The 547,891-nt window shown below is 43.9% G+C and overlaps 26 protein-coding genes and 1 long non-coding RNA gene across 48 annotated transcripts in view; 14 read left to right on the forward strand and 13 right to left on the reverse strand.

Annotated features, from left to right (window-relative positions):
• The window catches only part of LOC311017678 (chemokine-like protein TAFA-1), a 20,275-nt gene extending 14,679 nt beyond the window's left edge, over window positions 1–5,596 (reverse strand). Inside the window, exons 1-2 of one of the 2 annotated variants that reach the window (XM_084016177.1) lie at window positions 5,177–5,596; window positions 3,860–4,004 (exon numbers count right to left, since the gene is read on the reverse strand). In XM_084016177.1, coding sequence (XP_083872303.1) covers window positions 3,860–4,001 — 142 coding nt within the window. In that variant the 5' untranslated portion in view covers window positions 4,002–4,004; window positions 5,177–5,596. The remainder of the gene's footprint in view (window positions 1–3,859; window positions 4,005–5,176) is intronic. The other variant, XM_084016176.1, reaches the window with a different exon arrangement.
• A 10,030-nt stretch (window positions 5,597–15,626) lies between these two features.
• On the reverse strand, window positions 15,627–26,969 carry LOC311017729 (monocarboxylate transporter 2-like). Of its 4 annotated transcripts, XM_084016286.1 has the most exons (6): window positions 24,207–24,327; window positions 23,856–24,086; window positions 23,539–23,682; window positions 22,213–23,073; window positions 21,937–22,125; window positions 15,627–18,071 (listed from the first exon to the last, which is right to left on the reverse strand). In XM_084016286.1, the coding sequence occupies exons 2-6, from the start codon at window positions 24,070–24,072 to the stop codon at window positions 18,067–18,069; spliced, it is 1,416 nt and encodes a 471-aa protein (XP_083872412.1). In that variant the 5' UTR covers window positions 24,073–24,086; window positions 24,207–24,327; the 3' UTR covers window positions 15,627–18,066. The 4 variants fall into 4 exon arrangements, with proteins under 4 accessions (XP_083872412.1, XP_083872410.1, XP_083872409.1 ...); XM_084016284.1 differs by lacking the exons at window positions 15,627–18,071; window positions 24,207–24,327 and adding an exon at window positions 26,936–26,969 and having other exon boundaries at window positions 21,049–22,125; XM_084016283.1 differs by lacking the exon at window positions 15,627–18,071 and having other exon boundaries at window positions 21,049–22,125.
• On the forward strand, window positions 25,837–29,003 carry LOC311017730 (uncharacterized protein). Its single transcript, XM_084016287.1, has 3 exons — window positions 25,837–26,248; window positions 27,388–27,576; window positions 27,701–29,003. The coding sequence occupies exons 1-3, from the start codon at window positions 26,114–26,116 to the stop codon at window positions 27,893–27,895; spliced, it is 519 nt and encodes a 172-aa protein (XP_083872413.1). The 5' UTR covers window positions 25,837–26,113; the 3' UTR covers window positions 27,896–29,003.
• A 4,349-nt stretch (window positions 29,004–33,352) lies between these two features.
• Window positions 33,353–39,310, forward strand: LOC311017471 (calcium-independent phospholipase A2-gamma-like). 2 transcript variants are annotated; one of them, XM_084015844.1, is made up of 9 exons: window positions 33,353–33,472; window positions 34,350–35,829; window positions 36,069–36,221; window positions 36,297–36,454; window positions 36,842–36,936; window positions 37,096–37,267; window positions 37,386–37,443; window positions 37,592–37,786; window positions 37,987–39,310. In XM_084015844.1, the coding sequence occupies exons 2-9, from the start codon at window positions 34,435–34,437 to the stop codon at window positions 38,443–38,445; spliced, it is 2,685 nt and encodes an 894-aa protein (XP_083871970.1). In that variant the 5' UTR covers window positions 33,353–33,472; window positions 34,350–34,434; the 3' UTR covers window positions 38,446–39,310. The 2 variants fall into 2 exon arrangements, with proteins under 2 accessions (XP_083871970.1, XP_083871971.1); XM_084015845.1 differs by lacking the exon at window positions 33,353–33,472 and adding an exon at window positions 33,517–33,968.
• Window positions 39,311–40,381: 1,071 nt separating this feature from the next.
• Window positions 40,382–54,658, forward strand: nfascb (neurofascin homolog (chicken) b). 4 transcript variants are annotated; one of them, XM_084015625.1, is made up of 27 exons: window positions 40,382–40,552; window positions 43,807–43,931; window positions 44,008–44,113; window positions 44,207–44,397; window positions 45,043–45,165; window positions 45,289–45,507; window positions 46,012–46,123; window positions 46,256–46,443; window positions 46,517–46,648; window positions 46,726–46,869; window positions 47,535–47,646; window positions 47,750–47,913; window positions 48,007–48,154; window positions 48,259–48,383; window positions 48,466–48,567; window positions 48,645–48,842; window positions 49,028–49,098; window positions 49,190–49,412; window positions 50,006–50,121; window positions 50,664–50,874; window positions 50,987–51,109; window positions 51,356–51,529; window positions 51,627–51,758; window positions 51,842–51,911; window positions 52,321–52,332; window positions 52,542–52,577; window positions 52,659–54,658. In XM_084015625.1, exons 2-27 carry the CDS (start codon window positions 43,853–43,855, stop codon window positions 52,888–52,890), a joined length of 3,543 nt encoding a protein of 1,180 aa, XP_083871751.1. In that variant the 5' UTR covers window positions 40,382–40,552; window positions 43,807–43,852; the 3' UTR covers window positions 52,891–54,658. The 4 variants fall into 4 exon arrangements, with proteins under 4 accessions (XP_083871751.1, XP_083871753.1, XP_083871754.1 ...); XM_084015626.1 differs by lacking the exon at window positions 40,382–40,552 and adding an exon at window positions 42,856–42,972; XM_084015627.1 differs by lacking the exon at window positions 52,321–52,332 and having other exon boundaries at window positions 40,405–40,552.
• Window positions 54,659–55,360: 702 nt separating this feature from the next.
• Window positions 55,361–58,677, forward strand: LOC311017788 (acidic mammalian chitinase-like; the record flags this gene model as incomplete). The annotated part of the gene is made up of 11 exons (XM_084016367.1): window positions 55,361–55,385; window positions 55,475–55,504; window positions 55,612–55,816; window positions 56,126–56,182; window positions 56,297–56,462; window positions 56,595–56,719; window positions 56,799–56,922; window positions 57,038–57,220; window positions 57,332–57,448; window positions 58,170–58,302; window positions 58,394–58,677. 11 exons carry the CDS (start codon window positions 55,361–55,363, stop codon window positions 58,675–58,677), a joined length of 1,449 nt encoding a protein of 482 aa, XP_083872493.1.
• A 1,215-nt stretch (window positions 58,678–59,892) lies between these two features.
• On the forward strand, window positions 59,893–63,833 carry LOC311017709 (acidic mammalian chitinase-like). The gene is made up of 11 exons (XM_084016239.1): window positions 59,893–60,004; window positions 60,071–60,097; window positions 60,216–60,420; window positions 60,503–60,559; window positions 60,642–60,807; window positions 60,892–61,016; window positions 61,104–61,227; window positions 61,711–61,893; window positions 62,277–62,393; window positions 62,514–62,646; window positions 62,752–63,833. The coding sequence occupies exons 1-11, from the start codon at window positions 59,980–59,982 to the stop codon at window positions 63,060–63,062; spliced, it is 1,473 nt and encodes a 490-aa protein (XP_083872365.1). The 5' UTR covers window positions 59,893–59,979; the 3' UTR covers window positions 63,063–63,833.
• Window positions 63,834–75,327: 11,494 nt separating this feature from the next.
• On the forward strand, window positions 75,328–139,891 carry LOC311017789 (chitinase-3-like protein 1; the record flags this gene model as incomplete). Its single annotated transcript, XM_084016368.1, has 10 exons — window positions 75,328–75,505; window positions 75,641–75,697; window positions 76,647–76,812; window positions 76,934–77,058; window positions 137,599–137,722; window positions 137,816–138,001; window positions 138,140–138,256; window positions 138,389–138,521; window positions 138,685–138,802; window positions 139,558–139,891. Exons 3-10 carry the CDS (start codon window positions 76,657–76,659, stop codon window positions 139,889–139,891), a joined length of 1,293 nt encoding a protein of 430 aa, XP_083872494.1. The 5' UTR covers window positions 75,328–75,505; window positions 75,641–75,697; window positions 76,647–76,656.
• Window positions 102,440–104,455, forward strand: LOC311017081. Its single transcript, XR_014597585.1, has 4 exons — window positions 102,440–102,477; window positions 103,148–103,176; window positions 103,467–103,493; window positions 104,137–104,455. It is a non-coding gene; the product is annotated as an uncharacterized lncRNA (long non-coding RNA).
• On the forward strand, window positions 117,327–124,380 carry LOC311017708 (chitinase-3-like protein 1). Its single transcript, XM_084016238.1, has 12 exons — window positions 117,327–117,362; window positions 117,982–118,010; window positions 118,346–118,372; window positions 118,507–118,702; window positions 120,362–120,418; window positions 120,737–120,887; window positions 121,020–121,144; window positions 121,237–121,360; window positions 121,455–121,640; window positions 121,753–121,869; window positions 121,994–122,126; window positions 122,298–124,380. Exons 1-12 carry the CDS (start codon window positions 117,340–117,342, stop codon window positions 123,161–123,163), a joined length of 2,034 nt encoding a protein of 677 aa, XP_083872364.1. The 5' UTR covers window positions 117,327–117,339; the 3' UTR covers window positions 123,164–124,380.
• lemd1 (LEM domain containing 1) lies at window positions 119,055–156,448 on the reverse strand. Of its 7 annotated transcripts, none has more exons than XR_014597653.1 (7): window positions 151,087–151,476; window positions 150,011–150,101; window positions 149,610–149,830; window positions 148,993–149,319; window positions 147,869–147,942; window positions 147,046–147,686; window positions 119,055–119,068 (listed from the first exon to the last, which is right to left on the reverse strand). XR_014597653.1 is itself a non-coding variant. In XM_084016242.1 (7 exons), the coding sequence occupies exons 2-7, from the start codon at window positions 152,198–152,200 to the stop codon at window positions 147,380–147,382; spliced, it is 1,086 nt and encodes a 361-aa protein (XP_083872368.1). In that variant the 5' UTR covers window positions 152,201–152,276; window positions 156,227–156,448; the 3' UTR covers window positions 147,014–147,379. The 7 variants fall into 7 exon arrangements, 5 of the variants coding, with proteins under 5 accessions (XP_083872368.1, XP_083872367.1, XP_083872366.1 ...); XM_084016242.1 differs by lacking the exons at window positions 119,055–119,068; window positions 151,087–151,476 and adding exons at window positions 152,135–152,276; window positions 156,227–156,448 and having other exon boundaries at window positions 147,014–147,686; XM_084016241.1 differs by lacking the exon at window positions 119,055–119,068 and having other exon boundaries at window positions 147,014–147,686; window positions 148,993–149,148; window positions 149,254–149,319; window positions 151,087–151,474.
• On the forward strand, window positions 135,635–137,510 carry LOC311017757 (acidic mammalian chitinase-like; the record flags this gene model as incomplete). Its single annotated transcript, XM_084016334.1, has 6 exons — window positions 135,635–135,666; window positions 136,004–136,030; window positions 136,166–136,370; window positions 136,450–136,506; window positions 137,114–137,264; window positions 137,382–137,510. Exons 1-6 carry the CDS (start codon window positions 135,642–135,644, stop codon window positions 137,508–137,510), a joined length of 594 nt encoding a protein of 197 aa, XP_083872460.1. The 5' UTR covers window positions 135,635–135,641.
• Window positions 142,040–146,836, reverse strand: pm20d1.2 (peptidase M20 domain containing 1, tandem duplicate 2). The gene is made up of 13 exons (XM_084015541.1): window positions 146,582–146,836; window positions 146,381–146,467; window positions 145,324–145,559; window positions 145,131–145,217; window positions 144,896–145,029; window positions 144,591–144,710; window positions 144,348–144,423; window positions 144,191–144,252; window positions 144,026–144,104; window positions 143,843–143,914; window positions 143,584–143,749; window positions 143,389–143,488; window positions 142,040–142,698 (listed from the first exon to the last, which is right to left on the reverse strand). The coding sequence occupies exons 1-13, from the start codon at window positions 146,799–146,801 to the stop codon at window positions 142,569–142,571; spliced, it is 1,569 nt and encodes a 522-aa protein (XP_083871667.1). The 5' UTR covers window positions 146,802–146,836; the 3' UTR covers window positions 142,040–142,568.
• A 6,982-nt stretch (window positions 156,449–163,430) lies between the features above and the next one.
• On the forward strand, window positions 163,431–166,616 carry mfsd4ab (major facilitator superfamily domain containing 4Ab). The gene is made up of 10 exons (XM_084015324.1): window positions 163,431–163,785; window positions 163,885–164,083; window positions 164,296–164,538; window positions 164,635–164,797; window positions 164,944–165,059; window positions 165,198–165,371; window positions 165,481–165,628; window positions 165,717–165,787; window positions 165,933–166,053; window positions 166,160–166,616. The coding sequence occupies exons 1-10, from the start codon at window positions 163,556–163,558 to the stop codon at window positions 166,252–166,254; spliced, it is 1,560 nt and encodes a 519-aa protein (XP_083871450.1). The 5' UTR covers window positions 163,431–163,555; the 3' UTR covers window positions 166,255–166,616.
• Window positions 166,617–166,658: 42 nt separating this feature from the next.
• LOC311017152 (acidic mammalian chitinase-like) lies at window positions 166,659–170,003 on the reverse strand. The gene is made up of 11 exons (XM_084015325.1): window positions 169,972–170,003; window positions 169,780–169,809; window positions 169,459–169,660; window positions 169,279–169,335; window positions 169,025–169,190; window positions 168,622–168,746; window positions 168,409–168,532; window positions 168,078–168,263; window positions 167,769–167,888; window positions 167,306–167,447; window positions 166,659–167,218 (listed from the first exon to the last, which is right to left on the reverse strand). The coding sequence occupies exons 1-11, from the start codon at window positions 169,994–169,996 to the stop codon at window positions 166,908–166,910; spliced, it is 1,488 nt and encodes a 495-aa protein (XP_083871451.1). The 5' UTR covers window positions 169,997–170,003; the 3' UTR covers window positions 166,659–166,907.
• A 2,524-nt stretch (window positions 170,004–172,527) lies between these two features.
• On the forward strand, window positions 172,528–175,335 carry LOC311017477 (CMRF35-like molecule 1). 2 transcript variants are annotated; one of them, XR_014597633.1, is made up of 5 exons: window positions 172,528–172,586; window positions 172,692–173,060; window positions 173,694–173,757; window positions 173,908–175,242; window positions 175,278–175,335. XR_014597633.1 is itself a non-coding variant. In XM_084015852.1 (4 exons), the coding sequence occupies exons 1-4, from the start codon at window positions 172,550–172,552 to the stop codon at window positions 174,047–174,049; spliced, it is 612 nt and encodes a 203-aa protein (XP_083871978.1). In that variant the 5' UTR covers window positions 172,528–172,549; the 3' UTR covers window positions 174,050–175,335. The 2 variants fall into 2 exon arrangements, 1 of the variants encoding a protein (XP_083871978.1); XM_084015852.1 differs by having other exon boundaries at window positions 173,908–175,335.
• Window positions 175,336–176,049: 714 nt separating this feature from the next.
• On the forward strand, window positions 176,050–180,602 carry LOC311017712 (cell division control protein 42 homolog). Of its 3 annotated transcripts, none has more exons than XM_084016248.1 (6): window positions 176,050–176,189; window positions 176,737–176,858; window positions 176,962–177,034; window positions 177,143–177,252; window positions 178,284–178,481; window positions 178,661–179,201. In XM_084016248.1, exons 2-6 carry the CDS (start codon window positions 176,754–176,756, stop codon window positions 178,748–178,750), a joined length of 576 nt encoding a protein of 191 aa, XP_083872374.1. In that variant the 5' UTR covers window positions 176,050–176,189; window positions 176,737–176,753; the 3' UTR covers window positions 178,751–179,201. The 3 variants fall into 3 exon arrangements, with proteins under 3 accessions (XP_083872374.1, XP_083872372.1, XP_083872373.1); XM_084016246.1 differs by lacking the exon at window positions 178,661–179,201 and adding an exon at window positions 179,304–180,602 and having other exon boundaries at window positions 176,052–176,189; XM_084016247.1 differs by lacking the exon at window positions 178,661–179,201 and adding an exon at window positions 179,304–180,602 and having other exon boundaries at window positions 176,076–176,189; window positions 176,734–176,858.
• LOC311017711 (F-box only protein 6-like) lies at window positions 179,890–183,860 on the reverse strand. Its single transcript, XM_084016245.1, has 6 exons — window positions 183,287–183,860; window positions 182,516–182,765; window positions 182,292–182,406; window positions 182,091–182,186; window positions 181,581–181,716; window positions 179,890–181,476 (listed from the first exon to the last, which is right to left on the reverse strand). Exons 1-6 carry the CDS (start codon window positions 183,392–183,394, stop codon window positions 181,330–181,332), a joined length of 852 nt encoding a protein of 283 aa, XP_083872371.1. The 5' UTR covers window positions 183,395–183,860; the 3' UTR covers window positions 179,890–181,329.
• A 1,828-nt stretch (window positions 183,861–185,688) lies between these two features.
• On the reverse strand, window positions 185,689–192,909 carry dnajc11a (DnaJ (Hsp40) homolog, subfamily C, member 11a). 2 transcript variants are annotated; one of them, XM_084014483.1, is made up of 16 exons: window positions 192,792–192,909; window positions 191,742–191,871; window positions 191,532–191,605; window positions 190,991–191,092; window positions 190,740–190,868; window positions 190,487–190,609; window positions 190,277–190,350; window positions 190,002–190,191; window positions 189,811–189,896; window positions 189,534–189,650; window positions 188,892–189,047; window positions 188,692–188,761; window positions 188,398–188,455; window positions 187,268–187,410; window positions 187,045–187,174; window positions 185,689–186,116 (listed from the first exon to the last, which is right to left on the reverse strand). In XM_084014483.1, the coding sequence occupies exons 1-16, from the start codon at window positions 192,861–192,863 to the stop codon at window positions 186,091–186,093; spliced, it is 1,680 nt and encodes a 559-aa protein (XP_083870609.1). In that variant the 5' UTR covers window positions 192,864–192,909; the 3' UTR covers window positions 185,689–186,090. The 2 variants fall into 2 exon arrangements, with proteins under 2 accessions (XP_083870609.1, XP_083870608.1); XM_084014482.1 differs by having other exon boundaries at window positions 190,991–191,088; window positions 191,528–191,605.
• A 1,637-nt stretch (window positions 192,910–194,546) lies between these two features.
• Window positions 194,547–463,228, forward strand: camta1a (calmodulin binding transcription activator 1a; the record flags this gene model as incomplete). The annotated part of the gene is given in 25 exon segments (XM_084016249.1): window positions 194,547–194,581; window positions 194,583–194,701; window positions 198,494–198,595; window positions 207,521–207,624; window positions 315,260–315,327; window positions 347,747–347,882; window positions 404,459–404,530; window positions 428,110–428,263; window positions 433,417–433,557; window positions 434,112–436,432; window positions 437,466–437,592; window positions 438,665–438,799; window positions 449,782–449,960; window positions 450,095–450,291; window positions 450,375–450,453; window positions 450,566–450,914; window positions 451,046–451,512; window positions 452,363–452,541; window positions 452,858–453,101; window positions 454,061–454,132; window positions 454,343–454,363; window positions 454,534–454,733; window positions 455,336–455,410; window positions 455,762–455,792; window positions 457,871–463,228. Coding segments are annotated over 25 exon segments (5,640 nt in total). The 3' UTR covers window positions 457,904–463,228.
• Window positions 463,229–463,476: 248 nt separating this feature from the next.
• On the reverse strand, window positions 463,477–464,929 carry LOC311017500 (urotensin-2-like). The gene is made up of 4 exons (XM_084015882.1): window positions 464,724–464,929; window positions 464,260–464,361; window positions 463,762–463,802; window positions 463,477–463,672 (listed from the first exon to the last, which is right to left on the reverse strand). The coding sequence occupies exons 1-4, from the start codon at window positions 464,827–464,829 to the stop codon at window positions 463,559–463,561; spliced, it is 363 nt and encodes a 120-aa protein (XP_083872008.1). The 5' UTR covers window positions 464,830–464,929; the 3' UTR covers window positions 463,477–463,558.
• A 2,617-nt stretch (window positions 464,930–467,546) lies between these two features.
• On the forward strand, window positions 467,547–482,828 carry ccdc187 (coiled-coil domain containing 187). Of its 3 annotated transcripts, XM_084014758.1 has the most exons (13): window positions 467,547–467,880; window positions 468,170–468,262; window positions 473,396–473,458; window positions 473,973–474,111; window positions 474,233–474,323; window positions 478,131–478,209; window positions 478,743–480,080; window positions 480,576–480,697; window positions 480,798–480,869; window positions 480,956–481,090; window positions 481,206–481,300; window positions 481,388–481,482; window positions 481,571–482,828. In XM_084014758.1, the coding sequence occupies exons 2-13, from the start codon at window positions 468,211–468,213 to the stop codon at window positions 481,717–481,719; spliced, it is 2,430 nt and encodes an 809-aa protein (XP_083870884.1). In that variant the 5' UTR covers window positions 467,547–467,880; window positions 468,170–468,210; the 3' UTR covers window positions 481,720–482,828. The 3 variants fall into 3 exon arrangements, with proteins under 3 accessions (XP_083870884.1, XP_083870886.1, XP_083870885.1); XM_084014760.1 differs by lacking the exon at window positions 478,743–480,080 and having other exon boundaries at window positions 467,549–467,880; XM_084014759.1 differs by lacking the exons at window positions 467,547–467,880; window positions 468,170–468,262 and adding an exon at window positions 470,895–471,761.
• A 1,339-nt stretch (window positions 482,829–484,167) lies between these two features.
• On the reverse strand, window positions 484,168–486,753 carry LOC311016811 (tumor necrosis factor receptor superfamily member 4-like). The gene is made up of 7 exons (XM_084014761.1): window positions 486,383–486,753; window positions 485,814–485,933; window positions 485,587–485,724; window positions 485,414–485,486; window positions 485,223–485,326; window positions 484,956–485,126; window positions 484,168–484,864 (listed from the first exon to the last, which is right to left on the reverse strand). The coding sequence occupies exons 1-7, from the start codon at window positions 486,516–486,518 to the stop codon at window positions 484,749–484,751; spliced, it is 858 nt and encodes a 285-aa protein (XP_083870887.1). The 5' UTR covers window positions 486,519–486,753; the 3' UTR covers window positions 484,168–484,748.
• A 4,192-nt stretch (window positions 486,754–490,945) lies between these two features.
• On the reverse strand, window positions 490,946–512,971 carry LOC311017872 (segment polarity protein dishevelled homolog DVL-1-like). 2 transcript variants are annotated; one of them, XM_084016510.1, is made up of 15 exons: window positions 512,492–512,971; window positions 508,014–508,083; window positions 505,497–505,618; window positions 502,909–503,027; window positions 499,577–499,715; window positions 498,692–498,785; window positions 498,470–498,539; window positions 498,239–498,378; window positions 497,303–497,379; window positions 496,526–496,593; window positions 496,315–496,392; window positions 496,044–496,178; window positions 495,427–495,594; window positions 495,082–495,297; window positions 490,946–493,101 (listed from the first exon to the last, which is right to left on the reverse strand). In XM_084016510.1, exons 1-15 carry the CDS (start codon window positions 512,659–512,661, stop codon window positions 492,542–492,544), a joined length of 2,226 nt encoding a protein of 741 aa, XP_083872636.1. In that variant the 5' UTR covers window positions 512,662–512,971; the 3' UTR covers window positions 490,946–492,541. The 2 variants fall into 2 exon arrangements, with proteins under 2 accessions (XP_083872636.1, XP_083872635.1); XM_084016509.1 differs by having other exon boundaries at window positions 496,261–496,392.
• A 1,207-nt stretch (window positions 512,972–514,178) lies between these two features.
• Window positions 514,179–524,134, reverse strand: LOC311017873 (matrix remodeling-associated protein 8-like). Its single transcript, XM_084016511.1, has 10 exons — window positions 524,004–524,134; window positions 520,168–520,194; window positions 519,767–520,075; window positions 519,576–519,677; window positions 518,638–519,102; window positions 516,222–516,383; window positions 515,620–515,650; window positions 515,452–515,531; window positions 515,328–515,381; window positions 514,179–515,240 (listed from the first exon to the last, which is right to left on the reverse strand). Exons 1-10 carry the CDS (start codon window positions 524,029–524,031, stop codon window positions 515,218–515,220), a joined length of 1,281 nt encoding a protein of 426 aa, XP_083872637.1. The 5' UTR covers window positions 524,032–524,134; the 3' UTR covers window positions 514,179–515,217.
• Window positions 524,135–524,763: 629 nt separating this feature from the next.
• Window positions 524,764–526,435, reverse strand: aurkaip1 (aurora kinase A interacting protein 1). The gene is made up of 4 exons (XM_084015847.1): window positions 526,367–526,435; window positions 525,800–525,895; window positions 525,241–525,704; window positions 524,764–525,071 (listed from the first exon to the last, which is right to left on the reverse strand). Exons 2-4 carry the CDS (start codon window positions 525,843–525,845, stop codon window positions 524,955–524,957), a joined length of 627 nt encoding a protein of 208 aa, XP_083871973.1. The 5' UTR covers window positions 525,846–525,895; window positions 526,367–526,435; the 3' UTR covers window positions 524,764–524,954.
• Window positions 526,436–527,770: 1,335 nt separating this feature from the next.
• The window catches only part of LOC311017499 (rap1 GTPase-activating protein 1-like), a 39,301-nt gene continuing 19,180 nt past the window's right edge, over window positions 527,771–547,891 (reverse strand). Inside the window, 24 exon segments of the mRNA XM_084015881.1 lie at window positions 527,771–529,449; window positions 529,903–529,982; window positions 530,873–530,960; window positions 531,043–531,160; window positions 531,354–531,476; window positions 531,604–531,713; window positions 532,653–532,730; window positions 533,841–533,969; window positions 535,179–535,319; window positions 535,413–535,499; window positions 535,596–535,667; window positions 535,737–535,892; window positions 536,563–536,692; window positions 536,802–536,902; window positions 537,779–537,862; window positions 538,211–538,264; window positions 538,370–538,389; window positions 538,392–538,447; window positions 539,268–539,371; window positions 540,420–540,611; window positions 540,739–540,777; window positions 541,157–541,204; window positions 542,028–542,063; window positions 546,292–546,385. Of these exon segments, the coding sequence (XP_083872007.1) occupies window positions 529,327–529,449; window positions 529,903–529,982; window positions 530,873–530,960; window positions 531,043–531,160; window positions 531,354–531,476; window positions 531,604–531,713; window positions 532,653–532,730; window positions 533,841–533,969; window positions 535,179–535,319; window positions 535,413–535,499; window positions 535,596–535,667; window positions 535,737–535,892; window positions 536,563–536,692; window positions 536,802–536,902; window positions 537,779–537,862; window positions 538,211–538,264; window positions 538,370–538,389; window positions 538,392–538,447; window positions 539,268–539,371; window positions 540,420–540,611; window positions 540,739–540,777; window positions 541,157–541,204; window positions 542,028–542,063; window positions 546,292–546,385 (2,263 nt within the window). The 3' untranslated portion in view covers window positions 527,771–529,326.

Genomic DNA, 547,891 nt, shown 5'->3' on the forward strand with positions numbered 1-547,891 from the left:
AGAGGCAACACATGTTGGAATTAGGAAAAGAATAAAACACTAATGTATGTAAAATAGAAAAAGAGGTTATATTTCCCATTGTACCAAAACCAGCAATGACCTCGTCACCGTCATATGGAGCTGTGAACATTGTCGGCAGGCACCACCCCTTTTTTTTTTTATTAATGCTCCGGGATTCTGGCTGAGACAACAAACAGCTGCTGTAGTCTTACGAGGGAAAGCTGGCTAATTAATTAGGCTGTGGGCCACAGAAATTCATTTTGCATAAAAGCGTTGTGACCACAAACCATAGCCCCATGCACCGAATTGGCTGAAAGACCTCAATTAAACATGCTGTTTAAACAAATATCCATAAGCTTAGAGGAGCTCTCTCTTATGAATAATTCACAGCCTGGACGAGGAAATTAATGGGAAATACTGAAATATGTAAAACCTATTTGTAGCTGTGAGCATACAGTAATAATTAGGATACTGATTGTCCTTAGATTCATTTACTTAAATATGTAGTTTTCTTTTCAGGGCTAACTGAGGAAGTTACACGAATAGTTTATTCCACAACTATGGCAATGCAAACAAGCATTGCCCGTCCTGACTACAAAGCCAATAAGCAAAGCAAAGGAAATCCACTTTGAAGGCTAGGGAGGAAGTTTCTGGTGTTTTACAGAGCGGTCAGGGGTCCTTCGACGTCACATGTGTAACAGCGTCAGGACAAAGTGGCTTTGCTGAAGCTCCAGATGTGGAGGGGCCTCGGGCTCAGGCTGCACGCCACTTCCCATCGGCACTGCAGTGGAGCGGCGATGACACAAGTGAGAGCATGGTTGAGAGGAGGTCTAGGGGAGGGGTGGAGGAAGATGTATGTCAAAATAATATGCCTCCAGGATGCATTATATAAGGCTATTAAATTGTCAGTGTCTAAAACCGTGCATAGAGGATACAACCTTTGTTTGTGACAGCCGAAAATCCATTTTTCATGTTGTTTCATTGTGAGCTTTACCAGTGAGTGGTTTCTTTTGTCGGGGCGCACTGGAGAGAGAGAGAAAAAGCCCTGATCCTCTACTCCTCATTAAAGCTCCTGAAGGGGAGACGCGAGGGATTTAAATGGTATTTTCACTTTGGAAAGAAATAAAACTATAGGAGCACTCTGCATTCTAGAAGTAACCCCGATATGAAAAGTTGCTTAACACTGAAATTACATCCGTGTTGAAAAGGCACATCTTTGAGAGGGGCAGACAGGGGCTGAGGAGGGGGGGGCATCTGCAGCTGCTATGGAAGACTATCATAGTAAGGAACGTTGTGAAGCGAGAGGAAGACGGTGAAATAGATATCACACAAAGTAAAGTATTTATGACTTACGCCTGAATAAATTATAATATACAGTGGATAATAACAAGTGAGTTACTTCTGCCTGTATCCCCGGTTTCTGCCGCTCTGACTATCTTATCTCGTTATGCTTATTCACTCGCAGCTACCGATTTTCCAGCGAACTGCTAGGTATTATCCGCACACTGTTGAGAATAGATGACCTTTCATTTATGAGCCGGTTGACCTCCGCGAAAGCCGACTGTTGGTGGGAGTAAGTTCACAAGGGAGCAAGGCCACCTCAGACGGCCGCTATTTACTTTTTTGTCTCCATTATCTCCGCATGCCCATGATGCACCGCATCACCAGTGGCACGATTCCTTCCACAGGAAATAGACTGCTGCCTGGGAAAAAAAACATTTGCCGCACCTTTTGTTCTCCCTGCAGAGAGCATATATTTCAGTCTTGACCAAATAGCATGCAAGAGCTGAGATGCTACTCCTGGAAAAAGGTGTGATTTGTCACACCTGCAAAGCATATTTTCATGCTGGATTAAGTTGATGCAAGCAGGAGGTTATTTTTTTGTGTTGTTTCTCGCAATTCAGTTTTGTTTTATATATATATATATGTGTGTGTGTGTTGTGTTTTGTCCACACATGTTCAGCGGTGGAGAAATTGCATGACCCCCAAATGCAAAAATCTCTGTTTGGCTATTTTACAGATGCACGACAAACACAATCTGTTCTCTTTCGTGCGCCGTTCACGCTCTTTGCACCAAATAAATACAGCACCTTATGAATCATACCGCAGAGAGCAACGCTGCCTGCACCGTTGAAGGCAGAGAACAAGCCGCGAGCACGTCGACCAGAGTGGCAGGCAGCAATCTGTAAGTAGAGCTGTAGGGCGGGGAGACATGCTGCCTTGTCCGAATCACTGGGCACATTGCGAGCGCCTACTCAAGGGGCATCCAGCTAATGGACTTCTGGACACACGCTCTTTGCCACGAGGCTGTCAATATCCCATTGCACGAGGTGGAACAGTTGCTTATATGCTGTCAAATGAAATTATCGCTGGGCAACACGGTTGGAGTGAGCAACACAACGCTGCTGGTAAATCTGTAATCTTCCCGTCTCGTACGCTCTTTTCATGCTGCAGGTGTTTGTATTCGTGACTAATCATTTATCTCGAGTTTGTCTGCGTCGACGGGGTCTGAACATCAGGTCACATTTCAGCTTTTCCCGAAGTCACCTGCGATTGACTTGGTTTTCCAAGCAGCGTCCCCCCCACAATAGAGCTAAATTTCTATTGGCAAGGACACGACTGATCTCTCGGCCTCCGTAATCTCGATTTCCTGCTGGCAATACCAACCACCGTGAACCTGTGGCATTTCCGCTGCCTTTAATGATTGGCCCAATGGTCTGCAACCAATGGCCTCCTTGCCACCAATTCATGACCCGTCAACCCCAATCCTCCCACCAATCCAACAGGCTCACGGCACACAGCCCAGAACAAATGTCCCGGTGTCAGAATCAATCCAGACAGGCTTCCCATCTTCCTCTCATAAAACTGGCATCTCATTTATCCAGGAGTGAGAACTAGCCACACTATGGTAAATGGAACGACGGGGGCATTTACACTTTTAGTGGCAGAGGGTCCTGAAGGATTCAAATCGTTTCGCTTTGAACTCGTTTCCCCCAACGTGGCATCTGAACGCACATTTGAAAAATTAATTCCATTTCCCCTTTTGTTGACATGAGACCACTTTCTAGAAGATCTCTTATTTGTGAGCGTTTCTTTCTGTGCAGACGTGAGTAATGAAATGAAGGCGTTTGAACAGAAAGTCTTCTGACTCACAATATTGAGAGTATTGAAAAGACCCCTTGCTGATATGCTTGAGGTGCACTGGCGCATAGAGGAAATAACAGACACCGAGGACCTGCACGCTCACGCAGCTACATCTCCCTTTGAAGTTCTGACAGCATTCGACTTCCTCTCCTCTGTTGAATCCTGAGATCATAATTATTTACCATAAGCACGGCATGCATCCGCCATCGTGAAAACAAAAAAGTTTGACCGCAGTGATTCGGTCATATTCTATTCAGTGCAATTTTCACAGGGGCCGCAATCGCACAGATCAAATTGAGGAGGAGCAGTGTAGCATGAATATCAACTGTAATAGCTCAAGAAGGAAAGCGCAAGAAGGCATTCATTGTCTGTCTTTGTGATCTTCGGTACAGAAAACTCTCGGGCTATCAATACCGCATCTTAATGAAAAACATTCCACAAACAATGTGAACTATGCTCGCTGAATAATTGGTTGTTAGTCTCATATGGGTGTAATAAAATCAAGACGGAAATATGAACCCAGAACAAAATAAAGTGTTATTTTCTCTCAACACAAGAGCAACCACACCTGCTACATTTACACAACAAAGGGTGGCAGCGGTGGCAAAATGAAAAAAAAAAGAAAAGAGGTGCCACTTAAAGAAAACATTTGCATCTTATTATTATGCTTTTTAAGAGCTTTGCAGCACCCGCAGCCCGAAGAGAAAGGACTCACCGATCATGTGGATGGTGGTTCGTCCAGGCCTCGTCCCATGATGCTGCTGGATCGTGTCGTAGAACGTGGCCTGACACAGCTGAATGGCAGTCACACTGACCCAGAGGCACAGGCAGAGCAGCCAGGACATGACAGGACACATCTGCTGAGGACCAGCAGAGGTGGAGTCAAACCAAATACATCGTGTTCTCAACCTATGACCCCCCCCCCCAACCAGCAAAACCCTGGAGTCATGAGCATAATATATGAATAAATACAAATAAATACATTCCAGTCTATAATTGGCCTTAACGCTCCTCAGTGGAGTCTTTTAGTCATCAGAATGTATCATTAGCATGATTATATAAGTATGACTTCTTCACTGTCTCGTCTCCCTATTGCCCTGTCTTGTCCCTGAACCACAACGCTGCAAATGTGGAGTGATCCCTGGGGAGTTTTTCCCATGCAGCAGAGATTTCCCCTGACAGGCTGACTCCCTTCAACTCCTGAGCTGTGCTCCTGCCTCAAAACCTAAATCAAACTTAAAGGAAAGATACGATTTTTGGGAGCAGCTGGCTGCCGAGGCTTTTCTGTTTCTGTCAGAATAATGTGACAGTGACTGCAGCAGTAATAGGAATCAAAAGCCTTGTAATGTTTCACCATAATGTTTAGACAAGCAAAAATATTGGGGGGGGGGGATAGAACAACAGCAAGTAACGCTCCTGGTCATAGGAGAAGAGGTGGTGAAGGAGAAAATACAAAAGGTTTCAACAGTTTTACTCACAGCAGGGGATTGCCAACGAGCATTAGATTAGTAACCACCTTTTTCAAACGCTTTAATTCACATCGTAGCCTATTTGTAACATTTATGGGGTTTCATTCTTCACGGTCACGAGTTCAATATTAAATTGATATTGCAAGTGCATTAAAACTTTGTTTTCAAGCCTCGGGAAGAAAACAAAACATGTAGTGCATCCATTAAGGTCATTAGAGAACTGCATTTTTTCAGATTCTGTTCAGGAGAGCGGAACACTTTTCAGCCTTTTCACATGTTCATTGTGCGTTCATCATCTAGCAGGAGAAGGAAGAAAATAGTTCCCACAATATCTAAATGGCTGCATAAACATCTTAAAGGAGAATTATCTAAATGAAATCATACAAAGGAATAAAAAAAAAAACATGATATGATAATTATGTTTGCAGATTCCACATGTATATGCAAACAGGTGTTGCTAAATGCTAAATGTATAATTGGTCAGTTTTATGCAAAAAAAGATGAATCTCTTGACAATGACATATTTTATTTTCGTGCCCAGAGTAAAGGAGGGAAAATCTTACCTGAGCAACCCAACAAAGAGTATATAAATATCTCAACAGAATGACATAAATCCATCCATAACGCTGCTCGTGTTGATCCCGTCCAATAACTCTGAATTCAGCTCGGGGAGAGAGAACTCCAGTGACTGAGGCTTCACACTTTGATAGCAACAGTCCAGTGATTCAGGAGCGACCGTCAAGCCGGAGTCGGGGAAGAAGAAGAAAAAAAAATAGATTTACAGCTCTTTCAATTCCACCTTTGGAAACACCACTGCTTCTCGTCGGTGAGCTGCTCCCACTGACACTGAATTAATTTGCCCCTTTACGCGTTTACCGGCACGTGCGGACTGCTCCTTAATTAAGTGTAGTGGAATCTCTCCTCGCGCCGTCCGCATCCTTCCGGTGAGAGGCAGCCTCTGAGCAGCGCGCGCCCCCCCGTCAGCGCGAGGCACCGAGAAACAAATGTTCCCGTGCAGCCTGGTGTGTGTGTGTGTGTGTGTGTAAGGAGTGTATCACATGTCTTTAAAGCAGACTGCCTCTGGATTAGATGGCATGCTGGGACTCCACCTTATCATATGCTTCTGACAAATGCAAATGGTGTGGGGGGGGCTGGCACCGTTCACACCACTGTGACCGCCTGATTAACAATTATTTACATTTAGAATGGATTTATTTTTCTCCCGAGGGAATATTTCCTTTTATTCCTTTCATTTTTTGTCAGTTTTTACTTATACATTACTAAGAAGATGCTTAATCTTTTTTTTTTTTCTTTTTTAAGTGAGTGAAAGTTGAGGAACGAGAAAAACAGACACCAGCACTTGAGGAGGCCAACGGAATAAACACATGGTCCTTAGCTTACCTTTGTGTTGTTAGAGGAAAAGTACAAAGGAGGAGATTGGGTAAGAACGTGTTTCAACGAAGAACGTGTTTCAACGAGCTGAAGCAAAGAAAATGAGGGGTGGGGGTTCTTCAGTGTAGGATGTATGGACATGTAATGCAGATCGTAGAGACTGGGAGTTGAGTGCTGTTATTTGGAGTAATTCAGCGGCAATCTGTATGTGTGGGGAAACAACTCCATCCGTTCCTTCTTCACAACATGACGAGCTCTACTTATGCATTGTGTCTGGATATTTTATATAAATATATACATATATTTATCACTGGCATGCAGAAGATGCCCAGGGCCCGCAGCTCCCACCGCCATCTCTACAGCATTAAGACTTCACATTTTTATTTTGATGCTTGCTCAGGAAGACAGGGTGCATTCCCAGTTCAGGAAGGAGTGAAGAATACTCCGAGTGAGAGGAGCAGCGAGAAACTGCTTGAGATGTAGGCGCACTACATTAATGTCTGAGGCTTTGGCAGAGTCAACTCTGTTGCAGAGGGGATTTGGGGACATACAGTATAGGAGGAAGCCAAATAGCATAAATTGCTGAGTTGTTCTGCGCAGAACAATAGTTTCTGAAGATGGGGGCAGTCATTAATTGTTCATAGAGATTTGCCCATGCAGGCACTGTGCTTTGACACAGGACTGAATTTCATTTGAGCCATCTGCTTCACAGGGAGTTTGTTCAGAAATGTATAGAATTCTTGGAGCACATCGGAGGTCATGTATCCGAGACGCAGAGCTATTTAAACTGGAGTGGGGAACTTTTGTCTCCCCCCTCTGGCAGTGAGAGTAATTACCATATAGCAGCAGCGGAGGAGCAAGGCTAGCACGTCCTCGCTCTCAACTCTTCAAATAACGATGCTTTGTCGAGCCCCGTGGCGTTCGATTCAGACGCAGAAGGCATTCTTATAGCGTCTATACGAGACACAGCGGGCTTTCAAGTAAGAACAATGTTAACCCACCCGCGACTTTATGAGACGCTCAGAGAAAATGCTCCGGGGGCGTGATGATGTGGTAAAAACAGCAACGAAAAGAAAAACCCATGCTGTGTGGAAGAGCCAAGCAAACACGGGACTTTCAACCAGGAGGCCTATGTTCCTTTCTTGTGTGAAACGGTTTGATTGTGTTTACAAGGTTAGCTTTCACTTTCACTTTAGGAACAGCCATTCATGTCTGGTAGGCCAAGTGTTTGCGTTCACAACGTGTCCCATAGGGGGCGTACACTGCAACGCAAGGGCTTGAATGTAACAGACGCTCATAATGTCTTGTCTTTTATAGCACCAAACAAATGTTATGCATGAATACATTTTCATCTGGGTTATTGTGACACATAATATAAATCATTGTACCTGGTCAAAAGGGATTATGATGCATTTAATAAACAGAGGGTTGTGTCTGAAAAACACAATATTACAACTTTATGGGCAACAGTGTACATTTTAAAGTCCCACACTCCATTTTTTAAGTTAATATTATTTCTTCTCCTCTGTAACACACGGGCCATTATTATACTTAGGCCTACAGAATACTTGGAAAGAAGTGTTTATAGAGTCAAAGTCAAATACTGTAGAATAGAGGCTGGAGGTATTACAACAACTCAAGAATCAATTGATATTGATACTGACATCAATACTTTTTCTACCTAAAAGTGGGAGACCACTATAATCAGACTCACACTCAAAACAAGAGCTAGAATCGGTAGAATCAATCATTTCACCATCAATGCGCTCATCCCTAGTGTTCACCAACCGTTAACCTTCATGGAATGGATAACCGAAGCTCTTTAAGTAGGTGAGCGTAGTTAGGGTGTCCGATAAAATTGTGAACTAATCACTCTATCGATACCTGGAAAAGGGTCAGAGCCCAGTGAAGCGTAGTCGAGGTGCTTTGCTGCTAAAAAAAAATAAGGCTTTTTTTGTATTACATTCGTTTTTTGGATATTGTGAATATTGTCGCCCAAAATGTCTGCAAATTACCGAAGTTTATATTCAGTCATAAACAGTGGATGTCATTTTCGTCTTAAATTAGTGATCTCCCAGTTTGTGGGAAACTTACACTGTCTGTAAAGCCCACTGGTTCTCACAGAAGACCTGCATCTTTTAAAAAAGAGGTTCAGTAATTGAGTTCAGTAATTAAGCAGGCATTAGCTTTTAACAGGAGTAAGTAGTGTATTTGTTGGACTATTTGAAGCAGCGAAGGAGAAAAACTGGTGCAAACAATAAAAACGATACAGTGATGGTTTGCACAAATACAACAAAACATTTTGTTTTTTTATAAAAGTTAGTTAAAGTTACCAACTTTAGCTTTAACTGTGCTGTCAATATGTTATATGTCACTGTCAGCTGTAATGACCAAAATAAATATTCTGCTTACCCACAGTGAGACACTTGGCAGAGTGGTATTGATTGGATTTTGGCTGCAGCTGCCTCCCCTAGTAACTCTCAACAAATATCCACGTATACTTTACTTGAGTTCCTCTGCGATTGTAAAGGTTGTCTTGCAATAAGCTACACAAGCAGCAAACATACAGCTAAAGCTCAAAGATAGTTGTGGGCAAAGCTGATTTAATCCATCCATATCAGTTTCATCATGCTAATTAATTTTATTACATTTAACCAACCACATGGTGAGCTGCTTTTGTGAGCTTTTTCATGTGAGTGGGAGGGATCGACTGAAACTATGGTGCCCATTTTCATGGATGCAAAAAGTGGAGCTAATTTAAACATTGTGGACAACAATGCAGCTCAGTGACACAGAGGAATCACCTCTATCAGGCTTCTGAAACCCAGCCAGCATGTAAGTAGGATGTATTCATTGTTGGCTTTGACCTTGAGATGGAATTTTGGAAAATATTACAATACTTCAGTGGCAAAATGAACATGTATTTAATATAATGAATATTCATAACTCTTCATTTGCTTGTTTTCTTTGATGTTTGTTGAAGCTGAGATATTTCAGATAAATGCTTTAAAGTCTATTCAGGAGCAGCACACAGTAATCTGCCATCCCTTTAATTTACATTTAAATGTAGATTTAAATTGAAAATCAACTTTTTTTTTTACAATTTAGATTGGTTTTTCACTGATGGAAGTCTAAATAAGTCACATTGACTTAGCTCCTAACAACATGCAAAGAGAAAAATAAATTGCCGTGCATCAAACAGTTGAAACAGACTTTTTTCTTGACCTGCGGACCACCAGTTTCTGTCTGAAGAAGGTTCATGCGCTACTGATTCAACGGACTCCTCCCTGAAAGGTTCTGACGGCTGAAAAGCAAGGGACGATTTTCTTTTTTTGTAAAAATATTCACAAGAGATGTCTCCTAAATCTAAAGCGGTCGGTACAGATACGGGCAGAAAGCAGACAGACCATAAGCCACCATGGGCTTTTTGGCCTGAACGTTACCCACCTATAGTGATGAGATTCTCAGAGACGTATCCGTATCCAGCGTCATGCTTCTTCTGGCATCTGCCTGAAAGACGACATAAAGTCATGTTGTTTTACAAATAATGGCAGCAATACGGGTCTACTCTTAACGCCTGTCTGATTCCATGTCAAATTTCCTTTCCAAATGGCATGCCCACAAGGTAAGGTGTTGGTTGCTATTTTATGCCGAGGGTGGCTAAGCAGAGTAAAAATGTCAATAAATCGTTGTGTTTTGCTCAGGGTGGGAGAGCTGGAGATGTCTCGGGCAAAAAAAAAAACCATGAAGCCGTTTTCTATTTCGCTTCCCCCTCAGCTGCGCCTACGCGTATCATAACAGGAATCATTAAAGGTTTAGCTGCCCCCCAAAAAACGTGACATTTTAAGATGATATTACTGTTGATTACAATAACACGATTCCCAGGAGGCCAATTTCTATTAGACATAGTAGAACGTATCATGACACGCATCACCACACAATGCCTTTTGAACAATAAGGGAAGCGAGGGGGAGTTCTAGATAAAAGTCATATATTTCCACAGGCATTCCTGCAATAATTTCACACAAAACCGCACATGCACCAGCCGTTCACACAGTCTGTTTGGCTGCGTAGCTGTGACAAGTGGTCTGAAAGCAGTTGCAAAAATTCAACAAAAAGAAGGAGATACCGTCGTGGTGTTGGTTTAACAACTCAAATATCTGCTCTCCGAGATCAATAAATCACTGCCAGGAAACGACTTACAGTGAAACAGTGAGGGATCCCTTTCAAGTGCGTTGATTTGCATTTTCATTGAGTGTTTTTGTTTTCTGAAGCATTCTCTGCTCCTTTCTGGAAAGGTCAATGGGAAACTGCTGGTGTCTACTCTATCTGCATGAGCCAACTCACAAGTTCAGCCGAGTAAGAAATAAGATTATCTTTATAGAAAGGCGGTGTGAGAATCTGGCCTTTGAATCGTATTCAATGGAGTATTAATGTCTTAGCGGGTAGAATCGGCCCAAACTGTTATTAGAATAACTGAAGTCTTGATTTGATTTTTTTTTTTCCAATTCGCTGATCCCCTCGTGTTTAATGGAAATGGAGTGTCTCACCTTTTGCATCAGTTGATCTTAACATTTAATAGATTCTTTTAAGGATATTAATCTTTTCCATTACATCTTTGTCGAGGATAAGAGTGAGGCATATTCCTCTCAGGCCAAACAACTCATTAATTTCCCAGACACAAACCTTTCCACGACCCAGGTGTGATATGAGAAAACTCAGATGCAAAAAAAAAGCAGAATAAAACACTTTGCCAACGTAATGCATGCCTAGTTCTGTTATATATTTTTTTTAAAGCTCAATTCAAAACGCCTTTTCTCCTCCATTATTTCCTGAGTCCGACTGACATTTACTGAGAGCTACACAATTTGATCCTACCATTAAGCCAAATGTCATTGCATGCACATTATGAAAATTTCAAATTAACTAAGAGGGCTACAGTATTGCAGTGTCAGGAAAAAAAATAAATAAATAGAGCTTGCATTCAACATAAGTAGCCATTCTTCTAGCCCAAACTGCTGATGACAGTCTCCAGAGAGAGCAGATGCTGTTGCCTTCTGGCTCCGGGCTCCACCGTTCCATTCCACTAACCGCCTCCGTCCTCCTGAGATTTGCTACTGTAGAACACGGCTGTCTCTCATGGCATATAGGTGACGGGAAAAAACGCTGATACGATAGGTGGCTTTTTATTCCTGCCTTTTTAAAAAATGTCATCGGCCCGTCAGCGGATATCTGGTTTGTGTGCCCGGGCCTGGGACCGTTTAAAAATGTGAGATTAAATGTGTATGCCAAGCGTATCTTTAAGATTGTGGGATCAGATATCAAAACATTAAACAGGGATATTATAGCTATTTATATATTTATATATATATATTATCTAAGGGATTTTTGAAAACGGAGGAAATCTGTTTCTCTTTAAAATCATACAATCAATCATTTCCCCTGCCTTTAGTGCCCTCCTCACACGGTTGACATGGCGCATTGAAGTCATGTTGGCCCTAATCACATGTCACATGACAACCCCGAAATTGTGGATGTACATGTAATTGAAGCTGCCGGTCCTCCTCCGAAGCCCATGCATTCATCTCCTGAGACGAAAAACCACGTTTGCCCTCCAGATGTTTACATTAGCACCTGAATGGCATGGACATAATAATTTGGTCATGTTCCTGTGACAACCGTATGTTATACGTCAGACACACGATGCTATGGTTGATGCTAGATTGTATTAAATACATCTTCTTTCCTTTTTCTGCTACCAGATCCCAAAAACTAGTCAGCAAATGTGTACGATACAGAACAGCCCCCCCTCCCTTCCCACTTCACTCTTCCAAAAATGACATTCACACAAGGACAGGAGATTGTAAAGTGTTTTTTTTTTTTGTGTGGTATCAGGTGGCTTTTACAGCGAGTTAAAGATCCATAATTTAGGATGAAATCAGCCAGAGACATAACAAATCTCTGCCGATCTTCTCTGCAGGTCATGAAGGGATTCGGCAGAAATCTCAGTCTAACCCTCCTGACAAGGTCAGTGTCTCATGCAACATTTTGCAGAAAGCACTCAGCACAACAAATGGACACCAAACGGTTTGATACCTGCTGTGTGCACTCTGAAAGAGGCTCACTTGGGTCGACTATGGAGACCCAGCCTGACTCTCCATCCCAGTAGAGTACTTGTTCTGGACTGCTGCTGGCTGAATATGCCTTGAACAGCTGGCGGGTTTTCGCTGGCAGATATCAGCTTCTTCTCTACGTGCTGATGTTATTTCTTGTTATGTGATGCTTGAGTGATCAAAATGCATAATAGATTGTATAAGGCAACTCCGCTACGGATGAGAAGGACGTCCTTTAGCTTCACAACCGAGCTGGATGCAGCCGCAAATTCAAAGACGTGTTGCGCCTGGTTGCTAGCTCTGGTTTTAACCAGCATTTAACAAACACAATTTCCCATAAGCCCTCATCATAAAGTGACAGAAGTGGTGAGTCCATGGGGCCACTGCTTGTTCAGACTGTCTGCAGGACTGAGAGCACCGGGTGGCCAAAGTTTTCTCTCTCTAATAGCAAATGTTTAAACCTCAGAAAGAATGATTGAGTTACGTTACAGAAGCTAGTGGCCATTTAAATATTGTTGCAAAAGAGCCGAAGGAAATTTCTATAATATGACTTTACCGAAGACTTCCTGAATTTTTAGAATGCTTTCTCATCCAATAATAACAACAAATTACCTATATTTGAAATAATCATAATAATTTAAAAACAGCATTAGAATAAGCTGAAGTAAAATAATTACTGGGAGGCCTTTTTGAATATTTTCCCAAGCTGTGTTCAAGTGAACTTCCTTTCACCATTACCGTGCTCACTATTTCTCCCCACCTCCACGGGAATAATAGGAAAATAGCTAATATAAAAATCTGAAATTGTATTCTTTGCTCTGTAAAGAGAGATGATTGCATATCAAGTTGGCTGGTTGAAGTACCTCCTGTGTATGACTCCTGTGTGGTGGGAGAGGAGGCATTTTTCTTCCAACCAATGGAAGAGTGAGTCAGGTTTATGACTATGGGGAGCAGAGGGTGGCCTTTATTTCCCTGAGAAGAGTCATTATTATTGCCCCGCAAATTTATGGCTTGCTTCTGGAGAGAGCCTACCAGCAGAGTGCCTGTCATTTCTCTCACTATCTTATGCATTATTGATAAGTCTATGGTCCTATCATCCATTGTGTACTATTGCCATAACTCAGCAACAGAAAACAACATATACAGTATACTGTAGATGTATAGATGGAGGCTCTCCTTTTGGTTCCTTGACTGCATTTTACACCAGGTTTTTTTTTATTTTTATGAGGACTTTCATGTTAAACAGAAGTTTATACCGACCAACTTTGTTGTTTTTTTGCATTCATGACTGGAAAACTTAAAAAGCAGGGATGATTTAACGCACAAAGAATGATTCCCCTGCATGATTGTCATTTTCAACAAAAAATATATAAATAAATAATTGGCTCATCAAATGAAATTCAGTGTCATGAACCAGTTTACACGTTTTTTTGACGCTCGGGTTCACATGAAGGTTGATGAGAAACAGATGATGGCTTGAAACAGAATAGACGTGGGCTGTAATGAGCATGCTAATCCACAGCAAGAAGCTCTGGATCAGACACAAAGGACACGAGTGGTCTCTTGTTTTCATAATGCATAACCTGACGGGAAGAAGTGGATGTAAAGTTAATGTCCTTAAGCCTTTAAATTATATATTATTATAATTTCATAACCATTGAATTTATAAGTTACGAATGCTTTTAATGTGCGAATGCTTTAATAGCCCAAACAACTTCCGCTGCAATTAATATGTCCTGATAAACGGTTGCTATTTGTTTTGCACTCAGCAATTGCATGGGGGGGGGATAATTAAATCATCACGCTGTTAGAGGATAATAAGGATCAGCATCTTGCTACAAAGGATGCCCTCCTTTGACTCTGTCCTTCACCTGGCTGTGAACGCTGTTCAAAGAGGAGGCAAGAAAGAAAAAAAGGCTATCCAGACTCCAGACATCTTTCATTTTCCTTTATCAAAAGTAGCTACCAGTAAATCTACCATCCGTAGACACGAAGAGCCCACGAATTGTAGCTGTATAGACTACAACAATCAGAATCACTGCACAGTACTAAACAAGTTAATCAGCAATGTTTTATTTGGCACCTCCCACATGTGCTGCCTCTTTCTCTCCGTCTCTTTCAGACAAAGCTCCTTTCACTGAAGGACCCTTCAGACCAGCAGCAATCATCCTATTTAGACAGCTGAGAGAGCTGCTTTTTGAAACATGGTATTGTATAATGCAGCCCGCGCTTGCAATCATGCTCTTCACTCTGCGATTATGAGGTTAATTTCGGGGTCCTTTGTGTATATTTTGCTTATTTGGTTGTTTTATATAAGCAGTTTCATCGAACCGCAAAACAAGGTCATTTTTTTCAGCTTTCATGCTGTTTCTTTTCATAAGTCAGATTATGAATTGATCACATTGGCCTTGTTTTGAGGTTCGTGCTTTTTTTTTGGTGCCAAAGCCTAAGAATCATTCTTGCGTACCATACACCATTACCATACTGGATATTTAATTTGCTTTCTTCTTGATTTGAGGGTAAAAAATATGTGTGACATATTTAAAGCTGTTCATGTGGCATCCAGAGCTGCAACCGTAAAGGAAGATGAAGATTTAACAAATTGTTTATTAGCTTCCCAGTTTGTGAAGCTCAGCCAATCCATCGCCACTGAAGGACCTTATGAATACATTACAATACATTAAAACTGATTGGCTGCACGGGAGTCAGTTTGTGAGTTATGTGGTTTGTCATTCTGTTGCATTAGCTCTTAACTTCTCCATTAAAAAGATAGATACTGCAGCTTGCTAAAATCTCTGAAAATCTGTCAAGTAATTCTGTGAAGTGTAATTTTCCACATAAGAGAAATATAAGAAATTTGTAATTCTTAGGTCGGGCTTCGGCAGAGACAAAATGTTGATCATTGATTCGTGTTGCCTGGCAGGAACAGGAACGACTGGAGGTCAAAACGACAAAAACAATACAACTGTTGAAATGATGTGGAATTCATACAGAAGAACCAGAACACTTAAAGCTGCCACTAAAGCAACAATAATCTCTAATCAAACAGTTTCTAGACCAAAACAGCAAACTGTTGATTTGGAAGGCACAGACAATAAGACTAGAAGTAAAGCTGAGAGTATCACCTGGTATACCTCGAGTCTTAATGAGAGTAAAGTTCCAAATAAAATCTGCTTTGGTTATTTCTTTCAGCTTGACCTCAGGGCTTTGTTTATCCAGTCACTTCTTCTGAAAAACGACACGGTAAGCCTAATTGATACAGAAGGAATATGTTTAATTAAAGCAGCAAAGTAATGTCTTTTTATTTTTTTTTCCAAGTAACTCACAGACAAAGCAAGATAATGAAATTCAATGAAACAGTCCAAAAACAAAGCGAAATGGGGGTTGGAAACTTGAGGTTGGATTTCACAGCAAAATTGGCGTGGTTTGGTTTTTACCATTATGACAGTGTGACAGTGACATGTGAAGTTGAAAATTAACTATAAAACTTTCTTTTTCACCAAGACTGTCTTGTTAACAGAAACCATTATATCAAACTATAATGGATTTACTAGCTGAAGGACAGAAGTCTTTGTTGCAACACTTTCCTTGACAGGTCTAATACCAAAAATGGATTAGTCCATTTCCCAAAACCCCATTCTCTGTTTAACCCTATAAGGGTTCTTTAATTTTAGTTGTTTAATTTTGCTAGTCATTGAAACTGTTTTCCAAAACGACTAAAGAATATTTTGAAACTTAGAAACAAGAGAATGTGATTTTAAATGACTTTCTTTCCACCTGGGTAGCTATCGACTACTCCTGTTTAAAAAACTGTTGCTCAGCCACATGAAATCTGTGATGTTCATCCATAATATGTGCTGCACACAAACGCATCCAGTTTCTATTGCCATTTCCTTCTGAGAGAGCCTATAGGCTCTGCTTTAAAGACACTTTATTGACTTGTCCATATGGTTTATAGCTTTCTAAACGGCTCCACTTCTCTTTAGGAAAAGAATGGGAATTTAATCACACACCTTTCGGGGGTTTAGCAAGGCAGCTGTGACAGTCAACAACCTCGTCATGTCAGCCTCAGACTCAGGAGAGACTGTCCTTGAAACACAAAGAACCCCTGATGACATTGATGCACTTCAGCTACTGTAGCGCTCGTTGGCGGCTACAAAGACCAGTCTGTTTGAAACCTTTTCAACTCAGACAAACGACAATAAAATGACAGCGCTCTCTGGGTATCGAAATAAGCTCAGTTATGAATGCCTCCCACAGAGAGAGTGGAACGCCATCGCCACTGCTCTTTGCTCGTCAACAATTTGGCTTCGGCGTAATCATGCGTTTAATTATTCTGGGTCCCGGCCAGAAATGTGCAGATGACACAATTTGCTAACAGAATCTCAGTATCGCAAGGTTTCCCGATGTTTAATTACACAGATGATGAGAATGAATCAGGTAGCGCATAAAGGCTTGCAGTTGATTTGTGCCATCGTGTTTCATCCTGCTTTTCATTTTTGAGGCAAGGACAAGCCGATACGCCTCAGTTGCTGTTGTAATTATTTCTGCACCTCTCCCTTTTCTATGCCCACTCTCTGTCATGCTCTCAGTCTCAGCCCGGGCCTGGGCGTCGATCCCCGAGGACACGGCGCTGGAATGCCTATCTCAGGCATCTGCACGTAGGGATTGGGAACAATCTCACATTCAATACTATTTTCCAAATCAAGCCTGCGGGAATTAAATGAAATCTTACAACGTTATCTCAGGTCGAATTGGTCACTCAAGTGTATTGCCCTGATAGAGCGATAACACAAGCCACTTACTTTTTTTTATCATCCGCATGCCACAGATTGCATTAGAGACCGCGTGCGTGCACAATGTGTAAATGCTACAGTGCTCGCGGGCGGTTTATGTCATCCAGTCCTTTTGCTCTTCAATCAAAAAGTGCGTATAGCATGTCGCGCAATTCAGTGTGGTATTCAAAGCGTAGATTATAATCCACGGGACAATCCTCGCATTCTTCCCGTAGCGCGCAGACAAACAGCGCCGCCGTCTCCAGACATGCGAGCTTTAGTGGTTGTCTGTGTTCGCCAGATAAAGAGGAACAATGCTTCTAATAAGCGGCGGAGAGTCTCGACAAGCAGCGTTTCAGCGGCGCGCATTTTGTTCTCACAAAGGCTAAATGTATTTTGAGTGGCAGATTAAGGATATTGGTCAGGGGTTCTTGCATTGTCAACACTGAAAAGTGGGGTAAATGTGTGTTCGCATGATAATTCGCACATTCTTATAGGCTCGACGGCGGACTAAAAAGGCCGCAGTGTTCTCGTTTTTTTGGGGAAATGTGTTTCACAGATTGTTAATTATGGGTAACATAATCTCATTAAATCCTTTTGCTTTGCGACTCAATTTCTTTTACAAGCATTAGTCATGATTGAGTAGTTTAGGGGTTTAAGTTCCTCTTTTATTTTGTTCAAAACATGGCCGTCTTTATAAGGGCCTGTTTTGTCTAATTTGTATTCCACAAGGATGCCTGATGTCCAGCAGCAGCAACAGCACAGTTTGGTGTCTGTAATGCCAAACTGTCTCGGCCGGGTCAAGATATGAACATAAAAAAAAATCATTAAAATATTGTTGAGAGTCAGTTTTTCCAGTGTGTTTTGGTACATTTTAAACTTCTTATATATTCTCAGTATACCTCAGCTATTTAAGGTTTTGTTTAATTTTATAATACAAATGTCTCAAATGAAAGTAGGTCACTTGTGGTAATGTCCCTTACAGAGATGGTGGCTCCCCTCAGTCCAGTGTGTCGGATTTGGTGACATCTAGTGGTGAGATGACAGATTGCAGCCAACTGAAACTTCTCCCGTGTTCCAGGCATGCAGATACGGCGGCTGACGGACCTACATGTACTTGGTTTGTCCGTTCTGGGCTTCTGTAGAAACATGACAGCTGATTCCATGAAGGGTTCATTCTATGGTAAAAAAAAACAAACAAAACAAACTTATTGTTATTTTAAGGTAATTATATACAAAAGAAAACTTACTTATTAATATTATATTCCAATGCCAATAGACCAGCCTAAATGTTACACTCTCTACCTTGAATGTAATTTATATTAGTTTTGCTCATTGTTTAGCTGCTCGGCGCTCAACTCTTGTTGTTGTTTATATGTTCTCTCTAAAACAACTGTACACTACTAGCGCTGCAGAACCAATTAGTCCATTAATCAACTAATTCATCAACTGAAAAGAGATCACCAACTTTATCAAAAATACCCAAAAGTTTCAGCATCTCATATTTGCAGCTCAAGGATTTGCTGCTTTTCTCCATTTTATAATCATTGTAAAATTTTATATATTTTCGTTTTGCACTGTTCAAAAGGAAAGAAAATCTGGAACCTTGGACTTTTTTTTTTTTTTTTACAGTTTGAAGGTTAATCAAAAAATAGGATTATAATCTAATTAAGTCGGTAATTATGGATTTGCTTTCATAAGCATAAAAGTGAAGTGAAAAGTGCATTTCCTCTGAAACATAATGGAAAAGAAGTATTATGTACTGTAGTAGCAAATTGAATAGTGATGTAACAGTACCGTACAAGTAACTCAAAATTGGACCTGGGAGCAGTAACTTGAGTACATGAGTAAAGTTTCCACCACTGCAGTACACAGCAGTGGTGGAAACTTTACACAGATTTCTCTCATTTGATTCAGGCTTTCTTCTGGGGATTGAAGATGCCGGCACAAATTCCTTTACAATCTCAGATGTTGACTACTTGCTTGAAAAAAAAAAAACTATTTTTCAAATCTATCGGCAAAACACAGATGATTTTACACCACATAAATATCAAGGTGACCATGATCAATGTTAGGGGGGCCGTTTGAATCACAATGATTGATTCCGAGTGTAGGGTACTCTTGTGCCTTGTTTTCACCGAAAGATCTCAGTAAATCTTGTGTTTCATCAGAGGCGACAGTCGGTTAAGGTGCATGGCGGGACACGGTGTCTCTCGTCTCTGCGAGGTGTGATTGAGTCCTTGAGAGCTCCTTGCAGAGACTGACGTGGTAATTACTCCTCTTCCGACTTGCCCCGCGTTTCCACGTTAGATACCCTGGCTATCGATGTTTATTTTAGAACCAGCAATGTGTCATTAACAGCTCCGTCCACGGGGCTGATGAATACACTCTTAAGTCTCTGGCGTTCACGTGATGTCGCCTTCCCCTCCGAGTGCAAACATTGTGAAGGCAGATTAGTTCTGCTGCTGTGGGTAAAGAAGATTAGCAGAGATTATTAACAAACATGCTGGATTAAATAGACAGTATTACTCCCTTCTTTACAGACTGTGTGGTTAAAACAGAACTTGGGGTTCATGGGGATGGATAAAACATCATCGCTCAGCACGGTAGCCGTCATCATAGGGGTCGGACGCAGAGCTGCCTGGATTTAATCGTCTTGGTCCCAATTAAAGTCAGATTTACTGACATCAGTCACAGTTCATCCCAGTGATTATGCTCAAGCTGTTCAGTCAGGAGATGATACAGAGTTTATGGGAAATGCCACTAATTGGAGGTCTCACTTTGTGTCCACTCATCATTTTCCCCCACCCAATCGGAATGGATGACCAATTTGTCACATCTGCATAATCACATTTAGGCCTATTTTTAATTTTTTTGAAAAGACAGCTTTAAATAACGTATTCATGCTTCAACACATGAAACATATGGTTTGGTTGTGAACTGCATTTAGTATGTAGCTGTTTTAATGTCATGATTTGCTTCTGGTAGTTACTGTAAGTACTGTACTTTGATTTGATGTATATTACTATTACTATTTCTGAGAGCTATAGTCACAAGTTACTTTGTATGTTAAGATTTCGCATTCAAAACGTGAACATGAAGAATCTTTAGAATGTGGTTCTACTATGGTAATTGATTAATCAATTAGGTGATTCATTGATTAATCTGTTTTTTGATAACTGTTTGTCAGAAAGTTTGTCAGATACAAAAAGACATTTGAAGATGGCACCCTGTATAATAAATTAGCTGATCAAGAAAATAAACGATTAATAACAGATTAATCCATAAAAATGTGTATATATAGCCTACATATACTACAGCTTTACACTGTAATATAGTCAGACATTTTTACAGTGTTGCCTCTGTTCTTTTACTTAAGAATCTGCATGAGTCCTTCACTGCACGTGGTTTTGTACAATTAAAAATACATTGTGACAGTTTCATGGTAACAGTTTCTTGTTATGTCTAACGCTGGATTAAAAATAACCACTTTGTGTAGCCTGATATATTTAAGTTTTCATCTTGAAATAAAACCATCATCCAGAGAGAAGACTATCCACTCATAAGCCACGGTCTATCTGATTTTCAGATAATGTTATAGAAGGTTATAAACAAACGTATTGATTCCCTCACTTAAGCAATTTCCGTCCACCTGAAAAAGGAAGTCAATATGCACCTTGCAGGGACACGGTGAGAATGGATAATTTAAGCGTATACGTTTCTTTTAATAGCATTGTTTCCTTGAATGGTTCGACATGGTTTGTGCATCTTGTATTGGAGGTGCTCAAGGCGCGGCATGCAGGCGCTGGAAATAATGCCGAGTGTTGGAATATAATGTTTGACCTGTGATATGTTGATGTGACCCGGCGAAGGAGCGCACATTTTATTTGCTGTCAGATATTTTCTCTGCGGCGTGTTGGATGAGGCTGAAACTTTGATTTTTGGATTATTATAAGGTTCTTCACACCACAGATAAGATATGTTTAAGCTGGAAAACTAAAAAACTTTAAGATACTAAGATATTTGGAGCTCAGGCCTGTAGCTAGTATTATAAATGTGCAGGTATAACATTCATGCACAACACCTTTTATGTCAGTGAGGCTAAGTAAAACATCAGTTCTTCCTCTACACATGCAAATGCAAGCTTTTTATTGAATGCACAAAGGCTTCCTGAGACTTATTTAAAAAGTTTGACGCTATAACATTTCCATAACCTCGTGCTGAATTTTTATGACTGCACTAAAGTGATGCCGCAGTGAAACAACTTGTACAGATCCCCATGGCACTGAAAATGTACTTTATTGTAGACTAAAACTTGAAGGGTGAATAAAGATTTTTTCTCTCTCTCTCTCTCTGAGAGTGGGAGTTAAACTTATGGGCAGCAGGAGGGGATTTCATTTTTATTCGAGGTAGTGTGTAGTCTTTACTACAGACATTACATTCCTCGTATTTTAATTGCTTTTCCCTTGGTGAAGCATTCATAACGTCTGCCAGCCCATGGGAAGGTCACGCCCCAGACTTCGGTAATCAATGCTGTAAAGAACCAAACCACCGATGAAGATGCCTGTTTAATTGCACTTTAATAGATGCGTTGCACCTTGAGGTCTCACGTGGTAGTGTCCAGTGCCATCTAGTGGCAAGAAAATGGCAGCAAACAGTCGTGGTATGGCTCTGTGGCTGGGAGGGGGTTTGACTCGTTATTTTATATCAGTCCCTTAGGAATAATTATTTTTATTCAGCCGCTGAAGACACAGAGGAAATATATTAATTATAGAGTAATTGGAACTGCAGCATTTCTGCATGAACAAAGGCCATTAGAGATACAGTTGGCACAATAATAACATATATAAATTAACTAATAAAATACCAAATGCTGATCTGTGTAGAAAAGGTCCAAAGACTTCAACAAGCTCATCCAAAGCAGAACATGATTGTCAGCAATAATACCCCACAGGCCGACTGTAAAGCCTGTGCAGAGACTGATCTGTCTACATCCATTAAAATAAAATCATGGTCATCCATTTGTTTCGTGTGCCGTTTTACCATCCTGGCTCATTTTAAGTTGCGCTGCCTCTTCGCAACTCCTCATCTCCGTGGCAACACTCCGCTCCTCGTCCAGCCTCTTGTAGTTGAAGTAATGCATGATGAAGAAAAATATGCCAGGCACCAGCATAAACACTCCGCACGCGTAGTACATGTATTTGTAGTCCCCGAAAATGTCCACCAGAGCTCCTGAAAAGAGAAGACGCACACGTCACTGGTCCCCATTTGTGTTCATTCATTTGTCATCTGATATATTTGTCTCCAAAGTTCACAAACCTGAAATTGGAGGTCCGAGGAGCACCGGTCCACACTCGATAATGGTGACAAGTCCAACCGCGTTGGAGAAGCGATGAGCCCCGACGAGGTCCATCAGAACTTCAAAAAGCAGTGCAGACACCATCCCAAAGGCCAAACCGCAGAGGACGGCGTAAACAACCAGACCCGAGTATCCAGGTAACAGCGGGCACAGCAGGTGGCACAGGCCATTGTATGAAACCGCAAAACTGAAAAAGTATTGGATCCGTGGCCGAATCAACTTGGTGTTGCCGATGAGGCCGGTCGCTGGTCTGATAAACATGTCCACCAGAGCAAAAATAGAGAGCAGGAAAGCTGCTGAATATTCATCAATCCCTTGATGCCTTGCATACGGAGCCAGAAAGACCACAGGGGCGAAAAACCCAAAAAACAGGACTACGTTTCCAGTGAGATAAATAAGGAAGCCCCGGTGTTTGAAAAGGGAGAGGTCCATGAATTTGTGCAGACAAGCCAGACTCTTGTTCTCTTCTTGATCTTCTTCTTCCGCCAGGTGGTCAGCCGACTGCTCAGCGGCGTCTGAGGCGGCGGCTTCCTCTGCACCGTTACACTCGGGCGGTGCAGCCTTTGGTTCTGGTTGGGTATTTTTATTGACCGGTCTCATCAAAGATCCAGCTACACAGCAGTTCAAAACAATGGATCCCAGGATGAGGAAGCTCCCTCTCCAGCCAAAAGAATCAAACAGAAACTGATTGAGAGGAGCCAGCGTGAACAGAACGACTGGACTTCCTGTCATGGCGAGCCCGTTCGCCATTGGCCTTTTGACCTGGAAGTAGGTTCCTATGATCGTCAGGGCTGGCTGTAGGTTGAAGGCGAGGCCAAAACCTGTTGAGATAATAAAACGGTTCATCAACATCCCATGAATAATAATAGTGATCATATGACAATAACTTGTGATGCTGATGTCTCAGTAAGATTATTATTAATTTATGTCCACTCCAAGATAAGTGGACCATCTCTTTGTTTACTGGATGGCATTAGCACGATCATGTGTTCTGGCGTACACGCAGCCATGTGGGGATTTTCTAAATGCGTTTTCTAGGTGCCTCAAACCCAAGTCTGTGTATCGCTCTGGCATGCATGTTTGATTACACATCGCACAGAATGGCCTAAATTGACCCTCACAGGTGTTCAGAGGTCACGAGTGAACTGACAGTGATGAGCCAAACAATCCTGGATCCTCCTGCGTGAGCCGGTCACAACCAGGCAGCACTAAGCAAACATTACAAAGAACATCCGCAACCGTAGTAGTTTGATCATTAATGAAAAAAAACCTAGAATATAATTTACCTCCAATTACTCCGACGCAAAGATACAGATGCATGATAGTTGTTCCAAAAGAAGCCAGCACCATGCCGGTGCAAACCATGATCCCCCCGACCATAACCACAGGCCTGCTGCCATAGCGGTTGACAAGGATACTGCTCACAGGGCCTGTGCAATGGAGAGAAATATCTCATTTTGTTAATATCTTCTTTCACTGAAAGCTAGATCTGTTTTTTGTTAAATAAAGGACCAAAGTGTACAATAGAATGACTTTGCTTGTTTAAAATGTTGATGAGAAACATGAAAAACATTTGTTTATGCCGTTGCCAATTTCCACTGACCTCCTGCATACATAGACGCGAGCATGACTGAGGACAGCCAGGCAATCTGACTGTAGGAGACGGAAAAATATTCCTGAATCTCCTTAAAGTAGACGGTGAGGGACTTGGGAAAGGCGTAGGAGAATCCTATGGAGATGAAAGCTCCAAGGACGACAGCCCAGCCCCAGCCTCCATCTGGTGGTGTGTAGCCTAGTTTGGTTGCTCTTGCAGGGGGCATGTTGGATCCAACTGCTTGGTAGGGAACAATTTAGTTAAGTGAGCAGAGTAAAAAAACTTGACATTTTCAAAGCTGTGGTAATAATGCAGACCCCCCCAAAAAAGATACATCGTACATATCACACAAGAGCTCACCTCCACACAGTCCTTGAAACTGTATTGGCTCTGAACCCTGTTATTGTACCAGGCTGTGGCTGCCTCAGAATAGAAATACCAGTGAGGCCTTTGATCCCATCACGTGTGCTTGCATGACAAATACAAGTGACCATAGCCAGGAAAAGCAACAACCCTCCTGGAGAGAAAATTTATTTTGTTAACATTCAACAGCAACGAGTCCCTCCCAAGTCTCAGCCACAGATGTGCGATCAAAGCGTTGTGGGACTTGCGGTTGTTGAATACTAACAACAAAAACTTTACTCTACTTCTTTTATAGAAGAACATAACCAGAAACTCCCCGGTATAGAAAGAATAATGAAAAGCACTAAATTCAGTGCTAATGACTTTATCTCAAAATAGTGAGAAGCTTTATCAAAATAATGACTTTGTATCTCAAAATACTGAAAAGCTTTATCAAAATAATGACTTTGTATCTCAAAATAGTGAAAAGCTTTATCAAAATAATGACATAGTATCTCAAAATAATGACTTAGTATCTCAGAATAATGACATTATTCTCAAAATAATGACTTAGTAACTCAGAATAATGACTTATATCTCAAAAATAATGACATAGTACCTAAAAATAATGACATAGTATCTCAAAATAATGACTTAGTATCTCAGTATAATGACTTAGTATCTCAAAATAATGACATAGTATCTCAAAATACTGAAAAGCTTTATCAAAATAATGACTTTGTATCTCAAAATAGTGAGAAGCTTTATCAAAATAATGACTTTGTATCTCAAAATAGTGAAAAGCTTTATCAAAATAATGACTTTGTATCTCAAAATAGTGAAAAGCTTTATCAAAATAATGGCATAGTATCTCAAAATAATGACTTAGTATCTCAGAATAATGACATTATTCTCAAAATAATGACTTAGTAACTCAGAATAATGACTTAGTATCTCAAAAATAATGACATAGTACCTAAAAATAATGACATAGTATCTCAAAATAATGACTTAGTATCTCAGTATAATGACTTAGTATTTCAAAATAATGACATAGTATCTCAAAATAATGACATAGTATCTCAAAATAATGACTTAGTATCTCAGTATAATGGTTTAGTATCTCAAAATAATGACATAGTACCTAAAAATAATGATATAGTATCTCAAAATAATGACTTAGTATCTCAGTATAATGTCTTAATATCTCAAAATAATGACATAGTATCTAAAAATAATGACATAGTATCTCAAAATAATGACTTAGTATCTCAGAATAATGGTTTAGTATCTCAAAATAATGCCATAGTATCTCAGAATAATGGCTAAGTATCTCAAAATAATGACTTAGTAGCAAAATAATGACTTAGTAGCTATCTCTATTTTGTTAAAGTTTCTCACTATTTTGAGTTACTAAGTCATTAATTTGAGAAAAAAAATATCGTTTTTTTCTGGCAGTGGCGAAAATGAACTTTCAAACATCTATCTCCAAAAACAACTGCAATGGGAGTTCACCTCCGAAGTACCTTACTTCCGCTGACACTTGGCTCATTAAAAAGCAGCGGAGTGGGACCTCGCGGAGCAGCAACCACTAAGCTAGTCGCACACGCACCACGCCTCCTTCAGCCACGCCCCCTCCAGTCACGTGTTCCCAGTCAGCTGCTGCTACACATTCCTGCTCAGTCTGTACTAATTTAACCTTCTTCTTTTTTTTTTTTACTAATTAGGCAAACCGTGAGGCAACGAGAGAGTGTCCGAGGTTTCCTGCCGAGCTCTTGTTGCGAACACCGTCAGCTGGTGACCAGTGTTTGCGTAACTCCACGCAGTCTGCTAATGTTAGCTCGTGTTTGCTACACCAAAGTCAGTACGGTACCCATCTGTGTTGCTAGTTGTTCGACCTGATTTAATTAGCAAGTATTTCCAGGATGTTTTCCCAAATGAAAGGATGCTTGGTCTCGCGTTTGACCGGCTGTGTAACGTTCAAGTCAGCAGTAAGAATGGCACCTGGCCTCTGCACACATCAGCACCGGACCATCGGCTCTCAGTCTGCAGGCGTCAAGGTAATCCATGTTGCCCTCGAGTCTACACATGGAGGAAACCCTTTCACCCCTTTCACAGTACGGTTTTTGTCAACATGACATGTTAATTATTATAGTGTCGCTCTTCTCTTCACGGTAGCATGAGCCATCAATGTTGCTATTATGTGGGTCAGTTGTTTTTCCGCTTGTCAATGATCTGCAGTCTTGCAGTCAAGGATATATTCTCTGTAAACTGGAGCATGATTCACGCCCCTTTTTAGGCATGATTTTAGTTTTGTTTGTTTATTAATAAGCTCCATACTAACAGTTATAGGCATATTTCACCAGTGAGCCAAACGGCTTTACAGTTGCCCCCCCCCTGTTTGTCAAAGATGTTTTCTAGAGGAAAGCCCACCACTCTTATTATTATGATAGCAGAAGATATACTATATACTTTAAATTAGTGTATGTTAACTTTTTTTACTGTATTTATTTTGTGTCTACGAAAAAGACCAACGGAGTGGTACGTCTGTCTCTTAAGAACATATTCTATCGGAGCGCGTGCGGGCCGGTGCTGTCGCGTCCGAAATTTAAAGAGAAGTTCCATGTGCTCGCGCTCTCTCAAGGTCGTCAGCAAACCGCTATATCGAGTACTGGTCTCCCTAACAGCAGTGCATAAACAACAAGCCCCCCCCAACCCCAGTTAAATGATTCTTAAACCAACATCACCTCCGTGTCTGAAGCTCGTCTCCGTTTAAAGTTCTGGTCCACCGGAGTGCGCAGGACCGAGCTGCAGCGTGTCCTGTCCCGTACTGTAACAGTAACTTCAGCTGCAACACTTGACTCTGGGGAATATCGGGTAGGTGGTACGTCAGGGGTCGTCAGACATCCTAAACCCTAGAAGGCTTTAAATCCGATTTTTTTTTAAATTTTATTATTAATACAAAACGATACAACTCTTCTTTTATAATATAGTCATATTTATACATTTTAATATTTTTAACCTAACCTTAAACATTGGTCAACTGCAGAAATAGTAAAAACAAACCTGGTTCAAACACTTGGTATCCCACATTCAAGAATATGTAAGTTACTAATAGTTAATTAGTAGTCATTTTTCCTCTTGTACACTTGAATAATGAAACCCCCCATGATGTTATCCCTTGCTTATTGTGTTTCAGGTGCTGTATGATGGGCTTTGTCCCATATGCGTGACAGAGATCCGGTTCCTCCAGTTTCTGCAGAGAAACCGTCCCGTGAAAGTAGATTTTATTGATATTGCCCTGCCAGGCTACGATGGAGCGAAATACAAGGACGTCACCTACAAGATGGCCATGGAGGAAATGCATGTGATCGATGGGAAAGGCGAGGTAAACTAACATTCTGCTGACCTTACAAAGATTATAGTATTCTGTTTGTCAAGTAGCCATTTGTATTATCATTATTATTATCGTTATTGTCATGCCAGTCGGCTGACCTTCTGTGTATCGGCAGGTTCACCGTGGGATTCCAGCATTCGCGGTGATGTACGGTGCCGTTGGCCTCGGCTGGTTGGGTTGCCTCATGATGCTGTCACCTGTGAGACCGTTCATGGACAAGTCCTACGCCATCTTTGCCAGGAATCGCTTAAAGTGGACCGGACGTGAGAATGAGTGCACCACAGGACGCTGTGAAAAGAAAACACATTGACGTTCGACCACAAACAAACTGGACTGGATAAATACCATATGGTTTGTCTTATTTAACCCGCAGGTCATTATGAATCTGTCTTAAATGTGCAGAATGTAGATACTTGTAATACTGTAAGTTTCATTAAATAAACATCAGTTAAAGTAAAGGAAGCATCTATTAAAAGAGATCCAGAATTGAAAATCATGACAGTAATAGAGATGTTGATATTGCAATACAAAAACAAACTTGAGGTCTCCTGGAAATGGCCGGAATATCAAAGAAATGTATGTATAATGTTAGCATACAGCTAATACAGCTAAATACAGCTAAAAAGCAAATATCGCACTATTACTAATAACACAATGTTTTCAGGATGTGATCAATAAGTCAAACTTTTATTATCATCTAGAACTCTGAGCTGGTAAAGTGACAGATGAGCAGACAAAACAAAGGTTGTTTATTGAAAAAAATATTGTAACAAACATGACACTACAGAGAACAGTTTGTTCTGCAAAAACCAGAGTAATGATGTACGATATAAAATACTGTCATACTGTGACAAATATACAGAACATTGAACATCATTGGAGGAAAATGCAGTCAAATTTACAGCTTCTCAGATATTGAGCTTCATTCAAAAGCTGATAAAGAAGCAAACTGTCAGGAAGCTGCCACTAGATGTCATTGTAAGTCCGAAATAATTGGCCCTGTGAGTGAAAGTTACCTTGTAACAGATACAGGCGGAAATGATGCGTGAAATCATAATCGACCATTTTTCACGAGGGAAAAAAACAAAAAACGGACTGAACTGGTGTGATACTTGTAATTTAAATAACTCTTTGTAAGTAATTTCTCTGTGCTGGCAGTTTTTAATGTGACAGGAGCCTCTCCTTTTATGTTTCATCCACATTACATTTCAATGCAGAAAGCACTGTGCTTGTCAAAGGTTTTACTGTTAGAGGCTGCAGGACATATTTTGCTTTTTATTATTGCCTGCAAATTTCTGGATAATTATTTATCTAAAAGGTATCACTAAAATACTTAATGGCTTTGATGAACGTCAGGGAATAAGGGGGTGCTTGTGCACTTTCTGTTTATGAGTGGCAGAAATAAATGATACTTTGTTTTTGTTTTCATTCTTCGTGCCTTTTTAATAAAGACAAGGTATTGTCATATTTTACCGCTGACCAGGCAGGGATATTGGGGTCATGGTGTTGGTTTTCAAATTAATTTAGTTGTATAATTTATTTTTAAATGATTGTACATTTACAAAAAAACATCAAATCAAATCCCTTTTCTTGACAGTGTTGTGAAAGGTCCTGTTTGTACCTTGTAATTTATTAACCACTACAGACTTAATTAGAATTTCTAGTTTCTAAGAAGACTGTTTGTTTCAGAGGGAGTGTGTTTGTGTGTGTTGTGCTGTGACGTAAGAAGCAGCAAACATAACCTCACTGACACCCCTGACATGTCGCCCCCTCCCTAATTTTAACCACATGGTAGTCAGCTGAAACAGTACACTACTTTAAGCCTGTGTGGTCATGCTTGTCCGCCCCCCTGCCCAGCTCAGCCAATAAGATTAGAATAACGAAAAAAGTCATGATCAAAGTCAAAGTGTAGAATGTTGAAAAAAGTAATTTAAAATAGTTTAGTGTGTTGAAAATGAAAAAAGTCAAACTATAGAATGACAAAAAAAAAAAAAAAAAATGAAAAAAAGTCAAAGTTTAGTATGTTGAAAAAAGTGATGGAAAAAGTTAAAATATAGAATGAATAAAAAAGTCATGAAAAAAGTCAAAGAATGAATAAAAAAGTCATGAAAAAAGTCAAAAAATTATGAAAAAAGTCAAAGTTTATTATGATGAAAAAAGTGATGGAAAAGGTGAAAATATGGAATGAAGAAAAAAGTCATGAAGAAAGTCAAAGAATGAAGAAAAAAGTCATGAAAAAAAGTCAAAGTTTAGTATGTTGAAAAAAGTGATGGAAAAAGTGAAAATATAGAATTAAGAAAAAAGTCAAAGAATGAAGAAAAAAGGCATGAAAAAAAGGCAAAAAATTACGAAAAAAGTCAAAGTTTAGTATGACGAAAAAAGTGATGGAAAAGGTGAAAATATGGAATGAAGAAAAAAGTCATGAAAAAAGTCAAAGAATGAAGAAAAAAGTAATGAAGAAAAGTAAAAAAATTAGGAAAAAAGTAATGAAAAAAGTCAAAATATACAATGATGAAAAAAGTCATGAAACAAAGTCAAAATATAGAATAATGAAAAAAGTCATGAAAATAATCAAAGTTTAGTATGTTGAAAAAAGTGATGGAAAAAGTTGAAATATAGAATGAAGAAAAAAGTCAAATTATAGAATAATGAAAAAAGTAATGAAAAAAAGTCAAAATATAGAATGATGAAAAAAGTCATGAAGAAAGTCAAAATTTTGTATGATGAAAGAAGTCATAGTTATGTATGTCAAAAAAGTAATAAAAATCAAAACATAGAATGATGAAAAAGGTCATGAAAGAGAAAACATGCCAACGCCTTTTCCAACTGAACTCTGACCAAATACAGACTGAAGTGTTTTTCTTTGAGTGCTCACCTTCCTTTCCTTTCATGCTGTTAACACTAGACATCAACGGGATCTCTTTGTTGTGTTGTAGCTCCTTTGTATGAATGATTTATTTGGAGAGAAAATCCGGAGAATATAATATCTATTAAAATATGTCATTCTCCTTTAAATAAACTTACTACATTTAGCAACAATGAGACACACAGATTTTTTTTATTACACATAGTTGGTGCAGGTGCGATGAAAGATAGGTTGAGTTTCTGCGGTCCTGATGCCAATTAGGCTGCAGCAATAATAATTATAACAATGAACTTTATTTCAAAAGCAATTTTAACAAGGTTATAAAGGGCTTCTCAGCAAAAAGAAAAGAAAAGAAATAAGGCTGATAAAACTGAAAACAACAATAAAACAATAGATCAAAATGCAAACAGCAGTCTCATCTCAATAGTGGATGCAGGAACGAAGGATCACACCCAAGTTCCCCAGTAAGCGATCTGGAGGTTATCCTAGTTACCTCCTTGGTCGTGAACAAATCTGGGAAACAAAACAAGTCAATTGTGAACTTCAGGAATAGCTCACCAAGACAAGGTGCTGATATAACCCGAGGGAACAGATGTGAAACACTAAAAACAAAACAGAAGGAGCTTTATAATGCAGATTGTTTATTTTTATATCTGTAAGGTGCAGACATATCTGTCATGTTGTGCAGGTGTTTAGCTTTTCCAGAGGTTTTTGTGTCTTTGAGTTGAGTGGCTATGTGGTCTGCTCAGAAGACCTGAGGTCGGGGCTGTGATCTTTATGCAGTGAATTTTAAAGCCCGACACCCAAATATGCCATGAAACAGCGAGGAAGGCTGTCAGATCAGAGAGCTCAGGGTGACACAAGACTGATCTGAAGACCAGGCGTGGTGCAGGTTTTTTTTTTTTAGGTCTACCGCGCAAAGTAAAGCAGTCAAATATGCTACAAAACATCAGTGACACATGTCAGATCAGACAGCTCAGCGTGATAGAAGACTGCAGGTAGGGGATTTTAACCTTAGGTGGTGCAGTGAACGTTGAGGTGTAGCACCCAAAAGCATCTCCCCAGAGGTGGACGAGGCAGGGTGAGACTTGTCTTCCTCCCGTGCACTATGTACAGCGGCAGTGTTTTCTCTCTGCAGCCACTTAACAAACACCTGAATAACATGCATTCTGTATTCAAACCGTGTCCATTTGTACTGGCAGAATGCATTTATATAATTTATTCAGTATTTGCATTAGTATTAATTGATATTCTGTGATTGTGAAGTAATTATTTAATAACACGGAATATGATGCGTCTCCTTTGAGCACTGGAAATAATTCATTCGGCTAAATGTTTCAGTGGGAAATTGAAATGATGCATGCGTATCAATCCCGACACACAGGCATTTTATCAGCCTGTGACAGAATGGGAATGAGGAGATGCAAATGATGGAAATAGTGTTTCTTGCTGACAGACAGGATATCCTCCTCTCTCTGACTTTAACTATTTCTGTAATAACTGTTAATGGGGGAATTAACAGATCATGAATCTTTCTAATAAACTAAGAAAGTTATTTGTGGTCCTTTTGTTGTTCAGACCTATATTTAACACAGATCTGTGCTGCTGTCACATGACCTCAGCTACTCTCCAGGCGAGGCAGTTAATCTCAAACAAGCACATGGTCTATGATGCTCGGTTGTACACAACTTTTTAAGATTAATTGTGGGATGCTTTGAGTCCACTGTATAGAGTATAATAATTCTCGTCTGTAAACAGAGTGAGACAGGCGATGAGACTCCACTTGCAATGACAGTCACTCATGGAAGAAGCAAGGCACCACACTGCCTCCTGCTGGCCAAATGGATACACTTATAAAAGAAACCAGGGAAACTGCATTCCAAATATACAGAACAGTGAATATTGCTGGAGCAAAATTCAGTCAAATGTCCTCTTGCACAGCTTCTCAGACTGAGGATCATTCAGAAGCTGCACCTGCAGGAAGTTACCACTAGATGTCAGTGTAGCCTAAGTCCAAAACAAGCGACCTGTACTGTAGGAATTTCATTTTACGGCAGGCTTAATTATCTGCTATATAATGATTGAACTTGCCTTGTACAGACGGGCAGATCATTTATTATTATTTTATGTTTCACCAACAAAATGTTGAGAAGTCAAAGGTTTTATGAGTTGAGGCTGTAGGAGAGCAACGGCAACAAAACATACCCTTTTGCAGCTTTGCAATAGCAATCTAAATGAATTAAATGTATTTCAGGAAATGCTTTAGATTAAAGCCTGCAGATTACTAGATCATAATTTCCTTGAAAATAGACAGTGTCAATAAAGTACTACGACACAAGGTTAGGAAATACCTGGGTGTTTGGACAATTTGCATTTAAACGGATTATTGCACTGATTTAATAATAACAGGGAAATGATGTTTGTAATGGGTAAAAGGTTGGAACAATGGGGTAACAGTTTAGATTAGTCATAGATTATGATTTTGTAAATTAAAGGTTATTATCAAGTGGCTTTTCATGACACAGCTGTTGTGAAGGGACCTGTTTGTAATTAAGTAAACGTATAAAATAGATTGTTTTGTCTCACATGTTGGCCTGTGCACAGTTTCTCAGAAGCCTGATTGCGTGGAAGGGTGGAGCGTTTGTGTGTGTGTTGTGTGTCCGTGTTGTGCTGTGACGTGAGAAGCAGCTATCTTCAGCTCACTGAGACCCTTGAGGTTTCACCCCCTCCCTAATTTTAGCTTCCAGTCTGGTAATCAGCTCTGACAACAACATGACTTATAGCCGGTGTGTGTGTGTGTGTGTGTGGTCTTAGTAATCATTGGTCATGCTCGTCCGCCCCCCTGCCCAGCTCAACCAATAAGCTTAAAGTGCTGTAGAGAGAAAGGTTGAATTAAGTATCAAAACACTGAAGATATAGCACTTCTGAGAGCTTCCAAAGTGGCGTGCAGGATTTAAAAAAAACTAGAGACTTGGATGGAGACAGACTGTGAAGACAGAAGAAGTAGATGATGTGTTTCAGGTACATGTGCAGTGTATGTTTTTATCTGACATTTCCTGTCAAGGTTAGAGAAGCTATAAGCTACTTGGGTTCATGACCTTCCCCTACTAAGCGGGGAACAACAACAGGAGGTGTTTTGTACAATACACATGTTTTTTGTGTGATAGCGTGTTAATAAATGCACTTTATTTCACATAGTAGAGCAAATGTAAAAGTAATGTAAATGTAAACTACAGACAAAGCTGTCTGTGATCTCAGATTTCTATGTCACACTGCAGACGTAGAGGATCTGTTAGCAGAACGTAGAGAGTTCTCCAGGTTTTGCACACAGACGTATTCGCTCTGAGGTTTCATGTTACATTTCTGTGAAGGCAGAGTACTGGGAAAAGGTAGAAGGTTAATGTGGAGTATTATCTCCGTACACAATCAGCTCAGCGCACAATGTGCCTCTCTGAGCGGAGGATATATTGATACACCAAACTTACCTGATGCCCTGACAATTTTGTATTCACCTGAGGTTTGTGATTTTTGTTTTGCAAAGTAAAATTCATTTGTTGAAATGTGGTGTTTTGCATGAATTATTGGATTGACCTTAATATAATTTGCATGTAGCATGAGATGTGTCATGTTTCCCAGAGGATGAATTGTTATCACTTTGATGCCCTGACACCAGGTCAAAATTTAAATATTTAAATATGTCTGATATATTAGTTTATTGTCAATACCTTCAACAATGACGTTCCCATCAGCCTCAACTGTGCTTTGTCAAATGCTAATCAACATGCTTACAAGCTAAACATCAACATTCTGAGCGTGTCAGTATCCTGATGTCAGCACTGAGCTCAGAGCTGCTAGCATTGCTGTTGTTGTACCGTGTGTGTTTTGTGTACTTCCCTAGATTCCTGTTGAAAACGCCGCCATGGTCTAAATCAATGCAAGGTCAGGAGTGACATTCGGACTGCTGCTCACCACTTCAGGTCATCATGCGGCGCTACCTCAGCATCAACCTGCACTCTTGTTCTGTGAACAAGACTTTGAGGTCCGCCTGCAAAACGAGGTGCTTAATGAGCCTTCTCAGGAAATACCCTCGCCTGGCCGACGCACCGCTCTGCCCGGACAGCCGCAGATATTCACTGCTTTCACCTCCTCATCCACACAGATTTAGAAGAAAAGCTGCTTTTAACACATTAAACCACAGTGACACTGCCGCTAACTCCTTCCTCGGAGATTTTACCAAAGAGCTGAATCATCTCCAGGTGGTGCGTTTTTGCTCCTCCTCCAATAGGAATGCATTCAAACCCGAAGCTCCTATTGGGCTATTTGAGAAGGTTCAGAGCAGTTTTCTTTCGAGTTCACTGGGAGGACGTTTCAGTCAATCATTTAACAGATTGTCCAGACACGTTAACATTTATTTCAAGAGAAAGAGTGTTTTACCTCGAGCTGAAAATGTCGGCCTTGTTGTCACAACTCCAGAATATCACGGCATCTCACAGAGGCGTAGTCGAAGTCACCCGGCAGCCAGTGAGCAAAACGTGTCAGCATGCAAAGACGAGACGGAGACCCTGCAAAGCAAAGACAAACAGGAGGACTCAGGAACACAGCACTACTCTGGATTGCAACTATTTCACATCAGCTCCCTGGCGACGACATTTGGAGAGAGCTACAGTTACGTCGCCGGTCACATTAACTCAGTCTTCTCTGGAGGTTTGGCGAAAGGTCAAAGTCAAGAGCATTTGGAAACCACGTCTTCCCCCCGAGAGACAAACCGGAGGCTGAAGAGGAGACAAACGCAAAACACTCGCATCATAAAGTCGAAAGAAGGTGGAATGCCTCCGGTCCAATCAGTGGAAACTGACGATATCTCCAGGAGCTGGGATGAGGGCTACCTCCACTTTGCAAGACACATCAACAAATACTTTGGCACCAACGTTGACCAAGATCAAAATAGGAGAGAACAACATCCCGTGGCAAAGGATAGCACTCACTTTTCAGCACAATCTACCTCACAGACACAAGGTGGGAAGTCACAACCGAAGCCAGACGAACCCGTCGCCCAGGAACCCGGAGGCCTTTTCCACGGCAGCAGCAACACCACCACCTTCGGGGAGAACTATTTACAAACGGCCGGCCACATCAATCAGTATTTCAGAGGTCAAAGTGAATTGGATGAGGACGTCGATGGAAATCTCCAAACAGGGATGCACTCTGGATCTGCTACCTCTGAGAGGCCGAAGACTATATCCTTAATGGACTGCCTTCGCCATCCCACCAGCGCCATCCCTGACTTGCTGGGTGCTTATCTCCCACTGGGGCCCTTGACCCCGACGCGTAAGTCTAAACCTGTCGTGACTTCAACAGAGGCAGTGCTGAAAAAAAAGGTGAGTTGAAGTTACTACTTCAGGGATGTTAAGTCAACAGAGAATATGAGAAAGTGAGATGAATGGAAAGAAATTGAAAATCGAGCTGATATGTCCTAATCTGATTATTTAAGCTTGTACAACATTGCTATATAAAATGGAATAACCTTTTAATTCCCCCACAGGTTTGCAAAAATATTGCTGGTCTATTCGATAAGCATGCAAATGTTTATTAGTAATCTCTGGTTGGATGTTCTCAGCTCGTCTTGAGTCGGAGGCAGGCGGAGGAAATGACTCGAGGGTTGATCGGCACTCTGTCGCAGGCTTCATCTCCAGACGCTCTGACTGCATGCGTGGAGGCCCTCAATGAACACCTCATCCGTTACCCATCATGCAAAGCTCTAATGTGGCAGGTCGGTTGGACGGGAAACAATCGCTAATGTTTAACATACCATCAGCAAATCCTTAAAGTCTGTTTGTGTTTCCAGGAGAAGACTGCAGTCACATTGTTAAGAAAGCGACGAACCTACGGCGATAACCCGGAGCTTCAGAACGCTTTAAGGGAAAGCTTGGCTCTGATTGGCTACGTGGATGCAGTCAAAGGTTGTGGCATTAGAGTGCTCTCAATTGATGGTGGTGGCACAAGGTAACTATAAAATAATCCGATCCTTCATGAACGATGGCCCTTTAACAACACAGACCGAACAGAGCAGAAAATATGATTTTACATTTATTATTGATTATTAGTTATTTAATTATCCATTAATATCTAATTTATTGTTTCTATAATTCATTTTTTAACCATAAAAAATGACAGAAAATAGTGAAAAAATTGTTTTATCCAACTAATGGTTCAAAACACAAATACATTTATTTGATTAGTGTGAGTAAAAGCAACGATGCAGTCCCTCACATCTGGAAAGAGAGATTTTAGATAAATTCATATATTCTTTTGTTGACTAATTGACTCATTTAAATTGTTTATTCATTATTTAATATTTATTCATTATATTCAATAATTTGTCTTCGCCAGAGGCGTGGTGCCTTTGCAGGTGTTAAAGCTGCTGGAAGCTGAAACAGGCAGGAAAATCCACCAGCTGTTTGATTACATCTGTGGAGTGAGCACAGGTGACAAACGACAGAACCTAAAAATATTATCAATATAATACATATATATATATATATATATATATATATATATATATATATATATATATATATATATATAATAAACACCTTGGTGCTTCTCAGTCTGAATCTATTTATCTGTGCATGTGTTTATGGAAGGTGCCGTTCTAGCCTTCATGCTGGGTCTGGCCCACTTCTCTCTAGAGGAGTGTGCTGACATGTATCGGCGTTTCGGCTCCGAAGTGTTTCGGCAGAACCGGCTGGTCGGCACCGTGAAGATGGGCTGGAGTCACTCTTACTACAACACGGAGACCTGGGAGGCAATATTACGGTATTCACGGAATTATAGATTCTAACAACATATAAGCACTCCAGAGAATTCTCAACATATTTATGAGACAGCAATACAAATCTTGTCTGATGCAATTTTCTGTTTTCATCCTGTTTAGAGAAAAGCTGGGAAATAGAGTACTTATCAAAACAGCCGGAGATGAGTTGAGTCCCAAGGTAAGAATAATGCAATCACCGTGCTGGTTGATTTCATGGTTGGACTGCCGAGAGTGCTACAGTATTTTTTCTGTTTCTAGCATTGGAATAGCAGTTTCCATAGGGTTTTGTAAACATTTCATAGAAGGTGTTGTTGGTATCTGCCCAGGTTTCAGCAGTCAGCGCAGTGGTTAACTGGGGTACCAGTCCAAAGGCCTTTGTCTTCCGCAACTACAACCACAAACCAGGCTCTCTCAGCCGCTATGCGGGAGGCTCCGTTTGCCAAATGTGGCAGGCTGTGCGAGCGTCATCAGCTGCCCCGGGATACTTCCAGGAGTTCCCTTTACACAGTGACATTCACCAGGTAGGAAACTGCTGAAGTCCGGGGATTTCCATTCAAACTTAAAGCGTAATCCAATTATATTAAAGTGGTACGCTGATATTGACACGGCTACCAATTACTGAAATGATGGCAGGATTGTTGTCATATGGCCGAACACACCTTTATGACCTGTGGTGGACAGGTGTGTACATTTTTAGAATCATTTCCGTCTGTCTTCGTAGGACGGAGGAATCCTCTTGAACAATCCCTGTGCCTTGGCTGTTCATGAGAGCCGTCTCTTGTGGCCCAACCAGCCCTTCCAGTGTGTGCTGTCCCTTGGCACCGGGCGCTATGACAACGCCAAGAGGGGACCTGCCACCTCTACCAGCCTGAGGGCCAAGATCAGCAACCTGATCTGCAGCGCTACGGACACCGAAGGGGTCCACACCCTCTTGGACGATCTGCTGGCTCCAGACGTGTACTTTCGCTTCAACCCCATGCTGAGCGCTTTGGTGTCCCTGGACGAGAGCCGGCCGCAGGCCCTGGACCAGATGCAGAGAGACACCCAGAACTACCTGGAGAGAAACCGGCCCAAACTGGCCAGGCTCTGTTTGGTGCTCGGGGCGGAGCGCTCGGCTGCGAGCAGAACTAAGGACTGGATGAGTGAGAGGGCCTGGGAGATGAAGCAGAGATGGGTGTGAGTATAGCTACAGACACAAAACAACAACCACCCTGATGAACTGGAGGAATTTGGTTCGTCCACCTCTTTGGTCCAGACTGGTCTCAATAACTGTTGGATGGATTGTAGTTACATTTTGTATAAGCATCCATGGTCTATAGAAGATCACGCTCATTAGATTTGGTGACCGCCTGGTGATTTCCTTACAGCAACCACGAGGTGAAATATCTCGTCTGACAGAATGAATTGCATTCGCTTTGTTGATCCCAGGGGGGAAACCTGCGTTTCTAAAAAAGTGAAGCCAATGCAGAAAGTGCCTTAAACTTTCATTGCTTTTTTAGTGCTTTTAAAAATATATATATTTAGCAGAACTCGCACACAGGGATAACGTGAAACGTTAATAAACATACATACACACATACACAAGTTATATCTTCTTACCCATTTACCCGGTTCCACAGCGGAGAGACCTGGTTAAATGTGCTGCAGGCCAGCAGATAAACATCAACTCGAACAAAGAAGTCTTGCCAAGTTTCCTTCACGGTCAACATAACAAGGCTAGCTTGTTTATTTTAGCTCAAGTTTTCGGTGAAGTTACTCGAAGATTGCCTTAGCTTCACTTCCTCCTGGAGTCAACCAGCGGAAATACAGACAGCGCCACTCCACCCGCATTGTGGTCAAAGGGGGTATAAAGTAAAATCCTGTTGTCGAGATTTAAGCACGTTGCTGCCACCTTGCGGTCATAATTAGCACTTGCACCCCGCTTTACTCAATCCAGAGGTTCTACAGGTGACCACTGCTGTCTTTGCGTGTTGTTTCTTTGGTATCTGCTGTTTGCTAAACACCCCATAATATGTTGCAGTGTTTGCAGCTGAATCTACAATTATAAAACCTAAGTTTTGTAGCCGAGCGTTCAGCAGAATGCATCAGTCTTCAGAGGGGTTTGAACGATCACCAGGGGATTTTAAAGTCTGTAAGACAACTTCAAGAGGAACAAAGAAGCCAGATAGATTATATCATACGATTCTGCTGTTTTGTTCATTTCATTTTATCCATGTACTGTATATGTCAAAGCAACATGACCATGTCAACATGCCTCACTTATAGCAAATTGTTTTAAGGATTTATTGACATAGATGCACAGAACATTCATAGAATAAGCACATTCATGCACTTTATTTAAAAAAATTAAAAAAGCATTGTGTAATGTGAACATGTGATGTAATTATTATTTCAATTATTATTATTAATGTTGCACTTCTCAGTGTTAAACAACATTATTGTGCACTTTGTTATTGTGCTATTGGATATTGTATCAGTTTTGAATAAATTAATATTTATGGAGACTCTTTTGCTTGTCATTAAAATGTTTTTTTCCTGTATTGAGCTCATAAAAACCACCACAATGTTTCCATTAATGCAAAAAATAAAAAAAAAGCTGGTCTCGGCAAATGACGGTCGACGTTATCAATGAGGGAAAATCCATCCAATAACTTGAATGTGACGGGTTAAATGCCCCCCCATGTGTGTGGAAGCTATGCCCTCCCTGTGCACAATAGACTGACTTTGTTCCAGACAGAAACGCTTTGTGTGGGAGAGTGCGCGTTCGTGCCAGCCAGAGTGAAGCTACAAGGTCAGTTACCCGCTCCCCATCTAACACACTGCAAATCAACAGCACACATGAAGAAAAAAATACAGAAAATGACTTGATCTCTGAAGCAAGCTGCAACTGATTGTTGTTAAAGCGAAGCGACGCCTGAACCTAATCCACCAACTAGTGCAAGGCATGTCACTCATGTTTAACTGTATTCTCCCATCACCGTGGCGATGACGTTATAGTTGTGTGAGGATTTCACAATGGATTTATTATAATAGGCCCTGTCTGCCACTGTGCGACCCAGGCTTGGGACAGTTGTCCTGACGGGCCACATGAGCCGCCGCCATCTTGCCTCTCACCTGCTTTAAGCTGATGGAGTGACAAATAACACAAACAGCAGATGCTGCTCACCGTGAAGATGATGATGTGAATCTACTGTGACAGGAAATGAGAAGAAAGTAGGAGTTCGCTCTGCAACAGGGAGGGAAAAGGGACCAAGGAGCAGAGAAAACACTCTAACCTACACTCAAAGGTAGGACCCCTAAACATTCACTGCTTTTTGAATCATAGTTCCCGGATGTAACGCAATGTAACGCGTTGGAGCAGCACAGAGTGTATCGGCGTGTGAAGGAGTGGATGAGTCCTCGCAGCTGACGTTCAAGACGGCTATCAATGGAAGTCAAGGTTTTAATGATGTCATGGTCTGAGTTGAGAAGAGGGATGGGTCTACTGCATCAGCAGATTTGAATGAACACGATTGTTCAGCTCTCATACCTGCCGCTGACTTTATGTGGCAATGGTTCAGTGACAAATGTGATGCGTGTTTGTCTTTATGAACTATGTATCTTACTGTTTAATGTTCGGAGAGTAACCTTAAGTTTATATATTTAGAGAACTTAACATTCACCAGTCTTTGTAATATTTTATTGAACATTGTGGCTCTATGGATGGCAATGTCGGCCTGTTGATTTGTCCGCCACTTCTGTCCAGACTGAAATATCTAACAGCAATTTAATGGATTGCATTTCATGCTTTTCAAATGATCAATCGGACTCCGGTGATCCCCGATAACTAGACTTTCCATGAGATGGATATTAGTGGTTTTGAGTGAAATCTTTTAACAAGTTTCAATTGAACTTCACACATTCATTTTCACACCAGGAGCAACTGTAATAACTTTGATGAACCATTTAGATTCCCTCAAATTCTTTAATTTGATTTTATAACCAAATACTTTCAAAATTGCATTCACATCAGAACCAGCTATATGTTGCATTATAATGTTTTTTTGTTTTTTTCAATGCTCTTAATGTTTAATGTAAAGCACTTTGAATTGCCCTGTTGTTGAAAGGTGCTATACAAATAAAATTGCCTTGCCTTGCCTTTTAGCATGCTACCACTCTAAATCAAAATGGTGACCATGTTAGTACAGTCTCACTGACCAACATTGCATTAGACTCTTACAGGCTCTTGAGAAAAACTTCTGGTCATGTAGTTCCCATTACTTCACCATAAAGTCTCACTCAGGTTTTTGTGAGACAGCAATGTTTTCATGGCACAGTGATGACTTAATAGCAAAGCGTCCTGGGCTTTCTCTCCGGCCCCCCGGGTTAAAGTGACGCCGAAGTGCCAATGAAAGGTGCTCCGAGTCTGAACAGGCAGCTTGTGCGATCGAATGCTCCCCCCCCCCCACACACCATCTGTTTTTACCCGGGGCCTCGGGCACACGTGCCCAAGGAGACCCACCAGCATAGAGACCTTCTTGTCGTCAGCTGGCTCCGTCTGCCCCTCTGCCTCTTCACTGTGCAATCTGGTGCATGGCACTGATCACTGCTCACTGCCAGGCCTGCTTCAGTCCAATGCTTTCCTTTTCTATGTGAGGCTGTCAGGTTGTGTGACTGTCACATTGGGGCTTTTTTCCTTTTTTTCATTATAGAGATCTGAATACAAATCTTAATTCCAAGTTTGATTTCATCTGTAGCTAGAGGAGCCCCGCCTCCACCCAGCTATTGTTTAGCCCAGTCAGGGCTAGTTTGTATATGCAGCCCTGTGTGGATGCCTGTAAGCCTACACGGGTCAGGACTCTTGTCCACAGCCGTGAGATGGCTTTTGTTTCACACAAATACAGCTTCTCCTGCCACTTTGGCACTGTTTCTAGAAAAGCAAAATACTGCCCCCCCCCCTCACCCGTAGGATTTTCTCAGCTGAATGGTAATGACCTTTTCCTCCTCTGAGGATATGTGAATGGCTGAGTGGAGGGAAAAATGTCAGAAAACAGAGGCTAATTAGTCTTATGGAAAATGTGGGACATTTTGAAAAGCTGTGAGAAAGGAGTTTAATCTATTGCACCGGAGTCATGTGACTTGAGATTTGCCACATGTAAAATTCATATGAGAGAAACAAACATTGCTTTCATCCTCCGTTTTCCCGGATATCTCCAGTCAACAATGAAGCCCACATTTTGATGTCATCAAAACCCAACAAGAATGCCAAATATTGTGGCTTTGAGAAGTAAAAAAAAAAAAAAAAAAACGATCAAATGATCCGCCTTTCTGAATAAACTGATAAATCGAAACATTGATTTCATTTCTTGGGCACTTCCGTTTGTCTATTGTGTGAAGCCACATTGTGGCTGCCTTTGATTGAGACGGATTGTTCAGGATCACGAGAGCCTGGTCAGAACAGCGAAGTGACGTGGGCGAGGATTCGGTGGGTGTATGGTGCTCATTCATTATTCATGAGATGGGTGGGCAGAGTGTAAGTGGCAGTGACGGACAGAAACTCTATTAGTGAAGTGAATCAAAGCCTTCTGGGGTTCTTGACCTGATATTTGAAGGACTGAGAAACAAACAAACTTTGAGAGAGAAAAAAAAAAATCATTGGAATTATCGATGCATTGGGGAGACCACAGATGGGGAGGAGAGAGCCCTGATTTGACTTAACGTAAGAGAGGTAGGTACTGACAACTTATTGTTCTGGTCAAACTAACACACATTTACTGTCGGATGTTCTCTGAGCTCATTTTTTATGATAGCTTGAAACACAATTTAATCATCTGTTCTTTTATTTGTACCATGAGAAGAGGAGGATAAAGTATTCAGTCAGATAATGTGTGATCTAAGCAGTGGAGATACCAGTGGTGGGAATAATTAAGTATATGCTCAAGCATTGTACTTAAGTAGCTAAAGTTTTCAGATTAAGAGTTTGCATTAAACACATTGGACACAAATACAGTAGAAGCAGCTGGCTTCATTTAAATCTCTTTTTGACAACCAAAGAGTTAATGACCAATATTTTTACATCACAAATCGGAAAGCAATCCAAAAAAGGAATATATATTTATGTAATCAAACTTTTTGTTCATCTTTTCAAAACCCGTCAGATGTATCTTGTGATTCTTTGGAGGTGACCTGACCTCGACGTTCAGAACCAGTAGACTACAGTAACTCCAGTAACTCCAACTTGAGCTACAACAGTAAAAAGCTGCTTGGACATTATCGCATGAATTCTAATCATCAAATTCTAATTCATATGTAATGAAACAACACTCAGAAGGGCTTTTTTCCTGCAGAACTGAGTTTTTCTACTGCTGATACTATTTATGTTTTAATACTTTTGAAGGATTTTGAATTAGGAACTTTTACTTACTAAAGCTGCATTAAAACAAAATGTGGTATCACTTTTTTTCACCGCTGTGAAATTTTTCCTGCATGTATCTGCATGCCATGAGTGTATTGTCCAGCAATATCTTGTTTGTTTTGTTTTTTTCATTTAAATTGAGAACAGGAGAGCTGTTGAAGAAAAGCGTTTCTTGGTTTCATGCGTTGTAAAGATGGGGACACTGGTCGAACCAGCGCTGCTGCTGCTGCTCTTATATCAGAGTGTTTGGGCTTTGGACATCCCTCTGGAAAGTGAGTTGCATGTCATTTATGATATCCTTTAACAGTATACGTTGCTAATGTATTAAGCTTGTTTCTCCGCCTGCAGTCCGGCAGCCCCCGACCATAATAAAGCAGTCGATGAAGGAGCATATTGTTGACCCCAAAGACACCATGGTCGTCGAGTGTGAAGCCAAAGGAAACCCTCATCCAATGTGAGAGCTGAAGTATCCCAGCCAACACTTTGGTTAACCCTGACCTTATAATAGGCAAGCCTCCTCACTGTGTGTTCCCTTTTTGTAATGAAGTTTCTCGTGGAGGCGTAACGGGAAGTATTTCAACGTGGCACGTGACGCTCAGGCATCGATGCGAAGGCGCTCAGGGACGCTGGACATCTACGCCTGGAACGATCCAGAGCAGTACGAGGCCGAGTATCAGTGCATCGCTTCCAACGAGTACGGATCCGCATACTCCAACAAGATCAGACTACGACTGTACAGTAAGATCTGTATTGGGACTATTACAGACCTTGACAGTGACATGGACATTACTGCAGTTTACACACTTTGTCAATCAAACAGTCAACTTTCTAAGCAGAATCAATATTACATTAGCTTCACATATACACACATGCAAACAACACCCAGTATCACCCAGCCTTTTGGGGGCCCTAAGCAGAATTTGATTTGGGACCCCCCTCCCACCACCATGGTGTCACCTGTGCTTGAAGATTATTGACACAAACGTCACACTATAATGTTGAATTAAAAATTGTATTAATAAAACGACAGATTATGAACTACTGTCCCCCTGGGCACGGATGTATAAAGACTCTACCTCCCACCCTATTTGTGCAAAAGTGGGTGCAAATGTGGGAGGGGGGTCTGGGGGTCATCCCCCATAAAATTCTGAATTTGGTGGATGTGATTTCTTGTTTTCGGGTGCATTTTGGGGATGGGCAGCTGGTGAATGGCAATACCTAAATTTGTTTAGATTCATAGCCTAAAAATCTCCACACGTGATTGGGGCCCCAAGCAGCCCCTTAGTTTGCTTATGCCTCCAGCCGGCCCTGTTATCACCAGATCTGCTCTTCAAGATTTTATAATAATATATATGAGACGTGTATACCTCTGTGTTTGAGCAGGAGCTCCCGTTTGGCCCAGGGAGGTTCTGGAGCCCGTGGTGGTCAGCGCTGGCTTGCCTCTGGCCCTGTCCTGCGACCAGCCAGCAGGCCCGCCCAAACCGGAAACCTACTGGATGACCAGCTGTAAGTGTCTCTCTAGAGTTACGTCCCTCAATGTTTGAATCCATGAGCCTCAACAAGGAGACAATCACGACAAGCTTTCAAGAACTCTAGAAATGTTTTAGTGATTTCAATGTGTCATCTCAGGCTCCTACGCGAGACCTTTCAACTGGCCCATTCAGACGGCTTTCCCCACCATGCAGCCTGTGCGGCAGGACCGCAGGGTATCCATGGGAGTAAACGGAGACCTGTACTTCTCTAACGTTCTGTTCAATGACTCGGCTGCTGATTTCTGCTGTAATGCCCGCTTCCCCTACAAGAATGTCATCCAGCAGAAGATGCCCGTGGTTGTTAAGGTGCTCACGAGTGAGTATGGTCGTGTTCACAGTGGTTCAAATCTACTTTTTTTTAAGACACATTTTTAGCTGTTTACACTTAATTAGAATACAATTTTACAACATTATTCTGAAATGGTCATTCTGCATAATGACTACTTTTACTTTAACACATTTGAAGGAGGATCTTTACTTTGAACAGAATATTTCTTTGGCCTCTTATGGCTCAGGTGAATCCGTTTCTATACTTACTCTCCACTAAAAGTGGAAAAACTTTCTCTGACCAACCCATACACCCATAACAATAATTTCCTATTAACGCCCTGGGCTTTTGTGATTATTATACCTATAAACTGGACCATTTTGTTTGATTTCGGACCTAAAAAGACTCCTTGTTTGCTCCCATTAAACTCACTAATTGTGGTGAGTGTGTGCTGTGCTTCACCTTTACCCTCTTACCTTGTTTCATGGTGAGGCAGGGGTTTGTGAATGTGTGCGACCTGACCGGTGTCTCCCGGCTTGTCTCCCCTGTCAGCTCGTACAGTGGCCGAGGCTGCCCCCACCTGGCTGTCTCCCACAGGCTCCTCCAGCTCCATACTGGTCCTGCAAGGGGAAGAACTGCTACTGGAGTGTATCGCTGCAGGAGTGTAAGTCTCAACTCACGAGATATAGTGTAACTGTCGGCCTCTAAAAAGCCACGCTGTCTGTATTTTCTCCATAATTTTGACTTTGATTTCATGAGAGTCGTCCTGTGTAAAGCCTTGTTTATCATCATCAAGGCCAACTCCTCATATTACATGGACCAAGAATGGTGACGAGCTGGTGGCGTCGCAACGCATGAAGGTAAAGAATTTCAACAAGATGATTCAAATCCCGAAGGCGTCGTTTGATGACGTGGGCGAATACTGTTGCACCGCTACCAATAAGATCGGATACATTGAGCATACAATAACCGTCAGGGTCAAAGGTGAGAGTCACATTCAGAAAACATGTCGTCATGTCTCACAGTTTAAATTAAACTAAAATACTGCATTTATCAGCGGCTCCTTTCTGGCTGGAGAAACCCAGGGATCTGGTCTTGGCCCCGGAGGAGAATGGACGCCTGGTGTGTCGATCTGACGGGGCGCCTCGTCCCACGATCAGCTGGTTCATCAACGGGGAACCAATTGAAGGTACGTTTTTAGAGATCATGCCTACTAGCTGTAAAAGTAAATCCAAATGACTTTGTCTGTTTGTTTTTGTCCTCCAGCTGCTACACCGCAGCCTAACAGACAGGTATCAGGAGACACGCTGACTCTACACAGTGTGACCGCCGCAAACACCGCCGTCTACCAGTGCAACGCTTCCAATCAGTACGGGTACTTAATGGCCAACGCTTTCGTCAACGTGCTGCGTAAGTCTTTCATGTCATTTACGGTGAAAAACTTCCTTTTTTTTCAGCATTGAGACTTAAAAAAGCAAGTCTATAAAAGTGCGTTTTAAGGAGTGATTGAAAAGAGGTCACTAATTCAGCAAGGCGGGGCCCTGGTGGAGAGGTGGTCCTGGTGGAGGAGGCCCTGGTGGAGAAGGCCCTGGTGGAGGAGGGGCCCTGGTGGAGGAGGGGCCCTGGTGGAGGAGGGGTCCTGGTGGAGGAGGCCCTGGTGGAGAAGGCCCTGGTGGAGGAGGGGCCCTGGTGTAGGAGGGGTCCTGGTGGAGGAGGCCCTGGTGGAGAAAGGGCCCTGGTGGAGGAGGGGTCCTGGTGGAGAAGGACCTGGTGGAGAAGGCATGATCACCTCTGGTTTTGAACCTCGACACCTCGATGTAATCATGTAAATTAAATACACCATGCAGTAGCTAATACATGCTTTATTTCTAAATTAGACAATTTTAGGTTTTCAAAATATGCGTGTGGGTTAATCAGAAGTAGTTCAATTCAAATCAGTGCACTTTCAATGAATGTTAAGAGCGCAGACAACTCAGGGAAGAAGAAATCATGGAAGTCTCTTGCAATATATTGACCGTTGTGTGTGCAAAAATTACAATTATACGTGTTGTTCTTAATGATCAATGCTTCTCCAGATGCAACGCCACGTGTTCTCGGTCCCAGGAATGAACTCGTCAAGGTGATAGAGGGCAGTCGTACCCTCTTAGACTGTCGCTACTTTGGTTCCCCGGTGCCTGAACTGCGATGGTGAGAACCTGCTGTTTAACACTGCAATGCATGAGTGTGTTCAGACATCGGCTTAGCGTGTGCGTGTGTGTGTGTGTGTGTGTGTGTGTGTCCACTCACACAGGTCCAAATATGGGCAGGGGAATCTTGAAGGAAATCGTTTTAAGACCCACAATAATGGGACTCTGGAGATCAACCGCATACGGATAGAGGACCAGGGAACCTACCTCTGTATAGTCAGCAACATCGCGGGAAGAGACGAGAATCAAGTCCGAATAGAGGTCAAAGGTGAGGGGTCACACTGCATCATCCTCAACACATTTCACTTGATAATCTTTTTTTACTGTGTGATCTGTCATGTTTTCATTTTTTTTCTCTCAGAGCCCACTTTAATAGTCACAAGACCACAGAGTATGAAAGTCATCCGTGGAACCGATGTGCGCTTTGAGTGTGGTGTAAAAACAGACGTCACCACCCCCGTCACAACCACCTGGATGAAAGGCAAAAAGCATGTCACGCTTGGCTGGAGGTGTGAGCTTGTAACGAATAAATACACACTCGCTTTGAAAACGTCATTTTTGTTTTGGCGTGAGGCAACGAGCGTCTTGATCTCTTCCTCGCTCGTATCCACAGGATCTCTCTGGATGAATCCAATCTGGTCATCGTTAATGTAAACAGAGGCGATGAGGGCAATTACACCTGTGTCATCAAGAGTGAACTGGACCAGAAGTCTGCCTCAGCACGCCTATTGGTGATGGGTAGGACGCGATTAAAATACGTCAGCATCAACCAATACCACGTGTTTGGCCTTTTAATGTGTTTGTGTGTGTTTGTGTGTAGACCGTCCAGAACCCCCCACTATGTTGGAGTTGTCAGATCCGTATGAACGCAGTGTGAGACTCAGTTGGGTACCCGGAGACAGCAATCACAACCCTATAACAGGTAAGAGACATATTATTTTATTGTTATTATTGGTGTATTTATCACAATATATATATATATATATTGCTGTCTTACAGAGTACTTGGTGCAGTACGATGATGACGACTGGTTGCCTGGGAAGTGGAGAAATCTCTCAACGTACCCGGGGAACCTCAACTCTGTCATTCTGCATCTCACGCCTTTCACCTACTACGAGTTTCGGGTCAACGCAATCAATGAAATCGGAATGAGTCGCCCTAGTCGTCCATCTAAGCGCTTCCAGAGCAGCGGTGCACGTGGGTTTGATGCTCCTGTAATACATATTTGGCATACACATTTGTGCAGTACATTTTTAGGGAACAGTTTCACCAATTTTTGTCTTGCCAAGAGACGTTGGATGCTACTCTCATATTTCCCCAAATATTGAACTCTTCCTTGAAAGCTAAGCTAATCTTACCACGACCTTGGTTTTCCTGCACAGCCCCAGATATCATCCCAAAGAACCTAAAGGGGGTGGGCACATGGAGGAATAACATGGAGATCAGCTGGGAGGTAAGGAACCAAAAACTTTAACCCTGTCACCTTTATCTTGACTTTTGAAGATTTTAACTTGAACCACAATGAAATCAAACTGTGCTTCCAGCCTCTGACGTACAGAGAGTGGAACGGGCCCCACCTGAAGTATCTGGTTTGGTGGAGGAGGAGAGATTCCAGAGAGGAGTGGAAGAACGCAACCACTAAATGGCTGAAATACTACATCTACGACGCCGATACCTTCACGCCATACGAGTTAAAAGTCCAGGCTGTCAATGACTTCGGGCTGGGTCCAGAGAGTCAAGTTGTCATTGGTTACTCTGGGGAAGACCGTGAGTATCCTATGCATTATGCGGATGAGTAAAAGAGGCCTAACCTGACCTAACCTAACCTGTCTTTTGCATTGAGCCACATTGATTTATTTTTCCCTTTGAGGTTCAAGTGGCACCCTTTTAATGACATCAATTGCGTGCTTTTCTCTTACAATAGTTAAGTGGCACCCAGCAGTTTATCTCAATTAATATTTGCCCAACGGTAGTGGATGGCAATGATCCTTTGTTACTGGTTGTTATAGGATGGAAACTTCTCCAAAATTATATCTTATTTTCTAATGCAATTAACCTATTAGTATTGTCTCATTTTCTATAAAGGGATAGAAAACAATACATCTTTAAAAGTTATTCATAGCTCATATAGGTCAAAGGATATGAGTCACAACATTTTCATAAACATCAAACAATGACTGACCAGTTCTGATTTCTAATTCGTTACTCCTCTACGAATCTTTATCCACAGGGAATCATGAATGGTTTCTCTCTGATCCCACCTCTTGGTTCATTTAGTTTAGTTTAGTTTTCACCTTTTTTGTGTTGCTCCTCTCATCACCTCCCTTTGTGCTCACTGATGAGATCTCTGTCTCCCTCAGGTCCTTTGACGGCTCCTCTGAACCTGAGAGTGTCTGACATCGAGAGCACCCAGGTGACTTTGCACTGGGACTCGGTGACGCGCGGCTCTATGATGGGAGACCTGAAAGAATACAAGGTGTGTCTATTGTGAATTAATATGGGATGACGGACTTGATAGACAGAAACTGAGAACATGCTGTACTTTATGGGAGAGTCCAGTGGTGACGGTGGATACTAATGAGTTTTACAAGATGTATTACCATCAAAGTTTCCATTACTATTTGTCTTCATAATTAGTACATTATGGTCATACCGGTATATTTAGACTTTTTATTTCAAAGCTTTTACTTGCAATATTGACTTGATATTTAGTGGAATATCATAGTTTGCACTTCATATTTCCCTAACAGTTACTGCTTGTTTATTCATATTAGTTTTCTTAAGACAATAATTGGGTTGGTTATCAATCTGCCTCCCCATATTTCCGTTTCTTTTTTTTTTTACTGTGTATAAACAATATATTGTGTCTCGTTTTAAGGAGATTGTTACCAGTTTTTGATGCGATAATTGTCTCAGGTATTTGAGACGTTCCTCTTTTGACTTTACTATTGAGATATAACAAACCAGTATAAGCACGTATGATTACCTGACAGCTTTTCCTTGCATCTCATCTCTCAGGTCTACTACTGGAGGGACAGCAGCCAGCTGAGGTGGCTGAGGGTCAATCGAGCGATGAAGTCTAAAGCATTTCCTGACAATGACCCGGAGCCGTCTGGGGTCCTCACCGGACTCATCCCCTATAGCAACTACAAGTTGTATATAGTGGTGGCAAACAATCGATATGAAGGGCCGCCCAGTAATAATATACAATTCTCAACACCTGAGGGAGGTAAGAAAAGTCATGTATTCACCGTCCAAGGAACAAGAGAACACCTGTGTCCTCTTTAAATCACATGAATGTTTGTTTCCAAAGCACGTGTGTTTTTCTTCTTCGTCTGTAGTGCCATCTGTTCCCATGTCTTTCAGGATCCAACAGCGACACCTGGACAGCATTTATGTCGACTGGGATCTTCCAGCGGAACCCAACGGTGTCATTACCGGATATTCCCTCAAGTACCAGACAGGTACGCCAAACCAAACATCTGAAACACTGTCGAATACTCAGCAAGGCTTCAATAATAGAGAAGAAGCACATAATAGCACACTTAAATGTGCACTCAAACACCAAAAACACCACTGGAGTATGCTCTCCAGAGTGTGATGAACACTTGTGTGGGCACTCTCCGAGCAGGGGAGCTCCTCGGTAGCTCGGCGGTGTGCAATGGGCCGGCATCAAGGGTCCTCCTGACACGATGGCGTTCTCTCCGCAGTGAACGCCACCAGGGGAGAGGAGCTGCGGATCGAGGAGTTCACCCCGAATGTAACAAGTTTCTCGGTGCGGCGATACGACCGCTACACCCGTTACAGGTTCTCTGTGGCTGCACGGACTCGGATCGGGTTAGGGGAATGGCATACGGAGGAGTCGCCCCACTACACCACTGAAAGTACATTTTTCCTAATACTTCATGCATTCAAGACATTTGGTGGCGTACCAAAGGGCCGAGTGGAAGGTGACTCTGTCATCCTGGTGTGTTTTCTCAGCGTATGCTCAGGACCAGGTGGACATCACCACTCAGGGCTGGTTCATCGGGATCATGTGCGCGGTGGCTCTCATCGTCCTCATCCTGCTCATCGTCTGCTTCATCAAGAGGAGCCGAGGGGGGAAATACCCAGGTGCAGTGGCAATTCCTTATATCGTGTGACGTCCAATGGCAACAGACTGTATCTCTTATTAGTGCAGCTTGTTTTCATTTCAGTACGGGACAAAAAAGATATTTCATTGGAGCCAGTGGATGACAAAGATCAGGAGGGATCATTCGACTACAGGTTTGTATTACAGCGGATTTAATTTTGACTTTGGCACATCTTATTGTTATCAGTCTCTGTTAAACTGTTTCGGTTTCCAACGTGTATTAGGCACGTATTATTATTTATATACTAACACTGTACGGCTGTGTGTTTACATCCGTTTGCTCTGTACCTGTGCATTAGTTTGGTGATTTAGATTTTGGTAATCATTTCACTGTAACTGTGTGTGACTTGACGTGAATTGGACTTTTTGCAAATACTGCACAGGTACAAATCAAATGAGTTTTTTAAGGCCTTATTTATGATAACTCTTGGATCATATTTGCATTATTTTCTGTTTTTTCTTTTCTATTCACTCTACTTTTCTATCTAAACCTTTATTCCCACCAAACCTCCACCCTGTTCTTTTCTCATTGAACCACTCAAGGTCTCTTGAAAGGTATGAAAAGCCTAAATATTGACATTTTCACACTATTGAAATTCAAACTGCAACCCCTGTATGAGTCATTATTTATTATTTGAAGCTATAAATGGTTTAGTCATAACACAATATTGCAGTTATAAACCATTTTACAAATGATTGATGAAATGTGATAAAATCATCTATCCTTTCATACAAGTAATGATCTAATACATATCATATTTTAGGATAGCACGTATCTCCACTCTGCCGTACCCCCGACGGTACGTACATGAACATTTTAAACGTATTATTATTTTAAACGTTGTATCCTCCGAGATGACATGTTTTGCACTATTTTGTAGCGAGGAGGAAAGGGGTCTTCAAAGAGGCCAGCCGTCTATGGAGGCAATTATGAAGCGCTCAGACAGCGACGACAGTCTGGAGGACTACGGCGAAGGAGGCGAGATACCGTTCAACGAGGACGGCTCGTTCATTGGCCAGTACACAGGAACCAGGAGAGACGTCAGGGAGTTGGACTTTGGTGGGAATCTGGAGATCCATTCTCCAATGAATACCATCTATTCCCTGGCATAAAACTCCAAATTCAAAACTGCCTTCCTATCTCTCATGTGACTTTGCCATGCTTGCACCCTCCACCTTGAATTGAGAAATTGGGGTTCGTCTGCAGGAGGGGACAGCTGGAGCCCGAGGTCCTGTAACCGTCTATGTCCATGCAGCCGGAGCAACATTCGTGCATTTAAAGAAGAAAGCGATGGAATAGTTGGGACAGTGCAGGAGATGAGGCGCTTATTCATCTGATGAAAAGCAAGCTTTACCTTTTTGTGTTTCTTATTGCATTTCCTGTAAATAAAAAAAGCGCTGTGTGTTTGTGCAGTTCAATCCTGTTAATAGAGAGACACTGGCTGCACATTAGAGGAGAACGAAGTGGATCAGTTTATCATGTTGATAAAAAGCAGTTGCAAGTTTACTACTATTATTACATATTTTTCATTTCGGCTAATTTCAATAACAAGATTTGTGTTCTTTTTGCGCGTTGGCTTTTTAAAATACCATACTTTCACGATCAAAGGAGCCGTGGTGTACTCCCTCAACTTAGATTGCGTACTCTTTGATTTATGCACTGGTGTTTATGGTGCAACGTGAGAGTATAAAAGTGTTTCGATGATAGATGGATAATAAAATATATCCAGAGACTAATGATTCATCTGTTGATTTGCAAATTGCGCTCTGCTGGGAGACAAGAGGTCAAACTATTTGGGGAATCAGCAAGCAGCCATAAACCAGCTGTAAAATCAGGCTCTTTTTTCTCCATGAACTTGCCTTAACTGTATGTCCATTTCTCTCACCATGGAGATGGATAGAAATCAATAATCTTGATGTAACCGTTTTAGTTTATTTCACCCCTAATGCTGTCTGTATATTACCACGATTATGTCTTAAATGTAAATAAAGTGGAAATATTTATTTCTAGCATGTTTGATGTGACTATGGATGTTTTCAAAGGGTGATTCTTTACAAGTAATTCCTAGAATTGGTTTGATTGTGCAGGTATGTGTTTAAACCATCAGTACACTTGATACAATGTGTTTTGATCACAGAACACCCGTGTGTGAGATCAATACCGCTGAAGACAACTAGTCTGGCTCTGTGTCTAAGAATGACAATGCACTGTTTTACATGGGGTTACAGGGTCTGGACTATTTCTTAATCAAGACTAGATGCATCAATCTTCCCACCTAAGTCATATCCTCCATAAATGCTGCAGCATCAGTTGGTCAGCATATAGCTAAACTTATTGAACTCTGGCCTTTTTTGCTGCCACGCGAGATAACGCGTAGTTACATCATCAAAGGGTCATACAGTTTAATGGAAAAGGACATCTTATCTAATGTGTTCTCTTATGTTTATCAGGCGTCTGATATGATACTGTAATCCCTGATATTGAGTTTGTATTACCCCTCTGACTACAGAAGTGATTAACCAAATCATAAAGTAGAGATTTATATACAAGGCTTTCCCTCTGTTGTGTTTAATGCAAAGTCAAGGTGATCAAGGAAGGCCAAGAGCTAATAACACTATTCAAAACCAAAACTTGCAACAACAACAACAACAACAACAACAACAACAACAACAACAACTGCGTTTTATCTCATGCTCTAACTAGAATTAATTGTATTCATGAAACTGAAACTGAAAGTCTGTCTTAAGAAAGATGTAAAAGTGATACATTTCACATCTTTCTAATGAAATTGCCAAAAATGTTCTGGTTCCAGCTTTTCAAATGTGAGCATTTGTTGCTTTTCTTTGTCGTACATGGAATTAAATGTAATATTTTTTGGTCTGTTGGCATTGTTTCAAAAGTTGTTTGACAGTTAATGGATGAATTGAGCATTTAATAGAAATGAATAGAAATTAATCTGCATATTAATTTTTAGTTGTAGCTCTATTTGAAGATTTAGGGGGATGAAAAGAGCCCAGGACCACAAAGACAATTGTAAAAAGAAGCTAAAGGCTGCTTTGATTCTGGTACCATGGAAACCATATCATCATATAAAATACATGGTTATTAAGATCATCTATCTGTGTGACTTGGCCAGCTCTCCTGATCTGAGGCAACATAACCTCACCTCATGTGCTCTGATGCAGATGTATCTGACCATAAACACAGATATCATCTTCATGTCATCTTCAGCCGCACTGTAGTGTAATATGACCCATCCATTTCACCGCCTCTCCTGAAGCATCCATTGTCCCTCGCTGTCATGCAGCCTTTGGCCTTGTCTTATCATGTCTATAAATTGGAGTCCCGGGTGGATCATGAGCACATCCAGTCAATCACCTGAGAACAGGTAAGCCATCAGTGCAAAGAGGTTTCAGTGGTCTACATTCCAGAGGAAGACATTTCATTTTGTTTCATTATGTGCAGCATTATATTTTTGTCCAGCGTTTGTATGGCAAACTGTTACAAAAACTATAAGGCAACCTTATAAAGATTCATGTTACACTTTCTTTTTTATTGTTGCAGCTCTGAGGGAACGACAACATGGCCCGACTAACAATCTTAGCAGGTAAGGTGTTTTCTTTCAGTTGTTAATTCATTCAAAGGCAATGATCTTGTGCAAGTCCTATTCAAGAAAATTATTTTTTTTTTTTTCAGGGCTGTCCCTTTTGATGTGTCTCCAAATGGGTATGCAATCATATATAACTTCTTTATATTTCATTGCCATTTGCTTCTTAATCACCATGACAGAGAATAGATACTACAATTCTAATAACGTCTCCCCTCTTCAATAGTGTCTTCTACCAAACTGGTGTGTTACTTCACCAACTGGTCCCAGTATAGACCAGGTAGTGGCAGACATATGCCTGCCAATGTAGACCCCAACCTCTGCACACACCTGATCTATGCCTTCTCAATAATCAGCCCTTCTAATGAGCTGGCGCCCTATGAATGGAATGATGATGTTCTCTACAAATCCTTCAATGACCTGAAGAACAGGTGAGTTGTTCCTGCCTTTCCATCTATCTGCAGTCATATCAACTGTTATCTAACAAAAACTGTACTGTTTTTTCTTATCTAGAGGAAGTTGCATGTTTTAGTGCGACAGCTTTAAACAATAATAACAATAACTGTTATCTGTAGTGGTGGAAATGTAGTAGAAAGAAAAACAAGAAAACACACAAACCAACAAAAAATATTATATAAATCAGAAAATTAAAAAAATGAAATGATCTCCAAGAAGGTTTTCACGTTCTGTAATTTGCTAATCCTTGGCTAATTGTTAATCTACATGTCCATCCTCCACAGAAACATCCATCTGAAGACTCTGCTGGCTGTTGGCGGCTGGAACTTTGGAAGTGCACAGTGAGTCCACAAGGTTTCAAAAGCAAGGCATCGGAGGCTGTTAAATTACAGCATTTCATATAATAATGACAACATCATCGACGGCGTAGCTCTAAATTGTTTTATGCATTACAGATTTACCATCATGGTTGCATCTCCTGCCAACCGCGAGAGGTTCATCCAGTCTTCAATCAGGTTCTTGAGAATGCATGGCTTTGACGGGCTGGACCTGGACTGGGAGTATCCTGGAGCACGAGGAAGCCCACCAGAGGACAAGAAGAGGTTCACGGTGCTGTGCCAGGTCAGTCTGTGGAATGTACATCTCCCCTTTGACATAATCCCACATGATGCCACAGTAATGCCACAGTTCCTGATAACAGTAGATAAAAGATCCTCACCTCACACACACGCTTATTTCCCCATCTGCGTTTAGGAATTACTCGCCGCCTTTGAAAAAGAAGCCGTTGAAAGCAGACGACCCCGATTGCTGCTCACAGCTGCAGTGGCTGCTGGCAAGGAAAACATCGACAACGGATATGAGATTGCTGACGTCGCAAAGTGAGTGTCATTTAGTCTGAAAGTCGAAAAAAGAAAAGGCTTTATTTTTTAATTTTGTGATATCGTGCTTGTCTGACAGGGTGCTAGACTTCATAAATGTCATGACCTATGACTTCCATGGCGCATGGGACCCGCACACTGGTCACAACAGCCCTCTGTACGGCAGCCCTCACGATCAGGGCGAACACATCTACTTCAACGTGGTGAGTAAAAAAAACAACACAATTCAGTCATCATCCTGGGTACCCAAGGACAAACAAATCAAAAATATGACAGAGAGAAATAAATAAAACATGATTTTAAATATTCTTCTCACAGGACTTTGCTATCAGATACTGGAGAGACCAAGGAGCTCCTCTTGAAAAGCTCCTCATTGGTTTTACTACATATGGACGCACATTCCGCACATCATCAGCCGCTAACGGTGTTGGAGCACCAGTCAGCGGACCAGCCTCTGCAGGGCCCTACACCCGTGAAGCTGGGTTTTGGTCCTACTATGAGGTCGGTGAAGTTTCAACACGAGAGCAACACTAAGACTCAATTAAATTGAACTCAAAATACAAGCTCAACATGAATCGTTTCAAACTGTTTTTCTTTCTTCCTTTTCTACAGATTTGTACTTTCCTCCAAGGAGGCTTTGTCCATTGGATTGATGAGCAAATGGTGCCATATGCCATTAAAGGAAATGAGTGGGTTGGGTTTGAGAATCGCAGAAGCTTTGAAATCAAGGTAATGAATAATATATCATCCCATATTTATAGAAAAAAATAGGAAAAATAAATCTAGCATATCATTATCTACCAGTATCTTCGTTTCCTACGTTAGCATGTGCCAAGTATAGCTTGATGACAACAAATCTGTAGCACAAACAGTTTAAATACCTGAAATTGAGCAGCAGGTGGCACTATTACTTGTAAGGTTATGTCTTAGCAAACACCATCCCAGGTCTGGAATCATGTTGTCAGGTCAAGTTATAAACTTTAGGCACAAACACATCCATCACTAAGGTGGCTGCGTGCAATCTGCACGATAGAGAAACAATCTACCTTCAGACTGAATCAAACCACAGCAAAACACTACTGACACAAAACCTGCTTTTTAAAATATTATAATAGATTCATTATGTTGTTGGACAATGGTCTATGTCTGATGTCTCCTTTGTTAAATCAACACATTTTTTTAGGATGCCGTGTTGGATTTTGCAGGGGCCACAAGTGCACAAGCTAATTAAAAAAAAGACAACAATGGCAATAGTTCAGGCATACTTTTACCTTCAATTTGTTTATAGCTAAAATATTCTTCTCTTTGGATTCAAACTTCTCCCAGCAAACCCTCTGTATTTCCCATTTATGTTCTTAGAAACACTATGTTACACATGCACTGATTATATGTTTTAAAACAACAACATTTGCATTTTCCACTGAAACTCTATATGGCTTAAATTCCATAGGCACAGTATATGAAAGCGAACAAATATGGAGGAGCCTTCCTCTGGTCTCTGGATCTGGATGATTTTTCTGGACAGTTCTGTGGACAAGGAAACTATCCCCTCCTTAGTTATCTACGCTATCTCCTGAATTCTGGTAAGATCAGATCTAATCACAAAACATTCTCCAAAATCTAACAAATGACACCTTCTACGATTGATTGAACTAAACTTTTCATTAATCCTAGATTTGCCACCTCCACCTCCTGTGACCACACATCGTCCAGTGATCACGACGTCCCGTCCCGGCTCAGGCACGAGTACCGGCCCTGCTCCAACAACTCCTGCCAAAATTACCACCGAAGGCGTTGCTTCCGGAGGGGACTTCTGTGCCAAGAAGGCTGACGGCCTCTATGTAAATGACAAGAATACAAACTCCTTTTATCAGTGCACCAATGGTCGCACGTACGTCCAGCGTTGTCCAGTAAATCTTGTTTTCAGTAAGAGATGCAGCTGCTGCGACTGGCCTTAAATAAACATCTCGTTAATGAAACAAAATAGTGTCTTTTATTTCTAAAATGATTCTTTGAATTCATTTTCATGGACAAACAAATAAAATACGATTACATGATTCTGACATGAAACAAAAAAACAACAACAATGACAAGACTGTACAACACAACAATCATCTTACTTCTGCGCGGCATTTTAGGGATGCTATTTGAAATGAATGCTTTCTGATTAATATGGAAAACTACAGGAGGTTGGAATAATGCCTCGTCTTTTATAGGGCCAAACAAATGTTATGCATGAAGTAATTGAGTAATTGTGACACATCATCATTGCACCTGGTCAAAACTGATTACTGATGCATTTAAATATGAATAAACAGAGGATTGTGTCTGAAAACACAATATTCCAACTTTACAGTGTATTTGCCGACAAGATTGTGATACTTTCTACTGTGCTATACATTGAGACACACTACTGGCTTTTATACGCCTGTCTGGTTTGAAGTTTTTTCACTTTCTAAAAGGACATTGACCCTGAACACAAATAGTTTCTAAATTCTCTTTTAAGATGGTTTTCCTATTCACAATATTTACAATAACAAGCTCTGTTCAACACTAACATGATGCTGCGTTGTCTGGCTGGGAGTCAGGAAGAAGATGGGGCCCAGTCATCAACGGCTGGCATCTTTTTAAAGCAGGCATGATCAGCTCCCGACCAATCACCAGCCACCGCCTGTGAACTTGTCATAAAAAAAAGACACACAAGCAGGAACATCTCCCGTATAGGCGGGGAGGGAAAACAGCACATAACCCACGCGAGTACAAATACACTGACTCGTGGTACAAAATACAGTCCAAATGTCAAAAATATATTGACTCACTGAGGGTTAAGTGATGCAAAATCCAACCTAGCAGGCCGAGTCATACACTAAGTAACTATTGGGATAATAGTGAAGCTTCGTCTGCAAGGATAAAAAAACAATGTGGCAAACGGAGAACAGCTGCGGGTATAAGCAGAGGAGTGATCTGATAATAGGGTGGTCGGGAAACAGACTAAGCATGAACTATAACATAGAACAGGATATGAGAGTCCACTATTGTCCATGTGAGCCGTGACAAAAAGGCTATTTGTTTTAAGTGCAAGCGTCAATTGATTTTGACCAGCTTCTGTTATTTGACTAACTTGGATGACGTAACAGCTAAACTTCAGCATGTGTTTGTTCCTGGTTAATGATTATCAGGGTTTATGTATTTTTCATCAGCACAAGAAAAAATAATCAGTGCTCGGTTTTTACGTGACAAGTGCTCATCCAAGCACAATCATGAGCAACTCGATTCTAATTGCAGGTAAGACACAATGAAAATGAAATCACAAAATCTGGTTATTTACTAACTAAACCTGTAACTTTTAAGGTCTCTGTCTTTCCTTTGGCAGTTTGGGTGAGTACATCATTTCATATTGAAAACTCTTATTATTAATAATAATAATAATAATAATAATAATAATAATAATAATAATGAGTGACCATAAACAATGTCTGCTCTTCTCCATGAGTAGTGTCATCCTCTAGATTGGTGTGCTATTTCACTAACTGGTCCCAATACAGACCTGGTGTTGGGAAGTTTCTGCCTGTTAATATTGATCCAAACCTGTGTACCCACCTGATCTATGCCTTCTCTGGTATGAACGAGGCAAATGAGTTGGTCTCCATAGAATGGAATGATGACGAACTCTATAAATCATTCAATGGACTCAAACAGAGGTCAACACAAAATGTTTCCAGCAGTATTTCCCTAAAATGTTGTGTACTGCAGTGATGTAACAAAATACAAATATTCCTACAGGAATCCAAATCTTAAAACGCTGTTGGCAGTCGGAGGTTGGAACTTTGGAACGCAAAAGTGAGATATTTAGCGACAACAAAATCGATAAAGATCAATGAATTGTATTTGTGTCTTCTTAAAATCATTAAATTCTACACAGATTCACAACAATGGTGTCAACAGAAGCCAACCGAAATACGTTCATCCAGTCTTCTGTCAAACTATTGAGAAAATATGGTTTCGATGGACTTGATTTGGACTGGGAATACCCCGCAGCGAGAGGAAGTCCTCTGGAGGACAAGCAGAGATTCACTGTGTTGTGCAAGGTCAGATCTGCTTAATGTTGGAGTTCTAATGCTGATTAACATGAACCACAAAGTGACTTTACCACGATTTCTGTGGTGTTACAGGAACTACTAGAGGCCTATCAGGCTGAGGGAACAGCAACTAGCCGGCCCAGATTAATGGTCACCGCAGCAGTGGCTGCTGGGAAAGGAACTATTGATGCTGGTTTTGAAATCGCAGAGATGGCAAAGTACGCCAACATGTTACTCCTCACATTGTCCCCATGATCAGCTGGCATCATGTTTTGCTAAAGTTGATCTCGCACGCATTTGATCAGGTACCTGGACTTTATTAATGTGATGACGTATGACTTTCATGGCACCTGGGAGAGTGTGACCGGACATCACAGCCCTTTATATAAGGGACCCCATGACACTGGGGACTATGTTTACTATAACACGGTGAGTACAGGAATTCATTTTTATTTAGCAACATTTCTTTCTCAGTTTTAGAACTTCCATCCACTTGTTGCTATGCACACACACACACACACACACACACAAAACAAACTGTAATGGAATATGATAATGATAAGTAACACGCTCCATACTTATCATATCTGCAAAAATGTAACATTCCTCTAATTGCTGCTCGCTTTCAATTATGTCATTTCATTGCACCATCCTCTTTTTAATGGTAGCTAAATGGTGACTGGAGAATTAGCTGGAGAATTAGCTGGAGAATCAGCTGGAGAATCAGCTGGAGAATCAGCGTCATCAACTGTTTATTTTTAACGAGCCCAACTCCTGGTATTCGCATGAAAATAGAACAAAGAAACTTCAATTAATTGGTATCTTCTCTCGCAGGTTTCTGTAAATCCGATTCTAATGTTTACTAGATTAGATTAGAAACTTGAATTCTGTCTCTTTTTATTCTCATTTCAGGATTATGCCATGCGGTATTGGCGGGACAAGGGAACACCTGCAGAAAAGCTAAATATGGGCTTTGCTACATACGGGAGGACATTTCGACTGTCTACTCAATCCAGTCAGGTTGGAGCACCAGCCAGTGGTGCTGCTGCTGCTGGCGTTTTCACAAGGGAGCCTGGCTTCTGGTCCTATTATGAGGTGAAACTGGAAAAATATCTTGAAAGAAAATAATTTAACCTTGTCTCTACCTCATTAGTAACTCTATCTTACTGATAAACTTGGTTCCCAAAGGGTGCTAAATGCAACAGCACTGTGGGGCCAGCTGAGCTTGGGGCTGCTAACAGTGCTAACAAAAATAAGTCTGATAATACGTTTATGGTATGAAGACTTCTTGCATGATGTTCACTTTGTAAATTATGGTCCCATTTATAGTAAAATAGCTTCATTCTCTGCTCAGGTAGACTAATACTCCGCTATCTAATTTCAAAGTACGTAGTTGTTTGCAGTTAAATTAATTGCTTTGAATATACAATAGAAAAGCTATATTATCTTTCAAATTTGAAATGTAATCGTCTTTTCAGGTTTGTACTTTCCTTCATGGGGCCACAGTCCACCTGATAGAGGAACAGAAAGTTCCATACGCAACCAAGCAACATGAGTGGGTTGGATACGACAACAGAGAAAGTTTTGAGACTAAGGTATTCATGTGCTTCTATAAAATGTTGCTCATTTCCTTTTTTTCAGCTATCACAAGGTAAATACAATGTTATAGCGCACACTGCGTTGTCATTGAAGTGTTTGTGTGGTTATTCATCCAGGTCCGTTACCTAAAGGACAACGCATTTGGAGGAGCTTTCGTCTGGGCTTTGGATCTGGATGACTTTAATGGCCAGTTCTGTGGACAGGGAAACTACCCTCTCATCAGCCATCTCCGCTCTCTTGTGGTCTCAGGTAAGTAGGAGTTATATATTACTGCATAAAATATTCACACGGCATTCATTTATTGACTGAACTTTGACTGTACAGACTGCTGAATTTACTGTTATTTTTCTACAGATCTTCCTCCCCTTCCCACTACAGAAACTATTGTAAATCAAGTGACTCTGAGTACAGACGAAGATCAACCTCGGACCACACTTCCTCCTCGGACCGCACCCCCACCTCGGACCACACATCCTCCCAGACCACCAATCACTACTTCGTCTGAAATCCCGGACAACTTTTGTGCTAAAAAGACCGGTGGTATTTATGCCAAACCTGATGCCCCCGGTTCCTTTTATAGTTGTGCCAATGGCATCACCTGGGTCCAACACTGCCCAGCTAATTTAGTCTTTCAAGACAGCTGCAAATGCTGCAACTGGCCCTAAGCTTGCACATCACATTATCCACAAATTGTGTGTCTATAGTTATCAGAAAAAAGCACACGTCGTTCTTGTTGACTTACAATTGTATCAGTAATCTACCTGTTGATACTGAACGCATTTTCATCTCTCCTAAAAACAGCTTACCAAACCTGATTTAATGTATGAAACACAATGCTGACCCTTACATCATAATTGGCTTCTGGGCTTCCTTCAGTTACACTGCAACATCAAATATATAATATAAACTGCTGTAGTGATGGTCTTGAATAAAAAGTCAATATAAAGATGTTGTAAATGACGGATCACTTATTGTACTTTAACATCTGTCAATGCCATATCGGGCCAGTGTATTGGGCCAAAAAAGTGGGGGTGAAAATTGATTTATTTTGTAATCACTAAAATTCACATAATACTGCTTCACCTGAAGATAGTTATCACATACATTTGCAGAAATGTTGAGGATTTAATTACATGATAAAGCCACAGGCTTATTTAAATGTTGATCATCTGATGGTCATACAAGAAAGGAAAAAACATCAAATCACAGTAGTGATTAATGCAAGGTTTGTGCAACGTCCCTGTGAGACACTATTTGCTATACATTCCTTCATAACCTCTTTGACATTTCAAGTTCAAAAGATACTGGAAGTTGATTCCATTTTGACTGAACAAACAAACAACAGTTTTGTCCTTCCTCTTTGGTGACCATCCAGCTGGCAGCACCACAGGCCGCCCACCTATGCTTACGAATACCAATGAACTTCTCTAAATTAGACTAAAAGCCTGACACGCCACTGATCATTGCTTTCCTTGTAAACTCTATTGTTCTGCCCTCTTGGATTGTTTTGCTGTTTGCAGTACAAACTGTTTCGTTTCAATCCTGTGTGTGTGTGTGGGTATTGTTTTCTCTCCTTGACGTGCATTCACCACTACAATAGTATAATTACTATTAATAAGGCAGTAAATCTTTTTTCAGAGTAAAAGCAGGAGTATGAAATAAAACAAGCGTAAAAAACAGTTCAAATTCAACATTAGTTAGAAGTGTTCTGAAAAAGACAACTCTAAGCCTATTTTGAAGGCTTCTACTGTCTGTGGAGCCTTCAGGTGGTCTGGAAGTGAGTTCCCAAGATGAGGGGCAGCGGAGCAGAAAGCGCGGCCTCCCATGGTCCGGAGTTTGGTTTTGGGGGGGGATGGAGGAGGTTGCCATTTTGTGAACGGGTTTCTGGTACATTATACGCAAGTAGAGATGAATTACTCCACCTTGACCAATATCTTTTTTCTTACATGTGTTTAAAGTTACCACAACAAGGTTAATGACATCTTCTTAAACCACAGGATTGTTCTTGTAATGATGAATCCCATTGTCCTCGAAGGCATGCAGTTGATCCTAATTAGCGTGTGGGAACGCCCTGCCGATCCAAATTAAAGGGCATGACGCTGCAGGGCCGTGTCCACCCAAAGAATGTGAAACATCCAAACCAATGAGGGCGGAGCACAGGTCTCCTAATGCAAAACATATCTATGAAATGAGCTATCATCTTAGGAACATCAGTAGTGGGTTTTAAATAACACGGAAAATTTGGAGTGTAATGTTTTAAAATATAATGCTTTGTAAAATAAACCTCTTATAGTGATAACATCTCTCTGGGTCAAATTAATTTGATTTTTTTATAACTTTTAGTGTAATTTTTTCTTAATTTCTCGTCCAGATTACCTCCCTTATTGTAATGTTTTCATTGTATGAATATAAAGTAATTAAAACAGAAAACTTTTTACTGAATTTTACAGACAGTTTTGAATACCATGCAGTATACAGTCAACACACAATGACTGTATACTGCATGGTGCATTATTCAAATAGACTTTAATACTACTAACAATAGTAATCTATATACAGTTTACAAATAGAGTAACATCAGTATATGCAAATAGGCTACTAAGCCACAGCTTGGTGGTCGATTCAGTGCAATTCTAAAATTTGAACAGGCCTGGAAATAAACTGCATCGTGTTCCAGGTCTTTTTTGGGCCAACTTTTATTGGTTCCTGTTGAAATCTGCCACACACATTACATTACGTTAATGACATATTTTAACTCCAGATTCCATCCCTTGAAGACACTTCACAATAGGATGTGCAAAAAAGTATTTCTCTGCATAGCCTTTATGGAGAAAGAAATGGCTGCAGCATACACTTGGTTATGGGGCCAAATTGTTCTCTACCACTGTTTGAAGGTCGGTCAACACAGGAGGTAAGGGAAATGACGTGAGATCTGAGCCTCTCTCCACACAGTGATTAAAAAATAGACAATCTACAGGTGTTACATGCTGTAGTAGAAGGGGCTCTACTGCACTGGATAGTGCGCAACACTATAGGGGGGCAGCCCTAACCACTCCAAGACCTGGATAGGCCAAGTCCACAGTGGCTGGCTTATCTCCAGGTCATAGACGATCGCCCCATCCAGCTGACAGTATATCTCTGTGCCAAAGGATTGCCAGGTTGCACCATGGACAGGAACCATTACACACTCACATGATGGAGATGCAGCATCTCTCACGGGATGCCAAATCTCAAAAGGGCGCGTGCATGTCTCTGGAGCATCTAGTGATTTGCCTCAAAAGTCCACTTCCCGTAAGGGGGGCCATGCAGGGCACAAGGGTATGAAAAAAAACTTTATTCTCGCCTGGATAAACCAAATAACAATTCTTGTTTTTTTGTAATTGTTTGTGTGTGTGTGTGTGTGTGTGTGTGTGTGTGTGTGTGTGTGTGTGTGTGTGTGTGTGTGTGTGTGTGTGTGTGTGTGTGTGTGTGTGTGTGTGTGTCTGTGTGTGGGTGCTAAAATTACTCAGGTAAAGCCATCAATAGAACATCAGCTATTTCAATGACACATGTTAAACACATTAAAGAAACATTGATGACAACAATTATGGTAGTTAGGTAATTAGTCACAGATGTGACTAGAGATAATTATAATAATTATGATGATTATGATGACAATGACTGTCTTCATCCTCAATCAAAGTTCTACAACACTGGAACGTTGCGGAGCAACTTGTTTTGGGGCATTATTATTAGTTACAAGTGAGTGCTTTCTGCTCTGTGGTCAAACTGTCTACAACAAACAGATTACATTATGAATATTATTATTATATGCTGCTGCTGCTGTACAGTTTACATACCATACATTCATATTAATGCAATATGCCAGAGTACTCTATTGTGCTATGGTAGAAGGGGACAGACATATTAGTAGACAAGGCTGTAGCCAAGATTTTTAAAATACCAAGTATGTCGTTGCACATTGGAGGAGGTAGGCCAACTATTTAAATCCTCTTCAGCATGAATATATTAATCTAATGAAATTATTGTCAGGACTTTAAAACTACAGGTTGCAAGACACTTAACGGTTTGTGAAATACAGTAACCTATCCCCATAGTCACAAGTTTGCTTAACAATAGATGTATTTACATCACAAAATGTGCAACCTGTGCTCTGTTTGTGTCAGACAGACAGACAGACAGACAGACAGACAGACAGACAGACAGACAGACAGACAGACAGATAGACAGACAGAAAATAAGAAGTTGACCAGCAAGAGAGAAAGATGTTGTTGCAGGGAAGTATCTCATTGGTCATGTAAACTGTAGTGTTTGAAATGACATTGACCAATCATATTTTACTTCCAAATGGGTGGGCTTTGTTATCGCTATGACAAGTTGTAATTGCCTTCTCTTTGTCTCTTTGCATGTATCACCACTCCTATTGCCTGTTTCAACCTGTCACCCATTTTAATCCACATGAAAAAATACCAGACAAGGCAGAATATAACAGCTAACTCTGAATTTTGGGTATTGGAGTTTTTGTGACCTTAACAGTTGTGTTTACTCAATAGAATTAAGGAAACCGATTGCACTTGGAAAAACCAAGTAAGCACAACAAAGAATGATTAGTTCACAGGGATATTTTTGTATTTATATATATATATATATATATATACACACACACACACACACACACAAAGAGGTTGTTTGCAATCAAAGGAGCCTGCTCTATTTTTACAAGATGTCAATGACACTCAATCAAGCTTTTATTTGCTAAACTGCACAAACATCTTTTTCTGCACATGTCTCTTTGAAATCGCAAAGTTGACACTGGAACACATTTTTTGTGGGATCACAATGATCATGGATCTGGGAGTGTGCTGTTGACAGATGTACCTCAATAGCATTAAAGGACTTTATAAACATGTGGTAATGGTGATGTTCTTGTGTAGCCACCTTGTTTCAGTCTTCGATGTTTAAGTATTTACCTTCTCTTTTCACATGTACAAAACTTACATGTCCACTGCATCAGTGTTGGTTGTCGGTGTTCAAGCTATAAAAAACACACAAAAAAAAGTCCCAAAATTGTCAGCAACAACTTCAGTGAAGACACCCAAGGTCAATGAATTTGGGCAGAGAACACGGGGCATTTCTAGTACACAGATGCTAAACAGTTCTGAGGAACAACCTGACTCACATGTGTGTTGCTCAGAACTGATGACATGGAAATAGTAGTGAAGTTGAATAACTTACCAAGAGACTCAAAACCTGCTTAGTCCAAAATGGTGTCGATGTTGCTGCACGTGTGCACTGAGCTCAGCGTTCACTCCAGGAACAGAGCATTACAAGTCCAGTTCACGCAGATGAACCTAGTATTTTAGCTCTTTAAGGAAAAATGAGTACTTACTCACATTTCATGAGTTAAATCAACAGCATAGTGAGAAATAGGTAAAGTACCCTAATGCGTATACGTATTTTAGAGTGCATGTATGGCTTTCTTTACTGACTTTGCTTATCTCAAGTCAAGTCAAGTCAAGTCAAGTCAGTTTTTATTGTCTGATGGCTTGGATCTTCTGATGGGAAGAAGATGTTACACTGTCTGGATGCGAGGGCATGGATGCTGCGGTAACAAACTGTTTAGCTCCGTTTGTGTATGAAGCATTTAAAATAATTGCGGTTGTCTGTGGTGAACATATGATTGAACAACAAGCAGGTGTGGCTCCTCAATTCGACAATGTAGTTCCATGACACCTTCACAGAGATGGTGCCCGTTTTAAATCACACCCATTGGACTTAATGGATGGCATTATGACTCCTAGGAACGGCATGTTTGTCTGTATCACCCCTGCTGTACGTCAGATCTGCTTTGACTGTGCCAAACGCACGATAAACATGCAACACCCTTAAAGGTGTGCCAATTACAGGGTCTGACAAGGACAGACAAAGCGGTGAGAGAGGGCTAACTCATGGGCAACTCGCCCATTTAAATTACGTTGAGACCCTAGCTTGTGGCAGGACCTGCCACCTCCAGGCAACATGAATGAGTAGGTATGCATTGAGCAAAAAGCTTGCCTGCTGAAGCACTGTTGGAACCTCAGAGATTAAGACTATATTTGGATCCATGCGTTTAACTCTTCTCATTTAAATTATTGTAACTCAATGTAGTTAGGGTGAAGCCAAAAATCCATACATGCCTCCAGCTGTTACAAAATGCAGATGGTCGGCTTTCAATGAAAAGACATGAATATAGAATACCGGTATACATTAGTGAATTGCTGTACCTGTGAGTCGGGAGGCATGCTTCTGATCCTCAGGCATTCCTAGAAAAGTACATTCCTATTTTATTTTGTATTTTATTTTATTGTTGTTTCTTTGTATGTGTACCTCTGTGCGGTGTCCTTGAGTGCCAAGAAAGGCGCCTTCGAAATAAAATGTATTATTATTATTATTATCAGGCAGACCTTTGCTGGCTGGTCCTGAGACCCAGCTCAAGACCAATGATGGGCTTTTGCAATCAACGCCCCCATGACTCTAGAGCTATTCAAAATGTTTTAAGCTAGGTTCAACAATGTTAAGCACTTTGTAACTGTGTGTTGGAAAGCACTTTTTAAGTTTTTTATTGGTACAAGTGCACCAAGAACCTGCTTCTAGCTTCCGAGGCAGAGGTGACTTGATATCAATGCGCACATTTTTATGGGTTTTATTAGAGTATAGTAATATTAGATAGAATACACAACCCAGTGATTTTCACTAGGTTGAATTATATAAACCCAGCGACTTAGCAGTCTCGTAGAGTGTTTTAACACACCGTTTCAGCACCACTGGCAGTGTGAACAGTGGTTAAAACAGGTAGGCTGAGCTGTAAAGTATACACTGCAGACACCGATGGACACAAATGTGTTGAAGACAGAAGGGGGGAATCTCTATTATGGACAAGAAGTCAGAATTAGACTGGTTTGGTCCTTTAAGTACTTGTACTTGGTCTGAAAAAAAGTGCTGCATCCTTATTTGTCGGGATCTTTAAGTCTTTAAAGAAATGTTACATTTTGCTTCTATTCGACAATAAAGAACAGCATTTGGAACACGTTGTCTGTTTATTTAGCCAAAATCTTCCCACTACTGTGGGGCAGGAAAGAAAGAGAGCACGGTGGACGGCTCCCTAGCTGTGGCTGCTCCCAGCAGGAGCAAGCACCAACCTCAAAGCCATCCTCTCCACTCAGTTCTCCAACTTCGACCTCAGCAACAGAGGCTTTCTTAGAAACTCCCGGTGAGATCTCTCTCACGATATCCAGCAGTGACACCAACTAGCGAGACCCGTTTTAGCCAAACCTGTCCGGCAGTACTTCTTTCCATTGTTCCTCTAAAAAAAAAGTAGGTCAAAGTCTGAAAGCTCCTTTGAGGTTGGGTGATAGAACTTCAGCCTGGCTAAGAGAGTGTCAAAAAGCTGAGCAGAAATTGTAGATTAGCTACAGATCATCCATGATATCTTGCGAAATTGAAAATTCACATCAGAAAATGGACAGGAAAAAATGCAATGCAAGAGCTGATTTCTTTCTTTAACCAACCAAAAACAATTTGCACGTTATGTTCCAATACAGGTTTATCCTGCCATAAATCTTGCCAAGATTTTTTTTGTCTGTTTTACTGATAAATGTCACATGAGAGATTCCACCTGCTGACGTGGACTCTTCTGTTATGTTGGAACATTCGGCTGTTTTGAAAAAAAATAAAGTATTTCATTTTCTTTTTTAAAAGAAACAAACGAAGCCCACCTCCTGCTCTGATGTTCTTCCAACAAAATGTCTCAACATTTTTTTGACACAGAAGGTCCTATATCATACAGTTGGTCTATTGTCAATAGTTTTCTGGCCATGGGAAATTTCCTTCTGGTTTTAATAATAGTTTAGACCTACTTATAGAGCACTTTTCTGAACACGGTCACAAACTGACCTCATTCAGCAAGTCTGCTGTCAAGTATTTAAAGTTAGCTTGTATGCCAAATTAATAACTACTGTTGGCCTATCCCCGGAGAAGGGCTCTCTTACAATTAGGCAGACGACCTCAGAGATGAGCCAGACTAGATTGAGGTTGGACTGTAAAAAATATAATCTAGTTTGATTTGAGATTAGTTAAAGAGTTAAATGCCATCTATTTCAAAAGAAAAGGCAAGGGCAAAAAAGGCAAAAAAGGTAAAAAGCCTTTATAAAAGTAACAAAAAAAAATCTCCTTTGTAGTCTTCAATATTTTTACATCCTTAACCCAGCATCTGCATCATAGATCCATATAAAACAAAGCATCTTAAATTACAGCCTGTTTTCTACACCAACTCTGATAATAATAGGAGTGAGCTAGTTAATTTTGTTTTACATACACAACAATTTGGTGAATATTTAAAAGCATGTTGATTCATAAAATTAAAGTCAAATATACATATTATCACTATTAAATGAACAGTTATCTCAATTTAAAAAACTAACTCACAAAATAGAATGATATATTTACAAACTAATGAACGATGAAGATAAAAATCATTACCAACAAAGGTAAATTACACTTATAGCAGGAGCACTTATAGCACACCTCTAACTCTATTTCCACAGAGCCCTAAGCTATACTTCCTGCGGTTTACTTCCGTTTCACAATTGTGCAATAGTGTTTCTAGGTAATATTTTTATTTACAATTGTATAAAATCATATTTCCAACAATAAAATTGACTAAGTTTGATTATTGCGGAGCTGTAAACAATAGAAACAGTGACGGACCCCGTCATGGACCTACGAATGAGAGGATACAAAGAAAAAATGGGGAGAGAGAAATGGGGTGGTGGGGAGGGGCGCAGAATACGAGAGCGAAGCGGAGGAGAGGAGAGGGTGGTTATTTATAGAAATGAGGAAGTTGGCGCTGTTGAGGTGTGGTCCTGCTCCTGAAACTTCACCAATTAAGCTTCAAGTTTAGGCAAGTGAAAGACAAATGTACAAACATAAGTATAAAACTAACTAACTAAGAACTTTGGTATCTGCAGATATTTTAGTAACTAATCCATTATTGGTATAAAGAATTTTCTTATAAGTGCATCTCTCACTTGCCACACTTGTCATTTGGACTGCTGGATGCAAACAATGTAATGTAATGTGTATGCATTTGTGTGGACATTGGGTAGAGTTTGTGTCTCAGCAGTGATTCACACTTCACATCTGGGTCACGGAAGTAGTACTCAAAAAACCCATCCAGGGTTGATGGGTCACTGCACTTGCTCTGATATCTTTGCTGCCCATGTAGTTTCACACAGTTTAATAACAAGAAAGAGGTGTGGCAACATATGTGCATGGCATCTTAATTAGGAGAAGGGACAGAACGTCATTAATTACTCTCCAGCTATGTTCTAAATCACACCCAGTGAGCAGAATGTCCTGAATTACATCTCCTCTCAAGCCGTTCTCACTCCAAATGGTGACTCCTGGTTAGTGTCCCTGTGCATCAAATACCGGCGCACCAAAGAGTCAGACCAAATGATATAGTGTCAGATATTCCACATACAGGAGGAAATGCTAGATGGGTCAAACTGTTTGTGTCCTATATGAAGCCAAGGCAGCACTGACTTACTGAACCATTCTTTTGTTATGTTACTTACATGAGTAGTGTCCTAGCAACTAAAGCTATTATTACAAGCATTACCTCATGTACCTGACACATCCAAAACTGATACTAGAGACATGCCAAGAGTGTTTGGCATTAAAGTTCACTACTGTTGGTCAATACAGAGTAATGACAACGATCTCATCCCCCAGTCAACATCAGCAATACAGCAGTGGAGATAGTGGACAAGTTCAAATACCTTTCGGTAAAATCTCACGCTGTTGCCAAAAAAAGGTCCAACAGCATCTGTACGGCCTCAGGTGCCCAAAGGACAATGCAACCCCTGTGCAATATGTGCAGTCGCTTAAATACAAACTCTTCACTGTTTTCTTTAAATGAGGATTTGTATTGCTTCTTATATTTTGTTGCCATATTTTATTTTATTATATTTTAGGCCTTTTTTTCCTCCTTTCTTTTGTGGAGCCTCCCATCGAAAGCATGTACTTGCACAACTGGAGTGACAATACAATACTTCTAGAATCTTGACGGTGGTAGGTAGGGCTCAGGGCGTGCTATTTGATTATCGTCTGTTCATAATGTCTATAATTGACTTCTTTGTCATTGAAGCTAACGGTTGGTGTGGGTGTGTTCCTGTACATTTTTTTTAACACAGTGTCGTTAGTTATACTACTATGACTCATAACAACTACCAGAATTGCACATACTTGATTTCATGATGATTGGACATATTTTTAGCAAATAGGAAATTAAAATAAGCTTTTAAATGACTTCTGACAGAAAAAATAACTGTTATTGATAGTACTAGTGCAGTGCCTGTTTTGAACATGTGCCTGTTCTGAATGGGTCGATTGCTTGGCTGGCCATCGGAGTGTGTGGCCTTTCAGAACGGGTGCCAATTTGGGAATGGGCCAATTCCTTGCTAGCAGTGTTCTCAAGAAGCTACATCACTCGATCCATGAAAGTGATGAAGAGTTTGGTTGTAACGTTATTTCCAGCTGCAAAAGTGAACTGCCGTCAATGATCCCTGGCCCCTGCCGATGACATACTAAACTGTCCGTAGAGTCCTGAAGCTCTGCCCCCACTGCTGCACAGTGCGCTATTGCTATGTTGCTCATCCAAAAAGCACCAACTTCGTGACTGCATGTCTTTGGGTCCCCCGCTATACCACATACAGAGACAGGCAGAGATTCTGTACTTCATATTAAGATGTTGAGATATGTTTTTTGTTTTCAATACATCTAAATGTGATGTAGACTTGGTTTTGGTTTGATTTAAGACCATGAAATTGGTCTGGAAGTAAACCGTTGTTTGCATATAAATTCTGCTCTCTGCACTAAGATTTAGAAATTCCACAAAACAGTTGCAGTGCTATTGTCTTTTATTTGCTGAGTATTTCTATTTTAATAGTCACCAAGCATATATTGAATTTGGGCAGCAAGACATTGCAAGCAATTGACAGCTTGCCATGTGAAATAATATCATGATAAAAAGTCAGACAGCTGTGTTATTAGCTGCTGTCATTTTGTTGATCTTTAACTGCAAACTGTATGCTAAATCTATCATTTAAAAAAATCTGTAATTTTGAGTGGTCTGAAACAATCTCACGGTCGTGATGACTGTATGTTTCTCAGTCCAGCTGTAAGAGTGAAAGTATTTCCTTAACATGCTGTGATTTTAATGAGATGGCCTCATGCTCTCTCAGTGAATACAATTTTAATTCACAGTCAAAATGTTCAGAATCAGATAATGATTATTGTCAAGTAGGTTAATTATATAAGGACTTTGCATTGATGCACCAGTTTCTGTCAGTCTATTGTTTTGTAAACATTGCAATAATTATCTCCACCCTAACTACGTGCCCTGTTAATCGCCTATTTAAAGGATCCCAGCCAGACATCCAACAGTAATCAAAGTAGAGGGACAGTACATGCTACTTTCACCTTATTCTTTGTAAGTATTCCTTTTACTCTTTTATTAAACTACATTTTCATTCGTTTCTTCGATGTTGCTATGAATATTGCTATACCTGCTCCAACTCTATGACTAACCTTCTTGGTAATCTACTTTTTCTGTCTTCAAATTCATACCTTCAATGATGCATCCGTTCTTAGAGTGACATGTCCTTTCTACCTTTGACATTTGATAGCTGTATTGTTACATTTGCCTACTTTCTTTTTTTAAATGACATGACTGTATTTACAGTTTTGATAGTGAATAGTTACTTTAACCTGCTTAAATAATCTACGTTCTACATTCTGCACTCATACTGATATTGTTTGCTTTTACCAGTAAATTTAAAAACTGACGTGTGTCCTTGATTTACCATGCATTCATTTAGGCAATTATCTGTAGATACAAGTTATTTTATTAGGAAATGTGACTAATCTAAATCATAGATTAATTCAAGCTTGCTCGGAGACACAATTTGAAATAAAGAATTAAGGATTAGTCTGATATTAATCCAAATACCTTTATCTGACTGCCAGTACATCAGTTTTAATTTTTGGCATAAAATGCTTGAGATCTACATTATACGGAATTGAAGAAAGGACTTGACCATGACAGAATACATCATTTGGTTAGTGAATTATAATTACAGTTTTCTGAGTTGAAATGTATTTTCGTTGCAGTTTAATAACAGTTTAATTACAACAAAAACAGAGTGAGGATTTGTTTGTGTGTTTATTTCCATCCACCTATTGAAAAACGTCTTCTATTTCTGCTTATCCATAGTGACGACATGGGCAAGGTGACTATAATCACAGGTAAGGCACACTTGTCAAGTAAATGTTTCCTTAAAGGGTCAGTTACACTTACACTCACTTACATCCAGTGGTATCTAGCCATGCAGATACTTTTTTGTTATGTACTCATGATTTATCCCTTAGATTACAGTGAAAGTGAATGGAATTAGGTTTGTGGTGCTTGCCAAGGAAAAATTGCATTGAGAATATTCACTGGCACTGCAAAACAAATTTCCATTCACCTCCAACCACCTCCATTAATCTCGTTCACCTGGAAAAAAATAAAACAAAACCTATCTCTACTACTACAGACTATACTATACTATATTTCCTTTTGTAGTATGGGTGGATTGACCTGTTAAGCTTTGTTTTCAACCTAATACTAATCAGTGTGTCACTTTGAAGGTCTATGTTTGATCATCGCCAGCTTGGGTAAGTTTATAAAATGCATTAATCATAATCAAAAATCTTAGTAGCAGATAAATACGTTTCTTAACTCAACAATTGTTGGTATATAATCTTAATACAATGCCTCTTCAAAAACTCATTAAACCATAATTATTTTCTTCCAAGTCTCAGCCTCTCCCTCAAGGCTGGTGTGTTACTATAACAGCGAAGCCGAAAATAGACCGGATGAAGGGAAGTTCACGGTTTCAGATATCGATCCAACACAGTGTACCCACCTGATCTATGCTTTTTCTGACATCAACCACCAACACAAGCTGGTCCCCAACTGTGCAACTGATATACAACGCTATCAGTCCTTTAATGGACTCAAAACCAGGTCAGTACTTAAATCTACACCTACAAATTTGAAATAAGTGAAGGGGTCTGAATACTTTCTGAATGCCCTCCATGAATGATTGTGTGGGTTGAATTTTGTGTTTTGTAAAAAATCTTAACTTTTATGCTCCCACAGAAATGCACAGCTCAAAACCCTGTTGGCGGTTGGTGGCTTGAACTTTAACGCAAAAAAGTAAGTTACTTACAAAAAATTTAGTGTGATCTCAAATTTCTTTGCAACATGTAACATAAATCAATAGGCCGGTATATGCCTGGTATCTTTATTATATGGATTCGTGTTCGCATTAAAACATTTACTGAAAATTCCTTCTAGTGAGGAATCTGTTTATAGTGATCAAGATTACAGTGATCAACCACTTACTGTATATGGATCAAACATCTTTGGACAGAATAATTTGTATACAAATGCTGTTTCAATAATTCACTTAGTCCGCTTACAGTGTTGATTTTGGCTCTCTCCTTATATGCAAATATATGGGAAAACAATCGCAACTATGGAAGCCTAAAATTCATTCAGTGTAGGTTTTTTTTTTTTTTTTTACTTTACTCACTTTGCCTTGAGGCTGGTAGCCTACTAGGTGCACATTGAAATTAGCAAGAGAAAGCACCCATGGTTAAAGCTGCCCTAATCAACTGGATTGATAATGCCTCTTAAGGTGATGTCCCCAAAGTGAAACTCTGCTAATCCTCAACCAAAAATGGCAAAGCCTCACACCAAGCAAGCCCTTGGTGTACATAGCAAAGCTGTCTGTTGATTACTTTGTATTCATTTAATAAATAAACTCAAGTCAATCAATAATCAGTAAGCTACAGTTATAAAGTTATAAAGAAAATTACAAAAAGATGTGGTTATGATATTCATCTACTAATAATTATCAATTTGACCTGAAATGACATGATCACTATAAGCAGTTTCCACTGTTTTTTAATTTGTTTGTATTAAAAATATTTATGTTGCAAACTATCAAGTGTTTGCTTTAAATCCAATGTAAACTTGTTGCAACCAAATTAATAAATCACTCAAGGCCCATAGAACCAGAATTTAACATGCATGCTGATAAGATAAATGCAGTACTTTGAGTGTCTTCATTAGAGAACTGCTTTGTTCAAATATTTACCAGATTCAGTAAAATGGTGTCAACACAACGAAGAAGAGCAAACTTCATCGCGTCTGCTATCAGACTACTGAGAGTAAATGGGTTTGATGGACTAAACATTGACTGGAGGTACCCTGGAGGAGCTGGATGCCAACCACATGATAAGCAGAGATTTACACTCCTGTGCAAGGTCAGAAACTGAATGCATCTTCTGGGACAGACTGTCAGAAATATGCCGTACTATGTACCATATATGAAAATATAAGACTTTATACTTAATGGAAATTGAACTATGTCTTTATGTTGTGTAGGAGCTCAAAGAGGCCTTTGTGGCTGAGGGAACAACAACTAACCGTGACATATTAACCCTCACTGCCAGTGTCTCTGCTGAGAAAGCGACCATTGATGCCTGTTATGAAGTCCCACAGATTTCCATGTAAAACTAATTTAATGTAATTCTTAATGTAATACCCATTACTATAATATTAGCCATTGTCATGTTCTGATGATTATGATCTCTACATTTGATCAGGTACCTGGATTTCATTAATGTGTTGACATTTGACTTCAACCAACCCTGGGGTAGTGTCACAAGTCATCACAGTCCCTTATACAGTGGATCCAGAGACATTGGAGACCAAATCTACTTTAACACTGTAAGCACAGTGACTCATATTTTGACTGCTTGAACTCCATTATATTTAGAGAGCTCTTCACATGCTAATTTTTTTTTTCTGACCATATTTTAGGACTATGCCATGCGATACTGGCAATACAATGGAGCACCTACACAAAAGCTACTCTTGGGGTTTGCAGCATTCGGGCGTGCTTTTAACCTCTCTTCTGAATCCAGTGAAGTTGGAGCACCAGCAAGTGGTCCTGGTGAAGAACGACGCTTCACTGGTGAAGAAGGATTCTGGGCATATTATGAGGTAAAACTATAAACTGTTAATTTATATAAATGGCCTTGTTATTCACTTACCACTTTTACTGAAATTGGCATAACAAATTCCTGTTTATGATAACACATTAACATCTAATTGTGAAATTGATCCTTTTTTCAGACTTGCCTTTATCTTGAAGGAGTCACAATCCATCTGATGACTGATCAGAAAGTTCCTTATGCCACCACACAAAATCAGTGGATTGGATTTGACAACAGATACAGCCTTGATATGAAGGTAGTCATCCGTTTAATTTTAACAAGTGTTCAGTAAATGATTGAGTGTTCAGCAAATGATTGAGTGTTCAGAAAATGATTGATTTCTGGTTAATTGGGTATGTTGTCAACTTAAATTCAGATGTTTAATTGTTTGTTCCTCATCCTCTCAGGTCAATTACCTAAAAGCAAACCACTTTGGAGGAGCATTTGTCTGGTCATTGGACCTGGATGACTTTCGTGGACAATTCTGTAAAAAAGGAAATTACCCCTTCATCAACCACCTGCATAATCTCCTGCTTCCAGGTAACCAAATACTATTTTGTTATGGGGTATTTAGTTGAATGCTATTATCCAAATATGATAAGATTGAATTTGCTTATTTACTTAAAAGACAATATCTGACTTTTATTCGTTTAGATGTTCCTTGCATTGCTACAACAACTCCAACTCTATCAACAACAACAAGTCAAACAACATGGACACATACTAAAAAACCCACCACAACAACACCAGCCACTCCCACAACTTCTCCAACTACAGCCACTTATCCACAAACCACAACTGGAACTCCCACAACCACTCTGACACAGTCTGGAAACCCCTGTGATGGAAAGGATGATGGCCTTTACCCTCACCCTACTGATTCCCGTTCTTTCTACAACTGTGCTGGTGGAATAGCCCACCTCCAACGCTGTCAAGATAATTTGGTCTTCAATCAATATTGTAAATGCTGCAGCTATTCTACAACGTCTGCCAGTACCACCACAACAACATCAGCCACTCCCACAGCTACAACTTATCCGACTACAGCCACAAATCCCCAAACCACAACTGGAACTCCTGGAACCACTCTGACACAGCCTGGAAACCACTGTGATGGAAAGGAGGATGGCCTCTACCCTCACCCTACTGATTCCAATTCTTACTACAACTGTGGTGGTGGAATAGCCCACCTCCAACGCTGCCAAGATCATCTGGTCTTCAATCAATATTGTAAATGCTGCAGCTATTCCACAACGTCTCCCAGTACCACCACAACAACATCAGCCACTCCCACAGCTACAACTTCTCCGTCTACAGCCACTTATCCACAAACCACAACTGGAACTCCCACAACCACTCTGACACAGTCTGGAAACCCCTGTGATGGAAAGGATGATGGCCTTTACCCTCACCCTACTGATTCCCGTTCTTTCTACAACTGTGCTGGTGGAATAGCCCACCTCCAACGCTGTCAAATACATCTGGTCTTCAATCAATATTGCAAATGCTGCAGCTATTCTACAACGTCTCCCAGTACCACCACAACAACATCAGGCACTCCCACAGCTACAACTTCTCCGACTACAGCCACAAATCCCCAAACCACAACTGGAACTCCTGGAACCACTCTGACACAGCCTGGAAACCACTGTGATGGAAAGGAGGATGGACTTTACCCTCACCCTACTGATTCCCATTCTTACTACAACTGTGGTGGTGGAATAGCCCACCTCCAACGCTGCCAAGATCATCTGGTCTTCAATCAATATTGTAAATGCTGCAGCTATTCCACAACATCTCCCAGTACCACCACAACAACATCAGCCACTTCCACAGCTACAACTTCTCCGTCTACAGCCACTTATCCACAAACCACAACTGGAACTCCTGGAACCACTCTTACACAGCCTGGAAACCACTGTGATGGAAAGGAGGATGGCCTTTACCCTCACCCTACTGATTCCCATTCTTACTACAACTGTGGTGGTGGAATAGCCCACCTCCAACGCTGCCAAGATCATTTGGTCTTCAATCAATATTGTAAATGCTGCAGCTATTCTACAACGTCTCCCAGTACCACCACAACAACATCAGCCACTCCCACAGCTACAACTTATCCGACTACAGCCACAAATCCCCAAACCACAACTGGAACTCCTGGAACCACTCTGACACAGCCTGGAAACCACTGTGATGGAAAGGAGGATGGCCTTTACCCTCACCCTACTGATTCCCATTCTTACTACAACTGTGGTGGTGGAATAGCCCACCTCCAACACTGCCAAGATCATCTGGTCTTCAATCAATATTGTAAATGCTGCAGCTATTCCACAACGTCTCCCAGTACCACCACAACAACAGCAGCCACTCCCACAGCTACAACTTATCCGACTACAGCCACAAATCCCCAAACCACAACTGGAACTCCTGGAACCACTCTGACACAGCCTGGAAACCACTGTGATGGAAAGGAGGATGGCCTCTACCCTCACCCTACTGATTCCCGTTCTTTCTACAACTGTGCTGGTGGAATAGCCCACCTCCAACGCTGTCAAATACATCTGGTCTTCAATCAATATTGCAAATGCTGCAGCTATTCTACAACGTCTCCCAGTACCACCACAACAACATCAGCCACTCCCACAGCTACAACTTCTCCGACGACAGCCACAAATCCCCAAACCACAACTGGAACTCCTGGAACCACTCTGACACAGCCTGGAAACCACTGTGATGGAAAGGAGGATGGCCTTTACCCTCACCCTACTGATTCCCATTCTTACTACAACTGTGGTGGTGGAATAGCCCACCTCCAACGCTGCCAAGATCATCTGGTCTTCAATCAATATTGTAAATGCTGCAGCTATTCCACAACGTCTCCCAGTACCACCACAACAACATCAGCCACTTCCACAGCTAAAACTTCTCCGTCTACAGCCACTTATCCACAAACCACAACTGGAACTCCTGGAACCACTCTTACACAGCCTGGAAACCACTGTGATGGAAAGGAGGATGGCCTTTACCCTCACCCTACTGATTCCCATTCTTACTACAACTGTGGTGGTGGAATAGCCCACCTCCAACGCTGCCAAGATCATCTGGTCTTCAATCAATATTGTAAATGCTGCAGCTATTCCACAACGTCTCCCAGTACCACCACAACAACATCAGCCACTCCCACAGCTACAACTTCTCCGACTACAGCCACAAATCCCCAAACCACAACTGGAACTCCTGGAACCACTCTGACACAGCCTGGAAACCACTGTGATGGAAAGGAGGATGGCCTTTACCCTCACCCTACTGATTCCCATTATTACTACAACTGTGGTGGTGGAATAGCCCACCTCCAACGCTGCCAAGATCATCTGGTCTTCAATCAATATTGTAAATGCTGCAGCTATTCCACAACGTCTCCCAGTACCACCACAACAACATCAGCCACTTCCACAGCTACAACTTCTCCGTCTACAGCCACTTATCCACAAACCACAACTGGAACTCCTGGAACCACTCTTACACAGCCTGGAAACCACTGTGATGGAAAGGAGGATGGCCTTTACCCTCACCCTACTGATTCCCATTCTTACTACAACTGTGGTGGTGGAATAGCCCACCTCCAACGCTGCCAAGATCATCTGGTCTTCAATCAATATTGTAAATGCTGCAGCTATTCCACAACGTCTCCCAGTACCACCACAACAACATCAGCCACTCCCACAGCTACAACTTATCCGACTACAGCCACAAATCCCCAAACCACAACTGGAACTCCTGGAACCACTCTGACACAGCCTGGAAACCACTGTGATGGAAAGGAGGATGGCCTTTACCCTCACCCTACTGATTCCCATTATTACTTCAACTGTGGTGGTGGAATAGCCCACCTCCAACGCTGCCAAGATCATTTGGTCTTCAATCAATATTGTAAATGCTGCAGCTATTCTACAACGTCTCCCAGTACCACCACAACAACATCAGCCACTCCCACAGCTACAACTTCTCCGACTACAGCCACAAATCCCCAAACCACAACTGGAACTCCTGGAACCACTCTGACACAGCCTGGAAACCACTGTGATGGAAAGGAGGATGGCCTTTACCCTCACCCTACTGATTCCCATTATTACTTCAACTGTGGAGGTGGAATAGCCCACCTCCAACGCTGCCAAGATCATTTGGTCTTCAATCAATATTGTAAATGCTGCAGCTATTCTACAACGTCTCCCAGTACCACCACAACAACATCAGCCACTTCCACAGCTACAACTTCTCCGTCTACAGCCACAAATCCCCAAACCACAACTGGAACTCCTGGAACCACTCTGACACAGCCTGGAAACCACTGTGATGGAAAGGAGGATGGCCTTTACCCTCACCCTACTGATTCCCATTCTTACTACAACTGTGGTGGTGGAATAGCCCACCTCCAACGCTGCCAAGATCATCTGGTCTTCAATCAATATTGTAAATGCTGCAGCTATTCCACAACGTCTCCCAGTACCACCACAACAACATCAGCCACTCCCACAGCAACAACTTCTCCGTCTACATCCACTTATCCCCAAACCACAACTGGAACTCCTGGAACCACTCTTACACAGCCAGGAAACCACTGTGATGGAAAGGAGGATGGCCTTTACCCTCACCCTACTGATTCCCATTCTTACTACAACTGTGGTGGTGGAATAGCCCACCTCCAACGCTGCCAAGATCATCTGGTCTTCAATCAATATTGTAAATGCTGCAGCTATTCCACAACGTCTCCCAGTACCACCACAACAACATCAGCCACTCCCACAGCTTCAACTTCTCCGTCTACATCCACTTATCCCCAAACCACAACTGGAACTCCTGGAACCACTCGTACACAGCCTGGAAACCACTGTGATGGAAAGGAGGATGGCCTTTACCCTCACCCTACTGATTCCCATTCTTACTACAACTGTGGTGGTGGAATAGCCCACCTCCAACGCTGCCAAGATCATCTGGTCTTCAATCAATATTGTAAATGCTGCAGCTATTCCACAACGTCTCCCAGTACCACCACAACAACATCAGCCACTCCCACAGCAATAACTTCTCCGTCTACATCCACTTATCCCCAAACCACAACTGGAACTCCTGGAACCACTCTTACACAGCCTGGAAACCACTGTGATGGAAAGGAGGATGGCCTTTACCCTCACCCTACTGATTCCCGTTTTTACTACAGCTGTGCTGGTGGAATATCCCACCTCCAACGCTGCCAAGATCATCTGGTCTTCAATCAATATTGTAAATGCTGCAGCTATTCCACAACGTCTCCCAGTACCACCACAACAACATCAGCCACTTCCACAGCTACAACTTCTCCGTCTACAGCCACAAATCCCCAAACCACAACTGGAACTCCTGGAACCACTCTGACACAGCCTGGAAACCACTGTGATGGAAAGGAGGATGGCCTTTACCCTCACCCTACTGATTCCCATTCTTACTACAACTGTGGTGGTGGAATAGCCCACCTCCAACGCTGCCAAGATCATCTGGTCTTCAATCAATATTGTAAATGCTGCAGCTATTCCACAACGTCTCCCAGTACCACCACAATAACATCAGCCACTCCCACAGCAACAACTTCTCCGTCTACATCCACTTATCCCCAAACCACAACTGGAACTCCTGGAACCACTCTTACACAGCCAGGAAACCACTGTGATGGAAAGGAGGATGGCCTTTACCCTCACCCTACTGATTCCCGTTTTTACTACAGCTGTGCTGGTGGAATATCCCACCTCCAACGCTGCCAAGATCATCTGGTCTTCAATCAATATTGTAAATGCTGCAGCTATTCCACAACGTCTCCCAGTACCACCACAACAACATCAGCCACTCCCACAGCTACAACTTATCCGACTACAGCCACAAATCCCCAAACCACAACTGGAACTCCTGGAACCACTCTGACACAGCCTGGAAACCACTGTGATGGAAAGGAGGATGGCCTTTACCCTCACCCTACTGATTCCCATTCTTACTACAACTGTGCTGGTGGAATATCCCACCTCCAACGCTGCCAAGATCATCTGGTCTTCAATCAATATTGTAAATGCTGCAGCTATTCCACAACGTCTCCCAGTACCACCACAACAACATCAGCCACTCCCACAGCTACAACTTATCCGACTACAGCCACAAATCCCCAAACCACAACTGGAACTCCTGGAACCACTCTGACACAGCCTGGAAACCACTGTGATGGAAAGGAGGATGGCCTTTACCCTCACCCTACTGATTCCCATTCTTACTACAACTGTGGTGGTGGAATAGCCCACCTCCAACGCTGCCAAGATCATCTGGTCTTCAATCAATATTGTAAATGCTGCAGCTATTCCACAACGTCTCCCAGTACCACCACAACAACATCAGCCACTCCCACAGCAACAACTTCTCCGTCTACATCCACTTATCCCCAAACCACAACTGGAACTCCTGGAACCACTCTTACACAGCCAGGAAACCACTGTGATGGAAAGGAGGATGGCCTTTACCCTCACCCTACTGATTCCCGTTTTTACTACAGCTGTGCTGGTGGAATATCCCACCTCCAACGCTGCCAAGATCATCTGGTCTTCAATCAATATTGTAAATGCTGCAGCTATTCCACAACGTCTCCCAGTACCACCACAACAACATCAGCCACTCCCACAGCTACAACTTATCCGACTACAGCCACAAATCCCCAAACCACAACTGGAACTCCTGGAACCACTCTGACACAGCCTGGAAACCACTGTGATGGAAAGGAGGATGGCCTTTACCCTCACCCTACTGATTCCCATTCTTACTACAACTGTGGTGGTGGAATAGCCCACCTCCAACGCTGCCAAGATCATCTGGTCTTCAATCAATATTGTAAATGCTGCAGCTATTCCACAACGTCTCCCAGTACCACCACAACAACATCAGCCACTCCCACAGCTACAACTTCTCCGTCTACATCCACTTATCCCCAAACCACAACTGGAACTCCTGGAACCACTCTTACACAGCCTGGAAACCACTGTGATGGAAAGGAGGATGGCCTTTACCCTCACCCTACTGATTCCCGTTTTTACTACAGCTGTGCTGGTGGAATATCCCACCTCCAACGCTGCCAAGATCATCTGGTCTTCAATCAATATTGTAAATGTTGCAGCTATTCCACAACGTCTCCCAGTACCACCACAACAACATCAGCCACTTCCACAGCTACAACTTCTCCGTCTACAGCCACAAATCCCCAAACCACAACTGGAACTCCTGGAACCACTCTGACACAGCCTGGAAACCACTGTGATGGAAAGGAGGATGGCCTTTACCCTCACCCTACTGATTCCCATTCTTACTACAACTGTGGTGGTGGAATAGCCCACCTCCAACGCTGCCAAGATCATCTGGTCTTCAATCAATATTGTAAATGCTGCAGCTATTCCACAACGTCTCCCAGTACCACCACAACAACATCAGCCAATCCCACAGCAACAACTTCTCCGTCTACATCCACTTATCCCCAAACCACAACTGGAACTCCTGGAACCACTCTTACACAGCCTGGAAACCACTGTGATGGAAAGGAGGATGGCCTTTACCCTCACCCTAGTGATTCCCGTTTTTACTACAGCTGTGCTGGTGGAATATCCCACCTCCAACGCTGCCAAGATCATCTGGTCTTCAATCAATATTGTAAATGCTGCAGCTATTCCACAACGTCTCCCAGTACCACCACAACAACATCAGCCACTCCCACAGCTACAACTTATCCCACTACAGCCACAAATCCCCAAACCACAACTGGAACTCCTGGAACCACTCTGACACAGCCTGGAAACCACTGTGATGGAAAGGAGGATGGCCTTTACCCTCACCCTACTGATTCCCATTCTTACTACAACTGTGGTGGTGGAATAGCCCACCTCCAACGCTGCCAAGATCATCTGGTCTTCAATCAATATTGTAAATGCTGCAGCTATTCCACAACGTCTCCCAGTACCACCACAACAACATCAGCCACTCCCACAGCTACAACTTCTCCGTCTACATCCACTTATCCCCAAACCACAACTGGAACTCCTGGAACCACTCTTACACAGCCTGGAAACCACTGTGATGGAAAGGAGGATGGCCTTTACCCTCACCCTACTGATTCCCGTTTTTACTACAGCTGTGCTGGTGGAATATCCCACCTCCAACGCTGCCAAGATCATCTGGTCTTCAATCAATATTGTAAATGCTGCAGCTATTCCACAACGTCTCCCAGTACCACCACAACAACATCAGCCACTCCCACAGCTACAACTTCTCCGACTACAGCCACAAATCCCCAAACCACAACTGGAACTCCTGGAACCACTCTGACACAGCCTGGAAACCACTGCGATGGAAAGGAGGATGGCCTTTACCCTCACCCTACTGATTCCCGTTTTTACTACAGCTGTGCTGGTGGAATATCCCACCTCCAACGCTGCCAAGATCATCTGGTCTTCAATCAATATTGTAAATGCTGCAGCTATTCCACAACGTCTCCCAGTACCACCACAACAACATCAGCCACTTCCACAGCTACAACTTCTCCGTCTACAGCCACAAATCCCCAAACCACAACTGGAACTCCTGGAACCACTCTGACACAGCCTGGAAACCACTGTGATGGAAAGGAGGATGGCCTTTACCCTCACCCTACTGATTCCCATTCTTACTACAACTGTGGTGGTGGAATAGCCCACCTCCAACGCTGCCAAGATCATCTGGTCTTCAATCAATATTGTAAATGCTGCAGCTATTCCACAACGTCTCCCAGTACCACCACAATAACATCAGCCACTCCCACAGCAACAACTTCTCCGTCTACATCCACTTATCCCCAAACCACAACTGGAACTCCTGGAACCACTCTTACACAGCCAGGAAACCACTGTGATGGAAAGGAGGATGGCCTTTACCCTCACCCTACTGATTCCCGTTTTTACTACAGCTGTGCTGGTGGAATATCCCACCTCCAACGCTGCCAAGATCATCTGGTCTTCAATCAATATTGTAAATGCTGCAGCTATTCCACAACGTCTCCCAGTACCACCACAACAACATCAGCCACTCCCACAGCTACAACTTATCCGACTACAGCCACAAATCCCCAAACCACAACTGGAACTCCTGGAACCACTCTGACACAGCCTGGAAACCACTGTGATGGAAAGGAGGATGGCCTTTACCCTCACCCTACTGATTCCCATTCTTACTACAACTGTGCTGGTGGAATATCCCACCTCCAACGCTGCCAAGATCATCTGGTCTTCAATCAATATTGTAAATGCTGCAGCTATTCCACAACGTCTCCCAGTACCACCACAACAACATCAGCCACTCCCACAGCTACAACTTATCCGACTACAGCCACAAATCCCCAAACCACAACTGGAACTCCTGGAACCACTCTGACACAGCCTGGAAACCACTGTGATGGAAAGGAGGATGGCCTTTACCCTCACCCTACTGATTCCCATTCTTACTACAACTGTGGTGGTGGAATAGCCCACCTCCAACGCTGCCAAGATCATCTGGTCTTCAATCAATATTGTAAATGCTGCAGCTATTCCACAACGTCTCCCAGTACCACCACAACAACATCAGCCACTCCCACAGCAACAACTTCTCCGTCTACATCCACTTATCCCCAAACCACAACTGGAACTCCTGGAACCACTCTTACACAGCCAGGAAACCACTGTGATGGAAAGGAGGATGGCCTTTACCCTCACCCTACTGATTCCCGTTTTTACTACAGCTGTGCTGGTGGAATATCCCACCTCCAACGCTGCCAAGATCATCTGGTCTTCAATCAATATTGTAAATGCTGCAGCTATTCCACAACGTCTCCCAGTACCACCACAACAACATCAGCCACTCCCACAGCTACAACTTATCCGACTACAGCCACAAATCCCCAAACCACAACTGGAACTCCTGGAACCACTCTGACACAGCCTGGAAACCACTGTGATGGAAAGGAGGATGGCCTTTACCCTCACCCTACTGATTCCCATTCTTACTACAACTGTGGTGGTGGAATAGCCCACCTCCAACGCTGCCAAGATCATCTGGTCTTCAATCAATATTGTAAATGCTGCAGCTATTCCACAACGTCTCCCAGTACCACCACAACAACATCAGCCACTCCCACAGCTACAACTTCTCCGTCTACATCCACTTATCCCCAAACCACAACTGGAACTCCTGGAACCACTCTTACACAGCCTGGAAACCACTGTGATGGAAAGGAGGATGGCCTTTACCCTCACCCTACTGATTCCCGTTTTTACTACAGCTGTGCTGGTGGAATATCCCACCTCCAACGCTGCCAAGATCATCTGGTCTTCAATCAATATTGTAAATGTTGCAGCTATTCCACAACGTCTCCCAGTACCACCACAACAACATCAGCCACTTCCACAGCTACAACTTCTCCGTCTACAGCCACAAATCCCCAAACCACAACTGGAACTCCTGGAACCACTCTGACACAGCCTGGAAACCACTGTGATGGAAAGGAGGATGGCCTTTACCCTCACCCTACTGATTCCCATTCTTACTACAACTGTGGTGGTGGAATAGCCCACCTCCAACGCTGCCAAGATCATCTGGTCTTCAATCAATATTGTAAATGCTGCAGCTATTCCACAACGTCTCCCAGTACCACCACAACAACATCAGCCAATCCCACAGCAACAACTTCTCCGTCTACATCCACTTATCCCCAAACCACAACTGGAACTCCTGGAACCACTCTTACACAGCCTGGAAACCACTGTGATGGAAAGGAGGATGGCCTTTACCCTCACCCTAGTGATTCCCGTTTTTACTACAGCTGTGCTGGTGGAATATCCCACCTCCAACGCTGCCAAGATCATCTGGTCTTCAATCAATATTGTAAATGCTGCAGCTATTCCACAACGTCTCCCAGTACCACCACAACAACATCAGCCACTCCCACAGCTACAACTTATCCCACTACAGCCACAAATCCCCAAACCACAACTGGAACTCCTGGAACCACTCTGACACAGCCTGGAAACCACTGTGATGGAAAGGAGGATGGCCTTTACCCTCACCCTACTGATTCCCATTCTTACTACAACTGTGGTGGTGGAATAGCCCACCTCCAACGCTGCCAAGATCATCTGGTCTTCAATCAATATTGTAAATGCTGCAGCTATTCCACAACGTCTCCCAGTACCACCACAACAACATCAGCCACTCCCACAGCTACAACTTCTCCGTCTACATCCACTTATCCCCAAACCACAACTGGAACTCCTGGAACCACTCTTACACAGCCTGGAAACCACTGTGATGGAAAGGAGGATGGCCTTTACCCTCACCCTACTGATTCCCGTTTTTACTACAGCTGTGCTGGTGGAATATCCCACCTCCAACGCTGCCAAGATCATCTGGTCTTCAATCAATATTGTAAATGCTGCAGCTATTCCACAACGTCTCCCAGTACCACCACAACAACATCAGCCACTCCCACAGCTACAACTTCTCCGACTACAGCCACAAATCCCCAAACCACAACTGGAACTCCTGGAACCACTCTGACACAGCCTGGAAACCACTGCGATGGAAAGGAGGATGGCCTTTACCCTCACCCTACTGATTCCCATTCTTACTACAACTGTGCTGGTGGAATAGCCCACCTCCAACGCTGCCAAGATCATCTGGTCTTCAATCATTATTGTAAATGCTGCAGCTATTCTACAACGTCTCCCAGTACCACCACAACAACATCAGCCACTCCTACAGCTACAACTTATCCGACTACAGCCACAAATCCCCAAACCACAACTGGAACTCCTGGAACCACTCTGACACAGCCTGGAAACCACTGTGATGGAAAGGAGGATGGCCTTTACCCTCACCCTACTGATTCCCATTCTTACTACAACTGTGCTGGTGGAATAGCCCACCTCCAACGCTGCCAAGATCATCTGGTCTTCAATCAATATTGTAAATGCTGCAGCTATTCTACAACGTCTCCCAGTACCACCACAACAACATCAGCCACTCCCACAGCTACAACTTATCCGACTACAGCCACAAATCCCCAAACCACAACTGGAACTCCTGGAACCACTCTGACACAGCCTGGAAACCACTGTGATGGAAAGGAGGATGGCCTTTACCCTCACCCTACTGATTCCCATTCTTACTACAACTGTGCTGGTGGAATAGCCCACCTCCAACGCTGCCAAGATCATCTGGTCTTCAATCAATATTGTAAATGCTGCAGCTATTCTACAACGTCTCCCAGTACCACCACAACAACATCAGCCACTCCCACAGCTACAACTTATCCGACTACAGCCACAAATCCCCAAACCACAACTGGAACTCCTGGAACCACTCTGACACAGCCTGGAAACCACTGTGATGGAAAGGAGGATGGCCTTTACCCTCACCCTACTGATTCCCGTTCTTTCTACAGCTGTGCTGGTGGAATAGCCCACCTCCAACGCTGCCAAATTCATCTATTTTTCAATCAATATTGCAAATGCTGTACCTATTCAACAACGTCTCCCAGTACCACAACAACATCAGCCACTCCCACAGCCACAACATCTCCAACTTCAACCACTTTCACAAATCCTGGTAATCCCTGTCACGGAAAGAATGATGGGCTATACTTCAACCCTCATAACCAACATTCTTACTATAGCTGTGTTGGTGGAGTAGCCTATATCCATTACTGCCAAAACAATATGGTCTTCAATCAATTTAGAAAATGCTGTATCTATACCACAACGTCTCCCATTCCGACATCCACTTCAGAAATCCCTACCACTTCTGAAATACATCGTGGAAACTTCTGCAATGGAAAGAGCCATGGGCTATTTGTCAACCCCGGTAATCGAAATACTTATTATAACTGCACAGGTCCAATAGGCACCATAGAAAGGTGCCCACTAAATTTTGTCTTCAAAAAGAGTTGTAATTGTTGTGAACAGTTTGGCAAAGGCGGGATGACCACCAAGTTCGTTTCACAGAGTACAACAGAAATTAATTAAGATGCTGAGAGAGAGAGAGAGAGAGAGAGAGAGAGAGAGAGAGAGAGCACCTGCCCCTGGGTCAGAGCAGCAGTTGATTGAAGCAAAGACAAATAGAAAACATGACTAAATTTCACTTGATTATAACTCGATAAAATACCTATTAGTTAGCCTACATTTGGATTTAAAGGGATGTGGAAAATGAGATATCATTTGATGAGCACTAATAGAAAATAGATTTATTGAATTTGGACATGAATCATTTAACTCTCCAAAGGATACTTCTTTTTTCTTCATTTTTATCAACATCTGGTTTGAATTGTCAAAAGTTGTTGTAAATCCTTTTTTGGCTTGACTATACTATGCTTAGATGAATACATTAACATTTCTTTTTACAAATGGTTAAATCTCTTTTACTTCCTCCAATTTTCAGTTAGCAAATAACAAACTTATACATAAATATGATTACACCAATGCTTTATGCATTTAGGTACATATACGCACATCAATAATAGAATATTTTCATGTGATTATACAATTTTTTTTCATCAGTACACAAAACAAAGTTTTACTGTGTAATTATAATTGTTTTCCAGTTGCTGTTCATTTTAATTGCATCTAAATAAGGTGGTCAATTTTATTTATATAATCCAATTTCAAAAAAGTATCATAGGAGCTATTGCAATCTGCACAGCACCTCCATCCTTTTCATTCACTGGCATCAATTAGCCTATTGTGACATGCTTTACCTAATTATATGTAATCATTGGTGTTTCTAACTCTATAATATGGATATGTCCTTGTGTATTTACCTTTAGCCATTGCATTATTACATTACATTGTGTCACAGATGTTGCATATTCCATGTATATTTATATACTGTGTCTACATGTAAATACCTATTATGAAATTAAGAACTTGAGAATAATGAAACATCAAATCAATAAAATACTGCAAGAGAAATTTTGCCACATTTTGTTTTGTTTTATTTCATGTTGGGGTGTTTTATGTTAGTTGTTCTTTGTCTATCATTTGTTTGTTAGCTAAAAGACACCATACAGTGGTGAAACAAGCTGACATAAAAAGGAATTCTAATGAAAGTCTGAATTCAAAGACAGTGGGAAAACATTTCTTGACATCAGAGCCCTCTACTGCATTATAAGACGTACTCTGTAATGTAAAGCTGTTCTTGCAGCTTCTCTGATGATTAATCAAGCAGAGAACTCACATACTTCTTCAATCATAATAACCCTTTTATCAAGGTAATGTTATAAAATAAATAAGTCAAATGAATACATGTCATTACATTTCAAATACTATTCTTTTTTTAGATATTAAGTAATTGATGGCAGATCATTTTCTACAGTTTAACCAGGCCAAAACTGAGGACCATGGTTACTGATGCTCAGAGAGAAAAAGTTGATGCGAAACTGGAAGCACTGACATTAAACCTCTATCAATGGATATAAATAAAAAACAGGAGTTACCCTTGATTGAGATCTCATTTTTAAAACTTAATGTAAAAAAATGGACTGACTGACTGACTATCCTAGATAAACTGTTGCCGAAGAGGGGAAACTGGCCCACATTATCTGTCAGAATCAAAAGTCCAGGGTTTCAGGTTACATTTATTTTATTCATTCTTGAACATGATTGACAAGTTGTCACTTTAGGTCTTTAGTCTATAGGTGTGGTTTCCAGAGGTGACAAGTAACGAAGTACAAATACTGCGTTACTGTACTTAAGTAGATTTTTCAGGTATCTGTACTTTACTTGAGTATTTATTTTTTCTGATGACTTTTTACTTTTACTCCCTACATTTATTCACAAAAATATGTACTTTCTACTCCTTAAATCGTAAAAACAGTCTCGTAACTTTAAAAAAAAAAAAACCTACACAGATGACGACAATACGTAAAAGCATACGTAAAAGACGTGAAAAACTCAAGAGGGAAAGAGGGAGAAGAAGAGGGGGGGAACAGGTTACCCCGGGAAGAAGTCGAATGAGTGAGGGGACGGTAGAGACGGTAGAGAACTTGCACTGTAGCAGCGACATGGAGGAAGGAAGTGAAGCGGGGTCCGGGATTATTGCCGACGGCATAGCTTCAGAAGATTCAGAGAATCTCATGGCATATGCGCTGTGTCCTGTGTCAACCGAAAAACAGCGAGGTGCTGGCGTGATTATTCTTGATTATTCTGTCTGAACTTTTTTTGTTTAACAAAATTATCAAAACATTTATTTTGTTTCATTAACGGCACAAATTATTTTTTTACTTTTTACTTTTACTTTGAAATTACATTTCAGAGCCTGTACTTTCTTACTTTTACTTGAGTAAAGGAGTTGAATCAGTACTTCTACTTTTACCAGAGTATTTTTTTACACATGTATCTGTACTTCTACTTAAGTACAGAATATGAGTACTTTTGCCACCTCTGGTGGTTTCTTAAAAAGGAGATGAACAAAACCAACATTTTAGCAACATGTTTGTTTTTAACCCATTAGTCTCTTTTAATTGAGCATTATTTAGAAACCACATCTACAACAAAAATGATGAGGTCGCTGTCAGAAAATAAAAGTGCCCAAAAGTATAGGATTTTATCTAATTTTTATATTTGTAATTAATGAATTGGTGTGAGGGACATTTGATTAATGGGAAAATGTTGATTTAATCACAAATATACAAAATCACATGCAGACAGTGTGGCCATAACAACGTTTAAGACTTATAGTGCCAATATCATAAAAAAGAATGATCATGCACAATAGCGATTTGATGCCTGAGATGGGAGGATATTTTTTCTGAAAGTTTAATATGTCCCTAATGTTGTGAGATGTACATTTTTGGTTTTAAAATAATCTAAAAGTTGTATTTTAATGTCTCAGGAATGAGTCAGCAGTCTCTGATGGTATAAAACAGTCCATAAACTTTTCAAAAAGTGTGACACTCTGCAACCACCAGAGGTCCTTGGTGTACAGTCATAAATGAGCACAGTGGACATGGATTAGTCATGGACAGAGGTGGGAAGTTACAAAGTACAAATACCTAATTACTGTACTTAAGTATAATTATCAGGCATCTGTACTTTACTTGAATATTTATTTACTTTTTACTTTTACTCCACTACATAAAAAATAAATAAATCTGAACTTTCTACTCCTGAGGCCTGTCAAAATTAAAGCATTAACGCATGATGATTCATTTTTGAGGTTAATGCATTCATTTTTTAACACATTAACGCTGACGGAGATGGTGAGTATGAAGTCAGCAGCTCCTGCGTACTTAAAGTAATACTTCACCCATTTGCATTAAGCTTTGTACCGTAAGAAACCCAGTAGTATTTTTGAATGTTAGTGCATCATTTCCTCATTTTCCCCAGCGACGGGAGATCTCCGTATTTTTGTTCTGAAAAAGAGCCTCCGATGCAAATATCATTTCGCATCATTGGAGGCTGCTTTGGTTAGAGGGGGTGAGACTACAACACTAGTTCCTCATGTTTTCAACCCACTTATAGGGGCGGAACCAACTGAGGCTACAGACGTATTACAGATCAGTGGTGGGACCTCACTTCAGACTCGGGGTGTGAGTGGAGCTCCTTTTATAAAAGACATAAAAATATGTCCAAAATCCACTCGCCACCAGACCCCTGGCCCGGTAAGCTCGCCGCTGGACCGCCGGTAAGGCCGGACCTCTCACATACATCGATCCAGAGGCCGAGTGTTTGCTAGAAATATGTCCAGATGCGACTTATCAGTAAAGTTTCAGTTATATTCTCTGCTTTGTTCTGTCGTGTTGATGATTTTGAGACAGCGATGTGTGAGTGCAAACTGGCAGGGGACTGGCGAGGGGGAACAGAACAGTAGGAATGGCCTGCGGAGCAGTGCATTGTGGGAGTTGTTGTCTTCCATCCACATGCACCAAAAAATCACTCTCTGCCTTTTCTCAGTCAAGAATGCACCAAATTGTTTTACATTTCGACTACATACACTATATTGCCAAAAGTATGTGCTCACCTGCATCACTCGCATATGAACTTAAGTGACATCCCATTCTTAATCCATAGGGTTTAATATGATGTCGGTCCACCCTTTGCAGCTATAACAGCTTCAACTCTTCTGGGAAGGTTAAGGAGTGTGCTTATGGGAATCTTCCAGAAGTGTATTTGTGAGGTCATGCACTGATGTTGGACGGGGAGGCCTGGCTCTCAGTCTCAACTCCAATTCATCCCAAAGGTGTTCTATCGGGTTGAGGTCAGGACTCTGTGCCGACCAGTCAAGTTCATCCTCACCAAACTCTCTCATCCATGTCTTTATGGACCTTGCTTTGTGCACTGGTGCACAGTCAAGTTGGAACAGGAAGGGGCCATCCCCAAACTGTTCCACAAAGTTGGGAGCATGGAATTGGTCAACATCTCTTGGTATGCTGAAGCATTCAGAGTTCCTTTCACTGGACCCAAGGGGCCAAGCCCAGCTCCTGAATAACAACCCCACACCATAATCCCCCCTCTACCAAACTTTACACATGGAGTCAGACAAGTACCATTCTCCTGGTAACCGCCAAACCCAGACTTGTTCATCAGATTGTCATTTTACGTGGCCTACTACTTCTTGGCTGAGTTCCTGTCATTCCCAATCCCTTCCACGTTGTTATAATCTCACTGACAGTTGACTGTGGAATATTTAGGAGTGAGGAAAATTCACGACTGGACTTGTTGCACAGGTGGCGTCCTATCACAGTAACACGCTAGAATTCACTGAGCTCCTGAGGGCGACCCATTCTTTCACAAATGTGAAACAATCTGCATGCATAGGTGCTTGCTTTTATACACCTGTGGCCATGGAAGTGATTTGACACTTGATTTCAATTCTTTGGATGGATGAGTGAATACTTTTGGCAATATAGTGTATATAGAATGTCTGTACTTCTGACACCTCTGACAAATAGACACAGAGATGCACACAAATGCACGGCCTTATACATAATTTCCAGGCGGAGATCAATATAAACATTACTGGATATCCATACAACTGAGAGAGAGACTAGTTTTTTCTGACATTGATCTTAACTTTTTTCCCTGAGGGACATAATGAGGATAGTTGTATATCACTTGAGAACACTCCAGCTGATTCTTGATGACTTAATCTCAAACAGATATTTTTGTAATGACCTTCCTGCTAAATGATTCAAACAATAGGCTACAGTTCATTAAAAAATGCAGGTGCAGTCTTATTCATACAAAGCTGAACATGTTAGACCAGTACATTAATCACTCCCCAGTTTATTTTTGAAATACATAATTAGTGTGAATGCTGGAAGCATTCACACTATTGTTCTTCAAATCTTTATACTTTTTATTGGTGGAAATGCTATGCAGCATTTCCAACCTTAGCTATCCTAATCTTTAAACAACTTATTATTATTATTCCGTACGTATTTTGGTCGCCTGTAACTCCTGCACACTTTCAGCTATAAAAACCATTCAACTATCAAAATGTTCAGCTCTCTCATCTCACGTTGGCTCCTCTTCAACCTCTTTACTGCCTTTCATATTTTTTCAGATATTCAGCTTTTTCCATATTTTTTTATAATGGAAACCAATGGAGATCCGCTTAAAATCCTCTGAAACATGCTGATCTTTCAACTGTATCTACTTCCACAAACTTCCACCTACAGACTTCATTCAAACTTTAAACAATGCCCAAGAATGTGATCTATACGGCTATGTCTTTTCACTTTCGTATCTTTTACACTTTTCCTACAATCACAGTTTATGTTTGATGGTTTTTTAAGACCTGATCAGAGTTTACAATGGGTGTGTATTGCGCCTGCTAGAGTGCGTGACATCATCGTTAGAGTGTGAGGGCTCCTCGACAGACATCAGATTTTTTTCCTTTCCAAACTCCTCCCGGCCACAATTTTCCCTCTACAAACGTGATATTTTCCAATTTTGTAGAGAAACTTGTCCTGTCTCTCACAATGTGCTCAAAAACTCTGTGACATTTACAGAATTTGAACTAGCAACCTCTAAGCGCGGCCAAGTCTTTTTTTTCCTCATTCGATCTAATGCGAATCGAGGAGCAGATTTTCTAAGAAACGCTGAAAATCACACATTTCTAACTCGCCCTAGCGTCCACATTTTTGACACTAGGAATAAATAAAAGTGATCAGTGTCTTCAGCAGAGTCTTGTGGCGCTAACGGTGTGAATATTTTGGCGATCGGAGTTTTGGTGTGAGTGTGGCAAGCTTTTGTTCGGAGTCCCCGCTAAGCTGAAATGGAGAGATAGAGAGGCTTAAAGGCAGTCATACACACGCGCCTGTGGCTCTGATCTTGAGAGTGACAGCAGGTGTGCTCTGATTGGCAGACAGGAGCAGCAGGCAGGAGCAGTCAGTGGGATTTGTAGTTTTTGTTGTCAAACATCTCCTGCTCAGGCATACTTTCACCTAGAAACTCCATTTAAACTTTAAAATGTCTGTCTATCTCTCTCTGTCTCACTCAGAAGTGACAGCAGGTGTGCTCTGATTGGCAGACAGGAGCATTCAGTGGGAGTTGTAGTTTTTCAAAGAAGACAGACAGACACACACACACAAACACACTTTTTCAAACTCTTCAAATATTCAGCTTTATTATTATTCTGTTCAGCTATTCAGCTTTTTCAAACTTTTCAAATATTCAGCTTTATTATTATTCTGTTCAGCTATTCAGCTTTTTTAAACTTTTCACATATTCAGCTCTTGAAAATTCTCTTCAGCTATTCAGCTTTTTTAAACTTTTCACATATTCAGCTCTTTGAATATTCTCTTCAGCTAATCAGTTTTTTTTTAACTTTCCACATATTCAGCTTTATTAATTCTCTCTTCAGCTATTCAGCTTTTTCAAACTTTTGCACATATTCAGCTTTTTTAATATTCACTTCAAATATTCAGCTTTTTTTCAGCGTTGCTTCAGCATAAAGCATTTCCACGCATTTTCCGCAGGAAATGCATTTTCTAGTTATTATTCTTTTTCTTCTGCTCTTTTTCTGCGCTTAACTACTCCTTCATACTTTGTGCTATTTCAACAATTCATAGATCAAAACGTGCAGCTTCTTCAGGACATTATTGCTATGTCCTGAACTTTTTCTGCAATTTATTTCCCCATAGGAATGAATTGAAAACCTCTTCAAACTTTTAAAATCTTCTTACTTCTTTGAACCTCTCAAACTTCAGCATACTTTCTCCCACAGACTCCATTTAAACTTTAAAACGTAGATACAAGTCTTGTGTATTGGTGCGTGACTGAGTGCGACTGAAATGTCTGAAAAGCGCTTCCTGGTTTAAGATCTGCTCAGACAAGAACTAAATCAGAACTGTCAGGTAATCCAGTTTTACTTGGAATAAGTTACAGTTGTAAGCAAATACAAAATCTGAATCTCACTCGTGGAGAGACCACAGGCTTTGTGATAGAATTCCCTCTCTCCATTGTGAATGATTTTGGGCTAGGACCAGTGTTGGGCAAGTTACTCTAAAAAAGTAACTAGTTAAAGTACTAGTTACTTCTCCCAGAAAGTAACTAAAGTAGTTGTGAGTGTGAGTGAGTTACAAATTCTAAAAGTAACTAGTTACTTTGGAAACGAACTATTGCATTACTTTCAAATAATTTTTAAATACTGATGTGTCAAATAATTTGGACCCCATCTCCATCCCTCTTTGACGGAACTTAAAATACATGTGTGTGTTCAATTATTTATGATAAATCTGAGTATCATAATGAAATGGACACTCAATACATTACAAACAGAAATCCACAGTGCACAAATCTAAACAATTTTATTGGAGATATTATAATTACTATGCTTATAGAGTGGATTGATAAAAATAACACAATATATCTTTTGGAACTTTTGATATTTATTGCACCTCAATGGGTCACAACTAAGCAAAATTAAATCATGCTTGTTAAGCAATGTACCAAAAATAAATAATAAATACATTTACTCTAGTGTAAATAAGGGGGAAAACAGTAGACATACTGTACGTTTGTTTTTACAGAATGTTGTGTGCAAGGACAACATTTTGATTTCAGAGGTGGGGGGGACAAAAGTATTTTTAATAAAACTCTAATAATGAGATGAGTAATCAATTAGATCGCTCGTTACTGAAAAAAGTAACGGCGTTACTTACGCCGCTACTTATAATGCCGTTATTCCCATCACTGGCTAGGACTACTAGAAACATATAAATATATGGGAGAAAGTTAGCTGATGAAACACAACCCAGACAGCTGTTTAAACTAGTGGGTCAAGGTCCAGGTTCAGTTCTGTTTTAGTTTGTTGATTTAATCAATATAGAAAAGGATAGTGGAAGATATCAACCAAAGCACATATCTAAGGGGAACATTGAGTTCCCATTGAAGCAATGGTCAAACCATACTCATGGCCCTCCCTGTGCATTTGTGTTCAGTCTGCCCATTATTTTACAGCAGTACAGAAAGAAAATGCAATACTGGTTTGTAGGAAAGCAGCGACTGCATTTCATTCCCGTCAACCAGGGGCCTGTACTACGAAGCATGATTTGTGCTTAGCGAGGTAACTTAAGCGTTAACCCTGGATTTTTCGTCCTACGACACTGGTTCACTTCTTAGGTCGCCGTGGTAACTTACGCTACAGAGCTAACCTGCTCCGGAGCAGGTTATGTTCCTGATAAGAGATCAACGTGGAGAAAAACACAGCCTACTGACCAATCAGCTCTCTTGATGCACGGATAAAAAAAAAAAGCTTGGTGGATTGTGAGAGGGTCTCGTAGGAGAACTATAGAGTGTAGAGAGACCGGCAAAACCCTTTTGTCTGTGTCTGACGGTGTTTTATATGAAAGATACAGTTTCTCATCGGAGGGCATGACTCATCTGTGTCAGTGTACAGCCTACTTACCACTTTGAATAATGTTTTTATATTTATTTTATTTGCTCCCAAGTCCGTTTTACACCGCTGGGATTGCAGCTGAAAGAATTAGGCTGATATTGTCATACACCACGTTATAAGAATACATCTAAGCAACACATTCATTATTTTAAAGTTATATTTTTTGGCCTTTTATTGCGGGAGGACAGTGTGAGTGTTTAAGGGACGAGAGAGAGGGACGACATGATTTAAAAGAGGACCGTAGGGTGGATTTGAACCCGGGACTGCTGCAGAAAACCACCGTTTCATAGGGCGGTAACTTTACCACTGAGCTATCAGCACAGTTAATGTGCCTATTCAATCAATCAGATCTACTAGTGTCCTTATGATGGGGCAGTCATATTATACGACTATTAATACTATTAATACGACTTACACATTCACACAGTCGGCGAGTTTTTGCCAGCTGTCCTTCCTGCATTTGGCAGATGAAAATGTTGCTTTTTGCCGGTATTATATGTTTAACTTCATATTTCTGTAAGATTATGGTTCGCTCCTCGTACGTGAAATATGCTGCTCCGCTGCCGTAGACTGATCCATGTTTGCGATTGGTCAAATGCTGCAAACGCCGCCTCTTTCATGTGCACGTGCTCATAGCTGGACAGGTAAACCCTGGGTTGACTAAACGAGTTGTAACCAGCTTCGTGTGACCGCTTATCTCCGATTGCCTTTGTTAGGGTTACTTAAGCTGGATAACTGAAAGATACCCTTGGTATGTTGAACTCGCTTCGTAGTACAGGCCCCAGGGGCAGACTGGGACAAAAATTCAGCCCTGGCAATTCGGCCCCTTAACAACCTCATTTAAAAAGGGGGGGGGCATGTTATTTGCTTTATAATTGCAAATGTCAGATTATGGCACCAGCAGCACTTACAGGTTTTCTTATTTAAATAATACACATACTGAAGCAATTCATAAAATGTTCAAATAAACCAGCATGGCACTATCTTAGAATAGAATGGAATTGATATGATTGCATATTTTTGTTAAATGTGACGCTCAAATACAGATTACTACTTGGGACCACACAAGCTGAACTGTCTGGGTCGATCGACTTGGGGTGGGGCCGCTCCCGCTCACCACTTGAACTATGGTGTTGGTTATGATTACATTCTATTTAGTAGGCAGTGTGATATGCCACATGTGGCAAATTGTCAAAACTGCCAGATTTCCAGTCCGCCCATTGCTGTCAACGTTCATAATCACACATACCTGTTTGTTAACAGAGTCACAACAACAATGTGATAGGTTGGGCGTGTCCTATTTGCTTAGTTGTTCATAAGAATGATTCAGAAACATGCTGTTTGATGATACCGGATTTTCTTTGTCTTTAAACCGAACACTTTGTTTGGGTGTGTTCTCTTTTTTATTGTCTAATTAAATGCGTCTTATAAAAATAACGCTGCTGGACCTGATTTCTATAATGGTCTGGCCTTGATCTGTCAATTTTTTTTCATAACAATTTTTACATTTCGACCTAACGTCATGTCATGACGTTGTTTTACATATATTTGTTCATTTCAGAAGGCTATTATCAACTGGACAGGAAGTACAGGTGAAAACCAGCCTTTTACTAAATCATACCATAAGATAAGTCTAGGATAAGTATTAGTTCAGAATGTCTATTGGCAGAACTATGGGTGAAAACAAGCCTTATTCCAGAGAAATATGCTGCCAATACAGGACCATAAATATAGACTGCACGGTCGTAATTATAATATATGTTTTAACACACTGATGTTCGAAATAATCATGAACAGCTGTAATAATAATCATAACTAAACACAACAAATTACCATTATTATTACGACTTCTACGGAATAGGCTAGACTGTTGCTGTTGTTTGTGTGGTTTGCAGAGGGGGGTGGAGAGATGACTGGAGAACAAGGGAGAGGAGAAGATATCAATAAACATAAATAATATACACTCGTAAAAATATTTGAAGAATATAATAAACAAAACAAAATAGATGGTGGTAGTGGGTTAATTATTAAAACAATCAAATGAATTAATGAAGAAAAGAGAGGAGAATAGATGACTGGATGTTATGGCTGTACTGTATTAATCCATAATATCGGACATTACATACAATGAAACATGAAACAATGGACTTCAGATTGCACTTAAATTGAGTGTTGTGAGACTGGATTTACTTGAGAGTTGGCTCTCTTAAGACCTAACTTGACCTTGAATCAAAAGCTTTCAAGGTTACCTGTGACTTTTGTTCATCACGGGCTCACATTATTTAACCAGGCATTGTGATAGCTATTTTATTGATTTAAATTTGATATCTTTATATTACCATAGCAACCTGAGAGACCCTAGATTAACTTGTTGATTCGAGCATTGCCTGCAGGAGCATTTTGACGTACACTCATTGGCCACATATGCAGAAATGTATGTACAATCATATAATAAACACTTAATGAAGCTGATAGCTTATATTATATTTTAGACTGTGTGAGAAATGTGTTGAAAGCTGTAGTTTGTTTTAAAATGTTATAGTCACTCAGAATAAATAGCCCGCAACGAAATTATATAATGAGAAAATGGTTGTTTGCTGCTCTGCTTTTGTTGTTCCTTTATTACATACTTAGGTTAATCTTTCGAAATCAGCACTTTTCAAGTGGTCGACATTAATCTGGTGTTTTACTCTTAGACTGAAAGCATCTCCTGAACAGATTTGAACATGGTGGCATTGTGCAACTATGATTAACACATTTTGAATTCAAAGTGGCATGATGTTTCTTCTGTCCCAGTTGTATCAGAAAATGCAATCAATCAATCAATCAAAAAAAAAACAATGGACATTGCACCACAATTGCCACACCTTGACAGCTGCTTCCACAATATAAAGCATCCCAGCAAGACACCTGTCCGTCACCAGTCACGGTTGGAAGACAGTTTATGCTCCTTTCATCACTCTTTTTGTAAGTATCCTTTTAACTCTGATTTTAACGTCATCACTTATTTTCTTTTTGCTGCGATGCATATTGCTATACCTGCTGCATCTATACTAGCTAGCAAAAGCACATTTCATGGAGGAGGAGGTGCGGTGTCTTTAGATTCATACCTCGATTTGTACCTCTGTGGATAGAGTGATACTGATACTAGGGAAAGCGTTAGAGTGAAGATGTTCTTCTTACTCTGAACGCATCATTTTGCCATTTGATAGCCATGTCATTCATTTCTTTTTGCTTGAAATTCGGATCACCTGATTTCACGTCAATGGAACATCATGTGCTTGGGTTTGACGATGCGATCAAGTATCAATTTCTTTCTCTACTTTCAAATCAGCATTGCTAATTAATTTGTTTAAAATAGTAATAACAATCCTGCTATGTATCTGTGGCTGTTATCTGTACTGTATGCAAAAATACACCAGCTATGTGCAAAATAATTTTCAAATAGGTTCAATAAAACCATGAAATGGTCTAAGTGGCCCCCAGGCAGCAAGTTTGGGCTGAAGGATGTGCAGTTTTCCTACTTGTAATGCATTTTTTGGGCACACTTTATTTGTGATTATAATAGCTCAGGGTCTCAAAACATATTTACAGCTGCTTCATGACATGCTTTTGTTTCTGTTTATCCCCATCATAGCAAAATGTGCAAACTCACTGTAATTGCAGGTAAGTTTACCCATGATTTTGTCTCTTAGATTACAGTGACAATAAACTGAGTGTACCCTGGATAATCCACACAATGTTGTTTATCCACAATTCATGTTCCTGTTTTATATTTGAAATGTAAAACACAATTCCATTCACCTCAGATGTGTTGGGGTTGTTTCAGAAATCTCAGAGAGCACTATCTCAAGATAGTGAACAAAACGCTAATTTTTTTTTATTTTGTAATTCGGGTGGACTGACCTATTAAGCTTCGACTTTACCCCAATACTAATCAGTCTCTCACATTTAAGGTCTCTGCTTGGTCATCACCGGCTTGGGTAAGTTTATTACATGCATAAATCATAATCAACAGTCATATACAGATCATTATTGTCCTTAACTCAACTATTGTTGGTAAACAAACAACTTCTCCGACTATAGCAACAAGTGCCCCAACCACAACTGGAACTCCTGGAACCACTCTGACCCAGCCTGGAAACCCCTGTGATGGAAAGCAGGATGGCCTCTACCCTCACCCTACTAACTCCCGTTATTACTTCAACTGTGGTGGTGGAATAGCCCACCTCCAACGCTGTCAAATTAATCTGGTATTCAATCAATATTGCCAATGCTGTGACTACTCCACAATGTCTCCCAGTACCACCACAACAACATCAGCCACTCCCACAGCCACAACTTCTCCGACCACAGCCACAAATCCCCAAACCACAACTGGAACTCCTGGAACCACTCTGACACAGCCTGGAAACCCCTGTGATGGAGAGGAGGATGGCCTCTACCCTCACCCTACTAACTCCCGTTATTACTTCAACTGTGGTGGTGGAATAGCCCACCTCCAACACTGTCAAATTAATCTGGTCTTCAATCAATATTGCCAATGCTGTGACTACTCCACAATGTCTCCCAGTACCACCACAACAACATCAGCCACTCCCACAGCCACAACTTCTCCGACCACAGCCACAAGTGCCCCAACCACAACTGGAACTCCTGGAACCACTCTGACCCAGCCTGGAAACCCCTGTGATGGAAAGCAGGATGGCCTCTACCCTCACCCTACTAACTCCCGTTATTACTTCAACTGTGGTGGTGGAATAGCCCACCTCCAACGCTGTCAAATTAATCTGGTATTCAATCAATATTGCCAATGCTGTGACTACTCCACAATGTCTCCCAGTACCACCACAACAACATCAGCCACTCCCACAGCCACAACTTCTCCGACCACAGCCACAAATCCCCAAACCACAACTGGAACTCCTGGAACCACTCTGACACAGCCTGGAAACCCCTGTGATGGAGAGGAGGATGGCCTCTACCCTCACCCTACTAACTCCCGTTATTACTTCAACTGTGGTGGTGGAATAGCCCACCTCCAACACTGCCAAGATCATCTGGTCTTCAATCAATATTGCCAATGCTGTGACTACTCCACAATGTCTCCCAGTACCACCACAACAACATCAGCCACTCCCACAGCCACAACTTCTCCGACCACAGCCACAAATCCCCAAACCACAACTGGAACTCCTGGAACCACTCTGACACAGCCTGGAAACCCCTGTGATGGAGAGGAGGATGGCCTCTACCCTCACCCTACTAACTCCCGTTATTACTTCAACTGTGGTGGTGGAATAGCCCACCTCCAACACTGTCAAATTAATCTGGTCTTCAATCATTATTGCCAATGCTGTGACTACTCCACAATGTCTCCCAGTACCACCACAACAACATCAGCCACTCCCACAGCCACAATTTCTCCGACCAAATGAGATATCATTTGATGAGCACTAATAGAAAATTGGTTGATTGAATTTGGACATGAATCATTTAACTCTCCAAAGGATACTTCTTTTTTTTCATTTTCATTTCATTTTTTGGCTTGACTTTACTGTGCTTAGATGAATACATTAACATTTTTTTTAAACAAATGGTTAAATCTCTTTCACTTCCTCCAATTTTCAGTTAGCAAATAACAAACCTATGCATAAATATGATTACACCAACGCTTTATGCATACATCAATTATAGATTTTTTTTTATGTAATTATACAATTTTATTAATCAGTACACAAAACAAAGTTTTACTATGTAATTATAATTGTTTTCCAGTTTCTGTTTCTGTTCTCATTTTATCTATTGCATCTAAACAAGGTGGTCAATTCTATTTATATAATCCAATATCAAAAAAGTATCATAAGAGCTATTGCAATCTGCACAGCACCTCCATCCTTTTCACTCACTTGCATCAATTTGCCTATAGTTACATGCTTTACCTAATTATATGTAATTGTTGGTGTTTCTAACTCTATTATATGGATATGTCCTTGTGTATTTACTCGTAGCCATTGCATGATTACATTACATTGTGTCACAGATGTTGCATATTCCATGTACTGTGTCTACATGTAAATACCTATTATGAAATTAAGAACTTGAGAATAATAAAACATCAAATCACATTTTGTTTTGTTTTATTTCATGTTGGGGTGTTTTATGTTAGTTGTTCTTTGTCTATCATTTGTTTGTTAGCTAAAAGACACCATACAGTGGTGAAACAAGCTGACACAAAAAGGAATTCAAATGAAAGTCTGAATTCGAAGACAGTGGCAAAACATTTCTTGACATCAGAGCCCTCTACTGCATTATAAGACGTACTACTCTGCAATGTAAAGCCGTTCTTGCAGCTTCTCTGATGATTAATCAAGCATAGAACTCACATACTTCTTCAATCATAATAACCCTTTTATCAGGGTAATGTTATAAAATAAATAAGTCAAATGAATACATATTATTACATTTCAAATACTATTCTTGTTTTTAGATATTACTGATGCTTAGAGAGACAAAGTTGATGCAAAACTGGAAGCACTGACAATAAACCTCTATCAATGGATATAAATAAAAAACAGGAGTTACCCTTGATTCAGATCTCATTTTTAAAACTTACTGTAAAAAAGGACTGGCTGACTTTGGCCTAGACAAACTGTTGCCAAAGTGGGGAAACTGGCCCACATTATCTGTCAGAATCAAAAGTCCAGGTTTTCAGGTTACATTTATTTTATTCATTCTTGAACATGATTGACAAGATGTCACTTTAGGTCTTTAGTCTATAGGTGCGTTTTCTTAAAAAGGAGATGAACAGCAGAAAACATTATTAACCAATAGGCTATAGGCTGGTGACTGTACAAAGGAAATTCATCATCATTAAATATGCTTTCTCAATTTAAACACAAGGTGCTCTGTAGCACCACCTTAAGTATAATAAGTGCACAGTCAACCATGATTACCATTTAATATATAAAGCATTGCAGGTTACAAGGCCCGTCCCCCTGAATGTACCATTAGTAGAGGGGGGGTTGAATATATGTGGCAAAACTATTTTTAGAAGCATAACTAAAAATACATTTTACCATCTTAGAAATATTACAACTCTTTCTCTCTCACTTACAGTACATGCAGTACTGAGTATTGCAATGCTCTACATTTACATTTATGGCATTTAGCCGATGCTTTTGTCCAAAGTGACTTACAATAAGTACATTTGTCGAAAGAAAGAAACCACAACATATCATTGCCGATAAAGTAAGAGCGAAAATATACTCTACTTTCTAATCCCCCTAAAAAGAATAATTATCAATTATAATGACTGAAGAACTCAACTTCACAGGTGAGTCTTGAGCCTTTTTCGGAAAATGGCAAATGACTCTGCTGTCCTGACATTAGTCGGGAGTTCGGTCCACCACTGAGGCGCCAGAACCGAGAAGAGTCTGGACTTTGCTGAGCGACATTTGTTTGATTTCAGCGATGGTGGTACCAGCCGGCCAGCTGAAGTAGAGGAGCTGACTATACCAGAAAGAGAGCACACATACCAATCTTAAGCCACATTTACACATAGCCGGGTATTTACAGAAAAAAATACTTCCATCCATCCATCCATCCATTTTCTACCGGTTATCCTGTATTCAGGGTCGCGGGGGGGCTGGAGCCGATCCCAGCTGTCATTGGGCGAAGGCAGGGTACACCCTGGACAGGACGCCAGTCTATCACAGGGCTAACATAAAAAATACTTCCTCCCCTCCATTTTAAATAATAATGTTGTACACACCTGGGGCCCGTTTCAGAAAGCAGGCTCAACCAACTCTGAACCTAACCCTGAGCTCTGAGTCGACTAACTCTGAGATTGGCAACTCTGACTTTTCGGTTCCAGGACTGCTGTTCTGAATTAGTTCAATCACCTCTGAGTATGTAAACTCTGAGTTACGCGTGTGTCGACTCTACAAAGCCATCATCGAAGGAGCTCCGATACTACGATTCACCATGGCAACAGGGAGAGAGTTATTAGATATTACGGAGTGTTTTTGGAGAAAACGAGCTCAACCTCAGAAAGCAGAGCGATGTAATTGCAGCAAAGTAGAGACAGTTGGCGTGGGAGACTGCCCGACTCAATGAGTATAATTGAATGAAACAGTCGATTGATCTAAAGGTGATGAGTCTGACTCTGTTGTGTAATGGTTAGCAACACTGACTATACGGTGCAGGCGGCAGGGGTTCAACTTCCGTGGTTCAAGAAGAAGCGGAATGCAGAAATAATCATGTTGATATAGGTTTAATCCCACAGGCACAAAAAGAAAGTAGCTGCAGTTGAAAATTAAGCATAAGAATAGTGTGCAAATACCTTGACTAAGGCATATGGTTTGAATCATATTTCACATATTAAACAGAGTAAATAAAAGCTTCTATTTCAACACAGAAGTGTCCTTGAACATTTCAGAAAACTGCCGTTCGCAATAAAATCTAAAGAGCTCTGCAAAGAATCTGGTCGCGGATTATGTCCGTGATATGAAATGTTGAAAATGTCGGAGAATATAGTTTAGATATGAGATCTGTAGGAAAGGTAATCAAAATTCTCTCCCGACGCAAAGCTGCTAGAATCACTTTTGTTTCCATATCGATTAGGTTGACAAGGAAAGGACGGCACATTTTTGGTTGGTTCAGATTCCGGAAAAAGGCAGAGACATGTAGGGTAGGGCTTTGACTCCGAACTTCGTTATTCGAATATAATTCGAATATCAAAAAATATATATATATTCGAACGAATATTAGGCAGACCTTAATATTCGAACCTGTTATGGGCATTATTTTTTGTAAATGTCTTTGCTTGAACGTTGTTTTCAATTCAGATTCCGAGGCTTACGGCGGGTTCACGGCGCGGGACGGCCGCGGCTATTCGCGGCACTCTGCGGCACTCTGGTGTGAACTACACTATCGCTTAACAGGGGCGCCGAAAGGAAGCGGGCTCCGCTACGCGCCTATTCGCGGCACTTCCGCGGCCGGTGAGAACCCGGCTTGGTTCCCGCTTCCTTTCGGCGCCCTTGTTAAGCGATAGTGTAGTTCACACCAGACGCGGAGCGCCGCGAATAGGCGCGGCCATCCCGCGCTGTGAAGCAAACGTTTCGGCGTCTGCTCTATTTTTTGCGTGTGCCGCGAGCGAACGCATCAATTCTGGCAGGAAATCACACAAAGAAGCACGAGACAATCCCGTCAATTTTCAAAATAAAAGCACTTTTCAATATAAAATACCGCGATTGACAAATGCGATCATATTTGTGTATCTCAACTTGCACTGGGAAACAGGAAGAGACAATACATTTAATAAATGTGAAGAGTAGATAAACAAATATGTGTATTTCAACGGTACTCTCTCTCTCTCTCTCAGTCTCTCTCTCTGAACGGATAAATACAAGAGTTTTAAAACTTCTTGGTTACAGAAATATGGCGTATTAATTTTATGGGGTTATTTACTGGGCCGTCGCGGAGAAATACGCGTCTGGTGTGAACAGGGGGGCAGCGGACCGCAAGATTTTCGTCGGCGGTTGTGAACCCGGCGTTACGCTCCGCGAGCCCACACTCGCGCTCCGTCCCCGTTAATGGGCCTTTAACGGTTGGTAGGATGGGGTTTTGTTTTTAGTCAAATTTTTTGAGATTTTGTCTTTTCAGTTTAGCCTGACTGGCTTATTTGACTTTATTTTTGATGGCTTATTTGAAACCGAATGCATACACAGTTTATGTCTGACCTCAATAAATTAAGGTTCTGAAAACATCGTTGCCTGCCTATTGACTTTGACTGATACACTGCCCTCTGGTGGACAAAACATATACAACTTACCATACCTTATAGGTCTTACTGAAGGCATTTAATGGTCAAAATATTATTAATATATATTCGAATATATTCAAATATTAATATTAATAAACAAACGAACTTCAAATATGATTTTTGGGCAAAAGTCAAAGCCCTAATGTAGGGCGTAACACAGGGTTTGTTGAAGAAAACCTGCCAGCGAGCAGGTTAGGTTCACGGAGTTGCCCGGATAACTGACTCAGATTTATGCTGAACTGTCTTTGTGAAACCGAAAAAACAGAGTTTCACTCATCTCAGGGTTAACTCTCAAGGTTTTCACTAAACTTGAATTTTTTTTACACGAATCTGCATAAATATGCCATTGAAGTATGCCAGTGTAAGAAGAAGGAAAAAGCCATGCAGGCCAATCAGAATCCTCAGAATCAACCACAACAACGAATGACATGAGTGACTTCCTATTCCTTTCAAAAGGGTAAACACGGACACACACATGACGTCAAGATTTGCTCTTGAAGAGTTGCTTTTAGTCTATGAATCTTTTAGGACCCCCAGGTTGTCATATCTAGCCCCTGAGTTAAGATTTACTGTCTTTGTGCATTTTATTCATTCACAGATTTTATACCTTTGCCTCTTGTTGCCTCGCAAAACAAGGCATTCTGGGATAAAAACGTCAGAAATGCTGGTGATCACTTCCCTTTGCGACATGTCACATGGTTTTAAAAACTTGCGGGATCTCCAGGGTACCTCCCTCAGCATGCTTTTCTGTGCAGATGGTCTCAAATAAGTGCGGACATAAGACACTCCCCTCAACGTTGCCCTAGTTGGTTAGAATTACCACGTGGTATTTTCCACGTGAGAAAAATCCTCGAGTTCAAATGCCTCGGCTCGAATTCGTCAGCGACGAACAAAGCCAGCACCACTGGGTAGACCATATTCTGTGTGCAAAGTCCATGAAGTTTCCCCTGGCTCGACAGTTTTTGTTATGTAAATAATTATTAATAATGTTTAAAAAAAAAAATCTGTGAAGTTCACCTGTGTCCGACTTGACGTGGTGGGAACTTGACGTGTTTATGACGAGTTCCGGCGGATCCTCAAGTCTCGTGCATGCATAGGCGCAAATGCATGCGATCCGAAACGCAGCCAATACCTACCCCGCCCTGATTAGTTACACCTGTGTCTTGTTATCTTGCTTCGCTAGTTTAGTCTCTGTGCTCCCCCCAGCATTTGCCAGTTTGTCTCGTAAGCTTCAAGTGTTCCAGCAGTTTTTCTTTCTTGGTTTATTTTCTGGTCTGCTTGACCCAGTTCTGTTTTTTGAGCCTGCCTTAAGCCAATGTTTTTTTGGATACTTCTTCCTTCTGTGAAACAACAGCAAGAATTAAAAGACTTCTGCTGAAACTGCCTTTGTTTGAGTCGTGGAATTGGGTCTTTGTCTGTAGAACATAGGCCTTTTGACAATTCCTAAAGTCGGAACCAAAACCAACATTTTAGCATTTAAATCTGGCTAATAAATTAGCTTTATTTGTTTATCTTTCTGATTGTTTGTTTTTAACCCTTTAATTGAGCATTATTTAGAAACCACATCTACAACAAAAATGATGAGGTCGCTGTCAGAAAAGAAAAGTGCCCAAAAGTGTAGGATTTTATCTAATTTTTATATTTGTAATTAATTAATTGGTGTGAGGGACATTTGATTAATGGGAAAATGTTGATTTAATCACAAATATACAAAATCACATGCAGACCAGTGCCAATATCATAAAAAAGAATGATTATGCACAATAGCGAGTTGATGCCTGAGATGGGAGGATATTTTTTCTGGAAGTTTAATATGTCCCTGATGTTGTGAGATGTAAATTTTGGTTTTAAAATAATCTAAAAGTTCTATTTTAATGTCTCAGGAATTAATCAGCAGTCTCTGATGGTATAAAACAGTCCATAAACTTTTCAAAAAGTGTGACACTCTGCAACCACCAGAGGTCCTTGGTGTACAGTCATAAATGAGCACAGTGGACATGGATTAGTCATGGACAGACGTGGGAAGTTACAAAGTACAACCTAATTACTGTACTTAAGTAGAATTATCAGGCATCTGTACTTTACTTGAATATTTATTTACTTTTTACTTTAAAAAAATAAATAAATCTGTACTTTCTATACTCCTTACATTTTCAAAACAGACTTGTAACTTTCTGTTTAATGCATTTGAGGGGTATTATCACATTTTTAAAGTTATTGTTAATGAGGCCTGTCAAAATTAAAGCATTAACGCATGATGATTAATTTTTTAGGTTAATGCATTCATTTCTTAACACATTAATGCTGACGGAGATGGTGAGTATGAAGTCAGCAGCTCCCGCGTACTTAAAGTAATACTTACTTCACTCATTTGCATAAAGCTTTGTATCGTAAGAAACCCAGTAGTATTTTTGAATGTTAGTGCATCATTTCCTCATTTTCCCCAGAGAAGGGAGATCTCCGTATTTTTATTCTGAAAAAGAGCCTCCGATGATGCAAATATCATTTTGCGTCATCGGAGGCTGCTTTGGTTAGAGGGGGTGAGACTACAACACTAGTTCCTCATGTTTTCAACCCACTTATAGGGGCGGAACCAACCGAGGCTACAGACGTATTTCAGATCGGTGGTGAGACCTCACTTCAGACTTGGGGTGTGAGTGGAGCTCCTTTTATAAAAGACATAAAAATATGTCCAAAATCCACTCGCCACCAGACCCCCGGCCCGGTAAGCTCGCCGCTGGACCGCCGGTTAGGCCGGACCTCTCACATACGTCGATCCAGAGGCCGAGTGTTTACTAGAAATGTGTGCAGATGCGACTTATCAGTAAAGTTTCAGTTATATTCTCTGCTTTGTTCTGTCGTGTTGATGATTTTGAGACAGCGATGTGTGAGTGCAAACTGGCAGGGGACTGGCGAGGGGGAACAGAACAGTAGGAATGGCCTGTGGAGCAGTGCATTGTGGGAGTTGTTGTCTTCCATCCACATGCGCCAAAAAGTCACTCTCTGCCTTTTCTCAGTCAAGAAGGCACCAAATTGTTTTACATTTTGACTACATACACTATATTGCCAAAAGTATGTGCTCACCTGCATCGACTCGCATATGAACTTAAGTGACATCCCATTCCTAATCCATAGGGTTTAATATGATGTCAGTCCACCCTTTGTAGCTATAACAGCTTCAACTCTTCTGGGAAGGTTAAGGAGTGTGCTTATGGGAATCTTCCAGAAGTGTATTTGTGAGGTCATGCACTGATGTTGGACAGGGATCTCCACTCTAATTCATCCCAAAGGTGTTCTATCGGGTTGAGGTCAGGACTCTGTGCCGACCAGTCAAGTTCATCCTCACCAAACTCTCTCATCCATGTCTTTATGGACCTTGCTTTGTGCACTGGTGCACAGTCATGTTGGAACAGGAAGGGACCATCCCCAAACTGTTCCACAAAGTTGGGAGCATGGAATTGTCCAACATCTCTTGGTATGCTGAAGCATTCAGAGTTCCTTTCACTGGACCTAAGGGGCCAAGCCCAGCTCCTGAATAACAACCCCACACCATAATCCCCCCTCTACCAAACTTTACACATGGAGTCAGACAAGTACCATTCTCCTGGTAACCGCCAAACCCAGACTTGTCAATCAGATTGTCATTTTACGTGGCCCTTCTACTTCTTGGCTGAATTCCTGTCATTCCCAATCGCTTCCACTTTGTTATAATCCCACTGACAGTTGACTGTGGAATATTTAGGAGTGAGGAAAATTCACGACTGGACTTGTTGCACAGGTGGCGTCCTATCACAGTACCACGCTGGAATTCACTGAGCTCCTGAGAGCGACCCATTCTTTCACAAATGTGAAACAGTCTGCATACATAGGTGCTTGCTTTTATACACCTGTGGCCATGGAATACTTTTGGCAATATAGTGTATATAGAATGTCTGTACTTCTGACACCTCTGACAAATAGACACAGAGATGCACACAAATGCACGGCCGTATACATAATTTCCAGGCGGAGATCAATATAAACATTACTGGATATCCATACAACTGACATACTGTATAAGAGACACTAGTTTTTTCTGACATTGATCTTAATTTTGTTCCCTGAGGGACATAATGAGGATAGTTGTATCACTTGAGAACACTTAAGCTGATTCTCATGACTTAATCTCAAACAGATATTTTTGTAATGACCTGCTAAATGATTCAAACAATAGGCTACAGTTCATTAAAAACTGCAGGTGCAGTCTTATTCATACAAAGCTGAACATGTTAGACCAGTACATTCATCACTCCCCAGTTAATTAAAACATAATTAGCTTTAAAATTCCACTGAAAAGTCTGAAAAGCGCTTCCTGGTTTCAGATCTGCTCAGACAAGAACTAAATCAGACCTGTCAGGTAATCCAGTTTTTACCTGGAATAAGTTACAGTTGTATGCATATACATAATCTGAATCTCACTCGTGGAGACACCACAGGCTTTGTGATAGAATTCCCTCTCTCCATTGTGAATGATGCTGGGCTAGGACTACTAGAAACATATAAATATGTGGGAGAAAGTTAGCTGATGAAACACAACCCAGACAGCTGTTTAAACTAGTGGGTCAAGGTCCAGGTTCAGTTCATTGAGTTCAGTTCATTGAGTTCCCATTGAAGCAATGGTCAAACCATACTCATGGCCCTCCCTGTGCATTTGTGTGAGGTAACTTAAGCGTTAACCCTGGATTTTTCGTCCTACGACACTGGTTCACTTCTTACCAGGGTAGATCTCCATGGTAACTGGTAACGCCATGGAACAATGTGGAGAAAAACACAGCCTACTGACCAATCAGCTCTCTTGGTGCACGGATAAAAAAAAAAAAAAAAGCTTGGTGGATCGTGAGAGGGTCTCTTAGGAGAACTGGAGTGTTCAGAGACCGGCAAAACCCTTTTGTCTGTGTCTGACGGTGTTTTATATGAAAGATACAGATTCTCATCGGAGGGCATGACTCATCTGTGTCAGCGTACAGCCTACTTACCACTTTGAATTATGTTTTTATATTTATTTTATTTGCTCCCAAGTCCGTTTTACACCGCTGGGATTGCAGCTGAAAGAATTAGGCTGATATTGTCATACACCACGTTATAAGAATACATCTAAGCAACACATTAATTATTTTAAAGTTATATTTTTTGGCCTTTTATTGCGGGAGGACAGTGTGAGTGTTTAAGGGACGAGAGAGAGGGACGACATGATTTAAAAGAGGACCGTAGGGTGGATTTGAACCCGGGACTGCTGCAGAAAACCACCGTTTCATAGGGCGGTAACTTTACCACTGAGCTATCAGCACAGTTAATGTGCCTATTCAATCAAATCAGATCTACTAGTGTCCTTATGATCGTCATATTATACGACTATTAATACTATTAATACGACTTACACATTCACACAGTCAGCGAATTTTTGCCAGCTGTCCTTCCTGCATTTGGCAGATGAAAATGTTGCTTTTTGCCGGTATTATATGTTTAACTTCATATTTCTGTAAGATTATGGTTCGTTCCTCGTACGTGAAATATGCTGCTCCGCTGCCGTAGACTGATCCATTTTTGCGATTTGTCAAATGCTACAAACGCCGCCTCTTTCATGTGCACGCGCTCATAGCTGGACAGGTAAACCCTGGGTTGACTAAACGAGTTGTAACCAGCTTCGTGTGACCGCTTATCTCCGATTGCCTTTGTTAGGGTTACTTAAGCTGGATAACTGAAAGATACCCTTGGTATGTTGAACTCGCTTCGTAGTACAGGCCCCAGGGGCAGACTGGGACAAAAATTCAGCCCTGGCAATTCGGCCCCTTAACAACCTCATTTAAAAAGGGGGGGGGCATGTTATTTGCTTTATAATTGCAAATGTCAGATTATGGCACCAGCAGCACTTACAGGTTTTCTTATTTAAATAATACACATACTGAAGCAATTCATAAAATGTTCAAATAAACCAGCATGGCACTATCTTAGAATAGAATGGAATTGATATGATTGCATATTTTTGTTAAATGTGACGCTCAAATACAGATTACTACTTGGGACCACACAAGCTGAACTGTCTGGGTCGATCGACTTGGGGTGGGGCCGCTCCCGCTCACCACTTGAACTATGGTGTTGGTTATGATTACATTCTATTTAGTAGGCAGTGTGATATGCCACATGTGGCAAATTGTCAAAACTGCCAGATTTCCAGTCCGCCCATTGCTGTCAACGTTCATAATCACACATACCTGTGTGTCAACAGAGTCACAACAACAATGTGATAGGTTGGGCGTGTGTCCTATTTGCTTAGTTGTTCATAAGAATGATTCAGAACAAAATGTTTGATGATACCGGATTTTCTTCGTCTTTAAAGCGAACACTTTGTTTGGGTGTGTTCTCTTTTTTAACCACTGTCTAATTAAATGCGTCTTATAAAACAACGCTGCTGGACCTGATTTCTATAATGGTCTGACCTTGATCTGTCAATTTTTTTTCATAACAATGTGTACATTTCGACCTAACATCATGTCATGACGTTGTTTTACATATATTTGTTAATTTCAGAAGGCTATTATCAACTGGACAGGAAGTAAAGGTGAAAACCAGCCTTTTACTAAATCATACCATAAGATAAGTCTTGGATAACTATTAGTTCAGAATGTCTATTGGCAGAACTATGGGTGAAAACAAGCCTTATTCCAGAGAAATATGCTGCCAATACAGGACCATAAATATAGACTGCACGGTCGTAATTATAATATATGTTTTAACACACTGATGTTCAAAATAATCATGACCAGCTGTAATAATAATCATAACTAAACACAACAAATTACCATTATTATTACGACTTCTACGGAATAGGCTAGACTGTTGCTGTTGTTTGTGTGGTTTGCAGAGGGGGGTGGAGAGATGACTGGAGAACAAGGGAGAGGAGAAGATATCAATAAACATCATAAATAATATACACTCGTAAAAATATTTGAAGAATATAATAAACAAAACAAAATAGATGGTGGTAGTGGGTTAATTATTAAAACAATCAAATGCATTAATAAAGAAGAAAAGAGAGGAGAATAGATGACTGGATGTTATGGCTGTACTGTATTAATCCATAATATCGGACATTACATACAATGAAACATGAAACAATGGACTTCAGATTGCAATTAAATTGAGTGTTGTGAGACTGGATTTACTTGAGAGTTGGCTCTCTTAAGACCTAACTTGACCTTGAATCAAAAGCTTTCAAGGTTACCTGTGACTTTTGTTCATCACGGGCTCACATTATTTAACCAGGCATTGTGATAGCTATTTTATTGATTCAAATTTGATATCTTTATATTACCATAGCAACCTGAGAGACCCTAGATTAACTTGTTGATTCGAGCATTGCCTGCAGGAGCATTTTGACGTACACTCATTGGCCACATATGCAGAAATGTATGTACAATCATATAAAAAATACTTGATGAAGGTGATAGCTTATATTATATTTTAGACTGTGTGAGAAATGTGTTGAAAGCTGTAGTTTGTTTTAAAATGTTCTAGTCACTCAGAATAGTTTTATCCAGACAATACAAGAAACTGACAGCCCACAATGAATTTATATAATGAGAAAATGGTTGTTTGCTGCTCTGCTTTACTACATAGCTTAATCTTTCGAAATCAGCACTTTTAAAGTGGTCGACATCAATCTGGTGCACATTAATGCTGATAACTGCAGTTTTACTCTTAGACTGAAAGCATCTCCTGAACAGATTTGAACATGGTGGCATTGTGCAACTATAATTAACATAATTTGAATTCAAAGTCTTGTCAAAGAACTGGCATGAAATTTCTTCCTTCCCAGTTGTATCAGAAAATGCAATCAATCAATCAATCAGAAAATGACATTGGAACATTGCACCACAATTGCCACACCTTGACAGCTGCTTCCACAATATAAAGCATCCCAGCAAGACATCTGTCCGTCACCAGTCACGGTTGGAAGACAGTTTATGCTCCTTTCATCACTCTTTTTGTAAGTATCCTTTTAACTCTGATTTTAACGTCGTCACTTATTTTCTTTTTGCTGCGATGCATATTGCTATACTTGCTGCATCTAGGAGGAGGTGCAGTGTCTTTAGATTCATACCTTGATTTGTACCTCTGTGAATAGAGTGATACTGATACTAGGGAAAGCGTTAGAGTGAACATGTTCTTCTTACTCTGAACGCATAATTTTGCCATTTGATAGCCACGTCATTCATTTCTTTGTGCTCGAAATTCTGACGTCAATCGAACATCATGTGCTTGGGTTTGACTATGCAATCAATATCAATTTCTTACTCTACTTTCGAATCAGCATTGCTAAATCATTTTTTAAAAATAGTGATAACAATCCTATGTATCTGTGGCTGTATCGTATGCAAAAATACACCAGCTATGTGCAACATATCAAAAATAATTTTCAAATATGTTCAATAAAACCATGAAATGATCTAAGTGGCAGCAAGTTTGGGCTAAAGGATGTGCAGTTTTCTGACTTGTAATGCATTTTTTGGGCACACTTTATTTGTAATAATGATAGCTCAGGGTCTCAAAACTGTATTTACAGATGCTTCATAACATGCTTTTGTTTCTGTTTATCCCCATTGTAGCAAAATGTGCAAACTCACTCTAATTGCAGGTAAATTTACCCATGATTTTGTCTCTTAGATTACAGTGACAATTAACTGAATGTACCCTGGATAATCCACACAGTGTTGATTATCCACAATTCATGTTCCTGTTTTATAATTGAAATGTAAAACACAATTCCATTCACCTCAGATGTGTTGGGGTTGTTTCAGAAATCTCAGAGAGCACTATCTCAATAACCTGTTGGAATAAAACCAAATCCAACTGTAATGCCACGAAACAAGATAGTGAACAAAACCCTGATTTTTTTATTTTGTAATTTGGGTGAACTGACTTATTAAGCTTTGATTTTTAACCAATACTAATCAATCTCTCACATTTAAGGTCTCTGCTTGGTCATCGCCAGCTTGGGTAAGTTTATTACATGCATAAATCATAATCAACAGTCATATACAGATAATTATCGTCCTTAACTCAACAATTGTTGGTAAACAATCATCTTGATATAAATGATGTAATTAATATGATTTTCTACCACGTCTCAGCCTCTTCCCTCAGGCTTGTTTGTAACTATGACAAGGCGGCTAAAGACAGACTTGGAGCTGGGAGGTTCCTTGTTACAGATATCAATGCGAGCTACTGTACCCATCTGATCTATGGTGACTCTGACATTAATAGCCAACACAGGCTGATTTCAACTGACGACCAAGACTATCGTTCCATCAATGCACTCAAAGTCAGGTCAGTGCTTTAGCCTATAAAGTGCAGAAAGTATTCAGACCCCTTTATGTTTTGTTATGCTGCAGCCTTACAAAGTGCACCCATGTTAACAATTGGGCATGTCAAACAGGACACACCGCAGAAGTCAACGGTCGTTTCAGCATTTTCATATAGTTTTGGCATCTGGTGTATTTTCTCTGCGTGGCAACCTGGCAAGAAAATACACTGAGAATCTACTACAAACATTATACATTATATATTATAGATAATGCAAATGATCTCATTCTGATAAATGATAATATAGGCACCCTATGCTTGTGATCTTCCCCTGTTTTCCCTGGGTTTGATTTCCCTTGATTCACCTTCCACATGATCAAATTTTAAAATCTACAATTTAGTTCCGTTTGTGATTGTATTTTTAATTTTTTTTTACTCTCCATATTTGTCAGATGTGTCCAGAGTGAACACAACACGCAGACAAACATAAGAGACACACACAAGAGACACACAGAAGCAGACAGAGAGCTTTACAGATCTGCGTGGAGAAAGGCACATCTGGTCTGAAAAGGCTTGCACAACAATCGACAGTGCGGCACTTGTAGAATTATGATGAAATGCATCAATCTACAATACCCCAAAAAGAAGCAAGAATAGAAGCAGGATTTTAGAGCGCTGGTGATGAGTACCTGGGTTCCTCCAGACATGACACTTAGAAGTGACGCCAACAGTTAAATCGTGGTTTCATTGGACTAGTGAATCTTGTTTCTCACAGTACTAGAGTACTTTAACTGCTTCTTTGCAAAGTCAAACTAGGCTTTATGTGTCTTACACTGAGAATAAGCTTTCGTCTGGCAATATACACATATCTAGGCTTATAATGGTTGTTTGAGAGAGAGAAGGAGAGAGAGAGACAGACAGAAGCCCTTTTTAGACAGCCTTTTCGTTGCGGGAGTTTTCCGCAGTTATTCTGCCCCGTCGTCAGTCCAAACACTCGCCGAGGCGGAAAGGCGTTTACACTGAAGATGGGCGGAAAAAAGGCGAGATACTCCTGCAACGAAAAGGCTGTGTAAAAAGGGCTTCAGTTTAGCAGGGCAGCCTGCTCAAGGAAGAGCCATAGTTGGTTAAATGTCTTCCATTCAAGAATTATGGAGGCCACTGTGTTTTCAGGAACCTTCAATGCAGCAGATTTTTTGTAGCTTCCCCCAGACCTGTGGCTCAACACAGTGTTATCTTTGTATGCAGTTCCTCAACATCATGGCTTGATTTTTGGTCTGATATGAATATCAGTTGTGAGACCTTATATAGACAGGTGTGTGCCTTTCCAAATTACGCCTTATCAATTAACGACATCTGGAACCCATAAAAATATAATTAAATCTCCAATGATGAAGAGAAAAGGCATAAGCTAAATTTCAAGTGTCAAGGACTTGAACACCTATGTCAATGATTTTTTTTTTTAATTTTTAATAACTTTATAATCATTTCTTAAACCCTGTCTTGGCTTTGTCATTATGGATTATTGAGTGTAGATTGAGGAGGGGAAATTTTAATTAAAACCATTGTTGCAAGGCTGCAACAACACAAAATATCAAAAAGGAAGGGATCTGATTACATATTGTGGCCTATTATTGAATTTTGTGTTTTGTTAAAGAATCATTAATGCTTGTTTATGTCCTACAGTAATCTACAGCTCAAAACCCTGTTGACAGTTGGTGGCTCGCAATTTGGAACACAAAAGTAAGTTTCTTACAAACCAGTTGAAAGACAAGGTGTAACAAGGTCAACATGTTTGTATTTTCTTGATCATCAAACTTGCTTTCCCCATTTATGCTGTATGTGTGTACTTTGTGCAACGATATGCAATATTGTTTATGTTGCAATGTCAATTTAATCTTAACTGAATGCAACCAATTCATCTCTTACAGCATGAAATTTAACATGCATTTTTTTTTTTAATCCTAGAATGGTTACTTATACTGTTTACTGAAATCTATTTAAGCTGAGTGTGTGTGAAGTGTCCTCCTCAGAGCTCTGATTTGTTCAAATGTTTACCAGATTCGTTGCAATGGTGTCAACACAACAAAACAGAGCAACGTTTATCCAGTCTGCGATTGCACTACTGAGAAAATTTGGGTTTGATGGACTAAACCTTGACTGGAGGTTCCCCGGAACAAATCACAAGCAGAGATTCACACTCCTGTGCCAGGTCAGATCCTGAATTTTTCTTCTGGGACAGACTCTGGCAGAAATATGTCATACAGTACCCCATATATGAAAATATAAGATATATAAGATTGTATATTAACTGGAGCCTTAACCATCATTTTATGTTGTGTAGGAGCTCAAAGCTGCCTTTTCGGCTGAGGCAATAGCAAACCACCGTGGAAGATTAATCCTCACTGCCAGTGTCTCTGCGGAGAAAGCGACCATCGATGGGAGTTATGAAGTCGCAAACATTGTCTTGTAAAACTAATTTGATGATTATCCTTGCCATTATACCCATCATTACCTGTTGCCATGTTTTGTTGAATGTGATATCCTCTTCATTTTATCAGGTCCCTGGATTTCCTTAATGTGCTGACATTTGACTTTCGCAAAACTTCGGATAATGTCGTAGGACATCACAGCCCCTTATACCGGGGATCCCAAGACACTGGAAACCACATGTACTCTAATACTGTAGGTTCAGGGATTGATATTTTAATTGTTTATTACACTTTTTAACTTGGAGATGTTGTTTCATCCTGATTGCTTATTTGTCTCCACATTGTAGGACCGTGCCATGCTGTACTGGCATACCCAGGGTGCACCTAAACAAAAGCTAAACATGGGGTTAGCAGCATACGGGCGACTTTTTAAACTCTCCTCTGCTGCATCCAATGGTGTTGGAGCAGCAGCCATTGGTCCTGGTAAAGAAGGTGAATACACCCGTGAAGCTGGATTGTGGTCCTATTATGAGGTAAAACTAAAAGCTGTGAATATAATTAATTTATATCAATAGAATTATTATAGGCTAATCGTTTACTGTTTGAATAAATACATTAAATGTGACACTCGACTGTTCTTTTCAGACTTGCCTTTATCTTGACGGGATTACTCCCAAGCTGATTACTGATCAGCAAGTTCCATATGCTGTCAAAAGCCTTGACTGGGTTGGATTTGACAACCAAGCCAGTATTAATAACAAGGTACTCATCTGTTCGGTTCAAACTATTTTTTCCTTTGCAAATGTGTACATTTTGTACATCTGTTGAAATATTAACATTGTCAATGATTTCAGCTCTTGAAATGTTTTGTTCCTTGTCCTCTCAGGTCAGTTACTTGAAAGCTAAGCACTTCGGAGGAGCCTTTGTCTGGTCTTTGGACCTGGATGACTTTAGTGGAAGCTGCTGTAAACAGGGCTACTTCCCATTCATCAGGAACTTGCACATGCAATTGATTTCAGGTAACCAAAGTGCAAAAAGTTGATATCCTCTCCTGTCATGGGGTGGTGGTTTGGAGTGCAAATGTGTGTCTATTACAAAATCTCAGAAGCCATGCTCAGTGAAATAAAAACATGTGGTGATAATCAAAGAGGGTAAAGATAATAAAGATAATGTCTGACTTATTCTTTTAGGGACTGCAAACCCCTGTACTGGAATGGCCGATGGGCTCTATCCCCACCCTACTCAACCATCATCATTTTACAGCTGTGCCCATCAGATAGCCCACCTCCAACACTGCAATGGCAATACGGTCTTTAAATACTACTGCAAATGCTGTGACTTTCCCACAAACACCAACCCGTCCATACCTACACACCCTTTTGGAACCTTCTGTTCTGGAAAGCCCAACGGGCTCTATTACAACCCTGATGACATCAGAACCTTTTACAGCTGTTGCGGCCGGCTAACCTACCTCATGTCCTGCCCAGCAAATTTGGTCTTTAACCAATACAGCAGCGCATGTGACTATCCCAGTACCTCACATCATACTGTTGGAAACCCCTGTAGTGGAAGGAGTAATGGGCTGTATGTCAACGCTGCAGACCCAACAACTTATTTCAGCTGTGTCCATTATAAAGCCTTCACCCTAAATTGCCCCCCAAATACGATCTTTAAAGAATACTGCAATTGCTGTGACCATCCCACAATTATGAACCCTACCCTACCTGGTCAACCTTCTGGAACCTTCTGTGTCGGAAAGCATAATGGTCTCCATGCCAACCCTTCTGCCACAAGTACCTATTATAACTGTTTCAATGGCATCACCTATCTCCAAAAATGTCCAGCTCATTTAGTCTTTCAGTCATACTGCAGCTGCTGTCAATTCCCCGCATATCTTCTACAAGGAACCTTCTGTTATCAAAGGCTCGATGGGCTGTATCCGCACCCTCAGTATCGAAACAAATTTTACAACTGTTGCCATGGGAGAACCTACGTCCAATTATGCCCAGACCATTTGGTCTTTAACCAACTTTGTAACTGCTGTGACTGGCCTTAAGGTGATTTAAACCACTTCTAATACTGCAACAAAAACCTGTTCTTTACACAATGCTGCAATTGCTGTACCCATCCCACAACAGCTCCACTGCCACAACCACCTACAGAACAAATCCCACTACCACCACTCCCTGAACCACCACTTCTCTGACTGCAAACACTCTCTCAACCACAAATACAGCTAATCCCATTTCCACCACCACTCTCTGAAGCACAGCTTCCACGATTATAAGCATTTGGTCTTTAAGCATTATTGCCATTGCTGTACCTTTCCCAAACAGCCCCATTACCACCACCACAACATCTCCAACTACCACGACCATCGCCCCTAAAACTGCAAGAACTCCCACCACCAGGACCCTACCCTATCTGAAGGATCTTCTGAAAATCCTTGTATAGGAAAGGTTGATGGACTACTCCAATCCTGCTGACCCAACATGTTTTTACCAATGTGATTATCAGACAGTAGAGCTGTTATGAATATTTCATGCTCAAATTCAACCTATTAATATTAACTACACTACACAGGCCATGTTGCCAATGGATTTGCTAACGTTAGAAAACACTTTTCTAAAAAAAAAAAAAAAAAAAAAATTGAATACTAATTTCAGCATTCAAATGCTACTGATTTTTATACAATTCGAATTCTATTCAATTCCTGAAGTTCATTCCAACAGTCCTATCAGACAGCTTTCAGCCATAAATGCTAGTTTCATCTTCATCGACTGTCCCTTTCTTAAATGGTGATATATATTTGGATTATTCTCATTCACAAACGGTGGGCATTGTCAAAAGATGTTTATTGTACAATGTCGAATAATAATTAATTGTTGCTTTTTGTGATAACGGTTAAGTATGTTCTTAAAAGGTTCTATCTATATTTTCTATCATTAAAAGGTTGAGTAGGTCCTTCTATCCAGAAACATTTTCTGTTATATTATTTTAAATCTTCATAACATACCGATAGCAATGTATACACGAAATGCTATTCTGCCTTTAATCTGATAAACCTTACTTAATGATATGGGTTTTGCATGGCTGTTGTCATTGTTGGATTATCTAACTGTATGGGTGTGTCCTTGTTGGATTATGTTTAGCCATTGGTGAATGGATTTGTCTTACATGATGACACAAATGTATATGTATGTGCTCTGTGTCTAAATGTAAATAAGACATTAATATAGCAATCAATAAAATACCACAGATTTTCTGCACTAATATTGGCACATTTGTTTGTTTTTGTTCTTTATTTGGTTGTTGTATTTTGGCTGCCTAATTTACACATGTTGAAAAGCCATTCACATGAAGTAGAACAGTTGGTCATCAAGTGGGCCTCATAAATGTGAGGTGAAAAAAATGCATAATTTCAATGACGAGTTACAATCATCAGTCACATCATCAGTTGAAACAAACGTGTTGGGCCACTGTTGGCTGACAAAAGTTCCCTTAGATGCAATTACACAAAACATTTTTTTAATTTTTTTTAATGAAAGGCAATGTAGGAGACAACCCTGCACCAGTAAAAGCTCCAAAGTGGTTGGGAGGAAATATCACTTATGACATTACATTTGGATAATAATAATAATAATAATAATAATAATAATAATAATAATAATAATAATGGCAGATACTGCTGGGTGAGGGTAAGCAGTTTATTTTGGCCAATGCAGCTGACAGTAGCATGACACATATTTACAGCCCATTTTACTTTTTTTTTTTTGTCATGTCATAAGTGCATATCCCCTCTTATGCAGGAGGCACAGCAGCATAACTTGGTTTTTATTTTTTCTAATGTTTTTTCAGAAATGACATAATGGGGGACTTTATTCTTTTAGTTTTCTTGACACAACTGTCATGAAATTAAGCCCTTATAAGGGCTCTGCACTAACCAAGAGAGCCCCGCCTCTCCTACGATGTTAGCTTTAGAGGGTGTGATAGTCAGGCAGCAGGCTATGCTGTCTTATATACAATTGTAGTGTCTGTCTGAGGATGAAGTTTAAACACTACAAATGGTGACAAGGATCTAAAATGGAATATGGTGAAAGGAAAAGCAGTACTACATGAAGTTGAATCTGACGAGGAGGAAGAAGAAAATTGAAAGGAGTCGGCATGGCGGGGGTCACGCCACCAGCGGTAACTCCTTTTGATGTGTCCAGCGACTCAGCTAGTGTCGGCATCCATCGGTAAAAATGGCTAAATAGTTTTAAACTCGGTACAGATACACGGAAAAGAGCTTTATTGCTACACTTTAAAATAACAAGTTAAATACATGTTTTACACCTCAGAGAAATATTCCCTATGAAAGACATGCGTTTAGACAAATGGAACAGTCCCAAGGAGAGTGACAATTTTGTGCGGAGATTAAAGAAGCTGGCAGCCACATGTGGGTTTGGGGACAACAGAGATGATTTTATACGTGATCAAGTAATTGACAAATGCTTATCAAACACTGCGCAGACGGTTGCTGTGAGAAAAAGATTTAAAACTTTCAGGGCTCCAAGAAATTGCAAGAGTGATGGAGGCAGTAGATTATCAGGCTGAAAGGATGGCAAAATTGACAGTTAATGCTGTGGAAAAGAAATGTGACACAAGAGATAAATGTGTAAGATCCAGTTTTTCCAAAGACCAAAGTTAGTCACCACGTGAGAATCACAGCATCAAGTGTTACAGATGTGGGCTCGCAGGACACGTGAGCCGTGAGTGCACCGTGACAAAGGACAAAATGGGCAGGAATTGTGGTAAAGAAGGACATTTCGCAAAGGTATGCAAGACAAAGAGAACACACAAAGTAAATAAACTGACGACCACAGTAACAAGGACTAAGTGAAAGTGAAGATGACCATGTGTTTACAGTTAGTGAGTGTGCTGCCGAGAGAACACTGTCCATATTAATAAATGGCCAACCGGTGGACATGTTGATAGATTCGGGGGCTTCATGTAATATTGCGACAGAAACCAAGTTTAAGCAGTTCAAATCAAAGAGTGACATCAAGTTACAGCGCCCAGAGAACAGAGTCTATCCATTCGGCTCTACAACACCACTCCATGTAAAAGGTGTTTTCACTGCTGAATTCAAAGCAAATGACACGTCAAAAACAGTTACAGCAACGGTGCAAGTGATTGAAGAAGCACAAATCTGTGTTAGGCAGACACACTGCTGTTAAGTTGGGACTGCTACACATTGGCCTTACTGAACAGGTGAACACAGTCCAGCCGCAAGACATAACAGTTTTCACAGCTGAGCTGGAGAACAAGAGACTGTTTTCAAGGATTAGGAAAACTGAAGGATTTTCAGCTGAAGTTGCATGTGGATGACAGTGTGCGTCTAGTTGCACAGCCGTTTCGCAGTATACCTTTCAGTGTGAGAAAACAAGTGGAGTTGAAATTGAAACAACTTGAGGAAGCTGAAGTCATTGAGAGAGTTAATGGACCAACACCATGGGTATCACCTCTAGTTGTGGTGCATGGTAAGAAAGAGCCTAGACTGTGTGTGGACATGGGCAGAGCGAATGAGGCCATAGTGCCAGAAAGGCACTATAACTATAGGATACCATCAAATAGAGCTGGGGCCAGAGACCAGATCGCTCACCACTTTTGTAACACAGGCAACAAAAGTGTTACAAAAGTGTTAACACAGGGCTATGGCGTTATAAAAGACTGATGTTTGGTATCTCATCTGCACCTGAAATATATCAACACATCATTGGACAAGTTCGACAAGGCATTCCTGGAGTGCATAACATATCTGATGACATCATTGTATCAGGAGAAACCATACAACAACATGATGAGAGGCTGCACCAAGTGATGCAACGACTGCAAGAGAGGCATCTGACAGTCAACAGAACAAATTGCCAATTCAGAATGTCACAACTGGAATTTATGGGGCACGTGTTATGTTAAAATGGAATAGGAGCGGCTCAGTCTAAGATTGAGGCGGTGGAATACACGTAGACCAAACAATGCTGCTGAGGTGAGGAGTTTTTTGGGGCTTGTGAACTATTGTGGCAGGTTCATTCCTGATTTAGCTACAACATCAGAACCACTGAGGAGGCACACAAGACAATCCTGCAAATGGATATGGGGATCAGAGCAGGAAAGGACATTTGTGGAGTTAAAGAGCCAGTTGGCCAGTTCACATGCAATGGCATATTTCAAACAAGATACAGAAACACATGTGGTTGTGGATGCTTGTCCAGTGAGATTAGGAGCAATATTAAGCCAGAAACAAAGTGATGGAACACACAAGCCTGTCTATTATGCTAGCCGAGCCTTGTCTGATGTAGAGCGTCGTTATTTTCAAACTGAACGAGAAGCTCTCGCTATTGTGTGGGCATGCGAGGAATTTCATGTATTTTTTTTTTCTATGGAAAGGATTTTGTATTGATCACTGACCATAAACCTCTGGAAACGATCTATTCACCCAAGTCTAGACCGCCAGCCCGGATTGAAAGATGGGCTTTGCGGTTGCAGCCCTACCACTTTAAGGTTGTGTTTAAGCCAGGCCAACATAATGAGGCTGATTCGCTGTCACGTCTCACAGTCAACCGCTGTCTCAAAACCGGTGACTGGAGTAAATGTGAATCTGTTTATCAGACAGTTAAGACTGAGCTTTCCAATGTAGGGAAAATAGTGTTGAGAGGCTCCAGAATTGTAATTCCTCAGCCTGCAAAGTGTACCTGGACTTGCTGAGATAGTGCTTGATGACATTCCCCAACAGGACGGCAGACCTCAAAGAACCAGGAGGCTGCCAACTCATCTCACACAGGTTGTCACTTAGAAAGACAGTGCCATAGGTGGGCAGAATAATCCCTGGCATGTCTTAATGGCAGGGTAGTCTACCCCTCGCCATTTAGGTTGTTGTGTATTTAAAAAAAAGAAGAAGATAATACACTGAAGTAAAGTCAGACTTGTAAGCTAAAGATTACTATTTCATATATTCCTTGAAGGGAGAAATCTAAGTTTAAGATTTCTTAAATCTAATCTAAGCACCCCCCCCCCCCCCCCCCCGGCAAATAAACAATACTGCAGCAGAGACAGAAATAGTCTCGACACGTCTAATAACACAAAAACAAACTAACGGCAGCTTTCACAGTCATAAGGCAGCATCGGCATGAAAGTTATGTGTCACAACATCTGCAATAAAGACAAAAGATTACCTGGTCCAGGGCTCTCAAGTTTTTAACTTAGTTCAGAGGGAGATTTTGGCTGACCGTGCACAAGTTTCGAGAGACGGGTCGCCGCCGCCTCCCGCAAGCTCTCGAAAATCTTTTAAACTGACCGTTGTTGATCTAAAATAAAGACAGATTCAGCAACTGCATAGCTTATTTCTCGCATAAAATGTTTTCAGAAACACATTTTGGTGAACTATTTGCATAAAATAAGAGAACGTTCTTTTAATTAACCCGGTAATTTGTCCGTGTGAGAAATACTAGATGTGGTGTGTGAGCGTGTGAACAGGTTGAAATGCGTGAGACTTGAGAGCCCTGCTGTTCAATAGAAACTCTGCTGTATCAGCATCGTTCTTCAGATCCATATCTTCGCAGAGCTTTCGCCACCGTTCAAATCATGACCCAAGGTTTACTCTGGTTTGAGCCCTCTTCACGTCGCATCTCCGCTTTGTGTCTGTATTTTCAGTGACAGACTTTGTCTTTCTTTCAGCCTTTCCCGGTGGGGCAAGCAGAGGCTGCTTGCTACTGCCGCTCTGCTTTCCCTCCATACCCGAACTGCTCAGGGCAACAAGCGTCTTGTCCACTCGTAGTTTCAAATGTGGAAGTGGGTCGGGACGAGGCGTGAGCAGGAGAGTGAGCAAGGATTGTATCGGAAAATGTATCCAATAGTAGCCATGCGGACCGGATGGCTCCTATTGGATCAATTTTGGCTCAATTGACAAATCTTTCAAATCGTAGAGAACAGTTTTAAGAGAACAGTGTTACAAGGGAGAACAGTATTACAAGGTTATATACTTTATTATAGTTTGAGACATTGTCAACAATTTAACTACTGTTAATGGCTATGTCATGAGTTGTTGTAATGTAAGTCATTATCTAGAAGGGGAGAAATGTAATGTCTGGCAACCCACGTTGTGTGGCGTGATGACGTCAAGTGGGAACTTCAATGCACGCAGGAGCAAGGAAAATAAAGCATGTTAATGACTGTCCGAGTGAAGCATGATTACTAGTGTGAAGATGAAGTTTAAACACTACAACAATAGAGTGCGCACATTTTGCCAGCTATGCTTATGTACATTTTCAGTGGTTGAACATGTATTGCTAAAACCCCATGAAAGCCTCATCTATTTTTCTAATTAATGCATCACAACGTGTGACAGCGCCTTGCTAAGGGTCCTTACGTTGATAGCTGCTACCGTCTACTGCTTATCCTGTATTCAGGGTTGCGAGGGGGCTGGAGCCGATCTCAGCTGTCATTGGGCGAAGGGTTCACCCTGGACAGGTCACCAGTTTATCACAGGGCCGACATGTGGAGACAGACAAGCATTCACGCTCACATTCACACCTACGTGCAAGTTAGAGTCATCAATTAACCTATCCCCATCCTGTATGTCTTGGACTGTGGGAGGAAGCCGGAGAACCCGGAGAGAACCCACGCTCCCATGGGGAGAACATGCAAACTCCACACAGAAGGAAACCGAACCCGAACCCGACCCGGGAATCGAACCCTGGACCCTCTTGCTGTGAGGCGACAGTGCTACCCATTACACAACTGTGCAGCCCCTGTTGATAGTTATTGTTGGTTCATTTTATATGGGCCAAATTGTAATCTTATGGGTGTTTATTGATCGAGCAGTTGGGGTAAATGCTGGCGGTAGATTTCACTTGTTATAGCAAACATGGCATGGCAAACATCCGGTCAAGCAGCGTTTTTACTTGATGACTGCTATAACAAAGTAGCAAATCTGTGACTTTATAAATTAGCAAATTTTCAATATGCTTTAATTCTCTATTCTCCACGATCAAGTGTGGTCACATTTACACATTAATACTACAGCAGTAGTACCAAACTTCTTTTCTGGGGACCGAATTGTTAAAAAGAGTGAACGTTCCTGACCATTTCCACATGGCCTTTAATTATCTTGAGCACGTAAACCAGCCATACATGCATTTGATAAATCATGTTTTATGCACTTGTTATTGCATTGTAGATAGATCAAGTAAATGCATTCAGGCGTAATTAAAAGGGGATGTTATTTTTTTCATTTCCTCTCATCAGTTATACACTATAAGGTGGAGTTAACAGGCTAAACAGGTTTTTCCTCACATCAGTAAAACAGAATGTAGGCTTGCCTTTAGTAGGCTACAATTATCAGAACAATAACACTGAGGTTCCCTCATGTGGCTCAAATGTGTTCTGCACATACAAATGTTAAATAAAAGACTGAGGAAGAAATTCTGCAAATGTATTTGGTGACCCAAATAAAATCTCCTGCTATATTGTGGATTACAAACATAATTGTAGCCAGATAGTCATTATAAATAGCAGCGGTGGTTACAGTTACAGACATTTAAGACATGACAGTCTTTATATGAACTGCTTGATACTGTATACAACAACAACATTTTTCATCTCAAAATCTACTGCAGTCTCAATAACATTACTAAAGTCACAAATCAAAACTTGGTTTTAAACAGGAACATGTAAGTAGCTAAATTTGCATCTGGATAACTTTGGATAACCCATAATTATTTTGTAATTGCAAAATGATAAATAATTTTTTTTTTTTTTTTTTTTTTTAAGAGTGTAGCAGTTATTTGTTTTAAAAATAAAACCATCTTGGAGTCAGAATCAAAAAATGAAAAACAGACCAAAAAAGGGTCTGTTTCTGGCAATTCCTTTTATCACCGTTCATTTTTGGACTGAAAAATAAAGGCAAAGGAAGTTGGTGATTTTTTTCATGTAAAACCAAATGATATCTGTCGAGTCTGTTTTAATCTATTTACTTTCTCCTTTTTTTCAGTTAGCAAACAACAATGTGATGCATTAACATTACAAACAAACATTTACGGATTTAGTTTAAAACACTCAATCATTTGTAATTGTGTGTATATGTTAAACATGCAATAGTCTTAATGTCTGTTAATATGGCATTATTTATTTCATTTTATTTATAAAGACATAAAAGGAACAACTTGTACTCTGTGTTTACCAATGTTGTCCTGTTGCTGTCTGTAAATTGTAGGCGTATCCAAACTAGCTGGGTGTGTATGTTCTCGTCTATTTTTAAATCAACATTTCCCATCATTTAATTTGACAGGCTTTGATTATATGGTTGTTCCAAATGCGTGTCTTTGTTGGTGTATGTAACCCTCTTTTCTAGGACATGTGCAATTACTTCACCACCCAACTCCAGCAAACATATAATTACCAAACAAGATTTTAGATTGTTCTCTTCTTACAATTGACAATGAGTTGACCTATGATAGGAATGAAAGTCAGATGAGTAAGAAAGGCCAGCAGCATCTTTTTTGTCTGAGAAGGTTGACAGATCCCTGATGACGTTAAGTCATTATGATATTATGGTTGCACGTATTTGTTCATAGGCCTACATCAAAGTATTTGACCACTTACATTGCTTGATGAATTGTTTGAAGAACTGATGTTGTTGCTAGATAAACAGATACAAGGTTAATTGATTGTTGAAATGCTATAATATATGGTGGAAGGTGAATTTAAGAGTCTCACAGCCTGAGGAAAGAAGTTGAAACCAGCAAGGATCCAGGCTGGCTGGGAAGTTGTTTCTGATATGCTGGAGAACCAGTCAAAGCACTTCATCAGAATAAGGATGGGTACCACAGATTATGAGTCATTTAGACTCGACTGATTGACTGACTGACTGTCTGTCAAGGTGTGAAGCTAGCGTCACTAAAAATATACATCTCACATTTCAAATTAGAAGTAGCATATTCCTCTTCTACAGTTTCTTTGAGAGCCATTGTAAACACACAGCAGTTTATATAGGAATCAACTGCAAAAAGAGAACTGTTCGTCAATAGAGAGAAATAACAACATGACAGGTAGGTGTTTCTGACCCAATTGGGTCTGTATGCTATTTGCTTGGTTATATTATGTGTCAGGACAGTTAATGATACATTACATTGGCATTAAAGCTAACCTTTTGTGTGGGTGTGTTCTTCTTGGTACATTTTCCTACAACTGTGCAATAAGTCGTGCCTTTACTGGCATTTCATTTGACATATTGTACGTCATACCATGACGTTGTAATCATTGGTTGTTTACAGGAAATCTATTAGCAATTGGCCAGGAACTAGAAGTGAAAAACAGGCTTTTTTTCTCTCTTTTTTTTACTGATTATGCCAGAGAAATAACTGGGCCATTGTACAGAATTGGTTCAAAGTCTGAGATGGAAACTGTTATAAGACTTTTGTATAACCTCATGATTTTAGTGTTCTTTGTTTAGGTTATGGCCCTCACACCCCCGGGGCCTTCACTAGTCTCCTGCACGTCCGCAACTTGCTATTACATAGGAATGGGGTCAGGGTTTTGTCCTACTTAACCAAGCTAATCAGTATGTCCACCTGCCATTAGAAAGCTGCACACCACAAAGTGGAAGTTGCACAGCACCTGCACTAGTTTCACCATAAACTGGCAGAAAGGCTTGCCACTCCTCGCCCAGCCATTAATTTACCTGGGTGTGGATATGAACTCTGTTGTGACATTCACACACCACAGTGATGACAGCCTGTCAGCGATGACGTCTAGGTACAGTGTCCGTAGACCATTTTGTTTGTCCCTATGGGACTTCTCCACATGACAAAAATCCAGAGGTGGTTGGCCGCCTCCGCCTCGATCCAGATTGGTACAAAAGTCAAATTAATTCTAACCATTTATGGTTGTTGGAAATAGCCTTCTGGTCTCAGAGGCACCTTAATGTCTCACAGAGGTCAGGGGTCACGTTCTACTACAACATGTTACACAGGTAGATTGTGAGTCAAATGAAGTGTGCTTGACTATGTCCAGTGTGCAGTATTTTGTACGCACAGTAGACATTTGGTGGACAAAGCATCTACATAGTTGCTCTGTTGAAACTGCATTTGACTACAGCACAGCGAGAGTGGAACCTCCACAGGGCACCTGACCGCACTCTTAGGAGGGCCATGGTTTGGTTTCAGTAGATGATAGAAGGATCTTAGTAAAAATCCCAGATTTATTTCAGTAAATCAATGCTTTTTAAATTAGTTTTTGGTTGTGGGACAGCTGTTCGAACCAATTTGGTGGTACTGCCCAGATATTAAGTTATTGATGCTATGTTAAAATAACTAATAATTTTTTTGTTTCACCTTGTCTAGTTCACTGTAGTTAACATACACGTAGATTTCCCAGATGAATGGCTCAACATACAGACATGACCTACTGGTGGTCTAAGGAAGCTGACCATTACATTGCAACACCCCTGGTTAGAGTCGGGACGGATACCTATTTTTCATATTATTTCTACTTTTTGTGCTTATTAGCTTATTAAACTTTTACTTTAAAAAGTACCACAGAATAATTGTAGTGATATTGTCTTTTATTTGGCAAGTAAGGTTGGCAGAACTCTTTATAGTAGTGATAAAACCTCCTTACAGAAATGTGAACATGGTGTATGGGGTGACTTTGTTCTGTTGTGCCAGATTCCATCAGTGTACAATTGCTTAGGTCATTGGAACATTGCAGTCATTATTCCTAAACTAGTTTACCACCACACCCTGTCAGCTGGCTACCTTAAAACTGTGCAGCCAGACGTATGTCAGTTATCAGTCACAGTACAAAGATAGTAAATGCTTTTTTTCACCATTACATTTGTAAGTATCTATTTTACTCTAATATTAACAAACTACATTTTCACTCATTTCTTTTTTTGTTGCTGTGCATATTGTTATCTTGCTAGCTAAATTAAACATTTTACTGATTTTAAGGAGGGGGTGTGAACCAGCAGGCACAGTGCAGACTGTTTCTCTTTCATTTAGTTGTATCCAAGGCTATTATTGTTGTGTGTTGTATCAATGTTGTACCAACTGTGATCATGTTTAGCCCAGAAGCGGTCTTGTTGAATGACACAGGCAATGACTTGATCAAACTTGATGACTACAAGCATAACAAATATGTTCAGTCAGACCAAACCCGATCAGATCAGATCTTCTGTGAGATTAAAACACATGATCAAGAGCTTTACTGACAATGCAGGGCGTAAATAACATTGAAGACTGATTTTGTTTCTTTCAAAACATTTCTTAAATGTATTTAAAGTTGTAAATCAGTATCGAGGCTAAGGGCTAAGATGTGGGGGCATGGGATGCATTGGGTTCGGGTCTTAATGTGCCCCATGAAACTTATTGCTATGTTGTATGGACCTGGTTGAAGTGTCATGTCTAATTTGTGATATTTGTCCTATTTTTCTGGTCATTTATAGATTTGGCATTTGTTATCAACTACAAACTCACAATGTGAATTGATATGATAATTTTAAAAAATGCCCTACTTTGTTCTACTACACATTTAGCTTAATCTCTAAAAATCTTTATATATTTTCCCCCTTTAATAGTGAAAGAACCTCCTTAAAGAAAACAAATATGTGAACATGGTGTATTGGGCCTGGTATAAGAAGCCTTTGTTCTGTTCCCAGATTCCATCAGTCTATAATTGCTTGGGGCATTGGAACATTGCAGTAATTATCCCCACCCTAGTTAATTGTCACACCCTGTCAGCTACCTACCTTAAAACAGTACAGCCAGACATATGTCAGTTATCAGTCACAGTACAGCGACAGTATATGCTTCATTCACCATTATATTTGTAAGTATCTCTTTTACTCTGATTTTTACCAAACCACATTTTAACTAATTTTACTGCCGCACTCGAAATTGACTTTGGGTGCCCAATGAAATGTAATGACATGTTGTGAGGTTCTGTTGAAGTGATGGGTCTGATTTGTGCTACAGGTGTCAAAATTGACATAGTAAAACAGTCTTTAAACTCCTAAAATACTCAGGGAAGCAATATTTAGCCACTGTTAGATACCGTTTGCTTTTGCGACCATTTGTTTCGGGTTAGTGAACATAGATTGAACAGAAGTGTAGTGATTTAATGATAAATCTGTTACTGTCCATCTAATTTTAATCCATAGAGTTCTGTGAGTGACATTACTAACTCTAGTAAAACTCCTCAGCAGACAAATCATTTGACCTTGACAAAAATCAATAGTTTGGGAATAAGAAAGCAGTTTTCTGACTTGAAATGCTTTGTTACAACAAAGCACATAAAAGGATGACTTCATTCTCCGCTCAGGATGCCATTACTCCATCATATCTCTACATAGCAAATGGTTGTTTGCTGCTATATCAATGTTCTGAATTTGAAATGTAGCACCTTTAATGAAAACACAGTGAGGATTTGTTTGTTTTTCAGCAAAATATTAAACGTTTTTCCTTTCATTTTCTTCTGCTTATCTACATAGCGACAACATGTGCAAGCTCACTCTAACTGCAGGTAAGGCAAGCTCGTGAATGCATTGTTTCCGTCAGTTCCTCCAAATGACAGCAACACATTTTCTCACCCGCCCCCAGTGGCATCTAGCCATGTAGACTGTTTTTTCCCCCCTTTTTCTTTACCAATGTTTTTGTCCCTCAGATTGCAGTGAGAGTGAATGGGATTTGATTTGTGGTGCCACTGACAAATTACATTTAGAAAATCCACAGGAAATTCCCTTTTCTTTCTAGAAACAGTGTCCCGATTACACAGAAAGCTGTTGAATTTTGTAATTTGGGTGAACTGACCTGTTAAGCTTAGTTTTGAACCCAATACTAACCAGTCTGTCACTTTGAAGGTCTCTGTTTGATCTTCGCCAGCTTGGGTAAGTTTATAGCATGCATTAGTCATAATCAACACTCCTTCTAGCAAATACATAATTACCCTTACTCAACAATTGTTGGTTATTGATGCATGGAAAGACTAATTAAGACCATCATGATTTTCTTCCTTTTCTCAGCCTCTTCCTCCAGGCTGATGTGTTACTTTAACAGCATGGCTGCAAATAGAGCGGATTTTGGGACGTTCTTGGTTTCAGATATTGATCCGAACCAGTGTACCCATCTGATCTATGCATTTGCTGACATTAGCACCGCAAATACACTGACTGCCAACAGTGCAGAGGACTTACAACGATATCAATCCTTCAATGCACTCAAAAACAGGTCAGTGCTTTAGCCGACAAATATTGTGAAAATTACGTTGATGTTGAACAATCATTACTGATCTTATATGCTCCAACAGAAATCCACAGCTCAAAACCCTGTTGGCGGTTGGTGGCTTGACCTTTAACACACAAAAGTAAGTTACTTATAAGAATATTTAGCCCTTTTTTTTGTCAATGCAAAGAGAAGTGTAAACAGCAATTCCACATGTTATTAAATAGTGTACACCATAGTGCATGGTATCATATAATGTAATGTAAATGAGGCAGCACAAATTGAGATGCTGGTCTTTGATTACATGAATAACACAGGCCAGAAATCCACAAGCCTTGTAAGCAGTAGAGTGAGTAGCATTGTTTCAGACGTATTGAAATGCATTTTTGATTGCTAAAAAGCACAAAGGGTAATAGAAAAATTACATATTTTGGATTGTGGGATATGTAGTGTCCCTTTCAAGCCCACATAAAAACAAATTTTACTGCCTGCAAAATGCATTGTAGCCTAATGATGAGGTTAGTAACTGCACATTATAGTTATGTGGATCGTTGTGTGACTAATTTTCATCACAATTCATAATAACAAACAAGAATCATGGTAACCAGACCAGTGCCTATGGCTGTATATTTGTCCTGGTCCATATGACCTTGTGCTTTTTGCTGCTTTTGTGCTATTAAAACAGAACCCTTAAATGCAGTATGTTGAGTGTCTTCTTCAGAACTCTGATTTATTCAAATGTTTACCAGATTCACTACAATGGTGTCAACACAACAAAACAGAGCAACGTTCATCCAGTCTGCTATCAAACTACTGAGAGAATTTGGGTTTGATGGACTAAACCTTGACTGGAGGTTCCCCGGAGCACAGGACAAGGAGAGATTCACACTCCTGTGCAAGGTCAGATCCTGAATTTATCTTCCGGGACAGACTCTGGCGGAAATATGTCATCCTGTATACAGCTATATGAAAACATTGCATTTTATAACAGAGACTGAACCATTTTGTGTTGTGTAGGAGCTCAAAGAGGCCTTTGTGGCTGAGGGAACAGCAACTACCCGTGCAACATTAATCCTCACTGCCAGTGTCTCTGCGGAGAAAGCGACCATCGATGGGAGTTATGAAGTCGCAAAGATTGTCTTGTAAAACTAATTCGATGATTATTCTTGCCATTATACCCATCATTACCTGTTGTCATGTTTTGGTGAATGTGATATCCTCTGCATTTTACCAGGCACCTGGATATCATTAATGTGCTGACATTTGACTTTCACGGGCCCTGGGAAAATGTCACAGCACATCACAGCCCCTTATTCCAGGGCTCCCTAGACACTGGAAACAACGTCTTCTCTAATACTGTAGGTTCAGGGATTGATATTTTAATTGTTTATTACACTTTTTACCTTGGAGATGTTCTTTCATCCTGATTGCTTATTTTCTCCACATTGTAGGACCGTGCCATGCGGTACTGGCGGGACCAGGGTGCACCTACACAAAAGCTAAACATGGGGTTAGCAGCATTCGGGCGAGCTTTTGACCTCTCCTCTCCTACATCCACTGGTGTTGGAGCAGCAGCCAGTGGTCCTGGTGAAGAAGGCTGCTACACCGGTGAACAAGGATTCTGGGCCTATTACGAGGTATCAACTAAAGCTGTGAATATAATTAATTTATATCCATAGCCTTTTATAGGCTAACCGTTTACTGTGTTTGGTGTGAAAAATTCTGTTTGAATGAAAACATTAGATCAAAATGTGACACTTGACTGTTCTTTTCAGACTTGCCTTTATATTGAAGGGGTAACTCCTCAGCTGATTACTGATCAGGCAGTTCCATTTGCCGTCACAGAAAATCAGTGGGTTGGATTTGACAACGCTGCAAGCCTTACCGCTAAGGTACTCATCTGTTCAGTTCAAACTATCGTTCACTAATTCCTTTGCAAATGACTTGTGCACAAATCTGTTGAAATGGATATTTTTTTCAACATGACCTCAACAGTTGAAACATTTTGTTCCTCATCCACTTAGGTCAATTACTTGAAAACTAACAACATTGGAGGAGCCTTTGTCTGGGCTTTGGACCTGGATGACGTAACAGGGCAGTTCTGTAAAATGGGGAGCAATCCCTTCATCAGCCAGCTACATTCTCTCCTGGTTCCAGGTAACAAAAATGCAAAACATGTATACACCATCCTTTCATGCAGTGGTGTGTTTTAGTGTGTATTTGATTAAATGCCATCAGAATTAAAGTCATTTACTTTTTCTTTTAAAATTTTGAAAATCTATGTGATTATCGAACTGACTTCTGACTCTCATTGATTTAGATTTTCCTAATCTCAATTCTACAACCCTCCCTCCCACAACAATTCCCCCTACCACAACCACAACAACTACAACTCCCCCTCCCCCAATCACAACTCCCCCTACCACAACCAAAACAACAACTCCTACTACCACAACAACAACAACTCCTCCTACCACGGCCACAACAACAACAACTCCTACTACCACAACAACAACAACTCCCCCTCCCCCAATCACAACTCCCCCTCCCCCTACCACAACCAAAACAACAACTCCTACTACCACAACAACAACAACTCCTCCTACCACGGCCACGACAACTCCCCCTACCACAACCAAAACAACAACAACTCCTCCTACCACAACCACGACAACTCCTCCTACCACAACCACGACAACTCCTCCTACCACAACCACGACAACTCCTCCTACCACAACCATGACAACTCCTACTACCACAACCACGACAACTCCTCCTACCACAACCACGACAACTCCTACTACCACAACAACAACTCCTACTACCACAACAACAACAACTCCCCCTACCACAACCAAAACAACAACAACTCCTACTACCACAACAACAACTCCTACTACCACAACAACAACAACTCCTCCTACCACGGCCACGACAACTCCCCCTACCACAACCAAAACAACTCCTACTACCACAACCACGACAACTCCTCCTACCACAACCACGACAACTCCTCCTACCACAACCACGACAACTCCTACTACCACAACCACGACAACTCCTCCTACCACAACCACGACAACTCCTCCTACCACAACCACGACAACTCCTCCTACCACAACCACGACAACTCCCCCTACCACAACCACGACAACTCCTCCTACCACAACCACGACAACTCCTCCTACCACAGCCACGACAACCCCTCCTACCACAACCACGACAACTCCCCCTACCACAACCACGACAACTCCCCCTACCACAACCACGACAACTCCTCCTACCACCACCACGACAACTCCTCCTACCACAGCCACGACAACCCCTCCTACCACAACCACGACAACTCCTCCTACCACAGCCACGACAACTCCTCCTACCACAGCCACGACAACCCCTCCTACCACAACCACGACAACTCCTCCTACCACAACCACGACAACTCCTTCTACCACAACCACGACAACTCCCCCTACCACAGCTACCTCTACTACAGGAACTGGAAATCCTTGTGCAGGAAAGACTGATGGGCATTACCCCGATCCTGCTAACGCAACACGTTTCTACCAATGTGCTGGTCAGCGGGCGTTCATTCACACTTGCCCATCTGGATTGATCTTTAACGATGCCTGCAAATGCTGTGACTTCCGCCCAGTATAAGTGGTAATATTTATTGTCATAAACAGGGATCATTGTCAAAAGCTGTTTTATGTACAAGGTTACTGTGGAGCTATATATGAAATAAATGCTTCATAATAGTTATACTTACTTGTTTGGGCGTCACTAATCTAACTTAAATGGATAGTGTGTTAACACACACTGTTGACATAAACGCACACACTGTTGACCAGTCTGTTTATTTATCACTTTTTGAATAAAAAAAATTATTGCTTTTGTTATTTGCACTATACACTATTTTGCTGCTGTAACCCTGTAAATTTCCCCACTGTGGGACTAATAAAGGATTATTTTATCTTATAATTAAAAACAAATGTACCTATCATATATTCATTTGTAGATTGATTTCCATAAGCTCCCTGACTCAACTGAAAGGCCACAACAATGTCAAAATGGTTAAATCTTACTTCTTCTTACTAGGTAGGAAACAAAAAAGCTATGCATTTACATGGTAACACCAAACCTTTCAGCATTTGTTGTAATGTATTTGCGACTACATGTACATGTCAACAGTGGCAATGTCCTGCCATGTCTGTCTATTTCTGTCAATATACAATATTATTTATATTATTTTATTTATCAATACAACTTGTACTGTGTATTTACAATTGATGTCATGTTAACTGTTAATTGAAGGTGTATCTGAACAAGTTGGGTGTGTATGTGGTTGTTTTTTCGCTGTCATTTAATCTGACATGTCTTACTTAATTATATGGTTGTTGTATACCTGTGTTATTAGTTGTTTTTTTTAAAGTCCCAGTCGTCAACATTTTTTTGAGAACAAAATAAATCATCTGGTTTTAAAAAAAAATGTTTTGCAAAAATCCACCGCGCCCGTATCATCCTGTCCACTCAGCACAGTTCACAGTTCGTGCACAAGCCACAGATCCCACCTCCTACAATATCACAGGCACACGCCTCAAGCTAGGCATACGCTAAATGACGTTAGCAGTTGCTATCTATGAGTAAGTTAGCCAGCCTACCTCTGTGTAGCCTGTACATGTCGTTTATCGATGAGAGAAGACACGGGCGTGTTCACAGAATCTGGTGCACGCACACTGACGAGCACTCGATGGGAGGGAGGGGAGGAGCTCGGTGGTAGAGGGGGAGGGGCGTGAGTGTTGTAAACATTTGAAATTTGACTGAGTCAACTCCATCTGCCAGACTTGCCGACTGCACCCTTAACCCTATTGCAGAGATCTTTCAGGCCAATGACCCTTTGGCTTATAATGACACGGTGGAGGGACACCATATTTCTATAATGTAAAATTTGTGTTGCTTATTAAAAAAGGGTCAATTAGAAGACATAGCAGAACTTCTTGAGATCAGTGCCACCTACTGCTTCGTAGGATGAATGACTTCTGAAGAGATATGCATGCTGACTCACTGGAATGGCTGTGACACACTATATAGAATGAAACCATAATTAAGTTTATTACACCTGTGCTATAATATTTTAAAATGGCTGCCATTATGCAGTGTGGTACTGATCGTTGAAAATCCTCTGCGGCATTAGGCTTTGCTGAAGGCGCTGATACACGTTTAGATGTTCTTGAAAATTAGAGGAGGGATCACTTCTCTTATGTCTGTATTTGAGATTAATACGCTAAAAGAAGGCGTGGTTTAAATTTTGCCAACATAATGATACAGATGTTGCATGTATATTTACTGTATATAGTGTCGACAAATATCACTATTAATAAGTTCATAATAATATATCAAGAAAATACCACAAGTTTACCACAAAATGTTGGCAAATTTTGTTTGGATGTTTTATATTGGTTGTTCTTTGTCTGTCAAGCGTTTGTGACACAAATAAGATAAAAGACACAATATACTGTAGAAACAAGCTGCCTAATTGACTCATGGAAAAGTCATCAAAATTAAGGTATGAACATTTCTTGACATCAGAGCCACCTACTGCATTGTAAGAGGAATTACGCTGCAATACAAAAGAACCTTTGAGGTCACTTGTGAAGAAATCTGCACCTCAGTAAGGCGTTTAAGTCCTTTTATTTTTCATGTTCACATTGGTCAGGCACATTCTGTACATTGTTGTTATTAGAACTGTTTTGTCTTTTACTTGTCCTTCCAAAGTTTTTTTTTAAACCATACCTGTCTCATAATTTTGTACAAATTCAAATCTCATTCTTTGAAAACTTCTGTGCTTCAAATACATGTTTAAACGGCACCATATCTGCAAGGACATGCATCTTTTTCATGTTATCCTTTGTGATTAACTAAGAAATATGTATGCACTGATCTACCATCATGATCAAATAATTACAGCACTCTACCGCAAAATCTGTATCACAAATGCTCCACATAGTTATTCAATAAACAAGGGCAATACTGTTTCTCATCAATGAGTCAGTTGTTTACTGTGAAGCTATGAAAAAAATATACCATGTGGCTCTTAAATGCAGTATCACATAATTGTGTTTGAATTGTAGTGACTAATACTGTAGTGACTAATAAATTATTCAGACTACTAATAACAGAAATTTTACCCATACTGTCTATTCCTTAGAGTTCATGGATAGAGCTGTGAGGCTCAGGGAGCTTCCGAATGTCACAGTTTTGAATCAGACTGAAGTAAAATAATACAAGCTCCTCGTAGTTCTTTTTGGAAATCCGTTCATTGATGCCATGGAATCTAAGAAGGAAAAAAAATGTATGGTATTTAAAAAGGAAAAGCAAAATAGGCTAAAGGTTGGTTCGATACATAAAACTCTTAATATTATTGTATAAGCCCTATTCATTTTATATTATTTCATGTAATTTTGCCCTGTGCCACTAGGGGGCTGTTTTTGCTCTGTGGCTCAGCCGACCTCAGGTCAGCCCAGGTAGGCCATTTAACCTAGAGGAAACACAGGTGTTGTGGATTTGGGATGCAAACAGTTTTCGACTGTGCCTACGTGCCTTTGATGTGGTGAGCAATTCAGTTTGTTGTTTTGGTTGAATGTATTAAAGTTATTGCCGCTGTATGATATATGAAGGAAAATAAACCTGCAAGATAATTGTAACATTACTGAACTCTCCGTTTGCTATGTTCAAGCACACTGGGCGCACGTCTAAATTTTATCTGCCTTATTAGCAACCAGTACTAGACTTCATTTAGGACTTAGTCAGTACAATTATATTTGTTTCAGAGGAACTAATGGTCCGAAGATTACAAGGGTCAAGCCGTTGCATCATGAATCTGTGACAAAAACATACAACCCACAAGAGAAGGCTTTTTTTAAGTTGCCTTCTGGTTTGATATTACTCTGTTCAAGTTGCTTATTGTTCTTAGTGCAGCAGACGTTTTTTATTCAGTGTGAGACAAACTAAATTAGATCCTTACCTCTGAGCATCACCTGGTTTAAACCAGGCAGGGGCGAAGCGATAAATATCATTCGTCAGGTCCTTGAAGTGTCGGCTGTCTGTGTTCCCAATACAGATACCTGAAAATTCAAACATTATATCAAAACACTTATGCAATATTTTGACCTTAACAACCAAATACATTTTTAACAATTTAAATCAGTCTGGATTGTACCTGGAGCAACTGTCACTGCTGGAAACATGTCCAACACAGTTTTCTTAATGATCTGGAAGCCAAAGGACTTTTCATCTGCTGAGCTTACAGGCAGCGGGTCAAACCCTTCAACAAGCTCTATCTTCACTCGTTGGTCCCCCACTGTAGACTGGATTATGTCCATGACCTAGACAAGACAGCAAACATCTAAATTACCTCAAAATATATGCAAGGAGACATCAGAAATTCTAAAATAAGGGAAGAAAGCCTCTGACTCTACCTCTTGTAATGACTGTGATGAGTGGATTCGTAAATTTACATAAGCTTCAGCCAGGGAAGGCATGATATTCACCTACATGAGTGGAAAGAATTTAGGTTTATACGAAGAAAAATGAAATGCTTGCAAAGTACCTCACAATCGATTCCAGTGAATTATCATTTACTTCATAATTCATAACTGTACCTTAACTCCTGCATTAAACATGGTTACTGCTGTGGTTGTCCTTACAAAAGCATTAGTGTCTGGTTTTCTTTCAAGCACCCTGTAACATAAAAACATGCTTACTGAATTATTCCAGTGGATACAATCAGAAGAAAACCAGATGAATCAATTTGAGGATGTAAATACCTGCCGAGGAGTGGGGCGAACAGCCACAAATTCGACATTATGAATTTCATTGGGAGCCCGAACTGAAGACAAAGAATGAGTAGCTGAGTAACAAAAGGGAGAGATCCAATACGCTATTAATTGTGAAGAGTAGTGGTAAGTAGTTGGATCCCCTTACCTTATGTGCCAGATGCTCAAATGTCCCACGTTCAGGGCCATGACCAAATAATCTCGGCATAGGGTTTTGCTCTAGTCTGAGGAAATAGGATAGCTCAGTTAGTCTTAGACTTTGTCATTTGTTCAAGGAGTGACAAAAATGTAGTTCAACATATGCACATGAACAAAGACTAACCAGAATTCATCACACAGAGAAATCAAATCAGCTTAACAAATCCCAATTTGAGGAAAATGTACCACTCACCTTTTGACTGCTGCAGCCAGGATACCGATGCTGGACTCACTGGGAGGCATTGAAGAGTGGCCAGGGACCATAAACACACTAAGCTTTACAGTTGCCGAACCCTTTTCACTTATCCCAATTCTACAAAACAAGTACATACACAAAAATCACAAATGTCAATCACCTATATTATTACACAGTTTAATGGAGACATACAAGCTTTTGAGTTTGCTATGCCTTCAGGCTCTGCCAAATTGTTTGCTTTTTAACATGTAATAGCTGCAAATTACACATCATGTTTACACTAGACCATGACAGGTTCTCACAGTGCAGCAGGTCCTTCAAGACCACTGATGACTCCATCAAGTACAGCCAGGCCCTCGTCCAGGACAAACGACAGCTGTACACCACGCTTCTTCAGTACACGGACTATGTTCATTGCCCCCTTGGAACCGCCAACCTTTCAAAAGAAATATTGAAAAACGGACATTAACAAAACTTTAAAACTTATAAAGTTCCAAATTTGAAAAATGTTAAGAGTTTAATTAGTATTGAAAGTACTTCTTCATCATGACCGAGACCAATGTAAAATTCTCTGCGTGGAGCATAGCCTTTAATCAGCAAGTACTCCAGTGCCTGAAGTATCCCCTGGAAGAATATAGCATTTCTGTTTAGTCCAGCTGGCATGACATGTTAATAAATCAATTAATCTCAGTAATAAGAGACATCACATAAATATCACTTGTTGTCTCACCATTAGAGAGCCCTTGTCATCTATGGTCCCTCTACCATAGATGAAGCCGTCCATCTCCTTTGCAGAGAACGGTGGGGCCTCCCAGCCATCCGAATCTGAGGCTGGTACTACATCGATGTGGGCCAGCAGCAGGTACGGCGCCAGGTCAGACTGTGATCCTTGCACCCAAAACAGGTGGCTGTAGTTGGCCACCAATTCATGATTTACTAAGCTTGAAGAGAACACTGTTGGGAAGGCTGAAACAGGAAGGAGAGTACAAGCTTAAAAGGGGGAATGCCATTCATTTCACGCAATTATGGTTAGTTCAATATTCAACCTATAAAAATGTATTAGAATGTCATGTATAACTCTGAGCTCTGTGAAGATAAACCTGAGGATGCCATCAGGCCTGTGCTGCATGATAGTTGAAACATGAACCGAACAAAAAATATGCTAATTGGTTGCATTATGTGACATGGGTAGAGAGACAATAAAGCTGCAATATCTACAATTAATTCTTCTTAAAAATATCTTATTATACAATATATAAAGCTGCATTAGCTGATGAATCAATTATTCAATAACAAGGCATTAAAAGGGGTATTTTGCTAATTTTTCAAACAAAACAATGCCAAACGTTTTACTTTACTATATATGATATAGTATATCATGTAAGCTGAATTTGGGGTTTTGGACAGCTGTTCAGACAAAATCACTCAACTCAAAAACATTTAAAGTTAAATGAGAAACCTGAATTAGCCGTCACATGAAAGACATTTGTTAGCTGTTGACATAGCTATCAGTTGGCCTTAGTTATGTTAGCTAACGCCCCACGGAGTCTGCTGAAACCAGGAACATAGCGTGACACACTTTGGGTATAAAGTATTGAAAAACCACCATTAAAGAATACAACAACACGAATTGAGCTCTGTAGATAAATTACCAGCCATGGGAGTGGAGCAATTGGTAGCGGAGACTGGGGGAAAGATAACCGGTAATTGCGTAGATAACGTAAACTCTGTGGTTGGCGTCGACAATTAAGGTTGACCGTGTAACGTTAGCTGGAACTCAACGTTACCTTTCCGGAGGAGCCTGTCAAATTCAAGCAGCGCCGTGGTGTTGCTCTCCTTCTCCGAGAATGACACCGTGGGGATCCGGATGGCGTCTGGGTAAACAAAACAAAGACAACACGGCGGGCTTCTCCGACTCTCTTCCAAGTACTGTGCCCACACGGGCAAACGTTCATTTACAGACTAGCAAAGCAAAACATTAGCGGTACCTTTAAAGTGTGCGAGAAGCTCCTCTCGCTGATTGTGGTTTATGACAAGCGAGATGTTGCTCGTCTTTTCCCAACGTGCGAGTTGAAGTCCGACGTTCACGTCCAGCGAAAATGTCCTGATAGACGCTATGCAAAATAGAACCACGACTGCAATGAGAAAACTACTTATAATTAGCTTTAAAAACTTAAGTATTTTGAACTTTAGCCCCGAGTCCGTCATTGCTGTGTCTGTCGTAACAGCGGAACTCGTTCACTGCGATTGCTTTTGTCAGACTGAGTTTGCTGCATGAGAGCCCCCTGCTGGCGCCAATATAAACTGCACTTGTAATCCTCCTCGTGACCTTTATTAAAAGTAGAATTTATTATCCATCTACTCTCCATGAAAGTTGCTGATTTGTAGATGAATTATATCGCAAATCAAAGTATGAAGCACAACATACTTTATTGAAATAGGGTTCAAAAACATACATACAAATACAGTGACACTAATTCATTGAAAATGCAACATGGCAGTTCACAAGTTAGATTAGGAAATAGGAAATAATTATAACATTATCATTATTTATAACATTGAGGGAATAAAATTAATTCTGTTTAAAGTCACACTGTGGATAGCACTTTGGTAACACATCCATGAGCAAAACATGTAAATAGACTCCCATACAGACACCCACAGTCAATGGTAAAGCAATATGTGCTCCCTGATGATATTCCCAGAACAAGGTCATTATGGCTTGCATCACCAAAAAAGAAAAAAGCAACCCTTGCATTTGTAAGTAAAGGAGGATTTTTAGAGGATTAAAAAAAAACAGCTGGTGCGTCCTGTGTCTCAGCCTGAAGCAAAAGTCCCTCCTCACTGTCTGACCCCTGGTTTAAACTGTCCGGTAAGGCCCCAAATGGACTGAATGTGTCGTCCTCAACACAAGCATAAATTAGGTACAGGAGGCACGCCATAATGAGGAAAACCAAAATCTGTATCTGGACGGGCACAAGGTGGCGCTCCACCTCTCTTCTCTCCATGGTCGTGGGACTGGCTGGAGTGTCTGGGTATGCATACTGGACAGGTCTCCCTGCTGCACCCTTGATGGGTCTCCGACGAGTGGCACTGAAACACAACACAGTATATGTGCTTATAACCCAATCACAAATCTCCTACTATGTGTGGCGCTGCTATGCAATTTGCCATGTGTGACACACCGTCATTTCAAATTCCCATACATTTCTTGCACTTGAGTGAAATCTTATGAATTCAAATGGTGTGGCTCGCTGTAATCGTGTTGCACTTACTAGATCCCTGTGGGCGTGGCATCAGTATTTAGAAACATGTCCTTGAACGTATCTTTCACAGGCTCCTGAGAATGCTAGAAAAGAAATCAGAAATTACCGTCAAGGTGGAGTAAAGAAACATGTCTCAGACACTAAAGTTCCCCACAGACACAGAGGCCCAGCAAGTCAGGCAGAAAGGAAGAGGGTGATCACTGATGTAATCACCAGAGAACTGCTGACTCAAGTGTGTATTTTCTTGTTTGACTTACGCAAAGAAACACCGACATGTGAAAGGAGTTACACCAAACTAAGTGTGTTCTTGTATACAATGCACACACCCCCACCAAAAACCAGAAAAAAAATAATTTATGAATGTGCCTTCATTTCCCATTCATAAGTGGACGCCTTGGGAGTGTAGTACAGGGACTGGTTGTTCATGCTGTACCTGTCCACAATCGGCATGTCCTGCCAAGGAAACAAGACGTTAACAGATTAGGATTTCTGTTGTCGGAATTGTCCTTTGCTCTCCAGTGAACTCTCTCCAACAACCGTGACCCCCACCAAAGTTTGAGTTTCAAGTGTCGCTGAACAATGTGAGCACTACTGACCCTGTTGGACCGCGACCAATGTTCCTGCACATTGCTCCCATTCAAATCTCTCTCAGTGTCTGCGCTAGTGGAGTGTGCCCTCGAACTCTCCATCTGTTATGTTGTGTGAGAATGTACAGGACAAGAGTCAAGCACCCAGGCGGGGATTTCTCGCAACCATGAAAATCAAGTGACAGGATCATTTTTACATTTCATTTGTGGGATGTGGGTTTTGAAAACGTGTAAGAAACTTTCCTCCTCGACCATTTGAGCGATGCTGAAGGCCGGAAAGGAAATTGTTGAGCCACCGTTGGGCACAACCGCTTGCGATTCGGTCAGAAACTGCAAGGATTTAGTTTCATCATGTTAACAGAAACACAAACGTGTATCATTCACCACGCAATCTACGCACCAGTGAGAAACTGACGAACATTACTGTAAAACAAAAGAGCATTATCCCGTTGGTGGCTTGAGAAGAATACAAAATATATTTACAGTCTAAGTGAGGAATGCAGAGAATTTAAAATCCACAAGAGAAGTGAAATAATACCAGCCTACCCCTGATCCTAATCCTGAGCGTTGATCTACAGAGGATGCTCCACTAATTCCTACGGGAATCTGTGAGCAGTGAGGCCGAGTCCGCTCCAATGATTTTATCGCATTCCCTGAATTCCTCTTGGGACTAGGTTCCCTGTTTCTAGAAGCACGGGCATGCTGCAGAAGGCCAAACCAATCAAACAACAAGGGGAGAAAACACATCAGTATCCCCTGAGAATTCGGTTTGACAGAATGTTGAGCAAAAAGATAGGTTGTATTTACCAGCCTTGATGAGAGTAAAAAGCACTGCGGGTAAACAAACCCACTTTTCTGAAAACACAACTCTACCTGTGACAAAAAAACATGACATGCAAGTGCTTATTTGGAAAGAGTGAACACTTCCAGATAGAACACAAGTGTACAGTTGCAACCTGCAACCACTAAGTGGCACTGCAGGGAACATTTATTTCAATACAGGTAGTGATGCAAAAAACAAGACAAAAAAATGCAAGAAAATCTATTAAAACAGCAAATGTGTACAGATAGTATAAGCTCGCAAATTATCCATGCCAAACTAATCATTAAGCCTGGAAGTCTAAATCACTTAAGCCAAGCAAGAACATCCTTTTATTTCTCACCTGGCTACTGTCTTGTTGAGCTTTGTGTGACGGTTCCACCGTTTCTTCTTTCAACAACATTTCTGCACATATACCCGACTCTTCGTTCTGCTCGTCTCCATTTTCCCCCTCCTCTTCTTCCTCTTCTTCACTGTCAGAGTATGATATTTCTTTCTCTTCTCTACGTCCACCAAACTGAAGTAGTTTCCTGAGCTTCTTCTCATACACGGCTCTAGTGGAGGCTAGCACAGATAAACAGTAATATAGCATTTTATTTATGAGGCAAAAAGACCCCAAAACAAACAAACAGTGAATGTGATTACGTCTTAACACAATTAAAACACAAAACTGCATTGCTGATGGCAGGAATCATCTTTCTACCATTACAACCAATTACAAGGCAGTGATGAGTGTAACCTCACCGACTATGGGTCCAGCTTTAACCCCGCGTTGTAGCAGCGCGGCCTTGAGGTCATCGTCAGTCAAACCACTCACTGCATCCTCCTCTTTGTCCTATCAAAACACAATTTTCTGAATGTAGCGAATGCTGTTCGAGAATAAAGAAAATAATTGCAGAAAAAGACTGCAGCTTGAATGCCAACAGTTTCCAGGAGTGGGATGTAGAGCATAAACCCAGCTGGAGGCTGCGGTTCACAAATTTGTTCAATATTCATCTAATATTGGTACCATACGCATCTTCTGCTTATTACACTTACCTGCGTAACTGTAAAGCCTACTACTTATCTTTATCACATCTCCTCATAACAAACATAGCCCCTTATTTCAATCATCAATGAATCTGTAAATTTGATTTATTTAAACTTAATATGAAATGTCAAAGAAAGGTTGCCTGATCAACTGTCCAAAAACCCGAAATTATTAAAATAATCAAATTTACGTTTGTATAGGTTAACACACAAACCAAATTATTAGAGTCGAAAAGCTGCAACCAGCAAAAGCTTGAAAAAGGACTCAAATTCTTATCAAATCCAACATCAAACTACTTGCAAATGTATATTTTTTATTAAGGGGTTAAATAAAATAAAAACAGACCATTTCAGCTGTAAATATTTCTTGTTGATTTCAAAGGCTATTGCCCCAAACAGTCTCTTCACATACGAACATACACAGAAACAACTTCCAGACTCCTAAGTGCACGTAAATGAGTGTGACAGGTGTGTGGGGCCAAGTGTAAATCTATACCAACTATACAGCTGGTGGCTCAGTGGACCTCAAATGCTCCAGCAAGCTGAGAGGTAATGTGACCCAGATCTCTCCAACACACCCTCCCCTCCTTCCGCTGCTGCTGGTTTAATTCAGTTCATCCCAATTATTATTAAATAGTATTATGCACGACGACCCCTCATTATCAAATGCAACTGTTGCCTTTAATGGCATCATCGTTGGCAACACATTTGCACCGATGAGTAAGTAAGTCAGTAAAGTCCACTCCGTCGATCATCGTGTCAAGTGAGTTGTGGTTGTCGTAAAAACTCACTGCCACGTCTTGTACGCGATCTTCCTCCTCGTCGCTGGAAAAATCCGCAGCGTTTTTCTTCTGTTCGATGTGCTTTAAGTGCAACTCCACATAAACCCCCTTTTTGCTGCCGGCAGGTGGGAGCGCGACGTTGTGGGACACCAGGTCCGACTTCAGCCTCGACTTGGAGAGGTGAGCCGGGTCCTCCATGAACAGCGACATATGGCACACAAGGACGACGCGGAGATACGAGAAGAAACAAATAACTTGTTCAAAACTTCCAGCGTATTTGTATAAAAACGTGTAGGAAGTCGGGCGAGCCCTAGACAGAGATGACGTTACTCGTGGAAACCCTCTCCGGCCGGAGTCTGAGAAGAAGAACAGCTGCAGCTGACGACTTGATTGACGGCAATTTAACGATTCCGGTACCGAGTAAACATTCAAGCTAACGGTGCGTTTTGCTAGCTTAGAAGCTTACAACTATTAAGTCTTTTCATGAAATGTTGATTCACTTAAAAAAATAAAAACAAAATAAAATAAACAGATAAGTAGCTGATAAGGCATGTGTAGCTTACGTTGGTTCTTTATTTTATTGTTTTTATTTTTGTTTTATTGGCCAGTGCTAACATTAGCTTGCTAGCAAGCTTCGTGTGTTAGCCTACTCAACAAATATGACAGTTCTGAGCTGTCAAAATTAATAGAGAAATAATGTAATCCTCTCAAATGAAATACTCTAATTTTGATATACCTTTTTAAACATTTAGAGGTATTGTAGTTGGGAAAGTTCAGGTGTTGTTACTAATAAACATGAACATGAGTATTATGAGGCTTATCCTGGTTTTGATCACATTCATGATATGTTAACGTGATACTCAAACACAGAAACAGGATACCTTAAAAAAACAATTTCAAACGGGATAGTCAAGTCTCCCAGTAAGCCATGGCAATTTCATTGATAGACTTTTTATTTATGATTTATACCTGGGCTTTTCCTTTTCTGACATGTAACTTTTTTGGGTGGCCCACATTTCAAAGGTATGACATTTGAATGATTGAAATGGCTGTGTACCTTTGACCTCCAGGTTTGACCCGGGCTTTGGTCTCCATGCGTGTCGTTGTCGCCTCTCTGGTGCATGCTGCTGCATTTTTATTGGAGGGATGCATGTCTGCCTTGTGCATGTAGAAGTGGTGAGTAGTTCATTTCCTAACATCTGTAAACGGATAAAAAAAAAACACTTGTTCAGGGGATTGTAAACCAGTGCATATTTTCTATCAAATACTTCTACATGAAAAACTTGCTGTGAAATTTAAATCAAACATTCTGGTTGCAGGTCTCTGCTGCGTTCAGAGATCTTATAATGAGTGAAATCCAATTGTAGGTTACATGAAAACATTGGAGATGGTCTTTTTCACATGATTAGAACATCTGTGGACTACTGTATAGAAAACTTAACAACAGGAAGTTTTTAAAGCAAATTGTCCCTTCCTGTTTTTTTTAAGTTTTCCAAAATAGAAGAGAAGTAAAACAAAATGAAACACTTTTGTCGTTGGTGCAAATTGTACAAAACGGCTAAAAGATATTTAATCGGATGACTTTGCTATCTTGTGGCTTTGTACTTATGAAATGACAATACAGCAGGTGAACATCGCATTGCAGTGGTATTTGAGTTTGAACTGAGCAGATTTGATCGCATGCTGTTCTGTTTACTGTTGACAACTTGAACTGTATCCTTTTTATATTGGAGCAACACATTGTGACGTGAGAAAAACAACATTGATTTTCAGTAGGAATCTCCAGAGGGATTAGGGCATTGAAATTGCGCCAGTTGTGATCTATTTTTCCATTTAAAGCAACATTATGCAAGAACTGGCATTTTTGTGATTTGGTGCCCCCCAGTTTTGGAACAGTACAACACTGTTGTAAATACAAATTGTGCCTAATGTGCCAAGATATGCTGTAAGTTGTTACCTTTTATTACAATGATTTGGCAGAGTAACAGTGAATATAAACATGACTTGTGTTTGGATCCCAATTCACATTAAATGTATTAGAAGCATGATGAATGTTGAATGACCAATACTTGACAAATTAGCAAAGTAAATCAGATTAATTAAATATATTTTTCAGAAAAAGCGCAGGTCTATGTTTGAAAGTGTTCTTGATTGAAAAAGCTGGAGACAAAGACAGTTGCCCCCAGGAATTCTCATATTTACCTGAAGGTATGAATATTTGTTCCATAGACATTACAGCTGTGGTATTCTATGCTAGCCTTCACATGCTGCTATCATGTAATTGCTGTAAAACATGTTTTTTTTTTGAACACCTCTCAGAATGCACAATGTGTATATATTAGTTGTGACTTCCACAGTAATTTCTCAGTAAGTAATGGGACCTTTAAGTTGTTCTGGAAGTTGTAAAATGGCTGAGAGCAGCAGGAAATGAACATTTTAATTTCCATGACCATCTGCCCAAATTTCCAACTTGTTTCCCCAAAACAAGTCCAGGAAAATATATAGCTCCAGCTCAAACTATCTGTACTTTCCCACAACTCTAACAGCAAGGAAAGATGCATGATGGAGATGTTTTTGGCTACATATTTTATATGTTATTACATAATGTAACGCTCACATATACGAACATGCACCAAAGGATCACGTGGTCTGGCTATGTCAACAAAGTAAAGAGAGGCTCAGATAACGACTAAGGGAGAGCGACTTCATTCTCTGCTCATGTAGACATTACTCGGCTATATCTTAGCATAGCCAATAGTTGTTTGCTGCTATATTCATTTTCGGGAATATCCTACATTGCCCTCCCTTTTTACTTGTTATTTAATATATTTTTGGATTTGGTTGATTTAAAATACCTTAAAAATAATATGATGTCAAAAATGTCTTCAAACAGTTCCTCGGGTGACTGTCCACTGTGTATCCAATGGCTTTAAACCCTACGTGAAATGTTAGAACAAACTCACATAGGAATAGAAAGCCATAAGACACATTTGTGGTTTGTGTAGGAAGACAAAAATAAAAAAAATCAGTGACTGGTGCAATTTAAGTTTAATTAAAGGTTGAAAGGTTGAAAACAAAAAGAGAAGAAGAAAAAATAGGGTCAGGCTGCAGAAAGCATTCCGGATTTAAAACTCACATTGGCATGAATAATTAACCAAAGAAACTGCAAGTATTCATCTGAGGCCCAGGGGAGTAAAATGAAACTGCCTTGTAAGTCTTTAAACAGAAGAAATTATATTTTTCACAGCACAGACTCAAATAAATTGACGTTAACCCAATGCTTGAATCTTGCAGCAATATCCTGCAAGATATTCAATCCCTCAGGGAGTTTTACAGAATAATCTTTGATTAAAAATGCCGTTTTAAACCAATGTCTACAGGGAAAAGGTGCAATGTTAATCAAAAGGATTCTGCTTCTGAAATGAAAACAGATTACATAAAGGGTGTCTGTATTCTCGAGTAACCCTCTGCCTGACTTCCACAAGTACAAAGAAGATAATTACCTCAGCATTTTGATTCAAAAACTATAGGCACATAAAGCCTAGCAGTTTTTCTTATGTTAAATGATGTCTGTTGTGACCAATACATTTTTGGAGATATCATGTACACACATTTCCCTGCAGTACCTTTTAATCAAAACCGTCATACTGATGAATCAAGCACAATTAATGCACAACAAATCTACTAATATGCTTCATTGATTTCAAAAGTCCTCTTTAACCTTGAAGAATTCAAACAAAAATTGGAGCTCCTCTATGAATTGGACTGAAACACCACCCTGTTTCTGACTGTTTTAAGCACTAAACTGTTGGAAATCTTCAACCCCAGTACTCGATCTGCTGCACGCCAAATCTGCTGCACCCAGATGTCTGCTCAAAAGACAGTAGCCTTTGAAAAAACATGAAAAACCTTGTGGAAAGAGAGAAAACAGGCTACTATAGAGGACAGTGGAGGCATTTGTTGACATTGTATCAAGTACAACTCTGAGATATTTGAGGCACAGAGGGGCCAGGTATTTGTCAGTCAGTGTTCCTTGGGCTTTTGCTGTCTCCAACTCAAACAACAAAAGCCCCATTGAGACAGCCTCTTTTTTTTCTCTGAACAAGCACACAAAGCTTCCTGTACTAGGCTGCAACTGTCCAATACAGAGAACCACTATTGCTCGTCTTTTTATGCACCTGTTTCAAGTTGTTCGGGCACAGCAAAGTAAAAACATTTGTTCGAAATGTTCACATCTTTTTTTCAAAGTGTTGCTAATTAACTTAACTTCTTGTTTTTAATTAAATTACAAAGTCACAAGCTGTTCTAACTTAATCATAAGACTTATAACTTTATTCCCAAGAGATACAGATATATTATTTAGCTAAGTGTGATTTTGTGCTTGTCAGCCTAACCAAACTATAGCTGTCAACACACTTAGATTAATATCTCCTTGGAGATATTCTGGATATTCACATGACCTCTGACAGAGAACATTACCTACTTATGGAGGGAAAGTGTTTACTCAATGAGCCTTTTTTCCAGGTTCCAAAAAGACCACTGCCACTGAGCTCCAGGGAGCCTGTTCTCAGGCATGTCTCAGCATAAATTAGTAAAGCCCCTGTGTCAGACTCAGTCCAGACAAGAAGGTGAATCTCAGCTACAGGGAGGATTACCTTTTATCCCCGAAACATCGCACATGGTCCCCTTTCTGCTGAGAGCCAATTCAGGGAATCATCACTCTGCAGATCATTTTTATTGGCTTCAGATCTTTTTTATATGCAACACATTCCTCTGTTCTTTTGACAGAAGAGTATGAGCAGTGTGCACATTCTCCTCAAGAAATTGCAGACACAAAACTATAACAATACAGCAAAGGACTATAAACAGTGGTCTTAAATATAGAGATAAAGGACTGGCAAACAATTACTTATCCAATGCAGTGCTTCCTTTTTATACATTAAAAACACACCTAAGTAGCTTCCACCGGCAGACAAGACAACCAACACATACTGAAATACTGCATACAACACATGAAAGCCCCAGAGTATTAGTAAAAGCAGCTTCTTGTCCTCACTGTCATTCTTGATGAAAACAAGCAGCTATTTTGCCCGAGCGTACTTCTGTGAGTAATGGTGATGCATTCTTATGCTATAAATCTGACTCTTACCTCCTTCTCCCTCTCCGGTGTCCCTCGCTGGAACGAGTATGGCATCCCCTCAGCCTAATACTGTATGGAGAGACAATGGGTAGTGGGGGGGAGGAGTTACTATGTGAGAAGGAGCGAGAGTGGGGAGACAGGGAGTAAAAGCAGAATGAAAACTGGGAGAGAGAGTGAGAGGGGAAAGGGGACTCAGAAGGGAGATCTCTCGCGCACAATACTCTCAAACCACGAATCTGACGAAACGTTACATGAATGGCAATTCTTGAACGGCCCCCCTCCTCCTCCTGCACTCCCTCCTCAGATGCGATGTTGTCAGAGAAAACAGCAACCCGAAATCCCTCTTCACGTGGGAAATGTAAGGAAAAACAAGAGACTGTGAGAGAATAGGTCCTGGATTTAAACAAGTCCCTTTCTTTGGCTTTCTCTGAATGAGTTCTTAAGATTCCAAGTTGGCAGTGTGCCCATGGGTCCTGGATGGAAAAGGATAAAAGAGGGGCTGAGGTAGGGGGGCACTCTATTGTGTTTGTTCCCTTCCTTTCAGTCCTGGCACTCCAGTCGATCTTTGCAGCCAGTTGCTGAATATTCCAGTCACTTATCCCTCAGTTGTATACAGAAGCGCTTTTTTTTTTCTCTCCATCTAGATTGATGCACATGCTTTGTCCCAACGATGACACAACTTTGTTTTCGTCATCCTGCACATGCAGTATTGACAGTTTGGGCGTATGGTTTAAATCAAGCGGAGGAGAATAATGATGACCAAATGTGTGGTGTCTTGGTGTCTCTACAGCCTCTCAATCTCTGTTTGGGACACTTTTTCAACAGCCCACCTCGTCCACTAGCCTAGGGAGACTGCAATTTGGCTGTTGAATCTGGGATAAAGACAGCAAGTGCTGTTCCCTGAGCCACATTCACTCCCAGCTTTCTCCCCCCTTCCATCCATTTCCTCTGCTAATACACCCTCCTCCCACTGTCTATGCGAGGAGGGTGGTTAGATGAGCTACTGTATAATGAGGTACAAGAAAACGCACCCAAAGAAAAGATTGCTGACGGCTTTTAACGAGGGATGTGCTAGTCATATCGTCCTGATCACAGCAGCTGATGAGCTGTGTGACACAAAGCGAGGGCGATCATGCAGAGGGTGTAAAGGATTAATGGAACTGCATTTCTTGTCAGTCACCACTGTGCTTCTCACTGCTGCCTGTGCTGCATCAGTGCCGCAACAGAAGCCCTGTTTTCACTCACAGTCTACCCTCCTCCTCCTCCTCCTCCTCCTTCCCTACAAACCCTTCCTTACCCTCTCTCTGTCTTCCTCTCGCTTTGCCTCAAATAGACACAGGCTGGGTTCATTACTATTCACCAGGTTTCAGTGAGACACGCATCATTGCTCTGCTCTCTACAACTGTGTCGGCAGGGGGGGGGGACTACAGGGGAGAAGGAGAAGAAGGGAAAAGCAAGAGACATCTTATGATAGAAAAGAATAAATCATCATTGTTGTCGTCCGTGTCTGGATGTGTGTACAAACATATTACCAGACAGCTGCATGCATGAGTTGTTCTCTGACAGAAAAATCTTCAGGGGGAACAAAGCTAGTTCAGTCCTCAGTGCGGAAATCTGTTTTCCTTTGTGGGGTTTTGAATTCATCACTTGCCTTTCATTAAATCCACTGAGGTCGTTCACTCCATCACAGCATTCGAGTTATTATCCGTGCTGATATACTGACAAAGCATTTCAACCATGAAAATGAGCATGATGGTTGATTTCTATTCCTGTGTTGGCTCAGCCGTCTGTACTCTAGAACTGTGTCACATCCACTTCAGGAAAACCGTACTTCACTATGAAACTAATCCTTTGTTATGCTACTTTGGACTTCAATCTTTAGTCATCTATTCTCAGTAGATATAGCTAGATGTGATTCCTAGAATTTCAGCAAAATCACCAAGGAGGAGAAACTGTGCTGCAGCGGTAACCTCCACATAAAATCATACAAATGTGATTGTTTGGATAAGGTAAGCTCTGGCAGTAGATTGACTGGTGGAAATGAGCAAGAATATTACAATAATCCTGCAACCCTTTTTCTTAGTTCATGTGATTTAGTGTTTTAGGGTACAGAAGATTCCACTAGAGTTTGTTATACTTATCAACAACTTCAACACATTAGTCATTTGCAGTTGCAGCAACAGTGAACCTTGTGAGCTAGACCTGATGTGTAAAACAGCCCAGAGTTTGTAACATTTTAAATATAAAGCCAGCCCACCACACCCTTAAATCTCACTGAGAGGGTTTAATATAAGCTTTACTGCAACAAATCAACCGATTTAGAACAGTTTTCAAACCAACATTTGAAGATTAGTTTGAAGATTTGGTGTGGCATTTTGTTGGCATATTTAGGGTGATGTCAGACGATCAGAAATACACAGGTCATAGTACAAAACAAAGTGTATATATGGCAACAAAATCCTAATTGGCCATTGATAATGGGGGGGGATACAGGTTCAGCATGGTTCCATTCATACGGAGTAGGGACTGGCTGACAGAAGCAGTTATTTTCAAAAGGCTCCACTTTTAGGAATTCTGGCTGGGCATCACTGATTGAAGTCCTTGGATAAGCACCAATGCTCCGCTGAACTTCCATTCACATAATATTAAAGCTAGGACTGTTGGACAATAAGAATTTGCACTGCAAATGATTTAAGGTTCATGATAACTCTGGAGTCGTATTAAAAGATCTCTCCTACAAGGTCAGGCCTTTTTCTCCTGCTGTCCAACTGAAAATATGTTATTTTGAAAGATAATATTAGGATGTAGCGACTTGAACATGACTGAACTTTTGTTATGGTTATTTGTAGGCGCACACATGATTTGATGAGAAATATATTTTTTGAGTCTGCCATAAAACAGTAGTCAGGTGTCATATTAATACTTGTAATAGTAATAGTAATACTTTTCTAGTCAGTAGTAAAATTTCTTTCAAAGAAGTAGTTTAATAGAAATGATTTCACATGAAAGTTACTTTTTCTCTCTCTCTCTCTCTCTCTCTCTCTCTCTCTCTCTCTCTCTCTCTCTCTTAAACTCGTCTGAATGATTTGATGACTTTTTAATCTGCTCATGTACTAACCTTCCCAAGTGCTCTATCTATGCCTTAACTGCTCCTCCAGCAGCAAGTTTGAAAGCCCCGAGCCTCATAGAATAGCACTGTTTTGCCCCGCAGACATGTCTGTTTGCATACCACATGTCCTTGGCTCTATTCTGGGGCCGAGGGGATGTGTAAGGGTTGCATTGCGGGGAATTTTCATCCAGGGCTACACGGGACTGACTGGAGAAATACCCATACGTGACAGATACATTTCTTACTGCTCCAAGAGTAGCCTGTATCATGTCAACTTTAGCTCATCCCTTCACTTGTGCTTAAGCATATACCGACTGAATCATGTATGGCCTGTCTGACTTGACAAGTAATAATACACAAACATATTTTTGAATTCCTCCTCCTCAAAGATCTTGAAATGTTTATTAATATTAATATATAATATTAATATGGCGTTGCCAAGCTTTAATGAAATATATTGGGAGTTTGAGCTATTAGCATGTAATCCATGGCGTTTACTCTTCTTTTATCATATATGGTAGCGTGATTTTTCTCTGCAAGCTCACTGAACCATTCAGAAACGCAGGATCGTATATCCATTGGACTTGCACAGACCCACGTTGGCACAGTTTATTGGTCTGCTCGCCTCATATCTTTGTGGATATATCTCCCTTAGAACCAGTAATTAAATTCACTAAAAAAATTAGTGATGGATTTGGAGGCTAATTCAATTGGAGTTTGTAATCGCTTCCATGGCTCGACCTGTCTCCTCCTGTCTGTCTTAGGCATGTGACTCCGTAGTTACGGTGCACATTGTTTTATCTGTTTTCAACCTGTGTGTGTATGTTTTGAATGTTTGTGTCTGTGTTATCTAAAGTACCGTATTTGTTTGTGTGTTTTTAAATTGTTCTATGCATCTCGTTTGAAACCATCTATTGATGCTGTCTTGGCCATTGCAAAAAGGTTTGATTAAAAAAAAAAACAGTAGATAAAGCATAAATAGTGGAGCTGTGGCAGAGAGAAAATCAGATTGTGATTCCTGTCACATTGTGCTGGTTCTGGCTGAGGCCTCTGACCGAGAGTTGGCTAAATGTCAGCCTATGGAGATGAGACAGAGCACCAATGCGGTTTTTGTCCATTTTAAACCCTGTTGGTGATTTCGTATCTCTTTATATGGCTGCCATAAGCAAGCCATGTGACTAAAAAAAGAGATGCTGTGTGATGGCTGTGCTTGGTAGATAGAGAGAGCAACATTATTATTCCATTGGAGGCAAAACTGATAGATTTTTTCTTGAATTGCGGATGAATGCAATACTTTTACACCATCTAGTGTTGAAACTGCAGGAAATGCTCTTCTCCAAAATGTGATTATTTTTTTATTTATTTATTTATTTTAGCAATATGTGTCTTGGTTATCAGCTATGATGAACTCACCATTCATTTGCACCATTCACCCCTCCTGCCGCACCCTTCCTCCTTGATCGCTCACACCCGATCGTCATTACCTAATCAGTGGACCTGCATATTAACCCTCAGCACCAGCCTTCCCTGCACTCAGAGAAGCAATGTAGGGGTTCATTTTATGTTGCCACACCTGGTTTCACCTGGTTTGATTTGTTTGGGAGCTAGGGTTGTGTTTTGATTTTCTAGCCTCGTTGAATTTGATATTTCTATCTAGGGTTGTTTTTTGTTTGTTGTTTTGGACTTAGAGACCCTATGCTTTATTTGGTTCTTTTTATTAAAATTTAGTTGGTTTATCCCTTTGTAAAAAGTAGTTTTCTTTTGTAAATAATCCAGCAGATTTACCCTTTTGTTTGTGTTGATTCAATTATTTTGCAATGTTTTTGGGTCATTTATGTAACGTTGTTGCCCTATACAATCTATTAAGGTTGTAACAAACACCACATCACTTACATCTTACATTTCACCACTTCAGCATTTTCAATATAATGTATAAACTGTCCTCAAGTATGTTGGTTATTTTTCCATTGAGGGACAGGAAGACTTAAAATATCCAAGAGTGCAATAAGACATCTTGCTTGTAGCAAGCATATCAAGAAACAGTTGTTCATGTTTCTGTATTGGGTACACTGCCAAAATTAAAAAACAAACCTTTGGTGGACCGTTGTTCCTGATAACAATGTGTGCTGTTACTTTATTTTACTTTGGTGTTTGAGCTTCACTTTGCAGAGGTTCCTCTGCTCAGGGGGAAAAGTTATTTGTGCTCACCTGAATGAGTAGTAACATGGAAATTCAAAGCCTCTGGGGTTCTCCCCGTGTTAGCGTGGGTTTTCTCCTGATTCTCCCTCTTCCTCCCACGGTCCACGGAGATGCAGGTTATCTTAACTGATGACTCTAAATTGCCAGTAGGTGTCAACGTGAGCGTGAATAGCTATTGACCCTGCCTTCGACCAATGACAGCCAGGATCGGCTCCAGTGCCCCGCAACCCTGAATAGGATAATCGGTTAAAAATAATGGATGGATGAAGCATTTGGGCACATACAGAGAAACAATTGGAAAACATCTTGCATCCAGGAGTCAAACTTTTGAAATTAATCATATTTTCATATTCATTGATTCTAAATGTTTCAAGGACAGCGAAGGAGTGGATGTAAAGAATGAAATTGAACTTTGTGTGTGTGTGTGTGTGTGTGTGTGTGTGTGTGTGTGTGTGTGTGTGTGTGTGTGTGTGTGTGTGTGTGTGGAACAACTCAAATTATTATTCCAAACATAGTATTTCTACATTGAGCTTAAAATGCCTGGAGGGGTGAGGGAAATTGCTCAACATATTAAAAGTGGGGCAGCTGTACTGCTTGAGTTCACAGATTTTTCAAGGATGTTTTGTTCCTGAATTGGTGAACATATACAGTAGCTCTCCTTAATCCAACCTGTGTAAATAATAATAGGTAAATTCAAAAACAGATGTCCTACTTCAGTAACTAGGAGTTGCTGTTGATTTTTAACACCCCCCTCGCACACATCTAAGATGGCGTTAGTTGACAATTACCTGGAGAAGTCACCTTGTGTTGCTATATTGCCACAAGAGGAAGCAGATGTTAATGAATGCCTTTTGTATAAACACACACGTTTCTCAGGGTTTTGTACCTGACAGGCAAATCAGTTACACAGCGGAGGTTGGTAGGCTGTGGGTTATGGATATGCTCCACTGTGTAGACAGGTACAGTCACAGGGAAATGTGTCATTTTCAGTCAATTGAATCACACAGTGAATCATCTTGCATGAGGTACACATCCTACTTGTGGATTTAGAGACAAAAGACATTTAGGGACCAAGAAAGTAACATGTATTTGGCACGTTTAAAAAAAAAATGTACAGTAAATCAAACACATTTGTGTCGTCATCGTACAAATGTATACTCCTTTAATGGTGTTGGCGTCTTTCATAAAACGTTTCTAACTGACTCAATTCAGAGGTTCAACGTTGCCGGAAACCCATATTTGGCCACAACCAGTGGAGCTTTGCTTCACCCATGCAATCATTAAAGGGATTTGGAATTAAGGCCTTTCTTTTATTCATACCACTGACTAGCTAATTTTGATCAGGTATAATGTTCAACACCTTTAGTTTAGTGTTTTAGCATGCTCACTTTTGCTAATTAACAATAAACACACACACAGAGCAAAATTGTCACAGTGGCTCTAAAGAACTCATATAAAACACTTGGACACTACATTCCATGTTGTTTCTACAGAAACTATATTTTATTGCTCCGATGAAAGGAATTAAAACATACACGAGACTGCATGAGAAGAAAGAGGTGTGTGTGTGTGTGTGACCATGTCTTTTATTTCATAACAATAAATGATATGTCATAAGTGCCGCAGGATTGCCCAGGGATGAAACCTGTTTGTCATTGCTTCCTTAACGCTACATTTTCCATCGCTTGGGCTGGAGGTGCCATGACATATAAAATGCACACTTTCTGGAAGCATTTCAACACAGGGTCTATTTCATTGCAAATCATTGACATAATTGAAATAGTCATATTATTGTTGGAAGAATCTCCACTTCACCCATTAACTCAAAAGGACATCCTTTTCAGTTGAGCAATCCAAAGAGGAGGGCGTTAAAAGCTTTAAAAGAGATCCTGAAGATCTACAAAATAAACATCCACAAAACTTCACAGAGCTGCTGTCACATATTCAGGTCGTAAAACTTGGTAGTTTTTTAAAAAAAAATCCTTGGCAGTCTTTTTCTCTCGGGTACATCTATCTTTACTGTGGTCAAGATGTTTGTGGATGAGCGGATCGTGACTCTGTTCAAAAGGAATGCCCATCACACACTGACCTACTGGAGTGTTTTCTTCAGCTTTGGACTCTGCATTGCTTTCCTTGGACCCACAATTTTGGATTTGCAATGTCAAACCAACTCAACGCTTAGTCAGATCACCTGGGTATTCTTTGCCCAGCAGTTCTGCTTGTTAATTGGCAGCTCTATTGGTGGTGTTTTCAAGAGGACGTGAGTATAATACCTCCAGACTCTGCTATGCTGCTGTTTGGTACCCATGAATAATCTGGAAAAAAGAATAAGCCTATTTGTCTCTTTTCTTGCTTAAAGGTTGTTCAGTTCTCTAGCAGCCTTATTTGTCTCTGCTCTCGTCATTTCGATAATATTCGCCATCATCCCACTGTGCCATAATGTTCTCCTGCTTGCCATCGCCATGGCTGTGTCTGGATTTGCGATGGGCATTATTGACACCATCGCGAACATCCAACTGGTGACCATCTATCAGAAGGACTCGGCTCTTTTCTTACAGGTACCTCATCTGCAGAATTGCTGACATGGTAGCATTTGCCTCCAATGAATAATAAATAGCAGATTCAGATATGCTAAAATAGAATTTGTTCGATTTGTATTTCTCCACAAATATTGCAATTTAACAAGAATGTAGGTTTATTTTCTCAAGTTATGAGCCAATTATATAATTTTAAAAAACACACAGTGAGTGATGTCTCTGGATTTTTGTAGGCTCTTCATTTCTTCATTGGGTTCGGAGCCCTGGTGAGCCCACTGATTGCAGATCCTTTCCTCTCGGAGACGGGCTGTGGGAATCACACAGGGAATGAGACTGAGATCATGCATCATTTCAGGAACATGCTGAGAAACAGTCCAATTTCAGGCCACAACATAACCGAGGACCACCTGCCCCACGAGGGAGGGGAAGAGGAGTCAAGCGTGCACTATGCTTTCTGGATCATGGCGTTTATCAATGTAAGACATTGGACAGCTGTGCAGAAGAGGAGTTACTTTTTTCGGAATCAAATATTTTAGTTAATGGTTAAACATATATTTTGCGTGCACCCTCAGCTGCCCGTGCCCATTGCAGTCCTGTTCCTGATGTATCGGGAACAGCTGATCCCATGTTGCCCCAGTGGCACTCCTCGTCTCCTGGACAAAGATGAACTAGCTATGGAGAACCAGCAGGGGGCGGAGGGCTCAGACGTGGAGGAGAAGGAACATGAAGCAGGAGGTACAGATTTGGAAGATTTGATTTTTTTACACAACTCCTATTTTAAGATGAGTAATACATCATTTCTTCAGTGGATCTTCAGTGGGTTTAGAAAATCACAATAAATGCCTTTTTTGTGTGCTGCAATCTGTTTCGCTCTGTTCCAGGTCATGGGGATATCTTTAGCTGCTGTCGGAATGATAACCTGCGCGGTCTGCCAGTATCCTTCTTTATGATTCATATCCTCGGTGGGATGGTGCTCTTCATGACCGATGGTATTGTGGTGAGTGAGGAGATGCAGACGAATAGGCGCGCATTTCACTTACTATGTTCAACAAATTTTAATGAATGCATGCAAAATCTGCTTCACATAAAACTTGAGAAAGTAGAGCACATGAAAGAATCTGCCTTTCCCTTTCAGGGTGCATATGCTGGCTTTGTCTACACCTATGGTGTGTCGCCACCTATGTCGTTGCCGCATAAGACAGCGGGTTACCTGGCCACTATCTTTTGGGCAGCAATCACTGTTGGCCGTCTATTGTCCATTCCTCTCTCATACCGTTTCCAGCCTGTGAGACTTCTCATGTTCAACCTGGTAAGGCCAATGAAACATTTAGAGTGCCTTTATCGATGGGACATGGACAATGAAACTTAATGGTTTAACACTTAATTGGTAATTTCTCTCTCATCTTTATTTTTTAAAGGCGGGTGCTATTGTTACTGTCTTGATGCTGCTCATATTCTACACCAGCAGCACCTTTCTGTTTGCCGGAACCTGCTTATGCGGGCTTTTCCTCAGTAGCATATTCCCCTGTATGCTCGCCTATACAGAAGACATCCTTGATTATCAGGGTATAATAATGTGTTTGCAGCATAATTCTAACACAATATTGGAATCAGAGGAAGGCGAGGAAATAAAGCACACATTTTCTTTTTGCAGGATGTGCAACGTCAGTCCTGGTGACAAGTGCAGGGATGGGAGAGATGGTGATGCAGGTTCTGGTTGGCTCAGTAAGTCTGATGAGCATCTATCTTATTATAGAAAAAGCAGTGTGCAGAAGTAGAGAGATAGTTATATAATATATAATTACGAAAACAAGCCCAGCGGAGATTTAGATTTGTGTGCAGTAGTTTAATGTTGCTATCCCATCCCCAGATTATCCAGAGTGAAGGCAGCTACAGCTTCCTGCTGTGCGGAATGATAATCGCCTGCATCGGTTTTATCCTCTTCATTGGTCTCCTGCTGTTCCATCGGATGCACAGAAATTACCTCACAGGTACAGTTTCAGTCAGCACCCTATTACACTGCTCCCTATGGTGTGTGTTTTCATGCGTTTCACACTCATCATCCCCTATATTCGTGTTCCCTCTGCATCCCAACAGGAACGACGAAAAAGTCAGCAATGGTGGAGGAACCAGCCACAGAGGCGAATGGATCGACCAAAACAGAACAGAAAGACGAGACGGTGGACAGCTGAGAGGGCCAGCAGCTGTGTTTTCTCCTTTACTGGCTACAAAAGGGGATGAACTATTACAACAATTTATATTCAAAAGATGTTTTACCGAAGCCTACCAAATGAACATTGTGCAGATGTACTTTTATTGTGCTGGATAAGACATAAGCTCAGATTGTTTTGCTTTAAATCACGGACCCTGTTCATGAACGTGTGGATTGGTGTTTAATTTACAATACAAGGATTATGATTACTTGTTTTTTTTTCTGTTTCAACAGTTTTCTGTTTGGCGTTTTAATTGCATCTTTTGTTTTCATATTGTTTTATGTGTTTTTTTTAATATCTTTGGCATATGTACATGGAAAACTGTATAATATGGGTATTAAAACAATTATCCTGATATGGTGAAGGTGTGATCAATGCAGAGATCATTCTGACACTGCATTTTATAATCGACGACAAAGAAAAGAACGTGCAACAATTCAAATGTTTATTTTCTTTGCTTTTTAAATGAACTAGTTCAAAAGGAGACTCTCAGGTTTTACATTGTTACATATCCAATGTGGAAGGAAGGACTTTGGACTCAAGAGAAGTTGGCCCCCTGAGAACTAAAAACAAATGCAAAACAGAGTCTTCCAACTTTTGACCAGTTAACAAGTCAATCTATAACTTCAGCTTTAGGCCCAGTTGCAACAAGAACAGGAGGTGTCAAAGACCAGACCAGCGGCACAGTTCTCAAAGTAGGTCTTGCCTTGGCTGCAGTTGTAGAATTGGTTCTTGTTTGTTGGGTTGGGGTACATGCCGCTGGTCTTTCCTGCGCAGAACCCGCTGTCCATGCCCTTGGTGCCTGAGCCCCCACCAGAGGAGCTGCCACCACTGGAGCTGCCACCACTGGAGCTGCCACCGCTGGAGCCTCCTCCAGAGCTGTCTCCGCTAGTGGTGCTCATTCCTACGATTGGAGGAAGGGGAGTGGCTGGAGGGGCGCAGGCTGAAAAAGAAAATCATTATTTAATAAAATATTTTTTTAATCATGTGTTACATTGATCCCCATTGGTAAAGGTATTACAAGCCTTACATGCTTGTTCCAGATTAAGGCCCTTTTTGAGAACATTAATCAGTGGGTATTTTCCCTGGTTACAGAAAGTGCCCATGTAGTCATCCATGTCGAGGGTCCACACCATTGCGCCTCCAAAGTTACTCTTTGTCACCCAGTCAACCTACAGACAGCCAGAGGGGGGCGTTGTGGAAAGCATGTTGAGGTCAAAAACTTCATTAGAAGACCTTGACACAGTGTTTGGTGATAACTGCAGCGTGACCCCACGTAGAGAACAAATAGAAAACTGATAATACATTTGCTCCTGACACATTCTGCTGTAGCACAAAGGGAAAACATTCCCATTGTATGATATTTAATATAGATATTTAAGTCTTGACAGTGTATGGAGATTGGGGAACATTTTTAGCTCAGAGCTCATTTACAAAAGCAAGCAGATTGGCCTAGCAAACAGTAAAATAAGTGTTCTGTGCCGTTCCCTTACCTTGATTTGGAAGCTCTTCATGTTGTCATAGCCCACCCACTGGTTTCCCTTGTAGGCATATGGCACATCCTGGGCCTGGTTCCAAACCTCAGTGGCTCCGTTTTTCAAAAAGCCGCAGATCTGTGATTTCACAAAGCAACGCATAAATGACAGCAATAGAACTCAGTCACTCCTGCATCGGAAGCCTGAAACACTGTGATTAACCAACCTGCTCTGTTCATACAGAGAGGATATTAACTAACACAATGAAGCGCCGTCAACATTCAAGCTTATTCTCTATGCCTTCACTAGAATAATAAGGAAGTGTACCTCAAAGTAAGCGAGCTCTCCAGCCTCTTGTGTGTACTTTCCTGGAGTTCCAGCGCCAGCGATAGGTGCTCCGACACCGTGGTTAGCGGCGTTCCTGAGAGTGAATGTGTTGCCATATGTAGGGAAACCCACAATCAGCTTCTCGGCTGGGGCTCCCTGGCTCTTCCAGTAGTTCATAGCAAAGTTCTGGAATGAAGGAATTGGAAATATACACGTGGCTCTGGAACTAGACCGTTTTAATGTAGTTGTAGACAAAGGTCAGGGACTGGATGTGTACTCTTTCCGACACCAGTTTTGGTGAATTAAGCTGTGAGGATGTTTAAGGACTCACCACATTGAAATCGACAAAACCACCCTGGTCCTCGGGGCCTCTGAACAGGGGACTGCACTCTCCAGTCATGGGGTCCCAGGAGCCGTGGAAGTCATATGTCATGACATTGATCATATCCAGGGACCTTGAAATGGGAAAAAAACACAGGGGTTACCATGGCGACATTAACAAAGCTTGACAATTTGGAATATAAGGTCGGGAGTCGGTGCTTACTGGCCGAGCTTGGGAATCTGATAAGCAGAATCAATGTTGGACTTTCCGGCCGCCACAGCAGCAGACATCAGAAGACGAGCCCTGTTGCTCTGCTTGGCCTCCTTCTCAAAGGCAGCTCTCAGCTCCTGTTGAACGTCAACAGATGTAAAATATTTAGTGAGAAGTGAACTCCCGAATTCATAATCCATGATTTGTAACATGGTCAGGTTGTTTGAGTTGTTTTTATGTATATTTCATTCAGCGCGGGGGCCCTTTGGAAACCCCACAGGGATTTATTGTGGCCAAAACAACTCGAGCCAAGCAGTTATATTTTCCATCATTGTATGATATTTTTTTTAAACTGTATTTGGGGGAAAAAAAATAAAGCAGAAATTGAGCAGTAAAAGAGATATAAGAAACAAACCTCCAGGAAAACAGAGTAGTACTGCTTGTCCTCGTAGGAGCCTCCTCTGTTGGCTGGATACTCCCAGTCAATGTCAAGCCCATCAAACTCATACTTCCTCAGGAATGAGATGACCGAGGTGATGAAGGTCTGGCGGTTGGCAGGGCTCAACACCATTTGTGAAAACCTATGTGGGAACAGTAATAAACAGATTTTAACAGAGACTTCCTGCTATTTAGAGTGCCACGGTTGCAGATATTTCTTGGTTATCTCACCCTGTTGAGCCAAAGTTCCATCCTCCAACAGACAGAAGAGTCTTCAGGTTGCCATTCCTGCCAAGGAGTCAGACATTATTGACCATTAAAAGCACTCCTACTTTATTAAAAAATGATTATTCTTTACAGGTGGGGATTTCTTTTTATTAAAGAGAAAACGTAAATGTTGCAGTCACTCACTTGTTCTTCAGGGCGTTGAACTGGCCGTAAAGCTCCACATCATTCCACTCATAGGTGGCCAGGTGGTTGTTCTTTATGGTGGCGAAGGCATACAGGAGATGGGTACACAGGCATGGGTCGATGTCATTGGGCATATAGATGGTCGGAGGTGGTCTGTACTGCGCCCAGTTTGTGAAGTAGCATGATAGGATGAAGGATGAGCCTTTGGAGCAACAGAAATGTATTATTCGTGGACTAAACACATGTTTACAATGCAATTTGTGACCATAAAAAAGGAACTTAAGCATGCACACTGCATCCCATATTCATAGGTTAGCTTACCAAGCTGCGCGTGCAGCAGCAGGGCCAGAGCTGTAAAAAGAAAAGTCAAATGTTATCTTGGAGGAAAACACATTTACTGTGGGAAAAGTGCTCAAAATTCCCTTCTGCAAACGGTTGCAATACTGTTAATCTGATGTCCTTGAATGAGCTACTATGAGAAAAATGTCTCAAACTACAACAAGACTGACTTACCCGTCACAAACAGTACTTTGCCCATGACTACCTTCTACAAGGAGGTCATCTAACAAGTGCACTCTCTTTTATACATTTGAACGTATCTACCAAAAAGGTGTTTATTTGCAAAAGATTGTTTCAGAGAAGGTTATCAAATGTGCACACTTAAGGCGTAATATGTGATTACTTATCACACTTCAAGGCATGTTCTCCAGGCACCCTTTCTCCTTGAGTGAAGGACTCATTTATCCACATCAAGCATAATCCAAAGCAAATACAATGCTGAAATGATGGTTAACGCTTGTTTTCAAAGTTACATAAACACCAAAAGAACAACAAAGTATTTGTCAAATGTTGGTTTGGGAAGCAGATACATTACATTTTACCAAATATGCCTCACCTGCCAAAATTGTAATACCTTTTCTTAGCTTATATCAGAGAGAGAGAAACAAAACCATAAATGTTTAAAGTGCATCATCTATACATGCACAGCGAAACAAGAGGGGGGGAACAGATGTGTGTTAATTTGACTGCAGTGCATGAATCTATGATATCTTATCAAATATGCCTTTCATTTTGCGCAGTGCATTTACTGTCTCTGTTCAGCGGTGACGTAACATATTAAAGAAAGAGAAAGACTCAACTAAGTCAACTCGCATAAAAAACAGGCAAAATTGCCTTTGAAAAACTACTTAGACTGCAAATATGTGATGATAAATATGTTTGACAACTCTAATCATGCTGACAAGAGGATTGTTGCCGAGTCATGAAGAGGGAAGAAAAGCATTCTTATAATAAATGGAGAACTTATCTAATCGTTTCAGTTCCATTACAAGGCAGACTTCTTTATCTTTAACAGTTTGTGTAATATTGAATGAAGGATATGCTGGTGTCAGCAGAAAACACCTTGACTGAGCTGAAGCCAGAAGTAATGCCATTTGCTTTTCCAAAACAAACCAATCTGCATTTCATGGCATGTCTCAACAACGTATTTTAAAACAAAGGCGATGAACTAAATGTTGACGGGACTAAACGTGGTTCATTCACCCACTTATTTTCACATTTAAATTGAAAAACAGTCCAAATTGAGTTTTTAACCAAGATCATTTCATCATCTCAAGTTTAGCAAATGTTAATTTACATCTGCTCAGTTAAAAAAGAATGCTGAACACTGGGACCTCGCCAAAAAGCAGCTTGAATATTCACAAACTGTCTGAGAATAGGTGGCTATTTGTTTGACCTAAATCATATACAGAGTTTTTTAATAGGTAAAATAAGTTATAAAGAAGGTTGTCAAAAACAGATTTTTGTGTGGGTGTTGTAACCTTCATGTTGCTTACTTACTCAGCACCGGTCACCAACATGGTTCTGTATTTTCCAGTGTGGGTGGACCTTAAAGGCCACATCCCAGCTCCTTCCTTCCTCTTTTAGATAATCTATACATCTGTTGAATTTGGAAAAATAAACTTTCAATTTCACAGATTGTAATAAAAAAAGTAATGTTTGAAACGTTGAGTATATGCTCCCGTTTAGAAAAGACGTGTCAGGCTATTTAAATTTGGACTGTGTTGTATCTCTGCCCTCTGACGCAATAAGCAAGATTACACAACGAATATATGTCTTGCCTTATGGTGGTATTTGATTTATAAATATTTCCTGTTGCTACATCTACATGTAGATATGACTCTATGCTATAATCAATGCCAATTCAATGTGGACTGAAACTATTTGAAATCTTCCATTGTATTTTGACTGAAACCATTTAAAAATAGTTGTTTGCTGTTCTTATAAACACCATTAAAGAGCAGTTTGTTAGTTGTCTCTGAGAATGATGGCATGAAGACCAAAATATAACATTCACGCAGCATAATTAAACGAATAAAGTCAACTGTCATTTGCAGGCCTGAACTGCAGCAAACAGCTGAGAATGTGATACGAAATATGGTAGATATTTACGTCATTATGAAGCTGTTAAAAATGCACAGTGAAGCAAATGAGATGAATGAAAGCCTCTGGGAATACAAGCAACACAGTGGATTTTAAGCAATGGGGCAAAAGGTATTATGATATTTATCACAGAAAATGATATCGACGCACAGATGGACAGAAAGACAGATGAGTGTCTTTAGCAAGAGCCTCAAGAAATGACTTCTGTTCAGCAACAGGAAGACTGCTGCAACGCATGGTGGTGTGAAAAGCTCAGTCTTATTTGTTTTTCTTCATGTGCTCTTAATTCATCCTCTTTCGTTCTAAAATACACAAAAGAAAAAGACAGCTCCCAAGATGACGGACACTGTACTAAACATAACATCTCCTCTAACAGTCTAGTCTTTAGTGCCACCTGCTGTTTAAGTAAATGGACTGGCCTTACAGTATCCCACACGAATGGATGGGCGACATACACAGGACAAACGTTCACATGCTGGAGGATCTCGACACAATCGTGATCATAGAAACGCGGGCCTACGCAAATAAACATTGCAGAATTCACATGAAAAATCTTATTGCACAACCCTACCACATGAGTGAAATAAGAGGAAGCCCGCAAATGTTGCACACTGTGCTTCTGCTTCACATTGGTCATTCTGCTCCCATCATGAAGACCTCAGCTATTTCTCTTGGCTTCTTCAATGGTAACAGCAGCTTTTTAAAAAAGAAACAATGATCTGTAGCTATCTAATGGGAGAGAAACTTGATGATTTACTTGTTTGTTTTGGGTTTTTTTTTGCATTTCGCAGCTCCAGTTCTCTGTCTCATCTGGCTCACCATGCATGCAGTGGACTCAGTGGACCAGTTGTCGGCTCCAAAGATGGTAACAGGAGCGTACGGAGGATCTGTGACCATCCGTTGTCAGTACATCGACCGCTTCAGAGAATACACAAAGTACTGGTGCAAAGGACCGGTATATGAGCTGTGTGAGATAGTGGCGAAAACACCCAGGGGGCGACCTCATGACAGAATCTCCATTGAAGATGATAAGGAGGCAGGAGTCTTCACGGTCACCATGACTTCTCTCAGAGAAAGTGATGAGGATCAGTACTGGTGTGTCATCTCCAGATCTGGAAGGAATACAGTGACTCGTGTCAAGCTCCGCCTCTCCAACGCAGGTATACTTGTAGTTGGGTTAGCTCAGACACTTCAAATACTATTTTATTGACCCACACAGACAAAAGCTCAAATACTATTTTACTGACGAGAGGCAAAAGCTCAAATACTGACTTGTAGGCATAAACTTGATTATTATTTTCCTTGAAATAGTCTCTTTTTGTATTACTATGTTCGTAATGCCATTATAGGCAAACTGTTTCTACTCTAACAAACTAACAAAAAAGTACTTTAACATGGAATGTTTTCAGGATCACTGCATTTTTTCACTCAAAATGAACTAAAATATTAATAATAATCACCCATTGTATTCCTTTGGAGAGTGGAAAACAATTCAAAATGGTGTTTAGACCATCACATATCAATATATTTCAAAAAGGTTTTACTGTCCCTCAATAGGACAGAGGTTCTGGGACCTTTATTACATAATTTACAAAAACAACAACAACATTGAATCTATGTATAACATCATTGAAATGTGCGAACAGTTTAATTTCTTCTTCTCGTGGTGATGTGGCAGGCCATTATGTGATATTGAGGCAAGGAATCTTTGGCCCATATTCTGGTTAAATGTAGTTTGTAGTCAGTAGATGACATTTGTTGATGTTTCTAATGCAAAGTGTTCTTATTCACAGTGATAACGACGGCCAGCACCACAACAGCCGAACCATCACTGATACTGGTAGAGGATGGAACAAGGTGAGACGAGGGACAATATCTCATTTGTTGAAATATTGAGAGAGAGAAAAACAGCAGTTAAAATCATTTAATTAGTAAATATATGAAATGATATGCCACAAACAAAAGGAAATGATTCTAAAGCTGCATTTTCTTCTGTGCTTTAACTAGTTTGTGGGCGATTCTGCGTTGGATCCTCTTTATTTTACTCTTGTGTTGTTTGGTATCAACACACATCGCTACGTGGAGGATGCGGAAGATGCAGCTGCAACAACAATTTCAACATAATAGCAACTCATACGTCTATGAGTGAAAGTCGCGGGTGAATTAGAAACTCTTTCATGCTGAGGCTACAAAACCATTCGTCCAGTGGACATTCTATCAGTGGGCGAATTAAACTGAGGAATAAGCCAAGTGAAAAAGTGGCTTTCGGCTTTTTCTCTTAGTATCTAAATGATTAAAACCTAATTAATTTTGGTGCCAGGGTCTAAGATAACTTTAGGCCAAACTTTTGAATATCCAATCATCTTAAAATTGGCACCTCTGGACAAGTGAGGCTATTGGCTTTCATCTAATGTAGATCGTATATGGACTGTCACCGAGGTTTACATTCTTTTCACGTTCAACCACCAGTTTCTGGCGGTTTTATAAAAATCATACAGTGGTGTAGTACTCCAAAGATCTGAAAGCCATGTAGGATAAAACATCCCTTCACACATAAACGAAGGCCCAACTCTTGTGAAGTCCTGCTTTCAAAATACAAAAAGTTCATAAATAATAACGTTGAATAGAAGTGCTGTCCTGCTGTATTTATTTTTGGTTTAACCTAAGAAGAGGTCACAGAGGTAGATTAGATTTCCCTTGAAAGTCTTGTGGGATACTTACAGCTGAGACGGAGGGATTCTCTCTTTATGCAAACTGGTGTCTGCCAGTAACAATCTGTCACATCCCAGCTTTTACACTGGGAGTACAATGGGAGACACACTGGTATACTAATAGCTTGATTTATTTACTACAAAATCATCAGGACAAACAGATAGATGGGAGGAATGAGTCAGCCAACAAATGATGGATGACATCCATCACTGTGAGCAACAACTCCCTGCAGCTAAATGGCAGCAAATGAGAAACCATTCTCATCGGAGACCCCGATCAGACAAAAAAAAAAAAAGGCCAGTATCCACATCACCATCAACGGTCACCTCATCCCTCTCTCCACTTGTCACACACCTGGGTGTTAGGCTGGTCCTTCTATGCACACATTGAATCTGTCCGTCAAACCTGGCTGTTTTAAAATCTAATATTAAAACCCACATGTTCCTATCTGCCTTCCTCTAGGTCCCCGGCTCATGGGGTTTTCTTATAAAAATGGTAATATGGACACTTCTTTTATTTAAATGTAGCTCTTGAAATGATTTGTTCATTTTTGTATTTATCCTATTTCAACCCTTTAAAAGGCATGGTTCTTTTGTGTAAATATGTTGTGCCGTTTTACCCTCTTTATCTGTGGAGCACCTTGGGATTTTGTTTGTATTTTAAAGTGTGCTATACGAATTAAATTCATCATTGTTATTAAAATAGATGGGAGGTTTGAGTCAAGTCAGTCGTGTGCAGCGTGGTGATTTGTGATCCCTGTCGAGCAGATTTCCCTACTCTGCTGGTTGTAGCTGCAAGATATTGGATAATTGTGTCCGCTGGTCCTTTGGTTTAATGCAGAATATAGGACTGCCTATATTAACAGGTTCATTAGCCACACCTGTGCAACCTAATGCAATAATGCATTTTAATAGTAAGTAGTAGTATTACCTTGTATTGTTTTATTTATTATACAATTTCTGTAAGAATTAACCAGCTCAGCTAAGTACATACATATAAATACATATAAAGAAGACGTTTGAAATGTCCTTTTGTCTATCTCTGTCAAATCTAAATGGATTCATCTTCTTGTTAACATGCACACTGTGTGGATTAAATGTGGAAGAGGTGGAGCACAGATTCAGGTGTGGATGCGAGGTGTGAGACATTTAGGAGGTGATGTCACCACTTCTGCTGCAGGAACCTCTGGCATGAAGTTGTGTCAAGACAACCATCATGACCAGAAATGGGTTTGGCTTTCAAAGTAAAGGCACGAGTGAGAAACGTGAATACCCTTAAGTATAAACGGTTAAGCTGTCCCGATAACTACTTATAATGGTTGTAGTTATTATCCCAGACTTAATTGTGGTACATTTTGGTATTGCCATTTTAACACCATTTCATGATTTAGAAACGAGTGTTAAATGTTTTACTTTGAAGGTGACGTCCGGTATTATTCTCTGCAGCTTGACAGTCGTAGTGGAAGTCCGGACTGGAAGGAAGCTCACCCAGTGTAGCAAGTTGCTGCTGATCGCTGGTGCCAACGCCCGGCGAAATAGACAGCTAACGTTAGCTAGCGGAGACACGTAGGGACATTGGTACGTAATAAAAAAAAACATTTTCTGGCCGATGTTGGGTTACAAATACAAGTACAGATATTGTTCGCTAGCGTCGTCTTGTTAGTTGGGGCTCAAATACAGCAAGTTAACTCGCGTTACTTTACAAGCTATCGTTAGCTAACAAGCTAGTGTTGTCTAGTGATTGTTAGCATTGCGTTAGCTTAGCTTGCTAACCGATGTACAAACAAATCACTACCGCGTTTATCAAGGTGGATAGTATCGTGTTGTTTAATCTACCCGTTACCTTATTTTTCAAATATCAAAGCTAGCAGGGTGGTAACCTGTTTTATACAAGCGAGTTACGTTGTCAATAACTGACGTTAGCCTCCAGACGATGGGGTGTGACACTAAACTAGCTAATGCTAGGAAACACAGCATTTCCTTATAGACTAAGCTTGTCTAAAACTGTCATTAGCAGCCGACAAGGGCGGACATTTAGATAACGTAAAATGAGTCCAGGGTCAGTATTACTAGCTACACGCCAGACGTAGTAATTGTCCTAACAAGTGATCACTTCTCCCAGCAGAATCAGAAAGCACAGAGATGCAGACTATCAAATGTGTGGTGGTGGGCGATGGAGCAGTGGGAAAAACCTGCCTATTGATTTCATACACCACCAACAAATTCCCCTCTGAATATGTACCTACAGTAAGTACGCTTGGTTTGTTTCACAGTATTCTGACAGATGAAACACATTTTGATTATGAAAGTAAAACGTACTCTTAACATGCCACTTATTCTTTTATCACAGGTTTTTGACAACTATGCAGTAACTGTAATGATTGGGGGTGAACCTTACACCCTTGGCTTATTTGATACAGCAGGTAAGATCATTTCTACTCTTTCAATGGAATTGCATTCCCAATAGAAAATAAGTATTGTTGTTAGTCTGTCACACGATAAGCTAATTTGTAGTGTTGTCTCTTTTATAGGTCAGGAGGATTATGACAGGTTACGACCACTAAGCTACCCACAGACGGATGTCTTCTTAGTCTGTTTCTCAGTCGTTTCACCTTCCTCATTTGAGAACGTTAAAGAAAAGGTGAGTACTAAGCGTTTATCTAAATGCAGTGGGGTTGCTCGCCTGCAAATCGAAGAACATCATCTTTCCAAATAACTGAAATGTAATTGCTTCCACGGCATATTCAATAAAACGGTTGTCTGTGTTGTGTTACTGGACAGTTGTGAAGCAGTATAGTGTGGCGTTTAAGTATATGGATTAACTGACTGAGGGGAGTCATAAATGGAGCAACAGCTTGCTGTTTAAAATACCATTGTATATTTTTATTGATAGGTTGTCAAACTACTGAGACAGGCAGAGACTGCTTCAAGTACAAAGTGTTTTCAAATTAAGCAACTAGTATTGGTTAATCTGATATACTTGATTCAAGCAGAAAAAGTACCCGCAGTACGTTTTTGTAAAAAAATAAAACACTGGAAGATTTGTTTTTACAGGATCCTTTGATAACGGATAAGAATATAAGAAAGACATGTAAAGTAGGGGGAATTTCAAAAAGCCAGATAAACATGAGAACTTGCAGACTGTGATACTGTTTGAGTTTGTAAAAACAAAACATGAATTTTAGCTTTATGAATCGGATTGTCATGCATTCGGATATGCAATATTTCAGAATGTATATCATGAGGCTAACTGGGTATCCTGTTTTGTTAATGGCCCTCTGTTCACAGGAATTCTCTAATCATAGGATAGCATGTTATGTAATGGTGGTTTTAAAGGTTAACACAGCACAAGTATAAACATTTACAATAGATAAATACATGTACAAGGTTGTTCCTTCCCTTAAGTTCAGCACCATGACAACAAAGGTTTTATTGATTTGAAAACCTCTTCCTTTATTTTTTCTTCCATCCAAAAACCAGTAACATCGTCTCCTCCCTGTCACCTTCTCTACCAAAACCCACTCTCCTCAATCTCCAAGAATCAAGTTTTTAGAACAATTATATTTGTCAGTGTTGAGTTCATAGCATGGTCATGCATCATTTCCTACATGTAGCATCATTTTAGTGAATCTGCCTTTTGGTGACGAGTGTGTTTCTCTGTTTTCTCTCCAGTGGGTTCCTGAAATAACTCACCACTGTCCCAAGACCCCGTTCCTGTTGGTAGGCACTCAGATCGACCTGCGTGATGACCCCTCTACAGTGGAGAAGCTAGCCAAGAACAAACAGAAGCCAATCACCCCTGAGACGGCAGAAAAGCTGGCTCGGGACCTTAAGGCAGTCAAATATGTTGAGTGCTCAGCCCTAACACAGGTAAGATCTCCCGAAAAACAACGCTCAAAGCCGGCGTGGCAAGCATGTGCTTGAATGTCCGTTTCCTAGCAAGGTTGGAAATACTTTGCCTTGTCTTTTGCTAACTTCATTTGGCTAAAAACTCCATCTAACTCTGTGTTGTGTGCCTGTCTTTCTCCCTTCTTTTCCTCTTTCTGTAGCGGGGACTGAAGAACGTATTTGATGAGGCTATCCTAGCCGCTTTAGAGCCCCCTGAAACTCAGAGAAAGAGAAAATGCTGTTTGTTCTGATGTCTTCTTGCATCTAGCTTTGCCTCTCGATCGTCTGCTGCTTACTCATTGTAAAGAAATGTCTGTCACTAAAATAACCACATCGCTCTTTTAAACTTTGTGCCCATTAACTTTTTTCCCTCTGTTCATGTGTGCGCTTTTCTTTTCAACTTGGCCTAATCACAATTATCCATGCTGCCTGATATAACAAGAGTGCCAATCTTTAGTTCTTCTTTCTCTTGTCAGCACCTTGTGTGCAAGTCTGTGAAACTGGACTGTGTTTGTTTGTTATTCAGCATCAGTTGTACCCTACAAAGCAGTTATGCCACAATCCGTCTTAGACAGTAATAATCTTTTTTTTCTACTGCAGCATCAAACACTTCCCATGGGCTTTTGTCTTTACTCAGACAACTTGATCATGAAGGAGTCTTGTATAATGTCATTTGAATAAAGGAACATTTTGATTGCCCTGCTCCATTTCTACCCAGCCTTCTTTTGCAATTAGTTCCCTGAAGATGCTAATTTGTATTTGGGACACAGCCCTGTTTTGAATATTAATATTTTATTTCCACAGAAAGGATTAAAGAATGTGTTTGATGAGGCAATACTGGCTGCCCTGGAGCCTCCTGAACCTAAGAAAAGGCGTAAATGCGTTCTGCTCTAAGTTCCGTCGCAGCCTTCTCCACACCAGTATCCAAATCTAGGTTAACAGTACTGAAGAGGTTTGTTGCACAAGCACATTCCAACATGAGTTTATTATGAAATATTTGCCTTCTGACTGACTTAGCCTAACCTAAATACATATTCAATGTGTTGAACATGATTTTAAGATGGAGTAACATTTGATGCCGTTGAGATGGTCTTACACGATGTGAACACTGAATGCTTACAATACATCAACAAACTGTGGGTGACTTGTTTTAAATGCTGTTTCAGTTTGACCACATTATGTACGGAGTTCATTTTGCAGAAGTACTTTAAGAACAGACTTTAAAATGGTATTTTAATAGAACTCCTGTTTTATTGACTGCCCTGTAAGACACAAACAAGTGGATAATGTTGGGTTAGTGAGCTATGTCTTAGTATATCCTATATTGTTTCCAAAACATTCCTTTAGGAATGATAGATTTCTTAAAGTGTAAGTAATAAAAGTTGCCGTATTATTCTTTTTTTTTTTTTTTACATCATTTCATGTTCAGTGTTAACTTCCCCTCTGGGTGGATTTAAGATATATTTGACATGACATTTCTAATCTATGCTCCGTGGTGGTTCCAGTTTGCCAAAATATAACCTGTTAAATTGACATGGGAAATGCATGGAGTTTTAACTGTCATTTTAAGTAACTACATGCAAGAAGTACAAGAGCACAACAATTTCCCAGTCATTTACTTTCCGTGACAGAAGTGAGTTAACAAGAAGGTCGTGTATGTCCTGAACTTTGTAGGAGAATTCCCGCCCATAAGCCCAGCTAATAAACTATTTTGTAAACGAAATAGTGCTGAACTTAGTAACACATTGTGGCAGTTCTTACAAAATGCTATGAATAGTTTGAAACTCTGAAGATTCGAGTGACTGAACTAGCGCTATTTGCATTTGTCTTTCCCGATAACCACGCCTCGGGCTTGAAGTTGATTTGTAAATATAGTGAGAATAACTCATAACTTATTGACTGAATACAATGTGTGTATTACTGATAGAGGTCTAGAGGAGCCGGGATGACACTGAAGTCAAAACAACCATGAAAATGTCGAGAGAACGAGTTTCTTGAAACTCTGTTTTTTGTTCAATTTGACATCTAAGTTGTACTGTATCCTGCTTGTGATAAAGCACCACAATGAACCAGTATTATGAATAAACTCAACTTCCAATAAAACACGTTGTCTGACTTATTGGTTACACAAATAAAGTTTATGTACTTGTATACATTTTCCACAGGTTGCAGTTTTCCAATACAGATTTTCAGCATCACATCTCAAACATTACAGAGCAGTGCAAAGAATATAATAATTTCCATTAAGGCTGTTATGTCATAATAGTGCTGCAGTCTTACAATAATATCCAGAGACAGAATCCCTTTGTGATCTGAGGGACTTTTTCCATACACGTAGTATTCATTCTGGCCTTCTCTTAGATGTTATCAGAAGCTATGACGTCTCCACACTTAAATATTATTTTATACACCTTCATAAGCCCACCTTCCATTGACTGTGCAGTGAGACGTCAGAGGCAGACAGTCCTGCTATGCAAAGCCGCCTTGTTGCTCTATATGGCATCTTGTCCTAACGATTTCTGTGATTAGTTGGCATACAAAAACAGAATATTAATCTGGACTCATATGTAGGTTTTCATTAAAAATGAGGAATGTTGGACATTTAAGGCGACGTAACCTTGAAACGGGGGTGCACGGTGGTGTAGCGGGTAGCACTAGATAGTTTACACTGACGCACACACACGGTACCCGAAGAAACATTCCTTCAACATGTAAAATGACTGCAGATCACATAAGGAGAATAACAATTGGTGCAATTTCCAAAAAAGAAGGTGCAATTTTGTAATATCAGGCAAAGGCAGGATGCTGGCTTTAGATGAATCCCTAGGAGCTACGTGTCCACTGCTGGACAAATCTCAACACAGCTGTCGGTAATACGAATCCCATACCATCCTGCCCAGAACTGGGTGTCCCTGCCTCCGTTAATAAAATGGATGTATCTCACTCCCGGTCCGTAGTTCTGGAACACATGGGTCATCTGAAGAAAAAAAAAGAAGAAAAATACCTATCAGCAAGTTGCCTGTAAGCTTGGTACGGCATCTGAGGTTCATAATAATTAATGAATTATTTTTTTGTACAAACCTGATTCCACTTCTGATCGTTCCACTGCTCGAAGCGAACCGTCTCGGGAGCAAACATCTTGACAGGCTTCTTTCTTTGATTCAGCAATTCTACACGGAGCTCATATTCACTGCCACAATCCCATCGTGGTGCATACCTTATACAACAAAGACACAAAAAGCGTGCACAGACCAGGGGTCAGCAATTAGGGTTCAACCATGGGGAGGGGACAGTTTTTTTTTCTTCCCAAGCATAGTTCACTGGTGGGGCATATTTACAGCTGCAGCAGAAACACGTTCCTATATATTCAGTTTGTTTGATTGCTTTTAATGAGTTTAAGTGTAACAGTGAAAGCATCTTATGTTAATCTTCATCTGAAAAAATGACTCAGACATAAATGTATGTTCAGTGTAGAACTCTGAGACTAACAACAATAGCAATCTATGCTATATTATTGTGTTTGTGATTCAGTTTGCCATCATGAGAAATTACTTTAGAGTTGTGGGATTATTGCAAGTCTGTTCTTCTCACCAATCAGATATTTTGATGTCTGGCTGGAAGTGATCCATAAACGATGCGTTGTAACCTTCCGCCTCCAAATCAATGAGCTGCGACTTTTTGCACATCCTGCAGAAAACAAGAGAGGACGTTAGCTGCTACACATTCAAAAGTGTTTTGCGTATCGCATGATTGCCTTTTTGTTTTCTGGACCGCTGCTCGAGGAATACTCACCCGTAAGAGGTCACAAAGTTTTTCTGGGTCGTCTCATTGGGATGTGGCACCATAACTTCCTCCACTTTCCAACCATCGCCACCATTCTCCTGTATCTGCCAGCTCTTCATTTTATCTATAAAAGAGAGGGATGATGAATTAGTTTGTACAGCTAATTTGCCGTTCAGCAGGAAAATGATGGGCCACACACAAGCAGATGTAAAGCAAAACTAATGGCTTCTTACGTTCTCCTTTTGGATTCTTGAGGAGATTTCTTCTCTTCTTGCACAAGAAGTAAAACAACCTCCAGTCTTTGGGTATTTTGGAAGCATCGCGTAGGCGATATCCCTCTCGTCGACATCTCTCTCTCCACAGAGACTCGCTGTCGGCCACTTCTTCCCACTGATGGCACACTAACCGACAGACGCCAACCACCTGGTGGGGAGGGAGATTCAGGAAGATCTCCTCCAGGATCTCCAGAGGAACGGGAAAAAGCTGAAAGGAACAGGCGGGACACAGGTGAACCCGTTGTCAAGCACTTGACTTTGAACCAATGCCCCCCCCACTGCTTACGTAATCACACCATTTAAACTCACCCCTATCCACATTTTTTATCTCTGTTTTAGATAATAAAAACTAAAAGTTATAGAAATAAACAAACACTGTTTTAAAAAAAATGTAATAAATGATTGGATTAATTTGACATTATTTTTATGTTTACATGTGCGTGAATTAAACAATAATTCAAGAGCAGCTGATTATATTTCATATTGTGACAGTGACGTCACGTCCGCTTTTCTGTAGGACACATCTGCCACAACGACATTTCGATAATTTGTTTTATTTTAATGAAACGTTTGAATGTCACAAAAATAGGCATGTTAAAGCATTGTTGAATGGGTTTAAATTGGCATTTAATAACAAAAATAAACACGTTTTTTTAATGAGCTAGTTCATGCACGTATCACTAGTGGCAGATACCTTGGGGTTGGGGGAAAAAACGCGTAAACACTTACATCTTCTTGTGAAAGCGATGCTGACGATCCTGCAGCTGAAGACGCGCCGTAACTTGAGGATAAACCAGAGCTGAGAGTTGCACCCATAGCTTTAGCTTTCCTCTTCATGCCTGGGACAGACCCAGGATCCTGACGTGTTTTGTTGTTGTTTTTTTTACAAGTAATACACTCAACCGACTCTACTTCTCAGCAACGGCTTAGTTATATAGCTACGACGTCACGTAACGTTATATGGCCGCAGGAATTTCTATCCGACACAAACACAACACGGAAGTGCGGCTCGAGGTAAAGTGAGGTGCTCCTAATGTTTGATAAAAACCTTTCACTTAGCGAATGACGAGCTATTTCTCTGAAATGACTTTCGGCTACACGTCTCCATACAGCGGCAGTGTGTCATACTTAAATCCTGTATTCCCGAAAGACGTCGGGCTAGAACTCTTCCTATCAGTTGACGAAGGTGGCGCTCGTTATACTTCCCGGACACGCACGCTGGACGGAAGAGGCTCGTGCGGAGCTAGAGGGGGCTAAACATATTTAAACGCTAAAAATGTACGCGCGCGTAAACTGTGGCGGGTTGCTCGAGAGCGGCGATTCACGCAGCCCACATAAGATGCGGGGTGAACCGGAGAACGTCGGTTATTGCTGCAGACTCCGCCCACCCAGGCCACTTTCGGTGTACGTCGGGTCAAATTTATAACACACCCGCTTGAAACCTTTAAAATCACTTCCGGAATGTGTCATCCACACTGAGGTTCGAGCTGTCAAACCTGTAAGATGTGGAAATTTAATGTAAAATATGTTTTGTCCAACTATGTTGTGGCCTGTGAGACCAGACTGGATTCTGTAAATATGCCTGTATGGATATGGAGCTACTGGATATGAATACACAGACATAATACAGCCGATACAATTCAGGAATATCACAGTTATTGGGATCATAATTACAGTGATTACATGCAGCCTTTTCACAGACAGGGTCGAGGGATCCACTAACAGAGGGCAGCTTTGATGATTCCCAGTCATGAGACGTTGGATTATGTGTGGTGACTCAGTGTCAGCAGCACTGTCAAGTATCATCAAGACAAAGTATATTAAATGTTGTTTGCTAATAATGATAATCATGATCCATTCGTCCACAAGAGTCACAGAGTGTATTTTTCTTACAGATCGGATATCCTGTTCCCTGGAAGTGATCCAGTGTAACGTTGCGTCTCCGAATCAATCTGCTGTGACTTCCTGCCCACGCTGAAACAGAAAATGTGTTCGCTCCGACATCATGTGAATGTACTATATGTATTGGACAACTCTCCTGGTTCTGAGCTGACTTCATTGCTCTGTGGGATGTGTGTAACATGACTGGTGCATCCAGGTGGTCATTGTTGCCTCATATTCCGTCAAATATGATCACGTTTATGATTAAACAGGCATCAGAGTACAACAATTGATGCCCAATTTAAATGGATGAAAAGTGGCAAATAGGGCAGATGTATGTATAACCATATTGGAATGAATCGTCCAATTCATGCATCGTGGAGTTGGCAAAGCATTCAGAGAAAACTCTGATATGAACTTTTTCTTAGTGTCTTTATGTTGGGTGCCTCTATTAGCCACGAGTCTAAATGCATGTCTTTCCTCAGGCAATCAGCATGCTGAACATCTGACTGCTATACATCATCAGCTTCGTCACAAGCACAATGCTCTCAGTGAATCCTTTGCTTTTTTTTGCCTTGCACTATGCACTCTAGCATGTATCCTACAAAACTTAAGTGTATTTGCATTTCTGCCACATGCAAATTTGACATTCTCTTCTGTTAATAAAGCACAATGCAGGGATGTTAATGTTTAAATACAATCCAACAGCCAAAAAACAATTAGGCTGGATTTTAAAATTAAATTCTAAAGACAATTAAAACTAAAAGTTATTTCTCAACGGCCTCTTCCAATCTGGCCAAACCATATCATTCAGCTTCACCGGAGAAATTACGAGCACAACAGATTAGTCTGATGAAGAAGTTGTCAAACTCAATTTGCTTCCAAAAGAAGAATCGTTCCAGGAAGCATTATGGTGAATATGTCGGCTTTCTTTGCATGATCCGCTCATTATGATTCCCGAAAAGGCAGGGTGTGAAGCAATCTTTGGTCTTGTAGTGGTTTCAGATAATCCTTCCCTTTCTGTTTATGGCACACAAACGTGCAAACAAGAGAATTTTACATTCCACCCAGATCAAGGAAAGGAAGACCTACAGTATGACGGACATGTTGAACCCCTTTAAATTTAATTTAAAACTCTATCCAATCACGACACCACACATGTGCCGTTTCAAATTCATATCATCATTAAATTTCCTGATGATGTTTCAACATTTCCACCTTATGAGCTCAGCAAAAAAGTACCAAAATGGTTAAGCAACATGAGAGAGACTGATTTTAATAATATGGCAAATAAACAGAGGTGCATTTGTGTATGCAATCACACAGGCACTGCAGTTTGTGTACAATACAGTACATAGAACTCAATCATAAATTACAAGCCCTATACCAAAAATAAATGGACACCGGGGGAGGCTCCTGGGAGAAAAGATGGTTGCCATCGATTTTTGGTGTCACATCGTTATTTCAAGCAGGTCACGGATCCTGTATTATGATCAGCACAGTCTGTGATGCTTTTACTCCGCTCTGCATATTTAAATGAATATAAAGACAAAAGATAAATGCACAAGGACTTTGATCCGTATCTAAAACAGGTTTATCCTTCTTCTGTCAAACAGCTGGGAGATGAGTCTATTTGGTCAGCGGAGGAGCTCCTATGTGTCTGCGTCGATCCTGTGAGCTGTACAGTAGGAAAGGAGAACAGAGCAGAGAGTCAGGAATAACGCTGCTGGCAGGTGATATAGCTCCGTGGATTTTAGGAGACGTTCTCTGAGTGGAGATACAATATTTTGAGATATGTTGCATCACACATCTACAAAGACTTTGGGGTTCAATTCAATCCCCTCCGCTGTCAGTGAGATCTGAAACAGTGACGGGTCGGACAGTTGGAGAAAAACTACTAAATCATTAAATCTGCACTGAAGTAGCTAAATATTACATAAAGGGGAGGAACCCCAAGTGAATAGGGTAAAAACGTAACTAACAGATATCACTATGGAACATCCCCAGTTCATTATTTGCAGTAAGGCAATTTATTTGTATTGCAAGTTTTCAGAAAATAAATAAATATACAAACGAGGGGTTTTATTCAATTTGTGCTAATTTGCACACATGTACAGAACAGATATCTGAACATTTGATGAAGCCAAATTCAGAATGTTCATTTCATTGTGTTGACACACAAAGAGGACATTTTGGATATCTCTGTGTATAACTTTGTTCTATAAATCAGGCTATGAATGATATATGAACAAATCCCTCAGAATATAGATGGGAATGTAACTGGAAGGTTTGGTGTGGACGTGAATGGGGTAAAAAACAACAACTCATACGTATCGCCATGAAACTTCCCCAGCTGCTTACATTAAGATGATTGTTTTGTATATAAAGTTTTCTGAAATGTTTTTTTGAAATATGTAAAATGAGGTATTAATGCTAACCTTCTGTGAATTTAGGAGAAATCTACAGACGCAAATTGACAAAGTGTAATAAAATAAAACATGTTTGGATGTTTTTTGTCTGTAGCGTCTTCCCTTAATGGGGGCAAATCTCACACAGTCCCCATACGAGGGGCTCACTGCGCTGCTCTGCTACGACACGGGACTTACATTGCTTTGGTATCCTGAGTGGTTCCGTGTCTCCCGACAGGACTTGATGCATGACTCCGCGGAACTGATACAGCACCTTCAGGCTCTTCTCCTCCCCCACGCAGGGGTCATAGAAACCAGGGAGTCCCGACTGGAAAGTCGACATAAGGACAAGGACTGAATCATCACACACCAACTTTAATGTAGAGGTTTTGGAAAAATGCTGCGACTTTGGAAATCTTACCTTTGTGGCCTCAGTGAGGATAAGTTTAGAGTCCTTCACCAGACACTGCAGCGGCACCGTCACGTCGATGACCTTTGCCCTTTCGTGTTTTCGACTGTTGTCTGTCACAAACTTGCCGTACCAGGCGTTGAGGATGATGAGACCTGGTTTAATGAAGCGGCATCAACGATAGCATGAATCAACCCTTAATGCAACGTGTTAATGTGTCATTTTAACGTGTTATAAAGGGTTAGTCGCCCAAAACGGCCCCCTTAGTTTGATTTAAGCGTAGATTACTGACATCCAGCGATGACACAGAAAATAAACACTGATTTTTGTCCAACGCAAATCCCCACTTCCACTGTTGAATCATTTGAATCTTGCCAGCAATTTAGCCACATATTTAATAACGTGACCAATGTCATATTTCAGACCTGTTCATTAAAATAGCGTTTATAACAAAAAAGTTAAATTTAATTCAATTTAATTGCAAGCTGCATAAACAATACCATAACCATTTCATAGAGTGTGGTCAAATGAATAATAAAGAGAAGCTGTGTGCCTGTCATCTCTCTCACACACACACACACGCACACTTCACAAGTGCAGAGTCTAGTGGACCTCTGATGATATTAAAATCAAAGCAACTTCTACAGTGACAGGTGTCAAAAGCCAATTATCACTTGGCAAACCCCCCAAAGTGAAAATTAGACTGTCTGTTGAGAGCGTTTTGTTAGTGTACTTATCAAAGGCAAACTAAAAAGTGCCAATTATCACTTATCGTGGAAGCAGGAGGGTCATTAAAAAATCCACTGAACTCCATTTTCCTTCATTAACAATATGAACCCCATGTTAAAAGCTCTCCACAAAAATCAAATCTAGATACTATCATTTTCCACCAAGCAAGTCTATACTACAATGGAAGTCTTGCACACCTTTGCCAGGAAGATCCCTCAAAGCATGTATTCTCCTTTAGCAAAGCTTTAACTTGTGAACTATAGTCGATCGTTAAGCAGGAGGGACAATTAAGCTAAAAGCGGATTAGTCTTTGTTTACGGAGTAAAAACTGTTCACAGAGATAATCAAATAGTGTCACGAGCAGCTTAAAAACATTGTTCCCAGGATTAACTCATCCATATTACTGATCTTACCCATTCTAGACTCCTCGGTTTCAATAATCCTGCGCACGGACTCCTGCATGAGCAGGACCTTTAGAGATAAAAAGTAAAGCACAGAGGGAGGGAAGGAGACAGACGTAAACAATGAGATCTCACATCATATGGATTACTAATGAATTTTACAAAGGCTTTGCATTTTATCTAATCCCATCGCAGCCCCTTCATCTGACTGATATGGGTCTTGTAATATTCCATGAGAAGACCTGCATCTCTTTACCAACGCTGAACCACAATGAAGTCCCCCACGTAAGCCTGTAAAACACTCACAGCGGCCTCCGCCTCCTGCTTCTTCCTTGCTATATTTGAGGCCGAGCTCTCCTGCTGCTTCTCCAGGTCTCTGGTGAGTAGAAAAAGATAAATGGAGAAATGAAATGAGCTCATAAAATCTGGCGGTAATAATACACGCGGTGCTATTTCCAATAACACTTCTTGCATGAAGCAACTAACTTAAAGTGAAAGGTTCTTACTGTTCCTTCTGGGCCCGCACGTAGGGCCGAATAATGAGCTGCTGGATGGCGAGGTAGAAAACCAGTGGTCCAACTGTGGCATAAAATACAGCACTTGGCAGGAGTTGGTCAGTCAGGTGAATAGGGAAGAGGTACGTCTGGCTGGCTCTGTTTAGTCTGCAGACAGAAAGCAGAGGGTTGGTTCCATTATTTATATCTGAATGGCCACTAACAGGCTGCTGAATTGACGCCGAGTAATATTTGTGGGAACTACTGTCTGAAGTGGCCAAACACCAAGGTCACACTCGGAAAAGCATACGGATTCTCTCAGCTACAGACAGCTTTATGCCTATAGAGGACAAAGTGAAAGTGCGTGCCATAATCTAGGTTAAACAGGACAGTGGGGATCGTGTGCTGATTGTGTCCAAAAATAAGAAGATACATTCCGAAGCTTTTAAACTCCCAGGACCAAGTGGCATCTCAATGGGTCCGAGTCTGTGTTTAAATCCTCGAAGATGCACCCCTAGCACGGACAAAACATTCACCAGATTGGCTGTCACGATCGCCGCCTTGATTCCTATGGGTGCCACGGCAACAGCGCCGCGAGGAGAACCGTCGCGAACCTCCATCAAACATGAAACTGGAGCAGAGAGGTGAACTTACTTGATCTTGAGGGAGACACCTTGGGGCACTCCCACGCTGACGGTGGCCCCCAGGACACTGTGTCGACTGATCTTCCTCTCAGCACCGTACTCTACCACAGTCCCGAAGAAACCTGATCTGTAACATAAAAACAAAGTCACGCTCTCCCCTTCTGCAGTCAAAGCTGAAATGACTACCTATGTTCATTTGAATGGATAAACAGATCGAATTATGACCTACAACAAAAGTATTGATATGAATTTATGATTCTCCAAATGACACATATTTGACCACATACTTTACTGAGCCCTTAATCTTCGTCTGGTCATCATCCTGGAACTTGTACTGGTAGCTCATCATCACAAAAGTGTGAGGAATGCCAAGCTGCAGAGAGGAACAAGTACAACATTGTTGGCACGATTCCTGACAAGCAACTGTTAATCACGTCTTGGCAAACCTTAAAGTTGAATAGAAGCGCTGGCTGCTAACCTGCATTGCGAAGGTGAAATGGCTGCTCTTGGTATCCCTGACGACGCTGGTGTTCATAGAGGACTGGATGCCCCAGCGCCACTGTAGATAGCCCATAGTGTTCTTGTCTAGGTGACGGGCCAGCACCGTGGTCAATCCGGGTCGCACGCCTCGGTGTGAAAACTGGAGCCCGCATTGAGCCGTCACAAAGCTGAGGCAAACAAAAAAGAAATAGAAAGTCACGGAGTTGCTCATGTTGTATCGGGAAAAAACGCATCTTGCATTTCAACACGTACAATCGAGGCGTCAAGTTTCGGAAGATCTTTAGCCCTAAGAGAGGTCCGTGGGTGTCTCCGCCACCGAGCTCTACCTGTGTGCACACAAAAAAGATCCCATCTGAAAATGTCACTGCACGTTGTCCTGCACAGGCCGACGGGGAAAAGTGCCATTTATAGTATACATTACACAAAGAGTGTGCGTGGTTGCCCAGTGAGTATGCAGCATACCTCCCCCCAGCCCTTGGCTGAGGTGACTCTTCTGAAGGCCATGTTAATGGTGCCACCTCCATTTCCATTGTGGGTTGACAAGGAGCCAGACAAAATGGCTGTGTCTTTTGTGGTAAGGGGAGCCTGGAGTAGAACACAACATGTCCTTTGATGAGAATTACCTCCAGCAGGTTTCATACTACATAGCTCTCTCAATCCAAAACATAATGTAGGACATTCAACTTTAAATGTGGAATCTGCAGCAACACGTTACCTCTATGGATTGTGATATGTGCATCTTATTGATCTCCACATGTGGGACTCCCCCTCCAGGCACATCCTCATAGTCCTCCTCATAATGGTCGAAGAGGTCCGTGGCATCGACGCCCACACTGATAGTTCCCTGCAAATAACATGTTCAGGAGGTTATAGTGTGGTAATGAATGATGTATATCATATGCACAAGGCCTTATGATTGAGTATCAGACAGTTCGATGTGAGGCTTGTTACTTCCACGGAACATACCTTTGGGTTGGTCCTTTGCTGAAGCCTTCGCTCCTCTCGCTCTTTCTGGAGACGCTCATACTCTTCTCGGATCTCTGCAGGGGTTCTTTTTCTTTCCACTATCTGGAGTAAGAAGACATGATTTCAAAGCAGACGGTGGCCGTTGTTCACCAGCATTTCATGCTGCCATATGTTCTTCATGTGTCATATTTGTATCGTCACAGGGGAAGCGAAACAAGATATATTGGCTTCATGCCGTGAGAATGCAATGCCAAAATATTATACTTGTATGTACAGGTTAGTTGATACTTATTCGTTTTTTTCTCAAGTCAAGATTCTAAAGGATGAATATTGATAAATATTATGCACATCATTTCTTTTGAGTGCTCTTGTTTTTCTTATTGGCAAACTCCATATGCAATTTCCTTACCATAATAGGGAGGCATTTTCCCAAAATCAGAAATCATATTAAGTGCTAAATCTTACGTCAAATGTGTTATTTTTACCTTACAATCAACTTTATATCTTTCCACTGCAGGTGGCGCTACAATCACCAACTTACCTCCCATCCTTCAACATCGAGTCCCCTCTTGCCATAGATATCATAGATGGCTCGCGCCTGTGGGTCACGAAGCACTACAAAGACATGGATAAACCGATAATATTATCAGAATAGTTTGTTTGCGTGGATCGAAACACATCAGGTAAATCTCAGCTCCCTCCGCAGCTGGAAGGGGAGTCGACGACATGATGTGATCAAAGCTTTACTTACCTTCATAAGCTTCGTGTACGAGGTTAAAAAGCTGTTCTGCTTGACGCTTAAGCTCGAGGTCCCGGTGTTTGTCCGGGTGATAAAGCATGCACAATCGCCTGTATGCCTGCTTCAGTTCATCCTGCGTTGCCTGGAAAAAAGAGAAAAAAATAAAAGCATGTTGAATGTCCCAATCTGATCAACACCTATTTAAACTTCATAAAGTAAGATGAGAAAACAGAAAAGGAAATGGCTGATAAATTCAGGTTATAATTACATTGTTGTGAGACAGACTGCAGTATAATAAGTATTACCTGAATCATAATTTATCATCAGATTCATGCAATCTGCTCTATTGTTATATGTCATTGTTTCCATCACTGACATGGGGGCTTCGACTCATTTCCTGTTTTACTGTATAGCACACAATGGGTTGAACATTATTCGGATTTATTTCTTGAATGAAAGTTTTTTATGCAAACATTCAACTTGTTGCTCATCCGCGTGGAATGAAAACACATGAACATTTCCATCGCGGAGAGTCGCTCTGGAACAGCATGTTCCAAGTTATTTATATAAATGCGAAATGCCACTCGCGTACGAACATGACGTCCTCTTGCTTTACAAATACATATCAGATTACCCGGAAATCGGAGAACAAACGTATATTATAACCAGCTCGAATGCAAATGTCAGATAGTGAAACCTTGGGGTAAAGTTGGAAGCACAAAGCTAACTTTGTTAGCGCTGTCCAGTGGAGGAATCCTTACGAAACTAGAATGAATTGTCAGTTTGTTATCATTAGCATCGAGATAACCGCATTCTCTAGCTCACTTCGTCAACTGACAACTCCTGTTGGGGGAAAAGTAACCCAACCACCTGTTCGTGTGAAGTGTACAGCCGAGGAGTCACAGCACAGACACCAATGTCGAGGGTCACAAGCTAGCTACCTAGCTAACGTCACACGCGACTGTACGCGTAACCGTCAAATATCAGCCGGGGAGAGTTCACAGAGTGACTGCCGCGTGCACCCGCACACACGCCTATTCGGGTCAAAACGGCGCCGTGTACCTCTCTTCTGACATTCAGCAGGGAATAATAATCATCATTATGGATCTCATCGTCGTCCAAGGCAGACGCCATGTTTACACCCGGTCATCTCTTCTTCGTGCCATTTACGTCGCTCAAAGACTCGTCCGCGCGCTCTGTCGCCCCCTTGTGTCGCGGATGAATCGCAGCACAGGAGACAGGCGTCCGTGTTGGCATGTTCGCTGTGCCTTGGACGTGCTTTACATGTGGAGGTTTAAAAACGTACAGCTGGTTCGTCCTTATTGTTGATTTTCTGTGAAACGGCGAGGAGATGCGCTAAGAGTATACGACCTGTTCCAAAGTTAAACAATAAATGAATAAATTAAAAAAGCAGGGAGGCATTATTGTAATAGTGTTTCATCTTAAATTCCATATTCTGCAAATGACAGCATCGCAAGGTCACTTAATTTTCCCATTTAGAAAAAGCACTCGATGGAATCTCGTGTTACATTTCCAAGTAACTGCAATTAATATTAAAGATAGGTACTATACATGCCTTTACTCTAAAGGGATAATATCTTTACCGTATCCACATAGGGGCAATTCAGGCAGGGGGTGAGAAAATGACTTCGCTGCATTAGCTCTTTCATTAGTTCATTATTACTTTCTTTGCAATAACAACAAACCGTCCACTGTATATAAGAGCAGCAGGCGGCGGAGGAGCTGTCCTTTCAGCACCACCGCCTCAAACTATATACACTGCATTTTAGCCAGCAGCCTGTTAATGCGGAATGAAGGCTGTCCTTAAGTGCTACAGTTGACGCTAGTGCCAAAAGCACAGTCTATTAAGCACAATGCTCTGTGATTAGATTGCCTTAGTTTGTAACTTAAGGTGGCCATACTATTGTCGAGCCCACGTAGGCCTAACTGCGCCACGACGATAGAAGTCGAAAAGCTTGACAGCACGCTGAACGGAATTAAAGTGTAAAGCAGTGATCTCCGGTTGTGTAGCGCATCACACCGACTCCCCGGTAGCTGACAAAACTGTTTAGATGGACTCCGCCAGCAGCTCCCATGGTTTGGATCCACATCCCCATGTAATCCCCGCAGCCTCCAGCATCACGGTGCATCTATCTGAAATCAGTTGGACGTGTCTGAAAGGAAACAAACTATAGTCCACAAGCTTTCAAATGTAAACTGACGTCTGGACACTTGATTGATAGACCGTGTTGACTACTGTTTTCTATGTCTGCTGCAGGGCTTTCTTTCCTATTATCAGTTTCATGAAACCAGTGAGACCTCTTATCAGTTTGGATCAGCTGACTAATCTCTGAAGATATGTTGGAAACAAATCTTAATGAGAGCCTTTGAGCAGTAATTTTGCCTACTATCAATGCACTCATCGAGTCTTTGTCACCAGTCTGTGTAAAACAACTTTAGTGGGACGAACACTGTCATATTCACAACCGCAATTCGTTCAAATTAGGAATACCACATGTAGCCTCCTCTGTTTAATGTAACAACACGTCACCATCTTTTAACAAACGCGTCACGCCACCCCGCAGCGCCTTCGAGCTGTTTTAAATTGTAAAAAAAAAAAAAAAAAAAAGGGAAAAAAATGACAACACTGGTGGTGTCAAGGTGAGGGGAGATGTGTGTGTGTGTGTGTGTGTGTGTGTGTGTGTGTGTGTGTGTGTGTGTGTGTGTGTGTGTGTGTGTGTGTGTGCGTGTGTGTGTGTGTGAGTGTGTGTGTGTTTTCATCCCGGAGCCTCTCTGTCAGTCACCGCCTCACAGCCAATGGTAAGTTCGCCTCGGTCGGACCGACTCGCCGCTTGCTCCTCCAGTCCCTCCTCGTGCTGTCCTCGCCGTGCACGCGCGTGGTACCCACGGTCGTGAGGAGGAGGAGGATGTTGCGCGTGAAGGGGAAATGGCTGCCGAAAACAAGCCGGAAGGTAAGAGAAATATAATGGGATTAATTTACTAGTATGACCGCGGTGTGATTTTTGTATTTGTTGTTACAACAGCCGCAACTCCGCGCGGAGGTGACACACGCGCGAGGGCGAGCGCGGAGATTTTTTTCGGTAGAAAAACGGCTCCGCTATTTTTTTTTTTTTCTCCTCCTCCTCCTCCGAACGGGCAGCTAAAACGTGGAGACATCACCTAGCCAGCTAATATTAGCTTGCATTCTAGCCAGCTACTATTCCCCCCCCGTTCGTAGACCACAATTTAAAAGCACGCCACGGGGACAAACAGCCCGCGTGGTGGAAGCACGCGCGTTCGTCGTTTATCTGGCTCGGGCTTCTTGTCAAAGGACGAGCGGTTCGAGTTGTTAACAACACGGCTAAGTTAATGACAACATGTCATTGGCATCGACTAACTTCTTCCCTTATATTACCCAGCTTTACAAAGCGGCTCGCTGGCGCTAGTTCGCTCTGTCAGCGCGGCTCTTTTCTACCACCTTCTATTTCTAGGGTGTAAATAATCATTTGGAAAGCTGTTTTTTTTTTCATTATAAATGTAAGTCTAGTTTTTTTTCTTCGCGGAGAGGGTCGTTCAGTTCCCCCTTGAAGCGCGATCATTTTCTGTGGCATTCGAGTCAGAGAAGTGATTTGTTTTTTTATTTAATTATGATTTTTGTATCCCTTCAATGATAATTATAGCCCACTACTTGGCCTATATTTTGGTTCGAGACACCATACGATGGAGTAATGCCCGCTCCGCACGCAGTGCCCCATCGCACTTAAAAACGAAATGCCATCACACCAGAGGAAACAGGGAGGATGGAGAGTAGGCTTTTTCCAGCAGGCTGCTCATCGCATGACTTTACACACTGGATCAAATGTCCACTAACCCCCCTCCTCATCTTATTCCACACGGCTGACTAACTTCGAATTAAATGCACCAGACTTACTTAACGTCCTGCTTTGGCTGTAGAATATACATATAAGGGATCTGTCCGTGTTCAGGGAGGCCCATGGAAATGTTGGGTGAGTAATTAAGACATGTGCAAATGCAGATCAGAAGTGTTTTAAGATAAGTTGTGCTCGTTTGTGTGTCAGTATCCTACTTTAAAGAGCAGGGGTTAGGTATTCAGAGAGCTGGTGTTCTTAGATGGTGAAAACATGAAGCAACTTGAAAAGCTATTTTAATAGAATTTCATGCAGAATAAGTGCACGTCTGATTCAATTTTCCCTGTGTATGTATTTGGTGTGTGTTAAGGTCACAGGTATTGTCATAAGACTTAACTTCAACTTGGTTTTTGATTTGCAGGATGTATACGTATAACGATGGGTCATTATTGCAGTTATTTGCTCGGTTTTTATTCCTCCACTCGTGGTATTTCCATATTTATTGATTTGTGTTGCTCCTTAGGGCGGAGCGAAAGAGTCATGCCAGACTTTTAAAAAGTGGCTGCATAATTTGAAATCGAGAAGACAAAAACAGCAGATTCATTAGGTGCAGCTGTGTTTGTTAGCAGGCTTCGACATTGAACAGACCTCCGTCAAGAGTTTGCTGTCAGTAACCTCAAACAGGAAACTCTTATTTGACGTAGAAGTACTTTAATGTCTCAAATGAGAGTAAACAAATTGCCATATGAGGGGAAACGATAAAAGACTGGGAAGTCGGTTGTTTGGATGTCAGTGTGCCAACCACTAAAAAGAGCCCCACCAGGGGGTGCTATTGAGCTACAAAACCCACACATGCCATATGAGGGATCTGTATGTGGCTTTGACCAAAAAATAATAATAAAGACATCTGGTTTTATGATAGTAATGACTTCACTGTGGTATATAGTCCTAATGTATTCATCTACATAGCTGAATTCAACAAATAGGCTCCAGTTGTTAATCTTGATGCCTCTTCAACACAGGGAGCTCTTACTGAAAACCCTGGGTTGAAAGTCCCATTGCTGAGCAGGTTAAGTTATTTTCAGTGTTCCTGGGAGGCCGGTCAGTGGAAAAAAGGAGGAGGAGGAGGAGGAGCAAAGGGAGTATAAAGAGAGAGAGAGAGCGTGCTTCATACCTTCACATAAACGTGCTGTCGTCTCATGCAAACCTGGCCCTTACAGCTTTTTTAAATAGAGCTGTCCTGCCGAATTCTTGCCACCCCCCCCCCCCATCATCCAGTTTTTTGGGCTGTTCGTTAACGCAGAACACGCTTTTTAAAATGAATGTTGCTATTTCGAGTTTTTATGTGACAAGTCCCTGGATGCAAGAGTAGCCACTGAGCCAGCCGAACATTGTTTCCTTAACCTTTTGTCCTTGTGGTGTGCGGCCAGCGCTGATCTCTCTCGGTTGTTTGGCAGCTCTGATGATGCTCCATAACAACTGAGGGTTACATCTTGTGTTAAACCCAGGGGCCACGACCCAGTCTCACTCAGTAATGTAATGTTTACATCCTGGGGTATTTCTCTGCAACCTAACTGATTGTCAGGGCCCTTGGGGGGTATTTCCCCCCCTCTTCACACCCATAAAAAGCACTGTGGGTCCGTTGCTTTTAAGTACAAGGCCTGGAGGGCACTGAAAAGTCAAGCTTCATACGTCTTACGCCGAGAACTGCTCTGGATAAAAACTACAGCCAATGGTTTTTATGAATCAACCGGAGTAGATAGTGGTAAAAAAAAATATTGCTTTTCAAAAGCTAAGATTTGAGACGTGGAACAAGCACTTTCGTAAACACTGCATCCTAGTGCGTTGAGCTAAGCGTTGAATCTTCATGCTGCCATTTCCTCAACAAACCGAGCACAACAGTGGAGCACATTTACATCCGTTTAAAATTGGATGAACGCAAGGCCGATGATGGGATCATTTACCGTCACATAAAACTCACGCATGCGTGTTGAACAAACGATGTAAAGCTAAGGGATTATGAAATGTGAATGTTTGTGACAACCGACGATCGGCATAGAATGCTTTCTTCAACAAAAAAAAATGGAGAATTAGGCCTGTAGCGTCAGCCGTGTAGGAAGTAATTCTCTTTTATTTCTGAGCGGGTGCAGTTTAAAAAAGTTTCATGATGTTATCATTTCACTCAAAGTTCAGGGTGAAGCAGCAGCAAAACATCAAGTAAGCACGCAGTCAGCCATTAACTTACAAAAGTGCTTGTGCAGCAATGGTATAAATATTTCTCCGCTGTTTTGTAAAGAAGGATGAATTTAACCTCCTCGCGAATGTCGGACGACTCGCTCTCCCAGTTTTGTGTTGAATCAGGCGCTACATCCCCCCCCCCTCCCCCCTCTCCTCCCCCTTCTCCAGCCTTTTAATTGAATCAGTGAGGTGAGGATGGATGGGACCCGGGTCCGGTCTGCGGTTGCTGAGATGTATCATTCGTAATGCCTGCCTGTAATAGACCGTTACTGACTGCTTTGCACGGTCTCCACTGATTGATTGTATTGATTCATCCGGTTTACTACTGATACAATAGGGAGTGTTATTGACCCGTATCAAACCGGCCCAGAAGCTACAGCGGCCATTTTTACAAAAAAATGTACATCAGTGGAGAACTTCACTGTTTTCCATTACGATCGACTAATTCACTGTGACTTATTATCAATGTTTATCATTTATATTATCATCATATTTCTGCCCAACAGCTCTTGTGTGTTTGAAATGTATTCCAATGAACTGTCTAGCTTCTTTTTTTGATGTTGCTTGCATGGGGGGGAAGTTTGCTCAGTCATCACAGGCTGGGAGAAATGCTTCTTTTCCTCGATTTTTCTCTACTTTTCTCTTTGCCTCCTGAAGGACTGAAGAAAGTTCGTAATCCGGATCGAATGTACAGATCAGCAGTGTGTTATGCTGGCCACGGTCCACCTAAGAGTATCAGTGATGACACAGAGACGAACAGTAAGAGTCAGTTATTAATACTGCATTGCTGCTCCAAGAGGCCACTAGCTGGCCAATCTATTATTCATTCATTGATTCATTTATTTACCTCTTGATTTCATCCGTCTTCATGCCCCCCCCTCCCTCTCCCTTCTTTTATTCCCCTCCAACACAACACCACCTCCGGCTGCTCTGTTGATTGAAGTGTCTGCTTTACGGGATCACGCTGTCAATAGCTGAAGTGTTGTCGTTAACTAAGAGTGATTGTTTCAGGTTGAGGCCAGGAGATCAGGACCCGAGCAGACCCTCGGAGGGAAAGCTTACACTTTGAGCCATCAATTACGGCCCCTGTACTTGCCTTTTCTTGGCTTTTCTTAAACCTGCATTTGATGCAGAACAATCCACACCCAAGTTTACATCTTTGTGTATGGCAAAAAATATTTATCCAATGATATTTGTTTCCTTCAAATGGCTTGGTCTTTGCCCCCCCCCCCATGTCTCATTATGTGTTCTCTTTGAGAACAGTGTACTTGGGGCAAAGAACAAAGACAACACAAGCATCACAGCTGAGGTTTTTTACGACTTGTAAAAAAGCAGCTTGTGCGGGAGCTGCTTCAGTGCACTTTCAAGCCTGTGTACAAGTGTTTTTCTCCCCCCTGTCACAACCAAACAAAAACATCAGTCAAATATAGGCCAAAGTCTTGATTTTTAATTCCCCTTTTTAAAATTGTGTCGGGGGTTTTTAGCCTACGTCTTTACCCATTAAAAAGCTGTCCTCTGTAAAGCAGATTGTTTCGCAGCAGAAAGGAGCCCCATCATTGTTAATAAATACACCAGCTTCTTCGCTGCTGGAAGACTAGATCCAGACTAGAGACTGGGTAATTAAATGTGCTCATGTATTGTCATGTCTAAATAGAGTCTGAAATCACCCCCCTTAACCCCTTGTTCAGCTCCCCGCTCAATGTCTGTCACTGGGAGAGCACCAAATCTTTTTTTTTCTTCTTCTTCTTTTTTTTAAAAGAATGTTTTGAGAGATGTGATGGCAGGGGGCCGCACAGATCTTATGAAACGGGGGATGCAGACTGTAACGCGGGCCGCGCTGATAGACTTTTTTTAGTGTTACCCTCTCATGTGTGACAGCTGTGACTGGCAGCACGTTTTGCCGGTCTTGCTATTTTCCCTCATGTTATTGCGTGGTATTACAGTATCCTGTACCCGTGTCAGACACCCTGTTTAATGCGTTCAGCCTTAGGGTTTTTCTTTTTTTTTGTGTGTGTGTGTGTGTGTCGTGCCTCGCCAGGACACTCTGTAGCAGAATACTGCTCAAAACAGGCAGGTAGACCATTGATCTGAGCAGTCGTCTGAGTAATTGTGGGAGTAGTTATGATACAGAAAGAAGGGCTTTTGTTTGCGCATGTGTACGCAAGAGGGAGAGAGTGAATGAGAACAAGAGAGAGGGAAAGAGAGAGAGAGAAAGAGAGGGAGGGAGAGAGACCTCACCTCTGCTCTCCTTGAGATGGGATTTTTATGGATGGGTGAGCTTGGTGAGGCCTGAGAACACATAAAGAGTCATTTTCAGTTTGTTGCAGGCAGTTAACCGTGTGTGCATGTTTGTTGAACTTCCAGTAATAGGGCTAGGGATTTTTTTTTTTCCTCAGCTGTTTGACTTTTTGACAGCCTTCCCTTATTATGCTGTATTGCACTGTACAATAATAACCACACGGTGCCACAGTGCAGGCACCGGGTAGAGCCATTTAGAGAACGTAAACGTCATTGTGAGCAATGAATTATTGCATTGCATGCATACAAAAAAAGTGTCCAGCGAGATTTAATTGTAATTCATATCTCTTACTGGCATTTTACAAACAGCTGTTGTATGTGTTGCTGGTCAAACACTCGTCCTAGATGCTGCTAGAAGCCACGGTGTGGGCTCTCTGTTGTTGTAACATAGTTTAATTCAGTAAGAGTTTCTTTTTTTTTGTTGCTGGTGGGCGGTTATTCATTTCACTAATATGTGAGAGTGTTATCGAACAGGCGATAGGGCAAATAATAAAGCCAGCAACTTTCACAAGTAGCAGGATATGTAGACTTTGGTCTAATCAAGTGCTCTCTTCACTTGTAAGTACCGTCAGAAATAGAAATTCAAGGTCTGTGCAAATCATTTTTTTTTCGTTCCTTCCGGATTAAACTAGAGTTGTGGCGCAATGGAGCACATCGATACATCACAATGTGTATCACATCTCAGTTTTTTTTCCATATGTTTAAAGCTAAGTGAATTACATATTAATGGCTAATCATTTTTTAATCATTGTTTTTAATGATTAGCCGTTCGTTTTAGCATTTGAAATGAGCCTGGGAGTCATGACGTTTGGCTGTGAACGATTAGTGATGAATTTTTGGAGCTTATCTGAATCACAGGAGAGTGTCTTAATCTGAAGGCTGCAGGGGTAATATCCCATTACTGTAAATGCCATCACAATAGCCTCCTTTAGGTTAACCCCCCCCTCCTCCTCCCCTTTACCTTTCCCACCTTCTTCTTTCACGCCTCACAACCCGATTGATCGCTCTTAATAGACAGCATGTCATCAGTTGACCATTCTACCTTGGCTGTCTGAGTTCATCTCCGCTTCACATTTGACCGCATTCTTCTTTCCATTTTTTTTCCCTCTCTACTCCTGCCGTCATCTTGTACACTGCTTTCATGTTAACCTGTCACTGCACCTTTGCCTTTGGTCGGCGCTCCAAGTCCACTCTGTCATGGTCTGGTTTGACAAATTGCCTATATAGATCTAATCATTACTTAGTGCACGTCACATGATCCCACGCACTCCAGATGTGGGTCGCATGGATTTACATGCACTTTTCACCATTTTCATACATTCCACCGGCCGCATGCTGCAGAAACTTTCATTTCTTTCAAGTCCCCTTGCTAGTGATGCAAGTGCTGTACAGTGATTTAAATAATAAGTGATGTTGTAATGTTTCTCCCCCCCCCTGAGTGTTATGCTGTCCATATAATACAAGGATTAAGTGATCAAAATATCCATCCTCTTCAAAAGTAAGCTTCTGGAACAAACCCCATTGTTAGGTGCAGGGTGGGGGGGGGGCAGACAAATGAGGGTGCATCATCAGGTGAAACAATGTGGCTTATTTTTTTGTCTTTGAAAGGACCGTGTTGGCAAATAATCTGATTCCCCTTCAGTTAAATAGTCACCATATTGGGAAATGTGCAAAACGGCCAATTATCTCATGACGTTAAAGTGATGGAGCATCAGTATTTTGATGCATGGCTCCCTGTTTTTGCATATATTGAAAGGTTTATGTTTACAATATTGTTTGTTATCCACAAAACAGTATCATTCACTACCATTGATAACTTGTCGCTTGGCTACAATTTATGCGCAGCAAGATGAGGGAGTGTGTTTTTGTTTCTGATATCTTGAACATTTTTCATCCCCTTTGATTAAGTCTGAGCTAAGGCTTATTTGGCTGACTGGGCTAATTTTGGAGCTAAACTCTTGGGGGTGTATTTGGTCCAGTGGATGGCTGTCATCCAACCTAATGATAACAGACATTGCCATAGGCCTAATTCAGTTTCACAGCACTTCTTACTGGACACAGACGAGAGCCAAAACGTTTATCCACAGAACTGCTTGTTCTGGTGTGATTCACCTCCCTCCCCATGTTACAGGTACAGCTACAAAAAAAAATAAAAAGAGCAGACGTTGTTGCACTCCTCACATCCTTAAGCCATATTAGCCGCTGAACTGTTGTGGGAAAACGTTTGCATTCAAACTGTTACTTTGGATATGCACCGCCAGCAGCGATTTCCTGAGTGATCTATAGCCAAAACATTAGCTTGCAATTTCTCCACAATGTGGGCACAGATTAAAAAGAAAAACTGTCACTCCCCGAGCGCTCTGAGACAGAGACGGAAGAGAGAGGGTTTTGCGTTCAGGGCTCGGATATTGATTAAAGATTTGTTTTTGTCAGCCTTTCCAGTCTCATGACCCTCGATCTCGTCTCTAGGGGTGGGGCCGGAGCAAGCTAGCATGACAGATACCCTTAAATTTGGCCCGAGTGTTTGCTTAGCAGCCAGGATCAGTGATAATCCAAACATTAGCCGACAGAAATATATATCTTTATATCCATTCGACAGACGGTGATGTGAATTGTAAAAGGGGTTGCAGAACCGTAGCCCCCGTGTTGGACACCGCTCCTCTCCCTGTTCAGCCTTTTGTATGTGAGCTGGCTAGAATGTAATTGGCTCCAGTGTGCCAGCTCGGCCGAGGCACATGCTCTCATGTAACAAGCTCTGGTTTCAGCCCGTCTTGCACTTCAGTGTTTTACAACCAAATAGTAGTTTTCTGTGTATCCCTTACTTGGCTAATGTACAAGCAGTCATTAAGCTTCGACTCCAAAAGAAATATTAAACCTTACAGGAAATGCAAAGAAGTGGAGTTCCTTTAAGGCTTTGATCAACTTCTGGATAAGAAAAATTTCAAAGCCAAATTTCTGTGGGTAATTTGTTGTTTATGCGCTGATCAAATCAGACAATTTGATTAGGACGAGCTCGCCCACTATCTTCGGTAACACTATTCCAAATCTGGCATCCGAAGCTATTCCCCTGTCGCCGGTTGTTTTCGGCTGATGCGCAAAGCACAATATATGTGGCTTTTCATGCCACAGTGGACAGATCTTTAATTAGCGAGCAATACTTTGTTGGAACACTCACAGTTCCTCCTTCACATCTGTGCAAATGCCCGGTGGAGGGAACCGCAGACACGCTGCAAACGAGTGTAGATGAATAGCAGCCGAAAGAACACAAAAAAATAAAAAGTGAGAAACCGTTTAGAGTTATGAGAGTGTTACGCTGTGGAAGAGAAAGCTCAGCACTCAACAACAGCTATGTTGAGTTCACCTTTGTGTGCTCTGAGAGCCTTTGAGAATGTTCTTGTGTAAAAACAAGGCCCCTCTCAAGTCAGACAAAGACTCCCAGATTAGAGAAGGCCAACTCTGAACATCTGAACAATAAGGGGCCACATCTAAACCACATGGTTTATTTAACAGCGCAAATCGCGGTACACTTTCTTTTTTTTTTTTTAAAGGAAAGTATTGCCACCCCGATCTGAGATATAGATAAAAACACTTGAGCACAGTAATCTAATGTCTATGTACGGTAGTCCATTTAAAACGCCCCTACTCTATATGGACCACCACGTGTATGACTCGACAGCTTCCTGCTTTGCCAACTTTGCTTTTTTTCCCCTCCGCATAGTTTAGTCTTAATTTAGCGGCGCAAAATTAACGTCCACACCAGCCTGCCTTGAATAAATAATGATTATGTCACAGCAAAAATACCTAGAATAAATGCAACACTAAGTGCTTTGTCCACTTCACTGGTGATGCTGACACCCACACCCACACACATACATACATATATATATAAATAAATATATATACATACATACATACACACACACACACACACACACACACACACACACACACACACACACACACACACACACACACACACACACACACACACACACACACACACACACACACACACACACACACACACACACACACACACACACACACACACACCTATTCGATTGCAAATCCTTTACACCCAGAGACTTCTGGAATTCATGATCCAAAGACATCAACAGACACTTGGCTTGCTCCCTGGCGATGCTCTGCCAGGCCGGTGCTGCAGCCCATATTCATGTCTTGCTGGTTTTGGGGACTTTTTTTTCTTTTGCAGCCTTCAGCCTGGTCTTCAGCAAGTGAAACAGTATATGCTCAGTTGGATTGTGTTGAGTTGACCTGGCCGGTCCAGAACTTTCCATAGTTTGGCCATAAAAAACAAAAAAACAAACAAAAAAAACAAAACAAAAAAAAAACAAAAAAAACTTTGTTTCCTTGTGTTGTGAGACTGTGGATTTAACTTTGCAGTCTACACACTGTTGCTCACCCAAAATGTACATACATATACATATCCCATAGATTTGAGATGACTCCCACAAGTATATTACATGCTAATGTGTGCTACAGTTAGAGGAAAAGTTGCGGAGAGCGCACGTGACGCAGGTGCACGCGTGCACGTCGGTTGAGTGAAAACAAGGGGAACTACTTTACTGTCGTTCGGCCCGTTGACTCGGCTTCTTGCGTATCAACAACACGATTAGCTGTTGAAGCTGCAGCAGTGGCAGCTCGTGGCTAGAGAGGCTGTTAAGGTAAATGTCCCTTTTAAAATCCCTGCTAGTCGCGATAAGTAGCGTCAAACATTTGGAGCTAACGTTTCCTTAGCTAAACGTGACGTTAGCTCCAAAAGAGAAAAAAGACGCCCCTCGTAAAGAACTCGCCCGAGAATCATCAGCTTTTAACGCTTTCTTCAGTATCAAGGCGCTCCTGTTAGAGGTGCGTGCGCACCCATGCATACCGTACAAACGTGAACTGCTAACACGTTATTCGGCACACTTTCAATGGTGCAAATTGGCCAAAAATGTAAACAAATATCGGCCAAGAAAACGGAGATGGCATTTCAAAATAAAATGCCTGTTGCGGCGGTGCCACCTTAAACTGAGTTATGTTTTGCATACATGGCAGGGAAAGTTATGGAGCTTGCCACAAAAAACATGTCATGCAAAATGACCTTTTATAAGATTGTGGACATTTTTGACATGGAGTAGAGAGATTTTATTGCATTTGTTAAGATCCTCCATGCTGTACATTTTCATCCCAAGTGTTTTAGCAGCTGGCACATTGAGCAGACCTATCCCACGGTAGATCCTCAACATACTCGAGACATATTCCAATTCTGTCTCAGTGGTGTCATAGGGGGGTGTGCCAGAGAGCAGCATTGGATCCTGAATAATCTGTGCGAGAGACAGACTTGCCATATGTATCTGCCACTGCTGCCGAGTGGTTGCAAAAAAAAAAAAGAAGAAGCAAATCTTCAGAGCCCATTTTGTAAGATGGGAGACCGCCAAGTCTTCATACTGACCCACGCTGAATCTGAGTGCGGATTCGGTGAGACTTTCTATTTGTGACTAGGCTTCAATATCGAAGGCCTCTTGCTCTTCCTCAGCTTTTTAGTGAAAGCATTAAAACTAGATTACAGCGTCTTGCTTATTTAAAGTAGAGGCTGTATGATAATATGTCTAGACATAAAAACAACTTCCCTTTTCGCTTTTTCGGTACCTCTCTGATCATTCAGTTGCAGCATGTTTTCCCGTTTCTGACGACGGGAAAGCGCTCTGGTGGTACCTAGGAGCAGATGCTGTATGTGATTCTTAATTGGGCGAAGCAAATGATTACAGATACCTGTGCAGCTCATATAAAACAGAGAGTACATGCAGAATTATAGGTACAGATGGAAATTGCATATACTACATATCTGCTCCGGCGTTCCTCCGGGAGCGATGATGTTCCGGCTTACGCGTTACACTCTGAGGCTCCGAGCCAGCGCCATCTCTGTGGACCCACTGTGTTCATTCCCACTGAATTTTCCATGTTGGGCTTTCTGGGCAGTAGCACACTGTTCCTCGCTGTGAAGTACAGCGAGGAACATACACTCTTGTTATACCCTCATAATCAAGTGCACTGCTGGATTATTTGTATGGGCTTCAAAGTGGTGTTTTGCTTCGGTTGAACTTTTTTTTTGCGTTCTTTTTTTTTTTAAACCTTTTTTTTTTTTTTTTTACAGTCAACTACTGATATCAGCCACCCCAGGGATCCATAGTCAGCACTCATATTCAGGCTTTTCTCTGTCTCTCCCTTTACTTGCCCATTCCCTAGCATCTCTACCCACAGTCCTATAAATATCAAAGAACGTTGTGTACCAGCTCTAATGTATTTTCAAGCAAAATTGCATCGCAGATAAATGCAACATTTTGAGTTATCTTTCGCGAATGTATTTACATTTGATCCAAACACATTAAAGCTGAATAATGTATTCATTTGCACATGCTTGGACATTACCTGGATTAAGTAACTCTGCATTCGAGATGTGCATTGGCGCAGATTTTAAATGCATTAGAAGCGTCGTATGCAAAGTATACCGCCTCTTGTAATACAGTCAACAGATTTTGTAACGGCCGATAATACTTTGATTTCGACTCGTACGGCAGCATTGTTTTCAACTTTAAACAAGATACTAAGCTCCTTTTTTGCATTTAAACTCACATTTAAATTGTTAATGATAAGATCCCCGCTTATAATATCCTAATTTTGTATGTGCATAAAATTATTTCCACATAAACCTATATATCATGCTCTGATTAAAAAACGCCACACGACTATAATAGGATTTTTCACAATCTTATAAATTCAACACGTTTTTGTCTCCCGAAACATATATAATATGTTTACATTAAGGCCATCTGCATATTTGAGCATAAAAAAAAAAGAAAAGGCAATGAAACATTTGAATGCATCCATGCATGAGGTCGTCTTTGAAACCTTACTGTTTTATAATGGTTGTGGAATGTAAATTACAGATTGAACGACGTACATTATGATGTAAGCATTGGGCCCGGTAATTGTAATTATTTTGCTGAATAATACACCACATTCTAGCGTGCAGCACGCAGATCTCCCTACTAAATCCCCATACGCTTTAAAATCACTCAAGGGTGTTTATTGTGTCTAAATAATGAATAGACGCAGCCTTTACAAGTTGACAGTGAACAATTTCTGGTGAACTCCCCTGATAGAATGCATTTCACAGTAATATCATTTAGCCAAGCACAAAAATAAAATGTATGCAATACTCTCTTCTTGAATTAATTTCCTAATTCGGTTTGGGGATAGTTATTTTACAGTCAGCGTTTTGCTGCAGAGAGACTGATAGACTGATAAAGAGGGAGATGAGCAAGTCAATACGGTATGAAGCTGCTGCTAATTGTTCTGTTTTGTCTTGCTTTTTTGTTCCAGATGAACATGGACATTTGAAAATATACCTGCCCAAGAAGCTGCTTGAATGTCTACCAAAATGCACCTCGCTGCCAAAGGAGAGACACCGGTGGAACACTAATGAGGTAAGGCCCCCTCTCTTATCATAGCACACTTCCTTTACACCAGAAGGCACGTCCTTTCAGACAGATCTGCAAACCGTGAACTCCCTTTCCATTAGGAAAAATCAACTTTCTCTTAACTACCTGCATAGGCTGCATATGTAAATATGTCCAAGTATGCCAGGTTTAATTCTTTCTCTGGTATTCCCTCTTCAGATTACAGCAGTTGTGCAAATGATTGTCTTAACTGTGTGAAAGGTTTTTCTAACATTCTCTCATATTTAAAATGTATTATGTTTAAAGTGTAACTACATTACATTTGCAATCACTGAAGTGAAATTCATAATTAAGCTGCATCATGTTTTTTCCCCAAATATATTAAGAATGAAAGGATATGAATGGATAGTCTGAGCTTGAATTGCGATACAGTATGTTCTTCTCACAAATATAGGAATTAACCATTAAATTAACAAACAAAAATCTCTTCCTCTACTTGAGTTGCAAAGTGTTCATCTCATCGTGCAGTTTATGTTTATTATGGATTTGCCAATGCTCATTCTGCAAGGAAACCCTGTTTGGCATGAATTTCAAAGTCAATTGCAAATTAAGTCTTATTCGGAAATGTTGTTTCGGCTGTATTTGGCAAGCATTATGAGGGACTGTTGATGTTTAACATTGGTGCTGTGGCGGCTTAAGGTGTCTCTGGAGCGTTCTATATTTGCAGCACATTAGGGACGCTAACACACCACTTTACAAGTCAAACCTGCAAATGCTCTGCTTTTGTACGACGATGTCACTGATGTGCCTTTCTATGGTTTTCCCTTTATAGCACCTCCAGCATTACTTAAACTACATTTTGCCTTGTTTGATATTTGTGGCATTACACATGTTGGAAAAATATGTTTTATATGGGAATATCGTCTGGAAAAGTGAATGGGAGAATGAATTACTGCGATACATTTTCATCTATTACAGGTGTGTGGTTGACACACAATTCTGTGTAGTAATGTTTAAAACACACACAAAAAAAACATTGAATACATTAAAAAAATAAAGGATACAGCCAGAAACAATCTTCACCATCTGCACACGCAGGGTTACTTATTTGCTCTTGCATTATTTTACCACATGAATCGACATATTTTCAGTCTTTAACGTGTTTTTAATGTATTTCCCTGACACGGACTCGCTGTATGTCGCTTCATTTGCCTCAGAACTCATTTGCCAGCCCTTTTCTCCGGGGACAGGTTGATGAGTTTATCTCTTTTGTCTCCAGTATTGATAGATGGAAACACGGGTTGTTCTTTTTCTAAGAATTACTGGTAGTAATTAGCCCTAAATACACACTATGACAAATCTTAAAACCAATATGCAAAAATCAACCATCCATGCTTTTGATTAACACATTGTGACCATATAAATATAGTCATCTGCAGTGATGAAAGTTAATTGACTGAAAAACAACCAGATGATAAGGCACCAGACAGGCTCGTTTCTAAGGAACAGGGTATTCGAAAGCACAATCCGTCTTTGACATCCAGTTAAACATTATTTTACACGGACTTTGTGTCCTCAATATATCTTTGAAAATAGATGAAGGAATTTATCTGTGGTAAACATGTGGCTCTGCAGGAGTAGACACAATTACAGTGGTGATTACTACAGCAAGGGGTACACACATCATTTCCAGTCTCCATCCAGCTCCATCTGTCATATCTGTGCTCACAAGCCCTGCCCAAAAAAAAAAAAAAAATGTATAACGCTTGTGTGTTTCTAATTGGCTGATGTTGTAACTTGTTTGCCCCGTCTGACCCGCATTGTGCTGCTAGCAGTCTAAATTAATTAACATGGCTTTGAAATTGATCTCAAAATGTAAGTCTAAGCATTTGCTGGGGGGTGTAAATGCTGTCGGCCACAGTTGTTAGCATGTCTTGTCATTTATTACCAAATGTAATCATAACGGGCATATTTCAGGAATAGCACCGTGTTGTTATGTTAGTGAGCTGCCGATTCAGCTGTGGATGTTTGGTGAGCTGATACTTTGGAAACAATAAGCCAGAAAAGACGGTTCCAGCGGTATTTTGGTATGCATGCCAGCCCTGTTTTTCCCAGGGTTGAAGAGAGCATGGCAACCTTTCCTAAAATCAAGGACATTTCTATTTAATTTTTTTTTATGCAGACCATGCAAATCGGAGTGTTTGTGCCTCATTGGTAGCAGACAGGCAGGAAGGGAGGGATCAGAGAGGCTCCTTCTCGGTGCAATTGTGTGACTCTTAGTGAAAGTGACACCTCATCAATTCTGTGCATATTTCTGGTACTAGCGCAGCATGCTTAATGCGCTAATTCTCCCCTTTTCTACATGTCTGGAATCCCGGGCGTCTGGTAGGTTAGAGCTGCTAATGTTGATTTGATATTCTATAATTCCCCCATATAGTTTGGCTGCTTTATGTCTGAAAACTGTTGTTGTTGGTATGGTGGGCTTTCATGGACTCTCCAGACTGTCCATTTTTAATTTTCATAATAGCTTAGGTGGTAATTAGCCAGAAATTGCTTTCTGTTGCGTTAAAGGTACACTGTGTAGTAATATGGGGGATCTGTTGGAATATGTTAATCCATACGTATGATTGGATTAACACAGAATCACAGGGAAATAAGAATTGTTGTCTTTTCGTTAGCTGAGAATGAGCTCTTTGTTTTTTATTTTGAAACACATCTATCTATCTATCTATCTATCTATCTTATCTATCTATCTATCTATCTATCTATCTATCTATCTATCTATCTATCTATAGAACATTTCACCCATTCACACACACATTCATACACTGAGGCCGCCACACAAGGTGCCGTCTGCACTCTTGTCTATTTCTCCAAACTAGAGGTAATACACGATATGGATGTATGGATAATACATTATACAACCCCACTTCAAACTATCTATTGTAGCAGTCATAACTCTCTGCCTTGTAGCCAGGTTATCATGTATCTATCCTTTCTTTTTGCACGTATCCACATATCCTCTGGACCTTGCACGTACAGCACGAAGGATTCATCATAAAGTGTCTATTGTTCATTTCCCCTGCTGCACACTTTTTTTTTTTTTGCAGTTTTACATCATTTGCACCTTGTTAAAATCTGGGATCATTCTGTCTCAGTTTCACTCAAAAAGACGTCCATACATTTAATTTGACTTTTGGAAACTTTAATCTGGATGGAGAGTTGTGGGGGGGGAAGGGGGGGCTGTGGTGTTGCTGGTGAGGTGAAGTGAAGCTAATGTAGAGCTATTCATTTCAGTCTCATTCTCATGATTCCCCCGTGTGGTTCCACGAGAAGGAAGGTGCGCAGGAATACATTTCAGGCATTTACCGGAAAATTAGATAAACCAATCAAATCAAAATTCAGGGGAGGGGATGGGAGTTTAGAGGGTTGAATGGTGCTCTCGTCATTGAATCATGAGCGGCGTGCACGGTGCGGATATGCTATCAGCCTTCAAATTATCAATGGGAGAGAAGTAGCTGGCGGTGCTTGAGAATTTAGCGAGAACAAAAATGTGTTATCGAAAGAGAAGACAAAAGGAGGTCATGATTGGAATCCAAATAATACATATTATCTTGACAGTTTTGTGATTTCTCATTTCTCGAGTTGCAAAACTAGAAATGCTTCCAGGAAGTCTCTATTTATGTTTGTCTCGCCGCTCTTTCAGCCGTTGATGTCCGCACGTCTCTCAGGCGAGGAACAAATCCTTGCAGAATTCCTCTCGGGTCTGCAGCCAAGTGTCATTGTGCGACCGGTGCTCCGGCACGATGACCTCTATTTTTCTAGACATTTCGATTGAGATTAGAATCTTTTGAAAGAAGGACGTCTCACACGGGGACGGCTTTAGGCTTATATCCCTTTCAAGATCAAACAGAGCCAGCGTGATGTTTGGTTACGCCGGCATGAAGGTTGCAGGACTCGAGACGTGCTGGAGAATTGCAATTTTTTACCAGCGCTTTTTTTTTTTGAGATGGACTTTCTTCTCTTCTGGTTCACGTTGGAGCTGTGATTCGGGCTGTGTGTTATTATAGGATTCACAAGTGTGTCATACATTTGAAAAACTACCAGCCGAAGAAAGGAGCTGATTCTATTCTAGCCAGACTTTTTCTGCTTTTCAGTTTGAGTTTGCCCCTTAACTATGTGCTTCTGTGGCAGCTCTTATGGGGATCAAGTTTGAATGACAGTATTTATGACTTGCTACTGGAGTCCTGAGGACAAGAGCAAGCAATATTTTCTCTGCTGCAACATGCTGGATTAGATGCCTCCTTGCAGACATACTGTAAACCTCGCTGATTTTTATTTTTGGCTCGAATGTGTGACATTCTAACGCATTGACAAACAGAGAAAATTTTGCCCAATTTTTGGAGAAGTGACTCCTCGTCACTCAGTCTTAAAAAAAAAAGCATGGGCAGAGAGGAGTACAGCATGAAGCCTTGGTTGAGGGAGGACACTGGGCCTAAGCTGGTGTGACACCCTCCGCCTTTAATGAAAGGCACAACGCTCTGAGTACTGTGAGCTCCCACTCAGCTTAGAGGGGACTGCTTCTGAACTGGTGCTGAACCAAAACAGACAAGAGAGCATCAGCTAAGACCTCCACCGGCCTGCTACACATTTAATGCCCCTGTCGTCAGAAATAATCCTCGCTCGCCTCACGCCAATGCCAGCGGCGGCACAGCGTGGTGCCTGCATGCAATATGCCACCGCTCAGGACGCCGCGGTGGGAAAAACGCTTAGCGGACTCACCGGGTCAGGGGTGGAACAGGCTGGGAAGCGCCGATCAAAAAAAAAAAAAAGCCCACAACAAATGAAATTAAAAAGGCGAGATCGGATAAACCCAGAGAGACCGGCGGTAGCGCTACGAGATAGGCGCTATAATGACGAGCCCGATCGGAAGCAGCGTGGTGCAGTCATTCACTCCTTATCTCTAAAACATCATTTGTGTTAACCTGCTCCACGCCACTGTGTTATCTGGGATCCTGCTGTTAGGATCTTTTATGCATCGGTACACACACTTGAATACAATCATTCATGCATCTGTTCTATAAAACAGTAGTCTCATTTTTATGTAAAATATGAAAGGATGACATGGAGATTTTCCCAAAGAAAAGTCCATTGTTGGCTGTTTTATGAAATTGCAGTTCACCATGGTGTCTGATGGTATTCACTGTTATGTAATGCAATGTGTCCAGCAGTGTACTCTAAAACCAAATGGCACTCAGTGTGTGCTCAGGCAGGTATTGGTACCAAAACAAAGCTCGACTTTAAAAGCACATCTTGTGCATGTTCAGCACATTTCACACCGTCACCTGCAAGCGGTCTAAAGTATGATGTGGCATTTGTTTCCAGGCTAGCTTCTTGTTCTCCTCTGAGCGTGCCCTCGCCAACTGTGACTTGCAACTCAGTTAAGCCCAGGGTAATTGATTAGAGGAGGTGGTGAGCGCTGCCCCCTGTCTGAATAACACCCACCGCCGTTACAAGTCCAGCTGGTCAATAGGAAACTTCAAGCTCAACAGCAGCAAAGTGCTGCTCTGATTAATTACCGCGAAAGCTAAACGCACGCTGCTGACTAATCCCGCTATTAATGTAGTTACCAGATGACAGCCTCACTCATTAAACACATTGCTGATCAGTTACCCTGAAAGCTTAGTAAGCCTTATATTTATATTTCATAAAGTAGAATCATTTCTTCTGGCGTTATCTGAGGCGCACTTCATTTCCAGCCAAAACGTTGCACTACAAAAAGAGTGAAGGGGGGGGAACCCTGCACGACCTTCTACAGTTATTAGACAGACGGGCCTCAAGTTGAAGCGAGTACATGCCTGCATTTATTAATAGCGCTGTATTCAACACCAGCTCAGCCATTACCACCAAAACAAATTAGATTTTGTGTGGAGTGTACTGCAGGCCGGAGACTCCTGCTGCAGAAGCTGGAGCATCCCTTTTGGAATATCCTGACCTCATTAATGCTCCGTCTTGGATAAAAGCTTCCCTACTTGTGGCTTAGAAGGACAGCGTATTAGAGATATCTATATCTAATGTTAATATTATTATTATTATATCTGGCTACCTTCATCGGCAGTTCCTATACACGTCGAAACCTGAGCCGTCGGTGTCGTATTATCAGTGCGCAGAGAATTCACCTAATCGAACGCAAGGTCACGCTTGATTAAATGTTTATCTGCATTTGAGCTCCTCGCCACGCGTGGCTTTCTCTGTGGAGAGTAATTAAAATGACTCCCACCAATTGCAAATGTTTACAGAAATGTTCATTAGCTTCTCCGAGGCAATCAGTGGAAATGAAAGGTCATGTTTGCCCCATCTATCTGTTTGTCTGTTTATCTGTGTGTGTTTGTTGTTTCTTTTTCTTTTTTTTTTTTTTTTTTTCATATTCTGGGTTAGAGGCACGCAATGTACATGAACAGGAATATAGCGTTTGAAGAGAGCGGGACGAACCGAGGTTCAGATTGCGTTCATATCAGCTCGTCATTGACCGGGTTTAGTTGGCGAGACGCTGCTCGGGTCAACTTTTCACTATTACCTTTGTGTGTTGTTTGCGCTCGCATGCGGTTTACCAGATATATTTTGGGGAGCTTTTCTTTCATCATTTGGCTGACGACTGTAATAGGCGGGCAGATGAGGAATTGGGGGAGTTTCTTCGGATGGCTGACTTCATAGAAACTTCCCCGTGAGCTTGATAGCTTCACTGATTGCTAGCGTTGTTGCTTACTGTGAAGTGTCAATTGCGAGGCGACGGTGTAGTCAGGCAGTCGTAATGGGAACCCACCAGTCAGGTCATCGAGGGGGTCCCCACATGCTACAGGGACCCCTTTGCCTTTCTTTTTTTCTCCTCCTCTGGATGTGCACACCAAGGCGGGGGTCCTCAGTATCCTCTGAAGACAGGGGTATCCACTCAAAATTGCATGACCTCTATTGTAGCAGATGCAGGTCACTCTGCCTCCTGTGGGAAGCCTCTAAATTGAACCCAGCTTGTGTCTTCGATTTCTCTCCAGCTCTCTCTTCCTCTGGTCACCCTCCTTTACTCTTATCTTCTGTCTCTTTCCCTTTTCCCTCCTGTGTTCACTGAGCTGCAAAGCTATTCAGGTATAGACTGAAAGATTTCTACCTTTCTATTTTTTCTTCTTCTTCTTTCTCTCCCCCCGAATTGCTGGGTCAGGATTTTTCTGTGCGGAACCATTTTGTAATGGAGTTTAACTTTATTTACTAGATAAAGGAAAATGAGGTCTGCATTTGATGTGTGCACCTATGCTTCAATAAACTGTTATATTGTTCCATATAGAGTGGATGTTCGTACGAGTGGCTACCCCTGTTCCGCCGGCCCTGAGTGGGATTGAATGGCAGGACTCCACATTATCTCCACTAATCTAAGATACCTTTTTCAGAGCATATTTGCAAGCTGCTCTGCTTTTTTTCAAAACTCAATCTTTGTATGGAATATAAAAGGTTTTTTTTTCCAGCGATGGGAAACAACATGATTGAACTGTTTACCAGGTGAAGAGTTTCGAATAATGTTCTTTTAACTCATTTCAGATGATGCTTCACTTCACGTATCTAAACTTTCTTCATCAAATAATTGTTCTATTTAGGATTTAGACATTTCTTTTTAGAATATTAAATAAAATAAATAAATAATTGTATGATGTATTTTTTCTCCAGCAGCCATGAACAGATGTGAAATTAACAACAAGCAGCCTCTCTACCCGTTTTAGATAGAGAAGAATTTATTTGGAAAATCACCAAAAATGGAAACAAAAAGAAACCCAAATTGGAGCTTGGAAGGAAAATCTGCTGCTCACAGATGAGGCAGATCAGAGAAAAAAAAAAACCTATAATAAAAGAGACATTTTGCATCACATTGACAAGAGTAGACAAAAAAAAAAAGATGTGTGGAGGGAGATTGCAAACAAAATGAATACCAGCTTTACCCACCCTGTGGAATACAGAAACAGTGACTTTACATTCTGTCAGAAGGGCGTTGGGAGATTACATGGCATACAAGAAAAGGCCGCTGTTGCAACTGGTAAACTATAAAAATGACTCCATTCTGAATTATGTATATTACTTTGGATAACGTATTGTTTATCACCATTACATTGTTTAGCGAGTGTGCTTAATGCTTCGGGACTGCTGCCTGCACCATCGAGTTTTTCGGGCTGACGTCTTGTCTTAAAAGACAGCAGGAGAAGACACAGTTTGCAAAGTAGCCCTTTTTGTAGGTAATAAAGTATCATACCCCTCCACCAGACTGTGAGGATGCAACAATATAGATAGTATAGACAGGTATGTGCATAATAGATGTGTAGTGGGAATGGTTGCTTGAGTTATTGCCTATCCACCTGAATTCATCCCTTCATAAAACTTGTTTCCACGTTCATTTTTGAAATAATCTCAGAGTCTCTCAGGATGCGAACCCCGGGTCCCCGGTGGTGAAATCCTGTTCCATCATATGCCAGAAGTAGCTAATTTATAACCTCCTATAGATGTTAAGAATATGTATGTGCATGAGCAATGTGACAGCTTCTTCCAAGAGAATAAACAGACTGCTTTTTCAAATCAATAGTTTAATAGTTGTAGTAAAGTCATAACAGTTTTTTTGTAAATGGTCTGTTTTGAATCAATACCTCCTCCATTATAAGCTGTCATTATGAGCTCACAATGGTTTGCGCTGTATTTATTCCGAGGCTATAGTTTTGATGATTGCATTATACCGTGTTGCACGCCTCCCTGGTGTTCTGTCCGCTCTCCGTGGTTCCCGCCCAGACTGAATGTGCATTTTAAGTGCACCACGTCGCCTCTAGATAGCTCTATGTTACATAGCTCTACATACAAACTTTTTGGAAACCTCCAATACAAAAAAAAATGTTCCTTTGCCGGGCTGAGCTCGGGCTGAGTTCACATTCACGATGCCTGCAGGATCCAGTTATGTTTTTTGTTGTCCATTTTTAGATGTTCTAAGTTGTTTCGTAACGCTTCATGTAGCTCGGTATTTGTTCGGCTCTACTGCTCGTCCCATTTTGTATTTTCGCCAAGGTTAAACAACAGCGATGGTCGGCGGAAGAACACCATGTATCTTCCTTTTTTTTTTTCGTCGAGAGAGTGAAAGCGGGGAGAGAGGCTACTTCAACGACTCCTCGGAGGAAAGAGGATCTTTTTTTAGAGTATCAAAGGGGAGCGCATCACTTCCACACTATAACATGTTCGGATGGAGTTGATGTCGGAAGATACTTCATCTGGCACCGGACGGAGGAGGCTGCTCTCAGAGAGGAAATTTCACAGACGTTCTCCAGGAAATCCCTTTGATTGTTCTTTTGACTCGGTAGGAGGCCTGGCGTTGGGGTAATCACTGAAGGCCACATGGGTTCTTCTGAGTCATGGCATCCTTCCTGCTTACCACACTCACTTTCTTTGGTCCATCTCTCTCCATCACCGTCTCTCTCTCTCTCTCGCTGTCTCTCTTGTTGTGTGTTGGTCTTTGATCTCTAAAGGTCCTTGAGAATGAGGAGCCAGCAACAACAGCAGGCCCGGGATTCTCTGTGGGCCTGTTTGGATCCCAGCCCATCATGCCCTTTTCTATCTGATGGACAGCTCCAGGCATGGCAGCGCCTCTATAGCCCTGCTGCATTAGGCCTTCATCTGATTAAACCCGCTCTCATTGTCAAAGGCGGGGGAACTACAACTAGGGCTATCATTGACCTTGTTTGTAAGCAGCAGAGACCGCCTTAAAATGCAAGGTTTTTTTTATTTCTTGCATTTATGCATCCTTTTTAATTCATTTTGATAATATGTTTCTTTGCCAAATAGGTTTTTTAGCTGATAGTTGTAGCTCTACCCAGTTTGGGGAATCCCGCGTTTAATGGAGCCGCATGCTGTCCAGCTTATATTTTTGTAGTTTTAGCACTCGTGCTGCATGTGTTAAAACGTTCATAAAATTTGCAGATGTGCATTTGGCAGGTTGACACAACTGGGAATGCATCGCTGACTGAGCTGTCACTTCTCTTGTGTTAAACCCGGCTCTTCCATCGAGAAGGAACGAACTCACAAGGTGTTTACATAAACTCAGAGATGCTTATGAGTCGAGGAACCCAAATTATGATTATTTTAAAGCACAATTCTTTTCAAATATAGTGAAATACAAAATTGATAACTTTAAAACTTCCATTTTTAATACTTTGTCTGCACATGCACTAGGGTTTGCCTTTCTTTATCAGTGGATAAAAAAATATATCTTGTTTTTTTACATTAATCCTGCATAGGTCGCCCTGACCTTTTGGGATGTGTTTCAGTGAATCACAGTATCAAAGGTTATTCCCCACAAGTTCATTGTTTTTTTAATCAAAGCTGCCCATTCAGGCAGCTCGTAGGCTCCTGGTCCAGCAGGATTCAGACGTCCTTTTGGTTGGATGTCCTTGAGCCCCTTTGTTCATCTGGGCAGCATGTGAAGTCCCCTTTTCTCTTCGAGATGTTTACACATCAATAAAACGGGCTTGAATTTGAAAAATAAAGCTGACAAGGACATAATGATCCATCCCACAGTTCCCCAGATCCAGGACTGAGCAAGTTCTTAAAAAACCTTTTCTAGCGCGGATAAAGTTGCAGAATAAGGAAGCTCTCTGTAGGTTTCTCTTCTAATGGCTGTTTAAAGTGATAGGTCATTCATTGTGTCATTTTTCAACGATCCGTCCCGCTTTTTGAAGTCATTTGTGCAGCAGAAGTGAGTCTCCTAAATGTGTATGTCAAAGAAATGATTTCCAGGATAAGCTTAAAGCTAATTAAGGCCTAATTATGATGGGAACGCAGATTTATATGTTTATTTTATTGCTCAACTCTCTTATTTTTTGAAACAAAAAGCAATGGTATAAATTGTGGTCTACCATTTCTGCTACTTGTGCTACACTGCGAGCAAAGCGGCATATACCCGGTTTAACAACATTTAAAAAGATGATATTAACCTTCCCATTGATGTGAAAAGAGGGTTTTTTGAATTAATGAATTACATTGACGTGATTTGTACGTGAAATATTTCCAGCGCAGCAACCTCCCAAGATATGCGGCCTGTTTTAATCCCCCCTATATTTCAGAGCTTGTAAAGCACCGGACCTGAAACTTATTTGAGTGAATGTACATTACAGATAGCCAATGTGTCTGACACAGCACTCTGATTCCTTTGTGCTTAGCTGTGGGTTTTAGTACCTTCTCTGACCGGTGACATTGGTTTAAGCTGTCTTTTTCATCTATCTTTACTCTTTATACTGGAGGATTTCCTTTCGGCATAATTGAATGCCCTCTGCCTCCCTTTTTTTGGAGACAGTTTGTGGGATATTTGTCGCTTTACACAGCCATGTACGGGAGGTTGTTGTTTGACGCCTTCATGCTGGTTGGTGTTGATTTTATTTTGGGGGTGAAAGACGGAATTGTTTGCTCTTCAGCTCGAGCCTAAAAAAGGTTAACGTGTCAACACATAAATACATTTTCTTTCTTCCATCCCTTTGCCTGTCCTTTATCAGAACCTTGAAGCACCATTGAAATTCTGCACGGCCTTTTGAAATCCCTATAGATGAGGCAACATGGACCCACAGTGGTGTTCCCACTGCAGGATATTTTCTTTTTGTAAATGATGTTTATATAGCATAAGTAGAAAGGAGTGAAAGAGCTTTGATGATATCTAACAATAAAAGTGCTTGGAAATCTCCTCTGGACTGGAGGTATGAATGCTTCCACTGTGCTGCGTTTCCCCCCCGTGGCATGTTCACTTCCTCAGTCGGAGATGCTGGCAACCGATTCCTGTGCAATTTCACATCGTGACTCTTGGGTTATATTATATGTAGCCGATGATGCGTGACACACTGAATCAAAACGTGCTAATTGCAAATTTAGAACGGCAAATCTGCAGTATGGAAGAAAAAGCAGAAAAAAAGTTGCGGGTGGGTGGAGGATGGATGTATGGATGGATGTATGGATGGATGGATGGATGGGTGGGTGGGTGCACAGCTGGTTATAGCCTGACTATTTTCTCTTGGCCATTTGTATTAAACTGGATGTGTTTTGTTTCAGATCCAAACACACATTCATCATTTCAATATTTTAGTGAAACACATTTATTCCCTTTTTTGCCCAAAAAAATGGGTGCTATTCAAATTGAACGACGCTCTTCTGTGCTGGTTTACTGGGCAAATGATTGATGTTTATGTTTGTTTTTCTTTCACTTGCGACGGTTTTTCCTGACGCTTGCGTGTATCTCCGAACTGCAAAAAAAAAAAAAAAAATCTCCACACGCAGTTTGCGAGTCTCTACTTCGCTGCTAACTGCAGTTTACAATAAAGTCAGCCGTTACACACGTCTTCATTAAATGCAGGTTGATAAACCGTTAATCCATTCAAGCACTGTTTTACTTCCATCTGTTCTTGTCCGCCCACGCGCTCCAACACACAAAGAGAGAAAACTCCCTCCTGAGTATTTCTTGACCGAAAACAAAACGGCCTCGTCGTCTACGGCTCCGATGTCTGATGATAAAGGCTGTTTCTTTTTTCCCTTTCTTTATTTTTATGGACACAACTCTGTCTCTCTCTGGGTCGAGTCACTCATGTGACCTTTAAGAAGATCATCTCCCGTATTTGGTTTCCAAGTATCGTGTATATTATGTGAATTGATCATAAGAGGAAGAGATATGTTCCAGTAAGACTGTGTAAGTGTGTGTGTGTGTGTGTGTGTGTGTGTTAAGCTGTGCCTCTCTATTGCCATTCATGTAGTGTTGGGGTTAGGTCAATATTATATTAGCACTGCCATCGCATTTTCCACAAGACCATGAATAATGTAAACGTTATATATCCTTTCATATAAATACAGCCCATTATCGCTCCGTATCCTTGGGTAGACGTGAGACGGCTCATAGTGTCTTCCAACAGATTTGATTAACCTTATTGCACGGTATCGCCAAATGGTGGCCTAAAGTTGTTGCCACGAGAGATAGCCCCCCCCCGCCCGTTCCAATGGAGAAAGAGACCTTATAGTGACCTTGTTGGAGACAATCAATGGCCTTTATCTCCCCCATTGCATAATAAATCCTACCAAAGAGTTGGTCCACACATCCCTGTAATGTATTGACCTGCGCTGCCAACATTTATCAACTGGACTCGCTGGCTAAATAATTTAGCTTTTGAGCTTACACCGTACTTAGTCAGTGGCTCCCAGACCAAGTTTGGCCTGCCACGTTAGATTGATGTCCTCCACAGAGAGTAAAGGATAGAGGGGGATATAACTTTATTAACCCGTCTCCGCCATACATGGCAAATGCTAGCCGAGGCAGCACAGTATACTCTGCATGCTAGGCTGGCGAATATGTAGTAGTCTGCAACTGTAGTACTTAGGAGTGGTTGGTATTGAATGACCTTGGTAAAAGCTTTCGCTATGCTGGAGTCAAAGGTGCAGGCCACCTCTAAAAGGAACACGGTTTTTGAGGGACTTTTCATTCACCGCTACGGAATCTGATGGATTGGCAGACAGACGTGGAAAAAGTATTTTTTGAGGGTTTGACACGGGGAGCGCTTGTGTATTCTCACTGAGGGTGGAAAATGGTTCGATATGTCGAATTATTCCGTCATGACATGCTATGTACATTCCCTTTGTAAGCGTAACAGCCATTCAAGACGTGTGACATTGTGTCAGTGATCTGTTCTCTGGTGTGATGCAAGCAGAAAAAGAAAGTGATAGAAAAGTTGAGTTTGGTGGGAAGGACTTGTAGTCTCTCTCTCTCTGAGACAGCAAAATGTAAAAAAAAATGTAATTGGAGAGGTCGTACTACAAGGACAGTCACTGTGCATGTTTGCCAATACAGTCTACAGTATATAACACCTGTGCAGTTTCTCATCTTTGTACCCAGAATCAAATCATTCATCTTCCGGCTTCTGATTGTCCTTTTTTTTTTTTTCTTATCTCACAAGCAAACTTCCCCCGTCTCAGACAGTCACAATATATCCCACTCTGCTTGAAGATAAGGAAACCCTCTCAGACAGTAGTTATGTCCTATATTAGACTGATTTTTCTCAACTGTACGTTTATGTTTGTCCTACTCACTTCTTTGCTGTTGTATAGCCACAGGGCCTCCAGTCAGAGCCTCTTGAATCAACATAAGAGCTTAAACGACTGTTGTCGGCCGAGGCAGCAATCAACAGTGAAATTGCTTTCATTTACAAGAGCAAACTATAGATTTTTGCTAAGACTTTTAGTGGCAGGTATAACACCCGAAAGCTTGCTTGAGATCTCAAATCAGAGTAATTGAATAATAAAAAAAAAAAAAAAAAACCCACACAACATTTTCTTTCAGCGTTTGGCAGTTTCTAGAAGTGCTGAATTTCTGTTGATGGTATGAGTAATACTTAAAGTTAACCCTGCAGTCAAAACAAAGAATTTCTGAAATATCATTAGACATGCCCGCAAAAAAAAGGAAAAGAAATAAAAGAGCACCAGATAATGTAGATAACAACTCTAAACTTTGTATCCTGAGTTGTGAATTAGAGGGCGAACAGCAAGTTTAAAGTCATATTTCCATGTTATTTGCTTCTTTTCCCAGACTCTTCACATTTCTGTTTTGCTCGGGCTCAACTCCCTCCTCTCGGATATTTGTCCTCTGTATTAAAAAAAGAAATTGATGTTGCCGATGACTTTTAGTAAAGTAACACCAGATTAGCATACTCAGCTTGAATACTAAACAAGAGGAAGAGGACGTGCCCGGGCTCTGGCTGAACCTTGGTCCAAAATATCCATTTTAACCCAAATCATATTTGCCAAGATGAAAGAGGGAATTGTTCTGATAGGCTGATCAAAGCGGTGTATCGCTGCACTATAAAGGGACACCTGGAAACTCTAATGGAGAATTCTGTTGTAGCAGCGAGCGCACCGGGCAATACATAATGTATTTGTACATAATGTTTATGTAAACATCTGCTCGGGGGTGTTTTTAACTTATTTATTTGATTTACCTCGCTCTCCCTGCTGGCGTGGCTGATGATGTGCTGATCTTAATGGCCAAACCCAGGAGCGTGAAGACTGGTTTCCTGGTGTCCTTGGTGTTTCGAATGCTTATTACGATAAACATGCAGTATTTTGGATGGGCGTGGCTCCGCGAGCCGCATTACGGACGGTCTTGGCTTATTGAATGCTTGTTAACACTAAACATGCAGTATTTTGGATGGGTGTGGCTGGCCTTAGATTACCTTAAAATCCTAAAAAGAATGAATTTGTTTTAAGGGATAATCAAAGACAAATGTAATAATTTGCATTCATTAATTTAGTACTTGCTAACCTATTCTTGTTTTTGCAATTTATCCCCCTTCAGGCGAGATAAATCTGTATTTTAATGTAATACATGATCTTTCCAGCATCACCAAATCTTTAGAGCCACACACGAATACTTGATGTCTACTCTGTGAGATCATACCAGAGTTCTTAATGTTTACGAGGTTGCCACATGTTAGATGTCATTAAATCCCTTTCAAATTGTTTGGACTTTCTTGACATACAGTGCAGTAAAATCTTTGCAGATTGTTTAAACGTGGAATATGTTAATGCAATACGTTTCAATAATGTCACACATTCTGTCATTTACCCTAAAACCATGATACATGTTTGGAAGCGAGACATACCCTGTGTCACAGACACGGCTGAACTTCTGTGATTCAAACAGAAGGGTGGGGCGAAGCCAATTCTGCATAAATGTAATACCTTTCCCCAGATTGCATCACCGTGCACGCGCCAATAATCACAAGTATGCTGATGGAAGCTTAAGATATCAGACTGTGGCAAAAGCTAATGTCTGGATCAGATCGAAACAACAAACACACTGACGTTTTAATACGGATCGTCTCGGTGCCGTGCAGTAAGGCGTCAAATAAGAGGATGTGTGTTGTCACTGCGTAATGAAGTACATGGAGCTCCTGCTAGCGGCCTCCCAAACCCTGTTAGCACAACATGCTATCTGCTGCCAGTGTGCTGACATGATGGCTTTTCCAGTGAGTGAGCAGCGCTGCCAGTAGTGTCTGGGCTGGAATGGGCTCCCGGTGTAGAAAGGAGGGGGGAAAGCGAGGCTCCATGCTGGCTCTATAAATACCCCTGTCACGCTTCTATCAAATCAGCGCTGCACACTAAAGGGCTGGCGTGAGTGTTTGAGGGGTGTTTTTCACACGCGTCCTCAGAGGTCCAGAGGGGGGGGAGGAAAGGTCAGTGTTACGGTCAATAGTGCATTCATACGAGTAGGATTTCTCCGTGATGTTTATCGTGATGGGTGTCGCGAGATAAAAAGTATCATTAGAATTAATTATCCCGGAGGTTATGGGAAAAGGACTGTGAAATTGCTGCATCCCATCGCCGTTGCATTTATCATACTCCACATGGCTGTGCGGATGCGAGATGAATCGCTGATTTAGACGTTAACCAAACACGCATTATTAGCATATATTGCTTTCAAAACATTGGCACTGTTGTCCTCCCGGTCTGTTCCTCTCGCTTGGAGATAAATGGCACGACGCCGTTTGATTTTTTTTAGAGCCTCCACAAACATGCTTGCATTTGTTCTTTATTTTACTTTAATGATAGTTTCAAGTCGCGGTCCCTACTTTCTACAAGCCCTCCTAATTAAGTGACAAGTTTTCTGGACTGATGCCACTGTAGATAAAACATTTTGTCTGAAAGTGTTATAAATCAATGTGAGAAAAGTGTTTCTAGTTTCATTATCTGACAAACGCTATGGTTCAGTTTTGTGAAAGGAAAGATCATGGTTTTAGATTATGATTAATATTTAATATATTGTTACATTCATTTGTTCCCTAGTTTTTCTCCAGAAATGCAGCAGTGGGGGAACCCTTGATTTTTTTAACGCCACCGCCACAGCTGCTTCCTTGTGCCGAGGATGATGAAGTTTCCAGGGAACGGGTTGATAATCCTGACACTGCATCCTCCCTAAGTCAGTGAGCCGTGCAGTATAGATATGGATATGTCGCTGGCAGATCGGGAGGTAGATTTCCCCATCTACACCTCCTGTGGTGGCTGGTGCCTCGGGGGAGCAGCTATGTAAATAATGAATGCCGGTGGGTGTGAAACATGCACAGATAACCTTCAAGTCAGGTGTGGATCAGTGCCTTCACATTAGCTGATAGGATTAAGGTTAAAATCGACGGAAATCTCGACATAAGAAAAACACAAATCGTGGCGCAGCAAATAGCAGGTTACATGGGTACGGAGTGTTTCGGCTGATAAGGACAGGTAGAGGTAATCACGGGGGACTGGTAATGGCTCGGCAGTATGACTGTTGGAATGACAGACTTGCATATCTCTGCCTTCCTCTAGTTAAATGCCACACTGAGCAGCCCGGCCTTCTGTGAGCTACATTCCAGCTCAAGTTGTTTGACAAGATGTGAGACTCCCGAGTCGTGTTTAATGGCGGTTGATGAGCAGCGCATCTTGTAAAAGTGAATGACCTGCGTATTCAAATGACTGCTGGACTTTTTTTCATGAAACGTCGGGCGTCAACGGGGATGTGCAAACTTGCGTTTTACTGCCAGTTGCCGGTCTCAGTGTTCAAATATGGCAATCTCAGTGAGATCCTCCTGCGTCTGGGCTCTGTTGTTAGAGAGGGGGGGGGGAAAAAACTCATTGAGCATATGTCGGCATCCATAAGAGAGGGGGAAATGCGTAGGGAAAGAAAACTAGTCGGCTCTGTTGTCCCATCTGTCTGTGGAGGACTTCGTGCGCCCGACAGCGGCCCGCTAGTTCCTCTTCCTCACAAGTCGGGCTCGTGCTGCGCAACAAACGGTGCCCCTACGATTCTCTCATCTCCGTCACGATGCCCCCGCTCACACTCACTTCAGGTCGAGTGACATCACATGGTTGGAGGCTCGTGGATAAATGTGGGGAGAATGAAATCCACCTCGAAACCACATCCACCTCCAATTAAAGTAAGGCAGTGTGTTTTCTTTTTTCCCTCTGATGAACACTTAGAAGTTGTTAAATTGAAATAATGGCCGTGGAAATTAGTGGCCCCTTCTCAGTATTTGGCTGTGTGAGAGAATGACACCTGGAGTAATAACTCCTTCAACCGGAGTCATTAGCATAAACAGCTGTAACACAATGACCCCTATTCAAAGATATCCGGGGCCCGCGTGTTCTCCGACGTGCGTATATCGCCCCATCTGTCTATACGTTCTCTATTGTATATCCGCTCAGCTCATCACCAGCAGCACTATACTTTTAACAACACAACACATTGCATTGGCATTGCCTCAAGGTCAGACACTGATGATGTCCATCTGTGTTTGATTCTTATTCCCCCCCCCCTCCCCCTCCAGCGAAAATGTTTATGTTCTGGCATGAGGAAGTAGAAGGTGAGTGAAAGAGAGACCGCCGTAGAGATGAAAAGGTTCGGGTGTCGTCGTTAAGCCGAGCTCCAGGCCGGTCCTGAAGGACAGTTAAAGCTAAGGTCCAGACCGAGCTTAGAGAGAGGGGGGGGGGGGGGGGGGGGGTTGGAGTTAATCCCTCCCTCCTCAGGCAGGTGCATCACAAAGGCTAAACGTATACATAGGCAGAGAGAAAGTTGGGATAATTGAAGTCTGCTAAGAAATGAACATGTGCACCCTGAGGGTGAGCCATCTCTGCTTTGTGGTATTACTTCTTCATGTTATCAAGGTAAAAGAGATGGGGGTTTCATTGCCCAACCTTTTTAACATTGTTTATTGCTACCCAGCTTGGGAATTTAACAGAGAATGGAGGTTTGGAGCTTTAGTGTGTGGACTAGCTCGGCTCCGTGTCTACACTTTTTGGTAAAGCTGCTTCAGTCAGAAATGGCCGCCGGCGACTGCGTGTTCACGTGTCAATCGCAATAAACTTTCAGCTTAGTATTTTGCCGAATGAGGAGTTTTATCGATCATCGTTGTCGGGCTTCCCGTGTTTTATTGATGGAAAAGGCGCGGCGACGACGTGCGCCTTTTCGCTGACCCAAGGAGAGGGAGAGGGCGGGCGATCATTTTCCGTTCTGCTCGCCTTAATCGTTTGTGACGCCGCCCGTTGTCTCTACAAGGTGTCTTTGTCTTTGACCGTCCCGATTCCCCTCTCAGCAGCAAACAGCCAAAGTCAAATTGAATCCAGAAAAAGGAGGATTTTAAACGGAAAGATAAGGGGGGCAGATATGCCTTAATCATCATTTGCTCTTGATTAGAAAATCAATGGCCTTTGATGCCAGAGTGCATGTCTGCCTTTGGAGTTAAGAGTGTGACAATGACAATGTGGACTGGAAAATTGGCCTTTTAAACAGCTACCTTTCTCTTTGTTGTTTGGAAGCCCATTCTTTAATGCAGTGAAAAGTCCCCTCTATCACATAATGTCTGCCTGTCAAAGAAATTACTTTTCCTCTCGCTCCTGTGTGAAACTTTGTTAAAGAAATCCTTTCCAAGCTTAGAAAAGCACAGGGAATTTCTTAGTTTGGAGAGCTGACTTTCACAGTATTTTTTTCTTGATTTATGTAACAGATGAGAAATAAAGTTGTCACTCAATTCTCTGTGGCAGTTTTTTGAGATATGCCAAAGAGAGACAATCTTTGACGCCTTCCCAGGTTTACCTGTCAGAAAGGTTTAAAGGCACTGTGTCCTCGGTTATATATTACAGCGAGGCTGTTGCAGGTAAAAAAATAAAATAAATAAATCTTTGCACCTATGAACGGCGTCGCCCTTTCTGCTCCGTGTTGACATAAGAAAAAGAAATACAGTACAGCAAGAGTTAACTTGCTCTTGCTGTATTTTTGAAAAAAAAAACGCCTGCTGGCATTCAAAGTGGTGAGGTTTTTGCTTACTTACCTTTTATAGCTTTCTTGAAAATGAATATTTGTACCTCTAAAACACACATTTAGCAAACATGCTATGACTAAAATATATATATTCCTCCCTTTCATCGAATCATATCTACATTTCATGCTTTCTTTCATTAAAACGGAGGATGGGGAATCCTCAGATTCTCCCCCTCTCATCAATACGCCGTGATTTTACCATCTTTCTTTGCCTTTATGCCACTTGCTGTGTTTTTTTTACCAGCTCTGCATATCGATCCTGCTCACCACCCCCCCTTATTTTTGCAATAAGCCTGCAGGAATATGGATGAGGTCTGGTTGGCAGGGGGCGCACGGCTGATTAATACGCTCTGCGTGAGGATGTGGTGAAAATTCACATTCATACGCGTTATGCGAACGCTGATCTCCGTGTTGGGGAACATCCGTAATACTAAATGAGGGATGTTCTGTGAAACGGAGATAAAGGGGAGCCGCTTGTGGAAATGCCTGAAATGCTAGTTGCGTTCACCGCGGCGGTTTGTCCCCGTCACATACAGCGTCGACAAGTGTACGCATTATATTGATTGCCATTCAAATCGAGGACTGAGTCATCCTATTTATGAATGTAAATGTCACTGATCTCAGGCACACACATCCTGCTAAGATCGCCTGTTTGATTCCAATAAAGGATAACCGCTGCGTAAAGAGGAGAACTAAGCCTCATGATCTCATGCTGTCCTTTCATAGAATTGGGCTTAAAAATCAAATAAATATTAGAATAAACGAATTGAAAGATTTCAGAGCAGTTTTTTTTTGCATCTACTTTGATCATTTTTGTGTTTCAGGGAAAAGGCATTGCTGTCACACAAACAGTTATTTTTCTCACGCGCCCCCATTTGATATCAAAGTAACAAGTACTGTAATCCTGCTATATTTTAGTTCTTTGAGCTTGTGCATGCCAAGGGAGAGAGAGACAGACGTGGTGAATGGAACAACTACTCTGTTGCTACATTTGATGTCAGAAATTAAAGGAATTCAGGGACACGGGGACACTGCAGAGCCCCGGATTACAGCGCCACGTGCCACACAATTAGCGGTGTTTGCAGGTGAAGTCGCGTCTCTGTTGCTGCATTAGTGACTCCCATTGGTTTGTGCTGTGTGAAGGGAGGTAAGGATCTCACGATGATAGACAGAATGCACCTGCAAATGTGTAATCCATGTGCTACTTGTACGTATTTGGCTGCATCCTCCCCACAACATCAGTGGACGTCAACAGTGACACGGACCACAGGGCAAGTGGCCATTAGATATACGTTTCACAAAGTAAGAGGATTTGCCAGGATTTGTCCTTGTGGCTGCTTATCAGTCCGTCATTGGCTCATTCTCAATCCTCATTAAAGTGGAGCTCGCTTGAAATGATACTCGATTCATCAATTATCTGAAGATTAATCAGCTACTATTTTGATGATTGATGAATAGTTTTAACTTATTTTTCAGGCATGGATGCCAAACAATCTCAGCTTGAAGTGATGATTAAATAATGATTTGGTGCGGCTGTAAATATAATGAACAAATCGCAAACTATAAACGGGGATGCAAATGTTTTTTTTTTTTTTTTTTTTTTTGTTAGGACTAACAAATTAACTTTAAATAAAACCTCTAAAACCAAACACAAATCCACCTTCGTCACGACTGCATATCGAAGAGACGCGTCGGAGAACAAGATGATAGTTCTCTGAGCGGGTGAATGCTTTGGCAGTTCTAACCTTGACTTGCTTCAGTTGGTTTTGCACTGAATGAAAAGCATCACTTTAAGAGAATTACGTATCCATAACAACCGTCTCAGGTACAGTGTATTGTGTCAGCCGCGGTTGTTGAAAGTGAAGCAGTGGCTTATTCCCCCGAGGGGAATAGCCGCATCAATCAAACAGTAGTGATGTATCTTTCTTTTTTTTACCCATAATGGCGCCGTTTCCTGTTGTGCCTTCCAGATCAGATTAGTGATTGAACACTAACAAACAGCGGACCACCTCCTTCAGAGCCACTTAGACTGGCAAACATCAGCTCAACACCTGCTCTCAGTGTAACGGGAACCAGAAAGAAACGTGCCTGTACAGGTTGTTTTCTCCTGTTCTCAGTGTAGATTGTATTATACAGACATATATATATATATATATATATATATATATATATATATATATTTGTTGTAGCATTCAACAAATTATCCATGGATTTTTCAACTTGAATGCAACCCTTGAAAATTGCCTTTCAATGCTTCTACTCTTGTCATTATCACTTTCAGTGCAATCGCATGTAATGACTAAACGATGCCGCCACACACTATATACGTATTATACATTCGTAGGTATGTGTTTTTTTTGTGGTTAGGTATCGCATGTAGCGTATGCCAATTTAGTTTTTGTTTTCCTAGAGAGAATACCTTGTGGCGCTCTGCAACTCTCATCCAGACAACACACTCTGCTCACAGCGTGGCAGTGTGCTCCACTGGGGCAGCCCCGCTGCGTGGAGGTAATGATTGCAGGTGTGTATGGAAACAACTTGTTAGCATGAGAAGAAGACAAAATAGCCTTATGTTTTTATTGGGTTTAAAGGGTTTTTGGTTAGATGCTTGAAATAAGGTCTGCGGTTAACACAAGCCTTATAGATTTTAAACATTTTGTTCTATGACATCAGTAAATATCCCACTTGTACATTTTTGAGACTTCAAATAGGTGGTTGTGGGCGGGAAAAGGGTGGGGGATTAGTAAAATGTGAGCACTGTACCTCTGTTGTAATTAAATGTACTTTCTTTTGTTGTTGCTGAATAAAAACATTTTTAAAAATAAAAATAAGGCTGCTTACAAGTGGCTAAATGAGACCGTAATCATGCCCACCACTTCTGGTAATTGCATTTATGTTTCAAAAATCATGTAGGATTATCATGCTGAGCAAAAAAAGGTATCCATGCACTCCCATCGGCTTTTTGTTTAGGGAGCTAGTGCCATGCTAAATTCTACTTCTACTAAATACATCATCCCTGCAGCGCTCCACACAACTGCATGTCCCGTCCATCCCTGGTGATCTTTTAAAGGAGTCATAACCTGGTTTTATACGTATCCAGCCCCCCTTGGATCGCTTTGGATCAATTCGTAAAACTTATTAGAAAAAAAAAAAGCTTGTTGAGCTTGTTCTGACCCTTTTTCGTACCGCGATTTTATCACGCGAGATTACGCGCGAGGTTTTGACTGGTCCGGATGTGCATTGTATAATATGTAATGAGGCGCGCGTTGATTCGCCGCAGGAAGGACAGAGCCGGGGGGGCTTGCCTGCATGCAGACTCCAAAACATAAACAGCCCCCTGTCATGGCGCACACACTAAATGACGAACCTTACGGAATTCAGGCATTTATGTACGAACCAGAGTCGGAACCCGAACCGGAGAGTGAAGAGCCAGAGACGGTTGAAGAGACACGTTTACAGCAGGACGTCAGGTAGCGGACGGGGGGGGGTTGGGTGGTGAAAGAGGGGTGGGCTTATGCAAGTAGCCTCCACGGTGACGTCACCGTAGGCGCAGAATCAAAATCTCGTGCTTTAGGAATGCACACCCTTGTGTGCTATTCCTGTTCGGAAAAAGAGCAGAAGCGAAAAAACGGCGCCACTTTCAAACTCCAGCCTTTCAGGCAAGTTTCAACTGAGGTCAAACACAGATATGCATGTTTTAACAAGAGAAATTGCGATTTCCTGGTGATGACTCCTTTAAGGAATGAAAATTGGGAGTTAACGTGTTTTCAAGTGTTATTCATTTTGAATTTGAGTGAGGAAAACGTACATTTTGAAAGATGTGGTCATTAAAAAATGTGTCAAAGTAGTGAAAAACCTAAGGAATTGATTGGTACCAACTTTGTCATGCTGGCTTTTCGAGAAGGGCTGAATAACTCTCCAAAATTGTGCAGAATTTGGGGAAAACTGGCGTGGTGATATTCACCAGGGCTCCCTTGACCTCTCACCTGAAGATATTTGGATGAAGATGGTTTCTATCGGTACCCAAGAGTCTCCTCTTTACAGACGTGCCCACTTTATGCTAATCCCATGCAGTTTGGAGCAAAAACCATGCCGTTTTTTTTTTTGCACACAGTATAAATGTGTTATTTTTGCCAATTCTAAAAATGGTGCATTTGAATATTTCTGCATACTGGAGTCCCTAAACAGTTTTGGAATTGCATAAATTGGGTCTGACTGGAAAGCTGAGACTCTTGCGGATCCAATAAGCCCTATTGTATTCATGTGTGATGATGTTAGTCCCCACAGTAACCATTTCACACAGCCAGACCACTATATAAAATTACTTATTGTGACCTCTAGGATAATCACCGCATCATTAAACTTTACAGCCATAAACTAGAGACCTAGGGCATTCAGAGGATGGATGGCTCTCCTATGTATATCGACAACAACAGGGTGTCTGAGCACTTTCCAGAACAGAAGTGCTTGCCATTCAATTGTCGGAAAAATTCCTCAAGGTCTCGGTGTCTTAATGTGGTCTTTTGGATGTATTTTAACATTTAACATTTTTCATCACTTCCAGAGTTGCTAAAAAATAAATAAAAAAATTTAACATTTAGTACCAAATCTGTATCATAAATTGTATCGACCCAAAAACTAATTATGAGACAAAATAGAGCATAGGTATGCTGAGTTGCATCTCAAATTTATCTTCAGGTTTCCTTCAGCTTTCAGACTCAGACTTCTACTGTTGACCTGCTATCTCACCTTAAATATCCCTTTAAATATGACTTCACTATTTTGTTTTTGTAAATACTTATACCACGCTTTATTATTTTTACACAGTATACAATAAACTATAGTATTTTTACACAGTATACATTTGTACTTTTACTCTATACTATTTTTTTACACATTACACAAAATTTGTTTTATACTATACTATTATTTACACAGTATACAATACTTGTTTTATTCTATACTATTTTTTTACACATTACACAATATTTGTTTTATACTATACTATTTTTTACACAATATACAATTTTTTGACAGTGGCCTACTGGTAGATATACTCCAAGAAGTCTTTATTAAGACACGCGTTAAAGTAATGTAAGACACCACAATGGACTCCTTATTTGAAATGAAACAGCAGTTGCATCATGCACGCTGTGCGTTGGCGAGCCCTGCTTGGCTCCAGTGTTTAATATGAGTACTTCTGTGACCAGAGATAAGGCCGTTATGGCCATGGCAAGGCCTTGTCTTGCTCCATGATGCTTCTATTACTCCTCGTGCCTCTTTGCTCCCAGGGCCAAAAACAATATGCTGTAAATTGCGCGACGGCCTCTTCAGGTTGATATGCTGCCTGGGAACGTGATGTGATTGGGTATCGATTCACACCGCGACGCTTAAAATTGCCTCCCTCATGGGTCCCAGACACCAATAGTGACAGCTTCAGTACAGGACAGGAGGAGCGCCATGGCATGGGTCTGTGTGAGAGAGAGAGGGTACCTTCTCTCTGCTTTGTGATCTTCACCCTCCTCCTCCTCCTCAGAGAGGGAGGGATTAGAGCTTTAAAGAACGGAGCCCCCTGCTGCGTTGCATGGACCCATAACAGCTACATGCACAGCAATATAACCTCAGAAGCTAGGCTGTGCATTTTTGTTGGCATTTTGCAATCCCATTACGAGGGGGAAAAAAAACAAAACATGTAAACATCTTCTTTTCATTAAAAACGCCAGTGATATTTGGACGTGGACAGTTTTTAATCTGTTCATGTTTTAACATTTACAACACTGAACAAAGATGGGATAGCTTTCTGCTTTTCACTCGAAAAAGTAGTGGTGACACAGCACTGTCAATCTGCATTCAATATGATTAAAACATGCCCCGGAATCCTGTTGGAAGATGAATAATGCAAGAGAAATTGCTTGTGTAATGAATAGATGGCAAATAATCCCGCCACAATTAACTCTCCTACATACAGTATGCAAACCGGTCATGCTCCGTCTCCGAGGACAAGGTGTCGGGCTCAGGAAAATATAAAGTAGCCTGATGCATACTGTGCTACGCTATTTTTAATAAGAGTCATTATATTTTCATAATTATTAGGAAACAAGCTAACCCTGAAGATATTCCGAGTCAAAAACAGATTTTTGTAATATCGAATATAATGCATTTCAAACAAAAAAAAACGGCCAAATGCAAATATTTCTTTGAACGTTTCAGCTATCAGACATTCTCCCCAAACCTAGAGTAACTCACAGGAGGTGAAGGACAGTCTTGACATTAACATCTCTGTGCTAATCACCACCTACAGTATTATTATTCTAATTCTCTCTGCATGCTAGCCCTATACTTTGTATCTACCAGTAGTAGAACATTTAAAGAAAGGTATGGCTCAGAGGATAGTGACTTCATTTTTCTGGTCTCTTTTCAGACATTGAATGGAGTGAGTGTGAGTCTGTGATTTTTGTGTCATTTTCTGTAATAGCCTTCATTTATTAAAATGAATATCACCTACGAACTGCCAGGGCACATGCACACTTAAGTCTAAAGCCCTGTGAAAGGACGTAGCTTTAATCAGCTACGAGCCGTTTGGAGCGGCTCACTTGACAATGTTGACATTGAACACAATCATTTACTTCCTGTATTGAGTAAATTGCTTCTTTTTTTTTTTGTAGTGGGACTTTACCAGAGTCGGTGAATTCATTATATAATGAAAGGCAGACTTTGCACAAATACTTGAATGAACTTAAAATGTACCAACTCGACACCAAAATCATAAACGACCAAGATATCATTTTTAATTGTTAAAGCCATTTAAATCCTAAAAATATCACTTCCTTAATTGCTTTCCTTCCATTTCTCCGATTCAAACTGTGCGGTTGCAACCGCCGAAGCTCTCCCTGTGCATTCCCTCTCATTTGGCTCAGTGGGTGTTAATGTCGGGAAGCCGAGGCAGTTTTCTTTACATGCGGCAGAACAAAGCATGATTTAGGGACGAGGGGAGGGCAGCGGTTGGTTGATATATGTGTGTTTTGCTTCATAGCTGAGAAGAATGATGAATGGATGAAGTCCACAGCCACCGTAAAGGCACCCTTGTGTACCATGGCAGGGGGAAGAGAGGAAGTACTCGAGAGAATAAAAGTCAGCCTCTTCAATCAGGACTACCTAAAAGAATTCTTGACAATATATCCTTGTTGTGCTTTCATGATAAGCCTGATGCAGGAGGATGGGGGGGTATGAGAACAGAGAGGTGGTGGGTGTTGGGGGGGGCATCAAATGAGCCACGAGTTAGAGATTTTTTCTAAGAAATATGTTTACCTGACCACAAATGCCTTTTAAATAATGTAGGCCGACATGGGTGAAAGTCACAGAGGAGTTTTGGTTTCTGTTCCACAACAAGACGCCGTTAATAGAACAGCCTCTGAAACGTGGATGCTTTCAAATGTTGCTTTCTTTTTTCCTTTCACATGCTAGCGGTGACACCCAGGCCGTGCATATCATAACATCCTGTATTTATACAAGTAAACACCACCGTGTGGTTTCGTGTGTGAGCTCTGTGTGTGTGTGTGTGTTTTCCATCCTTTTTATCTGTCTGTGTGTTTGCAGTTGTCCTGTCAGGTCATTTGTTGCTGGGGCTATTAATCCCCCCCCCCCCTCCATGCCTCTGCTCCCGTTGTGCACTCATTTGCTGATATACTCGGTCTGTCATTAGTCTATATGCCCACTCTGCATGTTGGAGAGAAATATTGACGTTGTCAAAGCGGCGCACTTCGGGAACGTAAGCCGTGTGTTTTACGTATCAGGTGTCAAACGCAAAAGGGTAAATTCCTCAAGGCGTTCACACCTCTGGAGATGTGGCGATCGCGCTCCCCTGCGGACTGCAATTGGGAGAAGAGCCACTTAGAGGCTAAGAACAGAGTGAATAGCAAGGAGCTGGAGCTGACCCAGCCATTTTGATGCATATGTTGCTCAGAAATATTGACCAGCTCTTTAGTCTGTGACTCCCTCAGGGCTGGGTAATTGTCTGTCTGTGTTTCCATTGTTTAAACTAACTGCATTTTGGCAGTCTTTCCTCCTCAAATCAACGGTGGAAACAGCGATGGAAGACAGTGGCGTCCGTACCGGTCAGTGGGGGGGTAGCTTCACCAATCGATGTCTCTTCATTTAAAATTGTACAATCGTCATATTTATCTTGAAACGTATTCAGATTATATCCATTTTCCGAATGTAAGCGGAAACAAACGGTGTGCCTTTATTAATATGAGCTTTAAAGGAACAGGTATAGAGCTATAGGCTTGTGAGCATTCTTGCAGCACATCCGATGAAAACATCGATATCACTCTCATATCTATATGTTAAATACGGAGCTAAAGCCTGGAGACAGTTAGCTGAGCTTAGTGTAAAGAGTGGAAACAGTTTAAACGCTACAAAAACTGAAGTGGAAAAACAAATTGTGTTTTTTTGGAGGGGGGGGGGGGGGGTGGCTGGCAGAGCAGCCTATGGCTTCAGGTTGCTGTCAAATAGTTATGTCTTTGTAGACCTTTCTCTGTATATCTTAATTTTTATATAACTGCTGCTGCTCATGTTTCAACTGATGCATGCAATTAATGCTCCCTTGACATCACTATCCCACAAATCGACATTGATAATGTCCCGAAACATAATAGTTAGCAAAAGACAAAATGAGTCATCGATGTGTTTATGATCTCAATGGAAAAATTGCATTGTAAGTATCCACTATAATATCCGCCGTTGGATGCTTTGCAAAGCGGAGAGCAGTTTGTTGATATGTAATCAGCATTTTACAGAACAAAAGGAGCGGGGAAACGCTGTTTTGCAGAGCGACTAAATTTAGATGTTCTTATTATTTGTTTATTCTCAAGTGACCATGTGCAGATAGAACGCAGAAACATAGTAAGCACCGGTGCTGTTTACGTGACGGACGAGAAAAGATTACAGTGAAATAAAAAATGTTTTGTTGTGCACACTAAACAATGATGTAAAAAGAACTTAACGATTGTCCATATTTTTGTTTTACTCCATATAAATATGTATTTTCAGCCACAATGGTTGCAGCAATCAATCCCACCACAACAATCTCATTATAATCTGGATTTAACTGGAACTGTTGGGGTCCGACCAGAGACCTCGATGCAAATTGACGTTTATAACCTAAGCTTGAATGTCCATGGGAATGCAGCTCTTTTCTTCTGTTGCTTCCTATTAAAGTGTGGTCCGGGGCAGAAAGTGAGCAACAGCTATGCACAATGATTACACTGAGCCAAGAGCCTTATTAAGAATATACTTTAAACTGCATTCTACTTGAATGAAAGGATGACATTGGAAATGATATTGTGTGTCCACAGCGACTGGGCCTTCACATATGCATCGGCCCAACACGGGTGTTTTCATCTTTTATCCACGACGATCGGAATGCTGTTCTTTCACAATAATAAACATCTTGGATATCACTACCTCTGCATTCATCCACTATTCCACAAAGGCCACATACATTTTTCTGTATTGAAACGGGCCGTAATGTGTATGTTGGGATGGCGTTCATGTTTTTTTTTTCATCCTATAAAGGCATTAAAACCTGTTCCGAAAGCAGACATTTTCAATTTAGAGATGCAAAATATTGCAATGCTGATCTTTTGATGACTTGCATCTAATTTGGAATTAGCATATCCCAGTGAAGTGTACTGTAATTTGTCTTTGATGATTGGTTCATCGGTAATAGATGGGGGATTGCCTGAGCTCCCCACTGCCCCCTCTCTCCCCCTCCCTCTCTCTCTCTTCTTCCCTCTGCTGGAGAGGCACACAGAATCTTTGAAATGTGCTTTGACCATCAGAGCAGTGAGAAAGCACTAATATTTTACTGACCTGAAATGAAAAGGGATTAGGTGCAAAAAAAATCTTCTGCAAAAGGCTATCTCGATTTACAGGTGATGTTTTGTTTGTTCCCCCCCCCCCCCTCTCTTTTCCCATCCTTGGATATAATCAAAAGACATTTTCCAAAGCGTAAGGCTTTGGGCTTTGAAGCTTTTCACATGTTTTTTTGTTGGAAGAGGCGAGGCGGTGGAATAGCATGTCTGCATTCAGAGCATCCATGAATCCCTGTCATCAGCCTCCTTCCATCTCCCTTCCCCTTTTACTTTTTTCCCCCAAATCTGGCTCTTACCACCGAGCAGATACAAATGCTCGATAATAATTGAGTCGAAGACAGAGACTGGAGAAATAGGACTGTTTCAATTTCACAGCCAAGAGCCACATAGATTGCCTTTTTTTTTTGTTTGTTTTATTGTGGGTATATGCGGCACAAGAACTTTGCAATTATTTGCACAATTAGTTGTAATTATGGTATAAGCATTTATCTTGAGCACGCAAAGGAAATTCCAACGTGCATTCCGCGGGGGGAAGAATCGGAAGAATTAATATATATTGTTTTCTCCAGAAAGTGCTGCTTGTTTGGTTGACGGCAATTAGCAGCTAATACCTGTGAGATCTCCCGTCTGCTTAAACCCGTGCTGTTTTCCGTTCCACAATGATCAGACAATTAATGACGGGTGGAGAACGCTGGCAGGACGACGGGGTTTGCGTGAGGCGCCGCCACAGTGGCGGGCGCCGCCGTACAGCCGCTGTTGTTGTTTTCTGCATGAGCGTTCCCCTTGCCTTTTGGTGACACGTAGATTATGATGAGGTCACATTTGCTCTGCGTGCTTTATCTCAGGTGGTGGAACTAATCGCACACAGATGCAGAGGCCTTACAAAGTGCCCCCCCCCCCCCCCTTCCCACAAACCCCTGGGCTTCTCTTAGTGTTCCACAGCACCAGTGGAAGAATCTCAGAAAGGCATTTATTTGAGCGTTTCGTGCTAGACACTAATAAAAGCCAGGGTTGTTTTGAAAGGTGCTTCTCTCCTTGTTCCAGTGCTCATGTGTTGCCTAAGGGCCTAATGTGTAGTGTTGTCTTACATCTAATGGTGTTTGGATTTCACGCTCAGGCTGGGTTGAGGGGCGGGCAACATGTTTCTTCTTCTGTGAAACCGTTTATATTGTACAATACGCTTGCTGATAAATGTGACAACTAGTTCCTCCGATGCTCCTTAGTGGGGTTTTTTAAGGTTTATATTTGAATAGTTGAGAAGTACAGTGTCTTCTATTAAAAAATGAGTCATCCGCCTATTATAGTGAAGCTGAGATGGTATTATAGTTGGTGTTTTACTGGGCTCTGCTGTAAAATTTGCAGTTCTGTGTTATTACATTTTTATTTTTCTTATTTTTTTTGCATGCTGGCATTTAACTGCGCATGGACAATATGTTTCTTTCAACGTGTCAGGACCTGGACTTGTAGCCTCGTGTGGAAAAGCTGGAATCCAATGCGAAGACCTCGTGTCACTGACCTGTGGTCGCCGTTAGCACACGGGTCACGCCATCATCGTTGTGAGAGGAAGACGGTAGAAACGATGTTGTACAAACACAACGTGCTGAAAACCCCCCCAGAGAGGCACATTTGAATAAAAATGTGAAAGAATATCTTTCATTTCTTATCCACTTCACACAAACAATGTGAAATAAATAAAAACCAATGCTTAAATAGATGAATACTCTCTGCTTCGTTTGCACAGCCATTTGTGTAGGTTTTTTTTTTTTTTACTTGGCAAAGACTAATGCCTTTGTTGTCTTCGGTGTGCTGGAGCCTCACAACCTGTTTTTTAGTCTACTATAGGAGAAAAAAAATCAAACACACTTTTTTTTTTTTTGTCTTACTAGTGTCTACACGGGGTGCAAGCTTAGAAGTTGCTTTGTGTGTAAGCGTAGGAGTAGGGGGTGGGCATGAAAGCATGAAAACATAAAGCATGAGTGATGCGTTAGCATTGCATCGGTGTCTTGCTCAGTCTACCTAATTTTGCTGAGAGGTTTTGAAATGAGCAAACGCTTAATTTATGGTTGCGTCGCCGTTATAGGATGATAAAAAAAAGAAGAAGATGCCTTCTATTGTTTTTAAAGGGCTGGAATGTGTGTGTGTGTGTGTGTGTGTGTGTGTGTGTGTGTGTGTGTGTGTGTGTTTCACTAAACCCTGAAATAGCCCACCACCACTTAAGGAAACGGAGCTTCTCCGGTTTGTGCGCTGCTGTGAATCAGTGCTTACTACAGCATTGTGTCACATTAATGTTTGAGTGCTACATATTGTCAAGTAGATGTAGGACTTAAACAGCACTTACACTGAAGTGTACTTACATCAACTCCTTGTTTATTTCTTCCAGAGACATCCGTGCAGACGCCGTAATGGTTTCCGTGTTTATATTGAACTTGACCTCTGACCCCCCCTGACCTCCTGCATACGCTTGGTAATCATTTCATTTTTTATTTGGAGCATTATGATTGATTTGACCCTTTTTGCCATCATCGATCATAATCATTGACGTCATCTATCACGACTGTTCAATCCTGTCTCCTCGCCGTCGTTTTGTTCCCTTTTTCTTGTGATGACTGTTCGTGACATTCTAACTGTTGCATTCCCTTCATTTATTTGTTTCCTGCTTTGTTCCACTCTCTCTGTTTGTGCTCTGTTTCACTGTCCTTGAGCTATCAGCATTACACAAATCAGCTGGGTTAGCTCCCATCTTTAATTTCTGTTTTATACTCCCTCATTTCTTTTCATCATCTTTATATGATAAACCCATCCCAGCATATTTGTATTGATTTATTTCCCTGCCTATTACCCAGGATTACAACTCCCTACTTCATACATTGTGTGCTGCAGTCGGTCTCTGTCACCATCCCTCTCTGTCTCTTTTCTTGTATGTGTGTGGGTGGGGGTAATGTTTGAAATCGACAACACAAGGGAAACTTAAGACTAAGGGGGGGGCGGGAAACACGGCACGGCAATGCATCGCAGTGTTACATCCCTTGTGTGTATTATGCTATTATTTCTTGAAATATCAGGCGAACACCCACCAGGCAAACAAAGCGCGGCAGAAATGGATAGTGAATTTTATTTTCCGAAAAAGCCGCGTCCTGGTAGATGGCCGGCATTTAGCAGCAGCGATAGGGCCGGTGAGCCCGCGGAGTGGCAGGGCCAGGGCTAGACGTTAGGAGAGCTGGCAGCAGGAGGGAGAAGGAAGTCACAAGGTTGCAACCCAGAGCAGTAGACTTGCTTGTCTCAGCAGAGTAAACATCACCCCTCGTCTGCACACAGTAATGACTAACAGAGGAGGACGTGCACAGAAACACTATCAGGCCTGCTGCCTCGTCCTGCCAGACCCCACGCATGCCATTCCTATCATCTCCCGGCTTTTTGCATTCCTAAAATAAAAAAAAAAAAACAAGCCGAGAGCTATCACCCTGGTGCAAGGTATTATTAAAGTTCCTGCACCTCATCTTACCTCTGCCCCTTGTTTGTTTAAGGTAACATTGTCAAGTTCCCGGCGGCCACCTCTCTCTTTATTTAAAAACATCCCAGCGCACTTTCTTTGTGGCAGACTCCGCTCTGTTTTTTTTTTTCTTTACTTTTAATGAGATGCGGTTTCTATATACAGATGTACTGACCATTATCAGATTCCAATCAGGAGTCGGTGGAAATGCAGCATAACAACGGGAAATTATGAGTGATTGGGAGCATCTTGAGATCTGACCCCCAGTTGTTTGACTGATTTTGTTTTAATTGGTTGCCGTCTCCCACTTGACACCATCAAAGCTTCACGCCGGAGGTGAGGCAGATGAAATGGTGCCATAATACCGCGTATGATAAGAACGCAAACGTTTTTTGAAATGTGATTGCAATCACAAATAACTCGTCGCCCGCGTTATTGTCCCGATCTTTATTGATGAAGTCTGAAGGTTTGTGTGTTTATTAACATTTCAACCGAAAAACGGGCCTTTTTATGAATGTTGTTTTTCCTTCACGTGTGCCGAGTTTCACACCTAAGTGTTCGACATGTGCGGAAGGAAGCAGAACGACAAAGAGCACTTAAAACGTCAGTAATTAATTTATGGACCCGAGCGTATGGTTATATCTTTATTTGTCTTCACCGGTACTCATAACATATTCAGCACCTCTTTTAGTGGTTGTGGTGCAAATTTACTATATCAGAACCATCTGCTGTCTTAATGTCGACTTCGGCTTTCAACTTCAACTTTTATTGTGCCCAAAGGGAAATTTGTCTTAGGATGCGAACAGACTCAAAACACGAGATGCATAAACCATAATAAAATACATAAAACATATGACATCAATATATAGAGCATATGCTGCAAACCTCCCACCTAAAAAGTTGTTCCCTTTTTCATTATTTAAACAAACAGATGAGCCGGCCAGTCGGAGATGCATAGAACAAACCACCGGCAGCCATAACAAGAAGCAAACTCCTAGAAGTGCAGGTTCGGATGAAACGCACATGACAACAGTCCGGTTCGCTGGAGACAATAAAGGGTTTGTAGCATCCATCTGAGGTGCTTCCAATTAAGAGCTCTCTTCGCAGCGCTGCACGTAGTGGAATATCCAAACACAGGCAAATTTGTCTCGGGTTGCATTTTTATTTATCCGGCAGATTTTACCGAGGAAACATTTGTTACACCCTGCTTAACAAAAGCATCTCGCACTCTCGTGGCGAGGGCCGAGATGCTCCTGGACTGAGGCGTTTTGTTCGTCCGAGACATTTAGAGAACCGCACAATGTGTCTGAGAGAATCCATTTCCATCCAAAGTATAACAAAAAAAAAAAAAATCCTCTGAGAATGTAGGTAGATGTCGAGCACTGGATTCATCCTCCGCCTGTACAAAAGGTAGCGGCTGGGAAAAGGTTGAGGACATAGTTGTAATACAAAGAGGGGACGCGGGGCCTTGAAATTTGCATGGCGAGGAGGAAGCCCGCCGCTGCTCCCCGAGACTCGGCGAAGACAAGTGTTTGCTATGACTGGAGATGTGCGAGACAGAGCGAGCAGACGATTATTGTTAGCATACTGAGAAAAGATCATGAATTCCAATGATTCCCCAAAGCGCAGGCAGGGGGAGATTTAGTGAGAGCGTGGCTTCGCCCCCTCCATCTACGTATGTCACTGCCGAGTGCTGTCAGCGCTGATGATTTTAGGTGGAGGGGAGTTGACGGTGTCCCCTCTGTGCACTGATTCAACATCTGATAATGAGGAAGAAATGCTACAAGCAACAAGCATCCCCCCCAAAATAAAATAAAATTAAAAAAAAACAGATGAGTGTGAAAAATCCCTTTAGAGCCTGTTTAATATGTGTTAAGGCGTAGCTTGTGAGACCTCTCAGCTCCAGTAATTTCAGCACATCAAAGACATGCCTCCTCCCCGAGCTGGTGTAGTCTTAAGAAGGGGCTCATCACATCCAATCACACACTCGCCCTCGGATCTTGTGTGCAATACCTCCAACCTTGTATTTTTTTTTTTTAGCTAGTTAAAACCAGACTAATGCGGGTCGGTCAACACAGCTGGATGCCGCGGTGCAATCGCGGCCGGTTAGTCCTTGTCCCCCGTTGACCTGTTTTTGTTAACTCCGCTGCCGTATTTCACCGCCTGATTAGATGTCACTCAATTAAAAGCACATTTCTGCAGGGAGGGACACCTCCACCCCCCCCCCCCCCCCCCCCCTCCCCAGTTGCCATGGATGCCGCGTGATAAAAGGTAGCAGAGCTGGGTAATGCGAGTCCCAGAGCACCATAATGAAATATCCACGCTCTTACAGCAGAAACACACAGGCAACCACAACTTTCACACCCAATCAACGAGAGCCGTGTGGCTGACTTTTTCTTTTTTCTTCTTCTTTTTTACACGTTGAAAAATTAAAAAAGAATGTGTCAAGCAAGTCACAGAGGACTCACACATTTTATAGTCAGCTATGAGAAGCTCTAGGATTAATAGACCTCTCCTAATACGCCTCGCATTGGTGGTCCCTGAACACCCTGATCAGGTAAGGCCCAGCGAAGCAAAGATCATTTATAAGTGGTTCATTATTTTACCTTCAGATTCCTCTGTCTGGCATTGATTTAATAAACACTGATGTATCTCCTTGTAGAAGAGAAGTGCCATTTTTCATTTTCCCAGATTTGCTATCTTTGTTATCGCCGCTATCTGTCGAGCTCTGGCATTTCAGCGGTAATGCGCCTCCCGATCCTCAGCTGTGTACGGGGGGGGGGGGGGGGAAAGCGGCGCGGGGGAAATAGTGCAATTCTTCTATGGCAGATATTCCTTTTAATGTTTACTGAATGACGCTTTCAAAGAAAATATTGCCTTTTTATCTCTCTGACTCGGCGCCTACGCGTCCAGATAGGGCTTTTGTAAATGAGCGGTTTGTTTTAATAAAGTTCTGCCAAAGTGCTCTGATTATCCATGAAAGGATTCGACAACGTGTGACATCAACAGCGAGGTACAATAATTAATGATCTATCAGTGTGTTCTGATGATTAATGTATTTGTTTTTGCAGTTTGATGGACCCATAAACTGTGTGAAACAGACAATGAGCTTTGCCATTGTGTATTCCCTGTGGTGGATAGAAGCAACTGAGGCAAGCTATAAAAAAAGAGGGAGAGAGAAGTGATGAAAAGAGAAGGGGAAAAAAACAGCCCCTTTTATTATTAAGGTTAACTGTCAGTAAAGTCTCATGCTCCTGCCCTATCGTTTTTGTCACTGAGAAGCTCGTTGTATTTTACCGCTCAAAGGCTTCTTCTGTGAAGTGTTAGAAGCAGCGCGTGGTCAGATTTAGGTGCGTGTGTGTGTGTGTGTGTGTGTGTGTGTGTGTGTGTGTGGCTGGCACATCAAATCAAGATGAAAATTAAATGGAATGATCAATTTGCCCTGCATTAATCCCTCCTCTCCGGCTGCATCCTATCGATTTTCTTGTTCGGTCTTCCTTGATAACAAGAATCATTTAAAGGTCACATTTTGATGTCTGTCAAAAAAGAAAACATTCTTAATGCACTGTGAGTGGCCTTTGAGGCTTACGGTTGTCAGAAAGCGAGGACTGAATCCCCCCCCCCCCCCCCACACAAACACACACACACAAAGATTAAACAGAAAACAGCACTAAATGGCCTAAGAAGTGTGGAAAGGCAGATACCGCTCCGACTGAACTATTAAAATCCTCTAGAAAGATCATTCTTACAAATAACCCTCTCTGGGAAGGATACAGGTTTCCCTTTAAGGTAATAATTATGATGTATACCAACATTATTTCCATCCGTGCATACATTTTTAATTCACCAGGGGGAGTGCAGACTTTGCAGAAACTCACTGGCGATGCATTTGCTTAAAATAGCTTGGTGCATGCTAACCTGATGGACACACGGAAATATTGCTAATGAGAGAGCCGGGCCTTGTGTGGAGCTGTGCCTTTTGCTTGCAAAGGCACCGATATTGAGCCTTGCTTTTTATCACAGGCGCCGCAGATAGATGTTTGTAGTCTTTCTTTCTGTTGTGAATGTCATTGTTAGTGCTCGATAGTACACATACGCTACCGTGCCACTGCAATAACTGTTCCGAGATCAGCGACGGCTCCCCTGGTTTCCACAAACATCCAGCGCTGACCTTTACTTGCTCCAGCTCCAGGATATAGAGCCGGGCATCATGGGCCACCGCCTCAGGCACTTAGGATTCTGGGAGGGAGATGTCTTCGGGGAGATTCTGATCAAACGGAAAGCATGCACAGTTATCAAAGCCTTCCACACTTCTGTTTGTACAGTTTTGTGTAAAAGCTAACAATTATATACACACGGCCCTTTTATTTAGTGTAAAAGCACTTTTTGTCGTCCTGAATCAAGAAGAACGGAGATATTTGTAAAATATGCTTAATTTAATTTTAAACCGATGCTTCATAATGTCTATTTGCTGATTTAAATGTGTGAAATGTATGCCTGTGATTTCTTGAGGGTGGGCACACGCCTGCGTGGGGGGTGATCAACAATATTTTCGTGGAATTTTGTTCCGCATAAGAGGATTATCCTGCATAACAACATTAATTCTATACATATTAGCAGGTAGGAGAGGAATACGTTTTCAGCAGGTGGAGTTGGTGCCGTTTCAGTAATAGCCAGTCACATCAGCTTCTCTCATCTCCATTAAAACCAGCAGACAGTTTAATGGGCGGGGAGGAGCGTCCTGGCTGCTCCTCTGAGGAGAAACGCTTCGTCTCCCGAGGTGCTGGAGCAAAATACACATTCAGACATATACCAGAACCCCGGCGATGCTTTGTCAGTCAAATTACACCACCGAGTGTTATTTTAGAAGATAATAACGCGCACACATTTTGTTTTTATAGAACGATTTCTATTTACTGTGCACTCAAAATGGGGAAAAACATTTTTTTGTATAGTTTGTACAGAAGATTTAATAAATCAATTTGGGCTGCAACCAACAGCTATTTTCATTATTGATTATCGGGCCATTTATCGTCTTGATTACTTTCACAGAGCCAGAGATGACGTCGTGAAAATGTCTTGTTTTGTCTGAGCAACAGTCCTGTACCATAATATATTCAGTTTACTGTGATTTAAACAACAAAATGCTCATATTGGAGAAGTTGCAACCAGAGAATATTGGCAGTGAATCAGATGATTGGTCCAGCTCAACCCGCCTATAGGGGGCAGCACCCACTGAGGCTACAGACCTATTACAGGCCAGTGGTGGGACCCACTGAGGCTTCAGACCTATTACAGACCAGTGGGTGGGACCTCACTTGCAGAAACTAAAAGCAACATCCACCGTCTTGCTTGGCCTGTTGAGCTGTGCATTGTGGGAGTTGTTGTCTTCCATCCACATGCGCCAAAAAGTCACCATCTGCCTTTTCTTGGCCAAGAAGGCACCCAATTCAAAATTTAGTTTACATACGACAACATATATGACCCACTTTCAATACAGATTTCCACCAGTGAAGTATATTTAATAGTAGCTACAAGCCTCAGTGGGTGCTGCCCCCTATAGGCAGGTTGAAAACATGAGGAACTAGTGAACTCTCACCAAAGCAGCCTCCGATGACGCAAATACGATATTTACCCGTCTCTGGGGAAAATGAGGGAATGATGCACGAACATTCAAAAATACTACCGGGTTTCTCTACATAGCGTAATGCAAATGGGTGAAGTATCAGTCGATTAAACAGTGAATCAGATGATTGGTCCAGCTCTAATTGAATTGGATTGTATGACATGTCTATAACGGCGTGCATGGCATCCACCAGTACCGACTCTCTCTCATCTCTTGATCTCATCAAAAATGCATTCAAGGTTTTGATTTGAGGTAAAGTATTTAAAGAGCATTTAAATCTATACTCGATGGACATGTTATCTCAAAGTGAAAGATTCGGGTATGCACAACCTTCTTGAATGGATTTCCACCATATCGGGGTGGGGGGGGGGGGATGTTTGTGTGCGCATCTCCACCGAATAAACCTGCGAAAATTGCTATCTGCGCTGAAGTTTGCAATGGAAGCCGGCGAAGCAGTTTCATGCCCACACAGCTCTGATGTTATGAGGAGGAAAATGTGTTCCTCGTGTGCTGGAGGGGAAAATAATTTATTTTCTCACAGTTTAAGGAAAAAGCTACAGTATAATGGAGGCTTATAAATACTTGATGAGTGCCCCCTCGTTTAGTTGTGTGTGTTTTTTCCTCCGCTACCTGTCTGAGCCCACACTGGCTGTCGTAGCCGGGGCCCCCAAATAGAGGTTGAGGAGAGCTTACTGAGTTTAGGAGAAGAGGAGCACAGCGAGGCCCTTCCGCTCGCTGTGCCTGGGTCAATATAAAACCTCATTACTGGGGTGTCATAGAAAATTTGTGCACTTTCTGCTCCATCTAGCAGCAATTTTGCTGGATAAGCACTGCTCTCGTTTGGCCCGTTTTAAGCATTTTCACTAAAGAAAGGCTTGCAAACAGGAAGCCAATGCTTCCCCACGGGGGCCCTGGCAGCCCAAATCCCCCCAGCGCTGCCTCTGCTCTTATATGTGCAGCGTTGTGTGTTCGTGTGCACGTGTGTGTGTGTCTATGTGCATGCAAAGACCCCTCATCATACCAGTCTTCATCATGCCTATAGTTTGCGGAGGCTACATCTGTGAATGTCACGCGTTCACGCGGCTTAAGAAGTGCAGAGCGCGACGGGCTCGCCACGTTTCTATCTTGAAAAGGGTTTTCATCCATTTCTGAGATGAAGACACGCGACTTATGTAGTTTCCAACATACACATGCTAGTTTGACACGATTAAGTAAGATGCTTGTTGTTGAGTTTGCTGATGTGCAAGCTCTTCCCATAATTTCTTTCTATCCATATTCCAGCAGAAATATACATTTCATTCACTCTGCTTCCCACCTCCTCCCTGATGTCAACAAGAACACCTCGGGGGGGAAATACAGTTTCTATTCTATCCATTGGGTGGCTGATGGGGACATCGGCAAGCTATTCACATGTTGTTGTTAGAATGTTCTTTTTTTTTTCCTTTTTTCCCCTTCATCCATGCAGAATAGATTTTTATGAAAGCAAACAGAATGACATGTTTATAAATATGTATGTCTGCCTTCTGGCCCAGCCTCTCAGTCAGTGCCACGTTGGCCCCATCGCTTCACGGTGCAAACCTTGTAATTTCATAGAGTGGGGGGAGAGAAAAAGAATCAAAGGGAAATCATTAAGGATACAAGTGCCATTTGGCCAACCTGTAAAGTGTTTTTTTGTTGTTGTTGTTTGTTTGTTTGGGTGTGTTTTTTTTCTGTGCAGCAGCAGAGACAGGCTGAACACAATGTACACAACAAAGATCCTGAATAAAACATGATCAGATAAAAGGCAAACATGCAGAAAATACTAGAAAGGTCAGAAAGAACCCTGGCCGTAATTATGGATGGAGAATTTGCCAGGAATGCACTAATTAAACCACAGACAAATCTCCAGTCTCGACCTCCTCCTTGTCCCTGCAGCTCCTCCATAAGCCTGCATATTAATCACTGGGGGGGGGGAGACTTGGCTGACCAGTGCTGCTGCTGCACTAACAGAGTGTACTTTTAAAACACACATTCATATAAGCCACATCATAAGAATAGAAGAAGAACCAACGAGAGGCGGGGCGGGAGGACCATCCAGATCGGATTAAGGAGTGAAAAGTGGGACTGGGCTGAAGGTTGAGTAGCTTCCTGCTAGTATAAGGACTGGTACCAATCATAGTCTAATTGAAGCGGGGGGGCTTTTTAAACACTAGGGCCTCTTGGCTCCGAGTAAAGAAAACAAAGGCATCGGAGGTGGGCTGTGTGTTTATTGTCAGTATCTTGTGCAGCACCACACAGGTTAAAGTTAAGGCTGGATCACGCTGCTTCCCTCCCGCGGAGTGCCCTGTAAGTGTGTGTGTATGTGTGTGTGTGTGGCTGTATCATGCTGCTCACCTCCAGTGGTGTGTCTGTAGGTGTCTTTCTTGTTAGTGCCGGATGGCTGCTGATGATCTGAGTGATCCCCTCTCTACTTTGTGTTTACTAAAGTGTACCACACACACCGCCTGTGGGTAGGCAGAGGGAGAACAGCAATATTTAAATATCTTAACATGCTACCTAATATGTGATCGACACGTTACGCAGGCTGCTTACCTGTGACATAGAATGAATGAAAAGGATTTATGTTGATCTTATTCGTTATGTGGCGAAGCTGGTGCTCCACACCGGTCTGGTATCAGGGAGAGTGTTCTGCAGTTCCCCGGGAATCCAGATGGCTAACTGTACACGACCTCCAGCACCCAATGATAAATGGCAAAAAAAAAAGAAAAAAAAGCACATTTCATCCATCGCACCCGGCTTACCTCTCGGCTGCACACTGATATCCCCGCTGAAAGTGTGGTGAGAAAAGCACAGTCGGATGTACCGTATGGATGTGGGCTGCACTGGAAATGATTTGATATAGAATTATCCTGTCCGACAGCTTAGAAGCTACCTGTGCTTTTGGTGTTCACAGATGGGATGGGATGGGGAGGGTTCGCGTTTGAAAGCCGACCAGCTGATCAGAATAAAACACCGTCGACTGGAAGATGCGCTTGATGATTCAATGTAGGTTTTGAGTCACAAGGTGCTTAGAGACGGACAGGTGTCCTCCATCATTATTCAAGGAATTTACAGTGTTAATTGTGCGGGGTGGCCTATAAAGTCATAAAGAATTAGCCGGTACACATTACAACCCGGTCTGAATGCCGTATCTGAGGGCCAGGCTTGTGTTGTGTTGTGTCGGCCTCTCCAGTGGCCTGTTTCTGGGAGTGGAGCCCTGGGGCCTCACTGAGCCACATAACCGCCCCTGTCAAAGGGAGGGTCTGGCTGGCTAGCCGGAGCCGCCATAGAGAGTATGTGGCCTTCACAGTTAATCATAACGCCGACTCACTCTTGCCTGATTGTATTGGCGGCTCCAGGGATCTGCCATAATTGGATCCTTGTAAGTGGGATGGAGGAGCTAAACAACCAGATTGCTGTTTGTTTATACCTTTTCATATATTAGTAACGTGCCGAGACTTCTCAAGCAGTCTGGGACTCCGTCTCACCGCTCGCCGCTCTAATTAGTAATTCATTCTTAACATATGCCTCAATTGTGGCCCCATCCAGCTATTTGTGATTAACTCCGCTTTAATTAGAGTTGCTCGAGCAGACTTTTGCCTCTGCGTTGGACGTGTAGTGGGCACTTGAAAAGTGCCAGCACCCTGCATGGGTTCAGGTATCCTTGATGGATAAGCATCTTTCTCAACTTGGACTGGTAATTTCACATATTCACGGAAAACCGAATGAAAAGGAATAAGCTATATCATTATTCAAAGCAACAAATAAATAAGCGTACATTTCTACACATTTTGGCGGCAGCACACTGTCTAAAGCGATGTGGCGGAGCCGTCGTGGACTCCCGCTGCTCGATGCGAGTCAACCGATGCAAAGCGTGGCGAATGTGGCGGCTAGCGAAGTGTGATACAACCGAGCTTATGCTCGATTTCGATGCATGAAAATACAAACGTGGTGTGAAATCGACGCTTCCAGTCCACTGGCTCGGTCTCGAGAAATGAATGATTTATTAACTAAAACATTACATATACCAGTTTTAACGGCTTCCAAATATCAAAGCACTTTGATACGAATCTGTGATACTTTGTGGTATTCCCCGAGACATGGTAAAGGCCCACACTAAGCTTCATCTAACAATTTCTCACCTCTCTAACACCCGATGCTTTGACCAGGCAACATACTCGATTACATATTTCTTTTATCGGTTCCTTTTTGCGATAATTAACTTCCACTCTTTTGTCAGACAGCCTCCCATCATGTCACCTTGGGGAGTGACTGCGTCTGTGTACATTTCCATGGTTTTGATACGTCTCAAAATTGCAAACTGTCCTTCGTGATACAAAAGCTGAAACGTTTGCAAAAATAAATCAGGAGGTTTTCACATTGGAGTGCTCGAAAGGCAAACGTATTAATTAAAAGGCGACAGCTTTTGCAGATTAACTGCGGAATGGAGTTTGTGGGGAAACTCATGCAGGGAAGGGGGGGCATTTAGTCCCATGGCCCCCGAGTTCCCCCCACAGATAAAGCTCATTTTCTCTAGCAGTGGGGTAGAAAGAGTAGAGAACACAGCCCATTTGGTTTTGGCCTCACACGGAGCCCACAGGGGTAGCCAGCATTTTATTTAAGGTCACCAGGAATAAATGGGATTCAGGCTGTGTCTGGCAGGTTGCAGTGGACAGGGGCCCAGGCTGGGGCCTTCCACCCCTGATGCCCCCAGGCGCCCTCTCCATCTCTTCTCGCAGGAGAGAGTAAGGTCTTTTCCTGCCTTCCATTTTCACTGTCTGGAGCCCTGGCTAAATACCTCACAACTCTCCTCCCTCCAATAGCAGCACTGTGTCAAAGGGTAATAGCATGTTAAAATCCCCCTCAGGTTGTTCAAAAAGGGCGAGTGTAGGGGAGAAAAAAGGGATCCCAATAGAAAAGCTCTTAATTCCTTTTTAGCTCAATAATGAGAGACAAAGGGAGAGCGAGAGATGAGCTGCATTGTTGGGTCTGCCATGTGTAACACATGAAACACATGGTACCCCATGGTAGACCACATCAGATGATCCTCTGTTGGGTGACACTCGGCTTGAGCCACTCTGTCATAAAGCCCACGATATGTGTTCACGAAGGAATGAGTGGGCCATCACAGTCTAAGGGCTTTTCTCTCAGGTGGAGGCGAAACACACACAAAAAAAAAAAAAAAAGCCACAGAGATGGATCTGGCTGCCAGTCAAGCTTTGTATCAGTAACTGTGCTTTTGAGGAAATATGAGAGGCTGGACCGCTGTCCCCTCACAGTGTGATTCAGAATGAGAGGGATTGGAGCTCACACCGACGCCAAGCCGCTCTGCAGAGCTGTGAATATGTGAGTGGGGCCATGTATTGTGGTGAGGAGAGGGGGGAGGGAGCCCCCTGTTTGCTCTACCTTCATATTGTTCAAGCGCTAAACGGGGGACTCGCTTGCATCTCTCATATCTGCCAAGTGCTCCGCCTAATCACTTCTCACCATTTCCAGCGTATTATCTGCTAATGTCTCTTAACTGTCTTACATTTGTGAAAAGAGGGAGGGGAAAAAAGGAGCCTGGTGTGCATTGCAGTAGCATATATACTATGGGGTAATTGATACGGTGCTGTGTCAGTGTAGCACATCCCTGTTTCAGGGCAGCTAAGATGTTCAAACTATGAAAACCCGGAGATAAACAGTGATATCAAATCTGTGTAGAACTATTTTTTTTATGTGTTTTTATTAGATATTATATTTCAGCACCTACGTGAACATTCAATTCAAACTGCTCTTTGATATACAGCCCAATACCCAAGACGCAAACATGTTAATGTAATCTGTTTTTATATCGCTCTTTCAGAAACCATCAAAGTGATTTGTTTTCCCTCCAGTCGAATAAAGAATAATAAAAATATCAAAATTCTGAAAAAAAAGGGGAAAATGTACAGTTCAGTGCATTCCATAAGTTGTTGCATTTTCTATGAAGCTTTCCAATCATCCAGGTCGTACAATATCTATAATTACTTAGTCAGAGACAATTTGGTTGTTGGGATCAGCCCAACATTGTGAGCCTGTTCATCTCCAAACAGCACTTGAACATCATATTCATTGTTTAATTTCAAATCCAATGTCTTCCATTGCGAAACCAAACAATGAAAGTCCTACCTGGCCCGATGGTTATTGACTGCACACTAAACTGTAAATGCATTTGTACAAATTAGTAACGGCCTGAAAATGATCCATAGTATTGAAAATGGGCTGCTGTATTGTTCCCCGTTGCTGTACCCAATCCATAGACTGTATATAAGAGGTGGATGTAGTCGCCGTGACAACGCATTGGTTCGTGGACTGCAGTTTTGAAGCCTCGGTTTTGGCTTTTTAGCTATCTCCACCTTGTTTGTGTTGCTATACAATGAGATTATAAGAACAACAAGAGTTAAAGTTTTAAGATGAAAACAACCAGATAACGCCGTGGTAGCGACCTGTCTGTCAAGGTAGCCACGCCTCCAAAAACATACGTACATGCTTATCGTATATTTTACTCTAAATGAGACCATCGTTTATAAAACGAACAAACCAGCAAATTCTCGTGCACAATGTTTACGAAATAATAAATCAAGTGAGTCGTGGGGTAATTTTCTCCCAGACTTCTTTTTTGCAACCAGAGGAGTCACCCCCCCTGCTGGACATTTTAAAGAATGCAAGTTTGAGGCACTCCCTCATTTGGCTTCAGAATTGGACGGTTCCTACTTTGTCTTTTGAAACTGAAAATAATTGTTTTCTTGTACCGTCCCAGTCGAGCCCTGAGCAGCCACTGCTGGGAAGCAATTACTGAACGTTTAAATGCCCCTTCATGAGTGATACTAACAGGCTCTGAGCATCAAAGGTGACACGTAGAGTATTGTGCGTTGCCTCGAGGGTCTTAACACTCTTTGATAGCTTTGGTGTACAATACAGTACAGTGGAATCATTCCTATACAAATGATTAAATGATTAGCCGATCGGAATCACTCATAGTGTTCATTAACATATGGAAGAAAAAAAGTGAAGTTCAGGAATATATATATATATATATATAGTATATATAAAATTTTACTTTACTCCCTTGATACCTTTATTTCCTCGGCATAAACCTTCCGGCTGGCTATGAGCTTCCACACTGGAATCTTGCGAAGGAAAACAGAAAATAATTCATGGTATGGATCTTTGCACCTGAGGACAAACTACTAAGAACGAGATGTAGCAGCGAAACTCAGAGAAAAACCGTCATGGCTGCTGGTGGAGACAAAAAACGATTGTATTGTATTTTAGATAATTGTCGGTTTCATTGCTTTAGAAAAATGAATACAATTTGATTACAATAATCATCCACTCATCGTGATCAGTTTGACCCAGACAAACCTGATCACGTCATACAAACTCCAAAGTTATTCACTTGACAATTAGATATATACAGAAAACAAAGAAAAGCATCAAATTTTCTCATTTGAGAAGCTTGAACCAGAATATTTGCCAGTAGTTTTGCTTGAAAAATGACTGAATCGATTATCAAAATAGTTGCTGATGAACCAATTATTTTGCCTCCAATGTGCATACACTGTATCGTGGTGTGTATATATATATATATATCATTTTATTTTTATTTTTTTTCCTACTGTGCCGACACCACATTTCAACATATTCAACCTCTGCTTTTTCTTCGCCCCCCCCTCCCAATACGTATGCATGGAAATTAGGCAGGAATGTGATTATGCAGATTGAGAGAGGAGCAGTGGGTACCAAATGTCAGATGTCAGGTATGCATTTTCAAACCCCTCGTGGGTTGGAGATGATTATCATGGTAATTATTCAGCATTTGAACAATCCGTTGTCTGTGTGGAACACTGGGACGCACATCCGCCCAGGGACCCGCTGTTGGTGTTTGTCTGCCGCCACAAACACCGGCGTGTTAGTCGGAGATATAGGATGAGACGGGCGGGACGAGGCGGCGCAAAGTGATGGAGAGAGTGCGACGTCTGCATTTCAACTGAGATACACTCAGAGAGAGAGAGAGAGAGAGAGAGAGAGAGAGAGAGAGAGAGAGAGAGAGAGAGAGAGCTGCTGCTGCTGCACCTTGTGCCCAATTCCCTGTCCTTTCTCTTAGCTTTCTATCCTTGGCTCCTCTTAGCATTAAAGAGATTGGGCTGGAAGTGGAGCAGATATCAGTCATCTTTATCTCCCAGCTGAGGGGAGGGCTGGCTCGGGCCCGGGCTTTCCTCTCTTTATGCTTTTCTTCCCCTCTTTTTTGTTTTCCCACCACGTCCTGCACATCCTTTTATGCACTCTGTATATTCTGCGGCCAGCTTTGTGGTTTAATATGCATGATAAATTTTATTCTTGTGTTCATACCCATTATCCGTTGGACTGAACCCCCCCCCCCCCTCCCTCCTCTACTGACAGGGAAATGCCACGATATGAATGGGCCAGCAGGAGAGTGAGAAGGCCACCCCTGTCCTCAGTGGTCATTAACCCTGTGACTGGAGAGTGACCCTAACACCTACACACACACACACACACACACACCTCTCATGCTCATCATAATCCTTTGTGGTCACCCTTTGATGTCCCTTTCAGTCCTGATGTACTCTGCTGAGCACACAGACATGGCTCAGTTCCCTTACGGCTGCCTACTCACACAACACACTTCACACTCCACTCTTGTGCTCCACACAGACACCCATTAACTGCCAAGGACATCGGTTATCTTTGTTGATAATAGATTTTAACTTCATATATATATATATATAAGTGATTTTTTCATACAGCACATAAGCTCATGAAGTTCTGTGCTTGAGAAGCTCCACGTATTGTGCTGGAGAAGCTACTAAAGTGTTGGTGGTGCTTAACGGTTACTTAACATGCAGCCGTTTAATATTTTCCGCTGATAATTTCAAACTGCAGCGAGATTTCCGATTGCATACACGATCTTCTCCGTCTGACGCCAGTTGTTATTCAAAGTCTTACTCGCCGCTGGGCCACTTGACTTGCTCTGATGCTTAGGGGGGGGAGCTTTGGCCTGAAAACGCAGTGTTCCACATCTGTGGCACGGGGACCTTGACCTCCAGGTCTCCTAACAGAAGGCAGACAGAAGGAGGAGGAGACGAAGAGGACAACAGGAACAGACAGCCTAAAAGGGGGGTTGAGTGCACCGAGACAGGCTGAAAGCCTATTGGCTCCAGATTGCATTTTCTGCCAAGCGCTGTCTGAAAGATAGAGAAACTTCCACCATGAATTGTTAACTAGGGTCGACCCGGTACAAGTCGAGCATGTAAACAGTCAAACTGGCCTTCTAACAAGCTTGACTCTTCATTTACATTCTTCCCCACTCCCTCCGGCTTCCATTATACATGAAACCCCTTATGAAAAAGTCATAAATGCAAGAATGTATCCAGGAAAAAAAAGGCGCACAGATTAATTACAGACAATCTAGCATCTGCTGCAGTTAGGTATGCTGCTGTGCCACCAGTGTCACCGCGTTGACCCGAGAGTTCCTGTTGTAGGCTGTAGCATAGGCCTCCATTTGTATGCTATATTTTACCATGCTATAGTTGAAGTCATTTCTCACAATAAATTGTTGCACAGTTATAACCTGAAGATAATATTTTCTGTCCACAAACAGAACATTTCTGGCCTTTTTTTTAATTATTTTTTTTGGGAAGAATACCACTTTATGTGCAAATGCCTTTTGGTTGAGGCTGAGGATTACAAGTGTTAAAAAATGAAAATGAAATCTGGGGGTGTGAAGTTGGACAAAAGTTAGTTTCACACAGTCGTTCCCACAGAATGAGTCAGGAGATTTTATAAAGGTAACAAACATGTGCATCATTTCTTCCATCTTCTTTAGTTTAACATGTTTATGTGCAGTGCACTTTTGGGCCACACGAGGGAGCATGAATGTCCATATTGTTCTAATAATTGTAGCCGATGTTTAACATCGAGTAAAACGTTCAACACGTTGCACGTTGCATGTCCTGGTCCTACGTGACACTGGAGATGGTAATGAAACTGCTATACCGTCCACCTCTGGGTGCATTGTGGGTAATGTAGGCAACTGGTTTTCACAAGGAAGAAGAATGCGTGAAGTAAATGATGATAAAAGTAGATGATGATCTTGGTAAAAAGTTGATCTGGATCAACTTTCGCCACAACTTCCACAAGCATATGTGTATATATGTATATGTGTGTACATAATACATTGTATCCTCTACAGCAGGGATGTCCAATCTCATCCAAGAAGGTGTGGGTGCAGGTTTGTGTTTTAGCCCAGCACTCAGACACCTGATTCAACTAATTAACTAGCCACGGTCTTCAATCAAGACCTTGATGAGTTGGATCAGGTGAGGTAGTGCTGGGCTAAAACAAAAAAACCTGGACCCCCACTCCTTGGATAAGATTGGACATCCCTGCTCTACAGTGTAGCGTTGCGGTAATTATAAGGTTAACAACATACAGTCGGCGTTGAGACGGAGGAGAAAAGTGCTGCTGGTTTGATAACTTCCCAGAGTTGTGAAAGGAAGCCACTATGCAGTCTCTGGCATTTGATAAACCTTCAAAGTGGACAGGTTCATTTTTCATCTTCTCAACGGTACCTATAGCAACACGGCCACGCTAACACATTTTTAATTCTATTTTTCTCAACATGGTACGCTACATCACTTTAGTTATGACATCCCTATTTCTTCTAGCTGCGTTTGAACCTCCCCGTCCCCGCTTATTGAGATATAAACCGATAGATGTTTAAAGAGACAGAAGCAATATTTTTTTTGAACACTGAGACATTTTCTGGTTATAATTAAAAGTAAGAGACAGGATGCATTATGGTGCCTACAGTTTTTTTTTTTTTTTTGTGATTTCTGTGTTGCTGACTCTGCATCAGGAGAGTTTTTTTTTCCTCCTAATATATTAACTTTGAGGGGCTTTGCATCGAGTTATTTTTTGTGACAGACACATTTCATTTCTGCTGCTTCCCCCTGCTTTATCTAATTTCTTTTTGTTGTGGCGTAAACATGGAATTTTTGTGAAAATTCAATTACCGGGGGGCCTTTGGAGATTCTGCAAACACAGACGTATCGCTTGTGTATCTCCCTTACCCTAAAAAGAAAAAGTGGCTAGCTAGTGGAGTTTCTAATTTATTCAAACAAAAAAAAAACGCTACTACCTCTGTTAATCATGCAGAGTGGGCTGAAAGGCCCAGATCAGCGCAGACTGGCACAGCCTGAAACACACACAGGCCTTATTTATTGAGGTTTGTGTTTTTGTATTCCGAGGTTGTGTAATGCATTCAAATGAGGGGCGCGGCGAGCCAACGCCACGGCAAGTTGCTGAGGGAGTACGTCCAGCATTTGTGGCGATGTGTTTTTTTTTTGTATTCCCGTCTCCTTGCCTCTCCGCCGGCGCTCACCCCCGCCATCAATAGATCTCATTCAGCGAGAGGCTTCTCTTTCAGTCTGCGTCGCGTCGTGGCAACAGCGGGCTCGTCAAGGTCAGAGCGGTGCACTAATTAGCGATCACCGCTGAACTGCTGGGGTTTTTACTCCCGTTGCCCTTCACCCCCCAGAGGCCTCCCGGCGTTGTGCGTACGTTTGTGTTTTTCCATCATGTTTGTCTCCGTCCTTTGTCCTCCAACTGCAGTCGGCAGCCATCTGAGACTGCCTATACAATGCACACCTCCTCTATCACGCCCCAGACTTGACTCGGATAGGGCAGTCATATGTGACAAGAAGACGGAGGGAAGCGGGAAGGGGAGGGGAGAGATGGTAGCCAGCATTAGCATCCCACTGGGCTTTGTGTGCTTGTTATAGCACGAGATCACAGACAGGAGAGGGCAACAGAGAGAGAGAGAGGGTGGTGGGGGGAAAAAAGGAATGAGAGAAGAATGCCACGGTGGCCAATCGGAGGCAGCGATGTTCCCGATTGATACCAACACAAACAAGAGGGGTTCACTGAATAATGATGGCAGCAGAGAGTGCAATGGCAAAAGTTCAGCCGTATCTTAAGGGGTAATTTTAGGCCTTTCGCTTGGGAACAGCAATTTCCTCCAGCTCCGTCTCTGAGCGATATTACTGTGTGGAATCATTAGACTAATTCATCATCCTTGACTTCTTCGTGTTTTCCACTGCACTAGTGGAGAGGGGGGGGGTAAAAAACGGTTGTTCTAATTGCGAGCCATAGAATTCAGATGTGAGCTGCCGAGTCCGGCTCGTTTCTTCACCCACAACACTTGCAGAATGTAGTCCCGATCACACGTTACCGGATAATACGAGGCCTCCGACATCTGCTTGATTGTCAAATTAGTGTTTGCGTTGTACAGTAAGTTGAGGTATTTCCCTGTATATCACTATTTCATTACAAGTATCGAGTACTTACTGTATATTGCCTGTACAGCACATTACAATAAGTGCCTTGCACTACATAGTAACAGTTGCCCAGAGATATTGATCCAATTTGGCATGAACATCATGCTTGGCAGGACTTTTTTTTTTTTTTTTTTTTGCTGTATCATATTTTGCTTCTTTTTTTTTTTTTTTAAATCCCTCCTCCACATAGACTGGCATTGTTGTTATTAAATGTGGCTGATATGTATTCCATCTCTGTAACGCTTTGCTAGGAGCAGTGAAGGAGATATGTTAACAAGTCTGTTCTCTAAGCATCATCCATATGGATGCCTCTGCCCTGCTCCAGTCACTGTGGTGGTAGCTCACAGACCGATGTAACACATGCATGCCGCGCGCCTCCATTCATTTTTGTTTATTATGTATTTATGCTCTAAGCCCCGAGATTTTGCCGTGATCAAATGCATCTGTTTCGGTATGGATCAGTGGAGAACTTTGGCACGCCACCACCTCTATCGGATCCTGCTTTCCATCCATACCTCTGCTTTGTTTCTACTTTGCTAACTCTCCCCCTCGCTCTCATCTTTTCCCTTGCCTCCTTTTTTCTCCTTTGGTTTTTTTTAAGCCTCTTGTGCATTTCAGCCCGCGTACTGTATGAGTTACCAGTCTTCCTCCGAAAATAAGATCAGTTCACTTAATGGTCGAAGGGCATTTTAAGCTTTATTAGTCAAATCCAGGGACTTAAACAAGGAGGTCTTGAAAGGGACACTGCACAGTATTCTCTCAGACTCCCTTTTTAAATTTCTTATTATACTGTGTGGAGAGCCTTTATTTGCGTCTAGAAATTCCCTCTCCCTTTTGAATTCCAATGAATGTAATGAGTGCAGCACGTGTGCTATACAAACGTAATTAAAACGTCCATCATAATCATTAGAATCTCAAATGTTTGTGGTTTAAATTTGAACTGTTTGACTTGGAAACAGATTGGATTCAGATGACAAATTGTTTCCTTAAATGGACAGTCATGCACTGCGGTTTCTGTAATTTGTTTCTAATTTTTTCGAGCAAACATCCCAACGTTTTTTTTTTTTTCTCGTCTTCAGCCAGAATTTCACGGTAGAATCTTCCTAACATGTCTCCTGACACCAGAGAGAGAGAAAACAACTGTCCGAATTGATATGTTTTACTGTATTTTAAAACACAGCAACAGCTGTTAACTACTACATCAGCAAAAAAAACAAAAAAGACAAAACAAATACGTCCTGAGCGCTTGCTGTCTGCCGAATGCATCTGAGAATCAGTCTAGCATGAAAATCCCATCAGCTTCTTGGCCCGGTGTAAGAGAGACATTTCTTACTCATTATGTCCTAATGCCGTCTCTTCAATACGCCGTGCATTCTGGTAAAAGAAAGGTATGCCCTCTCAGCACTTCCTTCCGTGACGCGCTGGCCAACGGCAGACTATCACAGGTGCTTTTAGTGAGACGCGGTAATGAGCGAGTTGTAGACGTGCAATCCGGGCTGAGTAACTGCTGAATACTAAAAGGACATGCGGGGCCACAGTGATGGAAACAGACCAGTCCTGTTGTAGCAGGTATTCTATATGTGTTGCATAAAAGTACATAGAACATACAATAATGTATGTATGTCTAACTTCCCTTTTTTTTTTTTTACTTCCTTGAAAAAACAACACAAGAACACAAGACGATCATATTACGGCAATTTATTATCACCAGTCATTTTATTTCTCATTATGAAGAAAAAAAGTGCTAATTCAGACTGCTGTGTGGTTTGCCGTAAATTGGACTAAATCCGAGAACCTCGTGCAATAAAGATGCATCATCTTAGCCTGGATGTGGTCTAAGAAAGGAAAAAGATAAAGTTTGTGCCTGCTTAGGGGAAACAGCAACTTAACCAGCCTCCTTTTAGTGCAGTCAGCGATTGCGAGGTGCTTGAGCTTCCACATTGCATTTTTAATCTCTTTGTTAGGTGAAGATGAAGTGCGGATCACTTCTGCCCTGCTCATTATTTCAAACAGTTGTTTTAAGGTCTTTTTTTTTTCGGCGGGGGTGGGGTTCAGATAATGTGCTCGCTAGTTATTTCACGACATTGTTAACACGGAATTAACAGGCGAGGGTAAATAGTGCAACCTTTTAGTAAACAGTGGAGCATTTATTGTTTTACTCGGCTCCTATTATGTGAAGCTTTTAGAGGCAGTTTAGCGACGTGAAAATGAAGTTTTTAATAAAAACGAACTTGCATCGCCGTGCAGACACGATTGCTAAACTCCTCAGTTCTCCGTGGTCATCAGTTCCGAGGCTCCGATACGTAGCAGGCGTTTGCTTTATTCTCCTCGCGCGTGACGACATTAATTGACTCGGGACACTGAACAGAACGCCGTTTGTTTTAAATGGATGACGACTGCTCGGCCTGCTGTTTAAACAGCCTCGCAGGCTTCGGGCAGGTGGAGGAAGAAAGCGCTTATCTGTCTTCATCATAATATCAAGGTCACGGACGGGTAGCTTAGCTAATGTCCTTCTTCTCATATCTCGTACGGGGTGGCGAAAAGTAGCTGGCAGGCCCGCCGTTTATTAAAGCCCCTCGCCAACCCAGAGACGGAAGACGACGTCTGTCCCGCCGCACCGAAAATATGATATACTACGCTGAAGCGAAATTCGAGAAAGCAGAGGTCCCCGTGATGTACTGTACACATCCACGCCGCGACACCAGCTGCTAAATCAAATAGGAGATAATCTATGCATATTCAAATGCTGTGCCAAACTATATAATCTTCAGCATCTGCTTCATTATGCATGGAATACACCATTTTGAGCACATATTTCCCTCCAAACACCACATCCCTGTAAGTGTACATGGCGATTAAATATTGTACCAGACTAATATCAGGGGCACGATCAAAGCACATACCATGTGTGTGTGTGTGTGTGTATGTGTGTGAAAGCTTAATAATTATAGACTCATGTTGACAGACGAGATGGGGTAAAGGCTCTGAAGTACTGTATCTGAAAGGGAGTTTGCTCCTCCTTTCCCCACAAATAGATTTGCCCCGCACAAGGTTTTATCCCCATTGTTCATTAGACTTCTGAAGGAATAATTAACAAGGCTTTAAAACACAGCTTTTTATGGATCACCTGCTGTCCCCCCGATATCATTTTTGTGATTGCGCAGCAGAATACGGCGAAGGAGCATCGACGCTAACGTCTGGCAACCCAAAATGCCTTGCAGGATCAGTAACTCTCCAATTAAAGCAATATCTCTCAGTCTTGTGCCTTGGCGCCGGAGCGCTGAGCTCGCCACAGGACCCGTCCGCGCACAAACACCGAACTTCTTTGTAATAGGACCGTGGCCCCGAGATAAGAATAAACTGCCTAAATGCACTAATGCAATGCGCAGATACATTGTGTTTTATGAGCCTGAACCGTATTGTATAGTGTAAGCCAAGAGCGTGGTGGAATAATGGGAGGCAGGCACACTGTTCATTTGAGAGTAAGAAAAGGGGGGGAAACAAGAATATTCTTTTCATTTTAAAGTTACAGATTAGGCACATTAGGTCACAGAAGGGCATTGCCCCTTATCGCGACAGTCCCGTTGCCGTAGAGACGCCGTCTCCTCCGATTTGCAGTGCCGTCTGAAAATGCACAAATATATTCGTCATGTCTGGGGGCCCCCGCCGAAATCACGAGGTAAATATTATCATCCGACAAGCAAACAAACAGTCTTTTGTGTGGTAGATAAAGGTGAAGCGTGCGGCGAGGTTAATGGGACCGGGCTATTAGCGTTGTCACTCAGTCTGCCAGGTCTGACAGTGCAGCTCAGTCTGAGGGCCTCTCCTCCCCTCGTCCACCTGCTTATCACCCAGATAAATTAACTCCGGCAGACAGGAGAGGCAGGTGGAGCGTGGGGGGGTGGGGGGAGGGTGGTGCAGATCCTCACCTATCACAAGACAGGAACACCAGGCACAGATCATTGCTCTGTTGACTCTAGTTAATAGCGTGGGGCCACAGTGTGTGTCAGATTTTTTTGGGGGTCCGTGAGATTGACGTGTGGGGCAGGAGAGTAAACACTTGATAATTAAACACAACCACATGTTTGTCAGAGGTGATGACAATGCCCCCCCCCCCCCCCCTTTCTTCTTCTTCTTCCTCTTCTCACTCAATTCTTCCAACTTTGTGTGAAGCGACCCGTTCTGCAAGAGTGGCTCCATCCGTAAAGACGGAATGCATCGTTTGTCTTCTCCTTCCGAGAACGTTCTCTTATCTGACGCCACACTATCCTCAGCGTTGTTTGTCAGCGCCGCCAAATGACTGTACGGGACGCAAATAACGACCTCCGATGCCTTCCACATCTCCCTCCCGCGTTTTTTAGGCTGATTCAACGGAATAGTCTGACTTATTTGTGAATATTAAGCTACCACCGGCAGTTAGCTTAGCGTAGCGTAGCCGAGATGAGGCTGGAAACAGATAGCCGATTTAAAGAAATGTGCATTTGTTGGACAGAAGACCTCCACTAGCCGACTAACACTCATCAGATTTTCCCGACTAATCTTGAATAAACCCATAATTTGTTGAGTTTCTCCACCAAAAGCACCACATTAAATTGTTTGTTTACCACAGATATGCTGTAAGTCTCATGTAAATTAATTATTCAGCATGAAAAAAGCACTTAAAATGGACTGAAATGACCGATTCGTTGACTAAGAAAGGGGCAGCCGGGCTCGTGGTTTCCTGGTTGCTGGTAGAGGCTTCATGTATGTGTTTAAAGAAACAGCCCATGCTTTGGTTTCCTGTTGAAGACAGTCTGGAAGAGTTTCCACATCTAATAGGGCACGCTTTCTTAGATTGTCTTTTCTACCAACACGGATTGTTGACTCGAGACTTCAGTGGGAATTCGAGATGAGACTGTGTCAATTGGAAAGCGTTCAGTTGGCTTTATTGGGCCCCGGTTTTTGCCTTGTGGGTGCTCTCTGTTTAATTGAACACTCATTAGAGACTACACCGTTATAACCTCACAGTTTATAGTGACATTCCCCCAGAATGTAACGTAATTAGGTTTAGGCAAAATGGCGGGCTGAATGGATCCAGAACCGTTCTAACGGCGTGCGGGTTTGTGCTTTCGCTGGCTGGTCGTAAAAAAAAAAAAAAAAAAAAAAATCCTTTTGGGGGAGAAAGTGTGTGACACTGGCTGGCACCCAGAGCATATGACTGGAACAGGAAGATTACAGGCGCGGCTAAAAGGGAACAGTAATTGAATTCCAGATATCCTGACGCACATTACACCCGGCCGAAAGACAAGAGAAAGCTTTTTTGCTCGACGGGGGGAAACTGGAGGGTAGAGAGAGGTGAGTCCTCATCGCTACACCCCCCCCACCACCACCACCGTTAGTGCCACTCAGCAATGCTGGAGCCACTGCTGTGTTAACAGTTTCTGTTCTCACGGGACGGGAGAGCCCTAACTGTCGCCCACCTCCAGTTTTTGCCTGAGACCGGTGAAACCACTCCACTGTGTCTACTTTATATTGGTGGTTATACAACGCAGCGCTGCCAAGAATCGTCTTTCTTCTGCCGCTGCACATTTAATAGAAACAAACTGTCCGTGAAAGACGAGCCAAAGGCTTTAATCAAAAAGGACTTGAAAATCTAGATAGGAGGGAGAATCCATCAGGGTGCCCCCGTGGGTCAGCGCACAAGTTGCAGCCAGAAAGCGTTATTACAATCAACGGAGTCGACGTAACAAACTAATTTGCCTTGAAAACGCATCATATAAACGTGTTATCGGGCTCTTAAGTGATCCCATAAAACGGTGACGGAGGAGACAGTGGAGCTGACCATTTTAGAATAAATATAAAATGTGAGACACGCTGCCATATAGAAAAAGAACATCCCTAATCAGCCTCGGAAAAAAAACATTGCAGCGCTCCGCATTTCCATATAAAAAATAGCCACTTTGTTTGTTTGTTTTCTCCCTTTTTATTCAAATTACTCCCACACTTCTTGAGAAATGTTCAACCTCACAGACCCAGAAAGAGAGTTGGAGACGCAGGCTGAGTAGTAAATGAAATCGGAGTAAACAGAGGACTTAAAAATATGTTACATATGGATATCCTATAGTCTCATTCTTTACATTTGCAAAAGTGGAGTATCCTCCGATTTTTGGGCGCGACCGAAAACCTCAAGGCTTTTATTGTCTTAATCACTCAAGCCGCAGCGGAACACACCCAGTAAGCTATATAATGTTTAAATGGCTCCGTTATACGTTAGCCAGCTTATCAGATGGCGATGCATCACATCAGCATTTTCTGCTTCTGTTTTTGTTCACAACAACAAAGTCACACCATGGAGATTTAGTGGGAATAGAACATCGGAATTCATAAAATAAATAAAAATAAAGAGTTCGGGAGACGTCAAACACGCTCCGAGTCACAGTCGTGACAAATGTAGATATACAAGAAGACATTTTTCAGCTAAATCTGAATGATAGAAAGGCACAAAGCATTCGGCAATTCCTGTGTAATAAGCGCAGCGAAATCAAAGAAGAAGAGGAGTCGGCGGGAGAGATTTAAAATAGGTATAACAATAGTGGAGAGGAGAGATTGAATCTGTCAGCGAGGGCTGGATCTCGCTGGTACCCTGGGTCTTATTTAGCCCCAGACTGATGCTTCTGCAGCCCTATTAATTGGCCGAGGCCAAAGAAATCACGTTAAGAACAAAAAAACCTCTGCCTTTTGATAGGCCGAGACAAAAACTCAGATCGATGCGGAGAAATGGAGGCAGATAAACAGGCTTAAAAAGTGATCATTTGGCTGGTAAAGCGCACCATCAGACCGCTGACCTACTAATTTACCGGCTCACAACAGCACACCCACCTTCCCGTCTCGCAGCATTAGTAAAGATCTGGTGCCGAGGAGGAAAAAAAAAAAGTTCCCCTTGCCCTGTTTTCTAAAGTTTGCTGGGGAGTGAGGAAGCACGCGGTGGGGATGATGAGGTGGGTGAGTGCGGTGGAGGTTGCGGGGTGCTTGAACTCTCTGTGGTGCAGGCAGTAGCAGTCTTTATATTCAAGAGGGAGAAGATCAAAGAGTGTAAGTTTAAAAGGGAAGGAGGGCGGGTTTTTTTGGAGTTTCTCCTCTGTTTGGGAAGCATCCAGGTATCTGCGCCGTGTATTGATGTGGAGCGCCGTCGCGAGGCACACTTTCCCCATCCTTATTTCCTCTTGTCCTGTTGAAGCTAAACGCACCGCGCTTCAAAAAAACGCCGCTTTATCAAAGACACCACTTAAATTGTCTCTCCTTTTACTTTTTTGTTTTTTGTTCTTCCCCGTGCGGCTCCTCTGTTCTTCTGATAAATATTATGTCTTTTCTGGCTGAAGCGCCGCAGAAGAGCCTTCTGAGAGCGACTGGTTAGAAGTAATCCCAGAGAGAGGTCGAGGAAAGGAAAGATGCTGGTTAGCATTTTCTTCAGAGATGCGGCGCCGAAAATCGTGAACTGAAGTCAGATGCTGTTTGAGCTCGTGTGCTTTTCCCACAGTGTTCCTCCGTCTGACCCCCACGCAGGCTAATAAGACACTAGAGGAGCTCCTTTCAAGCTGCTCTACAAATGACTTTGCTCTGCAGTTCCACCTGTGTCCTCCTTTGGCCCACGGAAATAATCACATCAAGAAGTGGGTTGTCATTCAGACCAACTTAATGTGTAGTCTGCGGGGAGGAAAAAAAAATAACAGCTCCCTCTTGAAGCCACAAATATTACCGTATTACCGCAAATAACGTGTATTTCAATAAACTTGGACACCGTTTATTAGTCCAATTAAACCGCTACACGCTCCCCTGCAACGGGACGCCTGACATTGATTTTGGACTGCAAATTTTCTTTTACTAGATATCCCTCTCCGTGTTTATTGTCTTGTCACTGTAATTATTGCACACGTCCTGCTGAAGCATCTCGATGCATGGCACCCGCAAACCTGCAGTGGCAGGGATTAGTGTCCGTATTCTACACAGATTGGAACGGTGTCAAAAGAAAAAAAAAAAAAGGGAGAAAAAAAAAAGAGCAAACTAGAGCGGGGGGGTAAATAGGGTCTGGCAGAGATTAGAACAGTGGATATAATAAGGCTGGTTTCCACTCTAATTGTGACACCAAGCCAAAGCTTTGCAATTATGGTGCAACGAGCAGCACTCTTCACTAAGTCCACACACCAGTGGGGGGGGGGGGGGGGGGGGGATCAGAAATCCTCAACAACTTTAAGCTATAGTATCAGATTATGTCCCTATTAATTAGGCGCTGTATGAAAACAAGCCTGTTTTCCGCGTCCTCTCCTTCCCCCCCCACATGTAGCCAAGCAGGCAAGTAAACTTAGATCAATAATTACACGAGGACTGTCCTAGCTGCGCCGCCGTTCTGTCACCAAATTTCACACTAATTGGCCACAGCAGCTGCGAAGCGGCGAAACAGACTTTTTTATCGAGTCGGGCTATGACTGTGGTAAGTCTACGGGGGGACGCTTGCATTACCTTGAGTCGCTACCTTTTTCGATACGGACGCAAGTCGAGTGCAAAACTGTGGCGTTCGGTTTCGGACGAGGCTCGGCTGTATTAGGCATGCGAGTGTAGGAAGCATCGACAGTCTTGCGTACTTACGTGATATAGCAGAATTGTGAAGTTCTGCCACACAGCGATGACGTCTATGTTTATGTCCTCATTTGACTCTTAATGCTGGCGGCTGTTATCCAGCCTTATTGATTGAGGAGAGTAAGAGGCCCAGGAGTCCTCTGGTTTGATCTGTGTAACATCCTTTCCTTAATTCTCCTCGGCGAGTTTAATACCGAACACACAGTTCGCCTTTTGACAAAAAAAGAAGAGGCCCAATCGAGTGCCATGTCGAGCTTTCTGAACGTGGGAGGTGACAAGCAACGAGCCCCTTGAAACAAAAGGGCCGCCGCGACGGAGAGGGAACAGCTCGTGTCTTTCAGCTGTCACGGATTTAGTCGAGATGGCCGATCTGACTGACCCTCGCATCACATGACACGAAACGCATGGAAGCGTTACAAAGGGTTTCTTAATTGCTCAAGGTTGGGGATGTTTGTTCCCCGTGTTGGATGTTTTATGTACATTGTCTGAAAAAGACTCTCACTGTGTGATTGGCATATAGTTGCCTGTTTAGAGATGGTTGGAGGAGGGTGGAGGTGGGGGGGTTGAGGGGTAGACATCCAGCTGTCACATGAAAGTTTGCTCTCTGCAGCTGACGGGTCCGTTTTTTGGTGTGTTTTTCAAGCAGGTAAACGAAGAGATCAAAAGCAGGGGGCTCGAGGTAGCATCGCTCCGACTGCGATATAAGGCCTCCTGTCCTTAGATCTCGGGCATTTCTACCACCTCCCTACCTCCTTTCCACATCTTTGATGGAGTTTTAATGATAAGCTCACTAAGACTTGAATTGTTATCTCGAACGCACTACACCGCAAACCAACCTCACCCTCACACCGCACATAAATCCCTAAGAGCTGAGCGGCTACATCCCCTCCTGAAAAGTTTCCATGTGGACAGCTATCTTTTTAAACAATTTTATTTATATATATATATATATATATATTTGACCGTTATGTGAACGTTGCGTATCTGTTTGCGAGCCAGTTTTTCATTAGCGGCAGCGCTGACGCCTGTAATCTGCTCTGGATCTGGTGCTAAGTGTTTTTTAAAGGTTGGGTGAAGTACCCCCCACCCCCACCCCCTCCCAAGGGGACACACCCACTCAGGAAGGGGTGAGAGAGGGAGAGGGAGAGCGTGATGGTCAGAGGAGCAGACATCTCTGGTGCTGAAATTGAATCTGGTCCCAAGTTTGTGGTGGAAAAAGCCAAAGTGACAGAATAGTAGATAATAGGTTTGCTGTAACGTCACGCCTGAGCGTTTGTCCACACTTGGGCATTTCTGGAACAGCCCAGCGCCTGACGTCCTTATGACAGGCCCTCTTCCCATCTCTACTTCCCCGTTACACGGCTGTGCAGCCACAGCCTATTTCACTTCAACACTTTTAGCATGCTCCATGGATCGCTCTGTTGCCTATTACTTTGAGTGCTGAGCTATCAAAAAAAAATGCCTGATTTGTTATTGATAAAGTAATGTTAAGCTGGCCATAAAAATGAAACAAAGCCCATTTGTGTGTTTGCCCAGTAGGATATACTGCCTGCCTTTTGTACTCTCTTGTTGCATTGTTTTATTGTTGTAAGGCCCATGTAATCCTCCACACTTAAGAAGATACGTGAACTGTGAAAATAAAGAATTATTTAGGAACTATTATATTGTCATTCCAGGTCTTTGGCCGTGACGTGTTAGAGTGCACTGCAGCACCGTGGCTATAATACATTATAATCCCACTCAACATGTGTTTTAATATACTTATACTGTAGAATTATAGTTAAAACACTCATGAATATTCATAATCCTTTATAACATAATGCATATATCCTACCTATAATGACTTCCAGGTCAAAAGTATCATCATACTTCATAATTGCTGGTCAGACATTTTCATTTAGCAACTATATTGTAATTGTCATAGTTCTGATATATTATAATCTTTTCACGATGCTTTATAATCGCTGTTATAATGCATTCATATGTTGCTCTAAGTGGTGATTGTTTGCTGTGAGGAAAGAAAACAAAATCATTAAATCTATGCAAGAACATGCAAAACGTAAAACAAATTTTCACTGCACTCAAAGCTAAAAACAATTGCCCGCTTATAGTGATATATGGTATTTTTGCAACAATTTAACAGTGATTATTATGCATTTAAAAAGATGAATAAATAGATTTGAATGTTTACATCTATGGGAGTTTTAATATACCATGAATTCTAATTAGTTATGTCTTATGGTTGTTGTTGTAAAGCCTTATGGATATTTACGCACACGTATAACTGTATTGTTTATTACAGTGTAGTATAAGGAGAGAATAATGCTTCAAGATGTTAATAATGGATTACAGACATGGCTCAGGTTTTCTGTTTTTATTTTCTCCTGGTCTCATCATCTCTTCAGCATCTCCCCCCCCTCCCCCTTCACTCTCCTCTTCCTCTTTTTTTTACCTGACAGTGACCTTGAAGGTATATTCCTCCTGTGTTTGTTCAGACTCACAGAACTCTCTGTTTCTTTTCCTTCTCCCTTTTCCTCTGTTTTCATTAGCGGGCTCAGTCAGCCTGCCTGGGGACGGCCCGGTGCTGTGCTCACGTTACAGGCCTATTGACTTAGGAAGAGAGAGGAAATACTGTGGACATGATTCACCATGCATGAACCTCATGATACCAGTTTTTATCTGCACTTCTTCTTTTTCGACGGAGAACGGAAGCAGATAAACGGCACGACATTTTTTTTTTTTTATCACCCTCACTTCAGGCATGTCAGTTATCAGATACACCGACGAGGCTAATTAATATTTGAAGATACTGCCATGCAGTCACACACTGGCACGGTTTGAAGAATGTCACCGAGTTGACGCAGAGTGCACGTTATTCGGATCTTGAAGAAGAAGACGGCTGGCTTGTTTTGCGTTTTTGCGACCTGAAATTGGCGATCGGGTAATTATTCTTCAAGGCGATAATCAATGCGGCGTTCCGATGCACTATCCAAAAGGTGATAAAATGAGGGGAAATATTGTTTTGTGCTTATCGATTTTTTTTTTGTTTCATTCATTATGCATGCCGAGTTCTCATCCGGATGACACAACTAGCGACTGGAAACCGGGTGCTCAAGCCTCGCTAACATCTATGGACTAATGTGGCACCATATTGGGACGTTGACCTTCAATAACCTTTGTGTATGAATTCAAGCACTTTGAATCAGGGTGTTGTATCCCGGAGTTATTCTTCTGCATATTCTAATGAGCTCTGAATATCAGTATGAAGGCATACAGGAAGTAATAGCCCCCAGGTGGAGGGGTGTTTTAACACATTGTACCCCAATAATGAACTGCCCTACAATTCACTGTCTCTCTCCATCTTTTTTTATTTTTTGGGGGGTTTTTTTTAACATGGAAGGGCGGGGCTGGGGGGGTTTTGTCTCTGTTCCTATCTGCAGCTGCACAATCCAAGCTTTGAACTCTGCCACTGTGGCGTTATGATAATCAAAAAATGGAATACATTTTGAAGAGCTGTTTAATGCAGCAGCACACTGTGCTCTATATATAAACACGCACAGTTTTTGACCCCGTGTTTCTGGAAGGAGTTGTGTGGGGGAATGATTTTTTATTTTTTTTTGCGGTGCGCTTAGCAGCTTCGCATTCCAGCGATGATGCACCTGATAGGTTGGCAGCCGCGCAGCAATCAGTTAAATGACAGACAGACAGGCTCAGAGCACAGCTGCACAGCGCAGTCCAAGCCAATTGTGTGACAATCAGAGGCTGCTATTTTAGGTTTTCCCTCCCCCTACAGAGAACAGATTTCAGTGAATCAGTTGGCCCTCAGGCATCGTAATTATGCAAAAAAAAAAAAGTTCAGCGGAGGGAAAAAGTTGTTTGTTCCACTATTGTTTTGACTTTCTTTCTTATCGCTTAATCATCTGAGGAAAGTGGTTTTTGGTAATATATAGAGAGGTGCGAGCTTCTGTTGACTATGAACATTAGACTTGAAAGCAATTTGAAAGTTAGATTAGAAATACATCTATATGTACGGAATCTGGAGGCATGCAAATGAGTCTGATTTTGCAATTCAAATCTTTTTTTTTCTTCTTTTTTTTTGTTCATAAAGAATGTCTTGAACCTAGATTTTTTTTTTTAATACCCCAAACTTTACCATGTAGAAATGACTGGGATTGGCCTCTGCACATGTAAACCAATATTAATATGTGTCAAATGTGTTTAAATCTAAGGACTAATTGCTGCAACATGCTCGGGCTGTTTAATAAGGCATACAGCTGCAGCGACGTCACTCACCTGTAGCTCGTACTCCAGGTGTCAGTTTGAAGGGCAGCTTGGCTTAAGGTCTGCCCTACTGAAAGGAGACCCGTGAGAGGAAAGGGCACAGGCTGCCACTCTTTTGACCCACTCCCCCCCCCCCCCCCCCCCCCCTTCGCAACAATTACAGGGCCACTGTGAGGTCTTTCACACAGTGACGCCTGGAAAATGTTAAGATGCACGTAAACACACAGGCTCACGCGGCCGAGCCAAAGTTATTAAAACTAATTAACTCGAATTAACATTTAAAAAACTTTGCCGTGCCCTTTAGAGATTCGGGTTGACTGCAGTAAGTAACACAAATCCATCCAGACCTCCAGGACGTGTGTGTTAAGCCTCTGGTCAGTCTATCAATGCAAAGTGAGAAAAGCTGTTTCACTCCCTGTGCTGCCCCCCCCCAACCCCCTTTTCCTCCCTTCCAGCACTACAAGTCGCACCCATGAAGGTGGAAGACTTATGTGTTAATCCTGAAGCCCCCCACCTAAGCCCCTGTAATAAAGCACGCTCTCAATCAGGACCTGTCCCCTCCCTCCAGGCAAAAGGCAGCTTAGGCCTCTGCAATCACTAGCTGGTGAGCCTCAGGAAAGCTAATGAGCCCCTTGTCTAGACGTCCAGCACCTGCATTCATAGCTCGCTCTAGTGGGAGCTCTCTGGGGGTGGAGGCAGACTGCAGGTGGAGATGATGGAGGTCTGCAAAAGGCCAGCAGCGATCCCCACCAGGGGGATCATCTGGTGACCAGCGGTTTGCAGCCTGAATACATATTAGTCAAACACAGCGCTGCCACGGCCCCCCGACGGACGACTTGAACCCTCGACTCAACCCCCGAAAGCCGAGGCACTCGGAGGGAAGGCGTATGGACTTGCGGCGTAAATTAATTAATGATGTCTAATTCATTGCAGAGGTCCAGTCGTTCAGCTTACGCTCTCATTACAAAGAGTGTGTGTTTGCCGCTCCCTGTTGACTACTGTTGAGCAAAATGCAGATAGGCTTTTTTTTTTTTTCAAAATGCTAAAGAGCACAATGCAGATGTTCTATTTGGAGTTTGTACATCTGCTGTGCCTGCGGAGAATTGGGGATGAGCCTACACTTAGAGAGGGTTCATGTGACACCTTGACATTTTTTCTTCCATCCCATCTGGTTGAGGGAATATTTAGCGAGAGATTTTAGTTTTCTTTGGTGCACGTTGTGCGTTTATGATCGCTGTCACTCCGACAGAAATATATTGAACAGCCATGATTTATTACCTTTTTTATATTATTGTTTACGTGAAAATATGTTATATTCTTTTAAACTTGTTTAAAATGGTGTTTTATGGAACAAGCAAACTATCCTCAATAATTCTCATGAGCTGCACACCCAGAGCTTAGTTACAACTAACCACATTTTGGCCATGGATAACAGGACCTCATTTATGTTGGCCGTAATTGTCCAGGCTCCAATTATATTCTCAACACAGGAACAAATCCACTCTGATTGAGGGGCCGACTAAAAGAGCAGTGAGCTGGTGTCCTGGTTGTTTTGTGAGTCCTGTTCAGGAGAGTAGAGCACTTGTGTAAGTGTTTGTTATTCAGGTTTAATTATGTCCACGGGGCCTGGGAGTGTAGGCCAATCTACACAGCGCCTCTTTAGCCCGAGCCACAGTGGACTGGCTTGATGTCTTCCTCTTCTTTCCTCTGCACTGAATGAGCAATTAAAGGTCATATCAATTAGAGCATGTTGTGGTCTCCAGACTCATTTTGAAACAGCTTGCTCCTGTAGCGCTGTCAAGAAGGAATAAGTATACAAATGTAAAGCTTGGCCTTCCTCAGTTAAATGTTATTTTTTAAATATTTTTGAATAAATCTCCTCTCCCACAAGTTAAAAGTTATAGTGGTAATGAGTCGTCTGGCAGTATATAGTATATATACGCTGTATGGTATAGAACAGTGACTGTACAAGCCGTTATTTTATCAATTAATCAAACTAAAAGTAAAGCAGAATATGAGGGAGATCGTTAATAATCGGCCTGAAATCTCAATCTGTAACAGTTGTGACCTGGAGTCATTTGTACGTTTTGTGTTTATGTGTTAATGTGTATGCAAATGTGAGGCGCAGGCTTCCCAGGTCTAAGATCCAGTTAAGTCTCATAAGGCCAAAGGATGCATGTGGAAATCCAGACTACAGTGCAGTTGTTTGCATGAAACTGTGTTTGATACGTGTTGCAGCGTCAGTGAAAGGAGCAAGACTTAAAGTCTATTTAGTCTAAATACGGAGGGTCTATATTTTCATCTCCCTCGCATCGGTGTGCAAACAATCATTTACACGGGGGCCAAATGACAGACGAAGAATTGTTTTATTGATGATCCATGAATCCTAATGAAGAAGCATGCACAATCAGACATGTTGCAACAAAAAAAAAAAGGTGACACGTGCCGTTGCCATAGTGACCCCCGCCCGCCCCCTCCCTTCTTTGTGTTCTCCGAGATTATATACGTTTGTTTGCGAGTGGAAACTACTGAGGGAGATGATTCCTGAAGTATGATTAGATGAATTTTAATTCATTCATTTATTCATGAAATTCAATGGCTCTCCTGTCTTCTAAGAGACAGCACACCAAATGCCCTTGCTAGTTTCATCATCGCTCTTTGTATTATTTGTAAAGAAGAAATAAATTGTTTCCATCTCGTACAAATAAGAAAAGGAGGAACCTCCGAGAAAGCAATATTACAGCGCAGCGCAAACACGATCGCGGGCGAGACGAGTGGTCTTTGCATCGGGAACCGACATTAATGCCCGTGACGCCGTTTTTTTTTTTTTCTTCTTCTTTTAGTTTGTTTTGGTTGATAGCAGGCTGTTTGTGTGTGTGGATGACAGGTGGTGTTACGTCTGCACGCCCATTTCTAACAGAACGTAAGAGTCTCGGCGGGCTGGAGCGGTAGATCTCAGGAAAATGTAGGAGGTCTCATGTAGGGATAAGCGGGCGCACTGGTGGGAGCATGAAATGAATAAATCAGGTGCCTTAACATATAGGATCTTTTTTTTTTCTTCACCAGGCACTTGGGACAGCTTACTCATCAGTGGCTTCCCCAGTGATTATTATAATCAGATGTACCTGAATAGGCAGCAGAGACCACAACCAACCATCACCCACAGGCCATTGGACTCTCTGCCCGTGTGAGGACACTTAGTGAAACATAGATAGACCCACAAATAGTCCCTCATTACACTAAATGACAGTTTTGTGAACGCAGGGGCACAGTTATTTTTATTTGATTAAATTTCTTCTTCATTTTTTTTTTTTCTCGCAGTGATGTTTCACTCCCTCGCCCCGGAGAAATGTGCCGCGCCGCCCTTCTGATTTATATTCCGTGTATGACTAAGGGTGTAGCCGTGGGAAGTGCATGCATATATCAATACGTGTCAGCGGGCTCATACAGTAAATTGGGTGGCTTGATCCAGCGTGGCTCGGTGCGATCTCGCCAGTGTCCTTGGGCAGGTGGAACCAAGGTCAACGGGGAACTTACTTCGTTAGGAGGTTTATATACCAACGGCGTGATTGCATCTAATTGGTGGATTTAAGTAGAATTAAGGAGGAAGTCCATAAACCTGTTGATCTCTCCCATTGCAGCAGCTTCTTTCCTTATATTTCCCTTTTGGAAATATAAAGTGTATATTATATAATCATAGCTTCATCAAAGATATGTTCTAGCTCACCAACTAATGGTTTCCTTCTTTTTTTCCCCCTCATGTCTCATGGATCCTCCTGGGCTGTCACCACCATCAACAGGTAAACACAATATGTTATGATAAAATACTCACCCAAAGTGGTCAGATTATCTTCCTGTCAGCCTCCCCCCTTTGCCTCCCTTGACCAATCATATTTGATGTTTACCACTGAGTGCCTGAGTGCGGGTGGGGTTCCCTGCTGTCTAAACAACCCCCCCCCCCCCACAACCCCCCCCAACTGTGCAGCCCTTTTCATGAGCACTGTACTGGAGAGAAAAGGGCAAGAGAGCAGCGCTCAGGCGAAACAATGGCACCGTGAGGGGATGTCAGGCCCTGGGAGCTGTGAGGTGGATGATGATATGAGCCCACTGGTGTTGGTGTTTCTCACTCTGCTGAATGCTAACACGCGCCCCCGCCCCCCCCCGTGGCTGGGCGTCGACCCACTGTGTGGTCAGGACCCTGGCGGTGGCGGTGGGATGTAATGAGCCCAGTCTGCACCGCCGGGCTGTGGTCTGTCGGAGCAGGGTCTGTGTGTTTTTTAGTATGCCACCATTGGATGAGGGCCCTCCCTCTGCGCTCCCTGTTGGTGGATATCAAAGGCCTGTTGTTGTGTGACTCGGGCCGTCTGCAGTCGCCTGCTGCTCGCCTCCGACACTGTCCATTAAATTTGATTTCACCGCCACGGGCTCACTCCAAAAAAATGTTTAGCCTGTCCTACTTTCAAAACGCACTTAACGTCATATTCACGTAAAAAAGAACAAAATATATAACAAAGAAAGCCGGAAAATAATTACCAACTAAATGATCAGTGTTTTAATTGCCCCTTTTATCTTATTTGCTTGCAGCATTTTTCTTCTTCGGTTTGCTTTTGTTTGGAAGCGGGACACATTTTTGAGAAAAATCTGGATGTTGAAGCAAAATGATCTTAAATAAATGACGCGTACGCTTACGTGAGATATAAAATCGCATGAAAAAATCACATTTTTTCGATTTCATTCAGTCTGAACGTCCATCTGTATCGCATTATCATGGGTGAGTGAATAGAAATCAGTGTGTTCCTAATCCCATCTGAAAGTTTATTTTGCTGCGATGAGCAGGCGGTGAGTGTTGTAATGTAGAGGTGGGTCTTCATCCCGTCTCCTCCGTGTACAGTAAGGGTCCTCCTTTTTTCCTTTTTCCGTTCCATTCTTTTTTAAGTGAGCCTGGAGGACAGCCTGCTGGCAGGCGGGGATGCAGAGAGGTTTTTCTTTAGCAGTACATGAGTGAGTGAGACAGATGGAGCATGCCAGACAGTGGTTTGTGGATTTATCCAGATTTATGATGGGAGAAGGCGAGGCTGGATGTGAACGGGGGAGAGACTTGGGGAGGCGATGGAGGCACTTTCCACTAATACTAACAGTACCAGATTGTTAACACATCCTCCCTTTGTCATGTCATTTAGAGCTGAAAATCATGAATAACATCAAAACAATTCCAAGAATGTGATAAACATCCCTGTTTATCAAGATAACAGTACAATGGAGGCGAAAAAAGGCAGAATAGATGTAGTCACAAAGAAGAAAACTGCTGTATGAATTGATCAAGAGATAAAAGATGACGATAAGTTATCATAGCAGATGTTTCCTTTCATAGGAAATATCCCTTTGATAATCTACTTTTTATTCCACGTACCGTTGATGTTTACAAAGCTTCAAGGTTGTTAACTCCTCCTCAGGGGAGAGGAAAACATAACAGCCATTCTGGGATACAGGATGAAAGAAATATAGTGATGTTCCTCCTTTTTCATAGCATTGAAAAGGTTCAACACTTTGTAAAGCCACTCCATAATGCTATGCTGTCACAACATCTCACAGGTTAATATAGCAGTCTATGTGGAGGGGGGGGGGGCTGACATCCAATTTAAAGAATATCGAGGGGGTGGGGGACAAAAACAGCAAAACCATGGTCCTTGGCCCTAAAAGTTTCCCCCATTTCTCAGTGCAGTGGCTGGAGTTTTGAAGCGCAGAAATAAAAAAGGGCAACTTGGATGACACATAACTGTGGCGTGTACATACAGGATTTTTATCCGTGTTCACAAACAATTTCTGTTCTCTTGAGTGGACCAGTGGGTTTCTGACAAATGATACCTTTCATCCTTCATCCATTGGTTGAGAATACATGGGGTTTGTTGGATCGGTAAGAATAAATCAATTTCCAAACAGCTAAAAAACATTGGACAAGGCTCTCTCTCTCTCTCTCTCTCTCTCTCTCTCTCTCTCTCTCTCTCTCTCTCTATATATATATATATATATATATATATAAGCCTGCCATTATTCCACCTGCTTGCTCTCTCCGCTATCTAGGGTACCCCTTCTCAGGCTGGTAAACCTGCTCATAGCCAATCACAGGCAGGCCTCTGTTTGAGTAAACCGAGGTATAATGGAGCGTCTCCCTGTAAAGGAGTCACATACCAGTGGTTTTCATTCATTTCATTTGTAAACGTCGAGGGGAATGGCCCTCTCAAAAGGCCTTGAATGGAGAAAAAAACCAACAACAACAACATTTGAGAGAGAGAGTGAGGAAATGAAAAATGCCTTGCAGCAAACTGTGAAAATGGCCACAGTCAAAAAAGACATAGCAGGAAGGTTTAATAAAGAACCGGATGGATCCAGTGATCTGCAGAGGGAGAGAAACAGTGGAGACAGAGAGGGTTTTAGAGGATAGATAAGTAAGAGTGGTTTGATGAATTATTTTTTTTGCTTTGGGAAACAAAGTCTTTTAATTACACAGCAGAGATCTGAGGAGTTTTCCGATTCCTCCAGAGACACTCAGACTGGCCGTTTAGGGGCTGATCTCAGTTCAGCAGGGAGTCAGAACAGCCTGCGAGGCGTTTTCAGGGCCAGTTTTACCAACTCGTTTTGTAGGCCAGGCCTTTCAATTAGAGCCCACTTAAGTGCGCGGTTGCCCGGGTGAAGGTCAAAGTCAAGGACGTGATGTGGGAAGTGACGGTGACTGTCCACTGGAGGCAGTCTGAGCTGCCACTGATCATATAGATAGAACCCGACCCCAGTAACAGAGAGTAGATTTTGGGATAGGCCGTGATGCAGACCCGCGGGACCCGGCGGTATGCAGCATGCTTTACTCTGTCAACATCCTGATTAATATACCGACTCCCGTTTTATAGTCGCTGTATGGACCAAACCATCGGGGACAGCATATGCGGCACACCGATGAAAGAGAGAGAGAGAGAAAACAAATCACCTCGTTCTTTATTATAACACGGGGTACCCCAGGGTATAGCAGCTAAATAAATTAACCGGCGGATAAATAAATGACACTCATCAGTGCCTGAAAGGGGGGAAAAACAAGAGGAAGGTGCAAATGTGAAGATTAGATAGATCCTAGTTTAGTTTAAATGAAGATGTGTGCATTGTAGTCCCCATCTACTTCTCTTTTTCCCCCCCTCTCACTTGACTCACTCCTTTTTGATTCAATTTTTGCAATGCAATTATGACAATCGCAGTCTGGAGGATTGGCAAACAAGAGACTATCAGAAAAAAAACAAAACAAAGACGCTTGATGAGAGAAACGGGATCTTAATTACAAATCTGCATTAGGATAGTTGGATCCTAACAGCCCTAGGTAGGAAAATCAAAACAGGTAATAAGCCCGTTTGAAACTTCTACCGCCACACATTCTTGTAGCGTGAGCAAAAAAGTTTTTTTTTAATTTTTTTTTTTATGGGACTTACTTGTATCGTCACAGTTCGGTCTCTGTGAGGAAACAGCTGGAGCGGAATAGTGCTTGATGAGCAGCGGTGCTGGTGAGATGAGCTTTACTGTCAAAGCCCCCTCTGTCACAGCACCTCCCTGTGGCCTCTGCCTTCACCAGCAGCCTGGCAGCCTGAGTGGAGACGGTTCCCTGGGTAAGGATTATTCTATCAAAGTCACACCTCACGCAGTACTTTACGCCGTTACTCTTAATTTCCCTCCTTCATAGACGAAGAGGCTCAAACAGAATTCCCCCCCCCCCCTCTCCCTCTCTCTCTCTCTTTCTACTTCACTTCCTTCTCTCTCGTTCTCCCACTCCTCTGCCCTCACAGGCAGATTGGCTTTCTTCATCTCGCCTCTTTCGCAACACAGGCCGTTTTCAATTCTCCTCGTTCTCCTTCAAAAGAGCCCCCCTCTGTTTGCTTCCTACGCGGCTACCTCCCTCCCCCTCCTCCCCCCACCCCACGCCTGTCTCTCTGGGGAGTTTGGAGGGGAGAAGGGGGCAGTCATAAAAGATAAAGATGAAAGCGTACAGAGAGAAACAAACAGGCAAACAAATAAAAAACCCCAAAGTAAAGGAGCTTTTTCCATCTCAGTCGTGGCGGGGGAAGACGCTGACAGGGAAACTATGCTGACATGGGTGGGAATCAAAGCTAGTTACAGGAGAGGGCATAGTGATTGTGCGTATATATGTGTGTGTGTGTGTGTGCGCTTAGTGGACCCATTAGAGGACTAACCACCTAGATGCAGTACGGATGAATCACCGCCATGACACCTGGGTAAAAGAAAAGTGCTAATTTCCATATCGTGCACCTTCCATAAGTGCGGTTTGAAACGGCTAATACGTCTTGGGTGAACGCGTAGATGGGCGCTTCCATGATGTATCTCCTCGTGTGTTTTATTGTGTGTCTCCGCCGACTTCCTCGCTCCCATTAGCGTGTCTAGTAGTGTGTGTGCATGTTGCTTCAGTCTCTAGTAGGATCTAATGAGGAGAGGCTCCCAGCCATCTCAGCAGCCCAAGCCTTACTTACCGAAGAGGGCTGGATGAACACGGGCCGGGGCAGGGAGGTAATTAGGCAGGGAGTGGTGGTCAATGACGGGCCGCCCCCACACACACCCCGGGCCTCCAGCCTCCAGCTGCTTTGTGCGCTGTGCGGCCCCCGCACAAAAGGGCTGATGAGGAGGCAGGCTGACCTTCAGGCCTGGCACACGCTTCCAAGGGTGTCTACCAAAAAAAAACAAAACAAAAAAAAAACCTGCTGAGCCGCTGGAGGTTCAACACCCCCCCCACCCCCGTACACACCTCCGCAGCGCTATGTAATGCACACGCTTTCTCCTAAACTTTCAAAATCCCCCAACCCCAAGGCTGCTCGGGGAGAATTCATGGACTGAAGAGTGAATACAAATCAGGCATCATGATTTTGGGCTTCAGCCGCCGGTGAAGTTTCCCCGAGAACATCCTTGTGCTTTTAGTTTTCCCTGTTTTTTTTTTAGTTTTTAGTTTTTTTTTAACTTTAATTCGCCCGGTCTATCCCCCCACCGCCTTCTCTCCACCAACAGGCCACGTTAGCAGATGGCTAAGGTCGACTTCCTGTCCCCGACAGCCTGCGAAGCCCAATCCCACGCAGACGGAGAGTAATCACCGCGCCCAGAGGCAAACGATTTACCGCGCCGCCGTTTGCGTTGCCGTTTACGTTAAAAAGTAAATTCCCATGCACAATCGCAGGATGAATCATTTGATCTTCGAGATCAAATAAGTCTTCGTTGGCCTCGGCCGTGACATTGGTGAATTTACTCCCTCTTTGGCCGTAAAGCCGGCCATGGGGCGGACAAGTGTCTCTCTTAGACGGGCCCGCGAAAAGGCACAAGACCCAATAAAAGGAATGTCACAGGAAGTGCACTGAATGTCATTAATAATAAATCACAATTGTCAGAAACTGACCCGGCAGCGAGGATGGACGTAGTGGAAAACCTCGGCGGTGGAGGGGAGAGCACCTCTATTTATGTCAATCACAGCCTCGGATCTGGCCTTTTATTACCACGAGAAGCAATTAACCTTTCAGAAAACAGTGTCACTCAAGCACAGACAAAAGAGCATTTTGGAGATGTTCAACAAGTCGTGAGACAAATGACTTTGATAAGGTTGGTGTTAATGGTCAACCTGCAAAAATGAGACCAAAGTTCACTCCTCTTTCAAGAACGTTCTGCAAATATCCCTCCTCGCTGCCGCCACGGCTCACAGTCGCTCCTCCTGCTTGGAAATCTTGTTTAGCCGAGTAGTTAGGACTATTTGTTTCCAGTAGGAAAAATAACAGGATAATGTAGATGATGGTGAATAATTTTGGTTGCATGCGTTCGTCGAGGCGTGAACTTGGCTCGGCACTAGTGTAGCAGCAAATTGTGTCTCATCTCTGCAGGTACTCAACTTTCACCTCCATTTTTAAGGAAGCGGCGGGAGGCTGAAACCGAAACAATAAACACGGCCTTTGAAGGGGGAGGGCGAGAATAACTTTTTGAATTGTGCAAAACAGGACACATAGGGACATGTAAACACACACACAGACACACACACACACACACACACACACACACACACACACACACACACATGGTGTGATTTGCCAACAAAACTCTACATGGTTGTGACCAAACAGCTGGGCCCGGAAGAAGTTGGACTGTTACACAGCGCATGTAAATAGATTTAAAACTAGGCTCGGCGGATCAGCGGGAGCGATGGCTCAGAGAAGCAGGCGGTCGGATGTGTTTTCCATCCAAGTGGATGTAATTCGTGTTTGCCGGCGAGGTCAGTGTGGAGGAATGTTTTTGCTTCTATGTGTCTTAATTGGAAGGCTTCCGGACCCTGGGGTTAGCACACCTGCTCCTCTATCTGTGGCTGCAGTGGGAGTCTCCTTTCCAAAAAAAAAAAAAAAAAGCCCTAAATAAGCGTAGAGGGTATGAGAAAGAGAAGGAGTAGAGAGAGTGAGTACACATTGCAAATGTCCAATGCAGTGGAAGCAGTGTGCGTGACGTGGTTCGTGTTTGGCTGAGGATCAAAACAGAAGAAAGCACGCACAAGTATTTTCCCTTCAGTTGTTACAACCACGTGGTTTCTCTTCTCCGTACACGCCAGAGGTCACCGGATTTATTAAGCAGCAAATCATAGCCGCAGGATGATATACATTATCCACAAATAATTAATGAAAAAAATATAATGTAATGGGAACTGCCTCAGTGCTAATTGGAACAAAATAGATTAAAAAGAAAGTGAGTGGCCATTTAAATTCACAAAAATAAGACTCATCCGCCTGGTTGTTTGGTTGATGCTTAAAGAAAATAATTGTCCCTTTTTTATCTGAATTTGTTGGTTAACGTTAAAGCATTTGTCCACATTATTAACACAAGAACACGCTGATTTTTCTAGCGTTTGACAAAATGTGGCGATGGCGGTTTAGACATTACATTTCTACTTCTTTCCCTATTGGCATCTTACATGCTTTAGCACAAATATTTCAACTTTGATGATTACTATCTCCACTTGATGTAAGCTTATTTTCTAGGGGTGTGAATCTTTGGCTTCACAGCGATTCGATTAATGATTAGGAAGTTGGCGATTCAATTTTTGTTTTTGGAACGATTCGATTCAGTAACTTTTAACCAAAATGATACATCCATGAAATAAACAAGCAATAATGCGAGTGAGATCTGTATTCTTCTAAAAGGTGAAAGAATAAACAGACAACATCGTTATTATTCATATTTATTCTATAACAAAAGTACTCCTGCATAATATTTTATGCTGAATACAAAAATGTAACATTGCTCAGTTGTTTTGAACATTTTTCAATAGGCTACATGCTGGCAGGGGAGAGAGTGTCTTAAAAGTCTTAAAACATTAATCGTAATTAAGAATCGCGATTCATAAGATTTAACACATTTATAACGATTATTGGTGAAGCCAAAGCGATTCATTCTATTTGTTTATTTTAGCAGATCGATTGAGTTGAATCTATAGGACTGACAATCGATTCATCGATGCATCGCATGAATCGTTACACTATTATTTTGTTTTGTCCCAGATTCCTTGAAAAGTAAATGCTTTACAGTGTTCTGGTAAGACTATAATGAAGCGGTTTCATTACGGGGATTGTTGATGAGCCACGTATCTTTTTTAGTTCCTCCTTTCAATGATTTTCCAGAACAGAAGCTCGGCTCCAGCTTCAACAGCAGCTTCAGGCTGAAGAGAGAAGCTTCTGTTCCTGTGTATGTGGGTGATGCTCGATGACAGCGTGATGACTACCTCCTTTTTTAAAAAAAAAAGAAAGAGATACTGTAAAATAACTTTAGTTTCTGACAGCGTTGATCCTTTACCTTAGAAAGGGTTTACCTCAGAGCCATTTGTACAGGCTGAGGAGAATCTGCCACCACACAATGGATTTCATAGAAAAGGCAGATGGTATTAAAAAAACAGTTTTAGCAACAAGGTTATCCTAAGCAGTCTATTGAGGAGGCTTTTGAGCAAGCTTTGAATAAAATCGTCAAATCCGCTATTAAAAAAAATACTGAATTTGTTTTGTTGAATCTGTTCTTTTAAATATTCAGGGTTTTCCCCTTCTATTTAATCAAAACTATTATATAATTGTTTTGAATAAACACCGACTTAACTTACCTTGATATTTTTAAACAAACATTCTTTTCTCTTGTGGTCAGAAAAAAACAGAAACCTTGAGTTAATGTCAGATGTTAAACATACTTACTTCTTATTATAATGTGATGGGTATTTATTTGGAATATTTGCTTAATTCTGCTATTGTTGTTTGAGAAGGAGGCGATCTTCCTTCTTCGTCTTTGTTTAGGACTTTTCTTCTCCTTTCGTCCTGAGAGTGTTTTTTTTTCTCACGTGCACGTGTCTCTCTAGACTTTTAGAGTGCAAGGCAACATTTTAAATCTTAATCTCCTGCAGAGAGGTGCAAGAGTAATTGTCAAGTGTTGCCTTCCGTTGACCCTGCCTTTGGACACACTGATGCATTCATTGTTTTTGCCTGTGTTGGCTGTAGTGCAGGACCAACATGCTCCGGTGCATTAGCCGTTTCCCTGCAGGTTTATGGATGTTTTGGCCCCCGCAGTCACCACTCCCTTAAAGAGGCTCTACTCTGAGAGATTAAGACGGCCAAACCTTCACCTCTCCCTCTCCTTTTAGAGTAATTACGCAATTCTGTCTCTCTTAGGGGAGAGGGAGGAAAAAAGGCACTCAGATTCATTGAATACTAATTCATGCAGGAAATTCAAAAGGGATCTACATATTTCCACATTATGTGTACAAGGACGGGGCGAAGTAAAAAATAATAGCCAAAAATAGTGTTCGGCAAGATATTGTTAAGCTCTCTCGCGAAAAAAGGGCTTCTCCCTCAACGGAACAGCCACTGCAAATAGGGTAGGTCAGAGGGAGACATCATGTCACAAGGCCTAGTTTTATTCCATCATATTTATAATGGATGAGATAGAGGGGGAAGCGTTGTACTGCCTGGCTGAGCCCTGGCAAATATTTTGGCATCTGGATGCTTAATATTTCATGAGATAAGATGATGGAGACTAGGTAGATGATGGACACCACGCAGGGTGCCACTGGTAGGTGTCTAGCTTGTTATATATAGCCCAATTTGCTCCTTGTTCTTATGCCATGGGCTTGTCATGAGACAATCCTAGACTCCTTTTTTTTGAGATGCATAGAGGGGAAGGGAGAGCTAGTGGGCTGACTGAGGCAATTAGGTCTATTATTAGCACGACAGTGGAAGGATTGATGCGCACAATAGTCGGTGTGTAAGCAGAAAGCCGGGGCTACGTGAAGGAAATTCTAATGGTGAGAATTTCCTAGATTATATGGGCCTTCATTAACATTTTCACACATGGCTGCCTAACAAATGAGAAAAGAGCCCTGGCATACCAGCAGATTTATCACGTGCACACAACACACCAGCTTGCTCCTTCTTCCCCTCTACGGTGCAGAACGCGCTCTCACAGCAACATTAGCCATGGACACGTTGGGTGTCTTTTGACTTTTGAATAATGTGGCGGCAGGACTACGATCCTGCATAATATATAAAGGTACATATTGTATACCTGGCCGTCGGTTCTGTGGTGTGTCCCCTAGATAAGGCTGGTTAATGACGAGTGCCTGTCCGTCCGATTTTTTTTCCCCAAATGAAGAGAGCTTGCTCTCCGACACAGCATTCTGGACATGTTCCTAAATTCTCTATTCCCCGCTTTAATTTGGCATGAATTGTCCCTGTTTAAGAACTGATCCACAGGCAGGTCTCTTGCCTGCGGGCCAGGCCCACTTGAATTAACTGTGTTGCACACTTTACATTCTCTGCTCCCTGACATCTTGAGGAATGTTCCCCGGGATCTCTTTTTTTTCCCACAGAGAAGTTCATTAGAATGACAAATAGCATCCTGCCATAAAGTGGAAAACATCAACATGGCACAACAGAAACTGCGATCGGAAGGGAAGTGACATACAGGGAGGGAAATGAATTGGACTCCATTTGATTCCGTGTGATATCAGTAGCCACGGCTCCTGTCGTTTTAAAGATTCTGCTGACTCACTCCTGTATTTTTTTGTCGTTCCGCTCCCTCCGTGGGTTGGAGTTAGGGAGCTTTGTGTTCCTTCAAGTTGGAAAGCCCACGGGGCTTTTTCCTTTAGCTTAGAACTAACATATTTGATTTAACTGATCGGCGGGATGATATTGAGAGGTTCTATTTGAAGAGTTGAGCCCGGCTCCCTCAGACCGCTCTAATCTCCTCAATCTTGCAGGAGGTGCGATGTCAGCAGCAAGCTCGGGTTGGAGGTAGAGTAGAGAGGTCAAAGTCATTCTCTCTACTCAGCTTGTTTGGAGGATCGTTGCATGAACGACCTGTTGCTACAGAAAAGAAAAAAGCTATCGGCTCAGAGAGCTCTTCTCCTCTTCATCCTCTTCATGGCTGCCCTGGCTGTCTGCCAGCCCGGCCCTCCGTATCAATAATGAACGTTTTAAAGAACAGCTTAGGCAAGTGCAAGGCTACCTAATGTCCTTAAGACAAAAGGAGATATTGCCTTGGACAGAGGGGCTAGAAATCAATTTCCCATTTGCCGCTTTAATTTCAGCGAGATGGGCGGAAAGATTAGGGCCGAAGGCACCTGTAAGCCCCCCTCGCTGATGAGCTTTACCTGGGCCTGCTGCGCTGGCTGGACCTGACCCCCTGGCTAATTAAAGTTCTCAAATTGATCCACAAACAACGTGATACAGATCTGTCCTTTACCACCCTCAGCAACACGTCTCATTGTGGAAACTGCCCCATAATGGCCTCATAAAGCAACAGTTGTGGTCGTTCCCTGACAGCGTTGCTTTCCCTCCATTAGATTGCCTTATTTTTTTTGGTTATGGTGATGGTCACCTCCATGGTTAATTGAATAACACAGTCAATAGTGTCTTACGGTGGTTGTTTCTCTGTGTTCTAGTGCACACGAGGGATCTTTTATACTGAACTTTTGTGGACATGATGCTCTAAACCTTAATATAGCAGTTTATGGTTATCTATCTATCTATCTATCTATCTATCTATCTATCTATCTATCTATCTATCTATCTATCTATCTATCTATCTATCTATCTATCTATCTATCTATCTATCTAACTATCTATCTATCTATCTATCTATCTATCTATCTATCTATCTATCTATCTATCTATCTATCTATCTATCTATCTATCTATCTATCTATCTATCTATCTATCTATCTATCTATCGTGAACTGCTTGCGGACTCAAAATACGATGCCAACCCTAAACTGTGAGGATATAGTTGCTTACAGATCCAGCTGTTATGGACACACATTATCATCCATTTGGTAAGTCCAGTATTCACCCTTTTAGCTGTTGTTTTTCCTCTTTTTTTCTCATCTCAACCAACTCCTGAGGGAAATATCTGTCTCTTTACCTGCTAAATGCTCCACTATGTTCACACGCTTGTCTCTATTTGTTGTTGGTTGCTGAGCACGTAGTGTTCACCGTGGGTCCAATCAGTCCAGGATCCCACAATCCCCCCCGCCATCCCATATTAAAGACACTGAAAAGAGGCTTGTTTTCGGTGTCACACAGCCCTCCCTTCCCTCTCTTCCTGTCTGCGTTTTTGGCCACTGCTCCTGGTCCTTTTCCTCCACAGAGTTCGGGCCCCACTGAGGCAGCTGTGCTGAGGTAGCATTACGCTTCGTGTCACACTGGAGACTGGAAGCCCTCCACACATCGGCTGGTTTACAACCCCTCATGAATGTAGCTCTACAGTTTCCAGCGCTATGTTTCCGGGTTTGTTGTCAAAAGTCAACATGGACGGAATATGGTCTAGTTTCCTAGCAAGTGGAAATTACATAATGGCACGTCTTAGCAGTCATGTGCCGCGCTCTGAAGAGTTATTTTTAGCAACCTGCATGTTGCCCTTCCCTCTCGTACAATGGTTGTCGGCTCCATTGTGGTGAATTTTTAACAAGGGCCTTTTCCTAAGCCCCTCAGAGGAGTTAATTAAAGTGATAGAGGCTAGAGCTGATGAGCCATACCACCCTGACCTTGAGGCTCCGCTTTCCTCACCTCCCCACAATTATACCTGCATAATCAGGACGCACACACACACACACATATGTACACGCATACACATCATCGAGACAGCCAAAAGGACCCCCAACCTGAGGCCCAGCCACAATCCCACTAGTCCCAGAGCCAGTGAATCACCACAGTCCTAGCATGGGCCAAGACATTATTGCGAAGGAAGGGGGGACTACATTGTTTTGTAGGGATGATTTTTATTTTCTGGCCCGATAATCACACCAGCTTTCTATGTTTGCCTATCGGAGCTTCCTGTTCTGCTTTTCTTCTCCCTCTCACCTTTCCCACCCCGTTTTCTCTACCTCCCCCTGTGTCGCCGTGTCCCACTGTCTCCAGTCTGACAGTATGGCCCCTGTGCAAAACAGGAGACGGCTTGGTATTTGGTGATGTGGCGCATGCAAATGATCTCTCTGTCAAGGCTGCTTATTCTAATATGACAGCGTAGTGAGTTATCTGGTCCGCTCTATATTGGCTACCAGATCTGCAGCTGCCAGCTAGAGGAGCTCAAGTGTGTGTGCGTGTGTGCGTGTGCGTGTGTGTGTGTGTGTGTGTGTGTGTGTGTGTGTGTGTCATCAAGCTAGACAGTCTGAGACAGAGAATAGATGAAGACATGCAAGCGAGAGAAGCCAGCCAAGACAGGCATCATATAAGCAAGAGATGGGAAGATGGCTATAAGAGAGAGAAAGAGAGAGAGAGATAGAGAATGTCTTCCCAGCACTGTCCCCTCCTCTTCTACAACACCCCCCCCCCCACCCGCCCCACTCCTCCAGTGTTACTGCTGTTTAGTAGAGCTGTCTCTTTCAAGAGCGCCATCGAGACATGAATATAGAGAAAATGAGGAAAAAAATGTTTTGGCGAGAATGGGATGTCACAGCAGATAAGCATCACGAGCTGCTCCATATTTATTATGTGCAACAATTTGACTAACCAGAGAATTTAGATTAATAACATTGGGCCCCGGGAAGTAATTTCCTTTTTGCAAAAGTGATTTACATGGCGCATCGCTAAGAGAACAGCTCTCGCAGGCCTTTTTTGTTGTGTCAGCGAAAAATAATGACATTTAAAGTACCAACCAAGGTTAATAGGCTTCCTCCGTGGTTATGAACTTTCCGCGCCGGGCCCCTCCCTTTGTTCTGCCTACGAATCGACCCACTGCTTTTATAGTTTCAACGTTCACCCTCTCGCCGTAAACCATCTACCTCCTCATTTTCCATCGCCCTCCCTCGGACAACTTTTTTTTCTTTTTTTTTTTACACAAGCTCACCCCCTCATGTAGAGAGGGGAGTTACTATTACCATGTAGTGTTGTCACGATACCAACATTTTGGTACCGGTACCGGTACCAACATGTGTTTCGGTACTTTTCGGTACTTTTCGATACTTTTTCAAATAAAAAGTGAACGCAAAAAATGTCATTACTGACTTTATTTTAATAGAAAAAATTACAACAATAACATATTAATCAGCAAATAAAATAAAATACCACAAAGACAAGCTTTTCTAATGCACACAATTTTAAAAATGTTAAAATATAAACACAATAATATAATATAAAATATAATAATATAAATAAACCAGCTCTATTTTTTTTCTTCCAGAGCTACTTTTGTTAAGAGTGAAGGGCGGTGGCGCTTGCTTTTAGCACTGAATGTGGCTTTTTTTCATGAGTTTAAATGACCTGTCGTTCCCTGAGCTCAGTGTGCAGGTCTGGGTGCTGGTCCTTTAAGTGTTTGGATAAGTCGGAGGTGTTTCCGCCGTTAGCCATGCATGTATTAAACACCGTTTACACAGTGGTGCGTCGGCGTTAACTGCCTCGCTTTGCGCATTTGTTTTAAGCTAAAGTACTGCCATATCGCACTTCGCGGCGCTGGTTTGTCCGCAAGTTGCGGCGTGGTGACGGTGGCAGCAGCCATTCTCCTCTCCGTGCTTCGCTCTCTCTCGTGCGCTCTCTCCACTCTCTCGCGCGCGCTCTCTCCCTCTCTCTCTCTCTCTCTCTCTCCAAGCTTTCCTCCTGCTCCGTTTGTTGCTCCAGTCCACGCTGCTAGCTAACTTGCTAGCGGTTTCCTCCGGCTTGCCTTTTATCTCTCCAAGCTGCGGCTCGCTCCTCGTCCTCTCAGCTGTAGTTACAACGCGGTGACGTCACGTGGCGAGTTCGCCGCGCTGTTGCGGGCTGCCGGCGGCGCTGCAAGTACCGGTCCCGTCCAAATGCAATATGGTACCGTTTTAAATGCCTCAGTACCCCGGTACCAAATTAGTACCGGTATACCGTGCAACCCTATTACCATGTGGTCACATCTTAGCCTTGCAATGGAAATTGGGAAGATTCTTTGGACCATTGCCTGAGATATTGGTGTAATCGCTGTGCCGTGGTCCAGTTGAGCAAATAATTACACATTCTCTGGGAATGGAACCTGGAAACTCCAATTGTTCTATAGGCAGCTGCCAACGCAATTTATTTACACAACAACGTGTCGTGGCGAAACACAACTTGTGAATGATGGTCCTACTTTACCAAGACTCACCATCTCGGCATACCCAAAGAATTGTACTGCACAGGTTAGACTGCAACTCCTACATCACTTTAGGCCGCGTTTGTTGTTTCGGACGGTGTAGCGGGCGGCTGGGGTGCTGGGGGGGGCTGCTAAACCCCTCTATCTCCGGCGGTAAAGCTGCTGCCCCCTCTCATATTTTGGATAGATCTATTTTTGATGTCGGGTTCCTCCCCACGTCGGGGCAGGAGCTTTTTAATGAGGTGCACCCAGCATCCCAGGCAGTCTGCAGGAGGGTAGGGTTATTGATAAATCATTAACGTTGGTGGAGGAGGTGTGGAGGAGTTGTAGCCTGCTTCTCCTCCGGAGAGCTGTCTTGCTGCTGAATATTTCATCGGCGCACAGATGTGCTGCTGTCTGCGTAACTGCTCATGGCTCCTCAGCTCTCTGCCATTACGTAGCGGTGGATAGTAATCCCCACACCTCGTCCACTAGGCGAATCAAAAACAGGTTTGAAGGAAAGAAACCCAGCATGTCCCAGCAGCCTCTGCTCTGCTTTGCTCAGAACCCCCCCCCCCCCCCCCCCCTTCCACACTTTGCTAAAGTGTATGTAAAGGAGTGCAGCTGCCTACAGCACATGGCCCTCCTCGGTAGGCAGGAAACGGCAAACAAATCTGTGTCGTAACAGAAAAGAGGGCACATTGTGAGTTTTACCCAACCGTGGCGATGCGGCACTTCTAATGCTGCAATTCCATTAGACTTATCTCCAGTGGGGGAGACAGACGAACGACTGCTGAGTCAGACCAGAAGGGGCCAGGGATTACTTATTCCCCATGTCATCTGTACAGAAGCGAGCAGTTCATGTGCCGTCCTTATCCCCTTGCTTCCCCTCTCACCAGTGCTCGCTGCTGCTGCGATGCCGTCCCGGGCGTCTCAACTGTGTAACACTGCCACCTCCTGTCTGGGAGCCCTGGGGTGCCAGCGGGGGGGGAGGACGGCTGTAGCGCGGGTGCAGCTTACATCGAACGTGGGAGGAAGAAATATGAAAGAGGGAGGAGTAGGATTGATAGAAAAAGAGAGAGAGAGAGCGAGGAAGAGAGAGCGGGACAGGGGAGGAATACAGGGGGAAGAGAGAGTGAAAGAGATCTCGGAGCTCACCCAGCCCTGATCAAAGAGCCGTCTCCCTAATCCTCCAGATTCAGCAGTCAGCCTGTCTCTGAGCATTTCCAGTTGCCGACAAAAAGGAAAGGAAAAACACTTGCGGCTAAACTGGCCTGAAGTGGTGCTATTTTTACTTTTTCAGAAAGGCAAAAAAGTGAGACCCCCTGCCGAGGGTATGCACAAGGCCTGGGCGAAATTAGAAGAACAAAGCACAGAAGGGTAGGAAGTGAGATAGAGCCATCCAGAACGGAGAAACCACGCTGGATCCACGTACAGCCACATGTTTAACCTCATTCGCAACCAGTAAGATTATCTTATGTGCCGAAAGGTTGGTGGAGATTACACAACTCCGAAAAAGTATCCGGAATAATCACGTGCCACTTCTTGCAATCAATAACCCAAACCGCTCTGCTGGAGAGAACAGCCAATTTGTGCCTCAAGGTTCAGTACAAGATCCACTATTTTTCTCAATGTCCATGTTTGCACTTGGTTGTTTATTTCCATTGTCCTCCCAATGGGTTTTTTTTTTATATATATATTTTTTACTGTTGGGCTATGCCAAAATAATACATTGTAAGACCATCCAAGTCAAGGCAATAAACAACTTTGTTAACTATTTTAGAGCTTCTATTGAATAATTTCTATTTTAATAATGCATGCTACATGTTAGATAATTACCTGGATGTTTCTATAGTATACTTTTGTTGCAGTAAGATAGCTGTGTCACTACAGCAACTTACCTGCTTCTCTTGTTGGACTGTTTTCAACAGACCGATAATGGTAAATGTATTTTTTTGCCGTAGTTACAATGATTCTGTGGAACTTCTAAATCCAGCGGAAATCATTTTCCACCCAAAAACATGCTGTTCTGCTAGGTATCATATCAGCTTGCCATAGACTGTGAATGAGGAGCTTCAAGGCCGCTGTAACAACGCCGGAGACAATTGTTAGGCCCATGTGCATGAAGCAGAATTATAATGGCAAAAAGTTAATGGGAAAAAAGACGAGGGCAGGATGAATGCATTCTCAGATGGAGATGGAGGAAAAAATAGGGGACTTGGTGAAAGGAAATAATGGATGAATTGAGGGAAAAGGTGCAAGGAAAAGAGCGAGGAATGGGCTGAACGGGAGGCTGTAAATCAAAGGAGGGAGTCGGGATGGAGGGAGAGAGAGGTGAGGTCAGTCACATGGAGAAAGAGAGGGAGGAGAGCTGGCCAGCAGCAGTGGAGGAGGAGGATAAAACTGTGTGGTGAGGTAATGGCAGTGATGAATAGCCCGTGGCTGATCAGTAGAAGCCAGGTTGGTGTTTGAAGATTAGATTTTAATACAGCGCTTTGACTTCACTCTGCTCGCAAAATAATCACAGGGAGGAGGAGAAGAAGAAAAAAAAGAAGCAAATTAGGAATTATTTCATACAACACAAACTGATTATGCCAGTTTGCCCTTGACGATGAGAACCTGCACGACCTGCCATGCTAAGGTTGCTCTATGTCATAGCAGGAGGCGAGTCAATAATTCAAACCAATTTCAAAGCAAGTCAGACGGTATTTGTGAATGTTTCTCGTAGCAAACGTGGCCTTCAGCTGATTGGCAAGGTTTGTGTGTCCCATCATTTCTTTTTTTTTTTTCTGCCTGATTTATTGAGCACTTGTAAATAAACAGAAAATCTCACTGAAAGCACTGCATTAAATCCCATCCATATTCAGCTGGATTGAAAGTTTGCAAACCCTGATATATGCCTTTTTTTATTTTAACATTCTTAAGCTGTCGTTTCTGTTTTATTGGCTTTTTTTGTTTGGTCGCCGGGAGGGACACGTACACTGCTTGTCACCGTGACTTAAAAGCGACTAACGCCGAGGCTGCAGCGCGTGTGGACGAGACGCCGGGCAGCGATTACATCGAGGAGACGGCCATTTGTGTCCACTTAAGAATTGCGTTGCCTTTGTTTGTCATTCTGCTTCTGTCCGGCCGTTTCTGCTGACATGCTGGAGATGTAAATGTGCTGAAGCATTGATCGAGGGGCTTGATAATTGAATGTATGTGACAAGGCCCAGGTACACACGTTTTCTGTGTGTGTGTGTGTGTGTGTGTGTGTGTGTGAGAACAATGCTTGCCACAAGCAGGAGGAAGATTCGGTTTCGTCTTGCCAACCATTCCGGTGGCCAGTTGGGGGGGGGGGGGACGACTAAAATAGTTCTCTGTCTGTTGCCAAGGTTACAACATTGACAACATGACGCGGCCATTCATTCCCCATACTGTATCTCCCTGGCCTTCTGTGAGAAAGTGGCTGCTAATCTTAGCCCTCAATCTAGCCGCCTGTCAATGCGAGGAGAGGGAAACAGCCGAGGTATGGGAGTCCGGTCACTTCTGTCCTCCTCGCGTTGCACCGCGTTCAGCGCATCAACGGCCCCTCCCCCATCCGCCGCCGCCACCCCGCAGCCTCTCTCCAGGCGGCGTGTGTTCCCTCTCACAGATAAAGGGCGTGATGGGTTGAAAATGGGAGCTGTTTCTATGCAGACCCATGTGTCACTTTCCCCTCCGTGCAGGTACGGTGGCTTGAGGAGCAGAGAAGGGGGTTGAATGACAACCGGATGGAAGTCACAATAAAAACTGTAATTGAAAGATACGTTATCGTGACTATTTCAAGCTGAGGAAAGTCGGTATCAAAGAGACATTCCCCGCTCAAAAAAAAAAAAGAGAAGAAAGGGAACCTCTTTTAATTAAAAAACTGTGCTCAAAGGGACGACCAAAAGTTGAAACTGGAGGCATGTTTGGCATGAATAAGTTGCCCCTCTCCTTTGTGCGGTGACACTGACAAATAGAGCCCCGCGTGTGAAAAGGAGACTTATCTTTGATGGGTAATGAATTCAAAGTCATGGAGATGAACGTGCTCTTTGAGGTTCAGGAGGCTTTAGCTGGAGTCATATTATCTACACTCTGACAAATGGAAGCGGCGGCGTCACGTGGTGCCGTCCCCGCCGCCCGATTGGCCGCGAGGAGAGTGTGATGTCTCTCTAGGCACAGCTGTTGGTTTCTGAGGTATTGTTATTGTGATAGCGGTACATTAGTACACGCTGGTCAGCCCGGCTCGCTTTCAGTATGATCAAGTTGTGTAATAGCCTGTGTAGCACACGTAGCCGTCCCGGGTAGACGGAGAATTGATTTTTTTTTTTTTTTTGGGGGGGTACACACAATGCTAAAGCAAAAGCTACAGTCCAGTGGATGCGCTGCGCTGATGTTTTTCCAAGTCAACAGTTGCCCCGGCTGAGGACACCTGCAGGCTACCAGCGGCTCGGACACATGGATATTTAACCAGTTCTTTGTGCTGAACCTTTTGTGTTTTTTATGACAGACACAGTTTTCAAGATGTGCACAAACCCATTTCTGCTCAATTGCTCCCAGCGGCGGCTCCAAATAGATTTAGCAATGATACTGTGAGAGGGGAGATAGGGAGCAAGAGTGAGAGAGGAGAGGAGAGAGAGAGAGAGAGAGACCTAGAGAACAATGAAAAGGCAGGAGGAGAGAGTGTGGGGGGAAAAGAGGAAGAAAACTAGTCTGAAAATGAGCCAGAATGGGATTTTTCTTTTTTGCAGTTCAGTTAAGAGAGGCTTTGAATGTATTTGAATCACAGACTTGATCTGCCACCAGCCTATTTTTATTAGCTGCTTGACAGTGCAGCATAGTGTTGGGATTACAACCGGCGCCTGTGTTATTCAGGGTTCCTCACAGCTAAATTTGTACTTGAGCATTCCTAGCACGCCTCTGCTTCCTCCTAGCACACACTTAATGCCTTTCTAGTTTCCCTTTTTGTTTTCAAACTGCACAATTTCACTGTCGCGGGTCACATATTAGAAACAAACATGGTGGCAATTAGAAATGCTTATCTTGTTCCCTTTCTTCTCCTCATTTTTTAACGAGCGATTCCTCATCCTAATATCTTGAGAGAATGGAGGAGATATTCAAATGAGTTCTTTCATTATGGGCAATATTAAAGCAAGGCTTTGACGTTGTTCAAATTCCTAATTGAAAAGAAATGTATCGTATCCTCTTGAGTGGTGTAAATCACATCCCTCCTCCATCCCCCGTGCGCTAGTTTATGTTATCTGTGGCTAATTCATGCCACACTTAATTTGGCCTTGATTGTAAATGTCCGGGGTGAGATGAGAGTCTTGTAGCTATTGTGCCTGTGTCTGAGTCGTACATGGTCTCGCAGGATTAGACGATTTTGAATTGCGACTGCGGGTCTCAAATGAGAGTCTCTCTCTGTCTCTCTGTCTCTCTCTCTCCTCGGATGGAAACCTCTTTATCGTTGTGACAGTTGCACCCATCTGCCCCTTTTCCCCTCCGAGAAGAATCAGAGACGAGGAGTTTAGTGGCACCTAAATATTTTACAAGAAGGCAGAGATGTCTCCCCTCTGCCATTGCTGTTGACAGAAGTTGCTTTGAAGATGCTTCTCTTAAGCATCCTTCATTACTGGCAAACATGGTGAACACATGCGGAGGATTTGTCATAATTAAACCAGGGCTTGGCTCGGACTTGGTGGAAAGATGCAATAAAGACGACAGTTTATGTAGGATAAACTCCCCAGCTCGACGAGCTTCGCAGGGGGAACCTCCGCACTCTAAATCTCGTTGCGCGAACATATGAAGGGATAAAGTGGCTCTATTGCATTTGTTGATTCCAGATCCTCTCTGAAGCTGCAGCGTATTGCATTTGTTGGCTCTTCCATCCCTGCTAGCCTTCTCCACGCCGTCTAGGATTGAATCAGACAGTGCCCAGATCCTCACCATTGCACGGGGATGAACACTATTGAATTGCTTGGCTTGTAGATCCACAATTCTAACTTCTTTAGACTATATTGAATTTACCATCCGGGGCAATCAATAATACTAAGTTTTGCAGGCAGTATTGAACTCTATCCTTACACATCTGCTCTGTGGTTGGTTTCTCCCCAATTGCTTTGGAATCTGCAGGCTGTCACGCACAAAAGAACTGATTCTGAGTTGGCTTTTTCTTCTTTTTTTTTTAAAGCAAGGTTCATAAAGCCAAGGGGAATTGTGCAGACCGGGCCACACAGTGAAACAAAAGGAGCGATCGCCAGCCTGGCATGTAGTGCAATAAAATGTGAGTGGAATCGAGTTCCGGCTGAGGCAGGGAGCATCGGTTGGATCGCATTCTTTAAGGTCTGTTGCATTGCAGACATAGAGACTCACGAGCAAATGATTGCCCTCGTTCTCTGTTGGATCGCACATTTAATTTGCCGATCCAAATAATGTCCGCCGTCTAACGAGACACCGTCCAGGAGATGATTCTGTCCTCCGAAAGACCGTCCGCTATAGCAGTGGGCTTAGAGGGCAAGAGCGTTGCCGTGCGTTGCCGTGGCATTCAGTTGCATTGCGATTCACCATTGCCCCCTTGGGTAATGAAAGGCCTAATAAATGAATCCATCAGTGTCTGTGTGTTGCTCTCTGTGTGTATCAGGGATGCAGTCAGGCCCAGACGTGCCCAGTCTCTGGGCACACAGAGGAAAGGGATGCCATCGCTGGCAGGCCTGATGAATGGGTGGCACGCCGCGCCGTGACAAAGACGAATGTGACAGCCCCCGTCCCGCAAAAAGGGAGGCGGTGCTGAAACCACCGAGGGGGAGATCACGTGATGCTGACCACCTCCCCCTTCCTAGTTTACATCCCCCTACTGGCTGAGCCCAAGGTGGTGGAGAAATATCAGATCGTCCTATTGAGTTACTGTAGGCACGCAATACACAGACGGTACGGTATATTTCATTTCTGTGAGGTAAATGATGGGATATAACACGTCTTTAAACCCAGAGCAGTGCTTAATAACGGCACTTGACAAGATAACGATAATAAGGCTTAAACAAACACAACGGAATTCATCAATAGATCTTCTTCGACCAGGATGAATGCGGTAAATAGTGGAAGGCCTGGAGCTCTGTTCGCTTTCCAACAGCATTGGAGGCGGGAGGAAATTAAAGACTGCAGATCGATAGCAATATTTGCTTTATATTACTCAGGTGTCCTTTGATTGTCTTGCATGAGTGAGCGACTGGGGTGAGATCTTTGGTGACGGTCTCTATCAGATTCTAGATACTATTGTCTATTAAGCAGATAACCTGTACTTGAGATGGAGATGCTCTTCTACGTGTCCAAGTGCCTATCAGTAATCACTCCTACAGGGCAGCTTATTATCACCGGAGGACGCGTGGAGAGGGTTGTTTCTGCCAATCGCTAATGACTAAGATAATGTGGCCTTCTACACAGGTACGGCTGACGGAATAGTTTGAGCCGTTACCTCAAATATATCTGTATTATGTAGCGGCGCAAACTCCCTTCCAAACTCTTCAATAGAAATAGTCATCTTCTCTGTAGAGAGGAGGGGAAGGCGGGGGTCGGCTAACTATCCCCTCTAAGATTGGCCTTCGGTGAGAGGGAGAGAAGCGCCGAGGTAAGTCAATGGGAAACTGAGATGATTAAGAGGCTTTCACTGTTAACAGAAAGGCGAGGATTGGTTTCTATTGCACCCTCTTTCTTTTCATGGCCTGGTCTAGTGGACAGGCTGGTGCTCTAGTCTGTACAGAGCCAGGACTTGCCTATTAATAGACTATTGAGTGCTATTGATCCCTGGCTCGTGTGACACGTAAGATACAATGAGCCATAGATCCCAGTAAAGAGCCATGTCTTTCTTTTCACTTTACCACAATTGCATATGATTATAGGAGTCTGAAGATCAGTCAGAGAGCCCTATCTCTCTGTAACGATGACCAGAAGTGCGATGGTACCCCAGAGTAAAAGCCCACTGCAATTTGGAAACTTTTGTCATTAACACAAAAGCTCTTGAATAAAATGTCCACAATGGGGACTTGCCTTTGCCTGGACTGAATACCGCCCCATCCATAATTTGACGGATAGGTTTTTTCTTTTTCTTTTTTTTAGGCGTAAACTACCCAAACATGGATATGTTTCAAAAAGTGAAGATGCTTTCTCTTTGCATCCAAGGTGAGAATAACTCCAAAAAACGATGCTATACAATTACGGTTAAATTAGAGGGATAATGACGAGGGGGAATGGTGGTTATATCAATAACCCCTCTAATGGTCAATTCCAGAATGCTGTCTGCTGTGTGCTAGATTTAGTGTAATGGATAAGGTGCCTGTTTAGCAGAGGCTTACTTGTCGCCAAACGAGGGAACAAACCTCAAATAGCCAAATTAAAAACTGAATAATAGATGAGCGATGCCAGGATGAGAGAGAGGAGAGGAGACAGCTGTAATTTCTACTCTTGGAAGAAAAAAGAAAAAAAAGAAGCCCTGGCATGTAATTGTCGAGAATTTATAAGGGCACAGGAGAGAAATAGAGACAAGGAGGAGATACACATCCCACTGTGAGAATCACCTTTACTGAAAGACACTTAATACTGATGGTTATAACAGTTGAAAGTCTACAAAATCTTCAAAACACTGTAAACGCTGCTGTTATTAAGGTTGATTACCTTTCTGTGTGAAAGAGTGCCTCTTTGCGGAACGGAGCGGGAGTTTATTTTGCCAGCGAATCATTGCATCGCATCAGAATCCAATTGAATTCTAACATTGCGTGCAGTCCATGGGGCATCGTGCTCAATCTGCATATGAGAAGGATGCTTGAGGAGTGACATGTTCACCCACTCCCCCAGAGGGCCATGGCTGAGTGGCGCTTTGACCCCTGTCATGTGTTCTCCCGTTACCTATTAGGGATGGCTGGAACCAATGATTACCCGAAACGGCTCTGCCGCGAAATCTATTATTTTTTATGAGTGATACATTAAAAGATAGCTGCATCCGGACCTGCACAAAGGAACAACTAGTCTACACTGTGAATAATGAGGGTGAAATTGGTTCACACGGCAAAATATTATAAGCCCCAGTTTTTGTCATCATCTCCTGCAGACATGCTAATAACAGGAGTATGACTCATCCTGCCTTTTTAGCTTACTGGGTTTCCACTGCTGGGTTTTTTTCCCTTCCTCTTCTCTTTCATGCACCTGTGGGGAGAAAAAAAAAAGGACTTCCCTGCTTGGCGGCTGGTGATGCAATCTGATATGAGTGGGGGCTATGTGATCACAGAATAGCCTCTCTGGTGAAGAGGTGAAGCTATTACTGCATCATTGAGTGCAGGTCATTTGCCACGGCCACCTGGCCCCTCTGATCGCTGCTTGGGAAAGGCCTTCAGGAGCCGGTCCTGTCTCTCCCTGTTATGCTTGCGTGCCTCTGCAAAGAAGCCGGTCCTAACGAGCAACGTGGGCTCATAGATTTTCAAATTAAAATGTAAATTTTCTTCCAAATCAAAAAATATTTTTTTTTTAAATGGGAAAGTAGAGGGCATATAAATACACTGTTTTCCATAAAGTTGATGTATTTATTTTCAAGTTTATTCTGTTGATACTATACTATATATATATATATATGATTGAAATGATAAACACGATGGTCCTACGATGGATATTTGTGTAGGAAAGTTAACCAGATGTCTGATGTTCACGTCCTGTGCTGTGAGGAATCATGACTTCTCTTAATGGAGCTTCTGTACAGTTATTGCATAACAGCATCGCACACGATCAACGTGGTCGACCACCGAGGGGGAAACAAGATAGTGTCGAAGATATGATTGTTGTTGTTTTGTACCTCGTCCTCCATAGCATGTTAACATCGTGTCGATGCCAAATGGGGCACCGTCTCATCAAAGTTTCAGTGCTCTTCGGAGAGCCTAAGAGGAAAAGGTTTGTAATGGAGAGACATTGAGGAGGGGATCTCGACAGCGTGCCGGCGAAGGAGGCCCTGCTGGTTCGCCGGCTCGCGCACACACAGATGGACGGTGTGTCGAGGGAATCTCACACACGCTGATCAGAGGCTCCCCTCCCATCCCCGCAGTGGGAGGAAATGGGACTGAACGAGAGGAGGAAGAGCAGGAGAAGGAGTTAATCACCGCACTAATGCTGCACTTCATCATCGTTTCCTGAAGCCCGCCTGCTCACCCTCATTGCCTCTACTCGACTCGTCTGCACAGCGCCCCCTGTTCTTGGGTTTTTGCCGTGGCACCGATGACGAGCACGCAACAAGCTCATCACCCCTAACTGGAACTCAAGTGGCATAACATGTTTATGGACATAAACAAAGCGCCGTTTGAAAGTTGTTGATCCTTGAAGGTGGTTGGAGTGGCTGCAGATAAAGCGAGCTTTTGGACTGACCTTGGCTTGCTCCTCATCAGATATGCATGCATGGCAAAGTGCTTTCTGTGCTTTTTCATGCATGCCCATTTGACACTGGTCCTTTGAGGGGGACTATTTATTTTTGCAAAGGCCCACATGTGGCGTGCTGACCCTGTGCTATGTTTGCACACAGATCGTGTGGCGCGCTTGTGTTGGTAGTGTATTTTTTATGCACTTCGTTCCTAGTGCACGTGTGCATTAGTGCATGTAGGATGCATGCCGTGCACAGAGAAGGATCTGAGGCCGCTGGTGAAGGTGAGTGAGTTTAAGCAGGCTCCTCCCTTGGGCTCTTGTTCCACAGACAGTTACAAAACAGGATCTTAGGAAGTGCTACGCTGTGCTGCCGTGCATGGCCACCCGTCAGCCTGGCCTCAAAAATACGAGTGCATGTGCGACGCGCATAACTCACAGCCTTTGCACTGCCACACCCGCCCCACTGCCCCGGCAGGCACTCCCGCAGACCATAACAGCTCCCACAGCCTCTTAAACCCATTTTAGTCTCCTGGATTAAATACTGTGAGGTGCCATTCAAGCCCGGGCTAGTGTACAAACCCTGCCTCTTGTCTCTTGACAAATGCACCTGCTCACGCACAGTACACCCCTGTCGAGATCGTTGTGCAATGCATGCAGAGCTAATGCCGGCTTTATGGATTTTATGTCGCATTTGAATAGCTGAAATGTCTGACGGTACCTTCGCAATTTGTGAAAAATGGCTGTCGTGGAGAAAATGAACTGACACGAGGGGTCTTTACAGCAAGGTTGTCGGCACGCTATCGCTTCGCGGTGTTCCGGTGACGTCTGGCGTGGAGCTGTTGTCTTGTTTTCCATGCGCGGCGGCGGGAGTCACCTGACCGGCGTTGTTCCCCGGTGCTAATTCAGGGCATCGGCTCGGTGCAAAAGGGTAACAGCCTGCTTCTCTAATTACACCTCGAGTGCCCTATAAGCTTCAAAGGAACAAAGAGTGTCTTTTAAGATGGGATCACAGGCGTTAGCGAGGCTGTGTGTGTGTGTGTGTGTGTGTGTGTGTGAGTGTGAGTGTGAGTGATAGAGTGACAGCCACATGACAGGACTGAGCTGTGATCACAGCTCTGTTGAGGAGACACCGATGGCGGTGTTTGGCTGGATGCCCATCAGTTTGTCTGTCTGTCTGCCTTCGGGGTCATAATGTAGGCACACGTGCACACAGACACTCAAACGCACCTGGCTTAGGGGCTTAATGGGCGCCTGCCTGTCATACGCGCCCGCCCGCCCGCCCACCCGCCCGCCACGCGCACAGTCAACAAAACTGGTGGCGAAGACGGCCACGGTGCAGTGATTTCCAGCTTTCGGTTCCACATCACCTCCTACTAATGGCGGTAATTAATTGATGAATGAGGTCAAATCGGAGATATCCACGCACGTCTCAATTCGGATGCAACCCCATCTCATCCCCGCGCTCACCTCTCCCCCCCCCCCCCCCCCCCCCCCCCCCCCCACCCCCCCAAGTTGTTTTCTTAATGCGCGGTGCACCACATTCCCTCCGTGCTCATCTGCATAAGACCTTGGGATGAATGTTAACGATGTTTAATTAGACAAGACGTGGGATGGATGAGTGGGTGGAGGCGGCGAGGCCAGGGTGGTGCTGCCCCCCGCTGGGGGAGAGAGAACACATAAAACACACACACACGATCCTACAAGCATACACACACTGGTGCGCACACACACACACACACACACACACACACACACTTGATGAACAATAAATGACCATTAAAAGGCCAAAAGCTACAGCGGGAACATGACCTTACACGTGAGTGACTTAGTACTCTGAGCTCGGCGTTCCATATTTCACCAACACCAAGGGCACGGACCCCTCATTGTTAATGCGATGTGGACGAAACCTTTTTAAATGCAATAAATTTGTCGGATATTATGTAGCGATTACTGACTGCCCTTCATTGTAAATCTAATTAACCAAACATTTATTTCCCGCACGCTTTTCTGTTTGAAATCATACAGTTTCATCGTTGAAATTAATTGGCCCAAAATTGGAGCATTTAAATTCATCCTCCTGGCTCCAGCCTTTGTTTGCATTTCAGAGAGTTTGTGGCGTGTCCTGCTCCCGCTACTCGCTTTCTGGTCGAGCACAGTTATCCCACTCGACGGCTAAAACTTTGTGGCCTAATCAAACCACGACATCGTGGCGTACGATTGGTCGGCTGAGCGTCGTGACTGGGATCGATGCCAGGTGAGTGCGCTGCGATCCGTGCCTGAGGCCGCCACGCTGGCTTTACGCGCTTATCTAAGACGTTGAGACGACTTCCTCGTCCTCTGCATACACATTTCCACCACGCCGATCTGTAAGAGAACATCAGGCGGCGGCTTACCGTAGGGTAATCCAGCAAATGATCGGCGTGTCATTTCTACAGCGCCGCCGTGGCAGAGATAAGGGGATGCAGATGTTCCTCTCGCTGGCTGTTCCCAGGTGAGGTTGTCATCATCCCAGACTCTTGTCTCGGGTACCCACCGCGTTCAGCCCCCTTGTCTCCTCCACTGGGTGACCGACTGTGGAAGAGGATGCAGAAGACACACTCGGATGTGTGCTCGCTGCTGTCTCCTCCAGGCTCGGGCTTATCTGGTGGTCACGGCCAGGCAGAGACACCTGCGAATGCTGTGGATTAGCAGGCTGCCCGGGGGTAAGGCGTATAATGCGGTGCCCCAAGGATATCGGGGCTGAAGGCGAGGCTGAGTTGTGAGGACTTGAAGCGAGCTCCACGGAGGCATCTCAGGGCCCAGATTCGGATCAGTGACTTCACAAAGCTGCCATTGAAAACAGAAAGGAGTCGTTTTAGAGACACGGGTAAACAGGCTTTGATTACAATAAAGGAAAGCCGAGTGTGTTTGTTCTCTTTAAAAAGCCCTTCCCTTCGAAAACAACAACGAGGCTGCGTCTTCTTCCTTTTGTGTTGGAGATGCCATGTTGAGTCTCCGCTCTTAATTAATTTGCCGAGCGCGGAGAGAGGGAGCGTTTGTCACCCCTTGCTCCCCGCCTGTTAGTGCTATTTGTCTCTGGGTGACCTTTGATTTCACACTGCATTGGTTTTCTCCCGTTATGGACAAGAGGCGGTTTTTGCTGACAACAGAGGAAACCTTATCTTTTAAATAAGTAATTCCTCAACTGCTCAGTGAGTTCACCAGCAGCAAAATATTGGGATTGCTGAAAAAGGCCGGCACGGAGGCACACGAGGGGAGAAGATCTCTCTCTCTCTTAATATATATATGCTACACCACCTTGGCCTGACACTCATTAAAAATTCCACAGCGCAGTGTTTGAACAAGGCTTTCTACACAATAGTATATTCTGTACTACAATACTGCTTTTGTTAGTTCACATGATAAACCTTTCCGTGTTGCCTTAGTATATATAGGTAGCTTTAAAAACTGATTCACATTACATGCGGTATTGTTTGATGGTCTCAGATCTGTGGAGGCCGAGTGGTTACGAGGTCTCTGTGTGAGTCTTTATGGACGGCTCTGGGTTTGGCATGGGTTTCGGCGTGTGACTTAGGAGGCACAGAGGGGGCAGGTTTATCGTTGTATTGTAAAGGGTTTAGGCAGTGACACAATAGCACCAGCCAGGCCTCCTTGGCACCAGTTGGGGCCCAGGGCTTTAGGGGGGTTTTTTTGGGGGGGGGGAAAGGGAGCATTGATTGGGGTGATGGCTGGGAGTGACTGAGGGCCGAGACAGATGAGGGGAATTGCGAGGGGGACGGATGTGTTGGCACCTGGCTCCGTGGGTTTCTCGCTGGATGCCGGAGTAGTCTCCAGTAACACTGATGCATCGCTGTGAATTATATTATGCCTTGGCGACTGCTTACTCCCAGATTCATCTTAACAGTCATTGGGTTATTTATTTATTTAGTTTCCACAATTTGTCAAAAGAGTTCCTGTGTGAGGAAAAAAAAAAAAAAAAGAAGCGAAATAAAAATGAGGCAGATTTAAAGTATTTTACCGAACGGGTATTTGTGCAGGTAAAACGCACGATGACAGCTTGCAAAAGGTGGAGCAGCTAAATGCTGATGGAGTGCTTTGTTTTTGCCCCTGAATGTCATTGGGTGGGCAAAAAAAAAAAAAAAAAATGGTGTGGCGAAGTACAAGACGGATTTGTCTGAGCACCTCTTGAACACCTGTCTGGAAAGCTGCCGGGATAACACCTCATTCAATGGGGCTGCCTGCGAGCTGTAGCACCTCGGGCTTTCAGAGATAGAAAGTGATGCCTTGGGCCTTTTGTCCAACTCTGACACGGCCGTCCGGACACCCTTTGTTCTGGAAGGAGAGGCCCATTCACGGCGTGCCCCGGGGAACAAATTGAATCTGGTTGACAATTAATAGCCACGCGGCGTGTTTAATTAAGAGCATGTAGCCGGGCGAGCGACGTGAGGGAGATAAACAGACAGAGAGAGCCGAAGCCGGGGCTCACAAAGGAGCAGGCCATCGTGAGCGTCTGGCTGATCGATCCCCTACTGTCTGCAGAGAGAAGCCTTCACAAAGAGCAGCCTGCACCTCCACTCTCAACGGGCCAAACTTTTTTTAGTTTGTAGAGAGAGATGTGAGTCTGATAATGCACACAAGGCAGATGGGAGTATGCAGATAGAGGCAGAAAAGTTAAGGAAAAGTTAGCTCGGTGAAACACATTTAAAAAAAAATAAAAGGTGCAGGTGAAACCTATACAGCTGCACGGATGCAGTTGTGTGTTTCTGAGCTCCGGTTCGGTGGAAACGACCTTGAACATGATTATGACTGTTTTTCGGTCGGTCATCGACTGTAGCTGCTCGTGCAGATGGTTAGTGTTACATAGATGTCTGCTGTTGGGAGACAAAACATGCATGCTGGCAAGCTGATTTGACTTTAGGCGTCTGTGACCTTCACAGTCCCACATTCCCGTTATTGTAACATGAACACAAAGCGGTCGAGTGCCAAGAGAGGGAGGGAGAGAGAGAGAGAGAGGGAGAGCACTTGACAGCTTGCCTGATAGGCCAAACAATACCAGCGATGGCCAGGCGATTCTCTGGACACACACATGTGCAACACACACACACATGCACGCTCACTTCAATTAAAGAGAGCCCTCCTCCAGAACTAACAATCACATCAGTCAGCAAGATGGCAGGAGCTGAGAGGAGATAAAACGAGAGCGGTTCATGTGAGGATTTGACTGATGGGCTTATGTGTGCGTCGTGGCCGGACATGTGTGTGCTGACAGGCGTACGGAGAAGATGACGGGAACAGAAAAGGAGCGTTGCAGGAATGTAACTTGCTCATGTAAAAAATTAAAAGGCTGTGTGTGTTGTACGGATTGTGTATAGGAAGTACCAATAGAGGATAAAGGCATGAGTCTGACAGACAACGGGTGATCCTTTCATGCTGACGAGGAGTTGGAGGGGGAGGAGAAAAAAAAGAGTTTCTCCGGGCTAATTGGCCTGAGCTGGAGATCTGGACATCCCTTTGGTGAATTTTTTCAGACTTGTCTTGTCTGTTCTGTCCGTCTCCAGAGCGGAGTGTGTCGCTCCTCTGTTGATGTGCAGGACAGTGTGTGGGCTCAATATTGCATCCTGCTTCTCACTCTGACATATACTGTAGTCGATTAAAGACGTGACCTCTCTGACCTTTATCACATCGTCTGCCGCTTTTTTTTTTTTCAATCGGTTTCTTTGCCTCCTCCGCTTCTTGTCTTCCTGCCTTTAACATGGTGAGCAGGCTTCATTCTGTGCTTTACAATTTGTTCTCCTGTCAGAACATTCAGTTTTTTTTTATTTATTATTATTATTTTAACCTCCCTTTCACTATACCTCCACACTGAGATGCCATAAACTTTACATAACCCCTACATATTCTCAGCACAGCATGCTGCCACATATTTTGCACCACCTGCTCTCAGGGCGCACATGCATGACTGCATGGTCGAAGATGGGTGCAATTTTTTTTTTTTTTTTTTAAAAGGGAAAGCCTGTAGGTGGTTCTGGGGTGTGTCTCGGATTGAAAGTTGGAAATTGGTTTCATGCAAGGGTGCCCCAGTCATTTGGCTGCCGTGAATAGGGGAATTCAGAGGATAATGCAAGCATTAATTGATTCTGGAGCCTGAAATAAATAGGCTTTCAGGCTCACATGAGACAGAGCTCTGCTCATTTGTGCCATTCGGGGGAAAGATGGAGGGGGGGGACCTCTTTGGATAGGTCCAGCAGGGGCCTTAAAATGGAAGTTGACACCGCTTGATTGATATGAAGTGAACGGTGACCTTCTAGATTCCACCGTCACTTCATTTACGCACGATATCATCGCTCCTCGGTTTTTCGGGGGGGGGGGGGAAATTTGGCTGATATTTGAGGATATAGTGGTTAGATTCATACAATGTTTCCTCAGAGAGAAATCACACCTCGATTATATTGTGGTGACATTTTATGCCCTCTCTGTGGATTTTCTCTGCAATATCTCCCCCCCCCCCCCCCCCTGCACAAAGTATAACAAAGCAACAAATGTAGCATTTATCTCTGCACTCTATATCAAATCGTGAAATAACATTCACAGTCAAACGGACCTGGCGGCAGTTTGGGCGTACGATATGACACGGCTTTCAATATCGGCCGTCTACAAGAGCATCCGTCAAAATAGAAGACCTACAGTAGAGAAGAGAGAGGAGACACAGAGGGAACCGCCCCCTCCCATTGTATGCTAGGCTGCTACTGCAGGTTTTTACCCCTCTTTTGGTGGACAGAAGTTGGGTTTGTGGGGGGATAGAAGTTCAGCTGCGGAGTGGGGGTAACAGCCTGGAGTCTCGTCAGCGGGGCTTGGGTAAGGTCAGCGTCATGGAGGCTCTGCCACTCTCCGTTCTCCTTGGTCGGGCTGTCGGCGGGGGGTAACAGACATCCTGCTGCATAGATGATGAAGAGGACGTGCGGCGTGGACGCCAGAGGTCGGACAGCCGCGGGGCGCCCAGGAAGCGAACCTGGCCGCTACCCGCCGCGCCCTGCGGCACGCCACAAAGCGCCCGCGTGCGCGCGCATACACATTATTTCTTTTTTTTTCCCCCCTGTTTACTAATGTAGTGCTCCACGTTTTCCTCCAAACCTCCAACGCGTCTTAAAAGTCTCGCCAGAAGTCGGAGCCCGAGGGAAACAGGAGATAGAAGAAGAAGAGAGATGTAAAAGAATCATTACGTCTCTCAAGGGTACAGCAGTAGGCGGTCCTCTTTAGATCAGCAGCACACATCCGTAGCAACAAACCACGGCGTCACAATGCTGCCTAATTGTGGCTGACAAAGATGGATGTTTTTCATCTCAGTCATCTTTATGTCCAATTCCCGTTCAGTGTGTCGCTCACACACCGCCATGCCGTACATCCGATCCCACATAAAGGCTTCTCACGAGTCCTCCAGGTTTTTTTTCTTGAGCTCGATTGTGCACCAATCTCTCTCGGCTTTTCCTCCCTTCTCTCATCTTTTCTGCCTTCTGCTATCTCTCCCCTCCTCACATAGACACACGTGCATGTAGATGCATAGACACACTCTCAGGTGTGTTGTTACAGTGTGGGAGGCAGCGGTTGACCATTGTAGTCATTCAAGGCCAAATAATAACATCCGAGAGCGAAGGTGGGAAGAAGTGAGGCAAAGTATTCACACTATTTTGTATGTACCTGCGTTTGCTTGACAGTTAAAATCCATAAATATTTTTTTTTCACAAATTTATTATATCATAAATAATGTACACCCTATTACTGGAATAAATTCCCGAGGTCTTTGCTAAACCCATTAGTTTGGGCCCAGCAGAGCAATGGGGCTCAAAACTTGGTGATTATATTAGTCGCATTTAAAATTGTGCTTATTTTGTAAATAATACCTTTGGTGAAATGTTGCAATTTAGAAATATTAATTAGCTTTTGTTAGTCCACCACTGTCCCTCGTGACTTCTCTTTTAACTAGCGGTTAACTTAGTTAATTGATACAGTAAAAAGTCTTGATTAAATAATTGTTTTCCCTTCTGCTGCTCTATTTATGCTCACAGTATTATAGGTTTGGATTCAAATCGTTTCTTTTCCAGCTGACTATTTCATAAAGCTGAAAAACTTTTAAGAATCCTAGAATCGGCCTACTTGACAAGCCGGCTGCTTAATTGGTTGCTGAACACTTGTTTTGTCTTTGCAGTACAACACACAGATGTGTGCCACACCATCATAAAGTCTTCATATCTCTGGAGCTCTACCGGAGGGATGGAACAACAATCTTCCAAAAAAAAAAGATTCACCCTCATGGTTGTGTTTTAAAGATTGTGGTTGGAGAGCGCTTTCTAAAATCCCCCATAGGTGTTCAGTTTGGTTTTCCATCTGGTGACTGAAGGCTGCAACATGTAATTCAAAAGATTCTCATACTCATCAAACCTTCCATTAACCCCTCGTGCCCTCTGGAAACATCTGCATTCGTTATCCTTCTTATATCTCATTGATTCTGGTTTCCCCTTTGATTTCTGTAGAAGCCCAGGTGTCTTACTGTATGCATGCGTGCGTGTGTGTGTGTGTGTGTGTGTGTGTGTGTGAGTGAGCGGGTACATGCGCACCAATCATTTTTCATACTGCATTGATAAATTAAAGTTTACTTTGTTATTAAAAAACGTCACCCCCTCCGGAGCAACACCCCCTCCCCCCTCCCTGTTCTTCCTTATTGCCAAGTCCTCTCTTTGGATAAAAGTATACAGTGTATAGAAGTGACACAGTAAACAGAAAAGGAGAGTGCTGGCGGAGCAGCTGCTCTGGGTTACATTGATTGTGGGAGCAGGGAGGCGTGCAGTGTTGAGGCGCGTGAGGAGGCTCCCCAAGAGAATGCCTCCTTTTTTTTTTTTTCCAGAGCAGTCTTATGACCAGCATGCCAAGCAGAAATGTGAAGAGAGGCATTGACCAACTACTGGAAAACATCTAAGCTGTCCGGGATCGATGCCAAATTGATCCCAGAACTATGTATAATGTAGGGGCAGTGGACGGTTTGTCTCACCTTCGGTATGGCAAGAGGAGGAACATGGAGAAACGGAACAAAATGTGTCGAGGTGTGTTTTTCAAACGTACGCCGAGCCCCTTTTCGGTGAAAGGCTTGTGAGAGCTTCCTGTTTTTAATTCATCAATCGCTTGTCAAAACATTGGGGTTTTGCGGTTGTGGGTAAGGTGGAGACAGTGTCACTTCCTCCCCCCCTCCCTTTTAGCGTGGGCCATCCCCGGGAAGCCCCGCGCAAGTTCCTAATGAGCATCATGCTGGAGAGGGCACCTTTTTTAACCCATGGACTCGTAGAAACCAGCCTGAGTCCTCTTCAACAGATTCCAAGTGCAGCTGTCAACCAGCTCCACACTCCATCGTTGCTTACTCTCACTTTTCTCAACTCCCTGGCTCTCCTCCGTGTCCGTTCCTGCCTCACCCGTCTGACACTTCTCTCCCTCCGACGGTTCACCTCGATGGCAGGTCCGGCTGCATCCTGCTGTATCATGAGGCTCAGACGCTCTTAAAGGCTAGCGAGAGGTTACGGCTCGCTGAAATAGATTCACTACCTCGCTGCTCCCCAGCTTAAAAGAGTAATATGGCCATATGAGATTACAGAGATACAGTGTGTGATACATTATTGCTAGTGCATTAAGAATTCATGAAGTATAAACAAAAAAAAAAAAAAGCCCAAAATGATTCAGAAAAAGGCGCTTTTGCTTGCAGAATCGAACCGCATGCAGCGCCCTGCTTTAATCACCGTACCTTCACGCTTCTCCTGTTTTAAATGCATTTATCATTGTCATGGGGAGGGGGAAAAAACTTTCAACTTTGTTCCTCCTCTCTCCTTTTTGATTATCCTCTCCCTTTTCAGTAACTCTCCCCCCACCCTCCTCCTCCTCCTCCTCCTCCTCCCTCAGCCCTTTCTTTAGTGCCTGTCTCTATCTCTTCTGTGTCTAATTGCATTTGAATTTTTTTTTTTTCTGGTGTAATCTCGTGATAGCCTGGAGCTTCAGCAAACCCAAAACCCAACCCCCCCCACCCTCCCCAAATCCCCACCAGTCCATTTGTGCCCAGCCCCGGGGCAGGTTGGTTTCCTGGGCTGCCCTGGAGGAAATATCAGATGACCTGGCACTCCACAGCAAAACCCAGGTCATCAGGGAGGGCTCCTCTCACCGTATCCATCCCTTAGCCCCCCCCTACCCCACCCTCTCATCCACTTCCTGCTTTCAAGTGCAGGGCAAGGTCAAAGCTTTGAGGATGCATTCCCCTGACTTCACCACGAGGCAGGCTGGAGGCGCTGCACTCTCTCCCCCCCTCTCTCTCTCTCTCTCTCTCCCTCTCTCTCTCTCTCTCTCTCTGCCCAGACTTTTGCTCCGTCCATTCGTTCGCATCTTCCTGCTCTGTCATATTCATTTCATTAGCTCGAGCTTTTACTGCAATCAATACCGTTACTAAAGTTAGTTTTTTTTCTAATACAGCCATTCATTAAGTGCCTTTTCATTAGTGTCACTAGAGCACCCGTATTACTGTAATAATACTGTAATGGACAAACATATTCTGTAATTGTTGAATCAGCTTTTTTTTTTATTGGGGGGTGGGGGCTGCAGATTGAAATGGCTGAGCACACAAAGAAGTCCTTACTCTGTGTTTTTACATAATATGTCTAGTCAATGTTGGGTTTAAAAAAACAAAACAAATTGTCCGACAGTGATGTAACTGTTGTTTCTTTAATGGAGGGGTGAATGCGCTTCGGGGTTTTGTCCTCCCAGCCTCGTCCCCACCTCTCATTTTCTGTCAGCTGAAATGCGCCGTGGATGCAGAAGGCGAGGAGAGACATTATGGATGGTGTTTAGAGACAGGTGTCTGATGCGTCCTGAGATAATGCCAAAAGACTCCTATCTCTCCTTCTAATGGAGCGGCGACAGTTGTTTCAAGTGATCAGGTCTGTCAGCCAAATGCTGGAGCGTTGGTCCTCTCAACGCCTCTCTTTTCTTCCATAAATCAAAGTAGCGAGTGAGAGGGAGAGAGAGAGGGGGAACAGCAAAACAATGTAGCCTCAGGTCATCCCGGGACAGTGAGTCTACGGTGGAATACCTCAGTCAAAAGCCGGCTTCATGTTTGACTTCTGTGCACTAAGAAAGGCTGAGGGTCTAATAAAATCCATCTGATCAGGTCTACAAACACTCACCACTAAAATTGAAATTACAACCAGCTTTGGGAGTCAAACAGTGTTTATTTATTTTTTTGAGGGGGTTTGCTGCTATCCCCCCCCCCCCTACTCACTTCCTTGATGCAAAGAAGCGGAAATGGGATGAATATGTTAGTGTCATCTCCAATTTCAAATAGGTAGACATTTCAAAAGCTGATTCTCTCTGGAGGAAATGTTGTACCTCTGGAGTGAAAATATCATCTGAAAGGCGAGACAGTAAAAGCCAGTCATCTCAAAATGAAAATTTTCTTATGGTGGCTTTTCCTTTTTCACCTCAGCGGTTATGGGAAAGGGGAGAAAAGAAAGAAATGAGAGTGAGTGAGAGTCATATTGGAGAAAAGGTGTGTGTGTGTGTGTGTGTGTGTGTGTGTGTGTGTGTGTGTGTGTGTGTGTGTGTGTGTGTGTGTGTGATATCAGGAGAGAGAACTAGAGGGGGCAGACACACTGATGAGTACGGGAGTGACACCTCCTGAAGAGCATGTTAATAACGTGCCAGGCCCAGGCAGGTAACCAGTAATCACGCCCTCTGATTTGAACACGGATGACAGAAAACACGCACACAAACACAGACTCTCCATCTCCATCGCCGATGAAACCGCCAGACTGCTCCGTCATGTCCCCCCCCCCCACCCCCCACCCCCCCTAACAGTGTGTCACGTCTTTTTTTTGTTTGTTGCGGAGACAAAAGAAAACAAATGAGATGGCTGGGTTACAACAAACAGCTCCGGGTTGTTCTTTCCTCCTGGAAAATGAAAGGCCCCCTCCCCGTTTTTCTGCAACCACCGTGTCAATTAGAGGAGGTTTTACTCACACTCACTCTCTGGTTCACCGGTAGCCCGCGCTGATTGTTATTTATTTAGATCAGGCTGGTGAGGGAGCTTTGCCTCCATTTAAGGCTGTGCAGAATACTTGCTGGTACGGTGGTACTTTTCAGCGAGCACCCGGGGATAAAAAAAACAAATAAAAAAATCCCTGCTAAGATGGTGTCAGTGGAGAGGCTGAGGCGTAAAGACAGGAAGTACAAACGGCGAGAAGTCTGACCTAGGAGGTGTGCACGGAGGGCCCGGATAGAGCAGGCCAGAGGCACCGAGGTCAGCAGATAGAGTCCAGAGCCCATTGACAGCTGCTGGTTTGACTTTGATGCACCATCAGTGTTCAGCACACCGCTCCCCCCCCCCCCTCGCCCCTCTTGCACTCACCCGCGAGCGTGTTTGTTCAACCTGAACACACGCTAGCCTCTCATTATGCCGCCCATGCAAACTTTGTCTCTTTGCAGCTGTTTAATGGCTGCACGTCTGTTTTTGTTTGTTTCCTCACCATAAGATTATTGCACCTTTATGGTTGGTCGGGGGGTTGGAATAATCCCTGGCATCTGTTCAGAGAGGGAGGGGTGTGCAAAGAGCCAGTGGTAGAGGCTCACTTCTATTTTCTTTTTTTTTAATACGAGACCATGCGGCCCCCTATTTCATCCTTTGCCACGGAGACTGGGGCCGTGGCTGTTTTTTTGTTTAAAGACAGGAGTGATGGAAGCGGCTATGTGCTAACAGGAACAGAGGTCACTGAAGGAGCTTCCCGCTGCCATTTATAGCCTTCCCCCAAAATGAGCACAGAATAGCAGGGATTAATCTCATCACTGCAGCGCTAGGCTAATTTACTTATAAACGTATGCAGGAAAGTAACTATCGTGGCTCATGTGTGAACATTATAGCAGCTGCACTTTAAGAAGAAGATTATGTTTCTATCAACAAGGTTGTGGCTATTATACTTTTCATTCCTCTATTGTTTTTTTTCTGTCATACAGCAGAAGTTATAAAGGAGGAGATGCCTTGAGCTCTTCTCAACAGCCTCATCCCCCCCCCCCCCCCTTTCTATCTTTTCCTCGACTCCAGACTCCATCTTGTCGTGGCTTCACTGCCTCCGGTCATTATGGCAGGAGAACAGGAAGTTAATCAACGCAGTATTATCTCCCAGCCTGCACCTGGAGGCGAGGGTGCCAGTCATGCTACCGCTCCCCCCCCCCTCTGTGTTGGGACCCCCGCCAGCCTGGAAACCCCTCGCGCCCCCCTGCAGCATCCCCCGTGGGCCCTCGCCAGCGCGCTGTGTGCCAGGTCACGCTCGTGACACAGCCTTGATGAGCCAACGGTGGCCTTCTTGCAGCGGTGCATAGTTTACACCGTGTGCGCATGCAAATAGAAAACCGCTTTGTGTCCCATATTTTTCCAATTCCTGCTGTAGAGACGTCTGTTGTTTTTGGAGACATTATTGCCCCACGTGGGCAGGCAAAGTAACAACACACAGTCCCTGAGGAGGCTCTTTTTTTCCCCAAATGGCAATACTTGAGCAACGTATTCACACTTAAAGGTTTGTTGACACTCCAACATGAGGAGAGTTACGCTCAGAAGACTGAAAAGATGATATTTTCTTCGTGGGAGATGACGACAGGTCTGTCCTTGTGTCTCGTTCTCTCCTTACAGTCTGAGAAGCTGACAAATGTTTCTTGCTGAAGAGTGAATTGCCGGCTGCCGGCTGGTAATCATTAGGTTGTCTACCAGCATCTAAAGTGCTTTTATTTCTGCCCATTAGTTTGGTGAGGAAATGGCTGGGTATGGTCAAGCACCCCCCCTTACACTCAGGCTGATGCAGTAGGCAGGGCGAGCATGGGAAACATCAAAATGTTTGAAGGATCTTTATTTATACCACTTTGGGCTTTTTTCCCCTTCTTCTCAGGGTCTATAACATCTCTTTCTACACAACTGACTCCTTTTTTCCAGCAGTAGCAGTACACACGCATGTCAATATTGTGAGACTGGCATGTAATTATTATTCAAAGGTTAAAGAGTGGATTGATCCATAGAGGAGTGTCAAGGGCAGATCAAAGGGATTTGGGGGAGGATCGGACCAAAAATGTTAAAAGCCGCTCACTCTCAAACACAAGAGGCATCAATCTTCCTGAGAGCACCTTGATGTCCTCAGAGGAGAACTTGATCAAAGCCGCCATAACAAAGATGGTCTCCGAAGATGCTCTGACCTCAGCCGCATTCCACTTCTGCCTTTCATTTTACTTTCCCCGGCGTCTCCGTTTACCTGCCTGAGCGGCCCCCCCTGTTTCCGTCTTTGCCGTGTTTGTGCTGCTGGTTAGACCGTCTGAATATCAATGAAGCGGTCTCACCGATGTATTACAAACACAAGAGAACAGTGATTAAAGATGACATATCTAAGCCTCGCTCCCTTCCTCTTTTTCCTCCCTTCTCTTTTTCCGCAGGAGATCGCAGCTTACTTGATAACATTCGAAAAGCATGAAGAATGGCTAACGACATCCCCTAAAACAAGGTAAGACAATTACACTTCTGCCCTCTTTTTAAAACACAAGTTAAGATTCATAGCCCTGAAAGTATTACATTCAAGGGAGCCCAAATTTCCATTTTTTAGTTTTACATATTTTCTTCTTTTTTTTTTTTCTTCTTCAAGAGCATTTCCCTTATGCACAGCTTGCAACCTCCTTCAAGTTCAGCGTAGGATGTTTAATATTACAGGCTGCTGATGGCTGTTCGGGAAAAGTTTACAGTTTGCAGATAAGTGATAGAATATTAATATTGACTAATAATTGCCTTTTAGCGAGCCAATTAACATAACATGCACTGGTGCGGCATCCGCTTTGAATGGTATGTTAATGTGTTCCTATCTGTCTGCACATTCACCGCTCAAATAATAACACTGTCGAAGCTGGAGGTGATCGTCTGGGTCAGACGTTACACCCACATGTGGAGGGGGGAAAAAAAGCCAAGAGCTACTGTAACATTTGAAGTAGGATAGGGGGGGTGTCAGTGTTGCATTCCATTCATTTTGTTAATGCTTGCAGATATGTATCGGACTAATTTGTAATTATAAAAAAGAAACTTTCTCTTTTGGATGAACACTTTTTTTTTTAATGTGTTGATGTAGCGCGCTCTCCCTCTGTGTGTGTTATCCGAGCTTGGCATGTACTGTTAACGCTGTTAGCAACGTTAGCTAAGAGTTGCCAGCTCACGCTTGAGTCGTTGAGGGACAAATTAAAGGCTCCCGAACTCATATCGCGGACCTTTAATGTCAGCAAATGAATGGTTTGTGGCAGCATTAATAATGCATGCCACTTTGTATCAGCATTGCTCTTATTTGACAATAGCTCTTTGTTTGAGTAGCTTTGGATAACGTCTTCATCACAGATGACTCTGGGTTCGACACCCCTTTAACTGTCAGCGTGGTAACACAGTTTACATTTTCACACGTTTGGTTTAGTCAGGTTAAAACCAGCTGGACCGGCTACGCTGGCGTTATTAGCAGTCCTCACCCATGTGTAAATGGATCCTGGGCTCGCCATTCCCCCCGCCCCTCCTCCCCTCCGCCGCCTCCGGGGGACAATGATAATAGTTCGGCACAAAGACGCTGCCAATTAGAATACATTCGCAGGTGTAATTATGGAGCTTGGGCCAAAAGACCATTGAGAACACCTGTTTTCTTTTTTATCAACAATGTCCTTTTCTCTCCAAGAAGGAAACTGGATTTGGCCTTCATGGTGGCTATAAGACTCACCTTCAGTGCTGTCTCCACAACATACATGCGCTGTTATCTCCATGTTGTATAGCACATCAGGAAGCAAATATGAAAGGGTTAAGATAAACTGTGAAGGGTACTAGAGTATTACAAATGTCAGAGCGCCGCCCTCCTCCAGCACGAGACGAGACAAAAAAAAAAAAAAAATGACATTCGTGTGCGAGATGTGAGACTTTTGATCCAGTGACTTTCTAGTCAAATGGCCGCAGTCTGTCACCACTGGCTGTCTGTTGTGCGGCGGCCTCAGCTGCCAGTGTGCTCAAGGATTTCAACCCCATGTCATGTCTCAGTGCAGGTGCTGATATCGCAGCAAATGTGTCACCAGGGAGCTGCCCCTAGTGTATACCTGAGATCTCCTGACAACACAACAACACACGCGCCGTGTTTTAGAGGAAACACCGTTTGCGGGGCAGGTTGTGTGTGTGTGTGTGTGTGTGTGTGTTTGTTTCTAGACGAGAGATTCAGGCAGAGAGAGTGGTGTGAAGTGTTTGTGTTTTCCCAGATGTCAGAGAAAGGGTACAGCGAAGTGATGGATGTCGGAGACCCATGAGAGGTTGGGGGGAGGGGAGGGCAGGGAGGGGTGTGAAAGTGTGCGGCATATACGTGTGATTGATGGGAGATGACTGATAGCTGGCCTCTGTATGAAAGGCTTTCTGCTCAAGGTCACGGGTCAAAGGTCAAACTCGGGACACCTGTGGTTAAGTGCTGCCTTATCATTTGTCATCGCACATCTCAGGGTGCACGTGTGTGTGTGTGTGTGTGTGTGTGTGTGTGTGTGTGTGTGTGTGTGTGTGTGTGTGATTGTGGGTGCCCCCGTCTGCGTTTCTGTGTGTGAGTTGACCCCTGAGGGAAATAGGCTAAGTAGGCTAATTCTCCCCCTTGCCAGCTTGCCTGTAGCCGGGGTCAGCGGGGCGTGATGGGAGGCTGGAGATAAGCAGCGGGGTCATGCACGGAGAGGCAGCCGCGCCGCATGCGCCTACCGACAACTCTGACACATGCAGGTCGTAAACATGTGAGGGGGGGGGGGGGGGGGAGGCATGGCCCGGGGGCTGGAGGAGCTGACGCTAGCTGTTTGACCAAGGTGACACGCGATGCAGGACATGCCCCGAATAGAGATGGCGTCTTGTCAACACGGGGGGGGAAGGTGAGGCGATCTAACGCATGCGCAGTTTGCGTGGCGCGTGTCGACTTCTGTTTGGGTCCGTTTTCTGTTTGTTTATCATTTTTAAAAATCTGAAGCGTGCCAGGGGAGAGTGGTGGAATGCTGAGTGATTGATGTGCCTCGCTCTAGTAATACACATTCCCTTTTCAGATAGGAAGTGCAACAGTGCTTAAAATCAATAGCAGTGTTCTCCCACTGACTGCTTGAACAGCACTACAGCTAATTCAGACCGCACCTGTCAGAGCCGGGGAAATCTTTCCCCCCTACTCGGGCCTTACACTTTAATTTACACCCACAGCCTCGCCGGCTTCCATTTCCATTAAAGGGAGAGCTTGGCATTATGGCTTTAATGAAGGCCGCGGCCAGGCTGTGATTTAAGACGGCCGTTACCCCCGCACCTTCACTCCGCGGGAGGGAACACACTTAAAGGGACAATTAGGATTTTCCTCCCCCCTACCCCACACACACACACATCCCTCCACTCATTCTTTCCATTTGCCTTTTTAAAGATGTGCCCGTGGCGCTTCGGGGCTGATGGGATCTGAAGGCGCCTGTGGGAGGAGAGAAAACAGAGGGACGGCACGGAAACAATGCGGGTTCCAAATCTAGACGACATTCTAGATCACATTCGATTTGACCCCATCATGGACGCCGCGCCGCGCGTTCTGTGTCCATCATAAATGACACAAATGTCTCCTCGAGGGGCTTTTTCAAGAGGTGTTTGTACGCTGACAGATGGAGAAAGCATTGACTCGAGGGTGTCACAGATTGGTCAGCCCCAAAGAGGTAATGGACACCTGTGTGTCGTATATATAGAGAGAGATAGCCCCGTTATCCTGAGCATCCATGCGGTTTCATGAGCGGAGCCGTCGCACATTAGCGCTTCTCTTCCTCCGCTGTTTGTTTTTATAGGACCAGTTAGCAGCAACACATCTCGGGACACAATGGAGAGAGAGTGCTTCTACGCCTGTCATCCAGATCGCTTTCTGTGTGTGTGTGTGTGTGTGTGTGTGTGTGTGTGTGTGTGTTTTCTCCTGTCTTGCATAAAATACACACAGACAGTAGACTTGTTACAGCTGCTGGAGTGTTGAAGTGATGGTTAGCTTCGACTTCAACTGTGGTTTGGAACACACACACATTTATACATGTGCTTGCATGACCACAGAACACACACACACACACACACACACACACACATTGTATATTGACACGATCAAACAATAAGCACCAGTCCTTGGTGGGCCCCGCAATGACATTGAACCTAGCCGCCCCCACGTCCCAACGCAATAGCCCCTCTCTCCTCCCACACCCGCGTCCACGGCAACGGCAGCGCTCCAAAATGAAACCGAGTCCCTTTAGACAGCTTCCAAAGACAATGCTTTTATTAAAACCTACAGCAGCGGCGCCACCCCAGAGGCGCGGGCACACCAACAACAGAGTAGAGCCGAACTGAGACGCAGCCTGAAATCTACTAATGACTGTTTGTTTGCTATTGTGTGTGTAGACTGTGAGTTTGTGTGGATTCGTGCATGTGTGTGTGTGTGTGTGTGTGTGTGAGTGAGAGAGAAGTGCATGGATGGGTGTTGTGTGTTGACACATGTGTATGCATACGTCGGTGTACTCCAGCGTATGCTTGATGACAGATTTAGGGGCAAAAAGGCACAGTGGGTGAACATATGCAGGCTTTTCTGAATGTATTGAGATGGCATGTGAGCGCATAATTACCAGGGAAACGGCGTGGATGTGTTTTGGATTAGAAATAACGTGCGTCAGTGTGTGCCATGTGGGAGAGTAGTAGTATCTGGGCGGGTCTGCCACTGTGAATAAGACCTCTGTATGTGTAAAACTCTGATTCTGTCGCCTAGTCTGACACATGGTGAGAGGAAGTGATGGGCTTTTCCGTGTGTGTGTGTGTGTGTGTGTGTGTGTGTGTGTGTGTGTGTGTGTGTGCGTGTGCGTTTACTGTAAGTGGGGGTCGGGCTGATGTGTAGGATGTGCCTGAGAAGGGCGTCTGATAGTGTTTGGTCCTAATGCTTTGTGGCACTCATTGGCTGGCAGAGTTTCAGAGGAGAGTGGAAAAGGACATGAACAGCAGGAGGAGGAGGGGAGGGAGGGGGGGGCAAAGAAAGGGGCACGCAAATGGAAACAAAGGCACCAAAGATGAAGAGGTATTAGATAAGATCACATTGAAACCAAGACAGTAAGACATATGGCAATGAATCAAGTCGGTGTTATGAAAAAAAAGCCAACGTGTCATGTGAATGGGTTGGAACTGATTGGTGAGGTGAACTAGTGTGACTCTGCTTGTTCTTCTTCTCCTCTGTTCCTTTTTTTTTTATCCCAACTCATCATGTAAAAGTTTAGTCCGTTGCATAGTGACACTTGTCCCCTGCCTGCCCCGTTCTGTTCCCCTGGAGGGACACTGTCCCACGCTGCTTCCACCCAGCCAAGGACACCTAGGCCCACCTGGGTGAGATAAAGCCCACCGGGGAGGAAAAAAAAAAAGCAGAGAGGACAGGAGTGAGGTGAACTCAGAGAGCAACGAGGTAAGAGTGAACAAAGGAGGCCAAATGAAAAATAGCCATCGAAGGGAGAGTGAATATGATGGAGCGAGAGCAGTTTGGAAAATGGAAACATGTCGATAAGAGGAGCGAACGGACGAGATGGAGATGGGAGGAACGGTGATGGATGGGGTGAGGAGGAGGAGAAGTAGTGAGGAGGGGGAGGGGGGGGATTTACACAAACAGACGAAAGATGGAATAGAGGAGGATTGAGCTGACATAGGGCGAGGGAGAGGAAAAAAGAGAAAAATAGAGTGGGTAAACAGCAGATAGAGATGGACGGAGTTGAGCAATGGATTCAACTGACAGATAGAGAAGAGTCCCGTGGTTTTGGGGCATGGGAGGGAGAATGCAAACGGTCAATAGATTACAGCTAGTGCTGGGCCGAGTGCCTGGGCCTCAGACTCCTAGCCAACTTAATAGTGCCTCTTGTTTGTCTGTCCTCTAAAGTAATGCCCAAGCCGAGCCCAGGGAAAGCTGGCTGAGCCTGAGGCTAGTGGAAATGGACAGGGGACTAGATATATGTTAGTTCTCATCCCAGCTGCTGTATATTACCCTGGCCAGCTTGCCCACGGGAGACTATTCAATAGAACATAGAACATCATCTAGCTTTATCGCCTTCATCCCCACTACACTCAACCAGGACGGCGTGCTGGTGGCCACGAAGGGCACCAATCAGCTGTAAGAATGAATCCTTTTTATCACACGTCCTTGTTATAGTAATAGACTTCGGAGCGTACGCTATTTTTTTTTTACCTTCGTGATGCGAAGGTGAAAGCGAAGGAGTATTGCGCAGCACGCATAAAAGAAGCAGCGTGAAAAAACAAGTGGGGCCTTGCCTCTGCTCGGTATGCCAATATGGAGGAGGTGGAGCTGGTGGAGGGGAGTGCAGCCAGTGGCTGGCCACAGGAGATGGGGGGGGGGGGGGGGGGGGGGTAAATAAATAGAAGAGGAAGTTGATGTCAAGCAGGTGTTCAAGGAGAAAGTGTCAGCCAAGCGGGGCCCGAGATGGGGAGAAGTGCTGCCTCTGCAGCCTCATAATAAAGACTTAATTCAATTAGCGCTTCTGCACCGGTGGGCAGCGGGCAGGCTGGCTGTCATGGAGCAGGGGGGGCAGACACGGCAGAGCACACCCTCAGCCACCCAGACACATAGACGCTCCGGCCCTGGGCCGACCCAGCACTTCACCGTGCTCTGTGTTTCCCCCCAGCTCTCTCACTCCCTCACACACACACACACACACACACACACACACACAAACGTAACGTATTATTCACACCTGAGTCACTGAGTCCAGACACTCTTGCCTACACATCTCTCCTACACTGACACTCTCAACACACAGACACGCTTGCCTTGTTTCTCACCCTCATGCCTCCCCACAAGCTAAACTCTCCCTTCACCTCCTTGATTTTTCTATTTTCAACCCCCCCCCACCCCCTGCTCTCCACCCCCTCTCGTAACCGTCCTCTTCCACCTCGTCACTCTGCCCTGTTGGAGCCGAGTGGCCGTATGTTAGCCGGCACTGCGAGGATTTGTGAGCGCAAAGTCCCTATTTTCAGCCCGTCACGCTCCGGCACCCAGTTGGGTGCTGTCCTGTAGGCATATGGTGTGGCAGATCCCGGATCCTGGGCCTTTTTAGAAAGCTCTAGGGGGGGGATTTCAGTCAAAACGCATCCTCTCGTCCCACGCACCTCCACATGCCGTTCCCCTGGAATCTCTGTGATTTGGGTGTGGTCCGAGAACGCCTTTTCCGGACCGGGCCCCTGGGTGGCACAGTAGCACCTGGGACCCAGCACCTAATGCCCAGTTAGGACTTAAAAGCTCCCACACATTACAGCAAAGTGGAGAATTGGGGGGGGTGCAGGAAGTGGCAAAGGAACAGGAGGAGGAGGAGGAGGAGAAAGGACAGGACACACGGCTTCAGTGATACCGTTTGCTGTTATGTAAAGAGAAGGAGAAAATAGGTCCTGGATGGCTGCCAGAGAGCTGGGTGAATCACCAGCAAAGAACAGGCACGACATGGGTGCACACACACACACACACACACACACACACTGGTGCACATAATGTCCCATTTCTTCGCCCCTGCTGAGCTTCACAGCACAGGAAGTATCACGGATGATGAGTTGCCACGTGGCACCATTCAGCGTGTAACAACAGTAAAATGGCAGGACTGACCCCTCGATCACACTCTTATTTGCTTGACCTTTGCCCTTCATCCATCTGGTTGACCTGAGCAATTTGTTCCAATTCCTCCCTGTACTGTATGTCTTCCTTGCCTATTTGATTTTTTATTTTTTTTTGTTACTTAGCCGGGTAGTTGCTCCCCAAAGAGTGCCGGCTCACTGGGCATGAAACACTCTGGGTATTTCCTACCTGTCTTATTCTGGGAGATAGTTAGCCTGTTGATTCGGATGAGACATCTTCATTACTGTAGATTTGTATTAGTCCTCCACACCCCTGCTCACTTCGTCAGTCAGTACTTTACCCCAGGCAGGACCCTTACTACATTAACTGCTTCATTAAAGATGGGAGAGGATGGAGTGGGTGGAATGCGGAGGATAGCCGCGTATTAATTTTGCATCAGTGAATTAATCAATTCAAATATAAGTCAATTGATAAATTATTCAAATTTCTTTTTTTTTTTTTGGTCGCGTTTGCGGCGTGTGCGCAGAAGGAAAGGTGAGAACCATCTCAGATTGGATAATTAATATTCATAACCTTTTTTTTTTTTTAAAGTGAAGTAAGAGGAATAGCTATCAATTCCATACCGAGTTTTTTTTAAACACTGGTATAATTAAAAGTGTTTGAGAGAGACAATTCCCATGATGGTACAATTCCCTACAATTAAAAGCGAAGGGTTTGATTTCTCTAGTCCTCCTTGTCTCCTTCAGCTCATTGTAATAGCTACTACCATTCCAAATCTTGCAGCCTTTTTTTTATGTCCCTGCTTGACTGATGGTTTTCTGAAAGAGATGGATGAACAAGGGGATGATGAATTGCCGTTATCCACATCATAAGCAAAGACAATTAACAAGCCGGTTCGAGGATGCCCGCCCCGCGCCTGCAACCCGCCGCCGCCTCGCTGGGAAGTCTTGTATTTGTTTACTGTATTCTCAATTTTTCATCATTTCTCGGCGCAGTCCTTCATCTTTATTTATTTATTTAATTTTTTTTTTCTTCTGTTTGCTAGAGGGTGGTCCTCGGGAGAGTTATGGGGGACAAGTCAGCCAAGATTTAACGTAGTTCTGCGTCTGACCCAAAGGAAAGCACTGCTGGATGCATTAACATGATAGTGATATGATGATGTCGCAATGGACATGAAGGGTTTCAATTATTTACAGGTGATGTGCCCGTTGAATTGGCAATGAAGTGGCTCGTAAATTACCCCCTCTGTCTAATCAAGCCTCCAGCAGAATAATGAAACAAGTCCTGCCAAGGAGGAAGCTCTCTTTCTCCCTTTTCTTTATTCCTCTCTGTGTTTTGGGTGTGTGGGGGGGTGTTGGGGGGGGGTTGTCTGCGTTCACAGTGGGATGATGACACTCCCCAAATGACATTGGTTGAAAGGCAAGAAATGTGCCAGTGAGCGCAGGTTTAAAACCTCTCCACTTCATCACTGCTCAGTGCTTTACTGCGCTTTCTGTCACCAGACAATGATACAGTGACAGCCAAGCATCAAAATGTGCAGCACCAGCAACTAATGTGAGCCTTGGTTTTGTGCCTGAAAGAGAGGAGAGTATGAGACAGACATATAGACACATTGAGAGAGAGACAACTAGACAGGGAAATAGAAGGTTGGCATGGCTCCGTTCCAATGCAGCCTTTCCCAATAGTAGCAACACTGTTCAGACAACAAACAACAACAAAATAACACAGCCAGCTACCAGTTCTTTTCTAGCACCTTCTCCTGAGGCCCGCGCTCTGTGGGATCCCGCTCCGGTGACTGATGGCCTCTTTTGATTAGAAGGAATCAAACGCCAAAGAGTTAGCCTGATGGGCCGTTTTAACGCGTCTCCAGTGATTGAGTGTCATGCACGATTCAACGCGACTTACCCGCTTCCTCTGGCTTTACTGTAGACCGTCCTGTTTACCTCAGTGCCTCAGTGAGGCTTTTTTTTTTTTCTTTCCCGTACTCTCACCCATTGTATCAATCACACAGATATTCTCAACTGTGTTGGGGTAATTGTTTATTAAACCTATTTTAGTGGAAACAAAGGCAGGGATTCACCTTCCCCACCCACCACCATCGCAATCCATAATCACCGTAGGCGGTTTACAGTAGAAAGAGGAGAGGGAGAGAAACGAGAACTGGAAATGACAAGGAGATGGAGAGGCAAAGGGGAAGTGAGATAAAAGTGAAATGTAATGGAGGGAGAGTACCACCTACCGTTCCCGGTGTCCTCTGGCAGAGAAAATTATCTTTTGGGGAAGACAGGGTGGTCCCTCTCTCTCTCTGTCTCTCTCTCTTTCCACAAAGACTTGAATCTGGGGTGACTGCACCCACAATTAGGGCATGAGAGGATTAGCGGCGAGTGGGAAGGTGGTTGGGGGCTGTTTTTTGTTTGTGTGCTTACTATTTTCCCTGCTATGCATTGTGGCAGTGGATCTGCCGCTTTTTTCCCTTTTTTTTTTTTTCCAATCCCCATGTTTTCAAAAATAGAAACATCACAAACAACATAACAAGCGAATGTGCAAGAGGAGAAGAGGCGAAATAAAGAGTCCAATGTGTGCTGTGCTACTCTCCAACTTTCCCTGTCAGACGCGTAACATGTCCTGGGAGCCCGTTCTCCTCCTAATGCCTTTACAGACGCCAAATCCCCCAGCAACCCCCCCCCCCCCAAAAAATGTCCATCTTTGCATCTATTTCAATTTCATTTTATTTTCTCGCAGACAAACACAACGCTCACAGGAGACTAGGCATTAGGGTTATTATGAGTTTAAAGCACTTAAAGGCTTTTGGCCGTCCTGACACCAGGAGATGCGAGGGGGGCCAGAGGAGCAGCGAGGCGTCACGTGCCCGGTTTTAAGAGAACAGCGAGTCCCAGATGTGTGTTGCTTGAGTGTTTGTAAGTACGCATGCGTAGGCCCGTGCTCTGTATGCACATATGCATGCCAGCGTCGGGCTTCTCTCCGGGAGCCTTGCATCATGCCTGCAGCACTCCTCTATGTGCCTTGTGGCAGACTGTGTTAGCTAACCGCTCCGGAACAGACACATTCTGTATCATGGCATCTTAGGCTGACTCTTTAGAGCTCTCTCCCTGAGGTCACACATGGAATTTAAGAGCTTTTCTGAGGCAAAGAGGTGTGACTCGCCCAGAGACTCCCCTCTCGCTCTTTCTCTGCATCTGTGTCTCTCCCCTCTCTCTCTCTCTCTCTCTTACTTATTTCTCCACACTTTTATTTCCCCCTGCTACACTCAAGAGTCATGGGGCGCACACTCAGCGGTAAACCAATTTCATTTAGTATGTTTTCACATTTTTATCCAATCACGGCATGCTCCAAGGTTTCAAAAAGCCACACGACGCTTTTATTGGGGCCTAATTAAGGATCTCTGATTTAATCCGTGTAATTTAATAGAGATCAGTCATGGGTGTGAGGCTCTGGCTTTGAGCGGAGGGAAGTGACGTTGATGCATGGCGACCGCTTCCGTCTGCTGCGGTGGGTCGGGGGTCAAAGGGGACCTTTGCATTTAGGGCTAGTGTACATGCAAAGGTGTCCACCTGTTGGGCAACGGGGGTACGGAGGCTTCCGGCTTTCGTCTTCTCGGCCCGAGCACAGACACTCAGGTGGTTTCACAGCCACCGGCAGATCGGTCTGCACCCCGAGCCATCCGCTCTGTAATTGCCTCTTGGCTCGCTCATTGTTCTCATTCATTTGCCTCTCTGCCATACAGAGAAAAGTGAAGTGCTTTCACATTGTTATTTGGGGTTTTTCAGAGGTGTATCTACATCACTGAATGATTGGCATAGGCCCGCCTCGTTACAATTGTTCGCAAATTACAGTCAACCATTCGAGGCGGTCTGATAAGTTTTAGCGAAGTCTCGGTTTGCGATGATTTCCGTCGCTCTCGTTTGGAGGGTTGACACGCGGTGCCGAGCAGCAACGACTTGAATGAGAGCTCGAGAGAAAACTGCTTGGCATTGTTGTGTCCTTTTCACGAGCCCCTTTGCAGCCCTCCAGCAAGCCACTGTTGTGACGCAGTATGGAGCAGAGAGAAAGCGAAAGAATTGAGAGCAGCCCGGGTCGGCTGAGGTGAGGGATCGCGTGCTGGTGAGATGTCTAGACGGTCAGGGATAAGAGGCCAGGCAGAGAGAGAGGGAGAGAGAGAGACTGGCAAAGGACTGTGGGCTTGAGGGAGGCTGTGTCGAGGGCACGGCTGGATGGGCACCTTATCTGAAATCACCGCTGACGACTTCAGCTTCTGGACACTAACGCCATTGACAGGTGACAGGGAGAGCAGCCGCTTCCCTACCTGAACACACCATCACTCACTCCCACTATGTGCCCCCCATCCCCCCATCCCCCTCTTCTGTTTCTGCCCTGACTTTCTGCTACTTGACTTGTGGAATGCAGCCAAAACCAGTCAACCAGCAAATTTTAATTGTTCTATGTATCTGCAAGAGCTCACATTGTTTCATAAAGCCAGTCATCCTAGATGTGCACTCTCTCAGAGACTTCCTGTCTGGCCCTGCCATGCTAAACCACATGGCTTTCTTCTGTAAAGGCACACCTTCATGGGATCTCTTGACTCTTATGCGAAATAGGAGGGTTTTTTTTACCCCCTTTTTACGAGCTGATCTGTGGCAGATGAGGGGAAAAGTGTGATGACTAATGTCTCCTATGTGTAGGACTCGGGCTCATCTCTCCGTACCGCTCATTATGCCTGAGCCTGACGACAGTTTGGAGGGCGTCGGTGGCGTCGCCACGTTGGCCATATGCTTTCCTATCTGTCAGGATGTCAGGACGTGGCAGGGGTGCGCTTTTCTGCACCAACAGAGGAGCGGAGTGCAGCACTACAGGAGGGCCTCATTACCTACACACCCTGCAACCGAGACTCAGGGACGCGCTCGCAGACATATTGAGCGTTGTGTTTAGAACCAGAGGTGGTGGATTTAAAACGTACTCAGCCCAACCAAACAGCCCCCACCATACCCGGAGCTCCATTATCACGGCAGAAAAAGCATTTTTTTGTTTTGTTTAGAAGTCAATGCTTTTACAAATTAACAAAGTAATTAAGGCAAACAAATAGATTCCCTCAACATTTTTAATTGAACTTTTCGCTTTTTCTGTCTCCATCTGGCCAATCCCCTCTCACCCACAACCCCACACTTCACCCCTTTGTCTGGATTTACACTCGGGGGACTTATGTTGTGGCCCACAATGTTCTATGGAGAGATGAGAGAAAGCCAAGATTGACATTTATTCTTCTCCTGGCATTTGAGGATATGTCAGAGTGCTTGCTTTTTGGATAACAAGTAACTCCGCGTTGTGTCGAGGGTAGTGTTAGAAAGCAGTGTTTGCAGTAGTCTAACCGCCCGACGTGCCTTCTTTTTAGGCTGCGTATAGATCATTGGGCTCTTAGTAAGGCTCCACAGAACACAGTGATCCCAGTTGTGCATGCTAATTCACGATAGGAAGTGGTGAGGCCCCTCGCAATTCTCAGCCCTCCATCACCATTGATCCATTAAATTTATATTGGGAACCGGCTTTCACGTGGTCAGGACAAAAATCAAACTTTTGCCCTTGACGATCTGTAATCTATACCATCTGAATTAGGACGCATTAGTAATCTGGACCCTTCTCACTCAGGTAGCTGAATGCTCAGTCGAGGGAGGCTCCATTTAAAAAGAAAAAAAATCAGGGGAAACTTTACGACTATTCAAGGGAGACTTTATTGTTCAAAAAGTTATCTCAGCTGGGGGATGAAGTCACTTCTCAGCTGACTAATGGCGAACAAAGCAGTTCATCTAATTCTCAACTTTATTTTCGAGGTGTTTGCTATGCATTTCTGTGAAATTGCTCCAGCCTTTTGAATGGGTTTTATTTTCAATACGTATCCATGGAGAAATATATATATCTAAATGCTGTCTTCCACATCGACAAGATAGTTGGACGGTCACAAATACTTTAATGTTAATATCTTTTTGCATTCGCCAGAAATATTATGTTATAATAACATCATTATGGGCTGTGGGTATAGCTATATCTAAAATATTCATGATGTTTAACATTGACACATAATCATGGAGGGGTAAAATGGTAGGAATCTTGATATGTTTGGACCATTTAGAAATATAAATTGGAAGGCTGATACAAACTAGCTGCTCATCTAATCACATCCATGGAGGGACTTGGTGTCACGGTGTTGTGACTTATCACAGCGTTTAATGACACTGCTGCCACAAACTTTGCAACTATTGTCAGAGTGCATGCTGGTTACTGTAATTCAGCATGCACTCTACACTTTCCCGAGATGACCGCGAGTCCGGGGGGGGAGATCAGGTCGGGACATGGAGGGTGGGGGCCCATTGCATCAGCTCACAACACAATCCCTTGCCCCTAATTAAATCGCCCAGTCCCATGTAGCGTGGAAGCTAGCGGCTCGGCAGATGTAGCGCCATGTTAAACTTTATGTTGCTTGAAAATGGCTTCCGCTCCAAGTGCATTTGAGACAGAGATGGTTTGACTGTAAAATGATGTGTTTTATGGCACCGTTATCGGGGCGATATTCCTTAAAGATGCAGCGCTGCACGCTGTGGCGTTCTCCGTCTGCAGGAGGGAGCAAATTGATATGAACAGATCAACAGAGCTATGCCCTTCTGGATGTCCTTGGCACCATACTTGGCCCTGAAATTGATTTCTCTCCATATCTCCTATGCCAAAAAAACTCTCATTCAGAGATTTTATACTCCCACCGCCGACACATTTAGTTCAGGTTTGTGGAGAGGATGTGCTGCTGGAATGTCATTCATTTCCTCCCACATTTCTTTCCACGCTGTCAAAGTAACCCTGATATTAATGCAGTGTATTGGATAGTGGTATTCGTCAGCTTTGTGTATACATGCATGTGTGAGGGCACTCTGTGTGTGTGAATAGCCAGGAGCAGGGAGACATCGCTTTTGATTTAATGGCTATTGTGCTTTGACTTTGTGTGCGTTCCGCCGTAGTAGTGTGTCCTTCCCTTGCCTCTGCTGTAGTGGGCAAACGCTCTCGGTCCAACATAATTTCACACATGCACGTACTCACACGCGCAAACACACATATCGTGCCTTGGCTATGCTCCATTAGGTGGGCTGTGTCTTAAACAGGAGGCTGACGTCACCGCTTGGCTAGGACATATAGGAAGGTGTGTATGTGTTTGTGTGCCACCGGTCGCCGTTTTCCTCTCAATGTCCTTATTGTCTATCTCATGGGACCCCCCCCTCCACACACCCTCTCTTCTCTGTATTTGTGGCCTGTTGGATTCTATTGATCAGCCACTGAAAGCTTGAATGTCTGAAGAGGAGCACAGGGAGAGAGAGTAGGGCAGAGAGTGGCATTTGTGTGCCGATATGTGCTTTTCAATTTATGTGTGTAGGTTTGTGGGTGCGATTGTTGATCAAATAAAACCAGTCACAATCAAATCAAAGTGTCAAGCTTTAGATCTCGCAATTGTTAGGCTCTCTGCTGATTCACTGATATTCGTGCTATGAATACTTGTGGTACTTGCTGGTGAGAGAGCCGCCCCTCTATGGGTTGATCTTCTCACAGAAGCCACGGATGGACATTTACAACCACGCCATGACATGTTACCTATTTCATAAACTTTCCAGTCAACTATCAGGCCGTAACAAAGGCATGAGCGCAACAGAGGAAATAAGAAACTGCAGTGAGAAAGGTCACATGCGACATTGTTGTTACAGAAACCACACTTGAATATTATCATAATGTAATTGCACCACGTGTGGCTTTTAAAGGTGGGAAAACTGGTAGAAGTGTAAATTTGAGCAGTTGGCATGTCTGTGCGAAGGGAGGTGTGAACGGGGGTTACCTCCCACAGAGACAAACTGCTACCGTTCAGACCCTCCCTCAGGGCCTCGCTGCCGCCAACTCAACTCCTAGCAACACAAGGCGATACACCGTCGGTGCTATCAGCGTGGTTGGATCGGTTGTTGTTGCCGTGGGAGGTTGGAATTCCTCCCATGGATTCATTGGTCTTTTTGCTCAAATCTGGCTAAGCTCCCTAAACCTTGAGGATATTTTTTTCTCTTTGATATAAAAAGGTAAAATAAACATCCAGAAACAGCATGCTGGAAATTGTGTTGTCTGAATCTGTTGTTATGGCTCAATAAGACTTAATGTTTTGTTTGTTTAAACTTCAAAGGGGAATGTCTACAGAGAATGTAGTTTTTGTCGGTATACATATTGAATATACTCGCCGCATCTTGGCTCCGTGGACACTGGGGTGCTGTTTCCTGGCGTTGTTTCAGACCACTCACCTCGCAGAGGGCAAGGTCAACGCTAATCACTGCTTACATAATGAATTTGCATGATCATATGGGCCTTCCATCTTAATGACGCCGGTGGAAAATGCCATCTCATACTTCGGCTTCAGAATATCCCATCAACGCACAAATGGCATCCTCGGCGGTGATTAAGGAAGCCTTGACACATGGCTAATGTTGTTATCACGCTGTTCAAACCACTGGGTGACCATTTGTGTCCTGTTGATAGGGTCATTGACTTCCTGGAAGGCATTGTTCCAATCAGGCAAGAGATGCATTATGTGATAAAGGCAATTGCTGGAAATTAATACATTATTAGCATATATTCAGCCTGTCTGACGGAGGGTGTGCTGGAATCTAAATCATGAGAGACAGGTTTACTTCAGCACAGAGCCAGCATATCTACTTTTAATGCTGATGTCTTGATCACCCTCGCAATTTGCGCATGCTCAATCGTCACATCGCAGGACGTGCGTTGTCTGCAAATGAACTGGAAACACGTCACGCTTGATCCAAAAGGACACTCGCACAGTTCCTCCATGGGGGTGCCCCGTGTGAGGCTGGATGTTGGGTTGAAAAGGGTATGACTTGTTTTGCCTTGTTATCAACATTCGTATCTATGGAACCAATGTGTTTATTATTAAATATTAATATTTACTATTAACTAAGCACAAAATCGTTCATCCAGCCATGGAAATTAACTCTCAAAGTGCAGCAGATTGATGTATTAGAATTTAAGATGTACAACAGTTTGAGTGAATACATATTTTTTTTAATATTGCAATAGACATGGCAGAAAATATATATTATTATTATTATTTATTATATATTATAAGTCATTTGAAATATCTTGAAGGCCTCTGCCTTATACATAAGGCATGCATACATGAGAGACGGCTTGTGATACAAGCAACACAGAAACCTCCTCTCAGGTTTCTTTTTCTTTCTTTTTTTTTTTTTTAAGGCCGCACATTCTGTCTCCGACTGTAAGCCCCAACAAATAGTGAACGAGGCACGAAACAAAGAGGTCTTTGAAGAACAAAGTCAACCTGCCACATGCGACTGGCTGGAGATGAATCCCATCCCGAAGATTGTATGCTTTCAAGACAGGGGAGGGCAAAAGCATCCCCCAACAACAAAATGATATAAATTACCACTGTTATGGTCTATACGGTTCAATTTAATGTGCTTGTAATGATAAATTATTTTGGTTATGAATCTAAAGTGGACCTGAGTGCAGTCGGAGCAGCAGGACTGTTAGAACAATTGCAGCTGTCTCCCAGGGCTGTGGCCATTAGTCAATAAATTAGAAAGTAATTAGTTTCTGCTTCTGTGGCTCTATTTGAAGCGCTTCACACAGGTGTAATGAAAATTTATTGGAGCTGTTGATCCGGAGGAGAAAAGAAAAGTAGAGGATTTGTAGCGTGTGATTGTAATGCAGGATTTCCATCTTCCTCTCTCTTTTTTTCGCTCGCAGCGACAGGTAAAGTTAGCCACGGCGGCGAGAATAGGGGAGATTTGGCTTTGACGTTCGCCGCATTGTCAACAGGCCAGTTAGCCAGCAGCTATGAATATTTCATGTGTGGATACTTAATACGAAGACTTCCATCATAGACTATTTTGAATTCCTGACTTCAAATGATTTCACTTTATTGCTTATGACCAGACTTATGGGTGAAATACTCCATAACATCCAGCATCACATAAAGTAAAATAGCAAAGGCAAATATTAGAGAGGGCATGTTTTCTTTGCTGTAATTTTATGTATATGCTTGCTTACACAAACCGATGAGGAGTCTTTGGCTACCCTTTGTTCATCGTGTTTTTTCGCTCCATTACAAAAAAAGGGAGAACATCAGACTTCGGCCATCAGGTTTTCCTAACTGAACAGCTTCACATTTCTCTTTCATGCCATTGTGTGCAGATCAAGGCAGTCGCAGCGAGCTTTCTTTTTTGTTGGCAGACAACATCAAGGCTATTTGTTTTGTCTAGTGGAATGTAAGGTCAACAGGAGAGGAAGAACAGAAATTGGAAAAGCGCTTGAACAACGGTTGCGTCAATGAACGGCGCGAAAGACGGACAGGGAGAGGGAGCCGCCGCGGCAGCATACGGGTGGAAGGGAAAAATTAGAAGTGAAAGAGAGATGAGGCGGAGAGAGGAGGCAGCGAGGGGATGAAGAAACAAGCACAGGCGGTGAGAGAGAGAGAGAGGGGGAGCACATAAAGGACGGGCAGTGGAAATAGAGACGGGATGGACGGATGGATGAGGACAATGAGGCAGATCGGTCCCAGCCCAAGCTATGGCCAATTAGAATAAAATTAGCTGGACCTTGGCAAAAGGGCTAGGGTGCACAGTAGGGCATGAAGAAAGGGAGGGGGGGGGAAGGAGCATAGGGGGAGAATATCCTGGTGATTAAAACCAAATGATTAGTGGTGTGCGAGGCAGAGGGCTAGAGAGCCGGGGTCACCTGAGCCTGCGGGGAGAGAGAAGGTCTAATAGTAATGAGACCAACCTTCCCACTCCTCGTCGTCACCCTCCTCCTTTCACCCTCTCGCCGCCCCCTTTTTCTTTCCCTTTCTCTGACTTCCATTGTTTCTCCTCTAACCATTTTTGCTCCATCTCCCACTGCTCTTTATTTACACATTCTCCCCTTTTTTTCCCCCGTCCGTCACCGTGCCTTTCCCCCCTGTCTGCGCCCGCTGCCTTCTCGTGGTAAACCGTATTACTATCTATTACTGTCTCTTGCCTTTGGCCAAAAGCGCTCGCTAATGCTATTGTTGTGGGACACAGTTTAGCTTTTCGTGATAAGCGAAGATATACGAGCGTAGTTTGTTTATCTTTTTTTAATCACGGGCGTAGATCTGCAGATGTATGGTAATAGACGGATTGAGCTGTAACAAAAACTCGACACAATCCTGGCATCTGTTGCAGACTCCCCATGTGCTGCTGCCTCATTTTTTCCTAATGAAGTTAGAATTTGGTCGGAGCGCTTCTTCCTGTCTAAAGCAGCCATCCTCTGTGATCTAAAGTTTTTTTGTTTTTTTTTAAGATAGCAAAGATTTTCCACACTGGTGTGTCACAGAGACAGGAAGCCAGATAACAATGCTAGTCATAGGAATCCCTTCGAAGAGTGTCTCGGTCCAATTGGGTTTTTGAGTTGCCTCGCATGAGTGGGGGTGGCTGTAACACAGATCTGGTCTCGTGGGCTTCCTCTGTAGTGTGCACATGCTTGTGTAAGAATGGAAGTGTGTGTATCCATCAATAAATAATGAGGTTGGCCACTTGACATGTTTAATGGCCAGAGGCGCGCGAATGGCCAGAAACAGCCTCAGTGATGCGTTGACTCTTAAAGGGACAGTACAGGGCACGATTTGGTGGCATCTAGCGGTGCGTCTGCAGCAAACCAACTGTAATACCGCTTCGCTTACTCCTCCCTATCATACACTGTGGGATTGTGAGCCGTCGGGTGCAAAAAAACCATGGTAACGCTGTTCGCCTTGCTCAGAGGCCATCCATTCCATAATAATGCAACTTTAGGAGCAACAGGAGTCATACGGCAGTACAGCGGTTTTACACTCTTCGGCTGTTGTTACTACAGTTCCACAAGCGTGTCGGAAAAAACGACGGTGGCTTTCAGATAACGTAATCACTGGAGCCGGTGATTATTTTGTTCTGGGCTGCTACAGAAACATGATGGACCCACTCCCTTTGTAGATATGAAGAGCTCATTCTAAGCTGACATGAACACAACAATCCTTAGTCTCGGGTGATTATACACTAATGACAATACAGTCATAAATGTTATATTCCATTTCTGCTAATGGATCCCACAAATGCTTCACAATGGGCCTTTAAGGCACCAAAGCACAGCTCTTCTCTGCTGCTTCCACACCCTCTCAAGCACCTTATTTACTACCACCCTCCTCCGACTTTGCCTAACTTCCAGCTCAACGGATCCACCCACCCAACTGCATTTAATACTTTAATTTCTTCGCCAACCCTCTTCTGTGTTATGCTGCACTTTATCGCATCTATAATCATTAATTTGTCCTTGTTTTCCAACTATTTGATTTAATGTCTTAACATTCAGGCACTCACACTTTCCCATCTTGGCTATATCTTGGGACTCGGTCCCCCTCTTGTATCTCTCAACTTTTTTTTTTTTTTTTACAATTTAGGAGATGAGCTCGTCCACCCAGAGGAGCAGCAGAGCAGTTATTCAGGTTCTCCTTGTGATGTCGGCCATGTACAGCTAGAAATATCATTGTGTCTTTTTTCCGGGGAGGCAGCGAGGGTAACGTCAATATGCTGCAAATCAACAGGCAATCATGCAGAACATGCAGAGAGCTGTGATAGCCTGGGAGGACAGAAATCCACCTCCAAGATGCTACTCCAAGCCCCAACCTGCTTTAATTGCTAACCTTTGCAAGCTTCCCTTTAAATTAGATTTGCCTTACTTTTTTGGCACACCATTTTTCTGGCAAGTCAGTATTTTCCTTGCGAGACACTTTCTGCAAGAGCAAAGACCTGATGTTTCTCTTTATCTTAAGTGTCCTCTGTCTCTCCGCGCCCCCGTTCCCTTCACCTCTCAAATCCCCTTCTTTCTGCCTCGGCCTGTCTCTCTGCAGAGTAAAACCTCCTCCTGTAGAGAGAGGTAGAGTACAGTGGGCCTGTCAGCCTGGAGGGTTTTTGGAGATCAGAAAACATGTCAGAAGTCTGGTGGGTCTTCCTCACACGGACCCCACTCTGTTGTGTGGTTGAAGCCCATAGAGAAAGTGCAAACACAGCCCTGGTTTGCGGGGCCACAGGTCTGAAGCCATGGGAGACGGAGGGGGGGAACGGGGGCCCCGAGTGCAGCCAGACAGACAGCACTGAATAAAGAGATCTATCCACGGGGTGGACTGGTTGGCGAGCGGGATGCGATTCTGTGTGTTCCACTCTGCGATGGCAAGAAACACAGGCAGCTGCATGCACAGAGGGAGAGAGAGGCGGAAAGAAGTGACAAATAGACAGTGCACTATATGTGACCATTGTTTGAGTTGCCAAATTGCTCTGTTGTTGGCCAGCGATTATCTGTGCTACAGGAAACCGTGATGAGTTTTCAGTTTGGAGAAAAAAGGGAGGAAAAAGAGAGCAAATAAAGGCCTTCCCCTGTTGGCTACCTGTGATGACTTAGCCAAGCCAGGAGACTTATAGCACAGCCTGACGCTGTCAGACTGCCTGGTGGCCTGTATCACTTTAAAACAAGAACACGGGGAAAAAAACAGAGTAAAACTGCAGAGCCCCGGTGTATTGTACTGTATTACAGTGCCCCAGAATGGCCTCTGCTCGGAGTGGAGCGGTGGCAGTTGCAGCCGGCCGTAGGGACAGCGGACAGGAGGCCTGGTCAACCGGACGACAGCGAGGGGTCACGGGGGGGTCCCCCGGGGGAGGAGGTGTCCCGGAGGAGGGGTGGGCAGATGGGGTCTGGGAATGAGAGTGTTCTCAGACAGGTGGATGGCTGTCACCCTCATTTTCGCCACCGCCAGTAAGCAGGTGGCCTGTCCCTCCTCCTCTTCCCCTCGTGGGTCACCTTCACATGGCACTGCTTCCCCCTGGGTCCCATTCCATCATATATACATGTACACTGTATACACACACACACACCAACAGTTCTCATACCGCTCGACTCTCAGTCAACCCCGGCACCTGGGGACTGGGCGCGTAAACAGTCGCTCTCAAGGTTGAACCCAGGTGTTTCATTTCCATTAAGGCCCTCATCACATTCACAGCCTCCTCCCTCTGACTTTGGTCATAACACAGACGGAATAGTCATTAAATTTCAGATTACCTTCTCTTTGCCTTTGTAGATGTTAAGATGCGCAGGGTTCTATTTTAGATGTCTGTCTATGAAATAATTATCTCCCGACTCCTCTGCCCCCCCCGACATCTTCAAAAGAGGATGTTCCATTGATGATATTTGCCCTACATCATAGCTTTGCTCTTGCCGTGACTCTAAAACCCAATATAGCGTAATTAAACTAACAAAGTGACATCAATAAAGACAGAAGTGGTCTGTAATTACAGTCTGTGCTGGGACATCATAAGCAGGCAGTGTCATCACCCTAACGAAGGAAATAAATCGATGGCAGACAGACAAAGCCCCGTTTTACGATCCCCTTCTCCTCTGACACACAAAGCCCAACCATAAACACGGGTAAGGCGAGAGTTTAATGGCAATCTTAAAGTTGCAGAGGCCACTAGGTTGTCTTTACTGCTCCTGCCCAGCAGTACAATGGGTGCCTTGACACTTTCACCGCTCCCTTCCTCTCCTTCATTAGTTGTGTTTCTCCCTGTTTCTCCCCTCGGTCTGTCTTTTTTCCTCCCCTCCTTCCCTCCTATATGGTGTCTGGTCTCCTCACCCTCTGGAGACACATGAGTGGCAGGCCTCCCCCCCACCACCCCTTAATAACTGTGTATTCCAATTCTGACAAGGTTGCACGGAAACAGACACACATGGATGGGGAAACGCACACAAATGCACACACAAAAATAATATGTTGTGGAGAGATTGGCATTCCCACGTTGCCTCTTTCCTGCAGAGACGCCATGTGGACAGCGAGGCTAAATGTCAGGGAAAGGAGATTTAATTCCACGAGCGCACACACACGCTCGAAAAAAAAAAAAAAAACCCCTCAAACACCGACGAGGCACCCCACACTGATAGTGTGTGGATCGTGAGGCCAAATGTCAAGGGATGATGTAAATTCACATGATTGCTTCTAGAAGTAGTTCATCACAATGCCAACGGCGGCCACAGCGGCGTCTCGTTGTCCTCGCCGCATTTTCGCCGAGGAGGACGGCAAGACCATGCTAAATATATAAAACCCGAGTTTCCCTGAGAGACTTACGGTCTAAATACACGGAGGAGAAAACATTCAGTAATCTACATAGATATTTCCCCACACTGTCTGCACTGTACATGGTGGGTTTTCCAGCTGAGATTAGCTCTGGGTATATCCAAGCCTTGTCACATGCTAACACTGGGGAATACATAAAGCAGACTCAGAGACTTACTTCAGAAATAGGGATATGTGTCATGTTTTAGTTTTGTATAACATCCTTTCCATATTCAACGTGGTCTCAGGGTGACAGTAGTGGATCTCCGTCAGCCCGTTTTCCCCCTACACATCCTTTTGATCAAAGAAAAACCCGGCGGAATATGATATTCGAAAAGAAACCGACGACTCGTGTAGTTTTGTGTGTGTGTGTGTGTGTGTGCAACTTCGCTAACTGTACGTACCACATTGATTTCATTCAAGAGCACATCTCTCTCCTCGCCAGGCCCTATATGCGGCACGGTGCCAGAAGCAAACTCTTTGCCATGCTGTGGCTGTTGCCTTGACCCCACCCGCCCGCCTCCGTGTCTCACAGCCTGCTTGCCGAGGTGACTGATGAGCAGACTCACTGGTGTGTCAAATACGGGGGAAATAGTCAATCAGCTAGGCCGGTGTGGAAGCCCTGCATGCCGCTGTAGTTTGGAAAAATGCTGCTGCAGGAAGTGTGTAAAAGTCACACTCTGTGCCAGACTGAGGATAAACATTTTACGGTTTTGGAAAGAACAGGGGAGGGGGAGGGGGGGCTTCTCCTCTGGAAGGCATGACTAGATGCTCATTGCGTCTGTGTTTAGTCCACCCCGAGCTGCGTGGGATTTATTATGCCATGTCTGCTATCATGCCAGCCATGCTCGAGTGGCTCTCTGTCTGTGTGTATTTATGTGTGCGTGTGCTCTGTGTCTGTTTAAAGCCAACCAAAGGAAGGAAGGGAGGATGTTTGTGTGTGTGAGCGGATCATTTATGGAGGAGAGGGAGCGTTGATGTGATTTAGTGTGTGGGAGCTCAATGGGTCAGTGAACTTGGAAAATGAAAAGGCAGTGGCGGCCATGATTAGAGGTGTGCCTTGCTGACTATTTTATGTGTGTATTCAGATGTGTGTGTGTGTGTGTGTGTATACATGCAGATGGCTGTGGGAGTCGGACGGTGGCGGATGAACGGGACACGCAGACTCCATCATTTTTCATCGTGTGTGCTGATGTGTAGAACAAGGAGACGTAGAGTTGACTGTGTGGTTTTTTTATGTGTGTGAGGTCTTGGCCCCGGCTGATGCATCAGAGATGAAGCGGAGTGATCTCAGACCATGTGCCAGGGGCCAAGGTCAAAGGTCGTCATATACAAACGTACCCAGAGAAATTGAATGTGAGAGAGCGTCGGGGGCCCGTTGGACTGTTGACTAACACTCTCACCCATAACATCACATACAACCCATACATTTCTTATGTTTAACTTCATTATGAGATTCAGTCTATGGATGAAATAGCAAAGAATAAAAGCTAAAATGCCAAGCTTCATGAAATAAAGAAAAACAACCTTTAAATGTATATTTATAACATGTTAAAGCTATCCCAGCCAGACGCTCCTGTTGCTGTAGTTCGTAAAAAACTTAACAGCTGTGCTTCACGGTCAGCAGTGTTCACGTGTCGGGGCATGCCTGGATGGGCATCCGTCCATCAATCGCCATAGTAACTGCAGCACATCTGTTTACAGCACCGCTTTACGGTCAGCGGTCAACATAATAAGCGTCTACTGAGTATCCACAGTGTCTACAGGAACAGCATGGTCTACTTTTAATTGTCAACAAGGAAACGGAGCTGGCCATCATGTATTTCTCTTTAGTCGGCTCCGTTGTGACACAGTTGCACACGTTCGCAGCTGAAAGCTTCTCCAACCAACCCGTGGTCTGATCTTTTGGCCAGCTGAGCAGCTCTAGTCGGATCACACTGATTGTTCCGCACACTGCTGTGTCGCAGGCGAGTCGGCGATCAATAAATTACCTTGCAATGCAAAAATATTTCCAGCGAATATTAAGCTTATTTCCATCAAGTAAACAGGAGTGACCAGCATGTATTATTATTTGATTTAGCTGTTGTGGGAGGAAAAGAAACGCCATCATACTGGTGTTACTTTGCTTATTGACACACAGCTCACCCTCAAATGTTACGACACTAAGATTTTAACTGCTGACAGTTTTACTTTTTCTCAAGCAAAGGACTTGTAATTATCTTTATTGATATTTCATTTAAGTGGACAGTGCCCATTAATCAACAGTAGGCTCTGGTCAATGTTAATCCTTTTTTTTTTATTATTATTCCACCACTGAATTTGTCTTGAAATACGACTTTGTTTGTTACTCTTACCTGTCATTTTCCCCCCTTTTTAAAAATAATCTCCTATCAAGAACATAAACGAACTGGTAGGCTCGCCTCTGTTTACTCAACGTTCTGGCACGGGTTGTGTTTACGGAGGCGAATCGCAGTGTGTCAGTGTTTGTGTAAAATCCCCCAAACGCCACACACAGGGATCAGAGAGAGAAAATGAACACCATGCCGGGAACTCCATCTTGGAATCCAATCTGAGCATTACGGCCAAAAAGGTGGCTCAGGCTCCAACAAGTTTAGCGTTACCGTGGAGACCGTATCATCTCTGGCGATGCAGGCAATGCCTGAAAATTTTGATCTGCATGGCCAGCATCACTTGACCATGGCCGACGTCCGCCCGTCTCCGCCGCCGCCACCCTGCTCCCCTATCTGTGGCTGGCTGCCGCTGAGCCCTGGGCTCCAATTAATCCCATGATGCCTGGCTGTGGTTGGTATGGTGACCAGACGGGGGCACACAGAGAGAGAGAGAGCTGTGATTCCCAGGTGAAAGGTGGGATAGACTTTCTGATTCGCTCCAGCACACAGATAGAGTTACAGCTCAATTTCAACCCCTCGCCCTCACTGGTCTATCCTCGTGACTAAAATAGGACCAAGGAGAGGAAGAATGGCTCCTTCTCTTCTTTCTCTCTGTTTTCCTGTCTGGCCGTTTCCCTTTTTCCTCACTCTTTTTTTTCTAATATCTCACTTCAACCCATCACTGTGTTTTTCTTGTGACAGAAAGAGACTCTGAGATGTGCTTTTAAAAGCTTGGTCAGCTTGAAAAGCGGCACTTCTTAGTTCTCCCTCTCACTTTAAAAAGTGTGAGGTTTTGTTGACCTCTCTGGCTCTTTATCGGCCCCCTTTTCACTTGTTCCCACTGCTCGTGCTTTGTTCTTTTACCTTTTTTGTGGACAAGGCAGGATTTGTGAATTAATCATAAGTGGTTCAATAGCTGGCCTTCGCTGTGCTCTGTCACCGGGGGATCAATAGGGGAAGGTCAGCAGCACTGTGGTGGAGGAGAGACAAGGAGGGCCATGTCCAGGTGATCCATAAGACCGGTCTGGCATGAGGCATGATGGGAAGGAGAGCCTGCCCTTGCACTGTCCTCTTTCTGTCCCGGACACACCCACCTCAGGTGGACTCGGTGTCACCGTGTCATCCCCATATCATCCAGGATGAAACCCCACATTTAAATATATATGTAGATATTTTATAAGGATGGAGAATAATATCAATATCACATTCGGCCAGCTCAAAGCTTAAAGTTGTACAGTGTTGTGTTTGCTTTTCTTCTTCTGATCCATCTTTGCTTTTTATCTCCAGTCTGGGTGTGACACTTTTATTTGAAAGTACTATCAAGGACACAACATGAGTTCCCTTTACTTGTTGAATGCTTACTGGGAATGAAAAATAAAGACATTTTTGATCATCTGCTCCGGATTTGGCTCTCCAAAGCCCACGACCACATCATTATGTTACTAGCTGAATCCTCCTGCCCCTCGTTTTAATAGAAGCAAGGTTGTTGTCGCTAATAATGAAAAACCTGACCTTTTTTTGTTGCTGCAGTCTAGTTCGACTCGCATTTAATTGCATTAGTATTTCTTGCCACGGGAGTACGTAAGCCGCTAAAACGGCAAACTCCTACCCCCACGACATAAAATAAGGCTGTACGCAATTCCCCGCTGCCCATGCATTATTGAGAGTACAAAAGCATCCTCTTTACAAAGTGTCATAATAAGGCAGCGCTACACATGCACGATGCACACAGCGTGTAGTTGTCAGCGGGAGTCGGGGAGGGGGCTGGGGCTTTGGAGGAGCCTCGTTCTGGTGGCACCTTTTTTTTTTAACATTTTTTTATTTACAATGCACTGAGACACCGCGGATGATTTGTGAAGATTAGCGGAGAGGATGTGAGGTATGAATCACCGTCTCTGTGTGCTCGCTGTTTCCAAGTAAGCATATGCATACTGACTAAAGGCTGGAAATAGCATTCAACACAAATACGATGTGGAAGCCTTTTGAGCCAGCAGTTGAAAGTCATCAACATTTCAACCCAGTTAAACATATTACGTGCTCTCACATGCACACACACACACACACACACACACACACACACACACACACACACACACACACACACACACACACACACACACAGCGACAGTGTGCATTTCAAGTGAATAAGAAAATGTCTTCACAGCCAAAACCTTTTACAAGCACCGAAATTCAAATTCCATGTCACCTAAGCTGTGCATCAAAGCTGCACATTTAGCCCCATCGCTGCCTTGTGTGTGTGTGTGTGTGTGTGTGTGTGTTGACACGGAGAATGGAGCGGTGTAACTCAGTGTATGACATGGCTATTTGTAAATAACGTCCCCCCAACCTCATCCACTGGCGGGGGCCGAGAGCTTGAAGTCTGAGCAGCGATGGCAGCCTCCCTGAAATGTGCATGAAACCGGCTTAGCGCTATCAGCGCAGCATCACCGCCAGTCACCAGCCTCCCCTCTCATTCTGCTGGGCTGCTGTGGACCAGATAAGAGCAGTGACGCACCCCCCACCCCCCCTCCCGCTGCTTCCATCCGCCTTATGTTGTCTCCCAACAATCCACCCAGCCTCCCACACCAATTCACCCTTATCCTCTTTACAAGGTCTTACAGGGACAGGGACGCTGATGTGTGGCTACGACCGTAATTTATATTCTTTGTAAATTGTCTGTGATTTTTTCATTGAGATAAGTGCGGGGGGAACATCTGTTTTGTGCTGGAGGGCACGGGGGGCCGGGGCCCGGGCTCCGCGGCAGTCATTGGCAGTATAGATATATATAGAGAGAGGGGAGGCACACGATCTGTCTCCTTACCCTGAATTACAACTCCAGGGGCCCCGCTACCCTGCTCATCATTACTGTTGTGTTTAGATGAACACATTGGGTAAACAAAAAAAAACAAAAAAAACGTTGTGCTCCATCTGTACAGCCTCGCAGATATGCGATATCATATTTGGACAAACTTAACTTCTTGATTCATCTCAGTCTAATTCAGTCGGCTGCTGTCACCGTTCACTCCCTCAGTCATTCCCTAATTCTTTTTAAAGGCGGCCATGACTATTTAGCAGACGGTCCAGAGTAGAGAGGGAAAGGGTTGATGCGGAAATGTTGCGCAACTTGTTCCAGCTGCCCCCCCCCCCCCCCCCCCCCCCCCCTTAATTACCATATATAATTAAGCATTCATGGTTGAAGGCTGAGTTCAGTCAGGAGTAGAGTAAGAACTGTTGGGATCACAGTGACCAGGCGGCCGAGGCCTCATTGGCAGTCAAAGGGGCGCGCGACCTGCGGCGTCTCGACATACGAACACTAGCGGGGGAGTCGGAGGGTTTTTTTTTTTTTGGAGCGGCACAGACAATGAATCTCAATCCTGAGGCCATGGCAGATTTACATTTAAAGTAGTTTTAGCGAACGCCCCCACTTCCTGATGCATTCTTTGGCAGGGCTGAAGAGGGGGAGCGGCTTATCTGCGAGTCATCAATTGCACGTGATGCGTCCGGATAGGCGCTCCGGACGCCGGGGCGCCGACACCTTCTTCCGCTCGCACGTCCACCTCGAAGATGACGTACCGTCTAACGGGGCGCCGTTGCTCAAAGTCTAATTACATCACACGTGGACGCACCTCTGCTCGCCGTCGACAGCTCCAGATGTGTGTGTGTGTGTGTGTGTGTTTTAACACATGTGACCTATGATTTTCCTGTGATTGACAGAACCAGTAATGACCAGCATCCGTCCGTTATTGATGTTCCGTCACTCGTCTCGCTATTAATGTTAGCCATAGACGGAGCAACAGGGTTACCAGGAACCTGGCATGCATGTGTGTGTGTGTGTGTGTGTGTGCGTGCTCCGGGGCATATTTGTGCCTCATATTTACACTTAATAGGGTTGGTGTGGCACCAAATGTGTGTGTTGTTGACGTGTTTGGATGAGGAGTAGGTGAGTGTGGTTGTTGACACAGTGGGGTAAAGGCTGTGATGGCTGAAGGCTCTGATGGGTAATTGAGAACAGCAGGTGTCGCCTCCCTCCCGAGCCACTTCAGGCCCCGACCAGATTACCCTCCGATCTTCAAAGCCTCTCCGGCCCGGCTCTCCTCTCCTCTACTTTACTCTACTGTACTCGACTCTTGGCTGTGGAGAAGAACAGCATGTATGGCAACGCTACTGGAGCAGTTGTTAGCGCTACACCGGTTCACCAAGCCTGGAATCTTTCATTCTCTGTATCTTTTGTTGTTGTTGTTGTTTTGGTATCCCATGAATACCTAACGGTTGCCAAAACCGTGTCTGCCCTCGCACAATAAACCCGTGTGTGTTCTACAGAGATCTGTTTATTCAAGTCAAATATTTTAAAGTCCCATCACAGAACATTTTTTTGGGGGGGGATTTTTTTCAGATGATTCACCAGAGCTGTGGATTCTCTCCCCACTGATCCCCGTTGGAACAGGAGAATCTCTCACGCTCACACAGATTCCTCCTCGTTACTCCGTCAGCGCCTATCGGCCTTGAGACGAGCCGAGCCTGTGGGCCAGGGCTCCCCCTGCTTTGGGATTCTTACCCATGCTGAACACGTCACCAACCTCATACCCCCCTCCTCCCGTATCCCCATCCCTCCCCTGACTTTTTCAAATGAACAAATCTGATTGAGCGAATGCCATTACCTGGGTAAATGAATGATTCCTAAAGGACTGGACAAGGCCTAACACCACCCGGAGGGTAAAGCTTGTTATCGCTCCAAACTCCAAAGGAGGAGAGAGGCGGCCGCGGCGCTTGTGTGCACTTTGTCAGAGGACTGTATTTCCATATTAATCTGCCACATTTAGGCATCTGAGACAGAGAGCCTCCTGTCACGCTTCTTTGATAACAGAGCAGTTAGCTTTTTCCCCCTCATGTATAAATATGTATAATTCTGATAAGATTAATTGAAACGCCTAAGTATACACTGGTAGGAGATGAGTGGGAGGGAGAGTGAGGGAGACAGCGGGAGGGAGAGGAGACATATTATGTTGCCAAAGCATTCATTTTTAAGACCGGCCTTTGCCTCAGACCGAATCCAGAGCTGGTTGCCGAGGCTCTCTCCTCCCCGGTCCCAAAGTGCCTTGAATTGGAAAATAGCATCAACCTAACAGTCCCTCAAAAATAGCTGAGCGAATATGTTTTTGCGCCGAGCCGATAAATACGTCGCGGAGCCTCTGACACCGAAGCCTCACCCCAATTTCCAGTGCTCCGGAGGAGATCAGATAGCCCTGTGTCATTTGATTTTCTGCCTTATCTCATCTGCGGCCATCTTTTTGTCTCAAGCAGAGCTACGTTTTAAGAAGCGCACCCCCCTTTCCCCGGTATCTTTTTTTTGAAGGACAAATTCCAGAATGATACGGAAACAAATAATCGGATCGCGCTGTGAGGGAGAGAGAGAGAGAGAGAGAGCGGGGCCGTTCCGCTCTTTGATTGACGCCGAGCGCCGATGTCAAACGAGCGTCCTTCAAGTGACATTTTTCGGGATGCAAATCTGTCCCGAGTACATGTGCGAGATTGCGGCAATCTGCAAAAAAAAGTTCTTAGTTCCAGAGTGCCGTTTATGATGGCGACTGGGTGACATTACAGGATGCTGTAAACGAGAACACAATTTATACTTTGTGTACGTCCCACGCAGCCGTTGAGCAGTTTTCCCGCTTTTCAAACTGACCAATAAAAATGTCTGTTTAATAGTTGTTCTCTGCAAAGTATGCTGAGTGCTCGACGAGGGGAGGGCGGGGAGGGAACAGCAGGAGAGAGAGAGAGAGATGGAGGTGTGGGAGAGGGGAGGTGGGGGAGCCTGAGACAGATGAAACGGGAGGAAGAGAGAGAGAGGCAGAAGAGGGAGTCGGGGTGAGGGAGGAGACAAAGCCGGTCCCCGGTGCGCAGCCCGATGTTGACTGACGGCGAGAAGAGAGGGCTGCAGAGAGGAAGGGTGGAGGAAAGGGAAGAAGGGAGATCAGCGAGGAGTGGAGCATGTCAGTGTGTGAGTGGCGTCTCTCATTAGAAGGTGCTGTCAGGGGCCACAGAGGGGGGACTGCGGGGACCCCCACCTCCCCCTTCTCCTCCCTTTCCGCCGGCCCCTGAGATCCGACTGGGAAAATGATTGATGAGTGATACCAAGATAAACACGCGCCCCGGGCCCCCAAAGGCAGCCCTGCAAAATGATGCATGCAGCGTTATAAATAAACCGTATGGAGGAAAAAAAAAAAAACACAAAAAACTTTACAATAAACAACAAAACAGTTGGATTTTCATATTTGGAATATTGTTCGAGAAGAGGCAAACCCGGCTTTTGTTCTTTGCTTTGATGGGTTTTTCTGGAATTTTGTTTTTCTAGTTGTATATGCTTGTGCATGTGAGCAGTGAGCTCGAGGCTAAAAAGGCTCACCGGCTGACTGGTTGTTTAACGCTGCGTTCAAGACAACTTTGAGGAAGAAATGTTCCCAGTTTAAACGTCCAACTTTTGACCTCCAAGCATTCCAGGTGCACCAAACAACAACTACAGCTGACAAACTGATGTTTCTTTGTAAAGTGTTCACACAACTGAACATTTTTTGAGGACATTTTAAAATATTTTCCTGAAAAACTATTGTGCAATTTACATGCAGAACAGGTGTCACTCTATGATAGCGTATGATTTTAATGAAATACTTGCCAATATACTTTCTTACATCACACATGTAGGTTTAAAGTAGTAACTCTGACTTTGAGTGGCTTTCCATTGTACTTTTTTTGTAGCTGGAAGAACTTTACAGTTCTGCGTTGTCTGAAACGCAGCATAAGCCTCGCTCAACGTTTACAAAGCAGGCGGCTTTCCCACTCGTTCACCGTGAGGACCCCAAACACTGAGGCAAACCTGTTCTCATTTGGGAGAGCTCCAAACCGTGTGTGTGTGTGTGTGTGTGTGTACGTATGGATTCATGCCGATGATATGTAGCCGCGCCACACAGAAAACACACACGCACAAATACAAAATAAGGCCGCACAAAACTATGCTCAACTGCTGGCTAATTGTTGAGTTAAGTCATAAATGTTTCATGCTACACTTTCGGTTAATGTTTAACACTGAGAGCCAAATGCCTCTGTTACAAATGGAAGTGGAAAGGCAGATTATCATCAAATAGTTACATTATATCATTATGAGCCTACAGGCTGTGGTCTGGTGGAAGCAGAATGAATTATGAATGGAGTGTAAGGGAGGGATCTTTCGCTTCCCTCGAGGGACTTCCAACACCACAACTCATTTAAGTTGGATGAATGAGAGATAAGGAAAGGAAGCCCCCTTCCCTCCCCCCCCTCCCCCCACCACACACTGCTTGCCTTACACACTGCCCTTCATGTAATTTACTCCGTGAGAAGAAGTGTCACTTTAGCAGCTCGCAGCACACTCACTTCTCATTGGGAGAATGTATGCTGAAGGGGCGCTTTGTTCATTGTCAAACTGTGCATACCAATGCTGCGAAACGCCATAAAGAAGTCTTGTCATCTAAGTCACTGGTGCATTTTGCTTGCCGGGCGCAGACTCGTGTCGGGGCCCTCTTTGTACATCTCTTAATATGAGTCCCTGAGCTGGGCTGTAGCTTTGCCTAAAAAAATTCTTCTCATCTTTCTCTCATTTGCTCCCCCCCCCTCTCTTTCTCTCTCTGTCCTGTCTCCACGGATCCAGGCCGCAGAATGGATCGATGATATTGTACAATAGGAAGAAGGTGAAGTACAGAAAGGATGGCTACTGCTGGAAGAAGAGGAAAGACGGGAAGACCACACGGGAGGATCACATGAAGTTGAAAGTGCAGGGAGTTGAGGTGAGTGCGCTTACGAGAGTTTGGATTTAGAGAGAAGAAGTGGTGGTGGGGGGGGGGGGTATCGGGGGGTGGGGGCAGGCGAGAGCCAGCCTTCACCCTGACACAGACAAAACACAGGTCTACAGTGAGCTCTCCCCTGGCTGTAATGGAGACAGTCACATGCTGCAGTCGGCCCCGCGTCTCCACGGAGCCTTACCAAGAAACAATGCAGCACAACAATAGTTTTCCCTGGGAAGCCGGCGGAGTGGAACCGATTGTTTGTACCTTATTAAGGCTCTGGATGTTGCCTTTGCTCCAGAGAGCCCTACATTAATCTTGCTAGCTCAAAGCAGCGCTGCGGAGCTGGTGTTCCCTTACCTCACTCCACGTCATTCCCCACACTTGCCGCCGCCATAAAAGGCCCAGATGCATCCGTCTTGGGCCGCACCCAGGCTCGATCTCGCTCCACCCGGGGGTGCGTGTCGGCGTCCCCGGCTCGTCCCCAGACTCCTTCTTTTTACTTTCGCTTCCTGCGGTTCTGAAGTTTTGGGTACTGGTCTCTTTTCATGTGTTTCGCCAGAAGCACGGACGCCGGAAGCACAGGAGTTGAGATCGTGTAGAGCTGTGGAGATGTGAGATGCTGGTCCCCTATTCATGTGTGTCTACACACACACACACACACACACAGTCACACCATTCAAGTACACATAGCCACACACCTCAGAGAGCGGTGCTGTGAGTCTGTCGCGCAGTGTGACAAAGACAAAGCTCAGGCATTCTCCCAACAGGGGCTCTGCTCTCTGTTTGTACTCCTCCAGATATTTGTCAATCCCAGAAAAATGGCCTCCTCGCTCACCTCGCCAGCTCAGTTTCATCTCAGGCCCTGCAGTGGTCTGATAACCTGTTGGGACGAACACACTGCCGTCCTTTTGGACTGTTACATAACTTTTTTCACAGTTTCTGAGAGTCCAGGCTTTACAGACGGTTTAGATGGTTGCATTAATATGGTTGTATTAACATGTGGATACAGATAATGCTTAGCATGAAGAACCAGCAGTATTTATGACTCAAATCCTTTTTACTGGCATACGCTGTCACGAGTCCATGATATTGTATCAGCAATACAGTATGAATTCAAAGTAGAATATGTTTTATTGTTTCAACAGCAGGACGGGGTCATAATTGGCCATTTTACTCGTATTTCGGGGTTTACCTTTACTGATCGCACCAGCTTCAGCTCCACCGAGGCTCCACCCCCCCCCATTGCACATGCATTTGTGGATTCCAGTGAAAAAGAAAGATGGTGTCATGACTGACCCCTCAGTTCCGTCCTCAAAGTGTCCCTCAAAGAAGAGGGGAGGGAGGGGAGATACGATATGGTTAAAAAAGAAAATTGCTTGTTCAGTTATTAAATGAGCCTGCTGTTCCCTCAAACAAGTCCCAAAGCATGCATAGAAATTATAAATAAACACTTGGCTAATGCTAAAAGGAGATGTCAGTTGACAATGTCCCCACATCTACCTTACTTTAGATGTCTTCTATATCATCGCGGCCCACTTCGGTACACCCCCTCTCCACACAGCATCCTGTACTGTATGACACTGTCCTATTTTCTAGCATTAATGCTAGTCAATGCTCCAGAAAAGCGCACCATTTTTCTTTCAAGCAACTGGCACATCGCAGCGCCGCTGTATCCTTGGTGCTTCCCTCGGCCGGTGATAGCGCGTGATCTTCTGCGGTCTTGCAGCTGTCACCGTGGACAAGGAGAAAACATACTGTAACGTTTTAAAAATAGCCGGACCTCAGTGAGTCCCAGCTTTATAAAAAATGATATTTACAAAAAAAAAAAAGAAAGACATTTCCTGGCAAGCCAGAGCTAAAGCGATTGGCTCCTAAGCTGAGGACACACATGAAGAGCAGCCCTCCAGCTTCCCTTTATGTGTCACACATTGTGCTCTATATGCTGCGTGGGCAGCGATGACTTGTCGTGGCGTGTCCGACATTGGCGTTGCTGCATCGTGGTTTGCATTCTTTTTTTTTTTCTAAACAGAAAGGGAGCAGATTCTATAACCCTTGAGTGTTTCGAAGAATGAGCTTTTCTTTACATCCGAGTCGACACTTGACATGAACATTGAGTAATGCTCCGGCGACTATTACAGTATTTATGTCCATCAGCAGCAATAAGTAGCCAGACGCTGAGCTGTCAAACCACTAAAGCTGTAGTGTGCTGTCTGCAGGATGCAACAACGTAATATTAAAGGATGTACTAAAGCATCGCGAGTCCCACGGCCAAAGACTGATAGCCGCTCACTGCGTGTGTGCAACCCTGCTCCAATAAGTTGTAACCGATCTAATCCACCAGAGCTAATTGCTAATCGTGATCGGTAGGAGGGGGAGCTTAGCGGAGAGGAGGAAGAGAGAGCTCAGGTAGAAAACTGACTCAGGTGCTGCAAAGCCACATGGGATTGTAAGAAATTGGACCATCACTGCTGCTGTTTTCACATACTGTACATAAAAATACACACACACCGCTGTTGGAGCGGTGTTGTGTGTGGGCTCCTTGTTTTTTTGTGTGCGCGCCCACATTTTGCGGACTTGGAAGCCCTGAGTCATGTCCTTTTCTACGCCTCGCCCCCTCAAGACTGACAGGGGAGAGAGAGGAGATCCATCACATGCTGTAAGCGGCCTATGATGGGAACCGTGACCCGTAACGCACAGTCATGTTTACCGTAAGCACGTCCGAATGACTCGGCCCTTTTAAACGTCTGGACAGTGAGAGGATGAAACCAAGGGAGAGGATGAAGAGGTATTCATTTCTGCCTTCTGCTCCATTTAAATGGAGAAGAGAAAGATCCGTGTATGGATACATAATTCATATCGTACCTTCACGAGGCAGAACACAAAGAGTTGACACAACTTTTAGCACGCCCTCGCTTGTTTTACAGGGGGGAGTTTTTACATCAGTCGAAGCCTGCGCTGTAGCCGCTCTGATTCCCCCGGCCGCCCGGTGCTTAATAGAGGTTTTCTGTGGTTATTACACGGGCCAGGTTTAGTGCACAGAGAGGACAAGTGTTGTGGGTGGTTCAGGCCAGTGATGTTCAGTGGTCTCCGGTGAGAGGAGTCCGGGAGCGAGGGGGGGCCTTCTGGGGCCTGCAGGAGGCAGCCTAGCGTGGCAGGAGTAGATGTCAGCGTGTGCTGCTGCTGTCCTGTCTGCTCCGCAGTGCTGGCTCAGCAGCCCATGTAAAACCAAGGCTCTACACTCCTTCTCCCTCCATCTCGCTCTCCCTTACTCTTTCTGAGTGTCTTCCCCTCTTCCACCCTCTCCCTGTCTGTCTCTTTCATTTCCCTGTCTTTTAATTATCTCAGTAGACCTTTCGTTGTCCCGCTCTGCTCCCGACTCCCTTTCTCTTTACCGGCCTTTCCCTTTTCTCTCCTCCTTCCGCTACCCTCCAAGTCCACAGTCCAGACGGACAGAACCTCGAGTCGGGGCGGTAATGCTCCCTGTTCCCTAAAATTGGAGCGCGGGGCATGTTGCGGCATTAGCGCTTAACAGGCCGTGAAATAGCAGCCTGCCTTCCTGACGTCTCCCCCATCACTCCAGGTGAGTTGGCCAGACGGCTGGATAAATGAGCAAAGCGGCAACCCCCGTCTACCAGCATGCATTCGGGGGGCACCTGAGGAGAGATGTCCATCAGCGGTTGTCTCACCACACCGCACCAGCTCCTTGCCATACCCAAAGTCCCGCCGGAGGAGGAGGGGGGTCCTCGCAAACCACTCGGATGAGGATGTCCGGCGGCCGTCTTATCACTCGGGATCTGCCGTTTCACCAAGTTTTGATTGGCTGCATTCTTCCCACACGGTGATGTCATCTTAATTCAGGCTGGAGGTCTGATGGTATGCATAGCTCTAGCATCCCCTGGCTTCTCGCTGTGAAATAGCAGAGACCTCGAAACACATCTGCTTTGACAAACTCCAACTGCTATCCCTCCTGTGTTTTTTTTTGTCAAGCTCCTACCCCGATGCTCTTCTTATACTTCTGATTAGCTGTTAACGTCAGCTTAACCCCCCCCCTCCAATCTCCACCCACCTCTTTCTATCCTTTCTCCCCATTATTCCTAAGCTTTAATAAACTCCCTAAAATACGGATCGATTTTCTCTTAAGTGAAGGTGGCAGTTCCTCTGACTTATTTCATTACCACAGGCTAATTACACCGATTGAAATGAGCTTCTCCTCTTAAGGTGTGCTTTGCTGCTCTGTGCCCCCCATGCTCCCCAGACTTTAATGCCAATACAGTTCTCTACCAATTCCCTAAATCCCATTCCAGCGCTCAGCTCCACCCTCCCCCACCTCCAACCCCTGCTCACCCTCCGCCACCTAAATAATCAGCCGGTGCGTCCTTAGCCTCCGTAACTTGTCATTTCATGTTGGATCCACCCTAATGTGTGATTTCAACTGTGCAACTGTGCAATGAAGGAAGGTAATGGAGCATGCTGGTGGCTCAATCGCCTCTGTTCATTGATAATAATGAAGACAAATGTCAAAACATTAGTTGCTAATGTCGTAATGGAGTGGATGCTAGTGGATGCGCGCTGGATGCTACACCGCATTGGCTTTCAATATCACATGACCTTCAACATTTAACTCCTCTTTTACTAGTAGTCCAGCCCTTCAGAATGTTGACGTTTTTCTGTTCATCCAAGCACATTTACTATCCGGATGCAAACGACTCCCCGGAGACGCCGCTTTCGTTCTTGTAGCCTTTTTCTGGCGTGTGCTAGTTAAAACGCGACGCCGGAAATAACATTCCAGGAGTTCACGGCCACACATTCCTGAGTTCTAATCACATATCTGTGTTTTCAGCTCTGATTTACACTCGCAGTGGTTGATGTCACCAGATTGCGAGGCCAGATGTGAGAGGCCAATATAACAAACCCCTGTTTCCGAGAGGAGGTGACACTGCTCCCCCCCACCCCTCGCCCCCTGCTCCAAGTCAACTGTGAAATTAAGATCGGATTACTGATACCCAAAGCAACAAAAAATAAATATATTTTCCATTTTTATCCAAACGTATGGGCTGTCTTTTAGACAACAGTCAGCTGCCTGCTCTGTAAAGACAGTAAATCGATTACTGTTTCCATTGTCTTCCCTCTTCTCCCGGAGCCTGTTTTGTTATTCACTCTTTTTTTTTTCTCCTCCTTTGCCTTGGAGCTCACGCAGCTAGCTCTTCCTTTTTGAATTACCTGATTGTGGAGGAGTTGAGACCAACCTGTGTCTGATATTTCAAAGAAACGGTTACCATGGTTATAACTCCTAACGTTCTCCTCTCACATGCAGTGGAGTAATTGTCAATAAGTGGTTGCATGGGCACAGCAAGTATGCAGTTAAGGTAATACAGGTATTTTTTTCATATTAATACAAGGTAAACAGAAACACTGGAAGAGAGACTAGAAAATGTTTCATGATATAATAATGCAAAGCAATGGTTACAAATGCTATTAATACTAAGGCCTTGATTAGAAACCACAGCATTTAGATGTAGCCGTGCACGAGATAGGTGATGGAGATAGATATTCATTTTGTGTGATTTTCTTTTAAATATTTTTTTCCACCCAGCACAGTAGATTAAAGCAGTAATCCCCTCTCAAGCATAATGGCTTAATGGGGGTTGTTATGTTGTTATTAGCGACTGAACCAAAGCCTTCCCACATGAACGTCTTACCCCCAGCATTGGGAGCGTCCACTTCACCCATGGTTTTCCTTTAAGACCACAGTAATTAGTTTTCCTCTCTTTACTTCTTACAATTGCAGAATAACTCGGCAGCCGTTAAGCCCTCAGTGTGCCTTTCACCTTTCGCCTTATCGCCATTTCAATCCAGCAGTCGGATTTGACGGGCTAATTTGCCAAAGGTTGCTGAAGGGAGCGATTGTTTAAAAAAAAAAAAAGAAGAAGAAGAAAAAATCGCCTGACAAAAAGCTGTGCTTTATCGACAGCTTCCGTTATTGAATTTATCACTAGTTGCCACATGTTATGTCATGTCATAATGAGGCATCTCCGCAGGGAACCCCCTTCTTTGTTGTGGAGCGTTAGGAGGAAATGTCCCAAAGAAAACAGCCTGAGAAATGTTTTAATTGTCGATTTAAAGACTGGCTTTATCGGGGCTCCCAACTGCAGCTTCCCACCCTCCTGGGTTCTGGTGAAGAAGTGCTACACGCGCTTTCTTCACTGCAAACCGCTTCAGAAGAATACGGGAACACAGTAAAGGAGATGAGTGGAGATGAGTGGGAGCCATATGGCTGTTTTCATTCTGCGGGGGACACTTGGCCCCCGAAATCGTTTGAGACGGAAACAGCGATGCCTCCCCGGTGTTTCGCATGTCACTCATTATCCTTATTAATACCGTCGAGGCGCCGAGTCAAGTTAGTTTGCCAGCGTTTGATGTATGTAACCCCCATGGGAGCAGCAGGGCAGACCCAACTCCAGATATGCAAAGTAGGGCGAGAGGTTTGTAGAGAGGGCGAAGAAAACACAGCACTGCAGGCAGTGAGTAGGCTTTGCATGACTCTGTGGTTTGTGAATTCTCCTTTTGTTTGGTCTCGTGAGCAGAAAAACACAAATCCCTAGGCAACGCGGGGCCTGGGTTTTTATGTTAATGAGCAACTTTCACCGATGCTTTCTCCCTTCTACCATTTCTCAGATCCAGGCCAGAAAACTCTGTAGAGATTCATCCTGCTCAGTAAAAAAAGCACCACAGCCAAGTGATACAGTGTGTGGTGTTATGTACCGAAAGGCCCACTCTGGTCTAGACCGCAAACCGTTGCTGGATTCGGCTGAATTTAAAAGGTGGTGGGGGGGGGGCAGTTCAAAGGGATGCAACTCCCTTCCCTTATGTCAGGGTGCAAGTTCTTGTGCAAAAAATCTCTGTTTAATGATGTACAACCATCTTTTTTTTTTGCCGCTTCGCACATTTCTCAGGCATTTCTGTCTACAGGTCGGGGTCAGCCGAGGTCTAAAGTATTGAGCAGAATCAAAGAGTGGTTTTCCATTCCTGAAAACCTGTAAAATGCATTATATAGATTGCTTGAAATGCCTCGGATAGCTCTCGAGGACATGCCTTTTACTGAATCTGCGAGTTTCCCCATTCTCCCCCATCTGTCGTTATTTTGCTCCCTTTCCTCTCTTTCTCTCCCTCTCTCTCTCCTTCTCTTACCTCCATCTGCTTCTTCCCTTTTTAAAAAACGCAGCTTTTTTTTCTCCAATGGTCTCCGTTAATGTGAGGCCGTTCCTGTAGCGAAGGCGGACCCCAATGTCAAGAGCAACGGTTTTTCTTCGGATGCTGTAAGGCCTTGACAGAACCATCCCTCCTTCCCCCTGCTGGCACTGTAACACTTGGTTCTTTTAATATCCTTCAGATGGGGGAGCTCGGCACCGGTGTTTAGGATACTAGTATACACGGAGGGGCCGGGGCTTTGAGGAGGCATCATCTTCTGACATTATCTCCTCTTTACTCAAAAAAAAAGCCAGTGCAGCTGGCCCCACACTTCAGCCGCAGCATTTCTGCCTCATCTGCAAAAAAAAAAAAGCGAAATTTGTGTATTGACGTTTGCAGCGAGATGAATTTGTTATACTCAAGCGTCTCGCTCATCGGCTACCTTTATCTTCCTTTTTTTTTTTTTAGTTTTTTTGGCTCGGCTATTTATTCTGCCGCCTTCTGCACATGGCCTATGTATTATTAAGCAGCAACACAGAGGTTTAGATGTAATGTGCTGCTGTGTTGCATTTAATAGCTGCAAAATCAAAATGTAGCATTGCTCCAACGTTCACTCTTCAAAGGAGGCATAATGAGTGGGGCTGCAAAGTTCAAAGAGAATGGTTAAGTGTTTGTATAGAATTATACTGGGTGAGCAACTGTGCCTTTTCCTCAGAGTGATATTGAAAGGTTTGATATTTTACATGAAAGGGTGCTAAAGAGGAGTTTAACACGGGAAACAGGTTTAACCCTTCAGCTTTGGGCAACAGAGGAAATATTAACGCAGATAAACGCCGACTCATTAATGGTCTCATCTTGTAAGTTTTGTTCGTCGCAACTTTGCGTCTTCCTGCCTTCTACTTCTCTTCTCCTCCTTTTTTTGCATTTGCATTCCACGTCTCACTGATTCCATTCCTGGCTGTTACATCAGCGCTAACCTTGTTCTTTTCAAAGTAATCTGAATAGATGTTCCCTTCTATGTCCTATGCACCACGCACACATGTCTTAGTCACTGCCCCCCCCCCCCCCCCCCCCTTCAGTTTATGTTTATTTCCAACGCTGTTTGTTTGCTTGTTTGTTGTTGTTGTTGTTGTTGGTATGTATTTTGGTTGATAGTGCTGAAATGAGAGTCGGCGACAACAGACATTTGTGGATTTCTATTGCACACTTAAATGTGGAGAGAGAATGAGTCATTTGTTTAAGCCCAAGGGGGTGCTAAGCTTGTTCCGCATCGTGTGTCGACACCGGTCCCCTGTTAATGTCACTGTCACTAAATAATGATGCTTGCATGCAGACAGATGCACGGACGGACGGCACATTATTGCATCTATGTACGTTTGTTCGGTTTCAGAATCTCAGGGGGGGGGAAACATGTTGTTATTGTATGTTTGTATGTATGTATGTTTGTATGTATGTTTGTATGTTTGCCGCGTTTGTGAGGGAATTTCCACACGTAAGCCCATATATAGTAAAACCTCAATTCATAAATGGAGCCTGTTATTGCTCGAAAATTACATTTAAAGATACGGGGGGGGGGGGGGGGGGGGGGGGGTGGGGAATCTCCTACTTGATATATGAAAATGGGAGAGATAAAAATGAATCAAAAGGACTGTGGACTGTGGAAAATAAAAGACTGATGAAAAGGAGGGGAGGGAGCCAGAGAGGCTTAGAAGGTGGATGGATGGTAAGGGAGGAGGGAGGAGGGAGGGAGGAGGCAGAGGCGAGTGCTGAGCGGAGAGGAGAGAGAAAGCCGGAATGAACGATATATAGCCCCTGGCAAACAGAAAACAATTGTTACACTGCCTCCCATAACCCACTTCAACCTTAAACAGCAGATTTTTTTCACTCAATTAATTTCTACACATTGGAGCAGGGGCCTTGGCTGGAGCTGGGCTTTTATGTGCTCCTGCAGCTGCAAGGCCTATACACATCTCTGTCTCTCTCTCTCTCTCTCTCTCTCTCTCTCTCTCTCTCTCTGTCTGACTCTCGCTTGCTTTCTGTTTTTTTTTTCCTTCAGAAAATGAACATTCTGCATTTGAATGGAACACTTTCAGAGATGAAGCCTGAATAAACAGGGGGAAAGTATATATTGTAAAAACTATTGCGCGCACACAAACAATTGATGGAAACGGTCCTTTATTCTCTCAGTGGACAAGAAATGCCTTTTAACCTAATTAGTGTTATCAAAGGCGGGCCTTTTACAGCTTCATGCAGACTTTGAAATATGATTTAAAAGTGCAATTATGCTTTCAGCTGGATATGGTACATAGGCATTCTGTGATCTCCGGCATGCGTAAGTCTGAGGGGGGAAAAAAAGCATCATTATACACAATAAGAATAAAACAGAAATAGGCGCAGCACTGATAGTAAATCGCACACAGGAGCACGCCAGGCCACGGTGGCCCGATGTGGACAGCAGGTTGATTTGCCTGAGGGCTGAGAGAGAGGGAGAGCAGGCAGAGACAGATGGACAGATAGATAGGGGAGGGCATGACTGAGCTGTGTCTGTGTGTGGTGAGTGAGGGCCAGTCGGAACAACATGAATCATGGCTCCAGTTGAGAGGGGAGGAGATCAGATCAATAACAGCCCAGAGGAGGGAGAAGAGTGAGCGAGAGAGAAAGAGGATGAAGGGAGGACACAGGAGGTGTTCATCACTGGACCACCCCGACTCCCAGCATGCTCACTTTTTTTTTCCTTTTTTTTTTCCCCCCCATGCTCGTGATGTAAAGTTAATGTATCGAGCGGAGCGGCGGTTAATTTTCTCGTTGAAAACTGAAACATAGATACATGTAGATACACTGTGCTAATGTGTAAGTACGACTTATTGATTATTCAAATGAAGCCAGACGAGGCTGTTCGCCGGTCGTCCTTCGCAAAGAAACGTAAAGGATACTCTCGCTCTCATCGCACTTAAGCAAAGCGACGACCTCCACTTAAGCTAATGAGCCGCTCTTAAAGAGCATTTTCGAAAAATATTATAGGCAAATTTTTGAGCGTCGGGTGGGGTGGGGGGGGGGACGCACTAAACGGTGAATTCATCACGCTTTGCTCTCGAAGCCTGTCTCGAGAAGCTTGTTTGATTGTGCGTGAGCAAATTGAGTTGCTCATGTGTGTATGTGTGAAAAGTGTGTGTGTGTGCTTTTTTGTCTAGTCTAAGGGAGTGCAAAGGCTCAGCAGTGGTCGTTTCTCATTAAGTGACCAGTGTGCCTAGGGAGAGGCCTGTTTGCAGTGTGTGTGTGTGTGTGTGTGTGTGTGTGTGGCCAGTGTTGGAGTGGCCGTCTGGGTGTTTAAGCATGCTACGCACACAAGTGTGAGATGGCCGAGCTCTCCCCCCATTGTACTGTGGAACGGGGCAAGCAATTTTTCTCATCCCTCCTTTTTTTATATATATATATATTTTTTTTTTATATATATATATATATATAATTTGGTCGATAAAGGTGAAGGACGTTTCATCGCTATTTCTCCCTCCTCCTCGTGCGCTCCGCTCTGTCTCAGAGTGAAATCCCGAGATAAAGCTCGGCGGCGCTCCATGTTTAATGGAGCTTAATCCCACAGATTTGAGATACGGAGCTGTGAGGTAATTCCCTCATGCCCATCTTCACTAACACAGAATGGCCATGTGACCGCCTAATTCTGCCCCTTTGCTAGATGCAGACAGACAGACAGACAGACAGACAGGTGGACAAACCCAACAGAAAGGAGCATGGATCTGCCAAGGGCAAACGTGTTCCCTTTGTTTTTATTTTTAACTTCTCCTGAAAGGGGTTGTGTATTTTCTCAGGATCGCATAATGCACTCCATCTCATCGGCCGTTAAAAACCCACTTATTTCCTGCCACGCTTATTCTCGACTCAGCCTCAGTAAAATGTGGTCATCTTTACTTGGGCCGGTCAGTCAAGAAACCTCTTGATGGGGAGGATTTATAAATTAATCTGCACCACAGAGACGATCATGAGCCGAAGTGACGAGTTTGGAGAGTCGTAACTGAAAGCTCGCCGTCCGCAGACAGGACTCCAGCCACGGCATCGCGTCAGAGTTAAGAGGGGGGTTGGCTGGCTTGAGACTATTTGTAGACGCCATGTGCCGGGAAGTATTAAAACCCCCACCCAACAATCCAACTTAAATTATGAGCTGACAATTTGCTATTCACCCTGCCAGTGGAAATATGTTCAATCCGAGTGCATAAACCTCCCCGTGGCAGGCAATATGCCAAGCCCTCTTCTTCCGCCTGACACTTTTTTTTGTTTCAGAATAGCCACTGTGTGCTTCAATTTACCCTGAGACGTGCTTGTCAGGCCCGCTTGACATGAGCTGCGTTTGTCAGCGAGTAAAACGGTGCACACCAACAATTGCAGACCGGTTGTTAGTCGTAGTCAGCGGCGTTCGACAGACAAGGGAATGTGCGTGTTTCCAAATATGTCTGGTTTTTAATCCGTGCTAAAAAGAGGGTGTGAAAGCAGCTCCACTTATTTAATCAGTATTGGTATAAACTCCTACACGCAGCTCTTTTTCCACCTCTGTTTTGTCCGTTCCTTTCTTCCCCTTCTGCCTTCTTCAACAATCTTCTCCCATCTCCTCCCCTCCTTTAATGCCTCGCACGTATTAGACGCCTAATTGTCATGGGAGTAGAGGCGAACCGCCGAGTGCACAACACAGAAACACTGCATAGTTATTGTCCAAAACAAAAACAGCAGGCGCTTAGCACTCAGGAAAAAGCCACATACGAGGCGGCGTCAGTGATGTCGGTGTGTAGCGGGGCAGAAGCATGTTCGGTAGCCATGTACCCGGTTGTTTGTATGTGTGAGTGTATGTGTTTGGCAGGTGAGGGGGGCACATCGTCCTTTAGAGCCGCACTCTCTCTGGCGCTGTCACTTCAAGGTCTCAATCGCTTGCCATACCGGGGCCTCCGAAAACCCCTCTGCCAACGCAGCCCATCCACCTCTGCCAAGGTCCTCTTCATCCCTCCGCCACCGCTCTTCTCTCTCCTCCTTTGCATAATTACCCAGGTAATTGTGGAGTAATTGACTGCATCACCTGCTCCTAGCAAGCGCTGGCATTGTTTAATAAACAGCTGGAATATGCGCCACATGTTGTTGGAGAGCGAGAGGGAGAACATATTGGGGGGCGGAGGGGATGGGGGGAGGGACTGAACGGAGTCTGAAAAAGGGGGGAAATGGCGAGAATGTACACATGCTGGTCTCTCAAACACAGATATAACAATCTCTCGGCGAGTCCCGGACCTGGTTACGCAAGGTGAACATATTATTGCCCGTGGAAAGATTAGCGAGGGAGAGGGTAATGAGAGTGGGAGATGGATAGATCTAGAGACCGGGAAGAGAAGAGGCCACCGAAAGTGAGCGAGAGAAAGTTTTTAGACATGAGAGAATGAGATGGATAAGACGGAAGATGGAGCGAAAAAAAAAGGGGGGGGGGGAGAGGGGTGAAGCGAGCCTCTCAGGGCTAATGACATTAAGGAGGCCTGATGAATCGACACCCGCTGAGTGTTATTGACGTCCCCTGAGCCTGCCCAGGCAGAGCCAGCCTCCCAGCCCGGGTATTGGCTGGCCCTGCTCCTCAATTAAACTGCCTGATTAGATTCCCTCGGTTTTGCCCCTCTCACGGGGTGAGCAGGGTGGCATGATGGATGTGATGGGCAGGATCATCAGAGGATTGGCGGGTGGGGGGGGGGGGGGGGTTCACCCATGCTCCGCCTGGGGGCCACCAGACGATGGGTTTGACCATTCGTCGCGGGGGCGTGTAGGCGGAGGGTAGCGCGTCTCTTATTGAGGCTGTCAATCATGGCGGCTTACAAGATAGAGGCTGTGTCTCGGCGCGGAGATGCACGGGGGTAATTACTATTCCATCTCACCTGGCATCCAGATATATGAGGCCGTTCACAACCGCTGACCTCATGTGGCAACCCCCGTCACCATCTTTTGAAATTTTGCTTGGAAAAAAAGCTACATTTGCATATCCCGTCCTTCATCCGCTAAAAGAAAAGAGGGGCTCGAGATGTAAAGTGATGCCGAGACGCCCGCGGACGGGTGAAAAATGTCTCACTCTCTCAGAGCCGGGATACGCTATAGCGTCTGTGTTCCCGCATTAAGTCGGTGATGTTGAAGGGATTTCGGTGGGAATGTGTCCTTAACCCTATTCTCTCCGTTTCCTGGTGGTGACAGTTTCCACACGAACCATTCATCAACATCTTGGCTCTCGTGGTGCATAAAAATGGGGCAAGTCAGGTAAGTGTCCCAATTCAGCAGTTTTGAAAGGCAGTAACTAATGATATCTCAGGAACGGAGGGGGGGGTTGGGGGGGGGGCTGTTCTCCCTGAGAACTTTCCTTCCTGTTCCGCCGTGTGTCTGTGTGGCTGGATGGCCAGCTAATGGCCTGTCTCTGATGAATTAGGGGGTCTGACACCTCGCAAACACAACCCTCCCAAGGTCAGAGCGGCCCGCGGATTACCATATTCGGAGGTTTGAACTGAGTCAGTTGGATGACAATTGAGTTGAGCACGCGAGAAGATAAGGGAGTTGGAGGATGTGTTGGGGGGGGGGGGGGGGGGTAAATTGCTTTTAAAGTGGAGAGGAAACCTGCTGATCTCTACCGGTGATGTCCCCCCCCCCTCGCCGTTTGTTTACTTGACAACGTTATCCCTCCTCTGTTTCTGAAAGCTGATATTCAGCCCTCCGCTCCGCGTTGAAGAGGCCTCTCACACCCGGGGAAAGTGCTTCCATATTTCTTCACAATAGCACCAACTTGATTTCAAATATATACGCCGTGGTGTAATTAGTCACAATGCGGTGTAACATATTGTGTAATGCATTCCGTTTTTGTTTTTTTTTGTAACCCGGCGGTGGTCGATGGGCCCGCCTCGCTGTGAGGCGCACGCCGTCACAAATCCAACAATCAGAGCAGTGGGAACATTTAGATTAACACGACCGATCGTATGCACAAACATTGACTCATACATGCTGCACGCATGCACACGGAAGCAGGTTGTAACACATAAGGGATGCATTCACACACACACACACGCACACACTTGCAATATGTGTCTGCAGGGATCCGGCTAAAATGTCAAGCTATGTGCATGGCTGCCTCCAGTCGACGCCTCTCTCCTTATTTCACAGCAGCACCTGGTGGTGACAAAGAGCACCGAGGAGGAGAGCCTCCCCCAGGAGAGAGAGGAGAGAGTGAGAGGAGAGTCCACCCGTCCCCTAGACAACAACCCTCCCCATCCCATCATGTTATACTCGCCTGTCAATCCGACTCAGCTGCTTAATTTTCCTTTTTTGCATTGACAACGTATCGAGGCCCCCTGCCAAACTTTGAGGGATTTTTAGACATAGCACCAAAGCCAAGGAGCATAATGAATGAAAAGCCCCTTCCCAAATTGATTTCAAACTAAATCAAACCCCCGGTATTCAATTATCTGCCAGAGCTGCCACTGAAGAACTTTTAAAGTTGCATAGGCGGAAGAAAGGGTAGAACGAGTAAGGAGGGGGAGAAACGGCGAGGAGAGGGAAAGGGGGGACGTCGGGAGCAGAATGCAAATGACTCCATCCCTGTGTGGTGTCAGAACAGGTGGCCCAGTGGTAGCGCCGGGGCTGATGAATGAGCTGTTGAAGTGGGGCCCACTGCTACCTCGAGCTAGTGGCAGCTCCAATTCTGCCTAGTTAAGCATTTGGCCTCCTCTGCCAGGAAGGCTTAATTGAAGAAATCATCACAGGGACCCGGTACAGATCTGGTGTTACCGGCACCACAATTGTCTCCCTGCCTAACCAGACCGTGACATCATCATAGTGTGATGCCATCCATCCACTTGTCACAGAAGTGTGTCATAACAGCATACCAGACCAGGATGAGATTCCTTTGGACGGCGTTTCTACCAGTGTGAATGTCTTCCATTCAGTTCAAAGCTGGTAGAATACCATTAAAAGTCTTTCTTAAAATTGGAAGCTACTTGTTTATGATCTGTTCATGTAGATTACTGGCCCTTGGTGTTGTTTAGAAACGGCTCACAAAGACATACCGCCGCTCTGACTCCTGTAATACATCATGTCCAACAGCACGTGTGTTGCTGGTAACGCTCCTTTATCACTCAGGTAATAACTGTCTTACTATCATTTAATGCAGTATTACACCTGCACAAGGAAGACAAAATGTTCTGTTCTTTTGTGACATTTGTTTTTCCCTTTTTAATACAGTCTAACACAAACCCGCTGGACATTATTCACCTCCAGACAAGCAGACCACAAGGCGGGGGAGCAGAAAGAGCAAACACCTCGATCGGCTTATCTTAGCAGAGACCAGTGACTTTTGTTTTAATGTATCAGACAGGAGGGTAATTATTGGTGAATTACCAAAAAAAAAAAACTGTCGTGTCAGCGATATTAAGCAGAAAAACCAATCAAGTCATTGACACAGACGTTGCGCTCCAACAAAACAAGTAGCCTTTGGCCCGATGCCGCACCTGCGCACGGCGTGTCGAATGTTTGGCCTAACTAATGAACGACTGGATGCAATTATAACGTACTATCTCTGAAATTAGGCCTGCCATGGTGTTAATTACATAATTACTGAAGATGTCAGCTCCGTGCGGGAGGGTGGCGTGTAAGCGGAGAGAGGGGGGGGGGGGGGCGAGCACGCAGGGAGGGAAGTTTGCTTTGCTTTCAGGGATGAACTATAGACGCTTCTTTGATTCATGATGCCGCCTTTGTGTGAAAATATCGCCTTTGCCAAGTTAATTTTGAAAAGGCCAGCATATTTGGGCGGAGACAATCAGCCTGACCTTTTTGAGAATAACCCCGGTTTCTCACTCTTTCAACTCTTTTTTGCATTCTTTCTTGTTTCCCTTTCCTTTTCTTGGATCTGTCTTTCTCCGTGCCTCCGCCCCTTTTGTTTGGTGGCGACGTGCGCGCCCTTGACAGCAGCGTCTGCTAATAGAGACCGCCACTGTTCATCAACGCATCCCCGCTGATGTAGCGGCATTCCCTCGTTTCTGATGGAATATTTGCACAGATTTATTGGAGGCTGCCTCTATTAGACGCGCTGGGGGCCTTTCTGCCACGAAACCAACGCGCCTCTGGTTCGGACTGACAAGCGCATTCTCCCGCCCCGTGTACTTCACTAATCACGCCGACGCAGATTACTCCGCCGTTGTTTCTGTGTACAGTCGTATCATGCAGATGATTGGAATATCAATTGGTTCCACGCTCGCGGAACCTCATGGCTAATTTGCGGTGGCTGTATATCAAATGTGTCGTGAGAATGGGGGAGCCATATTTCCGTTTACGGCGAACAGAAAGCGGCATTTGTCTCGCCTTCCGATACGTGACCCGGTGGCGTTTGCTACGGGAAAGTGAGAGAGTGGGAGCGAGTATTTACGTAGAGTGTTTCAGGTTGTTTGTCACGCGGTTCTGGGGCTGCAGACGGATAATAAAGAGAGAGGGGTCTCCATCACAGCTGTTTCTGCCCAGACACAACCCCGACCCAGCCCTCCCTATACCCAGCCCTCTACCCCCCCGTTCCACCCGGCCCCATGTCAGTACTATCAGCGGGACAAACTCTGACGAGACTTTTCCCAGGAACTGAAAATAGTTTACCTCCTCCCTGCACGCTGTTATACCTCCGCCTGCTCGCCTCCTGCCTCGCTACTCTGCTGTTTTCACAGGAAATTAGCCAGACGTCCCCCGAGGTGCATCCCATGCATAGCAAGATATCTGCCTGTCAAGATGTTCCATGGCTTCTGCATTCACTCTCTCTCTCTCTCTCTCTCTCTGACCCCTGCGACTACACTTCACAAAGTGAGATTGGAGCCACCGTATGAAGCAGAAGGAGTTTTCTCCTTTTGTTTGATGTCATTGAGATGATTTGTACATGGAGTTATCAGCTCGGTCACTCCTCTGCAGTATCAGGGTGCTGCCTTTCATCCTCACCTGTATTTTGAGTGCTGTTATCCATAGCGTTGCTATGCCCCGACGTCCCTCTCCGCCATGAGCCGGTCCTGCCCAGTCCCTGGCCCCACCACGGGTATCAGAACTTAACAACTCTTTGACCCCAGGCTCTGTGTTTATCACACCTCGTTTTTTATGAACCCATAACACAGTCCCTTGACGAGTTTGATAGACTTATGAAAACATTTCCATCCAGACGGGCTTTAAAGGTTTCAGAGGGAGCGACCTGTACAGTAACTTTCCTCATCGCCTGAGGCCGGCCTGTAAACCAGTCGCAGCACTTCATGCCGTTCTTGTTCTGCAAATCTGTGCGCGTTCCCAAACTGAGTATCGACTGATCTAGCAGACTGCCGCCTTTCACAGTGATTTCCGGAAAGTTTCGATCTTCTGCCGCCACGAACGGCTAATTTTCCCCCAACTTTTCATCAGCCGGCTTAAGTTTACACTAATTTGCTCGTTTTCCCCCAATTATAGGTAACTCTCTTATTGCTTAACGCTTTTTAAGGACGGCTGTGTTCAAGTCGTAGAGTGAGTGAAATGGGTCAGATAGTGGCCCATATTTACCCCTCCACATGAGAACAGAAGGTGGACGTCAGTCTGACTGGGGGAGCCCAGGGAGAGGCAGCACCTCTCGGGATCTGTCCCCAGTAAAGAATCGCTGAAACAGGGAATTCAGTGGCCCAAGACTTCTGCAACACAAAGGACTGTCCTCCTGCTCTGGCACTCAGGGGACACAGTCAGCAAAGTGCCTCTTACAGCCAAAGACCAGAGCACTGGCTTCATTGTGTGTCTTTTGTGCTCTTAGAGGCTCTGGCCCGCTTTTTACTTTTTTTTATTTATTTTTTTTATTTCGTTCCACTCATGCAGACACTTGAGAGGTGCCAATGAAGGATGGTGCCCATCTGTGGATGTCTGACACAGCAACCTTACAATTGCCCATTAAAGGCTCATGATTGGCTTAAAAGAGGGAGAAAAAAAAAGTCTGTTGTCTCGTTTTGGTGCAGTGGACAAAGTACTTTTTAGGCAAAATGATCAAGTGGATCCTGTGACATGAAGCCCCTTTTAAGACGTAATGATCGGCGGTTTACGGCGACGTGGGCCTATTTATTGTCTGAATTGATCATGGGAAAGTGTTTTCTATGAGAGATAATGTGGCACAGGAACAGGGTGGATATTATGGCAGCTTTATCATGTGGTATAGCGATAGATCACACTGCTGGGGGATGAATAAGCCCTCTCGGCAGCACTACACCTCCTCAGTTCAAGGATACGGGCTACCATCACTAATCCACTGAATGAGCGCGTTGACCACTCAGCCTTACCTCTTCAATGCATTTTACTCCACATTGTCAGGGAACGGGACTTCACACGCTGATACGTGTACAAGACATGATCCGATGACGGACGCACAATACATGCGACAGGAGACGTTTGAAGCCTGGCTGCCAGAGTAAAAGGGGGGGGGCAGTAAAGGGGGGTATTGGAGTCTCCCGTGAGCTTACACCTCCTTATTCTGTTGGTTGGCCCATGAAATATTAACAGTGGCTGCCTCCCCTCTGAATAAGCCAATAGAGTAGTAAAGGGTAAGGTCTGCCTCACATGGTGTTTAATGCATGCCCCTTAGGGCCTCAGCTTGGTTTGAGAAATAGGGCCTTTTCTTTCAGTCTTACCTTCACTCTGGTCTCCCTTCTTTCATTTTGTCTTTCTATTCTTTTTCTTTTTCTCCAGCTTTTTCATTTTTCATTTGCCTTAATGCCTTATTCTCAATCTTTTCTCTTTTCTTGCCTCATCGGCTGGAAGGAGGGAGAAAGCAACAGAGCAGGGGAGAGTAACAAGAGAGAGAGATGGTGGGATTCAGTGGGCTTAACGCTATAAGATGGCCAGCGCGTTGACTCCTCTGCCTCAGCCTGTTGTCTGTCCTCTAGCTGTGATTTTTCTTCTTTTTCTTTTTCTTTTTTTTTTTACCGTGTGCTGGGAGGAAATGGTTGTTCTATGGCGATCTCTGTTTTATGAGGCATGCAGGTGCTTTCTCATCTGTTCGTTGCTCTTCGCCCCGACACCATCGCAAGCCTTTCCCTCCCACGGCAGAACAGCAGACCAGCCATTAAAAAGGTGACCGTAAGAAAAAACAACAGCAAGCGTGAAGAGATTAAGCAGATGCTTAGATATCTCTTATTTAATAGTGGATTGTGGGCAGTTTGCGATATCATCCGTTTCACTTTAAACACGGCCTGCAGAGACAGCACGTTTTGGAGTGTTTTTGGAGTGTGTTCCGCCACGATCGGGAAGTCTGGCGGTGACAACAGCGTAGCTTAGGTGCTTCCCCGTTTCCAATCCGACCCACATGGGTTTGCACACCAGTTATTTCTTAATCTACAGCCATCTGGCTGTCGATGATTGAGCACCTTTCCAGAGCATCTTGCAGTATGTCCACTTGTACCACAGAGTACGAAAAAAAAAACCCATTCCAATTTAATTAAACACAAAGAATATCATTAGAGTTCTTAATGATGATTAATGTCTAAATAATAATAACATTTATGAAGTATTAGGGAATTAGAGTTCTAGTTGGATGTGAAATTATTCTTTCTGTTCAGGTACAGGACATTGTTATAACAAATTGCAACCCCCATTACTCATGTCATCGGCTCCCGGGTTAGAGATTCAGACAGATTGGGAATCCATTTTATCTCCGAGTTTACTCTCCACTGGATTTCTTTTCTTCGTAAGCTATAGAACACCCGGCCGTCCACTCAGCCCCCAAAAGCCGCTGACAACAAACTCTTTGTAGTTTTCTTCCTGTTGACTTATTTCCGTACTTTCCTTCCCTGTGTTAAAACAAATGGCGACTGCAGGAAGCAAAAGAAAAAAAGAAAAAGAAAGGAGAACTGAAAAGTTGACATTTAGCTTAAATGGAGGTGGAATGGGCCGCGGGGATGCAGCTGTAACAACGCGGGGAGACGAGGGCTTCTTCTCTCTTCCCGTCCTGCTAAAACAAGATTTATGACCTCACGAATGCCATCATATTTTAGCTGCTGATGTTACACTGCGGGTGGTTTATCTGGGATTGAGGGCTTTTTGCTGGTGAGCCCATCACTGTGGGGCTTCTATGACTTACAGTGGCGACATGCAACAAGGGGTAACAAAAAAAAAGAAAAAGGCTGTGTTATTGGCCTGTGATATCTGGTATAAAGTCTGCCCGCGTGACACATTTCTCTCCCGCAAATATCAGCATTTGTATGCAAATTTCCCGAGGAAAAACTCAAACAAAAAAAAACAGTCAAAATGAAGGGTGGTGGGAACAAAATGACAACTTAAAAGTCAACTTCTCTGTTATATTCCTCCTCGCATATTATCCATTTTTTCTGGAGGAGCGCGGGGAGTCGTAGAGCATTGATTGAGAGATCTTCTCCTATTCATCTATGCCCCCCCTGCTCTGCGTGTCATTGCTATACCCTCTTGCTCTTCCCTCACTACTTTTCCTCTGGCGGTGTAATTGACAGACCTCAGCAGTTAAGACCTCCAACAGCTCTTTCTTCATTTGCAGACACTTTGTCAGTTTTAATCAGGGTTTTAATTGGCAGGCTGGCGGTGGGTGAGTGGCACCAGGGGCTGGGGCATAAAGGCGACACTGACTTTCCTGAGATGCGCCACCCTTCTCTCTTTCCTTCGTAGTTCCTCTCTTCCATCCCTCACGCCCCTCCCTCGCTCCGCCTCGTATTTACACATAGGTCCTCAAATATTAAGTCACAAATCAATGTTTATCCTTCCGCTCCGTGTTTTCATTCACATCTTTGTTCTATCTGTTAACAGAAACACTCGAGCACACCGTCGGATTAAACAAGTGGGCTGATGGCATTACTGATACAACAAACATGGAATAATCCCAACCATAACACACTGCGTTCCCCCTTTTTTTCTTTTTGTACCACGAGCTGTAAGTGTGTGTGTGTGTGTGAACAGTGACAGGGGGGTCCTGTGGGCTCTTATGTGTGATGTTTGAAGTGGGCTGCTTTTGTGTGTGAGTCCTATATGGCAGCTCGTACGACGGGCCACTGTGTGCCGTGCTCTTGCCAGCGTTGCTGAATCTAGGACACCAGGACTCTTGTCTGTGATTCTCCCTCCTGCTGAGGTGTTACTAATGCCAGGGGACAAGCGAGAGCGGATTGAAAAAGAGTGAGAGGAGATAAAAAAAATAGGTGGTGGGAGGTAGAGGAGGGGGGGGGGGGGGGGGGGGGGGATGGAGAGAAGTATAGGCTGAAGAAAGAAAATATGTCCCGGCATTCTTTGTCAGAATCCTTTTGTTGACAGCCGGAGCCCCCGCTTTTGAACCCGCCGCGGCAAAGCCTCGGATTGCGTCTGTCATTTTGATGACATGACGGTTACTGTCGGGTATTGCCCGTGCCGAGGCACGCCTCTCCGCTGCTTTAGCCGCGTCTCGCTGTGTGTAGTTTGTGTGTTTTGTGCATCTGTTCTGAAGTACAAGCACTGGCTGAAAAAGGAAAAAAAAAAAAAAAAAACTCCCCATAATCAACAAGCATCCTGTGTATTTGCCGGGCCAATTAAGAGTCATTCATTTGCTAATGAAGGCCCTGTCGAGGTCTAAACTGCTCCTGGGGGCATGCAGACATGCAGTCAGCACACACGCAGCCCTCGGCGAAGCTCAGCGCCACCAACGTAGTCATCAGTCTGTGCCCGCCGCCGCCGCCGCTGCTGCTGCGTCTCGCATTGCCCACTCAGCACATCTCGCTAGCAGCCCCCTAAACACTAAAAAGTATAATTGAATTCATTATTTCCTGTTTTATGACTTGTTCCGCTGTGGTTTTAATTTGTCCTGTAAAAGATGAGGCAGGCAGGCAGTTCTTTCTGCCTTGAATTCCCTCCAGCCCCCCCCTCTCTCCCAGGCTCCCTTGTTCTTCTGCCGAAGCTCTTGGATTTTATGAGGCGGGGGTCTCCCGTGTCGTGGGAGCCGTCTCTACCGCTAATCAACTCCTCAAGGTTGCTACCTCCGCGCGGCGCAGGAGGGAGGCAAGGAGCCGCGCTGCCAAAAAAGAATCGCGCGCCTAGCTACCCTCTTTAATGGGCTAACTGCTTGACCTTCACGATGACTTCATCCCAACTCCGCTCTGAAGAGACGGGCCCATCTGTGTATTGATTTAGTCATGAGAATATAATCTGAAAAACATTTCTGTCAATATTTCCACCCTGCCTTCAGCTTCCTGGGGAGAGATGATGTTCAGCACAAGTGCAAGGTTATCAACAGCATCTTTGTGTTCACTGGAGACGTGTTTGTGTGTGTGTGTGTGTGTGTGTGTGTGTGTGTGATAAGAAGCCTTTATTTTAGACTTTCTTAGACACAGACTTGGCAGAGCCTTTGTGCAGTCAGTGCCTCGAGGCTCCTCACTTTGGCCCCGATGACTGAAGATGACTGCTCCGTTGCCAGCAGCGGCTGCCTTACCTGTTCCCTTGACTCCGGAGTCTTTCTACACGTCCCCCCCCCTCCCTTTTTTCTCCCTCCCACCATCCTCTTCTACCTTATTTTCTTGTGTCAATACATCCGTTTATTCATCATTTGTTCCTTTGGAGAGAGCTCAAGGTTTCCTCCTTTGTGTGCGTGCTGACCTCTCTAACTCTGACCGCAGCGGATTCAAAGCGATGCTGGGGGAGGGGGCGGCGTGCATCACACTGCTTATCAAAACACAGAAAGAAAGCTCCGTGCTAACATTCTCTGCAACCATGACAACGCAATGACTGTCAGCTCATATGACTTTGCATGACCTTGAGTATGAATAAAAAATCTCATCATATTTGTCTGCCATTGTCGTATTCGGCTTTGCGTGAATGTGGATTTCAGCTTTAGGTAATTTTTATTTTTGCTTTTCAAAATCCTTACTTTTTTTTTTTTTTTTAGTAAATAAAGTAATGTTTCTAACTGGTCCAGTTATCGCGGGGGTGGACGCTGGTACCGAGCTCATCCACAGGCACTTTGACTCTCGGAGCAAACGTGGTTTGTGTTTTAACATTGGTGGGATGTAACGGTTTAATTTCATGGTGTCAACATAGAATTGGTATCAGATCATAAAGCATTATGGGACTTATGCAGAGAGGAACGGCGCCCGTAAATCGGCAGAGTGCACCGCCGGTTCGGATGGAGTTGGGTCTATTGTGTGTTATTTTTTTTTTTTTTTTTTGTACATATGTGCTAAGTGGCTGGGGAGAGCGTCAGCGATGACGATAACGACGATAACAGGCAATGTACCGTGTATTCGTCTGTTTGTTTTTAGAAGTCAATTTGGCAGATGCCTCCTTGAGACATTTTGAAATGCTTGAGAAATACAGCATAAGGGAATAACAGGAATAGATCTTGTATAATGCATTTTGGGAATGTAGGCCATCTGGGAGTAAATGTAGGTCTTCCTTTGTCCCCGCTGTGTGTGGGTCGAGCTCTGATGATGTCACGTGCGGTTGTTTCCATAGTCAGGATCCACCGTGGGCGACGGGGGTTTGGCACAGACACGCGGGAGGATTTGGGTCTCCCGTAGTCCACTTCAGTGCTGAAGAAAAGGTCTGGCTCCGCACATTATCATTCTGCTATCGGCTTGTTTATATCTCTTAAAGTGATCATAATCGTCCCGGGCAGCGCTAAGCACAGGTTGCAGCGACCGTTTGTTTATAATATAGAGCGGCCGTATAGTGGAAGGGGAGGAGAGTGTCGTGTCAGAACGCAGGCCTGCACTCACAGACGACATCCGATGAGTCAGACTAGTGATGTCACTGAGATCCAGCCGAGCCCTGAATGCTGCAGGGATGGTGTGTTTCTGTGGGCCAAGAGGTTAGCATTACATTCTCCTTTTCTATTTTGGAGTATTGCAGAAAACTTGTTGGCAAACACATGTTTATGATACTTTCATGATATATTTCATAATGAACACCACTTTTTCTGATTAGTTTGAGTGTAAATGTGATCACATGTTAGCCTAAAAGCAAAATACGAAGCAGTAAGTTAATATTGTTTGGAGTCTCATTTAGCCATTTCTAAATGCTTAAAAATGACATATTTTATCTGGTAGAACAAATGTTTTAAGCTGGTGTTTCAGCACAGACTTTATTTCAGGCATCTAACAAAAAAAGACACACTTTGACCTCGAGGCCAAGGAACCGGAAGTGCAAAAACCGCAATCTCATTTCCTGGTTTTACGACTCCTGCAGCACTCAGACTGAGATGAGCATGGTGTCGGAATGCACAATGACAAAAGAAAAGAAAAAATCCCAGAGGTAGAAAGGGATTTTGAGAAGAAAAGAAGAAGTAATGGAAGAAAGTGGGCTCTTGCTGTACCAACAGGATGCAACTTATTGCATTGCTGAGTAAAATGGTGTGCGCGGTGGTGTTTCTAGTCTTTAAACAGAGCTGACACTATCACTATAAGTGTTGGGTTAAATTAGCATTCGGTGACATGGAAGCACCGTCAGCACCTGCCTTAAGGTCCTTAGTACTGTTGGACAGACAGTATTAAAAGACAATAAAATGAAGGAGAAAAAAAGAAATAAGACAAGCTGTATGCAATGTGCATTTGAGTAGCTTCAGGGGGGGGGGGGGATGTGTTTTGAACACATGCCTGGCACGTACGACTCAGCCGAGCAAAAGAGCTTTGTATCCTCCTCACCAGGGGAAATAAAGAGAAGGTGAGACAAAAAAAAAAAACTTTTCCATTGCTCCGGGCTACTGTTACCTGGCAGCCGCTGAGGAATTTAAAATATCATTCTGCAGCTGCATATATTCTAGATCTGTGTGAAACACACACACACACACACACACACATGCATGTCACACCTTCAGGAACACACTACAGAGAGCAGAGACTCCTTCCAGGCCTCAGGCAGCACGAGGAGGTGGCTTTTTGTTTTGGACATTGTTTCTGTCCGTGTCTTCAAAAATGATGATGTTACTTGCTCACTGTCAACCCAGGCTGCTCCTCTGACTCCCAGCCATTTGCATAGGCAGCGTTATTCCACCAGGAAATATGGGGCAGTTTTAAAGAAAACTCCACTTTGGAGAGGCGGGTGGAGGAGAGTAAGTGATAGTGATGGACGGTGTGATATAAATAGAAGTGGTGATGGCAGGATAATGCATGGCTCTTTCTGCCGGGCCGAGGTTCAGGCCTGTCAGTGAGACGAGGAAGAAGGGAGGAGGTGAGGGGGAAGGGGGGGGCGGAAAAGAGGTCTGGGTGTCTTTTCCAGGTCACAGTGGGCTCCTATAGGGGCAGGAAGAACCCCTTGATTAATTATGATCATTATTATCATCATCATGGCCAGGGGCATTAATCACAGCCATGTCAGAGTCAGAGCGAGGACCGGACAGGGGGGCAGAGGGAAAGCAGGATGGGGGGGGGGGGGGGGGTCTTATAGTGGACCTGAGGATTGTTGGCATGTCAGACACACACCTACCCCCCAGTGTCCCAGTGCTCAGCATCCATATGTCCGCTGTCATCCCCGGCATCTATCACGGATAGGCCTATTGTCAATCAGGTCAGCTCCCGCCGCGCCGAAACAAAATGACTAAACGCAGCGTGATCAATGATGGCTCTTTGCTTGAACTACATGCCAATAAAAACCGGCCAAGTATGAATTGACTGCAGCTAAGTTGACAGGCCGTCGGCTCTCCGGCAGAAAACGTTGTTTGTCAGGACATCCATCTTTAAGCTGTAATGGGTGGTTATGGGCGAGTTGCGTGAGCCTCTCGGATCAGTGCGAGGTGCAGGTGTGCTGTCCTCACGAATAATTCTCAAAAACCCACACGAGCTCAGATGCCCATCCAAAGATACTTAACAGCGTATCCATCATTTTAGAGTTATAAACGGATTTGTACATCGTGAAAATCTTTGAGTCACATCTTGTTGATTTGATGTAATTTGGCCATTAGGTTTAGTTAGGAGAGGGTTTTCTTTTTATTATTGCTGGTTTTAACGATGCTTTTTTCACAGATTTCCCTCGAGTGTCGAGTTTTAAAAAAAAAACGTAAGAATATCACCTTCTTGTCGTAATATGCACACATGTGTTGTTTCCTATGTCCAGATCTAGCCTCCTTGGCACAGTAATGTGTGTTTGTGTCATTCCGTATGACTGTTTTGAAAGGCAGTGTGCTACACCGTATCAAACTCTCGACATAAAGGAAAATACGATGATGTAAAAAAACAATTTACTTGCACGTTGCCCTTTCATCATGTTTTCTTGCTTTTTACTCTCAATTTTCGTCAACGGACTTCTTTTTTTTTTTTTCCTCTCTCCCCCGCCATCCTATTTTTCACCTTCACATCCCCCCACATCCTCTCTGTGTGTTACACATAATGACGGACAGCTCCACGCAGCCATGACAACCACGAGCCCAGGATGTGTTCGTTGCCAGCCGAAGCCGAGGCGATTGCTGCGCACTTTTGCACTCTTTTTTTGGAGACGTCTCTCTGACTTTTATGAATACGTGTACACAGCTCGGAGCGGCGGCTGGATTTGTCTTTATAAGTCTGGGTGACACGTCCGCAGCGGCCCCACTTCATTTATTCCACTTGCGTAGATTAAGGCTGGCATTACAAGTAAGGTCACACCATGCATCAATGTTACCTCGACACCGCGGCGCCGCTGAGCGTGCTCAGGCGTTAACATTACTCCACCCCAGCTTCTCTCCGCAGGAAATTTCCATCAATTTCTTTGTTTTTTTTTGCCCCAATTTCCCCCCCTCCCCGGATCCTTAGCCGCTCGCTCTCATCCCCCCCCGTCACCGTGTGCCGCCGCGAGGACGGGACAGGTGTAAACACTGCTACCGGGAACGGCTCCGAGCCTCACACTGTGTCAGAGCAGGTGCGCTCCTGGACAGGAGGTGTGAGGCAGGTGTTAGATGAAGCCTCGGCTCACGAGTGTAACTGTCAAAATGTCTGTGTTTCCCCCTTCTGTGATGACATGTTAATCCCTAACACTTGGCCTCCACTGGGAGGCTTCGACGCTGATAATAAACAGAAAGTCAAGGAACATCCTTCACCGGCACCTCAAAACTAATTAGATTTTTAGCGGCTCCATCCTAGTGGGCACCCGAAAAAAACCTCCTCTTTCTTTCCTCGTCGTATTTCCTGCCTCAGTCATACCCTTACTGTTACCATACCTGCACGTTAGAACTGTGTTTAAAGTAGGTTACCTCAAGCTAAAAACACATCCCTTGCTTAGGGTTCTCAGGAGAGGAGGAGTTTGACTTTGTACGCGCGGCTCGGTGTCGGTTGGTGGGCTGAGGTTCTCTTAACCTTAACCCGGCCTCCTTTAGCACGGGGACTCGGGGACAGCATCGGGGACGGTCATTTGTCCTTGCAGGTCCGGGTCCTTGTGAGGCAGGAGAAGAGCTCTTAGCCATGTTGGTATTTATATCAGCGTGCTCCTCGTCTGTCCAGGACTTTACACAGGCTCCCTCAGCCTCTTAAGTAGGGAATATCTCCTTGAAAAATAAACTTGACAAAGGAGAGTGTGGCAGTCTTCAGGGCTACTATTTCCCTGTTTTCAGCGCTGTCATGGCTGTGGGTAAAATATAAAAAAATGAAACATTTGTTTGAAGTGGCATGGCAGTTTGATGTGTATATTATTTTTGTGCTGTTTACTAAATCTGGTGCTGATTTGTGGTTAGATATTCTGGCATACGCATGTATGCAGTCTCCGTCGTCTGCCTGTTGTCTTGTATGAGTCTCCATCACACGCCCGAGGTTGTATTTTTTTTCTTCACACAGGCTGTTGGGAGGATTTATTCCTCCTTTACTACATCACTGAAACAGACTCGTAACTCATGAATGAACTCCATTCCACTCCAACGCCCTGGCTTGGAGCTCCATCCTTAGCATCTTATAGCCGTCAATCAGGCTAATCTGCTTCCTCTCACGTAGCCGCAAAAAGGCTTTGGCTTTTTTTTTTTTCTTTTCCCCCTCCCTCATTGACATCAAAGAATGGCAGGCCCCGGCTTGTAAAACGCACAACCCAGCACCGAGCTGTCCGAACAACATCTGCTCAATCTAACGCCGGGCCCCGAGTACGGGTCAGAAACAATCTCCTGGAGCGGGAATTCACCGTCGGGGGAAGACAAAAGAAAAAGTCGGGATATAATTGCGACTATTAACTTCTTAACAGTAACTGATATGTTGTTATCGTTCAATAAAACAGGTCGTATACGCAGCACTTCCATTTTTAGCGTAGTTTATTTATTTTTTTCTTTATCGTGGTTGACTTGGTTTTGAGTGTTCATAAAGAATGATTGCTTCATATTTTACAGGCTGTTATTGATTGGGTTGTCACCGGGGCATTTTCACGCCGTCGTCGCCCAGGTGATGAGATTCCTCCCGTCGCCCCGCCCCCCTTTTGTGTTGGTGGGAGTCTATAGGAAGTGAGGGGGTGGGGGGGGGGGCATCACTGTCATCCCCTCCGGGGCCTATCTAAAAATGACACATGGATGACTGCATCATGTAAGGTGACATATGAAGTGACACAGACATGTTGCATTATCAATGCAATGTTTGCAGCATGGAGGTGACCTCCTCTGCTCTCATCCCGGCTCTTATCCCGCCGCCTCACCTTTGCCAAGCGCCAGAGCTGTTTGTCATGGATGATTTGGTAATAAAATGAGAAAGGTGTTGAGTCAGCGACAGAAGTCTCCGTTCCACCTGGCCCTCTGTCATCCCTTTCCCCTTTTGCACACACACACACACACACACACACACCCTGGTGCATGCACAAACTCGCTCTAAAAATTTTATGCACACACGCACAAGCTTACAGTCTGTGGATGTGTCTTGATCTTTTTCAAACACATACAAAATTGCATTCAGGCAACACACACACACACACCTACACACACACACACACACGCTGGATGCGTTCTTACCCTCCTTCTCTCTCCCTTGTTCTTTCTCCTAACCTACCTGATACCAGATGTTTCATCTTCCCTCGCGTGATGTTGGCCCCAAAGACATTTCGCCGTGCTGATTACAGCACTCGTAAATTTGCTGTTAAACACTTTTACACACCCAAGTTATGGCGCGGTACACGCTCTGCATTGTACCGGCGTCTCTCACCCGAACGCAGGGTTATGAAAATATTGATATAAAAAAAAAAATTCACGGCGCCGGTATAGCACACACTCACGCATTTATCATAATCACTTGATTTGGCGAGGTCAAATGACTCGGCAAGCCAAATAATTGTTCTAATGAAGTGCAAAAAGGTAGTCTGTCAAGAGTTCTTTTTTTTTTTTTTTCGGTACAAGATCCACATTAGTTCCCCCGACTGTAGCTACCGATACTGACTGACTGAGAGGAGAGTATGGTAATGGAGAACACGAGCTTGATGGGCTCTCGGGAGCTTCGGCTGACACGAAAGGGCTGCTCAGCGGTGTTCTGCCAACTTGAATACTTATAGCGGGGGAAATTTCATTGCGCATGAATAGTTTGAGTGATACGGTTACTATGCATGAACTTTGCATGGAGCGCAGACGTCATGCCGTGCCTCCTCGATGACAGGCTTTTTTTTTACGATTTAAAACCCCAGAATAAAAAAAAGGTACTCCTGAGTGATATGATATTACTTTTAATCTTGTGTTGTTCTGTAGTAGGGGGGGGTTTTATGCAAAGCGATGACCTAACACTATTTTGGCTTCAGTTGTGCAGCCGAATATTGAGTGCCTTATGATAATCCGTGACACCAATGTAGCGGTTGAGGATCATACATTATGCAGAGTTTTTATAATATAAAACACTATAGTGGGACACTCTGTGGACCTAACCACCCTCTGTTCTCACACACACACACACACATATGCATACAAAGTCCCGCTCACACATCTCATATCATACTTACTCGACCATCCTGCCGTCTCACCTAAGCAGTGCTGATTCTTTCCAAGTGCACAAGGCAAGTAAACAAGAGTTACCAAGCAGCAGCTCCTCCGATGAATATTGTATACACCTAGTCTGGCTAAGTGTTGTTGTTTATGTCAGGGACAGTGTTTATGGTGCTTGGTGGGCCTCTTAGTGCAGTTAAGTTTCTACAGCATCCCACTATGGCCATCAATTTCAGTACAAGATCGTCTAGGTTTGTGTTTTTTTTCCCCCTCTCCCCGCTCTCCCTTTTTTTCCACTCTCTCCTCCTCCTCCTCCTCCCTTCCTCCATGCTCGGCTGGTGTTGCCTGCCTTCTCCCTCGTCTCTGCTTGCCCATCTCACCTTCCCTCCTTCCAGATGGCGCATTTCACAACCTGCTAGGCACGATCAATCAAGCCCAGATGCAGACTGGGCTATTAAGGTCAGTAATGATCGGCCTTTGAGCGTTATGGGCCCGGCTCCTGTTGTAAAGCCATGCATCAAACTCTGTTCCAGCACTCAGCTCGCCTGCCCTTAACAAGCCAGCTTAAAATATCGGCCGGAGGATACAAAATGAAAAGGGTACAACCTTATCTCTCCAAAGACAGGCCGCTGTAGCCCCAAGGTGTAATAAAACTACAGAACTTGGCCGTCGCCTGGAGTCATCTCTTTTATAAGCAATATCTTTCAAAGATCAGCTAAGCGGTGGGCTATGGGTGCTGGGTTGAGAGATGAAATGCATCACACCATATTCCCTGCACAGGAAAAAGCCTCTGCTCACTATTCAAGCCGTTTCATGGGAGCAAAGTTCCTCCATCCTCGCCTCGTACCCCGCATGGGATTAGATATAGTTGTGTGAGAATCCCAGGGTCTGCGGCGGGATTTGACAGGGTCCCCGAAACCCGCTCCCCTTGAGGGCACGACGACTAGGCACACATGCATGAAGAGGAGTTGGGGGAGGGCGGGGGGGTGGGTCGTCATCATGCTTTTAAATCCTCTTTATTGAGTCACCTTCCCTTCAACCTTGATTTACGCCTGGACACAAACAAAAAGCCAAGTTCGAAGTGTTTCAACCCAAGTAATGATTTGATTTGGATCTATGGAGGTGAGAGGCAGCAAAAAAAACAACTGAGGCTGCAGTCTGGGGAGAGGGGGGGGGGGGGGGGGGGCGTGGGAAATGTGCGCTCATTGGATGATGGATGCTCACAGGAGGGAACACCTGTAATTTATTTGTTCATCCCATCATACCTCCATTCTGATCACCATTTACTAATACCATTGAGGAGAGAATACATCATGCTATGGTTGTGCTGTAGGCTGCAGTCCATCATTTTACTACGTGGTACTTTGTGTATTTAGATGTCAGACGGTGATTGAATGAGGTCTCTTCAGTGGCCACACAGAACGCGCTGACCACTGCGTCATACGCCAGTGATACGCCTCTGATACGGCAGATTATTAATAGGTGGAGGACTCTCAGAAAGAAAGACTTCATCATGAAGTGTTTAACATTAAACAAACTGTACAGGAGCCGTGGTCCCATCCATCTGTCTGTACAGGTAATTACAGTTTTTTTTTTTATCCCGGTTTTAGAATGGAATTCCATTTCCCTTTCAGCTTTGCATAACCCATTTTCACAGGAACTGGAACAAAAACAAAGGCCGGCTCAGACTCTATGACTGTGCCAATGAAAATCTGCTTTTTTTTGTTGTTGTTCAGAGCAAAAAAAGAAAAGAGGATGTGCTTTATAAAGAGCCCATAATATTCCGGACTAAAGCGAGCGTCACCCCGGCCTGACGCTGCGTGTTGTGATTGCTCTTTGTGTGTGTGAGTGTTGCATGCGTCGCCAGCGTGTGTGGAACATGATGTCTTCCTGTGTGTCTGTGGTGGGGGGGGGTGGGTGCTCTGTGGTCGGCTGACGACTGCCAAGCACGCCCTGTCCCCTGGTTGGCCGGTGGCCTTGATGTCACCCCTCCCCCCCCCACCACAACCGCAGCACACGCACCCACAGCCTGGGAGTCCAGGTCAGACCCAGCCAGTCAGTCTGGAACCTTTGCACGGGCCCATAAAACACAGAAGCACAGAGCAGAAAATTGAAAGCATCACGGAGGTGCCATGCCCGTGCTGGGGAGGAAGATAAAAGTCTTTGGCCAGGGTTGGAAGCATCTTAGCTGGAGATGCATGCTGGGGGCTGTAGGATTTAATAACCTAAGACCAGGGGTTGTGGGGCTGCGAGCACACAGTGGCAGAACGCAGTAATAGTTTACAGTTGTATGACAGTAAGCTGCAACCCCCCCTGTGATTAATAATATAGCTGTAAGGCATGACACGGCAGCGGTGTGTCCTCTGTATCTGTTTTACCATTCGATGTATTATAGATGGAGTTGGCGAACTGTGTCTTGTCATTCACCGTCTTAGATACGAGGCTCGTTGTCATGTTACGGCCTGTCACGAGCCTGTCTCCCAGGATCAAATGGATGCTTGCCCACGGAGACGCGAGGTGTTTGTAGTGCGTGTGTGTGTGACATTTGGATGAAGTCATCACGGCTCCCGTTTGATCACCACAGCCCCCCTTTTTGTGGACGTCACTGTGACTAAAGCTGTCATGGAGGCAGAGGCAACGTGATTTATCCTCCGAGCCACTCCTTCCTGCCACCTTTGGCATTCTCTTATAACATCATGAGGCAATAAGCTGATGGATTTTCTCCAATTTGGTCCGAGCATAAGCCGCGGTTCCTCTCCCTTCCTTTCCCCCCTGCAAATTATTCTCCTCCAAGCCGTGCCCCGTCCGCCACCACTCTCCACCACAAATACCTCTGTCTTCACCAACGGCCGTTATTCTTCCATTTTTTTTTTTTTTTTTTAACGGCGTGTACTCGTAAAGCCGCTGTGGGTTTTATCAGCAGAATAAAAGCCGAAATGTTAGCCTTAGTGCACTGGGCCATTCCTTCAACTCACAGCCTGACAAATGAGTTGTGACCTTGAGTAATATTTGCCCATTATTCAGAAGGCACCCGAGCAGATATTAAAAATAGCCCTCATTTCACAAAGCCAGGGTGGAGGAGGTGGAGGGCGGCTGTTATCAGAGGTGCATGTATACAGTATGCGATATGCATATGCTTTTCTTAGACATATGCTGTATTTTTTTACATTTGGGACAGCCACGTTTCCAGATGAAGATACATTGCATTCTGGCTCAGATATTACTACTGCTTGTATACTTTTGTATGCGTTTATCCAGCTTGCATGTTTACATTGTAGGAACAGTTAGTATCTTATATTTATATCATTAGAATATTAATTTCAGCGTCCGTTTAGTTCTGCTTGATGAAACACTAGTTTCTTATTAGTAAATGGAAAAATGTGACAATATTCAACGGTCGAACTTAAATGGATTGTTCCAGTGATTTACATGTGCACTTCTATAAAATTGGGGTAAAAACTTTTAAGCCTAAACTGCGATAAGATGATGACATCGCCCACAGACTCTAAGAAGCTCCCTCCTGAGACACACAATACACATTCTGTGCTGTTTTCAGACACTTGAGTCGTACACCTAATGATAAGTAAACTAATCTTTATTTGTAAAATGTGTGGAATGCCTCTTTAATTAATTCCTGTCAAATTGTACAGTTATCTCGACACTCACTGTTTAATTCAGACGCGTTATCCGAAGAAGAGAATCACTCAAACAGTTTCAGTTGTGTCTCAAGATGTTTCTATGGTGACATCCCAACAACAGTCAAAACAATTAACTTAATTAGACCCGGATATAATAATATCCAGAACGGTGAATCATTCATTTGAGGGTAGAAGAACAGTCACTTAAACACATCTTTAAAGTGGCTTCAATATTTTTTTTATATTAACAATGTATCCAATGTGAAAGTGGAAAAGTCTATTTACCTGTTAATAATATCCAGTCATCCATCTTTCATTGTATTTTTTTTAATTTATTTGCACTTTGTGTAGTCATTGTATTTTCAGTGTGGAAACGTTACACACTATTTGTTTTGTGGTAGTTTTCCCCGAGTGAACGCACACTGGCAGACTGGCAGCAGGTTTGATCCAGCTCGGACTTAGCCACAGTAACTCTGGATCCAGCTCTGCTTAGTCTGAGAGCCTCTGACGGTCTTACAGCCTCCAAAACCCTTCTTCCCTCCACCCATCCTCCCACTCTGTCCCCTCTGCCCTTCAGCCCACAGAGGGCCATTTAGCTTCCCAGGGTCCACAGCATGACTGCATGGCCACTCCGCTGAAAGGCATGATGGGTAATAAGTGGAAATGGCAGTGATCCGGCTCGCGGCTCTCGCTGCTCCTGCTCCCCCAGCACACGAATGCTAGTGGATGAAGATGGATCCATCGCTGGTTTGACCCGAGTAGGGGCTCTCGCCGTCACACCCCGCCTGTCCCGCCTCTTATCTCTCCCTCCTGCCCTCTGGTTCTGACCCCCAAACACCGCCTCCCTCCCGCTCTCGCCTCTAACCTTCCTTATCTCCCTTTTATCATGCATCCTTTACAGTTCCACACACCACAGTCTCCCTCCCCTCATTTTCATCACTATTATATAACTTGGTCACACCTTCCCTTATTTCCTGTGGCTTATTACCTGCTATACCTTCCCTCATTGTAGTTTCACTTCCTCCATCTCCTGTTATTTTTTTTTCTTTCTTTCTCACCTATACAGGCACAGTTTCCCCTCTTCCTTTCCATCACCCCGGCTTTTTCCTCTGTCTGCTACTTTTCTGTTACTTTTATTCCATCACCCTCCTCACCCTTCCCGCTCCCTGACCCCCTCCCCCCACCCTCCCTCTCTCTCTCTGAACTGGGTGCGCAGGCAGCTCCTGAGTGGCAAGGTGACATTGTGTGTCATATCAGCATTCCACGGCAGTCCCCTTTCTCTCCAGAGAGTAATTATTTCTTTCAGAGTGAAAGGTTCAATTTGCTATAAAAGAACAAGAGCCTCAGGTATAGAGGGAGTGAGGGTGGGAGTGTGAGGAGGGGGGGGGGGGGGGGGGGGGGGGTGGAAGTGATAGGGTGGGGGAGAGAGAGAGGGGGGAGAAAAGTGTGGGAGAACGGGGACGAACGCCGGGAGTGGTAAAGAATGAGAGGGTGGGACAGGGAGGCAATGAGAGAGGAGAAGGAGAAAAAAAAATGTTCAGTGAGGGAGGACAAGCCTCTGTGTGCTGGACACACTGTTCTCAGAGGAGGCATGAGCCTCCGGTGACGTCACAGACCCCTTGTCTTCCTCTCAGGCCCAGGATTACATCACCTAGCTGGGCCACCTGAGCACAGTTCACACCACAGATTGGCAGAGAGTACAGGTAGCGTCCCCAAACAGAAACTGAGCAGCGGTAGAAAGAACTCTAGATATTTCGGCCTCGTTGCTGCCGGACTTGTATATTTTTTATTCCTCTCTGCTGGTATTTCCAGCCCTTTTTTTTTCCTGTTTTGAGCATTTGCGCTGGAGTGCCCCTTAAGGATGTGTTTAGGGGCGCTGAGGTATTTGTAGGTAAGCTGTCTCATTTCCATTCCATGTATATTCCCTCTCCACTTCCCCCCACACCGATGCTCCTCTCTGCCGCTCCCTATCTCGCCCTCCCGGTGAATCCCGCTTCCCACCGTCACCTGCTGTAAATTGTTCCAGTCTCTCTGGTGCAGGAGTGTTTTTTCACCCCGGTGTCTTCCTGTTGGAGTGTCTCTCACCACTGGGATTAAGGAGCCTCTCCAGACAGGCTGAGGCGCTTATTTAAAGCAGCAGGCTTGTCACCAGGACTATTTTAAGTGGGGGAGCTTGAAAGCAATTGCTGCCGCGTTCCAGCACGATGTTGGCTTGAGTTATTATGCGCTGCTTCAGCGGTGAGGAGCAGTGGAACCGAAAAAAGAAAAAAAAAAAAAGGCTCATCCTGTTGCTTTCTGACTGGAGCCCATAGATGAATAGAAGAAATGATCGAACGGAGGACGGGGCGAAGACAACTTTACCACCACGCGTTGCCGTTTGTTAGTCTTGTAATGCAGCGTTTAGCAGATTTTCCGTTGTAATTTAATGACTATTCCTTCCAGCCAGTATCTGTCAAGCCACTTGCCTTGGGGACAATAGGAGGCATTCAAAATTGGCTCACAGATCATTTCATTTCATGAATTCTTAAAACGAATAGCACTGATTGGTCATAAGCACCATGCCTCAGGCCAATAACCTCTATGTTATAGTGTCTGTAATATGTTCCCTTTCCGTTCATCTTGAATATTGTCTGCTCTCCACCGAATGAACCGCCAAGGCGTCCCTCTGAGGTGAACCCGGCTCTGCCTGCTGAATATTTCTCAGTCCCAGCGAGAGAGGATCTTTCTAGGCGAAAGAGCCGCTGGATGCAGCTGGGTTTTGCTCTGTTGGCTGAAGCGATTTTAATGTTTTATTGATTTTTTGATTTTTTTCTCCCCCCCGCTCCAGCCTCCATATACACGCTCTCACTCTATCTTCGTCACGAGGAACAGCCAAACAGGCAAAAAAAAAACAAAGTCAAACAAGCGGGCTTCGGTCCCGGTCCCCGTGTATCCACACCCGGCCTTGCCAGAACAAGCGTGCCGAACAAGAGTGCTCGCCATCATATTTGCAGGTGTTTGGTTTTGACTCACTTCCAATTTTACTGAGTGATCAATGGTTTTCCCCCCCCGACAGGCTTTTAAAACAGACCTACCTCGACCACTTAGTTGCTTTTTTGCATTCCCTCCTCTTGTGCACTAAATCGAAAAAACGTAGAAATAAGCAACACCAACAAAAACGACACAAACTAAAGGAATAAACGATAGACGGGAGAGTTTAAACAAATGTTCATACCATCCCAGAGGTGTGGGGGGGGGGGGGACTAAAGCAGCATCTGACACCACTGGATGCAGGCTGTTGTTCTCCTCTCACAGGCATTAGAGCAAACCGCACCACTCCATCTCTCATGCACGCGTGCATCAACATCTCCAAGGTTGTATAAATCAAACCTCTCCTGCTACTGAACCAGTGTATCCTGCCCACCGCGAACAATTACCACCCCACCCCTCGCTCGGATAACAAAGCATCCTATCTTAATAAGCATCCCACAATGGGGAGCTAATGGTCTCGCTGCTCCTTTTAATTTTATTCATACCTAACTATGAGATATTAATAATGAATGCAGAGTAAACAACAGTTTAAGATGCCGGCCACGCCATTGTGGACTAATTGGCTCATTAAATGTAACATTAGGTGGGAGAGGGGGCCCTTGATTGGGAGCTGTAGGCTCAAGTCAATGCTAACACTCAGAGATCATTGATCTCCACCCAGCCTGCACTGCTCTGATTAAAGAGCAATAAAGATGGGGCCGGCTTCCCCCCCCGGCTCCATAACTCTGCCACTATTCCCTTAAAGTGCCTCCGACGCTGCCCAAACGCATACTGATCTTTTTCCTCTGTCGTGACTCTCCCGCCATGTGTGCCAGGGCGAAGCTGGCACCGCAGGACCGCACAGGAGCAGCTGTGGCCACGCCCCCCCCAGAGTAGCAGAGGTGCTAAATGGTCTGAGTGGGAGATCGATGAGAAAGGGACTGGCTGCGTCCATCAGATCCTAAGCACCCGGCATTTCACCTCCACGCCCGGGTCTTGACGTGACCTGTGTGCGTGATTTGTTTCCGTGTGTGTGATTTGTTTCCGTGTGTGTGTGTGTGTGTGTTTCAGCCAGACTCACGTTGCTGCAGGGGTCTCTAAAGTGCCTCTGGCCAGTGCTTTGGTTCCCCTTTAAAAAATGCAAGAAGCCAAAAATAAAAAAGAGGGGAGAGGATCCCAGGATTCAGCGTTGCTCTGCAGGTCGTGGCCACTGTTGTAGTTCGTTGCTGCTGGGTTTGGATTTGGCATAATAGCCGTTATTCTTTGTTAGCTTTATATATTACACACTTGCATGTGTGTGCCATAGACAGATCACATATTGCGGTAAACAAAGCAGACCCCTCCCCTCTGCGTGCATCACTCTTCCACCTTTCAGGGCGACCTAGCGGTGATGGGGACTAGGGGACAGAAAGGGCTCCTGGCAGCCCAGTGGCATCTGGTCTGAGCCGCCGAGCAGCCCAGAAGTCTGCCTCTCCTGACCAGCTATAGTGGCTCGTTTTATAGCAGCGCGCTGGCCTGGGCATTGACTCCGGCTCTAATAAACATCCAATATGTTATCCCAGCCTCACACAACAAGCAGAGATGATACTCTGTAAAAACACAACAAGCCCTCAGATTGGCTCGCAATAAAAGCCTTTTTACACACTACGTGAACCTGTAAAGGCCCTGCATGGCATGTGCAAACAGACCCTGACCGGCTGTATAGGGACTGGAGGTGTTACTGGTGAGATAGACCGCTGTGGGGGGAATCACACCTCCCATAAATGTTTTTTTTGGGGGGGAGATGCAAGTCTTGACTGTGGGACTGCAGAATTATATCATTAGCAAGTTTATTATAGATTATCCAAAGGGGGCAGTGTATTCTAAAATAAAGAAAATATCAGTGAAAAGATCCGTTTCATGCATGCTCTCTGGTATGAAGTTCATTTTTTCTCCCACACAAGACAAGGTCAATACGCTATCATGATTCATATAGGCCTTTCGTCTTCCTGGAGACGGTGGTGAAAAATGGTTCCTTAAATGCTAAGGCGACCCGTATCTGGTTAAGGAAAAAGACCTTGTTGCGCATCTCCTATTATTGTGAGTGCTGTAAAGTCGTGGCATATTCACATTGGGAATGCCGCGACTTCACATGCATCACGTTGACGTTTCTTTCAACTTGACTACACTGTGAGTATCTCCGTCTTTTTTTTTTTGTAAACGCGACGAGTGGATTTTGCCCCTCAGGGATTAGATTGATATTATTTTCTTGGTGCCTCGGATGTTCGTTTTGATAAATGTGCGAAAAAGACTAGCACTTGAATATAAACATATTTCCTTCTTTAAAACGGCTAATCCCTTTGACTTGCCGCCGCCACGTCCGTGTTCACACCCAACAGCCATTACAATGAGCTGAGTATGTGGAGCAGCGCAGCAAGAAATCAAACCACGATAACGAGTGCCTCGAGTCTGGTTTTAAGGCACGGGCTGATATCTTCTGTGCACAGCTCTCCTCCCCTCCCCTCCCCATCTCTCTTCTACACCCTCATCTGCCTTCTCCTTCCCGCTTGGAGCATGCCTGTGCTGCACCCTTCCTTTGCCCTCCACTGCCCCACCTTCCTGATCTCATCTGGAGACGGAGCAGGTGCTATGGAGAGATAGAGGATGGCTGAGGAAAGGCATCTCCACCCGGGCTAATGACGCCTGCTCCTCTCCTCGGCTCGCTGTGCTGAAACAGTTTGCTCTGCAGCGGCGGCGGCGGCAGCCGGGCCGAAGCAGATGAGAGCGGGGAAATATCACAGCGAAGTCGAGGCAGAGTTGGAGATGGTCTCCGGCAGATGAGGAGGCAGATTGTTTCGAGTGTATGCACTCACGTAACAAGATGCTCGCCCTCACATCCACGTGCGTCTACACATGCCGATCCAGATGTACTGTGTGTGTATGTGTCAAAACACCTGTATCTCCCGACTCATCAACCTATCCACTTGCCAACGCAGGCTCCTGTCCTGTCACACACACACACACACACACACACACATATATATATCACCCACACTGAAGAAAGGTTTTTTTTTTTCCCCTCCTCTCATTCTCCTCCTCATTTTTACAACACTGTTACTGTGGAAAAGCAGCATTTTCCGTTGACCTCTGTGTCGCCAGACTGTGATATTCAGCCAAGGTCATCAGCAGGAAGCCCGGGGAGGGAGAGGCGGTTGAAAAGTTCAAACTGCATGCACAAACACACACACACACACACACACACACACGGATGAACATGCACATGCACTTACATCGGCAGACTACTGCAGGGAGGATAATGGGCTGCGCTCTGAGTCAGGGATGCCACAGGTCACAGCAAGTGACTGTCAAAGAACACACCCTGTGACTCACACTGGGAGCAGCGTGCACACACACACACACACACACACACACACACACTAATAGCGAGACAAAATCTAATAGGAAATCTAATATGATTATTGAAATGTATGCACTCAAACTATGAATGTGAAATATTTAAATGACTGTGCTTGCTGCGTGCATCAGTTATACTAGGCTGAGTTAAAACTAACTTTGCATACTTCTCCAGCATTGTGAACACACACACACACACACACACACACACACACACACACACATACAGATGTGCACATCGGATGAGAGACAAAAGGGGATGGCGGGATTAACGGATCAGTTCCCAATTTCCCCCAGCCGCCCCGAAGTAATCAGATCATCTTGCACCTGACGTGAGGCCTGAATTCCATTAGGCTTTATTAGCAGTAATTATCCCCTGCTTCCACCCCACGCTGTTCCCTCACTCCATATCCTCTATTTTTTATCCTCCGGATCCTGACATTGCCCTCTCCTTCCTCCATCCTCTTCACTCATTCCTAGTTTTTTTTTTGCCCGTTGTTCCCGGCGCTCACCCTCGCTGTGAGTTTCAAACCCCACCCCGAAGTCGTCCGGATGGCTCATTCATGTTCTCCCTTGTAATTTATTCTCTTTTTGGCCGTCGCCCACATGTAAACGCACACAGTCCTAGTGAAGGTCAATCTGCCATGCAAGCAGACACACATTCACAGTTACAGGGACACATCATACAGTCCCCCCCCCCCCTCGTCTTTTAATGTTTTTAATTTTTATTTAAACCCGTGTTTCTTTTTCCCAGCGGGGCCCCGGAGATGAGACGGACAATTGTTGATGCTCTTTTCAAATAGTCTTTCTCACTCAAGCAGGAAGGAGCATGAGGACTACAGAAAAAAAGGCAAAATCCTCGTGGGAGCAGCTTTTTACTCCCAGTTTGTGTTCATTTGTCCCCTCGCTCCCCTCGGCTGCCTTTGGGAGCGAGTCAGCACTTGTTTTATTGGCCGTTACTGTGTGTCAGGGAGCAAATCGGTTTTTACTCACAGGTGCGATTGGAGGACAAGTGTGAGTGTTCCATTCCTTTTTTTTGGAATCAGGTTAGGATTATCTGGGCGGCGAGGTGGATTTGTCTCTGCGTGGGTGCGGGAATGCGAGCCCCGTGAATGTGTTAAAAAAAAACTATGTTTACTTGTTTGCACACGAGGAAATGAATGTATGTGTATATATATACGAGGCCCAGGGAAGAAGATGATGGAGCTGATTCCCTCTGTGCTGTTTATTATCACATTTTGTGTAATTATATAATTACTGCTAATCACCCACCTGAGGTGGCAGTGCTCTGCGGCAACACACTATTACAGAACAAACAGAGCGACCTCAGCACATCTCACACTCATTAACACACTGCTCCCTCCCTCATTCTCTCGCCCCCCCCCCTCTACATATCTCCCTCTCACTTGCTCCCATTCTCTATGCTCATTATCTCTTGTCTTTATTTACATGCATGAAAACACACATGCACATTGCGTGTGCGCTCCCTCTCTCTCTCTAATGTAATGAGGATCCCAATCAACCGTAATGAGATGAATAGCATTTCGGCGGCAGATAGGGGGGGGGGGGACATTCACAGAGAGAGAAAATCTTCCCCAGCAGGTATGTTTCTGATGTGAAACGGAAATGAGAAGAAAGCATCGCCAAATCACATCTGATGTTCCATCCTTTTGACAGGCAGTTGAGAGGACGGGGTAATAGTGTAGCATCGCCATACTGCACATTAGTTAACTGAATGTGCCAGTCTGCAAATGAGAGAGAATCAAGGGGGGGGGGGCTATTCAGAGGCAAGAGACAAATCTCACATTTCAGACTCCATTTCAAAGAACATGAAATTCAATATACCACACCAATCTAGTGCACACTGTCATTGCTTATGCCAGTAATGGCAATCAGAGATATTGTATTCACTCCTCCCCGCCTCCCCGTGTCAATTTAAGTTTATGTTTGCCAGTAAATATATTAAATGTCATTTAAGCCTTTTCGAGAAGTTGATTGTTTTTGCTTTTGTTTAGTTTTTTTTGTTGTTGCGCCGTCTGCTTCGATGCAGGCTTTTTATTAATCTACGGGGCTGAATGGCAACGCTCACTAGCGTCTCCCCAACGCCCCGCTGTCATCTGCTTGTGTAAATCTCCCCACTTAATTAAATTTTACTCTCGGCAACGTCACGAGTTGAACAAAAAAAACACACACCGGTCAGTTGGAAACGCAGAGCTGTACATTAGCCACCATCGGTTTCTCTGCTGTGTGAAGAGCATCCAGCAGTGGAGGAGAGGAGATCATCCAAACAGTGACAGACACACACACACAGAAACACACTGTGTGCTGCAGCAGCTAGGCACCCACTGGGAGGCATTATGCTAGCTGACAGTGCGACAGGATGGCACACAGAGACCCCCAAACATCTCGCCCACATAATGAGACGGGGCAGGAGCGTCGGGGGGGGGGACTCTTGAGGAAGAGGTGGGAGGAGCCATCGCAACATGTCAGTCCTTCTGTAGCCCACAGAGGACGTGCTGGACCCCCTCTGTCACCGAGTGGATCTGAAACATGGCAGCTGCAGACGTGCACAGCTCACTTGCTTGATATCTAGCAGGCAGAGCGAACGCATCGCGAGGCAGAGACAGACAACGCAGCCGGCCGCGAGATCGAAACGTTAATTTAGTTTCTGTGCCTATAGGAGCGTGTGCGTGTTGATAAGAGTGCATCCCCCCCCCCCTCCCTCCCCCTGACAGATAACAACCTGCATTAGACTTAAAGAAGACTTGAGACACACACTCTAGTTTGCACTGATTCTTTTTTTTTTTTCCTTCTCCTCTCAGATTCCCCTTTTACAAACTCTGTAGCACTGCAACTCTCCCCACTCTAAAAATGCAGCGGTAGCACTTTTACAGGGGGGCCTCAACGAAGCCTATTACTGTACAGCACAACTACTGCTGGAGGCTTGTTTGTAGGTACTGTATATACACAGATGTATGGCCATCTTCGTCCTCGTCAAGTATCACTTAGGGATACATCCTGTCTAATGGGTTGTAGCAATCGCTCTCAAACTGGAGGCATCTTTAGAGTAACTTCCAGCTCGAGGAGGAGAGACTGTTTCCATTACGGTCATCATCAGCTTGAGGAGGAATCGGCGGAAAAAAACTACACTGCAGTTTTCATCGTGGGTCGTGAAATCAGCAGCTGGGCCGGACTGTCTGTCTGTCTTCTGTTTCCTGTCTTGCTGACCCGTATAGCAGGCGCTCCTTTGATGGGGTCCGGTCTCATTTAGGCAGGGAGAGGCCACCAGAAACCTCCACCAGGTTACACCTGAGGGTGGGGCGGGGATATGGAAGGATAGCAGCTTGGCATGCAAATCTCTGCCTGGGGCCAATCCGCCGCACACAGGGGGGCCTGATTAACAGGAAGGCAATTTGAACTCTGCTCTGCAAACTTTTGTCAAAGACTGCGGCCTTTTTTTTTTCCTTCTCCTCACGGTTGTTGTATCCATCACATGTGCTTTAGCGGGCGGGGAACGCGGAGATGACATTTCATGACATTTGGTTGCAATCCGCGTGTCATAAAAGCGACAGAAAGGTTGACGTACAGCTTACTCCGCGATGAATCGGCTGTCATAAACACTGATGGCACTCCATAACGAATGATGCTTAAATTTTTCACGGCGCCGCGGTTGACATTGAACAATGTCGTCCGCCGCAATTGAACTGCGGAGCTCATTTTCCGAGCGCTGACCTAAATCTTGGTAATGTCACTTCGACCAACATGTTGTGATTGAGTGTGCCCGCCGTCGTACGCTATTTGTCACGGGGAGTCATTACGCGGCGTAAATATCATCATCAAACTGTTGTGAGGCAGTTATCCGTGCGTTGGGGTCCGAGGAAATCAACATCTCTCAGTGTCTTCTGCACCCAGTCCTCCCCTCGCTTCACTTCCACCTTGCTCAGGTGTGTGTTTGTGCGTTTTGTGCGTTAGCTCCGGTGTAGGCCAGAGGTTTAGGGCGACCCAAGGAGAGATTGGAACCCGTCCTCATCCGTATGCGGAGCTCAGGCTCCTCCAGGACTCCTTTTTTTCTTGTTTTTAATGATAACTCGTCTCATGCATTGTTTACTTAGATGACAGGTCTATTTTCTCCTGATTTATAGCACTGTGGCATCCAAGGAGATACTGTACTTATTACCTTAAATGCAGTATGCAAAAAAAAACAAGTCAAAGAGACAGGCTGAAGAGAGAGCAAGGGAGGCGTGTGGACATAAATTAAGGGTCATTGTTCCCCCCTCCGCTCCAGACCCAGCAGCTGTTTGTTGAGGTCTAGACAGAGAGCTGAGAGCTGATCACCTTAGGAGGTCACCGCTGCTCTCAGTCCCCCCCCCCCCCCCCCCCCCCCCCCTCGCCCGCTTTGGCTGCCGGGGCTCTAAAGTGGAGGTGTTGGCATTGTCGGATTACCCTGTCAGCTACATCTTTATATTTTGTTTTGTGTATTTGGGCAAGTGGCCTGGCTTCCTCTCTGGATCCCTATACACACAGTCGACGGGGGACTCCCTCTGGTGGTTGAACACCAGTGTCACACGCCGAACCGTGGCGTTACGAAGGTATGGGGAAGTGTTGGTGAGGAGAGAGGCAAAGGAGGACGTAAAGGGACGGAGAAGGAGGCGGGGGATGTCATTGTTTTGACGGATTTAGTTACAATAGCACAGAGATCAATTATTCAGCAGAGGCATGCATGGTCGCAGGATTAATGGCGCATGCAGCAGATAAATCAACCGTCGGTCTCGAACCTCTCCGGGAGTCGGGGAAACAGTACAAGACAAACATAGAAACGCGCTTGACGTTGGCATTTTATATCCGTCCTTTACCATTAGTAACCCTGAGATTTTCCAAGAGAGAGAGAGAGAGAGAACGTGGGACAGCGGAGCACATCCGGCTACAAATAACCATCCAGATTTGAGGGATATAATGTCCAAAAACGAGCACATTATATCATCTTGAAATGCCGATTCTGCTCCGAAGGACAGAAGTATCTCTCTGTCCTCAGACTGTGGAAGGATATGAAAAAGGAGGGCTGTAGTTGCTGTTGAGAGATTGAAACGATGCTATATATTAGAACCTCTGGAGACCTGTCGGCACTCCAACTTACTACCCCCCTCCATCTCTGTGTCTGTCTCTCCCTCTTCCTCTCCCTCATTCTCACTTTGACTTTGCTCTGGGTCCTTTTCCCCTTTTCCGCCTTACTCGTACATTTCTCATCACACCCCCTTTGTGCATTCATACAGTGCACCTATCCATGTTCTTGTCCGTCTGGCTGTTCTTGTATTTGTATATATGTGTGTGTGTGAGTGTGTGAGTGCGTCTCTGCCTGATTGAATTTGCTGCATCCCTCCCCTCCGTCCTCCATCCTTGTCTGTTTCGGCTGCCAGGTTGTACCTGTCTGGTACTTCAGGTACGTTTTTAGCCCGTGTATCAGCGCGCGGCCTATAATTCCCTTCCTCTATTTGTCTGTCTCCTTTATCCGTCTGTCTCCTTTATCTGTCTGCTCCCAAGCTGCTGCCCCAGCCCCCCACAAAACCCAGCCCTCGTGGCCTTCCCTCGCTCCAACAGTTGAAATCGCATACTCCGGTCAGGCTCTCATCTTCAAACACCAAGCTTTGCTCAGCCGGAATGTCAAATCATTTCTGTCTCAGGCTCATTTTTCCTTTCTCCTCATGTTTGTTTCTACGGGCCTCTCGTTTTCTCGCGGCCTCTCTCGGGTAAATCCTTTCATACATCTCTTTCTCGCGTTCACCCTGTTTAATGTCATTTCTCAGCTCCTCTCTCCTCTCGGTGGTTATCTTCCTATGTAGAGCTAGTGCACCGCTGTGTTCAGAAGTGTGTTTTTTTTTTTTTTTGCAGAGCCAAAGCCCTAACCTTCTCCTTCCAGATGAGAGCCATCGCAATTAATTAAGAGTGGAGGGGAGCGTGGAGGACTTTGGCCATATCAAAGCAGCGACAGGACACAGACATTTTTGCATACGGGCGATGGCGGAGGAGGGAATAAGGGGGGGAGGGGGGGGAGGAGGGAGAGGCAGCGATGCAGCCGTGGTGGAAGTGGTGGGATCAAAGCAGAGGATGGTGGCAGAGTGCTGTCCCCCTGCTGTGCGGCTCAGATAAAGACAGGTTAGCGCCACAGGTCTCCTCGGTGAGGAGGGAGCCAGGCACCAGGCCAGGGGAGATGCATGAACAAGCCAGCTTACAAACATCTCATAATAACTCAGGCAGAAGAAGCCCTCTGAATTAAAGTGTCACTTTTCATTTGCTCTCCTTTCCCTCTTTTTTTTTGGCTCACTGGCTGATTTTTTTGCTCTCTCTCTCTCTCCTACTCCCTCTCTCTTGTCTGCCCCCCCCCCATAACCAACCACCACCCCCATCCTTCTCCTCATCACAATCCGAACATAACATGGACTCCCTCAGTTGCCTTCCCCACCGTCTTCATCACAGGGCTGCCCGGGGGCTCTCAGGCTCCTCCATCTGCCTGCTGCGTGTCTGTGGCTCTCCCTTCCTTTCTTTTTGCTTGTCTCTCTGTCTGTTTGTGGCAAATCCACGTCTCTCCAAATCTGTCTTTTGTGTGTTTGGCTTTGTGTCTGTCTGCAGGGCTCTTTGTCTCCCCCCCCCCTACAACACACACACGCATGTACAGTCAGAATTGTGAGCGCTTGGTGAAGTTTGTTGGCTATCGGCTCATCTAAAATATGGAATACGGAGGGATTAATATTCCACGCGGGACGCGTTGTTTCGGGGTCAACGCCGGTTGAAACCAACGGCGGCGACAGAACAAGGTGTGAAGTTAGCTTGGCGACACCGTGTTCTGTCTGTGCCTCACTAAGTCAGTCTGGTTATCTGTGTGGCTGACAGCTCCAGTGTGACGCCGTTGACCTTTTCTAAATCTCGAGACCCAAACTCTGGGGCGAGTGTGTTAACAGCCGCTTATTAATTTTGTCTTTGGTTTAAATTCACTTGGTGTTGAAGTTGCAGCTCTGCACAGGGATGGGGGGGGGGGGCAGATTACACCGTCTGGGTTTTTTCGTCGCACCTCCGTGATCGTTGTCATTCCTGTCGTTCACAATCCCGCTAATCCCGCCGCTGAGCCGGGATGTTCGAATTGGGTGAGCTTGGTGCTGACGAGGGGCGAGGAGTGCCGGAGCGGAAGCGAGGAAAGCAGGAGCGTGCGATGGTGATCTCGGTGTCGGGGAGTGGGCGGGGCAGCTATCAGGCTTTTAATTGTGCACCGTGGGGCCATGATGAAGAGATTTCAGAGAGTGGAGAAACAGAATGAGGGGAAGAGACGGAAGGCCGAAGAGCGGGGTGAAACCCGGCGCGCTTTAATGCAATGCGTAATGGCAGGTGTCGCTCTGCCTAATTTCACGCCTCCGTGAACCAATGTGTACCCAGACGATCGCCCCTTCCAAGTCCTCCTCTCTTTCTCCCTCCACCTCTCTCCCTCTCTCTCTCTGCCTTTGGTCCCCCCCCCCCCCCCCCCCCCCCCCAACCGAAAACCTGGAAGTGTATGTCCGTAAGCTCCGTGACACACTCAATGTGCAGCATAAGCACTAAATAGACCACGGGGGCAGTTAAGGAAGCACGAGGGGCCGGCCTCTTCCATCTGTCACATCCAGGCCATGTGATGAGGGAACGAGGAACGCTTGTTCTTTTGCTTCTGTCAGTAATCTGGCCCGTTGGACTTCAGGCCATGTGGGGAGAGATGACAGGAGGGGAATGGGTCGACCAGTGTGTGTGTGTGTGTGTGTGTGTGTGTGTGTACGTCACATAGAGGGACTTTCAGAGTTTGAAACAGGGGCATCCTGAGATGGTAACCAAGTTCTGACCCCCTTATGCTCTTCCCAGCCTCCTATATGACCCTCCGCCGCTCCCCGACACCCCCACCCTCCCATCCTCCACCCTCTCACCAGCCGCTCTTCCCTCCGTCACCCCTCCTCACCCTCTCTCGCCCCTCCCTCCTGTAGTCTGTGTTTGTGTTGGGAAGATTAAGCTGCTCTGACAAAGCTGTGTTTACAAATATGCAGGCAGAGAAACAGGCCAAGCGACGCTGAATAGGAATAGAATACAAATTGCTTTTTTATCTCTCTTAGGGCCAGGGCGAGAGAAAATGTGTTTGCGATTGTTGCTCCTCCGCCTGTGAAGGATAAAGCCTCAGTACTGGGTTTGGGCTCCCTGTTAGCATTCATTCTATCCTCTCCTCTCTCTCTCTCTCTCTCTCTCTCTCTTTCTTTCCCTCTCTCTGTCCTCCCACTCCCTTTCTTCCCGCCATGCTCTTTCTCCTCTTTGTCTGCTCCACACTCTCTGTCTCTTTCTCCCCGGCGGGAATGTTTTTATTTTTTTTTCTCCTCCCTGTTTTCTTGGTAATCATATCTCCTCTTCTCTCCTCTCTTCTCTACCTCCCGAACTCTCTCATGTCTCCCCGACGTGTGCTCCTCTCTCCCCCGTATGTGCGCCGCTCTGCCTCCCATCACCTCCTCCCTTCAATAATTTCCTCCGTTCCTCGTCCCCCTTCGCGTGTAAATACAAGTCGAATATCTCTCTCCGTTGCTCCCTCTCTCCCTTTCCCTCCATCAATCCTCTTTCCCCCCCCCCCCCTCTCCCCTCCCGCTCAGTAGGACTTGTCATGATTTACAGTCTCTCTCAGCTCTTCCTTGCTCACACCGGAGATATTGGAAATTTTGGAGTGCCTATAGATCACGGCAGGTGGAGAAGCCGTGAGCGTCCGCTAATCAGCCCTAACAGAACTGTGGAGCATTACAAATCTGAGCTCTCTCTTACAATTAAGCAGCATGTCTGCCTGGCATAACCCACGGCAGAGAGGCTGAGCCTGTGATGTCATCTTCAGCAGGTCTCCGCCGTGTGTCAGAGTGTGTGTGTGTGTGTGTGTGTGTGTGTGTGTGTGTGTGTGTTTTAAGGGGAATCAGTGGGTTGGATGGTTTGCTCTCATTAATGCAGAGGACGTGCTCCCCTTCGCCACACAGTGGCACTTTTATCCTTACCTCAGCTAACACAAGGGAAGGTTAATGGGCGGTCATACCCACTCAAACAATGCCATCTATGTTTATTAAGCAGCAGCAGCAGCGGCGTCACTATGTGACGCTTTTGTTAATTCATTATTTACTTTCAAATACAGGACATTCCATGCCTTCAGGGGCCAGATAGGAGCCCTGCTTTTGAGGACAATGTCAAGGAAACTTGAACAATTTTTTTTATTTATTTATTTTTTTACCGCTCGCCTACTCATCTGTTCCTGGAACTTTCCTTCTGGTTTCCATCCTAAGTGCAGGAAAATTCATACCCATGTTCTTCTGTTGATATCCCTTTGGCCGTCCTCCAGCACATGCATTTGGGTTTGACTAAGCATTATAGAGAGTCCAGCTACGGGAAAGTCTCCTTAGACTCAGCTGTTTCCCACCCACTAAAAAATGACAGCTAAAACCCGACCTCTGAACCCCTCGTCTTTAAACTGTGGCACGATAACGTGATTGCTGTATCCATTACTCCATCTTTTAATGGAATGAAGTGCCTGTCGTGGGCCTCAGGCTCGTAATGCAAACAGATGCTCATTACTCTTTTTACTGCGAGACATTTTTTTTTTTTTTTTTTAACATGCCTGTTCCAGACAGGCAATCTAGAGGTCGGCTCAAAGGTTAGGCGATAAGGAAGTGGTGCCATGAGATAATGACTGGTTTCCATTTTACCTTTTACACATATACTTAACATCCATTTGTAACCTGTCATCCCTCGCATTAGGATAATTTGCTGATCTCCTCACGTGGACTTTTAACTAAAGCTATTCCAGCTTCAACGACATGCAGCGCGTCGAACCGCACGTTTGCAAGACAGCCTATTAGCATTTCAAAAATAAAGTCATCCGCAGCATCTCCAAAGGAAGGCCACGTTCTCTGGGTTTTCTTTCCGGGCAAAGTCAGTCGAGGAGAAAGATGAGGAATAAATGAATGCCGTGAATGAGGGAAAGTGGAAAGAGAACATTTGCTGTTTAGACCTCCTCTGTGGTGCTGCACGGTTTCCGTGAGCTTCCCTTAGTTGAGAGACATCAGTGTGTTGACTGCTGCTGGAGCCTGAGGTCAAGGCAAGGCCTCGACTGGCGCTTTGTAAAGTATAAAAAAAACCCTAAAAAAACAGCCTGATGCATTCACTCGTCCAGCAGTTTCACCTCTCTCTTTGTGCTCAGGTTTTCAACTCATCAATGTCTTGTCATTTTAAGTAAATAGGGTTTTATGCGGCGCTGCATTCAGAACAGACGTAACCACGGTAACAGAAAGCTGGTCAAGGTTGTTTTATGTGTGATTTTAACGTGGTATATGCGCACTCTCAATGGATCTGTTCCTTTTAACATAAATATTATAGGATGCATCAAATATCTGATCCGGTTCGTTATTGCAGACGCAGATAGTTAAGTCTATGAAAGCCATACATTTACATTTATCGCCTGCATCTATCTATTAAACATCTATTCATAGCTTAGCTTGTAACGTCAAGGAATCGATCAGTTGAAGGCAAAACTATACATACATGGTACACACACACACACAGGTGAGATTGTAGTTCTATTTCTGCAGGTGCATGTTCATTATTGTCATTTGAAGGTGTGACTTGGCACACATAATGTGTGTGTGTGTGTGTGTGTGTGTGTGTGGTGGCACGCCGTAGGGCCCCGTGCCACCCTTCCATCCCATTAGCTGAGCCCAGCCCCTGCCGGTGTCTGCTTTAACCTTGGCCAGCGGGCTGGAGGAGAGGGAGAGTAATTCTAACCTTAAAAACCTGCTGATTAAAGCTAGTTTGGTGGAATTCGATTCCGCTTAATGCCTTTGGCTGTAGGCCCAGCTGGCTAGCATTAGCATCCACAGACGCCGCGTCTTCAGTCAGGGAGACGGACGTGCACGGGCCGCGTGCATTAGCTTCCTCTGGCACGTGCGAGAGCGCGGCTGTAAAACCCGACATCCCCTCGTCCATCTTTCTGTCTCTATTCTTCTCCTCCGTCCTCCGTCTCTCATCGCTCCCTCATCCCTCCCTCCCTCCCTCCGTCCAATATATAACCGACCTCGCCCGCCACAGTTCTCCACACTGAAATGTCTTTGCTCTCTTCCCCTCTGCCGGGTTTTTTTTTTTGGTGTGGCGAGCGGTCAGGGGTTTCTCTCTAACTGCCTCGGCCCTGTTATTGTTCTCCTCTTGAACTTGATGTATAGCTGTGTTTACGCGTCCAGCGTGGCTAATTAATTCTCCTCTGCTGGGCCTGTTTATCAACCGCTTGTGTTTATTTTACTACGTGTAAGCTATTTTTAGAGCCGACCATTTCCATAACACATGCATTTTTATTTTTTATATTTTTCCCGGGCATCCATTTGTTTTGCTTTGTTGAGGAATTTTTTATTTATTTCTTTTTTTTTAGGTTTTGTTTTTCATCTCTTCCCTCAGCTCCGGCGCAGCCTGCCAATTCATTTTATAGCCTGCTCGGTTTTGACTGATTTAGAGGCTGCAGCTGGTCCAACGGAGAGGACCGGGGAGATAAATCTAAGCCCCTCTTGATTTATTATGTATAATGTCTCATCAACCGTTGCTTAAGTCTTCAGATGCAGTGAAGAATTATACTGTTACAACTTTACAAGTAGTGGCTTATTTAAGGGGGTATAAAAAAAAAAAAAAGAAGAAGAATCTTAACAGAGAAAGCAGTCGCTGGCATAAAACCCAGTCATTGTGCCAGCAACATACAGAGTGAGTTGTGCATTCCTCGCTGATTCCAAAATGCAAGAGAGATACTGTATATTACGGGCATTCTGGGCATAATGCCACCTTACCAGACACTACAGATAATTTGATTCCTGCTGAACGATTGGGTGGGGGGGGGGGGGCTGACTGTAAAGACAGCAGGTGAAATGCAGAACATTACAGCATCCGTCAAAAAATGAGCTCATCCTCCAAACTGGAAGTGGCACTTTTCAGCCGTAAGTCATCTAATCACGTCTGTATAGGGCCTGAAATCGTTGGCTGATCAATAGTCATCATGGATGCTGTCAATGCCCAGAGTAGCTTGAATCTTGCATGGTCCAAGAATCTCTATTGAGTATGGATTTTTTTTTGCCCCCCCCCTGTGGACAGCGTTTGATAGTGCTGCCTGATTGGCTGCTGCGTGAGCTCTATTTATGCTGCTGCGCCCCGGGCTGAATCACCTGCCCCAGGCATCCGGCGAACAGACATATGCAAACATGCACAAACACAGACGTACACACACATAAAAAAAAAATGATACATTCCTTCTAATGAAGCGGTGAGCCAGGAGAGACTTCACTCAGGTGGATGTCCATGTCAACAACCGTATGATAGGGCAAAGCGAGTCATTCAATACGGCGAGAGCTGCGGGGAAAAAACGCGTATTAGATCCCGCTATAGATTATTCATATCCAGAGTGATGATACGTGTGAACGGATGTCAGCTGAGGAAACATTAGAGGACACACCAGTCATACTTGAGTCCGTGGTAAAACTATCCTTGAAGGATGTTGCCTAGACGATGTGGTGATAGATGGAAACCGGGAGCTGGACATGGGGAATGTAATTCAGCAAGGAAGCATTTTTAGCATGTTGCCGATGCGTAGGCCACGTGGCTGGTTTTGTGTGTGTGTGTGTGTGTGTGTGTGTGTGTTGACCTGACTGCCAACAGAAAGACAAATGCGTGGCAGCCTCTGACAGTATAAGACGTTTGAATCACGGCAGGAAAACAGCAAATTGCCAACATAAATAAGGTGCCACGCTCTGATTAGGACTGTCTTCACACATCATTATGGTCTGATGAGAGAGTTTTGTCTCTCTCTCGCTCTCTCTCACTCACTATAGCCGCTCGCCACTTTTGCCACCACATACTTTTGCATTTTGCTAACCCATCTCTAGCTGTGCCTGACACCTGTCAGCCATGATGGATGAATGCAAGTGAGGTGTCGCCAGGGCAACAGGCAGGCCCGGTTGGGGAGGAGCGGTGGCCTCCAAAAGGCAGGACATGTAACCGGTGATGGCCCTGCCTTTACACCTGAAGGCTTTATTTACACCCAGCTGTTTATCACTGGGCTGTCTGGCCTGCTTGCCCTGCGTGAACTGCGATCCCGCTCCGGACTGCTCTAACTCCCTAAGAAAGGGGGTGGAGGGCGGGGGGGGGGGGTTGTGGGGTGGGGCGTGTTTAGGTCAGGCAATAATACCCTCTCATTGGGCCGTACCTCGGCCGCTCGCTTGAGTGACAACGGCGAATGATTTTGCTGCATCAGTGTCTGACTTTGGAGGACACACGTCGCTGTAACTCTCCCCCCCCCCCCCCCCCCCCCCCCGCCCGACTGCCTGCGGTGACAGCGGCATGAATACATTATAGACGCGCTGCTTGTGAATACTATAAACTGATGTGTATCATTGTTCAATTTTGTCTAATTTACACCCCTAACATAACAGGAAACCAATAATATATTCACGTGTATGAATGTGTGTGTGTGTGTGTGTGTGTGTGTGTGTGTGTGTGTGTGTGTGTGTGTGTGTGTATACATAGCAGGTATTTGTTTCACCGTTTTTTTTGTGTCGGCATTCAAAAAGCTCTTCAAAATGACACACTGGGAAACTGCACTTTTAATGAGAAGATATGTGTGTGTGTGTGTGTGTGTGTGTGTGTGTGTGTGTGTGTGTGTGTATAATTATGGTTTAATTGCTTGCCCTGTGATGTGCTGTCATCTGTCACAGCCCAAAGACAGCAAATAATGGTTCCGCCGCCGTCACTTTGTCACCCAGACGCTCAGCATGCAGAGAGCGGCAGAAACACCAGTAACTGATATGCGTCTTGAATTACTGATAAGTATGATGAGCTTTGTGTATGTGGGCGTGCTCTCAGAAAAAAAGTATCTTGGCCAGCCTTTTTCCATCGTGGTCTATTGTGTGTGTGTGTGTGTGTGTGTGTTTGTGTGTGTGTGTGTGTGTGTGTGTATAACAGCATGTGTCTGTGCTTCTTTGAATATTTCTGAGTGGGTTTAGTTTTGTGCTGAAGAACTCATTGTTTAATTCTGTGTGTGTGTGTGTGTGTGTGTGTGTGTGTGGGAGGGTGAGGGTGCACAAGCTTATGTGTGTGTGTGTGTGTGTGTGTGTGCGTGCAAATGTGTTTGATGCCTCCTGTATATCAGTACTGACAGGTGCAACAGTTGTGTTATGCTTTAAGCTGCTTGTTTGTCTGGCACGCTGCTTTGTGTGGTTGAGGAATGGAGTAAACAGAGGGAGCGGAAAAAGCAGCCTGGGGGCTAATTTATTCACTCCCCAGTCGGCCTAGTCACAGAGGCCTGTTGCACCGGCCCACCTGTCAATCCTGAGGAGCACGCCGGAGCCTCATCCGACGCCACGCAGCCACCGCAGCCCACTCTCTGCGGGCCAAGCGCTTAAGGCTACAGCGGTATTAACCATGATATATCAATAAACTTTCCGTAATCAGAATTAACAAGACGGCAAGTTTATTTAGCACACAGGCAGCATACAAACAAATCCGCCGCCGAGCCTGGAGAGACCGAAACGGGAGCGTTCATGTTCCGTTAGCACCTTTCACAAGAGTAAACACTTAGCGGTTAATGTGCGGCGTGTTGCATCACGACTCGCCTGATCCCACCCCCCCCCCCCCCCCCCCCCCCCCACCCCGAAGAGCGCACAAAGTGCAGTTTATGACTCACAAAACTGCACAAATGTGCGAGCTGCTAGCAGCAGTCGTGGTTGACTGTCGGTAATGTGATGTGCAATGCACTGTGGGAGTGGGAGGAAGCGTCTGTCCGTTGCCAGCGTGGAGTAATGGATGGCAGAGCTGTGGGAGTGGGAGGAGGCATACATCCTGTTTTCAGACAGCTGTAATGGATGAGAGTACAGCAAACAACAAAATAAGAACAGGGGGAAGTCTGTGTGCCTCCACCATCTCAAACTCTCGCAGTTCGCTGGTATTGAAATCAGTTTTCACAATAGATGTGATTGGAACAATGGAGCACCTGGAGAAAGAGTCGGGGCTGATGAGACGTTTGTTGTCTGTGTGGATCAGATGTATTTGTGTGATGTATTTGTTTTTAGGTTGTTTTTTTTTAGCGATGTAAAGTCTCTCACCGTGTTCGTAGCTGTGCGGTGCTCCTCCCGTATAATTAATCAGCCGGTTTGATGTTGGCAAATGACTGTTTGCAGACTTCCTCTGCAGGCTCTGCTCTTTTTTAACTAGGTTTTAGTTAAACAAGACGAGCACGTTCTCAAGGCACCTATTTATCACACGGTCCTCCAAGCAATGTAGCCCGACGCCCCCCGTGCCCCGCCAGTCCTCCCTCCCTCCTCTCCGTTTCCCTTCCCCCGTCTCCCGCCTACCGGTTCACGTCTACAGGCCCCGAGAAAACCCGCCCTTAACTTATTGAAGGCATCAGCTCCTGAATAATGAAGCTGGGTCATGTCTGCACACGCTCTCGCTAAAGGTGTGTGTATCATCCCAGCTGTGATTTCTCCCGATTTCTTCAACAAAGAGTTATACCGAAGTGGATTGAAGCTCAACTGCTGCCGACCTGCATGTTTGATTTATTCCTGCAAGGGGCCGAGCTCCCCGTCTTAAGTGCAATCCACCTTAGCCTCACCTTTCACAAATATTGTATATCGGCCAAAAAAATCTGTCTACTTCCTAGCTTGTGAGAGTTGGGGTTTAGTGGTGGTGGTGGTGGTGGGGGGGGGGACTCTTGTTGCTGCTGTAAACAAGCAAAAGCAGGCTAGCTATCCTTCTGGGTCACCTGGGAGCCGGGGCCGTGGATCTCCCAGAGAAGGATTGAGGAACGGGAGGAGGATAAGTGCTGCCTTGCTTCCGTATCCAACGCTGCACGGTGCTTCGGTGCGTTTGCCTCGGCTGCCGGCTGGTGAAAAATGTCCCCCTGGCCCCCACTGCCAGATACCGGGAGGCGTTATCAGCCCTTGCCTAGCTCTCTCCACGGTAACGAGCCCCCAGGCACAGTATTATCTGTTTACGATAAGGATATTAATAACACTGTGCTTTAGTTATGTGCCGGGGTGCCCTGCGGGGTGATGTGGGGGGGGTGGGGAGGGGGGTGTTGGAGGAAGGAGCACCTGAATCATTCTGTCAGAGGCTCTCTCCAAGCGGGACGGGGTGAGAGTGGAAGAGAGGGAAGGGGAGGAAGGAAGGGAAGGCACGTGGCGCGTTCGCCCGGTTAACCCCCGTCCAACTTCCCCTTCCAGGTCACAGTCTTCATCTTCCACCAACAATAGCTTGACCATCTGCCAGCAGCTCCATGTGGGAGTTACTGTAAGGAAGGGAAGAGGTCACGGGTGCAAAGGTCACAGCTGTCGCGGTCAGCGGAGAGAGGTCGGCGTGCTTTTGCTGTAGTGTAACCCTCTCTATTTCTGTCTCCTCTCTCTCTTTCTTCCTCTCCTGTCTCACTTCCTTCCTTCCAGTGTCTGTATGGCTGCTACGTCCACTCCTCCATCATCCCCACTTTCCACCGCAGGTGCTACTGGCTGCTCCAGGTAAGGCAAATCCTCCTATCCTCCTCCTCCTCCTCCTCCTCCTCCGCCGCCGCCGCACTTTAGTTTCACTCTCCAACTCTCCCGGTCTATCCACAAGAACTTGAATGAGTTGCATGATATCAGTTTCCATTTAAACTGAAGCGTTTTCCTTTGACAGCCAGCAGGCAGACATCAACCTATCCCCCCCCTCCCGCCACCTCCCGCTCCCGCTCTCTCCCTCTCTTCTCTTTTCTTTCCCCGGCCTCCATTTCCCTTATCTTTCCCAGTCATTCACTTTTCTGATGGCGTTGCCCATATACGCCGTCCAGCACGGGAGCGGTATCTCAGTCTGCTAAAAGCTTTGCCATCTCCCCTGTCTAACAGCTGCAGTGATGGGCAGTAAAAGCATGATGGAAGACGCCCCCACCCCCCCACCCCCGTACAGTATAGTGTGCTTACGGTGGGTCGTCAAGTCCGCAGGCTGAGAGTGGTTGTAAATAGTAGTCCTTTGATCACCTCCCCAATACATCTCATCATTCTCGTTTAGCATGGCAGCCATTATTGTTGGAAGGTGCCTGATACGTACAGCCATTCACACAGAGCATAAAGCACACATACAGTGAACAGTGGTGTGTGTGTGTGTGTGTGTGTGTATGGAGCTGCACTCTATCTGTATATCTATATTTCTGTAGTTCTATGTCTTATATTTATTCTAGTATGAAAACTTATGGAGAAAAAAAAAATTGCTTTTGCTACATAGACAGTTTGGCTATTACGCCGCCGGTTCAATTTCTCCAAGTCGTATTTTTTTTTCTGAAGACGAGAATTGTGGAGTCACACAACATCCCCTCTGTGCTAAACAGACACAGAAGACAAATTAATTTGTAGTCCAACCAACATCCCCCCCTTTAACAATGTTGATAAGTGAAAGAGGAGAGCAGACCGGTTGGGAAAAGACAAAAGGGGAAAAAAACTGGCCTCAACAATGCTTAAATACTAATCAGAATAATTAGAGTGTTCCCACAGCAAACAAAAGCTTTCACACAACAATAGTTGATTCCTCTCTTCCACTCTCTTGTTTGTGTCACGGGCAGTAATAACAACACAAGCAGACAAAAAGCCTGTTCCTGTCTCTTCTGAGTTCAGTTGGCAAAGCCACTTGTGTTATTTTCACTTAAATATAGTTTCCAAATGATTAGAGGGTTAGTGTGTTATTAAAGAGTCTACGCAACGACAGCATGAAAAACTCGGGCCACGCCCATCTTCGGAGCTTGGCCTTCGTTGTGACCTCACCCGCTCTCCTGTAAAGCTAACTTTTGGGATGTGATCACCGTGACAACATCTTTCCACAGAAAGACATGTCAACACCTGGCAAAGTCCTGCTACAGTCGGTGTCTCCAGGGAGACGCTCTGCCACGATGACACAAACACACACGGGCTCGATGAGGTCAAACAATACCAGCCGCGCACTGTTGCAGGCGCTCACGATGACGTCACGGTGTACGGAATATATCATCCTGGGTCTGGAAATACCAGGAGACAGCGGTGTATGTTTAGACACCAGGGGAATGATCAGAGGGAGATGTTCGCTGTGTGGGGAGGCTGCCACAGCGACGCTGCTGTTGTTTTTCATCTTGTGAGTCTGTGTGTCATCCTGGCGAGCGTCTTTTGAGGACTTTGCAGGGTCTTTTATATTTCTGTCTTTTTGGGGACGGCGTCACATCAACGCAGCGTGCAGTCAGGAAACTTTACAGGTGTGTGGATGAGATCGAACCGACAGCCAAGTTCGAAGGCGGGGGTGGTCCGAAAGGTGGTCTTTAATCTGCTTCCATTTGCAAACTGTCAGTGAAATTCAGTGTTAACCTAATTTCATGGTATTAGGGGCCCTCGTAAAGGATAGTTCCACGTATTTTACAAGATTCCCATGTGTTCATTGCAAATATTGCCTGCTGTAAGTAGTCCATACCGACCCCCTCTCCTAACACCGTATCAATGTAAGTGATGGTGGATGGTGGATGATGAACTCACATTTATATGTTAAAAATTGAATTCCAAACCTCAGTCTGTCGTAGTGGGCACCTTCCAAAGTTAGAGGTTTTCTGGTCTGAAATGTGAGTTTGGAAAATTGCCACTCGATTCGACTAATGCCCGATCCTCATATTAGCTTCAGCTGAACTTCCAAATGCAATTTAGAGCAGAAGGAGGAATGTGGATTTCGTCTCCCATCACTTACATCGTAATTTTGTCAGTGAAAGACCTCTTCACGGCCAGTTTAGAGATGAAGAACATTTGCAGCGATGGACAACTCCTAAAACTTGCATATGGGCACGTGGGTATTGTTTAAAGTTGTATTCAGGCCTAAAGGGGATGGAGGAGAATCATGCAGAGAGCTGGAGTCAACCGGGGTCACTCGCTTTTTCTTTTTTCTTTTTTAAATACAGCCCTTCTTTTCACCGTCTCGCTCTGCAAGGTTCAGCACACAGGCGTAAACACTCATGAAACTTTGAGGAGTTCACTGACTCAACTTTACTTTCCTGTTACTGCCGAGCATTAGCCGAGAACAACTGGGTTAGCGAGTACCGGCCCCCGCCACTCCTCCTCACCTTACGTACACCACTTAAACCCGTTCAAAAAGGGAGAAAAAAAACCTTCTGCAGCATCAAAAAACATTGATTTACAACAAGTATTTGCTTTGACACCGAGTATTACTGGAACCCCAGATTTACATCTCCTTTCAGGCGGTTTACTGCAGACCATCTGTGCTGACAGGAAACCACAATCCCAATGACACCAGGGGTAAAAGATTAGACCACTTCGGTTCACGTCCCCACAGATACAGATAGACCTTCGGCACCTCTGTGTCTTCAAGCCACTTTCAGTCAGACAACTGACAATCAGCCCCAGTTTCAGCGGCCTCGCTCTCTCTTTTTTTTCCCCCCTCCTCCACCTGTCTCTGAACACTCTGTCCCCGACTCCCTGTGTACCATTTGCTGTGTCCATATGAGATTTGCAGGCAGTAGTCTGTCAACAGCGGAGCAGCAAGGAGACTGGAGCTCCCAGAGCGGCAACAGGGAAAGGTCACCAGTGAGTGAAAAATGTAAATATTCAGCCATCCAGCGGCCACAGTCACGGAGAGACAGGGATGAAAATAACTCCTATTACACAGCACCGACAGGGAGGGAACACAGAGGACGGAGAGGGTACAGACAGACTGTGAATGAGAGAGCAAGGGAGATGGACACAACTTTTTAAAAGTTAGGCTAAAAAAAAAACACTGAAGGGGAGAGAAAGATAGATTTAAAGATTTCAAGCACCCTCTAAAAAAAAAAAAAAACAGAATAGAAAGGGAGATTATTTTTGGATATGTGTGCGCAAGAAAGCCAGACGGTGAGGAGAGAGACGGAGAGAGGTTGGTGAAAGGTGTTTTAGGGAGGAGGGGGTTTGAGTCTGTGGGTGTGTGCCTCTTTATCCACTCTTTATCCACTCTTTATTGAGTCAAAGCCTGGGTAATGAGACAGGGGACAGGAATGAAGACCTGTGAGGGGGGTCCTCTTCGCACTCCATTCATTTTCTTCTTTTTTTTTCACCCCCTTTTCAACTCTCACTCTCAATCTGCTCATCCTCCCCACCACACTACCTCCACCTCTCTGTGGCATTAGACCACTTTAAAATGTCTGGCCCATCCCCCGCAAATGGCTGTGACTGAAGAAAAGTAGCACCACAGTTATCTGGGGTTGCAAACAATGAATCCAAATTGCTGCTGAGGCAGAGAGCTGCCCAGAAGCGGACTGTTTGGTTTTGAACCCCGGAATAAAAGTTCCCATTTCATTGGATTTGGTGAAAAAAAAAATACCTATATTCTAAACGCTACCGATAGAAACCACATAAGTTCCCAAACCTGCATAAACATTATAATAGTACATATCAACTCATTGCTGCCACTGAGAGCTAGTGTGTTTAGCCGGACATACCTGGGCGACTCAAGTGCCGTCATTCCATTCACACACACACACACACACACACACCGAGGATCTCCACTATCCCGGTTCCACTGATTGATTCCACGGCTCCGTGTTCCCTTCTCTTGTTTAGTGCTAATCGAATGTAATTCCCCCGCTCGCGCCTCTCCATCAAATCAGACAGTGGAGTTTGTGCCGGCCGACGGGGGCAGAGAGGTGGGGATAATTATGATATTAATACGGAGGGGGGGTACGAGGGGAAACTTCATTTGTCCCGACGCCTGCCACCAACACAGAGAGGGGTCAATAGCCTCTCCCGCTTTTTCCCACTTTGAAAGAGGAGGAGAGAGGGATGAGATAATGAAATGACTAGTAAGGCAGGAGGGAATGCTGACGACCTTGTTTCTTCACAGCTATCACTTTCTCCCTCTTACCTTTCCTCAGCTTAGACCACTGCGCTCCGGTCCCTGTCTCACATGAATACATTATTAATATCACCATTCGCCGCAGTTAAATTCTTTTCTTATTACATTAGTCCTTCAGAGTATAATGACTTTGGAACCACTTGAATTAGTGTTATGTAGGAAAATGAGTTGTCACTGTTGTCCCTGTGATAATTCCAGCACTATTAGACGGTATTTTTCGGCTATTTTAAATTATGGAATGAATTTCAAAAGGTTACTTAATTGGACAGGCAGAGTGATAACTCTGTGATTTAAAAGGGAACCTTGAGCAGTGGTGGGCTCAGCGGTGCTGTCCGTGGTGCTGAAACACCCTCCGGTCTAACCGGTCACCATATCAGAGTCTTTTTTTGTTGTTTTTTTTTTTTTAAACTGCCCCTTTGAAGTCCCATGCTATTCACCTCTCATAATAAACTCGCGGATATCCGAATACACCTGAGCGAAGCTGTCAGCACATCATGTGCACTCCACGTCGCCAGCCGGGCCAGAGGCCTCCCCTCACTCTGACTAATTGAATGGGAAAAGTTGAGTGGCTCTTTTGCCTCAGTGATCTGTCATAGGTCGGTTGTGCAAGTAGGATCCTGTAGCTACAGACCCAGAGCCACATGCCTGCAGGCTAAAGGCAGACAGATGGATTCTTTGTATCTACCAGAGTCCTCTATTCATTCGCATCAGTTTAGTTGCCTCTGCGTTGAGCGCTGGGAGACAGGTGCCGGATTCCGAGTGGGCTCAGGTGATGTGTGATGACGGAGCAGAGCTGTCGGGTTCAGATTCACATCAGATACGTCCGGACCATGCAAGGCTACATAATGAATATTTCACCGAGGATAAATCATGGATGAGCCTGGGCACCGTTCTGTTGATTTCACTGAGAGGGCGGAGAGGCAGGGAAACCTGGCGAGGTTTTGACTGGCTGTCTACAACCTCGGGGCAAATGGAGGCAGTAGAAATATAATTGCCTTTAGCTATGCAGGCTGTTGTTTGTATCAAGTGGAAATGCACCTCTACAGAGTATGAGATCAGATTTCTAGCATATGAATTTGACTCCCGTCACCTGGCGTTACCGTTCAAACTCCAAACCTCAACACTGGACAGGCGGGCGGTATAGGCAATGTGAGTGTGTGTCTGTACATCTGTCGGCGTGTGTTTGTGTCTGCCGTTCTGTTTTCCCGCTACAGTGGGAGAGCGTGATGCTCTCAGCAGCACGCCGCTGCTGGCAGGCCCCCGCACTCTCTGCCATGAGGAGAACAGCTGCTTCGCGAGCATGTCGGGGTGCGAGCCATGTCCCCGTGGCTCCCCCCACCTCCTTCACTTCTCCTCCTCTTTTGTGCGCAATCACACAGGAACAGTGCGTCTGACATTAACCCTCTCCATCCTCTTTAATTATCAACGATTAAAGGCGTCGGCCCCTGTGCGATCGCTTTGCCCTGCAGTCCTCCGCTCACCCTCCGGTTTTCTCAGTCGGACGGGAAATATGGCGTACGGTAGTTGGGTCTCCGCCCAAAAGCAGTGACACTGGGGCTTCTGACCTCTAAACAAATTGAAGGTTACTCTGGTGCTTAATTAATGGCCCCTGCTGGAGTGTGTGTATAAAGGAAGAGAGGGAAAGTTGAGCCGAACCCCAGAGGCACAAAGAAACTCTCCTCCTCCTGGCAGACTGATCTGTTTCTCAGTGCCTGCGACCTTTTCTCTAGGCCCGTCGCCTAGCCCACCAGCACGGCCAATTATCACAAATCCCCCGCCGCATTTGTCTTGCCATTTCCACTCTGCGGCCAAAGAGACGCGCGTGGCTGCAGACTCGCGCAGCCTCCTAACCAGCCTCGGCCCAGGCGGGGAAACAGAGGCCCACAACAGGTATGTGGTGCTTTAATAATTCAGTCATCCTGAAAAGGTTAAGGCTCTGCCAAGTAAGGCGAAGTGACATTCATCTCGCTCCGGAGTCGTGCACCCCACACTTTCAGAAGGGGCCCAGCCATCGACGTGTTTACATTTCGTGACTTCTGAGATTGTTATTGACACCGATATTTTTTCACATGTTATTCTGCTTATTCTTGCTGTTGTTTCGACCGGCTAGCTTGAAAGAGAACTGGCTTACTCAGCAGAGCAGGAATCAAATGAGCCAGTCCCTGGCGGATAATGTGAGAATTGAGATTAAAATAGCTCTAACACTGTAAGCTTTCTGAAGTTATTGTAAGAAACTTCGATCCTGATTTGATATTATTCCGTGTTGTGCTCTGTGAGTTTTTCTTTTCCCCGAGTTGTTTTTGCTGCCTCTCCCATATTCCAGTCCCTGTGCATAGTGTCACCAGCCAGGCTTATTTGTGTTTTTATGTCCTGCCTGCGTGTGTCAGGAAAGCAGCGGATCAATGGCTCCACACTCAGTCTGCGCCGTGCCAGTCTCGGCTCCCCCCACTCTTGTCAAGCCACCGATCTGCCCCGTGTCACTACGCAGGGCTCAGGCATGATGGCAGGAGTGTGCACGCATCACCCGGCTTCCCAGAGAACACTGGTCACAGCTAATGACCAGAACTGTCCGATTTGTCCTGCCCTGATTACTCCTCTGAGCCCCAATTAGCCGTGGATGAGGGCTGACATCCCGACACAATCGCTTGGATGTGTCGTAGAGGGGGAGACGGGGAAGGGGAAGGACGGAGGTAGCGGGGAGGAAGACGAGGAATGCGTGTGCTAAAGAGGGGGAAGAGTCGCCATGAAAGCCCGTAGTAACAAAGTAAGAGGCCAGAGTCATTCACTCTGCATTCAGTCAGATATCGATCTCAATCCCCCTTTTAACCAGCTACCATCAACATACAAACCAACAGCTCTGATTGCAATTTCTGTAATTGGCAATTTTCATTGTGAAAATCTGTCCATCTGAGGGCGTTTGCCGCATCTGGCCCGAGACGAGCTGATTTCTCTGCGGGCTAGGGATGAGGAGACTAAAGAGTGTTTGTGGAAAAAGATGTAAGATAAAGATAAAGTATTGGGCCAACGTGGTTGAATCAATTTATTAGTCGAGGCGAGTGGTGACGTGCTGGGAGCTTCAGAGCTCTTTTATTATGGATAAAAAACAATGCCATTTGTTTCCCTAATTGTCAATAACAATCCCTGTTATGAACTTTGTTTCCATCTGTGCGTCTCCGCCCGATACTCCGTTTTTCTTTCCCTTTTCTCTTCTGCTTTGTCTTCTGCTCTGACCCCAACCCCCCCACCACATCCCACCACTCTATCTGTCTTTATTTATCTCCGCCTCTGTGTCTCCCCAGGATTGCTGAGCTTTCTCCCCTCTGCAAGTTTTTTGGAGAGAAAACCCAGCTCTTTTTTTGGGGCTTGCTCTCATTCTCTCTCAGTAGGGGGCAGTGGAAAAGTAACTACAAGGGCACATAAAGCCTTCAGAGTCGAACCAGACTTCTTTTAGTCTTTTTTGATCTGGATAGATGTCATATTGAGCACACATGCACACACACACACACACCCCTCGAGTGGGACGGCTCCGCTCCTATCTCCGTCTCAAAACTCACCCACGCAAACCCGAGAAGACACAGAGATTGGGAGGAGGAGAAGGGGGGAGGAGGGGGAGGAGAGAAGGGAGCAAAATGTAGAAGTATAGGAGAGGAGGAATGGCAGAAGGGAAGGAAACAAGTGTTGGGAGGGGTGGAGGTGCTTTGAGAACGGGGGGATTAGAGTTAGAAGATTAGAGGTAGGAGATGATATCATTTGGTAGAGATGAGCGGGAGCAAACGAGCAGTGCAAATCACCAGACGTTAACGAGCTACCTCGTAAATTACTGCAGCCGAGTGGAGGCTCAACGCCGGAGCTGGATGTGGATGCAAGGGAGGCATAACGGTTGTCTTTCTATTATTTACTGCCCCCCTCCCAATTTATATCGGTTGTCTACCCTTGCCCAATATTGGCCTCCTGTGGCAGCATCACAGGATGTTTCCTTATAAATAGTGGGAGGTTTTTAGTCGGCCCCGGTGCCCACTGTGTGACTCACACTAACTCTCATAGAGTCTGCAAACTAAGGATGGACTCCCCTCGTCTTCAACACGGGAGAGGTCAACTGTCTACCACACAAAAAAAAAAACCAAAAACAAACTTCCACTTCCCCCGTGGCCCGAGCACATGACTCAGTGTTTGCAATGACAGTGTTAACCTCCTAATACCGGAAATGTAGCAACAACAGGGATGGGGAGTTAATGAGTTAGATTAAAATGTTTCAATGAAATGTGATTTTCCGTCTTTTTTTTTTCTCTTCTTTTTTCTGGGGTGTGCTTTAAAGCACTTAGACAAATCCAACGGGGATTACAGCAATTCATTTGAAATGAACGTGTGTATAAACCTGCATGTTTCAGGATGTTCTCCAGGGGAGGCAGTCCAAGCAAGAGAGTGGGGGGGGGGGGGGGGGGGAGCTGGAGTCTCTCACTTCTTGTGCTCTCAGGGCATGAGGGCAGGTCGCGCTAGATGGGGGAATATACATTTCTATTTTAGCCAGAAGCCCAGCAGCGGGGAGAATGACTTTCATTGGCTGGAGTCTAAATATTACATGACTTCCTGATGGCAGTGTGCTGTCTGAGGCGCTGTCTGGCCCGGTATTAACCTGTCCGGATAAATCAGCCGTTTACCCAACTCTGTGACTTTATCCTAAAGTACAGTTCCCTCCCTTCGCACCTCATCTTTCCGTGACCCTCCAGCTTCGCCTGTTCTTTCTCATGCAGCTTTTTTTTTTTTTCTGCCTCTGGACCGCTCTTCGCTCCGGTGAAACCCACTTTGTGCGTGTGTGTGTGTGTGTGTGTACATAGCGTGTAGATGTGGAGTTTCTCTGTGGTCCTGTGCCAAGGCCCCTAACGTCATATGCAGCCTGGCAGGTGACAAATAGTTTTTTAATTGCTTGCACCAGGAAAATCATTAGTCTCTTCCCCTTTTCCTTGGTTGGGACCAGGCAAGACGTGTGCGCAATAATAATAGCCTCAGTCCTGTTTCCCGCTTCCTCGCCTGCTATTTTTAGAACAGGTATTTTAAGGGGCCCTCTCTGTGTATGCCTGTGTATAAATGCCTGTGTGTGTGTGTGAGAGTGTGTGTGTGTGTGTGTGTGAGTCCACAGTAAGGGTGGGCTAAATGGTCCAGGGGAGCATTTCCTTGTTTGTGACGGAGGAGAGTGTTTGTCAACCCTGTTCGTGCCTCATGAGAGTTTTTCTCATTGCTGTTGCTATTCGCCAGCCCCTGGGAACATGCTGTATGTCATTGTGTGTGTGCGTGCGTGTGTGTGTGTGTGTGTGTGTGTGTGTGTGTCTCTGTGTACCTCTGTGTCTGGCAGGCTCTGGCCTCGGCCATTGTGCTGTAGTGCATTACTGTAGCAATCCACCGACACAGCGGCCAGCCAGATGAAGCCGTCCAGTTTATGGAGCAACCTGCAAACTCCAGCTGCTTTTGGTTGGGATTGTGCTTAGTGGTGAGATATAGTATTGATTTTCTCTCCTCGGTGCCCTTGCCATCCCTGCGTAGATATGCACCAGCGCTCAGCATCCATTCACTGAGAAAGGGGAGAAGGGGGGGGGGGGGGGAGGCGGGAGAGAGCAGAGGATGATGTTTATGTGACGATACTGACCCCATTCGTTCACATGGAAAAGGCGTGGAACGTGAGGCGGCTAGACGGGCAGAGGGGAATTGAGTTTGCAGGGGCTCAGATTGCGAGAGGAACCCTGAATTTGATTTTCTGTTATACAAGCATTTGTTATTATATATCTGGGCGTCTGAGGGTGTCTGTGTGTCTGCATTCTTGTACGAGCCCATTATGTGAGGGGTTTGTGTGGATTTGTGGGCGTGCAGTGAGGGATGTGTGTGTGTGTGCACATGTGTGTGTGTATGTGTGCACATGTGTGTGTGTGTATGTGTGCAAGCAATTTGGATCTGTGTGCTGTTGATGTTTGCCTGCTTTTTTTCCTCTTTTTTTGCCCTTGGTTTGACTCCCAGTGGGGAGACATCTGCCACACTGTTTCAAAGCAATTCAGACCCCCCCCCCCCCCCCCCCCCCCCTCCCCCCCGACCTCCTTTCCTTTAACAACATGGTAAAATAAAATACATGGTCAGTCATTATTTTTAAACATTTTTGCAGAGCCCCCCCCACCCTCGCCGCATCGCAGCCGTTAATATAAGCGCCTCATTACACAAAGGATTTCATACATAAATGATCAAACTTAAAAATCGTATTAAGTATTGTATGAAAAATATTAGTGTGTGACCTTTCGGGCTGGGTTTTAAGTCGGGGTGCTCATAAAATGTTTAAGCGATGGAAACGGAATTGAACCTTCTAGACTGTCAGTGTTAATGATACCTTTAGGTGTGCAGTACATCAAACATCAGAGCACCGGGAACCTGCAGATCTCATGTCCGACACACACACACACACACACACACACACACACACACACACACACTTCCAATCCATTAAACCCCGCGGTAAGTCTTAAAATATATATATAATGATATAATCAGTATTCACAATATTCTTCTTATTCAGACTTTTCAGTCCACTTTTTCGCTTTTCCGACCCAACATCCTCTCTTTTAACACAGGATGTTTCCAAACATTAAGTAAGCTTAAGTAAGTAAGTATGCCAACGTATGACATGTTTGCTCGACCTGCTTCAGTCCACAGTTATAAAAGCCTTCACTGAAGAAAGCCTGAGAGTTTAGCCACGATTGGCTGTGATTTACAGGGATTTTACAACTGCTAAGGTCTTGGGCACTCCGCCCCGACGGCTCTCTTTGTTTCTTTTGCCGTCTTTTTTTTTTTAATGCGTCTGTGACAGCCGTCGCTGGAGGCGTTCTGTGTCCAGGTTGTCCTCATCGCCCCTCTGTGTGGTCCATATCTCAAGAACATGTGAGGGGGAAATATGGCCCAAATGTTCACCTTGACTCAAGGATAAACTGATTCAATTTTTGGCGGCCCATTCTTGTGAACACAATATTCAATTCAATTTTATTTATAGTGTCATATCACAACAGAAGTCATCTCAGGACACTTAACACATTGAGCAGGACTAGAACACGCTCAAAAGTTCCAGAGTCAATACGATTTCAAAGTCCCAACATCACCCAGGGGAAAGCGTTTACAGTGGTGAGAAAAAACTGCCTTAATAGGCTTTTAGGCAGAAATCTGGTGCAGCCCAGGCAATTTGGTTCCAACTGGTGTTGTATAGTAGTAGTAACATTAACAGTAGTGTTCAGCGAATTCCTTCAAATTTGGCCTCAAAAGTCCACTCGCACTGACGTTTGGCCAACAACTCAATGATTCATACGCTGATATCTATGAGAGGCATACAAATTCAGGCGGATGATCCGGTCTGAAAACGGGGGGAAGTGACCGATATAGTCTGTTTAACATGTGTTAAGGTGTCTCTCCCCCCCCCCCCCCAACCTAAACCTGACCGAACCCTTTGAGAGAACACCTGCTTAATTCTTTGACTTTTCCTGCTCTTCCGTGTCTCTCGCATTCATTTCAACAATAGGGGACAAATTGGCACAGCGATACCGTACAGCTGTGTGTTTCTGGAGCGTTTTTCAGCGGCTTTCGAAACGCGGCTCAGCCAAACATAATAAAGGACCGTAATGATTTGTTTCGTAATTAATACTTTGCACTTCCACTCGATAATTAATCAAAGCGAATCAACGTAAAAGTGACAAGCGGCTTAGAGAGATTTATTTTTTTAAATCACAGCACATAACACAATGAGCGTTGGTGGCCCGCATCACAAAGTATCACCAATGCAGGGGGTCGGCCAGCCAAACAGCTGAAAGCCACTATTCTGTATATGTGTGTGTGTGTTGTGTACAATCAGACTGTGTTATCCGTGCCAAAACAACAGCCCTACCCTGGCAGTGCTGAGTACTGGGGAGACCCCATCTCTTTCCAGATTCATCTCTCCAGCTTTGTTTGACTAAGTAGTGCCATGGTGTTGGTGTTGGAGAGGGCTGGAGTGGCAGCAGTGCAGCGTATGCGTGGGTTGCCTGAGCCAGTGGGGCTTGGCACAGAGAGGCAGCATATGTTCATGGCCAGCTTCCTTCCTCCTCTCCCATCGCTCTCTCTCTCCTCTCTTGCAAGCTCACTCTTGATAAACCCCCCTTTTCCTTCCACTTCTTTTCCGTGTGGAAGCACCCTCTCTCTGTACCACTTCAGGATGGTGCAGAGATCAAAGGGCGGGTTGCGATCCCAGTGCCTCCCCCCCTCAAAAGAAATAACAGCCCACCACGCCGCATCCTCTAACAGAGACACGCACACACGCACTCCTCTTTGTCATTTTGTCGTCTGGCATGCGATCAGAGGATATTCGGTTGCAGCAGGTAATAAGTTGCGACTGTGAAGGGGAGGGGCTCGCTTCGTCTTTTTGATGCCTTTCCAAGGGTTGGTCACCAGCACCTTGGCCTCGCCGTGCCCTACATAAAACACTGGCTGTTCTCCAAGCATGTCAGAACCAACCACTTCTGAACACCACCGACTAACAAGTAGATGCGGAGCGCCGTGAAGGGTTAACCCGTGTCCCAGATAGCCCCAACCAGCTGTTTCAGCCTTTCACACCTTCTCTCCCGCCGCCTGCTCTCCTCCCTGCCTCTTGGAGCAGTAAATGAACACTCATTTGCAAGTTAGATAAATCCTTTGAATGTATTATTGATGCAAACAAATTAGCCTGTAGGCCCCAGACAATACCTAATGGAGCCTTGGCTTATGGGTGAGGTAGTTTCCAGCGAGGGCACTGTCGGTGTTCCAGGATTGATGCCTGCTCTTCTGCCCCGTAATTATTTCTCCTACAAATTATTCAGCTGTTCTGATGCGGTTTGGGGTTTAAAGCAGTGCTACTTATTGCTACCTATATGATTGCAGGCCTCAATCCAGCCACATTCATTAGTTCATTAAAGGAAGAAGAAAAAAGACACAGGCAATCAGATAACTGGGATAAAGCCACCGAAATGAGGGGACGTGTTATTATTCAAGTTTATGCATGCTGCTCATAATTTACTGAGGTTTATGTCGGTGTTGCTTTTTCAAGGATATTCTCTTATCTTGTTACACACAGACACATGCACACATTTTAACAGCCTTGTGTAAGCCCTGTTCACGTATTTACAGAGACTCAAACTGACTCCCTTTCACAAATATGCACAGAAACACTGGCAGAATGGGCTCGGCTGGCAGATGTAAAAGGTACGGACACAAACACAGATAAACAAAGTACACACACACACACACGCAGGACACTCGAGTGCGTGGGAATTTTTTTTTTTGCCAGTTGGCAAAAGCGCGGCCGAGGTTGTAAAACCGACGAGAAGAGAAAGTGCGAGAGGAGATGAGAGAAAGAGAGGACTACCGTCCTGTCCTCGGTGATTAGGACCCGGTATTGATCAGAGGAGGGAGGGGAAGGCAAGCTGAGAGGGGGAGGGGAAGAGCCGGCCCCAGGGCTCCGGGCCCCAACTCTCTGGTGGCCTCTGCTCTGTTCCTCTCCTGCAAGCTGGCCAGGGCCGTCGGGAGACACATCAAAGGGTCTCATCCTTCCCATCCGTCCCATATGCACACACGCAAATACACTTATTAATGCATGCACACACATTCCTCTGGCCTTTGAAAAATGCTCTATTTGATGACATCATTTTTTCTCCGACACCGTAAATCCAAACTGATGTTATCGCCACGGTGTTAAAGAGAGCCAGGGCCTCATATCTCTCATAAAGTCCGTGAAAACTTCAGATAGAGCACCGATACTCCAACTGCTTTAGTCAAAATTAAAACCTCAAAATCACGGCGAGGAATGCCCTGTTTTTTTTATGTTTTTTTATTGATAGCAGCATTAGCTGTGCCCGGCCTTTCAAATACGACACAGAACAAGGATCGCGTCGGCAGTCGAGACTTTCAAGTTTCAAGCGTGGCACAGAAATCAGGCTCAAGCGGCGGCCACGCGTTCACAGCATCAGTCAGCCGGTCATGACGGTGTGTCCGTATCCTTTCCCCCAGTATTCCGTGTGTGTAGAGGAAGTACCCATTACTCTGTGCTCTCTCAGGGCCAGACCTGTGTTAATGCATTTCCTCCTCTTACTCTCTTTTTTCTGCCCCCCCTTCCTTTGCTCCCTCCTGCCTGCTTTTCAGCTGACTCCGGGCTTTAGCAATCTTATTTGCCTTTCAATCCAGATCAATCTTATCTACGGCTCCTGAATCATAAACATTTCATGGGCTCAACCTTGACACTGACATGAGGTGGTGGAGGTTTGGTGTAGAGGGCCGACGGAGGATGGCTGATGCTGGACTTAACTCCGTCTGGAGAGGAGAACTCTTTCGTACACCACCCTCCCCATCCTGCACAGCTGTCGCACTGTCTCAGCATGAGGTCCACACAATGTGGCATGCATTTAGTGTGTGTGTGGGTGTGTGCATGTGCTCTCTACATGCACATATATATATATAAAGTATGTGTCTGGTTGTGTATGTGTGCCATGTATTATTCATAAGAGGGAAGCATTCATCTCAGTGAGACACCTCAAACAATTTGGAGACGTGGTGTGCTTAACGGCTTAATGTAGTTGCTGCAATTTGGCTCTCCTCTGGCTGATTAACACCGGCATTCCAGTCCTCGCTTGGGTTTTGCCTCACGAAGGATTAGGCGGTATAAGAAACATGGCTTCCAAGGGAGTTGATGAATATTTCTCCAAATTCACCTGTCATTTCCTCTGATTTGAACATCTTTGTGAAGGCGCGCTCCCATTCAATTTCTGTGTCGCCTCTTAGGGGGCTCCTAAGAGGTGAACACTAAACACTTTCTAGTCAAAGGAAGACAAGCAGTGACCTTGGATTGCTGCCCCCCCCCCCCCACTGTCTCTGTGGGTTTAAGTGGAGGATATATTCAGACTTTACTTTCCGTCTCCACACCTCTCTTTTTCTGTCCCCGCCGTACATTCTTCGCAAAACAGCAGGTCAAACTTTTTTTTACTGTGCGCGTACGTGAGCGCTGCCAACAGCGGAGCAGTCAGCAAAGTGCCACCTCAGCACCTGCGCTTTAATGATTAATACCATATTGATGGTCTCAATTAATTTCCTATTACACCACCAGAAGGCTGCGGTCGCTCTGTCTCTGTCATGGCCCCTTGCGCTTGTTTTTTGGGAAGCCTCTTTGTGGCAGCTGCTGGGTGGAGATAGTGTGCTCCTCGCACCGTTTTTACATACAGATGTAGCAAACATGCACACGCACAATGACACACGCCAGTATCTTATGGAAAACACACATGCACGCTATTACACGCCGCCTTCACCCCTCGCACACTCGCACGGAGATAAACAAATAAAATGTCACCTCCCCCGTCTTGTTGTCTTTTTTTTTTTTTTTTTTACTTCCGTCGTTCTGGAATGATCCAACTCTATCGCGCCCCAGAGATTCAGCTACGCCTCTTTTGTACAATGCTCTGCAGCAATTTTACAAACCACTACTCTCACCTGATTGTGTGCCTTTGGTACAGCGACGACGCCCCGTGTTTTGCATTTGAACTTGGGTGTAATGTGCAGCGCTGCATATTTTTTTTTAAGGCCGTTTTCCTAAAGCCTATGGTTTTGGTTCTTGCATAATTCCCTCCCCTGCAGTGTTGCTACACATTTGTAACGTTGTGTAAAGATCCTGGCTCGGTCCCATGACGATCTCTCTCTCTCTCTCTGAGCGGTGATTTGATAACACGTTCCCAGCCGTGGCCTTAACTGTCTGTGGACCTGCTCTGAAGCAATTCGCAGTCAACACTGCCCCACTGGAGAGGCTGGGGAAATGCTGGTTGTGTTTGTCCGTCCGGATTGGCTGACTTCTGACGGCCTCTTTCTCTCTTCATTACCTTTTTTCATATCACGTTCCACAACTTTGTGTCCCTCTATCTCTCTCTAATATGCACTATTAATCTCAACCTCGTTCTTTCATTCGGTCTAAAAAAAAAAAAGCACACATGTGTGCATGTGTCTTTCTTATATTTTTTTCATGTGGAGCCAATATACACCATTGGTTGCTAGGAAACCATTTGAGCATTTTTTTCCCCACCCAGGGACAGACGTTTGATTACCCATTTGTATGGTGTGTGCGTGTGTGTGTGTGTGTGTGTGTGTGTGTGTGTGTGTGTGTGTGTGTGTGTGTCTCCAGAGAGAGGTCTTGCCAAGCTGAGCTCTGGGGCCGCTCCAGTATCCAGCCCAGTAATAATAATGAGCCCCTCACCATGCTTGACAGAGCACACAGGCTGAGCAGTCCTGTGGCCGTCGCTGTTGTCACTGTGTGTGAGTCTCTCGTTGCGATGTGCAGAGTGTACACATCTACATATATGTGCATTTAGGCTTTTTTTTTTGCCGTCTGGGTCTATTTCCTGTTACAACCTCAACAGTTTGTTGTTGTTGTTGTTGACGCCGACTATCTATCGTTGTTCAGCGGGCCATTGCAGGAGCAGATAGCGGGCCAGGTTGGACTGTCTTGCTGCTGGACACACATTAGTCCTCCCTGTGACTCCCTGTTTAGAAATGCACCAGCACATCTCCCCGCTGCTCCTGTGAAGTCCTGATTCGCTCACAGACACGGGCAGAGGCACATAAATAGCACGCCTTGTCGACTGACACGGGGAGAAAAGAGGACGCACACAAACAAATCAGACTCGGCGCTGATATGAAGGGGGGGGGGGGGGAGGGAGTAGAGAGAGAGAGAGAGATGGCATTAGCTGTGTTTTCCCTCCTCCAAAAGGAATTGCGCTATGCCCCTCGGAGGGAAGAGATGAGAATGAGAGAGTGGGAAAGACTCGGAGAAAGCCAGAGGTTGAGAGGGTTATTTTCAGGTGGAAACAAAAGAAAAGGAAGCGTGAAGAGAGACCACACGGTTAAATCCTCCCTGTGTCTGACAGAGCTCGGTAACTGCCTTTTCCCCCCTTCGTTTTTTTATTCCAGCGTGACTTGTGTCACCTGGATGGCCGGTGAATATTAGGATCAGTGCCACGGGCTCAGCCAAGGCCATTATGGCAGCCGGATGGGATCCTGATGGCCCTTTCTCAGCTCGCCCCTGGGCAGTGTGGCCTCTCACACGGGACCACCACAGCTAATGGAGAGGCTAGTGTGCTCTGAAAGGGCCTTAGGAAGAATAAGTAGGCCGTAAACTGTGAGTTGAGTTGTGGCAGCTAAAGGGGGCTTCAATGCCTCACTGCCCGGCTTACCGCCTGACTTACTGCCTGTCTGCTTGGCACCCGGAATGCTCCTCCATATTCAGGCTCTGAATACTGGCCTTTTGCACTTTTGTTGTAATGCATGCAGATGCTTGGCAACAAACACACTCCACCTTTATTTTTTAAATGTGGTGCACTGCACAAATATAATATTTCAAAGCAGGGAGGAGCCACACACCAAAATAGAGGAGCACTCTCTTGCATACTCACTCTCAGACATGTAGAAATGCACTCACATATCTGCACAATTACACACACACAAAAAGTGCACAAACACACGCACGCAGACACGCACCCAACCCACCCACCCACCCACCCAGAGTGAAGCAGTTCTGCCCCTCTAAGCTGAGTTATTTAAAGCCCCGCTCTCAACTCCATCGGAGTGATTATGTGCTACTGAATTAAACATCACAGGCCTCAGCCCCTGGCTTCCTCCGAAACACACTCAAACATGCTGGCCTCTTCCTGTTCCTCAAAAGTTCCAAGATCTGCCTTTCATATCTCCCAGCCCGTGCGCTAGGTGGTGGAGGTAAAGAGGTGGAGTGTGCAAATCCCCCCCCCCCCCCCCCCCCCTAAATCAGGATCTCCTGCTGGGCCGCGCTCTTCCGTCCCACTCACTAGACCTTGGACGGAGGCGATCGAGGAGATTCACGCTCAGAAACACGTCTGTAAAGCGGCTCTTCCCCCCTCGTGTCGGTAGCCAGCCCTGGCATGGTTTTGGCTGGGCATTCAGGCTGTGTTGTCGTTGGTGGAGAGTGTGCAGCGGAGGGTGAACTGTAGAAGTTGAGTGTTGACTCCAGACACCCCTATTAGGGTGTCTGCGCTCTAAACTGGGAACATTTAAACAAGGAGTTTGTCATAGAGGAGAGAGAGAGAGAGAGGGGGAAGGCAGGTTCAGATAGGGGATTGCTCTGCCACCTCGAAAGGTGCTCCGGGCTGTTTGCTGCCTTTTCGGGAGGGTTTTGTTTACCTCGTGTGTGTGTGTGTGTGTGTTCACATACTGCATGTGCGTGTCTGCACGAGGCAAGGCACCAGCCAGCCACCCCCACACTCCAAAACACAGCCGTCGGCAGCCAGCGATAAAGGTTCCAAACAAAAAAAAGGGGGAAGAAGTCTCGTGCCTCGTGGAGGTGAACTCAGAGCACCGCCGAGGCAGTTGACCTTGAAATGAGCAGCGGTGTTCGGGGGGGGAACAGGCGGGGGAGGTCGGTGTTTAAGAGTGCAACCTCGGTGCCAGAGGCCAGGAGGCGGCCTAATGACTGGCACCCCCATGCCATCCATCACTATGCCACCTCCAGGGCAACTGCCCCCGCACAGCTGAGAGAAAGAGAGAGCGGAGCCCCCGATAACCACCCCCCCCCCCCCCCTCGTACCTGCGACATGAAACATGCACATGCAGGCACACAGGTGTTCCATGTGTGCACCAGGATTACACAGACGTGTGCAGGGATGCACACCCACCACCAAAGTGGAATGTTGCACAGACAGCGTGAATATGCAGTGGAAATAGCAGATCCACTCAGACTCGCAGCTCATTGCACTCGTTCCGCTCGCATACTGATGTACGTAGGCCAACCGACGTACAGGAATATGCCTCTAGACACTCATTCACGCGCTATTTATAATTTAATGTAGGCAGACGCAGATGCATAAAGGCACAGATACATCCATAAACAAGAATACACCAGCACATGCTCCTCCCCTCTCTATCTACGCCTTGATGCTGAATGTTTGTGACTAAACAATTGACTGTTCCCCCGCTTTTTTGATATGTTGTATTGAAATGGATATCCCTGTGGCCTGCTAGTTCAATTTTTTTCACTTTTCCTCCCCCCCATTCCTTTCCTTTGCGTTAAAGTCCCATACCTGAGTCCCCCCTCTCTGCTCTGCTCTTTCCTTCAGTCGTGACGGGCTTTGAAGCCCCTCGTTCCTGGGGTGTGGGTTATTTTGTCAGGGAGGAAACAAGGTTTTTCCTCCCGCGCTCCCCCGGCTCATCCGCGTCGCATGAAGCATCCCCTCTCATTTAAACTTCCTTTCATGTTAATGGTGTTCTTATCGCTCCCGTGCACAAGTTGTGAAAAGTACGACCACGGGAGCCGGAGCTGTTGCTGCTCTCATTCTTCTTTCTGTCTACCTGCACGTCTCTCTTTTCCCGAACTCGGCACCCGTCTCCCTCGCCCTCTGGCTCCTAATGAGCGGCGGTAGTGCTGTCGGAGCAGCGTTCCAAGACAGCGACGGAGTTGTTGCGGGGTCACGGGGACTTAACGAGACAGCGGACGCATTACTTGACCGCTCGCGCCGGATTCCGCCAATACACGTGTTCGCGCTCAAACCCCGGCTAGGTGTCTCTACACATCAACTACCTCACATTCAGCAGCAAAGTAGAAGGTCATTGTCTCTTGTCTCCGCCGACACCGAAACTGGACAACCCCGCATTAGCCGATTTCTCTCCGGCTCCCTCCCCCTCGTTTTCACTTCCCTCCTTGTCCTTTTGGAGTAGAACAGGGTGCATGACTTCAGGACGAGGTAGGCAGTCACTGAGAGATCGTAGGAGCACTGGCTGCCTCCGAGTGCGTGGGTGCCAGAGAAACCTGTTGCCTGGCTACAACAGCACCTTTATCCTCCGGTTGCGATGGCGATGTCCTGCATGTGCGTGTGTGTGTGTGTGTGTGTGTGTGTGTGTGTGTGTGTGTGTTGGCACACTAACTTTTTCCATGCACGGCTCCTAAATTGTGCATCGGACTGTGAATGCGCGCGTGTGTTCCTTTGTGTGCTGACGTGTTTGTGCATGTTTGTGTGTGTGTGTGTGTGTGAGAGAGAGAGTGGCGGAGGGAGGGGTAGGAAGGCGCTCCACCACCCACTCAGCAGGCCTTCCGCCCCCATGGCTGACTCCCCAAGACTCTGCCAGTAATTAGCTCAACATCTATCCATCTGTTCCAGGGAGGCGCAGTAAACATTAACACAACACAGCAACATCAAAATGCTGGCTGGAGACATGCTACATGTTACATATGCATGACGCGGCCGTGCATTAAGAGGCCTCAGCGTCGGGAACGGTTGGCACACGCACTCACGGATATAGCCAGCATAGCTGACACGTACGTATTTATAGGCCCGAGCTCGCATACGCGCATTTCACATCCTCCAAACGCGTAGTAGATACGAGGCGGCATCGCATCCTCGCCCGCATGCCACCACAGTACTGCATCCCTTCCACCGCAGAAAGGCTGGAAAGCTGAAAACACAACCGAAAGACTACATTACACAATTAATCAATAAGTTAATGAGATCTCATTTTCTCTGGGAAAATAGTATCCAGGCAAAAAAAAAGTTCACCCTCAGCTGTTCCGCGACCGCTCTTGGAGGAACCCGACTCCCGATATTACTCTGTGGAAAAGCAAAGGGGGGAAAAAAAGAAAGCAGCCAGCAGGAAACTAAATTAAATTACCATCCTGATAGATTTATGTGATGCTTTACATTTTCATTGTGTTGTTTTTCCTCCCGGAGTGGAAAGTGGACCTGAGCCGGGAGAGAGAACTGTTAAACGTGTTGTAAAGTAAGGAGAGGGGAGAAAAAAGTAGCAAAAACAAGATTGGGGAAAGAGAGCGCAAAAGTTCCAGACAGATAGCAGATTCCTAATAGTGAAGCACAGCGACACAGATTACTTGTGTTTGGGTGAGCTCTAAGGCTGCCACATGGTGTCTTCCTTCCGTGTGTGTGTGTGTGTGTGTGTGTGTGTGTGTGTGTGTGTGTGTGTGTGTGTGTGAAGGTAGGAAACAGCTGGGAGTGTGGGTGCTAGAAAGAGGAGATTGTGCGTATCCATGTGTATGATTGTGTCAAGCTTACCCCTGTGTGTCTTCTGATGTGTGTGTGTGTGTGTTACAGTGTCCTCAGTCTGTTTGTGTCCGTGCTCGTGTGTCTGTGCTTATCCCCTCCCGCCTTGCATCCCCGTACATCCCACATACGTTTATGTCTGATCATAATTGAATGAGGCTGTCGTACGCTTGGCACTCTCATTCCAAGTAAAGATTGAGGGCATCTCTTAGCTATTGACACAGCTGGCGATGCCATCTGGGGAGCGTTCGCACGCCGCCCCGTGCCATCTCCATCCGAACGGGGCAGCAGTCGCCGCCTCGCGGTCCATACCAATGACGGGCCGTACGAGGAAAGCGGCGAGATAGCGTAGCGCGACGTCCGGCTCCGGCTTCCCGGAGGAAAGCGCCGGAGGGAGGTCATCCGTGGAGAAAGCGTTCAATATGAAGTCTTGGTACACAGATGGTAGTCGTCGGTATGTTTGAGATGCTTTCCAAAGAAGCAATTGTTTCTGTGGATGTGCGTGTGTGTGTGTGTGTGCTCCCAACCACACCCCTGTCTGATGAAAAGGGGAGCAGGAGAGAGGGTGGGGGTGTAGTCGTAGATTAATGGTACACACTGAGAGGGAGCACAGACCTACAGTAGCAGCTCTCCTGATTTATTTGCCACTTAGTACTGATGAAGCTTCAAACTGCAGTCACACACACGTGTTGTCACAGCATTTTTCTCTATCAAGGTCTTTGTTGCTTCGTCGATTTCTTGTGTCTCATTTAGCCGCGAGTGCATGCGAGTTAAGCGTGGTTTGGCTTTTTTCCCCCCCTTTTTACCTGTGTTTGTCGTACGTCTGATCTTCCACACGCCAGCGTGTGTGTTTGGCTGCATTGCAGGTCAGTTGCAATCGCTGCAGCTTTTCTTTGCATCCTATTTGTCAGCGCGGGGGACGTTGTCCTCTAGTTGTGGGTTTAAGTCCGTCTGGGCTCCGGATGTTTGTAATAAATTGGAAGCGATAAAGGACTGAAAGGGGAACATTCCTCGCGTGAGCCCCCTTTCGCCATGCTCTCTAATCAAAGCCTTTTTGGTGATTACAAAAGGCGAATGGATGTTATTCCCACCAGCGCGACATTCCTTTAAGTGCTACCTATTATTCATAAGCTGTCAATTTAGGGAATTTGCCGGGGTAACCGAGTAACAATTTGCGGGGCGGCAAATTGTTGAGTTTGTGACTTGGTAAATACAGGCAGAGTTAATTGAGGGCATCAGCTCACCATGTGGGAGGACTTGACAGAATGCCATAAGTGTGTTACACCAGCACACATTGTAATTATCACACGTATGCACATGCAAACACACACACGTGAGTGACACGCACCCACACAGTTGGTGATACACATAAGTCACATAATGAGGGAGGTCTTCTGTTCTTGGGTTCTGGTGTGTGTGTGTGTGTGTGTGTGTGTGTGTGTGTGTGTGTGTGTGTGTGTGTGTGTGTGTGTGTGTGTGTGTGTGTGTGTGTGTGTGTGTGTGTGTGTGTGTGTGTGTGTGAGGGTTACCATCCAGAGTGTTAATAGTTCAGTAACATTATACTTCGCACCAGCCAGCTGGCATGTTCCACGTAAAAGCCCTCGCAGCTGAGCCGCAGTCTCCACGTGTCACTATTACTCTTTACATCTTCCATTCACTTAGACCAGAGACCTTCAACAGGGGGTCCGGGACCCCTAGGGGGTCTGCAGAGTTACAGCAGGGGTCCCCAAACTTTTTTTCTTCCAAAAATGTAAAATGTCCAAAGATACATCTATTCTACAGCAAATATGAGTGTCAATTGTTGTGTTCGTGTGAACTTGTGATATAGAAATGCCAACATACACTCACAATATGTTCTATATTTATATGAATCTGTAAAAAATTATTATTTTGATGGCTTAGCATTGTATAAATACATCATTCCAAAATACCTCTATACATAGGCTGCCCTACACATTATTATTGACCCGGTTTAATAAGTGCCACAATAGGGGGTCCCTCCACCGGGTCACTATAAGCCAAGGGGTCCAGAAAAACGTCGACGACCTCTGTCTTCGACGATCCAGACAGTCATCTCGTCTAACCTCCCCCACCTCTCTCCCTCCCTCCCCCACCTCTCTCTGTATTCCCTACAGAACCCTGACATCGTGCTCGTCCACTACTTGAATGTGCCAGCCATCGAGGATTGTGGGAAACCATGCGGTCCCATCCTGTGCTCCATCAACACAGACAAGAAGGAGTGGGCCAAGTGGACGAAGGAGGAGCTCATCGGCCAGCTCAAGCCCATGTGTAAGGATTTGAAAACATTTCACCCTCAGTCTCAACTTTGAGTTCATACCCTTTAATATAAACAGTTGCTGCCCTCTTTAAAAAAAGAAGAAATGCCTGCATGCATGCAAGACTAAACACAGTGGTTGTTGTGTTTGTCCGAGGATGTTATGTCAAGTCCTATTTGCTGATGGCTGGTACACCAAGTGCCCTCAGCACTTCAGTCAGAGAGCATCTTTGGCCAGTGTTCCTACACTGTTATGAGTGTGTGTGTGTATGTGTGTGTGTGTGTGTGTGCTCTTCCTGGAGCCGTCTGCCAGCCAGAGGTCAAAGTTCAGCTCTTCCCCCAGACCTCTGGCACCACTCTGGCCGTGCTGAGAGCGTGCCTCCTCTCTGGCCCAGGAAGGAAGTCAAAGCAGAGGTGGGCAACAAGCTGGTTATTGATTCATGTTAGTGCGTGGGAGCGAGAATGTCTGACTCACCAGAAATCCCCCCTCCACCTCTCCCCTGGCTCTCTCCTGTCTCTCCCCCCCCCCCCCCCCCCCCCCCTTCGATGGATTGATCCCTCCCTGTTGTTATCAGCTTTGCTAATGCTCTGCGAGGTGCACTATGTGTTTTTTTATGAGTCTCAAGACCTGCACCGAGATTGAGGCAATGTTTTGGAAAAAAAAAAAAGAAGAAGTCAGGGTTGGTCTGATGATGATAATAGCCAAATGGGGACCTTGTGGGGCATCGGAAATCTTTCAGACAGCTGTTAAGATACCTTTAACAACCACACTGTGATTCAGGTGTGCCTGGCAGCTCCAGCAGGGCCGTGACTGATATTCCGATGGCCAATTATTGGAGATGTGGCCAGGTAAAGAGGAACGTGTCAGCAGCTTTACAAGCACACGCGCATGCCGGGCTGCATACTGACAAGGCAGTCCAGACCATCATCACTGAGGCCTTGGCTATATTGTTCTCCCCCCTCACTGCGCGGCTTGCTATCGGTTTGAAGGCATATTTTAACATAAAGTCTTACCTCAGGACAGCCGCTGAACAACGACGGCCTACTGTATTCATTAGATCCGTGGCTTAATGTAAAAAAAACAAGCACCATTTGCAGTAATGCGTAAAGTCATTAACTTTGGGAGTTGTTGGGACAAAGAGGGTAAGTGTGAGATGCCTTCTAGCTGTCAGGCTACATGAGGGGGCTACATACAACGAAAAAAAAAGAAAAAAAGAATCCTCTCCTGCTTTCTGTCTTTGCTTTCTATCTTTCTTCTCCCCTCTATCCCCACTCTTTCTCCTGGAGCAGCCAGCGTGTCACACAAGCTCCGCGATGGAGCAACATTGCCACCTTGTGGTCGTGTGAGGTAGCAGCAGCACCCCCCCCCCCCCCACACACACACACACATCCCAATGTAGGGAGTGAAGACATGCGGTGAAGTCATGCTGCGTTATCTATGCATTATTTAATCTTAAATTATACATTAGCTCTTAACATACAGTGCGTTTCTTCCCAGACTGACCTAAATTTTACAAAACCCAACTTGCATCTATTAGTAGATATGTTTTTTTGCATTGCACAAGAACGCTAGGAATAATGTGCAGTGCTATATATATATATATATATATATATATATATAGTAGAACTTCCTCAATTCCTCAGAGGTTGTATAGATAAACTAGTAGGACACAGTTCTACTTTTTTCCGTTATCAGGATTGTGCAAACCCATCAAACTTTGCAGTTTGAATATTGAGTGCAGAAGGCGAGATTGCAGGAGTGCACAGTACAGCATGTTTGCCGCTGGGTTATATGCAGTATGTGTGGCTGTATCTTAGGAAATTGTTCTTATATAATGATGTTTGTTCCTATTTCACAAGCAGATTTTTGTCAACACGCGAAACCCCGTACTTTAATGTCAAATAGTTATTTCTTCCCTGAGCATTGGCAACTTCTGTGATATAATTGCCCTCCTCCGTCTTGCTCTTACTTTTTTATTCTCTTCACGATATTTCAGTGCGCAAACCGTTTGACACCTCTAATGATACAAAAAAAAAACAAAGGAAAAATGTGGATTTCATGGATCAGTTGAGCTTATTCCCTCTCCCCGCGACGAAAACACACACACTCACGCACGCACACGGCAGTTCAAATATAAGCCCTGTGAGACGCGGCCTTGTCTGACCTCGTGCTCCTTAACGCCCCGCGGTGTTGATGAAAAAGAGAGGGAGCGAGGGGAGTGTGGAGGAGGGTAAGACAGTGGCATCACCACTCAGTCACGCTACACTTCCATAGACAAGGCAGCCAGCTTGATTCACTCTTTTGCTCTAATGCTATAAACACGCAGCACACTCCCACAGCTATGCCCCTAGCCCTGCTGACAGATAGCGCATGAGCGGCTTTAACAAACACTCAGACAGACAGAGGGGCCCGTCTCCAGGCTAGACAGCCAGGGCCAGATAGGAAGAGACTGAGGCGAGACAGACAGGGCCGGCCATCATGTAAACCATTGTACTCTCCCATACAGTGCCCAATGGTGCAGAGGCAACCCGAACGTCCTACACAGATCGACTGCGTTTGTCATTAGGGCCGCTGCGATGCTGCTCGTGACAGGATGCAGTCATCAGGACGATGATGCGACTTGGTTGCTGCTTGGTGCCTTTGCCTCTTCCGCCACCGGGATTAAACCTAGTGGCACTGCTCCTGTCACGTCTGCTTTGGAACATAACCCTCAGTGAGGAGAGCAGACAGGCAGACACGGTGGTAACTGTACGTCAACAACCCCCGGAGCCTCCGGGAGGTGACGCCCCCCTCCTCCCTGTCTCCACGAAGAGGGCCGGAGGAGGGGGAGACGAGATTGTTTGGACAAATAGGGATGGCACTACATGGTGGATGTAAAATGTTGCATTAGGCTCTCACATCAGCGGAACGGATGCTCCCCTGTCCCGTAGCCTCCCTACCAGCTTTGTCACAGAAGGAGAATCATGATTTTTTTTTGTTTTTTTTTTTCCCCGTGGCTCTATCATCCCCCGTGTCAGTATTACGAGCATCATCTCATTTGTGCGGTTTGCTTTACACACTGTCAGGAGGTGAACGGTGACTCACGCCATGCTCGTCTAATGGGATCTCCACACAGACACAATTATTTGTACAGTAATTACAGTGACATTAGATGAAAGTCGGCCTGTCACGTTTGGTGTCCAATCTTTTTTTTTTTTTTTTCCCCTTCCAGCTCACTCACTCTAGATTAATGGCTGAATAAATCTGAGTGTGTGAAAAAGATCAAAAGTGAATGCTGTTTATGTTGCTCTAACCTGCCACACTGAGTTGTCTGAGGAGTGTGTGATCTCCGCCTGATCACAGCAGCTCTGCTGACATCTGCTGGTGACCGGCCTCTAATCTGCCAAAGGATCTTAAAGCTTTCAAGTCAGATTCTTATCACAGTCATCCAATCATGTTTCCCCAGCTTTTTTTTTTCTTCTCACTTCGCCTCGACTAGCTCCGTCTTTAATCTGCATTACCCTCGCCCTCTTACGCTGTTTTCATCTCCTTTTATCTCATATGCAAACAGACGTGCACGGAGCAAATTCTTGCTGTTTTCTAAACCTGACTCTCTTTATATCTCTCCCTCTCTCTCTCTCTCTCTCTCCCTCTCTCTCTATTGCATATTTAACCAAAGGAGGTACTGAAGTGAAGGGAACTTGAATTAAAGCAGGCTTGATTTTGTTTGATAGTCTAAATATGCTTCACTTATCAAATATTACCTTTTTTCTCGGTTGAGAGGCTGAGCACTGCAGCACTCAGTGGTGTCTCCTACCAGCTTTCAGCCACTAAAACCACTATCTGTCTCATCAAAAGTGGTGGCTGGTTAGCAAGCGTAGCGATGAAAAGTATTAGGGGTTGCTAGCGAGGTGTGACTGAGGCGGAGAGTGGAGCTTTACTGGAGAAAGCCTCTCTTTTCCCCCCTCGGTGTAGATCCAGCGGCGGCTCGGTGATGTTCCTGCCTAGAAGCTTTCCCCGTCAGGACAGAGTCATAGGTCGGGCTAAGAGTGCAGGGTGGACGGATTGGGCTGGCTGTCACCATCATCGGCCCTCATAGAGGGGGAGGCCACCGATGGGAGGGAAAGAGGCGCGACGGAAAGCGATACAGATTGTACACGGGTGTTGAGAGGCGAGAGGAAGCAACTGTTCAATTACAAACTAAGGAAATAGGGCATATAAAGAAAGGGAGAAAAGACATTGTTTCGAGTTATTATATATTTCAATATGAAAGGATGAACATAATCACTAGTAGTGCTACTACACATCAAAAATCTTCCTCGGAAAAGAAATCATCCTCTCATCGGCTGAGGAAAAACTCCCTTTAAAAACCCTTTTAACAGGAACAAAAGGAAGAAAGTCCAGGGTGAGCAACTAAGGAGTGATTCCTCTCCCAGGATGGACAGAAGAGGAATGTCCAGAATAAACAACAAGATATTTACAACATAGTCAGTCCATATGACAGAAAGGATATATGTAATCAGAGCTGTATTGGCAGAAATACTAGTTGAAACTGATTAATACTAATGAAAACAGCAGCATATGACTAATAGTAATAATAGTAGCAGTGAGGCTATGCATGCACCTGCAAGACGAGAGAGCACTCAAGATAGTAACGGGCATTAATGGGACATGGATGCATACAGGGAGGAAACGAGAGGAGTGCATCATTAGAAGTCCCAGAGCAGGAGGCCAATAGCAGCTTAGCTAAGGGCTGGTCCAGGGCAAGACTGAGCCAGCCCTAACTATAAGCATCATCAAAAAGGAAAGCCCCTTAACATTTAGCAGACACCTTAACCCTAAGCTACCTCTTAAATGGAGAGACTGGAGTTGTGAGCTGGTTCCACAGAAGGAGAGCTTCATAGCTGAAGGCTCTGGCTCCCATTCTAGGAACCTCTACAACACTGATGGAACGACTACACCACTTTACCAGTCAGTAGGCTGTTTGTTTTGCTTCAGGAGTAAATAGAAAATCTGAATTTCTCTATCGCTCCATGGTTAACTTTGACATTTCAAAGAGGTCACCAGTGGGCAGCATGATGTGTCCTGGCAGATAGACAGGGAGGGCAGAGGGTGGAGCGGGGGGTTGGCGTGGCTGTTGGTCTGTTGGGCTGGCTGACATCTCTGTCTCCTCCTCTCTCCCGGCAGTTCATGGCATCAAGTGGACTTGCAGCAATGGGAACAGCAGCTCTGGCTTCTCAGTGGAGCAGCTAGTGCAACAGATTCTGGACAGCCACCAAACTAAGCCACCTCCCCGGACTCACAACTGCCTCTGCACGGGCACCCTGGGTAAGGGCTAGTGTGTGGGAGGGAGCTTGTTTCTCAAGAGTGAACTGTAAAATTCAGCAAGAGAAACAAAAACAAAAAGATACTGTTTGTTATGGCAGATCAGAGACGGTGGTTTTGGGTCTTTTTTATTGGTAGGTGATTTATAGCGAAATTGAGTTTCAGGGTTATTGGCTCATTATTTTAGTTTACTGATAACTGTGTCGGGGGCCATATCTCACAGAGCCCAGCTGTTCCCCGAATGTTATGCTAATCAATCAAATGTTTTCAGCTGTGTAATTTCACTATAGGCTGTCACTCAGGGAAATAATGTAGAGCATTTGTTAGCTAATTTCTGAAACAAATTACCAACAGTTGCGGCAAATCTTCCCGTACAATTTACTCCCTGTATACTAAAAAAAGAAAGGCTAGTTTTAACATCCCAGGAGTAAATCGTCTCCCACAAACAAAAAAGCATCGTCCATCTTTGTCTCCGCTCTGTGCCCTCCTCACCCATCCAAATGCCCAACCTTTTTTTTTTTCTCTCTCTCTCTCTCTCTTTGTTTGTCCTCACACAGGTGCAGGGAGCAGCGTGCACCACAAATGCAACAGCGCCAAACACCGCATCATCTCCCCGAAGGTCGACCCCCGCTCGGGAGGCTACAGCAGCGCTCACTCCGAGGTGCAGAACAACGATGTGTCGGAGGGGAAGACCGAGCACAGCGGCCACGGCGGAGGCAAGAGCTCCGGGGGAGGAGGAGGCGGCGGCGGGGGCAGTGCCAGGGAGAAACGCAACGGCAAAGTCCACAAGCCCGTCCTGCTGCACCAGAACAGCACGGAAGTGTCATCCACCAACCAGGTGGAGGTCCCCGACACCACGCAGAACTCCCCCGTGTCCATCAGCAGCGGCCTCAACAGCGACCCGGACATGGCTGACAGCCCCGTGGTGACGGGGATGAGCCACGTGGCCTCCGTCATGTCTGGCCTGTCCCAGAGTGTCTTTATGTCTGAGGTCACCGGAGACCCCGTTTACAGCATGTCACCCACCGGGGGTCCCAACACTCACCTGATGGGTGCGGACGCCACCTCACAAGGCTTGGTGTTGTCCGTGACCTCTGACCGCCACAAATTTGCCTTCCCCGGTGGAGGAGTAGGGGAGCCTGGGACTACCGTGGCAGGAGACATGGCCATGCTGTCATCGGCTGGGGTGTCTGAGGAGCTGGTGCTCTCCAGCAGCCTGGACGCTGGAAGCATCAAGATCCCAGAGACCAATATGAACTTTGACCCCGACTGCTTCCTGAACAACCCCAAACAGGGCCAGACCTATGGAGGCAGTGCAATGAAGACGGAGGGCAACTCCTCCTCAACGTCATCCTCCACCGGCGGCGGCGGCGGCGGCAGCTGCGCCAACGGCGGCCTGCAGCGCTCCCCCACCATGTCGGACAACGGCTACACCTTCAACTCAGCGTTGGTGAAGAACATCAAGACAGAAGACACGTCCTTTGAGCAGCAGCTGGCCAAAGAGAGCGGCTACCAGGTGGGGCCGGTGGTAAACTGCGGCAGCGGGGTGTCTGTGCCATCTGGAGCCGGTTCGGGTCAGGGCAACCTTTCTCTGGCCGCAGGAGGCTCCCTGCTTCCCTCTGGTGGGGGTCTGAGTCCCAGCACCACCCTGGAGCAGATGGATTTCAGTGCCATCGACGCCAAGCAGGACTATACTTCCAACGCTGCCGCGGTGAGCTACGGTCAGGCCATGTCCAGTCCTCACATGCAACACCAGAGTCGTTCGCCCAGCTTCTTCCTCCAGGATTCTTCTCAGAGCGGCCAGGCTCAGCAGGGGAGGCCCGGCATGGGCCAGAAAACACATTTGATGGAGCACAACTCCCATGACTCTGGAGCTTATATGGGGCTGCAAGTGGTGAAGACGGACTCTCCCGGCAGCAACGGCCACCTGCACCATCACCACCAGGCCCACCAGACCCAGCACAGGCCCAACTGTAATGGAGGTTCTCCCACAGAGGGGCCCGGCCAGGCGGGCTCTCTGCAGCTGCTACAGTACCAGGGGGGCTATCCTGGGCTGGGCACTGAGCACGAGGAGGTGGTGGGTCTAGAGCAACAAGGCAATGTGAGTTCAGGTCAGGCCGGAGCCAATGAGAACGGAGCCGAGAATCTACTCAAGGCAGGAGACCACATTCAGGCGTGTGGGGCAGGAAACCGGGAGGCCGCGGAGCACTACATGCAACAGGCCTCGGATGGCGGAGGAGGAGGGAGCGGAGGTGCAGGAGAAGGAGTGGCGATTCATAACGGTAACAACGGGGATGGCAGCAACCGCTCCCAGCAGCAGCAACAGCAGCTCCAGCCTCTCCTCCAAGGCACGAGTATGGTCCAGGGACTCTACAACGCCGTCGGGACCCACCAGGGCCTCGGCGGAGCGGCCGGTAACGGAGGAGCAGGAGGGACGGGCATGGAAATCAGCCTGGATCACTTTGACATCTCTTTCGGCAACCAGTTCTCTGACCTCATCAATGACTTCATCTCAGTGGACGGCAGTGGAACGGCCATGTCAGCCGGAGGGGCCCTTTATGCTCACCAGCTAGTCACATCCCACAGCTCCGATAGTCAGAACACAGCTGGCGGGCCCCCCCAGCAAGGCCAGGAAGACGGAGGGGCCAGGGGCTCCGGCTACAGCCCCTCAGAGCTCTGCCTTCAACCCTGCTGCAGCCCCCAGTCTCTGAGTGGGACTGGAGCAGGGGGGAACACGGGGGAGCCGGGCTCACTGTCCTACATGAATGTAGCCGAGGCGGTTTCTGCAGTGGTAGCCCAGGGGGCTCTGGGGATGCTTCAGGCTACAGGCCGCCTCTTCCTGGTCACCGACTACTCCCCTGAGTGGTCCTACCCGGAGGTGAGTGGAAATGTTGGCCCCTATCTCTTTGCAGCACGTGGCCGCATGTACATGCACATTGCACCTTTATATAAAGACAAAGAAATACATAAGCACGTTCATAACTCATAACTATCATGTGACAGCCAGATTTGAGGTGATTTTGTTATTTCCCTAATGTCAATATTTTTTGGTTAAATACTGATGGAAAATCATTTTTAACTGATTTTCTGTTCTATTTGTCCGTATGAACTGAAAATGATTGGTGATCCATGCACGAACAATTTATCAGGAAGTTGAACTCTCAGAACAAAAATATTGATTTGTACATGAATGCATGGAAGCAGAGAAGTGAGGCAGATGGCAAGCTAAAGTTTAAGGTAAAATATAAACACAAGTCAGAAAACTATTTCCATTATTCACTTGATGTAGAGACATAAAAACAATGGAACTGCAGCGTTTGATAAATCTGACGCTCGGCCCAGCTTGAAAGGAGGCTGTAATGAATTTATACTTTGCCTACGAAACAAATGCAGCAATGTTACCAGAGGCAAAAACTATCAAGATGGCCATTGAAACTGATTTGCAAAAAAAAAAAAAAAAAAAAAACGTAAAAGTGGGTGAGAAATGTATAAAAAATGTACATTAAACAGATGAGAATGGCGGCACTTTTTAGATGAAGTTTGAGTTCTAAAACTATTTTACTGAAATATTTAAATATGTTGTGCATCAAATTCCCCCTCTCCACCACGTCACACATTACAATTATGTTGTCAGCAGTAATACCCTCCTCAAACCTCTGGAGGGCAGCATGCTTTTTTAAAGAGAGTGTTTGTTCATGGCTTAAAAAAAAGAAAATAGGTGTAGTGAAATGACGTTGCTCATCCACATGATGGCAGCAGAGATCAGTATCCACGTCTTCTGTTCCTTGGTGTCATTCCTAGCGTTGCACGCTAGATGGCAGTGTAACAACAAATAATGTAACTAGGTATACTTGACCCTGACTTGGCAGTTGTGTTGTGAGTTTGTTTCATCCATTTGTCCTGCTTGTCAGGGTGGAGTTAAGGTGCTGATCACCGGGCCCTGGCAAGAGGCCAGTACAAACTACAGCTGCCTGTTTGACCAGATCTCAGTCCCGGCCTCGCTCATCCAACCAGGGGTGCTGCGATGCTACTGCCCAGGTAAGACACATGGAAGAAGAGGAGGGACGTTTATGAGGAGTATGTCTATCATCACAAATATATTTTACATTCCTTTTATGTTTTCTGTGGTTTTTAAGGGGGGAGGGTTCAGAGGTGTGTACCAATGAAAAATATTTCTGCCATCACACGTACTGTATATCAGTGTCGACAAGATGCGGGGGATCTGGTCGGCCAGATGTTTCTGGGATTCATTATGGATCTTTGCATAGATTTCTAACTGTTTTTTACAATTAATCTCAACATTTAGATGATAAGATGCTGAAAATTCAAGTCAGTTAAAACAATGTTGAGCTAAACAGATTTCTTCTACTGTATGTCTACCAAACAGTCCAAAATGTATTTACACAAATACATTAAACATCTACCAGGTTAAGTCTGGTGTGGCATCATGCAAATCGCTTTAATAACATTATGAAGTAAATTTAGCAAATAATAAGGTAGTAAATTATAAGAAGTTGTGGTTTAAAGTCAGGCCAAAATCGCACTTTTAATCGTTTTAGATCCCAACCAAAATCAAAATATGCCGAAAGAAATCCAAAATCCAAACGTGCTCACATCAGTTCGTACCAACCAAACGTATCATGACATCCACATGGAGCGGCCGAGGCTCAGAGGTGCAGCGAGTCGTTCTCTGTTCCCTGCATGCCGAAGTGTCCTTGGGCGAGATACTGAACTCCTAATTGCCTTGGAAGGCGGTGCCGTGAATGTGTGTGATTGAGTTAGATTAGATTAGATCCTGATGGCCATCAGCGTTTGAATGTGTGTGAAAGGGTGAATGTAGACATGTATTGTAGAGCGCGTCGAGGGGTCGAAAAAGACTATATAAAAGCAGGTACATCCACCTATCAATCAATCTGCTGCTTGGGCACTGCACAGAAGGTCGAGGGCTAATCTTCTGAACGATCACATCAAAGATCCCCTAACGTTATGAATGCTGCCTATCCTGATGCACTGGGAACGGAAGCTAGATACTCACGCATGGAAAATTGAGCCAGTGACCCTGTGTATTCTCTATATGGCCCAAATCCTCATTAATCTCTCCCCTCTCCAGCTCATGACACAGGACTGGTGACGCTGCAGGTGGCGGTCAGTAACCAGATCATCTCCAACTCCGTGGTGTTTGAGTACAAGGCCCGCGCTCTTCCTTCACTGCCATCATCTCAGCACGACTGGCTCTCGCTGGATGGTAGGTCTCTCCTCACTTTCACATTAGCTCGAGTCCCTTTGGACTGACTCTTTCTATCCGTCCTCTCTCCTTTGTTTTCCCTCTCCACATTTTCTTTACTCATTACTTCCTTATGTAACTCCTTGTTCTTCTATCTGGTTCTCCAAATCTCATGTGGTCTTATCGATTTTGTTAATTTTGATTAATGGTCTGCTGGACCATCATGCGCTGTAAATCCTCTCCCGATCTTTGCTTTCGACCAATTTGTCACAGCTGAAACATTCACACGCGCTTGCTTTTTCCTCGGGGACAAACAAGTCTGCAGAATATTGTTTAATGCTTAGGAAAGATAAATTGTGATCTTACTTTATTCTTTTATCCACGTACATAGTAAAGGCATGTTGTTATACATCTAATGCAATGAATTAACTCATGCATTGTAGGTTCATTGTTGTTGTTCTGCTGCACAGAAATTTGATTTTTGGATGGGATTGATGTTGTTACACCTCATGTCAGGCGAAGGTGCCAAACTAGAACGATAACAAGGAGGTGATGAGTTGAATCTGGTGTTTCTAGCCATAACATCTACTTGTTCATTGGTCCTTGAACAAACACGATAAAGGTCATAGAAACGTCCTTGATGTGGCTGATGAGACTTCAGAACCTTGTAAACAGAGTTGTTAAAAGCAACTTTTGTTGGTAATAAATCTGGACAATAGTTTATTGATGAACCTTTGTGAAGAGTTGATCCTGATGGGAAAAAAACATCATCATCATCATTATTGTTGTTATTGAATGCGACTTTGTATAATATGACTTTATAGTATATCCATAGCTATATTATTCTGTGTTGATATCGTGTGGATTTCAACCACACCAACCTGCCCCACTTGGTATTACTCAAGAGAAATGGATTTGAGAGTTCACTTTGTTGTCGTTTGTGTGTGATGTGTTGAAATAGACGTTTTTCACTTTCCAGTTTGTTTTTTTTCCTCAAATGTGCAGATGAAATGCCACATGTCATATCTAAAGTGTTATCTTAAGCTCAGCTCAGGGAGAAAACGCCTCATTTTCTCATTTTGCCTGTAACGATCAGTCAGTTGGAAAGCCGTTGTGTTTGCAACGCTGCAAATGCAATGACACATTTTGGGCATTGGTTGTTCTGAGTTTCTGCAAATTGTGTCGGAATCGTTTGGTAGAGTCAAAAAAAAAAAGAAGCTTTTTGTAGATCAGCAATGGAGAGGTCTACAGCAACAGATGCTGCAGGGTTGGCAAATTTCCATTCTGTTTAAATTCAGATTAAGTCCGTGAGTCAGAAGACCTACTGTACACATGTTCTGGTTCTCTGCGTGTGTGTGTGTGTGTTTCTCAGTCTCGCTGTGCTTGTGCGTGTGCATGTCTGTGTGTGTGTGTGTGTGTGTGTGTGTGTGCTGCTGGGGAAGCAATGCTGCAGTGCTTGAGCATTGACAGGATAAAGTAGGGCACGGTGAAGCACAGGCTCACAGGACAGCTGCATTGCAGACGGCCCTTGAGGGAGTGGGAGTGAGTAATGGAGAGCTGGCGGCTCCCATACGCAGCAGTACCAGTGGATCCCTCCGCCATTCATACCCTACTGCCTCACTGGCCCATTCACAGAACCAGTTAAGGAGGAGCTCACTGTCTCAGGGAAAAAAAACACAGCCCACCCTATTACCTTACTTATATTAACCCCTTGCCTTCTAACTCTCACTTTTTTTATTTTATTTTTTTATTTCATGACATGTTTATACAAATATCATCGCCTGCATTGGGACTTTTGCTCATAATGTTTAATTGATCTCTGTTGCATTTACAGCTACTCATAAATCATATGTCCCTACAATTATAAGAGAATTTGGAATTTGCAGTACTGTGTTATAAAGCAGCACATACCACGTGTACTTATACATATACATAAACCACGTGTGTGCTTGGTTCCATACGTACACATGATGTACTAGCCATAGTAAGGGGGGAGTTGCTCTGTTTCTCTGTGTTAATCACACAATGATGGATGCAATGCTAGAAGAAATCAGCGCCACACGCTTCAAATGGCAAAACGCATGCGTGACCAGCAGCTTCAGCACCACCGCACCGTGGACAGCGACTCTGACGCAGAGCGCGCGTTTAAACTGCGGGCTCGTAACGGACGGTTGTTCCTGTCTGCCTCCCGCGATCACAGAGAAATTCCATTTCCGCGCCGATATCATATCGAACTTATTTCAGAAGTAGGGCAGGATGTAAACACGTGCATTCACCGCGTCGATCATGTCCACAGTCAACAGGAGCGCTTCTCACGACAGTTTCCCCCCACTTTCCAAACCACGATCCCCCTGTTTCCCTAACGTGGCTGTGCGTTAACTCCTTATGCGGCCGGTCACCTGACTGACTACAAGGCTGCCGACATTACGCGCCATACGTGCACCGCCGTGCCTCGAGACCGCGAGCGCAGCAGTGGGGGTTTGTTCTCCCGTTCGACCCGCTGTGTGCGCCGTGATGTGCTAATGGCAAAGCTGCCTGCCTGCCTTGATTTGTCATAATGCAGAGTGGGGGAAGGGGCGCCTTTTTCTCTGCAGCACTGCAGGTGCGGAGCCATGGGCAGGACATGAGGGGGGTGGGGGGGGAGCTGCCGGAGCTGCGGAACACTCCGCCGTGTCCGCCCCTCAAATAAAGTCCCCGAGCTCAGATCCACCGCGAGCCGGGAGAAAGGGGTTCGCAGGGAAACCGCCAAATCACAGAACCCCCACACCCCCCACCCCCGCGCGCGCAGCGGCCACACTGTCTGTTTGTGTACTGACAGTAACTGACTCTGGAGCCTGAGACTCCGCCGGCGTGACAAACGGGGGCAGACCGTGTAGCCTGCACACAATGCGGGAGCGGAGGAGTGGGCGTGTTTGGGTAAACATGGTAAACTACCGCAAACAGAACGCGCTTTGGTCTCAGACGGCGGCGAGGCGGAGAGACGGCGACTTTCTCCGGTGCGGGAGAGACTCCGCGCGGGCGCGCACTGATCCGAACGTAGGTGCCTCGGGTCGTCGATCAGAGTAGATCTATGTGATTGGCAGCTCGGGTTGGAAGCGACCAAATAACTGATAATCGCACGGCAAGGGGCGATGCTTTTAGGAGCAGGACCGCGGCTCGAGGAGGAGGAGGAGGAGGAGGAGGAGGCGGCAAACGGGAATTAGGGCGTCTGTTTACCGGCGGCACGTGCGCACAACGTCTCAGCGGTATTTGTCATTTTACTGCAGGCTGGGGGAGCAGCGACTACTAGAAACACGGGGAAAGTGTGCATGTGTGTGAGGTGAAACAAGTGAAGAGGAGGAGGAGGAGGGGGCTATTAGAGGAAGAAGAGTAGCGAGTGCTCCTCCTCTCTCTCCCTCTCTCTCCTCACGTCGCTCTCTTCCCTCACTTTGTTCTATTGTTGACGAGTCCTCTGTTGAGATTGAGAATCAGTCTACACCAAGGATCTATATTTTGTTGTGGTGTTTTTTGGGGTGTTTTTTAATGGTATTGTTTCTACAACAACATGCGGTAGTCTGACCGCCAGCCTGTTGGGGGGCAAAACTGCACATTTGAAGTGAAATGCAGCTTTGCTCGGACTTCTCCGGGTCAGGATGCCTGTGAATGACACCTGCTTCTCCTAAAAGACAAAGGAGGCACTACTTTTGGCTTTGAGGTGGACTCTACCAATGGAAAATAAGATAGAAGGTTAGAAAAGCGTTCAGTTCAACCTATGGCTGTGGTGCTGTGCCCGTGTTGTGTCCGTTGTTGTTTGCCTTTTTTTAACGTGCAGGAGAAGTTCAAGTCACACGTTTCTCCGACCATCCCGCATGCTGCCGAGTTCTCGTGTTTTCGTGTCTGTGCTGCAGCTTTAAAGAGTTTTTAAAAACAGCAAAATGCTCTGTTTTCTAGCCACATGCTTTTCCTCCAACTCTCTCATGTGACTGTGCCTCATTGCAGAGCACCGGAGAGTTGACGTTGATAGTAGCCAACTCCTGACTCACGACTTGCTCGTGAGCATATTAAAGACTCCTTAAGACGCCTTCAGAGACACATATTTAAAATAATAAAAACATATCCGCTTTTCTTGCATTTTCATTAACAAAGGAAGTTCTACTCACAGCTCGAGTGCGCCTGTTTTTCCTAAGTCCGGCTCTGTTTCACGTGTTGTTGGAAGTGTGCTCGTCGCTCTAGCGCATTAGAGGCTTGTCGCATCCCCGAGTGCTGCTCCGGTTATCGGGGATAGCGAGTCGTCGATGAAATCCACCACATAGTTCAGATTGCACACTGTTATCACCAGCGTGGAGTGTCAAACAGTAAAAAAAATAAATAAATAAAAATAAAAAAATAGGGCGACATTGTACCTGCACGTTGCCACATGCAGCACGCTGGCCGTGAGTGCGAGCCGCGGAGCGTTTCAGCACCACCGAGCTGTGGACAGCGACTTCTACTTCTACCGCGTTCAACTTCGCTTTGGTCGAGCACTTTGCTTTACTATGTGTAACGCATACATACCTGTTGCTTGTCTGGGAAGTTTTGAGTTTTCCCATATTCATTGAATGGAGCATTGCCCATACTGTAATGCTGCCTCTTCAGAGAAACCGTGAAAGACCACAACACAACACAGACCATGTGGGAATATGTTTTCCAAGAAGTTGGATGAATCACCAGCGCAGTGCTTTTCTAGGTTTCACACGGGTCATGGCATTTATTGTAGAAGCACCGAGTAACAGTGTTGTGACCACTTTAATGCAAAGTGATTTACTTAGTATAATTGGCAGCAGTAGGGATCGTGTGTGCTTTAGTGTTGCTGCACAAAACCGTTCATTAGTGTTACTAGTAGTAGTGGTGTTAGCAGAAGCACTAGATTACTGTTGCAGAAGCATGAGGTGCAATATTAATATTGACTGTATACATTTCATTTACCAGGAGTTTTGCCTTCTTTGCTCAAGCCCAAATAGAAGAACCTGTGTGTGTGTGTGTGTGTGTGTGTGTGTGTGTGTGTGTGTGTGTGTGTGTGTGTGTGTGTGTGTGTGGCCATTACGTCTACTGTTTGTTTTTGAGGGGTATGATCATGTGCAGGCTGTGACAACAGATTTGTCAATCAATCTAACAATATTCCATGATATCAAACGCAGCAGCAGTTGCCGTAGTTGTAGTAGTAACCAGAGCAATAGCAATACGAGCAGTAATAGTAGCGGCGATACGCGTACAGCTAAAGGTGACGGATCACCACAGACGAGAGGCTTTAGAGAGGAACAGTCATTTGTAGAGAGCACATCGCTTCTGACTGCTGATACTTTTGTTTCCGTCTTTCTATGATGCCAAGTTATGTATTTAGCCTTGTGGTCCATCACTTTATTTAAGTGTGAGTAGACATAAGCACAGTAACGCCAGGTCTATCTAATGCAATCCAATAGCATAGTCATGCATTTAAGTGTCATGTGTAGTTTGTGGTTGCGATATGTCCGATAGCTGTTTAGAAAAGTCTTTGAAAAGTTTGAAATCTATAGGTTGTGGTTGCTTTCGTTATATAATGCATCAAAGCCTGTCTATGCTGTGATTTGAAATATGCATTAGATTGTCCACCACTGTGCTCACAGGCTTCAGTCTGCTCATAAAGCACAGGGAGGTTATTTATTCTTCTGTATGCTTAGCTAATTGTATCGTATATTATATAACTATTATATGGGGAAAGTGCTTCTTTCATTTTATGTGGTGAGTTCTGCATTTCTTTAGTGAGCCAGGCTGCTAATGTGCTTATTAAATTCAGGTTCACTACCTGTTCATGCTGTGCAGTCGTATCCCTCTGACTTCCCGTAAAACCAAGTCGAGTAGAGGGGGGGGGGGGGTTTATATACACATCCTCAAACCAAGCATGCATTATATCACATTCCAGATAAAATGGCTTGAGGTCTCTGTTCACGCTGCTGTCTGTCCTTGTTGCTGGACTACAATATGCCATAGATGGGATTCCAGTATGTGACATATGATTTTAAGTTCAATGTTGAGAAAGATTAAGAGGAAAAGGGAGGAGAGGCTGAGAATTCCTGCAAATGCATTTAGACCATGTTGTCTTACTGTTAATGGAAAGCTTTGGAGACGTCCTGTCCCTTGGGTTGTGTTGTTTATTTATATATATATATATATATATATATATATATATATATATATATATATATATATATATATATATAATAATTTCTCCACTCATGGCTCATTTGCACTCCTGCCTGCAGCTGATGTGTCAAACAGTATCTAGTTGTTTATGGAAATAGGAAGCTAATGATATGTACTTGTTACTGCATCAATTGTCAATCTATATTTAAAAAAAACTACTCCTTCTCTTCGAGACAAAAAGCCAATACTTTGTTACACTATTACTGTGATAGCGCTTGATGGCGAATCCCCCACGGTGTGCACTCTTGGCATTTTACCTTCAATATGACACAATGTATCTATTGGGCATGCAGACTATACTCATATTGACCTATAAATCTGGAGAAATGCCAGTAGGTTAAGAGCTGTTTCACCTTTATGGCAGGGTAGAAAAGTATCATTCAAGCATTGTGACCTTTGTTTGCGGTCATTAAACTGTTATATAAGGTTGTGAATAAATTCTCTGTGGAAGCAGTGGTGAGACGGTGTGTCTGCCAGGATATAATCATTAAATTGCAAATTCCACTTGTTGCTGTTGTAATTTGGTGATACAATGCAAGAGAAGTCATTCCAGCGATGCAGGCATCTTGTTGGCTGACTTGAGAAGTGAAATCAAAATGTTAATACAAGGCCTGGACGATCACCGAGCGGTGAGAAAACAGGAAACGTGTTTTACAGCATTTTTATGATTTAATCTGTGCAGTATGAATCTGCAGAAGCATTTTATTTACTTTTGTTTCTGCGTGGAAGCTGCATGTTCCTCCAGTTCCAGATCCAGCTTCTTACACAAATTGCATCTAGGTGAGGATGTGAATGAATCTGCCTGTTTAGGTGTGGATGGATTGACGACCTATCCAGCTCCCCCCCTCCCCTCCTCCCACACACACCTCATCTTCATGACCCTGAACAGGATAAGCCATTCAGCAGATGGACGGATAGATTGCTTTGACGCCACGATGACAGATTGTAGAAAAGATACATGTCTCTATCACGTGCAATATTATCCCTTTCACCAATTTAAATCTTCCGTTGTCACTCCGCTAACAAGAATAAGACAAAAAGGGAAATCACAATAGATAGACCACAACCGCCCATTTACACTGTGTGAAAGTAAAGTCAGCCTTTGATTAACAGACAGCCATGTGTTCCAGCTGTGCGGGCTGCTGCCAGATGGCCTGGCCCCTTACCCTGCACGGTCACAAATACCAGCCCCTGTCAGTCAGCTCACACGGAGAACCGGGGATGGGGGCCGGCCTCCGGTCCTCCTGCTGGGTTACATGTGAGGATTTGACTGGCTGCAGGACGATAATGAGGTCCAGCACTGAACTTGATTGGCACGAACCCAAGCAGAGGTTTAGAAGTGAGGATTAGAAGACGTCCTTCCACACATCAGAAGTTCACTATATGATCGACCCCCACTTCTCGTCTTACTTCGCCCCTCTCCTTTCTTTACCTGTAATCTCTCCCGCTGTCTTCCTCCTCCATTCAAGCCTGATCTCACCCCCACTGGGCTTGAAGACACATCATGGTGGGGTTGTGACGTTGTGTGGGTTAAAACCCAACGCATGGGTCCTCTGCTTTCTGCTGTAGCAGCAGGTACAAAGCAACAACAGATCCACAGAGATAAGATGCTAGTTTCGTCATGCAGAGAGTATACTTATGCATCGATGTGTGAAATTCCCCACGTAGCCTCGCTTCCTAATCTGTATGACGGGACCAGGTCACGGACCAGTGTCTAGTGGGTCCCCTGATGACAACAGTAGTCTATTTATTTTAATGAATGTTGGTCCCAAGACGAGCAACAAAATTACTCATTTGGGTTATCGGTCATGAAAGGTCAAGACCTCTTGTCTTGGTGTTTTTATTTTGTGTCAAGTGTCAGTCTCGGAGTTCTGTGGGGAGAAAAGTCAGGTCATCATTAACAACATAATCACTGGCATTTCAAAACAAGGACACTATAATTGTTATGTAACAAACTGTGGATCAAAAATACTCAATTCTCTTCTCATTAACAGTAACTCGAAATGATGGAGCATGAAAATCAGTGTAGTTTTTGATTTTTGGAATGTGAATCGTTTCATCATCTGAGTACTTTCTCACTTTTGTAGTTTTCATATCGAAAGTGAGCAAGGGGTCCAAGTCCTGCAGGGGAATAAATCCCCAAAAAGCAAGGGGGGAAGAGTTATATCATAAAGTGAGCGAACTGGACTCATTTGCAGAAACGTACCTTTGCTTTGGAAGGCATATTTGTGTCATGTCAGCTGCACCTCAGCTGACTAATCAACTTTCAGTCAAGTGTCAATATAATGAGCGGAGGGCTGACTCATATATATACATATATTTTTTTGAAATAGCATGTCACAGTCTGTCCCAAATGTGTGCGAGTGACCACGTCCGCTGCCACACGCCGTCACAAGGGAGTAAACCGGGTAGTGGGAGGGCCGTCAGCGACGTCACTGTGTTGTCCCGGCTCTGTTTGGCTGCTCGCCTCCCGCGGCTCCTCCCCCCCTCCCCCTTCCACTCGTCTCTTCCCCCATCCTCCCTCTGCAGTGGACGTGCATCACATTTGGAGCAGCAGGCAGCAGGTGGAGATGACATCATCTGCACTGCAGCACACTGCAGCACTGGGTCTGAACAAAGACATGTCAGCCTAACCGCTAACTATCCCCTCTTTCTCTCTCACTCTCCATCTCCCCGTCTACGTCCCCCACCCCATCCACCCACCCCCCCATGTCAGCCGGAGGGAGACGGAGAGCATAGCCGTGTACCAAGTCAGGTTGTAGTGCTGTGACCTATCTGAAACCCTCAGACTCCCCTCTTGACACAAGCACTCAGTCTGGAACAGGCTCTTCAAATCTTCGCCCCAGTCACCGTGTGGATAGGTGATCCCACATAGGAAGAAGCGCTGCAAAACGCTCCAAGCGTGTGTTTTTTTTTTTTTTTTTCTCTCTTGATGAGAAAGTGATCGGCTGATCTGAGAGCAGCCTCACGCAGGCTCACGTTGTCCTCCCAAGTGCATTATTTACAGTGTAACATGTTGTCACCGAGAGCACTAATTTACTCGCGCAGTGACATTATGTTTCTCTGTCCAATGATAGCGGTTACTTGACCTCTTTTGCGGTGGCTTATAGGAGGTCTGACTGTGACATTAGCTCCCCATGGAGCCCCGAGCCGTGACTGCCAAGATATTGTAAGGCGCAAAATGTCACCGGGTCGTGCTGTGCAGGCTCCCCACTTAGAGTCATTAGGTCCCTACCTACCGGTGTCAACACTGAGGAAAGAGAGTAGGCCAGGTACACAAAAGCACAGCAAAGAAGATTTATGGACTCTTATTTTTTCATTGTTTGCCTTTCTCTCTCTCCATTTTTTTTTTTTTTTGCTACCGAGTCCTTCCCCTCCCCTTCATCAATAAGCCAATAGCACGCAGGCAGACCATACACACACAGCCATGTTCCTGTCGCCTAGTTACCGCTCGGCAGCAGGTTGCCACAGAAACGGCCTCATAGTGGCTAAATGGGGAATGCTAATGCAGTCTTCTATACTCCCTGCTGCAGTGGGCTCTCTGTGCCCATCCCATTCCAGTGTCTGTACACAGCACACTGTGTGTGTGTGTGTGTGTGTGTGTGTGTGTGTGTGTGTGTGTGTGTGTGTGTGTGTGTGTGTGTGTGTGTGTGTGTGTGTGTGTGTGTGTGTGTGTGGTTGAGTGTGGTTGAGTGTTCTTGGGGTGGTTTCCTAAATGTCTCAGTGAGCCGTGTGTCTTGTAACCTTACATATTGCAACAGGTTTAAATTGTAGTGTTAATAAGCGTGAGGACTTTTTTCGCCGTCAGTTACTCAAATGCATTTCGTGTAGCGATCAAAACCTGCCCGGTAATGTCACAGTCTGCTAATTTGATCAGGTACACCCTTGCTTGATTTATTTTTTGGCCTGCTCCTTTAATTAAAATACATTTTGGTCTTTAGGAGTAACTTGCTCTGCCCTCTCCCCACTCAGGTGTTGAATAATGCAGCGTGTTCTATATTTTTCCGACGAGGCTGAGAACCTGAGCAGGGACGACCCGCAAAAACTGACATAGGATGCAAAGCACCTCCTAAGCACCATGTAACCACTCCATACATCTTGGTGTCAGGGAAGCGGGGGTTTCCAAGGACTCTGGACATGTGCATTTTGTGATTGATTATATACTGTCAACTTCTTACTCACCCTACCATGCAGGCTTAAGGAATAGGGATTCTGTGATTCTTCGGCCATAATATGGTGTATTTAATACAGCCCCCCCCCCAACACACACACAAGAGCACACATTGGCTAATCATTCAGGCTGTATTAGTCTGCCGGGGCTGCGTTTGAGTGGTGCGGGAGAGATTGCGAAAGGAGTTTAGCGTTGGCAGCCATTAGCGGATGATTGATGGCATTTAAAGGTTATTTTAGTAAAGCCAATGTTTTTATGAAGTTAATGATTGATGCTATTGTTTTCACTCACACTCTGGGGAGATTAATAACGATTATAATGTTCCAGTCGAAAGTAGGATATTACAGTAACTTGCCATCAGCTTGCGGCTTTGCAGTACCTCAGAAATAGGCTAATGAATTTGGTGGATTGTACGCCTCGCGTTAAGCCCCCCAAGTCACTGCGACAGTCTCAATGCTCCTCGGAGCAACATATTTGGTGCAGCTTGTGGTGCATACTGTGTGATCATTTGTCTTGTCAGGGTTGTTTGTGCTGGTAATAGCAAAGGCAGACTTTTTTTCCCCCCTTTTTTTGCACGCTGGATGCTACTTTCCGTGCTGACGTGTTCTTCTTCTGTGTCCCACTGTTTGCCTAGATAACCAGTTCAGAATGTCTATCCTGGAGCGCTTGGAGCAGATGGAGAGGAGGATGGCAGAGATGGCCAGCCACCAGCAGTCGAGCAGTGCGGGGAGTGGCGGAGCTGGGGGAGGAGCCGGGGGTGGGGGAGGAGGCGGGGGAGGCGGAGGAGGTGGAGGGAACAACAGCCAGTCACAGGTAAAAAAAAAAAAAAGAAAAAGCCACATCAGGCTACTTATATGTTGTACATTAAGACGTTTAATGCTTGATTTTGTTGTTGTTGTTGTTGACGTACACACCAACCATTAATGATGTGCTTCTCTGTGTATAAGTGTTTATCTGGTCAGACGCAGGCCAGCAGCTCCTTCGAGAGTCGTGTCGTTGTGGTCTGTGAGAAGATGATGAGCAGAGCTTGCTGGGCCAAGTCCAAACATTTAATCCACTCCAAGACCTTCAGAGGCATGACACTCCTCCACCTGGCCGCGGGCCAGGGCTACGCCACCCTCATCCAGACGCTCATCAAGTGGCGGTGAGAACAAAACATAATTGCACTTTGGTGTGTCGTTGACTAAACAGCAGTGAGACAGTAATCGTTTTCTCTCGTCCGTGCAGCACCAAGCACGCTGATAGCATTGATTTGGAGTTAGAAGTGGACCCTCTCAATGTAGATCACTTCTCCTGCACGCCTCTGGTATGTGAGCCGGACAAGAACATGCAAGTTTAATGATTGTTGCTTTTTAACGGTATGGTGCAATGAAATCCATTAACTCCCTTTGCTCTTGTTTGTCTTGTTTCCCATCTAGATGTGGGCGTGTGCACTGGGTCACCTGGAGGCAGCGGTGGTCCTGTACAAATGGGACCGACGCGCCCTTGCTATCCCGGACTCTCTGGGCCGCTTACCCCTCTCGATAGCCCGATCCCGTGGCCATACCAAGTTGGCCGAGTGTCTGGAGCAGCTACAAAGGGAGGAGCAGCAGCAACCGGCCCCTCTCCCACCCGCAACCCGCATGTCCTTCTCCCCGGCCCCGGACGCCCCCGCCACAGACAGCTGGATGGTCAGCTGGGCAAACAACAGTGGAGTATCACCCGGCGGCAAGAAAGGGGGTCCTACCACCACTACAACCACATCCAGCACCACGAGCCTCAATCCAGGCCAGTGCCGTTCTCCTTGTGTCTCCTACTTTACATTTGTTAAATTGATGGCCTTGTATAAGTCACTGACTGGAGGATCCTTTGATACTGTACTATGGAGCTAATTTCATGTTATTTCTTTTGTTTTGCAGACTTGAGAAGGCCTAGGTCTGAGCCGTCCAACTACTACAGCAGCGAGGGCCAAAGAGACCTCCCGCTAGCTAAAAAACATAAACCCAACCCAGAACTATTTCAGACTCGGCCCGACAAGGCCATGTCTGTTCCACTGAGCCTGGAGCAGCAACAGCTCCACAAGCTGTCCTCTAGCCCCAAGAGCCTGTCCTCGGAGGGCCTGAGCTCAGACAAGGGGGGCAGCACGGGGACCACCAGGTGGACCTCCAGAGAGAGTTTCTCCAGCGGCGGCATGGGGAGGAAGGCGTTGGGCGTCGGCGGCGGAAGCAGCAGCCTGGGGAAGGAGAAGCTGGTGAACCGGTTGCGTCAACGGGAACAGCTGGGCATGCTGGTGATGGCGGACAGAGAAATGGCTGATGCAGAACTATTATCCTATCGGGAAGACCTGGAGAACCAGGACTGTCTCACGCAGATGGATGACCTGCAGGTAAACAACGTGTACTCAGTCAGCAGTGTTGTGTAGAACTTGGCGCCAGTGGAGCCTAAATAGTTTATTTTGCTGTTGCGTTACATAAATAGCGAAATATGAGCCTTCTCGCAGGCGATGATAAGATAACTAGATCCCTGGCAACAAACAATCAAAGAGAAAACGTATTACAATGTTGGTTAAGAATGGAAATTAGGGGGCGGCCGGTGCCGCAGTGCCCGAGTTCAACTCCCGCCTGGGATGCATTTCCTGCATGTCATCTCCGTCTCTCTCTCCCCGTTTCTACACTGTAATAAAAAGGCTTGAACAAAAAAAAAAGTATAGATCTTACATAGATCTTAGATATGGTACATGTATATGTAATATATATATATGGGCGTTGCAGTATTTTGGCATGCATATGGATCACATTGCCACCAGTGGAGAAAAAATGGCAAAATGAGATTTAATATGGACACAACCGTGGCGTGCCACCTCTTCTCCGTCCGCCTCCTTGCACTGGGTAGGCGGCACGCACCAGTCCAACCTGGCACTCTGTCGATGACCATCACTGCATAATAAACTCCCCATTGATCCACTTCCATAGCCAAGGGATTCTTCCAGCCATCCATCTCAGTCTAACTACCCCTCCAACGGAATGAAGTGCAGGATTAGGAATTTCCGCCTCGAACAGCAACGCTCTCCTCTTTATTTCGCTCCGTTCACATTCAAGCCGTCGTTTTTGTCACGCCGCCAGGCAATTAAAAAAACCGCACGTGTAGATCATGCGGAGTCACCGAAATAGACTTTATATGGTAATTAACAAGGTGGGCCCTCCCCTCAGTCGTGTTTGTTTGTCCCAACAAAACAGGCCAACATGATGACTCTGGCAGAACACATCATTGAAGCGACGCCAGAGAGAATCAAAAGGGAGAACTTTACCGCAGCGGACTCGGTGCCCTTAGACACGTCGGGGGTCAGCAACACCATGAACTGGCTGGCCAACTACCTTGGAGATGTGGAGCAGCTGCCCAGCATCATACACCTCCGGTAAGGAGGACCGTGGGGCAGGAGAAGCAGATGTGCCTATTGCATTGCAAGTGTTGGAGCGTGTGTGTACAGCATGTGTGTTTTCCCCCGGCGTAATGACAAGACGGATCATTCAAAAGGGTAAACCAGTGGGATGTCAATTTGAGAAGAGCGGCTGTTATCTGTGACTGTGTTGTTGTTATTGGGAGTTTGATTTACACCCCCTGCAGTTTGCAAGAAACAAACTAAAAATAAACACTTTCTATTAAAAGAAACATGAGAAATAATAGTCTGGGGGGAAAAAAGTGACCATTTCATGTCGTCTTCCGTCCCTTAGATCTCTTTATAATGAACCCCTGACCCCATCATCCAACCCCAGTCTCAGTCCTGGGGGGTCTCCACTGAGAGAGGGGCCCCTGGAGAGGTCCGCACTCCCGTCCCCCGCCGACTGGAGTGAGTTCATCAATGCCTCCAACAGCAAGGTGGAGCGAGACCTGGCCCAGCTGACTCTGTCAGACCCAGAGCAGAGAGAGCTATACGAGGCTGCCCGCCTAGTCCAAACTGCCTTCCGCAAGTACAAGGTACAGGCCCGGTGCTCGGGTGCCACATGCTGTGTGTACTGCAGCCCACAGTGACAGGGCTGTACTGTTAGGACTGGTGTTATTATTATTATTATTAATAAATGATTTTTTTGTTTTTTCTTTTGGGCTTTCGGAGAGAAGGGTTCATTTTTATTTGGTTCAATTTTTTTTTTTGCAGTAAAGTTCAGGGGATGTGATGCGGGTTCATTTAGTGCCTTTTGTGTACTGTTTCTAATTGTACTTAATATGATCCACGTTTGTCTATTTCTGCCTCTGTCTCATCCTCTGTTCCTCTGCACACATTACAACAATATCTCCAAATATGTCCCTGTGGTTTCAGCATGGGAAGGTGCCTTGAGCAGAGCATGGCCTTGCTTAGAGTAACGACTGCACTGCCCCCCCCCCCCTCCTCCAATTAGACACAGTTAAGCTCTTCTCCTCTCTCTCTCTCTCTCTCTCTCTCCCTCTCTCTCTCTCTTTGTCTCTGTTTCTGTCTCTTAGTTAGGTGTATGGAGCCTGCTACTGCCTGTTTTCAACAAGCTCTCCACACACCGGTCCCCCCCCCCCCCCCCCCTGCCCGATCCCATTCCTCAACTTGCCCCCCCTCACCCAGCTACTTTTAATGAGTTTTCATATGACAAACTGTTCGCTGTCGTTTACAGTCATCTGTTATGCCTGTCTGCCAGCTGATACTGAGGTGGACCTTTTGGGCTTTCTTGTCACTCAACAATTCACCTCTTCCTCCCTACTGCTCACACGGGGGGAGGGAGGAGGAGGGGGGGGTGCCCAGTTCTCCAGGGTTCTCCAGGGTTCTCCAGGGGGTGGACTCACGCCAGGGTGGCATTCACACGCCGGCCACCAGGAGGACCCGGCCTAACAGAGCCCCTGATGTCCTTTTGTGGCAAATTGCAGGGTTAATTTGTGACCTCTGACCTTTACCCCACTCTACTCTCCAACAGGGGCGGCCGCTCCGAGAGCAACAGGAAGTAGCTGCTGCTGTTATTCAACGTTGTTACAAGAAATACAAACAGGTAGGCACTGCCAATTATTATGGATTCATTCCGATCAAGCCCTTTTGATGACAGGTTCCAACGTAATCCGTGTATATCATAGTTTTTAGGAGACTTCTATCTATATGAGTCGATGAATTAATACTCTTTTTTTTTAATTCAACAGTTTTTTTTTGAGAATAGAGTATGTTAGTGCATCATTTAAAATATTTCCCTTTTTCTATTTACAAGCTAACATGGATAGCCTTGAAGGTAAAACCTTTTCACTATCAGCAGCTGAATTCATTGCCAAATTTCAGGTTGCGTTCCTCTGCTGCAGCGTGAACCCATAGCACCGTTGCAGTATTCACACACACACACACTCACACTCACACACACACACACAGCAGAGCGTGACACGCTGTTTTTGTTCTCGTTGGCAGTATGCACTTTATAAGAAGATGACGCAGGCCGCCATCCTTATCCAGAGTAAATTCCGCAGCTACCACGAACAGAAGAAGTTTCAGCAGAGCAGGAGGGCTGCCGTGCTCATTCAGCAATACTACCGCAGCTACAAGGAGTTTGGCAGGCTGAAGCCCCATCACCGCGGGGCTGCTGCTGCCCTGGTGCAGCACAAACTGAGGTAGACACTCATACTGTAGCATACTGTAGGCCAAAAAAATATATATATATACTACTACTATACTATGCGGCAGTATAATGAAGAGATCACACATTTTATTGTACTACAAAATGATGATGAGTTAATGAAGGCTAACTAGATTCCTGAAGTCATTTATGGACAGAAACTTACAGAAGGATTTATTATTATTACTATTAATAATAATAATAATAATAATAATAATAATAATAATAATAATAAAATGGTTATTCTATATAGCACTTTTTACAAACAAAGTCACAGAGTGCTTCACATTATAAAATTGTTAAAATAAAACCCAAACAGTAAAATGAGCAAGCAAAGAAATAAATACCACTAGAAATAAAAAAAATAAATAAAAAAATCAAAACACATAATTAAAAAACATGAGACAAAAGTCAGTTTAAATAATATTAATAATCTGACTTCAGGTTTTTTTTCTATCTAATGAATTCCAATATAGAATACAATAAAGGACCCTTCACATTTTCATTGGAAGAAAAATAATAAAATTCATAACGACGGAGATGCACGACATTTCTCTGGTCGCTCTGAGACGCTCCTCTCTTTGTGGTGTTTTACAGAGGGAGTCTACTCACAAAGAGGCAGGATCAGGCTGCCAGGAAGATCATGAGGTTCCTACGCCGCTGCCGCCACAGGTAGAGCCCCGACACGGACTCACACACATGCTGACACGCACACACACACACACACACACACTCTACATAGACTAGATAACAGCTAATCTGTAAGACAGTAGAAACTACCACTAGTTGTATCATTTTGTCCATCTCCCTCTCCACTTTTCCTTCTCCTCGGTGTTATGTGTGTTTGATTTATTTCTGCTGGACAAATAGGGCGGCTAGAAACACCTAAGCTCCAACCCCTCACTGTATTTGCCCCCCCCCCCCCCCCCCCCCCTCCCCCCCACCTGTCCTCGCCCCCCCCTCCCTCACAGTGCCTACTGTGTGCTAATAGCTGTCTGGTATTGTTTTGCTGTTTATGCCAAGCCCCTTGATGGACCATAGACTGTTCAAGCGGGTGAGTGCAGCCTCAGCAACTCAGTTCGTGCCCCTCTCTCTCTCTCTCTCTCTCTCTCTCTCTCTCTCTCTCTCTCTCTCTCTCTCTCTCTCTCTCTGTTATTCTGTATGCTTCTTTCTCCCTCTTATCTCGCTCTCTCCGTTCCTCCCTCTTTAATAATATAATTATCTCCCACTGAGGTGTCTCAGCCCTTTGCATTCTATCCCTCCTTCTCCCTCACTCTCGTGTTCTCTCTTTGTCTCTCTCTCTCTCTCTCTCTCTCTCTCTCCCATCCCTCCACCCATCCCTTCCTCCTTCTCCATCACTGTTGCTTGATGCCTGCTTGCATGACGGCTGCCGACCGGAGCCACAGGTGGACTGAGAAACTCAACCTCTCGAACTCGAACTAACAAAAAAAATGCTTATGAATGACAATATCGCTGCAACACTTAACAGGCACCTCTCTGACTCTCTTTGTCTCTGTCTTTCTCTCCTGGGGGATTACTTTGTGTTCATGTTGTTTTTGTTTTATTTCAGTGTTGTGTGGTTTATGCAGATAGCCAGTTTGAGAGAACGGGAAGCTTTTTTTTTTTCTTTTTTATTTACGATCATGTTTTATTCTGCTGCATGTCAAGTGGCGACAACTATGACCTTCTACCTTTTAGGCATGCTATGGGCCTGCTGTCTCTCGAGTAGTTGTCTGTCTGTCTGACTGGCTGTGTGTCCTGTTTTTAGCCACCGGACAGACTGAGAGGGGGACTGAACCCCTCTGATTTCCATTTACTAAAAACTTAGTCTGTTCAATGTATTATGCCCACTGGTTGACCACAAAATGAATACATCTAAAAAAAATGGCATGAAAAGAAACACCTGAGTAGGTAAAAGTTCAGAACATCATAGACACAAAGAATTTTGAGCATATGATTATTTTGACCTGCTGTTGACATTCATATTTCATGTTTTTGCTCTTCCCATATCTGCTGTATAGCGTCCTAAAATAGGGCGCCGTGCTTTTAGAGCAGGTGACGTTGTTGATATAAGTCGGCTACACTGTGATATAGGTTAGGAAGCTGCGATCGCATGTAGGTCACAAAATAAAACCAAACAATTGGTTCCTCCGCCCTTTGGGACTAAAACACAGAGCTTTAATGGATTCAAACCGCGAGGGAGGACTCCAGCTCCGCCACACACACACACACACACACACACACACACACACAAACTGCACCGTGTATCTACTATAGTCGGCCTCTCTTCACTACATGAATGTTGCAGGAGCTAAATTCGGCTAAGAACAAGAGTAAAGGGCTGAATCCATTACACGATGGGTTGAACCGTGTGCTCGACAGGCTTGACCGCCTTTTGCTCGTACACGTGGGACTCACGTCTCCTCTGTGAACCCACGCCAGGTTCTGCTGGTTTTCCTCGGTGAGCTGCAGACGGTGCTTCTCCCCGCAACAAACGGAAGCATTTCTTCTCAGCCCTGATCCGAGTGTTTGGAAACACTTTGTAGGGTTTTATATGTGGATGTGACCTCAGCCTAGCCCATAGACATTTACCGCACCGATTCATGCTTTTCATCACGACTAAGTGAAGTGATGTGTAAAAGGGCCGCCCTACATTCAACTATATTTTGCAAGAAACAAAGGAGTCGGCGCCCTCATGGTGTGAGGCACCACATGCTGCATTTTCAGGGAAGAAAGTGTTGAGTGTTAACTCGAAAGAAAATGCAATTACAGTAATTATGATCACCATCATATAGCGTTGGGACACTTCAGAATGAAATGCACAATGAGGTTTCTTGTATTGTGTATCCTAAAAAGGTACTAGATTCATACGGTAATGATTCTGTTATCCTCTTCTGTCCATTCCAGAGTGCAAGTTCATAACAGTCCTGACCAGCTTTTTCCTTCACAGGCCGCCGTAGCTCCCGATGATCTGGGCTGATGTGATATTGTTGTGTTGGTTCCGGCTGAACAGCGTGACGCTGTTAGGGCCGTGTGTGACATGTGTGTGTGTGTGTGTGTGTCTTGATAAGCTTGTTACTAGAAGTCATGGATGCTCATGCTCATAGAAACCCGTCTCTGTCTGTGTTCCAGGGTGAAAGAATTGAAAAGGGCCAGGGAACATGAGACCCCTCGGAAGAGCCCCCTCTCGATGTGACATCACTCTCCTGACTCCTCTTTTTTCTTTTTTGTTTGTATCCGAGACATTTTACAAGAGAAACGGGGGGGAAAAGCATCACTGCAAGCACTGCAATTATTACTACTACTGCAGTGTTACTGGTTCGACTACTATTACGTGTACAACAGCATTTTTTCACATATCTTTTCTTTTCCACTGACTTGATTTTTGGTCGGAGAGTGGCAACTTCTACGGGATTATAAACTAAATGGGTCGGGGGGGAGGGGGGGTGGGGGTTGCTGGACATTTGCTTCATGGCATTCTTTTGCACTTTTTCATGGATTGCTTTGTCTTTTTTGAATACGAAGAGGCTTTGGACGGTAAAGGAAGCGAACGCGGGACATGTAGGAGGTCTGTCAAACACGAGGACCTCAAGACGTGAAATTAAGGCTGCAGAAGATCTCAGAGGACAGGGAGAGCACGCAGAAACACTCTGGGCTATTAAATGTGTTTTTAAGTGACCAATCAATTCATTTGAAGGAGGATTTCCTTTTTTCTTTTTCTTTTTTTCTTAACCAAATATATTGGTCACCCACACGCCCACTTCTATCCACTGCTGTAGATGATACGATATTCAATTTAGCTCAACAATTCCCGCTGTCCCACTGTGCTCTACCCCCACCAGTCTGCCCACACGGGTGGAGCTACAAATGAATGTAGTCCGGGGTTTTAACCATGCAGAAGCAGATGGGGGATAAAAAAAGTTCTGTTTTGCCATTTCTTAAAAAAAACAAAACCCTATGCTTTATCGTATATATTGTCACTTTATTACTTGAATTTGTTCCATACTGTCCAATGTATTTGTTCCATCATGTCCAATGTATTGGTGATCTGTACCTTCAGACTCTATGTTGTTGAATCCTACCAAGAAAAAAATGCATGACTTCTTGGCAAGAAAAGTCTTTGCTTGTGTGCTTTATGGTCTAGTCTTTCAGCCTATCCTCTGATTTCCTTTTTGGTTCCATCTCCCCCCCCCCCCCCCCCCCCCCCCCCCGTAAGTTCTACCATCTCAGTAATGAAGCTATCCCCCGTATTGTCCTGTTTCTTTTTGGGTTTTTGCTTCGTTCAGTTGATTGATCCTCTGAAACCTAACAAGAGAAAAAGAACTTGCCTATTTTGTGTTGTAATGGTTATGGTCATGCAGGTTATTACTGTTCTTTTTAAATGACCTTCAGGGCCTGTGAAGGCTGTTGAGGGGAAGATCACATACATTGCCTTGACGTCTTAGAGATTCTTTGAGGGGTCCCTAAGCTTGTCCCAAAATAGGGGTTTGACAAATCCATATTTTTGACAATTGAGCGATTTCTGTATATAAAGAAGGCTGAAAGTATGTAGGAAAAAAAAAAACATTTACCCAAAGGGGATTGTATTTTAGAAATATATTATTTTATTCATTAAAAATGGGTCAAAAACAGGTGCGAGACAAAAACAGAATATTTGTATAGTTTTGTTTGAATGCCTAAGAAGTATGGTTGTATTGTTTGTAAATAGTGTAAATAACTGGGATAAAAATGAGCTATGTGCATGAAAAGTATGAACAGAGTCAAAAAGGGAAAAAAACAACAAAAGCAGTAGTGGCTATGCTCTGTAAAATTAAAATATTTCACTATTAGAGTATTTTATTTTATTTTGATTGTTCTTGAGAAGAACATTTTGCTAAAGCATGATATTATTGCAATATAAAAAGTTAAAAAAAAATACTGTATTTAGAGTTAGGAGAAGTCTGCAAAATTATCTTAAAAACAAGTACGGTTATGTTTACATTTTCTTTTTTGTTTGTTTGTTGTTTTTTTTGTTTTTGTTTTGGGCTACCAAGAATCTTTTGCCAATGGTGCCAAGGTATGTGAATGCTATTTAGTTTAAGAAGAGAACTAAGTTAATTTTTGCAGAACAGATAATCATACAGTGAAATTACACACTAGCACTGAAGACCATGAGATCACAAGTGGTCGAGGATCACCGGAACAATAAGGTACACCGTTTTGCAGAGGGAGTCATATTTAAGCAGAAGTCATTCATGTCTTTCATGTCTCCACCGTCCCCACAGATAACTGAAGCATTTGGCCACCACTGACTACATCATAGCAGAGTTTACATGTTATTTTTGTTGTCATTGCAAATGGAATGTGTTACTGAGGTATCTTGCCTGAGCTTAAAGATTGGCAGCCTTGCCCACGGTGTTCCTATAAAGTCATCCGGGTAATTACTCTCTGTCAAAGGGGGAAGATTTAATTCACCTCTTTGACTTAACACTATGCTGCAGCGAGCATTGATTTATCAATTCTTGGCCGGTCCCTGTAATAAACTGGTGACAGGATTTTCCTGGTACAATGTGTTTTAATGAAAAGGGGGTGGGGGGGAACACCGTGATCGAGGCTGCCAGGGTCTAAGTAGACCTTGTATTCCATGTCAAAAAAGAACAAAGAAAAGGATGTCTAGTTGAAAAACATGTGTAGCATTCTGTACGTGACTGGATTTTTCTTTGTCAAGCAGCCGTTGCAAAACTAACTGTTTCTGACATTCAAAGGTGCTAAACCGATTCTATCCGGGAGGACGGCACTAAAAAAAAAAAAAAAAAAGAATTGTCAATGAGCCAAAATGACTGTAGTAACTAACGTGTAAAACAGTGCACTGGTGCCATTTAGAATTATGAGGCATAAGACGTGTCTTATACACTGGATAATATATATACACATGTATTTGATTGGGCTGTAGGAACAATCTGAGAGAGAGAGAACATGAGCTGCTGGTTCAGAGGTGCCTGTTGGTTGCTGCCTAATTTCTATAATATATTCCTACCAGAACTACCAGGAAGTGTATTCTGTATCAAAGTAATGACATTTGATTATTCAGCCAAGTGCCACTGAAAAACTTGAGTTTTTTGTTTATTGAAGTGTTTGTCATGTTTGTTCGATAATTACTAGGCTTAAGTAGGTATTTCTCAGATTCATTTCCTTTGTTGTTTTACACACACACACACACACACGCACACACCTGATAATGTAAACTTTTATTTCCCGAGTGTTTATGTAGAAAGTGCCTATTCATATATCCTGATCACGTGAAACCCCGGTGTCAGAATGCGTATACTGTACCTGAGGTTGAGAGAATGTGAGAGAACGTGGTCACCCCCATGCAAACAGTGCTGTAATCCTCTACATGAACACACACACACACACACACACATGATCACCGTCACCTTACACTCACCAAAGCGACAATGATACCCCCCCTCCCCCCTCCCCCTGCAGCACTCCAGCTTGTCGACATGCAAAGCTTTATTTCCTTTATTTGAATGCCTTTTTTTTTCCTTTTTCTAATGGGGGCAGCTTGTTAAAATCACACTCGCCACTACTGGGGTTTGTTGCCTTGCATTCATTCCTCCCGGTCTGCGGTCAGAATGCATAGCCAATGCAACGTCGTGGCAAAAAACGGAGACGGATTTATTATGCTTGCATGGGTAAAAATAGTTAACTGGGTGACCGAAACTGCACCTAAAGCATGCTTATTTTTCCTAGAACCTGTAGTCGGATAGACTTGTTAAAAAGACTTACTGTTCTGTAAAACGATGAACGTTGGTTTCGACGTGTCGCAGAACTCAGAAAGACAGAGGGCATGTGACTGGAGAGCTGATGGGAAAACCTACAACGAGCCAGTGATCAAAACTCGGTAGCTACTGGAGTTTTCATAGCAAAGCATGAGGACAATATTGGGGTTTTTTTTAGACCAAACTTTTTAGACTTTTATCATTCGTTTTTTTGGTTCAGTTTAGATTTGATCAGTGTGCTCCCAACTTTTAAATAGAAATAAAAAACGGACATGGTTGGAGAACATTGTGACAGTATGTATAGCAAGTATTAATCAAGTGACACACGGTACACATGAACACATGCACAAGACACAGCACAGCAGCACACGTGCAGACACGTCACACGGTCGTCTGCTTCATTTGTACACTCTTCTCCAGGCTGAGGGACTGGTTCACCTCCCTTCTGTATTTTACTCAGGGTGCCAAAAAAACAAAAAAAATGGGGAGGAGGAAGCAGAGCAGGACAACTGTGATTCATGGCAGAAGAAGCTGAAATTGAAATGAGGAGAAAAATAAAAAACCTTTCAGCGGTGTTTCTGGACAGACGGGGTTTCCCCGCCGCCACGCTGAAGTCTTTAAAATGAGTGAATATCGAATATATAATCCATTTCCTCTCAGTAAAGTTGATCATCACCGACACCGGCGGAGCCCTGGAATAAAAAGTCCTGTTATATATAGCTCATTAAGATAAATGATTTGACTTTCTGTCATAGGAGCCTGTCAAATCGTAGTATAATTCTGGCCGGTTCTTTAGGCCTTTAATTTATTTAAGTGACAAAGTGTAGAGGGTATTTAAGATAAAGAGTGTAGCTATGTGAAAAGTTCACCTGCAAATCTTCTTTTTACTGCCATTTATGAACGGGATGACAGGTTCGCTGACGGGGCACTCTTCACATACCGTATTATCAATTTCAAGACGTTCTGCGAATTGACCTGGGAATCTGCCTTTCCTCCTCTTCTTTTTCCCCCCGAGCACCCAAAACCAGAGAAAGGTAGGCACATCAGGACAACAGAACAGAAACAGTTTTACAACATATTCCACTCGTGGACACAGAGCAATAAAGAACTATTTTGTGGAGACCTATAGACCTAGTGAAGTTTAAAAATGATTGGACACATGTAGTCGACTTACTCTTATGCAAATGCCAGTATTGCAAGACAAGCATTCAGTAGTTTATGGACAGCAATTATATGGCACCCTTTACCGAACTGCACGTTTTCATCAATTCCAAAACCGAGAAGAAGAAAAAAAAGGCCCTGCTTTGATAGAAAGTTCTGGGTCCTCAACACTTTGCATGTGAACTAGTGTTAGATCTATTTTCCTCTCCTCTATAGCTGTCTATCTCTCTGTCTTTCCCTGTTATGTGACCCAATTTTTCTCTGCTCCCGACCCCCCGCCCCTTAAAAAGTTTCATCTCCTCTCGGTTCTCCTAATGTGTTTTGCTTTACCTCCTTTTTCTTCCCTTTCTCTTGTTTGTAAGTTTTATTTTTGTAATTGTGCATGTACAAGCGTCACTGACTCGATGGATATGTTTAAAAAAAAAATGGAAAAAAAAAATGAGATTTCAGCTGCTGAAGCCATGCAAAACAGTTTTGAATTGCCCTTAAAATATGGAAGATGTTTTCTGAATGCTTTATATTCTTTCTGCTGTAAAATAATAAAAAAAGGAAAAAATGAAGAAAACTCGAGAAGAAAAGTTTGCTCCGTCATTTTGTTTCTTCTTTGACTTGAACAAAAGGGACGCATGTCTCCCACCAGCAATGTATCAAGAAAAGACAATTAGCATCTATAATATAGATTTTATTTCTGTTTCAAACATAAGACAACAACATACAAGTAATTTCAATATATCATCTCAAAGTTCTCAATCACACCTATGGCCTTGTTCTTTTTGTGAACAAAATACTGTGAGTGTGTATGTGTGAGTATGCATCTTGTTTCTTATTATGTTATGTGAGTGCAAGATAGGGTTTTTGTTTTAGTGCAAGCCCTGTTACGCCTGTGTTGACAGTTTTAGACACAGTACTTCCAGAAACACTCAGAATTCCCTCCTCTCTTCCTGAACTGCTTCCGGATGCCCAGCACGTGGCTGAAAGGATTTAGGAGACTTTGTTTCTCCAATAGCACCTGGAAGACAGGATAAAACATTTTTTATTTTATTTACAACCTTAGTTCTTCTTTGTCTGTTTAAAGCACAACACTTGTAGAAAACCCACCTCTCTTTTCATCCCCCTGGGAAACAAGCCTGTTCTGACACCTGAGGGGAAAATAGAACATGAGATTATTCAGATACCCGAGACAACTCGTGTCAGCTCGCTGCATTGAAAATGCTGAGGGAAGCTAGAGACGCATTCCATTTCCTCTGTGCATCATTAAATGTGTTACATACTTATTTGTGAGTGCTGACGGCTGCACCAATTATTCTCTGAAAACATTTGAGACAAGCACGGCAGTTCTTTTGTTTGTTGCATTAGCCATGTTTCTGTGCATATCAGGCTTTTGGTGATAGAGTAAAGGACCTCCATCAACTACGACCTGGTCGTCCAGCAGCGCTGCTCGGTATCCAACCATAGAAACAGTAGAGTTACACTGGTGTAACTGTGTGGATCAGCAAAAATGTGTAGCACAATGTCTCTGCAAAAAGAGAAAGTACTACTACTACTACTCTGGATAGAGTAAGTGTTCATGCAGGATGAGCTGTGTGTGTGTCTCACCTTCACCGTTTATCAGAGTGGAATATCTGAGACCAGCACCATCCTGAGGAGGAAAGCTCTGCTCAGAGAGAGACAGATCATCTCCGGCGTCCTCCATCGACACTGAGAAGAACAGAACCACAGCGCAGAGCAGGTTACACCCAATTAGATTGCACATGTACATATCGTGTGTGTGTGTGTGTGTGTGTGTGTGTGTGTGGGTACAATTTCGAGAAAATGTATGTGACCAAACGGTTTCACTCTTGACATTTAACGATGACTTTTTAATTACTTGAACAGAAATCTGACAGCCGAGAAATCCTCCGTCAATGAGGGTTCAACGCTGTGAGTCTAAAGTAATTACCTCAAGGCCCGAGGACACGACTTACCTGCCATTAATCTTTACAAATGACGTTTTATTACAGAAAAAAAATGGATTAGTACATTTCTGTGAATAACAGATATAACTATAACTTTCCACTCACCAGGTCCTGGATAGGGCATCTCCGCAGATTCTGTGATGGGGTGGGCCAACAGCGGGCCGGAGGCCACGAGCAGGAAGGCCCAGGACAGGAGATGGTTACACCTCATCACTGCAGGAGGCTGATGTTGGAAGTGGCTCTGATTCACACGGTGGTCCTCAGGTGGGAAGAAGACTTGTACTCGCTCTGTTGGTCCCAACTGGGTTATATACTTCAAGCTGTAGCCTATCCCTCCCTCCCGCTTGCCACGCAGCCGACACACACACACACACACACACACACACACACACACACACACACACACACACTTTAGGGGTTTTTGTTTTTTTGGACTGGCCACAACAGCCATCAGCAATCTCCACAGTCCCATCCTTTCTAACTGTAATAAATCAACAAGCAGTCACAGGTGAATTATGGAGCCGTGGCCCTGCTTCAAGGTCAGAGTCATGTTTTACCAGCTCTTAAGCTTGTTTGACTGTTTTACTGTCGGTATAAATGGGATTGAAGCAGGTGTTTCAGATGTCATTCTCAACAACATCCCATGGGGGGAGCAGGTGGAGGAACGGGGGCAGCCAAATGACTGATGCTTTTAAGTGACCAGCTCATTAAACTCTTGGGCTTATTTGAATGTTCTTGACTCAAAGCCCACAGAAAAAAAAAGAGAGAAAAAACTGCATACAAAGCAGCGATAATTCTTCTATTAAACTGCATATTTACTTGTAGGTTCAGGCCTTGAAGCCAATAAGCCACCTGACATTTGAAGTCAATTTCAGTCTGCCGAGAATTTTCCACGGGTCACTGAATGAGATTGATTATTTAGAGGCCTCGGTCTAGCAAGACGTTTAATTTGCGCGTTCACTTCTTCCGTCGGGCCGTAAAACTAAACTTTATTAGTACATCCAGCATTTCCTGTCAGCGGTGACTGGGAGGCAGGTGGAGACGGCGTCACATTTTGCACCTCCCTATGTGATTTGTTTATTTATCAGATGCGTGACGTCAATGTCCAGTCTCCTGTATGGTAATGAGGATCAATGGAGTGACAGTGACATTTAATTTTATTGCCAGAAGGCCAGACACTCCATTAGGTGTTGCTTTATATCATGAAAAGCTATTACAATTTATATTCTGTATTAGTCAAGGCCCCGCTGCCCTACCCAGTTTATTCCAGGCTCTAAAATAAATGTTGTCTCACCCAGACTTGAGGTTTTCTCCCGCTATAAACTTTTCCACTTTTACAATTTAATGAGGAATCTAATGTTTAGAGGCTTATTTTCCTGCCTTAGTAATACATAAATGAATCCGTTTACTAAAAGGACAGCCTGGTATTAGCAATTTCTCAATGGCAGACAACATGTTATTGCAAGTCCTGTTCTGAAAATGTTAAATACTAAGCAGCGTTGCATGGCTCCAAGTGGTGCTTAGTCTGCATTAGATCTCACCTGGTGATTTGGAAAAAAGTTTTAAAATAAGCAACTGGCTTCATAATGTCATAATGCACTGGAGTAAACACAGAAATATCTGAATCTCTCTGAATTCATGAAGTACCTTTCTTGGAACAGCAAAATGTGATGAAATACCCACCGCCAGACATGACTCAGATGACTCAGGTGAATCAATATTTTATTTATCAACATTTCACATGAACACATTATTACAGAAAATAGCTGATTCATGGACAGCCATATAGACACACCAAACAACTGGAATAGTCCAAGCTATGTGACAAGGCAGGTTTTTGACTCGTCATTATTTGACCTCGTGGATATCTATTATGGTATGTACAGCCAGCAGAGGGCAACATCACATCTACAAAATGAGATTAACCATGCACTATAGAATACAGGTCTGCCACTTCTACACATTTTAAGCAAATATGCGTCCTTTGTAACCTCTTCGGTGTGGCTCAGAGGAGGGAAATATCCTCATGGACAGCTGTCTTTTTTCCCTCCCTTTCTCGTTTTAGTGGTCTTCAAAGACTCCCTGATTGACAGAGTGAAAATTGAATCACAAAACCTGCAGCCTTCAAAGCCTAAACTAGCCTATAAATCTAAATAATCGCTGACATTTACAAGGCACTTTTTAAAAATGTAGTCATTTGATATTGTTTTTTTGACATTGGGGCCATTTTCTGCCACTCGGAATAAATCAGCAATTTCCTCTCCATCTAGTTGATTTAGATGCACAACCGGAGCTGTTATTTCTGGCTATTATAAATACCTTGAACCACAAGTCAAACGAATTTGCAGCACCTTAATTTAACACTTTTACAGTTAACAAAAGTGTTGTTTTCTCCATACATCGTTTTTTTAAAATCCATCTTCAGTTAATACGTTAGTGAAACTACATCCGCGTTTTGAGTGATTGGAACATTCGGCTGGTTAAGTGTTGCCTTCACGAACCGTTCGAAAATATCGCCACTCGGTGAGCACTCGCGAAACGTGGGTGCGTGGGCCTGAGTGATAGTCGAAGTGTTGGCCTAATATGACGTGGGATGGGTGTCACTAATTGGCGGTGAAAGTCTACTGTTATGTCGCGTACAGTGGGCCTCTCTTTACGATGCTTTAATCCGTAGTTTAACCTTTTGACCTACGTTGGCTAGTCTTTTACTTCCCGTTACCAGATTTCTTTCTACTTCATTCGTCTCCTGTTTAAACGGCTGTTGCCTTGCTTAATACGCCGAGGAAAACCGCAAGTTTAAAAAAACTTGTATTTTTTGTTGGCGAACATCGCATCTGTTAGGAGAAACGTCTGAGCTTGAAAGCAGCACGTGAAGGCAGCAGCCGTTAACCGCCCCCACTGCTCCTGCCGAACAGGAGCTGTGTGAAGAAGAAAAGGGAGAAGAAGAAGAAGAAGAAGAAGCCGGGGCGACAGACTGTGCGCTAAGTTTGTCCGCCCTCGCTTCCCATCACGAGTCGACGAGGCTTTTTGTTTCATTGATGAACTACCAGCAACCGTCGCTTAAACATTCAACAGAAAGCGCCGGCGTTATAAACGGCAAAGGTGACATATTGGATAATTTGCAGAGACACAGGAGGGGAGGAAGGAGCGGACGAAGTTGACACTTCGCTGTCTCTTCTTCATGTGTTTTGGTGACATACTTGTTGAATAGACTGCGCGTGTACGTACAAAACACCCGCGTGGGCGACGCGCTCGGCAACAGGTAGGTTTGACAAAAATGACACTTTGGTACAAGGACATGATATGAAATTGTCTGGTTATTGTTTTTGTTTTTTTGCTCGACAAACAAGTGGCTACTCGTATCACCTCGCGGGCTCCGTGGTGTTAGCTTGTTTGCTGTCAGTCATTGGAGTTTGTTAGCACTTTGGTAAACAAGCAATCTGTTATATTGAAACACACTCAACTCTCTGTTTGTGTAGCCTGGAGGTTTCTTTCCGTGCCTTCCTATGTGTCCCATTTCACAACTTCCCAAATGACCTTTCCGGTGTCAGGGTCATCTGGATCAACATGAGGCTGTGACAGAACAGGGACCATGATGGCTGAGCTGGAAATCGACCAGTCCAACCTTCCACGTGTCCAAGAAGGTAGGAACATTATCCCTCACTGACCCAGCTCCCTTCTGCAGTATAGAAAGTGTGTGTGTGTGTGTGTGTGTGTGTGTGTGTGTGTGTGTGTGTGTGTGTGTGTGTGTGTGTGTGTGTTTCATGGTCTGTCCTGGAGACAAGTTGTTTTTGTTAAGCCCCCTCGGGGAGGCCAGAGGTCAAGGGTCAGCTAAACTGCAGACATGGAGCCAGTAGGGGGAAAGTATTCATGGAAACTTCAGCTCAGTGAATACGAAGGACAGACACGTCGTCTGCTGCAAGCTTTAGGAGAGAGTGAGACATGAGGCTCCCTCCCTATCGTCTGTTTAGTTTTGTTGCATTATGAATAACTGGCGTTGGCACCGAATGACAGCTTTTCTGCTGTCCTTGAGTTCTGTGGCATCAATACTCCATCTCAGTATAACAAGTAGCTAGTGTGTAGGCCTGTTTTTTCTGACTGTTGAGAGATGGATCTCATCGTTGACAGGTCGGGTGTGCTGGGTGCATAAGAAACATGAATGAGATGGCTGTTTGGGAATTGTTATTTCTGGGGGAAGAAAGTAACTTTTGTTAAGTTTAAACACTGACTTGAAATACAGGAGTTTCTGATGCAGAATATCCAAACCGTGTGGGGGGGAAAACATCATTAAAATTCATTATTTTTTGTTTTGTGTTGTTAACCCAAACGGAACAAATCAGAATTGAGTTAAGTCTCTCTGGACTGTGGACTATAAATATGAATCGTCTGCCCAGTTTATGAATACATTCAGATACTGAGAAAACACCAAGCTGGAGTGGAGTCGAACATCTGCAACATGATTATAACAAAGAAAATACAGCTGTTAGTTTACGTTTTATTTGAAAGGATTATCCATTGTCATGATAATGCAGAACTAAAATAGTTTCCTCTGCTTGCATGTAAGCATGAAAACATTCACAGGTAAGGAATGTCCAAACTGTGTCCTGAATGTAGACCGTTGACTCAGTCTTTGGCATGTGCACGCTAATGAATGGGATAGAAATAGGTCTGCATGTCTTTTATCAAGGGAGATAATTCAGCACTCTGCTCTTGTTTCCGTACACAAAGGGCACACTGTGCAGCTTTGCATTTTTATGCTTTATCGACCATGAGCCAATGCGCAAACAAAGCCAGTGATAGCAACAAAAAAAAAAACGGCTCGTTGAGACAATGGCAGCATGTAAATCAGACGTCTGGCGTCATTTTTTTTCTGCTCATCATCTGCTTTCGCCGGACAGATTTGTCAAACTGTGCCATTGTCCCTTCTCTGTGGCGCCGAGGGTCGTGCACTTGGCCTTTCCTCCCCGTCCGAGAGTCAACTTTCTTTGTTTTCACGGCCCCCCCTTATCAGTTCCTGTTTTGTCCCTCCTCCTGCTCCTGATATAGCCTGATGTGCAGAGGGAATGCAGCTCTCAGAGGAATTCCCCCCCCTACCCCTCCTCCCATTCCTAATTTCACTCTCACCAACTGACCCAGAGTCCCATTAACCCCCCCCTCGACTCTTTGTTCTCCATGACAACCTAGTGCAGTTCATGAGCGAGCTGGCCCAGTTCACCCAGTTTATAACAGTGCAGAGAGCTGTGGGATGATACAGACATGGAGATATTTTGTGCAAAAAAGCGCGGAGCCAGACCGATGTGGAGGAGAGAGGGAGACGGCGCGTGGGTGGTTGGTGGGGGATTTTTTGGCTGAAAATAGAACCCTTGTCATTTTCTCCTTTTCGCTGGTTTCGTTGTTTGGCAGCCACTTGCCACCGCCGCCATCCAAGTGGCTGCGAAGATGAAAGAGAAACATCTCTGTCAGCGTTTGATCGGCTGCTCCCTCAAGCTGTATGCCTGAGATAATCTGCATAATTTTATTTTAGATGATTCACTCCCGTCGACGGATGTCGCTTGGAGTTCGATTAAAAGACTTAAGTGCATCCACTCACCTATTGAGATTTCCGCTTCATTGGCAGAACATGTAAAAATAAATAGCTATACATAAAGATATTCTATTTTTGACCACCAGTGATATGGAATTTGTAAGAGACCAGAGGCATTAAAATACCGTTTGAGCTTTGAGGACACGCAGGTCGTGATTTCCTGCTTATTATAATAATATATATTCTCCCACAGTATCTCTGCAGATGCTCTGCCCACACTGTTGGAGCATATAATGCAGTGGGTGACTGCTGATAGTTTGAAATCTTATCTTGCCTTGTTGTTGTTGTTATTGTTGTTGTTGTTGTTGTTGTTGTTGCTTTGCACTCTTACCCCTCAACGGGTCTTAGCCTCTGGTGTTTAAATGCCACAACCAATTCCTGTTGTCTGCTAGATCCTTGTTTTACTATCCTCTTAGGAAACAGACATGGCCTAACAGGTTCCTTTCGGTGCTCCTTTTAAGTAGCTTATACAGTAGGAGCCTCTGAACAATTTTGAAAATGCACTCTGCCTGGATTCGCACTGCACCCACTGTCCATCAAAACCTGTTTAGCAGTCATAATAACACAGTGTCCTCGTCCCTCCCCTGGGAGGGGTAATGTGACCGTAGTTTAAAGCGGGTTTGGAAAAACAAGTTAACCCACAATGCAGACACACCCACACTTGCACCGCGCACACAGGCAAGACTGCCATTTTTCCTCCATCTTTGCCTCTTTTCTCACGTTCCATTTTAGAGCCGGACTAAACTGTCAATTTGTCCCGTTGGATTAAAACCGGGCCTTCCGACTTAATCCCTTCTCCTCATTGACAGACTGGACGCATAAGGGCAGGTTGGAGATCCATTTAGTGGATAGTCTCTTAAGCTCCACGGCAGGTGTAAGTGGTAATGCGTGTCTGTCTTGGTATGGGTTAACCCGCAGTGTAGTATCATGTGGTTGTTTATGGTGTAAACGGACACTTTTGATGGCTTATTGCTGTCTGGGGTGAGTTCTATAAGCTTTCGCTGTTGGGGCCCCGCTGGACTGAAACATACCCAGAGACTTATTTTCTGCAAGAATGTTGTTTTCGTTTCCATTTTTAGGATTTAGAGAATAGTTTGGCTACATTTTTTAACCAAAAGAATGTTTCAGAAAGCGGTTTTTCTCATTACACTAGTTACAAAATCAGCCGTCCTCCGTTTGACTTGTTATATAAACTCTGAAGCAGTTCTGTAAATGTTGAAATTGAACATTGTGTAAGAGCAGGCTCTAATAGTTCAGTTATGGTGCTGCAATAATGAAAGAAAAGAGGACTCGGTTCACTTAGAGGTATGAAAGTGAAAACGTCGACAAGAGAGGTCGATAGGGGATGTATGTGGCTTTGGAGAACAAAACACGCCAAAATGTCTTTGAGAGTACAAACTGAGTAAGACAGAGAAGCAGTCTTAAAAGTCTGGGATCGGTCACTGCACATGGTTGGTCACAGCTGTTCCACCGGAGGCTCGATATCACTCTCACACTAAATCTTGAGGCCTCCCATTGTTTCATGTCATCCATGACACCATCCGGTGAACCTTCGGCTCGTAAGTAAACTTCCAGGGTCTTTGCTTATCTTCTGTTGCTTACTTTTGTTTTAGATTTGTACTTCTGACAAAGGTATACAAGTACAAATGAAGCAGACAAATATCTTGGCTTTGACTTACAGCGTATTATTCCAGAGTATAACATGTATCCAGGTTTTTCTAAAGCTGGCTTAAGAGCTCAAACGGGCTATAATAAACAACGTATGGAATGTATGTGCGTCCACTTGGCTCATAAACGGAATACTTGAGCATAATAAGCGTTAAGCGCATGGGTGTAAACGTAGCCGGAGCCCCAACAGAAGTGGCCCTGTCTGCTCTTATAGGCTCAGCGGGGGGATTAGTAGTAAGACAGGTGTTTTTAATTGCCCCCTGCCCCTGGAGGTTTTTCATGGTCTTGGTCTTCTGTCCTCTTAAATGCATTTGAAAGCACACCATTGTACCAATAGACAGCCTTTCTAGTTTCCCTGATGCAAATCTGTGAGAGAGCAAAGCGATTTTTGTCTGGTCACAGTGAGCTGTGTGTCTGCCAAGATGGAGGCAGTGGAGAAAACAGCTGGGCCAGAGTGCTGCTGCTGCTGCTGACTGTCTGTGTTTATTTTCTCCTGAGTAACTTCTGAGTTTGTTTGACAGACTTTAAACACCCTTGGGCCTCGGCACATAGACTCTATGAAGACTCATTAGGGACTACTGTAAACGCTTGGCCTGCCTGTAGATGAGAGTAACGGTCTACAGATGCTGAAGCTAATGAAACCGATGTATGGGCTGAAGATTCATGCAGAACTAAAATGTATTCAGGTCAAGTTTTAAAAAAGTAAAGTGTTTCTCATGCTGATGATCCCGTTTGGGGGGCATTTTCTTTACATCATAGTTGTGTCGTTTCAGTCTTTTGTCAGCTTTCTAGAGAGCTTAATGACATGGAACTGATATTTTTTATGACCACATCCAGCAGCAGGTGGCCAGACTAAGGGGATCATGGGATAGGGAAGCGCCTTGATATGTAGAACCAGTTGGTGTGCAGACTGGAGAGCTCTGAGCTAAAGCCTCAGGATTCACGACAACCTTTTTGAGAGATTTCACTCAACATACCATCCGCAGTGGCTTCCCAGTATAAGTGGTTGCAGGTGGTAGAACCGAAACTTTGCATCTTCATTTGCTAGTCAAAAAATGTATCTTCCTTAAGATCTTTTCAACCACAGTTTTAAAGATGAGACATGGCGACACGGTGACACACCCACACCCGTTTGGAGTAAGTCACGTTCTTGCTTTTGTTAGAATGTGGTGGATCTGCTCGTCTGCCTCCCACTAACTTTCGGAGGACGGTAATAATAGTGGCCTCTTGGCTGCTCTGGAACACTGGCACCCTGTTATGATTGTATGACAGCCTTTTTATATATTAAATTGTGGATCTTTGTTTCCTCCGTAACTCTTTGTCTGTTGTATAAACAGCTGGCATTACATATAGCCCTATCATGTTTCCCTTTAGACAAGGAGCTGTACCAAAAGCTCCACAATACTCTATTTTCAAGCCATCCAAACCCAGTTGTACAGATCAGGAAGGAATTAATGATATCGGGACATCTGTATTTGTAAGCTTTTCTATGATACTGAAGTGTTGCTGTCCTCGTTTGTTTCAGTGTGCCAGTGTTTTGCTGTGCTGGAAGATGGCGCGTTGGCACACAACCTGCAGGAACAGGAGAGTAAGTACGATGCCATCAGTACAGCTGCACACTGCAAAACATTGGTTGTAATTTGTATTATGTGGGTTGCTCTCAGTGAATCAATATGTGTGTCTGTGTAGGAATTTAGCTAATGATTCTACTTGGCAACTATACGTATAAAAGATACTGGAGTAAACTGCTGTATTATTTGTACGACTTACCAAGGCAGACTGGGAAACCCAATGTAGTTATCCTGAACTTCTTTTTTTTGGCTAGCTTTGATCTCCAACAGTCATTGTGTTATGTATTTGTAACTTTGCAGCATAAAGACAGTGACATGTCATCTAACATTAACATTTAGGGCATCATCTGGTGTCTATTTTTAGGATTCCTCAAAAGTAAACTGAGGGTTCGGGCAAATTGTTTTTTAAATAAACAACACAGTCAGGATTACTCAAAAGTCAACAGATTTAGACGAGGAGTAATATAGTAATTATTTAATATAATTTCGATCAAATTCATAATCTGGATTTATTCCTCCTCAACTCCATAGTTGAGCAATACTACACCACTAACACCCAGAAGAACCAGCTCGTGCAGAATGACATCCGTATAGCGAAAAGGCTGCAGGATGAGGAGGAAGAGGAGCAGGCCCAGCAGAGCACCCTCCACAGACAGGCCTCCAGACAACTGTAGGTGCTCCCTGCTCCTTAGTGTCCTACATGTACCCTAACCCTATATTGTGTGCAGATGTATGTTTACCACATACTGTAAGTCACAAGTGTAACAAGTCCTTTTCTTCTTTGATTGTAGAGAGATGAAAGACTTTGAGTATGCCCGTATAATTCAGGAGGAGATCCAGCGGTGTGCAGAGGAGTCCCAGAGGAGAGAGCTGGAAGATGAGGTGAGCATTAGCTCATGTGAATAGGATGCATACTTCACGTAATCACAGGAAGCTTACTGGAACTTTCCGGACTAAAATCGAGCCTTGATGATGCATTCAGATGTTCTTATTTAATATAAAACGATTTATAAGTTTTACTCATGTCTGTTGCCCACAATATATGTTAATTTATTTTGCAAAGAACAAAGCAACAGGTACAAGAATGACATAAACCTAATATTCAGTTGACCATCTTTTACAACAATCAAACAGTAGCTACCTTTTGTAAGGATGAGAATGTGCAGGTGAAATAGCTCACATCATTCACACAATCGCTCTGCTTACTGTCTTCCATTAGTAAGATGACTATTACTCCAGAATAACAAAACATTATCCAGTCATCATTCAGGCCAATAAGAGACACTTGAATCTATGCCAGCATACATTCCACCAAATGCAGAGAAACTCCCGAGAGAGGTCGACTTGCACGACCATCAGAGCTGAAGACAGAATCGAATGTCCTCAAGTTCACCTGACTTGCGTGTTTTTAGAATATGTCAGGAACCTCCCAGTAAGCAGTGAGCATCAGTTCAGTCCATCATATGATATAACAAACCAACAATTTAATGCATGATGCCATCACGGATAATCTGCCTCTGTAAGGTGGTGCACAGAGCAGAACATAGCTGTTTGTGACGGTAGATTAATGATTCTACTACATACTCTACATCATTTAGAGGGGAAAACACAGGACAAACTTACAGCACCAGCATTATCCGTGTACTTCAGCTCACCCAGCACAGGGAGTCATAGACTTATATATATGGCCTGGGACATACTTATATCATTTAATTATCTCTGTTACCAGCAGGTCAGGGAGTATCGTATGGTTCACTTTACTCTCTCTTAGGACTAACTGAATCCGTAATGAATGGCCGTTGCGGCAAAGTGCTGTTCTGGGCCTCCGATGTATCCAAGAGGGCCGTATGAGCAAAGTCAGCTGTTAAACAGACGCAACCTGTCAGCTACCCATCTGGATGATGGCTCAAGCAATTTCTCTGATGGTTGATTTCAGACACGGATCATCACCCTCTTGATATACACACTCGTGTGTCCACATTTAGCCACGCTGGACACACTTGACGTGTAGTTTGAGGAGGCAAAGCAAAACATGATCTAAGAGCAGCGTTTATTCAGCCCCCGTGTGGTTATTCTTTCCATTAAAGGGTTTGACATCGTTACTGGGTTTCAAAACAAGTTTGTCTCAACACTGGAATTCAGTTTGAAAGTTTAAATAATGTGAAGTTTGATTTACGGATGTTTTTAAATGTATGATTACAGCTGACAGCTGACAATCCAGTCCAGATATGAAACTATTGGACGGGTTGACAGAAGTTCATGTCCCTCACAGGACAAATTGTAATAACTTTGCTGATCCCATCTCGGGCCATCATCAGTTCAAAAATGTAATTTGTCCAATTACTTTGGTTTATGATCAAATACCTGCAACGTTATTCTCATCCACAACAGCTGTTATTTGTTTTTAACTTTAATTGGGAAGCATTATTGTGCCAACTAAGATCCTTAGATCCTTAAACTAGTAATATACCTGCTGAACATCAGCATGTTAATATTGTCATTGTTAGGCATGCTGACATTAGAATGTAGCTTAAAATGATCCGTCTCAGTCACAAGCGTGGCTTTAGACTCTTACCCTTTTTCAGTTGTAGACGATACGATCCGATCTGATTTTGAAAAAGATTAGAACATTATATCTCGATAATACTGCGGTGGTTGACATTTGTTTTTTCCATTTCCCTTGTCCTACTTTGTGGTACAGCAATAATTCTCTCCAGAATGTTGTAAACACAATAACATTTCATTGCAACCCAAACACGACGGGGCAACCAGATGGTTCCCATCAATCACCTCTCCCTCGTTGTTCCGATGTTCTCCCAGAAGCCCGGTCCCCTTGAAAACGTTGTCTTTATGTCTATGAGTGTATTTTTTAAGATCGATTTCTGAACATCGGTTGTTTTACACACACATCTGACCAATAGAAATGTTGAGTTGAGCTGTGTAAGAAAACGAGCATTGTGGGGGGAAAAGCCAGCTCTGCCACGAAGACTCCCCCAGCTGGTCTAGTGGAGTGGTCTGCGTCACAAGGCCACTCCAGCATAATATTTTCCTTTACCCTGCAGTTTCCCTTTCAGAGAAGGCAGCCTTGGACAGGCTTATAAAAGCTCCTTGTCTGGAGGATGTGAGGTCAGAGAAACTGTGGGGTTCATTCATCGTTATTAAAGGGTTTGGGTTTGAACTAACATGCAATCAACAGGAGGTGCCTGTACTCTGAATTTAATTATTGTATCTAGTGGGTCTAAAACATGCTAGCTTATGCAGAAAGTGTATTCCTGTGTGGATGTAATCATTTATTTTTATGAGTGTTGATGTTTAGGATCATTTGATGAAATGTTAACACTCACGTTAGCCTACCTTCCTTAATTACTGGCTGATCAGAGGTGTTGATTAAATATTTGCCTCCCTGTAGATTGTATCTTTAATTAAGGAACAGGAGGCGTCTGGCTGTGCAGTTTTAAATGCCAGATCCCCGTGGCACGCTGCGCCTAACCTGCCATGGCAAGCTGCTAATTGTCTGCTGATGCTGGCAAAGAGGCTGACACGCATGCCCTGATTGCTAAACAAAAGGAGCTGCGTTAGCGTTTAGTTTTTGATTTATGTTGCAAATGCAGCCTACGGAGAGATTTCATTGAATTCACTGGGAGAATTTGCTGATTTTGTGGAGAACATTATTACTTCTGGACTTTGGGGGTAAAGTAGCACAGAGACACGGTGGGGGGGGGGTTCTCCTTCAGAGAACAGCCATGTATAGCAGCTCTGGGGAGAGCAGGCATTCCCCGGTGACAAGGTGTTGCTTCAAGTGGAACAGTTCTGCTGACCTGCTTCTTTTTTTTTTCTGGTCTAGAGTTCAAGCTCAAGGAGATTAAACGTTTGTGTGTCTCCCATGTCGTCTTTTAGTTTCCATCAGCCTCAGCCCTGCCTGAAATAATCAGCTTGGCCACCTAGAGCCAATATTTCAGACCACACCACAGTCAACTCAACCCTGTTTGTAGTTGTTACATTCATGGGATCAGAACCCTAATGATATACCAATCGATCAAAGGGAGCTGAGAAGGTTTAAGTCACAAAATGATGTGAGGTTGAACAGACAAAGTAGTATCTAAAGTATAAGAGCATTTTGTCCAGTGTGGGAAGAAGATAACAAAAGGAAATATCAGACATTAATCAATAGATTCCTCAAGATTCTGTTGTGTTGTTTTACAAGTGGGGGGTGGAAGGGACACAGTTGTCACCTTGCTTTCCTACACAGTCTATGTGATTCTGCCATCTGCTGGTTGAAAACAGCGCAGTGTAAACCATGAGAAAATGACTGCAGTCACGGTTGCACACCAGTGGTACAGCCTGACTGTTCTCAGTGAATGGAGTTTGTTTTGTAAGACTTTTGTTCAGGTCATTTCATTACTAGCTTTGCTGTGATAAACTAAATGAGGTCCTGAATTAAAGGCAATGAGCCAATGAATGTAATTATTAACAGATGATACATGTTGGGATTAAAGGATTGCAACAGAGTCACTCAAATCTAGTCGGAAATTCTTATCAAAGCCTAAAAATGACTTGGTTGTATCTATGTTTATTTGCTTATTTGACCTTTGGCGTTTCTCTGTGCTCTTCATTCAGCCTAAATTCCTGATGGGTTACTCATTATGGTTTATAATGCAAAGAATGACCGCTACGTCTGTGTCTCCACAGGAAATGGCTAAACGAATGCAGGAAGAGGAGAAGCAGAGAATCACGAGGAGAAACGGAGTGCAGGAAGGCCATAGTGAAGGTACGGGTGACAGTCTGCCATTTTGTTTGTTGTTTTACTGGCTGTATTCTTACGTGGCATCGTTAGTCGGCAATCCCAACATCCTGCAAAATAATATTAAAGGCAATGTTTTGTTTAAGTTTTAGGAATGTGCTTTTTTTTTTATCTTGATCTTTGCTGAGATTTTAAGGATGATTTGTGACGTTGGACCAAACCTAGAGTTTGCTTAGCTTCTCTCTAACCATGCTTTACTGCTACTGTGTGCTATTGTTATATTATATCACCATAATGAGTTGTGTTCTATCAGTTATATGCATGTAACATGTTTTCTTTAATATCATCGTTTGGCATGGCTGTATTTCTGTATTGGAATGGCCTCCGTTTTGTTTAAACCATTTATAGAAATTGTGTAACAAATATTCTTATGCAAGAGACATGTTGCTATTTTTAAGGCATTGTGTGACCTCATAATTAATTGCACGTCTCTAACAGTACGTGCTTACAGCCTCACCCATCCTCCCTGCTTTGTGTTTGCATGTTTGGCATTACTAAAGGCAGCACCCTCGATCCTGCACCGCCACCCCTACACCAGCACACACTCAGCAGCCTTCGCCAAGGCGAGGAGCAGTGTTCATCTACCACCACCAGGTGGCAATGCTCTACCTCTCACAGCCCTACCGACTTAACTGGGCCTCAGGCTGACTCCCCCAGGGGGTTAGCAGCTCAGGAAAACACGACTTCATGGTCAAATCAAGGACACACAGATTCAGTAAGGGAAATAGGGAGCGAATTGAGAGATGACTTGAGTGAGGATTCAGAGGACTACGATGCAGTCTACGCTGAACAGCTCTCTCTCTGGTCCCGCAGACTGAATGAAAGGGTCAACACGGCACCTCCTCGACGGCAACCATCTTTAAATCAGCCGCGAGAGAGAAACTGCAGAAGTCTTAGCTCTCGCAGCAGCTTCAGGGAGGAGGAGAGAGGAGAGTGGAATGAGAACTTTTATGAAAACGATGACTTGGAGAAGAGGAAACCAAGCAATCGTAGTCAGGAAAGACACTATACAAAGGATTGTGAGGGTTTGTCCAGGAGCAGAGATCAGGATAGGTTAGTCGATGTAAGAGAAAGGCGATGTAGTCGCAGTGAATCTGTCAGGCTACATGACAGGAGTAAACACAGTAACGGAGACTTGTCGAGGACCTGGAGCTATAAGGACAACCCCGACAAACATGTCCGTTTCCAGGGCGATACCAGGAGCTCTTACAAGCAGCAGGGGGAAACCGGACGAGTCTGGGAGATGCTGGGCCAGGTCCTCAGAGAGAGGGGCGTGCCTGTGAGGTTCGGCGGCGGGGCGCCACTACAAATAAGGCATCAAAGCAGAGACAGCCAGGTTGTTCATGGGAGCGAGGTATCCTGCAGCGACTCCCAACCACATCAGAGAGTTTTCCAGAGAGCTGCCACCACTAGGCACAGTTTCCATGGAGATATCAGGGAGAGGAGGAGATTGTCATACCATGAGAACAGTGGGAGAGATCACAGAGATGACGGAGTCCGGCACCGTGAAAATGCGGAGCATGATGGAAAGATTCATGAGATGAGTAATAGTGACTCCTATCCTTCTCGGAGAAAGGGGGGAGGCAGTAGACGGTGGAGAGATCACCGATGCAATAACGATGATGAGAGGGAGAGGAAGGCAAATGATTGCAGGGTCAAGAGGACAACAAGCGAACGCAGGCATTGGCACAAGACCATAGAAGAAAGGTTAAGCTCAGAGGAGGAGCAGGAGGCGGAGAGGAGAGTGGAGCGGCCCCGTCGAAGAGCCCCACAGCGTAGCCAAAGCCTCAGCAGCAGCAGGGCTTCAAACGGGGAAAGGTCGAGGCACGCGGCAGCAGGTAAACCCAGAACGCCAGCCAACTCCAATCTGCAGAGGGAAATCTTCCAAAGCTCTGCTCCCCTACGTCTGTGTGTGCGTCTGCTCCTCTCATCTTCCCTCAAATCATCTTCTAATCTGGACAAATTCTGGTTTGAATGGTGGCTTGGGTTTTCTTTCTGGAGTGGGACATTTCCCTGGTCATATCTTCAATTCCAGTAGTAAATCATCTTCAGTGTGTGCATTCAGTCGCATCATCATTCTTCCTTCTTTCAGTTTTGATGTAGTGAGTGATTAAGTACAATGGAGTTCGTTTCAAAACCGAGCAACATGCCCTCACACGCTGCATCATCTTATCTCTCGGTCTGATTCAAATGCCACTGATCCTTGTTTCTTTCTGTTTCAGTGTCACGTGTATGATTCATCACTGATTTGCATATGTTTTCCAGACTATGCTCATTTGTCATGGTTACTGCAGTTCTGTTGAATTGGACGCTGTCACACTTCACCATTTTAGGAGCGTCAGTGCAACCAGAGCCAGATGAGGCAAGCCTGGACCTGGGGGAGCTGCGGCAAGTTCTACATGATGAAGAACTGGCTCAGAAGCTGCAGGAGGAAGAGGAGAGGCTGTTGAGCAGGGTACTTTGACCATTTAGGTGTCGAGGAGATAGGAACAGAAGATCAGTTTCTCCTTTTTGACTAATTTTTTCCCCTAACTTTTACGATCTTGTTTACACAGAACTCCCAGCCCTCTCCATGTAGTCCTTACCCTGAGGGAGACTTCAGAGTTGCGCAAGTGGCGCAGGATGAGGTACGACGAATTGACATGTCACCATTACCCACGTATCTCACGTTTGATATCCACCAGTGGAATCATCGTTTGTGTTTTCGCGTTAGGAAATTGCACGCTTCATGCAGAAGCAGGAAATTAAGTCGAAGCGAAGATCTCGGGAGCTCGAAGGGCCGGCGTCGTGGCAGGAGCACAGGGCGATGATGAGTCTTCACGACAGAAGGGCCGCAAGAGACCGACCGGTAAACGTGCTGCAGATATTGGATAAACTGTTTCAGCATCTAAAGACAGCAAATGTGTCGTCATCTGTCTCTTTAGTCTTGAGTCACTTTAGACTGTTTTTCTCCACTGCCTTAGGTCCAACGAGAGAGGCTTGACTCAGAGGGCCTTCATTCCCCCACTGAGGACTGCTCCCCAGAGAACCAGCCGCCCAGCCCTTTCTCCACTATCCCGTAAATCTCTCCACGTGAAACCAATGAATGTCTTTTACCATATTTGGTCTCCCTGTATTTGCTGACTTACAACTGCTGCATTTACAGACAAGGCCAGCATATCAGAAATATTGCAGAAGAGCTTGACCCGACCTTCCAGGCCAGGAGGCAAGGCTCAGAGAGCCTGGGAGTGGGACAAGCAGGTACCATAAACAGGACATCTGGCACTTTAACTAATAAATAAAAATGAAACAATGGGTGAACACTCACATCCTCTCTCCTTCAATGTAGATCCAGCTTCTCAGTCACTTCCCATGCCCCATTCTGGCCTACATGACTTACTGGAGGAGGCGACTTTCATCCCACCCACCAAACGGCAAGCGGACAAACCAGCTCGAACTAAACCCAAAGAGAAGAAGGAAAATTGCAAACAACAATAATTTTCAACACATTGTGCTGTTGGAGTGTGCATATATATGGTTATATATATATTATAACACTAAATACTAGTTCAGCTACAGAGCTTATTACTGTTGTATTACTTTAAGGTTGAAGATTACTACCAGCCAGCCCTACTAGCACTTTAGACCAGTGGAACAGAGAGAAGTAACATTTTACAATATTTCTTGACTAAATGAATGATGACAGCATTTTGGACTCATGCCTTTTTTTGTCATTTTTAAAGGGAAAATGAATGATTTAGTGTTAATGATACAGTATCATTTTTTTTTAAGTTATAAGTGTAAGTTGTATTTGTTTTCTTTAGCTAAGCAGTGAGAATCCATCCATTATGTTTTGTCATTTCACAATTTGGATACTCTTTGGTGGAAGCACGATGGCACAGGTTCTGGGTTTTCTCCCTGAATTAGCAACTCTGAATCGACTCCAACTCAATCATGGGGCGATTCAGGTTTGCCAGTTAATTAAGGAAGAAGCTTGCATGTTCCAACCCAGAACTCTTGCTGTGAGGCAACAGTGTTAACTGCTGACAACCCTTGATCCAAACTGACGTGGCAACTTTTTTTGTCTGGTAACTTTTTGTCAAAGCAGTTTGGCTCCAGTTTACAATAGTTTAATGACAATCAAATGACCTTATTTAACCGTGATTGAAAAACATCGGCAACAATCATGAAAGTCCATCCTTGATGTGAGAGGGGTTCGGTCTCCCCCTTGTATGGCTTCTTGTTAACACACTACAATATTTCCACGAATACAATTGGTCACATGATGACATCTGAGCATTTGCTGTTGAAAAGCTCCAAAAAGCTTGTAAGCTTATATTAATTACGCCAATACAACATATGCAACTCAGAGACAATGATGTCAGTTAACACTATTCACTATAAAAGAATACATGCTCTAACAAAAGAATTGATTGTTTATGAATGTTCATATTAACCTCACATTTAAAACACTTTTGTTTTTCTTTTTGTTTGTTTTCTTGTTTTGTTTTTTTTACAAATGTTATTTGCCACTGCTCAGGTGGACCACTATGGATGCAATTGTTCTGTATGAAAGGGCAACAATAAAATATACAATTTTAAATATATATTTTATTTTAGTTTCTTTTTTTAAACAGTAAAATGTAACAGAATGCATACTGTAATCCATGGACAGTTCTGAAACAACTATGTCATATATAAATGATGTATAAAATTTCAGTAAAAAACAACAACAAAAATACAGAACCACAAGTACACAGCATTAATCAGATAACAGTTGACCCGTAAAGTGCTACAGCTCTTGTAAAAATGTGATTGTATGTACAACAGTGAGGGGGTAACTTCTCACGGCAGCACCTTTTGAACTCTGTGGTCTTTCAGCAGACGTCAACGTGCTTGAGTTGTGACTCATGCGTAGTCGCTGATACATTACTATAGGTGTGGACTCGCATTTGAAGGCCAAACCCACACCTTGCTCATATGTTCCATTTCAGAAGAAAGCTATACACAGTTCAGCAAAGACGTACAGAGAAGAAAAAAAAGTCCCACTTGGTCTGATTTTGCTGCCCACTCTTGTGTTAGAAGATAAGCAAAGACAAGTACAAGTCTATCTATGGGGGGGTTTTCCACATGACCCATGAGCCTCGTTTAATGTGTAATGTTGTTCGCCTTGTGTATTTGCAAAGTTCGATCTATTTGTCCCGAGGATTTCCCACATGACGCACGTATTTGGACTTCCAAAAATCAATGTTAGGATCATGACTAATGACGCCTGACATTTTATCGCAATGAATACTTGACTTAGGATCCCCGCTGGCTTGCTCACTCTTGCTCAAGAGGCGTGACTCAGCTTGCACAAGATGTCCAGTTCAAAGCGTAACCAAATGTTCACCTCATTTAACCATAGATGTGTACTGTACTGTAGATTCCCTCTCATATATTATAAGGTTAACTATTTACAAAAGAAAGGGGGGAATCCCTTCACTGGACTTTTTGTCAACGATTGAGTAGGAAAGTCCTTAAAGTTCCTGGCAATATTAAATAGGGAGGAAGAGGCTGAAAACCACATGTCTTTAACATGGTAGCTTTGTTTGCATCAGCATTTAAATAACAGTAATAAACCACAAAAACCGACAAAAAAAAAGTAACAATCTCTCCTCTGATGAATCATAAACCTTTCGCCACTTACAATTGTGACATTTGACAGAATCAGCAGTAAATGGCGGTGAGTGGAGTAAAGCATCTATTTCAGGAGGCACGTGTGGGCTAAAACCGGTCTGCTGTCAAGCGTTCACACCCACCTGCACCGTACATTCATACAGAGCAGCGCTCGGCAGCTTTACCGCTCCTGCATGCAAATGTCAGACTAGTGAAACTCATTCACACTCATTCAAAGGCTACAGTATTGTTTTACAGTTTAGCTGCAATCACTTAGTTTGAAAACTGTTGTTTTTTTGTTTTTTTAAATGGTGTTTTCAGTGCTTTGTATTTTTTTAATGGAAGGTATTGTCACAGACTGGCTCAGGGAATGTGACAGAAAGGGAGACGGTATGCTGTAAAACCATTATCAGTTGCCAAACTCGATGTAATAATTAATTTCCTTCCACGGCTACTTCACGTCTATTGTATCTTTTAAGCTTGGCTCAAAGGGAAAAGAAACACAGACTTCACCGGCTGCTGTAATTCCCATGATTGATAGACTCATAAATCCACCTTGTTTTTTCCCGCTCTGGAACTCCCCTTCCTCTACTCGGTATATTTATGCTGTCATCAGAAGTTCACTCTCATAATAACCCCTGGTGTAATTGGAGAGCAAAATGCTACATCTAACCTGACCTGCCAAAGATATTCACAGTATAACTGGCAGTTGTTCTGATAAAAAAGGAAAATAGGGCTGGAGAAAAGAAAGCTGGGTTTCTTTCATTTAGAGTCCAACAAAATGGTAAAAATAAAAAACCTCATCCTATTCAGGAAATCCTGTTTCCTTTCACCCATTCCAGCTAAATTTTTCAGCGGGTCACTTCCATTCATCCAATGAGCTGGCCTGAGGAGTCTTTGGAGACGAGTGATTCGGAGCTGCTGCCCTGCTCCTGCTGGGCCTCGTGGAAACTGCACTCAATGGCTATTAATGTCCTCGGGTCATCTAAAGAAGAAAGTGAGATGACAAATCAAATATGTGTTCGCTGTATTCGTGACTGGCTTGCCAACATAACACGGAGTGCAGTTGTAATTACCTGTAGGGGTTGTGATGATTGGCGTCTTTACGGATGGCTTTTCAACTTCCTCTACATCATATTCTTTCCTCGCCTGTAGAGTTTTCCTTACAACGATGCCGATGATGATGAGGAAAACGACCACCAGCAGTACGCTGGTGACGGCAGGGAAGACCAAATGCCATGCCTGTCCTGTGGAATTTGACACACAGCAGGGAGAAATTTAAAAAAACTTGAAATAAAAATGAGAATTAAAAGTAGGCTTAGAGGAAAGGAAGAACATCCTACCGGGTTGAGTTGGCTTTTGCACCTTTCCCATCGTAAAATTAGCACACTTGACGTCAGTGAATTCGTCTCCCTGGGCAACAATCCTCTCATCTGGATGGGGACACCTTGAAAGAAAAAAAAGATAATGATACCAACAACAAAACACGGTTGCGGTGGCAAAATGTTGATTTGGGTGCAGGTTAACTTCTTACTTGGTACTCCAGGGTTTACACTTCTGGTGAATTTGGTTGTTGAAGGTTCCTGGTGGACACGGTCTGCATGAACCTGTGCACACACATATCAGTCAGTTGACTCCGCTCAACGTAACCTGTAACTCCAATACCTGATGCAATGAAGTCGTGAGCTTGGTTTTTGTTTTACTTACGTTTCTCTGCCGGCTCCTGACCTTTGTCACACCTTTTTATGCAGAAGGAACAGCCGGCGTTCCCACAGAGGAGCCCTTCTTTGCAGCCACACACTGTGTCGGTCGTGGCCGTGCACTGTTTCACGTAGATTTGAGCACCTACGCATACAAAGAGTTCTTAGAATCTCGTGTGTTTTCAAATTTCAGCTGAGGAATAATAACTGGAGTTGTAGGATGTGCTGACATACCTACGCACTGTGTACACCTGGTACACTTGTAGTCTTTAGGGTTCTTTGTGAATGTCCCGGGGTCACAAGGAGTACAAAGATCTTTCGGTCTTGGGCCGCAAGGAGTGACCAGACGGTGTCCTAGAAATAAGGATTTTAATAAGCTTAAAAAAAAATGTAAACAGTTCTGGGCTCTGTTATCAAAACTGTACTTTTTGGGGAATTGAAATGTTTTCATATTTATCACAGCTCCTCATTAGATTTTTCATTTGCACCATCCACATCTTTCCTTTGTTGTGGTATTAGCTGAAAAACCACTGAAACTATACTTGGTTACAAGCAACCACTACGGGGAAATGCTCAATCTGGAATATGATTTCTTAATGTTTTCACAGACAAAACCACAATACAACCCAGAAAAGTGCACCGCTCCTTTCCTCTACGTATATTTAGCTTTACAGTGTTTCATTAAGAAAAATGCTGTTTTTATTGTTAAAAAAAAGAATGCTCTTCTGAACTAACAGCATGTCATTCATTCAAAACCACACACACACAGTTATAAAGATCCTTATCTCCTTTTTGTTACTTACCAGGATGACAGGCATCACAGCAAACATTATCTCCATTTGGTGTCCAACGCATGCAGCCGCTGTTAGTCTGTCCAACGCTGCACAAACAGCCCTGCATGAGCAGGTAGAGACCCGCCGCCAATAAGATCACAGCCATTCTGTCGTCAGCTCTCCAGCCTTTGTGGGTCAGGATGACACAGCCACCGTAAGGTAATCCAGTCCAAGAAATATCCAAATTTTAATTAAACTTTCTTTCTCTAAATCTGTAACTTTGGTCCAAAAGACACAATCTATCTTGTTCCTTAACCTGAAGCCACTAGGCTGTAATGTTATTGGCTGGGGGAATTAAATGGTGTGAAGAAATCTCTCTGTGGTGTGGCCTCTGTGCTCTTCACAACAGTACTCGCCCCGCAGCCAGCTGAGCATGCTTTTCATAGTCGGGGGGGGCGTGTCTTAAAGTATATCTTGTGGGTACATGACTCATGAATGAAAATAAGCAACTCATGGTCTTGTCTACTTGTAATTTGTAGGAAAGGTTAAAGCTTTAAGTGTTGTACTTTACTCACAGTACAAATACAACATCATTGTCATGAATGCCAACAGCTGTGCCTGACTTCCTGAACATGTCCTGGCGTGTGGATCACTGCCCTGTAGATGATGCGGGCTTTTGTGTGCTGTGTCACTCTACAGTGTGTCACTCTACAGTGTGTCACTCTACAGTGATACAGCAAGTTTTTTTTTTTGAGAGGATTAAGTGAAAATTTCGACATCAAATCTGAACTCTGAACATCATTTCGTAAACGTTTTTCGGGTGGTCCTTCCTTCCTTCGTCAGTCTGTCCCGTTCTCATGGACGTGCTCTCTCAGGATGCCTCAAGGAACAACTGGAAAGAATTTGCTGGTCAAAGGTCAAGGTCTCTTGACGTGTGTGACTTCACAAAACACATTTTAGTCATAACTCAAGACGTCATTTACCAATTATGGTAATTTATATGACTTATTTTTTGACATAGTTTAGTAGTAGACATTTTTATATCCTACTCCTTTTATACTATAAAATACAATGGGTATAAAAACTCTATACCATGACATTTTATGCCTTTTTTTTGATACTTTGCCATTTTTGTTGGCCTTTCAACTCTGATACACTTTAGTCTGTATTTTTTCATTCTTTTGGCTTTTTCAAAGTTTTTTTATACGGTGTACTATTCAATTTACATTTACATTTAGGTCATTTGTCAAAAGCGACTTACAATAAGTACATTTGTCAAAAGAAAGAAATCACAACATATCATTGCCGATAAAGTAAGAGCTAAAAATAGAACAAGTGTTAGGACCTCGTCTGAGTAAAGTAGTAGCTGTTCAGCAAACATACCTTAAGAGCAACAGTGCTATGATCAAAGTGCTATAGGTAAGGGGTGGGGGTGGGGGGGGGGGGGGGGGTTTAGTGGGTCATTCTATGTAGAGTCGAGGTGAAGTCTGAACAGGTGAGTCTTGAGCCTTTATCGGAAGATGGCAAATGACTCTGCTGTCCGGACATTGGTCGGGAGTTCGTTCCATTCAATTTATGAAGATATTTTTAACCCCAACCCTAAACCTAACCCCAACTCTAACCCCAACCCCAACCCTAAATCCTAACCCTGACCCCAATGCCAACCCTAAACCCAACACTGACCCCAACTCAAACCCTAACCCGTGACATTTTTCGCAATGCTCTCGGCTAATATGACGTTTTCCGGGACATTTTTCAACATGCTGTACTATGACTTTTTTCGTGACTTTTTTGACATACTGTGTATATAGAATGTCGTAAAAAGTCATATTTTAGTATGTAGACAAAAGTGTTTAAGTATATTATATATATATATATTATATATATATATATATATAAAGTTTAAGTTATAAAAGTTAACAAAAGTTTAGTATGCTCAAAAAAAGTCACGAAAAAATTATTGAAAAAAGTCTGTTTAGTATGTCGGAAAAAGTCCAGAAAAAAGTAATCAAAAGTCAAAGTATAGCATGTTTAAAAAAGTCATAGTATAGCATATCACTTATTCATGGTATTTTTTAATGACATAACATATTGTGATTCCACATTTTTATGGAAAACTATGCAATGACATGTTTTATGACATACATCATGACATATACTATACTATACACAACAAATTGAGTTGCCTAGAGTTAGAAACGAAGAGGCAATGGGCTTCATGTCAGTTTTGAACACCTTTAAACATTTTTCACTTGGCTCCATTAAGTCGAGACAATCACCACTTTTAGCGGGGGATTTTGGGAAGGCATTTGTTGGTGCAGAGTCGCTTTTATTCAGCGGCCAAATGTAAGTCATTATCTGTTTGTTTTTATTAGGCTATTTCTGTAGAAGAAAAGTTTAAACTTCCCAACCTCTTTGATGCGTCACTAGTTTGGTTGAATTCAATTTGTTTGAACTGCATCGTTAAACAAAGCACAAACTGTTGTGATTGTGAGGGGACTTTCCTACTTGTATTCTCCTATCATCGCCTGGAGGGACACATTATACAAAATGTGCTAGAAGATACCAGAAAAGTCACAAACACTATATTTATATATATATATATATCAGATAATATCACATCAAATATGTCTTCATGTCTGTAACAAAAAGGCTTTAGTCATGTTAGACAACAACAAAAAATCACATGAGCTACTGATGAAAACAGTCATGAGTCAGGGGAGAGGGCACTGAACATTGATAAAAAATTTAAAAAATCCTCCCTGTGCCCAAATCACCATCACTATCATGTGTCTGGTGATAAGCATGTACTTCCCTGTAATAGAAACCACAATATTGCCTCAAGGAAACTGAAACAACAAGTGAAGGATGATGTCGTTGACATTTCCAGGGGGTCAAATATCACACACTATTTGACATTCTAGGAATATTTAAAAGTTAAGTAACGTGTTTTCTGTACGTATGTGGAGTTGGGATGAGAGCATTTCATTGTGTTAAAAAACGAAAGTGAGTTCCTCAAAATGTTAATTGTTTAATGAGCAGCTGTGCTTGGATAATTTGTAGTGTGTCCCTTCCAAAAAAAACTTTATAGTGATGATTTCCATGAAAAGGGAACTGCTGTTTCCTTCCAGTTAGTTCCTTGACTTTTGGAGTGCGGGAATTTTGCTGACTAATGATGAGGTATGAGGTTATTTGATGATGGTGTATCTTATCCTCTGGCTTGACTTAATTCACATAATAAAAAAAAACATGACAAAAAACGGCTTGACAAATAATATGCCCTATAAACAAAAGGCTTTTTTGTTTATAGGGCACCCCTGATTACATATTTGAACGACATTTGACAGAGCTCAGCTTTCTAACACGTCATTCTTAGTGAATCAAAAGTAAGTGCGCCTCATACGACCACGCATCTGTGGCCAAGAAACACCTCCCACACTTACCCTTCAAACTCTTCGAGGAGTCGAGCCCAGTAAACCCCAGCAGCTCAATTAACATACACATTTGGGAAATAGTTTGGAGTTGTCCGTTAAGTAGGGCGGTAACGATAAATGGGAGTATTTGCAGGTATAGTAGGCTGACACCGGCCTCGATGGCAGTCAAACTTCAGCCCTGTCATGTGTGAGAAAAGTCAGATTTGGGACACCATGTTTTCATTTAATGCTATTATGGATATAATGCAGGCTGTCACAGATAACTGGTGGCTGCTCATTTAGTAGACTTTTTTTTCTTTTTTAGTGTATCTGCCTCTGCAGGCGCGGGTGTAGTTATAAGGCTCTGACGTCACTTCCTTCCTGACAAACTTCTTATAACACGTCCTCTCGTGTGGGGGAGTGTGCCGTCACCTTCAAACAACAATGACTTCAATCGGCTGCGGTTGGTTGGTCAAGCAGACAGGCGGTCTCTGTGGGGTTCAAGCCTTTTGAGAGTAAAGTCAACCCACTGGGAAAGTCCAGGCAGAGAGCGGCGCTGGTGCGTAGATGTTCCACTCAGGGGTGTCACTGTTAAATGTCACTTATGTGACACTTGATGTAGGTGACACATTCGGTGTCATTGCCCTCTTACAGTTAATCTGTACTTTTTTTCTTGACCTGACGAGAACTCTTGAGAAACCCACTTTCATTGTGTCAATGAAAGATGTTGAATGTCTAATTCAAATAGGCAATTATTGCCATATTTTATATTTATATATATATAAAATATTGCTATAATATATATATATATATATATATATATATATATATATATATATATATATATATATATATATATATATAAAATATTGCTATAATATATATATATATTTATATATATATATAAAATATTGCTATAATATATATATATATATATATATATATATATATATATATATATATATATATATATATATAAAATATTGCTATAATATATATCAACTTTATCATTTCAAGTGGGTGAGTGGGAGTAAATTACATGTTGGATGTCTCCCTCTAGTGGTCCTAAGAAAAAAAAAAAAAAAAGGAGAAAGGCATATTTTAGGGTGAGAAATTTCAGTTAATAAAACCTGACATCACCACGGAAAATACAGACATCATTTTGAACATATATATTTTTTATTTATATATAATAAATTTCTATGTACAATTTATTCTTTTTTTTTTTGTTGTAAAGAAACAAAATTAAAAGAGAAAGCTTTGATTGCAAACAGTGTTTCATACTAAAGGGAGGGGGGGGGGGGACAAAATGGAAAAGTGCTCATAAAACTACTGTCTGCGTGTTATTTCCCACTTGTAACTATACTTTAGGAAGAAACAACAGGGGGTTGCCATTGTGTGGCAAGGAGATCCAAATCTGAAGGCCAGGATTCCCCTAGAATTCGCTCTGTAGTCGTAAATGAGAAGTGCCAGATGAGGAGAGATCAACATCACAGATACCTCCTGCATCATGAGGAAATATCCACCACAAAAATTGTGAGGCTTTGGCTTTTAACGCACCGACATTTATCGAAGCTCGCTCGCTACGAAGGAGACAACCGCGTCTGCTTTCAGCAAACGGGTTTATCTCCCGTCAACACTGTTGAGTTTTGCTGTGACGTTGTGTGTCCACCGTTTGCAATCTTGATTTGCTAAACTAAAATGGATTTTTAAACCAAAAGAGTTATGAGTGTCAAGTTCAAATTCGCCGACAGGAGTAATGATTACATTCGACAAAAGCACAGCTAGGACAGTGGAAACTGGCCACTGGTTCACAAACAGGGTGATGTCTGATTGTCTGTCAGTCAGCCTTAGTAGACAAAGTATGACACCATCAACGAAACATGATCACATAAATAACATCACAAAAAAAAACAAAAAAAAAATCATCCAGTGTACGGATTCTTCCTTTAGATCATTGGCAAGAGGTAACCCCCCTCCCCTCCCCCCAATAATGGTAATACTTTAAACAAAACGTATTCATACATTTCTTTTCTTTAAAGCAGTTGAGACAGTCATGCAATATGCAGCCAAGGTTAAACCTGGTGGCTGGTTACAGGGCCTCCCTTAGGTTGAAGAAATCCACGGAACGTGAACCGATCCAGGTTAGTGTTTTAGTAGTTGGCAGCTAGGAGCTGAAATAAGCTGGTGGCAACGCCACAGTGTGAAGGAACTGCAACGTGTTCAATTCAATCTGGAACCACAGATTTGAGCCCGGAGATCAAAACCCGGGTTTCTCGAAGCCCCGGGGGGGGGGGGGGGGGGGGGGGGGGGCTGTAGGTTGTCGGCCTGGGTCTGGGGGATTGAGATCCAGGCCCAGTCAGCTTGAAGGTCTTGCAGAACAGAGAATATCCCAGGTAGAGTACGCACTCCCGAGAACATCTGCGTGGCAGCTTTACAGAACACCCACACTGAATACCACTCACGTTTCACAAACTGTACACGTCACGTCAATACAAAAGAGGGTTTTTTTCCGCCACAGAGAGGCTTGTGTGTGTGTGTGTGTGAGAAAGAGAGAGAGAGAGAGAGAGGCCTCCCTCCTGTTGTGCTCTTGCTGTCTGTATTCCTTTGCTTGAGCATCAGAAGGATAGACAGATAGCAGGTCGGTAGAGGGCCAAGTGTCTACATTCTGAATTTAGAGATGAGGCAAAAGGGGGTTTAGAGGAAGGAGAGAAGGGGCTGAATGGGTTTCAGGGAGAATTGTCTTGTGTTCTGAGTTTTTGAAGGCACTGTCCTGTCACATGATGTCAACAAAGAACTCGCAGGGATTGCCCATAGCATGCTGGAAGGACTGACGACTGGCGGTGAGCTCAGGGGGAACGGCCGCTAACTCCCTCCCAGGAGGGGCTCCGGGGGGCGTGCTGCTGACTGAGGTCTTGGGGGCCAGACGGGCCAGACAATAAGGGGGAGGCAGGCCGGGGGGGCCGTAGGAGGAGGCGTGGCTCCGCTCGCTGTGGGCACACGAGCCGGGCCCCGGCTGGGTGAAGGGGGCGTGGCTGTACGTGAAGGAGGGGTGGCTGTTCTGCGAGTGAGGGTGACTCCGGTGCGACTGACTGTGACTGAGGCTCGATCGAGCGTGGCTGTGGCTGGAGACGGCGTGGCTGTGGCTGGAGACGGCGTGGCTGTGGCTGGAGACGGCGTGGCTGTGATGGCTCATTTGGCTGGCGGACCTGTCGCCGCGCCTCCCTCCGCGGGCGCGGGGCTCTGACTCGCTGCATGTTGACCTTTGACCCTTCTCCTGCGGGGAGGAGCGCCTACCTTTGCCCGTGCTGGGGTTGGATCCACTGCTTCGGCTTCCTGTGGAGGAAAAAAAAGAAATACAGACATTTTAAGCTTGGCCTTCTACAGATAAAGTATACGCAGCACCGCCAACTCATCACCTCCAGCTGATTTAGACCAGGTGATTTAGCGACATTGAGGCAGAGGGTCGCACATTAAACAAAATACTGTATATCATAAAGCCTATCTGACACTATATATCACACAACGCGTTATTAAGCTCTTGTGCAATACCCAGCAAAATGCAGTAACGTTATTAAATACGTTGCTGCACTTTGTTTAAGGTGTGACAAGATATGTCCTTATGCAACCTAGCAAGAGTCAACAGTCAAGGGCAAACATCGATTATCATGACGGCTTCCTTCCCAAGTTGCACCTGCAGCGACTCATAGAAAAGGGCTTCATCTGATCACAGATCATAAATGTTAACATGATACACCTGAATCAGAAGGACAGCTCTACAGAGCACAATAGATTGTTTGAGAAAGATATTAGATCCACATTGTCAGTTTTGTCAATTGTGATGACGTTTGAATAGTACGTCTGTGCCTCCATGCTGATAATGCACACTGGTGGCGTCATGGTGAAAGAGGTGTACCACGCTGGTGCATAAAAATAAATAAATAAATAAAACAGTCCACGCCTCCCCCTTCCGCAATGAGCCCAACAGTACCGGGTAAAGTGGTGCATGATCGCCCCCTGTCAGTGAGAATGATAACACACGCCTCCCACCTCGCAGCACAGTACCGATGCATGCCCAGAGGTGCAGAGAGGGAGAACGAGTCACACACAGGATACGGACGGACGGAGAAGGACGCATGGGACAGGCGGAGGAGAAGGGGAGAAAAAAAAAACCTTAAAGCCACAGTATGAAAGGTGGAGAATGTTACAAGAGAAAGAGACATAGAATAAGATGAAGAGGGTGAGATAGAGAGAGGAAAAAGAAGAGAGCAGCAGAGGAGGAGAAGGGGGTTAGCAGGCTTACCGGTTCCCCCAGTGTCCTGGGACTACCTCCTCCTTCAGTCTACCGTTGCCCAGCAGAAACAGAGGGAACAACAGAATTACACACACCTCCCAGCCCTTCCAGCACTGCCTACTGCACCCTGTACATCTGTCCACTACGGTCAGCTCACATTATGGCTGTTTTTGGTCCTTTCCTTGTCATCCAACTAAAATATTCAAGTGATGGAGAAACTGCTCCTCAAAAAATGTAAAAAAAAAAAAACCCACACATGCACGTATTCAAACAAGCAGGCAAACACGTAAATTACACACTTGTTTGGAGACACAACTATATATAATGACTATTCTCATCTTAGTCGTCTCTGTCCCTCCACGCTTCACAAGGTTGCAGAAAGACCGACTGAAAGAGTGAAAACCGGCGGGAAAGCAAGACGTGACGATGTCTGGATGAATCACTCAGAACAATGAAAATAAAGGCTGATAGATGGTAACATGTAGCTTAATATTATCCGGGCTGCAGGGTTAAAAAAATGTATATTACAACCACACTATCACAGCGCCCCCCCCTCCACCCCAGTTCTCCCTCAATGCAGAAACATCAGAAACCATGCAAAAGCAACACAAAGCCCCATCACGCTCGGATTCAACATGAAAACAAAAGATAATCCAAGAACTGATGAGGAGCGATGATTGATTTCAGTGTCGATCATTTCAAGCTGGCGATTTTTACAATCATGGCTGATTAGATTAGATTTTTTTTTTTCCATGTACACACCCAGTACTGCAGAGCTGTCCGCTGCGTGACTCGAGATGCTCATGATTGACCTTCACAATACATTTAGAATACACAATTAATAAAGACACAGCACGATGTGGACTTCCTGCCGGAGAGAGGCAGAGCAGCTAGCGTTGCTGCTTGTTAACGCTGACATCATATGTTAGGAATAGAGTAGGGATAATGTCAAATTATCACGCCGATTAACGCCTGATGGAAAACTCAAAGGCCCCGTTTCGCCCCTCCTTTTCACTGCTTACCCTCGCTGTGCTGGCTGCCTGCACTCCCACTGTGGAAACTGTGGCATGGGTCCGAGTATCCTGGCGGGAAGCTGGGGGGTGCGGAGGGAAAGGGAGGGTAGGGGAATGGCTGGCCGCCCAAGGGCCAGGGGTTGCTGGTGGGAGGGAGCGGTGCCAGAGTGTCCTGCTCGGAGCCTCCGCCGCTGGATCCCTCATTTAAATTGAGCGATGCCATGTCTTATTGGAGAGAAAGCAGAACCGGAGAGGGAAAGATTTAGTACAATCGTTCTATTCATACAGGGGAAAAAAAAAAAGAAGCTTACGCATGTAGCAGCATTATTGACACGGTCAGAGGAGTGACTGTACTTTGGCAGAGGTCCCCGAAGGTGTAGTAGCACTGCTCGGAGAAGGTGATCTTGTTGACCGTGTGTCTCAGGTAGCCGTGTTTCAGCAGACTGCTCGCATACTTCCTCGCATCCCGCCGGTCCTTGAATCCTTCGACTCTGGAGTAGAGCCAGTCCACCACGTCAGCACCTGACACAGCAACACACACACACACAGGCAGACATGTAGGCTCCTGCTCTAATGTGTTGAACAGATGCTAAAAGACACTCAATCTTGCAGTCCGCTGTTGCAAGAGCTTTGAATAAATTTGGTGTAGTTGATGCCAAAACCATTGCATGATACTTTTCAGACCTCAGATTTTTTATTTTTTTTTTAAACTTCCTTAAATGAAGTGCAACGCTGATGCCATTTCTTATATTTAGGAACAATAAACTGCCAGAAAAGAAATGACTCATGGATTTCATGTTATTCAACTTTCAAGAGTTTAAAGCATTACTCCTTTTAGACAGTATGAAATTATCAGCATTATTAACAGTATTACTGAGGGTAAATCACTTAGTAAAACTCAAATTCTCAGTCTATGTGAAACAAAGGTTTGCTGTTTTTGTGAGCGCCCAGGCAGCTCAGCGTTTCCTCACCAATGACAGCATTGGCGATGGTGATCTTCAACCACATCCTGTCTCGGATCTCGAGGCCGGAGTCGGGCAGCTGCATCACCTTGACGATGGTTGCCATGTCTGTTTTGCTCACAGACAGAGGCAAGTCGTCGAACTCTGGCGTGGGAGAGGGAGGGAGGAAATAGTGACACGTGGAACTTTTCCAAATGTTTAAATGTTGTAAGGTTATCATAATTACCACAGAATGGATGCTTCATAGAGTGTGATGGAGGTGGGGGTTGGTTGTTTTTACCATAATGTGGGTAAGGTCCCGTCAGGGCGGTGGTGTGTGAAATCCAGGCCGCTGGGTCGATAGGTCTCACCGGCTCAGCTAAACAAATGAAACAAATACTTTGATAAAAGATACAATATCAACATATACATGTTTATTGCTCCAAAAGGTAATAAAAATAATTCTATATGCATTTGCTAAGTGAAATCAACCATGTAGCGCTTGGTCTTACCACGAGGGATGGTGAAGTAACTTCTTGGAGACGGATCCCAACATTTGGCAACAGTGAGACTGATGGGACTGAAGAAAATGCACAATGAAAATCTGTTAAATAAATGCCTTTTAAAGACTTGTGATTCAGGAGCAAAGTTTTTATTGAGCCCATTAATCAAACAGACAGGAGAGAATGGATTACTTTGCACCGTTTTATTGTTGTTTTTACAACAATAAAATAATTACTTTGTTTTTATACTATTTATCTATTTTTTTATCCTTAAATGTTACATTGTTGGCATTCTGTGGACTGTGTCTGTTTACTGTGTATATGACAATAAACCCTTTGAATCTTGAATCTATATGTATTGGTTAATGTTTCAGTCATCAGCTCAGATATCAATTCAGTGTATTTTTCAGTGGAAAGTACTCAAGCCACACGATAATCTGCATATTCATACTGCAGAGTATTAGTGTGTAAAGTATTGCATGTACTCTAAATTCACTCGTCTTCTTTTGGAAAAAGGAATTAGAAAAGTCACCAAATCTACGACAAACATGCCGTTTTTAACAGAAATATAAAACGTGTAGGGATATGATTGTATTTGACTCCTGATTTTGCTCAATAGGCTTTAGCATGAATTCTTTAAATCCTTTGAATGCCCAAACAGCAACATGTCATGAGGTGTAAGATTCCACTGTAAGACATGCAGTAAGTCATTCTCCATGTAATAAGCCGCTGCAGCTGACTGTTAAATAATCAGCAGCTGGTCCGCGTTAGCTGCGTGTTTCTTACCCGGTTTTGGAAACGATCTCTCGGAGGATCCTCACAGCGTCGTCGTTGCTCATGTTCTCAAAGTTCACGTCGTTCACCTGGTTGGCAGACAACACCGTATGTAATTAAGTAACACCACAAATACGCAAAATGTTTTGTGTGGCATAATTCTTATTTTGGAAGCTCTGCAGAGAAATGTATTCACGCACGTGCACTGTGCACATTCATCTCCACCGTAAGATGCCTGCAAATCCTAAGCTGCTTTCTATGGGACGCATATACACGATCAAACCTATACTGTGAATGTCGGGGGGGGCAACAACACATTTTAGTCAGCCATCGTGCGTGTTTGTGTTGCCGTGGAGCTCTGCCGCAGCGAGATCAAAAGAGAGGCATTAACAGGAAGGAAGAGGAGAGGCAGGACTACATCTTTTACAAAAGAGCCCTGCAGCGAAAGAGAATGCAACCTCGTGCTTCTTAATAGGCCACAAAACCTCACGCAGAGATGACTGCACAGTCTTTCTGTCTGTGTCATGTTCAGCTTTCACACTGGAGTTAGATCTGGATCTCCGTCCTCCAGGAAAAACTCTGTCTGTGGGAATCACATGCTTCTCTTTTGCCTCTCATGTGTTTATACAGCCTGTCCTCTTTCCCAGGTCACATGGTGGAGAGGAGGCCATGTGGCTCAAGGCTCAAGCTGTTTGGCAACACCTGGAAGTGGCTTTGCCATCCTCCAGGATTCATGCACACACATCGGTCATATACTTTACACCTTGTGATGTCATCAGTAATGACGTTTGACCAGGTGCCATGATTACCCAGGTGGAAATGTATTCATGCAGAACATTTGTTTGGCGCTACAAAGGACTTTTGAAAACGATTCCAACTTCACATGTAGGACGACGAACACCGAACGTTGAATAACATTTAGTTAAACTGGGAATATTCGTCGCGTACCTGAAGCAGCATGTCTCCAGGTTCTATCCTCCCATCAGCAGCCACGGCGCCTCCTTTCATTATGGAGCCGATGTAGATGCCGCCGTCTCCCCGGTCGTTACTCTGACCGACAATACTGATACCTAGGAAGTTGTATTTCTCTGCAAGCAAAGGGGAAACACAGTATTAGTGTTTTTTATTGTACATTTCTTCCCATACATCTACATTCAGCTATGGTAGTGTCAGGTTCACCCATGTTGAGCGTGACGGTGATGATGTTGAGGCTCATGGTGGAGTCCGTGATACTGCTGAAGGACGAAGACTGTAAAGGGAGGAAGAAGAAGGGAAGCCCATCAGAAATAATCAACGTGGCACAAAGTCTAAATCAATCAGCCTCCTCATCTGTTTCTTACGCCCCCCCCGATGTCGATATCAGTTTCACCGGGGGCGGTGATGTGTCTTAGAGGTGCTCACCCGGTCTATTTTGGCCACTTTGTGCCTCCGTCGGCGGCGCTTGTGTCTGCGCATCAGCTGTGAAGAAGAACTCTGTTCTGTAGAGCTGCTGAGCCTGAGACACCGAGAGGAGAGAGAGGGGGATTAATGATGTGGAGAGGAAGAAAGAGGTGACGAAGATGGGATCGGACAGAAAAGGTGGAGTATGGTAACTACATCTACCATGGGGCTGTAAAGGAATGACCTCATTTAGTTTTGTGGAGATGAATATTTATACATGAGTTAGACCAAGTGAAGACAAAGGACATTTCCAGTAAAATATAATGACACTTTGTTGCCTTTACATGTTTCACACCCAACACAACATCTGGGAGTTGCTTTATGGTGCCTTGATAAACATAAAGCAACTTACAGATGTGCCACTAATCGCTATTTCACTTAATATGCTGGTAGATCAGCCACAACTGGATGTGACACGAGTAGCTGAACAAAATTAATCATCAGTTGAATCAATTGATTAAATATTTTACTGCATTTATCAAGCAAAAATGCCAAGAGAGCATCACAAATGTGAGGGTTGTCTGCTTTTTATGTGTCTGATATCTTTGTTAATTAAATAACTTCTATATATGCATTAAACTCCACTCACACACTTTTTATGATTTAGCAATAAAATATAATAGATTCATTGAAAAATGAAATTGTTAATTGCAGCAAAACACAATATAAAAAGAGTGAAACAAACATTATGAACGTCACAGAAATGATGGCATTTAATACACATTTATTGTATTTTGAGGTGTTGCTCTTTTTGTGTTTTTTCTTTACAACGGTAGATTGCTAAAAGCTGCTGATCCGGGGTCTGTTCCGAGCAGAAGGACCGACGGATGGGAAGTAGCATGTTACCTGCTAGCATCCTCGTCTTCCTCACTGTCAACAAACGAGCTGGACTCCAGCTCGCTGCTCATCACCGAGGCGCTGTCGTAGCCCATGGCCGAGTCCCGCGCGGTGCGCTCTGACTTGGAGTGACCGTTGATGCGAGGGACTGCAGAGAGAGAGAGAGAGAGAGAGAGAGAGAGAGAGAGAGAGAGAGCAGTGAGTCAGACGGGAGGTCACGTTGCTCGTCCCAGGGTCAGATCAGAAGGAGAGGGAGCAACCAGGAGGGGAGGAGAGACACTGAAAGTGACAGTTGGAGAAACATCAGAGTTATCTGAGCAACAGTGACGGAAGATTTGAGCATTATTAAAAATATGAAACATTTACTCTGAATACAGCGTACTGTACTTTCAACATCCCCAGCAGTGTATCCCACTAACCCGTCCGTCTCCATACGTACATTGCCAGCGCGGCGGTGCTGTCTCGGGGTGACAGCGGATTGGCTGGAAAGGTCTCATAAGGCGAGGAGGGCGTGGCAGCCAACGCATTCGCCGAGAGCAAGCAAAACATTCCAACAATGTGGAAGTTCCCATCGCCGGCTCCGCCCAGAGGGTGCTTCAATGAAAGCCGAGCCGCTGCACATAAGCACTCAATCAGCGGAGGGACATGACATCGACTCGTCAGGATTCACACAAACCATATTCCCTCCCAGGCTGAAGACGAAGGCCCACGCCAGAGAAAACAACACAAACAAATAAATAACAAACAAGAGCGCAGGTTCACCACGCCAGACTGAAATCTGCGTCTCTGTGCTCTGTAACACTTTCTAAAAGCCGGCCTGAGCCCCAGACGGTCTCCTCCACCAGCTGGCTGCTGACCGGCTGCACGGCTTATCTAGTCTGAGGACGGGGGGAAAGTCAGAAAACAAGAAGCGAGAGAGTAACTTCCCGACTTGTGAAACTTTTAATCATGACCTTTTTCAAAAGTTCAAAATCAATCATATGGTGGTTTGTTTTGATTATCTGTGATGTATAATTAAAAAAATAATAATTCCTCTATTGGGTAAAGTCGATGTATGATTATCTGGTGGGTTACATCACTGAACCAGCATCACAATAAATCTCTCTCCTCATTGCAAAACAAGTCGCCTCCCCCTTAAACTAACTTTCCATAATCACATTGTGAGTGATGGAGGGGGGGAAAAAATAAACACCTTCAATAAACTGAACTCAAATGTATCATATAACATATCGAAATCATCATCAAACGGACAACAAATCGCTCTCACCACAGCCGACAGTGTGCCTTCGTCCGACGCACAGAGAAACTGAGCTGAGAGTCGAGGGAGAGCGTCTCCTCCCCTCCCTCCCCTCCCTCTCCTCCCACGGCACGCAACTATAGAATCACTGTTAATCTGTCGCCGACCAATCAGACGATGCCATTCTCCAAAACAGAGATAATATGGGATTTGAGATGATGTGCATCTCCGCCTCAGGTGAAAACTCCCATCAGGTCATTAAAAGCCCAAATGCATTTCAGCCGCATCCAATTGGAAATCGTTATTTTTAAGATGCTTTTCATAACGGAGGACAGCTTCACCAGCTGTTTTCCGTGCTTTCTGTTAATGCTTTAATATAAGCATAAGTGCTTTGGCTGACCCGTGTCTTCTTTGACCTCAACCATGAAATCCCAGCAGTGCCTAACACCACTATACTTAATGCAGAGTATTAAATGTTCTCTGCTACCATGTCAGAGGAGTTGAGATGCAGAGCACCTGGCGGCGTTGAAACAGATCGCGTCCCACAACTCCATCCCACACCTGTTCACCCTCCTAAAATGTTTCATTATTCATCCATTCACTCTCAAACGCTGCAGCACAGACAGGGAAATAAGGAGGTGTACGTTTACCGAGGCTGAGCACTCGAACCAATCACAGTCAAGCATTCACGCCGAGACAAAAAATCCCTCCAAGCGAGCGTGTGTATAAGGTGACAGGGGAATTCCTGCTGATGCTGCAGGCTGCGAGGTAAAGGGGCGGAGCTGCCGGCTCCTCCTTTACAACCGTGTACGTCCATGTGATCAACGCACCCAAATCAAACTACACTACATCAAACGGGGTCATGCATGGTGGTTGTTTTTTAGGTCAGGGGATGGTGAACAGATGCAAAGTTCATCGGGTTCGAGGTATTTCCGCATCAGCCGCAAAACAACAGATGTGCTTGTTGGCAGTAAAGCAGCAGAGGATCCGGCGTGGAGCGCACCAACAACGTCTCCAGCCAAGTCGGAAACGCCGTCACGAGACACACCAGAGCGATGAAGTCAGTGGATACGGCCGGGTTCTTCTTCTGCAAGGATGAAGTCGAATCTGTTTCCAGCATGCGAGACCTCAACCCGATGCTGTCCTGTGTGTGTGTGTTAACGATAACGTGATGAATGCAGGTTTGCTGCACAAGAGGGAAGAGCGACAGAGAGACAACTGGCCTCGCTGTGCGTAAAAACAACAGCAGGCTGTGAGCATTTGAAGCTGCTGATTCGTTACGGCCATAAAAACAACTAATTCTGCCAAAGAAACTGCTGCGCTGAAGCAGATAGCTCAAAATATCGCAAGGTGTGATTATGCTGATAACAGAACACACCTTTCCCTGCAGCTCCAGCACGCTACACTCTGTTGTGGACATGTGATGTTGCCTGGCAGACTCTCATTAAAAACACTGAGCCTGGATGGAAGAGCAGTGCTTCTGAAGGAGTCCTTCTCTTGGAAAAAAAAAAGGGGGGATTTTAACAGAAGTCACTGCAGTCAGATAACGATAAAGCTGATGTGTTCACTCTTGATATCGGTTCTCGGGGGCTTTTAAAAGCATGACCCCGACGATTTATACTCCAGGAAGACTGTAGATTGCATTTGTAATCTCAACAATAGCTGCAAAGTACTTTTCCTGCGATATTTCACAGAACGCCAGTGTCTTCTGGCAGGCTGTAATCATGGTACGAGATCGGAGTGTGACTCCCGAGTGGAAAAAAAACAGCCCCTGACCACCAACCTGAGCCCCGCGCAGGAAACAGAAGAAGGACAATCATTGAGAAAGACAGTTCTGACACACAGTGAACTTATTCACTCCTCGCTTTCTTCGCTCTTTTCCGAGAATTCGGATATCCATGCGTTTCTCGGTCTCACGTAGCAAAGTTCAAATACCACGTGATCCCCCCGAAGGCCTCTTTTTTTTCGTACACGCTGTCTGTCCGCTCTTTTATTTTGAAGGATGTTAAGTGTTAAGTAAGAGGCGCTGGAACGCAGCGACTCCGAAATGACAAGATAATTGCATTTTTCGGGGATCCATCTGTTCCTGGCTGATAATACTCACGCTCCGTTTCTCGGGCTCTCCTCCGCGCCCGATCCCTCTCTCGCTCTCTGCGGTGGCTCAGGAGGGACTCCGTTCCCGTCTCGGTGTCCAGGCCATCGCGACTGCTCACCGCGTTGGCACTGCAACGCCAAAAAAACTTCAGTCAGATTCATAATGATGTACAAAACACACACACACAGATGAATTCTCTCTCCAGCCTGTGACCAACGCTCCTGAACATAATCCCCCAGCCACAATATACTTCTGTCTGTTATAATATCGTGTTTGGCTGCCATTCAGCCTTAAGGGAATTAGGCAACTCATATTATGACTCTGTTTCAAATTCAATCCCTCTGGCCAAAATGGCAGTTCCATTGTTCTGCGGTATGTGATGTGTTTCTCACTAAGTGTCATTAATGACCAGATACCCTGAGAGGGAGCCATCCTGGACAATACTGGCATTAATGAGACCTATTGAAAGCCCAGATGGTGCCCGAAGCGTGATTGGGAGAGAGAGAGAGAGAGGGGAGAATGACAGATTGCATTAAAAAAAAAAAAAAAAAGCGAGAAGTGGTAGATCAGGTGTGGGCTGAGCCACAAGAGCCTGTGTACTTTGGTGGGTCTGGGAGGCGTGTAGGGGTTCTGGAGGGGCTGGAGGGCAGATTGTTAGTCTGTCGAGAGGTGCTGGAGAGGCTGTGGCCTCAGGCACCTCAGGGTTAAGAGAGCCACACAGCCACCGGGCACCAAGGAAACCTGAGGCCGGTGAGAACTCCACTCAAGCCTGTCAGTCTGTCGCACGCACTTAAGGGGATGTGTGCAACATGTACTTTACACCTGCATAAGTAGTCGTTCGTTGCTGGCGCTCGCTCGCGCATTCATGCGGGGCTCAAATGGCCCGCGCACATTAACAAACAGTGTCAGATTCAGAGTGTGCAAACAGAGCCAATAAGGCATAAAACACAAACATCACCACGCTCTCTCACACCTCAGTGGCGGCGTGTGAATGATCAATGCATGAATTAAAAAACACAAGACGCCAGGGGGTCTGCCCGTGCTCACCCAGCGGGATGAAGCGCTCAATGAGGCGTGTTTACACGCTTGTGCCGCGGGGTGCTAACGGGCGCACCTGGGCCCGGGCGTGTATTCAAATTATCACTGTAGATGTGTCGCTCGGATGCATCTCCACCGGACAGCGGTGTACTGTAACTGATGGGGGTGACCGCCTGCCAGTCAGGGGCGCCCGATGGCTGCTGACCAGCCGGGCGGCAGGTCTGCTGATCCGGGGGGGGGGGGAGATTATCCAAGGCGCTAGACTGCAGCTGTGAACAAATGCCACTTCCATTCACCCCCCCCCCCCCCCTCTTGGGAAATGGAGACGGGTGCTTTTTAACGTCCGCTAATCCGGATTACCAGGCACAAGCACATCAGTTGTGTGCATTCTCAGGCCCAAACACCTATTCGCTCTCGCACATCAAATGGAGCCATTCACGGCCGACAACCGCATGAAATGCATGAATAAAGCACAAGAGAAAATGAAGGGGTTAATACAATTCTGGCTATTAACAGGGAGAGGTAAACGGGCGGAAGACTGGATTCATTTCAGAAAGCGGAGGAGGTTCGCTATAGGAGGATTCACCACCGGAGAAAGGCCCGCCTTTCTGACGCAAAGAGGCAAAGAGAAAGGCAGTGGGGTGGGGGTGGGTATGATGTGGGGTAATGGGGCAGACACACTGAGGTTCTGCTCCACAAGGTGGCAGCAGTCCGAGTGAAACAATAAAATCAGCTGACAGCCAAACAGCAGGGGGCAGCGCACAGAGGGCACAAGCAGCTGAGATGTCAAACACTGGATAAAGACACAGACCGAGACATGACAGATTGCATGTTCTCAATATAGAGCATCAGCCGTGTTGCTCTAGCGGTGGCAACACCCCCCACCACCACCACCACCACCACACCACCACACCCCCACCCTCCTGGCTATATTTAGCTTGGAGACTTCTTGTGAAAGCTAGTGCGGCGATGTTCTCTAATCTGCCAGTTTGAAGTCAAAGTCTGGTCTCAGGTAACAATCATTAAGGGGCCGTCCTCCATGTCGGAGCCGTGTCTTTGGAACCACGTGTGCCTTTATTAGCCGCGTGTGGGTGAATGCTCTGAGTGACCCGAATACAATGGGCCTCACTGAGTGCCACCATTTGCCCCGAAGATATTTGTGCAGCGGAGGGCTATTTCAAGATCCCACTGGCGGGCGTACGCGTCGTGTTTTTACGTCGACGAGCGCCTTGCACCGCGCTCGAGTGCGCGGGGAGGGAACATGCACACAAGTGGGGAGAAAGTACTCACACGCCCGTGCATGTTCCCGCACTCGAGGCTTTAACGCATACTTCATGCCACGTTCACACAGAGACCACCTACCCCTCCCATGTGAGGCCCGCGATGACAAATCTCTCTGGTGAGCTCTCCTGATTAGTGCACATGGCAGGATTTTGAGCTTGACTACATCTGCCTGCATGCCTGTGTGTGTGTGTGTGTGTGTGGTGTGTGTGTGTGTGTGTGTGTGTGTGTGTGTGTGAAATTGTGCATACATGACAGGCGGTAATCAGCCTACTTACTGGAAGGAGGGGGGCCGCGAGTCTCCGATGCCCCCCGTCCTCTCGAGAGGAGGGGGCAGCTCCGGATGGCTCTCGGTGCACTGAGATCCGCCGTCGGAGTGGGCGCTCTCTGCCAGGACCAGCTGTGACGAGGGGAAAGATTTGTCAACAGAGCAGCTGTGTTCAGCGACACAAACAACAATAAATATTCTGTCGAATGAAACGGGCCCCGAGTGGAGATCAAAAACTCCCTCAACAGGCTTTTGCAGGGCCGTGAACACACACGGTGACGCTGCGGAGACGAGCACATCTCGTGTTGGAAGGAAAAAGGCGAGATGCTGCAGAGAGGCTGTAGAGATGGAGACGCATAAACAACTCAAACGACAAAGAAACTTAAAAGACTACACGGCTTTTACCGAGGTGAGCGTGAGCACAAAGGGAGACGTACAACGACCCGCAGATACAGCTAGCGTCCTTTCATCTCAGCCGGAGTAATGGAAGTTAAAGCAGGCGGCCGTTAACAACTGTACCGACTGATTATTCTTTGGCGTGACTGGATTCTCAAATGAACCCTGTGGGCTACTTCTTAGTTGCTCCAGTTCAAAAGCCTGGAAGTATTTTTCCACATTTTCCCATCACCTTCTGTGTCTGGTGCATTCTTAATGGCTTTCTGTCTGAAAGAAGGAAGAAGGAGCTCATTGGAACTATTAGTTAGAGCCCAACCGATATATCGGCCGATTTTAGGCATTTTCCAAACTATCGGTATCGGTATTTATAATGGCCGATAAATGAATATTTTAAAAATAAAATAAAAACGGATGAAACACCCTTATAGAACTTAACAGAATTTGTCTCCAGTCTTGTTTGAAGTTATATTTATGAAGCTTACCCAGTTTTTTAATACTGGTAACTTTGTGTTTGGTTGTTGTTGTTATTGTGTTTTTTGTTCAAAGGACTTTAAGTTTAATATCTTAAGTTTGTATTTTTATACATTTTATTTATCAGAACTTTAATATACTTTGATGTTCCTCTGTTCCGTTGTGACAATAAAATAAACAAGTTTATTTTTAAACTGCATTATCATATTATTTTAGTGAAGACTCATAAATAACTACAAATAACTAATGTTAGGGAAATCTGTTAATGTTTTGTTACATGTTTCTGAAATAAAAAATATATAAATAAATATAAATATCGGCCATATATCGGAATATCGGATTTTTAAATCAACAAACATTTGTATCTGCCTTCAAAATTTTTTATCGGTCGGGCTCTACTGTTAATGTAGGGTAACGTGAAACCAGCAATTAGTGAAGAGTTGTGGATCAGATCGATACATCAATGAACTATAGAATATTTCTCAGGTTTACTATAAGAATCGGCGTGTTTACTGTAAGAATCGGCCTGTGTTACATTGACCTTATAACCCTGGTTACACTCTGAATTTAAGAACCATGAGAGGTAACAGTGTATCAAAGTAGTGCCTTAAGGTTATCCCAAGCATTTCCATTGTTTTTCATTGTATTTTTTACTGATAAAAACAGAAGAAAAAAAAGCTTTTAAAGTGATTTAAATGGATCTTAAAGAAACTATTATTATTATTATTTAAAGCAGCCAATCTATAAGGTTATTACACATTATTACATACTGGGCACTTTATGTACAAATGTACAAAAATGTATTTAATTTTGTCAATTTAATGAATGCAGGAAAAAAATAAATAAATAAGAGCACCTTTGAAAAAATCACCTAAAGTAAAAATTGCAATGCCATGAAATAAACCTCTCGGCATTCTGTACGCAGTGATTCTGGTAAATCAATGTGATGAGTCATGAAGACATAAATATGAGCAGCTTGTTGAGCAGCAGTGCGGCATAGTGAGACTAAATCTAAATACAAGTCCTCATGTCCTGTTAGCATCGACACCGTGTAAGTGATATCAAGCAAGGCGGTTTCTAACGGCCCTGTAGCCACCACCGCGTCCCAGAGTCTGACCTCTGACCTCCCCGTGGAGAAAACTAATGAATTTCTCCACAGAGATCTATAAAGTAGAATATTCTTGCTCTGAATTGTTAAAAAAAAGTAGATCAAACATGCAGCCTGTCAAACTAATTGACACATTCTTGCTCTGCCATCAATATTTAAAGCCAGAGCTTTAACCTGTGTCTTCTGTTCTGTGTGACAGAGCGATGATTAAGATGGAAGTCTTCCTTAGACGTGACAGATTAATGTGATTCCTCATATATCATTAGAGGAACACCACTTCTCCTTCATCATAATAAATCCCTATAAATCTACAGAAGTCAACACACTCAGATTATATTTTCTACTGGTAGCTAAATTTAATATCCAGTGGAATCACCCACACCTATATGATACAGCCGAACAGTGAGATCAAGGAGAAGAGCGTTGGAAAAAGCCGTGTGTGGGCGTTACATGGCCACATTTGCATGATCCACGAGTGCTCCACGCACATCTGAGGCTGCTCGGCGGCCAGAGACAGAGGGGCGGCGTGGGGGCACCGTCCATCTCACTTACCCAGGACACCACTCTCCCGTTGAAGCAGGGCAGCTTGGCGTTGTCGTCGGATATCTCTTCTTTGACGACCCTGGGGGGAACGGGAGGACAAGAGGATGCAGTCAGGTAAAAAAAGGACCAGGAGAAGTCGGCACACAATCCGCAGACGCTACCCTATACCCGACCTACACCGGGAGACATCCACGATTTGGAAGTCACATGTTGCACGTGGGTTTCGACCAGCTTTGCACCCATACTAGCACGGGTGGGCCCAACGGGTGGCAGCAATGACACTCACAGTCTGAGTCTCTTTGTACTGGTTACTGTATAATCAATGAGACTAATAGTAACATGCACAGGTTTGATAGATAGATAGACAGACAGACAGACAGACAGACAGACAGACAGACAGACAGACAGACAGACAGACAGACAGACACATGGGGCCACAGAAGTGTGTATTAATAGAGGGATCCAGTGTGCGAACCTCTCGCAGGTCGTTCGTTCTTTGGCTGTAAATTCCCAACCAAAATACCTCCCAGTTATCCTTTGACCTGCTGGGGACACAGTTCAGCAGCAAACCCGTCGCCACACCTGCCAGGCTCGCGTCACACACATCAAGCCTGGAGCTAGCCACGGGGTAGAGGGGATGAGCGGGCAAACACCCAATACGCACACACACACACACACACACGGGGCTAAACCCCCTGATATGTTTACCAGCTTCCATTATAACCCCGCCTGTATATCTTTGTACACATTGTTTGTTTTGGGAGGTTTTTTTCCAAAGGATTTTCACAGAAACGGAGCATTTTTTCTGAGACTCTGTGGAGCTCTCACATTAGCTTCTCGGCTTTGAACGCGGTACATGAAAAGGGAGAGGCATGACTTGAGTGCAGCAGGAAAGCCTAAGAAGATTTCATGCAGAGGTGTCTCTGACAGCGACTTTACAGACCCCCCCCCACCCCCCTCCTTTCTTGTTTGCCAGAATGTCACCGCTACTGAAATGATTAGCCAGGTTGGGTTGTGTTTCCGTGTGTCCTGCTGCTGCTGTGGGAGCTGTAATGCTGGGAGTGGTGGGCGAAGATAACGCAGCCTCGTGGCTGGAGATGACGACCGCAGACGACCAGAGCCGCCGTGGCCTGTTCCACCTCAGGGAGGAAAAAGAGGGGGGGGGGGGGGGGGGCTGACACTGCCGGCTGCTCGTTAGGTAGGAAGTGTTTGCATCCTCTCTGGAGCTGCATGACCAGCTGTGGAAGGTGACTTGCGAGGATGTGGGAGTGGCCCGCACAAATAAAAACATCAGCAGCGCTCGAAATGTCTGGAATGAGGTTTCCTGCTCCGCAAAAAAAATTAAATCTCTTTAACACATCACCGTCCGCTACCAGATCCGAAACCAAGAAGAAACAATTCCAATCCAAACAGATGACGTCTTCCTCGTACGGTTAAATACCCATGGCGTGCATTCTTTTCAGTTTTCCCATCTGATATCGGGAGCAGTGTTCGTTCCACCCTGAACATTTAACAAGTACACACACACAGCAACACATGTCTGGTGTGGGCTGCTGTCACAGATCAGACTTCTTAGAGCTGACAGCTTAACAGATTTCACAGGATAACGACAAGATTTATCCCGATGATGGCTGAATATATTCCACTGTTGGGGATATATATATATTTGTGTAGCTGGAGAAGATTAGACGTGTTTGTTTGTGCTTTGAGAGACAGAGGAGGGCTGGGCTGCTACAGCCTAAACCAGAAACCAGGGGCAGGAGAAGCCAGCCAACGCTGGCCGGCAGTCCCAAGGACTTGGCGGATGCTAATGATCCTATAAACAGGGAAGCAAAATATTTGCAGTCAAACAAGATTGTGAATAGATTTGACTTCAATATGACACAGAGTCGGACTCAGCAAACAGCTAAATTCAGCTTGAGAAAGCTGTTAATAACAGCACGCACGCCGGTTGATGACAGTGATTTTTTTTTTCACAGCATCCCAACGACAACGCTGAGACGTTTTTTTTTCGCCTCGTTGTTTATGCGGTATAAAGGTTTGAAATCCTCAACCAGCAGAAACAGGCGAGGTGAGAGCAAGGGGAGGCATTTGTGCAGAAAGCTGCAGATTTTTTTTGTCCTCTACCTACAGGGCCCGATTTTGTAAAAGCACAAACAAGGCTGTTTCTTTCAGGGCTTCGTCTTGGCTGCTTCCTCGGCTCCCGAGCGCCTCTGTGACTTGCATTATAGTGAGGTCTCGAGCTGCTCGCCACCACGGGCAGGGACAAAAAAAAAAAGAAAAACGCCATATCATCTCCAAAAAGCGGGTTCGCTTGAAAACAACACCACCTCAATGAGCATCCTGTCTTATGAATATTGATGAGTGAATACTATAGGGAGGGGGGGGAAATGCAACTGAGGTTTGAATTGTGCACAAAGACTTTCTTGTTTTTTTTTAATTTGCTGTGGTGTTGGGACAGAAAAGCCATCGTTTCATGTCCTCCATACGTCTCCGAAGGGAGAACCGACGTGACACGTCCGCCGCGGTAAGCCGAGGCGTTTTGGGGACAAACGGGAGCGTTTATCTAATCCGCGTGGCCATTGCTTAGAGAGCTGATATAGCCAGTGCAAAATGTAGTTCAGCAATCCCATAAGAGAATGGCTGGTTTTTCCACCGGCACGGCAGGGGGTCTACTACAGAGGACCTCGCACTGACTGCTAATTTACATTTCAAACACCGTCTATAACTGCAAGGGATTTGATGTTTTCCCTCTCTGCTCAGCAGTCTTATTCCTCCCTTGCTAATTCTCCAGCAGCCATACTGTCTGTGTGTACGCGGTGCAGCCAGAACGGCTACCACAAAGCGCTTGCTGTCCTCTGTGCCTTTGACTGGGCTTTGCTTCCATAGTGTGCCAGTACCATACGGCACACTCACAAGAGCCCCCTCCAATATCCAACCTTAACTCAAAAGGCTGGAATGCTGACGGAGACGCCATTATATGAAACCGTGTGGAGCAGCTCCATTTGACCGAGTCCAATTGGCGACACGATTTAACACGCTTTTGTTGACGCGCACATGCAGCAGCCGGCGTTTCGGGCAACACAGAGCCACGTCTCCATGTGGGGAAAGCAAACACGCTTTGTTTGTTTCCGTAATCTGCTTGTCGATCACCTGAGGCCCCAGTGAGCGGCCCCCGGGGCCCGCAGCGTAACAGAGGCAGGAAGCCGGGGGGCTGGGGAGGGCGGGCGAGCCCAGAGCCCGCCACCAGGAAGAGCCGGTTTCCCCCCACAAGGTCAGGCTGCAGTGGAAATGTTTGACGTTTTGGCTGTAAAAAGACACTGCCTTGCCTCTGCATTTCCTCCAGTGGCGTTCTGCGATCGCAGCGCTAGATTTGGTGTGGGCTCATGTATGACTGTTCAGGCTGGAATGAGGCACTGACACAAATATGTCATTCTCGGCAGAGGCCTAATACCAGGAAATCACGCTGACCAAGAGGGCCCGAAAGAGCTTCGTTGACCCGGCGTGACTCCTGAGGAATCAGGACGGGATTACAAAGGAGGACAAAAACAAACAAAAAAGGTGAGAAAGAAGGAGGAAATATTTCTATTATTCATAAAGTCCAGCATCCAGTGGATAAAGGAAGTAAAATTCACCATGAAAAAAAGAATACAATGAGTTCTAGTAGAGTATACTTCAATCATTTACATAAAAAAAGTGTTTAATAAGAAATTATTTGAGTGCAGGATTAATCACTTGATTGACAACGCCATAAAGCCTCATTATATGTCTCAATCCTTGAGCAGTTAGATGGAGGAGATGGCAACAAATTGCCTCTTCGCTGTGCATGACTTCAACTACATGTTGTCAGGAAAACAAACAGGGCGTCACTGATATAACACGGTTTCACAATACAATACTGGCCAGGAAAATAAGGTTTATGTGTTGCTGTTTGACAGATGGTTTACATCATAATAACATAGATACTGGCTTGTGGTTGCCATGTTCCCTCGAGATTCACCTGCAATCCCATTGTGTGGGTGCAGAAACTTTGGGTGCATTTGTTTTAATTATCTTAAAAACTAGAACTTGAACATGTGGACTCTTTGGTCAACATCTCTCTTTGTGTTTCTGTTCCATAAGGTTGATATGTTGACGTGAATAAATGGAGGTGGGGGTGTCTGTGTGATGCACGCGGGGCTGCGTCGTCGTGGGGCTCCGGACAGATCTGGTATCACTTCAAACACTCGTGTGTCTCCTCCACTGCGCACACGGGGCTGTGATACCGAGCAGGTGCCAGGAGCGTGGACACGGACACGGCTCCGTAGTTCACACGTAACGTAACAAATGTTGCACCGTCTTGCTTTACGTTGCTAGTTAATAAGCTCTTTATACGCAATATACACACGCGCGCGTGCGCTGCAATAATAAACAGCAAGTCGAGCCGAACGAACGGGCTAATAATCATAATTATTATGATATTAATAATAATAATAATGGTGGCTTACCCAAAATCCTGGTCCATGGATTTGAAGAAGAATTTGTAGCTGTTGACCGGCCGGTTGTTGAGGACATTTTTAAAATCCGCTAAGGTGACTTTCTCCGGAGAAACGGACAGCTTGACCAGATACGGAGTCTCCTCCTCGTCTATGTGATATATTATTTTAGTCTCCGCCATGAGAGTGAGGAGAGGAGGACAATCATTGACACGGCAAAGGAACAAGGGTTGGCAGCGCAATAAAACAGGCCTGCTACGTTCCCGGCTACCCGCGGAATAACATAACAGCGTCGCCTAGTAGAGAAACACGAACGCCCCGCGGGGGAAGAAACTGCGCCGTGGCTCCGACAAACACGGCGAAAATCCCGACATAATCGCGTTATGAGTGGCCGTATTCCTGCTCCGGTGCGAGTCGGTACGGTGGCTCTCTCGGCACTAAAACAGGAAGGGACAGTCCACATCCTTGCGATATGGAGTTGGGGAATATTGCTATTTTTTTTTTTTACAGGCTAATTGGTGAGACAGTGCTGCCATCTAGCGGCGAGCCCGGGCAGTGCGCCCTCTTATACAACGCAGTCATACTGTAGGTCTGTGCTGTACAGTAGACAGGGAACAAAGGGGAAGTGGATACTGGCTTTATCCAGCCTGGGGTTTTCTGCTTCCATTATTACAACAGAATGGGAGTCAATAGGGGGATATTATGAAGTGTGACGTGGTAGCGGTCGAACTCAATCTTAATTCAACTCAATACAATGAAATATATTAAGGATACATATATTCTAATAAAGGATATATGTCGTTTTATGTACATGATGGCTTAAACAAATGTATAACTGACAACATTCTGATTCAAATCTTATAAAAAAATATCTTTTATATCTTAATTTTATAAAATAATCCAAAATGTATACAAATATAAAATGTCATATTGCGATTATTCTGGACAAAAGAATTGCGATTCACGATATTGTCCTGATAAACATGTTCAAATGACACTAAAACACACTAGTCAAGTTGTCAAGAAACACATATTTGTATTGTGTCACAGATAAGACACATTTTTGTGAACATCCTTTATAGTGAACAATCTAATAACCTTAAATAAGACGGTTGTGAATCATGAGGTCATCCTGTATAAATACAGGATAAATTCATTAAAAATTCACCACGCTCGATTGAGTGTTTTTTTTTTTTAACAAATGTACGAAGAAATCTATATCGCCCCATCCCTAGTGGGAGTGCTGTGAGAGATTTTAGGGAGGAAAACCCAAAAAGAGCAGAAGATGATAGTATAGGCTAATTATATCCAAGTTAATTGACTCATTAATTATTAGATATACCATTATAATAATTAGACATTACAGTTATATTAATAAGTCATTAATCATATGACTGTAACTGCTTAATTGTCCGTGGATGTGACTGATCACCCCAGGGAGAAAGTAGGGGGGTGCTTCGTACTGCACAGCTGGTCACATGAGTGCCAGGATGCTAATTACCTGCAACACAAGCCTGCGGAGCCTCACTCATCTCGCTACCATTCAAAACAATGGTGAATGACTTACCTCTCATACTCCTAATGCTCAAAACCTCAAAGGCAAGTGATGCATTATTCATTCATGTCACCGTTCCATATTCACTCAAACACCAGACATGTGTGCTTTATGGAAACCAGAACAGATAGTGATGAGTCTGTGGTCACTGTTGTGAATCTTTAATATCTTAAAGAAATCTTTTTCTTAGATGAGGCCGACATCACAGAGTGTGCAAGTGAGCAAGAGAGTTAAAAAAAAAAGGGCGTACAGTTTGTGATTTAGCATTACTGAGATGGTACCATAGACCGTATAGTAGACACTCATCTTCCCGCAGTGAACCTCATAGAGCTTCAGGCCTACAGCCACACATTTTTTAGAACAGATCTGAACCTGTATCAGCAGGGGTGGTAGTGGAAATTCAGTGTTTTACAAACCTGGGTACGTTATACACACTTAGATGCACAGTCCATTAAAAACCAAATAAATGGGTAAAATATATATATTTTTACCTGAGTTTCGGTAGACTGATCCTTTAGTCCATTGTCCTACAAGTTCACCTTTTTTTTACTTTTTTTTTTACTTGATAAGTTATCAATGAACAGATTTCATTTAGAAACAAACATTATTTGGAGAAAATTGAAGTCTGGCAGTCTGCATCTCTAAAACACATAAAAAAATCCTCCAAAAAATTTGAAATGTAGTCATTTTGTCTACAAATAAAACATGTGTGGCGCTTTGTCTACTTAAATGAACTTTACCTTCGCAACACGAGCAAAATCCTTTACAAAGCACAGTACAGCAGAATTTGTGCAAAAGAGAAAACGATCAAATCTCAAGACTGGAAATAGAGCAGCTCTCTAAGCATGCAAAGTAGACATACAACATACTTTAATTTTTTTTAAAAGCATGCATATTTGAAAGAAAAAATGCAAACAAATGGTTAAAAAATGCCTCATATTCAACGTAAACCATTCAATTGTTATTAAGGATAAGGATCAAATATATGTAAAAATGCAAGTAATACAAAAAAAAAAACTGTGGTGGCTTTTAGTGAAAAAGCTTAGTGTGTTAGAGTTACAGCAGAGGGAGCATTCCTCCTGTCTTCTCCTGGGTTTCCTCTTTCCCCCTCTTCTCTCCACGGTCCTTTACTCTTCCGGTGTTTGCCCTGGACCTGCCAGCAGCATCGCAGGAAATATTGCACTCACTTCCACAGCTTCACAAAGTCTGAATGAGGGAGACACGGAGATCGTATTAATAAAATATTACGTTCTCACTTACTGTCGGATGCTGATTTACTGAAATACGACTCACCATTGTTGCAGTCCTTGGCCATATCTCTCTCTCTCAGTAGGTTGTTTTTGTAGTCTGTGGATTGGAGTTCAGGTTATGAGAAAGTCCATGTTTTTCTGTAAATGTAGGTTTGGATGAGGCGTACCTGAATTCAGAGGTTCTTGGTTGCAGATCCTCAGCTCCGTGCAGTCTAAAGACATTTCACCTCCACTGATGTCGTTTCCCCTTTCATAGAAACAAAGTAGTCCTCTGATTACGATTACATTACATTTATAAGTAAAACATAATTTATTGTACAGTAATATAGTCTTACCGATCAGGTCGACGCAGGTCATACTCCAGACCTACAAAAAAAACACACGCAAACTCAAATACAATGTATCCATTAAATGTGATTCTATTAAGCCTTAAAACCAGCAGTGACACGTTTTTACAAACACTTTAAGAGTCCTGGAAAGTTAAAGTTAAGTTGTTTTTTAAATTTCAACTGATTTAAGTAGTCTAATGCTTCTTAAATTTAATATAAATGCTTTTCTACTTACACATCCTTTATTACATTTAAAACAAATGTATCTAAAACAACAATACAACAATTAATGTTGTGACAGATGTGTAACATTGTTGTAAAAAGTAAAGTGAAACAGTAATGATTTGTTTTTGTAGCATTTTGAGATTGCTTTTAACAATGAAAAAGGGCTATACAAATAAAATGTATCATCATTATTATTTTTAATAATGAGCTGATTCAAAACATCTTTATTTAATATATTTTCTATTGTTGACTTAATAAAAGTAATAAAATGTATTTTCCTTTCAGGAAATCTGGATTCTTATGAGTTTTCAAGCCCATTTTTTTTTGTCAGATACGAACCGAGAACCACTTGACACTTTTTGGGCCAAACAAACACACCGTACCTCGCTTTTTGTGTCGTCGAGTCAACGCGATGACGGCGACGACGATGAACGCCACCAGCAAGAAAGTTGCCAGGAAGTAACCCAAATGCTGCACGAAATAGCCACGCTGCTCAGGGAGGATGACGTTCACCACGCGTGGCCCCTCCTCCACCCCGTCAGTCCCTGAAGGCAGAACACCATCAAATCAAACGTCTCCTAGAATAAATCCTCACATAAACAGAAAGAACTTGTCAGAGAGGAAGTAAACACACAGTAAATATCAAGAGATGTATTATATAATCGTCTTATTCTAACTCTGAAAGGTTGGATTATGACATTGGATTAACACCATGGTGATAAACAGATCAAATTTAAATGTATTTTGACATAATATATACATTTGTATTCCCTCGAGGCTTCTAGTTTTTCATTTGTTTCCAAAAGCTGGAGAGGGAGAGCAGGAGTTAAACGTCTGTGGTAATGACTTCCAGATCTGATGTCATGCAGCTGTTTTTTTTTCTTTTCTTTTTTTCTTTCGCCTCAGAAAAACACAGGCTGACCAGAAGAGAGGGGGAGACGTGTGAGGAAAGACAGACAGATTCTGTTATGTGGTCTGTCTGCGCGTCTGTATTAGTTTTCCATTTAGGCCTTTTTCATGTCTTCTCACAAACACAGAAGTCTAGTTTCTGCATGCATGGAAAATAAATATGTGACACCTCCAGCACAGTGAAATCTACGGTCTAAATACGACAACCGCGCAGGCAACTCCCAGTCTCACAGGACCTTTTTAGACGACAATTATTAAAAAACGACAAGCACAGACGCTGGGTTTGGAGATGCGAGATCGTAACATTGTTATAATATTATTATAAACGGTGTTATACAGAATAACCTTCAATGCTTGTTATCTTTTACATTTCTCCCAAAATTCAAATGCAGCCTGGTCACAGATGCCAGATCACAGGAGAAAAAAATAAATGGATCATGAAAGACATCACATCTATTCCTCTTTGGTCTCTCATTAAAGCAGATAAGTTGGACACTAAAATCTGGCGCCGCTGAGGGACTAATGAGGGGAAAAAATGCAACGCATCATCTTTCAAAAGCAGCCAATCACGAAAAAAAAACTAAAGAAAAAAAAAAGAAGCTTATTCTGACTTAATCAACCGCCTCCTAAATGGGAGCATGGTTGGCAATTATCACGCGTCATTGTTTAATAGCTAATCTGCATGAAACTGCAAAGACATGTCCGAGGCCATTCTCTCCAGGGCCCGAGTGTCACGGCCGGAGCTGCAGCCGCGTCCCAGCAGTAGCCCATTTCCATTTTCATGACAGATCTGACATGTGTGCATGTGTTAACAGTGTGCCGCCAAGAGGTTAACCCCGTGTTCGTGTTCCTCCGGGACACGCATCATTTGCAAGGCAGTGAACCCGGGCGAAAGCATCTTCATTTTCAAATGGATGTTTCCCGTTGAATGGCGTGGCAAAATCACATTCTTTCTTTGCCACAACGAGTTACAGCGTTAAACCGAGAAGCTTTTCGGTAATTTCAGATGATTGCTGCCGCCTGCGTGAGCACAAACAACTTACTTTCAACCTAACAGGCGATGTTTACTCAAAAGGATTTCCACGTGTGCGTTTCTTCAACCTACTTATGGAGCTCATACACGGGCTGTCATCTCTTTACAGGAGGGGGAGGATCTATAGTCCAACACATAGCTGCTTCCCCCTCCCCTTTACTGTGCTCTTTCATGTCACAGCTGGCCCAGATGTCGAACAGATGTATCACACTTCCTCTAACCGCTGGTAAACCCACTCAACCAGAGGCTGATACACATCGGCCGATAAACAGAGCAGACCGGGAGAGAAAGAATAAACAAGACTCCAGATATGGTGGAACCAGTGTGGTTGGGACTTTTGGAAAATGGGGTCAAATGGAGGAAAAAAACAAAAAAAAACACCCCTCCACTCCCACAGTGACTGGCTGTTGGAGCCTTCTGCTCTGCCCTGCCCAGCACAGTTAAAATGTCTCCAGCTGTAAAAAAAGAAAATGCTTCCGTTGCTGTTTACTGTAGACAGATTTCTGGAGCCAGAGCTGCAAATTGTTGCCACTAAAAGACCTCACTTTTCAATTTGCAATGCCGACTAACATAAAGATTTATTCTTTTTCGTACTCGATTAGCTTCCACATTCCTTCTAGCTCCTCGCTCCCACTTGAGCTAAAACACAGAAACAGAGAGAACTGGCAGAGATGAAAAGGAACTGATTTAAGCGACCAACTATGCCTATAATTATAAACCAAAAAGCCCAGGAGCTGTGTTGTCACTCTGTGTGCAATTCAGCTGAGAAAACCATATGGGGGGAAAAACATTTATCATAAGTCTGGAAAAACAAAAAAGGTCTAGCCTCTTGTTGTTTTTGATCCTGAGGGACTTACTTGGCACCGGAAGGTCATTCTGGGAAACTCTGGGTGCGGTGGTGGCGGCGGCGGCAGGAAGTGGCGGTCCCACGTTGAGCCTGAAGATGCGTCTCTCGTGCAGACCGCAGTAGTGGTGATGCAGGTGGCAGGAGTACAGGCCTTTATCGACGGGCTTCAAGGCATGGATGGACAGCGAGAAGTCCCCTAAGGTGAAGGCGTCCTCCTCCACGCTCATCTGGCTCTGCCCGAAGCGCGGCCCGTAATCCCGGCGCTCTCCGGAGGCGTAGAGGTCAACCAGGCGGCCGGCCCTGTCGGGACGCACCCCGGGGGGCTGGAAGTCCCAGTGGGCCACCTGCTGCTGGTCCTCCTGGAGGCCCTCCCTCCACAGCGAGCGCCGGTTCACACAGGGCAACACCACCGACTTGCCCAGCAAGACCACGAACACGGTCTTGTCTCCGTCCCAGTAACGCTTCTCTTTGCGAGCTGGAAAAGACACGAGCGTGAAACACATCACCAATCTGACTAAAGCAGAGGTCGTCAACGTTTTTCAGGCCAAGGGAACCAAGGCTTACAGCGACCCGGTGGAGGGGCCTCCCATTACATATCGTATAAAACTGTGTTGCTTATTAAACCGAGAGCCTATAGTGCCATGAATAACAGTACTCCTATTTCTATTCTATTTTGGCATTTCTACATCACAATTTCTCAACAAAATATTTAACAAACAGGAAGATATATGTATTTATTATAGGTTGAATTCATGCTATGGTGTATTTTTGGAAGAAAAAAAGTTTGGGATCAAATCATTTCGGGGGTCGCCTGCAGCAACTCTCCTAGACCCCCTGTTGAAGATCTCTGGTCTAAAGCATGGTGACACCATCAGGACCATCAGGACCATCAGGACCATCAGGACCATCAGGACCATCAGGACCATCAGGACCATCAGGACGTCTCACCTGACTTGGTGACGTTGAGCTGGATCTGAATCGACTGGTGAATCTGGCAGTAGTGATGGTGCAAATTGCAAGTATAAACTCCTTTGTCAGTTGTGACCACATCTGGAGAAGGAAAAAAAAAAATAATAAAAAGCAACCGTAAGATGAAATTATAAACAGAAGAGTGCAATAAAACCGTGGGGAAGCCTCACTGTTGATGACGAGGGAGAAGTTGCCATCGCTGAAAGCGGAGTCCGGGACGGAGACGCGTCCCTTGTTGAAGCCGTTGTAGACCCTCTGGCGGGCCCCGGGGGACATGTCCAGGACTCGCTCCACGGAGTACTCCGGGCTGCTGCGCACCAGGTCCCAGTGCACCACCCTCTGACGGTCCTTCAGCCGGTCTTGGGTCCACACCATACGTGGACTGCGGCAAGGCAGGACGGCCCTGGAGCCCTCGGGGAGGGTGATGTTGTGGGCCTCCACCACCACGCCGAGCGTGCTGCTGCCGCTCTGACACCACGCTGACGCACAGAAACAAACACGGGGGGGACGTTCAGAAGATGGAAGATGCCATACATGAAGGTGAAAGCATGGAGGGAGGAACATGTCTTACCTCCCGGCAGGAGGAGGACGGCAACCACTGAAACAGACAAAAACACATAACGTGATGAGAGTTGTGTAAGAGTTTTGGTTTGACCTGGACTGAACCAGCAGTGAAAGATTTCAGCTTTGGAACACCCACGGGTTCAGTGAGAGGTCTGTTTAAAATAACAGAGGAAGACTGAAGAAAAAAGGGTAAAAGGTTTTAAAAAAACAGAAAATTTCCACTTGGGAATATGAAAAAACAACAAACAGATGTCAACAATTTTCTCTGTAAGTATATTTGTTGTTTTTTCACTCTAGAGATAGAACGTTTTCCAGCACATTTGCTATTTCTAATGCCACAGTGCTGTTTGCTCGTCTGTTTACTGAAGAGTCAGCGGAGACGCATGCGGCCAGAGCACACAGAGCCTCTATTCATGCTTCTATCTGGCTCGCTGCAAGGCCACGATCCTGAGGGGACCAAGAAACTCACTTCAGTCGCACCAGACACCTGTATGTTTTTACCCTCCTGCTAACTTTGAACTACGGAGGCTGCAGAGGTGCGGAGCCGTCAGCGGGATGTTATGTGACGAAGGCGGGGTTCACCCTGGACAGGTTTCATTTTACATTAATCAGCACTTTCAAAACTCGAGCTACAAAATACTTTGCAGAGGGAGGCAAATTCAATAATGTCATCATCTTATCATCTTATGATAAGAGTTTTTTGAAGTGATTCCAGTAAGGTAAAAAGGAAAAAGTCAAGTATAATTAGGATAAGCACTCCAATAAAGGTAGGATCAAAGAGGAGATTTAATAGATGTTACAGACTCAGCAAGCCTGATTTCCTCAGGCAGGTCGTTCCAGAGCAGTGAGGCCCCGACTGTAAACTCTCCAGTCCCTCTGGTTTCATGCCGGGCTACTGGAACCGTTAAAAGCTTAATTATGCATTCGCCAAAGGCTCATACTAAGAGGTCAAAATATAGAAAGAGGCCATGAAAGACCGTACAAGTAATCAATGAGATTATAAAATAAATTCTTAAATATACCGGGAGCCAGTGTGATGTGATCACAGCTGTTGGTTGTGGTTGGAAGCCAATGAATCTTCATACCAAACTAGATTAGCAATAAAAACGGCTGTTTAACATCATGTATACTCTAAAAGCAGTGGTGGGATGTATTGAAGTACACTTACAGCACTGAAAGTACAAATTTGAGGTATTTTACTTGAATATGTCAATTGTATGTTTATTTTACACTAGAATTCAAAAGAGGAATATTTGACATTTGTTTAACAGCTTTTCACAGATCACGATTTTATTTAGAAAACATTTGATGCTATAATAAAATAAGTTTAGCATTGTTACAGTTTAATAGGAAGTTGTTAAAGCAGCTGCACCAGTATAAATGCTGCTGACACTGCAATATTAATAATGCTGAGGCATTCATTCAACAATCACAGGTATTTAATTTATAAGCTACTTTTTCATAAGATATGAAAGATCTGAATACTTCCTCAACAGTGTTGGGTGGTAACTGATGACATGTAATTAGAATTACATTATCATATTACAGAACAAAACGATAAGAAACTATAATCAGCCCAGATTATATTTGAAAAAAAAGTGTGATGAGAATAAAGTGACATTATTAATTGATAACATATATATTTATGTCTTAATATACTTTTATTTTAATATGTTTATGCCAGTATTTTTGTGACATGTGAATTCCTGCAGTGTTTCTACAATGCAGAATACCCAGAATGCACCTGTAGCAATGTTTTTCAATGCTTGATTTGGAAGTTATTCAAAAATCCAAATGTAAAATCCAAGTGCAACGTAATTTGCATTCGTTTCCTGACATTTCAAAGTCACCTGACTCACCCCGGATCCTCCAGCTCTGCCTGAAAGCAGCAAAAAAACAATCAGCTGCACAAGTATGCTTGGATCAGGTCGCGAGACCGGACTGGGCCCGTCTCCCTCAGGTGGTTTGCTCGTCATGACAACACGTGACTGATTGACTTCATACGTGATCTCAGGCAGCAGACACGTGGCGTTTATATCACCACATCCAGACAATACTTCACCAGAGCGCTTCATGCTTTTACACGGGGCTTTCATAAGCGTGCTCCAGTATATAATAATACTTCAGAATGATTTCAGCACACACACACACACACACACACACACACATCGGAGAGGAGACGTCATGCTGGAAAACTTCTAATGAAGGCTTTAAACTTTCCTGCAGAAGGTAAAAACAAAGTGTCCCAGCCCCCGTCATTTTCTCTCCTCCAGACACACGCAGGCCGATGACTCACGGGGCTGGTTTAATCCTAACGGCTTAACAAAGTGCTATTGGGTAACCAGCTATAATAACAGGCATTTACCAAATGATCCACCAAAGCACTGTTGTCATTTCTAACCCCGGGAATCACACGGCGAATCACTTAACAGAAGGTCAAATGAAAAGGTTTTCGACTCAGGCGTGAAGCATGTGTTTACTCAGCATAATCTGTGTGATGGATGGGTGTTGTGAGTTTACTCACAGTCCAGTCACACGTTGAGAGTAAATCAAACCAGCGTGTGAAGCTGCAGATTCAGCTGAACACGCAAAGACACAGTCAGACTCCCAGGGATACATTCAACGGCAGGTATTAGAAGTATTATTGATTTAGCTATTGTATATTGTTTCATGTATTTGATGCACATATTGAATATATTATAATTTTTACTGAGTTTATCATTGTAAATACATATCAGGTGTTATGTATATGTATGAGTGACGGACAAAGTACTCAAGTATTTGATAGCAAGACAATATAGTGTAGAAATAATGAAATAAAAAGTACCAAAGTATTAGCCTCAACATATACTTTAAGTACAAAAAGTACTCATTATGCCGAGTGGTTTAAGTCAGAATAATGCATCTTATATTTTATTGGTATAATACAGTATATTATATTATTGAGTTCTAATGATTACATACTGTATATTGGACATATAGCTGTGGATAACATGTAATGTATTATTAATCTGGGCCTGCACAGTAACTAGTCGTTTATCAAATAAATGTAAAAAAGTATAACACGAAATATATAGTGAACTAAAGTACCTTCTGCTTCTTGGTCATGTTTTATGTGATTATCTCGGTGTGTGGTCACATTGTCTATAAAACACTATACCATACCTCACTGTGGCCTTTTCATCTCGGCCTTATATGAGTACACCCCCCCCCCCTCCCTCCTCAGGACTCGCAGCCCACTCGCGGTGAAACACTCGCTCCTGACACACATAATGACTGGCTGCCGGATTGTGCTGACTCCACGACTCGGACCGCAGTTAACTAGAAACACATTGGGCTGAAGCCACAAAAGAAAAATTCCCACCTACACCTCATGAACAACAGGCTGTTGCTTTATTGCTTTAGGCTGTTGCTGTAAATGCTGTACTAAGTTTCAACTCCATGCGTTTTAGTTGCAAAACTCTGAATATCTCAAAATAAAAGGCTGTCCATAGAAGGTTCAATTAGAAGTTTTAATTCTGAATCTTTACTGTAATTTGAAATAGATATCCTTATATGTTTTAATTAAAATGTGTATATGCATTTAGATGTAATAATATGAACGAAGACTGCTGTTGGGTCAATTTTATGGAATATATCGCAAAGATATTCAGAGAAAATAAAATACAAAAAAAAAATACTCCAAAGGAGATATCTAGCCTACAGTGCAGCAGACCTGAGAACTGAACAGCTTTCGGGTTTTGTTCCTGACGGCTAATTCTAACCTGGATCCAATTATGGAACAAAGAAAGTTCCCTCCAGTGAACGCGTCGCTTCGAAAAGCAAGAAAAGCGAAGAACTTACTGTGAAGGAGGGTCATGTCGAGGTGCATCTTTTCCAATGTCTGCCCGTCAGAGAGAGGTGTGAGCACGAACTGATCAAAACACGGGAGCGCTTCAAGTTCACCGAGCAGCAGCAGCTCAGATGGATTTTGTTGTGTTCCTGCAGACTGGAGCTTCACACGCTCCGCCTCCGCCTGCAGATGAAATCCAACACTTCGGTGCTTCAGTCTGGACGAAAAACATTTGTTGCAGCAGGCCACTATAATAATAATAATAAAGTATTATATATATAAAAAAGTTGTTTTAAAACTAGAATACAACAAGTGAGAAAATTAAGTTTTTTACAACTCTTCAGTTAAGATGCCAGTATTCTATGATTGAAGAAACTAAACCAGTCCTTTAAGAAATCTTCCACACAAGGAAGATTATTACGCACACCCCCCTTCTTTCTAATCCTTGAAGCACTGGTTCCTGAGTGAAAGCTTCTTTTTTTTTTTTTTTACTTCAAAGCCCATCATAAAAGGTTTTAGTTTACAAGCTAATTTGAATTTAAAATGGACATGCAGTCAACTGGGATTATGGTTCTCTAATTTTGATTTAGCTTTGCCGTTAAGATCACTGAAGTAAATTTAATAACCGATAACAGTGAGAATTCGAGCCTGAAAGCATTTTTGTTTTCTTCAGATTTTGCACAATGCTGCCATCCACAGTCAGAAAAGGAAAAAACCTTAGGTGTCCTATAATTCTACTAACAGAAAATGACAGCACACCATGCCCTGGGCTTGACGGAGAAGGTTCTTTATTGGATTTTACGTAAATTGTACACATAAATCATATCTCCGCATCACTGAAATATGCTTCAATTAAGCTGCCACGCTCCGGGACTAGGGCGATTGTTTTAACTGCAGTTTGTGAAGTGTGATGTGCAGAGCTGTCCGGTGTGAGGGATGTGACACAAACTTGTCAGTGTCTCTCAGTCCCTTTTGTTTCCATGCTGTTTAATGAAGATCTTAGGTGTATTCCATCCATCTGGAGCTTTCTTCAGTCCAGCTCGTGTCCAAATCCTCTTCAGATCCTCCTCAAATCGTTTCTGTATGGGACAAACACACAACACTGGCATTAGTTTAAGTATATTTTGTTGTAGTTTGAGCACATCAGGAAAGTCGAGACTTTATAATATATATATATATATATATATAGTTGAGTATGAGTTGCCAAATATGACAGGAAAATCCACCAAAACAGTAAGAAACTCTCACCTGCTTCTTTTTCCCCCTGCCCTCCATCACTCTCCTCCTCAAGAATTTAGTCCGTTTAAGAAGCTTCTTGTATTTATGTCGGTTCATCTTCCGCCGTCGGATCTCCAGAACATTCTTACAACTAAGGGGCGTTGCTGAACCCTCGCCGTCCTCCGAAACGGGGAGGGAGATGGGCGGCAGCATCTTCTCTTCCAGCAGCTCTACGTCCTCCAGTGGCTGAGCGGACTCCGGCAGGTGAGGAAGGGAGTAGCGCAGGGAGAGCCAGCTCTCCAGAGGAGTTACGGACAATTTACGAGGCACGAGCACGTCTTCCAGCTCTGGCTCAAGTTGTACCCATCGAGGAGGAGGCGTGTTGTCTGCCGCTGTCGAGTAGTTTCTCAGTTTTTGATGAAGGGAGGAGCAGGAAGCAGGAAGAACCGGCTGGACGCATCCATTCAAAATGTCCCCATGGACTTTCAGTGCACCTGGTCATTATGGGAAATAAATAAGGCCATCTTGAGTAACACTACTTAAACTGGAATATTGTTGAAGATGCATAGATATATCTGTTCATACTTACACGTTACTCGACGCAATAAACAGGGGACAACCCTTGAAGTAAACATTGTTAATGGTCATCCAAAGTCATCGGGAATGAGTTGACTGGTCACTGGTCCTGTGTGGAATGAGCACATCACTGTGCATTAGTCATAGCTCACAAATAGAGCATCAATCAACTAGTGAATATACTAAAATAATAAAAGACAATAATGGCTGTCAGTTGCAGTAGGAAGCTAATGCTAGCATGTAACACTAGCTAGGTTACGTCAACATGTCCAACCTCTGGGTTGACGACGGTATAACTGATGTCCCCAACGAACGTTATATAACAAAACACCAAATACAGAATGCAAAATGAAAGAATCAACATTGAGAGAAAATGACAGATGTTGTAACTTGTTTTCTAGCTGCCGGCTGTCCACACTTCGCGTTGTTGCTAATGCTAGCTAGCAATGTAGCTCCTCTTTCGAGGTTAAATTCGCGATATTAAACATGACAAGACTACAGCTAATAATGTTTGGACTAGCAATTATCTGACAACACTAATGCAATCGTTTAACTTATTTTATGAACAGTGTAATCATACCTAGTTTTCCTTTGACCGGGGTTTTCGTCTTCAATGTGACTCTGGAAGTCCACTTCCGGCTTGAGCAACACAAATCTACGTGCGTTTCCTGTTTCTCAGAGCGGACAATGGTTCCGCTAGAGCAGTTGGGACCTCGGAGAAGGAGTTTGAGAACCTATTTGGCTTTTAACTTAATCAGTTAATTAAAAAATATATATAATATATAAAATAACATAATTATGGACTTCTATTTTAACATTAATAAACGGTGTGGACCTTTTTGCTCAGCAACATGAATAACTCCACTGGAGGGCACTAACAACCTAGATAGCACTGGTAGGTGCAACTTAACCTCTTCCCATGCAGATAAATCATTCAGAGGGAACATGTTTTGTTCACATAACTGTTACGTAAGCATCTGTAGAACATGCCATCACTATTTATCCATGCAAATATTTGAAAATACAAATTATAACCTGCAGCCCAGAGGACATGAGACAAAAACAACAACAAATTCTTCTTGTTGCAAGTAGCGTTCCTCCTAATAGGGTCACATGACTTGTATAAACACTAGATGAGTAAAGAAGGTGTGGAGTGTAAACAGTTATGTAAAATAGAAGAAAAAAAGCAAATATAATAAAATAAATGTGATATTTTATGTTACTAAAACCACCAACTCATAGGTTTCATCTGTGGTCCAAGTATTACCAGTAGGCTATTAACATGCATGGTATGTGCTGTGTTTTCTGACAGCCCCCCCCAACATGCCCCAGGGGTCAGACAGCACACGCCCTCACAGAGCAGCAGCCACCACTGTCATGTTGTTTGCACAAAAACTGACCTTCAATTTGCAGACTAGCCTTTTTTACTTAACGTACGTATGTTTCTGCACATATGCAGGAACTTATTTGCATAAAAACAAAGAGTATTCAGGACAGAGTTGAAAAGACAGCGTTTACACTGCCGTTTGTATTTTCACATTCTAAAATTATTTCATAACCTAACTGTGAATAGCTATATGACAATCGTCCCCTCATTGTTTTGTGAGATACATTTAGAAAGTCCATTTCACTTCATAATTCAGTTTCCTTTCGGCTTATTAAAACTGAATGTATTTCTTTCTTCTATGTGGCACAGTTGTATAAGAAGGGAAGCCTCCGCTTTTAGATTGCTCTAGTTTGACATACTTGTGGGCAGCCACATCAAATCATTTATTCATGGGGCTTTCTCTTTTAGCTTTCATTAAGATGGTGGGAAGTGGAACATCTACAGTTCGTAGGCATTTCACAGCAGGGATTTTTTAAACAATGTGGCATTCAGAATCTATGTATTTGTGTGCAAAAGAAAAAAGATAAAAACACAGACTACCATGTTTCCATTGGGTGACATGATGAAGGACAAAAAGAGTGTGCACGCAATAGAATGTAAAGTTCTCAGGGCATTTATTTACAATAAAAACAATAACAACAACAAAACATTCATTTCATCGTAAATCCTGCTCGCTTTTAACTATCACCATCTATAACTTCCACCGTCCGTTTGTGATGATAAGGCAACTGAAATGATCAGCAGGATGTACTGTGAGATTTCCCTTTTACAGAACAGTCTGAATAGCTTTTTAAAATATTTCTCTTCTACAAAAACTCTCTTCTCAAAATAATATCTCAACAGAGAATCGATAACTTGGCAGTAATTTGAAGGTGTTGGTTCAGTCCCATTTTTAAATCAACGGCATATGCATGAAACACTATATACTCCAACTAAATATCTATTTACAAAATCAGTAGTTGTTTTTAGAGTTGTTTTCTCACTTCAGAAGCAAATAAATACTCACTGTTTTATTATAATTGCATTGCAAATGTACTCCACTGAAAGAGATCCGACCCCTTGGAAAAGACAGAGCTTTACAGATGACAACATTATAATTTACTCCAAAGCAACACACAGGCTGATGGCAGGATGATGAATGTAGTCACCAGAGAGGTACAGTATAACAGATGTACACTATAAATGCCACTTCAACAGGAACCAAATCAATAAATAAAAATTAGAGAGGAGGAAAAAAACTCATAACAGAGACCCCCTCAGCAACGGACAAGACGGAAGAAGCAGTTATTTCGGCCACTGATGGATGCATCCAGACACAGACTATACAGACGGCGCTGAAGTATAACTGCATTGCAACACCATTGTTTGTTAAGAAAACTAGATCGCTTAAAAAGCATTCTGAATATGTTGATTTTACAATGAGTCTAATACTGCAATCCCATCATCGGCTGCAGTGCAGGCAAGTCAAACGAGTGACGTGAAATAAATCGGAGGGACGAAAGAAATTTAACTTTTAAGGCCATTTCATGTTATCTACGATAAATCGCTCTCTTGGCTGTGAGTTTGGATTCCGATCTCGTGGAGATTTGGGTTCGTGAAGGTTGTTTTTCTGCAGCTACGCGGATTTGACCCAAAAATTCTAAATAATCACATTTAACAGCATCCAACAGGACAATTCTAGATCACATTCTATGTTTTGTTAGAACGTACCCATCTCTGATGCTGAATATTTGGTATTAGGTTTACATAAGAGATCTTAATTGAGCCGAAACCTTTGTTGATTTGGTAAAAAAAACCATCCAGGCAATAATCTTCACCACAAACATCCTTCTCTACCAAGAGGTCATTGGCACTGTCTTTACCCTGTATATCCAGCACACCTGGGCTTCAAGAAGACAAACTAAACCAAAGTTCTATCCTTTTCTATCTTTTTTTACAAATAAAACGATTCCATTTGTAGATAAAATTGTGCACGTTTGAAACAAAGGTGTGGTAAAGACAAAAACAAAACAAAAAAAAACAGATAGAGAGGCAACAGATGTGTGAACAGGCAGAGAGAAGAATGGAAGGAAACGACACTGTGCAAAAAGCCCGCCCCCCTCTTTGTGCGTCATCCCCTCCAGGTTCCTGGACACGCTGCACTCGGGGCCCCCTCACTGAGCAGCGGACCGGCCGGGTTCTCTCTCGTCTCCCTCATCTTCATCCTTCTTATCATCGGTCATGACCAACGCCTGCACTTGTCTCACCTCCCAGAGGGCTTGTGATTTATGGGAATGCTTTGGGGCATAAAAAGAGACGTCTGGTCAAAACTCAAAAACGTCATTAATATTTCTAACAAAACATCTGATTGTCTTGGTTTATTTATTCCTCAGTTATCTTGAAAAGCATTGCGACATTGTTACCAATAATACATCCTTTTCTGTACACATACAGTCCACGAGCATCATTCGGTTTGCTGCCAATGTAAATACAGTATATCTGGTCCATAGTTTAAATCCAGCTCTACGAGAGGCTGCTGAGGAAAGTCTAACCTGAAGATGGAGATCCAGGATACAACCAGAGAGGTGGAGTTAACAGTTCTGTACACAAAGATGCACAAACGGCGATAAAAAACAAAACAAAGAACAAAAAACACGAAACGTCAGCAGCAGCACACGGGAATGAACAAAACAACCAAACATGCAGAGCGGCAAAGGTGAACGGGCAGTGGAGCGGTGAGGCCGACTCACCGAGGACGACTGATGATCGTGTGGTCGTTCCAGTTTGATACGCACGTCCGTCCCCTTCCCGCGTTCAGGCTTCCCGGGACCTGAAACCAGTCAAACACATCCACCGCAGATCGGCTTTGAAATGAGTTATCCATAAATAATAAGGCTAAAAAAAAAGGGCTACATCATCCGTTGATTTCTATCGGAAAAAAAAATCCTATTCAACCCTTTGTCCATATTTGTCTTTATCATTCTGTAAAAAAGATGATGATCATGCTGTGTTGTTTACTTTGCATTTAGGCTGATCTAATGTCACATGACTGATCTCAGGACTGCTATAAGGAAAACAGAAACCCTGATGAAAACATGTTTGCTGAGGCGAACGAAGCATGATGTGCTGGATTTGCTGTGTGTGCAGTCTGGAAATAAACAAATTGAAGCCATATAACCTATTCAGGCTTCATGATGCATCTAGAATGAGTTCATCATTTAATCATGTTGGTATAGCAGGGATTTTCTATCATATCATTCAATAATGAGGAGTATGGATGACCTTAATTTATTGATGATCCGCTATCTTAACTAATCCCCTACATCTAAAATGGGATGGTATGGATGTTCAGTTGATTTTCACGTATCAAGCTATTTGTACGTATTTCACACATCTGTCAAAACTCAATTCAAATATTTGTATATATTTGTGGCTTAATCGTTTCCTAATGATGAGCAACGGGGATTTCATAATGTATTCATTCATGCATTAAATCATCACGAGTCACCGCGTGCATAAGTTATGCATAAGTTCATTATGTGTTTCCTCCCCCTCGTCGTGAGTTATTTATGTCCGTTCATAAATTAATTAATACAAATTGGCAAATAAGTAGCCTTCATTTTCAATTCCCAAACCTCTTGAGAGTCTTACATGCTTCTAAGTGTTTTTCAATTGTTCAATATGCCGGAGCTGCTCCTCCGAGCATCCCGCCTCCCTCACCTGGCGAGCTGCTGACGCTGTCCTCCTGCCAGGTGCTGTAGATGAAGGAGTCGCGCTTGTGTGGCGTCCCGGCAGACGACAGACTCTCCTGGAGGAACGACGTCAGGTATTAAGACTTTAACCCCGTAACTGTGCATTTTGTCTCGTTTCGGGCCGAATGCAGCGCTCACCATGCCCGTGTCATAGTCCTCCGTGGCCTCTGTCTCGTTCTCCTCCACCACACTGGCGAAGCTGCTAGCGTTGGAGGAGGAGCGGGAGAGGTCATGACCCTCGGGGATGGACGGGGCCCTGCCACCGAGATAAGAACTACACCCTGGGTTATCACTCTCCAGCACAGCCACACCTGATTTCATCTTATGTACAGGACACAGTCATTCAACATGCTGCCACAGCCGAGGGGTCAGCCCAGCGGTCACACAAACACGACTTGTCGTCCATATTTAATATCCACCAGATAGCGGCGGTAACGTGTTATACACACCTGTTCTTGGCGGTTGTGAGCACCTCAGGGGAGCTCTGATTGGACGAGTTGTCCGATTTGGGGTCTTGAGAGACGTGACCGCTGTCAGGGGTCTTCTGGGTATTTGGGGAGCTCTCTCTGCTGCTAGGTGAGACAGAGAAAATCAGAAAAAGCAAATAGAGAAAATCTATTTATGTGCATGCATTATGAACCTTTGAAGCTTGAGAAACAGTGGCCTGTTGTTTGGGTTCACATAAAAATCTTTTCTCACCACTTCTCATGGACTTCTTGAATGTTTTCGATGCCGATGGCACTGCTTCGCCTGGAGCTGAAAGGACCAGACTTTTTCCTGGTCGGGCTTTTCCCTGGAATTATCAAAGACTGCCAGGGAGAAAGGGAAGACAGCCAGTGTCAAAATAATACCTTCAATTATTTTAGCTTTAACTCAACTTTTTATTTATGTATCTAATACTGAGGGGAGTTAATGGTTATTTTGACATAACTATTACAATTGAACTGTTATTGTATTCAATGTGGGTGGGTTGTGGGTAACATTGCTCCCTTCCAGTTGTCACTATGATGAAAAAATTAAATTGGTAGAATATGCACTTAGCGGCTTAATGTCAAGCCCCGGTGCCAGTCTTTCAGCTAGCGCGGGGCACCGCTAAGGCGGGAGATGAAAGATGGCTTTAAAGGCTCCGGGGCCTACAACTAAATGTGCTTTCTCAGCGACTGCTTTGTTCATCCAATCTCCCTTTTTTTAAAGCTCTCAAAATAAGAACTTGAAAAGCCTTTTTTTTTTAACTCAATGTGGCTTCAAAGAGCCAGAGGATTCTTTTTTTTTTTAATCATTTTTCTGTAAGGGGGTCATTAGATAATTAATATTCATCATTTTTAAACGAAAAGAGAATTAAGCATACTGGAATTAAAACGCAGGATCGCCGTAAAAGACTACAGAAGGTGAGCATGTATTGCAGTGAAGCAGATAGGACAGTGAGAAGAGAAAGAAAATGTACGATATAAGTCAGTAGGGTGACTTTTACTGTCTATGTGCTACAGCTACTATATATGACAGGGCTATGTAAAATCCCAACTGACAGATCAATCGATTCCTGAGAGAATGCAGAGAACATCTTTATCTGCTCTTGTGTTTTTTTTTTTTATCACAGATTGACATAAAGCTCTTTATATAATGCATCCTGTCTGTAACACACACTAATGCACTAAATACAGAGACATGCATAGATGTTTGATGCAGTGGAGTCATGCAGACGAAGCAAAGAGGAGAAACGAGTTAGAGAGTTAGAATTAGACATGAACCTCTTCTACTGTTCCTATCCCTATGGCACTGCCTCGACGTCCATATTTACTGGGACTTTTGCCTGGGACAAGCAATGACTGAGCCACAAAGACAGAGGAGAGCGAGACAGACAGACAGAGAGAGAGAGAGAGAGAGAGACAGAGAGAGAGAGAGAGAGAGAGAGAGAGAGAGAGGGTAAAAGGGAGAAAACATGAGATTTATACAAATATATATGAGAATCCATGAAGTCAGTCAACAAAATACAAAGCACATGTTAACTGGAGAATTAAAAAGAGGGACATTCGGACTCCACGGGGGCAACACAGGCAGCTGAATGGCAGAGAGAAGCGATGAGTCAAGTGTGTGAGCCATATCCCTGCGAGGAAGAGGATGAAGAGGAGATAAAAAAAAACAGCAGAGGAGGACAAACAGCATGTTATTTACTAGGTTTCACAGCAAGTCGAGGTTATGGGCCAGAGGCACGTTTTACTCATTAATATAGCATGTTGGTTAATAATAATGGTGAGTTATTTTTGAAGGCCGATCTTAAATGTGATCCTCGAAAATACAGAATATCAGACAAGCAACGGCACGCATACTCAGTGATCAGTGAAGACCTTGTAATTACTATTTAAGTTCAGCTGAAAATCTGTTCAGTTCAGTGTTAAAATTATTAACACTTTTTGCAGTGTTTACCGAATCGATTACATCAACAACAACAAAATGCACAAAAAAATGCAAAAAAAGTTGCCAATTTGGAGATACAAGGTTTTCACCTGATGACAGAAATAATCATTTGTTCAAAAAATCACGGTCCACATGCACAACACACACACACACACACACACACACACACCAGAATTCTAGTGATCAACAGTGCAGATGCATGGGGGATTTAAACAGTAAGTATGAGAAGCAGCTTTAACCCCTGGGAGAAAATCACCTCGTGTCCTGGAAGCATTCAAAGTCAAAGAGTGTCCAGTCACTCCATCTGGTGGTGGCAGACAATGTGCAACCATTGCAGTGTGAGGGCCGAGTTTGAGGCACCAACCGCTCCACTCGAAGCCCTTCTCTGTGAGAAGTTAGTGCAGCAGGCAAGTGAGGGAGGAGGGGGGCACGAACTCTAGCAGAACTGCTGAGGAGGGGGGGGAGGCAGAGGGAGCGAGACTCGCCTCGCTCAAGACCGGGAGGAGTGGGGCTGTACTTACTATCCCTGGGAATTTGGGGCTCTCTGCGGGGTCGTGGTTAAAGCTGCTGCTGATGCTAGTGGAGAATGTGTGCTTCTTTAGAGTATGACCCACGGCATCCATAGACTGGCTCCTGCTGCGCATCACCCGCTAGAGAGAGACGAGGAGGAGGAGATACATTCAGATGGGGCTGACCCCCGTGACCCCCCTCGGCATCGCTGTCACAGGCCCGAGAGGGGCCTCGGGGCCGTCCCTGAACGATGACCACTACAGGCAGAGAGCGCTGGCCCGATGCTAATCCTGACAGACAAGGAAGCGACAGAGAACAGTGCTAAGCTTAAATGCCCGGAGGGGGGGTTTCAGATGAGTCATTCTGTTAGATAGGTGGTAAGAGAAGAGAGAGAGGGGGGGAGTGGAAGGACCGCGTGGCCTCACAGAGGTCTGACCACACAGCCAGGAGGAGGTTTAAAGCCCCGGCGCACCTCTTCGCAGGCATAGAACAGAGTGAAGAGGCACAAAAAAGAAGGCATCTGATGGTGAAGGAAATATAACCATTTGGTAGCGTGACATACAAAGATGACAGCGTCGTATGAATTAGGGACGAGTGACTGAAAACGGGAGCATGCAGAGAGCACACCAGCACGAAACAGCGAGGAGGCATGAGGAAGTGGTGTGTTCCAGCAGGACAGAGCGGCAGAGCTTCTCTTCAGATTAAGAGAGATTGAGGGAGTTTGATGAACCCTTACAGCCCATAGCTTGCATATAGATAAGAACAATCCTTTTGACATCCAGAGAACAGCTTATCAAAAAACTGTAGATGTCCATTTTTTCATACAGTTCCTGAGCAATAATCCTATAGTCTTATAATGGCAGATGTGTGCACTATATGTTCTCTTGGTTTAGAATAAAGACTGACAATAATTTAGCATGAACCCAAGTTGTTGCCTAGCAACGCAATGCCATCGAAGCATGCCTAAACGGAGTCATTATGAGAAAATGAACATTGAGCATTTAAGAATATACAGGGATGAATGTGGGTTCTTCTCTATGAAAGAAATAGTCCAGCTGATGTAGGCTAGCTGCTTCCAACTGCTTCCAGTCTTTATGCTAAGCTAAGCTAACTGCTTCACATGGTACCAATCATAACCCTTTAGCATTAAACATTATCCCAGAAATATCAAACTGCTCCGTTAATGGAAATATGTTAAAAGTGCCATGAATTAATAATTAACAGTACTCCTATGTCAGTGCTAGAAATTAAAATAATTAAAAAGTTGCTTTTGTTTGAAGCAGAGAGTTGCAGAAAGTGAAGCTGTTCGGTGTGGAGCCGCCGGCCTCCGCTGCTGCCTCTCCCGTTACCTTGAAGGACTCAAAGAAGCCCCCTCCTCCTGCACTCCCGTTCTCCAGTTTGTCGTCATCTCCTCCGACGCCCATCATGGCCTGGCTGTTCACATGGAGCTCCTCATACAGGGTCTCTAGCAAGGCCGACCTCGTTCGCTCCTTACACACACACACACACACACACGTAGACATAGAGGGAATTCAATGTTTTCAAAATACCAGAGACGTTTTCAAACCTTTGCAACAACTCACCTCTAATTTGGCAAATTTCTCAGCTTTGTAGCAGGCGTACTCTGCGTTGATGAGCTTAGTAAAAAGGAATTCATGGAATTCAGGGCTCTGGAGAGAGAGCAGCAAAGAGACGAGATATGGTGTTATGTGAGCTAGTGTAACGGACGGCAGCAGTTCAGCAGCAGTTCAGCTTCTTTTTCGTACTTTTTTAAAGACAGCAGGGTTGGGGAGGGCCGGGCCGAAGAAAGGTACATCGTCCCGTGCGGTGACGGACACCTTAGGATGAAGAGAAGTATGTTTAGTCAAGTGTTTATCGACCCGTAGTGAAATAGGGAATCGAGTCACCTTGTAGAGAACATTGTCAGAGCAGGGGTTGACCACTTGGACGACGACGTACGCGTGGAGAAAGTTGGAGGCGATCATGTCGGGCACGAAGGGAGTGTTTTCCTCTTGGAATAAGATGGCCACGATGTCGTTCCCTATGTGCCTCTTTCTCTGCAACTGCAACACAGCAGCCAACGCGACGGCTTCATTTCAAGGTAATTAATGCAAGAACGGAAGGCAGTTATTGCAGAATGAGAGAGGAGTCCGATGACAAACGTTGGATATGAATGAATGTCATTTTTAAAAAAAACATTTAAATGACGAGGACACATTTAATGCTCGTTGGAATTTCATTTGGATGAGAATAAGAGACCCTTTTTGTTGGCGTTCTTTTAATTGTTGATACAGCTTATTTTAATTCAAATATGTTGTTTTTTACACCAATGAAAGCACAGCTAAGTAAGTTTACAGTATTTGTGTTTAATAAAAAACAATTGCTTTTCTTCATTTATAATTAAGCTCTGATTTGTGCTGTATAAAGACATCATGCATACCTACAAAGAAGAGCTCCTCGTCATTCCCTGCCTCACAACTCTATGTATGAATTTGTGAAACGCCACCAGGGGGCGCTGTTCCCCCTGATGACAGAACTGAACAAGCATGTGCAGACACTAAAGCGCATATTTAAAGTGAATCATGTTTACTACCAGTTCCAGTACTGCCGGTTTCTGCAAATACGCTGCAGGTGTGCATGCAAAATCTGGTATTAGAGTAACCAGAGGGAACCTGTCGGACGGCTTGCAGTGAAACATGAAGCGTGTGTTGGGCTGGTATTGGGTTACAGTACCTGCTGGGTGTCCCCGTCGGTGTAAGGCAGCTTCGTGGACACGTGGAACATGACCTCTTTGCTGCGGTAGTTGCAGTAGACGGACTCGGTGCCGGTCTGCCCGTGAGTTACGTCTAACCCGCCACGGAACCTGCAAGAACCACGTTTAACCAAGATATTCTGCAGCACGCCTGATATGTATAACAGAGAGTGTGTGTGTGTATATATTGATATATATGTATATATTATGTCATCCTCACCCTTTAAAGTTGTGCAGCTCAATTTTCTCTCCCAGAAACTGCAGAAATTCTACAAAGGCAGGACTCTCTTCACTGTTGCCAAACAGCTCTTCCTCTGAAGTCTGTAACCAATAAAAAAAATCATAAACTTCAAGGCGTGGAGAACAAAATGATTTCAGCAGCAGCAGTTCTGGGGCTGATTTGTACGGTAGACTGTGTACTTGTAACTAAATTATAAAGTACACAAAGTCTCGGAAGCATAATGAACACTGATAACAAGGAGGGAGATTTGCATACGAGACGGCCAGCAGGCGGTGAATGATGAGCATATTATGCGAGGTGTCTTTTTAACAGCATCATTTGGGGGTCAATAACTGGATGCAGGGAGGTGAAGTGTATCCGCTGGCACTTCATCAAACGCTGCATTTACATTACAGATCAACAGAGGTTTTAAAAAGACTCTCGGAAAGCTCGAAGCCATATTGATCAGCTGTGATGGATAGACGTCGATCCATCGAGTGGAGCCTGATGTGAACGAGCCCGAGAAGAAGCTTCCAGTCTTTTTTCTTTTGTTTCCCTCATGCAATATTCCCCCACTTCAGGGGGGGGGGGGGGGGGGGGGGGGGGGGCTCTCCATGCTTTTGTGGCGACCGCTGGCTCATTTACAATGCATTCAACTACCGCCGCCTTTAAGGAATCACCAGGGCAGATCTCAACACTCTGAGGTCTCCATTCAAAGGTACAAGGGCCCTCAGCATAGCATTCAGCAGCTCCACTGCTCCCCCCCCCCCACCACACACACACTGACAAGAGGGCTGTGATTGCCTCGGAGAAATGAGGTTTGTTAAAGACAGACAATGAAGCCTGAGGAGGACTACGTATAACCAGCTTCCATGAAGAAATATGAAATAACAACGTACGGTACATTCTTATTATTCTTATAAAGGACGCACGCTCATCTGAAGAGCCGTTTGTGATTAAACAAGTTGACAGCTCACCTGTCCAAACCTTTGATAAATGACACCAAACTTGAAATTGTTGCTTATCACATGTTCATCGAAGGTGACGATAAGTCTTGAAGCCTGTAAAAAAATACAAACAACTTTTATTTTTTCGATTTTAAAGCAAGTCAGGTGCCCATATGGAGGTAAACAGATTGTGTGCTCATCATTCCTTATTTACACCAGCTGTTAAAGGGATTTCCTGCTAACAATGTAAGTGTTTGAGGACACAAATTACAATCCGTTATATGTTTATATGAAGCTCCAGCGATAGGAGTCAGACAAATCAAGAGGCTACGTTCCAAAATAATCATATTTTTATGATTAAATTCACCTGTTTTCTTGTTTTCAGTGTTACTTTAAATCATCACATGTGTGGTGAAGCATGTATACAGCAGCTGCAACCATATAAACCAAAGCAGATCTTACTTTTGGATAAAGGACGGGGAAAAAGCGGTCCACGTTGACCTCTTCACAGACGAGCTTGGGATTTAAAAAAAGAGAGACAGGGAAAAAAAAAACGTTAGAATGTGGTTCGGTGCTATCACAGCAGATCTCTGCATCATAAAAACAATGGCGCCCTTTTACCTTGGCCATTTGGACCACATTGGAAACTCTGTCAGACAGGAAATGGGGATCACATCATGGAAGGTTTTCAGCTTGGTCCTGATGAAGTCATAAAAGAGTCAGCGCCGTCTCAAAGCCATAAAAAGTGACGCAACATTTCTCTATCAGATGGGGAAAGAGATGATGATCCGGTCTGGACCATCATCAAACTTCCCCACCCTCGCCTCTCTTTGCCTTCCCTCCCTCCCTCCCTCCCCTCCCACTCGCTGGCCTAAATAGTCCATCTGTTCCTCTGCTGTGAAAACAACAGTGCTGTTGACACTCTCTCTAGCTTTATGACTCTTACGATAACACCCGCGCTGGGAGGAAGTGTTTATCCAGTCGATGCTGGGCATTTAGGGACACAGAAAGTGGATTATTCTGAAGATATTTCCTGTTGATCACTTTGTCCCGGCCCACACATTCGTTACTACAGAGGCTGCTGGTGTGCAGAACACAGATTTAAAGATTTTCCCCAGTCATCAAGGTGCTCAAAACGCATTATTTTTCATGATTTTAGATATTATTTTATAGCACATTACCCAACTAAGCTGAGAATCTTCATCTTCCTTTGTATAAAAGTGAGCGTTTTCTATCAAGAGTGATTTTGTGGGATGAAAATGTACATTTAAGGAAGAAAAAGGAGACTTATATGAATATGATAAATGCTTAAAAACAAAAGATTGCTCTGAGAAACTTTATTTTACATTTATGCATTTGTGATTGTTGTGTTTTTTCATTCGATTTATTTTTAGATAAGGCATTACAGGTTTCTACCACAGCCTCACACGTACGTCATATGTCTTTCATGGGATCTGTACCTTTATGTGTGTGAAAGAAAGGGATGAAAACTAAGCGACGTCGTACTGATCGGCGTTACCTGAGCATCAGACGGAGATGTTCCTGGTCACCAATCACATCGTACTTTAGAGAGAACACCAGATGTCCAAGGGCGCCGTCCACTGAATAGTAATTAAAGTGTTCCTGAGGGCAGAGTACAAAGACACCGTCATTAGTATCCGTCGGGAACAGACACACTTTCCAGTCGGAGGAGCTTTTCCTTCTTTTTCTTCGACTGCAGGCGGATTAAATTAGTTCATATTACGCGTGTGTAAGAACAGGTGGCGAAGCCCGATGCATCTTCATTAGCAACAGCGTGCGAGGTGCCAAACGGCGAGGCTGGTTGCTGTTAGGGGTTGATTCCACCGGGATACACTTGTTGCTTATTCATTTCATTACTGTAATGAGCAAGAAGTGAAATTGATTATGAAATACTCGACGAGAGTAACGAGGCTCATTTGAAGAGGAAGGACGCGTCCAATGAGGGCGTCCATGAGTGTGACGTCAGTAATTTCTAGTAAGAACTGACTTTTAATGCTAAATAAACGTGGCTGTTTCACGTTCCCGTTTAATTGCATGATTTTGAATATGGAAATTGAAGATGCACAAAACGACTCGTCTGAAAAAATCTAATTAAAAGCAGGTACGAGATGAAAATGTACACTCTAAGTAAGATGCCTGACTAATTAACAATTATTTATTTCTCAAAAGAAATGTTAAAATGTTGGAGAAGTTTTTTAGTTTTGTTTTTGTCCAATGTTGTTCCTGAGGGCAATCATTTTAGAAAAATATAATAAATTAAAAAATAAAACGATTCGATAGCCTCGAGTTTTAGATGTCGACTTTGTATTAATTGGTAGAAAACAAATATAAATTCAGTATAAAAATAATACATATCCACCTACACGTTTTATGTTGTTTTATATAAGTTGAATTTCTGCTTTGAAACTTGTGAATAAAATATAGTTTCAGAAAACCATGCTCATGCATCCACAACAGGAAAGAAATAATAGGGAAAAATTCAAACCATGGAGCAAATTTAATTTAATTGAAAAGGGAATTTACATCTCCGTGAATGAAGATGGAGGAAATGTGCTTGAACTCTCTTATGTTTTGACTGTTCTTTGCTTTCCCATCTTAATATTTGTGTTTTCAGGAGAAAGTCGTGTTGTGTGTGTGAGATGCGGCTAACCTTAGCCAGGAAGTGTTTCCGGAAGATCGTAGCCGTGGTGTTACATTCCAGCTTGGTGCGGTTGTTCGGGGACTGAGGCTGCAGCTGTTCCGTCTCCACGGCGTCACTCATCTCGTGGTTGGTCCCTTCGATCCAGTAACCCCCAAACTGAGGCAGGAGGATGAGAGGAAAGGGACTTCTTCTCCCCAACACCTGTCCCCGAAACAAAAATAAAACAACACGAGTGTTGAGGAACAGAACGCTGAAATGTGAAAGTTCATTTCAGGGACATGAACGAAATGGAACTCAGTGACACACAAGCAAAAAGTCGTCATCCTACCTCGTGGACACTTGGGTAAGGGATGTAATCCTCCTCGGTCTGAAAAATAAATAAATAAAGCTTCCTCGTCAAAGAATAAAACTAACCAGACTGTCTATAAGCCCAATGGATGGAGATTCGGAGTAATTGCATAACTGTTACGCAATGAACATCATCATCAGACGTAGGAATCAATGATCCCAGCACTGCCATCGTGTTGCACGGCGATGGATTAAAATACTGTACCGCGTTAATGTCACAAGATTCCAACAGCATATATGCTGCTGGTATGTCAAAAAAAAATGATGGCAAGGCTTGAGAGCATTATGAATGAATGTATATAGTGTTCTACTGTGGTGATCAGCCTGTCTGGCAGAGCGAGATATGGCGTACGGCAGTCATGAGACAATGACGGCATCGTGTGAAGAACGCGTCGTACCTTGAGCGGGGGAGGAAAAGTGCATCTCTGCTCATCCATCCTGTTGCCCTACAAGAGGGGAGAGAGGGTGAGATAAGAGACCCAGAGAGAGGGAAGGAAAGGGGGGGATGCTCAGTCATCACAACACAGCTTCTGCATTCAAATAAAAACATTTTGAAAATAAAAGTCTACATAAATATGTAAATCCAATCACAAAAAAAAACAATGTCCTAAAAGACTGAGAGAGAATTATCAATCTCATTACATAATAACAGTTCCCCCCCAGTTCTACATTATGCAGCAGGCAACCAAGCAAAGTCAGAGAGGGACAGATGGAGAGATGGAGATACATTACACAGAGAGAGAGAGAGAGTGAGAGACAATTGAAGGATGCTAAAGAGCAGGCGTTTGGAAGTGACTGAACGTCTGTTAGCACACAGGGGAAGTGGAGTAATAAAGACCCCGGGGATATAAAAAGACGCTGAGCTAAGTGGCACACCTACACTTGACCTGAGGTGTGAAAGAGAGGAACGACGCAGAGAACGAGATGCCACGATACTAAATCGGGGCGCCGTAGGAAGACGACACATAACATTGCATCACGCTGACGTGGATGGATGCGGCGCTGTGCAAACAACAGTGCTGCATCACACTGCTGGAGAGGATTCTTTCTGTTTTTAAAAAGGGTTAGGGGTTTTTGAAGCGAGATACAGCCGAGAAACACGTATAAATCGGACAAAAATGTCCGAAAAATCATTGGATTCAACTCAATACTGAAGGCGAGGAGAGGGCCAACGTGCTGCAGAATTAGGGAAGAGACACACTCACTGGTTAGTTGCTGGGTGAGTACAGCTCCGAAAGCAAAAACACGGCGAGCAACGCGTCGTCTTACCTGCATCTTTTCAATCATTTCAAATAAATCTGCCGTCTGGGGAGAGGAGAGTGACATGAGATGTTTTGAGTTTATTGGGTGGCGTGCCGACGTTTAATTGACTTTTTCTGACTGTAAGAGTTTGAACCCGTTCAGAAGTTCTCCATCAAACTCCATCCAGTGACAGAAAAACATGATTAAGAATGTCATTTTAATCCTGGCAGGTTTTATTGTTTGCTTAATTTAAACTAAATACGTAGGCAAATATTCAAGTGGTAATCCCTTTTCCCTTTGCAACAAACGGGGCTTGAACAATACATGAAGAGGGCACCAAATGTTTCATGTATTAAATGTTATATTATGGCTACACATGAAGAAGTATTAGTTGTGATTACACACAAATGAAATGTGTGTAACATATTGATGTAGCATGTTAGGGGTCAGTTAGACCCCAGAAAGGTGTAAATGTTAGTTCATACAGAGAACATGACTGTGTTCAACCAGCTTGTAACGGAATCTGTAGCGGAAACACCGTCATCGATTTAAGTTTATCTGCAATTTTACATGAAATTCACGACAGAACGGTGCGCAGACAGTTCATGAACTCGACCTCTAACAGAACATTGTGGTCAATGACTTAAAATAACCTCATGTTGTACATGTGCGGGCGTGGTAATGTTGATTAAGCATCCGTCCGTTGTTCCTGGGACTTGCCACGCTGCCAAAGTTCAGACTCATGTTTACTCATCATTATTTTAATCATCTTTTTTAGCTGATTGCAGCATGTGCCCCTCCCATGAGGTTTGTCACACTATGACAAATCCTTTTTGCGTGTTAAAATCGGGCCTTGAAATGTGAAAAAGTCGCAGTGGAAGTGTGACGACGGTGACTAACGGCTGACAAAAATGGTGAATTACAACAGTCGGTTGGTGTCGGGGGTTCTCGGGAGAAGGTTCGGCCGGTAAAGCCTGACATAGTCAAACAGTTTGTGTACAGAGCGATGTCGTCTTAGCCCTCGGTGCGAGTATGAGTAAAGTCCTCCGCCATGTGCAAACAAGAGGCCGCCACGAACCCTGAAGGTAAACAACCCCGGCTTCAGCAACGTGAACCAGAGATCAGAACGAGACGAGCTATTACAACTGCATTAACCGTACATCCCCAAAAAAGCACAGGTACGTCTGACTGAATGTAAATGCAATCTGTCTGTTTGCACGAGAAGAGAGAGCCGATAGTAGAATTTGAAAAGCTCCCTTGAATCCGTTTTATTCCCCTTCAATCTCAACGTAGAGAATCTACACATCGTCGTGATGTTTTCCCTTCCAGCATCTTTGTGAAGCTACTTACATAGCTGGGTTTCTTCCAGTGTGCCTTCGTCACCATTGGAGCATCGAAGTGGCTCTCTTGATTTTGAGCCATTTTTAAAAAAATAAAAAAATCTTTCCTGCAGCTTCAAAAGGGTGCTTCTCCACTGACTTCTGGTTTTGGATTAAACTCACTCCCCGGCTGCTTTGCCTCCGTCGGTCGCCGGCGTCCCACTATGACAGCCGAGGTAAAGCTGCATCCCTGCCGACCGCCAACCTACGACTGACAGGGAGTCGGATCCTATGAAGACGAGATCCACAGGCTCTCCCAGTGTGTGTGCTCTAAACATACAACATCACCAGCACGCTCAGGTTTGCACGCAGACGCAGCTCGCTGCTGCTTGAAGTTCAGAGCGGTAATCCTCTGACTGACGCCCGCCGTCTCGTCCTCTGCTGATCCTTCTTTGTCATCGTGTAGCGGCACGGAGGGAGAAATAACCGCCTCTAGGCTTTATCACTAAACCCGATCTCGAATCACTGATAGGTGACCAACTCCTCTAATCTCACGGACCTGTCCTTCACTTCTACGCTGCAACGCTCCCAAAAACATGGAAGGGGTGCAAATGTTTGACATTCGGAGATCAGCTGTGGACAAAAAATGATGGTTAACGTAAGGAGATGGATAGAAAGTAAAGAGGACAAAAGTCTAGAAAGGAATCTACACCCAGTGTGTGTGTGTGGGAGTGTTTCTTGTTTTTACCTTTCATGACTCACAGAGCTCATTTTAACTTTGATCGGCTCCAAAAAGCCTGAATTTAAATGTAAAAATGTATTTTTCTTTGATGCACGTCTGATCCTTAGTTCTGCTTCCGACTTATTTAGAGTTATTTAGGATCTCACAGGTCATCACAAGTTTATGGTGGGTTATTAGGAGTGTGTGTGTGTGTGTGTGTGTGTTGTGGAGCTGCTGTTTGAAGCGTGTTATTTTAAGCACAGGGTTACAGCATCACAGTATTGTCTTGTCTTTTTTTGAATTACTTATGAAGCAAACTATGAAAAGGACGACTATTCTAAGTGTGTGTTTTTATATCTCTCAGAACTGTGCACCATTACTAATATGACAGCGTGGGGCGGGCAAGGTGGTGGAGTGGTTACAGCACACGCCATGTACGCAGGTACGCATACGCAGCCGACCCTGGTTCGAATCCCGGCCGGAGGTCCTTTGCTGCAGGTTGCAGATTGCAACCAACTGAAACTTCTCCCGTGCGCTGTAGGAGAACTACGAGAGTTGTGTTTGGTTTGTCCGTGTTGGGCTTCTGTAGAAAGAATGGCGTCCAGCGCCGTGAAGAGGACCCGCTCCGTATCGACGTAGACATTAACAGCTCATTCTACGCTAGTGAAAATACAATGATGCCATATCATTCAGCCTTACTGTACAAAGCATTGGAGGTGGAATTAGGCAGTGACCATAAGACCTGATGGGGTTAATTGCAGATTGACCTGGTTTTTCGCAGGGCTCCGATTAAACTGGTACGCTCCTCTTTCCCACTAAGCTCTCATTTTACTACATCACATCACCATGCCGTCTCTACACATTCTCATCACTATGCGTTCCGGTTCCCGAATTCCAAATCAGAGATGGTTAAATAAAACGGGGCTGAAATGTTAAACATAAGTGCGTTTTAACTGCTGCCGACAGAGGAAGTAAGTGAAAGTAAGGGTTTTCTTCCGTCCAATCACATGAGATGTGAAGACAAATGGAGGGAAGTTACTTGGAATACCTTCATCTGTGCTTTTCGGTGGTTTGCGTTTGGTTTCCACGTCATGCCATCTGTAGGCGAACGGAAGTTCCAAAAAAAATCCTCTCCTCATGTCTGACTAATTGTAACTTAGTTGCGTCTGCGGCACCTACAGATGGCGTGTGCCGCGGGGATGGGGAGTGACTTTTAAACAGCCCAACCTCCAAATTCTCCCCTTAATCCCTTTCCCTTCCCACACCCCGCTGCTCTACTCAGATCCAGTCAGATTGCGAGGAGCGTAAGCCCACATCCGAATGTGTGAGAGACCTCATGAAACCAATCCGACGTGAGGGAGATTGTATCCGCTTTTAATCACCGCCAAGTTCCAGCTTTGTTCTGCTTGTTCCCCCCCAAAAAAATACCCCCATCATTCCACATCAGTCGCTCATTATAAGGATACGGTGGGTATGAAGATACTGACAGCAGGATGGAGGTGATAGGGAATGCCAGAATCTTAACAGATTTATTGAAATCATTTCTTCACGTTATATATTCTGCATCTAAAAATCTTTCCTAATGATTTCCACTAAGCTGGTTGAGAAATGCTAAAAACAAAGGTTTTAGAGAGCTGGAGAACAATCGAATGAGACCCTCTTGCATCCTATAAAGTATTTGGCAGATTTTATTGCAGGCGAACAAAACACACTGTTGGCTTAGGATGACATAAACACAACCCCACACAAACGACTGATTAAACATTACAGACTTTCCAATCCGGTGACGCATCCTACATGATGGGGGGGGGGGGAGGTTGCTTTTTTTTATGATTTTTAAAATGACAATTTCTCAGACAGGCCGTACTTTTGTTTGCTTTGACGGCATCCGACTGGTTCGCCTCGGATTGAGGAATTGTTGTCATCAAGCTGACAATTCCCCGCTTAAAATAGATTCCAATTAATTGAATCAGGCGAAGGATAATCAACCCAGACGCGAAGCTGCTGTGCACCCCAATTACATAAGTTAAACAAAGGGAGACGAGAATAAAACTCAAAGCACCGCTGCAAGCAGAGAGTCTGATACAGTCGTGACAGACTACACAGGCAGAACGCCGAGCGAGCGCGTCCAGATGGAAGCAGGTGCGCAGACAAAATGAGCATCACATGCGGCCTGGCAAAGATCACACAGATGTCGGATCAGATAAGGTCAGGGGTCGGCTCAACCCCCGCCCCCCTGGTCCCCTCCTACCTTGTGGAATGGCGAGGTGGAGTACGGGGCTGTAGGCTGGAACAGCTGGGGCTCTAGTGTCGCAGAAATACGGGGGTCACTCCCATCTTGTTTCCTACAATCGGACAGATGCAAAGACGGCGTTCAGTCAGAAAAGGTCACTCCGTTTGAGATCAAGCAAGAGGACAATAGGAGACGATGCCCCCGGGAAATGTTGCTGGTCTCATTTAGCAACAGAATGCATTTGAATGGAACGCAATGGCCTCAAGCCTGAGATTTCTAGTCATTATTGATATTATTTTATTACATTTTCTCTGTTATTGAGCGTCTCTTTATGTAAAGCACATAAAGTGGTAAAAGCAAACATGGTTAAAACAGCTCTTTAAAAAGAATCTTCTGTTTGGTCTTTTATGCATAGATGTGTGGTCGAGGGTTAACCTGTTGCCGTGCCCAAATGTATTTATTTTAAGTCGAAATTACGTCTGAAACACAAAAAGTCAACATATGATGTCTTCTTTGTTTATACATTGAAAAATAGAAAATTACACTCCCAAAAATCACATCAAATCTTCATTTCTTTTAGAGCGTAAGCAGCTTTTCACAAACACTTGAGGGATCTGGGGACTCGGGAGTTTCACATTTATTCAAACAGAGCGTCTCTCTTCTCAAACCCATGAGAGTAACACATTGCTAATGCAAAAAATAACAACAACAAAACCCAGCAATACTACTGACACGCACCCTCTGCTCTAAACTCAATATCTCTACCAGGTTGGCCTTTGTCCCCCCCGGGACACACCGGTCGATACCGCCACTGAAGGCGCTGCCCTATTGACACGGACAACTGGCCAGTTTGCACAGCGGGCTTTCAATTTGTTTGATTAATTCAATCCATTTCAAAACACACGGAGGGATTGATCGGTGTGGAAAGTGGATCTGAAATGCTTGTGAAGCAGCCATGATGCTAAATAGACATTGTTGTTTGTGACGATCAAAGAGGGGCTGCAGCAGTCACTATGAAATATGTATCATATCTCCATATCTACAAAGTGTTCGGCTCTCCGACGGCCAAAAAAGGCACCAAGCAGATGGATATATGAGTGAATGAGTGATTGAGTGAATGAGTGAATGAGTGAATGAGTGAATGGCGTCGGTCTGGTGCTGAGGATGCAGATAAGACAAACAGCTGCTCTAGAGGGAAGGAGATGGAGATCTGCATTCCCAGAGTGTAGTCGGAATCAAATATAGGTGAAGAAACGAGAGCATGGATATCACTGACACACACACACACACACACACGCACACGCACACGCACACACACACACACACAGCGCCGCCTGCTATTACACAACGGGTGAATCTCCAATCAGGGAAAGTCCTGCTTCACCCAAATCCAATGGGAACGCGCCATACGATAGGGCATCAGCTGCCCTGAACTCTTAATTCGAGCTGATGGACAAACGATGGACTCACACACACACACACACACACACACACACACACACACACACACACACACACACACACGTGTCATTTCTAACAGTTGGTTTAAAGACAGATATTGTACGATAGCAAAAAGGCATAACGTTTGTGTTGTCATAGCTTCATCTATGATCCAAAC

Source organism: Eutrigla gurnardus (assembly GCF_963514095.1).
Source record: "Eutrigla gurnardus genome assembly, chromosome: 8".
NCBI classification, from domain to species: Eukaryota; Metazoa; Chordata; class Actinopteri; order Perciformes; family Triglidae; genus Eutrigla; species Eutrigla gurnardus.

Excerpts from the sequence above, each read along its gene's own strand:
- LOC311016811 (XM_084014761.1), bottom strand. The coding sequence starts at position 486,518 with ATGGCTGTGATCTTATTGGCGGCGGGTCTCTACCTGCTCATGCAGGGC. Across the intron at positions 485,487-485,586 it reads TCAGGAGCCGGCAGAGAAAC|GTTCATGCAGACCGTGTCCA; the intron begins GTAAGTAAAACA and ends GTGTGTGCACAG. Across the intron at positions 485,127-485,222 it reads GCAAAAGCCAACTCAACCCG|GACAGGCATGGCATTTGGTC; the intron begins GTAGGATGTTCT and ends CAAATTCCACAG.
- pm20d1.2 (XM_084015541.1), bottom strand. The coding sequence starts at position 146,801 with ATGACGGACTCGGGGCTAAAGTTCAAAATACTTAAGTTTTTAAAGCTA. Across the intron at positions 145,560-146,380 it reads TGACAGGCTCCTCCGGAAAG|CCTTCCCAACAGTGTTCTCT; the intron begins GTAACGTTGAGT and ends TTCCTGTTTCAG. Across the intron at positions 143,750-143,842 it reads CATCACAGTCATTACAAGAG|GTCATGGACATAATCCAGTC; the intron begins GTAGAGTCAGAG and ends TGTCTTGTCTAG.
- LOC311017500 (XM_084015882.1), bottom strand. The coding sequence starts at position 464,829 with ATGAGGTGTAACCATCTCCTGTCCTGGGCCTTCCTGCTCGTGGCCTCC. Across the intron at positions 464,362-464,723 it reads GATGCCCTATCCAGGACCTG|TGTCGATGGAGGACGCCGGA; the intron begins GTGAGTGGAAAG and ends TGTTCTTCTCAG. Across the intron at positions 463,673-463,761 it reads CCAGGGGGATGAAAAGAGAG|GTGCTATTGGAGAAACAAAG; the intron begins GTGGGTTTTCTA and ends CCTGTCTTCCAG.
- LOC311017477 (XM_084015852.1), top strand. The coding sequence starts at position 172,550 with ATGAAGACCTCAGCTATTTCTCTTGGCTTCTTCAATG. Across the intron at positions 172,587-172,691 it reads TTCTCTTGGCTTCTTCAATG|CTCCAGTTCTCTGTCTCATC; the intron begins GTAACAGCAGCT and ends TGCATTTCGCAG. Across the intron at positions 173,061-173,693 it reads GCTCCGCCTCTCCAACGCAG|TGATAACGACGGCCAGCACC; the intron begins GTATACTTGTAG and ends TCTTATTCACAG.
- LOC311017730 (XM_084016287.1), top strand. The coding sequence starts at position 26,114 with ATGTTTTCCCAAATGAAAGGATGCTTGGTCTCGCGTTTGACCGGCTGT. Across the intron at positions 26,249-27,387 it reads CTCAGTCTGCAGGCGTCAAG|GTGCTGTATGATGGGCTTTG; the intron begins GTAATCCATGTT and ends ATTGTGTTTCAG. Across the intron at positions 27,577-27,700 it reads TGATCGATGGGAAAGGCGAG|GTTCACCGTGGGATTCCAGC; the intron begins GTAAACTAACAT and ends GTGTATCGGCAG.
- lemd1 (XM_084016240.1), bottom strand. The coding sequence starts at position 151,287 with ATGTCGCTGTTCATGGAGGACCCGGCTCACCTCTCCAAGTCGAGGCTG. Across the intron at positions 149,320-149,609 it reads CTCAACAAGACAGTAGCCAG|GTAGAGTTGTGTTTTCAGAA; the intron begins GTGAGAAATAAA and ends TTTTTGTCACAG. Across the intron at positions 147,943-148,992 it reads GCTCAGGATTAGGATCAGGG|CATTCTCAGGAGCCTGTGAA; the intron begins GTAGGCTGGTAT and ends TTTCTTTTCTAG.
- LOC311017152 (XM_084015325.1), bottom strand. The coding sequence starts at position 169,996 with ATGGGCAAAGTACTGTTTGTGACGG. Across the intron at positions 168,747-169,024 it reads ACTACTCTGTTTTCCTGGAG|GAGCTGAGAGCTGCCTTTGA; the intron begins GTTTGTTTCTTA and ends GACGTTCAACAG. Across the intron at positions 168,533-168,621 it reads CAGATTCCCAAGCTCGGCCA|GTCCCTGGATATGATCAATG; the intron begins GTAAGCACCGAC and ends TCCCATTTCAAG.
- nfascb (XM_084015625.1), top strand. The coding sequence starts at position 43,853 with ATGGGGACACTGGTCGAACCAGCGCTGCTGCTGCTGCTCTTATATCAG. Across the intron at positions 49,099-49,189 it reads ACATGGAGATCAGCTGGGAG|CCTCTGACGTACAGAGAGTG; the intron begins GTAAGGAACCAA and ends CTGTGCTTCCAG. Across the intron at positions 50,875-50,986 it reads ATTCTCAACACCTGAGGGAG|TGCCATCTGTTCCCATGTCT; the intron begins GTAAGAAAAGTC and ends CTTCGTCTGTAG.
- LOC311017471 (XM_084015844.1), top strand. The coding sequence starts at position 34,435 with ATGCGGCGCTACCTCAGCATCAACCTGCACTCTTGTTCTGTGAACAAG. Across the intron at positions 36,455-36,841 it reads ATTGATGGTGGTGGCACAAG|AGGCGTGGTGCCTTTGCAGG; the intron begins GTAACTATAAAA and ends TGTCTTCGCCAG. Across the intron at positions 37,787-37,986 it reads TACACAGTGACATTCACCAG|GACGGAGGAATCCTCTTGAA; the intron begins GTAGGAAACTGC and ends CTGTCTTCGTAG.
- LOC311017709 (XM_084016239.1), top strand. The coding sequence starts at position 59,980 with ATGAGCAACTCGATTCTAATTGCAG. Across the intron at positions 60,098-60,215 it reads TCTTTCCTTTGGCAGTTTGG|TGTCATCCTCTAGATTGGTG; the intron begins GTGAGTACATCA and ends CTCCATGAGTAG. Across the intron at positions 61,017-61,103 it reads GAAATCGCAGAGATGGCAAA|GTACCTGGACTTTATTAATG; the intron begins GTACGCCAACAT and ends GCATTTGATCAG.
- aurkaip1 (XM_084015847.1), bottom strand. The coding sequence starts at position 525,845 with ATGTTTACTTCAAGGGTTGTCCCCTGTTTATTGCGTCGAGTAACGT. Across the intron at positions 525,705-525,799 it reads TTTATTGCGTCGAGTAACGT|GTGCACTGAAAGTCCATGGG; the intron begins GTAAGTATGAAC and ends CATAATGACCAG. Across the intron at positions 525,072-525,240 it reads GCAGGGGGAAAAAGAAGCAG|AAACGATTTGAGGAGGATCT; the intron begins GTGAGAGTTTCT and ends TGTCCCATACAG.
- LOC311017711 (XM_084016245.1), bottom strand. The coding sequence starts at position 183,394 with ATGAAGAGGAAAGCTAAAGCTATGGGTGCAACTCTCAGCTCTGGTTTA. Across the intron at positions 182,766-183,286 it reads CATCGCTTTCACAAGAAGAT|CTTTTTCCCGTTCCTCTGGA; the intron begins GTAAGTGTTTAC and ends TGTTCCTTTCAG. Across the intron at positions 181,477-181,580 it reads ACGATCAGAAGTGGAATCAG|ATGACCCATGTGTTCCAGAA; the intron begins GTTTGTACAAAA and ends TTTTTTCTTCAG.
- dnajc11a (XM_084014483.1), bottom strand. The coding sequence starts at position 192,863 with ATGGCGTCTGCCTTGGACGACGATGAGATCCATAATGATGATTATTAT. Across the intron at positions 189,897-190,001 it reads ATTTCACCTTCGCAATGCAG|CTTGGCATTCCTCACACTTT; the intron begins GTTAGCAGCCAG and ends TCCTCTCTGCAG. Across the intron at positions 189,651-189,810 it reads AAGATTAAGGGCTCAGTAAA|ATCAGGTTTCTTCGGGACTG; the intron begins GTATGTGGTCAA and ends TTTATGTTACAG.
- LOC311017712 (XM_084016248.1), top strand. The coding sequence starts at position 176,754 with ATGCAGACTATCAAATGTGTGGTGGTGGGCGATGGAGCAGTGGGAAAA. Across the intron at positions 177,035-177,142 it reads TGGCTTATTTGATACAGCAG|GTCAGGAGGATTATGACAGG; the intron begins GTAAGATCATTT and ends TCTCTTTTATAG. Across the intron at positions 177,253-178,283 it reads TTGAGAACGTTAAAGAAAAG|TGGGTTCCTGAAATAACTCA; the intron begins GTGAGTACTAAG and ends TTTTCTCTCCAG.
- LOC311017729 (XM_084016284.1), bottom strand. The coding sequence starts at position 24,072 with ATGCCCCCTGCAAGAGCAACCAAACTAGGCTACACACCACCAGATGGA. Across the intron at positions 23,074-23,538 it reads TTGCGTCGGAGTAATTGGAG|GTTTTGGCCTCGCCTTCAAC; the intron begins GTAAATTATATT and ends TTATCTCAACAG. Across the intron at positions 22,126-22,212 it reads CCTCGGACCTCCAATTTCAG|GAGCTCTGGTGGACATTTTC; the intron begins GTTTGTGAACTT and ends TTCTCTTTTCAG.
- mfsd4ab (XM_084015324.1), top strand. The coding sequence starts at position 163,556 with ATGTTTGTGGATGAGCGGATCGTGACTCTGTTCAAAAGGAATGCCCAT. Across the intron at positions 164,539-164,634 it reads GGATCATGGCGTTTATCAAT|CTGCCCGTGCCCATTGCAGT; the intron begins GTAAGACATTGG and ends GTGCACCCTCAG. Across the intron at positions 165,788-165,932 it reads TGCAGGTTCTGGTTGGCTCA|ATTATCCAGAGTGAAGGCAG; the intron begins GTAAGTCTGATG and ends TCCCATCCCCAG.
- LOC311017872 (XM_084016509.1), bottom strand. The coding sequence starts at position 512,661 with ATGGCGGAGACTAAAATAATATATCACATAGACGAGGAGGAGACTCCG. Across the intron at positions 498,786-499,576 it reads GAAGACGAGGATGCTAGCAG|GCTCAGCAGCTCTACAGAAC; the intron begins GTAACATGCTAC and ends TCGGTGTCTCAG. Across the intron at positions 495,595-496,043 it reads CATCGCCAATGCTGTCATTG|GTGCTGACGTGGTGGACTGG; the intron begins GTGAGGAAACGC and ends TTGCTGTGTCAG.
- LOC311017708 (XM_084016238.1), top strand. The coding sequence starts at position 117,340 with ATGCTCCTTTCATCACTCTTTTT. Across the intron at positions 118,373-118,506 it reads CTTGGTCATCGCCAGCTTGG|CCTCTTCCCTCAGGCTTGTT; the intron begins GTAAGTTTATTA and ends ACCACGTCTCAG. Across the intron at positions 121,361-121,454 it reads ACCACATGTACTCTAATACT|GACCGTGCCATGCTGTACTG; the intron begins GTAGGTTCAGGG and ends TCCACATTGTAG.
- ccdc187 (XM_084014758.1), top strand. The coding sequence starts at position 468,211 with ATGATGGCTGAGCTGGAAATCGACCAGTCCAACCTTCCACGTGTCCAA. Across the intron at positions 474,112-474,232 it reads AGACAGGCCTCCAGACAACT|AGAGATGAAAGACTTTGAGT; the intron begins GTAGGTGCTCCC and ends CTTTGATTGTAG. Across the intron at positions 481,091-481,205 it reads GGGCCGCAAGAGACCGACCG|GTCCAACGAGAGAGGCTTGA; the intron begins GTAAACGTGCTG and ends CCACTGCCTTAG.
- LOC311017873 (XM_084016511.1), bottom strand. The coding sequence starts at position 524,031 with ATGCACCTCGACATGACCCTCCTTCACA. Across the intron at positions 519,678-519,766 it reads CTTCTCCCTCGTCATCAACA|ATGTGGTCACAACTGACAAA; the intron begins GTGAGGCTTCCC and ends TTCCTTCTCCAG. Across the intron at positions 515,382-515,451 it reads CCAAGAACCTCTGAATTCAG|ACTACAAAAACAACCTACTG; the intron begins GTACGCCTCATC and ends TCCAATCCACAG.